The 576,716-nt window shown below is 35.1% G+C and overlaps 1 long non-coding RNA gene and 2 pseudogenes across 3 annotated transcripts; 2 read left to right on the top strand and 1 right to left on the bottom strand.

Annotated features, from left to right (window-relative positions):
• The first annotated feature begins 39,506 nt into the window (after positions 1-39,506).
• LOC306653168 lies at positions 39,507-464,747 on the top strand. Its single transcript, XR_013761658.1, has 6 exons — positions 39,507-39,589; positions 185,922-185,943; positions 189,475-189,570; positions 353,567-353,647; positions 365,753-365,944; positions 464,644-464,747. It is a non-coding gene; the product is annotated as an uncharacterized lncRNA (long non-coding RNA).
• LOC306653625 (cleavage and polyadenylation specificity factor subunit 5-like) lies at positions 355,668-358,873 on the top strand (annotated as a pseudogene). The gene is made up of 2 exons: positions 355,668-356,231; positions 358,531-358,873. The product of its transcript is annotated as a cleavage and polyadenylation specificity factor subunit 5-like (transcript).
• On the bottom strand, positions 434,990-437,057 carry LOC306649625 (N-acetyllactosaminide beta-1,3-N-acetylglucosaminyltransferase 2-like; annotated as a pseudogene). Its single transcript has 2 exons — positions 436,442-437,057; positions 434,990-436,371 (listed from the first exon to the last, which is right to left on the bottom strand). The product of its transcript is annotated as an N-acetyllactosaminide beta-1,3-N-acetylglucosaminyltransferase 2-like (transcript).
• Positions 464,748-576,716: the final 111,969 nt, after the last annotated feature.

Consider the following 576,716-nt stretch of genomic DNA (forward strand, 5'->3'; position numbering starts at 1 on the left):
AATTCCCTGTATGGTAAATGTTAGGAATCTAAAGGAATCTAAAGGCCTTCTTTTCAAAAAACATTCCTTCAAATATTTATCCTCTGGTGTGGACTTTGGAAACATTATTTAACCTCTTTGAGTCTCTGCTTCTTTATCTGTAAAATTAAGTTATATTTATTCACAAATATTTATCAAACACTTCCTGTGTGTTAGGGACTACTCCTTCCGGTCATATTTTAAGGATTGAAGGGTTAAAGAAGATGCTGGTGGCACACAGTAGGTGCTCAGTGACTGGTAAGTCATAGCCCCTATCATTTGCCTCTCAATTTAATTTAGTTAAATCAGCATACTTTTCTAGAGAAGAATTGGCTCATGTTGGGTCTTTGTTGATTTCTTTGCAAACTCTGGGCTCTAGAAGTTGAAGTGTTTTTTGGTCTACATATTATTTTCAAAGCAAAACAATTTGAATAGTTTTAAGCATGTCTTGTCTTCCCTAGTCTGCTTCTTATCTGTGCTCATTTCTTAGTATGACCCTAAGCTTGTGGTTTTCAGCCTTGGTTCAACATTAGAATCACTTCAATATCTAGACTTAAATATCTGGACTCTCAGACTGCATTTCAGATCAACCATGTAAGAATCTTGGGGATGGAACCCAGGAGTGAGTATTATTTTAAATTCTTCAGTTGATTTGAATGTGCAGCAAGGGCTGAGAAGGATTTGGGGGCTTATTTCACCTGTTTATGTGTACAGTGTATCCCCTGAAGGCAATGGATGTCAATCCTGAAAGGTGGTCCTATGATCGAAGGTTTCTTTATTTCATTAACTTCCAGTCTCTAGACCATACCCTGTCATCATTCAGTTATGAAACTCTCTTTCTGATGGGGACCAGTCATCCCAGGTGTCTCTGTCTGTCTTCCAATATATTCTTCAAGCTGGCAGAACATCACTGTGAGTAAATGTACAAGATTATTCCCAAAATCTGTTTTCTGGGATCCTGGGGATTTCCCCATAAACTGTGAAACCATCTTTCCTTGGCCTGATGGCTGCCAGTTGGGGATATAGGTCACTTTGTCCTCCAGGCTGTTCTCCTTAGCTTGCATGGCTGATTTTAGGTTCAGGTGGGAGCTGCCCAAGGGAAATATTTCTGGTTAGCTGTTTAGCCATCTTCTCCAGAAATGCCATTTTTCTTATGCTCCTATTGGGAAACATGCTGACCCTAAATGCAGAAATGCTAATATGAGGAAAATGGCAACAGATGTGTTCAGAGCTAGAAACATGGAGGGGAGTGGGAGGCAGCCAAGGGTGTCAGTGAGGATTTTCGGAGGGTTTAAGAGGAAACCTAAATTATTCCCATCTGTGTCTGACCTAATTTTTCTATTTCCAACAAAGTGTTTAAACAAACATATTTTGGAAACCTCAACTGTATAATTTTAGTTGTATAATGGGCTCAGTAAAACCCTTGCGTGTAAATTTTTAATAACCAATTTGATTTGTGAAACTGAATGCCCAAGGAGAGCATCTTGGGGAACTGGTGGCTGAAAACATTTGTGTCTTTTGTTGTTTCCATGAACTATTGTGATTGGAAACTGGGAGAGTGACTAATGCAAAGTGCCCCAAATCACACTAACCAGTGAACTCTGGCCACACATTCAGGGTTATGCAAACAGCTTTTCGGGCTTCACAGAAGGCAGGTTTTTAGCCACTTGCATGAAATGGTGATGTAAAATCCCTGAACAAACATCAATATTAATAATCCTATAACAGTTTTATGAGAGTGATAATAAAAATCAAGGCAAGTTCCTGGAATCATTTCTCTCCCATACCCTGACGAATGCATCCTTTATCATGAGATTTCATTTTTCAGAATCTTTGGTAACCATGGAACAAATGGCCATGGTGGCTTTCTTGAACCTCATTATGATCAATGTACTTTATTTAATTTGGCTTTTCAATTCCCCCCATAGGCTGAAGTCACAAATTAATTACTTGTGTTTGTCATAGTCATTAACTTAACTTGAAATAGAGTATTTTAAATTTAGCAAATTCTTCCCCAGTTTGTATTAATCAAATCTGTTCAACCTCTAACTCTCCACCAGTAATCTTAATTTAAATCCCTTTTTTGTTGTTGCAATCTAAGTTCAATAGTCTTATTCTGGATAACCATTTCCTCTCACTTCACCTACTCCTTTAACAGCATTTTAATCTTTGTTGAAGATTTTGCTTCCCTTCTGAGCTGACCTATTGCTAAATACACTTGACAAGTCCTCAGGAAAATGTCACTTCTCTCCCTTGCTCTCCTCCAAAGAGGAACTGATCTATATTCCTGTTGACCTACAAAGAATTTTCACTAAGACATGACCTTGAGTAGGTCACTTGTGTTCACAAAACTCCAATGACTCCTTATTTGCTTTTCAGAGTAGTGTCTGGTTTGAAGTCCCTAATCCTGTTCCCTTTGGAAAACTATTCTGCTGGCTCCTGATAAAAGCAATTCCCTCTCTTCTAGAAATTCAAAGTACTGTTTTCCACAACATTTAATTTACTGTCTTGTATTGTAGCTATTTTTCTGCTGTCTATATCTCATCCCTCCAGTAGATGATAAACTCCTAGAAGGTGTCTTCTACAGAAAAAGTGCTCAATAAATATCTGTCATTGATGCTAAGGGATTGTAGATCACATTTTGTTGGAGGAATGGAGTCAAAGTCTCAAAAGTAAATCTATAATTTTAGCATTATCCCCTTCTCCCATATAAAATAGGGAACATTTGTTGAAGGTTTAAGTAATACTTGATATTTGGCATGGGTTTTCCTTTATTCTTCCAATCCTATGAGATTAGTACTATTATTATTTATGGATGGGAAACAGAGGCAGAGAAATTTAAGTAATTGATCTGAGGTCTCACTGCAATAAATGGGTAGTTTCAAACAGAAAGCAAAGAAGTCTGATTCTAAAATCTGTGCCTTTAGTGTTTGCACATTTTACCTCACCTCCATCTTATTTGGACATAGTTTGGAATGGACTTAAGAAGTTTGAGTATTAAGATTTCATGATCCATGAAATGCCAAGTTTCTTAGAAGTCTTTTAGGGATTTCTGAAACACAATGTCAATGATCAGTTTTCACCGAGGTCCTAATCATGCTATTCTTTGACCTTTGAGGAAGAGGATGAGGGGGTCAAACCCTGAAGAGCTATTCCTGTTGAAAACTGATGTGGTGCTCAAAATTCTACCTTGTTAATTGAGGCCAAGGTGCTGGGGTGATATCTTAGATATCTGTGCAATCTTAGATTGCACAGAATCTAAGATTCCATCAATTGCAAAGTGTACCAATTTTATTATATCACTAAGAAAATACAGAAAAACAATATGACATAAGGTTTTCCTATCACTTGAATTTTGAAATTTTATGTCTGTCTTAGACATATAAACAATATGAGTTGTTTTATGATGTTTCCAAGACTTCTTTACATTTGAGATCAAGTGTTTGCGTTTTCTAGATAATATTGTCCTCTGTGTCATCAAAAATATTGGTAAGGGAATATTACTTGAAAGAGCACTCTGCTAGTACCTCTGGCATCTTCTTGCAAGCCACTCCTATTGTCTTTGCAAGACTGGATGAAAATGTGCATGCTAGGCTACCAGAGTTTCATTTCTACTACTTCCAGGCCAAAGCATTATTTTGTTTTCACACAGGTTAAAATATGAAAAAGTGTTCAACATGATTGGTGAGTACAGCAAATACAATTTCATTTGAAAAAGTGGATGCTGCTGTTTTAAAAAATTTGAAAATATTTGGTGTAGTCAAAAGAATCTTGGTCTTAGATAATGAGAGGACCTGGTTGAGCACTGGCTCTCTTGCAACTTTTGCAAGTAGCATAAGCTTTCTGAGTCTCACTTCTCTAACCTATAAATAAGGAATAAGCAACTTATCCTATTGGATGATTACAAGACTTAAAAGACAAGTTAGTTGGGAGTGGTGGTGCATGCCTGTAATCCCAGTGACTCAAGAGGCTAAGGCAGGAGGGTTGCAAGTTCAAAGCCAGCCTCAGAAACTTAGTGAAACCCTTTCTCTAAATAAAATACAAAATAGGACTGGGGATGTGGCTCAGGGGTTAAGTGACCCTGAGTTCAATCCCTGTTACCACTCCCTTGACAGAAAAGGCTGGAATGTGGATTAGTGGTTAAGCGTCTCTGTGTTTAATCTCTGGTACCAAATAATTAAATTAAATTAAATTAAATTAAAGTTAAATCTCTCAAAGGCACAAAGGAGTATTGTTTGCCACTATCTTTCCATTCTGTGTACAAGTAACAGAGACCTACAAAGAATAAATGAACCACTAGATGAACATTTGGTACCTGTAAAAGTATCTGCTTTGGCACATTGCCATGGGGAAAGGCAGTATATTCTAATTGAAGGAGAAATTAAAGCAGGGAATATTTCATTAAATAAACATTCCTTATATTCTCCTTCCATTTTCCCTCATTTTGTGGAAGAATTCTTCTTCTTAAAGGTTGGTAATTTCTTCCAGTCTGAAGTTGCTTGATTATTTTCTTGTATATTAAAGAAACAAAATCAACATATCAACATAATCATAAGCCAGAAACTATTCTATCACTCTTGAGTTATTAAAAATGTCATTTATTATAGTTTTGCATGTATTTATTATTGAAATATTAAAACATACAAAAATGTGGAAAAGAAAAAAATTATCTAAAATTCCAGTGCCTAGAGGCAATGATTATTAATACTCTTTTCTTACATATTTTGCAATAGAGGATAACCTATTATTTTCAATCTGATTTTTCACTTGATATAGTTGAGTATTTTTTATATATTTTGATTGTCTCCACAAGCGTTGTTTATGATGAATACCATATTGTAATTTATTTAAGTTCTATGCTTCCTAGAAACTTAGCAGTTGCCAATTTTTTCTAAATTTTAGATATTATAGCAGCGAACACCTTTGAACAGTTTGTATTTATGCACGTTTCTGATTTTTTTTTCCAGAATAAATTCTTGAAAGTGGATTTACAGATTCAAAGGATCTGACATTTTATCCTAATTTATTTGGGAACTTTTGAATTTAGCTAAAAAGTTTAACCAGAAAGAGGTAAATATAAAAAAGAGTTTTGAAGACGTGCCTGCATGGAAATGCCTCTGTTAGATTCAGCTTTTTTCTTTCTTAAGGACTTGCCTATAGTGATATGGTTTCTGATTGACGTTGGGGGCTCATGAGTTGCTAGAACTGTCAGATGTTAGGACTGATAAGCCTCTTATTTATCTTTCTTTTTTTCTTCCAAAAAATTTGAACGTAGTGTCCTCGCTAAATGACGGATAACTATGAGGAACAGATCCCATTATTCCCTCATTTCGTTCACATGATGAATGAGTTAGAAAATGAATGCATTTGTCTGAGCACCAGGGGATCTGATTGTCACAGTATGAAAAGCCTTTCAGTGGTAACTGCATACATGCTCCCACATTACTGCCAGCACAGCCAATACAATCTAGTTCAAATGGTGGATGTACTGACTCCCGTGTGGGACCACTGACGTTTTTTACAAACCATTTGTAGCCCAGTGTCATTGTGTTTTGCCAAGTTGCATCTTCCCAGTGAAGTCCAAATAAAACTAAAGAGAGGCTTAGTTTTCAGTGCAGTGGGAAATAGACAAGGGAAAACTAGTCTGTATTACTCTCCAAAATTATAATGCAAACCTGCTGCAGAACTGCGTATTATTTTTCTGAATGTGTTCCAGCTGAACCATAGGAAAAATAACAACCAAAGACCATAATGGCTCATGGGTGGATATTGTGTCCCATCTGTTGGTGGCAGTGAGAAAGACTCTAGGCTGTTACATCCAAAAAGCCTCTTGGTAAAAACCCCAGAATCTCCTCCTGGCATTTATTTGCCTCTGAACTCATTTCATATCTCATTTATTAGGAAGAAGAATATGAAATGACTGAACATTGTTATCCATTTGTCTGAAGGGCAGCAAGTTTCAAGTGCTGCTTAGCTCTTTCTAGCAGAGGGAATGGGATGGTTTCATAACAAGGTGCAAGAATGGATTTGTTGAGCCAAAAGCTTTGAATGGTATTTTTATAAAGTGCTACAGTTTCTAGTGAACTTTCATGCATTTAATAATTTACCACAATTTTCACTAAGGGAAAAAAAAAAAAAGTCTGTAGTAGTTAAGGTCCAGTGTGTGAGTCACTGATTCTTACTCTTGCATGTTCAGATTTTGGCTTAGGTCAGATTTAGTTCACAGGCACAAAGCAGGAACTCCATGCCAGTCAGCCATTAGCATGAGCCGAGGGACTCCATAGGAAAGCATGAGCCATTGCAGAGGAAAGACAACTATGCTTATAGAATTGTGCCTGTCCTTTACATTTAGGTTCTCACCTTTACTCCTTATTGGACACACGTCTGAATTGTGTTCAAGCCCCAGCACCATGAATAAAACTAAACCTTTTAAAAACACCTGAGGCCCAGCGCAAGTCCAGTTGGGAAGCCATAATTAGTGTGTAAGTGCAGGGCATGGGCAGAGCATGGGGGAGATGGGGTGGTGTCCAGGGGAATCCTGCAGTGGAGGTTCAGTGCCTAGAGGGACAGATTTACCCTGGCACTTGTGACTCAGTTGCTGTAGACTCCTGGAGTCCTCGGTGGTGGGAGGGGGCGCTGTGAAGGGTTGGGGATATTGAGGACAAATGGAATCATAATCCAGTGAAATCTGAGTTATTTCTGTTAATATGACCTCATTTACACACTGGGAAATTAGGATTCTCAAGTCATCATTCAGTTCACAAGATACTCATGAGAATCACTAACTTAAAGGGTATTAATGTTACAGAGGCCTTGTGCTACAGAGATCTGATATTAACCATACTGAGAGCTAACTATGAAAGAAAATTGGGGAAACCAGTCAAACAGAACTCTACTGAAGGGTAGAAAATATTTGAACTTACTTCTTTCTCTTATAATATTGTACCCATTGGGAATATGGCTCTCCCAACCCCCAAACTGGATGGTAGTTTACATGGGGTCATATAGTGGGCGGTTGGCAGGGATATAGGGGTGATGGGTGTTCTAAATACTTTATATAAATATTTACTTAATCTTCACAATAACCCTGTGAGTCAGGCACTACATTAACTATTTTAAAGATTAAGATACTAAGACACAGAGCTAAAGTAAGTTACCCAAGTTCATGTGGTTGAGAAGACACAGAAGTAGATTTCAAGCCTAGGCATTCTGGTTCCAGAAGTTATATTCTTAATGCTGTGCAGACTTGCTTAGTAGTGACACTCATGTTTTGGTGGAGTCCTTTCGAAGGCATAGAATCTACGTGTGTATGTGCGCGCGGGCATATTGCTGAAATGTTGGGAAGTACATGGTGACAGCAAATAAAAATACAAGTCAATGATATTGGAGGAATTTTACTTCTTTTTGAAGAACATTTAAAAATTGAAATATAATTTAAGAGTACCAAGAAATGGGCAAATTCTTCACTCAGAGTCCTTTCATCTCTCCTCTTTAAGGTAAAAGCCCAGTGTATTAATCCCGTATGAAGAAGAGCAGCCTGATTTAGTTTCACACCCTTGGACAGAGTGACCCATCACTGTACCACCCACATGGCATGAAAAGGATTAACTTTGATCTGATGAGCTGGATTTTATAAATAGCATTAATCACAGGCTGCAGGGAGATGAGGTCATCAGATTTACACTGAAGTTTTAATGCAGTGAAGGCATCGAGGTCACATCTGCTCAGCTCACAGGGCGAACCTTCTTCTCTCCATGAAGGTATTTGGCCTTGACTCCTCAAATAAGGGCATTCTTTCTCAAAGGAGGGCAATCCTGCCGCTCTCTGTGTTCATGCTGGAATGTGTGGCGCCTGTTAGAGTAAAAGGCGTATTTTCTTACTATTATTGTTATCCACCCAAAGCTATGTTTCATTCCAGGCTTGGAGCACTATGCACTTTCTTCTAGATATCTTTGACCCTTCCAGTCTCCAGCTACTGCAGTGTGTGCTGCATGAAGCTCCCTATGGCTGCTTGCTTTCATCATCCATGAGAGGAGGGGAAATAAAATTTACCTGTTCATTTTTTTCCCCACTGTCTTGGGCCCTTGTAGATAGACCTGGTAATGAAATGACAAGCTGTCCCAGGGCAGAGAATCCCCATTTCTGAGGCCATAAGAAGAAAATTTTAAATTATGTTGTCTTTCCTTTGCTAATCTGGAATAGTTTCCAACTTGGAAGCAAAAGCCTCCATATTATAAACTTCCTTTTGGATCTGAGATTTCTTTCCAAAATACATCTCTCTCTCTCTCTCTCTCTCTCTCTCTCTCTCTCTCTCTCTCTCTCTCACACACACACACACACACACACACACACACACACACACGTAGAACCCTGATGTTAATATATGGCTGGAGTACCTCCTGTATCTCTTACATTCCTCCTCTTCACTATCTTTAGCCCTGTGAGCAAGCAAGCTTGGTTTCTGGCTACTCAGTGATGGTTTCTGGCTACTCAGTGATGAGCCCTTAAGATCTGGTTTCTTTCTGGAGCATGTTGAGCTTCGAGTACCTTTCAAAGTGGGATTGATTTCAGGCCCCTCAGGGCTTCAGTACCTTCTAGGGGTGAGCTCAGAGGGCTTGTTTGATCTGTGATCTCTTTTTACACTCTTCAACCCATTTTAGGAGCTCTTAAATACAGATGTGATTGAGAGAAGACTATCATTTTGTGGCAAAGGAGGCCTGGAGGGGCCAGGACAGAACTATTTTTAACTATTTAGGACTAAAATGGTCTCAGATCCACAGCATTCAAGACCAGACTTACTATGGTTTAATATGGTTCGTTGATCTCAAAATTCATATTAGAGTTTAATCCCCACTTTGAGATATTAAGATGATAGATATCAAATTTAACTATGGTGTGAAGAACTGGTGCCTTTGGGAGGTGATTAGAATTTGATAAGGTCATTAAGGTGGACCCTTTGATGACTGAATGCTTTATAAGAAGAGGGAGAGACCAGAAGACATACACACACACACGTGGACCCGTTTCTGCTGTGCATCATCTCTGGACTCTGGCAGCTAGAAGATCATCACCAGAGGTAGTAACTTGACCTTGGACCTGAACCACGAGTCATAATAAGATTTTTTCCTTTATAATTTATCCAACCTGTAATACTCTGTTAATAGCAGCAGAAAACAGACTACTACATGAGTCCTAAAGCCTGCTGGCCACGACTGGCCTTTTTCAAAGGGGCCATCATGCTGTGCACTGCTTGAGGCATATCTGCTTCATAGGGCAATGTGCAAGTGTTTTGGAGGCAGAGTGTCCCAGCTTTGAGTCTGTTCATGTGAGGCTAGAACAGAGCCTGTGAGTGACCTGCTGCTTCACAATGTAGGCTGTCAAACACGCTGGAGGATCACGAGGCAAAGCTTTCCCAGGTGAAAAAAGCCAAGGAGTCTTTAGAACAAGGGCCTCACATAGGAGGCTCTGAACCTGCAGACTTGGTAAAGGAAATCTGGCAAAGGAGTGTGCTAGTTTGGGTCCTTTAGGAAGCAGACTCTAAGACAGGATCCAACGTGACAGGTTTACGTTAGAGCAGCCCCAGGAGGGAAAATGGAGAGAACTGGGAGGAGCAGGGGAGTTGACAAACCATGATGGATGTGGGGAGGAAAGTTGGGTGGGAGCATCTCAGACTGCTAGATGATCTAAGATAAGTTTGATCAGGTCTTTGGGGGGAATTCTGGAACCAAATTTGCCTCTTAGAGTAGTCTAAAGTCTCCCAGGAATGAACCTGCCTTAGCAGTCTGTCGCTTCAGTCTTCATCCACTGGGAATAGTTCAGGAAATGAGGCCTCACTGTAAACACAGTGACGGATTTCAGAGCACAGCAGCCGGCATCTTGGCTGATCACATTTCCCTGTAGGTACAGGACTATTAGAAACATTATCACGGCGACTGCAATAAAAGACTAGCTTGGTGTGGATCAAGAGTCAGGATGGCAGTTTTGCAGGGACCAGCCGTGCAGAGAAACATTGTGCCCACAGCAAGTCAAGGAGGGTCTTGGTGGGGATGACAGTGGCTGGCTTCTTAGGTGTAAGTCAGGGAACAGAGTAGATGGAGAGCTCAGGGTTTCCACCGTAACACCACTGAGAACTTGCAGAGGTTTTCTTGGTGTTCTCGAGAGGCACCTGTCATCCATGTTTATGCCAATGGAAGAAATATCCCCTTTTTCTCTTCAAGCATGGTTAAATGAAGAAGTGACTAAAAAGGACATAGAACAATTAAACAGTTATAAAATCTGACTTTTATAACAGAAAACACTCGGTAAATATAGGCAGCGGGTATATAATTTTCCTACCCTGGTTTGAGAAGAACATGGAGTGTATTGAACTAGGAGAACTAGCTCTTCAGAAATAAAATGCTCCTAGTCACTGGCTGGCAGTCCTTTATTTATTTATTTATATTTTACATAAGCCACACTGAGCTGAATATAGGAGAACTAGCCAAATTAGCAGGATCTGGGTCCTCATTCCTGGAACATGCTAAGGGGACGGTATCAATCAGGCTTACCAAATTAGAATTTTACTGATAGCAATGCACAAAGCCTTTTTAATGACGACTTTGGAGTTTTCTGAGCTTTAGGCTCTTGAGTGCCTGTTCCTAAGCAACAGAAGGATTGGCAGAGAACGTGTTTTGATGTATCATTAAATAAAGGCTGCACAATGCTGAAAATGGTGGGCAGAAATTGGGATAATTGTATTTATTTTTTGGTGTATTATGTTAAAAAATAAACAAAGAAATCCTTTGTGCCCTGGAAAATGTGCTCTCACTTGTGTTTTCTCTCTCTTTTCTCCCAGTCTTGTTTTTGAGCACTACCATTTCTTTTTCTAATTTTCCTCCTAAAATTTAAGCACAGCATTTGTCTTTTTTATGGACAGTATGTCAAGGCTTCTTTTTTTTTTTTTTTTCCAGCTCTGTTCTATCATAGAAAAATTGGATCATGCACTGTAACAGGCAAAAGGGATCTGAGGACTCCTCTAGCAAATTCTCCCCTACCCCTTATTTTATTCTTACAGAAACCCTGGTTGGGATGGTGAGGAGACTGCCCTGACTCACCTTGTCTTCAACTTCTCAGATCCTTCACCACCTCCTCTGTGGCACCTCCCCTGACTCCTCAGAGGGACCAGGGCACCTTGTTTGAAAAGATGCTCTACCTCTGCTACCTTCATACTTCATGCGCGGGATACTGTACTGGGGTTGTTCACTCGTTGATCTAATAAGGTCCGTGGTGATGCTTGCTATTTTCTTACACCCGGAGCTTCATGTGGTATCTGACTTGCATTAGATAATAAACAGGTAGCGAATGAATCATCTAAAGCTATGTGACCGGTTATTGACTAAACTGGGACTAAAACCTGCATTTCCTGTTTTCTAATTTAATGTTTTCTCCAGGACTCACTGAAATTTTTCAACAGATACTGGGAAAATATCCGCTTTCAGAGGATATGCCTTCCTATGCTCTCATCCATGGCGGATGGATCCCAGGGGCATGATAATGATGACTGAGTTTGATTAGTTACTTCTGCCTGGTGATGAGCCGCCTGGGCTCTACCTCTGCCATAGGCTGAGCCACTTCATGTCTAAGGCCATTCATGGAAGGTCTCTACCTCTCATTAGCCCATTTTCCTTCCTCATGTTTAACAAAAGAGCAAAGCAGCTCTTCTTCAGGTGCTGAGTGAGGCTCTGGTGATTCAGGTTCACAAACGCAGACAGGGATCTTATTCAGATAGACTGACTTCTGAGCACATGCACTATTGTCCCTCCTGTCTTTACTCCATGCCATGCCCCAGTTTTCCAATTCTCTAATTATGGAGGTCTCTAGAACTTATGAGGGAAAATCCTCTAGTCGGGTTCTTTTGTGCTACACATTTTATTGTTATTATTATCATTATTTAATTTGTTCTAATTAGTTAAACATGACAGTAGGAATGCATTTTGACACATCATACATAAATGGAGTACAACTTCTCATTCTTTTGGTTGTACATGATGTAAATCCCCCCATCGTGTAATCATATATGCACCTAGGGTGACAATATCTGATTCATTCTACTATCATTCCTATCTCCACACCCCCTTCTCTCCTTTCACTACCCTCTGTCTAATCCAAAGCACCTCTATTTTTCCCTAGGCCACTTCCTTATTGTGAATTAGCATCCACATATCAGAGAAAACATTCAGCCTTTGGTTCTTTGGGATTGGCTTATTTCACTTAGGATGATATTCTCCAATTCCATCCATTTATCTGCAAATGCCATAATATTTCTTTATGACTTCTTTATCTCCTTTATGGTTTCTTTATCCATTCATCCGTTGAAGGGCATCTAGGTTGGTTCCACAATTTAGCTATTGTGAATTGAGCTGCTATAAACATTGATGTGGCTGCTTTACTATAGTACGCTAATTTTAAGTCCTTTGGGTATAAGCTGAGGAGTGGGATAACTGGGTCAAAAGGTGGATCCATTCCAAGTTTTCTGAGAATTCTCCACACTGCTTTCCAGAGTGGCTGCACCAATTTGCAACTCTACCAACAATATAAAAGTGTGCCTTTTCCCCACATCCATGCCAACATCTATTATTATTTGTGTTCTTGTTAATAGCCATTCTAATTGGAGTAAGATGAAGTCTTAGAGTTGTTTTAATTTGCATTTCTCTAATTACTAAAGATATTGAACACTTTTTCATATATTTGTTAATTGCCTGTATATCTTCTTCTGTAAAGTATCTGTCCAGTTCCTTGGCCCATTTATTGATTGGGTTCTTTGTACTTTTGGTGTAAAGTTTTGTAAATTCTTCATAAATTTTGGAGATTAGTGCTCTATTTGAAGTTCATGTGGAAAAGATTTTCTCCCACTTGTAGGCTCTCTTTTACATTATTGATTGTATCCTTTGCTGAGAAAAGCTTTTTAGTTTGAATCCATCCCATTTATTGATTCTTGCTTTGATTTCTTGTGCTTTGAGAGTCTTGTTAAGGAAGCCTGGTCCTAAGCCAACATGATGAAGATTTGGGCCTTCTTTGTCTTCTATCAGGTGCAGGGTCTCACATCTAATTCCTAAGCCGTTGATTCATTTTGAGTTGAGTTTTGTGCAGGGTGAGAGATAGGGGTTTACTTTCATTTTATTGCATATGGATTTCCAGTTTTCCCAGCACCATTTGTTGAAGAGACTATCTTTTCTCCATTGTATGTTTTTGGCTCCTTTGTCTAGTATGAGGTAACTATATTTTTGTGGGTTTTTCTCTGTGTCTTCTATTCTGTACCATTCGTCTGCCTGTCTATTTTGGTGCCAATACCATGCCGTTTTTGTTACTATTGCTTTTTAGTATAGTTTGCTTGTATTCTTGATAATTTGTGCTGCACATTTTCTTACCTCATTAATCAGAATTGGATGAAGCTTTGCATACCAGAAGTGACAGCCAGGCTGCTCCTCTCTCCGATTTGAAAGGGTATGTGTCACTTGACTTCTTCACCTCTCAGTCATTCCATAACCAGGTACAGAACCTGGCTTCTGTTCCTCATTCCTCCCACCCACCTTCCACTGGCATCCACTCTAGTATTAGGTAATTTCTATATCAGATGCTTTCTAATTCACAAATACAGTGGATAAAAAATGTTCAATACCCACTTTACTTGTGACTTCTATGACATAGTACATTCCTGGCCCTTGGGTGAAATATATCCCAAGAACATTATGCTCCCTAGATTCCTGAATTATCACCGTAAAGGCCACAATGTCATCACAGCTTGCCATAGTTTGCAGCTAAAGAGTTGTGCTGATTCAGATTCTTGATGAGAGTCAATATGTCCTGGAGAACAAGTAAAGGATTGTGAGGCCACCAAGGGAAGCACATGCTCCCTGATGAGTGATGTAATCCCCATACCAGTTGTGGACTCAAGTTTGTACCCTAACCAAGATTTTTCAAATCATTAATTGTCTTGGAACTTGGAGTTGCTTAAGTAACTGAAACTAAGAAAGTTAAAGCTGCATGTTCCAGAGGCTACTTTACTGGCTTTGCCTTCTCTGGCTCTGGATCACTTGATCTTTATTTCTTTGCCTTCTCTGGCTCTTTGCCTTCTCTGGCTCTGGATCACTTGATCTTTATTTCTCCCAACTCTCCATGAGGGATTCTTGTCCTCTGCCCATTCCCCAAGTATTGGTGTTATTCAAAGTGATGATCTCAGACACTTTCCCTTTTTTTGAACAAATTCTCTTGGGGTTGTTGCTCCTAGGTGGTCTCTTTTCCATGCTCCAGTTTTTTCAGGCTCACAATAGCATAGTTAATTCTTCCCTGCTGTTATTAGTCTCTAGTTGATTCCCTGTACTCTTGTTGGTTCCCTTACCATGCTTATGCCTCCGTAAATAGTGCCTTCATCTGAGATCTCTTTGGTTCAACCCTTCAGAACGTGCCATCTGCTTCCTGCAGGGTCCCTGAGTGATATAGAGCTAACTCACTTTGTAGAAGTAGGCATTAAATCATCTCCTACCTTTCCTCAAATAGTGTAATGGGTCTTCACATTAACTCTTGCAATCTTTATAACATAAAATCTGAAGAACAGTGAAAGCCACATGCAAGAAAAGATCTCAGAGAGGAGGACCCTATGTAACCTGAAAGAGCGATGACTGAACAGAAGAAAACGCAGCCAGGCACAAGGCTTCAAAGAAGCAGAGAAGCAGATTATTGAGCCCTTTCTTTTCTTTCTTTTCATTATATATTCCTTAGTGGCACCAAAATGAACCTTAAAAATTTAAGACTGATCTTGTTTTTTTGCCTTAAAACGTTCAATGACTCTCTACGATGCACAGAACAAATTTTAAAATCTAACTTAATATGGTACACAATTCCCTTGTGTTGGATTTCTTAACTCTCCATGGTCCTCTGTCCTGCTGACTTCTGAATGAGTCCTACTGACCACATCACATATTTTCCTTTTCCTAGCATCTCTCCCTTTGTGTCCTATCTTGTTTAATGCTACCATTCTCCATCCAATTCCTGAAAGTCAGAATAGACTTAAAATAACCTCTCTTAACTCCAACATATAATGGTTTATCACATGCTCCCTGTGAGAGAGATCCTGCTTCACACTACTGGAAAATCTACTCCATGTGAGTTTTCAGTTTTGAACATTCTGAAGAGTCTGTTATACAGTAGGCAGATGATACATAAATTAGCCTAGGATTCAGAAGGCACACATTAGTGAAGGTGCTAAAAGTTTCCAAATAACTTGCTGCCCCTAGCTTTTCCTTAGCTCTTTTTACTGTATCTTTATCTCTTTTAGAAATGGACTGTTCCTTTACAACATATGTCTCAATAATGCCATAATGGAGATGTAGAAAATTTTGAGGACTGTGAGTGTTGCCATGACGGAACCACCATCTAGTGGCCTTAGAAGAAAATAGGAATAATTAAGAATTCATAGACAGTTCACCATCAAATTACAAAGTTGGCAGTTTTAATTTTGGAATTAAAACAACCAGATTGTGTTCATTTAAAATGTTTTATATTGGCATAACAGATGTCTTCCCCTGGGAAGATTCTTAGCAATTAAAATACATAGATACATAGAGTACTGAGGTATATATTTTAAAATTCAGTGTTATGTAGCATTGTTTTTATGTCACCAGCCAGAGGAAATTTTAAAATGGTAGTATTAGTAGACATCTTAACAACCCCCCCCCCCCCCGCCAAATCAAGGGGGGAAAAATTCCCCATATAAAGCAGATGGTTGCCTTAATCTAAAAAAAAAAAAAAAAAATGTCTAAAGAAGGAAAAGTCTATGGCTTTATATGGTTTTGCCAACTCATATTAGAACTCACAAAGAGCAGCTGCAACTTCTAAAGAGAGAAAAACTTTATATACATAATTTTTGATGTTTCGTTCAGTGAGAGATCAAGGGAAAATGTTATTGTTGTTATAAAGAAGTAAATTTATTATGTCTCATTTCATTTTGACCTGGAATTTTGAAATTGACCTTGTGAGTTGTGTTATCCAGGGTTCAGCTGAGAACCATTAATGTATTCCAAGTCTGGAGGCTTTAATTTAGGGAATTACATATTTACTGGAAGTTGGAGAGCCTGGAGAGGCTGAGATCCAGGAAGCCACCAACAATGGTTTAGTTTCATAACTAGGGCTTCCCAGTGTACTTGGCAAGCTTCTGAGAATCTCAAGAACTCTAGAAAGCTCCTGATACCATCTCAGCATGTCACACTGGAGCAGCAACCTCAAGGACCCTCTGACCACTAGCTCAGCTGCCTTCTATAGCTTGTAGCTCCCTCTAGAGAAAAGTGATTTTTCTCTTTCTCCATCCCTTACCTTCCAGCTCTCACACCAAGGGCTCCACACTGGCATCTGTAACCGAGAACCAGGTGAGGAAAGGAATTCTTGGGATGCTGTTCCTGATTTCCTCTCTCCGATTTGTAGGCATCTGTAGAAGGAGATAGGGAAATGTGAAAATCATATTACATCTTTCAGTGGTAAAGTGACATATGTATTTGCACATTGCAAATCACATTAGAAGATTTTTAAAATGTCTTCATGGGCCAGACAGAAAAATGTATTATGAAAAGGGAATAGTCTTTGGAATTGATGAACCTAAGTTTAAATCTTAGATCCACTATATTTTTAGCTTGGTGATCTTGAGTAAAATATTCAGCCTTGGAGGTTTTTATTCATCATCCATAAAAGTGTGAATAATGATGTCCAGTTTGGCATCTTGCTTTTGAAAAGTAAATTAAATAACTTATGTAAATCACCTATCAGGCATCATGGCCTGGCATATGATAAGCAATCAGTCAATGTTACATGTAAGAAATTCAAACTGGGCAGACTGACATTAGGGTGATAGTAGATTGTCTATGTCTATGCTTTAACCAAATTACATTGTTGTTGCTACATTTGTAATGGCTTGACTTTTCCCTTGTCGCACATTACTTACAACTTTCAGTATCAATAAGCTTTTCTCTCTTAGTGTGTTTCTTTTACAATTTTCTAGTCTAGAGATAGCAGCACAAGGAAGGCAGCTAAGTTTGGAAGCTCTGCCAATAACTGACTATGTTTCCCTGAACAATGGAGTTACTGTCTCAAAGTCTCAATTTCCTCATGTGTCACATGATGCTCTGGACAGGTGCAGGGAGGAAGAAGGGATGACTGAGAAGACTTGATTTTTTTCATTCCTTTGCCCACATTTCCTTGCCTGTTTAAATCACTGTGTTAAGCACTCTAGGGGGTGATTAAAAAAGATGTACATAAAAACATAGCCCTTGCCATTCAGGGCAATAGAATCCCACAAAATAAAAAAAATATATCAATGAGAGACACATAAAATATAGCAGAATTGGAGCTTCTGGCCTAACATTATAAGGTTTTATTGTGGTGATAAATCTAGTAAGCATACCAGAAGCTCCATAGAGGGAAGAAAGCAATACCTGTTTAAAAAAATTTTTTCCAGTTATTCTTTAAGGTGCTATTTTTCATTGAGAAGAAAAGTCACGTTGTGAACATAAATGATTAGTTGGGTTCTGTCTTAATCCTATTATTAAAAGTTTGGTATGCATTTTCTGAACACCTGCATTGAAGTAGGCCCTGTATGTGGATGTGAGCATAGAGACAAACTATTTTATATGCCTTCAAGGCCTTTCCTTGTGACTTTTGCCTATTTGCTATATCTTAGTTACCAAAATAAATGCTGGAAAGTTGGAAACCTGTCAGACCTTGTCTTTGCCATTATATTAAAGTTTAACTCATTTTGTTTTCTCTAAAGTTTTGGATTGTTATTATTATTCCATTCTCTTACTGAGATTTGATTTAGAAATATGGGTGGTATTGCCTTTTCTAATGTTCCACCAAATTAAATTCAGAGTGTAATTTTGTATGCTAGATACACTAGTCATCATCAGTAAAATGTTAATTAAGGAAGCAATTTAGAAAGCAGGGCTGGTTTCAATTTAAATGCAGTTTTAACTGTGAAAACTTATGACCTATATATACAATTGAAATTAAGTTGCACTAAGAAAAATAGGTAAGTTGGATATTGTTCAAAAGGTGCTGAAATGAATTAGAATGTGTACTAAAAAGATGAAAACACAAAATTCTGAAAGAATCAGGCTACCAGTTAACTCAAGCAGTGGTAATTGCAGCCATCAGCATGTTTTTTTCATCAGGGACAGATTTCATATTTAGACAAGTCTTTCTTTCTAAGTCTTGTAGCCAATACAAATGGAGGGGTCATCACTCATACAGCAGAACTACTTTAAGGTTTACTAGAACTAGTTAAAGGTTAATGGTATACTATTAGTCCTTGACTTTTCATACCCCAAGAACTTGATCTGGGTTTTTCAAACCCTATTGCAAAATGAGATGTTATTAATTATGTACCATCTAACTACTCATTATCGTTTTGTATAAACTTCTTTGGTGCCATTTTATTTTCCCAAGCACATGGCTATAGCTGTTGCTGATGATCTGTAGCACTGCTATGTATTGCTCAGGCCATGCTTTATAATTAGGAAAGACATTTTCAATTTGGGTGTCCAGTGTTCAAATAGGTTTTCTTTACTACATTAGACTGTCCTCATAACAGATTATCATAGCTTGTTCCATCAACCATTACACTTGCATTATTTCCAATGACACTGAGGTTTCTTGGTACTGGAATCTACAGAGATTTGTTACAGAGTAAAAGAAATTCTGCAACTAAAGAGAACAAAATCCTTCAATATCTAATATCTAAAATATTTTTTTCCAGTTTGATCATTTTTCAGATGTAGAAAGTGAAGCTGACAGATTAAAACACATGGTGTTGTTTTACTTTCCTGCTTACAATCCTTTACAGACTTATTATTATTACTTTTTCAGCTAAATCTCCTACATGTTGGCCCAGGCTTTCACTGTCTGAGTCCGCTTTGTTTCTCCACCCTCCTCTCCCACCACCCCTCCAGTTGACTCTCACCCTGGAGATTCCTTAAGATCTAGCCTTGGCAAAATACTTGCCTATCCTTCCCTGTCTCTTTTCCTCCTCCACAAGGAATGTTCTTTTTTCTTTCCTTAACTTCTAACCAGAGCTTAGGTGACAGCTCCCTTGGAAGCATTCTTTGACTAACCCTCAGAATAAGTTGAAATAAGCAAATTTTTAATGAGAGATACTTTTTAATATCTCACCAAATTTATCCAGAGTATGACATGATAAACCAGATTTTATCCCAGGCAGGTAAACGACTATGTCACAGTATCCTGTATGTGCCTATAACATTATGCTTATTCACCTGTATTGCTATTTCTAGTTACTGATTTATCTTTAACACCTCTATCTCCAGGGTTTAGCACAGTCCCTGGGACGGAGCAAGAGCTAGGAGCTAAAGTGCTGAGTGTTACTACATGCCAGACATCTTACAAGGTCCTTTGCATGCATTCATTTAATTCCCATTGTGATCCCATGAGTCAAGACTCATCTCCTTGTCTAGATGAGGAGTTAGAATGGCAGGAAATCTGGTCTATTTTCCAAGGTCACTTAGTGTGTTAGTTAGCTTTTCCTCACTGTGATCAAAATACCTGATAAGAACAACTTAGAGGAGAAAAAGGTTATTTTGGCTCATGGTTTCAGACTTTTGGTCCCTGGTCAGTGAATCCATTGCTCTGGGCCAAGTGAAGCAGAATATCATGGTGGAAATGGAAATGTAAGGCAGAGGAAAGCTACTCAGTTCATGGCAGTGTGGAAGCTGGGGTCGGGGAGAGGTGCATCTGAGGAGCCAGGGACAAGACAAAATTCCAAAGGACATGTTCCCATTGACCTACTTCCTCCAGCTACACCCCACTTGCCACAGTTACCACTTGATAGTCCACTCAAATTAGTCCACCCAATGGATGAATCCACTGATGAGGTTATAGCTCTCGTAAGCTAATCATTTCCCCTGTGAACATTCTTACATCTCTAACACATGATATTTTGGGTGGACATTAAAGATCTAAACCATAACACTCAGTAAGTAACAGAATTAGGATCTGACTAGCAAGGCCCTGAAGCCCATGCTTTTAACCATGATATATATTGTCCCTTATGAATGAACATTCCTATAAATATTTTTTGGATGACTAACTATATAATTAATCAGTGTCATGCATTCAGTAGCAGAGTTAGGAAAAGCCTGTGTCTGCACTGTCAGTTCAACGAGCCTCCTTTAACCCTGGCCTGCTTTGTGCTTTGCAGGTGAGAAGCACAACATAGAAAGTATGCTGTACTAAGAGACCTGCTTCTGATTAGATCTTTACATGAACAACCTATGTGACTTTAGGTTGTAAGTTTATATATTTGGGCCTCAACTTCCATATGTGTGAAATGAAGGGATTGGAAACTACCAACTCTAATTTTATTGTTCTTGGGTACAATGCTGTTCACCTTTACAATGTGATTAAGTGAGTATTTAGGTAATCCTACCAAATACCTCAAAATCAGAATATATGTTTTATAAATAATCCTGCCACCTTAAATTATGGTTACTTCATGAATAAGATAAAATGGGTCTGCTCCACCAATCTCTGTGTCTCCTTGGAGAACTTACTTGACCTCATGGTTACTGTGCCGTCCTCAGCGAAATCAGGATGACAGTAGTTCTGCTGCAGAGGATTGCTATGAGAATGAAATGAGATAATGTGTGTGTTATGGGTTGAATGGTGTACCCCTAAAATTCACATGTTAAAGTCCTAGCTTCTTGTGCCTGGGAATGTTGTAGTATTTGAGGATAGGATCTTTACAGAGTTAATCAAGTTAAAAAGAGGCCTTTAGGGTAGACCCTAACCTGGTATGACTGGTGTCCTTATGAGAAGGGAAAATTTGACATTGAGGTAAGTGTGCACAGAGGGAAGATGATGTGAAGAAACATAGGGAGAAGATGTCCATAGGCAAGCCAAGAGAGTGACCTGGAATGCATCCTTCCCTCCTAGCCCTCAGAAGGACAAAAACTTTGTTGAGACCTTGATTTTGAACCTCTAGCCTCCAGAATTGTAAAATGACAAATTTCTATGGTTCAAACCACCCATTGAGTTACAACAGTCCTAGAAAACTAATACGGCATGAAAGCATGCCTGCTCCAAAAGTATTGGTACATTAACGATATGTTAAGAATTCCTTCTTATTGATAAAAAAAAAAAGTGGTTTAGATTTTTTGATTTGTTCTTCATGCTTTGTTTTCTTATGTATCATAACAATGACTGGAACTAGCCTAATTTTTGTTTTATACAAATTTTAAGGGTTGAAGAGGTATTACTTCTATTTTATAGATGGGAAAACAGAGGCAAAGGGAATTAGGAGCCTTTTCTTAGGCCATTTATGTAATTATCTTAAGTTTTTCCTCAATGAGCTTCAGAATTCAATTTCATTTTAATGCTAGACATTGTCCTGTGGATGCAGGCTATCAGATGAAATGGTATGGCCTTTGCCTTCAAACCTACCACATTTTATTAAAGAGAAAGACATATAGACTAACATGGTGCCACTACTGGTTACATATTCTATTATAACCCATTCTTCTTCAGTTTGCAGAATCTCATTTTGGTTCATGTGCCAATTGACTCAGGCCTGAGTGCTGAATCATGATTGGTCTAATACAGTCTTGATGACTATTCCTCTTTGACAGATATTGGTCCAAGTATGGTCTGATGACCAGATTGAGCCAATGCAATGCAGAAGAAAGTCCTAGGTGGTATCCTGAAAGTAGTTTCTTTCTTGGAAAAGAGAAACTCATTCTGCCCTGTATCTTCCCTTAGGGCTCCATCCTGTGAAGAGACAATGCTTGAGGGCATGAAGGCCATCTTGCACCTCTAAGGAGAAACATCACAGGCAAATTGAAGATGATGGTGGGGAAAGAACCTGGACCTATTATGCATAGTTAAACTATTGCACATGCTAGAATTGTCTGAACTTCTTAATGTATTTAGGTATATTATATCTTAATATAATTACATGTCTTTATTTTTTTAAACTACTCATTGGCATTCTGGTTTCTGTAGACCAAAGCATCCTAACTCATATAATTATAAAAGTGTAAAAAAGTAGAATCGAAGAGACTATAGAGGTAAGTTAAATGTTTAGGGTCAATATCCAGAAGATAGTAGTTAATCCTATTTTGGAAGGTAACAAAATTGTCACTGAATTTGATTTTGAAGGATGAAAAGGAGATTTCCAGGTAAATAGTGTCAGGAAGTAAATGCAGGTAATGAAGACATGATATGTAAGGGCAGATATGACCATGGTCCTTGAGTATTAGAGAAACTGCCAGTAAAGTAAGTTTCTTTGGTGTTGAAATGTAAAATGCATGGTGGGAAGCATTGAAGATGAGTTGGAATATGTAGTGGAGTTAGATCTTAGGAGTTATATTTAGGAACATTTAATATTAAGCTGGAGAGAAACAGTGGCCATAGTGGTCACAGAGTGTTTAGTAAGACTGATTCTTCCAAGCATAAATGATGGAGTGTGTGTGTCTAAGTTAGGTTAACAACTGTAGAACCTTCATGTAGAGACAGTGAAAACTTAAACTAAGGAACACTAAGGAGTCACTAATTAGATCATTCACTTAATAGCTATTTATTGAACACCTTTTGTATTAGGATTCTCCAGAGAAATATAACCAAAAGGGGACATACACACACACACATACACACACACACACACACACACACAGGTTTGGGGGAGAGATTTATTATAATAAATTGAAATCCAAGAATATGGAGGATGAGAAATCCCAATATCTGCAGTCAGCAAGCTGGAGCTCTAGGGAAGCCAATGGTAGAGTTCCAGTCTATGCCTAATGGCCCAAGATTCAAGAGAGATGAGAATACAAGTTCTAGTTTGAGTCTGAGATCAAAGGCAGGAAAAATCAGTGTCCCAGTTCAAAATAGTCATAAAGAATGAATTCTCCCTTAATCATTTTGTTTTTGTTGTTGTTGTTCTATTCAGGACTTCAGTAGATGGCTGGGCCCACTTCCCATGTTCATTTCATCCAGAAACACCATAATAAACACATTCAGAATAACGTTTAACTAAATATCTGAGCACCCCAGGGTTCTGATAAGTTGACAGATCAAATTAACTGTCAAATTTTCTATGTGTCACACATTCTTTAGATAGAATTACATCACTGAATAAAACACAAAATTCTTTACCCTTCTGGATCTTATGTTCTAGTGAAGAGGCACAAAGGATAAAATAAGAGTGAGGAACAGAGATTCTTCCTGACTTTGGCAACTGGGCTAAACCACTGTTACTTGGGCTAAACTGGAGGAAGGCCAGAATCTGGAAGGAACCCTCTGGCTTCCATTTCTCTTTCTCCTTTTTCTCTCCTTAGCTGTCATATTCTTATATGTTCTTCAGAGCCCCACAAGCTCTGCTCCATCATTCAAGTTTATTATTAGTGAGAGATGAAAGTTACTTTTTGCCTTCAGTCTTTTTTCAGATATCCAGTGGCAGATTTAGGTTGAACAACCTTTTAATTAAAAAAAAATTGAGCCTCTCTTGTGTGCAGTTGTGTGATATTTGCTATGTTGCAATTTACAAAGAGAAAGCACTGCTAAAATGTTGTCTGTGAGTTGTGAGGAAAAGAATATAGCAGGCTGGCACAATCAGGAGCTGTACATGGGCTCTGAATCTCTATTTTATAGAGAATGGGTAGGATTTCAGAACATGAATGGGAGAAGGGAAGATTTTGTAGGCTTGTGGTTTACAACCTTGGTTGCACATTGGAATTGTTCCAGGAAGTTGTAAAAAATACTAATATGTGGGCTGGACCTCTGGAGGTTTTGATTTACTTGGTCTGGGCTAAACCTAGGTATAAGGACTTTTAAAATCTTCTCAAGGGTTTCTGATGGGCTACCAAAATTAAGAAGCTTTGTTTGGGGTGGGGATGGTCAAATGACCAATGATTCCAGGTAAAAATGAATACAAGATATGTCTGAAAATGGTGATATCAGACTCCTGAGGTTTTGTGTGTGTGTGTGTGTGTGTGTGCATGTGGGCCAACTATCAGAAGACAAGATGAGCTGGGGCAGATTTCCCTAGGGCCAAGGTTAGAATATTGGGAAACCACTGAAGGATTCTGAATAATGAAGAGCATAATCAAAGTATGTTTTTCAAAGATACATAACATCATTTAGAAATTAATTGGTTTTAAATAGTGCTTTGGCAGAATTAAAAATGTTGGCAAACAGCACTACTAGACCAGTGTGCCTCAGATTTTAATGTGTGTTTGAATCACCTGGGGATCTGTTAAACTGTAGGTTTTGATTCCATACTTCTGAGTGAGACCTGAAACTGAATTTTTAGAGAACTTCCAGGTGATCCACAAACCACTGAGGGGCAAGGCATGACTAGTCAGATATTTTGCTGTGGGAAACTTGAGCCACATGAAACACAAGCTAAAAAAAGGACTTGACAGTTCTTCATGGTTGTGCTCCAAGTTTTCATACACTTAGAACAGGGATCATGTCTCAATTATTTTTCTGTTCTTTTGTTTTTGCAATCACAATATTAATTATTTAATGAGATAGAATTATAACAAATCAAGACTTTTTAAACAAAGAGGACAGCATTTATACAACTATGTGATCATTTTTGTACTTATTGGAAGGAGTCCCTTTGAGAACATTAGACTCGTACCAATATGATGTCATTGTACAGAATTTTTTCTTTGTTTTGTATTTTCTTAAATTATCTTTTTGTTTTTACAGACTGCACTTTGATTCATCGTACACAAATGGGGTACATCTTTTCCGTACTCTTACTTAAAACAAAGATTCTATCTCCCTCACAGCAGCTCTGGTCATGCTTCCCTGTTCTTTTATTCCCCTATTCCTTCTACAATAGAATCCACACTAATTTCCTCTATGTTTTCTCAGCTTATGCTATTTCCTCGTTAGTTTTAAATGTCTTCAATTAAGGGGTTTCCATAGCAGTTGTAGGATTCTGGCAACTTCAGTATTTTTTTTAATACTCAGTATAAATTCAATTTTATTGAATTTTATAAAACCAACCACTCTTTTATAAAAGAGCTAATCAAGGGTGTGTGTCTTACACACACACACGTGCTCACTCATAAATATAAATTCTGTCCAAACTGCATAGATTTCATTTTTCAAGGATGAAGATATAATATTTCTGAGTTTAATATGTCTGAATGAACCACATTTTCAAATATTTTGTGCTAACTTCTATACTTTAATATCTAGCAATCTATCCTTCATTATGTTAAATGCATTTAAAAAAAGTATCCTGTGCAAAATCCACAGATGACTCACTGGCATACAAAATGGGTTCATTCCCATAAAAATGCAAATTAACTGTGTGCAAATGTAGGCCTTGAGCATTTGTATAGAAAATAAAAAAAAAAGGCTTCTAACTGAGCCCAAAGGAGCTCTACCAACAATGAGCTGATCAGCAGCCACAGTAATGGCACTGGATACATTACAGTCTTTCTCTGAAGATACTTCCTGAGTATTTAACTAGGAATTCAAAAGTTTTTAATCAGAAAATAGTCTGCTTGAAAAGAAGTAAAAACCTGTTAGGCCTTTGCTGAGCACAGTAGCCCCATATTCTGTCAGTCTTAGATTATATGAGCATTGTCAATTTCCTGAATGAGAGCAGAAATTGTGCAGTAATTGGATCAGAATCTGAAATGATCAATGAACAAAGAGAAGTAATTATTTAAGCAGTGGCAAGCATGGGCCTCTAAGCCTTTGGCGGTCTTTTATCAGGGATATTTGGAACCCTGTGTGTGCAGTTGTGTTAGAAAGTCCAGTTTATGACAGCTGCACACTCTGGTTGGCAGGGTGAAGCTCTGGCCGGTTTTTGCTTTCTACAGGGAGAACAGTAGCTGAAGATTTGCACCAAGGTTATGTCAGCTGTGTGTGTTTGCCTCAAAGTCTGACATGAATGTCACACGTGTAATTGTTTTAAACTCTCCTTCCTGGTTTTTAGTGAGTGAAAAGAAACCAGATATATTATGGCAAACTGCTCATCACCTTTCTCATTGTTTCCCAAAACATTTTACTCTCTAGCAAATCACAGTTCCTGATGGTTGTTTATTTGCTTTTTATCTTTCCAAGGCTTGGTAGAGTGGGAGGAAAGGCCATACAAATTACTGGGGCTTAGCAGCCCAGAAGGCAGGTCAGAGAGCCAGTCGTCTGTTCGTGATTTTAGTCAATTTGCCTTTGCTGGAGAGTAGACTTTCTTTTCTTTCTGTTGGGAATTTTGGGAGTCCTACTTCTCTCTCTCCTTTACAATTTCCACTAGAACTCTGTCCTCAATAATTTTCTACCCCTGTTATTTCAAGAGTTCCTACTCACTCATATCATTTTAAAGTGACTCTTGAGTATACAAGCATAAAGCCATTAGACCTACTTGGAATTTTGCTCTGTGTAGTCGAGCATTCCTGAATCATTCTGATGCAATGCAGTTTGCAAATTGGACAATTTCTATGTTAACATGTGTTCTGAAGTCTGAGCCACTCTGGCAGTGGAGCTGATGAGTTTTCAGGATTTTCTCCTTTAACTTTATATTTTCCTCTTTCTCCTATCATTGTCTGCCTTGAGAAAAATGGTTATCAGGCAATGGGGAGTTCAGAATAAGCTGTCAGAGGGTAGAGAAGTCCCGTGCCCTTTGTTTGGGGTGGGGTTCCGGGTGGACAAACTTCCAGTTAGAGATTGTCTAGGTGCTATTTGACAGCTTCCCACAATATGGCTGGGAAACCACAGAGATTTCCATGCCCCAGTGCAGCATGCAGACTGAGTGGAAGGAGCCACAGGACTGGAGGAGGCTTTGGACAGGACTAAGGAGGATCTGTAGAGAAACAGGAGAGGCCTCAACTGAACCCTTAGCAGATGCTGCCTGGTCAGGTGGCTCAAAAGCCATCCCCAAGGTCCCGACACCCTGAACACCTCTGGGAACCTAATCAGACATCTGGAGGAGAATGTCGGACCCTCAGTTGGTGTACCTTCACTTCCTACCTTCCTGGTAAGAGAAACTATGTTAAACTATTTAAAAATAATGGTCTCACTGTTGAACACTGGAGTTTGTAGACTTAGATTCATACAGACTTCATGAATATGTTGATAAAAGTATGTCTTGTGAAAGGCTCTTTGTCCTCTTTTTAAAGTCCCGATATTGTATTGTGAGTTCTTTGGGGATTTTTTGGTAGTGTTACCTCCCTTTCTTTTTCTTCCCATCTTTTACTTCAATAAGTAGACAACTTGACACCTTTTTTCTTAAGTAGGGAGGGGAACAAACTCTGTCAAGAAACAAAAGTTAGTTATAAGAAGTTCTGTGTCATATCAAATAAGATGGCCAAAGATAATCTTATTGGTAGCTGCAGAGACATGGCCAGTCCTGCATTAAGAAAGAGAGAGAGCTCGTCACACACCAAAGTGAAGAAAGCTGAAAAAAGACCCAGAACCTTTTGAATTTATATAGGAACTTATGGAAAGGCATCTCCTTATTAGGGGAAATCTGTTTTGTAGAAAACTGAGTCAAGGACTGTTTCTGAGCATGCAGAATAATAATTCTTTATTTCTGGTTCAGTCAGGACATCTTGGGTGAGTTCTTAGGTTAACTTGAGGTTGGTCAAAGTCTCTTCTGAGGAAGCATCTGTTATTGCTGATGTTTATGCCAAGTCCTTAGTAGACCAATCACTTACTTAGAGTTCAGAGTCTCTCAGGAGATTTACAGCCATACACCCATCAAGTGTCATTTTGTTTTTAACTAAAGACAGTAAATGGGGAGAATATTTAAAAACAGAAATTGAGGGAAAGGAAGGGTAAAAAGAGCACAAGGCTGTCATTGTCTAATTTCATAATTCTAGTGAATGATAAATGTGTCGATTTTTCTGATAAATAGTTACAGCAAACTGAGTTAAGGCTCCAAACTGATTTTTAGAAGTGTTGGGAAAATATAGAGTTCCTTGGCTTGAAGAAAGCTGAGATGACAAAGGGTATCAGGACCTCGCTGAGGAGCAGACTAATGAAAACTATTCCCAGCTGGTAGGGGAGTCAGAGGCGTGGCCAGGAGAGGTGAGCAGCAACACCTTTGTGGAAAAGCTCTTTGTTAGGGAGCTGACTTCTGGTTAGGCGGTTATAGTAACAGCCACAGTACCAAAGAGGAATCCAGAAAGTCGGGAAGTCGGGAAGTCAGGAGGAACACCGAAAAAACAGATGCTTGGACTAAAGAAATAAGGAAGAAAATAGAGGCAACGGCTAGGCAAGGCCTTGAACTTCCAAATGACCAGTTCATACAGGTAAGGAGTTTTCACTGGGCATCTGGTCCCAATGGATGCTAAGAAAGCGGAGATGATCAGCTGCGCATGTTGGATCTGACAGCTTACCAGGACGTAGCACCTTTTGGTGCTTTTTAATTTTCTTTCTCATTTTAAAAATATATTTTTATTTTTAATTGGCATACAGTTATTATGTATTTTGATGGGGTACAGTGTGACTTCTTTTTTTACATTTGAAAAAGAATGTTTTAAATTCTATATTAATTACACATAGTAATGGAATTTTGTGTAATATTTCCATACATGCATACAGCAGCATTGATTGTATCAGCTACCCTTCTTCCACCTTCACCTCTCCCAGTCCCTAGTAATCACATTAGACCTTTTTAGTTTCCATATATGAGAGAGAAAATGTGATACTTTTCTGTGTCTGGCTTATTTCACTTAAATAATGCCCTCCAGTTCTATCCATTTTGTTGCAAATGTCAGGATTTTATTCTTCATTATGACTGATTACCCTGTTGTGTACATATAGAATAATTTCGTTATCCATTCACCTGTTGACACATGTCTAGGCTGATTCCATGCCTTAACTGTGGTGAATAGTGCCACAATAAACACAGTCATACAAGTATTCTTTTGAATGCTGCTTTTGTTTTCTTTGATTATATACCAGAGAGTAAGATAGCTGGATCACATGATGGTTCTATTTTTAATTTTTTAAAGACCAGTCATACTGTTTTCCAAAATGGTTGTAGTAGCTTACATTCTCACTAATAGCACATTTCTTTTCTCCATATCCTCACCAGCATTTGTTATTTTTTTATTCTTCTCATAGCCATTCTAATTGGGGTGGCATGGAAACTCATTGTAGTTTTGATTTGTGTTTCCTTGATAGCTAATGATATTGAACATTTTTTTTTGTATATTGGTTATTTATTTTCTTCTTTTAAGCAGTGTCTATTCGGATCATTGGCCTGTTTTAAAAATCACATTACTTGCTTTTTAATTAAGATTTTGAAGTGTTTTTATATATATATATATATATATATATATATATATATATATATATTCTGGATATTTGCCCTCTGTCAAATGAATAGCTGGGAAATATTTTCTCCCATTTTATAGGTTGTCTCTTTACTCTGTTGATTGTTTCCTTCTCTGTGCAGAAGACTTTTATTTTGTGATGTTTTAATACATGTGTACAATGTGTAATGATCCAATCAGGTTAATTGGCATCTGTCATCTCAGATATAGATCACTTATTTGTGATGAAAACATTAAAAATCCTCATTTCAAACTACTTTGAAGTATTCAATTAATTGTTGTCACCATAGTTATCTTACTGTGCTATAGAATGTTAGGAAAATTTTCTTCTATTCAACTACACCCTTGTATCTGTTAACCATCTTCTCTTCATCACTCTTCCCCTTTCTTTTTATAAAGCAATTATTGTATATATTTAAGGTGTCCAAGATGGTGTTTTGATGTACTTACTTATCTTAATATAATATACAGAAGTAATTTCCTCAGTCAAGTAAATTAGCTTATCCATCATTTATGTAATTGCTTTTTGTTTTGTAGTAAAAGTACCTAAACCCCCTCTTGAGAGATCATCAATGTATAGTATAGCACTATTAACAATAGTCCTTATGTTGTATATTGTATCTCTAGATTTATTCATCCTATACAACTACATCTTTGTAGTTTTTGATCTAATCTTCCTATTTCCCTGGCCTGGTAACTACTGTTTTACCCTCTATTTCTATGTATTTGACTTAAAAAAAATCCACACATGGATGAGATTATGCAGCATTGTTCATTCTGCATCTGGCTTATTTCATCTTACATAACGTCCTCTAAGTTCTTTCATATTCTTACAAAGGGCAAATGCTCTGTTCTCTTTCCATGCTGAGTCCTCTGATTCTCTTGCCCCAAATGTCAAGGACTATGCCCCCTTATCTGGATGACTTCCTCTCCATTTATCTACCAGTACCCTGGTGTTTTTTTCCTGCTCTTATCTTGAATATCTTATTTTGTTTGGTCTGATATATGGTATACACAAATCAGGTCTTTAATGTTTACATTTCTAGGAAAAAATAAAACAATAGAGAAACATTAAGATATTGGGTGGAAACCAAAGGTAATATTTCAAAGAGTAACAAACATATAATCCACCTATTCCTTCTAAATAATTGTTCATAGATATTATAAATGACTTCAATTATTGAAATTCATTGTTAATCACAACTCTGAGAAACAGCACAAAGAACACTTCCCTTTCTCATTGTGTCACATTGTAGCTTAACTTTTTATTTATGAATCAGTCCTCCTCTCAGCTAGAATGTGAACTCCCTAAGTTTAGGCACCCGTATTTTATTCTCCCTTGAGTTCACTTAGTTTCAAGAATAACAAAAATTCCACCTGAGTTTGGTTCTTGTGCAGCTAAGCTTAAGAGTCTTCTATTAGGACAGAGGTGTTGAGTGGTATTTCTAGCACAAGGCCAGGTATGCCAGGTATTTTCAGTGAATAGATAAAATTTGATATTCAGCTAAACCAGTAGAGATGAAACCCATACCTTGTAAAGTCTGGTTGAAGAAAATAGGAGAAGTCACAATTGCCTTTTTGAATGAATGGAGGAGAGAGGGGAAGAACTGTATCATTTTTTGAGGACTTTGACATTTCGTGATTATATAGAATGATTTTCTTGAGAAGTAGGAATCCTGTAGGGATCCCTCTTTCCTTGATTATATGTCGTAAGCTGTTCTCCATTTCTGAATCTTTTGATAGTACAAAATGAGGAACAATGCCTTTGCCTTTTTTTTTTTTTAACATTGGAAAGTTTGTGTGTGTGTGTGTGTGTGTGTGTGTGTGTGTGTGTGTGTGTATGTGTATATGTGTGTCTTTCGGGGGGAATTCTTGAACATTAATAAATACCTTAATATCATTCCAAATTGTCTGTGCTAAGTAAAGATGATTTCAGATCTATTAGGGATAATACTCTAAGATATTTGTATCATCAGGCTGCTCAAGAAATGGCCTGGGAAGAACCTCCTTAAAAATTACAGGGATTAGAGCTAAGAAAATTACAAATGTGAAAAAAGAAAACACTCAGTGGTGTCCCCAGAGGTAGATGTGAAATGAGTTCATTTTCTAAATTATCAGAGGAAAAATATTTTAACAGAAGTAATTTAAAGACATTTATCTATATTATCATGTTCTATTACAAAGGGAGATGAATTACATAGGCATTTATGAGAATCATCTCATTTCAGATTATTTTTTTAGGAGAAGAAATATCCCCTCAGAAAGCCTTGTCAAGTGAAAAGAAATTGTGAGGGACAGTGTTTGTGAGGAGCACCTCAGCTGTGGTGTGGTCCAGATGTTTTATTTCCTATGATGCCCCTATTTAATTAGTAGCAGGTTCAGTATAGTCGCAGATGTGAGTCAGTGAAATGATGATGATGGACCCATTACACTGTATAATTGTTTTAGCTGTTCCAGTTATTTTTTTCTTCTTCTCTAATGGCCTATTATGCATTCTTATCACAGATAAAATTTGTGCAAGTGGTAGAAGCTGTAGCATGTAGTGTTTAGTAATGGTTACCTTTGAGATTATTTTTCTTAAATGATTTTGGACTTTCTGGATGTTGTGTGTAAAGTTGAAGTTGATAACAATGATTTAAAAAAAAATCCTCAAAACAAACAAAAATCCCACACTTGGGTTGGAGAATTGTTCCACATAAAACATTGAATTGTTGGTTGGGAGTTTGTTGGAACAACTTCAAAAATGGAAGCATTTCATTTCTTATTATTAAAGAAGAAAAGCAGATGTGTGGTTTTGGATTAGAATTCTAAATAAGGACTCTAGCTTCTGGAATAACGATTCTTAGCGATTTCTGAACAATTTATCTTAGTTTGCTAAAACATATTTTTATTTCTCCCTACTTCTGTGCATTATCTATGCAATCTGTACTCACTAAGGCATCAAAGTTTATTTTAACTATTTCCAAGGGAGTTATGTGTTCTTTCTTAAATTTGTTTATTACCAAGGCTATCATTTTATTCTACTGCTTGATGAGATGCAAAAAATAAAGACAAATAAGCAAAGTACATTATCACAGTCCATAATGATTTACATGGAAATAATCTAGATTTCTAAAGATCTGTAATTATTTGCTGTATTAAGATGTACTAAGCTGAATGTTCACCTAAGCATAAAATTTGTTGTGTTAGCAGTTATGTCTTAGATTCAGTGCAAAGAATGTTTTGGTTCTTCTTTTTTTTTTTTTTTAATAACCCCAGGTATGTATTGTCTGTTAATATCTCAAATAATACCTTTTATTTATAGGTAGGCTATAGTGATTTTTAGAACAAAATTTCTTATTGTTAATTGACTGCATGCATATGTGTTTGATTTTTGGATTCCACTGAGCCTTTGGGTCCAATATCTTAGGACTTCTTCATTTAATCATTTTAACTTTAATTGATGAAATCAGTGTACTTATTTTTGGGGCACAATGCAATGGTTTGATACATATATACTTTGTGTGTTGATCAACTTAGAGTAGTTAGCATATCCATCATCTGAAACATTCATCATTTCTCTGTGATGAGAATATTCTAAATCTACTCTGCTAGTGATTCTGAAATATACAATATATTATTATTGACTATAGTAACTGTTCTATGCAGTAGAACACCCAGACTTACTACTCCCATCTAAATGTGACCATTGACCAGTCACGCCCATTCTCCCTTCTTCCCTCCTCCCAACTCAATAACTGCTATTCCATGCTTAATTTCTTTGAGTTCAACAATTTTAGGTTCTACATGTAAGTGAGATTGTATAGTATTTGTCTCTCTGTGCTTGAATTATTTTACTTAGCATAGTGTCTTTAGGTTCATCCATGTTGCTGCCAATGACAGGATTTCCTTCTTTTTCATGACTTTCTTAATTTTAGAAATGCAATTTTCTTGTTGTTGCAGCTATTGTTATTGTTGGTGATGATGCATGAGGCAGAAGGTAGATTTGTCTTTACAGTAGCTTTCTACCTATCTTTTCTGCATATATGTTCCTCCTGGTTAAATTTGTTTATTACTAAGGCTATCATTTTATAATAGAGGCAAGGAGGAAGGGTAATCATGGCTATACACTTAGGTGATTCTGTGACCAGTAATAACTATAAATGGACAGCCAACAATCATGGTCTGACAAAGACAAGGCAAACTGAGGACTCAGACTCAGTCATAAAGGTCTGCATCACCTTGGCAGATGAAAACCCAGCCCAGCTGAAGTGCTGGTTGCAGGTGAGGGGACTAGAAAACAGTGGAGGAGGGAAACCATGAGCTACACATGCATCACTGCGACCAGCTATAGTATTGAGTGCTAGAACTTAGTTTCCTAACCATCCGATGTATTTTTTGGTGACTGAAATTAACCACCCCTTAGAAGTGTCTTCCTTGTCAGGAGAGAAGTAATGTCATTTTATTTTTATTTTTATTTTTCCAGAAGAGGATGTGAGTGATTCTGAATGGTTTAAGAGACTGTGTTGGGTCAGTTTAAGCAGACCTCTGGGTTTGCACAGCAAAGATTTTCTGCTTGATGTTACAGATGAATCTCCAGGAATGTGGATCTGCACACTGTTACAGATCTTAAAGTAGTGGTGTTACCCTTCATGAGAGGGAGTCTCAGTGATCTCCATTGTTGCTTTTTGTTGGGGACAGCTGTTCTCAGGTTCCTGTGTTGCTCAGGGGCATGAAGTCACATCACCTTTTCTCATGCATCAGGCTAAGAGATCCCCTCTTTCTCTGGGTATTTGTTGATACTGAGGCACAGGGTGTGCAGTGGGACCTGCTGAGCATTCATGTGCAAAGAATCAATAGGTTGAGCTTAAGTAGCAGCTGGTGAGAAGGTGGGGAGTACCTAAGGTGGCAACTACCCTGGACTTGCCCTGCTTGTATCTTTGCTGTAAGCGCTACTAATGTTGCTACTAATCTTGGGGTCTGGTTTTCTGAAGATTATCTCTTTTGGTATAACTTGGAAGTGTGGGGGGATTTGGTGTCTCCTGGGGCAAACAAGATTGCCCCTTTGCCTTTCCACATCTCAGTGGGACTGTTAGGAGGAGCAGTAATTTGCACTTCCTTTTGGAAGGTGTCGTAGGAGATTGGGTACTCAACTTAAGTGGAAAGCTGAGACCCTCCTTCCTTTTCTGCCTCAGACTCACTTTTCCTTATTCCCGGCATTATGATCTGTAAAAGAATACTGGTATGTAAAGTTTGACCACAAACTTATTTGTAGAAAAGGGAGCAATAGCAGTGGCTTTTCAGACTCTTCAGTAATCGAGTAAGGGAATGGAGATGGCCAAGCTAACCACAGATCATACACAATATATTAGGTCTTTAGGTTAAAGTAACTCCATTTTGAAAAACAGCACCTGCCCACCCAGGTATAACCTTCCCAGTAAAGAGTCCCGATAACAAAAACCGCAGCAAAGATGTAACAGTCACAGGGCCAGACCGGTTATTTTTTAACTACTCCATTGTACATGACTGCATAGTTTAGAAGTTTTTCTGCAGGCTGCTGTTCCTTGCAGAGGGGCAGCCTGGCAGACTCTGTCAATAAACCTTTGCTTGAACTCACAGCTGTGTCTCTCATGGATATTTGTGCCAGTTACCCTAATACAATGCTGTACTGTACATTAACCACTTAATTCCCAGCCATCCAACAAGGACAATTACAACTGCCTCTGGAGGACATTTGTTAGTGCTCAGATGGAGAATCATGTCATGGAACCCTGTCTGAACTCCAAGAAGATATTTTTCTGAAGATCAAAACTTTAGTGAATGCAACCTAGTGATGCTTTTATTACTGACAAACTGACTGGAGGGACTAAGAATTACATAGAAGCAACACTTCAAGAATCACAAAGCATTTGTACAGAACATTAGGGCTTTGATATGTTTCTGAGTTATCGAATATAAGTTTTAGAGCTTTTCAAACTTCCTTGAATGAGGTGCTTCCTTCAAAATGCTATTCATTTTTCTGAAAATCTTATCTGAAGGTGCTTAAGAACTAATTGTAAGTGGAGAGTAGTGACGTAAGCTATTTTGATCTTTCTATCTTTGTTGGCAAAAACCCAGAAACAACAGTAATAAATTTTTACAGTGAAAAATTCTTACCTTTTTAGGGTCACTTAATAAGAACCAAGAAAATGAACATATAAAACCAAATGAGAAAAGATGGATTTAATTATATTCAAAATTGAGGTGTATCATATAATTTTTGATTTAAGAATTAAACTATTAAGGAAATACCTCATTTTGTAATTTGAATTTTCAAAGCCAATGGCAATTCAGACCACAGTGCATTTTGCATAGGGACATCCATTGGTAAAAACTGATTTTTCAATTTTTGTAATCCCTGTTCTATTAACTATTAAGGGGAAGCCCATCTTCAGACATCAAAGTATAGAGTAAGAATGTTTCCCAACATTGGATAAAACCTGATTGTCTTGTTATACAGGTTATTAAGTTTAAGCAAGTTAAGTTTCCAGTTTTGTTTTAGCTCAAACAAGGATATAAAATGAGTGAAAGTACATGTTTCTTTCTTTTCTTAAGAAAGAAAGAGGATCCAAGATGGCAAGAACAAAGACACATCATATCAAAATCTCTGGGACACTATGAAAGCAGTACGTAGAGGAAGATTTATTTCATGGAGTGCATTCAACAAAAGAAGAAAAAATCAACAAATAAACAACCTAACAATACAGCGCAAAGCCCTAGAAAAAGAAGAGCAGACAAACACCAAAACTAGTAGAAGACAAGAAATAGTTAAAATCACAGCTGAAATCAACAAAATTGAAACAAAAGAAACAATCGAAAAAATTGACAAAAAAGAGTTGGTTCTTTGAAAAAATAAACAAAATTGATAAACCCTTAGCTACACTAACAAACAGAAAGAGAGAGAAAACTCAAATTACTAAAATTCGGAATGAACAAGGAAATACAATACGAGTGAAATACAAAACATAATTAGAAGCTATTTTGAAAATCTATACTCCAACAAAACAGAAAACCTTGAAGACATCAACAAGTTTCTAGAGACTTATGAATTACCTAAACTGAACAAGGAAGACATACACAACTTAAATAAATCAATTTCAAGCAGTGAAATAGAAGAGGTCATCAAAAGCCTACCAACAAAGAAAAGTCCGGGACCAGATGGGTTCTCAGCCGACTTCTACAAAACCTTGAAAGAAGAGCTCATTCCGATATTACTCAAAGTATTCCATGAAATACAAGAGGAGGGAACCCTCCCAAATTCATTCTATGAAGCCAATATCACCCTGATACCTAAACCAGACAGAGACACATTGAGGAAAGAAAATTTCAGACCAATATCCTTAATGAACATCGATGCAAAAATTCTCAACAAAATTTTAGCAAATCGCATACAAAAATATATTAAAAAGATAGTGCACCACGATCAAGTGGGTTTTATCCAAGGGATGCAAGGTTGGTTCAACATCTGGAAATCAATAAATGTCATTCACCATATCAACAGACTTAAAGTTAAGAATCACATGATTATTTCAATAGATGCAGAAAAAGCATTTGATAAAATATAGCATCCCTTCATGCTCAAAACACTAGAAAAAATAGGGATAGTGGGAACATTCCTTAACATTGTAAAGGCCATCTGCGCTAAGCCCATGGCCAATATCATTCTAAATGGTGAAAAACTGAAAGCATTCCCCCTAAAAACTGGAACAAGGCAGGGATGCCTTCTTCCACCACTTCTATTCAACATTGTCCTTGAAACTCTAGCCAGAGCAATTAGACAAACCAAAGAGATTAAAGGGATACGAATAGGAAAAGAAGAACTCAAACTATCCCTGTTTGCTGATGACATGATTATATATTTAGAGGAACCCGGAAATTCCACCAGAAAACTTTTAGAACTCATAAGTAGCAGGTTACAAGATCAATGCTTATAACTCCAATGCATTTTTATACATAAGTGATGAATCTTCAGAAAGAGAAGTTAGGAAAACTACCCCATTCACAATAGCATCAAAAAAAAAAATACTTGGGAATCAATCTCACAAAAGAGGTGAAAGACCTCTACAATGAGAACTACAGAACACTAAAGAAAGAAATTAAAGAAAATATTAGAAGATGGAAAGATCTCCCATGTTCTTGGATAGGCAGAATTAATATTGTCAAAATGGCCATACTACCAAAAGTGCTATACAGATTCAATGCAATTCCAATTAAAATCCCAATGATGTACCTTTCAGAAATAGAGCAAGCAATTATGAAATTCATCTGGAAGAATAAGAAACCCAGAATAGCTAAAGCAATCCTCAGTAGAAAGAGTGAAGCAGGGGGTATCGCAATACCAGATCTTCAACTCTATTACAAAGCAATAGTAACAAAAACGGCATGGTATTGGTACCAAAATAGACAGGTAGATCAATGGTACAGAATAGAGGACATGGACACAAACTCAAATAAATACAATTTTCTCATTCTAGACAAAGGGGCCAAAAATATGCAATGGAAAAAAGATAGCCTCTTCAACAAATGGTGCTGGGAAAACTGGAAATCCATATGCAATAGAATGAAATTAAACCCCTATCTCTCACCCTGCACAAAACTCAACTCAAAATGGATCAAGGACCTTGGAATCAGACCAGAGACCCCTCATCTTATAGAAGAAAACGTAGCTCCAAATCTTCAACATGTCACCTTAGGATCAGACTTCCTTAACAGGACTCCCATAGCACAGAAATAAAAGGAAGAATCAACAACTGGGATAGATTCAAACTAAAGAGCTTTCTCTCAGCAAACTATCAGAATGTGAAAAGAGATCCTACAGAGTGGGAGAAAATCTTTGCCACTCATACTTCAGATAGAGCACTAATTTCCAGAATCTATAAAGAACTCAAAAAACTCTACACCAAGAATACAAATAATCCAATCAACAAATGGGCTAAGGAAATGAACAGACACTTCACAGAAGAAGATCTACAAACAATCAACAGATATATGAAAAAATGTTCAATATCTCTAGTAATAAGAGAAATGCAAATCAAAACTACCCTAAGATTTCATCTCACCCCAATTAAAATGGTGATTATCAAGAACACAAGCAACAATAGGTGTTGGCGAGGACGTGGGGAAAAAGGCACACATTGCTGGTGGGGTTGCAAATTAGTGCAGCCACTCTGGAAAGCAGTGTGGAGATTCCTTAGAAAGCTTGGAATGGAACCACCATTTGACCCAGCTATCCCCTCGTTGGCCTATACCCAAAGGACTTAAAATCAGCATACTACAGAGATACAGCCACATCAATGTTCATAGCTGCTCAATTCACAATAGCCCAATTGTGGAACCAACCTAGATGTCCTTCAATTGATGAATGAATAAAGAAACTGTGGTACATATATACAATGGAATATTATTCAGCCATAAAGAATGATAAAATTATGGCATTTGTAGGCAAGTGGATGAAATTGGAGAATATCATGCTAAGTGAGAAAAGCCAGTCTCAAAAAACCAAAGTAGGAATGATCTCACTCATAATCGGATGATGACACATAATGGGGGATGGGGGTAAGAATGGAGGAAGGAAGGACTGTATAGAGGGAAAAGAGGGGTGGGAGGGGTGGGGGGAAGGGAAAAATAACAGTTGCATCAAACAACATTACCCTATGTAAATGTATGATTACACAAATGCTATGCCTTTACTCCATGTACAAACAGAGAAACAACATGTATCCCATTTGTTTACAATAAAAAAAAAGAAAAAAAAAGAAAGAAAGACACACATACACAATTGCCATGTTCATGAACACTATTTCGATGTTCTAAGAATGATAAAGGAGGCAGCCTCTATCAATTAACTGAACAGTTTCACTAAGGGTAAATGACCTTGAAGAAACATTTATAGTGCTTAGGAACTTTATTTTGTAGCTATGAATTTGGGTCCAGGGAATATGAAAATATTTGTTTTCTATGTCTGTGTAACAAATTACCAGTGACACAAACTTGTTTTACATTTCTGTAGGTCAGAAACTCAGTTGGGTTCAGCTAGGTTCCAGGTATATAAGATCTAGAACAAGGATCTGGCACTCTGGGCTTTTATCTAGATAGAAATGCTAAGGAAGAATCTGCTTCCAGTTCCTTATGGTTGCAGGTCCGAGGTCCCTGTTTCCTTGCTGTCTGTCACTGTATGCCCTGAGCTCCTTGAGTTTCTCTTCCATCAAAGAAGCAACTGTGTAAGTCCTCCTCATGCTTTAAATACCTCAGACTTTCTTTTTTACCTTCTTCTCTGCCATTAGCCAGATAAATCTCTTTGCTTTTAAAGGTTCATGTGATTAGATCAGGCCCACTTGGATGATCTCTCAGTTTTAAGGCAAACTATAAAATGTAACATGACATTCTCATCAGCAGGTTCTAGTGATTAGATTGTGGAATCTTGGGGGTCATTCACAGAAATCCTGCTGACTGCAGTGCTTTTGTAATCTTGGAGAGGTAGGCAAGTGTTGCAAAAGATTAATTTAAAATTTACCTCCTGTCTTTGTATCTTTGCTTTTCTTCTCTTTCACTGAGATTGCCTGCCTTTTTCCTGTTGCCCTCAGAGTAGAGGTGTGGTTAGAAGGAGAGCAGAATTTGTCAATTTTTCTTTCTGGCGTTTGCTTTGAAGATTTAAGCCTACGGAAGCCATCTATTGCCAGCTGTAAAAATTAGTTGTCCCCAGAAAGAAAGGAATCAGAGGTCCCCAATGAAAGGAACAGGTGAATGTGATAAGAGCAGAGAGGTGTGGTCCTTAGGCAGTGCAGCTGGGGAGGAGCCTGGTCCTGAGTTGGAACTGCTGCTAGATCAATAGGCAAAGAGGTTCATCATCAGCTGAAGGATTGGCCCGATTGTGCCACAGAAACACCTGCCAGTCACAAATGTCAAGAAAATTTAAGGACTGATGCTAGTGACCCTCCTGTGTTTGTACATGAGACTTTACCCCTTTTCTGTGACAAGGAGAAATCAAGTGCTAGTGACACCGCCGTTTACCTTAACGAGTTCTGCTTCCTCAGGTGTTGAAGTATAACAACCACAGAACCATGCCAAGGTAAGCATATATTAAGAAAATTTTATTTAAAAGTAGTAACAGACTTCTCCCAGGAGGGAGAAGGGGGCCATGACTGATGTTCTAGAATCTCAAGCAATGAGTGCACCCTACATCTTTTATAGATTAGGGTCTTTGTTCTGTTTTCTTCCCCCTTATCTCTCCTTCCTGCCTATATGACTAAGCCCAGGAGTTGCTGGTGGCATAGCAAAAAAAGGTGAGCAGCAGATGGAGGGGAAGGGCCAAATGGAGATTCAGGTAGGGGCCCAGGGACATTAATTAGCAATTCCCTGCCTGCAGTATTTTGGGAGGGGTAGTTAGGCAGGGAACCTTGGTAATCAAAAGGGCTCTGGAGACACTGACATTCCAATCTCCCAGGGGCAGCCTTCAACTTTGCAGACTCTGATGGCCTCCATTCCTTGATTTGACCAGATTCCCTTTCCTACCCTAACTACCTGTCCTCAATTCTGGTTTCACTAGCTGGTTGGTTGGTCAACAGAATTTTCAAAGCAAATGAGATAAAGACTTAGATTTGTTGCTCCAGAAAGGTTGGTTGGTGCAGAAACCACTGATTTTGAGCTCTATCCTGCAATACTGGTTTGGTGCTATCTCTTTAAACTTATCTCATGGGCCAAGGATGAAAGGTGAATGAGTATTTGGGGATTCTGGTACAAAAATAAAAGTAGTTGTAGTACCTACAGATACAAGTAGTTGTATTTACTAGAACATGCTCACTGGTTCTAATTTTGGCCTTTGTAATCCCATCAATCCTGTAGTAGTCAGAGTAGGCTAAGTTATTCTGCAGTAACAAAACCTCACACATCTTGGTAGATTACAGGAAAAGATTGCTCGCTCGCTTGCTTCCTCGCTCCCTTCCTCTATCCCTCTTCCCCTTCCCTTCCCTTCCTTATCTTCTGTTTTCTTCTATTAAACCCAGAACCTTGCTCAGGCTAAACATACGATCTACCACTGAACTATACCCCAGCCTCACACATTTCTCTCTTGATCCTACTACTCATTTATCCTTAGTCAACTGGGACTCTGCACTCTGTCAGCATCATTACAGTATCTGGACTGGAGAAACTGCACTCATCTGGAGCATGCCAATCTCATGATAGGGCACAAGAGGTAGTGATACTTAAAACCTCTCTTTGGAAGTGGTTCATCTAGTGGCTTCCATTTTATTGTGAAAGTAAGACATATAGTCAAGGATGGCGTCCATGGGGTGGATATATACAATACTCTCACAGGGACAAGTGTAATTATATTTCTTTAAATGCAATCTACTATGTGTCCTTCCCCTCAAATCTACTCATTTTTATTGCTAAAGCATTCTCTGCAGTGGTTTTTCTATTCCAAATTAAAATTGGAAAGAACTCTGGAAAGAAAATTCTTATTTTTTCTAATACATGATATCATACATTTGTTTTAGAATTTTTTTTTTTTTTTTTTTTAACTATTTGGATTTTAAAACATACCAAATAGGGGCTGGGAATGTAGCTCAGTGGCAGAGCACTTGTGAGGCACTGGGTTTGATCCTTAGCACTGCATAAAAATAAACAAATAAAATAAAGGCATTCTGTCCATCTACAACTCAAAACAAACAAACAAACAAACAAACAAACAAACAAACAAAAAAACACCAAGTAGAGTATTTCTGGGTCCTGTCAGTTTTTCTTTGGAACATTTTTGGATGCTCCCTTTCCTGGAAGATGTCAATGATGCTGATGCTGACTGGACGGGATGCTGGTACAGATTTAAAGAGTGCAGTAGCTGGAGGCTCTGCCTCACGTCTGTCTCCTTTCACAGTTTATTAAGTAAGCAGCATGAACATGGGCTCTGTGAGATTCAGTCTTAGGAAATAAGATGGAGTTCATTGGTCCCTGTCGAGGTTAATGAGCTCATAACTTTTTTATTCTTTTTGTTTTACTTTGTTTATAATATCTTTGCAATCAATGATTCACATAATTGCACATACATTAAATATTAATTTCAACTCAGAAATCTTGGGATACGCAATAACTGTGTACATATCGGAGAGGAAATTTGCCTCAGAAGGAATTATTTCGGCTCTGAGATACTAGGAAATGAATATGAAGAACCACAGAAAAAGTACAGATTTGAATTAAGAAATGGACTAATACTTTGATTTAAGGGCCCGAAGAACTTACTTTATATTGGATATCAAAAGTCATTTGATAACGAATTTGGGGTATTATTTGAGGCTCATTCAGGCTTTTTACTATTTATATTCTCTTGCCTCATCATAGGTTTGGTAACTCACATGGTTTTTGATGTCCAGCATTTTCTTTCTTCTTTCTTTCCTTTCTTTCTTTCTTTCTTTCTTTCTTTCTTTCTTTCTTTCTTTCTTTCTTTCTTTCTTTCTTTCTTTCTTTCTTTCTTTCTTTCTTTCTCTTTCAAATTTATTCTAATTAGTTATACATGACAGTAGAATGCACTTTGATGCATCATACATAGATTGTGTATAATTTCTCATTCTTCTGGTGGTTCATGATGTGGAATCCCACCAGTTGTGTGGTAATAGGATGATAATGTCTGATTCATTCAACTATTCTTCCTACCCCCAGGCCCTTCATTGAAATGGCTACCCAAATGGATCCAGCAGCTTAAAGACAGAAATAAGTACAGCGCATTTTCAAAAATTTATGACAAAAATGTTTTTTAAGAATTGAGTAAGTAATAAATAATTGATAATTTTATTTTCTTTAAATAGAAAATTCAGTCTCAGTTCCCTCAACTGATGAGGTAGCACCAGAATCTGAGAGTCTAGTAATTAGTAGAAAATGGGAGAAGATAATGGTCACATTTTCCAAGCTCATTATGGAGTTTTAAAAATTTATAGCCTTTTGTTTGTGAGCATCATATAGTGCACTGGTGGCTTTGAATTTCTGGGAGACTGTGGGCAAGGAACTCATGTCGGGGTACATTATACAGCCATGTTTTGTCCTTTCTGGGAGTGTGCCTTCCGGAAGCACTGTGGATCTGACTCTCATCCTCTCCTTTCCTACTCTTATCTCTCATATGGCTTTCCTTTATTTTTGGTCTTGTGAAAATTGCTGGCCCTCTTTAGTTGTTTAAGAGAAAATCTCTCTCTCTCTCTCTCTCTCTCTCTCTCTCTCTCTCTCATTTTTGCCTTCAGATGCAGCATTCTCTCTGTGCAGAGGGGAGTTGGCACCAAGGCTGCTGTGTTCACGTGACCTGCATTTCACTAACTCCCTGAGTGTAACTATGATGTCTCAGATGTACATTATAGGTTTGGTTCTTCTTTTTTCAACTAGCGAGTGACTCTACTTTGTGATTTGATAAATATTTCTTGTAAGTGTCTCAGAGGAAACTATGCTAGCAATCTTATGTCACTTGATTCCACACCAACACATGAATCAAACAGCATGTCTTGCTTTTATTTGAGCTCTGATGAAGCCAGGATGTCTGTCTGCATTCCAACAGATGTTCTGCCTTTGTTGATTCAGCTTTCATGATTCTTTCTCTTTTGACAGCCTACTCCTGGAATAACAGAATTCAGGGAGTTTCCCAGTGCTTAAGTGTTTTTGTTGTTGTCAGTCATTAACCAATTAGTTCCTTGATCTTATCTCGATTTTGTATACCCTCTAAGGTTTGTGTGTCTTAATAGAAATTATCTTGGTGCTGTATCAAGTACTTTTTTTTTTTTTTTTTCGTGTGTATGTGTCTCTGGCAGGCTGCAGTAATGATTAGTATTATGTGATTTTTGAGGTTTTGAAAATGACAGTTAATGGTGGTGCATTTATCAGGCCCAAGACTGGATAAATAAGACTATTTATCCAAGTGCACATTATCATGAGCCCAGTAGTACTAGTGACAGGGAGGTTAGAAGGGCATAATGAGGCTTGTGCTTCTGTGTAAAATGTGGGAAGTTGATAAGATGCTGCTTCTATAAGGCACTGGGAAATTAAATTTCTGAATGATACTAGCATCACTAGGAAGTAAGTCTCTACCACAGACCAGTATCTGAGGGTAGGAGGGTAAACAGTGTATTTTTTTTACAATCAGTAAAATATAACACAAGTTATGAAGATGAGATTTATCACATCCTTCAATTATGAATGAAGTCAACAAGCCAGTGTATTGATAGCTCCTGTGACTTTGTCATCAATATAACCCACAGGTGTCTTTATATTGTATTGTATGCTGCCTCCTCTTATGATGTAATGTGCTATAAAAGAAGCACACATATTACTTTATGACAGTAAAAATTTTGACATTTGTATTTTATTGGTTTTCTTTATAATGATATGTATTTATTTCATATATTAAAAAAAAAAAAAAAAAACATTATTCCAAGCAGAGGCCTATGACATGAAAGATTAGGAGCCTCTAGTTTCCATAGAAGCCCTGGATCTTGCCAGGCCACCACCAGACTCCTTTTCCTATCCTCTCTCTTTTCCTTATTCTTCACCACTATCCAGGATGTTCCTTCCAAAGCTGTGCCTTGCCTGCCTGCCCTGCATATAAACACACACTTTCTTTAGTCCTGATTCACTGTTCTAATTTTCAGATTTGCAAATGTGATTTGAAATAGAAAAACGAAGCAAGTAAAATAATATAAGGCTCAAAAGGTTGGGATGACATAATCTCTGAGCTCCAGAGAATGCTCAGTAATAATTGACAAATTATAATGCAGATCAGAATATCTAGTATGTGTATTCAATTGTAACCACCTTTCAACTTTATAGCTATCTGAAAACCCTTCTAAGAGATAGCTCCTTGAGGATGGGGCATATGATTTGCTCACCATCACATTTATTGCAAAAATCCTGGCATTTAGGAGACATTCAATTGATGTTTCTTAAATTGAATTCTAAATGAGAAATAAATGCAGTTTTGTAGAAAAACTGAGAGTATGCTTGTTGCTTTGAGTACTGCATTAGTGGCTAACATTTTCTGGATGTTACTAATACCCATTTTTTAAAAAATAACAATGTAGTCATTAGAAACATGTAAAACAAAATGTACTTCTATAGAGAAAACAACAGTGACCTACAAATAAATATGATTGTACAGCTATGTTGGAACCTTATTGAGCCTATCATAGTTATGACATTCACTGAAATAAATTGATCCTGTACTAGATTGACAGCTGTTCTGAGGCAGCAGCTGCTTTTCCCAGAGTAATTACAGATATTGTTTTTAGTGTACAATGTCAGAACACAATTTTATTGATATGACTGACATGATATCACCTTTGGAACTAAATGGATACCATCAGATTTAAGATGGCATGCTTCTCTTTCTCAAGCCTCTTTTAGCTGTGTATTATATTAACTCCAATATGAATAAATTTAAGGGATGTCAATAAAAATAGAAAGTTTTGTAGTGTAAAACTCATGGATATTTAAAAGAAGCAATGATACTTGTAACAGTGATTTTTAAGCATTACCTGTTTGCTGGTGAAAAAAATATATTTTTTCCAAGATATATATATATATATATATATATATATATTTAATTTATTTATTTATTTGTTTATTTATTGGTATATATATATTTATTGGTACCAGGGATTGAACCCAGGGGCACTCAACCATTGAGACACATCCCCAGCCCTTTTTTATATTTTATTTAGAGACAGTGTCACTGAGTTGCTTAGGGCCTTGCTAAATTATTGAGGCTGTCTTTGAACTCTCAATTCTCCTGCCTCAGCCTCCCAAGCCACTGGGATTATAGGGTACACCATGGCACCTAACCCAATAAAATTTAGAAACAGGACAAGCAGCAAATCTTGGTTAAAATGATGCTTCGACTTTGGTGAAAAATATATTGACAAAAGATAAGAGTATTTCTCTCTATGCCACCATCTTGATCTTCATTTCCTCCTTCTTCATTTCCTCTTCCTCCTCTTCTTCCCCTTCCTCCTTTTTTTCCTCTTGTTTGTATATGGCAGGGGGTGGGTGGGTACTGGGGGTTGAACCTGAGGCAAGTGTTCTACCTCTGACTATATCTCTATCCCAATTTTCATTGCACTTATATACTTCTAGACTTCTCAGATACTATATATTTGTTTATTATATTTTTTTTTACTATCTGTCTCTACTTAGAAAAAAGGTCTCCTTCAGGGAAAATTTGGTTAACTGATGCTTGACACTGAGTGCCTACTTAATAGATACTTGTTGAGTAAATGAGTGATTGTTTTATATATATATATATATATATATATATATATATAGTTACATATATATATGTCATGTGTGTTTTTGTCAAGTCTAGTTTTATAGTATATTCACATCTCCTTATGGTCAGTTATATCCTGGTAGCTTAACATCACTTCCAGGTATGTTTGAATAACTGTAATTGATAACTATAGACTTTAAATTTACAAAACTTTGTAATGCTATTAATACTGATGGATGCCTACAGTAACAGGGAATTTTCCACCACTTGTTTGGGATCTAATCACTAGTGGTTACATAATTGTGTCACTATCCTAATTATTTTGAAAATTAGTGGTGTTAATGTTAATATTCATCTCCCATTTCCTACAGCAATGTGAAATGTGAACCAGACAATATGTATTAAAAGGTCAGGCCTTTTAAGAAAATAGTCAAGAACTAATTCCAAGAAATTGGCATTGGAGTAGCTGAGCAGAGATTATCAACCACTGTAGAAATTTAGGAACTGAGTACTGATGGTTAATTAAATAACACAAAAGAAGTTTGTGAAATGGAGTTTTGCTTTTTTGCCTTCTAAAGGTTAGTGGCTTTGACTTAATCTCTTTTTCTTGATTTTTATGAATTCTTTTAATTCCAATACTAATTTCAAATTTATGTTTAAAAATTTAATTTCTCAGCTCTGAATGCCTCTAATTATTGACAAAAAAAGAAAAATTTGTTTTTAGACTAGAGTATAAAAGTTTCAAGGAACTGTTTCTTGACACAGAGAGATGTTGTTGTAAATGAAATATGGGCCAGATAATCATGAAGAGTATGAATCATGAGTGCATTGACTCCTGGTTACTTGGAGAGTAGACACTAATTACATAATCCTCCGAAAAGACATGTGATTTCCTTAGACTTCAGAACAATAAGGGATTTACTTGATTGTTTGAAAAATCTTTGCTATTAGGAATGAGATAAAAATAAAGTATTGTTCTTTCTTCCTGGTAATAAAACAAGAAGCTAAGAGGTAAAGTGTTTAGACAAGTGCCATTAATTATATTATTAATAAATCCAAGAGCAGAGTTAACTGAATTCAACAGCAACAAAGAATTGTGGTTAAAAAAATTGTGTGTGCCAACATGCCTGCTTTTTTTTTCTTTCTTGCCCATGTGCCAGTGATGATAAAGAAAATAAATGAGCAAGGGAAGCAAGAGACATCTTTGATCCGGTTGAAATCTGACCAGTTTGAAAGGAGTTTTGGAAATGGAATGAAGAGAATGAGTGTGCTAGTGGTTCTAGGTGTATCACTAGCATTTTCTACTTCATAATTATGCTCTAACTCATTTGATCCTAAAAATAACCCTGTGAAATCAGTATGATTATCATCTGCATTTTCTGTCTGAGAATGTGATGTTCAGAGGTAAGAAACTGAATTAAGCTCGTTTTGTTAGTACATAGGACCTGAGTCCAAATTCCCTGATTGCAAATTCCATGTATTTTCTATTACATTATGCAGCAGCTCCTAATTTCAAGCATCTGGGGGATAAAATCATCCTCCTAGACCCCCTAGAAGGACAGCCCTGATCCTCATGATTCTGGATCTTACACATCCTTGGATTTCATTACCAGTTTTGCCCTGAATGTTATTTTGGTGTCTGAGAAGATTATTTTACTGGTTTAAGCTTAAACATGGATCTACATTTAAGGATTTCAGAGCTTAATAACTTTAGTAGGAAAACAAGCAGCTGAGAGGATCTTTGGAATGAGGTCAACACCATAGATGAATGAGGTGTAGTCCACAAAGTCTCATTGACACACATATTCACTATATGAAATTCCAATAATATGTAGGTTTAATGTAGTGTGATTCTTCTTTTCACCTACCATCTCTAGGGTATTGAAAGAGAAACTCTTATCTCTGAGTAGTAAGAGAAGTAGCTTCCTACATGTTCTCAATCTTGACCCACCCAGTCTTCCTCTAATCTCTTGGCTTCTCAGTCCACATTGGTCTGGCTATTTTGCATTGGTGCTCACAGGCTCTCCTTACTGACCAGTCCTGAGCACACAGGATGCTTGCTGTCTTTCAAGAGGCCTGGGTCATACTTCCATCTGATTGACTATTGCTTCTGCGATTTTAAGCAGGAAAAGGATTTCGGTCCTTGACCAGAAAACTTTTGCCCATTATCTGAAACCTACCTAGAACTGGCCTATATGTAGCCTTCTACTAAAAGCATTGCCACATAATTTTATTATCCAAAGAGATCTCTTTGATGGGACACTAATAATAATCATACCAGGATAATATGTATAAACAGGGTTGCCTTAGGCAAAGCAGGACTGGAGCCATGCTATCAATAAAGAACTCTTACCTGAATAAATGAAAATAATGCCCTTTACTTCCTATTAAAGTTCTGGGACTAAAATTCAAGAAATCAAGTACATACTGTTCTGGGGTCCTGAGCATGGATGGCTCACCCATCAGGGCTTCAGTTTAGCCATTTTGTATCTTCTTTCAGGTAGGGAACAAAGGAAAGTTCAAAGTATTTTAACTGCCAACTTTTACAATTACTTAAAAGGTGAATTCTAGTAATTATGCAGAACAGAAATGGAAAGGGTCATATTTGGAAACACTTTTCTATTATTATTGTACTCTAGGTAGAGGTTCCTTTGAGGCTTTGAAGAGAAGGTTAATGGTGTTTTGCTATAAACAGATAAGCACCTGCATACTTGTGAAGGATGTTTTGCTAAACTTTCATATTCTTTTGTATTGTGTATAATTCAGTGATAAAAGGCAAAAGTCCAGCAACACATATGTAACTCCATTCTTATGATCTATTCAGACATGAAAATTTTTAGACTAGACAACCATAATGCTCCTCTGTTCTCTGATTGGAAGCTGTGATGGAATTATACTTTTATGCAAATAAAAAGCCATTAACTTTGGAAAAGATACGTAATGAATCCCTTCTGGGGTTCCAGGAAGGCTGTTGAATTCAAATGTATTTTGAATGCTATAAATGATATTGATGTGAGAGGAGATGAACTATGTTCAGGAGAACAGCTCTGGAATTCCTATCGACTTGGAATAAACCACCACCCTGATTCTTTACATCATTTGTGAAATATTAACCTTTCTGAATTTCTGCATGTTTGAGAAGCAAACATTTCTTTAAAGAAAAAGTTTCACTGAAGATAAACATACCACCTTCATGTGGAACAAAGGTCTGATTTATGTAGCTTTCAAAGTTTTTAAACATGAGCTTGACCTTCAGGTCCTTTCATGCTATTTTATGCTCAGATTGTTATCAACAGCTTTGGAATACATAAAAATAAGGATATTCTGGGCTATCTTATTTATATTTTCTAAAGAATTGGATATGTTGAAAATCCTATTTTTGAAATTAAAACACCAATGGGAAGTTGACTATTAAGCAGTTTTGTATTTGATATCAATATCAAATTATTAAGAAAGATCATATAATAATGTGCAGACTGATTCCTTACTAATGTACATTTGAGAGTAGATCCATAATGGCTCTTGTCTATAAAAGAACTTAGCCATCAGAGGCTACTGTGATATTAAATACATAATTTTAATCGTGTTCTTCAAGTATTTTAGTGAAGTGATGGAAAATATGTGATAAGCTTCTAAATTCAATCATTATAATTGAGCCCATAGATATATAGTTAATACCAAACATGCTGAAACAATAGAAAGATAAACAAGAAATGAGACATATATTAAAAGATAGGAAAATTAGAAAGGATTGCACCATTTCAAGAAACAAAAAGAACACTCAACATTCTATTTTAATTTAGCAGTGGTAGTTGGGGAATCATGAGGAATAGTGGGGATCATATTAAGAAATACTTTGGTTGTAGACTAGATTGAACTTGATGAGAACATGTTCTCTGGTAAGGCAGAAGGGAAGTTTAAAAATGCCTCCACATTTTCCAATTTATGTTAAGAGCGTGGGGATACTATGGAAGAAGAGCATGGAAAAGGAAGAGGAGGAAGGGGCTCATGTGTAGGGTGACAAGGTTTGCACAGTGATGGAAGTCAGATCACCTTACTGCAGAAAGGGATTGTAGTGTGTGATTTTAAACCAGAATATCAAGGAAAGAAAGGGATAAAGAATACTGTAAATGCAAACAGCTTTGGAGAGGACAAATTGTGAGAAGGAGCCACCAGAGAAAGGGGTTTTACTTTGTTCCTCTGTAGAACATTCATACACGATGATGTTCAAAATGACAACGAAGTAAAAGTATACATTTACAAGCACGTTCTTCAAGTGGATAGCACCTTAAAAACAAATTAGATGTTTTATGTCAACACAACAGTGATATACATGTATACTCATTGGCTCTTTTTGGTCTTGTTTAGCATTGGTAAGAAAGGAGAAAATTCTTTGTCATTTTGCAGGACAGGTATATAACTTTTTCTGGTTGAACATAAAAATATATTTTTATTTCTAAATATAAGAAAAACAAGAAAAGCATAATAATAATAATAGCTAGCACTGACAACTTACTAAATTGAGCATTTTGCTAATTGAGAGGTCTCGTTTCATTCGATCCTCAAAACAATAGTTAAGAATAATTGTCCTAAAGAATAGGCATTCATATTTAGGCTAGTGTAATTTTTCCTACTAATATATTATTCACATACATTTCATAATGTAAGTAGAAAAAGTTCACCCTTGGGAAGTTAAAAGCAATGTACCAAATTTTGGAAGGGATGCCTATAACATAAAAAGTCATCATTTATAATTGGTTTTAAGGAATTAGAGAAGGAACAGTTCATGCCTAAATACAGTAACAGGATGTTAGTTTTTCCATTGAATTATTTATAAATCTTAGTTTATTATGTCATGTAACAGGTAGGAAAGAAATCTGATATAAAGAAATGTGTTTTTATATTTTCATGTGTATTCACATTCAATGCACACATGTGATGGAGAAATTGGGTACTGCATATTCAAAAGGTGAATTCAGTGCCAACTCTGATGGGTCTGTCTGCTGTGCACTAGCAGCTAAGTTGGAAATGGGGTGAAAGTCTTAAAAGAGGGATTAAAAGTCCCATGGATTGCACTTGCATTATTGTGTAATACTCTGTTGAGGAATAACAGGTCAACACCACAGACAGCATAATGCCAACCAGTGGTGTGGTGAAGGTCAGTAATGGGCCTGCCCAGAGGCCCAGCAGAAAGCCACTACTGAAAGCCCTAGGATTGTGGAGAGCCCAGATTATAAATTATATCCTTTTAATCTTTTTCCATGATTCTCTAAAGCCGCTTATGTGAACAGCTGATAACTCATGCCTCCTTGTTTATGACAACTATTATATTAAGGGTGGAGTAACTCCAAATTTAATCTATTGTTGACATTTCTGTAAAAAATAACCTTGTCATCTTCCCACAGGAATATTCCCATATATTCTTGGTTCTTCAGTCTAAACCCTCAAACCTCATCAACCTCTTTTGTCTTGTGACAAGGCACATACTCATTTATATAGCTGCAAAGTATTTTATTATTTCTGGGTTTCTTTGTTTTATGTAGGAAGGTCAAAGAAAAGCATAGTATATTCACTCTGACATTAAGGTTGGAAATTTGTGAACCATTATAAAAGAAAATGAAAAATTCATTTGCTGAATTTTTTATATTGCAAAAGTACTACTATTTAACACATTTATCATTACTTTAATGAGCAGCATTGAACAGGGTGAGAGAAAAGAGAAAATTATCTTATAATAGTCACAACCAGGATAAGAATTTCACATGTCTTACCAATACATGTGGAAAGCAAAAAGTAGCTGCACTATTGAGGTACATTTTGCATTGTGAGGTTCTAATATTTGGACTTTTTTTTATTAGAAAATTGTATTCATTTTAAATTACTGTATTCCCTTGTCAGGTAGATACTCAACATGATATCCATATATTTTGGTTCAAATGTAAGAATTCAACTCAATGAGTAATATCTTTTGTTTTCTTATGAATGAACAATTAGTAAGCAGATATGCTTTTTGGGGGGCCATTACAACTTCCGGTTCTTAAAGTAGTTGTGAGCATTCAGAATGTTCACATTCTTCTAATATGTGTATCTTTTCTATTTTCTTGAAATGACAATTACTGTTTTATACTAGGGTTTTCCAAAACTCAATGAAACTTATATTAGTTAATGATAGGCAAAGTTGATATAACAAAAAGACTAGAAACGTGATTTATTTCATTTACATAACAGTTTTGACTTAAGTGATCTAGGACTGAGGGATGTCTGTGCCATCCCAATGTAAGGCTTTAGTGGTGGCCCCAAGTGGTGTTATTTCTGACCATTGGGAAGAAGAGAAAAAGAAGTACAGGCAGAAACACTTAAGGAAGTGACAGGAAGGCATGTCTATCACTTCCACTCATAGTCTGTTAATTTAAATTTAGTAACAGTACTACATTTCACTGCAAGAGAGATTGGAAGATATAATCTGTGGGTGGGTAGCCATGGCCCAGCTGAAATCCTAAGGGTTCTATCACTCTAAGGAACAAGGGGTGACAGAAGACTTCATCACCATTACCTCTCTGTTTGCCTGAGTTTAACTCCTGGCCCTCCTTTCCTGCATAAAACATACATACCTCTACAACAGACAAGCATAAATATGACCCAGTTACTGCAAACAGTTCAGTCTAGCCTTTGATGCTTGTCCTCTTCAGCAGGTCAGATTGTAGCTGTTTGATGTTCACCAAACTTAAACTAAAAGGTGAGGCATTTTCTCAGTTACCCCTAGTACCTGATGTCAAGAAGCAATAGGAAAATCAAACTTCCAGGTTCAATTAGAATATCCAGAAGTTATTGGTCCGGAGTAGTTGCCACACCCTTTTGGTAGAAATTGTAAGGCTTCACTGCCCTGATAGGAAGATGAGTTCCTTAATGGACCCATCTTGCTGCTTTTGCCCCTGGAGTTATTACCTTGATCCTTGGCTCTGTCCTCCGGGATGTTCTTCTGTTATCTTCTCTGGTCATATTTGAAGAAGTTGTTGGAAATTATGCTCTCATGGGCACTGTTTATCTTTTATGGCCAGCTTCTTGCTTGTGTAGCCTGGCATTAAAGACAAATAATTGTCTTCCTAATCTGTGGAACCAACGTTACCCTTACAGGAAAATGGGTCTTTGCAGATGTGGTTGAAGATTTTGACATGTGATTATAATTCTAGATTATTTGGGTGGACTCTAACTCTAATCTCAAGCATTCTTATCAGAGAAAGGCTGAGGGAAATGGTATACAGAGAAGAGGAAGGTGATATGAAGATGAAGGCAGAAATTGGAGTGGTATAGTCAAAAGCCAGGGGTTGCTGGTAATCCCCAGAAGCCAGGAGAGGGTCAAGGAATGGATTCATCCTGAGATGCTCCAGCAGAAAACAACCTTGCTTGATCTGGGGATTTTGCACTGCAGAACTGTGAAAGAAAAAATTTCTGTTGTTTTAAGACACCAAGTTTGCATTATAGTCAGCTCTCCTTATCTGCGGATTCTAAACCCTTGATTCAACAAACTCATGATTAAAAATGCTGAGAATAAAATCATGTTTGTACTTGTCACTATTCCCTAAACAATACAGTATAGCAGTTATTTCCATAGCATTTACCACATACTAGGTATTGTAAGTACTATAGAGATGATTTAAAATATACAGGAGGGTATACTATAAAATTATTTAATACTATAAAATTTTATACATGAGAGTTGAGTATATGTAGATTTTGCTATTTTTAGATTTTGAATCCACAAAGGGGCCTTGGAACCAATCCCCCATGGATACCAAGGGATGACTGTAATTTGTTATAGTTATCACAGGAAACTCATATGCTTGGTTTGACATTTATTTGGCAATAAAATTCCTTCAAAAACTTCATCAGGTCTATATGTGCCAGCAGTTCCATGTGAAAATAACCACACACACAAATTTCTTTGGGTCCTGATCCTTAAACCTGCCAAATCTCTCATTTGTTTATTAGGTTTGGTGCTCAATCTTTCTCTTTTTTAATTTAGTGTTAACTATTCCAAGGTCATCAAAGGATAAGATATGTCTTACTTTTGCAGCTGGATTTGTTCTGGGTGACAGTCTTGTTTTTAACTATTTGCTAGAGAATACAAAAACATTTGATTTTCCCACTGCTGAAAAGTTCCAAATTTCTGGTTTCTCATTTGACTTTGATTACAGGCTACATACAGGTAAAGAACCTTTTCTAGAAGATTTTCCCCTTGAATTTCAGCTTGCCAACTGAAAAATTTTTGCTTTAGATGAACTTTCTCATGGATCATAAAAGCAGAAAAATCAACTATCACATGGCAATGTTCTGACTTTCTGTACCTGGGTCCCCAGAACTGTAGATTCAGTAGCTACAGTAGCTTGACCTTCCATAGTATAATAAAGAGTAGCTTCCCAGCCATAGCACCTTTGTGCATATGTGTGGATGTCACGCCAATCTACTTTCAGTGCTAATTTGTATTTTCATGTTATTCACAGTGCCCCTCAAATAGGGTGGCATCAGACAGAAGTTTAGTTTTTCTAGCAGAAGAGTATAGAGGTGAGTGGGCTAGGATTAGTGGGAGATCTCAAGCATCTTTCAACATCCTTGGCTTCTAAGTTTCTTCCAGTTATTGGTGGGAAGGAAGAAGTGTCTTTAAGAAGGCAACCTAAGAATTATGCACATTTCTTCTTGTTAGCTCATATTCATCCTTGAGCAGCCCCTCAATGCCTGAGGAGTGGAATTGGTAACCAGGAGGTAACATTTATAACTATATCCTGGGTTTCTCTTACCATAAGGAACAATGGTAACAGGAGCCAGCTACCACTGCTATTTTTTTCTTAGTAAGCTTATTTGGCCACCTATATAGATAAAAGGCCAGAAAAACTGAAAAAATCTAAACATGAACAAATAGCATTCAGAGATTCAACAGAGGTACTATAAAAATTATAGCATAGTCTGAAAATAGTGCTGTTGCCTATTCAGGCAATGAAGAAATGGCAGTCACATATTTCAATTCCTGCAGCTCATGCATGATTTACAGTTCAGAAGTGTGCTTTGCCATTCAGTTAGCTAACGTTATTGAGCCCTGCATGGTGGTGCATGCCTGTAATCCCAGTGACTTGGGAGGCTGAGGCAGGAGGATGGTGAGTCCAAAGCCAACCTCAGCAACTTAGGGAGGCACTTAGCAACTCAGCAAGACCCTGTCTCTAAATAAAATACAAAAAAAGGGCTGGGGATGTGGCCCAGTGGTTGAATCCCTAGGTTCAATCCCTAGTACCAAAAACAAAAAAAAAAAAAATTTTTTTTTTGAATGACTGTGATGCTCTTTAAAATATTAATTGCTCTTGAGTAGAAGTTTTCTAAATATTCTGCAAATCTTCAGCTACATTCATGGAGGACAGTAGGGTGGGGGAGAGCAAAGTGATTTACTGTGGCCTCTGTTTATTCAGCTGACCAACGTACCTTCCAGATCTTTGAGATATTGGACATCAATGAGAGCTTTCATGTGAACTGTTATTACATATAAAAATTGAATTTAGGAATTTTTCTGTCAAAGAATATTGAGATCACATGATACTTTGTTAGTCTATTACCTGTTATAATATACCATTATAGTATAATGTGTTAGAAAAGTAAAGAATCTCTTTAAAATGCTAGTTACCACATTATATTTTTGGCAAATGTTTGTTCATGGGTTTGCCTAAAGAATGTAGCAATTGGGTATGGTGGAAAATTTTGATACTTTCATCTAACCTACATATATGAATAAACCTTTTATAAACTAAAAAGTATATTTTAGCTATTTTTTTCTGGCTTTTAGGATTACCAAAGTAACAAGAAGTAACTCATTTTATAAGTTAACTGGACTATTTTCCTTTGTGAATATACCATTAATTCTTTGCAAGACCTTAAGTTTTCATGAATACAAATTATATGTGAAATATGTGATGAATAAGACATTAATTACAACATCAAAACTTTATATACTTATAAATATAAGTATTTTGCATACACAGGCTTGTCTTTGTTTTAATATAATGAAAATTCACAAAGAAATTGGTGTTTGGATTATGATCTAATCACGTTTATAAGTATTTGTTAAATCCTTGAATGACACATTGGATAACATAGTGAAAATTGACTGCAATTTCTTATATCTAATGATGGTTAATAGTTCAGAAAACAAGCTCAGAATTCACACTCTTATAATGGGGATATGCCACTGTCAAATCACTTAGATATAATTATAATTTCATAGTCATAATGACTAAGTGTGTGCAATTAACAAAACCAAACTTCGAATGAGTAGCAAATGTTGTGAAAATGTATTTGAGTGTTAAAAAACAGAAAACATAATATCCATTTGTTCTTCTTTTAAGGCATACCACACAATGTTTCGATATACATAGTAAAATGGTTACTATTACCAATCATCTATTTCCACCCTTACCAAATTTTCAGTATGCAGTACAACATTATAACTCTAGTTCTCATGGTGCACCATTGATCCCCAGTAACTGCCACTCTTTGGTCTCTGTCTTCCCATTTCCTCATCCCACCCCAACATCCTGACCCTAGGCTTTACTGAAAGGCAACATAATACAAAGTCCCTCTTTCTCTCAAAGAAATATCTAAAAAGGCAAAATCAAACAACTGAATATAATACCCATAATGAGAATATAGTGAATGAACTTCTGTTGTGGCTAAACTCACTTCCTTGAGATGTAATTTTGCATTAAAATATTTCATAAGGCTCCAGTGAGGTAGTAAAATGTGTTTAGCTTTAGATTCTCTGTGTTAAAAAGGGGTGCCAATTTTTGTGACTAATTTCTACACATGGGTCTTTGAAATCCATTTTGGATATGAGTGAAAAGAAGAGGAAGGAAAGAAACTGGGCTTCAGATAATCCTGTATACTCCAGACTTGACCCAGGGTTAATAAAATCATGCATGACTGGCTCCTCCAAGGGAAGCAGGACTATCTGAGATAAAGTGCTTGGTTTCGTAAAGTTGTTGTTTATAGTTCAGTTATCTAAATTTGCTTGTTATTGAACTTTAGTCTGATCCTTTGGCTTTCTCTTCCTTTTTCCTACTATTAATTTTTACTTACATAATATTTTTGACCTCCCTATAAACTAATGTGTTCATGTTTCTAGTAGGTTCCTTTAGGAAGCAAAATTCTGAAAACCAGAAACAATGTTTAGCTCATTCTCGTTTCTTAGAAAAATCCTATAGAAGATGCTTAATATACATTCTGTGAATCATTACGAATTTAAAAGTTTTTTCTTCTTAAATAGGTTCCTTCCATTCTTGTTCAAAAAAGGCAAGATGTGAATGAATTTCTTCCCAGGGTACTTTGTTTTCCAAAATACTTAGATATATGTGCTACTTAAAATTCATTAATAGGTAAGATACCTTCAACCTTCAATTGAAGGCACAGGAGACTTGATTATGCACTTTCTCTTTGCCCAGTAGAGTGTTTAGAACACATACTGGAAAAAAAAAGAGAAAAAAAAAAAAAGAAAGAAGAAAAAAAACAAAACAAAACAACAACAACCAAATAATTAGCACTTTTACCTTCTCAGAATTTTCACTTCTTTTCTTGGAAGTTCTTGCTCTCAGGTTTTGGTACCATAATATTTTCCTTACACCTGACACAAGTTCACCTCACAGGGTGAGAATTATCTCTATTTCAGAATACACTTCCTGAGGAGGCTTTGGGCAGAAGGTAATACTCTGAAGTCATGAGCATGAGCAGGCATGTGTTACCACACCAGTGTGCCAGGAGGGTAGGACGGCATTCAGATACTGTTCAAAATGGCAGAGTCAAAAGGACCTGCAGGGTTGTCCACCCAGCTCTTTTGTTGGTCTAAGGTCTTTGTTCTCAATGATGATTGTTGGGGGAAGAAATCATCTTTGTACTCTGTTTAGGAGATCTGTGAATCATGAAGCAAACTCAGAACATGTGTTGAAGTTTTAATAGTTTTATCTAAATTCAGCTCCATACAGACCATAATTATTGTAAATTTCTTCCAGATTGTGACATGACAATGTTAAATTTCTGTTTCTAGCATTGTGAATATTTTTATCTTCTTTTGTGAAATTATGAGTATTTAGAGAACTGGGAAAGGGATTGATGTGGGGACTGGAGACAATAAAATTTATGGTCATAAAATTGCACGAGTCTATTTAAGTAAAATTAATGTGTGTTTTTATATAATATATATAGCCCATGTTTTGAGTGATAGTTTTTCTCAAATACCTCTGTATATATACACATATACACATGCTGAGAGAAGGGAAAGTGTGTTGCCAGAGGGATAAATGCCCAAATGTAAATAGTTGTTTCCCAAGTGTGACATTAAAGGTGAATAATTTAAATTTAAAAAAAAATTTCTATTTATTATAATTATGTTGTGGTTTTTGAAAACAGAGATGTTATCAGGGGACTTGATTCTCCTAAATTCTAAATAAGATTGCTTAGAGTCTCCCATTCCACACAATATGGTTTTCCAAAGATTTGTCAGGGCAAGGGTTTATAGTCTCATGCTCACCTTTCATTGAAAACTCTTGTGTTCCCAGATTTTATTTAACACAGGGACTTGATCCTCCTTGCTTGCTGCTTTCTGCTATTATGTGGGATCTTCAATATGAACTTCAAGATTTAGCCCAATTTCCATAAAGTCATTCTCATAGAGCAGCCATATTCAATTGAATGTATTACCAGCCTGAGGGAGGGAAAGGAGAGCTTTATTACATAGCTGTGTAATCAATTCAAATTATGTTAGAAGTTTTTGGTTTTCTAATTCTTTGTAAGGTGGGATTTTTTTGTCAGCTGTTTCACCATCATAGATGATGACCTCACACCCTCCCCATGTCTCCTCTGCACCTCCTTTGTACCTATATGATAAGGTAGCAGGGAGTATAGCTGGGTGGGTTCTTTGTCTCATGAATTCAAAGATTGAAATCCAGAGACATGAGGGTGAAAACAAAGTAACAGGACTTATTAGAGTAATAGAAAGCAGAGCTCCCTGGGGGCCAAGGGTCCCATGAGAGGGTTGCCAACAGTTATCATTGTCTACGTTGGGTCTTTGAGTCCCCGTCATACCAGGGCACCTGGTATTCACATACCCCCTGCCCAATCTGGTCTGGATGCTAGGCAACAAATGGTCTCACTAACAGTTTCTTAGGCTTGCACTTGGTGTCTGTGTTCTTTTTGCTTTGTTACACAGCAATCTGACCTTGGTGGGGCCCAAGTTTTCCATTTGCCTAACTCGGCTCTTTCTCTTGCCTCTACAGCACAGGAAACTCCAAACTTTTTTTCTGTTCTGTAGAGCAGTACAGTTCTTCTCAGTCCTCATCCGGAATTCATTATGATGCTCAGAGCAAAAGCACCCCTTCAGAAAGAAATGCCAGACATTTTGGTTCAAAATAGCATGTTGGTACTTTCTCCCATTATGCTTCCTTACTTAGAAGAGTAAGGATGAAGATGGTTTTATTCTTTTCTACTAGGCTCCTTCTTCCTCCAAAAGGTGGATGATGGAATATAAGAAAGCAGGCTTTTAACTTGTTCCTTCTTTCTCATTTTCATGTTCAATTGTATTAGATTACCCAAAGACATCAGCTGTTTAACAATGTAGGAGATTTGGGTACAGCCTGTCTGAGGACACACAGGTCTGAAAGTTGGGATGGTGATCCCTGGTAGAGTGACATTATTGTCAGCATGATAGTATGGAAAATCAACAGCTAAATAGATTTGCCTTTCCCTTTTGTTCTGATAGTTGAAATTTTAGACTTTTTTTTTTTTTTTTTTAAACAGGGTTAACTTTAGAGAATTAAAAAGCAAGTCATGATTTTTTTTTTTTCCCTCAGGTATGGACATTACTTTATAATTTTACAAGTGCAAACATATTTCAACCTGTTCTTTCTATTTAATCATCTCTGGATGTATGACCTGCAATAGGTTCAAAGATGGATCAGGTGGATAAGAGTATAAGTATTTCTTAGCACAATATATTTGAAAATTTGGTTGGTTATAGGTGAGATTTCTGCTCCAAGTTGACCTTGATTTGAGATGGTGCCTATAACTTTTGTTTCCCAGAACTATTCTGTATATAATTTGCTGTCCACACTGTGATCTGCTAATGTGGTGGCAGAATTTGTGTGACTGATAATTATGTGCTTTTACCCACCACTGTTAGGACATTGAACATGGAGTGTACTCTGGGTTCCTGACCCAGACATTCAGGGTTTTATGTTATTTCTGGACTATTATTGTTATAATCTCCAGCCTGCATTTTTCCTTTCGTTACTCAGGAGCAACTGATAAAAATCTGTCATCCATTGTCATCTTACTCTTTCCCTAGTGCAATATTTCCCAAACTGTGGTGATAAAGTGACATTAGAAAGTCAGAGTCCTACCCTAGACCTACTGAGTCAGATTTTTTAGGGACATCATACTGATGTATAGAAAATATTAAATTCTGATATCTGCCTGGTCTTGAGGGGGGAAGTTTTTTAGATCTAAGGTCTCTAAGACATTCCAGAAATTTTAATGCTCAGATATGATTTTTTTTTTTTTTAACTTGTTCTCCCTCCTCTACCTTTCTCTCCCCTTCAGGATGTGAGCTGGAGAGGGGAGGGAGGACATGTACAGATGAGAGAGGTCTTGCTCCATAAGCCAGTGATCTGGCTTCCGAATTCCCTTGGTGTGGCAAGTATTTAAAACCTACCTGTTTTGCCCCTCATCTGAGTCTTTGATAGAACATCTTGGAGAAAAAGGAGCTTAGATTTCTTAAACTCAGAAAGCAACCAGCTTGAGGTAAGCAGTCAGTATCTCTGACTGATGAATATTCACTTTCTGAAGCTCTCCTCACCACAATTTAGATTGAGTTTGGGGATACATAAGTAGAGGAAGGAATCCTAGTATCCTAGTTTAGAATGTGTGTACATAGCATTCCTTATTTTCAGCTTTAAGTTAAAGTTTCTAATAATTTCTGATTTGAGCCATGCTTGTGAACTCTGTTAATCCATTTATTATATTAAGCAATTATTGATTTTTATTGTTTTTTTAACATGTTAAGACCGATTTGTCCATGTTTTAGTTTATTACATCTCTATTCAATAAGTGAGATAGCCCTGGCATTCTTTTTTTTTTTTTTCCTTGAACTAGTTTTCGTATCAGAGTCAGATAGGTTCATAAGTAATGTTTTTCACTTTGTATGATCTGTGCTCTAAAAGAGTCCATAAAGCACTAGTATTTACTACCTGTAGTTGACAAGTGTGGTGGATCACAGATGATTCTGAGGCAATGGAGACAGGAAGCATGGTCTACTTGAGAGAGGGTCAGGGTAGCCTGAGTTCAAGAGGTGACCTATTTTTTCCCTGATACTGAGGATATTCCACTCTTTTCAGTCATTACTCTATATACCTGCAAGTCACTTGGTGAGGATCATAAAGAATTGGATGCTCCTTTTGGATGGAAACAAAATGTGTCTTTTCCTTCCCAGGAAAAAGGATGAAAGAACTCAAACTTTCCTTTGACACATGCTACTGAAAAATTTGAAAGATCATTTTATCCCTACCATGTCACCATGGTAACTTGGACTTCTGTAGCTAATTGCATGCTTGCTTTATTCTTTCATTCCTAGTAGAATGAGCTGTACCTCTGCTGAACATTCTAACAACAAAGTAAGGCATCCAGAAATATAGACTGATAATTCTGTGTATGGAAATTTATACTAAAAAATAATTATTATGTATATGTGGGAAAGGGAAGAAGTAAATTTGTGAGTCCTCAAATTGAAATTGAATACATTGTGTTTATCTTTATTGATGTTTTGCTTTCCTGCATCATTTGGCTTTTGGTTAAAAGGATGAGGGCAACATTATACCTTTTGTTCCTTTTGAAGTCAACCTACTAGTAAGTGAAACCATTGGAATGGATATCAAATTGTGGTCTGGGCAGTGAGAAATCTGTACCCCTCAGAGGTAGTTGAGTATTCCTTTAGTGAGATATGGAATTAATTTAAGAGGGGTCTATATTTTAAACTTTTTGAGTAATTAATATTTTATTTCCAATGATTGTGTTATAAATAGGCCTCATGTTAGGCTGATATATTTTTAAGTGCTTGAAGCACAAAACTGATAAATATAAAACTCAGATTTTCTCAAGAGAATGTAGCATTTGTCTCACTTCAGTAAAAGAAAAGAACCTTGGAAAAATGTTGTCTATGTATAAGTATGCACATAACTGTAGAATTATTATGGAACCATTCTGTTCAGTGAATTGCAGTTAGTCAACATGAAAACACATTTAGCAAAGATTTATAGTACCAATCTCTCAGCTATTGAGGATATGTCATAGGTAACAGAAATTATACTTCAAATTCTGATAAGAATACCTTATATCAGTTCTTTTTGAGTATAGATGAACTTATTTTATTTATTTTAAAATTAGAGAATGAACTAGTCTTGGGTAATTAATTTAACTTTGAATGCAGAAGAGTAAGTGATAGCAATACAATTATTATTATAGGTAGAGTGGCTAGAGATTCACTACTGTTCACAGGGACGTTGTAGTTGTTTCATGTTATAAGCTGGTTATACTAGCCACAATGAACTGTATTCTACTTTACCATTTTAAATAACATTTAAGAAGAATGTTATTTAAAATGGTAAAGGGAACAATGTGGTTAAGTTGAAGAGTTGAGGTCGTTTCTGAATGGAGGGACCAATATCTCTTAGTGATATCACATGTCTAATATTTTAACTCTAGATCTAATTTTATCATCATGATAGCTTTGGGAGGGAAATAGAATTGAGTTCATTTTACAAATAAGTGACCTCAAGACTCAAGTAGTTTGCCAAAGTTCAGAAGAGGCATTCAGGTGCAAGTCTACTGTCTTCAGAGTGTGTTGGTTCTTTACGCAAAGGATGGAGTGTAATTGACTTGGGGGAGTATCTATAAAAAAAGATCATGATGCTCATTTTTGTTCTTTTAATTCTTGAGCATTAAGAAGAATACAATGAAGGACAGTTGGGGTCAGTGATTTGAAATCTTTCTTTGTGGCCTTCTTCCCCTCTCTGTGGCTCCTACATAAGATGAGAAAGTGATCTGAGTTATCATAGTTCACTTGAGGGAAAGTGGCCTAAGAGACTTTTTAAGATAATTAATGAAGTTTAACTTCACCCCCACTTACTTATCATTCTGTGAATGTGTCTTACCTGGAATCCACCTGGGACATAGTGACTGTGATCTAGGGACAGACCTCACGTTCCTTAGTCATACTACCACTCAGAACTACCTTAACCCACCCAACCCCCACTTACAGTGAATGAAAAGTGAAAAATTCAGCAAAAATGGCAGTGTGATAGTTTATAGAATTGTGACTAAAACTCTTAGAAAACAAGACTATGAAAGGCATGCAGATGGGAAAGAAGTTAGAAGTAAAGTGTATGGGGATGAAAATTCTGCTTATAAAAATTAGAAAATAAAAATAGAAAGGAGCTGAAGAGAATTGTATGTGGATGTAACTAATCCTGAGGATATAGGGAGTCAAACCAATCTTCTCTGATAAGTATAGATCCAAGGCCCATATTAATAGCTATATTAATGTAAAAAGGAATTTAGGTAAAATCATGTTGGAATCTGCTCTCCCTTAACAACACTGTCCAGTCTTAAATCTCTGACATCTAAGCAATAATACAGTTTGAATTTATTTTTCAACCCAGAAGTATTAACAATTGCATGTTGCTCAACCTTCTGCTATTGGCCTATGTGATCCTAGGAAAATAGGAAAGTGAATACAGGGGAACAAAAAGCAAATGTGAATATTTTTGTTTAATTTAGGATAATCATTAAATTTATTATTTAAAATGGAATATTTAGGAAATACATTAAGTATAAATATATAGTTTTTGTTTATTAGACTTACAATGGTTAAATGGTAAAGTATATAATTGTAGGTGAAGTGCTTATAAATCAAATATATTAAATGTATAAATCTAATTTAAAATATTGAAAGAAATTTAAGTTAGATTAAGTAGAGATACTTAAGAGAGTTTGATTTGTTCAACTTTAATGAACTGCTAATGGAGATTAAAAAAAATAATTAGGAGCCAGACTGGTTGGATTTGAGTTTGGGGGCTGGTTGTCATGTATTGGCTTTGTGATTTTGTACTTGTAACTTAACCATCTTGTGACTCAGTTTCCTCTTTGTAAAATGCAGTTGATAATTGTACTTCACAAGGTTGTAGGAAGATTAAGAGTTAAACTTGGAAAGTGCTCAGAATACAGCTCATATGCAGTAAGCCCTCTGTGTATGCTTACCCTTGTTAACAGCACCCTACTTATCTTTGGTCTTTCACCTCCCTCAGCAAAGTCCCCTACATTCTCCTTCAGCCCTCAGCCCCACCCACATCAGGGAAGGTCCCTTACGTTCTGATGAGGCCACTACTTCCATTTTCTAACACTTAGAGTGGACTTTAAATGTAGTTTGTGTCAAAGCCTTTTTGGGGTTAAAAGAACACAGTTCTAAACCCAAAAGCAATTCCAATTTGTGAATATCATTTGCATTTGTTGAACTCCATATGGGTACACAGAACCACAACAACATTTATTAATTCACTATTTCCTCCCCAACCTCCTCATATTCCCAGCCTGCTCACACTCCTTTCTTCCCCTGCACACTTTTACCCAGCCTAAGACTTGAAAACTCTGGTCCTTTTCCATTTCTTCATTTTTTGATACCATAAAAACCAAAAAATTCCTGTTTTGACAAGATAAATTCTTTCTCAAAGGATGGTGAGAATAAGAACCTGAGTGCTTAGTGAGTATTTGTTGAATACTTCAGTAATCTTTTTTATTTCACTTAAGTAATGTTTGCATATTGGTAAAACATTTTTGAATGATTTTTATTGATTACAATAGCAACTATCAAAGTAATGTAATTTGATCTGATGAATTTATTTGAAGGAAATAACATTTTTCAGTACCATGTAAACTAGATTTCAGGGTACAACCTGGGAAATTCTTCTCATAGTTGAGAGCACTAACACTTTTTCAGATATGTTATGTGCCTGGATTGCATGTACGTTTTGCTTTTTTATTGCACTAGGGTAGACATTATCATTTCCATTTCCATTTCAGCTCAGGAACTCAGAGAGTCTTAGTGATCAGCCAGAGTTCATGGACTCCAAGACTCTAAGAGATAGAGTAGGGGTCCTAACTGAGGCTTAAGGGTCTGTAACCTGCAGACCTTCATATCTTACAGCCTCTGAGGATATGGGCATGACCCCTGGAACCAACCTTACACCTTGCCTGAGTTTTGTATGTTAGTCAACTATCAGTGTGCAAATTTTATATAGTTAATCTGATGAAAACTGAAGTCCTACAGAACTTTCATTTTTTTTTTTCCCTTTGGCATGGACTGAATCACATTTTGTATTTTCTAAGAAATATGCGAACATATTTAAGGATGTCTATATTATAAGATTTTCTGTTCACATGAAGTTCTTTAAATTTAGCTCACTTATTTCCAAATAGGTTTTTCAATATAGATACTGCCAAAGTCTTATTTAATGAAAACACCATGAATATTGTAAAAAAAAAGTTAGTAATATGAACAGATTTGGGAATGTTACAATGTGAATTTAAGCTTATGAGAATATATGAATAAAGTGCTTCAGGTATGTATGCTCATGAAAAAGAAGTATCTTGAGGAATGAGAAAAAGAATACTTTCATACTTTTTGTTCATACTGCTAAACATTATCTATTCACAATAAATTAAAATAGACTAGAAAACTTTTGAATTTCAGAATGGAACTTACTAATACTTTCTCGAAAGAAGTTTTATCTTTAACAGGAAAACAACATTCTAATTGACTGTAATTAAAAATAAGTCAATTTGATCCAGAGGCTGAGCACAATGTAGACAACAGTTGAAAATGTGTTACAGCAGAATTAAGTATTTAGAAATTATTTTATTTCCATTGGTGGGTTTTACCTATTTTTTTCAGGAAAAGAAAGAGCTGAAAGTGAGTGAGGTTACTGTGAATTTGGGTACCCTCTGTGCATGGTTCACAGTGACAGACTGATGACAACTGACTAGCATGTGAAGTAGCAGTATGTAATTCTTAAGAGTGGAACAAGGGAGAAAGAGATATTAGAGAACATCAATGAGATTTATCTCAGAAAATTATTCTTAGAAAGAAAAGCAGTATGTGGGCAGTGATGGGAAATTAGAAAAATTAAGCTTACATAAACTTATTATTAAAGAGAACTATAGATTTTGATATTTGAGAACTGACATTGTTAAAATGATTTTACTGGCTTCCGGAAAACATCCATTTGAAACATTAGACTTTATTGATTTTTCTATTTCCTTTCCAAATTCTTATCAGTTATATGAAAATTATTCCACTGAAACTGATTGGATGGTGTTAGTGGGCAAAATGACAGAAGAAGAATGAATTACAATGTCAAATTCTACTATATTGAGTCATGTATCTTTAGGAATTTGAAAAGAGAAAATATGTTAACTAAAAGTAGTAATCACAGGTATTTTTTAAAAAAGAATATTATCTCTCTATTGTAGAAAAAGAATCTGAATATTTTACATGGGATAGATAAAGAGATCATCAAATGTTTCCACACACTCTGCTTTCTTTGGTGAATTTGTAAAGTTTAAAGGCTGGGCACCACAGTAGTCTTTTGATACAGAGAACCCAGAGAGTTGTGGTTTATGGATTTAAATGACTTTTTTGCCAAGTAATGTGGGGTTCAATATTTGATAGCATATTTAGTTTTCTGTAAATCAAAAAGTTCTGCATCAATGGAATGCCTATTCCTTTCAAAAAGTATGGCCTCTCTGAGTGGCCTATGAGTGGACAAATCTGAGAGGGATTTAGAAAGCAGGTCAATAATAATATGAAATTTTTTGGATGTGTGAGCAAGAAGGGGATCAAGAATGATTCTAATTTCTAATTTACATTGTTGAAGATTTGCTGATAATATTTTGCAGTTTAAATACTGCTGCAAAGGGGATGAGAGTTAGTATGAATGTCTTGAAAGACACAGACTCAGTTTTGGAATTACTACATTTTCAGTGCCTTAGTCTTTTTTCCCATAGCCATGACAAAGTGTTTGAGATGGGTTACATTTTAAAGGAAAGAGGTTTTTTTTTTTTAGCTTACAGTTTGGAGGCTGAAAGTTTAAGATCAGGTGGCCCCCTCTGTTCAGTCCCTGGTGAGGGCCTCCTGGGAAATGGCATTGTAATAGTGGGAACAGGTATAGAAGAGATCACACAGTGAGACAGGAAGTCAGATTCAGAGCAGAGGCTGCTCGTTAGTTATTTTTTGCAATTTTTCTCAGAAACATATTGGTTCTATGATAATTATATTAATCACTTCCAAGGGCATCGTCCCCAATGACCTAACCATCTTCCCTTAGGCCCCCACCTCTTGAAGGTTCCACCATTTCAAAACCACTACACTGGGGACCAAGTTCTAGCACACAAATCTTTGGGGGGATATACTCAAACCATACCCAACAATTGCAGCACCTATCAATCTTTGGAACACAGCTGTTAAATATTCCCTAATCCTACATGTGATGGTCCCTGGGGACAAAGTATAAATATTATATTCAGGAAGCTTATATGGCATTTAAAAAAATCACTTTTTGCCATGTGTCTTGTGGACTTAGAAGTAAAGCTATATGCTTCTAGTCCAGTGGGCATTAGAAAATAAAGTTATTTTTAATTGTTGCTGCTTTCTAATATTCATACATGAGTAAACAAAAATGGAAGGGTTATCTTTATCTGCAGAGTTACCTCTTGAGAAAAACAAAATCTTGCGTTTTTGGGCATGAGTTATTTGAGGTTGCTAAAAAATGGGCTGGGGTCGTGGCTCAGTGGTAGAGCACTTGCCTAGCATGTGTGAGGCACTGGGTTTGATTCTCAGCACCACATATAAATAAATGAATAAACTAAAGGTCCATCAACAGCTGAAAAATATTTTAAAAGATACTATTTCATATAACAGAAATAGCTAAACTTTGACATATTGTTTTCAAAGTCTGTGGACTAAGAGTATAGGAAACAGAATAATTGTAATCCAAACTTTATAAGAACTATTATGCTTTACCTAAAAAAATCTTATTACATATAATCAATATCATTCATTATCTGTAAGACATTGATTTCTAGATATTTTTTTCAGATCTTCAGTTTCATAATTCATTAGTGAATATTTCTTTTACCCTTTCAGGCTTAAGTTACTGTTTGGATGTAAAACTTTTAATACATATTTTGGAAATAATTTTTTGGGGGGATGGAGGACTCAGAATCATGGATTAGAGAGGTTTCAAAAGATTTTTATTTTGAAATTAAGAAAGTAATGATAAATTAAAAAAATATTAAATATTAATATATAAATAATATTAAATATATTAAATATATTAAGTGTATATATATATGTGCTTGTGTGTGTGTGTGTGTGTGTGTGTATGTTTTCCAAAGTGTGTTTAGAGGCAAGATTTTGATTAAATGTTTTCTGTGACAAATAGGTGAGGAAAGTAGCCCCAAGTAAGTTCATTTTTTTTCAGATCAGAACACTATGGCTCAAAGTTACCTTCTATCTGGAGTTCAGATGAGTGAGCCATCTCTACGCACTTAGTTCATTTCTGCTTCTATTCCAAATGGATGGATTACAGGGTAGAGTGAATATCTTGAGCAAGAAATATGATTTTTGACAAGCTTAGTAGAACAGCTATGGATTGGGGCAGTTAAGTCTTCTAGTAACTTTATAAACTCAAAAACCTAAAAGTTTCTATGACTGTGAAGTAATGATAAAACTGGGTGGAAATGGTCACTTAGTAGCAATAGTGTACCCTTAAGTTGAGAAACAAACACATTTGCTATTTCTTGATTGTATTTTAATACAATTTTCATAAAAATGATTAAAGTTAGCACTTCAAAGAAAATTAAAGTTTCCCTTATCTCCAGCTGTTTAAAATTCATCTTGGTAAACAGGTATTATTATTTTTGTATAAATACATAAAAATCATTCTTACGCTTCATACACCTGTCTGTGTCATGTAAATATACATGAGGAGAGGGAAGCAAATGCATCCTAAAAAGCCTTGATCCTTGCAAACCAGGCCTTCAATCATGAGATACTCATATCTCTCTTTAAGTCACAGACAATCCTTCAGTTTTGAACTTTTTGTTGTTTTGATGTACTGTAAAACAGAATATTAGATTTGGGGTTGACCCACAGAACTGTTTTAAGTAAAGTACTTGTATATTGATAATATATTTATTCAAATTTTAGATGGAATTTTAAATAAATAGAATTATTTTAAATAAACAGAGTTATTTCTCAAAGATCTATATGCTACATTTTGGGAGCTCAATCAACTGGCCTTTTTATTTTTAAATGAAAGGCTATAATTTTTATGATGATTACAGAATGCTGGTGTGTGTATTTATGCATAAGTTATAGGAATAACAATGTAGAATACAGCTGTCCTACAAAATACTGCTTAATCATTTTAGTTTGATGGATAAGAAAATTATGCCTCCAAACTGTGAATTGCAAAATCTCTTGGGAGTAAACAATTTGACACAAATGTGACATTTTAAAATGAAATTGCATCAATAATGTGGTGAGTCCTCCAGGTTTCACTGGAATCACAGATAGTGATTTGGAGAAGAGCTGGGGCTGTCTGTGCACCTGCTTCAGTAACTGTGCTGCTCCTTATCTGGCATGGTGTCAAATAAACTTCAGGAAGATTTAAAGCCGCAGAGATAAGTGTGCAATTGAAAATGCATTCCTATTATGCATTTAAAGCAATGTGATACTACCTGTTTTCTAAACGGAATTTTAAGCAGCTGGGGCTATTGGGATCTAATTTCCTGGATTTAATGCTAATTTTCCCTGATTATTCTTATTATACTTCATTGTAATATTCCATTTAAAAACATAAATTTGGAATTATTTTAAGTGATTATAGAGTTGGGGATTACTAGCAAGAAGTTGAAAAGCGATTTCCATACCACAAGCTTATTTCTGTATTGCTGATTTTTCTTGCAAGAGTTATAGCCTAGCAAGACTTAGAAATATGAAAATACCTGGTTCCATGTGGTATGCCTGAGATCAACTTATGACTTAACCTAGAGACAAATGGTTTTCATATGCAATTTCCTGCTGTGTGCGCTAAAATGATTTAACACATACTTTCCAAAATGTATTGTTTCCATTTGTGTGTGTATGTGTATGTGTATTCTAAATTCGAGATGATCTGTATCATGTTCTGTAGGCCTATCACTCTTGGGGATGAACCTGAATACAGAACCTGGTTAAACATATTAATGAATCCTTGCTGGTCACTTCAGTGGTTTGGGCAAGTTTTTAACCTGTTAAGCCTTAGTTTCCTCATTATAAATGGATATAACAATACCTATTTCACAGTTTGTGATAAAATAGTGGAATATATGTGAAGCTAATTTTATAAACTATCTAGTCTTATGTAAGAATTGGGTTGAGACAGTGTTTCTCAGTTGAGTTGCTTAGCGGATGTTGTTCAGGTCAGGAGACATTTTGGTTGGTACAACTAAGGTTGGGGAGGGAGGTACGTTACTGGCACATAGAGGGTAAAAGCTAGGGGTGCTGCTAAACATCTTACATTGTACAGGACAGTGCCCCCACAACAAAGAATTACCTGACCCCAAATGTTAATAGTGCTGTTGAGAAAACACTGGGTTAAAATATAAGATCTTCAAATATTTATGTAACTCTAAGAAATTACTTTTCTAGTCTTTCAATCATCTTTTAGTGACTAGAAATACCATATTTATTATTTAATTAATACTTTAATTCCAAGTATGCTTAAAAATAGTAGTTTTCACTAAAGTACTACAACCTATTTGCCTTAAATTTTGATAATATATATATTTGTGTTAAAGGTCATATAAGAAAATGTAATTATGTCTCATGAATATTCTTTTTTTATTGTAAACAAATGGGGTTCATCTTATTTCTCTGTACATGAAGTAGAGGCATACCATTTGTGTAATCATACATTTACATAGGGTAATGGTGTTTGATTCATTCTGTTATTTTTTCCTCCCCCCCACCCCTCCCACCCCTTTTTCCCCTCTATACAGTCCCTCCTTCTTGCCTCCATTCTTGCCTTCCTTCCACCCCCCATTATGTATCATCATTCATGATGATTATCATCATCATCATCATTATTATTATTATCATCATCATTCATGATGATACATAATGAATATTCTTTTGAATCAATGTTCACAGTTCCCACATTCATAGAAAATTTAGCCATTCTTTAAAATATTTCTAGTTATTTTCATATTATATACCCATAATCAAGCATTTGACTATCTTAGTTCAGATGTGCTTCAGGGTTTAGAATCATGAATTTAGAGAGGTAATATAGTGTCCATTTTACATAATATTTATATATCATATCATATATAACACCCTAGAAGGGTCTGGGGACATTTCCTGTAGTCAACACATTGATTTATTCAGTAAAATGTGTAAATAACATATTAAGTGAGTTAACTATCTCATGTCAATTTAAGTCATGTTTTACTGCTAAAGGAATTCCAGTCAGGTTAAGTTTTGAAGTCAAGTGAATTATAAAACAAGACTTCCAGTTTTTGGGAACTTTGTGAATTTTGGATTATAAATAAGCTTCTATGAAAAAATATACCTAATCATACATATATATAAGAAAAAATACACATACACAAACATATAAAGACACACACACACACACACACACATACACATACACATAATATCTCTTTACTAAGCCCAGTCAGTACCCCATATCTGTGAAACAATGTCATATCACAAAAAGAATGACAGAGTATATCAATTTTTATTGTACCAAACAAATATGCTCTCACTCCCAACCAATTCAGTAATTATTGGAAAGGGCATGTATATTTAAAACATGTACTGCCTTAATTAATGTACCAAGTTATTCTAGACTATATAAATAAGTGTCCCAGTTAATGAGCAGTTGCATCCAATTTTCACAGTTACAAGGAAAATACATCCTGCAAAATGAAAACACTCATAGAAAGGATGCAATTTTTAACACAAGATATTTACAGAACTATAATTGGATATATCCAGTCCGAGAGTGGAAGTATTATTAGTGTCTGTTTTAATTAATAGTGAATAATATGTTCAGAACTTGACAGAGTTTCAGGACAGTATCACTTTGATGATGTCTAATTATGCACCCAACTCTCACTGTATTCCCTTATGAATGCTTAAAATCAATGACTTATTTAAAGAAGGAGATGGTTGTGCAAATACTTGAGAAACTTGGTAAGTGACATTATGAATTGGAAATGCAAGAGAATGCATCTCAAAGGCAAACTTTATAGACTGGCATGGAATATGTGTAATTCTTACTGAGATATATAGATAAGTATCTTTCTCCCAGGACAGTTCTTCAGGGCTACTTAATATTGAATCATGCAGATCTGAAGTGTTTCAGAACTATGTCTCATTATATCTTTCATATTTGATAGGCGGATTGGTCCTGCTTCCTATACCTTGTTCAAGTCAAACTTCTTTGATGTAAATTTCCTTGCAATACACTTACATGCTTGACACCCTTCTTAAATCTCCAGGAATGTGGCAGTAGACAACCTGAAATACTCCCACTATAAAATATTTATAAATACAGCATTAAATATAAAAAGCTATTTTTAATCCCAGAGCAAGTAACCCAAAGAGGAAGAACACTTCCAACAGCTAAAAATGGGGTTGGAAACCAGTCCAGGAAGCACAGTTCTGAAAGGGCAGTGAATAAGGAGCTTAGAATTTCAAGACCTGGTAGGAGGAGACAAAGCTTTCAGTGAAGGGGTGGAACTGTAACTATTTCTTAAGTGTATTTGAGGAAATGATATCTTCAAAGAGGTATACTTTCATAAAATAGTGGAACAGGGAAAGAAAAGATCATTGGCTAAGAAATACGAGATGTTGGCCAAACTTGGTTTTAATACTAGGTAGTAAATAAGTAAGTAAATAAATAAATACCTTTTAAAAAATATTGTAATCAGAACTGCCCTTCTATGGGTTGGGTTCACATTTACACAATGCACTGTACCTCTAAATCAGGAAATTAATATAAAAGTTGTCCTTGAGGTACAAAATGTGCTTGGTACCTCTAAATCAGAAAATTAATATAAAAGGTCTTATGGCAAATGATTCCACATACTTCTATAGGAATAAACAGATAAAGTCCTGTTCAATATAGCTAATAATCCCAAGTTATAAAACATTCAGGGAAGAAATAAATCAACCAAGAATAAGTTAACAGACATAACAGATATGAGGTTTGACCCTTCAAACTTTTGAAATATCTATCATAGGCTGTAATATAAGAATTTAAAAATTTTAATGTAATAAAAAGAGAAAAATATACACATAAAGATGAGATTAAAATATTACCAAGACAATTTTATCTTAAAAATAAACAGTAGAAAGTACTAGGTGCTGGAAACGTTTGATGGTCAGTAGCTATCTAATGAAAATACTTCAAATAAAATTTGAAGAATATAGCTAAAATAGATTTTAATAGAAATGTGTAGCCTGAAATTCTTATAATAGGAAGAAAAAGGGCTAAAACTCTGGCAGTCATTAAAAAAAAAAGAGACAAAAAGCTATAATAAACACAATAGTGTAAATTATTGTAGAAAAACAATGAACAATATAAAGTAAATGCACAGTAAAGAAGATAAAAGTAAAAGCTGGTATTTTAAAAAATAATAATTAAAATATTAAAATAGTCAAAGTATTGGCATGTGCCATCAGAAATAAAGAAGAGGACACAAGTAGACAATATAAGACAAAGACATGTAATTACAAGAAAACAAATGTTCTAATTTTAGGGAAAATGTATTGTCAATAAATTAAAAAACTTGGATAGAGTAAGTTGTTTCTTAAAAATGCCAAGTTGTCTCAAAAAGAAATAGAAGCCTTGACATGTTAAAATAGATTAGCAATTAAAAATCTCTCCTGTCTTCAAAACCACTGTCCAACATGTTGGCTTAGAAAATGACTTCCTTGATAAGATTCCTAAAGCACAAGAAGTAAAATCAAGAATCAATAAATGGGATGGTATCAAACAAAAAAGCTTCTTCACAGCAAAGGAAGCAATAAAAAATGTGAACAGAGATCCCACAGAATGGAAGAAAATCTTTACCACCAGTAAGACATTAATAAGGCATTAATTTCCAGGATATACAAAGAACTCAAAGAACTTAGCACCAGAAAAATAAATAGCACAATCAATGAATGGACTACAGAACTGAGCAAATACTTCACAGAAGAAAATAAGAATGGCAAAAAAAAAAAAAAAAAAAGAAAAGAAAAAATGTTCAACATGTCTAGCAATTAGACAAATGCAAATTAAAACTACAATGAGATTTTATCTCACTCCAGTCAGATGGCAATTATAAAGAATAAAATAAATGTTGGTGAGGATGTACAGAAAAAAGGTACTCTCATACATTGTTGGTGGGACTTCAAATTGATGCAACCACTATGGAAAGCAGTATGGAGCTTCTTTAGAAAACTTGAAATGGACCTACCATTTGACCTAGTTATCCCGCTCCTCTGTCTATACTCAAAGGACTTAAAAATAGCATACTACAGTGACACAGCCATGTCATTGTTTATAGGAGCTCAGTTCACAATAGCCAGCCTATGGAAAAAACCTAGGTGTCCTTCACTGGATGAATGAATAAAGAAAATGTGGAATATATACACAATAGAATATTGCATGGTCATAAAGAAGAATGATATAATGGCATTAGCTGGTAAATGGATGGAACTGGTGAATATCATGCTAAGTGAAATAAGCCAATCCTAAAAAAACAACGACTGAATGCTCTCTGATTTGTGGATTCTAACCCAAAACAAAGGAGGTCAGGGAGGGGAATAATAGAAATCCAATGGATTAGACAAAGGGAAATGAAGGGATGAGATTGGAGAGGGCAATAGGAAAGATGGTAGAATTAATTGGACATAACTTTCCTAGCCTTGTATTTGAATATACCACCAGGGTAACTCCGCATCATGTATAACCACAAGAGTGGGATGCTAAATAGAATAAATTATACTCTATGTATATATAATCTGCCAAAATACATTCTACTGTCATGTATAACTAAAAAGAACAAATTTTTAAAAAAGCACATCTGTGACAGTGGGCCTTGCTAGTTTTGTAGGCCAGTTTTTTCTAAAACAGGAGATAGATGCTATCACTTTCAGGTTATAGAAGCAGGTCATTATCAGTCATGTCCTAAAAGTATATAAGACACTATATGTGCTTTTCTCTTCAATTTTAGGCATATTGGGGTCTGAAATTCTATATGAGGCTTTGAAATTCCCAGTTCTTCTAATTAGCAATTGGTAGAAAAAGAATTTCCAGACACATAGGAAGGGTGCTTCATGAAGTACAAGGAGATTGATGAGTTGAAAGCTACTTTCCAAGTTCCTGTTAGTTAAAAATGAATGGTAGGTCACACACAAAAATATATGTTCATTACCTAATTAGATTACATCCAGAGGAGAATTTATATTTGTAGCCATCTTGTTTTTCTTATAACCATATTTAAGTGTCCTTATGTCCTTATCTACAGAAAATTGGTTTTGAGACATTATGTTTTTAAAGGCATATGGTTGTCTTTGGAAGAACTTACTCTTTAATCTCAAATCCTTATGAGCTAATCATTTCTCATGGAAGATGATATCTAATCTGGGTTCTAAACTCCTTTCTCTACATATATGTTAGAAAATTTTTTTCTCTCTCATTTGTTTCTTTTTCTGGATGTAAATATGTTAATTATGTTAATTAATCAATAACTTTTGTGTTTAAAAACAGCATGTACAAGTGTTTTTTTTTTTTTTTCATTATAACACCATAAGTAGATCAGGATGATATGGGAAGGCAATTTACTAGTGAAACTATTTATCTAAATGCAAAATTCCTAAGTTAAATATTTGGCAATTCGATTGTAGTGGGATGATCAGGTTGGATTTGTTCTAAGAATGCAAGGGTAATGAAGAATGAAATCTATTAATAGATTCAAGACAAGTCATATTATCTGAATGGATGGAGCAAAAAGCTTCCTGTCATTAGTGATGGAATCTCTTGCCAAATGGGAGGGGTGATGAATGCTTCTACCAACGCTTTCTCAAGCATAGCCCCTCACACGCTTCTCCCTCAGGAGCAGCAGTAGAAAGGACAGGTCTGCTCCTTTTCTTGGCATGTAAGTGGAAGTTTTACTGCTCAATATTTAATGGTGGGTGAAGCCCAGGAGAGCGCCCTGGCTTTCAGGCTATGATTTACCTTGCTGATGCCAAAACCTAATCTTCTATCCTGGAGTAGTTATTATTCCACAGCTGTAGGTTCCAGGTACTGGATTTTGTCACAGAGTTAGCAGAGTTCTGAGTTCATGATTTTGGCTTAGTCTTAACTTTGATCTGGTTCTGAGAGATTTTTCTGTACTTTTTATTGACTTTAAAAGTGATTTTAAAAGTATGTTCATTATATCTATCCAGCGTCTATATGATTTATGGCAAATGAGGGCTTTTAACACACATTCCTTCTATGTATACTCATTACTAAATATTTTAAGAAACATTTCTTTGTGTTAATAGTTGTAAATACTTTTCGCAGTTAGGTCTTTTGGCAAGGAAATAAATCTTACTAAATAAAATAAGAGTCAGCACATATCGTAGTACCTGGTGCAGAATAGGTACCCGGTAAATACTTCTTTTGTTTTGCCACATATGTGCAAGTGTGAGTGAGCACACACACACACTCGCTCGCACACACACACCCCATTTTTGTATATGGGGGAACCGGTTCCAGGACCTCCCCAGGCTAGCTCCTGTGGAGCCAAAATCTGTGGTTGCTCAAGTCTCATATAAAATGGCACGATTTTTGAATATAACTTCTTAAGCAATCCTCCTGTGTACTTAACTCATCTCTATATTACTTAAACTAATCAATAAAGTAAATATTATGTAAATAGGTGCTATTATTTGGATATGCGGTGTCCCCCAAAGCTCATGTGTGAGACAATGCAAAAGGGTTAGAGGTAAAATGATTGGTTATGAGAGCTTTAACTGGGTGGTAGCTGTGGACAGGTAGGGTGTGACTGGAGGCAGTGGGGCATTGGGGCATGCCTTTGGGGTTTATATTTGTGGTGAGGAGAACTCCCCTCTCCTTCTTCTCTGGTAATGTCTCCAGCTTCTTTCCTCCACCATACACTTCTGTTTTGATGTTCTTCCTCACTTCCAGCCCCAAAGAATACAGTCAGTCATCTATGGATTGAGGCCTCTGAAACCATGAACTGCAAAATCAACTTTTCCTCCTCTAATTGTTATCAGATCTTTTGGTCAGAGTGTAACAGTGGTCTACTTTATGCTTTGTATATAGTCCTTGCTGCTCTGCCATTGTGACTTATTTTTAAAAGGGCATGTTCTCTTTCTCTCTCCTCCTCCTCTCTAACTTTACCCTGTCCCTAATCTCAAGGGAAACAGGATCACCTTTCTTCTTCTTCCAAGACAGAGTTATCTGTCCTTATGCACATATCCACCATAGGAATGAAGTAATTCAGACTTTGGGGATGGTACCAGAAGACATAGAAACACCTATCTCCCAAATTAACAAGTGAATTACAACTCTGAATAGAGAACATAGGATATAGCCTTTGAATTGCCTTTTAAAAAATCACCTCTTCCTCTTGATGGGCAGAATCATGGTCTCTGGGACAGGAGTTCCCTGTGTTTCTCCTTTGATAGCAAAGCAATAAAACTTCTTTTTCCTTTTTTTTCAAGATCATGTCCTTGTTTTTGCATTAGCATTGGGGACAAGGACTGAGCTTTCAGTAACAACAGCACTGAAAAAGCTGACTAAAACAGAAATTGGTACTGAGAAGTGGGGTCAATTGCTGTGACTTACCTGACCATGTGGTTTAGAAGTTTTTGGAACTTTTTTGAATTTGTGGGAGGAATTTTGCAAAGTTTAGCAATGCAAGCTGGAAAAGCTTTAGAATTGTAAGTGGACCTTAATGGATGATTCCCATGGGAGTTTAGAAGCCCAGAATGCTAGTAATATTGGGGATAGCAAAGACTGGGGTCATGAAATTTCAAAGAAGGGCACTCGATTGGAAATTAGACAGGAGGCCATTCATGTTACATTCTGGCTAAGAAGTTGTCTACATTTTGCCCAAATCCCGAGACTTTCTATGAGGTTGAATTTGAAGGTGATGGACTAAATAATCTGGCAGAAGAAATTTGTAGGCTGCATAGTATTCAGGTAGTGGCATGGATATTGCTGGCAGCTTTTAGCCAAGTTTATTGTGATAATCAGAAGCAGAAAGCAAAGCAGAAATATTTGAAAAACTTGCATTTTAACCAAAAAACTGTGAATAAAACTGGGGTCAAGGAACAGGTGATTGTGAAAGACATTACAGCCATTAAAGAAACATTACAGACTGTCCAGAGACAATAATAAAGATGGCTTGAGAGCATCTCAGGAATTAGCAAGACCACACCTATCTCAGGAACTAGGAAATAGAAGTAAAAACCCCTTTAAGAAGAAACCAGTGGGGCACCATACTTGTACAAGGCAGCCTAGGAAGTTGTTTCACCATGATCAGCCACCCAGGCACTCAGGGGCTGCTGGAGCTTTAGACCTTGAAGGCTTGACTATTTACTTAAGATGGCAGTAAACCTTGGTGGTAACCATGTGGCACTGGTTCTGTAGGATTGCAGGGTGCTGAAGTTAGGGATCACAGAGACTTCCACCAAGATGTCAAGGCTTGGGAGAGCAGGCTAAGTGCCCAGGGTTGGAGTCCCTGTGAGCTGACCCCGAAAGGGTGAAGCATGGAGACGTGAGGAGAAAGCCAAAGCAGCAGTGAAGACCTCCAAGATTAAGAAATGCCAAGGGAATCTGCAGGAACAGAGAAGAAATAAGCCAAGAGAAAGACCACATGGACTGCAACCAGCAAAGTCATAGGAGTGGAGTTATACAACTGGAGAGAATATCACAATACCATGTGCTCTATGTTCTGGACATGGAATTATAAGACCTGTTTGCTCAGCTGGATTTTGGTCTTGCTTTGATTCCATTCATTCTTTCTATGCCCCTATTTCTCCCTTGTGGAATGGAAATGTTTTCTCTGTGCCTTTATATATTGGACATGTGCAGCTTGTTTTTGACTTTTCCAGGAGCTCACACTGAGAATTTGTCTTGAGTCTCAGAGGAGACTTAGATTTGGATTTTTGGGCAGTACTAGAACTGTTGGGATTAAAGGAATGCTTGGAAATGGACTAAGTGGCATGAGCTTTTAGGGGCCAGGGGTGGAATGTATGGTTTAGATATTTAATATCACCCCCAAACTCATGTGTGAGATAATTCAAAAAGTTTTAGAGGTGAAATGATTAGGTTATGAGAGCCTTAATCCAATCAGTGAATTAATTCCCTGATAAGGATTAATGGGGTAGTAGCTGTAGGCAGGTAGGGTATGACTGGAGGAGATAGGTCTTTGGGGGCATGCCTTTGGGGTTTATAGTTCATCCCTGGCAAGTGGAGTCTTTCTGTCTGCTTCCTGGTGCCATGCTCCCAGCTGCTTTCCTCCACCACACTCTTCTGTCATGGTGTTCTGCCTCACTCACAGCCCTGAGGAATGGAGTCAGCCATCCATGGACTGAGACCTCTGAAACCATCAGCCACAAAATAAACTTTTTCTCCTTAATTGTTCTCATCGGGTATCTTGGTCATAGCAGTGAAAAAGCTGACTAAAACAATAGGTGTTTTATTCTTTAAGGAATATTGAAAAGGAAAAAAAAAAAAAAAAGCTCTGTACTTGTTCAATACAGGGGCCACTTTATTCTCAGTACTTTTGATCTGCTGGTTTAATCAATGGATGCAGAACCCATGAATATGGAGGGTCGAGCATATATGTGTAATAAAAACCTATCATAACACCCAGTTAAAGGTGTTAATGGGTAACAAAAGAGAAGACCCTATGAATCATAGAAAAAAAAAATCACCTTGCAACAAGTAAAACAAGAGCTGAGGAAGATCTATTTGAATAAATTTTTAAATCACTTGTGTAGAACATACAAGAAAACTAAGATATGGAGTTTGGAGAAAACAACTTTACCTTATAAACTGTCAGTTCCTCAAAGTGAATTAATTTATACCTTTAAAGAAACTTCAGTGAATATGGTAACAATATTTTTATATGCCAGAAAAACTTATTCTAAGGTTCTTACAAGAAGAAAAAGGTGGTAATATCTAGACATTTGAGTATGTTTGCCTATGAGTGTGTTGGGTCGTATGCTAGGTGGTATTACATATTAAAGTTAAGGTTACAGTCATTAAAGATTATAAGGATTGTGATATATGTGCCTCAATATACAGCAGAATGTGATAAAAAATCGTGAATATATGTGGGTGATCATGGGAATTTGGTTTCTAATTAAAAATAGCATTTAAGATCAGTATTAAAAAGATGGATTTAATAAATATCTTTGGGAGAATGGCTATTAACCTGAAAAAAAAAATGGAATCCTCTTCTAAATTCAAAATAATTTAAACTTATCAAATATGTAGAATTTTTCTTGTTAAAAGAGTCATAAAAATATTTGAAGAAATCATAAAAATATATTTATGGTCTGCTGTGAGTCTTTTATAAATGTGAATCTAAATCTAGAAATCAAAAAGGAAAAACACTTGGGAAAATATTTAAATTCATGTCGCAAAAAAAAGGGTTAATTGCCTTTATATAAAAAAAAACCTTACAAACCAGTGAATGAGGCTCAGTAGCACATTAGAAAAAAAGTTTCTTATTAGTATCATCTATAAGAAAAATGTAAATGAAAACTTTTACTTATCATAGATCATAAAATCTGATATATAATGTGTCATGGAATGATATATTTTAGTAGTAAAAACATCAGAGTGGATCATTGTGTATGGACTGGATAAAGGAGGAGGAAGGGGACATTAATGGATGAGTGAAGTGTTAGGTTTTGAAATAATCCAGGTGAGATGAATGACAGTCTCAGTGTCCTTGATACCGAGCAGTGTCCAGTTGTATAGGTGGAGCTGACTGTTTACAGTGAAGGACTAGACATGAGGCATGATGGAAAAAGAGGGATTAAGAAAGAGGACTAGTGTTTTGGTCTAAGCAACTACATTAATGTTGATGAGCATGTGAACTTGGAAAAGAAACATAAGCTCAGAAAAGACACAACCCAGTTGACACCTAGATTGTAGCCTTCTGAAACCCTGGGTATAAGACCCAACTGTGCCTGAGTTACTTCTAACCCACAGAAACTATGAAGTAAGAAACATATGATTACCTTAATTCATTACAAAAGAATAGAAAACTAATCTATGTGTATATTTAAAAAAAATTATATTCTATTGTTGGAGGAGCAGAGTTGTGGAAGCCTCAATTAGATTTAGCTGGTTGATAGTGTTTTTCAAGACTTTTCTTATTTTCCATCTGCTTGTCCTTAAAGAAATGTACCTTGAAATCTACAACTATAATTTTGGATTTACCTACTTGTCTTTTCAGTTCTGTCAGTCTTTCCTTCTTTCATTTTAAAGTTGTTTTGTTAGATTCAGGTATATCAATTGAATTGATGAACTAAGTCTTTATCATTATGAAATACTTGCTTTTATCCTACCTTTATCCTAGGAATATTTTGTGTACTAAAATCTAATTTATCTGACATTAATACTGCCAGGCTTGGTTTCTTTTCTGTTCTTTTCTTTTTTTTTCTTATACCTGGGATTGAACCCAGGGGTTCTTATCCACTGAGCCATATCTCCAGTACTCCCCTCCCCCCTTTTATTTTTTCTTTTGAGATAGGCTCTCACTAAGTTTCTTAGAGTTTTGCTGAATTGCTGAGGGTGACTTTGAATTTGTGATCCTCCCATCTTGACCTTCTGAATTGCCAGGGTTACTGGTGCACGTCATTGTGCATGGCTAGTCTTGATTTCTTTTGATAAATTTCTTTACAATATATAATTTTTAACCTTTTTATTTTCAATGTATCTATGTATCGGGTTTCTTCTAAGTCCAGTGTGGGTCAGGGAAAGGGTTTCTGTTGGAGGGATGGACTGGCTGTAAATTAATCACTAAGAAACTTATTTAATAAAATAACCACAGGGGGCAATTTTCTTTTTAAATCAAAGGAGGCATGATGGATTGAGTCATGCTAAGATCAGGCTTCTAACAACCATGGAGAAACCCACCTTCCCTTTACTTATAGTTGTATAGGTAAAGGGGGACCAGGAGGAGCTGCTTCTGTGAGGAACAGAACGGGGTGGAGTTAAGGAATTCGTTTGCTTTAGTGGGTCATCCCAGTAGGATTAGCAAGCTTTCAGATGGTGAGCCACTCTGCATGGAAGTCACATACCCCAGGCTATCTGAAACAGTCTTTCGTGACTGCCAGTTCTGGAAGTCAGATTTCCATGTCCCATGGCTCAGCCAAGCCTGATTCTACTAGTCATGGATGGCTTGTCACATCTGTGTCTTTATATTTAAAGTGTATTTGTTGTAGCCAGATTTTTTTAGTCAACTTTTTCACTGTTATGACCAAAAAACCCAACAAGAATAGTTTTTAAGGAAGAAAAGTTTTTTGGGGGGATGACAATTTCAGAGGTCTCAGTTCGTAGAAGACCAGCTCCATTGCTCTGGGCCCAAAGTGTGGCAGAACATTGTGACAGAAGAGGATAGTGGAGGAAGATGGCTCAGGCTGTGGCCACCAGGAAGCAGAGACAGACTAAGCTCAGCTCACAAAATGTACACCCCAATGGCAGGCCCCCAGGGACCCATATCCTCCCGCCACATCCTGTCTTCCTACAGTTATTACCCAGCTAACCTATTGGGGAATTATTGCACTGATTAGGTTGAGGTTCTCATATGCCAATCATTTCAACTCTAATCTTTCTTATATTGACCCACATATGAGTTTTTGGGGGATACCTAATATCTAAACCATAACACTAGACTATAGGAAACTCTTGCTTTTTAATGTGTCAAAATGTCTGTTCTTTTAATTGAATGTTCAGGCCATACCTTTAACAAAATTGCTCATATAATAGTATTTAAGTATATTATATTCTTCTTTGTTTTCTTTTTGCACATGTCACTTTTCTCATTTCCTGCTTTTTAGAAAGAGTTGAATATTTTTATATCAATTTTATCTCAATTAATTTTTTTTAGTTATATCTCCCTTCTTTTTTCATAATTGTTCTAGCACTTGTAACATGTACCTTTATTCCTACTATTCTCTACTATAAACAGTTAACCAAATGGAGGCTTAAAGCTGGCTTGAGAAAATAAAAGTCAAATTAATATTAAGAAATAAAGACAAAAGACATGAAAATGGAGCAGCAGCGGGATCCGGTGAGCGATCCAACTCTGATGGAGACTGTCTAACAAAGGGAATGAAAACCCAAGCGTTTTATGTAGGTATGAGCATTAAAGAGTTTCAGTGTGAAAAACTTCTTGAGGTAAACAGGATGAAATCGAGGAAAACAACTTGGGGGTTTAACAGTTTACATCTGAGCAGCTGGGATTTGAGATCAAGGTTTTGGAACTAGTGAATTCCATGACAAGCACAGAACTTTCTTATCAATAAGAGTCATGCTGCAGGTGGGCGTTCCCTGCACTTTCACACCTCGGGGTTCCAGAAGCAGGTCTCACTGTCTAGGGTTTACATAGTTCAAAGCAATGATTTAAATACTGCTCGTGACACTCTACCTTTACATCATACACTACTTAATGTATGATGTGAAGCATTACCCCTTTTCTTTCTCCTCTTCTTTCTGCTGCCGTTGCCATACATTTTGTTTTTATGTATGTTATCAGTGTCATACTATATTTGCATTAATTATTTATTGCTGTGTAACGGATTACTACACTTAGTGGCTTGTGCAATATAATTTAATTCACATTGATATGAGACTGAATGGGCCCCACTGGGACTTCTTTCTGGAGGCTCTTAGGACCATATGATTCCACAAATTTGGGTTGGTGACAGACTCAGTTCCTTGAGTTTGTAGAATTCAAGTTCCTGTTCTCTTTTTGGTGGCAAAGTGAGGCTCCCAAGCCAAGTTTCTACAGAGTACTGTATTTCTAGATTCTGACCCAAGACAGGTCAACTCCTCATGACTAATCTCTCCCACCCTTGGCTTCCATCATCTAACTGCCGGGAAAGACTCTCTGCTTTTAGTGATTCATGTAACTGTACTGACCCCCATGGATAATTCAGGATAATCTCTCCATGTTTAGGTTTATGAACTTGGTCACATTTGTGACGTCTCTTTGGTCATGCACTATACCTTAATTAAAGATTGAGACTGAAGACATGAGCAACTTTGAGGGAGCTGTTATTCTCCTGCTACATTGTTAATATTTGTGCTTTCCTCAGTCAATTATTTTTAAATAAAACTCTTCCTTAATATTTACCCCTGTACTTACCATTTCTGTCACTTCTCTTATTTGTTTAGCTCCAAGTTTCCATCTTATATAATGTTCCTTCAGTTTGAAGAATTTCCTTTACCCTTTTTTTAAAAAAAAAAATTTTGTCTGCTGGTGAACAAATCACTCAGCTTCTATTTGAAAATAATTTTATTTTATGTTTATTTTGGAGAAATAGTTTTCCTGGTTATAGAATATTAGGTGTATGTACTTTTCTTTCAGGCCTTGAAAGATGTTGCTTCTTTGTCTTTTTGCTTGCATTGTTTTTGATGAAAGGTCAATGATAATTCTCATTTTTGTTCCTCTGTTGTGTCTTTTATCCCTGGATGCTTTAAAGATTTTTCACATGAATTTAAGCAACATTTGGTTTTGTTTTCTTGTTATGTTTCATCATGTGTGAGGTTTGTTGAGATTCTCTGATCTGTAGTTCTGTATTTTCCACCAAATTTAGAACATTTCTGCTGCTTTTTCTTCAAAAATATTTTCACCCTTTCCCTTCCTATTTAGGCTCCAATTGAGAAGTTTTAGATATTTGCTAGTTTGCCACATGTTGCTAAGACTATTTTCATTATTTTAGCTGTTTTTCTGTCTGTACTTTAGTTTTCTATTGCTGTGTCTTCAGTTCACTAATCTTCATTAATCTTTTCTTCTGTAATGTTTTACAAGTTGGTGCAATTTTTATTTCAGATATTGTTTTACTTTTTTAGAAGAAGTTGTATTTATTGTCATCAATTCCATTTTTCTCTTTGGTCATGTCCTGTGTAACAGTTTATTCAGTGCTAACCAGACAGATGGTGAGGGGATTGAAAAAAAAGACAAATAGACACAAAAGTAGAGAAAAGTCAGAGCTTGGTGGTTCAGCCTGCCACTGATGGAGGAAGACTGACCACAAATAAGTTCAGCATGTTTATTATATAGGTTTAAACATCAGAAGGATTTATTGTGAGAAAGCTTCTTCAAGATAAACAGAGCCAAAGCTGAGTTTAAAAGCAGCCCAATTAGGGTTTATCAGCTTGTACCCATAATGCTCTACCTCCAGGCAGCAGGCATTTGAACCTAAGGCCATGCACTAATAAATTCCATGGCTGCACAGAATCTCCCTTTGAACAGGGCATCACCATATCCATTGAGTGATCTTTGACAGGTGCCTTTGCACTGGGAAATTCCCAAGGGAAGTATTACCTCTATCTTTGGGCCGTTCAAAGACCCACAATTCATTCTCTACTCCTGACACTCTTTATTGTGTTCAGATTTTAACCTAAATCATTGAAAAATTTAGTTATTTTAAAGTTCCTGTCCATTTTATTATTTATATCTTTTTTCCTACTGAATTGCTTTTCTCCTGGTTACTGATCATAGTTTCCTTCTTTGGTGAATTTCTAGTAATTTCTGAGAGGATGTTGGGAATTGTCTGTAGTCCATTGCTAATTATCTAAACTTTGTTTCTTCCTCTTTAAGAGTTGCATTCTGTTTTAGTGGGTAGTTAGATTATTTAAAGTTCAATTTTATTCTTTTAGGACTTCTTTGTAGTGTTTTCAAATGAGGAACCAGAGTACCCTGTACTTTGGTGCTAGTCAAGTCCTACTAGTAATTTGTGGCTCTTTTGATATTTCTACTAATTGACCTGAGGTCTCTCTTCTCTGGCTTGTTGAAACTCAGATATACCTTAATCCTGTTTGATATGTAGGAATTTCCATCGTATACCTCCACAGTATATGTTCTTCTTCTGGTAATTTTCTTTTACCAAGCCTCATGGAACCGCACTGTACTCATAGGAAGTGTGTATTTGACCAAAATCTCAAATAAATTCAATTCTAGCTACCATGTCATTTCTCAACTTGTTTCTCTATCTCTTCAAATCAGCAAAAGTGCTATACTTTGCTTAGGTCCTCCCTTTTTACACGGCAGCCCAATGAGTGAACCTATGAAAAAAAGCCATGATGATTGTCAGAACCATCCTGTTATTTATTTATTTATTTATTTATTTTCTTTTAGGGACTATTGTTCTCTATTCTCTGTTGTCCATTCCAGTTTTCTAGTTGTTGAGAGGGTAATTCTGCTCTATATGCAGTAATTGTTAGGAAGGCAACTATGGTAATAGACAATTTCGGGTGTTTAGGTGCAGAAATGCAAATAACTAATTTTAAAGATCTATGTCATAACAGATTTCATATACACTCTACTATACATATGTCATAGATAACAAGATAAATAGGGCTGGGGAGATAGCTCAGCTGGTAGAGTGCTTGCCTCACAAGCACAAGGCCCTGAGTTCAATCCCCAGTACCACAAAAAAAAAAAAAAAAAAAAAAAAAAAAATATATATATATATATATATATATACCTTCCTAGTGTTTTAGGGTGAGTTTGAAAATGCATTACTGTAGTGTGTAATCTACAAATTTTTTTGAAAATGCATAATATTAGTTAACCAGAAACTAAGTGTGTTTTTCAAATCTCATCATTTTCATGTAGTTCTCGAAGTTGTATGAAGATACATTTAGACAAAGGCATCAGACTTCAGGCATTCTAGCAAAAGGACACATCATTGTCTTCTTTTGATGTAGGTCATAATATCATGAATTGCTCTTCACAGGACTCAGCATTTACCTTTCTTTTGCCAGGGATTATTTTAACTATAAAACAAGACTACTTTCTAAATCCTTATTTGAAATCATATCAGTTCGAAGCTAATGTAAAAGAGGGTTGGGATATAAACATGTTTTCATGAATTTGGTGCCAGTATTCAGTTTTTAGAAGTAAAAATCACACCATGATATAAGGCACATTTAAAAACAATAATTTTTGACATGAATTATTCGAAAGCAGCAAGTAGACACAATCACTGGAGAATTCAGCCTTTTAAAACAGATAATTTTGGCCGCTGCCACAGATGCTGCTGCTGTCACCTGGGGGTCTTCTCTGGGGAGTGGGGGGCGCAGCTGCCCTCTACGCTGCCGCCTCGAACACCTCACACCCAGACGTCTTTTCTCTGAGTGTGGCTGCCATCTATACTTCTGCCGCACTGCTGCTGCTGTTGCCAACGCCGCTGCTGCTAAGGCCACTGCCGCTCCCTGGAGGTCACCTGGAGGTGTTCTCTCTGGGTGCTGCTGCAGCTGCTGCTGACCCCACACCACCGACTGCACCTGCTGTGACCCTCGACTTCTGTTACTGACTCCTGCCACTACCGCTTCCACCACTGCCCAGAGGTCCGCTACCAGGGAGACTCCAGGTTTGACTGCACACGGTTTCCATTTTGAGACACCAGCCAGAGTCTGAAGTTTGGGGTGCCTGTGGGTTTGCTGCCACCACCATCCTGAGGTGCAGCCACCCCGTGTGGGGAATGCCAGCCAGGACCTGGAGGTTCAGTGTTGAGGTACCCGTGGGTTTGGCGGTGCCTGGGGTCTTCCTCCTGGGAGTGCTGGTTGCCCCCATCTAGTTGCTGTTTCTCGGGATTGCTCATCCCTGGTGGTCTCTCTCCAAATTCCAGTGGCATTGAGATCTTGGGATTGCCACATGGCTACGTGGCTGAACCCAGGACATCTGAAGCCCAGAATAGTGGGATAGTGACTGGGTCTGCCTGGGCCAGTCTGGACCAGGCAATCTTGTGAGAAGTTAGAGACAGGACTGAGAAACTTTTGAATACCAAAAGAGACTGTTGTTCAATTTTCCATTGAGATTTATTTTATTTTTATTTTTTTTCTTCTCTAACATCTCTCTCTACCATATTTGGAGCAAGGTATTTTTCATGTATCAGTTTACTGAGGGCACTGATATATGCATGGTGTTTTGCAGTTCTATTGTATATTGTTATGTTTAAAATTTTTTTATCTTTATATTTATTTTTCCTCTCACTTGTCTGTTTTCCTGGATCCCCTTTCTACTTTTTCTCCAACTAACAGCCAATCTCTGTTGGTTCCTCTTCCACTTTTCTTGTGGATTTTTACTTCTAGAGTCTCTCTTTCTCCCTCATGAACATCATATCCTATACTCTTTCTGTTCTCTCTTTGTCCACCATTTGAAATTGTAAATCCTTTTAGCAAATTTTCTGTTTCTATTGTAGATGGTGATTGAACTCATCATTTCTTTATAATGAGAAAGCACTAGATTCCTTGGTGGGAGCTATTATTAGATTTAAGGCTATATATTGTTTACAATATATATTTGTATATTGCTGTTGATATTTGTCTCCCTCATAAAGGTGGGATACAGGAAATCTTCAGGGACAATATAGGTTTACAGGATAGAATCTGTACTGCCTCAGATCTACACAACTAGATGGGAAAACACACAAGCAACATGAAAAAACAAGGGAACAAAGTGCTCCAAACAAACCAAGATGGCTCAATAAGAGAATCCACTGAAAACACAGTGGAAGAAATGTTCTAGAAGAGTTTAGAATGTACATAGCTAAACTGACCTGCAAAATAAAGGATGATATAAATAGTGAAATCAAAGAAAATACAGGAAGTGAAAGATCACTTCAATAAAGAGAGATTGTAAAAAAAATAAAAAAAGACAAGCAGAAATACTTGAAGAAATCAACAAACCAAATTATAAATTCAATGGAAAGCATCACCAACAGACTAGACCATTTGGAGGACAAAACATCAGGCAATGAAGACAAAATATTTAATTTTGAAAATAAAGTTGACCATGCAGAGAAGATGGTAAAAAATCATGAACAAAACTTTCAAGAATTGTGGGGTAACATAAAAAGACCCAAATCAGGAGTTCTTGGGATAGATGAAGAAGCAGAGATACAAACCAAATAATGCACAATCTCTTCAATGACATAATATCAGAAAATTTCCCAAACCTGAAGAATGAAATGGAAAATCAAATACAGGACCCTAAATGTACACAATTATAGCAGACCCACACCAAGACACATTATAATGAATGTGAATAAAATACAGACTAAGCATAAAAACTTAAAGGCCATGAGAGAAAAAAAAAAAAAAAAAAGAAATTACGTATATGGGGAAACCAATTTGGAACTCAACTGACTTCTCCATCTAGGCCCTCAAAGCTAGAAGGTCATAGAACAACATATTTAAAGCTCTCAAGAAAATGGATGCCAACCAAGAATTTTATATCCAGCAAAATGAAGTTCCGGATTTGAAGATGAAATGAAAAACTTCCATGATAAAAGTTAAAAGAATTTACAATTTAAAGCCTGTGCTACAGAATATTCTCAGCAAAATATTCCACGAGGATGAAGTGAAAAAAAAAAAAAAAGTGAAAACCAGCAAAGGGAGGAACTACACTGATAAATAATCAAAGGAGAAACTAAATCAAATTAAAAGTCAAAAATAAACCAAAATGAGAATGCAAATCATATCAATAATAACCTTGAATATTAATGGCTTAAACTCATCAATCAAAAGACAAAGACTTGCAGATTGGATTAAAAAACAAGACCTAACAATATGCTGTCCTCAAGAGATGCACCTCATGGGCAAATACATCCACAGACTGAAGGTGAAAGGATGGGAAGAAACATATCACTCATATGGATTACATAAACAAGCAGGAGCTTCAATTCTCTTATCTGATAAAGCAGACTTCAAGTCAAAGTTAATCAGAAGGGAAAAATAAGGTCATTTTATTATACTGAAGGAAATTATACATCAGTGAGACAATGATTGCAGATATATATGCCCCAAACAATGGAGCATTTATGTATGTCAAAAAACTCTTCCCAATTTCAAGAATCATACAAAGCACAGCACAATAATACTGGGTGACTTTAATATACCTCTCTTACTACTGGACAGACCTTCTGAACAAAAACTAAATAAAGAAACTATAGAACTAAATAACATAATGAATAATTTAACAGACATATATAGAATATTTCATCCATCAGCAAGTGAATACACTTTTTTCTCAGCAACACTTGGATCCTTCCCTAAAACAGACCATATCTTATGCCACAAAGCAACCCTTAGGAAATACAAAACAATGGAGATGATACCCTGCATTCTATCAGATAATTATGATAAAATAAAAAATAGAAACTACTCTAACACATGCAGACTAAATAATACACTATTGAACGACAAATGGATAGTAGAATAAATCAAAGATGAAATGACAAAAATACTTAGAGGTAAATGAGAATAGTGAAACAATATGCCAAAATAGCTGGGACACTATGAAGGCAGTACTAAGAGAAGAGGAAAGTTCATTGCATTGAGATAATTTATTAAAAGAATAAAAAGTCAACAAATAAATGTCCTAACATTTCATCTCAAAACCCTTGAAAAAGAAGAACAAATCAATACCAAAACCAGTAGAAGATAGGAAATAATTAAAATCAGAACTGAAATCAATGAAGTTGAAATTAAAAAAAAAATTGAAAAAAATTGATAAAACAAAAAGTTTTTCTTTAAAAAAATGAAAAAATTGATAAACCCCTAGCAACACTAATGAAGATAAAAAGAGAAAAAGAACCCAGATTACTAAAATACACGATGAAAAAGAAAATATCACAATGGACACATCTGAAATAATTAAAAACTATTTTGAAAATTTATACTTGAATAAAATAGAAAAAACTGAGGAATTGACAAATTTCTAGAGACTTATGACCTACCTAAATGGAATCAGGAGGTCACGCATGATTTAAACAGAACAATTTCAAGTAGTGAAATAGAAAACACCATCAAAAGTCTACCAATTAAGAAAAGCCCAGGAACAGATGGATTATCAGCTGAGTTCTACAAGACCTTCAAAGAAGAATTAACACCAATACTCCTCAAGTTATTCCATGAAATAGAAAAGGAGGGAACCCTTCCAAACTCATTCTATGAGGCTAATATCACCCTGATACCAAAACCAGACAAAGACACATCAAGGAAAGAAAACTTCAGATCAATATCCCTGATGAACATAGATGCAAAAATTCTCAATGAAATTCTAGCAAATCACATACAAAAACATATTCAAAAGATAGTGTGCCATGTTCCAGTGGTGTTCATCCCAGGGATGCAGGGTTGGTTCAACATACAGAGAACAATAAACATAATTCATCATATCAATAGACTTAGAAACAAGAATCATATGATCATCTCAATAGGTGCAGAAAAAGCATTTGACAAAATTCAGAATCCCTTCATGTTCAAAACACTAGAAAAACTAGGGATAGTAGGAATATACCTCAACATGGTAAAAGCCATATATGCTAAAACCAAGGCCAATATAATTCTAAACAGAGAAAACTGGAAAGCATTGCCTCTAACACCAAAAAGCAAATAACCCAATCAATAAATGGGCTAAGGAATTGAACAGACATTTCACAGAAGAATATATACAATTGATCAAAAATATATGAAAAATTGTTCAATATCTCTAGCAATTAGAGAATTGTAAATCAAAACTAAGATTTCATCTCATTCCAATCAGAATGGCAATTATCAAGAGTACAAGCAACACTAAATTTTGGTGAGGATGTGGGAAAAAAGGTACACTTATACATTGCTGGTGAGAATGCAAAATGGTGCAACCATTATGGAAAGCAGTATGGAGATTCCTCAGAAAACTTGGAGTGGAACCACCATTTGATACAGTTATCCCACTCCTTGGTTTATACTCAAAGGACTTAAAATAAGCATACCATATTGACACAGCCACATTAATATTTATAGCATTGTAGCTAAACTATGGAACCAACCTAGGTGCCCTTCCACAAATGAATGGTATAGAAAAATGTGATATATATATATATATATATATATATATATATATATATATATATATATATATATATATTATGGAATATTACACAGCTTTAAAGAAGAATGAAATTATGGCATTTGCTGGCAAATGGATGGAGTTGAAGAATATCATGCTAAGTGAAATAAGCCAAACCTGAAAAACCGAAGGCTGTATGTTTTTCTCTGATATGCAGATGCTAGTTCACAATAAACAGGGTCACTAGGGAAGAATAGAGTTACTTTGTATTAGGTAGAGTGTAGTGAAGGAGGGGAAGGGATATGGGGGTAGAAAGGATAGAAGAGTGAAATAGACATATGACTGTATGACTGCATGACAATAGGTACAATAAGAAAAATGAGAAATTACATTCCATGTATGTATGGTCTATCAAAATGTATAAATGCATTCTACTGTTATGTAAAACTAATTAGAACAAATGAAAAAATAAAAAAAAAAACAAAAATAAAACATAATTTTATCATAATTACATGAGTGCATATATAAAGCCAAGGAAATTGAAGGGCTTATCTTACCTGAAGTAGATTAAAATACTTATGAAGAAATGAGTCTGTGTTTACTCTAAGAAAAGAATGGATCCTGTAGTGTGTGGAAATGATTTCCTCTTGGGTGGATATTTTCAAAAAGTGCTGGTTTAATATCTCATTCAGTTGAGAAGAACTCAAAAAGTCAGAGGTCCATTGATGAGGTTAATACAAGAAGCCTTGACTTTTGTTCCCTTTTTTACTTTTTTTTTCTCCACTGTATTTCTTATTCCTGTCCCCTTCCCTTCCCTTCATTCCCCTTTGCCTAATCCAATGATCTTCTACTCTTCCCCTCCCCATCCTTGTTGTGTGTTAGCATCTACATATCAGAGCATTTGACACTTGCTTTTTTAGGATTGGCTTATTTTGCATAGCATAATAGCCTCCAGATCTGTTCATTTTCTGGCAAATGTCAAAAAGTTATTGTTCTTTACTGCTAATAGTCCATTGTTTATATATACTACATTTTCTTTATCCATTCATCTGTTGAAGGACACCTACGTTGATTTCATAGCTTAGCTATTGTGAATTGAGCTGCTATAAATATCAATGTGGCCTTGTCAGTATGGCATGCTGATTTTAAGTCCTTTGGGTATAAACCCAGAAGTGGGAAACTGGATCAAATGGTGATTTCATTCCTAGTTTTCTGAGGAATCTCCATACTTTTTTCCAGAGTGGTTGCACCAATGTGCAGTCCCACGAGCAATGTGTGAATATTCCCTTTCCCCCACATCCTTACCAACATTTATTATTACTTGTATTTTTGATTGTTGCCATTCTGATTGGAGTGAGATGAAATCTCAGTGTAGTTTTGATTTGCACTTCTCTAATTGCTAGAGATATTGAGCATTTGTTTACATATTTGTTGACCATTTGTATTTCTTCCTCTGTAAAGCATGTGTTCAGTTTCTTCACTAATTTATTGATTGGGCTTTTTTTTTTTTTTTTTTTTTGTTGTTGTTGTTGTTTTTTTGGTGTTAAGTTTTTTGAGTTCTTTATATATCCTGGAGCTCAATGCTCTATTTGAGGTGCAGGTAGCAAAGATTTTTACCCCATTCTGCAGGCTCTCTCTTCATACTCTTGATTTTTTCCTTTGCTATAAAGGAGCTTTTTAGTTTGATACCACCCCATTTATTGATTGTTGATTTTACTTCTTGTGTTTTAGGAGTCTTGTTGAAGGAATCAGTTCCTAAGTCAACATGGTAGAGAGTTGGACCTACATTTACTTCCGGTATGTGTAGAGTTTCTGGTCCAATGCCTAGGTTTTTGATCCACTTTGAGTTGAGTTTTATGCAGGGTGAGAGATAGTATTATGATTTCATTATGGTATTTAAGGACTTCCAGTTTTCCCAGTACCATTTGTTGAAGAAGCTATCTTTTCTCCAGTGTATGTTTTTGGCCCCTTTGTCTAGTATGAGATAATTTTATTTATGTGTGTTTGTCTCTGTATGTAAGTACCAATATATGTTACATTGATTTTCATGTCTGTTTTGGTACCAATACCATGCTGTTTTTGTTACTAGAGCTCTGAAGTATAAATTAAGGTGTGGTAATTTGATGCCCCCAGCTTTACTTTTCTCACTAAGAATTACTTTGGCTATTCTGAGCTTCTTTTTTTTCCAAATAAATTTTATGATTGCTTTTTCTATTTCTATGAAGAATGTCATTGGGATTTTTATATGAATTGCATTAAATCTGTATAGTACTTTTTGTTGTATGGCCATTTTGATAATATTAATTCTGCCTATCCAAGAACATGGGAGAGTTTTCTATTCTAAGTCTTTTTCAATTCCTTTCTTTCATGTTCTATAGTTTTCATTGTAGGGGTCTTTCACCTCTTCTGTTAGGTTGATTCCCAGGTATTTATTTTTTTATTTTTGAGGTCATTTTCAGTGGGACAGTTTTCCTGATTTCTTTTTCAGCTGATTCATTATTGTTGTACAGGCAAGCAATTCGTTCATGGGTGTTAAGTTTATATACTTTCCTGAATTTGTTTATGAATTATAGAAGTTTTCCTGTGGAGTTTTTTGTGTTTTCTAAATATATGATCATGTCATCAGCAAATAGTGAGAGTTCGATCTCTTCCTATTTGTATGCCTCTAATTACTTTCTTATGCTTAATTGATCTGACTAGAGTTTCAAGAACTATATTGAATAGAAGTGATGAAAGAGGGCATCCCTGTTTTGTTCCAGGTTTTAGAGGGATGCTTTCAGTTTTTCTCATTTTTGAATGATGTTGGCCTTGATTTTAACACACACACACACACACACACACACACACACAAACACATCTATATCTATATCTCTATCTATATATATATATCTCAATGTTGAGGTATTTTTCTACTATTCCAATTTTTTCTAGTGTTTTGAACATGAATGGATGCTGTATTTTATCAAATGTTTTTTTTACATTTATTGAGATAATCAGGTGATTCTTGTCTTTAAGTCTATTTATGTGGTGAATTACATTTATTTCATTTCCATGTGTTGAACCAACCTTGCATCCCTGAAATGAATCCCACTTGATCATGGTGAATGTGTTTTATATGTGATTTGCAGGTATTTTATTAAGAATTTTTGCATGTATATTCATTTTGGTCTGAAGTCTTATTTCCTTGATGTGTCTTTGTCTGTTTTTGGTATCAGGTGATATTAGCTTCATATAATGAGTCTGAAATGGTTCCTTCTTTTCCTATTTCATGGAGTAGTTTGAGAAGGATTGGCATTAGTTCTTTTTTGAAGGTCTGGTAGAACTCAGTGGAGAATCCATCTGGTCCTGGGATTTTCTTTGTTGTTAGGCTTTTGATGATGGCATCTTCAATCTTTTTGCTTGGAATTAATGTTTAAATTTTCTTTGTCCTCCTGGTTCAAATTGGGTAGGTCATATGCCTCTAGAAATTTGTTGATGTCTTCAAGATTTTCTTTTATTGTAGCATAAGTTTTTTAAATAGATCCTGATTATCCTCTCTATTTCAGTGGTGTCTGTGGTATTTACTTTTTCATCATGAATTTTAGAAATTTGAGTTTGTTCCCTTCTTTCTCTTGGTTAGCATGGCTAAAGATTTACCAATTTTATTTATTTTCAAAGAACCAACTTTTTGTTTTGTTGATTAAAAAAACTTTCTTGTTTCAATTTCATTGACTGCAGCTCTGATTTTAATTATTTCCTGTTTTATACTGCTTTTAGTGTTGATTTATTCTTCTTTTACCAGGGTCTTGAGATGTAATGTTAGGTAATTTATTGGGTGGTTTTCTATTCTTTTAACGAGTGAGCTCAGTGTTATTGTTACCACCAAGGGGTGCTGGGTTTGTTGTCTTTGTTCAACAAAGAATTAAAGAAAAGGACACAGAGATAGCAAACAAGAAGTATGTTTATCACAAAGGATCAGAGATACAGAGGTAGACTTCTCTGAAGGGAAGTTGCCCCAGAGCTGGAATCAGTGGGGGAGTTTGGCTTGTCTTTTTAAGGTCTCTGGAATTTTCTCCTTTCATTATCTATCTCCTCCCCTGTCCACATGCTCCTCAGTATTATTGATTGGTGCCCCCTCTGTCATGCATCTGTTTTAGTTTTTCTATGGGATCCCCTGCTTAGGAGCAGGGGTACAGAACTGTCTGTCTGATTGTGTCCTCTGCTTGTGTCCACAAGCACTTTTGTCAAGCAGGAAGTTGATCTCTCCATGTTCCTGTGTTCTGGCCCTGCCCCCAACCTCCTCATTTGCCATTTTGTCCCACTGTCCAAGCACTTCTGTAGCTCCCTATGAACTTTTCTCTTACTACAACCTTTTTAGTGTCCCAGAGATTTTGATATGTTGTGTGGTTATTCTCACTTACCTCTATGTTTTTATTTTATTTCATCCCTTATTTATTCTGTTATCCATTGGTGGTTCAATATTATGCTACTTATTCTCTAGGCATTAGAGTAGTTTCTATTTTTTATTATACCATTGATTTCTAATTTTATTCCATTATGATCTGATAGAATGCAAGGTATTATCCCTGTTTTTTCTTTTTTCTTTTTTGTATTTGCTAACCATTGCTTTGTGGCCTAAAATGTGGTCTATTTCAGAAAATGATCAATGTATGCTGAGAAGGAAGTGTATTCAGTTATTTATGAATGAAATAGTCTATGTATATTTGTTAAGTCTAAATTATTAATTGTACTTTTTAGTTCTATAGCTTCTTTGTTTAGTTTGTGTTTGGTGAATCTATCCAGTGATGAGAGAGGTGTGTTGAAATCACCCAGTATTATTGGGTTGTAATATATTTGTTTCTTGAAAATGAGAAGGTCTGTTTGATATGTTCTGATGCTCCACTGTTAGAGGCATATATAGTTATGATCATTATTTCACTGTTAGGGGCATATATATTTATGATCATTATTTCAGGTCAGGTTTTCAGACCCAGCTGGAATTACACAGGTCTTGGTACCTGGGTTTGGACCCATACTTGCTGATCACCATAGCATAACAGGAAAAGTTAGCTGCTTCCAGGTTCTTTGTGGGCCACCCGGAGATGTGCAGCAACCCTCTCATGGGAAAACAAAGTGCAGTTTACCCACTGGATCAGCTGAATATTGTCCCAATCACCATCCTTTCTGCTTCAAGACATGCCACAGTATCACTCAAAATGTGGACTCTCTTAGTTCCCCTCTCCAACCACCTCATGGTGGATTCACATCTGCAGCTGTTGGTAAATTGGTTTTTCCTTTCTTTCAAATTTTATTCTGTTGTTATGGTTTGGATGTGAGGTATCCCCCAAAAGCTCACATGTGAGACAATGCAAGAAGGTTCAGAGAAGAAATGATTGGGATTAATTGAAATGGTAGGGTGTGACTGGAGAAGGTGGGAACTGGGGCATGGCTATGGGGTATATATTTTGTGTATGGAGAGTGGAGTCTCTCTCTGCTTCCTGTTGATGTGAGCTGCTTCCCTCTGCCATGCTCTTCTGCCATGGTGTTCTGCCTCACCTTGAGGCCAGAGGAATAGATCTGGCCTTCTGTGAATTAAGATCTCTGAAACCGTAAGCACTCAAATAAACTTTTCCTCCTCTATAATTGTTCTGGTTTGATCATTTAGTCACAGCAGTGAAAAAGCTGATTAAAACAGCCATTGAACCTTCTGAGTCCATAGGCTATTCTGAAAGTTCAGTATTAAATCCCAGTGGGGTTTCTTTTTTCACCCACCTCAAAGAGAGGCTGTCCTGGTCTCACACCACAGAGCAGCTTGGAAAGTAACCTCCTTTACTTCACCATCTTGACCCCCTCTTTTTGTTTCTTCTTGTTGGGAATGATCTTCAGTGGTTTTCTTTTTCTGGGTACACTTTCTGATTGGCAGTTCTTGTCACTATGAATTCTTTGGATGAGATTAGCTATTATGGCTAATTCTGAATTTGCTGTGGCTATTTAAACAAACCAGCCTATAATGAAGACTTTTTCATAAGACTTTTTCATGTGTTCTTTTGTGGTACACATTTAAAAAATAGTGTCAGTTGAAAATCAGCATCTATATAAAAACTATTTTGTATTTATTTAGCTTATAGCACTGTGTTAAATGGCAAATTTTTAAAAATGAGATATGGGTAATTTCCATGCAATAGCTGACATACTTTTTACAGACTTAAACAAAGCATGCACATAAGAAATGGAATAATTTATAATAAAGTATACTACAGTAAACCCTGAATGATTCTTTCCCATATTCAGCTTCTTTTTGCTAGTTATGCTTCAAAGTTTCTTAAATCTTAGACTTTTACGATCTATGTGGACATCTCTTTTTTTTCTTTAAATTTAGTCTCTAAATATGTTTCTGATTTCCTTGTTATTTATAGAGATCCATTAATTTTAAAGTACTGAAAAGCAAAATATTTATTATGATTATCAATTCTTAAGACAAACATTATGTAGAATATTCATTTTTCAACCACAAATCCTGCTTGACTACTTGCTCTAGTTCTTCCAGCACACAATGGTTATAAAATTCTCCTGAGCATGTATTAAAGCGGGTAAAAGCTTATGGATAACTTCCATATTGAAATCTAATCTTTGATATCTCTCCTTAACCTTCCCTTTTTCTCTGAATTGATTAAGCATGGAAAAGACTGTGTTCATTCATATACTAAAGCCATTACTCAGGCTAATGACAGTGGATTTTAAAGACTTAGAGTTGGATAAACCTGACAAATCCACTGGCTATTCTGAATGGGTACTTGTGCTGATGTCATTAGTATAACAGTCACATTCAGAGTACCACTGAAGTCACTCTTCCTGCAAGGATGTTGAAAATGGATGACATGGAGCCCTTTTTGAGGGCATTTGCTGTAACAAAATCTCATAAGCTGTGTCATCTTTACAGCACAGTCCCGTAATCATGATGGCTGATCTCTATTACTGCAGAAAGTTCAACTGATTTTATCTGTAACACTAACAGGATATTCCTGAATGCCACTGTTTTGACTACATAAATGTGTTAAGCAATCCTGTCCTTCAGTGATAAAAGACTTGAGGTTGCAATTTCAAAGCAAGGTGCCCCATGAAAATGTGAGGGAGCATCTCAAAACCTCAAGGAGTATGATGGTAACAATTATGCTTGGAAAATTCCCTGTGGGAAATATCATGGTTTGCTTTGTTCCAAGATTCTTGTGTTCCTGTTGTGGTGCTATGATCTTTCGTGTTTGAAACCAAGATGAAGTGAACCTTTATCTTCTATTGAAAGGTCTGACCTTCAGTTTCCTGTGATCATGTGGCTAAAAGGGATAAAAGAGACTTTCTTTCCAGTAAGATTGTCTAATGGGCATTGACAACCTTTTCAACATCTCTGTCAAACTGGGTGGGGCATGTTGGAGTAAGATATGTCCCTGCTGAGTAACCTTTACAAGTGATTTGACATTTTAAGTGTCTCTTGTTCCCTTCATTGGGGACCATCTCTATTTTCAGAGTAGTGGTGGAATCGGTTAGAAGTAAAAGGGGCATAAACATGGATGGGAAGAGAGACAGAGAATAGATGGGTCAAGTGGTGTCCAGACCCATCTGTTAACTACATAAATGTGTTAAGCACATTTGCTTAACTTGCAATGGTTTGCTGTGTTTCAAGGTTCTTTTGTCCTTTTTATTGTGCTGTGATTTTTTGTGTTTGCTTTTATCTGCTGTGATATATTTTTGGACTTGACAGAGCTGGGTTGAGAGTTTGGGGTTCTTGCTTATTATTTATGTTGTTTTTATGTATCAGTCTATTATTCTGTGGCAGGGTTAATCTAGTTTATCTCTGTTTCCTATATATTGTCATTCAGTGGTACTAAAGAAGAGATAGTACTCCATCATCAATTTCATTTCTAAAGCAAAAATATTTTCCGTGCCATTTCATTGGTTAAAAACATGTTCTTTTCCCTATTGCCTCCCCTAATAAAGAATTCAAGTCTTTAGCTTGGAACATGAGACCTTTTATGATCAAGCCTTCACTTACTTTCCTAAGTTTTCCTGCTGCATGTCCCAACATACACTCTGCTAAGCCACAATGATCCATCAGCATCCCTGGTGTACAGTTGAGTTTGTGTTAAATGAGCCAGAGCCAAATTCTCCAGCATCACACATTGGAAGCTGCTCTTCTTCTTATAACTTCTTTCAAATCCCCTTACTTCCATGCCATGCTTGTTTGTAATTTCTTTCATTTAACATTTTTATAGTTGGTTGGTTAATTATTTCAGGTCTGTTATGTTTTTAGTGGTTCTTATGACCTTGTGATTTTTAACCTGTTTTCTTGACCATTTCCTTTAAGATACATGGCTGAATGTCTGACATTTCAATGTCTGTGCTATCTTCTTCCTGAGAAGATAGAAGATGGGATAGATATTGAAATACTGGAGACTGCAGCCTCTGTGCCTTAATGCCGCTCCTTAGCTGCTGGTCCAGCAATATCATCTCTTAACAGTCATGATGGGTCAAAGCTATTTGTTAGCAGACAAAATTAATTGCAGAAAGAGATAACATAGAATGTAAGTTTATTTGCAGAATGTGCTTAGTCCAAGAACAATTCAGTGGAAGCTCATTGGCTGAGAGCTGTTGCATGATGTCATATTAACTCTTACTGGCTAAGGGTGTAAAACACAGTTTACTGGGTAGCTCTCATTAATAAGAATGTGATGAGTGCCCTGAGGATGTACAAAACACATAACAACAGCTTGTATATGTATAAGTATGAATGTGACCTCCTAACTTCCAATAGAGAATGCCCAGGGATGAAGAAAAAATTTTTAATAAAAATTAATACCTGCAGGGACATACAGGAACTAAGTAGGACATATGTGTACTATACATTCCCCCAATGTGTTTTTTTTTCTTTTATATTTTCATGTTTGATCCCCAAATTCTTTTCTTTACCTAGTATATACCTTAAAATCAATGTTTTCAACTTGGCGAAGTTGGCAACCATATTTTTATTTTTGAATAGCTATCTGCAATGTCATTTCTCTGGTAAGCTATCTTGTTTCCATCCCCACCTATGACATTTGTCATACTTACTTTTATGTTCCTATAGCACCTTGAACTAAATTTATCATCCTAATGATTAAACCCAGTCTATATAAGTGTAGTAATTGAGAATATGCTTCTATTTGTAAGTTGTCATCTGATTGTCAGAAAGCCTTTCAAAGCTGAATAAGAAGCATTGAAATATCCAAGCACCCATTCAAAGAACTTTGCTTGAGCTCCTAATGATTAGGACTTGGCCAATTCTTGGTTCAACTCCGACCTCACTATATCTTTTTTCTGGAAGGTTCAAAGGTTTTCTGTTAGATAAGTGAGACAGATTCCAAATTGCAGGGAAATTCAGGGAGTTTTTTTTGGTAAGTCTAGGGGAATGGTTAGGAGGGTGCATTTTGGAGGTACTTGGAATTCTCAGGAATTTTAGACATGACCACCACAGATTTTGGCAGACACCTGGCTATGGAATCAACATGAACTTGCGTTAAAGCATGGGGGAAAGAGTAGAGTGATGCAAACCTTTCATTACCCTCAAAATATGATGGCTGAGCTGCAATCCGGTCTTCTTTCAGAAAATTTGCTTTTAGTGTATTATTTTAGATATTGATCTCTCCCTTTGGACCACAAAAAAAGTTTGTAGCTTTGGGTAGGTCCATATGCCTGGGACATCCCTATAAAGATTAACCTATAGTTTGATCCTGCCAGAAGATAATTATCATAGATGGAGTTTTATTAGATTAATTATTATCACAGGAGTGTTTTCCTTGGGTTATGGTCCTATTCGGAGAGAAATGACTGCCTATGAAGAACAGAAAACTAAATTCACAAATAAATGTTTTTGAGGCTGCAAAATATTCATTTGATAGTTTATGTGGATGAAATGTTACAAATCTTCTCTTTCTGCTTGGTTTTTTTTATAAAGGGAGGCAGAAGAGAAATAATGTCTAATGGGTCAGGAGCTCTTCAAATGTCTGAAATATATTTCATATCATTCTCCTGAAATTGTTTTACTTTGGCAACTGAGGAAGTTGTGGCTCAAAGATGCTAAGTAATTTATTCAACTTGACAAATTTAGTAAGGTATTACCCATGTTTTGAAACCAGGGCTCTCAGTTTCCAAAACACTATCACACTATTTTTCAATAAAAGTAACAAAAAGAGCAAAAAGACTTTTAAGATCTTACTTTTTATAATGACTTACTCTGGCAAACTCAAAACCACAATATTATCTGTAAATAAGTACTATAAGTTATTATTAGAAACACAGGTGGCTATGGTAGAAAAATGTTAACAAAAACTGCTACAGTCATTTTAGAGACTGTATGTGCCCTGTGTGGCCCTGCTTTATCTTTTAAATTCAAGAGGCAATGATAACTTCCAAATTGGTGAAGCTGTGGATGCTTATCTAAAGCAAACTTCCAAACTTCTAAGTGGGATTTTCCTATCAGAGAAAGTGACTGTACACAAGGATACATTTCATTTGGGTCTATAGTGCTTCTTAGGTGCTTTCATTTCTCAGAGAATATGTTTTAGGAGAAGCACAGTTCTCAAGCTACATTTCAAGAAGCAAAATTTAATATTTTAGAATTTAAAAGACCTGTTTTTGTACATTAAAATTTACTAGTCTGTGATAATAACTTTTTTTTCCACATGTGGTGGAATTTAACCTTTAACAGAATGATATACCAGTTCTAAATGGTTTAATTTCTCTGACACAGACTTACACTAAAATACCAATTTTTCATTTTAATATTTTAAAGGTTATTGAGGTAAATTAAACAAGTATTTAAGAAAGCAAGTGTGTTTGACATCATCAATTCTACCTTATAATAATATAATTTCTATAGATTTTTGACATTTAATAAGGGGTCTGTAAATGCTTTTGCCCCTGGTACAATTTTTCTACCAAAAAAAAGCATTTAAATATAAGATTATAATTTTCTTAATTGTGGAAAGTTTTATTTTGGTTACATCTTCAAATGCAAAAACCAGAGTCATGGTCCCTCTGAAATATACATTGCTTCTTACAAATTCCATTATACAATGTAGTGATATAAACTAAATAGTCATTTGTCCATATTGAAGCTTCTCTGTAAAAATTATAAGTAAATGTAACTTTGTTGTCAGTACCAGAGTTTTCAAGATTGTTAAGGGGTTTGATGATTCTTAGAGCTTTTTTCCCCCCCCAAAGAATATCTTTACTGTCATCTCCCATAGGAACAAGTGCTATTCTGAAAGATTTATAGAAATAAACTCATTTCATTCTTCTGTAATTTTATGAGGTGGATAGTACTATTTTCTTCATCTTACAGTTGGGAAAACTGATGTACAGAGGTGGAATAATCTGTCCAGTGTCTTATAGCTTGTCCATACGGAGCCCCGATTTCAACCTACATGGTCTCCCTGGGTGTGCCACCACTTACAGAGAGCTCAAAATTCTTTCTTTTATTTTCTGACTCTGCTTTGTGTGTATTGCTGAGAAGACTACTACCACATGTGATATGAGGGTCACTCCAGTCTGAACAGGTCATTGCTTATCCTGCCAAATTTTGGGACATGCTCTTGTATAAAGTCAGTTGAGATTTGTAGGCGGAAGGAAGGAGAGACCAGGAAGTAGGAGGTTAATCTGTAAGATTTCAGGAACCTAGAAAATACTAAGGATATAGTCAAAAGTAAAAATTTTGCTTTGGCTTTAGGCAAAGTGCAGGTAAATGCAGAAGAGGAACTCTTCATGTACAGGGAGTAGAATAAAGAATAGGGATAGAAAGACCTTTTTTAAGGTGACTGCAGAACTGAAAGAAACTTTTAAAAAAGTTTGGAATCACTTTGTACTTTAAACTGAACTAAAATAGATTCAGTGATTACACCCTAAATGACTTTAAGTAATGTAACCACTGTGTTAGTCCTATTATTCATACTACTAGCTCTTTAGGAAAAAAAAAAAAAAAAAAGGAATAATCTTCTGACTGGCTGAACCTATGATACTTCTGCTTTTTTTTTATTAGCCGCTGAAAAGTGCACAGTGAGTTGTTATTTGCATTAACATGGATGGTTGACTTCCATGCAATTATGTAAAACTTCATAGGTATAGAGACATCACATGAACTACTGACACTCCATTGCTGGGACTTCCTCAGGTGATAGTCTGGATGAGATCACCTATGTAAGTTTGGCTGACTAAAGAAAGTAGAAACCACTCTAGATACTTCAATAAAAGGGGATGTGGTAATGGGCTATTTGGTAAGTAGGTGACAGGTCTAGGCCTAATGAGGGACAGTAGAATAACCCAGAGTTTAGCAACTGCAGGGAGAACTAATTCCCTTGAGGCTGGCAGGACAAGGGGGTTATCTGGTGGGAACTAAAACTAAGGCAGGCACCATGGAGGCAAAGCTGTTTCTTAGGGATGTGGAGCAATGGAAATGTGGCTACTCCAGGTGATGCCTCTGGGGCAGAAAGAGAAATGCCCTCTCTTTACCTTTCAAAACACTTTCCAATACAGCCCAAACCAGTGCTAAGAGAGCCTGAGAATGCAATTAGAAGGAGAAAGGCTAGAAACAAATCAGAGCAAATAATGATATTTACACATTTATTGGTTATGTGTTTCAGAGAATAGGAGCATATTTTAAGTATGAAATAACATCTAGGCATTTGTGAGATTAAGTTTCCCCATTTCTCTAACCCATCCATCCTTGGGGAAAAAAACCATAGAAACATTCAGATTTCCTCTAGCATGGTTGCACGCATAAACACGATGGGAATCCAAGTCTTAATTCATGTTCCTCAAAAATCGTGGCATATTTAATGGGTTTGAAATATATTCCTCTTTTTTAAGAGTTGGCAATCCATCCTTTGCCCCTTCTGACACTAGCTGAGTGGCACAAAGCCAAGGAATGAGGGTAAATTACACTCGTAATGATAACTTCATGTGTCCCTAGATCCCAATTTCCTGAATTTGAATCAGGCCCTCCACATGTCCTCCCTCTCCTCAGGTGGACTCTACAGACCCACACATTGCAGTGGTGACATTTCCTGCCTCTGCTGCTTCTTAAACACCCTCACCAAGGACTATAATAACCTTTTCCCCTCCTTCCTGATCCAGGTCAGATCACAAAACACTTCTACTCTTGTTGTCTACTGAGACCAATTATATTTCTCATTTTTCTTTATTATATAAGTGATACATGTTCACTGAAAATAAATTAGAAAATGAAGATAAACCAAACTAATAAGCCCCCACCAAAAAGTTGACAATAGATTGCATAGCAATAGTGGTCCCATAGACTATAAGGAACTGAGAGTTTCTTTTTGTCTAGTGATGCCATAGCTATCATAAGATCTTGCACATGTATTTACTCACATGTTTGAAGTAGTGCTGGTGTAAACAGACCTGTGCTCTCAGGCTCAAAGAAGTATAGCTCATACAATTGTGAATAGTGCATAAAACTTGATAATGATAACAGATGATTATGTTACTGATGTATGTATCAACTATCTTATACTATAATCATTACAGTGTATTCTTTTGACTCATGAAAAAGTTTACCGCAAAATAGTATACCATGTTATGCCAACAGCAGCCTCCTACATCTCCTCTTTACCACATCTTTATTGCCTCAAGAGGTCTTGTCTAGCAACTGACTTATATCATCTAGGTTTGTGTAAGCATATTCTATGATGTTTCAACAATGATAAAATCACCTGACACATTTCTTGTCATTAAATGATGCATGACTCTATTGAGATGTATATAGAATTGTCAATAGATATGCTTAATGGCCATATACTAATTTGTTAGAATACACCAGTGTTTTAATTGCATACTTTAATATAGTTATTCCCTATTATTTTGCATACTGATTTGTTTCATCCTTTATAAATAATATCATCACAGACACCTATGTAGAGGTTGATAATCTAAAAAAATAATCTCTCACCTGTTCTACTATTACTAAGGGTTGGGGGTAAAAAGGGTTGTTTTCAGTATTTCTTTTCAAGAGGGAATGTGAATTGTTATGGTTTGGTTGTGAAGTGTCCTCTGAAAGTTCATGTGTTGGGCAATGCAAGAATGTTCAGAGGTGAAATGATTAAATTACAAAAGCTGTAACCTAAATCAGCAGATTAATCTATTTGATGGATTAATAATTTGAATTGATTACTGGGTGGTAATTGTGAGCAGGTGGGGCATGGCTCAAGGAAACAGTTCACTTGACATGCCCTTGGAAACTGTGTTTTGTCCCTGGCTTCTCTCTCTCTCTTTCCATTTTTTGGCTGCCATGAGTGAGCAACTTTCCTCTGCCATGTCCTTCTGTCATGATGGTCTGCCTCACTTCAGCCCCAGAGCAATGGGGACAGCTGACCATGGACTGAAGCTCTGAAACCATAAGCCAAGAATAAACTCTTCTCTAAATAAACTCTTCTTGTCAGGTATTTTGGTCACAGATATTAAAAGAAACTTACTAATATGTGAATAAAGGCAAAGACTCAAGTACATGGTTTAAATGATGATAAATTCAATAAATCCTGTATTCTAATAAGGATTCCTTTCTAGAAAAACTTATATAGTGTCCTTTTCCAATAAATTGGTTTCAATGAGATTCTTGTAGGAAGCCTTCCTTTCTACTGTGTTACTCCAGGTCCTCTGGTAAATCAATGCCAAGACTGGGTTTGGTATGCAATGAATTTATTAGAGAAAACACCTCTGAGAGAAAATAGGGAGCCAGCTGGCTGAAATTTAGAGAGCTGCCAGACAACAGTTCAGGTCTGACTTCCAATGAGAAAGAGAGAGGGTGGGGGAAGGAGGGAGGATTGGGTGGAGGCATGCTAGACTGTTGAACAGTCCTAACAAGGGTGTAGCAATGACATTGGGAAGTCATCAAGCCAAAGGTGTCCTTTGGAGGAGGCCTACATTTTCAAGGAGCAGTCCTCCTTTATTACCCCTGGCAGGCCCACCATTGGCTGGTAGTAACCTAGTCATGGCTGGGAGCAGTGGCCTTCATGCAAACATGCTGATGGATTTCAGAGCACATCCGTTCAACAGCAGTCCTTTTCCTCAGAATCTGAGAGACTAGTTCTCATCGCTGCCACACCCCAACACTCTCACCATGCTCCTAGAATAACTCCAAGTCTGGGGTAGGTAGATTTTCTGTGAACTCATTAGTCTGAATTGCCATCATCATAGTATTAGACCTGGTCAAGCCATGAAGTTCCAGGGGACTGTGTAAGAACACAGGTAGTGGCATATTGTTAGCTGACAAATGCACATTGATAATAACCTGGAAACCCTGAATGGAATTTGGTGGCACAAAGAGAGTGCTGTCTTGTCACACCACACTCTTTCAGCCTTCCCTAGAAGATTCTTAGGCAAGTGTGTGAGCACTGCAGCCTGCACATCCAAGCCCACTCTTATCATCCTACTCTGTGCCTGGGTCACAACATAACATAACTGAGAATTTATTTTACCACATCCCTCACTAAATTATAAAGCCTTTGAGGGCAGTTCTCTGACTCCTGGCCCACAGATACTGTGAGATAAGGAGTGTGTGTTATTTTAAATTGTAAGTTTTGGGTGATATACAGGCGTGGACTGCATTAATTTATTCTTCTAGCACTTGGTGTGCAAATGAATGTTTTCTAAAGAATAAATTTATTGAAGTTTATTGTGTATCCAATAAAGACTTATTTTGAGTGTACAACTTAAGAGACAAAAATCCTGCTAACCCAGTAGTGTAGATCAGCTGTGGAGTCACTCCTGAGGACGGGTAGTGAGATCTGAATCCTGCATCATTCCAGAGGATATAAAGATTGTAGTTAATGAGATTGTTATTTGTAGCAAAGCTCTATGTTTGGATGCTCACCAGCTAGTGTTGCACATTCCTTCCATTAGCCAGTGAGAGATGGAGAAGGAAAGTAACAAAACAGAGACCAAGTAGACAGAGTACTCTAATTCCAGGGAGCTAATACTAAATGTCTTCTGCTGTGAAAGCTAGGAAGAGTGAACTGCTAATAAGCTCCTGGGGTTTCATGAGGGTGGTGGAATTAGCTTTGTATGGTTGATCTTTGGTACCTATTCACCAGGAGCATCCTTTCTATTGATACTTGAGAAAGACTGAACAGCCTCAAAGCTAAAAAGATGTCAGCTTTAAAGTCAGGGAGTTGTTCCCCTTCAGAGGTCAGGATGCTGGACAAAGATAATTGCTGTATAATATATTTATTTTTATGATTAAGAATTTCCTAAAGGTTGACCTGGGTGCCTTATCTTTTTTATTTGAGACTTTGTTTCTAATCTGAGACCTTCTCAAGCAATTATCAGGAAATGTCTTGATTTTACAACCCAATTTGTGTACTGATCTCTCACAATTTAAGATGTTCTGTTGAAACCTTTGCAGTGGCAGCTGGGTCAAAACTCTGAACCCTGAATAACTGAAGTCAGTGTTCTCATGGGAAAGAAAAAATGGAAATACACTTTAGTCAATGAAAATAGAGAGAAAGAAAAACCCACTGCTCCCTAATGGAGTGATTGCCTTTTGTAGAGATGTCTGAAAATAACCTACTGGGCTCTGACTCCCATTCTAAGTTCAAACATGATGTTCATGGTATAAATTACAAGGCTTTTATTGTGTCATTTTTATGAAGGAGAATGATACATTCTATGCTTTAAATTATAGTAATGACCTGCTTATTCAGAGGTGGAATTTCTGACAACCTCTACCCTTGGGAATGCAGTGCAAACTTAGAAGTAAGAAAAAGCATCCTTTAAGGCTGACATTGTGGCTACAAAGGCATGCACTTAACTTGGGGCCATGGCTTTATTGACTTTTCTTTAGCACACAATTTTTAACAAGCTTGGTTATCTGGTTTCCTGGCTCATAGCAGTCAAGAAACAAAGAGGCAAAGAAGAGACCGTTGGAGGTGGCCGTCAAAATCACAGGGATGGCTGACAGGCTGACAGTCTGACAGAGGAGGCAGAGGCAGGAAACTAAAAGGCATTTACAGAAAGAATTACCACCAGGCCAATAAGGATCCCACATTATCCAAAAAAAAAAAAAAAAAAAAAAAAAAAACCACAATTGTGTTCATCATTCCCTGCTGAAGAAGTAAGTAGTCATGTGTGGCAGTGTAATACTTTGATATTAAACTATGTGCTTTTCCAATTCCTTCTATGTCTTCGTTTTTCCTTATCATCAAAACAGCAGTGAAAGTTATCCATATTGCTCTGCTATGCAGACTAGAGATGGTACAGAGAGAAAAGAGTCAAATTCTTGGCCTTTGAGCTCTTATGCCTACTTTTGTATATCTATAGCAGAGATAAAAGTCTTAAAAGCTATAGCTTTCAATTGAAAGAGCTGGGGACTCAGGTTAGAAAAATAGATTTCATGAATTTAAAAAGCTTGACTTTAAATAGTAGGAGATGAAGTTTGGAAGATTTAGAGCACAGCATTTGAACCACAGCCCTTAGTGTGGGCAGCACAGCTGATGAGGTAAACATCTTTCTCCTGGTCAGAGGGGATAAGAGAGTGGGAGGAGAATGTGATTTAGATACTGCCCGGGTTTCTGAAAAGGGTCCAAGACCCACGAAGTGCCTTTGTTACTCCTGGTGAAGGGAGTAGTTATTTAAATCTCAGATAGATTTAAGGGATCTGAGAGCAGTGACTTTTTCCCCAGGGTATAGCATAGAAATGATAAGAGACTACGTAAGATCTGTGTCCAGTAGGACAACAGGATGATAAATAGTATTAGATTGGTGGATTTTCCAGGATACAAGTATTTCAGGTTTCTCTAGTGTAAAAATTCATCAGAAGATTTCTATGACCTTCCCCCACCATACACCTCCTAAGTACACCTCTGGAGTGGCTGAGATGAGCCTGTTACCACTCTATGTACTCCCAGACATCAGGAGGCAAGGTGTGTGGTCCTGACTGCCACAGGTTAGAGTTGGAAGCCATGAAGATAAGTTTAGGCAGTAAGTCAAGCATGTGAGGTGATGGCTATGTTAATTAGCTTGTTATGATCATTCCATAATGCATGCATATATCAAAATATCATGTGATACTCCAAGAAGATCTGCAATTATTATTTGCAGATAATTAGAATTAAGAGTAGTAAGTGAAAGTCATGGGGAATGCTCCCCCCTGCACTCTACCATTGGAATCCAGCACTCAGGAAGAAGGAAAGGGAAAACATGAGCAGAGAGTCCTGAATGGACTGAGGAACAGATTGAATTTTAAAGGGGAAACACCGAGTTACCTTTAACTGGCCAAGGTGAAGAAACTGGCTTGTGAGATACATTTAGCAACAGAGAAGTAAAGAACCTTATAATTATAATTTTTGCATATCCAAGTATGTAAAAAATGTAGTAAAAAATGTAAAAAGCATTTAAAAGTGGTAAAATGAAAAAAAAGTTTGGCGTATAAAATCAATTAAACCAGTTATAACATCTCCTCATAATGTTACTATGTCCCAGAATCAAAAACAAACACATCTTTCATATATGGCAAAATAATAACATTTTTCTTTTTGTGGAAGCCCATGTTTCCTTTTCTGTGGCAAAGTCCAAAGAAATTGCCCTTAAAGAAAAAAACAAAAACAAAAACAAAAACAAAGAAAGGGAATCTTATGAAAATAAGAGGGAGATCATTAAAGTAAAGGAAAGGATTGGGAAAGGTAGAAAGGGCAAGGGGAGGTACCATGGAGTGCCACTGATTAAATTATGTACATATGTGCATATGCCACAATGAAACACCTACTATTCTGTATAATTCATATACCCCAATTAAAAAATAAAAGATCTTCTTTTCTCTGAAGGGGAAAGCTTCTAGACCACAGGTGGTTAAAAGTGGTGCAGCACCATAAGGCATATGATGCAAGCAGTAAGAATACTGATTGTGTCCTCGAAAGGAGGCATGTTGTCACTGGTTTTCCTCTGAAGTTGCAAGGATATGCATCTCAGTCTATCGATTCACTGCATATATATTCTAGCAAAGGAATGCATTTTCTCAGTTACTCATAGTCTCTGAGTCCTCTTCCACTCAGCAGCAGTTTTCATACATGATTAGCACTCAGAGAGCATTTTCCACATTAACCTTGTGATGTCTGATAGGGAGGACAGAGACAGATACTGCCTTGCCGAATGTGTACACATAATCCATAATGAATAACTGCAGCTCCTCCGTGACCATGACGGGGCCTCACTGGCAAAGAGAAGTCCAACTTGAGGAAGGTGCTGAGTCCCAAAGAGCAATATTTCACTATCTGGCTAAGTACACAATTTAAAACCCCAGCAAAGAGCTTCCCCATTTGGGCCAGCAAAGGCCTCTGATTACTGTTCCTATTCTGACCTGTTCCTGAGGAGACTCAGCAGCAGCTGTCCTTAATACCCCTTCTCATGAAGCATTGCTTTAGGTTACACTGAAGGCTGTGCTCACTTGTGTTCTGATTTTGCACATGGAGCCTATTAATTTATCATTATGACTAAGTTAATCAGCTCAGAAATCCTAATCTTGAATGGACACAACTTTATTTTCTGTTTTCCTAAAAAAGAACTAAACAAGACTACAATTGACCTTTTGAATTAGTTTGACTTTTCTCCATCCATGAATCAATATACAATGCCTATGGGCAGTTGGATATGCTTGTCATTTTACCAAGTATTGGAAATGATATAGATTTTAAGCTTATGAGAAAGCAATAGCATGGCCTTTGCGACTGTGTTCTTTCATGCGTTTTGAATGCTAAAATGGAGGACTTCATGTGTTACTGTTTATTGGGAATTGAAGTCTTCCTTCAGGAATTACTTTGCAAATGAGCAACACCTAATATTGTACTGATTTTCCCAATTCTTTACTATTATCATAATGGAGTCAAATATGAATCAAGGTGGGAATAAAACGTCCTGTATTTTACTAGTATTGATATTGTCCTCATTCAATATTTCATTAAGAATGGTCCAATCCTAGGTCTTACTCATTATTTATTACTAGAACTTTGTGATATCTTATAAAATGTAAAGTATTTCTCATGGAAGACTTCAGTGTAAGAATCAGCTGTGAATCTTGTGAAAATGTAAGCTCTGATTTATTAGATCTCGAATAAACCCTGTGGTTCTATATGTCTAGCAAGTTCTTAGGTGATACTGATGTTCTGTGTACTATACTTCAGTTGCAAGGCTAAAACAAACTTTGTGGTGAGAGAAGGATTAGGGGATCCTTCTATTTATATGCAGTATTTTACCCTTATTTGCCATAGGATGTGGTTTTATTCCTCTCAGACTCTCCCTATGAAGTTGCTGTAATCTGTAGTGCATTGTACATAGCTACAGTATGTGATAGGAAAAGCCCCAATATTAGCTCTCGCTAATGCTGCAGTAACAGTGTGGGGACCATATAAACTCTTTATATTCCCATAGAAATCTTTGCCTAGGCAGAGTTGGCCTGCCTTGGGACATGTTGGCTTTCATTCTTATTTCTTCAACAGATTTTCTCATTGATATCCAGGCTACTAAAACTTTTGCCTTGATGAATAAGCAATTGCACATGAAAATTTCAACTACTGAAGAGCATGATAGATAAAAGAACCAACACGCTTAGCTCATCAAATCCTTGTTGACTGCTTTCTTTATACCAAACTCCATAGGAACTAGGGGTGAAAGAGATGAAATATGTGAGATATGGCAATATTCATATAAATCCTATAAATCTATTAGATGGATAAATGACACATATATTTACCTAACTCTTATTAAAACTTACATCTGGCAGTAATTTTTATCTGATATTCTAATGATAACTGTAGAAATGTCATTTCTAAAATATTTTATTGATCCTCACCTACTTAAAGTGTTTCCTCCATCAATCACTCATGGGTTGCTAAATTTCAGATTGAATACCTTGACTCAACAAATGGGGCAACCTAGTTTTTCCTCTTCAGGTAAAGTGAATCTAACCCCATCTTTGAAGCTAGACTTAATAAGTCTCTTTTCACTTAATTACCTAGCATACATGCATGTGTTGTATGTTGATGTATACATTTGGGTATTGGAAAAAAATCATAGGTGTACCTGGAGCCAAATTAGAACAAATCATATTCCATGATTTTGGGATTGTGTCAAAATATAACCTAATAAATATAACTAAAAATAATTTTTTTAAAAGGAGAACAAGGTTATGAAGATGGTACAAAATTTGAAGTTACTTTGTTTCTACAAATTAATCCTTTGTGATCTGGTAGACATCAGTATTTACTGTGACATCTACAGTGTTGAATGCTGCTCTGAGGAACATAGTCAAATTGGTGTCATAATTGATGTTTTATTTTCAAAACATCAGCTTTCTGAACTGAATTTAATTTCAGTAACATTTAAAAATAATTTTCATAGGCAAATCTGCGCTAGATGCTTCTTTATGAAAGAGAAGACATGGTCCTTTCCTGCCAATGTGCAGCCAAAGATGCCAATTGTATCATTGGGTTGTCTCAGTCTATTTGTGAAGCAAAACAAAATGGCATAGGCCAGGTAATTTATAAATAATAGAAATTGATTCCTCACAGTTTTGATGACTGGGACGTTACAGTCAAGGCCCTGATTGAGTTGGTGCCGGATAAGGGCTTGCTTCTTGCTTCCAAGATAATGCTATGTTGCTGCCTCTTCATATGGCAGAAGGGGGGGGGGGGGGGAAAGGACAAAGCTGTGTCCTCACATGGCCCAAAAACAGAAGGGCCAGGTGGCTCTCTAAAGAGTCTTTTATAAGGGCATTAGTCCCTTTGCTTTGCTTTCATGTTTTAACGATTCCCAAAGGCCTAACTCTTCATACCACCACAATGGGGGTTGAATTTCAACATGAGCTGGGCAGGGTGGCACACGCCTGTAATCCCAGTGGGCTTGGGAGGCTGAGGCAGCAGGATTGCGAATTCAAAGCTAGCCTTGGCAACCTAGCAAGGCCCTGAGCAACTTAGCAAGACCCTGTCTCTAAATTAAACATATTTTTAAAAAAGACTGGGGATGTGGCTCAGTGGTTAAGTGCCCCTGTGTTCAATCCCTAGTAACAACAACAACAACAACAAAAATTCACCATGAAGTTTGGAGGGGCACAAATGTAGCCGTGGTCACCCACTAAACTCTGCCTTAGTGATGGTTTATTTTCTAATATAACAAAAAGAAACCTGAGTACTGCAGAGGATAAATAGGATTGTACTTGTTTAAGTTGTTTCATTCAAGGATCATTTGTCCTCCCTCACTTCATATTTTACCTTCATGGATTTGGATCTCTAACACTGAAGTTTGGAGTCGCTAATTCTAGAGGTGAAGGATGTGGTCTGTCACTCCTTTTTCCACCTCTTTGAGCAACAGTGATAATCCAAATATTCTTTAGGGCCTGCTACTGATTGTCAGTGAGAAACTGCTGCATGAAATATGCTTAGTGAGTTGCCCTTTTCTTTTTATTTATTGTGTAATAAAACATAAACTTTACCATCTTAACCATGTTTAAATTTAAAGTGCAATAGTGTTAACTCTGTGTACAATGTTGTACTGCAGCTCTCTACAACTTTGTCATCTTATATAACTGAAATTTTATTCCCATTGCACTATCCCCACTACCAACCCCAAGCACCCACCATTCTACTTTCTGTTTTTAAGCATTTGAATATCTTAGACTGCACATAAGTGGAATCATGCAGTATATATATATATATATATATATATATATATATATATATATATATATATATTTTGTGGCTGGCTCATTTCGCTTTGCATAATATCCTCAAGATTCATCTATGTCATGGCTTATGGCAGGATGTCCTTTTTAAAGACTGAATAATATTTCATTGTATGGATATACCACATTTACTACATCCATTCAACCATTAGTAGATATTTAGATTATTTCTCTTAGTGAATAATGCTGCTATGTACATGAGTGTGGATATATATCTTTGAATCTTATTTTCAATCCTTTTGGATATATACCCAGAAGTGGAATTGTTAAATTGATTGCAACATTTTACATTTTATTTTTTTTTGTGGAAACTCTGAAGTACTTTTCATAACAGCTGCACCATCTTATATTATTGTTATTATGAATAATGGTTTCAGTTTCTCCATATCTTCCGCAATACTTATTTTCTTTCTTCTTTTTAGAATTGTTGTTCTAAAATGACAATTAGCATTGTTGTTTTGATTTGCATTAACTTAATGATTAATGATATTGAACATCTTTTCATATGCTGGTTGGTCATTTGTAGAGTAGAAATGTCTATTCAAATTCTTTGACAAGTTCTTTTTAAAATTTTTTTATTTGTTCTAGTTAGTTGTACATGACAGAATGCATTTATACATTTTGATAGATCATACATAAATGGAGTGTAATCTCTCATTTTTCTGATTGTACAAGTTCTTAACTGTTTTCTTTTACTATGTTGTTGTTGTTGAGTTATAGGTATTCTTTTTATAGCCCAAATCTTAACTTTTTCTCAGATATATTATTTCAATATATTCCCTTGCATTTGTTAAGCTCTGTGTTTTTCTTTAGTGAATAGATGGTTTCAAGTTTAATGTAGTCCTGTTTCTTCATTTTTTGCTTCCATTACCTGTGGTTTTCTTCTGTCTTCTAAGGTGGGAAGGCAGTATTGCTTATTCTAAGATGGTATTTGGATATTGGTCAAGAAAAACAATTTATTGATGCTAAATTTTTCAGATCCCAGACCCATGATATTTTGACACCATTTTTTAATATATTTAATTTTTCTTAATGACAGTTTATCAAGTCTTCTGTAAGATCCTCATGTGCTAGTAAGTTTTTAGTCACTGTGACAAAATACCTGAGAAAAACAACTTAAAGGAGGAAAGATTTATTTGGGTTCATTGTTTCAGAGGTTTTAGTCCATGGTTGGATGGCTCCATTGCTGTAGGCCCATAGTGAGGCAGAGCATCATGGAGGAGAGGGCATGGGAGAGCACAGCTTTTACCTCATGGAGTCTGAGAGAGGGAAGGAGAAAGAGAGTAGAAGAGATCCGGGACAAGATGTAGTTCTCAAGGCATGCCTCTAAGGTCCCACTCCCTTCAACTAGATCCGGCATCCTATAGTTCCCACTGTCTCCAAATAGTCCATTCAAATTATGAACTCATCAATAGATTAGGTTAATCCATTAATGAAGTCAGAACCCTCTGATCAATAACTTTCTAAAGGCTCTACCTCTGTACATTACTTCATTGAGGATCAAGCCTTCAACACATGAGCCTTTGGGTGACACACCAAATCCAAACCATATCACCTTGGAAGGACTTTCTTTTGTTTAGTTGTCAAGAGTGAACATATATTTCTGCTGAAGCTATCATTATCAGGTGAAAATTGAATTAGAAGACTTTAATGTTTCTTTCAGTTATAACATCTTGTTAATCTCCATATTCAGCAGCAAAATTCAATCAAGGGAAGGACTTCTCCCAAAGTCAATTAATGGGCAATGGCAAATAGACCAGAAATCACAGTGGAGTTGCATATTGTCCCTCTATTGACTGGAGTTGGAAACAAAGCTGCTTAATGCAGTTTAAGAAGTTGTCATTGCAAGCAGGGTTTTGCTCAGTTTACTAAACGTATTGACTGTAGGATATAAGTAAATCCCTTGCAAACAGATTTAAATGCATTGCAATTATAAAAGTGGCCACCCATTTTCCTCTCTAATCTCAGGAGAGAGGGAGTAACAGCTGGTGCTGCTATTTGCCTCAAGGAAAGAGGCTTACAGTGATACCTCTGTTTCCCTTTTTCACCTCCCTTTTTAGCAGTGCCCCTCAGTCACTGCATTGATATGAAAAACAAGGATTTCTTTGGTCTGTCAGTCACCAATTCCCCATAAAAATAATTAAAAATTCTGAGGATAAAAGAAAACTCTTTAATTAGCCTTTTATATGATTAAAGTGAACCCAACAGTTTGTCCACCCATCCTGCTATGTGACAAGTACCAGAATACAGCAATGAGTCTATACGAGCATCCCGTAATCAAGTACTAGACAGAAAACTTGGTTGGGCTTGGAAGTCCTGGGTTAAAGCAATGATGTTGCTGCAGTCAACTATATATCAACACCACTGGCCTCACTTTAAAAAAAATTGTGATGGAAAAAATTGGTCAAATACCTCTTGACATTCTTCTAGGAAGTCTATCCCTAATTGGGCCCTGCTCTTCAACATCTAAAGTTTTCTCATTCTCTCAGCCATAAAGATCCTCCTGCTTCCATAACCCTTCTTTCTGCTTCCTATGTCATCTGGCTGCTTTCATGGTTTCAAAGTTGGCTGGCAAATTAAAGAGATGACTGTTCCTACAGTCCTACTACCTGGAGGATGGTAGACAGGAAGTACGAGCATGTTTAAATTGCTTAGGTTAGTGTACCTTCCTCCAGTGGATTCACAGATGTCACTCTAAAATATTCCCATCCAATAAGAATAGTAAAGAGTGATTTCATGAGAAAAAACTACCTAGAAATTTAAAGACACCACATAAAGAAAAAGATATTATATTTTTACATTCCAAAGGCAAAGCCTATTAGATTGGCTTGAGTTACACAAAAGAAAATATTTTACCAGGAAGATAAAGAAAAGTGATCGAGAAAATATGATTTGGGGAAATATTTAGTACCTGTTATAAAATCACTTTTCTGATGATGAAAACACTTTATGGAGAACAAATGGAAGAAAATGAGGGCTGCAATGAAATAAGAACATAGACAAATCTGCATTGAAACTCTATTAACAAGATGAAGTGTGGTCCAGGTGTCTTACAGCTGCCAACGGTGCAATTTTTCTTAGCTCTTAAAATACCGCTTGAATGCTTGTTATATTGAAAAACCTCTAAAAGGAAGTTAGTGGGGCTGACAGATGATGGAAAATAACCCCTGGAGGTAACGCAATTCATAACCCTCAAACGAAGGGATTCACCACTTGATTTATAATTTAACCCACATTTTAAATTTCAGTTAATAAAATATAGCTTAGAGATTATATTCTTTTTCTTTTAAAATAGTTATAGATGCACAAGGGGTTGCAAGTAAATATTTAAGAAAGACCCATGCCTCCTTCCCCAGCTTTCTCAAATGACATTTGGTACTGCACGACTGTAGTGTGATCTCAAAGTGAAGAAACTGACATTGTTACATCCAGAGAGCTGATTTAGACCGTACCAGTTATGTATGCAAGGAGGTTTAAAAATTTTAAAAACTTTTATTTAATTGTAATTCTTTTGTGGTCTGCATCTAGGACTTTGAAACCTAAGAATCACAGTGTCTAAAATGGTGAAAAACACAGATTGATATTCCTGTCCTGAGAGACAACAATGGTAACCTCATAAAGTCTAGCTACTGCCAAGTCATCACTCAGAATGAATTGCCAGCAAGGTTTCCCTGATTTGATGCTGAATGACAGCCAAAATTGTAATTGCATCCTCTTATTCATTAGACTAAGTTTATTTCAATGAAGAAGGGGAAAGGACAACCAGTCTTTGGTAGTTTTCATGGAAATATGTACATAATATAGCATTAGTCATTCAGTTAAACTATTTCGGTTTTCATTTTTAAAAATGTGCTCATATTATTTTACTGAGTGGTACTGTATTATGTATACATATTTTTAATTTGTACTTTGGCTGTTTGACTTCTGTCTTGAGGATTCTTGGGAACTCACACATATTCTTCCTGTTCCTGTTTATATTATCAGATGAGTTCAGTGTGGCTCACAATAGAAGAATAGTAAATCTGGTTGCATAATGAATTGCTCTTTCTGTTTCTGTTGTGCCAGAGGCCTTGCTTTCCTCTTTCCTAAGTTAGCTGCAGCCATTGAGCTTTCTCTGTCTCCTGCCCGCTAGTACTGTGGGGCCCAGAAAGGAAGTGATTCCTTCAGGAGAACAAATGAAAGAGCCCTGTCTTCCTTCCAGAGCAAAGGCTCTTGCAAACAGCCATCTGGGGAAGTTTCAGAACAGCATGAAACAATCAGCTTGTCACAAGTTTTTCTGGCTATTTGTTGGTTAACTTATTTGACATCTCTCCCCTGTCTTCACTGATTCATTAATTCCTTCTAAGCTTAATGATAAATAGTGCATGATACTGGGTCAGTTACTTTACCCCTGTAGAGTTTTCTCCTCTGAAAAGAGAGACTAGGCCAGGTTATCTGAACTTTGTATTCTATAGTTTTGTAGTTATGTTGTTAATTATAACCCTTAAGAACAAAGAGAAGTTCTAAAAATTCCTCTTGTTAATTGGAAATTTTCTTTATTGGGCAATTACTGTATTTTAGAATAAATCTGTACACCTACATGAAGGTAATACATGCTTCTTATTAAAAAATTCAGATACAAAGGCTTATTTATTTATTTTATATAAGTGAAGTCTCCCACTTCTTCCATTTCCTCATCTCATCCTTTTGTCTGGACTTCTAGAAATGAGCAAAGATAACTGTATCAAGTGGTTTGTAGCGGTGTGCTTTATAATTTTCAAATATATGTTACATGAATCTGATGGTTTCAGAGTTAATGCTACTGATATTAAGGAATTAAAATATTGTTACTTAGGTAAGGGGACATTTCTTCCTTTGGTTCTCTCTGTCCACCCAATTGACTGTTTTTATTTCTCTCACAAATTCTGCCTTAGTCCTCATTTTTACTTGTGCACTGTGACTCACCTTTTTTCCCTATCTTACCTATCGCTATTCATTTAGATCAAGCAAAAACCAGGTACCTAAATTATGAAGGGTTTAATAAATAAAAGAAAATAATATGTTTATTTTATTTAGATATGTTTATAATTAGAAATGTTTGTATTTCCCTCTACAAAGCCCCTTTCTCTCAACATTGTAAAACTAAAACTGTAACTTGAGTTTCCTTTGCTGATTTCTCCCAAAGCGAATCTTAGTAACCATGGTCTGAGAAGGTTACAGAATAAAGCAAATCATGAACAAATTTGAAAGTTTAATAAGCAACAGAATATAATCTTACCTATTGCTCTCAACTTAATAACCTTTAGCTTTAGGCTATTGTTATAAAAAAAAGCATATGAGAGGCTGGAAATAGATATTAAAAGAAACACATCTATTGGTGAAGCAGTTTTAGAGACTGGGATTATATGTCTAGGATTATTTTAAAACTTGATCCCTTCTTATCTCCCCCATCTCTCTTTTCTGGTTCTAGGAGGAATACAATATGATGGTTAAGAATTATTGCTGGTGTACTAGGCAGGTCAACTGACCACTTTAGGGTTCAATATCCTCATTTGTAAATGGGGATAAATACCTTTTTCCTTCTTGGTATTCTTAAGATTAAAGGTAAAGTGCTTTGCACAGTGATAAAATATAGCAAGCATGGTAAGTGCTGAAGTATTAAATAAACATGCACAAATGAGTAAAACATATGCATCACCTTTTGAATTAATGAAATCGAAAGTTAGTGGACAGAGTATCTACCTATCTACATATCCATGGATTTACATTGTTCTAAAAAGCATTTGAAATATATTAGAAATATATGTGGGGCTATCCAAGTCAGAGGGAAAGTGTGCCAAACTTCCATAGTGAGGAAGAAAATAGAGTAGGCTAAACACCTGATTTGTTAATAGAGAACTATACTGAGTGGAAAGAGCATACAGAGAGGAAAAACAAAACCACAGATGGAAATCTGTGACATTATTGGAAAGGAGTCAGTGCTTTAGTGAGAGTGGCAAACGTTGCTGGAGTGTGTGTTACAAAGAATGGACAGCACAGAAATAAATGTTTTGAGTATAGACAGAAAATGTGATCAGAAAAGGAAGGCAAAAATTACTGGACAGTTAGGTTTATACTGGAGAAGACACTGAAACTTACAGACTGAGAGCAAGGACTCAGCATAGAGGTAGAGGTTGAGTGAGAAGATAAAAAAAGAGTCAAGGTGCATCCAGAGGTCACAGGAAGATAAGGAATTAAGAGGCATGGGAAGAATTGACCAAGGAAAAAGGGGGGCCTTTCTATTTAAAAATTGCTGCACAAGGAGGTAAAAAGTCAGAGTTAAATTTACATGTGGAGAGGAATGAAACTGAATATTGATGGTCATCAATGTTTATTTTGATCAGGTGAAGACTGTGAGTGGTCCTTTGAGGGATTAAAGAAAGTGATGGATAGTTAGAAAAACCATTGAGAAGTCAACCCAGAAGGAATGAATAGATTATGAACAACAATGGCAATTTACTTGAGGTTACAAATTGCTTCAAGATAAGGATCATTTCTTAATTTGATAGATTTTCTCCAGTTGGTTTTGACATTTCTTGCAAAGACCACTGTTTAAAGGAGCCATTCTTTTTTAACAAATACTTATTCAGCACTTAGATACGCTAGGCTCTAAAATAAAAATAACTAACATTTATTGTGTGCTGACTATATGCTAAGCACTTTATATCTGTTGTTCCACCTAAAATCCTTTGCAGTAAGTACCTTTTCCTTTCATATATCATATAAGAAGTCATTAAAGTCAAAGAAGTAAAGGTCAGCAAGCTATGAATTAGCAAAGCAGCATTTGGACCCAGGCAGTCCTGCTTCAGAGCCTATGTCCTTTTATGCTACATTTCCCTGTCCTTTGTACGGTAAACAAAATGTATGCCCTTGTCCTTCAGATCTTATAGTCTGCATCAAAAAGGAAAACATATACATAAGTGAAAAAATAAAAAGTTGTAACAAATGCTAGGAGGTAATAATCAAAGTGAAGCTGTAGATTATGGGAGAAGATGAAAAAGAGGCATAGACAGGGAATCTGCTTTAGAGAGGGTTATCAAGGAAGCCTCTACAAAGTAAATAAATTTAAGGTGAAACCTGCTAGTTTGAGAAGGAGCCATTGAAGAGAGAAGTTGGAGACAGAACACGGTAGGCACAAGAAACAGGTTACCTGGAGGAATTAGGATGGGGAAGAGTTAGGTATTTTGAAGACCTAAAAGAAGAGTGAAACATGATGAGAGAAGAAATGATAAGCATGAGCTACAGATGGAGAGATGGGTAGATGTCACGATTGAGACCTTGTGGGCAGGGATGTAGCTCAGTGGTATATAGCATTTCTAGCTAGTGCAAGGCCCAGGACTAGATTCCCAGTACAGCAAAAACAAAACCAGAAACAATCCACTGAGGCCCATAGCCATGGTAAGCAATTAATGTTTTATGTGACTATAACAAGCAGTTGAAGAATTTAATCAGGGAAATTTAACTGGTAGGAACTGCCATGGGAGACCAGGAAAACTATGGTGGTGACCATGACCAGGGTAATGTCCAAGAGGCCTACAAGAAGAGAAATGATGTCATCTACATGGAAGAAGGAAGACTTGACTAGCCTTACATAGGAATCTGAGAGGAAAAGGGAGGTCTTAAGAATGAATTCCAGGGTTTTGGCTTGAGGGACTGGTGAATAGAGGTGCAGTTTTCTAATGTGGAGAAGCTGAAAGTATGAAAGGATTTAGAAATATAAATCAAGAGATAAATTTTGGGTATGCTGTATTTGAAAACTCTGAAACATTCAAGTGGAGATGTTATTTAGTCATTGAGATATGCAAGTCTAGAACATGGAGGTAATTTGAACAGCTGCTGAATTTCACATTCTGCTGGGAAGTGAGCAACTGACAAGTGGTTTTGGTTTGTGGCTTTAAAACCATCTATTAAAGTACATTCTTTGTTTTAATAATGACTTCAGATAGGACATTGGTTTATTATTATCTTTCCATTAACCAAATAAAATACTGCAAACTATTTCATGGTAGTAATGGCTTACTAACTAGAAAGGTGAGAGTAGGGATTAAGCCATGTTTATGAGCAAGACCAAATCATGGAGTTTAAGGGCATGGGGGCCAACCCTAATGTCACATTTTATATGACCCATCTCTGGTCCCGAGGAAAGATTTTCCACATTACCACATTACCTATATATAGCATTTACCAAGCCAGAGTGTATGTTGATTATATCTGATATTCTCAAATTTTAAAATATCACTGATAATTTCTATTTTGCTTCTTTCTATCAAAAAAGAAAAAAAACAATCATTATGAAAATGCATGTATAGGTCAAATATGAAGCATAGAGCAGACCACTGTCTGTATGGTCACAGTCATGTAGCATTGTTCCTCTCTGAATGGACAACCACCAATTCACAAATACCCTTGATGTTATAAACTCTTCTCATTCCTGGAGCTTAATCTTTCCTGGGAAAGCTCAGATTGTTAAAAGTTCTTTGGTATTTTTATACAACTATCCTTCTACTGTGTCCTAAGGACATACTGCAGAAGCCTGCTTTCTTACAACATGAAAACCCGTCATATGCCTCCTGTGGTCCTCCTTCATTTTTCTCCATCCTCATTTTTCAACATCCTTCACATGTATTGTTAGTCCCTTTACCATCTTCACTTGGAAAGCATGTCTACAACCATTAAATAATACACCCATGGTTTCATCAGAATAGAATAAATTGGAATTATTACTTTCCATACTGTAGATATCCTGTTTCTATTAATTCATCCTAAAATTGAATTAGTTACTTTGACAGACATTATATATTGACTTAAACTTTTAAAAAATGATAATGATAATGCCAACAAAATATCTTAATTCAATGTTGGTCATGTGCCAATTTGCTAAATCTTTTTATGCAGTATATTTGGAATTTAAATTTCTAGTTTATCAAAATTTCTAGTCCAACCAATGACTTTTTTTACAGGTTGCTGCAAGCCATATCCCTCCCAATCTATACTTAAATGTATAGGTTTTGGACCCAGGAGAAGGAATTTAAAAGTTAATTTTATTATATTTGGCACATGCTTTTAACCCAGATTCTATCTTAAATTCCTTTTCTTTATATATTTTAAAATTATTCTTTCTCTATGTTAAGCCATACTATTAATAGAAAAATGAACAAGACAGGTCAAGGATGTTGTCATTTACCTTATTCCTTGAAACTTTTTAGTAGAGTGCATTTAATCTTTAATATGAACCCCTATCCCACTCCTTGGTCTATACCCAAAGGACTTAAAATGAGCATACGATAGCGACACAGCCTCATCAATGTTTATAGCAGCTCAATTCACAATAGCTAGATTGTGGAACCAACCTAGATGCCCTTCAGCAGATGAAAGGGTAAAGAAATTGTGGTATGTATACAGAATGAGATATTATTCAATCAAAAAGAAGAATAAAATTATGACTTTTGCAGGTAAATGGATGGAGTTGGAGAATATTATGCTAAGTGAGATAAGCCAATCTCAAAAAACCAAAGGTCGAATGATTTCTCTGATAAGTGGATAATGATACATAGTGGTGAGGGGTAAGGGGGTAAGGGAAGAATGGAGGAAGGATGAATTGTCTAGAGGGAAGTGAGGGGTGGGGAGGAGGAAGGGGGAGGAAAAATAATGGAATGATGCAAACATCATTACTCTATAATTACAACTGTGTGACTCTACTTTGTGTACAACCAGAGAAATGAAAAGTTGTACCTCATTTGTATACAATGAATCAAAAACAAATGAAAAAACACAATAAATATTATATATATATTAAAAAATTAAAGTCATTTAACTTTACTTGTTTCCTGTCTCCATGCCTGTTCCTTTCCCAGTCTTTCCTATCTCCATAAATAGGTTTACTCTCCTACTTAATGCTCAAGACAACAGTCTAGGAGTTATCTGTAATTACTTCTCTTTTTCCACACCCACTCTATCAACAGGTACTCCAAACGTGTTGTGCATAGACTCACTTCTCCCCATCTCCATGATTGCTGCCCTACTCCAAGCTGCCTTACCTGCTCCTCTATAACCTGCTTCTCCTGCCCAGACGTGTCTATTTGCCACACTTCAACCAGCATGTCAGATAGGTCACTGCCCTGCTTAAATCCTCAAGTGTCTTTTCATTTCATTGAATAAAATCCGCAACACTTACAATGTCTCAAGGCACTAAATAAATGGTCTGGGCTTTGACCAAAGGCTACCATTTTCCTTGGCCTTTCTTTTCATTGAAAAAACCCAACCTTGTTCCACTGTAGGTCTTTGTCCCTTGTTTTCTTTTGGTCTGCAATTCTCCTTTCCCCTGTTCTTCACAGTTGTGTATGTGAAGCTTGTGTAGGTTTCAGGTAGAGCATTCCCAAACGTTAAGTCCCCAATCAAGTATGACCTCCTAGGAGAGAGACTGTCCTACACATACCTCTTTCCACATCCTTCATCTCATTTTTTTTGCTTAATTTCTTTTTTTTTTGTAAACAAATAGGATACATGTTGTTTATCTGTTTAAACATGGAGTAAAGGCATACCATTTGTGTAATCATAAATTTACATAGGGTAATGTTGTTTGATTCATTCTGTTATTCTCTTCCCTTCCCCACCCCGCCCACCCTCTTTTCCTTCTATACAGTCCTTCCTTCCTCCATTTTTGCCCCCCTCCCTAACCCTAACCCTAACACTAACCCTTCCCGCCCGCCATTATGTGTCATCATCCACTTATTAGCGAGATCATTCGTCCTTTGGTTTTTTGAGATTGGCTTATCTCAGTTAGCATGATATTCTCCAATTTCATCCATTTGTCTGCAAATGCCATAATTTTATTATTCTTTATAGCTGAGTAATATTCCATTGTATATATATACCACAGTTTCTTTACCCATTCATCAAGTGAAGGACATCTAGGTTGGTTCCACAATCTAGTTATGGTGAACTGAGCAGCTATGAACATTGATGTGGCTGTATCTCTGTAGTATGCTGATTTTAAGTCCTTTGGGTATAGGCCAAGGAGTGGGATAGCTGGGTCAAATGATGGTTCCATTTCAAGTTTCTGAGCAATCTCCATACTGCTTTCCAGAGTGGCTGCACTAATTTGCAACCCCACCAGCAATGTATGAGTGTACCTTTTCCCCCACATCCTCGCCAACACCTATTGTTGCTTGTGTTCTTGGTAATCACCATTCTAATTGGGGTGAGATGGAATCTTAGGGTAGTTTTGATTTGCATTTCTCTTATTACTAGAGATGTTGAACATTTTTTCATATATCTGTTGATTGCTTGTAGATCTTCTTCTGTGAAGTGTCTGTTCATTTCCTTAGCCCATTTGTTGATTGGATTATTTGTATTCTTGGTGTAGAGTTTTTTGAGTTCTTTATATATTCTGGAAATTAGTGCTCTATCTGAAGTATGATTGGCAAAGATATTCTCCCACTCTGTAGGCTCTCTCTTCACATTACTGATAGTTTCCTTTGCTGAGAGAAAGCTTTTTAGTTTGAATCTATCCCAGTTGTTGATTCTAGCTTTTATTTCTGTGCTATGGGAGTCCTGTTAAGGAAGTCTGATTCTAAGCCGACATGTTGACATTTGGACCTACTTTGTCTTCTACAAGATGAAGGGTCTCTGGTCTGATTCCAAGGTCCTTGATCCATTTTGAGTTGAGTTTTGTGCAGGGTGAGATATAGGGGTTTAGTTTCATTCTGTTGCATATGGATTTCCAATTTTCCCAGCACCATTTGTTGAAGAGGCTATCGTTTCTCCATTGCATATTTTTGGCCCCTTTGTGTAGTATGAGAAAATTGTATTTATTTGGGTTTGTGTCCATGTCCTCTATTCTGTACCATTGATCTACCTGTCTATTTTGGTACCAATACCATGCCGTTTTTGTTACTATTGCTTTGTAGTAGAGTTGAAGATCTGGTATTGCAATACCCCCCTGATTTGCTCTTTCTGCTAAGGATTGCTTTAGCTATTCTGGGTTTCTTATTCTTCCAGATGAATTTCATAATTGTTTGCTCTATTTCTGTAAGGTACGTCATTGGGATTTTAATTGGAATTGCATTGAATCTGTATAGCACTTTTGGTAGTATGGCCATTTTGACAATATTAATTCTTCCTATCCAAGAACATGGGAGATATTTCCATCTTCTAAGGTTTTCTTTAATTTCTTTCTTTAGTGTTCTGTAGTTCTCATTGTAGAGGTCTTTCACCTCTTTTGTGAGATTGATTCCCAAGTATTTTATTTTTTTCGAGGCTATTGTGAATGGGGTAGTTTTCCTAACTTCTCTTTCTGAAAATTCATCACTTATGTATAAAAATGCATTGGATTATGAGCATTGATCTTGTAACCTGCTACTTTACTGAATTCACTTATGAGTTCTGAAAGTTTTCTGGTGGAATTTCTGGGTTCCTCTAAATATATAATCATGTCATCAGCAAATAGGGATAGTTTGAGTTCTTCTTTTCCTATTCGTATCCCTTTAATTTCTTTGGTTTGTCTAATTGCTATGGCTAGAGTTTCAAGGATGATGTTGAATAGAAGTGGTGAAAGAGGGCATCCCTGCCTTGTTCCAGTTTTTAGGGGTAATGCTTTCAGTTTTTCACCATTTAGAATGATATTAGCCACGGGCTTAGCATAGATGGCCTTTACAATGTTAAGGAATGTTCCCACTATCCCTATTTTTTCTAGTGTTTTGAGCATGAAGGCATGCTTTATTTTATCGAATGCTTTTTCTGCATCTATTGAAATAATCATGTGATTCTTAACTTTAAGTCTGTTGATATGGTGAATGACATTTAGAGATTTCCAGACGTTGAACCAACTTTGCATCCCTAGGATAAAACCCACTTGATTGTGGTGCACTATCTTTTTAACATATTTTTGTATGCGTTTTGCTAAAATTTTGTTGAGAATTTTTGCATCGATGTTTATTAAGGATATTGGTCTGAAATTTTCTTTCCTCCATGTGTCTCTGTCTGGTTTAGGTATCAGGGTGATATTGGCTTCATAGAATGAATTTTGGAGGGTTCCCTCCTCTTCTATATCATGGATTACTTTGAGGAGTATTGGAATGAGCTCTTCTTTAAAGGTTTTGTAGAACTCAGCTGAGAACCCATCTGGTCCCGGACTTTTCTTTGTTGGTAGGCTTTTGATGACCTCTTCTATTTCATTGCTTGAAATTGATTTATTTAAGTTGTGTATGTCCTCCTCGTTCAGTTTAGGTAATTCATAAGTCTCTAGAAACTTGTTGATGTCTTCGAGGTTTTCTGTTTTGTTGGAGTATAGATTTTCAAAATAGCTTCTAATTATGTTTTGTATTTCACTCATGTCTGTTGTGATATTTCCTTGTTCATTCCGAATTTTAGTAATTTGAGTTTTCTCTCTCTTTCTCTTTTTAGTGTAGCTAACGGTTTATCAATTTTGTTTATTTTTTTCAAAGAACCAACTCTTTATTTTGTTAATTTTTTCAATTGTTTCTTTTGTTTCAATTTTGTTGATTTCAGCTTGATTTTAACTATTTCCTGTCTTCTACTACTTTTGGAGTTGGCCTGCTCTTTTCTAGGGTTTTGAGCTGTAGTGTTAAGTCATTTATTTGTTGATTTTTTTCTTCTTTTGTTGAATGCACTCCATGAAATAAATCTTCCTCTAAGTATTGCTTTCATAGTGTCCCAGAGATTTTTATATGATGTGTCTTTGTTCTCCTTTACTTCTACGATTTTTAAATTTTCCTCCTGATGTCTTATGTTATCCATTCATCATATAATAGCATATTATTTAATATCCAGGTATTGGAGAAGTTTCTGTTTTTTATTCTGTCATTTATTTCTAATTTCAATCCATTCTGATCGTTAGAATACAAGGTAGTATCTCTATCTTCTTATATTTGCTAACAGTATCTTTGTGGCATAAAATATGGTCTATTTTAGAGAAGGATCCATGTGCTGCTGAGAAGGAAGTGTATTTGTTCTTTGATGGATGGTATATTCTATATATGTCGGTTAAGTCTATATTGTTGATTTGTTATTGAGATCTATGGTTTCTTTATTCAATTTTAGTTTGGAAGATCTATCGAGTGGTGAGAGAGGTGTGTTAAAATTGCCTAGTATTATTGTGTTGTGGTCTATTTGATTTCTGGAATTGAGAAGGATTTGTTTGACGTACATGGATGAGCCAATGTTCGGGGTATAGATATTTATGATTGTTATTCCTTGCTGATTTATGCTTCCCTTAAGCAGTATGTAATGCCCTTCTTTATCCCTTCTGACTAGTTTTGGCTTGAAGTCCACATTATCTGAAATGAGGATGGATACTCCAGCTTTTTTGCTGTGTCCGTGTGCATGGTATATTTTTTCCCATCCTTTCACCTTTAGTCTGAGGGTATCTCTTTCTATGAGATGAGTCTTTTGCAGGCAGCATATTGTTGGATTTTTCTTTTTAATCCAATCTGCCAGTCTATGTCTTTTGATTGATGAGTTCAGGCCATTAACGTTCAGGGTTATTATTGTGGTATGATTTGTATTTCCAGGCATTTGACTCATTTTTGTTTTTTGACATGATTTGGTTTCTCCTTTATTTGGGTATTCCTTTAGGCTAGTTCCTCCCGTTGCTGATTTGCATCATTGTTTTTCATCTCTTCGTCATGGAATATTTTGCTGAGAATGTTCTGTAATGCCAGCTTTCTTTTTGTAAATTCCTTTAGCTTTTGTTTATCATGGAAGGATCTTATTTCATTGTCAAATCTGAAAGAAAGTTTTGCTGGGTATAAGATTCTTGGATGGAATTTCTTGTTCCAGGCCTTTCTAGCTTTTAGGATCTGGATTGAAAAATCTTCTGATATTCTTATTGGTTTCCCCCTGAATGTAATTTGGTTCTTTTCTCTCGCAGCCTTTAAGATTCTGTCTTTATTTTGTATGTTAGGTATTTTCATTATAATGTGCCTTGGTGTGGGTCCTATAAGCCTCTTGAACTTGATTTTCCATTTCATTCTCAGATTTGGGAAATTTTCTGATATTATTTCTTTGAATAGATTGTTCATTTCTTTGGTTTATTTCTCTAAGCCTTCCTCAATCCCAATAATTCTTAAATTTGGCCTTTTCATGATATCCCATAATTCTTATAGATTCTGTTCATGATTTCTTACCATCTTCTCTGTTTGGTCAATTTTGTTTTCAAGATTAAATATTTTTTCTTCAATGTCTGAGGTTCTGTCTTCCAGGTGTTCTATCCTCTTGGTTATGCTTTCTATGGAATTTTAACTTGGTTTATTGTTTCCTTCATTTCAAGGATTTCTGTTTGTTTGTTTGTTTTTTTAGTATCTCTAACTCTTTATTGAAATGATCTTTTGCTTCCTGCATTGGCTCTTTTAACTGTTGATTGGTGCAGTCATTTAATGCCTGCATTTGCTCTTTCATCTCCTTCAATGCCTGCATTTGCTCTTTCATCTCTTCGTTTGCTTCCCTGATTGTTTTAATTATGTACATTCTGAACTCCCTTTCTGACGTTTCTTCTGCTGTGCTGTCATTGAATTTTATTGATATAGTATCTAGGTTTTTTTGGGATATTTTCTTCCCTTGTTTTCTCATATTGGTCAGATATCAGTAGGACTCTGAGATATTGCAGATTTCCTCTATGGCTTATAGTGTCCCTGTAGATTTCCAGTATATCACCTCCCAGCCTTCACCAGCCTGAAGTCTTGGAGGAACTTGATAATGCAGTGCTTCTGAAGAAAGCTGCCCCTAGCCTGCTACTGGGTCCAGGGCTGAGGGCTGGTTCTGCGTGGAAATCCTCTCAGTGGCCAGGCCTGCTCCTAGAAGGTGGGTATAGACAGGGCCGGCCCGCATCTGAGGGAGTCGGGCTGCTCAGGGAAAGCCTTTCCCTGTCCTGCCTTGGTCCCAGAAGCTGCCTGTGGGCCGGGGCCTGCTGCTGGGTTCAGGGCTTGGAGTTTGTTCTCTGCAGAAAAGCTCTCACTGGGCGGGCCTGCTCCGAGAAGCTGGCTGTGGATCGTGCCTTCCGCCAGAGGGAGCCGGGCTGCTTGGGGAAGTCTCTCACTGCCCTGCCCTGGTCCCAGAAGCTGCCCACTGTCCGGGCCTGCCGCCTGGGCCGAGCTTCACCTGGTGGGAGAGACTCACCCTGCGTCTCTATGTTGGTCTGAGTCTCTCAATACCTCCCCTTCTTGAATCCTGAGTTCTGGAGCAATAGGAGATGCAATAACCCTCTAGTCCGCCATCTTGGATGCTGCTTAATTTCTTTGTATCACTGATCACTATCTGAAATTATTTTGTTTACTTGTCAGTTGTCTGAATTCTCCACTAGTCTACAAGGCCTTCAAATGTTAGAATTTGTCTTATTTTTGCATCACTTTATCCCTAGTATCTAAAGTGATACATAATGGTACTTAGGAAATATTTGTTAATGAGACAACAAATTAATTTTACTAAACAGATAATTCACTTTTTTGTTATCTTGTCCACAGAAAGATGATGAACTTATCAGAATGTACCAAGTAAATCAATATATATCACAGTATATATTTTTATATATAATTGATTAAATTTATAGATCTACCAGTTAGAAACCTTGCTAATAAAGAAATGATTTTAAATAGATGTGATTTTTCTTAATGAACTCATTTGTCAAGTTATTAATGAAATTAAGGTGATCTATAAATTTCCTGACACCGTATGTAATTTTTGTATACTTATGTATATTTTAGAAAATATATATCCATGTTGTATTTTAGTTATCCATTACTTGAACTGGATTTTGAAAAGGTTTTTTTTTCATCCATGAAAGGTCACCAACCTGTGCACTAGTGTTGCTCACATACTTCCCTTTCATCACTGGGTCCTGCCTTGAATTTAAGATTGTTCTAAGTATACTTAACCCCTTGTGAAAATGAAAATCATATTTACTGTCTCTGGTCTTCCAGCATCTGTAACTCTCTGCTCAGTTCTCTAAAACTTACCCACTGGAGTTATTCAACCTCCAGTTAAATTTTGCTTAGTAACCTGAGATATAACCCTCAGGTCAAGAGATTTGAACTTATTTGTGACCCATAGGTGCTTCCCTACAACCTCTCCTCTCATCTTGAGCTTCAGTTCCCATAGAACAGTGTTCTACTTATTTGAGTCTCAGTAACTTTTCCTTTGACCATGAGGACAAAAGCAAAATAGTATTGAGGAGTTCAGTTTTCTTTTTGTCACCTATCAACAATGCACCATCAGCTTCAAACAGCAGGTGCACTCTTTCTTTCTGGAGGTGTTTCTTTCTTTGAAGAAGCATATTTGTAGGTAGTTCACTAAGAAGTATATGAAGGAGCCTTTTTAAAAAGGTGGGCAATAGAAGCAGTACTGTTGGGGGCATACATGGAAGACCACCTAGGGCAAACAATCAATGGATGTGTTGGTGTGTTTTTGCCATCAGTCAGAGTCCGGACAGAAACAAGATAAAGCAGTATGGGGACCTCCAGCCATTCAGATACAAGTGCATTCACATGGAAATTTCTACTAAATATTACTACCTTTTAGATTGAAAATTTCTTGGCAAATTAGTAAAGAAAACTGCAGGTTCAGAAAAGCGTTCACATTTACCCATTCTAACTGTTCCTGTTTCTTCGGGGGATACATTCTGTGTTTTTACTAAGTGGTAGATTTGTGTTCAACATTTTCTTGCATTAGTAGAGAAAGCCATACCTTTGCTCATTGAGTTCTTATTGACTCTTATCTGTTTTGCACTGTTACTTTTTTTTTTCAAGTCTCTAGAGAAGAATGTAGTCTAAAGGTGGGAGTGGATGGGTGAAGGTCTCGAGAAAAGCAGAGAAAATTTGAATATTGGGAGGGTGGGCTGTAGGAGGGATCTGAACCTAGGGGGCAAGCCCATGGTTTGTGAGTCCTGACAAAAGACAGTAGCTTGAAAAATTCAAGCATATGTGGGAGCTTCTACATTTACTCTCCCATCTGCTTCAGGGTAATTAGCAATCTTAGCTACTAGCATTGATGAAAAAAAAAAAAACAAACAAACAAAAAAAAACAATGCTATACCCATCACACAGTTACTTAGGGTTCCTCAAAACCAGGATTGCAAAGTTCCAGCAGCATAACAAGGATCTCAGAGCTGATTCCCTTCAGCCTATGTTCCTGAGATGGTTCCAAAGAAATTTGCCAGCTTGTTCTCTAGCTGTGGTATGTGAGAGTTTATCTGCATAAGTAGAATCCAAAAAATTATTTAGGTATCCTGCAAGATTGGGATTGAGTAAAAAGATGAAATACAATTTTCTTTTCTTTTTAAAAATTAAATTTTAAACTGATACATTAAACATAAAAATTGTACATATTAATGGTGTACCATGTTATGTTTAATATATGCATCTATTCCAAAATGTTTAGAGAAAGTTAAATATATTTCTTCAATGTTTTAATTTTCTTATGGTGAAAACTTTCAAAATTCTTTCTTTCAGCTTTCTGGAATGTGCATTACATTGTTATCTATAGTCACCATTGTGTGCATTAGTACCCAAAGCTTGTTTTTCTAATCTAACTTTAAGATAGTTTGCAATGTTCAATTTTCCCCATCTCTCCCCCCACTACTTTATCCTGGCTTTTGGTAATTATCATTATACTTTCAATTTCTTTGAAATTAACTCTTTTAGATTTCCCATGTAAGTGAGATCATGTTATATTTCTGTGCCTGGCTTATTTCACTGAGCACAATGATCTCCATTTCCATCCACATTATCTCAAATGACAGAATCTCATTCTTTTTATGGTTGAATACTATTCCATTGTGTTTCTGTGCCACATTTTCTTTGCCCATTGATCAGTTGATGGGCACTTAGGTTGTTTTCATATCTTGTCTATTTTGAACAGAGCTGCAATGAATATGGGGGTTAAGAAGTTTCTCAACATACTGATTTCATTTCCTTTCAACCTATTCTCCTAGGATTGGGATTGCTGGATCATATGTTGTGTTTTTAACTTTTTGAGGAGCCTCAATGTTGGTTTTCATAATGGCTGTACTAATGTATGTTCCATCAACAGTGTCAAGGGTTCCCTTTTCTCCATATCCTGACCAGCACTTGTTATTCTTAAACTTTTAAAGAGTGTCATTCTTATGGGGGTGAGGTGATATATCATTGTGGTTTTGATTTGCATTTCCTAATAATTAGTGATGTTCAACCTCTTTTTTTCATGTACTCGATGGTCATTTGAATATCTTCTTTTGAGAAATGTCTATTTAGGTTTATTGGCTATTTTTCAATGAGATTGTCTTATTGCTATTGCATTTCTGAAGTACCTTACTTTGGATATGAGCCCCATGTCAGATATGCAGTTTACAAGTATTTTCTTCCATTCTGTAAGTTGTCTCTTCACTCTTGAATGGTTTATTACTGTGCAGAAGATCCCATTGGTCTCTTTTTGATATTTTCCCTGTACTTGTGGGGTCTTATTCAAATAAAAAATAATAATTGTCCATTATAATGTCCTAAATCATTTCCCCAATGTTTTCTTCCAATAGTTCCATACTTGCAAGTCTTACATTTAAGTCTTTTATCCATGTTGAGTGGATCTTTGTAACTGGTGAGAAATAGGGGTCGATTATAAATCTTCTACATATGGCTATCCAATTTTCTCAGTACCATTTATTGAAAAGACTGTCCTTTCTCCAACATGCATTCCTAGTATTTTGTTGATAGAATCTCTATTCTGTTTCATTGGACTGTCTTTTTTTTTTTATTCCAATAACATGCTGTTTTGGTTACCACAGCTTGATAGTATGTTTTAAAGTCAGGTAGTATAATTATTTTTATTGTTTTTATTTTTGTGGTACCCATGATTAATCCCAGGGGTGCTTAATAACTGCCCCACATCCCCAGAACTTTTTATATTTTATTTTGTGAGAGGCTTTCTGTAAGTTGCTTAGGACCTCGCTAATTTGTTGAGCCTGGCTTTGAACTTGTGATCCTTTTGCCTCAGTCTCCTGAGTTGCTGGGATTACAGGTGTGTGCCACTGTGCCTGGCTTTTTTATTCTTTAAAAAATTTTTTTTTTTGGTATTGGGGATTGAATTCAGAGGTACTCCACCACTGAGCTACATCCTTATCCTCCCATCCTCCCTTTCAAAACAATTGAGACAATGTCTTGTTATGTTGCTAAGGATGGCAAGTTGCCATTCTCCTGCCTCAGCTTCCTGAGTAGCTCGTATTAACAGGCATGTGCCACTGTGCCTGACACTGCTTTGTACTTTCTGCTCAAAATGCCTCTGACTCTGTGTGTGTGTGTGTGTTTCCATATACATTCTAGATTTTTTTTCTATTTCTGTGAATAATGCCACTGATATTTTGATAGTAATTGCACTGAATCTGCAAATTGTTTTATGTATTATGGACATTTTAACAATATTGATTTTTCCAACCCATAAACACAGAATAGCTTTCCACTTTTTGGTGTGTCCTTTTCAATTTATTTCATCAATGTTTTATAATTTTTGTTGTTGAGGTCCTTTACTTCTGCCTAAATTCTTTCCTTTATTTTTTTTTTTCTTTTCTCCATATCATATGGCTTTTCCAGTGTTCAATCCACAGAGTGATACCCACTTTGGCTGCCAAATTATGTGCCACCAAATACCTGGTCAAATCAGTATTCACAATACTCAATGAGTTGCTGCAAAACTGTTTAGGCAAAATAGCTCCTCCACAGGCTTTTCCTTGGAGTGTCATAACTTGCTGGAACCTTTGTCTCATACTGACTGCTTGATTTCCTATGCCTTACAGCCACATCTGACCTTTGAGTCTTTCCTAGATGAGTTCATTCTCTGTGATGGAAGTCTGTAACTTCAATGCAGTCCCCCTAGTATATGTCTGCTAGGTTAATGCAGAAGCAGTTACCCACATGTAAAGGGGCAAGTGTACCACTGTGAGGAACATTTCTTAAATTATGTCATCCTTGAAGTTAATGACTTCAAACCCAGCTTAAAATATAGCACCTTAAGCTAAAATCTATAAAATTAAATGAATGCTCTGACTGACTTGCTATTAACCATCAACTGTCCAGCCACCTCATAAACCAACAAACAAAAAGTGGGAAACAATGACAAGAATTAGAGGAACTCAAACAAAATTCCTTTTCTCATGATTTTCTTCTGTTTAGCACTGACTTTCTGGTAGGGTTTGTGTGTTTGAGAGGGTATTTGAATACAGTTAAGTAAAAAGGGAATTGTTTGGAAGCCTGGTTATTCTGGGAGCAAATAAGTCCATGGGGGTAATATAGATAAAAGTAAGAAAGATGAATGCTACAGTCATTTGTTTAAGCTTTATTGAATGCACTGTGTAAATGACCCTTGGGAAGGCAAGGAACATAGAAGGTCTTTTTTCAAAGTTTATGGTTTATCTCGTTTGATAATTTGATAATTTACATACACACATAGACACACACATACTCATTCACCCTCCTATTTCCCTTTTGGAGGCCCTGTGATTTTCATAAACACATTTTTCCCCTAAGATCTTGAAATGAATTTTATAGGAGTCTGCAGTGGGAAACATTAACACGCTTCAGAATATGACTGAATTTGGCACCTGTAATAAATTTCCAGTGTCATTCTCTGAACCTGATAGACCTTGCTAGAATTTTAATAGCGTCTCCACATACCTGAAAATACAGCTACAGTGTCTGTCACCTTTAGAAAATAATCATTGTGACATGCTTTATTCACTTACAAGTCACTTGACACATTTTCAGTTACATTTAAATGTGAGCTTCATTTAGTCCCTCATTTCACATAGCAAAGGTTAGGTATTCATTACATACGTTGTTTCCAGAGATAGAAAGACCCAGATCAACAAAATTAGAATGGAATGTGTACACGGTATTCTTGTTAAATCTTCTGTGTTCAAAATATATTTTCAATTAATTACAAATGTCTTTAATGGGACTTCAAGCTAATGGAAATATCAATATTGACTGTGTCATTACTCACCTGCATTTCTTTTCCAGAAAGGAGTCATTTCTTTTGCTTATTAGGGAATATTTTATACTTGAAAACTTGCAGTTTGCTGATGGAAGGAGAAAACTGAGTCGTTATTCAGATCTTGCATTTGAAATCTTCCATTTGAAGTATTTCCTTTCCATTTCAATTTAAGAAGGCACAGAGGATTTCACATTTTGGAAGTATTAGCTGATTCATTTCCAAGCTAGACTGGTTTGGCAATCTCTTGAGAACACGGGTGGATTAAGAACCTAACTCTCCCCTTTTTATTGAAAGGAAATTAGGGGCTGAGGGAAACTCAGAAAGAAGACAAAAGCTCAAGAATTGACTAGCTTAAAAAAAAAGAGAATTGGTTAGCTTTTCACTTAGCAATTAGTTTATCATTGCCAACAAGTCTCTAGGAATAGTGTAGTCTCATGTCACCCACCCCCTGCTGAACATCTTGGCAGATAATTTGGATGAGGTAGGGGTGCAGTCTACTTGGTAGTAGCTCTGTGATTGGAGATTGTGTCTGATATTCAATTTTCAATGTGGGAATGGAGAAAAGAATGATTTCAATCTTCTTCAGGGCTTACGATAGGGACTTGTCCATTGCCAAGCCTAGGAAGCCAAACTGTTTTCTGGACAAGCATGCAAACTTATTTGCCCATGTCCTGTGTGGAGAGGGAATGGGTAAACCTTGGAGGAGTGGGCCGGCTGGGAATAAAAGCTAGTAAAGTAATATTAAAAAAATAAAGGCAAAAGATGAGATTTATATATATTTTCAAAGTCGGGGCATGACAGATAGAACAGACTTGATGGGTCTGACCATAACAAAAAAAGCCCATGGATTATTTATAGCGGTACACACCAAAGGGAATCAGTAAGGAGTTTCTTTAGGAAAACAGGATAAGAGTGGGAAAAATGGGTTGCTTAGTGCTTAATATGACCATCTCCAGGCAGCTGTGTTTGAACCTGGGGCTATGAGCTAAGGCAGGGTGCCCACATGATCTGGGCTTTCTCAAACTGGGGGATTTCACCCAGGAGTTCCCAGAAAAGCAGCTTCCCTGCCTTATGTTGGTTTAAACAAACCCATAATTTATACATGATCTCCAACACATATTGTTTCCCTAGAACTTCAGATAGCTCTTTGCAGAAAAGGAAAGGCAAAGGGAAGGGGGAAAGACATTGGTGTGGGGATGATTAGTCGCTTCAAATCGCATGGCAGAGAATGCCATTCAGAACACTGTACTGCAGTTTGACATGGAACTACCTTCTAGAAAGAATGTTTATATGCTGAAAAGTTCTTCAGTAGGTAGGGGGTGATTCTACCTCCCAAGCACAGGATAGGGAGGGAACTTAAAGAAAGATTGCTCATTATAAAGTGGTGCTTGTTAAATTACATTTGTACTGGCTTTTGGATTTCTGAAAAGTACTCAATTTTTCATAATCTCTTTTGTCCTCCAAAAGAAACTTGTGAAGTAGTTCAGACAGGCATTTTTGTCAGAGGCAAATGAGGACTCTGAAACTCCAAAGAGGACCGTCTGAAGCTTGTTCACTCTACCCCACTGTTTCCTGGAGGAACTGTGAAAAGAGAGATAAATGCCTTCATAGTGAACACAGTAGGATCACATCATTTATTCATTTAATTCAGACGAAGGCTTTAGTTCCTAACTTCCATGGTCATCCTCCCCACCACACCTTCCACTCCAACACATACACTTAGCACAGCATGGAATCTGGAACAACTGGACACCTAGCCACAGAACTTACAAAATTTAACTTAAAATGGATTATAGAGCTAAGTGTAAAATGCAAAACTATAAAACATCCAGGAGAAAATGTAGGATGAAATCTATATGACCTTGGATTTGGAGATGAGTTCTTAGAAATAACTTCAAAAGCCTAGACAATGAGAGAAAAAAATTGGTGATTTAGACATTAAAATTAAAATGTTGCTTTGTGAAGATACTATCAAGAGGAGAAAAACCAAAAAAAAGGACAAATCACTGAAGAGGAAAAAATGTTTACAAATCATGTATTTGATAAAAGACTGGTTTCCAAAATATTAAAAAAAATTCCTAAAACTCAACTATAAGAAAACAAGAAACCCAATTAAAAACTTGGCAAAAGATCTGAACGGATGCCTGACCAAAGAATATATCCAGCAGGTAACTAAACATCTGAAAAGATACTCAGCATCCACTTTTGTGTTTAGAGGACAAGGAAACACTCCTACACTTCTATCCAAATGGTTAAAAAAATACCACAACAATATTAATTGCAGACTGGCAAAGAGGTAGAGCAACAGACTCTCTTGCTCATGGCTGGTGGTGGGAGTTCTAGGCTAACACCAACTGTGGTAAATCATGTTGACAGAATGCACCCTCAACATGATGTGACGAGAATAATGTTGAGTCTGTGTGGTTCTTGCTAAACCCTGTAACTCCAAAGTAATTATGAGAAAAACTCAGAAATCTCAACAGAGGAATGTTCTGATAAGTATGTGGCCAACATTCCAGAAAACTGTCAAGGTAATCAAAAAACAGAAAACTCTGAGAAACTGTTGCAGCTAAGAGGAGCAGAAGGAGACCTGAAAAGTAAATGTAACATGGGATGCTAGGTGGACAGAAGAAGGACACAGATCAAATTTACAAAAATATGCATAGGGCTGGGGAGATAGCTCAGTTGGTAGAGTGCTTACCTTGCAAGCACAAGGCCCTGGGTTCAATCCCCATCACGGCAAAAAAAAAAAAAAAAAAAAAAAAGAAATATGCATAAATATGGGATTATATAAACAGTGATGAATCAATATTAGTTTGTGTGTTGTGATTTGTATACAATATAAAAGTAAGACATTTCTAACAGGAAAATTGGGTGTGGGGTACTTGGGACGTCTGTTACAATCTTTGCAACTTGCCTGAAATCATAACTTAATTCACCTTGAGAATCCCTAAAAAGAAAACCACAAAATGGAACAAAGGAAAATATTTAAAGGAAAATATTTGAAAGAAAAGAATATTTAAAGGATAATAATATTTGGAAATTTTCCATCCATCCTTCATCAACTGACAAACAGTTGACATTTATCACAGTAAAAGAAAAGTTCAATTGATCATAAGTCTACATGAATGACTTTTTTATTCCTCGTTAGCCTACTATTTGATTCTCAAATGTTTATATGTATAATAATTCAGGGAGTTGGTCAAAATCATGTACATTGCACTTTCTGCCTGATGCATAGAAACCTGCTTTATACAGATCATATGCTTTTTAATTTAATTAATTAATTTATTTATTTATTAGTTAAGAACCAGTTTTTTTCTGTTTTTTTTTTTTGTTTTTTTTTTATTGTAAACAAATGGGATACATGTTGTTTCTCTGTACATGGCGTAAAGGCATACCATTTGTGTAATCATAAATTTACATAGGGTAATGTTGTTTGATTCATTCTGTTATTCTTTCCCTTCCCCCCACCTCTCCCATCCCTCTTTTCCCTCTATACAGTCCTTCATTCCTCCATTCTTGCCCCCCACTAACCTAATACTAACCCCTCCCACCCCCCATTATGTGTCATCATCCACTTATTAGTGAGATCATTCATCCTTTGGTTTTTTGAGATTGGCTTATCTCACTTAGCATGATGTTCTCCAATTTCATCCATTTGCCTGCAAATGCCATAATTTTATCATTCTTTATGGCTGAGTAATATTCCATTGTATATATATACCACAGTTTCTTTATCCATTCATCAATTGAAGGACATCTAGGTTGGTTCCATAGTCTGGCTATTGTGAATTGAGCAGCTATGAACATTGATGTGGCTGTATCTCTGTAGTGTGCTGATTTTAAGTCCTTTGGGTATAGGCCAAGGAGTGGGATAGCTGGGTCAAATGGTGGTTCCATTCCAAGTTTTCTAAGGAATCTCCACACTGCTTTCCAGAGTGGCTGCACTAATTTGCAGCCCCACCAGCAATGTAAGAGTGTATCTTTCTCCCCACATCCTCGCCAACACCTGTTGTTGCTTGTATTCTTGGATAATCGTCATTCTAATTGGGATGAGATGGAATCTTAGGGTAGTTTTGATTTGCATTTCTCTTATTACTAGAGATGCTGAACATTTTTCCATATGTTTGTTGATTGCTTGTAGATCTTCTTCTATGAAGTGTCTGTTCATTTCCTTAGCCAATTGGTCGATTGGATTATTTGTATTCTTGGTGTAGAGTTTTTTGAGTTCTTTATAGATTCTGGAAATTAGTGCTATATCTGAAGTATGAGTGGCAAAGATTTTCTCCCACTCTGTAGGCTCTTTCTTTGCATTGCTGATAGTTTCCATTGTTGAGAGAAAGATTTTTAGTTTGATTCTATGCCATGTATTGATTCTAGCTTTTATTTCTTGAGCTATGGGAGTTCTGTTGAGGAAGTCTGGTCCTAAGCCGACATGTTGAAGATCTGGACCTACTTTTTCTTCTATAAGATGCAGGGTCTCCGGTCTGATTCCAAGGTCCTTAATCCATTTTGAGTTTAGTTTCGTGCATGATGAGAGATTTGGGTTTGGTTTCACTCTGTTGCATATGGAATTCCAATTCTCCCAGCACCATTTGTTGAAGAGGCTATTGTTTCTCCATTGCATATTTTTGGCCCCTTTGTGTAGTATGAGAAAATTGTATTTATTTGGGTTTGTGTCCATGTCCTCTATTCTGTACCATTGATCTACCTGTCTATTTTGGTGCCAATACCATGCCATTTTTGTCACTATTGCTTTGTAATAGAGTTGAAGATCTGGTATTGCGATACCCCCTGCTTCACTCTTTCTGCTAAGGATTGCTTTAGCTATTCTGGGTTTCTTATTCTTCCAGATGAATTTCATAATTGCTTGCTTTATTTCTGTAAGGTACATCATTGGGATTTTAATTGGAATTGCATTGAATCTGTATAGCACTTTTGGTAGTATGGCCATTTTGACAATATTAATTCTTCCTATCCAAGAACATTGGAAATATTTCCATCTTCTAAGGTTTTCTTTAATTTCTTTCTTTAGTGTTCTGTAGTTCTCATTGTAGAGGTCTTTCACCTCTTCTGTGAGATTGATTCCCAAGTATTTTATTTTTTTCGATGCTATTGTGAATGGGGTAGTTTTCCTAATTATTCTTTCCAAAGATTCATCACTTATGTATAAAAATGCATTAGATTTATGTGCATTATCCTGCTACTTTACTGAATTCACTTATGAGTTCTAAAAGTTTTCTGGTGGAATTTCCTGGTTCCTGTAAGTATATAATCATATTATCAGCAAATAGGGATAGTTTGAGTTCTTCTTTTCCTATTCATATCCCTTTAATTTCTTTGGTCTGTCTAATTGCTCTGCCTAGAGTTTCAAGAACGATATTGAATAGAAGTGGTAAAAGAGGGCATTCCTGCCTTATTCCACTTTTTTGGGGGAGTGCTTTCAGTTTTTCACCATTTAGAATGATATTAGCCATGGGCTTAGCATAGATGGCCTTTACTATGTTAAGGAATGTTCCCACTATCCCTATTTTTTCTAGTGTTTTGAGCATGAAGGGATGCTGTATTTTATCAAATGCTTTTTCTGCATCTATTGAAATAATCATGTGATTCTTGATTTTAAATCTATTGATATGGTGAATTACATTTATTGTTTTCCTGATATTGAACCAACTTTGCATCCCTGAGATGAAACCCACTTGATCGTGGTGCACTATCTTTTTAATATGTTCTTGTATGCAATTTGCTAAAATTTTGTTGAGAATTTTTGCGTTGATGTTCATTAAGGATATTGGTCTGAAATTTTCTTTCCTCGATGTGTCTCTGTCTGGTTTAGGTATCAGGGTAATACTGGCTTCATAGAATGAGTTTGGGCGGGTTCTCTCCTCTTCTAATTTATGGAATACTTTGAGAAGTATTGGAATGAGCTCTTCTTTAAAGGTTTTGTAGAACTCGCTGAGAACCCATGTGGTCCCTGACTGTTCTTTGTTGGAAGGCTTTTGATGACTTCTTCTATTTCATTACTTGAAATTGGTCTATTTAAATTGTGTATGTCCTCCTCATTCAGTTTAGGCAATTCATATGTCTCTACAAACCTGTTGATGTCTTTGAAATTTTCTATTTGATTGGAGTATAGATTTTCAAAATAGCTTCTAATTATGTTTTGTATTTCAATCCTGTCCGTTGTGATATTTCCTTGTTCATTCCGAATTTTAGTGATTTGGGTTTTTCTCTCATCTTCTCTTTGTTAGTGTGGCTAAAGGTTTATCAATTTTGTTTATTTTTTTCGAAGAACCAACTATTTATTTTGTCAATTTTTTGTATTGTTTCTTTTGTTTCAATTTTGTTGATTTCAGCTCTGAGTTTAAATATTTCCTGTCTTCTAATACTTTTGGTGTTGGTCTGTTCTTCTTTTTCTAGGGCTTTGAGCTGTAGTGTTAGGTCGTTTATTTGTTGAGTTTTACTTCTTTTATTAAATGCGTTCCATGAAATAAATTTTCCTCTAAGTACTGCTTTCATAGTGTCCCAAAGATTTTGATATGATGCTTCTTTGTTCTCACTTACCTCTAAGAATTTTTTAATTTCCTTCCTAATATCTTCTGTTATCCATTCATCATATAATAGCATATGGTTTAATCTCCAGGTATTGGAGTAGTTTCTGCTTTTTACTCTTTCATTTCTAACTTCAATCCATTATGATCTGATAGAATACAAGGTAATGTCTCTAACTTCTTGTATTTGCTAACATTAGCTTTGTGGCATAATATATGGTCTATTTTAGAGAAGGATCCATGTGCTGCTGAGAAGAAAGTGTATTCGCTCTTGGTTGGATGGTATATTCTATAAATGTCTGTTAATTCCAAATTATTGATTGTGTTATTGAGATCTATGGTTTCTTTGTTCAATTTTTGTTTGGAAGATCTGTGCAGTGGTGAGAGAGGCATGTTAAAATCACCTAGTATTATTGTATTATGATCTATTTGGTTTCCAAAATTGAGAAGGATCTGTTGACATACATGGATGAGTCACTGTTTGGGGCATAGATGTTTATGATTGTTATGTCTTGCTGATTTATGCTTCCCTTAAGGAGTATGAATTGTCCTTCTTTATCCCTTTTGACTAACTTTGGCTTGAAGTCCACATTATCTGAAATGAGGATGGATACCCCAGCTTCTCTGCTGAGTCCATGTGCATGGTATGTTCTTTCCCATCCTTTCACATTTAGTCTGAGGGTATCTCTTTCTATGAGGTGAGTCTCTTGCAGGCAACATATTGTTGGATCTTTCTTTTTAATCCAATCTGCCAGTCTATGTCTTTTGATTGATGAGTTCAGGCCATTAACATTCAGGGTTATTATTGAGATATGATTTGTATTCCTGGTCATTTGGCTCATTTTTTAAATTTTATTATTTGACGATTCCTTTAGGATAATTCCTCCCTTTGCTGATTTGCTTCTTTGTTTTTCATCTCTTTCTCATGGAATATTTTGCTGAGAATGTTCTCTAATGATGGCTTCCTTTTTGTAAATTCTTTTAGCTTTTGTTTATCATGGAAGGATTTTATTTCATCGTCAAATCTGAAGGTAAGTTTTGCTAGGTATAAGATTCTTAGTTGGCATGCATTTTCTTTCAGGGGTTGAAAAATGTTGTTCCAGGCCCTTCTAGCTTTTAGGCTCTGGATTGAAAAATATGCTGATATCTGTATTGGTTTCCCCCTGAATGTAATTTGATTCTCTTCTCCTGCGGCCTTTAAAATTCTGTCTTATTTTGTATGTTAGGTATTTTCATTATAATGTGCCTTGGTGTGGGTCTGTTTTAATTTTGTGTATTTGGCATCCTATAAGCCTCTTGAACTTGATTTTGTATTTCATTGTTCAGATTTGGGAAATTTTCTGATATTATTTCATTGAATAGATTGTTCATTCCTTTGGTTTGTTTCTCTAAGCCTTCCTCAATCCCAATAATTCTTAAATTTGGCCTTTTCATGACATCCCATAGTTCTTGGAGATTCTGTTGATGATTTCTTACCATCTTCCTTGTTTGGTCAACTTTGTTTTCAAGGTTAAATATTTTTTCTTCCATATCTGAGGTTCTGTCTTCCAGGTGTTCTATCCTATTGGTTACGCTTTCTATGGAATTTTTAATTTGGTTTATTGTTTCCTTCATTTCAAGGATTTCTGTTTGGCTTTTTTTCAATATCTCTAACTCTTTATTGAAATGATCTTTTGCTTCCTGTATTTGCTCTTTTAACTGTTGATTGGTGTGATCATTCAATGCCTGCATTTGTTCTTTCATCTCATCATTCAGTGCCTGCACTTGCTCATTCATCTCATCATTTGCTTCCCTCATCATTTTAATTATGTACATTTGAACTCCCTTTCTGTCATTTCTTCTGCCATGCTGTCATTGGATTTTATCGATGTAACATCTAGATTTGTTTGGGGCATTTTCTTCCCTTGTTTTCTCATATTGTTCAGGTATCAGTGAACCGCTAAGATGTTGCAGATTTCCTCTATTGACTTATAATGTCCCTGAAGATTTCTAGTATATCTCCTCTTAGCCTTCAGTAGGCTGAAGTCTTGGAGGAAGTTGATAATGCGGTGCTCCACAAGGAAGGTGCCTCTCTAGGGGTGGTGGCCTTCAGGTGGGGTATATTCTCTGCTAGTGGGCAGAGGTGCCTCCACTTGTTGACCAATGGTCATCCAAAGGGGAACTAGGCTGCCAGCTGAGGCAAGGCCTGTTTGGGCCTGTGTCTCTGGTTTTACTGTCCTTGTGGGAAAAACCTCACCCGGCAGGGAAGACTCACCTGGTGGGGAGGTCTCACTGGTCAGTTTCCCTCCTAGAGGTTCCCCTCAATCTACATCTACCGCCTGGGCTGGGCTGCCTTCCTCTGCAACGTTCCCAGGGACCCAGACCTACCTCCTGGGCCTGGGAGCCTCACCCTTCGCAGACGAGTCTCCTTAGGCTGCCTCTCCTCAGAGAATCTGCCCATAGTCCTGGAACCTTCGCTCCGCCACTCAGCTTATCTCTGTGCGGCTCTTCCACCAAGAAGCCTCCTAGGTCCTTGGACTCTGCTCTGCACCTAATCACCTGGCTATGCGGCCCCTTCTCTGAGCAGCCACCTGGAGCCTCGTACAGTCTCTCCGAGACCCAGAGACTGGTGCTCGCCTCTTCCTCCGGGCAGCTGCCAGGTGTTCCAGTGAGGTCGCTAGGAGTCCAAGCACCTCACTGTGTGCCTCCTCATCCCACCAACTGCCCGTAGCCCTGGGCAGTCACTCCGAGTCCATGTGACCCGCCACGCTTCTCCTCCTCCTCCGGGATGCTCCCTCCAGGTGTTCAGGAGCAGTTGTTCCGAGACCAAGCAACCTGCCGCACTCCTCCTCCAGGCAGTGCCCACCCCCTGTGGTCAGGAGCGGTCATTTTGAGTCCAAGCATCTCACCACTTGCCTCCTCCTCTGAGCAGCCACCCGGAGCTCTGGTGTAGTCACTCCGAGTCCATGCGACCCACCTCGCTCCTCCTCCTCCTCCTCCTCCGGGCAGCTCCCCTGTGCTCAGAAGCAGTCGCTCTGAGTCCAAATAGCTCGCTGCATAGCTCCTCCTCTGGGCACCAGCCCGGAGCCCCAGTGGTTGCTCCGAGTCTAAGCGTTGTGCTGAGTGTCCTCCTCTACGATGCTCCCAGTTGTCCGATTTCACTGCTCCAGCAGGTGGAGGAGTGTCTTGCCGGGCAGCTCTACTTCAGAAAGTTCCCTGCATTCCGGGACTACCGCACCATCGGGGACACCTCCCCAACGGGAGAGACTCACCTGGCGGCTTTGAGTTGGTCCCAAGTCTCTCAATATCTCCTCTTTTGAAACCTGAGTTCTGGAGCAACATGAAATGCGGCCACCCTCTAGTCCACCATCTTGAAACTCCCCCTGCTTTAGATCTTGAAGCCTAACAGAACCCTCCTCTGACAACTCTAGATGGAAGCACCAGAGGCCATGTTTTTGGGTAGCTGAAGGGCTTGTCGTGGTAAAGCCTGGAAAAGAGCCTAGGAGAGGGAGCAATGATCTATTTCCCATTTTCTTAGTCTGTTTTTTTTTATTATCTCTGGAGGCAAAGCTGAGCTTTCCTATAGCAAATATTATGCAGCACCCCTTTACTTCTGTGAGGCAAGCTAATAAATAATAAACCTATGTACACTCAATTTTTAAGCTGAAACAATTGTAATTTAAGCAAAATATGAAGAGAAAATAAGTTATAGCCAATGATATACATTTCAGTACAAATGTACAGGCACAGTTAGACTGGAAGATAAATAAGCAAAGAAGCAAAACAACACACATTTCCAAAATACCCCTAAGGTGATACAGTAATGCCCCATTGAGAACACAGACAGACCATATGACCACTGGGAACTGTAAACCTCATTATTTTCTTAAATGTCTTTATAATTTGATGTTCCTCCTGCTGCTTCCTAGAGTGTGTGAGTCATTTTGGGATCTCAACTGGTGTCAGGAAATTCCATTTTTTATCCTACAAAGTCCAAGGCTGATCAGATTTAACTGACTATACAAAGCTCTAGATTAGTCCCAGGCAAAATTAGCAAGTGAAATTCCCTTTTATTAATTGTTTCTTATTCCAGGCTGTCCAATGAAACCAGGTTGATTTTTCTCCTCTAGTTTAAGTCTTTCCACCTCTACCAGAATTATCTGCCCTCCTGGGTAATGTGTGAAGACTGTGCTGAGTACCTGACTGACTGTCCAGTCTACCTGGATGTCAGAACTGGAAAGGACATTTACTCATTAATTAATGCATTCAATGCACAATGTATTCAGTTTCTGTTGGCAGGTGTTGTGCTATGTGTTGGAGCTGTGAAGACAATGATAGTTTTTTTTTTGTTTTTTTTTTTACCTGAAAGGCATTTATAATCATGGATTTCAGCACAGTCCTTATAAGTGCTTGGAATAGGGAAGCATGAAAGGCTTCTTACAGAAGAAAATGCTTAAGCAGAGTTTTGAGAAAAAAGTAGGATCACAAAATTGAACAAAAATATTGAGTAAGGCTTATGCGAGGCAAAGGAAAGAGCATAGGTCAAGGTACAGGGGTCTGTGGCTGGAGCATAAAGTGTGTACCAAAAGTGGTAGGAAGCAAGGGGCAGTGGGCAGGGGTCAAACAGAAAGGTATCAAGCACTGGGTTGGTGACTAGATTATTTAGGTTAATCCACTCAGTCATCGACACAGACATAGACAGAAGACCAGTTCATTTGACCAAGATAATTAAAAAGCAATTCATGCTGAGATCTTACTATTTATTCATTTGTACCTTACCACTTAAGGGTGTGTGTGTGTGTTTTAAAGAGTAGAAAACAAAACCAAGAAACAGAAATTATATAAGCCATAAAATTCCCACTGGATCTCTCACAGTTTCCTTAAGACTTTAACCTGAATATAGCACTAATGGAGAGAATTCCATGCTCGGTCAGGATGTTCCTGGGTTGTCATTGCAGTGATCCCGCAGCTATGTGCTGTGGAATGCTGACGCTTCAGTGCCTCAGCGCACGGTGTGTGAGCCCAGTCAGCAGCCTCCATCCTGCAGGCTAAAAATAGCCGTAATGATGCTGCTGTTTATTTTGCCTGCAGCATTTCCTCACAGCTGCCGCAGTACCCCCCTCCACATACAGGAGCACCTCGAAGAGCAACAGTGTTTTAGGATCAATCCTTTGAAAACCTGGAACACCTGTATTCCCTTGGGGTTAATTGTAATTCCTGATAGGCATTTGTTGGGTTTTCTGGGCTGCTGTGAGTAGTCAGAACCCAAAGAGTTTTCCTCCTCATTCTTTTGCAAAGGAAATATTTCACATTGTCTCATGTCAGTGCCGATGAAGGTCACTCGGGTCATACTTTGGAAAGTAGGTTTTACGTCGTTCTGGTTAATGTTCTCCACTTATTTAATATTTAAGCCAAAGGCCACACATACAAACTTGAAGAACCACAGGGAAGTAGCACATCTTGCTTTAAAAAAGCAAAAGCATCAGGTATGCCTAAACTATGCAGATCATTCCGATCTGAAATATGAATGTTACAGATAATTGTGTTGTCATCTTTTTAGTAATAAAAAGTGTTTTTTGGGGAAAAGGAATTGGTATAGTCAGGAAAGGGGACATTCACTGAAAGGGCTGGAAATGGGCCGTAGATTGTGTGAGATATATGTGAAAACTGCATTTTTTTGATGATTTAGGATTGTTTCTGTTTCACATGAATTGCAGTTTTTGAATGCTTGTGGGGTAAAATGACTTGATCAATTATTATGATAATGACACACGAGTCAAATTATGAGTTTAATTATAATTACCATCTTTATAGAGAGTTAATTAATCATAAAAGAGTACGTTATGTAATCTTTCCGTTTAATGAAATTCATTATAGAGGCTCCCAAAGGCCTAAATATAGTTTTAAACAAATTAAACTCCTGACTGGGGTTAAGGCTATTAATGCAAATGTGGTCCAGATAGTCACTAAAAAGGACTGAATAAGACATTAGACCCCCAAAGTGTTAAACCTCAGACCCTGATGACATATCCTTTTTCCTCTGGAAAGCAGAACACATAATTTAGTGACTTTCTGAGCAGTCTTGAAATTTAGGGATAAAGTTGAGACTGTATAATTTCACTAGCATAGATGATCCAAATAGCTGTATTCAACACCTGTACTTGTGAAGTGTGACATTTTAAAGCACTGGAGTCATTTACACGAATTGAAGTGGAATCTGTGGAGGATATAAGCTTTGCATCACTAACTATCCAGCCTTCACATTCAGAGTGGTAATAAAGCATAGTAAGGTACATGGTATGATGCAGGTATTGAGGCACAAAATGTATGGAGAACAAGAGAAAGAGATGTTATAGGTCTATGCTGCTGGCATAGACCCTGCTGGTTTAGGAACAGAGGAAATCCTGCATTTTCAGTTCCTAATCAGGATTTCTGCTGTTATGTTAATGTAGCTGAACAGTCTATCCCAGGCCCCAGGATTGAAATGAAATGAGTCATAGATGAAAGAAATAAGGCCAGAGTGGATGAAGGACCATAGTGGGTAGATTCTAGAAAGACTGCAGAAGATTGACAGTTAGATGTGTTGTGAACTTGCACCTGCATGTCAAACCTTCTGTCCCAGGCTTGTCCTGGGCTCTGCTTCCCTGTGTGGGTCTTTTCAGTGTGCATTTCAAGAGAGTACGCTGGTAGGGTGGCTTATATGTGTGGTTGTATTTCTTCATGCATTCTTTTTTATATTTAAAAAAAATAAATGTAAGGTTTGGACTTAACTATTTTGTAGTGACATTACAGATCTTTGGTTACTAAAATTTTCAAAGTGACCTTTATTCTGATTATAAAAATAATTTACTCTAGAAAACAATATCAAGTAAAGAAAACAAATCAAATGATGGTAACAATTAAAACCAACATAGTACTTAGTATGCCAGGTGGTTGTTTCTAACTACTACACATATTCTAGCTTGTTTATTCTATAAGGTTAAAAATAGTTTTAAAAATAGCTTTTAATCTAGCCAACCATTTTTGAGAAGTCACAAAGTAAGTGCTGAACAAATATATTTAGTGGATGTTAGACAGATTAGATAAACATTTTGAGATCATTTTTTATATACTTCCAGACTTTTATTATAAAAACTGGATCATGTTGGGGAAGGAGGAAATGGAGAGTTATTGTTTAGTGGGTAAAGAGTTCATGTTTGGGGTGATGAAATAGTTCTAAACATTGATAGTGTTGATGGTTTTATAACATTATGCATGTGCTTAATGCCACTGATTGAGCAATCAAAATATTTAAATGGTAAATTTCATGTTGTACAAAAAACTTAAGAAGTGCTACTATACTATACCTACTATTTGGAAACTTAGGTTTTCTAAAGAACTTAATGATTTGTAGTCCATTTCCTCAATATATGAACATGATAGATGAGGATCTATAGTAGTGATTCTCCATTTTTTAAAAAAACTTTTTTCATTCCTACAACATACTTGAGGGTTATGCCTTACCCTATAAAAGTCTTTCTTTTAGACAGAGGTTTTCCTATGGTTCGGAGAAAATCGTGCCGTTAAGGCCACATTATTGTGTTAGTAAGAAATGGTACCATCTTAACTAAGAATCACTTATTTATGACATTACTCTTAATATAGACCACATCATTTTGATGATTACCATGTTATAATTTTGGCTTTTTTCTTGAATTTTGGGGAAGACATAAGTTTTTAAATGATAGTCGATACCCTGGAGCTGAGGGCTTATTGTTATTGGATGGTGCTGCATGTGGTGGAATGGTGGGAAAGCACAGAAATCACCAGAGAGATCTTTCAGTGGCTTCAAATGCCAAGGGGCAGTGACTGAGGGAGGAACTGAGGTTGCTCTTCCATGTATTCTGGTGGCATCTCCTGCCTCATATTTGCCTGGTCTACATACTCAGAGTATAAGTAACTGAGTCTCCTCAATTATCACAAATATAGATGTAAGTAGCATAGCGGGGAGACCTTATTCAGAGGAACTTCATCTTAACTAATTTTTCGATAACTATATTTCCAAATAAAGCCATATTCTGCATTACAGGGGGTTGGGACCTTATGTCTTATTTTAGAGACACAATTTAATTCACAGTACCTACTAAATTGGCCCTCAAATACTAAAGTTAGAGATCTGTAGTTATCTCAGTTTAGTAGAAACAATTTAACTTTTATAAGGATGAATTTATAAGAGACATAGAGAATTGTGAGACATAGACAACTAAAGTAAATAGCAAGAGTCATGTGGCTCCTTACAGGTAGGTAAGATGCCCAGAGATAGTTGCGTCCTTCTTTGGTACACATCATGTCAATATCCACTGACTCTGGGAAATGGAGAACCTCTAAATGCACACTCCTCATTACATAGGTTTGTATGTGTGAGCATCCCTGGATGTGTGTCTGAGTGTATGTGTGTGTACATTAAAGCAGACTGTGATTAGCTTTTCATTAAATTTGACACAATGACTCGCAGATGTTAGTTTTCAGTTTCCACTCTATCAGATGTTTGGCAGCGTGATTTAGTGGGAAGCAGGAACTGGGAATAAGGAACCCTGGATTTGATACTTTGCCATGCTACTGATTTGCTGAATGATATAGAAAGAGTGGCTATAAAATTCCTTATACAAACTGGAACATTTTTGAAAATGAGAGAGTGCTCTTAGACATTATGCCACCAGGACAAGAAGAATAAATCACAACTGACCAGGCAAAGCAGGATGTGTAGTTACCTTTGATAGAAGAGAAGCTAATTGACCTCCGTGGACCTCGGTTTACAAAGTAAGGTGACTTTCTTCTCCACAATTATCATTAATCCCAGTAAAATGAATGGATTTGAGAGTATTATTTTAAAATAAGTCAGTCTTAAACAAATATCACATGTTTCTCATATGTATAAGCTACTGGGAGAAAATAAGTTAAAAATGGATGTCATGGAGGTAGAAAGACCAGTATGTTAGATGAAGGGATCCGGGAGGGTAAGGGGAGTTATTGAGAAGGGCAGTTAATTCAATGATATTATATACTTGCATTAATTTATCACAATAAAATCCACCACTATGTATAATTAATATGCAGCAATAAAAAATTAAATAAAAATATTAAAATTCTAAAGAACATTGTGAAAATATTTGCTAATAAGTTTGATAACTCAGGAAAAGTAAAAAAGTTTCTTGAAAGACATAAATTACAAGGTAATTCAAAAATAAATATATAACTTAAAAAGCATTGTATCTGATGAAGAAATAAAATTCAAAATTAAAATTGCTTCCACAAATAAAATTATAGGTATAAATGTTTTTAGAGATGAGTTCTATCTCATAAACATTTATGAAAGATATAATACCAGTTCTACACAAAAATTTCCAGAAAATGAGAGGAATCATTTTCTAATGCATTTTATGAAGCCAGAAGTATAACAAATTCTGGCGCCAAACCCAGACAGCATTGAAAAAAAATTATAGACCAATATCCCTCATGAATATAGACAAAAAAATCCATAACAAAATTTTAGCAAATTGAATCTGACAATATTAAAACATATAACACCTCATGACCCAGTATGTTTTATGCTGGGTAAAGTTGCTTTGAAATGTAAAAGTCAACCAGTGTTATCTCATTGTTTCAAAGGACTTTTTAAAAAAGGTCACAATCTCAATAAAGGCAGGAAAGCATTTGACAAAACTCAACATCCATTCATGATATTTTAAAAAAATGTCAGCAAATAGAAATAAAATGTAAAACACTCAATCTGATAAAAAGTGCTTATGTAAAACCATAGTTAATATTAAATGTAATGGTAAAATAGAAAAAACACTTCTTTCCTAATATCAGGAGGAAGGCAGAAATGTACACTGGCAGTACTGGCCTCTTTTATTTGTAGACGATTGATCATCTATGCAGAAAATCCTAAGGAATCTACAAAATGGCAAATAATTTTTAATAGAACTAATAATAGAGTTAGCAAGTCTGTAGGACACAGTATCAACAAGGAAAGATCAATTATATCTCTATAGCACTAATTGAATAATAAGAAATTGAATTAAGAAGGCGAGAGTTGGGGTTGTGGCTCAGTGGTACAGCATTTGTCTGGCATGCCGGAGGCACTGGCTTCAGCACCACATATAAATAAAATAAAGGTCTATCGACAACTAAAAATTATATTTAAAAAAATGAAAAAAATGACATGTACAGAGATAAATTTCATATGTATATAATCTGTACAATGAAACCTATAAAACATTGCTTGAGAGAATTAAAAGAAAAATAAATAAATTAAAAACTATATCATGTTCACAGTTGGGGAAATATTTTAATTATTTCCATTCTCTCATATGTGATCCATATATCCCATATAATCCAAATTAAAATCTAAGAAGACATGATAGAAGTCATCAAGTTAATTCTAAAAATAATATAAAAGCCAGAATAGCCAAACAAATTTGAAAAGAAGGGAAACAGTGAGTTGTGCTGGGTTGAGCATAATTCAATCATGATGTTGAGTTTCCCTTTCTGTGTTTACTAGCTGTTTGTTTTTCTTCTATGGTAGCGTTCACCATAAGTTTTTATATTTTTTAAACAACTTTTATTTATATGCTGTTTACAAATTTTTTTTATCTAATATTTATTTTACAAGTATATTCTCATAGGTATGAGGATTTTCTTTTAGTTTCTTAAGTGTCTTTTGAAGAGGACAGTTTTAAATTTTGATGAAGCCAAATATATCAATTTTTCTTTGTAAATCTGTTTCTCACATCCTATTAAAATTGCTCTAAAGAAGCAAGTCGTATCTGTAAGAATATATTTGTAAAATAATTATTAGATATAGGATATGTAGCCAGAATATAAATAGAAACATTTTTAAAGTGGATAAAACTATGGACATTTCACCATGAAGATATACAATAGCCAATAAACATGGAAAGAGAAGTTAAAACATCTATAGTCATTAGGGAAATTAAAATAAAAACAGTGCAATATCACCAAATACTCACTAGAATGAATAAATTTAAAAACTTAGTTTGAGTATTTCTTATCTAAAATGCTTGAGACAAGAAGTTTTTCAGATTTTGGATATTTTTCTGACTTCGGAATATCCACATATGTATAATGAATGTCTTGGGGATAGAAATGAAATGTAAATACTAAGTTCACTTATGTTTCACATACCCCTTTTATGTATAACCTGAAGTCATTTTATATAATTTTTTAGTGCACCTGAATTCTGACTGTGGTCTACCACAGGACATGGAATTTTCTACTTGTGTCCTCATGTTGGCACTCAAAAATTTTAGGATTTTGTAGCATTTCAAATTTTGGATTTTCAGATAAGGGGCATTCAATCTGTCAGGCAATAGCCAAGTATTATAAAAACCATGAAGCAATTATAATGCTTACACATTTCGATTGGAATGCAAAATAATACAGCCTGTTTGGAAAGCAATTTGGCATTGTTTTATAACTTTGCACATTCGTTTACATATCATTTACATACAAACCCAATCATCCTATTCTGAGGAATTTATCCAGGAGAAATGAAAACAGTTGTCCACATATGATTTGTTCTTGAATATATAAAACAGTTTCGTTCATATTAGTAAAAACACTGGAAATTATTTAAATGTCCATTGCTTGATGTCTGCCTAACTCTTTATTGAAGTGATCTTTCACTTCCTGTATTTTCTCTTTGATTTTACTCTTTATACTATCCTTTACTTCACAGCTCAGATTAACTATGGACATTTTAAACTCCTTGGACATTTCTTCTATTTTGTTATAGATGGATTCTCTTATTGGGGCATTTTGGTTTGTTTGTGGCATTTTGTTCCCTTGTTTTTTCATGTTGCTTGTGTGTTTTCCCATCTATTTGTATGGATCTGAGGCAATATATATTCTACCCTGTAGGCCTATATCGTCACTGAAGATTTCCAGTATTTCACCTTTAAGAGGGAGACCAATATTAATAGCACCCAGTGCAAACAATATACAGTCTCAAATCTAATAACTCCCACCATGATGCCCACTGCCCTCTCACTATAAATAGCAATGATGAGTTCAATCATTGTCCACAGTAAAAACAGAAAATTTGCCTAAAGAATTTACAATCTCAAATAGTGGACAAAGAAAGAACAGAAACTGTGCAGGACATGGTGATCATGAGGTAGAGAGAAGCCAGAAGCAAAAATCCACTGGAAGAGTGGAAGAGGAACCAACAGAGACTGGTTGTTAGATGGAGAAAAGTAGAAAGGGAATCCAAGAAGACAGACAACTGAGAGGAAAAATAAATATAAAGAGATAAAAAAAATAAAAAATTTAAGAATATACAACAGAGCTGCAAAATACCATGCATATGTTACGTCCTCAACAAACTGATGCATGAAAAATACCTTGCTCCAAATATGGTAGAGAGAGATGTTAGAGCAGAAAAAAATAAAAATAAAGTAAATCTCAATGGAATATTGAACAACTCTCTCTATTGGTGTTCATAAGTTTCTCAGCCCTGTCTCTGACTTCTTACAGATTGCCTGGTGCAGATGGGACCAGGCAGACCCAGTCAGTATCCCACCGTTCTGGGCTTCAGATGTCCTGAGTTTGGCTATGATTGCAGTCCCAAGGTCTCAATTTGGACAGATCTTTGGAATTTGGAGAGAGACCACCAGGGATGAACAATCCTGAGAAACAGTAACTAGATGGTGTCAACTAGCACTCCCAGGAGGAAGACCCCAGGCACAGCCAAGCCCACAGGCACCCTGACACTGAACCTCCGGGTGCTGGCTCTTGTCCTCAGACAGAGGTGGCTGTGCCCAGAGATGGTGCCCAGAGTGGCAGCAAACCTGCTGGTACCCCAACCCCCCAGGTCTTGGCTGGCATCTAAAGATGGAGGTGGCAACGTCCAAACAAACCTGGAGTCTCCCTTGCAGTGGACCTCTGGGTGGTGCTTGGAGCGGTAGTGGTGGGGGTCGGTGGCAGCAGGCAGGAGTCAGCAACTGCAGCAGTCATTGGTGGCATTGGCAGGTGGGGGGTTGGCAGCAGGTGGGGGATCAGTGGTAGTAGTGGCAGTACTGGTGGCTGGCACCGAGAGAAGACCTCCAGGGGAGGGGTGGTAGCGGCATTGGCAGCATGGTCTTGGTAACAGCAGCAGGCAGCAATGTAGACAGCCAAGCGCCTGGGGAAAAGACCTTCGAGTGTCAACTGCAGCGGTGTCGGCAGCAGCGGGCCAGAGGATACCTCCAGGCTGCCGAGCCGAGAGAACACCTCTGACCAGCACCAACAGCAGTGGCATTTGCAGCTGCCTTAATTTCACTCTTAAGTGTGGTATTCAGCAATTTTATTATAATGTGGTCTTGGATGGTTTCTTTTTTCTGTACTTCAGATTTATTAAGATTATTAGATTTGTGGCTATATATTTTTTCTTAAATTCCAAAATTTTTCAGATATTACTTAAATTTTTTTCTCTATTCCTCCGTCCTCTCTACTTCTGTGACACTAATTACAAGTATATTTAAATATTTTATATTACTCAATAAATTACTAATGTTCTACTTATTTTTCCTTTAGTATTTTTTCTTTCTATACATCATTTAGATAATTTTTGTTGTCTTTACATTCATCTTTTCTTCTGAGGTATTTATTCTGCTTTTAATCCTATCTAGTTTTCTTTTCAGGTATTTATGTTTTATCCCTTAAAGTCCAATATGATTTTTATATCATCTGTTTCTTTCTTCATCATGTTCAGGTTTTTTTCTATATTCTCAAACCTATGGAGAGTACTTATAATTGCCATTTAAATCCACTAAAATGCTAAATCTATGATCTATTATTTCTTTATCCAATTTCATTTACTGATATTTTCTCTTAGCTATGAGTTCTCTGTTCTTCTTTTTCTACATATTTTTATTGATGTGATGGTCACTGGAAGTTGTTCTTGGTTGCTACATTCAGTTGTTTTGAAATTGGGGCTTTACTCTGCATTCGTAATTTTTAAAATCAATTGGGTCATTTGAAACTTTATTTTAAACTTTGTTAGGGTGAGTACAGAACAACCCTTAATATAGGGATAGTTTAGCCTCACTGTGAAGGAGTTGTCTTTCTCAGAATTTTATCCAAAGTTGTTTGTATTTCAAAATATTTCCACTCTTTCTGGTAAGAATATGAACAGTTTTGAGCCCTTTGTCTACTCTGCTTATCACTTTTCAGTGTTTATTTTGCTGGTTTTGAATAGTTTCCTCTTACACGGGCAGATGAGTATTCATTCAAAGACTCCAGAGCTCTTACTGGTGTTCTGGATGACAAATTATGCTTGCTATTTCTTCCTCCAGTTCCAATCTCTCTTTCTTCAAATTTGTGGCACCTTTCCTTCATTGTGGTTGGGACTGTTACTTCAGGCAGCAGACTGGTATACCACTGCTTTTCCCATTTTTTTTTTCAGAGTTTATGTACTACCTGTTGTTCAGTTTTGTAACTATAAATTCAATTATTTTTCCAACATCATAACTGGAATAAGAAGTTAAAGATTGTTTTTACTTAGTTATAAATACTATGATGGGAATTATCTTTATTGTGTGTTTACTCTTGTTTGTAGACAGTTAATAGTTTCATAATTGCTCTTCCTTGTTGAAAACACTAACAAATGCAGTGTCTAAATGTGACCTGCTTGTTCTTTAGGGTCTACCCTCATCAATATGTTGTACGTGTCTGGACTTTACTAGTGCAATAACCAATGAATTTGAACAGCAATAGTATTTATTCATAATGTTTTACACATTTTGGATAAAGCAAACCTGAAGGTGAAATTTCTTTTTCTTTATGAATTCAAAACTTTTGTCTTACCATTTTGTTCATTTTTTTTTCATACTTAAGAACATCACTTCTGCCCTTTGAAGGGGAAGAAGGCAGAGGTGATTATTGAGTATAAATTTCTACTATCTTTCGAAAAGAGAACATAAACTAAGGAGAAATCTACTTCCACTTATCATTGTAAAATTTGGAAGGCAATGGAAAAGATATATTTTCAAACAGGCACATTCTGATTTCTTACCTTGGAAAAAACACAGAAATCATCATGAGTCACATAAAGGAAGTAAAGAGTACTGGCATGACTGGCCATGGCAAGAAAATTTATCAAATCCTCTGAAATAATCATTTCTTTTTTAGGTAGTAAGTCAAGCTTTCTGTCCTTGGGCACTTTATACTAAGTGGAAATAGGTAATATAAAATATAGCTCTTTCTTCTGTAATATACCTTCATACTTCTCTTTATTAGCCTAACCAATCTCTGTCTCTCTGTCCTTTTGCTTAGTAGCCATCTCATTATTTTCCAGCCTTGGACATTCTTTTCCTTCTGCTCTGTGACAGAGTTGTACACCTTACTTTTCTCCTCTGGGCACCTTTCTAGAACACTCCTCTTAATTCTAGTTCCCTTGGTGTAAGGTCTCTTTTGAACAATACTCATTAAACACACATATGTAATAGAAACAACCCAAGGAATCATGGCCCGCTACCCACATAGACATGGAATCTAAAACAATGTGTTTGTGGTAGGCAGTATTTCTTTGATAAGATAAATAATAATGAAGAGAATATAAATTTTGCTTTGTGTCCTTAGTATTAAAAAACTCTGAATTACTTAGCCTGGCTTTCATGCTTCTCCAAAATACAGTTTTCCTTCTTTCTAGACTTCTCTTTAACTGCCTCCTCACCTATAACAATACTGTAGTTAAATTTTCCTTTGTACTTTCTCAAATTTGGGTCTTTGCTTCTTCCTTTGAGGACTATTTTCCCATTTACTTCTGTCAGTGAAGAGAGCAACTCTAATACAATCTTGCTCTTAAAGTCTTCCCTTTCCCATTACTCAAAATTTCTCAAAACTATGGGTAGTAGATTCTCAATTAAAACTGAGGTATCTTTCTATATCCTGATTTGGAATCTTTCTAAGCCTCAGAAATTATTTTCATTTAAAACACAGTTTTAAATACTTTTCAGTTTTCAGTTTTCAATACTTTTCAGTAATTTTTACTTTATCTATTGAAGATTATTTTCTTCCTCAGAGAAAAAGGGAACCAAATAAGAATCTTTTAAATTTTGTTGTTGTTTTAAGCCGAAGTCTGGACTTATAAATTTTAATTTCCACCATGAATTCTTAAAGCACTATTTTTTTCTGATTAAAGTTTTATTTATATATTCTATTTTTTATTACTGAAAGATAAAATTGTAGGAAGACAGAGAAGAAACTTTACCAGATACTTATTTTTTGCAGAATTATCAGCTGTGTGGAAAGTTTGGTCTGATAGTTTTGTGCTCTTTTCTAATTTCACTTTGTCTCAACTTAAAAATTTATATATTTCTCTCTACAACAAATATTTATTGATCAACATCTCATGAAATAAGAGAAATAATGTATATTTAAATTTTTTTTGTGTATACATTAACCCTGTAGTCTACTTGAAGCATTCATCTGTCCTTAAAAGACGAAAATGATGTGGGAATGAAGAGAATAAAAAGCTCAGTTTTAAGGTTTTTGAATCATGGTAACTGGTGGAAATTTAAACATGAGAATGCTGGAGTAAGGCTCTCTCTCTCTCTCTCTCTCTCACACACACACACACACACACACACACACACACACACACACAGAAAGGGGGAGAGAGAGAGAGAGAGAGAGAGAGAGAGAAAGAAGAGGTGGGGAGGGCGAGAATTAGTTTTCTAAGTTCCTTTCTCTTATCCTTTAGTGTCGGGAAGAAAATGTAGAGTAGGAACTAGCTTAATATGGCAGAAGTTCACAGGAACCTGTGTAGGCACCCAGAGTTGGGAAAAGCCAGTGAACACTAGGGGATTGTGACCAAAGCCAGAGGGACTGGGTTATCAGGTTTACCAACTCGTGAACTTAGTCCTGAAGACTAGCAGTCCAAACAGCAATTCATGAGGCAAGAACCCTAACCCTTGTCACCCATGGAGCCAGAATACATTCCTCTGTCTCTTTACCTGTAGATCCCATAAACCATACTTACTCCCAATGAGCTATTACCCTGACATCATCTTAAAAATGTCCGAGAAAGGGCTGGGGGTGTAGCCCAGTGTTAGAGCACTTTGTCTAACGTGCATAAGCCCCTGAGTTTGATAACCAGCACTTGGTGGTGGGGGAAAGCCAGGAGATGTGGATGTGGATAGAAATGGGAAACTAAGGAGTTTTTAAAAAAATTTCATTTATTCTAATTAATTCTATATGAAAGTAGAATCCATTTATGCACTTTTATATATCATACATAAAAGAAGTATAATTTCTCATTTTTCTGATTATACATATTTGGGATCACATCAGTCATGCAGTCATATATGTACATGAGGTAATAATGTCTGCTTCACTCTACTATCCTTCCTACCCACATACCCCTTCCCTTCAGTCCTCTTTTCCTCAAATAACTCTATTCTTCCCTATCCAGCCCCTGCCCCTGCCTATTGTGAATTAACATCTGCAGATAAGAGAAAAAAACAAAACTAAACAGTTTTAACTAAAAATTTTTAATATCATCTAAGGGGGATATATCAGCATCACATTAGATTGAGTTATCAATTGAATTTTTTTTTTCTTCCCCAGTCTATCTAACAGTTAGAAATCTTGAGGAAAAGAAAGAGCAAGATTAAGGAGCTGGATTTTTTTCTATAATGAAGAAAAGTACGTATATTCCTGTGACTCTGTCACACTTAGTGTGATGGCTGCTTGCACAAGGATGATGACTGTGAAGAAGAGTACCTGAGACACTCATAAATTTTGATTCTTGAAACCTCAATTTCAGTTTTACTTTCTCTGTCAAGTTTCCTGCCTTTCCTACTTTACCCTATAAATGGACATTTTTCTTTTCACTTCTGAAACTTAATGGGGTAGGTGGGGAAAGGATTACTGCAATTTTATGGATACTGCCTAAAACTGAATATTAGACATCATGTTCTTAGAGACCTTTGGTTGTTTGGTCACGAGGGCTTCTTTACTGGTACCATCTCCTCAGACTCCATTCTGCTGACATTTCTAGGAACTCTGTCTTACAGTTTCCTTCCTAGATGAGCCTCTGATGGCTACCTCTGATGAATACTAAACAGGACCCATTACTGAGCTTTCTTAAACTTTATCTACTCCTGAGGTGAATGTCAGGGATAGCCTGAAAGAAAGAAACAAGCTGTTGCAGTAATTTGAAAGCATTTTCCCACTAATGTTACATAAAGTAGAGAAAGATAATACCTATCTAGCAGAATGGTTAGGATAAAAGGTTACGTGAGTCCCTGTAGCTTGAGGAGGAGGATGGAAATGAAAACGTGCTACTGCCTCTTCCATGTTAGTGAACTCCGTATTCTGTGCTTGTAGAATCAGGAGCAGCTCAGATGTATCTTATAGGTTGTATTATTTGGTAGAGATGCTTTTGTAACTATCAGAACCCCAGCAGTAACCATGTGGACTTGTGGTCTTGAGGTCAAATAAATAAATTTGTGGGTGGCTAATTTTCATTCCTTACTCTAAGGACCTTCACCCACTTAGCCATCAAGACAGGACTGTGGCAGCAACACAGCTCTACTCTGATGCTTACAAGACAAAACATTGTTGCTATAAAAGCTACTTAACTATTTATAATACCCACGAAACATTCTGCTTTTTATTACTTTCTGAATTTGCTTATCTATTTCTTTTGCCTAGAATGTCCTTCTTGTATATAAGACACCTGAATTTTTGCTCAGCTCAGCTTAGTTCAAGTGCTGCCTACTCTTTTCTGACTCTACACTTCTCGTCTTATCTGCTGCACTCCATATTGAGCCATTTCTCCTATAATCTGTGTGTGTCTTATAAGTATTACCATTATAGAATTCTCTACTTTATGCTATAATTGCCTGTTTTGTATTCTGGCTAAATTTTAAACTCTGTAAAGGCAGACTTTTCATTTTTGAATCACCTGCATTTCTCATAATGCTTGACACTTATTGGGCATTCAAAAATTGTGGAGTCAATAAAGGAAATAAATATGCAGTTGTGACTGGAATTCCTGCAGTGTATTTGACCATGATAGGTTAAGTACATAAGTTTTTATTAACAAAGCCCTAGATAGTCTTGTCTTTTCCTTCCTACTACCCCTTCCTTCTTATCTTTCTGATTTCTTCCTGCTACTCTCTACCTGGCTTGCTCTACACAACCACACTGTCATCTCTGCTATACCTCAAATATACCATGCATGCTCCTGCTGTAAGTCCTTTGCAGTGACCACTCTCTCTAGGAGGAAGGTACTTTTACTGGCCATCTGGATGGGTTGTTACTCGTCCACTTCAGGTCCCTGGTCAAATGTCACCTTCTCAATGATTATAATCCTCTTCCTGTCCATGCACTACTGAACTCCTTATTTTGTTCTAGTTTCTTCTTTTTTCCATAGTACTGATCGCCTTCTAATATTTGGTCATACTTCTGTCTATTGAATGTTGTCTCTTTCTTGTCTTGCTAGAATGTAATCTCCATGAGGACTGGCATCCTTGTCTGCTTTCTTTTCTGATATTCTTTACTGATGTATCCTTCAATGGCACAGAACAATGCTTAGTGCATTGGTGATACTCAATATTTGATAAATAACAGATGTATTAACATTCAAATATGCTTTTTCAATAATTCCCTATTAAGTCATTATCTTGTATTAGTAGAATAATATAAATGATTTCACTTATGTTCCCAATCAATATCTAGGAGAGAGGAAAAGAAATAATGGCAGTAAATTTTAATGAAATGAGAAATGGGAAGATTTGAACAGCATTATGTGTTGGAAGTGAGTCAATCAAGGAGTGATCAATTCCTCACTTGTGAAGATCCATGAGTGACCCTTTAATAGTTGTAAAATATGGCAATGGGGAAGCAGAACAGAAGTAGTATTAACAGCAGTAGTTGAAGCATTTGTAAATAAATCTAGGTTACCTACAACTTTGCTTGGAGTAACCCCTACCTACAATGGTTGCTTTCACCATGATTTTTATCTGTATAGATTGACTGCACTGTAGGTTTAGGCATAGTGGGCAGAGACCAAGGATGGTTATTCCTACTATTGACAGCACAAAATATTTATCAGCTTGATAAATGCTATGGTTTGGATATGATGAGTCTACCCAAACCTCTTTAATTAAAGCAGGAGGAGTGACTGGATTGTGAGGCTGTAACCTAATAGTTCATCCTAGTTTGAATGGACTGAGTGGTAACTATAGGCAGATGAGGCACGACTGGGAGAGGGTTGTCACTGGAGTGTGCCATAAGGGCTCATCGTCCCTGTGGTCCCTTCTCCTCTTCCTCTCTTTGCTTCCTGTCTGCCATGAATGAAGCAGCTGTCCACTAGCACATTTTTCCACCATGATATTCTTCCTCACCTGGGGCCCAGAGCAATGGAGTTGGCCCTCAATTGACTGAACCCCTGAAACCATGATCCAAAATAAACTTTCCCTCTTATAAGCTGTTCTTATCAGGAATTTTGGCCACAGCAAGAAAATCTGACTACAATAATGAACTTATAAAGAATTTAAAAAAATTTATCCCAGAGCAAATGGACTCCACATAGTAAAGAGAATCATAGTCAATGTGCATATACGACTTGTTGTTTTGGGCCCAAGTTTATTTAATTAAGACAAAGTTGATGTAATATACTTAATTTATAATATGTAGCATTCATTGTATGAAAGAGAAGAATGACCAAAACCTATTAATTAGAAGTGTACATGTATATGTAAATTGTCCACCATTATATTTACATGGAAACTTAATGCTAATTCTATTTATCAACATTTCTCTTGTTTTTAAGGTCTTTTTTTGATCATCCTTTACCTTTGTAAGAATTCAGCAAAGATTTATTATTTCCTTGTTGCCTATAGGATTTTAAGCATATGCCACAGAAAACCATATTTGAGATACGAAATTGACTACTATTCCTATGTAAGATAAATGGAAGGAAAATCTATCAAAACGTATTTCAATAAGCTGCACCATGAGTTGATCTATGATGTTTTGACTTCCAAAAGAAAATTATATCTTTATCCCACAGGTTTGAGAACTAAATTAATACAGTAGATTTCAAATGCATGATACAGTGCATCTACCTTGGATTAACTTTGCTAATATGTCTTATTCAAGAGTAAACACCAGTAATGCTACATGTTTTTCATCACCATTGCAGAGGTAAAGATTAATGTAGTCACATTAAAGAAGAAAGCATTGTATCTTGGAATGCTGAAAGTTCTTATTTATTTTCTATCTTGTTAATAAAAAGAAGCATTTTGGAGAAATTTATCTTTATGCTTCAGGCCATAAGCTGATGACATAATAAAGACATGAAGAAACATTTTCCTCTGAGGTGCAGTGCTAAACATTTGGACAGGTACATCAAATATATTTTCTTTTCTCTCTTCTTAAATATTGATTGTAGAGACCACATTTGTAAAGTGCATGTGGAATTAGTTGGAAAATAAATCTAAGACATAGTTTCTCATTCCAAGGAAGGGCTAAACAAGAATTTGAGTTTTTTATTCACAGAGTTTATATGCATGTTAGATAGTGGGTGTTATGCTGTCTATAATTTGCTTTACACTCCTTTAGCATAAACACTGTGATGTAAATGTGTGTTAGTTACCTTTAATTTCTACCTGACGGGTAGTAAGTTGTTCTAATCCAGTATTCACACTCCAGGGGTGGTCAACTAGCATTTAATTAGCAAGATCATACTCTACAATCACTATTGTAAGTGCTTTAGCTTTATCCCTAGCACCAAAGATTAGCTAATTAGCATGTTAGCAATAGGCTTTCATTGGCAGAAATAATGACTTCTCAATTAGCATAATGGATGATACAAATGAATCATGGGGTGAAAGTTGTGGTTTAAAAATATAAGATTGGCCAAAATATTTGATACATTCTTTTTCCTCACCTAAACCAAATGCAGAATTATAGAAACACTTTTGCCCTTCATCTTTCAGAATGGCACCATAGGTTTGCTTCTGAAATGGTGTGGTATGCTATCACAATTTTGGAGGATTCTGATTCCTGAGATTCACTATCAGATTAACTGAAATCTGCCTCTACATTAGTTTGATGCAGTCCTTTCATCTAAGAGAAGGTTTTAGGCAATGTATGCTTAAAACATTTTAAAATTCAGGGAGCTTAGACTTTACTAAAGTTTACAGACTAGGTTTTAAGATTATTTTATGTCCGTTCATTAATACTTGTGTGTATATGTTTGGACATATTTGCTTTAGTGTATCTGTATTTATGAATGTGTTTGTTTCTCTACGATCTGGTTGTGAACATAAAGGGTGCCTGTCAGGGTTCTCTAGAGGAACAGAATCAACAGAAAGTATGACTATAAAAAGGGGATTTATTAGATTGGCTTACATGACCAGAAGCTGGATAGTCCACAATGGTCATGTGCAGACTGGAGAGCTGGAGAAAACAGTAGCTGTGCAGTCCAAGAGACTGAAGCCCTAGAACAAGAGGGATCAATGATGCTACCCCAGTTCAAGATGGAAGGTTTCTGGAAACTCCCTGGAGAATCACTGGCAGAGTCCTCTTTGGAAGAGTGAAGAAGCAAGAGTCTGATATCCTCAGGTGATTCCAGCAGCAATCAAGAACCCATTCAAGAAGAATCGAGTTAGCATCTACTGCTGCTTCCTTGTTCTTCCAACTTTTATTCCAACCAAGCCACCATCCTGTTGGATGGTACTGCCCATGCTTAAGAAGGGTCTCCATTTTAGTTTGCCATCCCACATGCCAATCATTCCTAGATATACCCTCACTGACACACCCAGAAACCTCTTAATCTTTGGCATCTCTTAATCCAGTCAAGTTGACAATTCAAATTAATTATTACAATGCCTGAGTTATCCATCCTGCTGTTTACATATTTACTTGTTACTAAGATCTGAATGTTTATGCCCCCCTCCCAATGGATATGTTAAAAATTTAACCTATCTTTCCAAGATATGGAATTTAGGAGGAGAGAACATTTAGTAGATGATTAGTTCATGATGGCAGAGCCCTTTTCAATATAATTAGTGTCCATATAAAATTGTCCAAAGGTAGCCTATTGTACTTTGGCCTTATCAGAACACATCAGCAAGGCACCATCTATGAAGTAGGAAGGAAAGCAGCCAATAGCAGACATCAAATCTCCTGGTTTCTTGATCTTGGACTTTTCAGTCTCCAGAACTGTAAGAAATATATTTCTGTTATTTATGAACTACTCAACCATGGTATTTTATTAAAGCACAAATAGACTGCTCACTAATTTATTCTTTTCATGACTACTTCAAAAAGTAATTATTGGATTCTATTATGTACTAAGCATTATTCATTTTGCTGGGAATATAAAAAATGCTAAAAATGAAGTCCTCATAAGGAGTTCATGTTTAGTGGTAAATTTGTAATACTCAGATAAATGGACAAATGTAGAGTTTTAAATATGAAACATGCATGGACTTGTGGGAAAAGTAGCAGTTGATTTGATCATACTGTACAAGTTGGATTTGTTTTGTTGAGGAAATGATAGTGTGGGTAGGAAAAAAAAACATGAAGCAAGAACTGGAGATGAGAGACAGCATGGTCTTCACGGGGCAACCTTTGTGAAGTGAGGTCATCAAAAATGACTAGGACCTACTCATGGAGGCCTGTGTGCTGTCCATATTATAAAGCCTGGGCATTACCTTTGAACTCTGGAGCATTTGAAGGATTTTAATCAATTAGGTCACATGTTAAATTCACATTTTATTTAAATATTTGTCAGCCAAATGAAGGAAGGGCTATAGGGGGCCACTGATTAAGAAACTGCTTCAATGACTGAGGTAAGACTTATTGTAGGAATTAATCATAGCAGGTTAATTTGCTAAATATTTAAGAGATGAAATTTGGAATTTGGTGGATAGTAAAGGAATGAGAAGAGATAATGAAGGTATCTAGCAAGTAGTAACTAAAACCATGAGATAACCAAATTATCTTAGGAAAGATATTGAATAATATGAACAGTGGGTAAAAGAATAATAATCAATGACCCCTACCTTTAGGGTAGGACAGAGGCACAAGAAAAAAGGAGAAAGTATAATAGAGAGTGACCAGGATATCTTGGTGCCCTCACAGCTTAACTGGTCTTCACACAGTTTCTTCCTGAAGTTAGGTCTCTGGCTTCCCTTTCTTAGAGCTTTTACCTTAGAAAACTTCCGGTTATAAATTATTTCTCTGCCCCTTTGAGATGTAAATCCTCTATACATCCAGCAATGTATTTCTTAGGAACTTGGGCATCATCCTGTTGAAATGGAATAATCTAAAGAGATAGTCTCCCTGTTATTCCTTCTCTGTGGGGCAGGAACCTAACTTCTATAATCACTAATGGGTAAACACAAATGGCCTGATCACAGCGATTTATCTCACCCTTCCCAACATAGTCTAGAACTTTTATATTAATGCACACCAATTATTCCTGCCTTTTGTTGTAGCAGAGTTGAGTTCAATCTCTTTTTTCTATTGAAATAATCTTTAAAACAGTCTTGCTTGTATTGGAACAAACCCCCAAATATATTTATTTCTTTGTTATGAGCAATTTGATTGAAAGGAAATTAAATCTTTAAAACAGGCCCTAAGTCAAGTTCTTATAATCTTCCTTGTTTCTATCACTTTCAGTGAAATGAGAGGTTTTCTACAAAGTTGTTTTATCTACTTGACAGTGTCATCAGATAGATAAAAGGGAATTAATCACCACCAGACTGGCTTTGCAAAAGACACCTGAGGAAGTCCTACATCCAGAAGCAAAAAAAAAAAAAAGTGGCTATCATCATGAAAACACATGAAAGTATAAAATCTATAGGAAAAGCAGACACACAACCAGAAATAGAAAAGACTCAAACCTTATCAATACAGGAACTACCATTCCACAAAGATGAACACAAAGAGGAAATTTAGAACAAATAATAGTCAAAACAAATAGAAGGCACCTACACCCTTCCTCATCCTCTTGTTCACAACTAGAAACACTGCAAACAGTATTCAAACTCATTCTGTTCATTACAATAATGTTAAAGTCTTTATAGGGGCTATCTGGTTCAGGGCTGCATTTTCTCTGTATTGGATGCTACTGGTATTGATCTCCCTTTCAAAGGAGAGGTAATGGAAAACCGCTGGGTCATAATAAGCCTGCAAGGGGGGGAACTTCAGTATCTCTGATCTTCACAGCTACAGGGGAATATATAGAAACTATATGAAAAAACAGGGAAAGAAAGTGTCCCTAACAAACCAAGATGCTATTGTGATAGGATCCAATGACAGTATGGCAGTAGAAATGACAGAAAAAGAGTTTAGAATCTGCATACTTAAAACGATCTGTGAAGCAAAAGATGAGATAAGAGAGCAAAAGCAGGCAATGCATGACCATTCCAATAAACAGTTAAAAGAGCAAATACAGGAAGCAAAAGAACACTTCAATAAAGAGATAGAGATTCTGAAAAAAAAACAAACAAATACTTGAAATGAAAGAAACAATAAACCAAATTAAAAACTCAATAGAACGCGTCACCAACAGAATAGATCTCATGGAAGACAGAATCTCAGACAATGGAGATAAAATATTTAATCTTGAAAATAAAGTTAAACAAACTGAGAAGATGTTAAGAAGTCATGAACAGAACCTCCAAGAATTATGGGATATCATGAAAAGACCAAATTTAAGAATTATTGGGATTGAGGAAGGCACAGAGATACAAACCAAAGGCATGAACAATGTGTTCAATGAAATAATATCAGAAAATTTCCCAAACCCAAAAAATGAAATGGAAAATCAAATACAAGAGGCTTACAGAACACCAGGTGCACAAAATTACAATAGATCTACACCAAGACACATTATAATGAAAATACCTCACATACAAAATAAAGATAGGATTTTAAATTCTGTGAAAGAAAAGCATCAGATTACATATAAGGGGAAACCAATATGGATATCAGCAAATTTCTCAGCCCAGACTCTAAAAGCAAGAAGGACCTGAACAATATATTTCAAGTTCTGAAAAAACATGGATGCCAACCAAGAATCCTATCCCCAGTAAAACTAACCTTCATATTTGACAATGAAGTAAAATCTTTCTACGATAAACAAAAGTTAAAAAAATTTACAAGTAGAAAGCCTGGCCTATAGAACATTCTCAGCAAAATATTTTGTGAGGAGGAAGTGAAAAGCATTAACATTGTAAAGGCCATCTATGGTAAACCCATGGCCAATATCATTCTAAATGGTGAAAAACTGAAAGCATTACCCCTAAAAACTGGAACAAGGCAGGGATGCCCTCTTTCACCACTTCTATTCAATATAGTTCTTGAGACTCTAGGCAGAGCAATTAGAAAAACCAAAGAAATTAGAGGGATACGAATTGGAAAAGAGGAACTCAAACTATCCCTGTTCGCTGATGACATGATTATATATTTAGAGGAACCTGGAAATTCCACCAGAAAACTCTTAGAACTCATAAGTGAATTCAGTAAAGTAGCAGGTTACAAGATCAATGCTCATAAATCCAATGCATTTTTATACATAAGTGATGAATCTTCAGAAAGAGAAATTAGGAAAACTACCCCATTCACAATAGCATCGAAAAAAATAAAATACTTGGGAATCAATCTCACAAAAGAGGTGAAAGACCTCTACAATGAGAACTAGAGAACACTAAAGAAAGAAATTAAAGAAAACCTTAGAAGATGGAAAGATCTCCCATGTTCATGGATAGGAAGAATTAATATTGTCAAAATGGCCATACTACCAAAAGTGCTATACAGATTCAATGCAATTCCAATTAAAATCCCAATGATGTACCTTACAGAAATAGAGCAAGCAATTATGAAATTCATCTGGAAGAATAAGAAACCCAGAATAGCTAAAGCAATCCTCAGTAGAAAGAGTGAAGCAGGGGTATCGCAATACCAGATCTTCAACTCTATTACAAAGCAATAGTAACCAAAACGGCATGGTATTGGGACCAAAATAGACAGGTAGATCAATGGTACAGAATAGAGGACATGGACACAAACCCAAATAAATACAATTTTCTCATACTAGACAAAGGTGCCAAAAATATGCAATGGAGAAAAGATAGCCTCTTCAACAAATGGTGCTGGGAAAACTGGACATCCATATGCAACAGAATGAAACTAAACCCCTATCTCTCACCCTGCACAAAACTCAACTCAAAATGGATCAAGGACCTCGGAATTAGACCAGAGACCCTGCATCTTATAGAAGAAAAAGTAGGTCCAAACCTTCAACTTGTTGGCTTAGGATCAGACTTCCTTAACAGGACTCCCATAGCACAAGAAATAAAAGCTAGAATCAACCACTGGGATAGATTCAAACTAAATAGCTTTCTCTCAGCAAAGGAAACTATCAGTAATGTGAAGAGAGAGCCTGCAGAGTGGGAGAATATCTTTGCCACTCATACTTCAGATAGAGTGCTAATTTCCAGAACCTATAAAGAACTCAAAAAACTCTACACCAAGAATACAAATAATCCAATCAACAAATGGGCTAAGGAAATGAACAGACACTTCACAGAAGAAGATGTACAAGCAATCAACAGATATATGAAAAAATGTTCAACATCTCTAGTAATAAGAGAAATGCAAATCAAAACTACCCTAAGATTTCATCTCACCCCAATTAGAATGGCAATTATCAAGAACACAAGCAACAACAGGTGTTGGCGAGGATGTGGGGAGAAAGGTACACTCATACATTGCTGGTGGGGTTGCAAATTAGTGCAGCCACTCTGGAAAGCAGTATGGAGATTCCTCAGAAAGCTTGGAATGGACCCACCATTTGACCCAGCTATCCCACTCCTTGGTCTATACCCAAAGGACTTAAAATCAGCATACTACAGAGATACAGCCACATCAATGTTCATAGCTGCTCAATTCACTATAGCCAGATTGTAGAACCAACCTAGATGCCCTTCAGTTGATGAATGGATAAAGAAACTGTGGCATATATATACAGTGGAATATTACTCCGCCATGAAGAATGATAAAATTATGGCATTTGCAGGCAAATGGATGAAATTGGAGGATATCATGCTAAGTGAGATAAGCCAATCTCAAAAAACTAAAGGATGAATGATCTCACTGATAAGCGGATGAGGACATATAAGGGGGGGTATGAGGGGTTAGTGTTAGGGTTAGGGTTAGGTTTAGGGTTAGGGATTAGAAGGGTGGTAAGAATGGAGGAATGAAGGACTGTATAGAGGGAAAAGAGGCGTGGGAGGGCTGGGGGGAAGGGAAAAAATAACAGAATGAATCAAACAATATTGCCCTATGTAAATTTATGATTTTTAATTAAAATAAAAAAAAGAAAAAAAAAAAAAAAGAAAAGCAACAATACAAATCAGCATAGGGAGGAACTACCCTAAAGGAAAAGCCAATCAAAGGGGAACCCAAGTCATGTTAAAAACCAAAAATAAGCCAAAGTGACCAGGAATACAAATCATATCACAATAATAACCCTGAATGTCAGTGACCTAAACTCAATAATCAAAAGACATAGACTGGCTGATTGGATTAAAAAGAAAGACCCAACAGTATGCTGCCTTCAAGAGACTCATCTCATAGAAAAAGACATCCAAAGACTAAAGGTGAAAGGATGGGGTAAAACATACCATGCACATGGACCCAGTGAAAAAGCAGGGGTCTCCATCCTCATATCAGATAAAGTGGACTTCAAACCTAAGTTAGTCAGAAGGGATAAAGAAGGACATTTCATATTGCTTAAGAGAAGCATAAAACAGCAAGATATAACAATTTTAAATATTTATGCCCCAAACAATGGAGCATCTATATATATCAAACAAACCCTTCTCAATTTTAAGAATCAAATAGACCAAAACACATTAATAGTGGGGAACTTTAACACACTGCTCTCACCACTGGATAGATCCTCCAAACAAAAACTGAACAAAGAAACTACAGAACTAAATAATACAATCAATGATAAGACTTAATGAATATTTACAGAGTATTTCATCCATCATCAAGCAAATATACTTTCTTCTCAGCAGCTCATGGATCCTTCTTCGAAACAGACCATATGCTGTGCCACAAAGAAGTCATTAGTAAATACAAAAAAATAGAGATCCTACCCTGTATCCTATCAGACCATAATGGAATGCAATTAGAAATGAACAATAAAATAACAAACAAAAACTACTCATATACCTGGAGACTAAATAATATGCTATTGAATGATGCAATGATAACAGAAGACTTCAGGGAAGAAATAAAAAAATTCTTAGAGGTAAATGAGAACAATGAAACAAAATATCAAAATCTCTGGGACACTATGAAAGCAGTAATAAGAGGAAAGTTCACTGCATTGAGCTCATATATTAAAAAAATTTAAAGTCAATAACTAAATAACCTAACATTACATCTCAAAGCACTAGAAAAAGAAGAACAGATCAACACCAAAAATAATAGAAGACAGGAAATAATTAAAATCAGAGCTGAAATCAATGAAATTGAAACAAGAGAAACAATTCAAAAAATTGACAAAACAAAAAGTTGGTTCTTTGAAAAAGTAAACAAAATTGATAAACCCCTAGCCACACTAACAAAGAGGAGAGAGAAAACTCAAATTACTAGAATTCATGATGAAAGGGGAAAGATCACGACAGACACCATTGAAATACATAACATAATTAGAAGCACACTTTGAAAATCTATACTCTACCAAAATAGAAAATATCAAAGATATTGACAAATTTTTAGAGACATATGATCCTCCCAAACTGAATCAGGAAGATGTACACAATCTAAACCGATCAATTTCAAGCACTGAAATAGAAGGAGCCATCAAAAGTCTATCAACCAAGAAAATCCCAGGATCAGATGGATTCTCAGGTGAATTCTACAAGACATTTAAAGAAGAACTGATACCAATACTCCTCAAAGTATTCCAGGAAATAGAAAAGGAGGGAACCCTTCCAAATTCATTCTATGAGGCTAGTATCACTCTGATACCAAAACCAGACAAAGACTCATTAAGGAAAGAAAAATTTAGACCAATATCCCTGATGAACATAGATGCAAAAATCCTTAACAAAATACTGGCAAATTGCATACAAAAATATATTAAAAAGATAGTGCACCATGATGAAGTGGGGTTTATCCCAGGGATGCAAGGATGTTTCAACATCTGGAAATCAATAAATGTAATTCATCACATCAATAGGCTTAAAGTTAAGAATCACATGTTTATTTCAACAGATGCTGAGAAAGTGTTAGATAAAATACAGCACCCTTTCTTACTTAAAAAACACTAGAAAAAATAGGAATAGTAGGTACATATCTCAATATTGTAAAGGTTATCTATGCTAAGCCCATGGCCAGCATCATCCTTAATGGAGAAAAACTAAAAGCATTCCCTCGAAACACTGGAACAAGACAGGGATGTCCTCTTTCACTACTTCTATTCAACATGGTCCTTGAAACACTTGCCAGAGCAATTAGACAGACCAAAGAAATTAAAGGGATATAAATAGGAAAAGAAGAACTAAAGCATCAACTATTTGCTGATGACATGATCCTATATTTAGAAGATCCAAAAAACTCCACTAGAAAACTTCTAGAACTAATAAATGAATTCAGCAAAGTAGCAGGATATAAAATCAACATGCACAAATCTAATGTATTTCTATTCATAAGTGATGAATCCTCTGAAAGAGAAATTAGGAAAACCACTCCATTCACAATAGCCACAAAAAAAAAAAAAATACAAAACTTGGGAACTAATCTCACAAAAGAGATGAAAGACCTCTACGATGAAAACTACAGAACATTAAAGAAAGAAATTGAAGAAAACCTTTGAAGATGGAAAGATCTCCCATGTTCTTGGATAGGCAGAATTAATATTGTCAAAATGGCCATTCTACCAAAGGTGCTATACAGATTCAATGCAATTCCAATTAAAATCCCAATGACATTCCTCATAGAAATAGAGAAAGCAATCATGAACTTCATCTGGAAGAACAAGAGACCTCAAATAGCCAAAACAATCCTGAGTAGAAAAAGTGAAACAGGAGGAATCACAATACCAGACATTAAACTATATTACAGAGCAGTAGTAACAAAAACAGCATGGGATAGGGACCAAAATAAATAGGCGGACCAATGGTACAAAATAGAAGACACAGAGACAAAACCACATAAATACAGTCACCTCATACTAGACAAAGGAGCCAAAAACATACAATGGAGAAAAGATAGCCTGTTCAACAAATGGTGCTGGCAAAACTGGAAGTACATATGCAGTAAAATGAAAGTAAACCTCTATCTCTTACCAGGCACAAAATTCAACTCAAAATGGATCAAGGACATAGGAATTAGACCAGAGACCCTGCACTTAATAGAAGACAAAGTAGGCCCAAATCTTCGTCATGTTGGCTTAGGATCAGACTTCTTCAACAAGACTCCCAAAGCACAAGAAATCAAAGCAAGATTCAGTTAATGGGATGGATTCAAACTAAAAAGCTTTTTCTCATCAAAGGATACAATCAAGAATGTGAAGAGAGAGTCTACAGAGTGGGAGAAAATCTTTTCCATAAGCACTTCAGATAGAGCACTTATCTCCAAAATTTATAAAGAACTTAAAAACTTTACACCAAAAATACAAAGAACCCAATCAATAAATGGGCCAAGGAACTGGACAGGCACTTTACGGAAGAAGATATACAGGCAATTAATAAATATAAGGAAAAATATTCAGTATCTCTAGTAATAAGAGAAATGCAATTAAAACAACTCTAATATTTCATCTTACTCCAATTAGAATGGCTACTATCAAGAACACAAAGAATAATAGATGTTGGCATGGATGTGGGGATAAAGGCACACTTTTACATTGCTGGTGGAGTTGCAAATTGGTGCAGCTACTCTGGAAAGCAGTGTGGAAAATCCTCAGAAAACTTGAAATGGACCCACCTTTTGACCCAGATATCCCACTCCTTGGTTTATACCCAGAGGACTTAAAATCAGCATACTACAGTAACACAGCCACATCAATGTTTATAGCAGCTCAGTTGACAATAGCTATATTGTGGAACCAACCTTGATGCCCTTCAATAGATAAATGAATAAATAAACTGTGGTATATATACACAATGCAATAGTATTCAGCCATAAAGAAGAATAATATCATGGCATTTGCAGACAAAAGGATGGAATTGGAGATTATCATGCTAAGTGAAATAAGCCAATCCCCAAAATCCAAAGGCCGAATGTTTTCCCTGAGAGTGGAGAATGATATATAATGGGGGTGGTGAGGTGGGGAGTGAGAGAAGAATGGGGGGACGTTAGATTATGTAGAAGGAAATAAGAAGGAGCGGGGTATGAAAAATGGTGGAATGAGATAGACATCATTACCCTATGTACATGTATGATTACACAAATGGTATGAGTCTACATCATGTACAACCACAGAAATGAAATGATGTACCCCATTTGTGTACAGTGAATCAAAATGCAGTCTGTAAAAAATTAAAAGATAAATAAAAACAAAGAAAAAAATTAGAAGGAAGTTAACTAAATGATAACACTAACTCTTTACTTATCACTAATAACCTAGAATGTAAATGGACTGAATTTACAAATTAATAGAAATTAGATCAACAGATACAAAAGCAAGACTCAAAAATATGCTTCATATAAGAAACTCAGTTTACCAGTAAAGACACACACAGACAGACTGATGGTGAAAGGATAGTAAATGATACTCTAAGCAAATGGAAACCAAAAGCAAGCAGGAGTAGCTGAATTTATATCAGAGGAAATGAATTTAAAGACAAAAATTTATGAAGACACAAAGGTCACTATATAATGATCAATGAATCAATTCAACAAGAAGGTATAAAGAATATGAATTTATGCACCTAATTTTACAATGTAAACATTAATAGATCTACTGAGAGAGATAGGATCCAATATAATCATAGTGGGAAACTTCAGTCCCCTGTTTCTTCTAATTGAAAAATCATCCAGTCAAAAATAAATCAGTGAAGAAACATCAAGGCTAAATTATACCATAGATCAAATGGATTCTATAGAAATTTGTAGAACATTTCATCCAACTGTTGCCGAATACATTCTTTTCATCACACATGGAAAATTTACTAAAATAGGCCATGTATTAGGTTGCAAACCAAGTGTTAATAAATTCAAAGAAATTGAAATCATATCACATATATTTTCTGACTGCAATGGAATAAAACTAGAAATAAACAACAAAAACTTCAGAAATCATGCAAATGAATACTGAACATGATGCTGAAGAAATAATTGTAAGTAACCAAAAGGAAAATTTAAAAAATTTTGGAAACAAGTGAAAATGGAAACAAAACATATCAAAATTTTACTGGTGTCTTTACTGGTGAAGTACTATACAATACTACAAGGGAAATTTATATGAATAAACACCTAGATCATGGAAATAGAAATATTTCAAATAAATAATCTAATGATGCATCTCAAGTCCAGAGAAAAAGAGCAAATTAACCCCAAAATTAATAGAAAGAGAGGAATAGCAAAGAAATAAATGAAATAGAGACTTAAAAACAAAATAAAATATCAATGATACAAATCTGGTTGGGTTCTTTGAAAAGATAACAAATCTTTAGTTGCACTAACCAAAAAAAAAAAGAAAGATGTAAATAAATAAAACTAAAGATGAAAAACACATCACAACTGACACTATAGAAATACAAAGGATCATTAGGGATTATTATAAACAACTATACAACAAAAAATTAAGAAACTTAGGAGAAATGGATAAATTTCTGGACTTATATAATCTTACCAACATTGGACCATGAAGACATTGAAAATCTAAACAAAAATGAATAGTGAGAGTGCATCAGTAGTAAAGTTTCTCAACAAAGAGAAGTGCAGGATTGGATGACTTCATGATGAATTTTATCAAACTTTTAAATTTAGAACTAATGTCAGTTCCTCTCAACTTATTCCAAAAGAAAAAAGTGAAAGGGAAGGTATTCTTCCAAACTCATTCTATGAGGCCAGGATTAACCTAACAATGAAATCAGACAAGTTTACACAACAACAAAAGGAAACTATAGACCACTGTCTCTAATGAACATTGGTGGAAAAATTCTAAACAAAATACTAGGAAACAAAATCTAACAGCATATCAAAATTATAATTTATCATAATCAAACAGGATTTACCCAAGGAAGGCAGGGATGATTCAACATATACATGACAGTAAGTTGTAATACATTACATCAACAAAGTGAAGGATAAAAGCTGATCATTATCTCAATAGACACAGAAAATGCTTTTGATAAAATTCAACATCCCCTCCTGATAAAATCTCTGAAAAAATTAGGTGTAGAAGGAACATCTCTGAACATAATAAATGACAAACCTATATTTAGCTAATATCATACTGAATGGGGAAAAGACAAAAACGTTTTCTCAAAGATCTGAAACAACCAAGGATGTCCACTCTCAACCTCTTTTCAGCATAGTTCTGGAAGTCCTGGCCAGGCCATTTAGGCAAGAGAAAGTAATAAAAAGCCTACAAAGAGTAAAGGAGGAACCAAATTATCATCTTTGCAAATCAGATTATTTTATACACGAAAATATCTAAAAACTCCACCAAAGACCATTAGAACTAATAAATTCAGTAAAGTTGGCGGGTACAACATCAAGATGCAAAAATTAGCATTTTTATACACCAATAATGAAATTGGAGAGACAGAAAGAATGAAGGCAGTCCCATTTACCATAGCTACAAAACAAAACCCTACGAATAAATTTTACCCCCAAAGTGAAACATCTCTATAATGAAAATAACAAAATTCTAATGAAAGAAATTGAAGAGAACAGAAAAAAAAAAAAAAGTGAAAAGACATCCTGTGTTCATGGATTGTAAGAATTAACATTATTAAATGTTTATTGTACCCACAATAATTTACAGATTTGGTGTAATGTCTATGAAAATACCAATGGCATTTTTTACAGAAAATTTTAGAAAACAGAATCCTAAAATACATACAGAAGCACAAATGACCTTATATAGACAAAGTGATCTTGAATAAAAGCAATAAAGCTGGAGGTGACAAGTACCTGACTTCAAAATATATTAAAAAGTTATAGCCAGAAAAACAACATGGCATTGATATAAAAATAAACACATAGATCAATCAACAGAAGAGTCTCAGAAATCATCCCTTGAGTTACAGCCAACTAATTCTTGACAAAGGCATCAGAAACTTTCTTTGTAGAAAGAGCAGCCTCTTTAATAACTGGTCTTGGGAAACTGGATATTTATATGCAGAAGACTGAAACTTGATCTCTGGTTCTCAGTATGTAGAAAAATTCAACCCAAACTTTATCAAAGAAATAAATATAAGACCTAAAACTAGGAAACTGTTAGAAGAAGACAGACAAAATATTATAAGACATCAGAATAAGCCCCAATTTTTTTGATAAGATCATAAAAGAATAGGAAAAAAAGTAAAAATAGACAAATGGGTTTATATTAAACTAAGAAGCTTCTGCACAGTGAAGAGAACAAGAGAGTAAGAGGCAATCTAGAGTATGGGCAAAAAAATGTGTAATCATCTGACAGCTGATTAATATCTAGAATACACAAGGAATTTTAAAAACTTAATAATATAATCCAATTAAAAACTGGGAAAATGAGATGCATAAACACTCCTTCAAGAAAGGAATTCAAATGGCCAGAGAATTTATGAAAAAGCGCTCAACTTTGCTAACCATCAAGGCCATAAAAGCACAAACCACAGTGATGTCATAACCCAGAATGACTATTATCAAAACATGAAAAATAACACATGTTGATAAAGATGTGGTGAAAAGGGGTCTCTCATAAGCTGTGGGTGGGAATGTAAATTAGTAGGATAGGATGGAGGGGCCTGAAGAAACTAAACTTTAGATCTATCAAATGATTCAGCTATCCCACTTCTGGGTATGTATGTGAAGGAAATGAAATTAGCATACCAAAGACTCCCCCCTACCCCCTGCACACCCATGTTTGTTGCTGCATATTCACAATAGCTAAGACATGGACTCAGCCTAGCTGGCCATCGACAGATGAATGGATAAAGGAAATACAGTACATATTCACAATGAAATGTTATTCATTCACAAAGAAGAATGATATCATTTGTAGCAAAATGGATGGAAATGAAGGACATTATGTTAAGTAAAGTAAGTCAGATGCAGAAAAACAAATTCCATATGTTCTCTCTCTTATGTAGATGTTTTTAAAAGGTTGACTGGAATGTATAATAGTGATTACCAGAAGTTGGGAAGAGTGAAGGGAAGGGGAGACAGTGGTAGGTTAGATGAGGGTTACCCAAATGCAGTTAGGTAGAAATAAAAAGTTCTAATATTCTACATTATGTGGGGTGTATAGTTCACAAAAACTAGAATGAATGACTAGAAGGACCCAAAGTCTCAAACACAAATGGTGATAGATGTAAATGTTAATTACCCCATATTTGATCAGTGCATAATTTATACTTGTATTGAAATGTCACATTGTACCCCATAAATATGTACAACTATTGTGTTAATAAAAAAATTAAGGAGGATGAAATGTTAAATACCCTGATTTTAAAATTGTACACTGTATACACATATTGAATTATTACACCATACTCCCAAATTTGTACAATGAAAAATTTTAAAAAGTTGGTTGCAAAATAGGATATAATCACATTAGTTTTATAATAAAGAATCTCATAGGCAAAGATCAGATTATGGACCAATGATCCACTCAATAAAGGAATTGAGGAGTTAATGTAAAGATAAAATGAACAAATACAGGCACTGAATTCTCTTTATACCTTATGGGAACCAGTGCTGAGCAGCCTCTAGTTTTAGTATTCTAATCTCTCTGCCTCTCCAGGACTGCATAGGCTCTTATTTCTTCTTTTGGTGTCTACTTCTGTCCCCTTCACACCTTTCACACACAAATTTTGTCTGCTTATATAACAAGTAAACATTGGTGGCAATCTTCATTATCATTAGCTCATACTGGATCTTAATTGATACAGAATGTAAAGAGAATGAAATTGACTTTTTTGAAAGTCAAGAAATATCTTCCTAATGCAATCAGCTATATCCAGAAGGGGTGGGATCATTTGGTAAAGCAAGCCTCCCTTTCTGCCCATGAGCTGGGTCTGCAGGCTGGGAAAGTTTCTAGAGGAAATAGTTCTGGATGAGGCTGGAAACGATGTGTCCGACTTATATAATCAGATGTATCTCTGGATGTTGCTATTTCTACAGATGATTTTTATTGTATTCTTTCTTTATGTTTTCTAAGTTGCCTGTAATAAATTTATATTATTTTTTCATAGCAATAAATATTCACGAAAAGAAAAATAGTAATAAGATATAGGAGAAAATGCAGAGTCATAAGGAAATGTGACCAGGGATGTTGGTGAAGAAAAACTGGAAATAATTGGTTTAAGACCAATTGTTGGTGAATAATAGACTGAGGATCCCATGTGATATCTGAATGTCTCAGGGAGCTGATGTGCCATCTTGAGGTTTCTGAAAAGTAATGAAGGCTCTACTTCAGGTGCAGATTTGCAGAAATTTGGAGATGGGTCTTCCCCTTGACATTTTATTAGTAAAGAGCATATCTCATGAAGTTAATACAAAGTCTTCTCTAAGTTTCTGTGTTCCCATATTAAAAGGTTTTAGATTTTTATATCATTTCAAATCAAGTGGTCTTAAATCAAATACATGCGTTTGCAAAATGAGAAAGTAGATTTGAAGACCTGAGCATTTTTCATCAGGATCCATTTGGGGGCAAAGATGTTTTCATTAGTGATACATCTTACATTCACCTACTTTTGCTGAGGTCATTACATAGAATTAGTCATGATGTCCCTGGGTGGGAGATATCACACAGAAGAGGATCATTCGTAAGAAATAAAGTGGAAGCTATGTTAATCAACTGAAAAGAATAATTGCAGGATCATTCCTTAATAAGAATTGGAGAAGGAATGCCAGAGTCCTGGTGTGACTGGGCAGAGACGTTTTTGGAACTATAATAAATAGCATTTAACATGCGGTGAAGCATTTTTAAAATAGAACTTAAAATTTTTGTATTTTATCTGTTATTCTTATGTATTGGCACTTAAAGGGACAACACAAAGTTATTATTTCAGAGAATAAATATCAAGATCAAAGCATATGACACATGTTTAGATAGGCAGCACCAGTATTTGTATTGATATTCCCCTCCTTTACAATGAATACTCAAATGCAGTTCCAATGCAATATAATTTTGTAGATTCATATGGTTTGTATCTTAATCTGATCTTTGTTACATTTACCAGACATTTATTTTTCTTTTACTTAGCTACCTTTTACATCTTTTCATTTCATATCCATCCTGTTCCAATCCATCCCCCAACATGTTTCTTATCTTGAAAATGTAGCAATCACAGTTTTTTCTCAGTATAATCACTTAATTCAAATACAGTTGAAATCCACAAAGATGAGTGCAGGTGAGACTCCAGATTCCAACAGTTTAACCAAAAGCAATATTCATAACATGGATGACACCTTAGTGTTGTAGAATGTCTTTTTAACTTGACTCACTTAAATTTAATTTAGCTCTGTTGTGAGCCAGATCAGATTTTCAAATTTTTACATAGAATATACTTTTTAGAGCAGTTTCAGTTTCATGGCAAAATAAGACTGTAAGCTTCTGCTTGAAAAACCAAAAATTTTTTATTGAGTACTTTTTAAGTATCTGATGTTCTATTTGGTGCCCAGGATGCAAAGATGCATCTTAGATTTCTTGGGTATGTGAACCTAGAGTAGGAATTATATAAGATGAGAATGCTCACCATGCATGTGAAATTGCTAAGTAGGGGAACTAGTGCTATGTAGCACGGAGGAGCGAGCAATTCATTGAAGCTGAAAAAGTAAAAGAACTCTTGGCTCTTAAACAAGGGAATCACATTTCACATTTCCTAAGTTAGCTATCTCAGGGTAATTATTAACAACTGTCTTTTACTATCAAAAGTAACCTGGTATGAAAATAAATTATATGGTCACTGTGTTTTAAAGATAAAATAAAAATGTTGGTTGGATTTTAGTTATCAAAATATGATACACCCAAGTAGGCAATTTTAATAGGGTTTTTGGAATCTTGTGCTTCAGAAGGGAATGATGTTTTAGAAAGGTTGCACAGGTGGTACTGTGGAAAATGGGTTGGAAGAGGATGTTTAGTATACTTCAAGTGGTTTTTATGGTGCTCAGGAAATGAGGCCTGGATTCAGAGAGTAATCCTGGAGTTAGAGAAAAAAGAAAATCAAGAGAATAACAAATTTAGGTAAATATTTCTATTGGTTATAAGATTACATTAATTTGAATAGTTGTATTGTAGTTTAAAATGAATATTTTTTCTCAATTATAATTAATACTATATACAACCATAACTTTTTGAGGTCTTACAGATATTTGAGACTTTTTTTAAGTGTGACTTGCTGACAATAAATTTTGCAGGTTTGTTTTATGGAAGACCAAATTCAACTGAACATTTTTTTTTTTTTATTATACATAGAAGTTTTATGATTTTACCTCCCAGGATGACTTAGTCGCTTATTTAAGAATAACCAAAGGCAAAATAATTCAAATTTATCTAATCTGAAACTTCATATTAAAGATTTATTAATTTGTCCATTTCCTTTCTACACATTTATATGTAAAAGTCTCACCATTTACCAGTCTCAGCAGTCTTTACTGGCAGGGAGTAGGCAGCTGTGTAACACATTTATGGGAGTCATAAATCTAGCTGTTTTCATTTTCCATTACCCAAGTTCCTATAGTAACCAGTGACATTCAATGCTGACTTAATGGTTCACACTGAACGAAAACTGCTCCTGCTTTTACTCAGATGAGTTTCAATCGCTTAATACCCTCTAATTTCCTACCTTTTACATCTTTTCATTTCATATCCATCCTGTTCCAATCCATCCCCCAACATGTTTTCTTATCTTGAAAATGTAGCAATCACAGTTTTTCTCAGTATAATCACTTAATTCAAATAGAGAGTTGAAATCCACAAAGATGAGTGCAGGTGAGATTCCAGATTCCAACAGTTTAACCAAAAGCAATATTCATAACATGGATGACACCTTAGTGTTGTAGAATGTCTTTTTAACTTGACTCACTTAAATTTAATTTAGCTCTGTTGTGAGCTAGATCAGATTTTCAAATTTTTACATAGAATATACTTTTTAGAGCAGTTTCAGGTTCATGGCAAAATAAAGCAGAAGGTACAGAGACTTCCTATATACCCCTACAAAATCTCCCCCACCCCATTTTTGTACATTTGATATAACTGATGAACCTACAGTTCATCCTTATTGCTCAAATGATGTGTTCGCACGTCATTATTGCCCAAGTCCATAGTTTACAGCAGGGTTCACTTGCTATTGCACATCCTATAATTTTAGAAAAATATATAAAGATATGTATCTGACATTTTAGTACATTCACTGCCCTAATAATCCTGTACTCTATTTGTTCATCCTTTTCTTCTCCCAACAACGAATATTCTTTTAGTGTTTTGTTTTTACTGGTGTTACAGTGTAGATATGAGGTGCCCCCCCTCCCCAGAGGCTCATGTGTTAATGAAGGAGTGTTCAGAGACGAAATCATTGTGAGACCTGTAACCTAACCAGTGGAGTAATCCTTTTAATGGATCAGTAATTTGAATGAACTGAGAGTGGTAAGTGAATGCAGTTGGGACATGGTTGGAACAAGTAGATCACTGGGGGCTCATAACAGGTCACTTGGGGATTATAGCTTGTCCCTGGCTCCTCACCTTCTCTGTTTCCTGGCTGCCATGAACTGAGCAGCTTTCCCTTGTCACACCTTTCCCCCAGGCTCAGATCAACAGAGTCAATGATCATGGACTGAACCTCTGAAACTATGAGTCAAAATAAATTTTTTCCTCCTCTTAGTTGTTGTCATAGGTATTTTGGTCACAGTGATGGAAAAACATACTAACATAACGAAAAGGTGAAATGGTTGGATTCAAGCTCTTTTTCATCACACAGATCTTATCTCAAATGTCTTTTCTTCAGACAGGTCTTCCTGAAGTAGACTATTTTTTTTTTTTTTTTTGGTCATTTTACTGAAGTAAGCCATTTATTTACTTATGATTCTTATCTCTAGCCACAGTTACTAGTTATTCATCATTGACGTCCTCCAATGAAATGTCCTTGAAGGGAGAGACCTTGATTGCTTTCTTCACAGCTCTACCTTTAGTGCTCAAACAATGCCCGCCCAAAGGTAGAGGCTCAGTGGTTACTTACAAAATGAATGAGTGAATGAACAAATGAATTAATGAATACCTTCTTTGCAGGGGTGATGTAAGTGAAACACTTGATACAGAATAGATGCACTAAATGATAGTACTTAATGTTATTTACTACTCAATTATTTGCTCCAAGAAGATGTCAAGTGGTTATTCCAATGCAGAAATTAATTCAGTTATTCAGAAATAAATGATCTTTGCAAATAATCCCTCCACACTTTAACTTGCTTGCAGTATGCCATCTGTTTCTTTTTGGAATTTCAACTGAAGCATACTTTTTGCTCTCCAGACAAAAGATTGTTTGCTATTTTTAACATTCTCATTATTTTCTTTTTCTGGTTTAACTTTTTAGGAGCTGTTCTCTCCACATCCAGGTAGGCATAGCTACTCTTTCCTTTGTTGTTTCTATGTTCCTTGAATACATTCATCAGAGCATCTACACAACTTCAGTATTCCTTACTGTTAACGTACCCATAGTCTTTACTAGACCATCTCCTTGAGAAGAGGACTTATATTTTATTTGCCTTGTTATCTATAATTCCAAGTATAATGTCAATCCCTTAGTGGTTGCTCGACCATTGTTTTCTGAGTAAATGACTGTAAGATGTTTCAAGTAACCATATTTATTCCAAGAGTTTACATTTTTACCATGATTGACAAAGAGCTGAAATCCAGGTTCACAATGCTAAATTTAGGAATTTTAATGGATTAGCATTTATTTTGGGATGATTGTATTAGTCTGTTCTGTGTTGCTATAGCAGAATGCTACACATTTTTAATTTATAAAGAATAGAATCTTATATCTCACAGTTATGGAGGTTGAAAATTCTAAGGTCAAGGTCCTACAAGGTTAAGGCCTTTGTGCTTCTAAGATGATACCTTCACTGTTGGGTACTCCAGTGAGAGAGGGGTTCCATAACCTCCCATGGAAGAAGGGCAGAAGAGGGAGTACTCCCTCTGATAGCCCTGTTTATAGTAACTTTCCACTCATGGTCATGAGATTTTCATGACCTAAGTATATCCCCAAAAGCCCCATCTCTAAATACCCCTACTCTGGGGATCAAGTTTCCAATGTATGATATCTTACACATGAAGTTTAGGGGATACATTCAGACAGTAATGACTGACATGCCTCAGTGTTCCAGTGTAGCTAAAGAACAAAGGAAGTAGGTCAGGTGATTATGTGGTTCTACATTGTGGGATTCATAAGTAGTGGGTCATTAATAGTAATAAAAAAGGTAGGAAAACAACCTAGCAGAGTTTGAGTAGATAACAATATTTAAAATTTCTACTACAAATTAAATTTTTTTGGTCCTGGTGATTGAATCCAGGGGTGCTTAACAACTGAGCCACATCCCTAACCCTTTTTTATATTTTATTTAGAGACAGGGTCTCTCTGAGACACTTAGGACTTTGCAAAATTGCTGAGGCTGACTTTGAATTCAAAAATCTTCCTGTCTCAGCCTCCCAAGTCTGAGAAAACCCCATCTCTAAATAATGTGCCTGTATTAATTTTTATAACTACAAAACCAATTTATGATAAACGTACATTTGTGCTAAACTTTGTGCTAAAATATTGGTCTTTCAGGTTTAAAGTTAGGTTCCAGTGCTTATCAGAAAGTGTAAGCTTTTTCTTCTTCCTGAATTTAGTTTCTACATTTTTCTTTTGTTTTTGGGTTGAAATATCAAAGGGCATATTTATGGACTGTGCTTTATAAAGAAAGTATGTTTATGGGTGATTAAAAGTTATACTCTGGTTTTATATTAAGGAATAGTTGATGTTTTAGATAGAATTATATCATAACCATATATAAGCTTGTAACAATTTAAATATACTCTAGATATGTAATTAATAACTTAATGGCCCTAGCATTAGTATTAGCAGGAAATGTATATTGTTCTTTATTTCTTTTGTAATGATATCAGAATAGTAAATTAAAATTCACCTATGTGGCAGAAGAATAAGGAGATTGCAGTTCTATTACTTGTTTAAATGTCTCCTAAGACAAATTTACATAACATTTAATTCAAATAACCCAACTTAGTCTTATTAAGCCTTCAAAAAGAGTCTTATTACTGGCTTCAAATCTGCCAGGCCTGGTACACATTGATCTGTAGATTATTTTATCCTTCTTTATGGAATTAAGGTCACATGAGCAAGGCCTATAAGTATATGATGAGTTTCCTAATTACTCAGTGAAGGTTTCAGAGTCAGGATTTTGCAGAACTTTGAATGTTGGCTCTGTGTCTTTGGACCTCAAAAATAGAACTGACCTTAGGTATGGGAAAGTAGGCAGCCACATTTATGGTGTATTTGGAGGCTGAGAAATATACACCTGTAACTTCCCAATTTAAGCTATTGTCTAAAATTCTTCATTAACATCACTTATTTTGGATTAAAATGATCTTTATGAATAGATTGTTTTAATGTTAGCATCCAACCTCTGACAGTAAGATCTTAATATTTAATAAGCATTGTTGAACTCACAAACACAGGTTCATTTATAAGTGAACATGGTACTCCTTCCCTCTTTCCACTCTTATTCTTATGTTCGAGAGGGTTTTTTTTTTTCCAGTTGTACAAATATATTACTATTTTCTAACATCGCCCTGCAGACCACCTATGTCAGGATCACCTGACTGCTAAAATGAAGACTGCTGGGCACCTGCCAAATCTGCTGTGCCAGAGCTCTACGGTACTATTGTGGAGGAGGTATTGAAAAATTTTATGCTTCCTAAGGAATTGCTGATTTATGTGTTGATTTTTTTGTCTATATCTTAGGGTTCTTCCTCTCTCTTTATAAAAAATTAAGATTTAATTCACATATCACACAAATCATTATTTTAAAGTGTACAGTTCAGTGATGTCTATTATACACACAGAATTGTGTAACTGTGACTATTATCTGAAAATTGAGGTGGGTACTGTGGAGAATTCAGTGATGTGGGGGTCGTTCTTGTAGACCTTAAGACAACTATGCAGAAGACTGTGACCCGTATTGTCAGAGGTGAAATTGGGCCTCATTAGGTGCATCTCTCAAGTGCTACCCTACCACATACTCTGTAGACAGGTGTCTGACATTGGCTAATGGCCCCTCATCAAATGGAACTGAACCACTTTCATCAATAAGAACATAAGCATAATGCTGTCTTGGGTCACTAGCATTAAATATAGAAATTTAAATTCTTATACTCTGCCCTCCACTTGAAGAATATTATTTGTATAGATCTTTTGGGGATTATTTACTTCTTAATATGTGCCTAATTTCTGAGGGATTTTGTCTTTAGTTATTTCCTTTCACGGATTTTATCTTTTGAAAAGTTTAGATAGCAAGTAAATGAGGTCAAAATAGTATGAAAGTCATAGAGTGAAGGCACTTGGGAATTTTTTGAAAAATACAGTTACAGGTGAAGAGTTGTATGCTGCAAGTTAAAGTGAAGATTTCTATATGGTCTAAATTAGATTATTTCATTAAATAGGTAATTTGTGTTTGATAAAAACAGGTACTTTGAAACACAGAGATTTTTTTTTTTTCCATGCCGGGTATTAAAAATAGGTTAGAGATTTGTCAGATCTCCATTTCACTAGGGAAAGCTAATATATGAGTGAAAATTATTCACACTGATAATAAGATAGGCGCAAGTTTAGTAAAAACAAATTCCAAATATGTAAGTGGTTTTCTGATCAGTTGCTTGACTAAACATTTTTTACTAAACCAATATGGGCATAGATAGAACGAATATCAACCCCCACCCCCACTCACTGGTGAATACCCTACCAGCCTTAATATCTTAATGAAGTTCTGTAGACTTTTCCTCTTCTCTCAACTAGCATATCGTATGTTTAGGTTAAGATTGCAAATTCCAGCCTGAAGTGAAGAATATTATTTTCCACCCTCCTCCAGACTTAGAAGAGCCTCAGGAAGAAGGATTTTAATGAAAGAATTTTCCCAGCTCTTGCTACAGCATTCAGCCTCACACCGGAGGAATACTTGTTATTGGTAAGTTGAAAAATTTAAATCATGAAGGATTTACATGAATGATGTAAGGTTTGAAATGTTTTATGGCATGTTCATTCACACTAAATCAGCCTTTGCCTTTTTAGACTTTTCTTTCAAGACACTTATGCAAATCCAAAATGACAGGAATGGATTTAAAATGATTTTCAGCATCTGAAGATTAGCAAAAAATGACAGACAGAAAGTACTGCACTATTTTTTTCTGAGGGTAAAAATTTCCAGACATAGTGGGCTGGGACAGACTGGAATGAGAATAGATAAACATATTAAAACTATTAATTTCACTTTTGTTATTAGAGTGACTCAATTCCTTGCTCTCAGCATGCCTTCATCCCTCTGTGGGCACTGGGAAGTAACACCATCCTTAGCATACATATAGCTCTGTTCAGAGGTTTTATCTTCTGTGATTTCCTTATTGTGTTATGTTGAACTAGCATGGTAGAGTTTTACATATTAAGTAAAAGTTTTGTGGTAAAGTTATTTGATGAATTTGACAGAGTTTTCCACGAAGCTGACTTTTCTTGCAAAGGTTAACATTATTTTCACTATGTACATTTTAACTGTTTAATAGACATGTGGTTCATTGCATATCAATCAGTAGATATTTATTGGCACCCTCTCTTAGTTTTCAGATATTTTGTCTTCATTTTCTCATATTTACTGCCTCTATCAACACACTTGGGTAGAAAGTGCACATGTGCTAGCGTAGTCATTAGGCTAAGTGGAAATCTGGTAGATAATAGAGAAAAAGTAAAGAGATGAATAGTAAAACACTCTAAGTGCTCTGGAGAAGAATTATAGTCATGCTAGTTGTGGCAACTTCTATTTTTCAAACATGGTTATATTGCAATTTGACCTTGGCTTCCCCTATGAAATCTAATATTCTCTCACTTGATTTTGGTTATGCTGTGATAACTAGTTTGCATTCATTAAAATAAGACACATGTGATGCTGCAAGATTTCTGTGGCTAGATTAGAAGTGTGACAACTTCTGCTTTGGACTTTTAGAACCCTTAGTTTCTTGATGCTTCTTCCTAGAATGTTGCTTTGAACCCAGTAACCTGTGCTTTGACCTGGACAAATAGGGTTACTATTGAGAGCCTTATGGTATTACTGCACTTTTGAGTAACTTCCTTGGAATTTTCCAAGATCCTCTCTTGTGCCTAAGACTATGTGGGATGACAGTGCTATCTGAACAACTTTCCTGCAATGGCCTGAATGTGTCTCCCCAAATTCACATGTTGAAATCTTAACCCTCAAGGTAATGATTGTAAGAGGTAAAATCCTTGGGAGATGATGATATCATAAAGTTAGGCCCTTCTTGAATGGGATTAGTACTCTCATAAAAATGGTACATGGAAGCTTGACTGTCCCTTTTACTATGTGAGGCCTCAATGAAAAGGCACCACTCTGAACCATGTCTGTCTCAAGACACCAAATTGGTGGGCACCTTGATCTTGTAATTCCCATTCTTTCAAACTGGGAGAAATAAATTTATAATGTTTGCAAGCCACACAGTTTATGGAATTTTATTATAGCAGCAGAAATGGACTAAGACAATATCCTAGTCAGGAATGGATATTGTGTGGATCCCCATACCTATTTCTTAAGTACTCTACTCAATACATGGGGTTGACCAGATACCGGACTCATGACTACAGAATCTTCTAGAGTCTCTGTGTCCAGACCCAGTTTCTTGGAGGGTAGCTTAAGAGCAATTGCTGTTGGTCCTGTATTTCTTTTATGGGTGTCATGTGAAATTGGGCCGCCAGAACATTGTTGACCTGAAGATCTGGAGTGACTCAATCTCACATTGTACAATCACAAGATGATGCCATGTCTCAGGTCCAGTAGCAGTCCATTACTGACCCCAGGCTTGAGCTGAAATGTGTGTGGCAACTGCAGGGCATGCTCCAGTTGACAGCCTTGTGAGTCTCCATCTAGAACAATGGATGTTCCTTATCACAATGGAACTGATCTTCTATGTCAACAATGCTCAGTAGTAAATTATGAGAGCTTCCCACTCCGTACATGTGTATGGACATGCAAACACACATGTAAGGAAAGAGAAAAGAGAAAAGTAAAACCCAAGTCATTGTCAAGCAATAAAGCAGTCAGAAGATGGAGACCTGGAGACTCAGAGGTCTCTTTATGGTTGAATAATGAGCAAAGTATAGGTAACTGGGTCAGAGAATTGGAAGGAAAAAACATTGACTTGGAAGAATGTTTGCATTTGTGATCACAGTATCAATGGATGCCCAGCTCGGTTTGTGGGCACACATGTAGATGATTGGCATAGAGCAGTGTGGAAGTCACTGGAGTTTCCAAAGACATGGAGGGATTCACAGTAGTGATTTTAAAATAGAAACTAAAATTAATTATACATACGTAGACATTTACATATGTTCTTAATCCCAGATGAATAAAATTTTTCCTGTAATAGTCTTAAAAGAAATTTAGGGGAAATCCAACTAATTAGCCAGAATCCTGAAATCCAGCATGAATAAAAATGCTCTTAGGGATTTTACTTGTGGGTTGACCAATACAAATACATCAACTGTGTTTTCATTTATGATTTAAAAATTATTTCTGTAATTGGAAGGAAAAATAATATTGGGAATGATGTTTTATTCCAAATGCAATTTTTGCCTTTTACACCCTGAAAAAAATGTATATATTTATTTTTATGACAACAAACCTCCTTTATCCTGACCTAACTTCCACCTCAAGGTCAATGTAACATTTAAAATGATAGGTATTCTGCTATTTGTCTTTAGAAATTTTGTGACTTAAAGAAAACTTAGCATTTTAAATCAACTTTTGCAGTGAATGTTGTGATATTATTATATTTTTATTAATAAAAAAAGAGCCATTTCTAAGTAGGAACTTCATTTGGTAGCTAATAATAAATAATTAAACACAACTTGGGAATTAAAAAAAAATTCCAGGCCTCCTAACAATGTCCAATTCTTTATTTTCCTCTTGAGTAATTTGTTAATGACAGTACCTATATATGTTCCTGAACTGAGAGAAACAATAATAAAAATAATGTCATTTGGTTCTTTTAGGAAGCCTCAGATATGTACCTTATTATGTCTAGGGAGGCATAGTTCCTGTCTTTTATGACCTAATGGCTAATAATTCTGTGACTAACAGCTCAAAGATGGGAGTAATTGAAAGTGATCTCTATACATTAGAGAAATGATCCATTGAAACCAAGATACATTATGGTTGGAAAAATTCTGAGGCAGAAAGTGAGTAAAGACTTTCTAAGCCCAAGTATGGCATAAAAATATGTAGTAATTGTAATAAGATGCAAACTGTAAACCATCCAGCAACACAGGGTTGGATCCAGAAAAGCAAAGGATATGATTCCCTCCTGACTGGCCAGTGAACACATTTTTGCTGATTACTCAAAAAGGAAGTTTTTCATTTCTGCATTTTTAAATAGGATTGAATAAAATGTTAGAGGAGGACTTGTAAAATTTCTGAGACTTAAATTTAAAGTGACCACACATTTCCGTTTACTCTTATTATTCTGGCATAAATATTCGAAGTGATAAATTATATAGTCCCTATGTTTCATTGGTTTTCCCTTGGCTAAATGTGGTTATGAAGAAGATACTCAGCAGCTTTTTCTGTCTCCCCAGTGGTTTAAAGACACAAAGAACCTGAGAAAAGAACAAAATGCTCTTTCTCTGGCTCTTGTTGACTGACCTTACTTCTTTAGTAAAATCCCTCAAGGGCTTCTTGTTTACCCTTAGGATAAAGTTCAAAATGTGTAACGTGGATCACAAGGCCTTTCATGACCTGCCTGCGTACCTCCCCAGGTTTATCTCTTTATATTTCTCTCAGTTTAAACTCCTGGGGATGTTTTCAATCCAACCTGGGTCTCTTGTCTAAAGCTTAGGCTGATAGATATGTCCTGCTAGAATATTCTCTGATTCCTTGCCATTCTTTGGCATTTTAATTTATTAACTCCATCTGCCCCAGCACCTCATTTCAGGTCTGGCTTATTCCAGGGAGCAGATCCTGGACCTCTCACATCTGGCCGGGACTAGTTGTCATCCATTCTAGGTCCTCCCATAGCACATGGTACTTACTGCAATCATGACCTTGTCCTGGCATGTCTCACTTCCCTGTTAAATGTCCCTCAAGGACATGACTGTACTATGTGTAGCTTGGTGCACAGTAGGCCCTTTATGGGTATATGCTGAACTGGTTTGTCAAATTAAAGACTGTTCAGTGGTAAGATTCTCTTATATTTACACAAATAGCTGGGCAGGTCTGAACAAAAATAAATTTTAGTCATGATTTGTAATTCTGGGTTGATCCATCAGGAACTTCTAGTACTTGTTGAAATCTATTTCTATATTTTCAGTCTGAACTTTAATTGCTGTCTTTGTCTTACTTATCCCTAAATCTCTGGGGATGGGTGTGCCAGAATTTTGTTGTTACAATGCATTTTTTTGGTTGTTATTAGAAAAAGCCTATTCTTGCATGGCAAATGAATGTCCTGCTACCAAAGTAGATATATTAACATGTATATCAACCAATATAGAGAAGTCACTCTATCAAAGAGTTCTAAGTTTCTTCATATAAACTTTTAAAAAAGAACTTGACTAAAATCTGAAGTATTAGTATATTTTTAAAAAGTAAATATCAATTACACTCTTACTGGGTTAATATTTTATAACTTATCTGGATAAATAGGACTAATTTAGGTATTTTTGACTTGTCATATAATAAATAAATTCTCTTGCTGTATGATGCTGATTTAAGTATGTTTCATGAATTAACATGAATTAACCTATGAAGTTATCACATTATTTTACCCATTTTTCAGGTAAGGAAAATAACTTTTTGGAGATAAGACAACTTGTAATAAGCACACCCAGTTAGTAAATAATAGGTGGGAACTTGAACCCAGGTAGACTGGGTTCACAGTCTGAATATTTAACTGCTATACTATTGATGCTATGGGATTAAATACATCAAGTAATAGGGCAATAAGAGGAATTTCTTACTTAGTAGTGGAACTAATTGTCTGAATGTGGTAGATCAACCTATTAAGTAGAGTACAGGAATCTTAGTTTGAACCATCTAAGATTTCATGGGATGGTAAACCAGCTTCACTCTTTCAAAAGAAAAACCTGTACATGGGACAGCTAGACATAATAGAAATAACATGGAACATTTCTAAGCACATGCTTATCTATCTGTTCCTGTAGTTTGGTTGCCAAATGTCCTCCCAAGGGTTCACATATTGATGACTTGGTCCCCATGGTGTCCCCATGGTAGTAGAAGGTGGTAAGACCTTTAGGAAATGGGACTTTGTCGGGGGGTACCATAGGTCACTGAAAGTATGCCCTTTAAAGAGATTGTGGGAATCCAGTCTCTTCCCCTTCTTTTTTTCCTACTCCCTGGCTGATGGTGTCCATGATTTGCTCCTTTGTGTCCTCTGACCATATATGCCATCCTCATCAGAGTCCCAAAGCAAAACTCGATTTTGAACTGTAACCTCCAAACCTGTGACCCCAAAATTAACCTTTTCTTTTTACAAGTTAAATGCTTCAGATATTTCCTTGTAGTAATGAAAAGCTGACTAAAACATAAGTTAATTCATTAATTTAGTAAATGTCATTAAATTCTTTATCATATAATATTATGAGTTCTAATACTAAACACTCTGAAAAATATCAAATAAAAAGTATGGTGTGTTTCCCATGGTCTCTATCTAAAAATGTCATTTGAAGTATGAACAAACTAAGTGCTTTAGGGTATTACTGAAAATTTCCTTTAGTATTAGGATGATGGTATTGATAATAGACAACAAGGCCTAATAGATCCCTAAAAATATAGCAGAGAGTAATTTTACCTCCATAAAGTTCTTACCAGAATTAAGTACAGCTTTCCAGGTGATTTTTAGATTTACTAAATTTTGAGAACCATGGAGACATTAGCCTTGAATCTTTTATTCTTTTTTAAAAATGTTTTTATTAGCGCATTGTAATTATACATAATAGAGGAGCCCTTTTTGACATATTCATAAGTTCATGTAACAAACCTTGCATGTTTTTGCTGCTATGTATCATATTATATAATTGGTCTGAATTTTATGTGGGAGGAGCATTCATTCCTTTGGCAGTCTACTGACGCCTGTTCAACATATATTTCTGAAATCAATGAAATTTCAAACATAGGGTTACAATGAAGACCAATGACATTGAAATGTATTTCTATTCATGAATCCTTTTGGCACCCCAGGTAAATACCCTGATGATTGGGGTTAAGGAGAGTTTGGCAGAGTAGACATGGGATATAGTCATGGTGGGTGTTATAGGTAGAAATGTGTCCCTTCAATATTCAAATGTCAAAGTCCTAACTCTTAGTATCTCAGAATGTGTCATTATTTGGAAAAAGGGTCATTGCAGATCTAATTAGTTAAGAGGAAGTTGCACTTGAGTAGGGTAAACTCTTATCCAACACAACTGGTGCCCTTATAAAAAGGGGCACACACAGGAAGCACACCATGTGAGCACAAGTTATGCTGCTACAAGTCACGGAGCTACAGGGACAGCATGCTTTGGCCAACACCTTGATCTTGGACTTCTAGTCTCCAGAACTGTGAAAGAATTAGTTTCTATTGTTTAAGCAATTCAAGATATGTTATTATGTTATGGCATGTTATTATGGCAGCCCTGACTAATTCAATAGGGGAAGAAAGATGATCTTTCCAGAATTCTTGATTAGTCTTCTATACAGTTATTACACATAAGTGATAGATACACTAAGATTTGGTTATTCAGAAACATTCTGGAATTGAAGGGATAATTTTAAAATAAAAAAGTTAGTGGTTAGGGAAACAATTACTTATGGAAAATCACTTTTAGCATTAGAAAGACTTCAGTTCAGAATTCAGCTCTGCTGTTAGCTGTGTCACCTATTAACCTCTCTGAGCCTTAGCGTTCTTATCTGTTGGGTGGTGATGAAGTAAATGTTAAACTCTCATAGTTGAGAAGACACAAAGAGATCTGCAAACAAAGCTCCTTGAAACACTACTGTGTATTGCAGTAAGCATTTAATAAATGAAAACTCTTAAAACTACTATTATTAATTATTATTATTCCCTGAATTCCTGTTAAAAATATGATGATTCCCTCACAGAAAAAGTAAAGTCAGCTTTATTATTGCTTTCCCAAATTACACTAGACATGAGAATCTTGCAATCTCATGGTTTGGTGGCTCAAAGAGAATTATGGATGTATCATTATGAGCCTTACTAGCCAATTTATTTATAAGTAGAGTGATTTAACTTTTAAATAAATACTTGAGTTTATCTATAATGCAATGCATGACAGACTCATCCAAGAGATTAGGATCACCAGATAAAATGTTTCTAGTCTAGAAATGTCTACTTTTAAAACATTTTACTTTGCATCACAAAATATTTTACTTAATATACATATGGGAGAAAAGCAGTCAATCCAAGTACATGTTTTTAAAATAATAAAGGTGATGCTTTCTGATATTACAAATTAAAAAAATTCACTATTCACTATAATAGCAGTAAGGGAAAATCACTATTAACATTTTAATGGATATTCATGTCTTTGTGTATATATGCACACACATGCATATATACATATGTGTATACTAAAATAAATATAGTTTAGTAATTCTAAATTGTTTTGTAGTTTTTTAAAAAACATCTTACTATAAATATTATTTTTAAGAATATATGACAATTGTGGCGAATGTGTTCATGTATTTGTATATTCTATAATTTATTAAATAGTCCCTTATTGTATACATTTACATTGTTCTAAAACATTTAAAACTATCAGGGTGGATATTATTAAATACAATTTGTCGTGAATATCTCCTATGATTTCCTTAGAGAAAATTCCTGGCGTGTTCGAGTTATTACTAGACCACCTGAACTGTATTTTCAGGTGGCCGATATATGGAAAAAAACTCAGAAATCTTATTTGTGATTCATTTTTACATAGAACCTGCTTAATTAAAATATTCAGTGAAAAAAAATTAAGTTGTTATTGAAGATATCAGGCTCCCTGTTTCAGTGTTCCATAGACCAGGCCTTTGGTTACCTGGACACAAACCTGGTCAGAAAATATGACTGTCTCATTTATTGTCTTCATCATTTTCACCCTAGTTAGCTTTTATAAAATACTGCAATATGTGTTTCATGTATCTTTTAAATAAATCTGACCAGTAGCCTTATGTAGTGGGTATTACTACCATGTTAATTTTACACAGAAAAAGTAGACTAAGAAATTTGAAGTGACTTTCCAAAGTCCCACAGTAAATAGCAGAACACATTGAGAGTCATACCCAGGACTGTTTAGCTTCAGTATCTAGACTATTCTCCACTATTCCTCACAACCTCTCCAAACTTTCAAGTATTCCCAGGATCCTCAAACCTATTTACAGCTTAGGTCAACTGTAATCTCTGTGAATTAGGCACTTCTTTCACATTTGTTGGTGTTTCTCCTACCTGAAAATTGAACTTGGGGATGGCACTAACTTCCTGTTAAATGCTTGAGCCTAGTAATATGTGAGAAGGGCATTTGAAAGTCGAGCACTGGAGAATATGCTGTGGCAAATTTGCCCAGGGCCTATGTTCTTGACACTTCCTGGCAGAAACACTGTGCTCTATAACTGTTCCTAGGAATAATTTGAAATTTGTGCAATTGGAATTTATTTTAAAACATCACCAATGATATGTGGGGCAGGAAATTTAGGTTTTTATTTTTGATGTTATTGTCAAGAATGTGTGGTTGTTAAAAATCTTAAAAACTTCACAGTCAACCTTGTTATAATTCTCAGAAAGCAATGTCAAAAGGAAATAGCCCAAAGATCAGACATAGTATATAGGGATAATCTCTTTACAATGACTAATGTCAGGCAAAGAAAAAAATACTCTTGAAAAGAAGGATTTACATAATATTTTGAATTTCTAAAACATGTAACAAGATATGTAGGTATATATCTAACAAATGCTAAAATGACAAAGAAAATCATTCAATTTAGTTTAAAAAGTTAAATACAGAGTTTGTATAACTAGTCTACCTTTCAAGAAATTCCATCAGCCCTGTTAGGTTTTTAAAATTCAATTATTGAAAAATACATTGGTGCGCTACTGCCGCGCCACCTGCTTCTGCTGCTCCATCTCTGAATGCAGTCACCTCCATCTTGGGACACTGGCCAGGGACTGGAAGATCAATATCAAGGTGCCTGTAGGTTTGGTTACACCTGAGGTCTTCCTGCTGGGCGGGGGGGGGGGTTATAGCCACCATCTTGCTGTAGAGGTGAGAGAGAGTCAGGTTCTCCCCAGCTCCACGAGTCCTAAAGATGCAGGAACTTATGGGGGAGGCTATAGCCAGTCAGAAGGTTGGAAGAGGGTGTGAGGGCATCTTGTTCCCAGTCCACTCAGACAACTGGTTTGGCACCCACCAGATTCCTGGGGCCCACTTGGGCTGGCTGTGCCAGCCTAGTCCCCCACACTGGTCCAGTCTCTGACTCCCTCCCCAGTTCAGCATCCACTTATCCCCTGGTCCTTCCAGGTCCAACATTGGTTCTGCACACAACAGGGCCCTCTGGATCCCCAATCTCCAATCTCCCAACCCCTCCCCAGCTCCCAGTGCTCACAGCTATGTGATGGCTCACTCCTCTCAGTGCCTGGTCTTGATCTGCCTGATACAGAACACCACTCTGTGATAGGCACAAAGGTCTTGGCACTCAGTGCTCACAACAGCCTGGGAAAGAAGTGCCTGATGTTCTATTCTAATAGGAGTTATTTGGTTTAAGACTGTTTATTGTTTGCATTGGGTGCTGTTATTATTGATCTCCCCATTAAAAGTGAAGTACAGGAGGCTTTCAGGGACACTGTAAGTCTACTGGGTAGAAACTATGCTGCCTCACATCCATGCTGCTAGATGGGAAGACACATGAGCAACACAAGGGAACAGGGGAAGGGGGTGCTGCAGGCAAACCAAGATGCTGCAATAGTGGAGTCCATTGACAACCCAGTGGAAGAAATGTCAGAGAAGGGGTTCAGAATGTGCATAGTTAAACTTATCCGTAACGTAAAGGATGATGTAGGGAGTGAAATCAGAGATAAATTTCAGGAGGTGAAAGATTGCTTCAATAAAGAAATAGAGATTATGAAAAGAAATCAAGCATAAATCCTTGAATTAAAGGAATCAGCAAACCAAATTTAAAAGTCAATGGAAAGTATAACTTACAGAGTAGACCACCTGGAAGGCAGAACCCCAGGCAATGAAGACAAAATATATAATCTTGAAAATAAAGTTGACCACACAGAAAAGATGGTAAGGAAACATGAACAGAACTTCCAAGAATTATGGGATGACATGAAAAGAAGAAAGTTAAGATTTATCAGGATAGAGGAAGGCATGGAGATACAAACCAAGGAATGTACAGTCTTTTCAATGAAATAATTTTTTGGTGGTTGGGGGATACAGGGGATTGAGCTCAGGGCCACTCAACCACTGAGCCATATCCCAGCCCTATTTTGTGTTTAATTTAGAGACAGGGTCTCACTGAATTGCTGAGTGCCTTGCTGTTACTGAGATGGGCTTTGAACTCACAGTCCTATTGCCTCAGCCTCCTGAGCCGCTGGGATTTTAGGCATGCACCACTGTGCCTGGATCAAGGAAATAATATTGCAAAGTTTCCCAGGCCTGAAGAGTGACATGGAAGGTTGGGTATGGGAGGCGTATAGAACCCCAAGTGTGCAGAGTTGCAATAGACCCCACCAAGCACATTATAATGAAAATGACTAGCATACAGAATAAGGATAGAATTTTGGAGGTTATATGAGAATAGTATCAGATACATATAGGGGAAACCAACTCTGATCTTGGTTGATTTCTCAACCCAGACCCTCAAAGTGAGGAGATCCTGGAACAAGCTCTGAAAGAACATGAATGCCAATCAAAATTTATATCCACCAAAATTAACCTTCAGATTTGAAGATGAAATAAAAACCTTCCACAATAAACAAAAGTTAAAAGCATTTTCAACTAGAAAGCCTGCACTACAGCACATTCTCAGCAAAATATTCCATGAGGAGGAAATGAAAAAAACAAGTGAAAACCAGCAAAGGGAGGAACTACACTAAAGGAAAAGGTAATCAAAGATAAACTAATTCAAATTAGAAACCATAAACAAACCAAAATGATCGGAAATACAAATCATATCTCAAGAATATCCCTGATTGTTAATGGCCTAAGTTCATCAATCAAAAGAAATCAATTGGCATATTGGATCAAAAAACAAGATGTGACAATATGCTGCCTTCAAGAGGCTCACCTCTTAGGAAAAGACATCCACAGAAGGAAGGTGAAAGGATGGGAAAAAAGCATACCACTCACATGCATCTCTTAAACAAGCAGGGGTTTCCATCCTCATATTGGATAAAATGGACTTCAAGCCAAAGTTAATCAAAAGGGACAAAGAAGGACATTCCATACTGCTTAAGGAAATTATACATCAGCAAGACATAACAACCATAAATATTTATGCTCCAAACAATGGATCATCTACATACATTAAACAAAACTTTCTCAATTTCAAGAATCAAATAGACCATAACAAAATAATGCTGACTGATTTCAACACATCACTCTCTCACTACTGGATAGATCTTCCAAACAAAACCTAAATGAAGAACCTCTACAACTAAATAATGCAATCATTAATTTAGACTTAACAAACATATAGGATATTTCATCCATCAGTGAGCAAATACACTTTCTTCCCAGAAGCACAAAGCTACTTCTCTAAAATAAGTTATATATTATGCCACAAAGCAACTCTTAGCAAATATAAAAAATAGAGATAACACCCTGCATTCTGTCAGATCATAATGGAATGGAATTAGAAATCAAAGATAACATAAAAAACAGAAGCTACTTCAACACCTGGAGACTAAATTATATGCTATCAAATGATGAATGGATGGCAGAAGGAATAAGGGATGAAATTAAATACTTTGAAGTAAATGAGAATTAGTGATACAACATATCAAAATCTCTAGGACACTCTGAAAGTATTGCTACAAGAAAAGTATATTACATTGAGCTCATTCAATAAAAGAACAGAAAGTCAATGAATAAATGATCTAACATTAAATCTCAAAGCCCTAGAAAAAGAAGAAAAAAAATCAACACCAAAAGCAATAGTAGACAGAAAATAATTAAATCAGAGGTTAAATCAATGAAATTGAAACCAAAGAAACAATTCAAAAAATTGACAAAACAAAATGTTCCTTGAAAAAATAAATAAAATTGATAAATCCTTAGCCACACTAATGAAGAGAGAAAACTCAGATTACTAAAATTCCTGATGAAAAGGAAATATCATAATTTCTAGAGACGTATGACCTATCCAAACTAAATCAGGAGGACATACACAATTTAAACAGGTCAATTTCAAGTAATGAAATTGAAGCTGCCATAGAAACCTACCAAGCAAGAAAAGCCCAGGACCAGATGGATTCTCAGCCAAGTTCTACAAGATCTTCAGAGAAGAATTAACACCAATACTCCTCAAATTATTCCATGAAGTAGAAAAGGAGGGAACCCTTCTAAACTCATTCTATGAAGCTAATATCACCTGATACCAAAACTAGAAAAAGACACATCAAGGAAAGAAAACTTCAGACCAATATCCCTAGTGAACATATATGCAAAAATTTTCAATAAAATTCTAGCAAATTGCATGCAAAACTATATTAAAAATATAGTGTACCACGATCAAGTGTGGTTCATCCCAGGGATGCAAGGTTGGTACAACATACAGAAATCATAAATGTAATTTATCATGTCAATAGACTTGAAGACAAGAATCATATGATTATCTCAACAGAAGCAGAAAAAGAATTCGATAAAATACAGCACCTCTTCATATTCAAATCACTAGAAAATCTAGGGATAGTAGGAACACACATCAATATTATAAAAACTGTCTATACTAAACCCAAGGCCAACATTATTCTAAATGGAGAAAAACTGAAAGCATTCCCTCTATAAACTGGAACAAGACAAGGATGCCCTCTATTACCACTTTTATTAAACATAGTCCTGGAAACTCTAGCCAGAGCAATTATACAAATGAAAGAAATTAAAGGGATATAAATAGGAAAAGAACTCAAACTATCACTATTTCTGCTGACATGATTCTGTATTTAGAAGACCTCAATAATTACACCTGAAAATTTCTAGAACTAATAAATTAATTCAGCCAAGTAGCAGGATATAAAATCAACATCCATAAATCAAATGCATTTCTATGCATCAGTGATGAATCCACTGAAGGAGAAATTATGAAAATTACTCCATTTACAATAACCTCAAAAAAATACTTGGGAATCAATCTAACAGAAGAGGTGAAAGACTTCTATAATGAAAACTATAGAATACTAAAGAAAGAAATTGAAGAAGACCTTAGAAGATGGAAAAATCCCACATGCTCTTGGACAGGTAGGAGTAATATTGTCCAAATGGTCATACTACCAAAATCATTATACAGATTTAATGAAATTCCTATTAAAATCCCAATGACATTCTTCATTGAAATAGAAAAAGCAATCATGGGAAATTCTTTGAAAAAACAAGAGACCCAAAATATCCAAAGCAATCCTTAGCAAGAAGAATGAAGCAGGAGGCATAACAACACCAGAACTTAAACTATACTACACAGCCATGATAATTAAAATGCAATTGTATTGGGAGCAAAAAAGACATAAAGGCTAATGGTACAATAGAAGACACAGAGACAAACCCACATAAATACATTTATTTCATACTAGACAAAGGTGCCAAAAACATACATCGGAGAAAAGACAGCCTTTTCAACAAATGCTTGGAAAACTGGAAAGTCACATGTAACAAGAAACCCCATATCTCATCCTGCATAAAACTTAACTCAAAGTGGGTCAAAGACTTAGGCATTAGACCAGAGACCCCCTGTGCTTACTAGAAGAAAAAAATAGACACCATGTCAGCTTAGGTACTGACCTTATTAATAAGACTCATAAAGTATAAGAAGTAAAATCAAGAATCAACAAGTGGGATGGATTCAGACTAAAAAGCTTCTTCTCAGTGAAGGAAACAATGAATGTGAAGAAAGAGTCTACAGAATGGGGGAAAATCTTTACCATGTGTACCTCAGATAGATCATTAATCTCCAGGATATATGAAGAATTTGAAAAACTCAATTCCCAAATAATAAATAACCCAATCAATAAATAGGCTAAGGAACTAAACAAACACTTCACAGAAGAAGAAATACAATCGATCAAAAAACATATGAAAAAATGTTCAACATTAGCAATTAGAGAAATGCAAATCAAAACTACCCTAAGAATTAATCTCAATCCACTCAGAATGGCATTTTTCAAGAATACAAGCAACCATAAATATTGGTGAGGTGTGGGGGAAAAGGTATAGTCATACACTGCTGGTGGGACTGAAAATTGGCATAGCCACTATGGAAAGCAGTATTGAGATTCTTCAGTGTTATGATTTGAATGTGAGGTGTCCCCCAAAGCTCATGTGTGAAGCAGTGTAAGAAGGTTCAGAGGAGAAATGATTGGGTTGTGAGAGTCTTAACCCAATCAGTGAATTAATCCCCTGATAGGGATTAACTGAAATGGTAGGATGTGGCTAGAGGAGGGAATTGGGGGTGTAACTTTGGGGTGTACATATATTTTGCATCTGGAGAGTGGTGTGTATCTCTGGTTCCTGATCAACCACGTAAGCTGCTTCTCTCTACCATACTCTCTTGTCATGATATTCAGTCTCACATTGAGCCTCCAGGATTGGAGCTGACCTTCTATGGACTAAGACCTCTGAAACCATGAACTTTTCCTTCTCTATAATTCTTTTAGTCACAGCAGTGAAATAGCTAAATAAAACACTCAGAAATGTTGGAATTGAACCTCCATTTGACCCAGATACTTCACTCTTCAGTTTGTACCCAAATGACTTAAAGTTAGCATACTACAGTGATACAGTCACATCAGTGTTTATAGCAGCTCAACTCACAATAGTCAAACTATGGCACCAACGTAGGTGCCCTTCAACAGATGAATGGATAAAGAAAATGTGGTATATATACACAATGGAGTATTACTCAGCCTTAAAGAAGAATGAAATAATGGCATTTGCAGGTAAATGGAGGACCTGGAGAATATCATGCTAAGTGAAATAAGCCCATCCCAAAGAACCAAAGGCTAAATGTTTTCTCTATGTGAATGCTAATTAACAATAAGGGGAGAACTAAGGAAGAATAGAGGTGCTTTGAATTAGCCAGAGTGGAGTGAAAGGAGGGGATGGGGTTTGGAGATATGAAGGATTGTAGAATGAATCAGGCATTATTACCCTATGTGCATGTATGATTACACAACTGGTGTAATTTGACATCATGAACAATCAGATGAATGAGAAGTTACATGCCATTTAAGTATGATGTGTCAAGAAGCATTCTATTGTCATGTACAACTAATTAGAACAAATTTTTATAAAAGAAAGAACCTGGCACAGAAGGCAATATCAGTAAATGGTGTTTTGTATTTTTTTTTTAATTTCTAAATGGTAGATGAAGTAAGGAAAAGTTCTGAAATTTTTAATCACTTAAAATGAAGATCACAGGAAGGGGAACAGGGGTAGTGAGTAGGGGAGTAAAAAGGAAGTACTAGGTTCTGAAATGGAGCAAATTAGATTCCATGCATGAATGAGTATGTCAAAATTGTTATGTGTAACTATAATATACTAAAGAAAAAACACTAAATATATGAAAAACAGATTTGAACCTGTGGAAAAATGGAGAGATGCTTCATCTTGTCTCTCTTGACCTTACAAACCAACTGTTAAGACTTTTTATCAAAAATGGCAACCATTTGACAATCTTCGGTTAAGTCACCAGATTAGTATGCATGTAAGGCTTCACCAAAATCACATATGAAAATTCACATTTTGATAAATTACCTTATTTTTATATGCTGAACAAGATTCCTATAATTTTAGGTTAAAGATATTGGGAGTCAATTCTCCATGAGTGTCTCACATTGTTGAATATTTTGGGAATGGACTTTTTTTCTAGAAAAAAACTTTCCAAGGATAGCTGAACAGTGAACAGCTTTGAGAAATAGATAATCTGTTTCCCCTGGCAAAAGGGCAGGCATACTTACTGCACGTTATAAAAGATATGTTTTCTCTAACTTTGGGGTTTCTCCCCTGTATTTTACCTCACTGCATGTGTAGCCGTTCACATCACCCTCAGGGCACTCAGGGGAAAGGGGAATGCTGCGAGTATGCTGATGGTCATGTTGCTTTATGAGCTGTAAGTAATAAAGTTCCCTTGTTTCTGACCCAGTTTTCACAGTTTGCTACTGTCCAGAAAACTGTCAGGCTAATTTGTTAAAGGAAACTTTAAGAACCTTTATTGTTCTTACAGATATTTTTTAAGTAAGATATTTTTTAGTGACTGTTGAGTAACTAAAGTTTTTCTGGTAAATTAATAGAACTTGATTTGCATAAACATGAATTACAACTTTTAGAAAAGAAAGGTGTATCTGTATCTTGTCCCTCAGAGTTAAAGAAAATATTATTCTACTTGTTAATATTATTGAAAATATTATTATACTTGTTAAAATGGTATGGAAGACTTTAATTAAGACTATTACAATATTGAAGGGAGAGAGAGATGGGGCTAACTTTGAATGCAAGTAAGACAGCTGGGGATTTATCACCAATAAGCAGCATGAATGGAAACTTAAGAGACATCAAGGGTACAGGAATCTTGCTAAACTGACCTTATTGAGATTTTTGCTGAAGGCAGAATAAAAACATCAACAGTAGGAGAATGAGGAATTTTATTGAATACCAAGGGTCATCAGATATTGAAGATATTTTCACTAAAGGGATGTAATAGAATTCTTGATGAGACTGAACTAAACAGTCCAAAGACAGTACTGATGCCATGATCAAGCCCAGTCAAAAGAAAGACTCAGAGAACCCTTACTAAAATTTTGTCAAAGAGAATCTTTGTGGAATTTGAAGATCATATGTGCAAAAATTCCATTTGTATGGATAGGCATAGAACAGTAGACACTGGATTTCCTCTCTAGGAAAACATATCTGTATTGCTTAAAATTCCTTTTGCATAACAGGGTTTCTGCTGACTTAATAGAGAATGAATGTTTATTGTAGCTGCAGCTCAGATGACACTTCAACTAGAAAACTTTCTAGATCAACCAAGCTAGAAATATTTATTTCTTTTAGGAACGCCCATGCCCTCTATTTTTTCCTGGACCTAAAGTTTGGGAATTCATAATTTATTGCTGTATACTATGGCTTATAGTATACGGCCTCTAACATATACTATGTAAAACTTTATTGTGTTTTCTAGATTTAAAATTCATTGGATTTTTAGTCATTATCTGACTTACATTTTCCTTCCTAGCAATACTGCACACAATTCCTTAGTCATAACAAAGTACATATATATCTCCCTTGCTATTCCATAGTGCATGTCTGCATGTGTGTATCTATCTATAATCTATCATCTATCTATCTGTCTATCTTTAAACGAGAAATATGTTTATTTCTTGTTCAAATCTTTGCTTTTCAGACTTTAAAATCATGTGGTTGTAACTGTCAATGTGTTGCATTTGGAAAAATTAGGAGGTGTGATGGCTATTGTAATACTCATGTTTAATGCACCTTCGACAAATACTAGAAAGTGCTTTCAAAATTCTAAAAGGCATAATTAGAGGTAGCTTTGTTTTTTAATTAGCAGTTAATGGGTTAAATATCTTTGATATTTCTTAAGCAGCTGAAGGTAACCTTGCATGAGTTAACCACAGCGGAAATTTGGTTTCAGTTTTTATGATTTTAGTTTTATTTAAAATGAATATTTGTTTCTCCTAAACCAGAGTCTGTCAGAGCTGACTTTTACTAAGTACCTTGAAGGTGGCGGCCATTTTTTTTTTTACAATTGCATAACTCAAAATGCATATAGTTTCCCAGTAAATATTTGATTTTTGGAACTGAATTCTTAGATTTAATTTTTGAATTGTGAATTATTTCTTTTAGTTTAATTATTAAAATATTCATTTTTTTAAATTTGGAAAGTAAAGATATAGTATATATTTCTACAAAGCCTCCCCAGTACCAGCAGAAAGATAATCAGTTTTAACTTTTTAATGCATCTATTTCATTATTTATTATCTTATATAATTTCAGAACTTTCATTATATTAGAAAAGAAAAACCATCTCAAATCAATTAACTCAGCTTCCATTTTAAGAAACTCTAAAAAGAAGAGCAATCTACTATTGTAGAGAAAAAGAGGTAATATCAGAGCAGCAATCAATGAAATAGAAAACGGAAATGTGATCAATACCAATGAAATCTAATGATTCTTTTTTTTAGAATATTTAAAACATTGATAAATTTCTAGCCAGACTGATTAGGAAAAAGCAAACGAACAAACCGAGAAGGTAAGAATGACCAATATAAGGAATGCTATAACTGCAGAAGAATCCACAGAAATTAAATGAATAATAAGAAAATCTTATGAATGACTTTTTGTGAATAAGTTGACAGCTTAGAATTTCATGAAAGACAGACAACATTAAATATTTCACTCAAAAAGAAATAGATAACCTGAGTAGCTTATTTAAGGAACTGAATTAGTAGTTAAAAATAATCTAACAAAGGAAACTCCAGGCTTGGGTGGATTCACCCATCAATTCTGTCCTTCATTTAAGGAAAAAATAATACCAACGACTCATGTATTTTTCCCGAAAATTGAAGAAAAGGGGTACTCAAGGGAAAACTGAAGTTTTGCAAAGGTGTGAAGGTAATTGAGGACAAAGTTTAGTATTTTAAACAAAGGTGCTAGGAAATTAAAAATCTGAATGCAAAAAAACAGAAACCCCAAATACATAAACTTAAATGTAAACATAAAACTGTGAAACTTCTAGAAGAAATCATAGGAAGAAACATTTGTCAATGTAGGTTAGGCAAATACTTGTTAGGTGAAACCCAAATCATGATTAATAGAACACACTGAGTGCTGGAAATGTAGCTCAGTGATAGAGTGCTTGCTTGACAAGCACAAGGCTCTGGGTTGAAACTTCAGTATGGGAAAAAAATGCACTTGGATTTAAAATTAAAAGCTTCTGCTTTTTGAATTATATTGTTAAGTAATGAAAAATGTCAATGCCAACTCAAGGTAGGAGAAAACATTTGCAAATATTCATTTACCTGATGTATGGTTTGTATCCATAATATATTAAGAAAGTCTAAAAACTCAATAATAAGTGAACAAAACCCAATATGAAATAATCAAATATTTGAACATAACTTTCACATAGTAAGATATACAAGAGGATTTAGGCAAATGAAAGGATTCTTAACATTATTAGTTGCTGGGTAAATGCAAATATACCTGCAACAATGAAACACTTATTAGCTGGGTGTGGTGGTATAAATTTGTAATCCCAGTGACTCAGGAGGCTAAGACAGGAGGATTGCAAGTTCAAAGCCAGCCTTAGCAACTTAGAGAGGCCCTGTCTTTAAATTAAAAAAATATAAAAAGGGGTTGGGAATGTGGCTCAGTGGTTAAGCACCCTTGGATTCAATCCCTGGAGTCAAAACAAAACAAACAAACAACAACAAAACCCACTTATTAGAATAGCTTAAATGGAAAACACTGACCATAACAAACCTTGGTGAGGATGCAGAGGCCTGGGCCTTAACACAGTGCTATGGGGCTGTGAAAGGTCACACCAAGGGCTGGGGGTGAAGCTCAGTTGCAGTTGCCCAACATACACAAGCCCCTGGATTCAATCCGAGTACTGGGAAAAAATTGATACAACAAATTTGGAAAAGAACTTGGCAGTTATTTAAGAATTTAAAGATATACCTACATGGGGTCCTGATCATTCCATTCTAGTTATTTATCAAAAAGAAAAGCGAGTTTATGTCCATGAAAATACTTACAGATAAGTGTTCATAGCAGCTTTCTTTGTACTAACTGAGAAAATTGGAAACAATTGAAAATTCCACAAACAGTAGAATGGAAATGGAATACTACTCAGGAATAACTGTTCTTCAATACAAAGTGATAAAAAAGAATTATGTTTTTTACTTTGAGTAATTATATGGGGTGTTTATTATAATTACTTATCAGCAATTGCAATTTTAGCTTAAATTTTTTTTTTTTTTTTTTTTTTTGTCAGTACTGGGGATTGAATTCAAGGCCTTGCCCACTGAGCTACATCCTCAGTCTTTCTTATATTTTTAAATTTTATTTTTAGACCTTGTGTCACTCAATTGCCAAGGCTGGCCTTGAATTTGTGATCCTCCTGCTTCAGTCTGCTGAGTAACTGGGCTTATGGACATGTGCTGCCATGTCTGGCATTTAAATTGATTTTTAACAAGTAACAATAAACCAAAATATCTCTATAATAAATAGCTGATTATCTGATGTAATGATAAAAATGATTTGTGGACATGCTTAGCTTTTAGATATCTTAATGTTATTCATACTTTAAATTGAATCTGAAAACACTTTAAATGTTAACAAGCTGTGCAAGTGTTTGGAAATCATTACAATCACACCAGTGTTACAAAGTTATGCCTAGAATACTCTTGTGTGTGGTAAATGTGTATGGTGCGGGAGGAGGCAAACTATCTCAAGGTCCCTGCTTTTCAAATATGAAGAATGAGTACCTATTCAAGATGCTCAGAGGAGGACCAGAGGTGATTTATAGACTGACATTCTAGGACAATCTCTTCAGCTCTGCACATAACTAAAGCAAAGCACTAACCAGCCTGCTTCTGTCCCTCAGATCTGACATAAGAAAGAAGACTGAAATCCTCTGTGACAGGACAGGCCTCTTGGTTGCCATCATGGGCAACTCTTGAGATATCAGTTTAGGTTATTTACTCCATTCCACCTTGATGATTGCATGAAATGTGAATTTTTTTCTGTTATATTTAGTTTTATTTCAATCAAATGTGAACATAGAATTTCATAGAATCTTATTTTGAGAAATTGGGCTACCAATTTCTGTTCAGTAGAATAAATGACCACTATTTGTTGGACACCAGGAAATAAAAACCTTTAAGATTTGCACATTGTAGAAATATCTGAGAATTCTTTTTCTGAGTATGCTATTGTTCATTTCTAGATAGTCTACTGATGGTGACATTAGATTTCAGTGTATGGATGAGGCTGAAAGATAATAGAGAACTGTTACGTCTATAGCATGTTCAGCTGATTTTTGTTACTAGCTTCATTCTGGCAGCTGCACTTTGAGTATCATGTTATAGTTTATTCTGCAATGGATTTCCTTTGTATTTATTTTGATTGATTCACCATTGTTTTCTACAATTGCACCAACTCCCTTGAAAATGTGGTTTCATAGAAGACCTTTCTTCAACCCCTCTTGTTTGTGATGACCTCACCTTGGTTCATACACACAATAGCTGTTAGCTCTCTTGCTCTTGTTTTTCTTCAAAAATTTCAAGCATGTCTCAGGGTAGCCTTGTGGTATAAGGTGGCTCTTTATGGCTTAAATATGCAATTTTCCAGAAATTTATTACATCTCATCTTATATTTTCACAGAAAGGATATTAAGGGAATGAGTAAGACCCTGAAAATGTTATCTGTGGTGGGTCCAGGTCTCATAGCTGCAAAAAAAGGTGAAAGATGCTGGTGATTTACAGACTAAATTAGTTATTTCTAAAACTTCTTATTGGAGCTGTGCCATTAGATTTGCAAAGTACATGCTAGATTTATGACTTCAACCTGAGCCCACAAGTCACATTATTTTTCCATTTATTCAAGAACTGTTTCTTAATTTCAACATTGGGTCATGTACTAGGACTTGAGTTGAGAATAAGACAAAAATCTCATTTATCACAGGGTCATCATCTAGTAATGATTTTAGTGTGGACAATATCTTGTACAAATAGGTTATGGTTTGAAATACATGCACACACACACACATATATGTATTTTATATATATATATATATATATATATATATATATATATAATATATTTTGAATCCTAACTCACAATACTTCACATTGTGACTTCATTTGGAAGTAGGATCATAGCAATTGTCATTGGTTAAGATTTTATCATACCAGAATTAAGTGGGGGCCTAATCCAATATGACTGTTCTTATCAAAGGGGACCAAGTGAAGAAACAGAGACAAAGAGAAAACCCCAAGTGATGGCAAAGGCCGAGAATGGAGGTACAACTGTCAGCCAAGCCAGAGATTGCCAGCAGATCACCAGAAGCCAGGAAGAGTAACAAGTATCAGACATATCATGACCATTCTGACACCTTGATTTTGGACTTGTAACCTACAAAACTGAGACAGTAAGTAAGTCACCCAGGGTGTGGTACTTTATTGTGGCAACCCTAGAAAATGGTTATAATAGGAGTTTAGTATTTTTATTGGATTGAATTATTTCCTTTTTGGAAAATTATTAATCTGAAATCACCAATCTTCCTTGGTTACTTCTTTAAGAATTTGATAAAATAAATGTAGACTCTCCAGAAGAGGAAGTCAATAATAAAATCCTAAGCTCCTGAAGAAAGGATCTTCCAAAGTCTCTGATTAAACCTTCCCCTTCATGAGATAATCCTCTGTAATGTAAATGCTATATTGTGTTCCCTACAAAAATGGGTATTACTGCCTTATAGGGTGGTATATTCCTATCGGGTGTTTTCCACATATTGTTAAATACCACCTGAACCATTTTAAGTGTCCAACTCGTAGCAAATATATTCACATTTCTCTGCAACCAATTGCCAGAAAGTTTCATCTTGTAAAACTACAGCTCAATACTTAATAAACAGTTTTTCATTTTCTGTTGAAAGCTGTTAGAGTTTCTTTTCTATTAGTAAAATCTGAGTTATCTTCTCAGCTACTTACCTGAGTGTACTTTGATACCACTTGTCAAAATGTCTCTTCTGGATTTGGTTCAATGGCACAATAACTCTTCTGCAAAAGCCTCTAAAACTTACTATTACTATTGTCCATATTTATCTCTAAGGACTGCACAGTCTATAAGGTCTCTGCTTTAACCAGGTATAAGTCCTTCCTACTTAGGTCATATCTTTTTTATATTTTGGTGATGTTTTGGTACTAGGGGTCAAATCCATAACCTCATGCATGGTCAATAAGTCGGTGCTTTCCCACTAAGGTGCACCTCCATCCCTATTTCTTTGGTTTTAATTTTCCTTTTTTTTTTCAATTTCCATGACAGTAACTACAGTTACTCAGGTTTATTTCACTCTTTTCTCATTCTGTCCTTTGATTTTCATGAACCTCTTTCGGTCTTTTTAAGATTGTCTAGTTTAATATATATATCAATATTGTATTTTAAACCCTTTTTTACAAAAAATATTGGATTCCATCCTGAGGACTGAGATATTTGCCCTCCTTTTTCTATGTGTTTTAGTCTTATTTCTTAGGCCAGTATTCAAGAGTTTTTTTTTAAAATTAATGTCCCTTCTATACCTATTAAATCATGTCTTATCTGTTTTCATTATGTCGCTACTGTTGCATAGGTTTCCCCATTTTTGATTCACAAAATCCTAGGGGGGAATTTTTTTTTCCAGCACCACCTTTCAAAATAGAACCATGATTGAATCGTATCACTTGCAAACATGTAACTTTGGCCATATTATTTAATTTCCTGAAATTTCAGTGTTTTTCATTTGAAAGTGGAGATGCTTAATAATAGAATCTGTCTCATTATATTTTTGTGAGAATTAAATGAGAAAGTGCAAAAAAATACTCAGCAAACAATAAATTGTAATGGTTTTATTTTCATGTTTTTGCTTCTGAACATTTGACAAGATGATCCTTTTATGTATATGAATCTTATTTCTCTGGTTAGAATTCAAGATTCTATTCTAGAGACAATAATTAAGCCTTAAACTTCCTGTGAACTCCCCCAAACCACTGTAATTGTGCTGCCCATACAGCATTAAATTAAATTCACTATTTAATGAATATGTGAAGGTAAATTCTTTTTAAATTAGAGGAGATTTAGAAGTCTGACAGATGCCATGTTTCAGATACCATTCTCTAGTATTTTTATTAAGATGTGTACAGATCTGTGTCATAAAGAACATTTTATGCTTCATTAGGGCCCCATAGCAACATGGAAGCTGTTTTGATGGCAATATGGCTGCAGCATCTGTGCAGGAGCTACAGGATGGCTAATGATGGAGATGCATGCTTGCAACGTGTCTGTTTTTGGTCTGATGGGGTAAATAATAAGAAATACTTCATTAAGCTGTGCTTTGGAAAGAGTTCATAGAATACTGTGATATATGCTATAGAAAAGGGCACCAAACTCTTCCTTTGGAGCAGGATTAATGATGTTCCCCAAAGTGTGTGCTCTGCAATGTGCCAATCTTACCATATGATCACAAAAAGTTCCACATTGTCCATTGGACATACCATCACTTAATATTTAGGTAATATCATTTCAAATACAAGGATAATGAAAAGCAAATTTTGTTTTAATGCAGAAACCAAGGTAGTATCATTAATATTCACATATGAACTACAAAGTTATTATTAATGACTATGAAGGCTCCTTTTGGATTTCCTTAAAATTAAAATACCATATGTTTGCTCAGTTAACATTAGTAAAGTTTGTTTTATATTCCTAGGTTTTTATTCTTCTGTATGTCTTTGCCTGTACTGCTTATTAGTATGTACTTTCTTATTGTGATTCAATTTCTAAATGAATTCATTAATTTAGCAAATATTTGGAGTGCCTAATACACACCAGATATTTTATGAGGTTCAAGGGAGATGGTTTTAAATAAGAGAGACACAGCACTGTCCTAGAGAGTTTACATAACTAATTACAAATAAAAGTAAAGATGTTTTTAATTTTAGCAAAGAGACAACATGGGCTATATGTAATTGATGCCCCAAACAAATAGTTCAAAAGTGTGAAATGAAGTATTTAATTGGCATCATGTAACAGTACTAACTCAATATGTGTTTTAGAAAATTTAACTCAAACTTATAAGAAGAAAGAATTATATTGCATTTTCCTAGTAACAGCAATTTCTTCCTTATTTATTACAGAAATTAAGATATAGAAGCTCACAATTCCATTTTCAGAATGCTTTGGTTTATGTTTATTATATGATGAATTATGCTTTAATTTCTATGGTTTTGTGAATTAAACAACCAATGTTGATTTTAAATGAATTTTTTGGATATGAGACATAATTTTTTCATAACCTCATCTTTTTTTAACATTATTTCATTTTTCCTATAAAACTTGAAAATACTTGTGTAGTTAATACTACTTATAAAATCAGATTTTCATGGGTTCATTAAATGTTACATAGAAGATAAGAGCTTTTTGGTAGTGATTCACAGTGTCAAAAATTTTCTGTAATTAAAGATGATAACACATTTAATTCATATAACTAATTTTGGAAATAGTGCAGTTTTATTAAATGTAAACCGACTACTAGTCAAATTTCTTAATGGCTGTGTAAGGAGTAGTTGAAAAATGACCTACATTTGCTTTCTTTGATAGGAAAATAAATAATGAATGGGGTTTTCTATATTTTTTGGTTTACTTGGCATTTCAAAAAGAATTCTTGATCACATATCAAGTTTCTGACCATTTATGGGGGTTATAGTTGAGCTCTGGTCTATGCTATGAAAACATACCCTGAAATGACAATATGAATTTACTTTTCCATTTTGGGTTCTTATTTTAAATAGTTTCATATTTAGGCTCCAGGTGTTTTATATTAGGTTGAGTGAAAACTTGGGAGTGAAAAATGTGAAATTTACTGTGTGCCTCTTCTAAATCTGCTTATTGTAGGTAGCATATATAACAGGCTTGGAAATGCAAATTTGTATCTGTTATAGTATATCAGTCTTGACTTCTTTTCTACCAATGTATTTCTTTAGATGCATCTTTTTTCTTTATTTCTTTGAAAAGGAAGTATTCCTCCTCTTCCCCTCTTGAACCAGGATACTGATAATCTTAAACTCTCCTGGGCAACGATTCATTATTTATTTTGTAAAACTGAACAATAGCCAGTTCAATTTAATACAACATAACTATGAAATCTTATCACAGTTTTTTTTTTTTTTTTTTTAAAGAAGGGGTTGATCCTCTTGGTATACTTTGGCAACTGGTTAGGATTACTAACTTGAAAGTTCATATTTTGTCAGATACTTTTGACCCTGGGTGTCTTTTCATCCCACCACGACAATCCCAGCATTTCAGAGGACCAAATTATATAATCTGAAACTCCTGACTTAGCTCAAACATAATTACAATTTTGTCCGGTGTGGTGGGTTTTCTTCCAGTATTCTTTACCTTCATAGTAATAAGTTTAGTTCCTTCTTATATATGACATAGGAATTTGGGGGATAACATATCCCCTGGAAATGGTTATAAAGTGTATGTACAATGTGAGGTGACACCAACTGGGGATGTATGTGTTATTATGAGACAAAATACATGAAGAGTGAACTCCAGAATAAAAATATTTACCAATTGGGATAGATGAGCTACATGGTAGTCACCGGTTTAAAGAGAAATATGTGATTAAATTTATAGTAATGAAAAGAATATTTTAATTCAGGGAAGACTTGCTTTGCCTTTGCTTTGCTTTGCCTGATATATTCTTCAGTCTGCCTTCCTTATTCATTCAAATCATCTTACTTTTCAGGGAATTAAACAACTCATATCGAATTTTCTGCTCTTACAGCATTCAATACACATTCTAAGTTATTTTTGCTTATTGCTGTTAAAAAACATAGCTGAGAGAAAATACTGTGAAAGCTGTCATAAAGTAGTTTTGTCTGAATATACTTCCATGAAGTCACTTAGATGGTTCTCCACTATACTATATTAGCCATATGCTTATCATCAATTATTTTCAATTTGGAAAAGTCTAACCATTCTTTCCTTCTGACAACTATTTTGCTTTGAAAGCTTTTTGTAAATGGTCCTGATTTCTGGGATGAGCCTCATAAAGAATGTCTTTTGGAGTGGGGTGATTTATATTTATCTTGTGTTGCCTAAATTGTTGAAAGTGATGAAATTCAGGCCTGATGGTTAGTTATACCATATACCCATGTTCCGTAATGTTTCCACTTTTGGATTGAAAGAGAGTGAGCAATAATTGTTTTACAATGTTCTCCTGCTTTGGAAACTAAATTATACAAAGTACTGCTGTGTAATACAGTCCTTTTAACAAGAACCAAAAATCTTTAAAAGAGTTCTGAACTAAAATATTTAAAATATTCTCAATGAAAAATGTGCAAGTGCATAAAATGTACTTTTAAAAAATTCAGATTGATTCATTAAATTTACTTTTTAGCTGATATATTAAAATCATACAATTTGTATGTACTCATGGGGAACCATGTGATATTTTGATAAAAGCATACATTGTATAATGTTTAAGTCAGGTTAAACATAATTATTTCCTCAAATATAATTTCTCTTTGATTAAAACATTAAAAATTCTTTCTGGTAGCTTTTCAAGATATCCAGTACATGATCCATCTATAGGCATCCTACTGTAAGGCAACATACCAGAATTTCTTATTCCTAATTCTTTTTTGTAAATTCATTTTTATTGTAAACAAATGGGATACATTTTGTTTCTCTGTTTGTACATGAAGTAGAGGCATACCATTTGTGTAATCATACATTTACCTAGGGCAATAGTGTTTAATTCATTCTGTTGTTTCTGCTCCCACCCCTCCCACCCCTCTTATCCCTCTATAGAGTCCCTCCTTCCTCCATTCCTGCCCCCTTCAACCTCCTACATGTGTCATCATCCACTTATCAGCGAGATCATTCGTCCTTTGGTTTTTTGAGATTGGCTTATCTCACTTAACATGATATTCTCCAACTGCATCCATTTGCCTGCAAATGCCACAATTCTATTATTCTTTATGGCTGAGTAATGTTCCATGGTGTATATATACCACAGTTTCTTTATCCATTCATCAACTGAGGGGCCTGTAGGTTGGTTCCACAATCTGGCTGTTGTGAATTGAGCAGCTATGAACATCTTCAACTTGTTGGCTTACGATTAGACTTCCTTAACAGGACTCCCATAGCTCAAGAAATAAAAGCAAAAATCAATAACTGGGACAGATTCAAACTAAATAGCTTTCTCTCAGCAAAGGAAACTATCAGCAATGCAAAGAGAGAGCCTACAGAGTGGGAGAAAATCTTTGCCACTCTTATTCCTGATTTTAAATTTACTATCCATTGATCAGTATTTCTTCATCTCTTTCACTGCTAGTTTCCCAGCCTATGGTGACCATCATACTATTCTCAGCTTCTCTGCTTTTGATAATTTTTAGATTCCATATATGAATGAGGTCTTGTGACATTTGTCTTTCAGTTCTTGGCTTATTTCACTTGGTATAATGATCTCCAGTTCCACCTACGTTGTTGCAAATGACAAGATTTCATTCTTTTTATGATTTAGTAGTATTCTCTCTCTTTCTCTGTGTGTGTGTGTGTGTGTGTGTGTGTGTATACATATATACATCACATTTTCCTTATCCATTCATGAGTTGATAGGCACTTAGTTTGTTTCAATTTCTTGGCTATTTCATGACCAGTGCTGCAATGAACATGAGAGTATAGATGTCTTTTCAAAATAGCAATTATATTTCCTTTGAATGTATACCCACTAATGCGATTACTGGATTCAATAGTACTGCTAGTTTTAATTTTTTTATAATGTTCAACTTTTTTTTTAAGTTTTTTTTATTGTAAACAAATGGGATACATGTTGGTTCTCTGTACATGGCGTAAAGGCATACCATTTGTGTAATCATAAATTTACATAGGGTATTGTTGTTTGATTCATTCTGTTATTCTTTCCCTTCCCCCCACCCCTCCCACCCCTCTTTTCCCTCTATACAGACCTTCCTTCCTCCATTCTTACCCCCCTCCCTAACCCTAACTCTAACCCTAACACTAACCCCTCTCTCCCCCCATTATGTGTCCTCATCCACTTATTAGCGATATCATTCGACCTTTGGTTTTTTGAGATTGGCTTATTTCACTTAGCATGATATCCTCCAATTTCATCCATTTGCCTGCAAATGCCATAATTTTATCATTCTTTATGGCTGAGTAATATTCCATTGTATATATATACCACAGTTTCTTTATCCATTCATCAATTGAAGGACATCTAGGTTGGTTCCACAGTCTGGCTATTGTGAATTGAGCAGCTATGAACATTGATGTGGCTGTATCTCTGTAGTATGCTGATTTTAAGTCCTTTGGGTATAGGACAAGGAGTGGGATAGCTGGGTCAAACGGTGGTTCCATTCCAAGGTTTCTAAGGAATCTCCACACTGCTTTCCAGAGTGGCTACACTAATTTGCAGCCCCATCAGCAATGTATGAGTGTACCTTTCTCCCCACATCCTCGCCAACACCTGTTGTTGCTTGTGTTCTTGATAATCGCCATTCTAATTGGGGTGAGATGGAATCTTAGGGTAGTTTTGATTTGCATTTCTCTTATTACTAGAGATGGTGAACATTTTTCCATATGTTTGTTGATTGCTTGTACATCTTCTTCTGTGAAGTGTCTATTCATTTCCTTAGCCCATTTGTTGATTGGATTATTTGCATTCTCGGTGTAGAGTTTTTTGAGTTCTTTATAATTCTGGAGATTAGTGCTCTATCTGAAGTATGATTGGCAAAGGTTTTCTCCCACTCTGTAGGCTCTTTCTTCGCATTGCTGATAGTTTCCTTTGCTGAGAGAAAGCTTTTTAGTTTGAATCTATCCCAGTTATTGATTCTTGCTTTTATTTCTTGTGCTATGGGAGTCCTGTTGAGGAAGTCTGGTCCTAAGCTGACATATTGAAGATCTGGACCTACTTTTTCTTCTATAAGATGCAGGGTCTCTGGTCTGATTTCGAGGTCCTTAATCCATTCTGAGTTTAGTTTTGTACATGGTGAGAGATATGGGTTTAGTTTCATTCTGTTGCATATGGATTTCTAATTCTCCCAGCACCATTTGTTGAAGAGGCTATCTTTTCTCCATTGCATATTTTTGGCCCCTTTGTCTAGTATGAGAAAATTGTATTTATTTGGGTTTGTGTCCATTTCCTCTATTCTGTACCATTGATCTACCTTTCAATTTTGGTGCCAATACCATGCTGTTTTTGTAACTATTGCTTTGTAGTAGAGTTGAAGATCTGGTATTGCAATACCCCCCTATTCACTCTTCCTGCTAAGGATTGCTTTAGCTATTCTGGCTTTCTTCTTCTTCCAGATGAATTTCATAATTGCTTGCTCTATTTCTGTAAGGTACGTCATTGGGATTTTAATTGGAATTGCATTGAATCTGTATAGCACTTTAGGTAGTATGGCCATTTTGACAATATTAATTCTGCCTATCCAAGAACATGGGAGATCTTTCCATCTTCTAAGGTTTTCTTTAATTTCTTTCTTTAGTGTACTGTAGTTCTCATTGTAGAGGTCTTTCACCTCTTTTGTGAGATTGATTCATAAGTATTTTATTTTTTTTTGAGGCTATTGTGAATGGGGTAGTTTTCCTGATTATTCTTTCCAAAGATTCATCACTTATGTATAAAAATGCATTAGATTTATGTGCATTGATCTTATATCCCACTACTTTACTGAATTCACTTATGAGTTCTAAAAGTTTTCTGGTGGAATTTCCTGGTTCCTCTAAGTATATAATGATATCATCAGCAAACAGGGATAGTTTGAGTTCTTCTTTTCCTATTCGTATCCCTTTAATTTCTTTGGTTTGTCTAATTGCTCTGGCTAGAGTTTCAAGGACGATATTGAATAGAAGTGGTGAAAGAGGGCATTTCTGCCTTGTTCCAATTTTTAGGGGGAATGCTTTCAGTTTTTCACCATTTAGAATGATATTAGCCGTGGGCTTAGCATAAATGGCCTTTGCAATGTTAAGGAATGTTCCCACTATCCCTATTTTTTGTAGTGTTTTGAGCATGAAGGGGTGCTGTATTTTATCAAATGCTTTTTCTGCATCTATTGAAATAATCATGTGATTCTTGACTTTAAGTCTATTGATATGGTGAATTACATTTATTGATTTCCTGATGTTGAACCAACTTTGCATCCCTGAGATGAAACCCACTTGATCATGGTGCACTATCTTTTAACATGTTTTTTTATGCGATTTGCTAAAATTTTGTTGAGGATTTTTGCGTTGATGTTCGTTAAGGGTATTGGTCTGAAATTTTCTTTCATCGATGTGTCTCTGTCTTGTTTAGGTATCAGGGTGATATTGGCTTCATAGAATGAGTTTGGGAGGGTTCCCTCCTCTTCTATTTCGTGGAATACTTTGAGGAGTATTGGAATGAGCTCTTCGTTAAAGGTGTTGTAGAAATCAGCTGAGAACCCATCTGGTCCCGGACTTTTCTTTGTTGGTAGGCTTTTGATGACCTCTTCTATTTCATTGCTTGCAATTGATTTATTTAAGTTGTGTATGTCCTCCTGGTTCAGTATAGGTAAATCATAAGTCTCTAGAAACTTGTTGATGTCTTCGAGGTTTTTTGTTTTCTTGGAGTATAGATTTTCAAAATAGCTTCTAATTATGTTTTGTATTTCAATTGTGTCTGTTGTGATATTTCCTTGTTCAATCCAAATTTTAGTGATTTGGGTTTTCTCTCGTCTTCTCTTTGTTAGTGTGGATACAGGTTTATCAATTTTGTTTATTTTTTCAAAGAACCAACTATTTATTTTGTCAATTTTTTGTATTGTTTCTTTTGTTTCAATTTTGTTGATTTCAGCTCTGATTTTAACTATTTCCTTTCTTCTACTACATTTTCTGCTGGTCTGTTCTTCTTTTTCTAGGGCTTCGAGCTGTAGTGTTAGGTCGTTTATTTGTTGAGTTTTACTTCTTTTATTAAATGTGCTCCATGAAATAAATTTCCCTCTAAGTACTACTTTCATAGTGTCTCAGAGATTTTGATATGATGTTTCTTTGTTCTCATTTACCTCTAAGAATTTTTTAATTTCCTTCCTAATATCTTCTGTTATCCATTCATCATATAATAGCATATTGTTTAATCTCCATGTGTTGGAATAGTTTCTGTTGTTTACTCTTTCATTTATTTCTAACTTCAATCCATTATGATCTGATAGAATACAACGTAGTGTCTCTATCTTCTTGTAATTGCTAACATTAGCTTTATGGCATAATATATGGTCTATTTTAGAGAAGGATCCATGTGCTGCTGAGAAGAAAGTGTATTCGCTCTTAGTTGGATGGTATATTCTATAAATATTCGTTAAGTCTAAATTATTGATTGTGTTATTGAGATCCATGGTTTCTTTGTTCAATTTTTGTTTGGAAGATCTTTCCAGTGGTGAGAGAGGCGGGTTAAAGTCACCTAGTATTATTGTGTTATGGTCTATTTGGTTTCTGAAATTGAGAAGGATTTGTTGACATACATGGATGAGCCACTGTTTGGGGCATAGATGTTTATGATTGTTATATCTTGCTGATTTATGCTTCCCTTAAGCAGTATGAAATGTCCTTCTTTATCCCTTCTGACTAACTTTGGCTTGAAATCTACATTATCGGAAATGAGGATGGATACTCCAGCTTTTTTGCTGAGTCCATGTGCATGGTATGTTTTTCCCCATCCTTTCACCTTTAGTCTATGGGTATCTCTTTCTATGAGGTGAGTCTCTTGCAGGCAACATATTATTGGGTCTTTCTTTTTAATCCAATGTGCCAGTCTATGTCTTTTGATTGATGAGTTCAGGCCATTAACATTCAGGGTTATTATTGAGATAGGATTTGGTTTCCCCATCATTTGGTTCATTTTTTAAGTTTTATTATTTATTTGTTTGACACATCTTGGTTCCTCCTTTATTTGACAATTTCTTTAGGATAATTCCTCCCTTTGCTGATTTGCTTCTTTGTTTTTCATCTCTTCCTCATGGAATATTTTGCTGAGAATGTTCTGTAATGCTGGCTTTCTTTTTGTAAATTCTTTTAGCTTTTGTTTATCATGGAAGGATTTTATTTCATCGTCAAATTTGAAGGTAAGTTTTGCTGGGTACAAGATTCTTGGTTGGCATCCATTTTCTTTCAGGGCTTGAAAAATGTTGTTCCAGTCCCTTCTAGCTTTTAGGGTCTGGATCAAAAAATCTGCTGATATCCGTATTGTTTCCCCCTGAATATAATTTGGTTCTTTTCTCTCACAGCCTTTAAAATTCTGTCTTTATTTTGTATGTTAGGCATTTTCATTATAATGTGCCTTGGTGTGGGTCTGTTGTAATTTTGTGTATTTGGAGTCTTATGAGCCTCTTGAACTTGATTTTCCATTTCATTCTTCAGATTTGGGAAATTTTCTGATATTATTTCATTGAATAGGTTGTTCATTCCTTTGGTTTGTTTCTCTAAGCCTTCCTCAATCCCAACAATTCTTAAATTTGGCCTTTTCATGATATCCCATAGTTCTTGCAGATTCTTTTCATGATTTCTTACCATCTTCTCTGTTTGTTCAACTTTGTTTTCAAGGTTAAATATTTTGTCTTCAATGTCTGAGGTTCTGTCTTCCAGGTGTTTTGTCCTACTGGATATGCTTTCTATGGAGTTCTTAATTTGGTTTATTGTTTCCTTCATTTCAAGGATTTCTGTTTGTTTTTTTTTTCAATATCTCTAACTCTTTATTGAAATGATCTTTTGCTTTCTGTATTTGCTCTTTGAACTGTCAATTGGTGTGATTATTTAATGCCTGCATTTGCTCTTTCATCTCATCATTCAGTGCCTGCATTTGCTCTTTCATCTCATCGTTTGCTTCCCTGATCATTTTAATTATGTACATTCTGAACTCCTTTTCTTCTGCCATGCTGTCATTGGGTTTTATTGATGTTACATCCAGATTTGTTTGGGGCATTTTCTTCCCTTGTTTTCTCATATTGTTCAGGTATCAGTGGACCGCTGAGATATTGCAGATTTCCTCTATTGACTTATAATGTCCCTGAAGATTTCTAGTATATCCCCTCTTAGCCTTCAGTAGGCTGAAGTCTTGGAGGAAGTTGATAGTGCAGTGCTTCACAAGGAAGCTGCCTCTCTAGGGGTGGTGGCCTTCAGGTGGGGTATATTCCCTGCTAGTGGGCAGAGGTGCCTCCACTTGTTGACCGATGGTCATCCAAAGGGGAACTAGGCTGCGGGCTGAGGCAAGGCCTGTTTGGGCCTGTGTCTCTGGTTTTACCATCCTTTTGGGAAAACCTCACTCGGCAGGGAAGACTCACTTGGTGGGGAGGTCTCGCTTGTCAGTTCCCCTCCTAGAGGTTCCCCTCAATCCACAACTACCGCCTGGGCTGGACTGCCTTCCTGTGCAACTTTCCCAGGGGCCCGGTCCTACCTCCAGGGCCTGGGAGCCTCACCCTTCGCAGATGAGTCTCCTTAGGCTGCCTCTCCTCAGAGAATCTGCCCGCAGTCCTGGAACCTTCGCTCTGCCCCTAAGCGTGTCTCTGTGTGGCTCTTCCACCAAGAAGCCTCCTAGGTCCTGGGACCCTGCTCTGCACCTAATCACTTGGCTATGTGGCCCCTCCTCTTAGCAGGCACCTGGATCCCCGTACAATTGCTCCGAGTCCCAGCGACCTGCTACACGCCTCTTCCTCTGGACAGCTGCCCAGTGTTCTGGAGCGGTCACTAGGAGTCCAAGCAACTCACTGCACACCTCCTCCTCCCGCTAACTGCCAGTAGCCCTGGGCAGTCCCTCTGAGTCCAAGTGACCCGCCCCGTTTCTCCTTCTCCTCCGTAGCCCCCCAGGTGTTCAGGAGCGGTCACTCTGAGTCTCTCTGAGTCGCTCTGGGTCCACGTGTCCTGCTGCATGCCTCCTCCGGGCAGTCGCCCGGAGCTCTGGTGTGGCCACTCGAGACCAAGCGACCCACCGTGCTCCTCCTCCAGGCAGCCCCCTGGTGTTCAGGAGTGGTCGCTTTAAGTCCAAACAACTCACCACTCACCTCTTCCTCTGAGCAGCCACCTGGAGCTCCAAAGCAGTCACTGAGAGTCCATGTGACCTGCCACACTCCTCCTGCTCCTCCTCCTCCTCCTCCTCCTCCGGGCAGAACCCGGTGTTCAGGAACGGTCGCTTTGAGTCCAGACAGCTCGCCACGCATCTCCTCCTCTGAGCCCCAGTGGTTGCTCCGAGTCCCAGCGCTGTGCTGAGCGGCCTCCTCTACGATGCTCCCAGTTGTCCAAGTTCACTGCTCCAGCTGGGGGAGGGGTGTCTCGCCGGGCAGCTCTACTTCACAAAGTTCCCTGCGTTCCAGGACTACTGCCCCATCCGGGATGCCTCCCCAATGGGAGAGACTCACCCGGCTGCTTTGAGTTGGTCCCTAGTCTCTCAATATCTCCTCTTTTGAATCCTGAGTCCTGGAGCAACATGAAATTCAGCCACCCTCTAGTCTGCCATCTTGAAAACCCCCAAAATGTTCAACTTTTAAAAAAATGTTTTAAAATATGTTTTTGCATTAGCTTTACGTTGCTGTGACAAAATGCCTAACTAAATCAATTAAAGGAGGAAAGATGTATTTGGCTCACAGTTTCAGGGATTTCAGTCCATGCTCAGCTGCCTCCAATGTTTTGGGCCTGAGGTGAGGCAGATGATCATGATGGAAAGCCATGGTGGAGCAAACTTCTCAATTTAAGATAGGAAGTGTGTGTGTGTAGGGGGGATGGTGGGGATGGATCATATGGCACTTCTATTTTTATGTTTTTGAGGAACTTCCATCCTGTTTTCCTTAATGGCTATACTATTTTATGTTCATACCAACAAAGCTCAAGGATTCCTTCTCCAGCACTTATTGTCCTTAGTCTTCTTGCAAAGAGCCATTCTTACTGCTGAGATGATCTAGCAATTTTTATTTGCATTTCCCTCATGATTAGTGATGCTGAGCATTTTTCACATACCTGTTAACCATTTGTATGTCTTCTTTCCAGAAATGTCTATTTAAATCTGTTATATATATATATATATATATATATTTATATTTATATATATAATATTGTATATTTTTAATTCAGGATTTTTGTTTGTTTGTTTTAGTGAGTTTGGGATTTCCTAATCTATTCTTTTTGTCAGCCCCTTGTCAGATACAAAGTTTGCAAACACTTCTCCCTTTCTGTGGTTTGTCATGACACTTTGCTGATTGTTTCCTTCATAATATAGAAGTTTTTAGGGATATAATACCATTTGTCTGTTTTTGCTTTTGTTTCCTATGCTTTTCGGGACTTGTTAAAAATTTCCTTGCCTTGTTCAATGACCTGAAAAGTTTTCCCTATGTTTTTCTCTAATAGTTTTATATTTTCGGGTCTTACATTTAAGTCTTTAATCAATTCTGAGTTGATATTTGTAGCCATTGAGAGATTGTGATCAAGTTTCTTCTCTGCAGTTTTCCCAGCACATTATTGAAAACATTGTCCTTTTTCTGATGTGTGTTATTAGCACCTTTGTTGAAAATCAGTTGACTGTAGATTCCTGTGTTTACTTCTAGGCTCTTTCAGTTCCATTGGTCCGTGTGTCTGTTTTTATGACATTACCATACTGTTTTGGTTACTACAGCTTTGTAGTGTGTTTTGAAGTCAGCTAATGTGACTTTGGTTATTTGGGATATTTTTTCTTCTTGTGGTTGCATATAAATTTTAAAAGTGTTTTGTTCTAGGCTACTGCTTCATTCTTTCAAATATTATTTGCTCATTAAAGAATAATTCAGTGAAGCATGAAGTACAATGTATGTAGACTGATTAGGTGAAGAATGCCATTGGTATTCTGATAGGGATAAATTGGATCTGCCAATCACTTTAGATACTGTGGATATTTTAACAATATCGATTCTTCTAAGCCACAAACACAGGACATCTTTCCACTCTTTAATGCCTTTTTTTCATCAATGTTTTATAATTTTCATTGTAATGTTATTTTATCTCTGATTAAATTTATTTTTAGTTATTTTTTTTTGTAACTGTCATGAATGGGATTACTTTCTCGATCTCTGTTTCAGCTAATGCTATTGGCTTATGGCAATGCTATTAATTTTTGTATCCTGGTTTAATATTTTGCACCTTTGCCGAATTCATTTATTTTTTTGATAGTTTCTTGGTAGAATGTTAGGAGTTTTCTCAATATAAGATCATGCCATCTGAGAGTACAATTTAACTCACCTTTTCTTGTGTGAATAGCCTCTATTTCTTTCTCTTGCCTGATGAGTCTGACTTGGACTTCTAGTACTATGATGGATACAAGTGGTGAAAGTGGGCATCCTTCTGCTATTCTGGATCTTAAGAGAGAAATCATTCAGTTTTTTCCCTTTCAGTGTAATGTTAGCTGTTGGCTTATTATATATGTCGAACTATGTTCCTTCAATATCTAATGTTTTCAGACTTTTTGTCATTAAGCAATGTTTAAATTTTATCAAGTGCCTTTTATGCATTTCTTCTGAGGTTCATATGGCTTTTGTTCTTCATTCTGTTCATGTGGTATATCATGTTTATTGATTTCTGTGTATTGAACCATCCTTGCCTCCTTGGGATGGTATTATTTAATCATACTAAATAACCTTTCTAATGCAGAGTTGAGTTTAGTTTGCTTGTATTTTGTTGATGATTTTTGCCTCATTTTACATTCATCAAGGATGTTGACTGTAGTTTCTTATTTTATTGTGTCCTTATCTGGTTTTGGTTTCAATATCAGAGTAACCAATGCAGAACTCATAGAATGGGTTTGAAAGGATTTCTTTCTCTTCATTTTTAGAAACAATTTAAGAAGACTCAATGTTAGCTCTTTTTAATATATTTGGGAGAACTCAGAAGTAATGATCCAAGGTCTTGGAGACTCTTTTTCACTCCTTCAATCTCATTGCTTGTTACTGCACTGTTTAGGTTTCTCAGTTCTTTGTGATTCAATCTAGGCAAGATATGTGTTTAGGAATTTGTCTATTTCTTTTAGATTATCAAATTCATTGGCATGTAGTTATTCATACTAATCTGTAATGGTCTTTTGCATTTCTCCATTGTCAGTAATCTCTCCTTTTTCATAACCTATTTAAGACTTCACCCTTTTTTTTAGTCTACTTAATACTTAGTGTGTTTTATTTATCTTTTGAAAAAAACACCTCTTCATTTAATTGATCTTTCGAATTATTCTTTCAGTCTGTTTTATTCTGCTCTGGCTTAAAGATATAATCTTAGTTACTAGCTGGATTGCATTTGAGGAAAAAATGGAATGATTAGAAAAATGTTAAAAATCTTCATATTTTATTAAATAGAAAATTCAATTGTTAGCTGCCCATTTTATCTACAAGACATTGGAGGAGTTATTTAAGCTATTGGGTTATCTTTGATCAACTTTGTAAATTAGGAGGTTTAAATTAAGAGCCTCAAGCATATAGCTCACTTTAAAATATCAGCTGGATTCTCATGAATGGTATGTATTTTGGAGGATAAAGTAGAAAATTATGAAATAACTCTCTTACTATAAAATATTTGCCATTAATAAGGAGCCAGTTAAAACAAGCTTTTAACATCTAATAGGCTTCTGCTTCATTCTTTTGAATATTATTTGCTTATGAAAAGAAGAATTCAGTGAAGCATGAGTATAATGTATGTAAGACTGAGATTGAGAATGAACATAAGGTTAATGTTACACCAATTGTCACTGGTATAGACCGTTCAGGGTCATGTCTTTAGAAGTCAGTACTGTTTTGTTGGAGCAAACTGATAATCATATTAAGGACTCTAGTATTGATCAATAATTGAATTATCTTTCTTTGGCTGCTTCCTATTCCACTTTGTGCCCCTTTTGTCTTTGCCTGGCATTATGCACATTTTTGTAGGTTCCAAACTCTGCAAGAATGCAAATTTCTTGAGGATACAAGCCATGCTCTAATTTTATATTCGCACATGCTTTAAAAATGTCTTTGCTTACAGTCACATAGAAATATTTGTTGAGTTTAATTAACCTACATTAATTTTTGTCCCCCAAAGATTAGATCAACAACTTTAACACATGGATGAGATTATCTGATCCATGAACTCAACCAGAAATCAGCATATTTCCAATAGCACAGTTGATCAAGCAGGTGTCTGGGATGACCAGAAAGGTGAGGCCGACCTCCAGTTGAGAGTCTCAGTTGTAGTCCTAGCCCTCAGGCTCACCAACACCAAGTCTTTCCAAAGTTAATTTGATTCATTTCATTCTTTCAAAACTCCTTTTATTCTTTTACTAAGACATCAGTTTGGGGCATCTTAGATGTTGGATGACTTTAATTTATTTCAAGAATTTAGACATCTTTACATCCTTTCAGGAGGGAGGTAGAGGAAAGTGTTAAAGCAATATTGTTCAATAATTCATGTCAGAAAATGAAAGAAAGCAAAGTGTGTTACTAAAACTGTGGGCCAATCCAGGGAATTTCCCTAATAGAAATCTGGCCCAGATCCTATATTAAACTCCAATTAACAGATCTGCTGGTTCTTAGTTTTATGATTTGGCCAAAGAATAAGGTGATAATTTGCACATGCTATTAAACAGGAAGAATGGTCAGATGATTAGAATGAAGAGTTAGAGTGTTTGGACAGGGGACACTACTTCTCAGAATGCACCCACACCGACTACCACACCAAGTGTCTGTAAATTACTGTGACCACATTTGAAAGCAGTATTGAAATGCCTTTAAGTACTAAGGGAACCTTGAACTTCTGTGTGTTCTAAAATCATTAAATGGCAGCTGTCTTCTTGACTATATTGTCTGTCTGAAAAAGAGAAATAAATCAGAGCTACAATTATTGTGATAAAAGGTAACTCTTAACAGCTGAACTGGGCTTAAGGAAAGCACAAAGGAATCAAAGGTGCAAATTAAATTTCCATAATGATAAAAAATTTGCATGATATCAAACAGTGAGATACCCTATTAGCTGATAAATAACCTCATTGCTCCATACCTTAGTGTACCTTTCTCACATTTCATGATAATTATTTCTTGCCTGGGGACATTTGTTAAGAAAAACATTCAACACTCTTCAACAGAAAGGTCACAGTCACACTTTTCTAATTAAATTTTAGAATGAATCAAATACATTCTTTGCTTTGTGCCATGTCTATAGAATTTTGATAATGTGATTCCAGTTGGTTTGTGACAATCTCAAGTATGTTAAAAACAAGTCAAATAAACAAAAAGATAATAATGGTAAAATTAGTATATTTTAATGCAACTTCTGTGAGGATATGTTACTAATGAACACATCCAAAGTAGTTCTTTTTGGAAAATAATCATGCAAATATTAGAAATTAATACTTCTTAGACAAGATGACCAAAGTGTTCATTGAGCAACCTTTCCAATCACCCCTTTCCATATCTCTGTGCCATTTAATTTCGTTTGTGTCCATTTTTATCACATAGAAAAAATAGATGCTCAAAACTGAAGTTATTTTTTAAAGTAAAAAATGAGAATTCAGGGAAAGGGAATGATTTCTATCCCTTGATTTGTTCGTAAGAGATTTAAAATAAAGGTCAATTTTACATTTAGTATAGGACAACTAAGGTGGGGGATGGGATCCTGCTGAATGGAAGGAGACCAGGTGCAATTTGATGCCATAAACTCTGTTCTATGTTAAAACAATGATAGCCACAGTAATAAACATTGTTCGAAGAACAATGATAATCAGTATTATTAAAATAATGAGCTTTTACTTAGCATGTACATACCAGTCACTATGCACAAATTGAAATATGCATTTAAACTTTTAATAGCTGTCTGAGCTCCTATTATTAGTCCCATTTGACAGATGATCAGATAAGGATAGTATGTGTATTTATGTAAGCACTCTGAGGTATGTGTCTCTGTATGTGTGCTTATATATATATGCATGCATATAATGGAATAATCACACTTAAAAATATTTTAAAATCTGGGTTATTTACATAGCAGCATATTAAAGAATTTAGATTGCTAATTTTTTTGCTGTCATTAACAATGCTATATAAAATAGCATTTATACTTATTCAGCCATCTATTACATTATTTGAAGTGGAATTGCTGTTAGAAAGTTGCATTCATTTAAATTTTGCTGCATATTATGAAACTACTGTCTGAAAAGATTTTACAATGTATGCTCAAATCAATACTGTATATAAGTATCCTTTGTTCCCACTCTTACAAGTACTTGGGATCACCAATCTCATTAATTGTTGAAAACAGCTTCATAAAAATTGGCAGGATAACAGGTTATTACTTTAATTTGCTTTGATTTGGATATAAATGAAGTTTGTTTTCCATATGTTTATGCATAATTTTTACTGTGTATGTTTTCATTTGTTTGTTTTTTGGTTTCAATCAGGAGTTGAACCTGGGGTGCTTAATCACTGAGCAATGTTTTTATTTCTTATTAAATAAAAACAGAGTCTTGCTAAGTTCTCAGGACCATGCTAAATTGCTGAGACTGGCTTTGAACTCCCAATTCTCCTGCCTCAGCCTCCTGAGCAGCTGGGATTATAGGCATGTGTCATCATGCCTGGCACTATGTAAGTTTTAAAATGTCTGAAAATGTAGGTTGTCTTCTACTATAAAGAAGAACTTCCTTCTTCTTTTTGACTTTATCAGTCTTTCTCATGAGTTCTGGTATTTTCCTGTGGGTTATAATCTCCTGTTGTCATTATTTATTCAGATGCTCTAGATTGACCTTGTAAGCTGGCTCTTGTGTTTCATGGGCATTTACCATTATTTTTCTCTGGCATGTTTTTATTTTCTTACCCAAAAAGATATAGAAGAAACAATGGAAGGAGAAAAATGATTCTCAGTAATCACCAGGAAAACATGGTTTCCTTATGTTTAGGGAATGTGCACTGAGATATTTAAGAATAAGTTACATCGTGTCTTCAACTTACTCAATAGTTCAGAAAAAAATGTATGTAAAAAGATGGAGAAGGGAAAGGGGAAGGTAGAAAAGAACAGAGGCGAAGAGAGGGAGATCGAGAGAGGGAGAAAGCAAGAGAAAGTGGGGTAAAACATTTGGGAAGTTAGGTTAAGATATATGAAAATTATTTGTACTACTTTTGCAACTTTTCTCTAAATCAAATTATTTAAAAATTAAAAGTTAAAAAAATAAAGTTGATTGCCTTTATCTCTATTCCTACCACTATTTACTGATTTGTATGTCTTGCTTCATAAAGCGTGGCATAATGTTCTTTACTAGAAGGAAAATGTTTCAGTTTATACCTTTGCTCAGATTTCTAATATGGCCTGCATTTTCCCTGTAGGCTTGGATATGCCTTGATGATGAATGCAAACATGTCTAGGAGAAAAGGAACCTAACATAGATTCACATATCCATATGAGAAAAGTAACTTAAAAATGCTTTGTGTGTTGTATTTCTTCATATGGGCTACAAAATATTATTCTAATATCATTCAGGTTATTAAAAATATTAAAACAGCAAAACATACACTGACTCCATTACCTGCTTAACACCAGAAGCTAATTTTTATATGTATGGTACTCAGATAAAATGGAATCTCATTCAGGGCTCACAATGACACTATGGCTTTGATTCATGACACAGAACTGTTTTGATGAAGCAGTATCAGAGGTTTCTCCCAGTATTTCTAATAATCAACTTTATGGGTGCAGTTCAGGATCAACCTGCTTTATATTCTCTTGTACACAAAAAAGGGTTTGTTTTTAATTAAGACTATGGCATACTTTAAACAATAAAAATGGCAGGTTTTGAAGAATGAGGACTTATTTTAAAAGTGTTTGGAATGCCTTAATGCAGGATAGACCAACCAGCCTGTGATTGGGGTGATTATGTCATTTTGTTCACCTGCTAGCCCTTGTCTAACTTAGATTTAGAGATGAGACAGATACCAGCCAAAGTCCAGTCTTAGTGAACATAGAACTCTGGCCTCAAATGATGAAATCCCCACTGCTTAGACAACGTGGGGCTGCCATTGGAGAAAAGAATCGAGATGCAGTATTAATGGAAGAAAAAATAGAGAAAGGCATGTTCTCAAAAAGTAAAGTTAAATTAGAAATTTTGAAAAGACAAGGATGCAGTAAATTATATAACAAAAACTGCAATTAAATGAAATTTATAGTGACATAAAACTCGTACCCCATTTAGCAAAACCCAGCTGTAAAAAAGAGCTCATAAAACCCAGGGTAGTGCTGATGTTCTGTGATGCATTCTAATCGTCTTCTGCATCCTTCTTTTGGTACTTTAATTAACCTTTGAGACCCAATCCTCAGCCCAATCCGCAACCATAGCTGAGCTGCTACAGAATTATGATCCTGTTCAGTGGTGGGTCATTGAATTGAATGATGCGAGTTTGCTAATTCCAGGCCTTTCCTTCTTGCAGGAGCTGTGGAGTGAAATGAACCATGAGGAAATCTGGTGATCTTGGGATATTGTACATTTTCAGTATCTTTTAGTTAGTTTTCTCTTTGAATAATTTTTCTTTCCTCAGATAAATAATACATAATACTTATGAATACCTATAAAAACCCAGCCTTTGTAAGTTTATCATTAATTTGATTAGAGATCTTTTTAGAATGGATCAAATGAAATATTTGGGAGGCATTTCAAGATTAGAGAAAACAATACCCATGAATCCTTAAAACTAATGTTGGAACCAGTTAAGATTTCTTCACATGGTCCCTGCTCCCTGCTTCATGGAGTATAAAAGTAAGTGAGGGAGCAGTCGGAATTAGAGTCATTAAAATCTACATTATGAGTGAAATGCAGATTTTGGGATAGCCAAATTGGCAAATATTTGAAGTGATACTTTTCTTTCAGAGAGCAAAATTGTACACATTATTCTTTAAAAAATAGCTTATTTACACATTTCCATTTCATTTTCCCCCTGCATGTATTTTTGGAATGTCAGATGGTAATGTAAATATAATTGGGGGATTGGTGTCTTCATGACAGAAACATGGGAAACTTGGTGGAATATACAGTTGATACCTTGCTGTTAGTAACAAGAGAACCATGTAGTTCTGATGATGACTGATGCATGGTTAGTACCTAGCTACAGTGCATTTCCCAGTTTCCCATGCATTGCAAGGCATGATCCTCCACATTCATTTCCTGTCTTCTAGTTATGATGTCGAAGCCCCAGTTGAAGATTGGGTGCAGTGTTTCTGTCATCCCGGGTTCAAAAATTTTTGAGTGAAGTTGAACACTGGTGTTTTGAACAAACTGAAGTACTGCTGTGAGTTAGAAATAAATTCTTGTATACTAAATGATGGAAATAGAGTTTATTTATCCCAGCAGCTGGCATTACATTAACTAACAAAACAGGCAAAAATTAATTAAAGAAGTACAGTTGTGCTTTTAAATGTAAAGACAGAATGGAGGAATAAGTTTAAAAAGTTGTGAAAGAATTAAGAAATAAATATACAGGGAAAACAATAATGTTAATAAAGAGATCAGCAAAATAGATGGAAGAAATAAAATGAAGTGCATTCCAAGTATGAATGGACTGATTACTTCCAATAAAATGCAGGCTGTGAAATAGTTAAAAACAAAATCTAACTATATATTATTTATGAGAAATCAACTACAAAAATTTACAAGATGAACGATTGACAACAAAGAGATCTTTGCCAAAATGTATGGTACTGGACAAATGTAAACATAGAAACGAGGGGTGGCGATATTAACAATGAGACTGAATTTAAGGATGAAAGCACTAAACAACATTTTACATGAGTTATTTCATATGCTCAGCAATCCCAGAATGGTATCTAATTTTTATAAAGGAGAAAATAGAGGCTCAAACAGATTAAATGAGTCATCTGACTTAAAAAAGTAGCAAGTGTCAGGGCTTGAAATGGAACACATGCCTGTCTTATTTTTTAAAAAAAAGTCATTAAGTAGTCACTATTTCACCTGGGAATAACAATTTGAAGGACTGTGCAAAGTGGGGATTATATTTTTCTTACACTTGGAGGACAATTCATCTTAACATGTCCAGTAAAATATAATTATGGAGCTGCAAAGGTCCAGGAGTGTGATCAAGACAGGCTGAGTTTCACTGCTTTACCTTCCCTCTGTGAGGAGCAACGGCATCGACAAGCTTATTTGGTGGACTATGTGGGTTTTCTGTGGCTGTTATAACAAATCACCACAAACTGGCAACTGAAAACAACAGATGATTATTCTCTCATGGTGAGAGGGGCCAAAAGTCTGATATCACAGTTGGCGGACTGAGTTCCATCTGAAGGCTTAGGGGAGGCACCATTCCCACACAGCCTTCTCCTGTGTGTGTGTGTGTGTGTGTGTGTGTGTGTGTGTGTGTGTTTCTCTTTGCTTCTCTTTTAAAAAGACACTCATGATGGTGATACTGGTCTTGAAAATCAGGATCGGGTCCTTGTTTCACAATTGTTGAAGATTAAACACTGAGAAATGCTGAGGCAGGAGCAAAAAGATTTATTTAAAGGACAGAACAGCCACCTCCTCCCTTTCTGCTTATGTCACCAAAAGAGTGGAAGAGAGCCCTCCAGGGAGTGACTGCATGTGTTGAAAAGTGTAATCCTTCCCCTTCCCCAGAGGCTGCTAGCAGCCTAGTGATGGGAGTGCTATCTATCCATTTCCTTTTCTTTGATAATCAGCTACTGATCCTTTGCCCTGGTCTCAATGGCATGTAGGGTCCTCCTGGATAGCTCAAGGCCATCTCTTCATCTCAAGATCCTGAACACCTCTACAAAGACCCTTTATCCCAATAAGGTAACATCTATATGTTTCAGAGATTAGGATTTGATATCTTTGGTTGATCATTATTCAATTTACTAAAAAGACTTCAGAGGAGAGCTACCAGGTTTTGTGGAGGAAGCAGGAGCAATTTGAATAGTGCAGATGAAAACTGCTACAACAGTTGAGAAAGGGGAATCATTTGGAATCCAGTCTGGGGAGAGAGCTTCATAGACAAAGGATCCATGCTGCATGAGACAGACTCTGTAGGAAGGATCTTGTGGAGAGAGGTGAGCAAAGAACTAGTGCAGGGGAAGGTCGAAATGAATTTTGGACCAATGAAGAGGTCTTTTGGGCAGGATCTGGTATTCCTTGGTATAGTCAGTATTCATGATTTGTAAAGTGATTCATGATTCATGATTTGTGAAGAATACAGAATAATTACTTTTTAAAAATCTATGTGTGAATTGTTAAATACAAGGCAGCAATTCTCAATAAAATTCTGTTTTCTGGCAGCTGTAGAAGTAACAGTTCAGAAATCCCAAATGTTCCTCCATATGCACACTAAGAAGGCCATTTATTTCCCCATATTAGAGCTCAAAACATGAATTTCCATGAAGGAGTCTCTGTGGTCCCCAAGAGTGGGATGTGGTCCAAAGATATGAATACCTTTAAGGAAATTGAGGTAATATCTATGGATTTGAGAGGTAGAGCCTCAGCTCTTGAATGATGACCAATCTTTACTGATGCTTCTTCATTCTAAATATAAATCCTCATTTACCCAAGCTCTTTGCACAATGCTTTCAGCTCAGTCCTGTGTCTCAGAGCAGCTGATCACTTGGGGCTTAGAGTGAGTCTGGTAACTTTATTTTTGCAAAAGATGTATCTATTCTGCTGGGGAATATCATCATTTTTCTTCATTCTCTTTGACATTTTGTCCATTATATTCTGAGTTTGCCCATAGGACAGAAATAAATAGCTCAGTCTTCTTTAAAAACCAACTATGAATTGAATAAATTTAGAAACTGCTTGGTGCTCCTGATGCTGATCGAGGAGTGTCTTTCTTCAATTTATTCAGCACTGCCCTTTTCCTAAAGGAGACTGCTGTTTGTTTTGGTTCATGGGAAAAAGCTCTTGGCCTCTTGGATGGAGTCAGAATAATTACAGGTAATAGTTGAGCATAACTAGAGCTAAGAAAAGACATTATTGAAGATCTGATTTACTCTGTTTTGTAAGGTAAAAGCAATAGCTCTATACCAGGCAAATCACATTTATTATTTAGTACCTTAATGTTTAAAAATCCTACTCTGGTGTAAATTAATCACGTCTATGTGTTTCTGAGGTAGCAGTCTCAGTGTAGAGGTCTTCAATGTTTTCCTTCTTTCTTTCATGGGGAAATCCTACTTCTCAGGAAACTGACTCTCTGCCACCTGTCAAAATGGAGGGTTCTTTCACAGAGGCAATTTCACAGTGAAACTCTTTTGGTCTACAAGGATCAGAGTACTCTTACAGGAAGTGGAACTTGAGAGTACTCTTCAAAGCACCTTCTAGTCTTTCTTATCCCTCCTTACCTTTTGAAGTGTGTTAAGGACCCTGCTGCCTTTTTGAATTTTCCCAAGTTGCACTCTGACACTGAGACTTGGGTCTCACCTGGTTTGGAACACACAAGTGGTGAAAAGTTGGTCAGAGAGGAAACTCATCCTAGCTCCCCTCTGATTCTAATATATGCACTTACACTTCCTGCTGTCTTGGCTGGCTACCCCACAACCTTAGGCATCATATTAAGAAAATAAATTTAGATAACTCTAGACTTAAATAAATAAAATTTTAGATTGTAATTAATGCCTCAAGTAAACACATTCAATTAGGGTTTTATAAATCAATTCCAGATTTTCTAAGCCAATTCTTATTTCCCCTTGGTGGTTGGTGGAATTCTAAGAGAGGCCCCAAGATTCTTGACCTCTGGGTTTACACTATTCCTTCCAGTTATTCAATCAAACATTGATCTAGGTCCTATTGTAAATGAATTTTGAAGATATAATTAAGATCCCAAATTAGTTGACTTTAAGAAAGGGAGATTATCAGGTTGAATCTGACTGAATCAATTAAGAGCCCTTTAAAACTGGGTCAGAATATCTGAGAAAGAGAAATTAATTTGAAGCAAGGTGGCCAGACAATCTCGAAGAGCTGATGCAGTTCCTGACTGACAGCCATCCAGGATTGACCAAAGAACTGAATTCTGCCAACAATCTCAGTGAGTTTGGAAGCAATTTTTTTCCCCCTGCATCTCCAAATAAAGGGTCAACCTGGAAGATACCTTAATCTGAACTTTAAGGTACCTTGAACAGGAAACAGAGTTGCCTTTGCACACAAGGATGAGCTAATAGATTTTTTTTAAGTCACCTGAATTTGTGTGGACTTTCTTTGCAGCAATAGATCTTAACTATAACCTCTTTTTCTCTGTGGTTGCATATAAGTCCTAGCACATTCTTGTGAGATCAAGGCCTCTGGAGGAGAGAGAGGTTAGAAGGTGACACTAGGTGCTCAGATATAATGAGTTCACAGTGGAAGTCCACTGCTCTCACCTCCTCCCTTGCTCTCCCACCAGCCCACTTTCCACTCTGTTCTGCCTGTTCTCCAGTTATTGGTCCATGATATTGTTGGCTGTGATGTCTCTTGTCTTCACCAACTGTCTGCCTAGAATGACCCCTCAGGGTTTGTGAGACTGTCCTTGGAATGCAGACCCTGGGATTCTTACTCAGGCACTTCTTATCTAATATTCCCCACTATTCTGGACATAGACTCTCTAAGGCCAGAAATATTCCTAGAACTTTATTGGAAAAAAAAAAAGGGTACCCTCTGTACTAGAAAAACTCCAGACTTCTTTGGGCATTCTTAGTCCTGTTCCTCTAATTCTCATACCAGGTGTCTGACTCAGGAAAGGGTCAGATTATAGACTGCCTTTTTGAGAGAATGTCATCAGCATCTCACTTTATGGCTTTCATCCTCAGCTTATTTCAGGAAAATTTATATCACCTCAAATGGGAAAAACTAGTACAACAAGTATTCTGATTTCATTTGTCTCATACTTAGGCTTTGGCATATTAAATTGAAAGATTTGTGAAACAATAAAATACTTCAATTGTTAGAAGATGTAGTGATAGTTTCTTTAAAATTTAAATCATTAGTGCCAGACTGTTTGCCAACACCACCTGTTTGTAGAGGCATTTATTTACTAAGTTCCAATTTGTGCTGTTTGTCACTGGGAATCTGAATTATGTTGAGATCAAAGATTTACAGTTGGCCTTCTTATAAAAAAATAAAAAACGAATTTTAGAATTAGATTTAGAAACTTTGACTTTAAGAAAATAAACAAAATTAACATATTTTTCTGGCGGAAAACTTGTTTTTACAGTCCTAACCTGAAAACTCACTTTGTGTTAATGAGATGTTTTCATGAAGGTCGATGACAGGGAAAAGATTACATTAAAAGTGCTGACTGAAACAGACATATTTTTAAATATTTCAAAGTTATTACTAACTTAGGGTTAAATGCTTGAGTATAGGAATTGCACACAGAGGAAAACTGATTGTAAATTATTATGACTTATTAATTAGAAATGTTTCTGTAAATAGGGATTGGTAATGTTTGTGAGTAGCAAGTTTTGCAATGTCATCTTATTCAAGTGTTTGTCACTATTAACCACTGGACACAAAGGTTAAATGGAGAGATTGGCTTAGTGTGCTACTACTCATTGGTCCTTCATGTGCCTTATACACTGTTTGGTAGTTATTTAGCAGGTCTGATGGACAGGAAGATCATGGGTATAGGAATTAGGGTACAAATTATATTCAGATCCTCACCCATGTGAGGGCTAGAAACCCAAGCAAAACCATGGAAGTATGGGGAGCTTCAGCTGTGCCTGAGACAGAGATTTCTAATTCAACATTTATTGTCTTATTTTTTCCCCTTTCTACATCTTTTAGCTACACTGTGGTTCTTAAAGCATCATTAGTCACAGAAGAATAGTAACTGTTTTCCCCATATTTTTATTGGTGCATTATAATTATACATAGTGGTGGAGTTGGGTCAATGTCATTCTGAGTAGAGAATGGTAACTTTTAAGAATACTCAGTTTTGCTCAAGCTTTATTATGCCCTGGACCAATAGCTGCATGGGGTGGAGAAGGGTCAGCCTGAGTCCCATGGCTCCCAGCCACACCCCACCTGCACAGTTATCACCCAATTAATCCACATCAGTGGATTAACCAGATGATTAGGTTATACCTCTGACAATCCAACCATTTCACATATGAACTTTTGGGGAACACCTCATATCTAAGTTATAATAAAAATAGAACTTCAAAGAATCATATTTTGATTTAGAAATATTATCTGAGGTCTTTTAGGTATTAAAATCTTATAATCTAGTGTTACATGCAGTTGTGCATTTTAATATATAGTTTAAAGAATAGGTTGAAATATTAGAGTATAAAGTCAACATGTCATTTATTACTTGTGAGTTTTAAGTTTTGAATTTCATGATGACTTTCATGTAAGAGTTAACATGTTCTCTATTTCCATACCAATTCTCTTTTGGTTTGTGTCTCCTTGGCACCACATAAATGTGGAAATTTAGATTTTATATTTTTACCCAGTCACTATGATTCTTCTCATTAAGGAAAAACAAACTAGTAAACTCTAGTTTGTCTGTGTCATACCTATGACTGAATTTTTATAATGCAATACTTTTCATACAGGGGACCTTGCCTTTTTGTTCTTCAGTAAGTAGAATGATTTAAGTATCTTGGGGATCCTTATCTCCATGGAAAAAGATGGTGTGAGCTGAGGAAGGCAAGAGTAGCTGTGCTTATCATCCTGCCTTCATTACATTAGGTTTATTTATTTATTTATTTTTTCAATGTGGACTATGATAAATTAAATGGAATGAGCAAATCAACTCACTATATGTTAACAATGCTGTTAAGCTATTTTTGACTCATTCTATTTGAGATTTAATTATGTTTTCATGTTGAACCACTATTCATTTGAAAATGCCCTCTAGTACTTACGGTGATGTCTCATATCATTAAAATAATTTTTGAATGTATCACATAAAAACTGTACTTCAGTTATTATGGCTTTTCTTGAGATGACGTTAACCCTCTGGCCTGGTGCTAAAAATGCCTTGCCACCTTAAATAGATTAGACAATTCTTGATGCATTTAATAAGGAAAGCTCCCTATAAGGCACCAGGATTCAAAAATTGATGAATGTAAAACTATACTCCTTTTTTCCCATTTGCTTTAAAAAATTAAAAGCAAAACCCTTTGTCTACTATTGTATTTTTGTCTATTTTTCATGATAGAAGGTGTAGAGACTACTGGTTATTTTTACTATAAATGGAAGCTTAACTACATTTAGATAACCAACCTCATCAAACTTCTCTTTCTTGATCCTATTTTTTTCAGGATTCTCATTTTTGAATAAAGACTCTGAGTGACAATCCTGGGATTACAAATGTATTGCAAGTCATACTGGATAAACGCATGCTTAGAATGTGGAATGCTCTGATCACATTCAGCTTGAAAAAAAAGTTCTCTCTCTCTCTCTGTCTCTCTCTCTCTCTCTCTCTCAGAATTATTTATAGGCATATGTTTAATAAACATTGGACCTTAGGACTCAGGTCAGAGTACATTACAGTCACATCGCAACATTTTCTTTGAAGAGTTCCTTCTATCTGTGGACACTTAAGAGTCAGTTCACACCTGGTTTGACTCCCAATTTCACTGCATGATTTGTTGCTTGGTCTTATTAGATTTACAAATGTGTTCATGATTTAAATGCAATTATATTTGTCCTGTAATTCACTGGTGCTCAATGAACACTACTATTTCTCATGGTTGGCTAAACAAGAATTTTCAGTTCACAATTATGTTTTTTTCATCTTTGCTGACACAGGAGTTCAGATGAGGTGATGGATTAGAAGCATACAGACTTTATTTGATATTATATAATGTCCTTGCTGACACAACGAAAGTTTACACATTTAGTAATAAAATTCTCTGTTCATTGCCCCAGTGGACTAGAAAAAGCTAACCTTTAAAATGTAATATTGATAAGAGAAAGGCTGAATATGTGGAAATTATTTTTACTTACTACAGACAGGGTGGGTAAAATTGAGTGGAAAAATGATTTAAGGAAAATGGGTCTGAACCTTGGTTAAAAACTAGATGTGATTATTGTACTTTCCCAAGTTAATGCTCATTCAGGGAGAAGTGTGACTCTGAGGACATTCATGAAAAGGCAGCAGGCATATTTGTCCCTTTGTAGGAGTTTCCCAGATTCCAGGAGAATGTCTGAAAAGTTCTCAGAATGACTTTCGCAAGCTGCTTTCTATTTTATTCTGGGAAATAATGGAAACCATCCATATTAGAAAAGTGGGAGGTAACATTATAGAATGCTATTTACCTGATGAAGTAGAGAGAGTTCAATAAATGTTTAAAACATCTTTATTAACATATAATTGACATAATAAACTAAACCTATATAAAGGGTACAATTTTTGAAATATTAAATAATACAATTCCTTTCTATGATCTATAAACTTTTTTCATTTTTTTTCTGTTTACATTGGTGGCTTATCTGTTTATTCTGTCAATAGTGTCTTTCAAAGAGCACACATTTTAATTTTGATGAAGTCCAATTTATTAGTTTTTTCTTTATGGATTACATTTTTGGTATGGAAGCTAAGAATTCTTTGCTGACCGAAGGTTAAGAACATTTTTCTCCTTTATTTTATATATATATATAATTGCGGGGTTTACATTTTAGGTCCATTCTGAGTTAATTTTTGAATAAGATGCAAATAATAAAGTTTATTTTTTGCATTGTGAACATTCAATTTTTTCCCAGCAATTTTGTTGAAAATATTCTTTTCTCTACCGAACTGCCTATACAACTTTTTGAAAATCAGTTGTCCATGTAAGTGTGGACTCCGTTCTAGTCCAACATTTTTACTGTCATGGTTACTCTAGATTTATTAGAAGCACTGACATCAGGTGGCGTTAGTTTTTCTACTTCGTACTTCTTTTCCCATTCATTTTGGACTAGATTCTTTGAATTTTCATGGAATTTTTAGAATCATTTTATAAATTTCTACCAAAAAGTCTACTGAGATTTGGACTGAGATTGTGTTGAATTTACAGATGAATCTGGGAGTATTGGCATCTTAACAATATTGAGTACTCTGACTTAGTTACATGCATGTATCTCCATTCATTTAGTCTTATAAATTGCTCTCATTACCATTTTGTAGTGTTAAAATCTTGCCCGTATATTTTCAGATCTATACCTGAGTTTGTCATATTTTGTATTGCTTATAATGATACATTTTATGAAATTTCAATTTCCAATTGTTGTTTGCTATTATATAGAAATGAAATTAACTTTTTGTCCATTTATTTTTTTATCCTGTATTCTTAAAAGGTGTTTTAATAAATTACATTGGGTTATATATTTCAATAATTTTATATTAATAGTTTCATGTGTCACCATGCTTAATGTTTAGGGGCCATGACCATTTAGTTGTTGCTGTGACTAAGTTTGCCTGTGAAGAATTTCACAATTCTATGACAATGAACATTTAGAACTCTAACAAAGGAAGCATGGTGTTACAGAAATTATGGCTAAAACCCAAATGCAGTTAGGAGTAAAATAACCATTTTTGGCTAGAGACCATGACTAAATTTTAAACAGTTCCCTATATATTGTTACATGCTCAATAAATATTAAATATTCGTATAGTTAAGTGGGCTAAAAACTCTTCTTCCCAATATTGATTGACCTTCGTATGACATTTATCTTCTAAAGAAATAGAAAAATGCATTGAGGCAGTCATAATGTCTCTCTCTTAGATCATTATTTTTTGTTCTTTGTCCTTTGGAACATTATAAAAAGCTTTAATTAGGATTAGCAATAAATTCTGCCTTTATCAAAGTGCATTTAATGAAGATGTTTGGGTTATTTTCTCTTGAATAATTTAAAGTATTAAAACTTTGTTCTTTAGGATGTTTACAGAGAACTAATCATAGCCAATAAATCACTTTCGGAAGAAATCTGTTCAAAGACAGATTTATATTTTGCTTTACCTATTAAAACATGTAGAAAGGCAAAATAACTAATTCAAACTTGCATGGAATTTTTCAGGTAAATAGTTTCTTTTGATCTCTTCTGGGTAACTAGGTTTATAATAGAAAATTTTTTATTTCAATTATCAGGCAATTAGATAAGTTTTTCTTTGGAGAAACATCCTTTATCTCATAAATCTGGATGGTACAGACATCTGAGTACTCCTATAACTTCCCATTATTCCCTTTATCAGGCCACTGTTCATTCTGGGTGAAGGTTGCATGCTCACACACTGATAGTCCTCTGAATTGTCAGCTCTGTGTGGTCAAAGACCTCATCTCTTCTTTCTTCCTAGTACAGTCTGAAAGAAAGCAAAAAAATCAAAATATGTTGCTACTGAATAATTACTTTAAAACATAATTGGTGTTTTAATCAGCTTTTTGTTGCTGTGACTGAAATACCCAACAAGAACAACTTAAAGGAGAAAAAGTTTATTTTGGCTCACAGTTTCAGAGGTTCAGTCTATGATTGATCAACTTCATTGCTCTCGGCCCCAGATAAGGTAGAACATCATGGTGCAAGTGTGTGGCACAGGAAAGTTGCTTAGTTCATGACATCAGGCAGCAGAGAAAGAGAAAGTTCTGTTTACCAGGGATAAAATATAAACGCAAGGTACATACCCAGGATACATATCCAGGGACCTACTTCCTTCAGCCACACCCTACCTGCCTATAGTTACCACCCAGTTCAATAGTTCTTTCAAATTATTAATCCATCAAATGGATTAATCCACTGATTAGGTTATAGCTTCCATAATATAATCATATCACCTCCTGCATTGTCTCACACATGAGCTTTTGGGGTATGCCTCATATTCAAAACATAACAACTGCATTAATAACAAGTTTCTATGGACAATGTCATAAAAGTAAGTCATTTGGAATTTTAATGACTTAATTTTCATGCATATAAATATTATATAAGGAAATTCTAGTACTAGTGAGTGAACCAATTTTTAAAATTTAAAACCTTTTTTATGCCAATCAAAATATACTCAATATCATGTGACATTAATAACTAAAACAAAATGTTCATGAAGCATACTTTGTTCACCATCTTTAGATAGTATACTGCAAATTGCTGTTTTAGCATTTCTTCCCATTATACTCCACTATAAAGTAGGCAAAAATCGATCATTAAAAATCCATTTTCAAAGGAAAGGAAGGTAGATGAATTCACAACTGGCTGCATTTGTTTGTAGTTTTAGTCAAAATCAAATGGAAATGAAGTTTGAAACTAATTATTAAAATGTGGTTTGTCCCTATTCATAGATGTTGCTTCTTCCTACAACCCTTCTCTCTGATTATAAAGTTCAAGGAAATAAGGAACGAAGGGCAAATTTCCTTTGATTGCCTAATATTAAGTCCACCTAATTCTGCTTCACATGCTAAAGGTTTCCGATACTTCCAGACAAAGGAAGTTTTTCATCTTTAATGAAAACTAGAAAAGACGGGGTGGGGGAATCCTATATTTGCATGACATGAGATCGTACCTAACTCAGTCTCAAGCAGGATCCCAATTATTTGACTATTCAAATTTATTTCATTCTGAGTTGCCACAGTCATGATATTCTAAAGCACAAGAATTTGAGAGAGGAATAGAAACCATTGGGATAATGTTCAAAGCCATGTTGCAGAGCAACGTGGGAAGAGTACTTAAAGAAAGATATATGCCCGATTTTGAGTCTTGTTAAGGCAGAACCTGAGGCAGGAATTTTGGTGTGGAGAGATTTCTTTAGAAGGTGACTCCAGAATTTGGAGTTAGGGAGCAGGAGAATGGAGTGAGGGCAGGTGAATGGAAAGCAAGAATGGTATTAAGATGCTGATAGGAGCATCTGATTTCGCTGGGACTGCAGAGAAGTACGCAAAATGCCTCTCAGAATTGTCCACCTGAAGGTCAGGAACCAGCACAGGGCTCATCTCTTTTGAAGGTTGACACAGGGTCCTGACCACACTTTGCTGACACACAACTCTCCAGGGCAGATGAGCAGGCTCCTGGGAAGGCAGTGTGACCCCAACAGCAGAAAGTTAGAAGGTGCAGGCTTCAAGTTGAAGGCAGGTTTTATGAGGAGAGACTGAGCCCACATGGCACCCTTCAGTGAAGCTACAGCTGAAATCATAAGTGGAGTGATGTGAGGCTGAGCAGCGATAAAATGAGATTATTTATGCGACCTGGAGTTCTGACACAAATAAGTACAAAGCAGATGAGGAAGGACAGAGAAGATAGGGCAAGCAGACACTAGGTAGTTTTGAGCAATAAATAAGTTCTAAATCATGTCGGTGGCTGTCTTACCTTTTAGAACTAAAAAACTATGGATTTTTTGATAAAAAGGCATCTTGGGATAAAGCAATCTTTGTCAGACTGACACAAAACCCAGAAGCCTCAAGTGAAAAGTTTTATGAATTTATTATAGTGTTGTATATTTTCCTTTGGGCCTGTTTTCTGTGGTTTATTAAGCCACATAAAACTGAAATACTCTAAGCCAGATAAAATACCATTTGTAGAAATAAAATAAAAGAGAAAACAAAAATTAGAAGTGCTAATTTTCTTTTTAGTGGCATTACAAATAACTAAAGGAATATCAATTCTTTAAACACTTACTGAATAATTAGAGATGCACACAAAGTTGCAAAGATAACATGGAGTAGTCTCGTGCACATTCACATAGTTTATAGCAATAGTTCATCTAATATTTTTGTGGTAAGATGGTAGAACTAGGATACTGATGTGGACTCCCCATTTTATCACCTGCATATATTCTTGTAGTTATCACTGAAATCAATATGTAGGACTCTACCATCATTGAAAAAGTTCTTCTCACTACACCAGTAGTCCATATAGAAACCTACACATTAATGTTTGTAGCAGCTTTACTTGTAATACTAAAAATTTAGAAGCACAAAATGCCCTTCAATAGGTGAATAGCTGAATAAGCTGTTGTGCACACGTTCCTGGAGTACTACTCAGCAGTGAGAAGAGCAAACTATGGCTATGTGCAAAAACTTGGATGTATCTCAAGGACATTTTGCTGAGAAAAGCCTGTCTCAAAAAAATCACATGTTCTATGATTGGACTTATATAGCTTCCTGAAAATGACATAATTATATAGTGAGAACAGATTAGCAACTATTAATTTCATTTTTAAATTGCAATAAAATAAGCAGTATCCTGGAAAAAAAATTGAAATCGCCAATCAGCATGTGAAAATGTAAACTAAATCAATGCAAATTAAAATAATACGTGATTTTTTAAACTCTTGGAGTGACAAGGCTGAAAGGAAATTAAGTAATGACAAGGTTTCAGGAAACAAAAGCTCTTAGACCTTGTTAGTGAAAGCTTCTAGTTTAGAGGCTGCAGAACAGGAGTACAAAGGGAAGCTGCCACATTTCAGTCAAGCCCCTTTCTTGTCTCATCCTGGTGTAATTCTGCACCAGAAGGGGTCTTGCAACGTAGGTATAGAAAAGTTTAGTCTGTGCATTTAAACTCCATCTATTTACACCAGCCTTCACACCCTCCTCCCTTGACCACTCTGTAATCCTGGAGTATGCACTTGTAACTTGCCCTGAGAAAGAAGAGACTCAGGCACGAGGCCATTTCAGTCCTTGGAAGAAGGCTTAGGGCTGTTTGTTCAGAGAATGCTCTAGTTCCAGAAACTCGGCTAATGATATAGAATAGAATGTAAGGTGTGGGTTTCTTCCCACTCAAGGCAGGGGTGTGATTGGAGCAGAGCCACAAAAGGAGTCCTTTGAAGTAGGGGTGAGTTTCAGAGCCCTTGTTGCCCAGATCTTCATAAAATCTGCTGCTATGGTGTGAATATGATTTGTCCCCACCACAACTCATGTGGCTTGGTCCACATTATAATGGAAATGAGAGGTGGTATGACCTTTAAGATGCATTTGAAGTCATGAGGGCTATTCCCTTGTAAATGGATTTTTTTGAGTGGGAAGATGGATTATTTACTGGGAGAGTTTACTCTGCTTTTTCTGTCTTAAACATGTGTCTCTATTTTTTGTTTTGTTTTGTTTTTCTGCTGTGCATGGAGTGGTATATAGCCTTCCACTAGAAGGTGAGCAGATGCCTTTATCCAATCTTGAACTTTCCAAAGTTCAGAACTATGAGACCAAATTATTCTTTACTTTATAAATTATCCAGTCTCAGGCATTCTGTTATAGTAACACAAAATGAATTAAGACATTTTCCAACTTTGAATTATGCTAATATCCATTCATAGCTAAAAACATTTTGGCACATTCAAATAATTAAGTATCATACAACTATTTCAGATTTTAAGATGCTGAGATACAACTATTATACTGTCTTGGAATATTACTCCAAGATATTATATGCTACATTGTTTACTGTTGGCTGTGATTTAGTCATGACTCAATTGTGGCTTACTTTCTTATTTCTAAAACACAAACATATCTGGTGAAATAGATGTTAAAAAAAAAAAAAAGAAGAGAAAAGAAATAGATGTCAATTAATAGATGCTCCCTCCAAGGAATGGGGTTTCAAGAGAGACAGTGGGGAGGAAGCATGATTTTAATGCTTTTTGTCCCCCATACTTTTTTCACATGGAAAATTCATTATTTTGTTATTAATCATAAAATAACAACAATAATGTGAAAGGAGATAAAATGGGTACTCTTTTCATTTGCATTTGCAATTGAGGAAACTGAGGCTCAGAGGATCAAGTTGGCTCCTGTGAAACTATGACTTTGTCCATTTGTGCTTCTATAACAAAATACCACAGACTGGGTAGTTTATAAAAGATAGGAATTTACTCCTCATAGTTCTGGAGGCTGAGACATCCAGGATGTGGTACTGATCCTGAGAGTGCCTTTTTGTTGCATCCCCTGGAGGGGACAAACACTGTGTCCTCTCATAATGAAAGGCAAACAAAGCAAAAACACTCCCACAAACCCTGTTATAAGGGTCCTAATTCCACCCAAGAGGACTCCATCCTCATGCTTAATCAACTCTTCAAGGTCCCACCTCTTAATACTATCACATAGGTAATAATATGGTACCATATGGATTTTGGAGAGCCATAAGGTGACAGAAAAGAGACTAGATGAGACAAATATAGACAGTTAAAGTACCATCTTTAAACTAATTATGAACGTTGTCATCAGTAAAATGTAGACCCAATTTTCAATTCCAGTGACTCTTGGTCTTGAAATTCAACCTAAATGATGGTTCATCAGGGCTGCTTTGGAATTTGATAAGAGTGCTCAGGACATGGCACAGAGTGAGAAAGGAGAAGATTTAAACATCTTCTTTCTTCCTTGCCTTTGGTTTAATTCTGATTTATTTATTTTTTTCCATTTAATACCAGGGTACAGCAGTGAATAAAGAGAGAGGTTTCTCACTACTCCCAATAAGTGAAGGAAAATAGCCATCTTTTAAGTCTCACTTCTTGCTAGGCCAAAACCAAACAATCAGCAACAATACAACTGTAGGTCTGAAGGTAGTAGATAGATTTGATGGAAATGGAGAAGCAAATTGAAATTTGATGAACTATAAAGACTTCTTAAAAACCCTATTCTCCCCATTTAGGATGATTCATACATGCTATTGAGTTCAAATTCCATGTTATAAAAATGTAAACTCTGACTGTAATTTCAGAAAATAAAAGATTTTACCATCAGAAAACAGGCATCAAACCTTTAATTCCAGAAATAAGATTTTCTATTTTAACATATATTCAAACATAAGAAGTTGTGGTATAGTTGCTTGAAAAGGAAGATGGCCCAATTTGTGGTAGGAATTCTTTTTGTCCTTTTGCACTTAGTTTGTGTGCAAGAGAGACAGTATTTCTTGCCAGAGAATACATGGTTTACCCTTGAAGGAGAAAAGCCTATAGGAATAGTAATTTATCACCTGAGTGTGGACTTAATGGTTTCCTATGAATGTGATTTTGTTCTAATCAGCCCTGAAAATTCTGTAAAGAAGTGCATTAACTGGTCTCCCAGGATCTGATTTTCTACCCTACTCTCAACATATTAGACAATGCATATTAGTCAGGAGCCAAATTCAGCCATTGTGGTGATACCATTACTAAATCCACTTAGTGAATGACTGAGTGTAAAAAATTCATTCTCTTTTATAGTCAAGCATTTGATTATAGGTATTTAAAGACCTCACTTAATGACTGAGGTGGTTGATCAAGTCCATTTTACCCCAACCCCTACCAGTATAACATCTGTTAAATTTATCACCTCTCCCCCAATATGTCTGTGCAGTGTTGATTAACTAAGCATGTGGCCCTTCCAATTTGGTGACTCAAGAGAGCCCGTACATCACTTAGCACATCAGAAAGCATGCTCAATTGCTTTTGCCTTCATTTATTACCCCATAGGACAGAAATGACTCTTAGCTTTCCTGATTAAAACACTGTGACTGTTCTTCAAGTTTAATTGTGTACATTGCTAGTTAATAGCAAGTACTTCCCTTGGGTATAAACTTTTAAATCTCATTTAGATTGGCTCTGTGTTATGATAGAAGCTCTAGTCACATTTTTGTCTCCTGCCATATATAATGTACCTCTGAAATTCACAGAAAAAGTCAATCCAGGTAAATTTATAGATGTAACCTGCAAAAAGTAATCCTTAGAAAATATTTAATTTTTTGAATTAAAAATAATGTAGTTCTGACAACTCATGCATAAAGAAAATAAACTTATGTTTTGCAACATTCAGGCAATTGAAACAAATAATTCTAGAAAATATATGTGGTTAATTGCAAATTTTATGACCTCTGAAACTGATGATTCTCCCTTAATAAATAGTAAAAGGACAATGAACACATACAAATCTGGAGAAACAGCAATGAAATGATAAATAAATTGAAACTGTTTTAATTAGGTGATTTAAAATATTCTTGAACATCCTCAAAACTTAATTAAAAGATCATTTGAAGGAACATTTTTCTTATTGTCAATAAATATTGATAGTTTAAATGGAACTTAGGAATTTTTAAAAAACAATCAATAGTTTACTTGTATTGTGGAAATCTTTATCTTTGAAAATGAAAAAAAAACAAATCCTTTGTCATAAAGAGAGCAGTTCTAGGGCATGATCAAATTTGTACCATAGCTCTTTACCACTAGTCAATGGAGAATACTGTATAGAAAAAGGGGGAAATGAATAAAAAATAGAATTTAAAATATAAGCAATTACATAAATTACATATTGGGAGTAAAGTGTCTGTATTCATATATGCACATAAACTGAACATGATATTAATGTACAAAAGAACTTACCATTTTTTTGTTTGTTTGCACAGGATGTTATAGAGAGATTTATTAAATAATTGTATCATATGATTTTGGAAGCCGACAAGTCCAGAAGCTGAAGGGAAGGCTGGCAAGTTGGAGACTGAGGGAAAAGTGTTAGTCTAAAACCCAAGGTGAAGATGCAGACAGAATTCCTCTTTGCTTGGGGGAGACTAATCTTTGTTGTATTTGAATAAGACACATGCACATTTTGGAGCATAATATGCATACTCAAAATATACATATGTAAATGTTAACTTCATCAAAAAGTTCCTTCATAGAAAGATTCAGAACAATGATAGACAAGGTGTGTGGGCACTATGACACAAAATATTGATCATTACAGACAGTATTACTACAAAGGAGAGTATATATGAGTTTATATTATAAAAGTTAAAGAACCACAGGGTTTTTAAAAAATTTTTGATTCATTGTACACAAATGGGTACAACTATTATTTCTCTGGTCGTACATGAAATAGAGTCATACCATTTGCATTATCATACATGTACATAGGGTAATGATGTTTGTCTCATTCTATTATCTTTCCTTCCCCCAACCCCTTCCCCACCCCTCATTTCCATCTACACAATTCATCCTTCTTCCATTCTTCCCTTACCTCCCGATGTGTATCATCATCCACTTATCAGAGAAATCATTTGGCCTTTGGTTTTTGGGGATTGGCTTAAGAAATTACCATTTTTTATGGGCAAAAATTATTTCTGGTGGAGTGGTCATAGTAGATTATTAAATTAGTTTTCTTGTTTTCCTAGTTTTTTTTTTTTGCTCGTTTATTTAAATGAAATATAGGAATTAAATCTCCCATTTTATATCTATCAATTTCTTTTTAAAGAGTCCCTTTGATAATTTTTGCATTAGTATTGCATAAAGTTTAATCAGTTCCAAGTCAGTTATAAAGCAAGGCTATGTTATGTTAGATGACAATTAATACTAGCTAATATAATCATTTGTCTAAAATATTTACACTTATTATGTGCAAGATAGCATGCTAGACACTGGGATATCCTGTAAACTAAACCAACCATATCCCTGACCTCATAGAGGAGGTCCTAAGAGTCTGCAAATGAAAAAATGAATATGATACATTATGAAGAGAGATGAAACAGCACAGGTCAATGTAGAATAATGGGAAATGTATGCTCTTTTAAACGTACAAGAATAAAGGTCTTTCTGAGAAGGTAACATCAGAGAGCTGGACTTTAAGAGGTCATGTTAAAGTTTGTGTGGGGGTGGGTGGGAAGCTGGTGGAAGTTGGGGAAGAGTGTCAGAGTGAAGACTTTAAGTTGAGAATGTTCCTGGAATATTGGAGGAACCACCAGAAAATTAGTAAGATGGGTTGAACAGTAAGGTGAAGAGTGTCAAGATTAAGGTCAGGGGCCAGAGCATGGTCTCTGAACATGAGAAGCCTAAAAGACATATGGAAAGACAAATGGAGTTTATTTTATGTACTGTTGGGGTGACATTGATATGAACAATGAAATTATCAGATTTTCATTTTAAATATACCACTCTAGGTACACGGTGAAAAAATAGATGTCTGTGGAGTGATGCTGGAAAAGCTAATTTAGTTTACCAATTGTTGCCATATCCAAGGAAGACAAGATGGTGCTTGGACCAGTGGGGTGGCAGTGGCAAGAAGTGATGGGATCCTGGGTTATAATTGAGGGTAGTTTGATTTGGAAGTGCTAGAACTTGTTATAGACGTGGAGGTGACTGGGTAGATGAGGAAAAGACAAGAGTTAAGAATGAATCCAAAGTTTTGAAGCAGAACAACAGAGTAACGTTTCTCTGGTTTCTGAAATAAGAATTCAGGGACCCAAGAGTGATTCACAAGCTCTGTTTTGGACTTGTTAAGATTGAACTGTCCATTAGATATTCAAAGGGAGATGCTGAGTGGGCTGCATTTATAAAATTGTTGGTTAAGGAAGAAGTCAAAACCAGAAACACGTTTCCAGTTCATCATTATAATACTATATAAAGCCATAGGACTGCATGAGTTTGACTATGGTGTAATGTTAGAAAAGAAAAATAGAATATAGAATGGTGGATGGAACTATTCTTAAGTTGGTAAAAGGGTTAGAAATCATCAAGGGAGATCTAAAAGAAGGGGATAGTGAAATAGGGAAAACCCAAAATTAATAGTGATAATCTGAAATCTAATGATCATTATTGTTTGTAGCTATCCTGAGATACACAGGAAGAGATGGTAGAAGCAGAAAGTACATTCTTTGTACCTGGACTTTGGGTCCTGTGCATTCAGTTTTATGGAGAGAAGTGGAGAGGGATGATGTTTGTTTCTCCACTTTGCTCTGAAAATGATGGATTCTCTCCCTTGAGAAGCCTAAATTATTCATTGCTAAGCCATGGTATAAATGGTGACATTGCAGTGCTCAATAGCAAAAAGCCCTACTTAAACTTTCACTGCCCTCTGAAAAGAACAGGGGACACCAATTGTGGACTTGGGGAAACCTATAAGGAGACCATTGCCTTGTTCTGGGTCAGAGATGATGGTGACTTAGTTGAGTTTAGTGTAGTCTTTGAACTTAATTGTTTCAGCACTGAAAGGAGTTCTTACAACACAGGACTTAATAAAGAATCATTATTTATTAAGAAATAGCTTACTTAAATATTAATTTTAAAAAATGCTTACACACAGTGTGGTATGATTGTGTATTTTTCTTTAGTGCTAGCTCCAGATTCACAATCTTTTTTTCTAGGAAACTGGGGATACCCTTCCTCAGAAGAGGCTATAAAAATATTGTTTGGGTTTTGTTCTAGTTATGCCTCCTGCTTCACTTTTCTTGCTAAAGATTGCTTTGACTATTCTAGATCTCTCATTTTTCTGAATGAATTTCATGATTGCTTTTTCTGTTTCTGTAAAGAAAGACATTGGAATTTTAATAGGAATTGCATTAAGTCTGTATAGCACTTTTGGTAGTATGGCCATTTTTTAAAAATTTATTTTTATTGTAAACAAATGGGATACATCTTGTTTCTCTGTACATGAAGTAGAGGGATACCATTTGTGTAATCATACATTTACATAGGATGATAGTTTTTGATTCATTCTGTTATTTTTTTAGTATGGCCATTTTGACAACAATTATTCTGCCTACCAAAGAACATGGGTGGTCTTTCCATCTTCTAAGGTCTTCTTCAATTTCTTTCTTTAGTGTTCTGTAGTTTTCATTGCAGAGGTTTTTCACCTCTTTTGCTGGATTGATTCCCAGATATTTTATTTTTTGAGGCCATTGTGAATGGGGTAGTTTTCCTGATTTCTCTTTCAGTTGATTTGTCATTGGCGTGTAGGAGCACAACTGATTTATGGTTGTTAATTTTATGTCCTGCTGCTTTGCTGAATTCATTTATGAGTTCCAGAAAGAAGTGGAGCTTTTAGATGGAGATGTTTGATGAGAGACCTGAACAAGGTGTGAGGATCTGTGTTAAGAACATTCCAAGTCAAGGGAACAGCTTCGAATTCCCAGGTGAGAATACACATGGCTTGTTTGAGAAATCCCAAACTCAGTCCTGTGCTGGAGTGGAATGAGTAAGAAGAGTGATGGGAAACTAGTGAGGACAAGAAAGAGCCTGGGGTCAGGTAATTTTGGGTTATGTCAGCATGGAGACTCATTTAGACCTTATTTTAGGTGTGCCAGGGAGCCATTATAGGGCTTTGAGCAGATTAACAATTTAGAAAGATTGAATTAGTTCCTCTGAAAAAAATTCACAGTTCTGGGGCAAAAGTAGTTAAGTGGGATAATGGATTCTTTTGTCCATTTATAATTTCCAGGTTTCGCACAATGTATCAGCATTTCTTTATAAGAAAATAAAGTTGTTAATTCTTTAAATAAAAATTAGAACAATTAGATACATGGGATAACTATTGTTTTAATGGTTTCCCTAACTTCAAAGGGGTATAACTTTTATAGAGTTATATGTGGTCTCCATATTTCTGGGTTTGTTTGTTTTGTTTGCTTGTTTTTGATGCTGGGATCAAACCCAGGACCTTTTATATGCTAAGCACATGTTCTACCACTGAGAAGTGCCCCCAGCTCTAACCAGTTCTTAAAATATTGGCTTACTATTATGTTTTGAATCATTCTCAACATCTTTGCAATGTTTTCCAAAGTGTTGGAAGTGATAATTATGATGTAAATGATTTGTTTTGTGTTTTTACATACATGAGAATTATCCTAAATAAATTTATCACTGCACTCTTAAAAAAATTTTTTTAGTCATCTATTCTTTTCCAGACAGAAAAAAAATTCATTTTTTGAGAAGACTATCATTACAAAAGGACATCTTCACAACCATTGTAGAAGATTTAGCACTTTCCATTACCTTCTCCCTTAGTTTCATTTTCAAAACTCCAACACAACAATTGCCATTGTTATGAGAAGTACTGTGCCTTTATGGTGCAAAGAATATTTCAGTCAGTGTGAATAAGCCAATAATCAATGATAGACCCTGCTGAACAATAACACCTTTGAGCTACTTTATCATTATCTACTGACTGTCTTTGGCAAAAGAAAAAAAATTCTCATGCTAGTCCTGAAACATGGCATGTCATAAAGAAGGGACTCTTCTTAGTTCATGTCACATTAATCTGTGAGGAGGACGGATGGCTGTGCTTGGTCACTACTTGAAGCACGGGTTGCAGCAGGGATAATGTGAACATTAGGCATTTACAACCATGGAGTGTGTGTCTCCTGATGGTCAGTGTTTGAACAGCTATTCCATATCTGACACTTAATTCTTAGCCAGAATTCTTAGGAACAGGCACAAGATGATCCATTTGAAAAAAAAAATATCTCAAGTACAATCTACTGTCCTCTGTAAGTATATGTTTAGAAATCAAAATGATAAATGAATAAAAAGGAAATCAAATGCTATAATCTCAGGCACCTAATATAATATATGAGTTTTGGTTTAAGTACATGCAATATAATGCTATGACACAGATATATATATATATATATTATATTATATATAAAATAATGATAGGAAGTGGCTAATAGTTTAAATTTAGGTGAAATATAGGAACATATGTGGAAAAACATTTTCACATGACAGACCATGCTTTCCCTGGCTTCTGCTCCAGTGAAGGGGAGAGGAACCGAGCACTGGTGGCCTCTTGGGTAGATAAAGTAGCTCTAATTCATTCCATTTTGTTCTTTCTTCATTTTAGGCACAAAACAAATGACTATTTTGGTGACGGCCTCATAATGGCTCTTCAGTTATCATCTCATACACACTACAAGTAAGATAGTGACACTAAAGCCACTTGAATTAGAGCCTGTTTTCCTGAACTTCTACTACATGCCATGCAAAATGTCAAAGGCATTGCACACTTACTTAATCTTCATTAATATGTATCCTGATGTTAGTTTAACACACAGGGATGACTTCTAACCCTATTATATGTGTGAAAGAAATTGAAGTAAAAAAGTTAAATTGTTCAAGATTACACAATTAGTGCGTGATAGAATTGGGATTGAAACTCCCAAAGTCTGATTTCAGATTTTTTTATTTTCATCACTGTGCTATTTGGTCTAGCAGTGTTCATGTCCCTTAGCCTTAGAAGCATAACATTTGGAGTAGAATCCAGTCATTGAATGCCATGCATTATTTGCTCCATCAAGGTCAACCCTGTAAAATGACATTATTCATGTCTTTTCTAGAACTCAGATTACACAAGTAGAATTTATTCAAATAATTTAGAAAAATGTGAGTTTGATAAGATACATAATTTTTCTTCACTACCTGAGAAGATATTCCTGATGGTGAATTTCTTCTTCATTGGTTTCTTTTAAAGAACAATTTATCTAAGTGCTTCTCCCGTGTTCAATCAAATACTTTGCACAGTATTTGGACCATCTGAATCACTCTGAATGAAGTTAAAACATTTTCCTTAAGATTCATTTTTACTCCTTCTCTTGAACAGATTGAATAAGACTCTTATTTTCACTGTGGCTTAGGAACCCAGCTAGGACTACAACCACTGTTCTCTGAATATACCCTACATACACAAAGGCCCTTACGCTCATGTATTATGTTCAGAGGGATAATTAGAGTAATCAAAATCTGCTCACAGCCTCTGAAGAATCATTTCTGAGTGAAGGTACTAGCAATTGAATGTTTCTATTTAGACCCAAAGAGAACATGAACTTATCATTAGTGGCAAGTCTTGCTGCAAAGAAAGACTTTTCTCCTGTGCACACTTGCAAATTGTCACATGTCAGGGTAGAGCTACTGTATAAGCCATGCTAATAACTATGGTAAATCTGGTGATCCATTTGAAGGGAGAAACCCTATTCTTATTAGTTTCTAAATTTGTTTTAAGTTCCATTGACACAAATTAAAATGTGAATCTTGCTGTCTATTGATTGTGTCAGTAGTAGATTTTTTTTCTTTGTAGAAATCATTTTTAAAGCTTTTACTTTTATTAAACTAAATACTGCTGGTTAACTAAAGTCTTGGCTTTTATAGACTCAAGAGAGCAGGATCTAACATAAATTAATCATGACTTAATTGACTGAACTAATTCAAGTTCCCTCCAGTCCACTGCACAACAATATTCTTGTCTTCCCAATGAAAGCTAAATGTTAACCTGCTCCAAGAGTACCAACTTCTACATCTTCAGCATACATTTTTACTAATACTGAAAGTTTTAATATTCTTAAAATTGTCTACAAATGCCTTCAGAGTTAGGAAGACTAAATTGACTCTTCATGTGTGTATGTGTATCTATGAATACATTAAAGTTGACCAATTCTTTGTATTATTTATTCCATGCATGGACTAACATTTTTAGATGGTGATACTGTTAAAAACACACTCCCCATTCCACACCCCAATAGTAACAACATTTACTTGATTGTAATTTATACTTGTTTTCTCCTACTCAAAGAGGATTTTAAAAATACGTTGATTTCCTAATGCTTCCTCCATATTTCTACCAAAAAAAAAAAAAAAAAACTTTTAGAAGCAGTAAATCAGCAATGGCAATGGTTTTCTCAAAACATAATTAGGTAGACAAAAAAACCGGTTAAGAAGTTATCAAAAACTATTTCCTAATTTTAATTTTCTAAGTATCATATTAAAAAAAATACTGTAAGAGTATGTGAAAATTTTAAAAATCTAAGATTTTATGTCCTTAAATTTTATATTTTCTTTGAAAATTACCTACTGAAATATATAATACATTTAATAAATAAATCTAAAGAATTATTCACTGTTACACTTGCAGAGGAGAACTATGTAAGGAAAAATTAGACTTGCTGTTATCTTTTTTTCTCCCAACAGTACCCAATTATTAAAATAGCATGAAACACTAACGCAAAAAATTTTTATTGCTTTGTAGAAATTTGAATAACTATGTAAAAACTGGATTTCTTGAACAGTTTTTTGTTTTGTTGTATTTCTTTCATTATTTTTATCTTATCTTGTTCATTTTCTTGGTCTGCTCATTAATTTAATTGTTTTGATTCACCCATAGTCCTCTTTGGGCACTATAAGTTGCTCCTTCCTTGAGGTTAAGTGCAACTAGAAGTTCTTATATTGATGCAGTGAGTTCAGGGATATTGCTGATTGCACAAGGACTATAAATGTGACCATCAGATGACAGCAGGAATTGACAGGTCAGGTCCCCAAAGTTAAGGAGTATAGGAGGGCATAGTGCAAATAATCTTTCAGCTTTAGTGAGGGTCTTTTTGTATACGCCATAATACCTTTAGAATATCTTATTAAAGAATTTCACAATATTGAAGAGATAATTATATATAGTCAGATTAGAATCTTAGTCTTATTTTAGTTGTTCCTCTATTTAGGCCTCCTTTCCTTAAAAGTAAAATGGGGTTTATTTACTTAAACTAGTAATAGTAAAATGTAACAACATACTTTATTAATAGAGAAACATGATTTACTTGTGAAGAGACCATGTTTTGTTTTGACATAACTAACTCTTAATTTTAGGCAATCATTAGTTACAGAATTACCTCTTAGAGATGTAACTGGTTTAACTTTAGTGAATAAAAGCAACCCTGCCATTTGTGGATTGACATGCCTCCTGTGTGTCAAAAGGGAAGGGTAAGCTGTGCCATCTGTCTCACTCATTGAGGTTGTGGTAGTACCTGTGGGAAATTTGTGGATGTGGCATTGTTGAATATGTTCTCAACTTCTGCTCAGCTTTCTGCCTTGCCTTAAGTATAGAATCCTTAGAGATGTTCATATTTAATATATGCAAATCTAAAAGGCAAAAGCTCAGAGGAAGCTGCTGACTTCCTACAGCCTCACTGATTTCCTTACCAGAGCTACTTCTCTCACTGCAGCAGGGCTGCATCTGTTTCCCCGGACCATAGTGGAGCTCTGGCAAAGGTGAGAAGACCTGAGTAAGCAATAGGATGGGACTTACTTACAAATTCCTGGTGACTGAGAACTAATAAGCTCAGTTTTTCCATAGTTTTTCACAAGCTAAAGTTCTTACTAGTCAGGCAATATAAGGCTTTTACCTGACTGGTAGTCAGTAGATGATCAGAGACTTTATGTGAAGATTCTGAAGTGGCACATGGATTTTGGAAAGATCTGGGGATGTAGTTAAAGGAAAGTGGAAAAAATACCCTTTAAAATTATTTAATATAAAAAAATTTAATTACTTGCAAACTTTGGTTTCTTAGATAATAGTGAAACTATAATTAAGTTCTCAAGTTCTTTCTCCTAGTTTAAAATTTTCTTTTGTTTTATTTTCACCTGGTTTCCTAAATTTGAATTAATAAAGTTCAAAGTAAGATGTATATGTGACTTTTGAATCTTGAGTTATTTATAAAATTTAGATTCTGAAATTCATTTCTTAGTGACAACTGCAAAATCAACTGGAAGACATAAGATGGATTAGTATATTTGCCACATTTTTTCTGTCATGTATCAACTTGAACCATATAAAAATATTTTTACAAGTAAATAAATGATCAAATATCAGCAATTTCAAAGATTCTACAGCTGAGCATCTTTGTTCCTACTCTCTAACCTTATTTCATGAAGGATTCAGTTTCTCTTCCCATATACTGCAAAGAGCATTAGATAATACCTGTATGTGAAATTAACATATTTAGGCCCATGAATATCTTTCAGTTTTTTAGTTTTAATTGGTTTCCTGATAAGTTTATTATATAAAAGAGTCTGTGGTAAGCAAAGAGACTCAATTATTGCTTTCTAGGAAAAATTTTGGATATAGGAACTAGTGTGGTTTATACATATTTAAAACACTTCCTATACTCATTTGATACCTAATAAATAACATTACTGAAATCTTTTAGGATTATCTGTAATATACAATTAAATGTACAACATATTATGACATATAAATAGTTTGTTTTACTTTTTGACTAAAAGACTATCAAATAGAGAAAAAGTACTTATCTGGCAGTTTTTGAAATGTATATATATATTTTTGAAATATATATATATAAAGCAAACTATATATATATAGTTAACAGCAACCACCCAATTAAATATTCACTTTAATAAGCTTGGAATACATTTTCCTAATATTCTCCCCAGGGAATATTTCGTTATAAGGTTTGATTCTTTTTTATGTCCATTTGGGTTACAGGTCATTAGTTACTAATGGGTTATTATATCTTACAATTTTGGTGGTAACAGTTCATTTCCGAAGAATATTCATTCTTTTTGCTAAGACAATATGACTTGCCCTTTTGTCAAATGTGGTACTTCTGTATATATCTTAAAAGCAGATATAAATGCTGAGGAGTGTTTTAATGCAGTCACACACAATGAAACCTGAAGTAATTTTAACTTAATAAAGTCTATTATTCTTTAATTGAAATGTGTTTGCTCTTCAACTGGGAAAATTCCCATGTTGATTATATTTCTGAATAAAAGGAAAACAAATATTAATTTACACTTTTGAACCTAGAGGAAAACTTTATTTCCCACAAAATGTTTCAAAGTTTTTTTTTAATTAGAAAATTCTGAAATTTACCAATATAAGTTAAATTTCCAAATTTATATATTGACTTACAAAGCAAACCATGAAACACAGATGAAACTTCAGTATGACTAAAATTTTTCGAGGAGTTATTAGGATGTTTGAATTGAACATATAGGGAGAAAAGAGAATATTCTAAATGTTTTCTGAATTGACATTACTTTTATTTTCACAATGGATCAGTTCATAGATTACAAAAGTAGTATCTCAAGTTTAAAAATGCATTTTAGAAGCAATAATATTTATTATTGTTGTTGAAATCTAAAGAGGATAAGGAAAATACAAAGGAATTAAGTTCAGACAAATAAAACCCAGGATGTGGTTCAGGACCACTCTCTTTTGGCTTTTCATCAGCAAGTTAAGAAGGATGTTCCATGTTCAGTTTAAGATATGCTGAGCTAGAGATACCTGTAGGTAGATATCCAGAAATTCAGATATTCTGAGGCTTGAGTAGCGTGAAATGTAATCCTACTGCAGTAGCAATTATTAGGGCTCAGGTCATGTGTTTTCAGCTTCCTTCTGCACAGCTGTGGCAGGCTCAGGTAATCGAGAATCCTGAAGCTAAAAGAACTGAGGTATTAAGTAATAGGACTTCTAGGGGATTAAGGAAGTGAATTCCTGTGACTGGTCAGCAACCACCAAGTGTTGATGCAGAATACATCAATGGATGTAATCACATCATAATCATAACAACATCTGCTTGTCATTCCGAGTCAACTGTAGGTCTTAAAACTTTGAGTCATCTAATAGTACCCATGTGATAAATATCATTATCCCCATATTACAGATGAAGAGACTGAGACACAGATAAACAGGTTTTACATAGTCTCACTGAGCTGAGATTTGAACCAAGTCAATTGGATTTTATTACCTATACTTTTAATTACTATATGTAGTTAACTCTTGTAGAGGAAGGGGATTGAGATGAAGACATTTGTGAATAGACATTAATCCAGTTACCATCTACATCTGTACCTAGGCATATTATTTTCTTTTGGGGTGAGGTCAATGAAATTGCTCCCTATTTTTTTTTCTGATAATCTAAGATTATTTCCATGTTGGTACCATATTTACCATTTTGTCTGGAGCTGTGTTTACATTGGACTGCAAGACTCAATTGCTTTCATCTTTCAACTCTCAGTTGAAATGATACTTTCTTCACAGAGCCTACAGTTATCAAAGTTACCCACTCATTCCATGAACTGTCTATTTCTTTTATCTTTCTTTTTATTTTATTTTATGCCCTTAATAATTCTTGTGTTTTTCTTTATTTCTTCATTAATTCATCATTCACTCAATTGTTTACTATTGCATTTCAATTAAAGAAGAACATAGTTGCTTAGAATATTAGTTAAAATACTCAGGAAGAATTAACCTATTACTATTTTAGAATTAACCTACATTTTTTACATATGCAAACTCATCAACAAGTTAACAATTATCAGTGAAGACAATGATACATTCACTTTTATCTTAGAGAACTTATATAAATAATGGCTTAAAAGATCAAGATCATCTATTCTGACTCTGCTTAACAACTGCCATTATGAAAACCTGTTTTAGAGATCTTTACTTGACTTGCACAAATTGTAAGGAAGAATTCAGATGGAGAATACCCCTAAATGATCTAAAGTCACATTGTTCAATGCCTTTTTTATATTCCTCTTTCGAGGAATATCCAGTGCCTTTTTCATATTCCTCTTTTTAAAGTTTGACATATTTTGAAAATATGTGCTGATGGCATCTACAATTACCTTTTAGTAAAGCTAAATACACTCAATATTAAAATGTGACAGTATTAACTATCTGAAGAACTAATTTGAAGATATAATAAATTGATGACTGTTCAGAATAGGGTGGTCCATAGTATCTATCTCTAAGAAAAGAAAAAGGATTCAAAAGTGAATCTAAAGTACAATAGTCTCTTCCACAGCTCACAAGGTGATCATATCTATATTCAGACTTAACAAATATTTACTGAATAAATACTAGATATTTTGCTGGCTACTTTTGCCTATGTTTTATCATCTGATTATCATAATCATATAGTTATTTTTATAGTTTTTGTTTGAAAGAGTCTTGTGTAGCAAGCAAGAGGTAGCTATTGGATTTGCACCATAATCCTCTGACTCATAATTAATTGATCCTTACATTCTTACATTGTGTTTTACTGTCTCTGAGTTGTCAGGAAAATATTCATGCAATATATTTACTGAAAAATCTTTATACTGTATTGTACCATAATGTTTTTCAAGTATGTATGTTCTCATGTCTCAAACACTGATTTATCCTTTACTTATTATCCTTATTTCCTCCCAACCCCCCACATTTAATTCATCAATAAATGATGATTGTTTTACCTTTAAATTGTGTCTAAATTGGCTCACTTCTCACCATCTCTACTGTTATTATGCTCATCCAAATCCATATTATCTTTTTTTCCATAGTATCTTTAAATGAACTGGTATCTCTGTTTCCAGTCTTGTTCTATGATAAATGAAATATCATAGTTCTCTGTTTAAGAAAACAAAAACAAAACAAAACTCTGTAATGATTTACCATCATTTGTTTGAGATTAACCAAAATCTTGCTGTGTCCTGTAAGACATTCTGTGATCTGATCTCACCTTCCCCATCTTCTATGGGTTACTTCTTACCTAGGTTTTCAGCCTTGGAAAACCCTTAAGTCAGGCATGCCAAACTTCTTGTGGCTTTTGTGGCTTTGCATTTTTATACCCCTTTCCATTGATGCAAGTCCCATGATTTTTTTCTCAATTTTCATAATTTTTTGTTTCAGAAATCCTCTCTTTTTCAGAGAGGCCTTTAAGGGCCATGCTAGATAGTGTCACCCTCTTCTCCATCTTATTATTGTCTTTATTTCTTGTCTATTTTTTAATTTTCCTCACAGAAAAACACAAGCTTTTCAAGTCAGGATCATGCCTGTGTTGTTTGCCAATTGGTAGTCACACCCCAGAATGGTGGTGAATACCTGTTTCTAGAATGAGTCAATGAAAATGCAAAGAATACACCTGGAGTCAAGAAGGATGACAGACTTTTAGAAGTTATTAATTTGCCTCCTTCATTTATTTAACTCAACACAGAAGACTGACAATGAAGAGAAAAGAACACATTGATTCCTTAAGAGTAAATATAGTTCATTTTTTAAAAAAAATTTATTTATTTATTTTTATATTTATAGACTGTGTATCTATTCACTGTACACAAATGGGGTACAACTTTTCGTTTCTATGGTAGTGCACAATGTAGATTCACACCATTTGTGTAATCATACATGTACATAGGGTAATGATGTCTGTCTCGTTCCACCATCTTTCATATCCCTGCTCCCTCCCACTTCTCATCTAAAGTTGCTCCATTCTTCACTTACCCACCATTCTCCCACCCCCATTATATATCATCATCCACTTATCAGGGAAAACATTCTGCCTTTGGTTTTTTAGGATTGACTTATTTCACTTAGCATGATATTCTCCAATTCCATCCATTTATTTGCAAATATGATTCTTCTTTATGGCTGAAAAATATTCCATTGTGTATATATACCACAGTTTCTTTTTCCATTCATCTGTTAAAGGGCATGTAGGTTGGTTCCACAAAAAACTATTTATTGTCAATTGAGCTACTGTGAACATTGATGTGACTGTGTTACGTTACTGTAGTATGCTGATTTTAAGTCCTTTGGGTATAAACACAGGAGTGGGATAACTGGGTCAAAAGGTGGATCCATTCCAAGTTTCTGAGGAATCTCCATACTGCTTACTAGAGTGGTTGTACCAATTTGCAACTCCACTAGCAATGTTCAAGTGTGCCTTTTCCCCTACATCCAAGCCAACACCTATTATTGCTTGTGTTCTTAATAACAGCCATTCTAATTGAGCAAGATGAAATCTTAGAGTTGTTTTAATTTGCATAATTACAGTTACCTCATACTAGACAAAGGAGCCAAAAAAAAAATACAATGGGGAAATGATAGCCTCTTTAACAAATGGTGCTGGAAAAACTGGAAATCCATATGCAGCAAAGTGAAATTAAAACTATATCTCTCATTCTGCACAAAACTCAACTCAGAATGGATCAAGGACTTAGGAATTAGACCAGACACCCTGTACCAAATAGAAGAAAAAGTAGGCCTGAGTCTTCATCATGTAGGCTTAGGACCAGACTTCCTTATCAAGATTCCCAAAGCACAAAAAAATCAAAGTAAGAATCAATAAATGAGATGGATCCAAACTTAAAAGCTTTTTCTCAGGAAAGGAAACAATAACGTGAAAAAAGAGCCTACAGAGTAGGAGAAAATCCTTTCTACACACACCTCAGATATAGCACTAATCCTCAAAATTTATAAATAACTTACAAAACTTTACACCAAAAATACAAAGAATCCAATCGATAAATGGGCCAGGGAACTAGACACTTTATAGAAGAAGATATACAGGCAATTAACAAATATATTAAAAAGTGTTCAATATCTCTAGTAATTAGAGAAATGTAAATATTGTTCTTAAGACAGAAATCTACTTTAATTGGAGAATAATATCTAGGTATGCTAGAGAAACTTCCCTTTAAGACATCTTTCTTTTATTAATTCAGTAATATTTTGATTGATATTTTTTATGAGGAGTGAATTGTATTAGAAAATGAGTCATTTTGGTAGTCTAGCCAGATTTTTCTACCATTGTATATAATTAACTTGACAATATAATTTCAGATCACTTTAAATTTGGTTGTACTGGAATGGAAAAAAAAAGATTTTTTTTTTTCACAAAGAGATAGTAGTGAAGATAAATGAAACCCAGAGTTGATGATTTGAAAAATTTAATAAAATAAAAGCACTCTCTAGCAAGAATGATCCAGAAGCAATAAGATGCAAAATCCAGTATTAGTTATTTAAAAAGGTCATAAAATATGTTCCCTTGTATATTTCAGAAGAGTAACAAAAATGAACAATTTTATTACAATAAAATTAAAAGATTAGATAACGAGATAATTTTTCTGAACATCATAAAGTATCAAAATAGCCTCAAGAAAAAGTAAAAACTTGAAAATCTATAACTAGAAAAGAAATGGAATAAGAGTTCTATATTCTGTCCCTGCCTTTTGAAATCCTGGGTTTAGAAGGACTTACAAGGGCATTTTGCAAAACCTCTAAGAAAGGATAATGTCAATCTAATATAAACTACTTTATAGAATAGGGAGCAATAGGTCTTCCAAATCATTCTGAAAGGCTGGTATAACCTTTCCACAAAACTGGACAAAGGCACTAAGAAAAGTACTGATTATAAATCAGTACTTAGGAATATAGATGCAGAAATTCTAAAAAACTATTAGGTATATCAAATAATATGTGTATAAAATATATCAGAATACAGTAAGATTTAACTAAAAATGAAAGTAGTTGAAAATATATTTGTCACATAACCTAAGACAAGCATAATTAAGGCATAAGTATTAGAAATATTCAATTTAAAGTCAAGAACCAGTAAGGATGCCAGCTGTAATGAATTATATTTAATATTTCTCTTAAGGTATTCAATAAAGCAAGATTATTTTTAAAGAGAAGATATAATTATAAGAAAGAAAAAATAAAACTTCATTATTTGCTGATGAAAGGATTGCTGATATGAAAAAATACAATAATATCAACAAAGCAATTTTCTAGGCATCAACAATTGATTTAAAAAAATGTAATTTAAAAATTATTTTCCACCATAGAATTTAAGAATAAAGTCTATAAACTAAGTGTAAGACTTATGGGGGAAATATATAAATTCTTGAAACTTGTTTTGGTTTTCCAATTTTTTTTATTATTTTGTAATACTTTCATATATGTAATGAGATATATTGGGGAGAAGGCCCAAGACTAAATGTAATTTAAAAAATACTTTATAATATTTTAAAATAAACTTCTATGAAAATATGGCATACAGTAACATGTACAGATTATTGGTGTGAAATTCAATTCAGAGTCATCAAACTAACTTGGAAAGTCACTACACAGATTTCATGACAATGTATTACTAGCATGTCATCAGTTATTCTCATATTTTCCTCCATTAGCTATTTTTGCAAAAATAACCATTTCCTGACTTCTAGCATCATATTTTCACTTTGCCTAGTTTTGAACTATATTTTTTTAAATTTATTTTTAATATAAACAAATGGTATACATGTTTTTCCTCTGCTTGTACATGGAGTAAAGGCATAAGAATGGATAAAGAAACTGTGGTATATATATATATATATATATATATATATATATACAATGGAATATTACTCAGCCATAAAGAATAATAAAATTATGAACTATATTTAAGTGGTATCATCAATCAAATATTATTTTATATTTGGGTTCTTGTCTTCAATATTATATCTGCAAATTTCACCCACTTTTACATATGGTAGAAGTTCATTTATTTTCATTGCTCTATAGTTTCCTTTTTTCTGCTATTAAACTACAATTTATTTATTTCACTAATAGATACTGTGTACATCTTGTTTCATGTTGAGCTTACTATAAACAGTTCTCTTATATATGATCTCATGCATATTAGGTATAAACACATACACACACACACACATACACATGCACACTTCACATTTCTTTTGTGCAAGTAATCAAGAATGGAATGGATTTGGGGATCATAAAAACACATGTGTTCAATTTCAGTAGGCCCTGCCAACTACATTTCCAAAGTAGATTTGTCACCTTAATCAAAATTGCAGAGATCTTATGCTCACACCACACCAACATATGATATTGTCAATCATTTAAATCATAGCCTGTCTGGTGGAGATGTGTGGTTTCTCATTATAGTATTACTTTGTACTTGTTGATGGCAAGTGAAACTGACCCTTTTTTAAAAAAAATTCACCATTTCCACATACTATTCTGTGGTATATTCTCTAAGCCTTTTCATTCATTATAGTTTGTCTGTTTTTATTTTTTTAGTTTTATGTATTCTCAAATCTAATTTGATCAATTTTTTAGTTACTGTGCTAGATAACCTTTAGTATAATTGTGGGTTTATTCATTTTTTTCTCGATATTTGGTCAATTTGTTTCTTTACATTATTTGGGGGCTATATTATTTGATACATACAAACTCAGAATTGCCTTATTTTCACATATTGACTTTCTTATTATGAAATAGCTCTCCGTATCAGGGAATACTTCTTATGTTAAATTTTAAACTAGAATTTTTCTTAGTATAGTTCTCATCAATGTTTTAAAACATTAATATTTGTATGAAACAACTTTTCTATCTACTTTTAACCTTTTAACCTTTAAGTGAACTTTTTATCACTATTTAAGTGAACTTTTATCACTTTTTATCACTATTGTAGGAAATACCATCCCACATCCCAGATAAAGAAAACTCTTCCAAACACTTGAACTCTATTCCTCTCCCCCTTTTTTGGGTATTACTATAGAATATTTTATATAGTTTAGAATATAAATATTAAATACATGTATTTAGTGTATAAAGTATATATTATAAATATACATAAATATATTAAATATATATATATTTAATTCCCACCAGTCATTTAAAATTTTTTTTCTTTGTTCTATTTAAAAAAATTTTTTATATGTAAATAATTTTTTAATTTGTTCCATTTAGTTATACATGACAGCAGAATGCATTTCAATTCATTGTACACAAATGGTGCACAACTTTTAATTTCTCTCCTACACAATATAAAGTCACACCATTTGTACAATCATACATGTACATAGGATAATGATGTCCATCTCATTCCACCATCTTTCCCACCCCTCTGCCCCCTCCTGTCCCCTCATTCCCTTCTACCCAATCTAAAGTTCCTCCATCCTTCCCTTACCTCCCCCGCTCCCCACCCCCTTAGGTATCAACATCCACTTATCAGAGAACACATTTGGTCTTTGGTTTTTAGGGATTAGTTTATCTCGCTTAGCATGATATCCTCCAACTCCATCCATTTACCTATAAATGCCATAATTTTATTCTTCTTTAAGGATGAGTAATATCCCATTGTGTATATATATCAGTTTCTTTATCCATTCATCTGTGGAAGGACATCTAGGTTGATTCTACAATCTACCTATTGTGGATTGAGCTGCTATAAACATTGAAGTGACTGTGTCACTGTAATATGCTGATTTTTAAGTCCTTTGGGTATAGGCCAAGAAGTAGGATAGCTGGGTTACATGGTAATTCCATTCCAAGTTTTCTAAGGAATCTCCATACTGGTTTCCAGAGTGACTGAACCAACTTGCAATCCCACAGCAATGTATGAGTGTACCTTTTTCTCCACAGCCTCGTCAACACTTATTGTTGCTTATATTCTTGATAATTGCCATTCTAATTGGAGGGAGATGAAATCTTAGAGTAGTTTTGATTTGCATTTCTCTAATTACTGGAGATGTTGAACATTTTTCATGTATTTGTTGATTGATTGTATATCTTCTGTGAAGTGTTTGCTCAGATCCTTAGCCAATCATTTATTGATTGGGTTATTTGTATTTTGGGTGTTAAGTTTTTTGAGTTCTTTATAAGTCCTGGAGATTAGTGTTCTATATGAAGTATGTGTGGTAAAGATTTTTTCCCACTCTGTGGGCTCTCTCTTTATGTTACTGATTATTTCGTTTGCTGATAAAAAGCTTTTTAGTGTGAACCCAAACCATTCATTGATTCTTGATTTTATTTCTTGTGCTTTAGTTGTCTCCTTAAGGAAGTCTGGTCCTAACCCTCATGATGAAGATTTGGACCTACTTTGTCTTCTACTTGGTGCAAGGTCTCTGGTCTAATTCCTAGGTCCTTGAAACATTTTGAGTTGAGATTTGTGCAGGGTGAGAGATAGGGGTTTAATTTCATTTTGCTGCATAAGTATTTCCAGTTTTCCCAGCATCATTTGTTGAAGAGGTTATCTTTTCTCCTTTGTATGTTTTTGGCACCTTTGCCTAATATGAGATAACTGTATTTATGCAGATTTGTCTCTGTGTCTTCTATTCGGTACTATTGGTTTACATGTCTAAGGATTGCTTGGGCTATTCTGGGTCTCTTATTCTTCCAAATGAATTTCATGTTTGCTTTTTCTATTTATATGAGTAAAGATGTTGGGATTTCAATTGAAATTGCATTGAATCTGTTTAACACTTTTGGTAGTATGGCCATTTTGACAATATTAATTATGCCTATCCAAGAGTATGGGAGATCTTTTTATCTTCTAAAATTTTCTTTAATATCTTTCTTTAGTGTTCTGTAGTTTTCATTGTAAAGGTCTTTCACTTCTTCTGTTAGATTGATTCCCAAGTATTTTATTTTATTTTTTTCTGAGGCTTTTGTGAATGGGGTAGTTTTCCTAATTTCTCTTTTTAATTTAATATACTAATGTATTAAATATTGTATTTAATTCCTGTCAGTCACTTAAACTTTTTTTGACCTTATATTTTATCATATACATAGTTACTTTTATTCTTTCCAGCATCCCCTACTACCAATTGGCACAATTTTCTCTGCTTTGAAATCTTCCATGACATTAAATTTACTGTTAATCAGATGGTGTTGAATTGTCTGTTTATTCATTTGTCTAAAAATGCCTTAAATTCACTTTTATATTTGAATAATACCCTTATATGGCATTGAATTCTAGACTGGCATTTATTTTTTATCATTTGAAGATATAATTTTATAATTGTTTATAACAATATATACTTTATTGTGAGAATATCAGTTTTATTCTTGTCATAATTTCTGGCTCCTATCTGAAAATTCTCCACCTTTTGTTTTAATTCCATGATATAATCAAAATTACCACTTTTTATATCTATTAACTTTATTATCTAGTTTTCTGATCAATTTGCTTTGTTATCTGTTTTCTCTCTTCGTCATTTTTGGTCAATGTATGTCTATTTGTCTTAAAATATTGATTGTTAAACACATATAAATACAGAGATACTTTGAGTGCATATTGTTACATCTTCTGATTTTCTTTTGCTTTCTTTTAGACAGGATAGAAATTGTTCACACTTATTGCATCAGTGATAGAGGCTACTTGAAAGAAATACTTTATGCAGTTAATTTTATGACTTCTATTAAGGAATGAAAACATTAACTTGGGAAAATTTTCTAAAAAATTTTTTCTTTGCTTAAGTTCCTTTATTTGAGAATGAAAATGTATTTTGCAGATGTGTATTTTTAGGTTAAAGGTTGATATGCAATTGTGGCTTGGTAAAAGTAAACAGTTTGTGTTAATGTAATATATCTGTTTAAATTTTTTCTAATAATGTGAAAGTTACTTTCAATTGTACTTTATTTTCAGTTTTTATAAACTAAACATAAAAAATATAATATCTCATACAGAACTCAAAGAGGTGTTCAAATTATTTTAATGATACTCCTAGAAATCCCTGCAGAAAAGATAGAAATGAGTAACATGTTTTACTTCAAATATATCTTTTTTCTTTTTTTAGCTTTTACTTTTGGTTTTATAGATCAATGTGGGTGAAAGCCTAGACTTATGCAAAGATAAAAATATAGAATTTTTGTATCAAAAACAAAGAAGGGATGATAATAACAAATAAGTTATTATAAGTTAATAACAACTAAAATTTAGACCCCTTTTTTTCCCCTGTGGGAACAGTTACACCAGGCTGAACACCAAATAGCTCAGGATTGATAAAATACCTAAGGACAAGTAATATGTATATATCTTAATCTCCATTGTGGCTTCCCAAAGCAGATTGATGCAAAGTGGATGAGAAGTTATCCCTGGTATATCTGAGTCAGAAGGATTAAAAACCTTTGAAACAAGAGAGGGCCAAAACTCAGGAGAGTGTCACAATACTCTGTCCAATGTCCTGTGAATGAAAGTTTTAAGTTTTAAAAACTTTTAAACCCTTAAGAAAGATATGACTTGCTTATCTAATAGAAATGTTTAATGAAGTTATAAAGTTGTTCTAACTTTTGAATAACATGTAACTTAAAAAAATTCTTGAGAAGCTTTTCCCCAGCCATTTTTATCTTTGAATTGATTAATCAACTAGAGAAAATGAATAGGATCTTTAAAGAGTATTCCAAATAGAATGAAATAACAGTGTGGTGTGAGAGAGGAACACAGATGTAGGATTTGGGCATCATTTCTTCCATAATCATTTTATAGCTAGGTAAGTCAAGAATTTGTTAGTTCACAAAACTAACCAAGGTTAGGGTCTGGGTAAACATAACTGCAAACATCTTTAAAAATTAAAGATAAGTGCCATAAAGAAGGTCATTAAGTTAAGGTTTTGCTAATAGACTTTGGGGATACAGGTATTACTTGGAGTTAGGGCAGTATTTGTGGTCACTTTAGGGAACTTACTGATTTAGCTCAAGTTGAAATAATACTATGACTGGCATAGAACAAGATCTCAGTACAAAGCCAAGCATGATTGTATGAATGGTACTCTCCTAGGCCTCATATTCAACTAAAATAGGCTCCCAGATGATTGCTTTTCAAAGGTTTTATCTGGAATTAAATTTGAGATTTAGGGATTTTCTTTGAACCCCCAAATCTTATTTTAATCCTTTTCCCAAACTCTATGTTTTCCAGATTCAATACTAAGGCTTTAGAAAATTCTTGGCTATAGAAATACTTTTAAGTGGTCTTTCTTCGGTATGTTATGATGCATTTAGAATTGTATAAGCCTTTAGTATTTGAGATATTGTCTGTAATGAATAATGAAGGTGAGCAAAATAATTGAACTAGGGAAACCTGGTTTGCTTCATGTCAGAGCAATGTTCTTTGTGGTTATGAGTAGTTATAATTTTTTTCAAGTTAAGTAGAGCGGACTAGCCTATTTAGTCTGAACTATTTTCTGCATATGGGACAGAAGCATGCACATCAAAGTTACCTCTAATGCAGAATTAAAATGCCTGACTTGTACCAAAAGCACTCCAGCATTCAGTCATTAACAAGGTCACCATTAGTTCAGCTGGATTCAAGAGGGCCAAAGGCATGACCAGTAGATGTGGCACTGATTTTAGGCAGCTGCATCAAAAAGGTACTAAAGATTGGGGATGGCCTGGAACACTATACACCCCTGACCAGGTGGATGCATCTATAAACCATCTTATAAAAACTTTACTGCATAGGACATGAGTTTTGAATACACTTCTGTGTTTCAGAGATGGTAGAGTGACTCACAATTTTTCTTACAGGGTTTCTTAGAGATTTCATTTGCGGAGAATTACAAGTTGTAGATTAAATGAAAGTAAGGTTTGCTACTTCTCAAAAAGTGTCCTCTAGTATTATAAGTGTGGAAATATTTATATTTACTTCTTGTGTTGAACCTATTGCTTGATATTCATGTAATAATGACTCCTCTTTGCTTCTCATAACCCAAATATCATCCAATAGGCATTTAACAGTTTTTCCTTTAGAATCTTTACAGAGTCTGACTACTTCTGAACACCTTCACCTCCACAACTCTGGTCAAAACCACATGCCTACTCTTCTGATTTTGCCATGGCCTCTTAATTGGCTTGCTTTCTTCTGTTTCTCCCTTCACCTTTTCACCAGCCTGTTTTCTATTCAGTAACTCAAGTAATTTTTGTCAGGTAAATGAGATGACAATATTCTCTGCTCAAGATCCTCCAATTCTCCAGTCTCATGGCCTCCCCAGGGAGACCTGCTGTGTCTATTCTATTTGAAACAGCACCTGTTCATCAATTTATATGCCCTCAAACTACTTTTCTTTAATAGATGTGTATACACACACATGCATACACACACACACACACACACAACTTGTTTATTGTCCATCACCTTACATTAGTATGTAAATTCCATGAAAAGCTTTATCTAATGTATGACAGAATACTAGGTACTCAATAAATATTTGATAATAAAAAGCTGATTACTTCAAAACATTTATTTAGAATTGACTGTCTTTATGGCACTGTGATTCTCACATCTGGAATACAACAGCAAGTAAGATAGTCCCAGCCTTTAGAGAGTACCTGACTTAGTGGAAGAAATAGTTATTAGCACAAGTCATTACACAATAATGAGATACCAGCTAAAATTTGTTTAAACACAGAATATGGTGAGAAAACTGAAAATTGAGCAACAATATTTCTTGGGAGAAAAAACTTAACTAAGGAAAACTATATAAGGGTTGATTATTTGACTAGAGTATGGAAGAAAACAAATGTATTTGAATTTATTTCTAGTGCATTTGTCATTTTTAAAATGTGTTGATGGTCTGTGAAGATAAGCATGTTAATTTTCTTAGTCTTACTATGGAATCTTGATAGTTGGTGTCACAATGGATTTATAGAACTCAATCTTATTCCAATGCAGCTTTCTTTTCTCTTTTGCTCTTATTCCAAGGACCCAACCTCTCAGTAAGGAACATGCCCACAATTCTCTTCAGTCTTGAATTTAACTGAGGTTATGCTTTTCTTTTAACTAAGGTTATGCTTTTCTTTTCTTCTTTCTTCCCCACATTACCCCATGGCTGGATCTAAGGGAAATGACTCTATTATTGATACTGGCATATGTAACTGTAAGGAGGGCATCCATTTGTGGCCCAAATTCCTATTATATGCTTATCTCCACCCTTCAAGGTATAAGCACCTGTTGATTTAAAAATCTTCACAATGTACTTTAATAATTTAATATTAAATATAAATTTTGCATATACACATTAATGCTGAACCAAAAGGACACTGTTTTAAACAGACTTATAGATAGGAATTTACAAGCACATATATTTTATAGGGCTATCTTTTCATAGATTTTATTATATTTACAGCACCAAAGTGGTGTTATTTGGAAAATGTAATCTTTTATTTGGAAAACAGAAATAGTAATTGCATAGAATGAGATGCCAGGATGATAATCATTAAAATGGAATTCTGTCTACATTGGAGAATTGATTAAGGCACAATAGTAATTATGGGTCAAATTTTTATTTTAGACAATGAATAACGTATTATTAGTCTGACTGAAGTAGTCAGTAGTAATTGAGAGGGATAAATTCTTTTTAAAATGCTTTATAATAAACAGTCTTACCAGATAGTCATTCAGCATAATTTACCTCAGTAGTTAGTTATTCTCAGTGCTTGTAAGATGATATTAATGATATATAGTGATGCTTCATTCTGTTATAGGTCATTAAGCCATTCTGATTCATTTAAAGTAATGTTGCAATGGATTCAGTCATTGAATTTCAACCATAAACTTTGCTCAAACAACATAATTGATCATTAATGTTCTCATTTGCCCCAGGCTTACTGTAGGTTACTTTTTTTTAATACTCTAAAATCATTACCAGGAAGCGAGAGGTTAATCTCTCTGCATTACAGTAGATCACCCTTGAGGGATGCTTTTTTCAGTCTCATGAAATGGCAGTGAAAGTCAGTGCAAAGAACAGTTGACTTAGGGTTTAGGAGAGTTGGGTTTTATAATACAGATTTTAATCAGAATGCAAATATTCGTCCTTGCTTACCAATTATAAACTTGGAAAACTCCTTGCTTCATACCTGTATTAAGAAATGGTATGAAGAAATGGTTAATTTATATCAAGTGGTTTGCTTTCTTCTCAAGAAAGCAAATCCTGACATAAATTCAAGACATCGCTGTTCCAAAATAATTAGCTTCACTGGCCTCTGGAGTAAGAATATTCATGCATCATTTCAATGTAGGCATCCAGGAACTATTTAGTACTGCTATAAAAATAAGTCATACTGATAATACACCCCATTTTTTAACTGAACTGCCTTGCGGTTTTTAAGAACTTGGATTCTGTTTCATAAAACACAGCTTATAATTTTCTAAGAATTAGTTCTTGGAAGATATTTTAAATAATGTCTTATTCAAGACCATGTAACTGACACACTAATAATATATAAATACATCTTCTGTAAACAGATTTCCAAAAATTTGTTCTATTTTTGAAGAACTCTTCCTCACTAGATCTAGGACTATTTTGAGTAGGCCTTTAGCTCAGTTTCCAACTGTATTGTTTCTACCTGGTCTTCATAAGCAACAATTAAAAATATTCATGTCCATCGTTGGGTGTTTCTGTCTCACTTTTCTTACTGTTAATATGAGATTATCTCCTATCTTATCCCATTGTAACAAGTCCATGCAAATGTCCTTTGTGCTTAATTTTCTTTTTTTTCCAAGTCTTTGTTTTTTATTTTATTTTGAAAATTTTTTTGGTTCTTTTTCTTTATACATGACAGCAGAATCCATTTTGACATAATTTACAAGCATATATCTTGTATATCTTATTCTAATTCAGACCTCAGAACCTGTCCTTCCCCCCACATGCTCCCTTCCCTCTATTGCTCTTTCTATCATTTACACATAGTTTTTTAAAAATTAATTTCTAGTGGATGTACACAATGGTGAGATTCACTCTGATGTATTCATATTTTCTTACAGCATTTAAGATTGTTTTATTAGAACAGATTTTTAGAAGTGGTGCTAAGAATATTAAAATTTTAAAGGATTTTAAATGCATACTGCTATATTGTTTTACAAAACCATTATACTAATTTATATGGCATGTAAATTGTAAGTGGGTGAGAGCATCTGTTTTCACTGTACTCTCATCATATTATCAAAATGAAAATGATAAGAATATTGTCTAAAAAGTTCCTGAGTTTTATTTTATATAGAAGTGATCCAATGAAGCCATAAAGGAGTTATACCATTATTTAGAGATTTGGGATTAGATATGGTATGCTATACATATGCATATATCTCAGCTTCTTAAAATATGGATAAAGTGGGAGTAAGGAAATAAATATGATATAAACCAACAAAATATCAGATAGGAAATGACAGGACATTTTTTAGAAATTGGAAAGTGATATGAGATGAATAGGGAATGACAAAGGCAAATAATATAGATCTTGGTGTAAATACTGTCCCACGGGGAATCGGGTTTGGCAGGGGTCTCATGAAACATGGGATCAACTTGCAGAGAATGAATTGAAAATGTCTGCAAGAGGCTTTCACCCAGGGCTCTCCCAGCCCAATGCAGACAAGCAGCCACCTCTCACTCACTGCAAGAGAACAGAGGTTTGTTTATTGGTAGAGAAATTGAACTAGAGGCTCCTTGCTCAAGGACACCAAAGGCATAGCAGAAGAGGGAGGAAGAGAGACTGGTAATAAAAAAAAAAAAAAAAAAAAAAAAAAAGCTAATAAGTGAAAGTCTAAATCTTTTTTGTTCATACACAATACGAGGAGATTTTTAACTCAAGAAAGAGGAGTATTCCTCATAACCAAATATGTGACAGAAAAGAAAATAATTAAAACAATTAAAAGAGAGGGATTAGGGTTTAGGAAAAGTGAAGAAGGGCTGAGTTGTTTTTCTTTATAGTTAGACTGTTAAAAGGTTCACATTTTTCTTTGATTAAAAAAACCTATCTGCCTGAATGAACACACAAGCCTTTATAACACCGAGGGTAGTTTGCTTCTTCTGAGTCCTAAGGACATGTAGGGAGGAGAGCCAGCAAACAGCCTAGGCTGCTAGGACCCCCCTGGAGACAGAGAAAGAGTGAGAAGTCTTTCACTAGTCCCAGGAATTTAATTTCTTGTTTCCTTCCAGATGCAGAGCCCAGTGAGTTAAACGGCTGAGACCACATGGGTAAATAGGGATATAATAATGTAATGTTGAAACTTATAGGAACAGTCCCTAGAACTAACAGTGCACTAGTACTTGGAAAGGTCTCTCTTTCTTGGTTCTACAGGCTCAATTAGCACTTTTGTCCCTCACACATATTCTCACTCCTTTTAGCTCAACTTCAGCAAACATCTCTCATGCAGCGTGGGGAGAATGAGCTGGTCTCCTCCTCTTATTTCCATCCTCTTTATTTGCATGTGCTTTTCATGATGCCGTTCTGATAGCATGGAAGTCCCATTTCCAGAACAACCAGGGATACTATGTGCAGAATAGCTTTGGTCTTCAATTCTCATAATACCCCAGAAGCTATTTTCTCTTGAGGTGAAGAGAATACTAATCATTCTGCAGTTCTGCCCATTTCCTGTCTTATTTTTCTCTCTCTGTTCAAGTTCTGAGTGACTTGTACCATTTTTCCTGAATTTACTAATGTAACCCATCCTGGTTCTATGAAAGAACTGGGATGCTATTTCAAACTTTTTATAAAATAGGTTTGTCTTTTTTTTTTTTTTAAATCCCTACTCTACACATTAAATATTTTACTGTAGTTTTTAGAAATAAAATAGTTTATATAAAATTAAGACTGTATGTTCTAGATATATGTGTCTATCAATATTATGCATTGAAGTATGTGAACAATTCACCTGAGGGGCTTATTAAAGATAAGAATGCCAAGCCTTCCCACTAATGGCTGATTCAAGTGGATTGAGAACCACATTTAGAAAAACATTAAGCATGATTTTTCTTTTGTGTGTGAGAAGATAATCTTTTCTTTCTTGTCTAGAAAACATGGCTACCTAAAAGTCTAATCTTTCTAGCCTGACTATGTGGGGACATCAAATACATAGGGGAAATAGAAATACTTTAGTTTCCAAATTACTGAAATATAAATTCAGACTAAGATGAAAATAATACCAATATCAGGAAACCCTATAAAATCCTCTAAAATGAAGAGTAAAATAAGGATTATCTGACATTTATCAATCAAGTTAATATTTGCCTAACAAATGAAACATGATTGGTGATTTAAGGGAACCCAATGTAATGGGTTCTTTTAGAGATAATCTTCATTTTTGTGAAAGTGCTTATGAGAAAATACTAGTGGTGCTAATTAAAGCTGGAGCAATTTGAAAGATACAAAATGAGAAGAATGCATAATATAAGTTAATTTTAATGATTAGGGATAATTTAACATGCTGCTACTAATTGTGATGTTTATTATGCCTGGTTGAACATAGAGAATTTTTCTCCATATTTCTCACTTGTCTTGAAATATCTTAATTCTCTTACTTCTTTAAACATGAGTGAGACTTTCTGGTTAAATTTATAAGAATGGAGCAGTGTGATTTTGTTAATCATGTCAGCTACCTCTTTTGTTCAAATGCCAGTACATTCTATGAAGAAGCCCAGCAAAAGTGATGGATGCATTTGGTTCTTTGCTGATTAATTCTCAGGGCACTCCACATTTGTGGGTGCTGCACATCTTCTCAGAGTCATCTGAGCACTGTGATTGGAGGTCAGCTTTACATATTATTGACTCAATTTGAAATGGCATAAATTTTCTTGTTCAGACCACAGGCAACTAAAATTGTGTTGAAGTCTACTCCGCATGCTTAATGTCATGACCTAATAGAAAAAGTTCTAAATTTTATCATTCAGTTTCCTATACAAAGTGAATAACACAATGGGGTATGTGGTCTTAGAAGACTTAGCAGAGAGCCAGATGACAAGGGAAAGTGGAGTTTTACTGTCATATGAACATTCTCTTAAGGTGCTTTGCCTTTAAATGCTCTTAGGAAAGTGTCTGAAGGCACACCTTCTCTCATTTTCTTACTCTGAAGTACATCTATCGATTTCAGTATCTAGAATAGGAGTTCCCATTTTTGCACAGCTCTTATGGAAGTTCAATGAGCATTATCTAGGTAGCAGATCTGTGATTTCTAGTTCATCAAACTTGTATGGTTATAGAATTAAAAATTTAAGTTTTATAATTAAGAAGAGGTTGCTTGTATGACTTGTCTAAGAGCAAATTATTGCTTAGAAGCTGTCTCAGTAACTTGAACTATCTACTTTGTGAAGCCTGAGATGATCCCTAGAAAATGCCATTATTGAAACAAGGAATTAACTTTGGTCATGAGAAAAATTCATAAAGCTCTTGAACCATTGTTATCTAACCATTTAGATTTGGTTTTCTTATCTGCAAAACAGAGATTCCCACAGCATCTGTGCAAGATTTTCTCTGTTCTGTGCATGAACTTGGAGGGAAGACAAAATCTGAACCACCAAAGCTGAAATCATAATGTCATACTGGCAGAGTCGACTCTGTTGCTTTTCTCTTATTTTTTACTTTTCTGTCATTCCTTAAGATAGTTTTAAAAATCTGGCATTTGGTTCTCAAAGCAAATAAAACAGAATATTTTTAAGAATATAATGCCTAATAATGTATTTAGCTGATGTAGAAATAAAAATACCGTAAATTCTGGAATATCATCCTGATTTAAAAAAAGCAGCTTTTGTCAACCCATATTTTTATGATTTTTGATACAGGTTTGTTTGTTTTTTAAATGATGAACTGCCATTTGGGACTTTCCCAGTATGGTAAATCACAAAGAAATACTTTGGAATGCATATTTCCAAAACATCTCTGACTGTGCTGTTACAAGGCAATTCAGAGTGTTAAGAGGCTTGAGGGCAGCATTGGTAATTCAGCACACACTGTGGCTGCTTCAGTTAGATGGAACCACCTAGAGTGTTATGTCTTTCACAGTCTATGTTTTTGCATCTTGTGGAGAAATTCCTTAAGGGGTTTTTAAAGTGTTATCTTTTTAAAAGAGATATTATTTAACTATAAAAAAAGCACACAATGGTCAGTGTGAGGCTCAGTGGAGTTTTATATATGTACATACCCTTGTAACTACCATTAACATAAAGATAAAGAGCATTTCTAAGGCAGAGCAGGGGAGGAGGCCTGATTCCTCTATCAAGGTTTCCTGCCTAACTTAAGCTGCTTTCAAAAAAATAAAAATCTTTTTCATCAATAACCAGATCTAGGAGCTGCTGTCTCTTGCTCAAAACTTTCCAGCATAATATGCATAATATGCATGAACTTGATCCAGATATGACTTTCCTGGGTTGGTGGTCATAAGTACCTCCAACCATTTTTTTGTGAGCCTAGTGCAGATGGACCCAGTGTTCAAGAACAGATGGCTATGTCAAGTGCAGCCCTGGGGTCCTGTGAGACAGCAGACTGTGAGCCTGCATGAGCCTGCCCTGTCTGTCTCCTTGAGTACCCAGGAAGCAGTCCAGGGACCCTATCATGTGGTGTGTCTCCTTTATTCTTGAGAAGAATACCCTATAACGCCTTGGTATTGCTTACTTGCCTCTTTGTGATTTCTATCTCAGATTGAGCAAAATAATCCAGGACTGAGTTGGAAATAAGAAATGGTAAGAGTGGTATTATTCACATTATGCCATAGCTTCTTTCATGTCCAAGAGATAACTAACCATTATTTTGACTTCTAATATCATGGATTAAATTTATTAGCTCTTGAACTGCACATAAGGTGGACTCAAACTGGGCATAGTGGTACATGTCTATAATCCCAACAACTCAGGAGCCTGAAGCAGGAGTATGGCAAGTTGGAAGCTAGCTTCAGCAACTTAGCAAGATCTTTAGCAATTTAGCAAAATCCTGTCCCAAATAAAAAAATAAAAAAGGTGGGGAATGTAACTCAGTGGCAAAGTACCTCTGAGTTTAATCCCTAATTCCAAATAAGTAAATAAAGTTAGAATCAAAATCCATATACTCTTTTGTGTTTAACTCAGCATAATATTTTGGAGATTTAGTTAAGTTTTATGAACATGTGTTAAGACATGATTCATGATCCAGAATATTTTGGTAAATGCTTCATGAAATAGCTACATATTTTACATTTGTTGGGTGCAGGGTTCTGTTAAGTATTGATTAGGTGAAATTGAGGAATCATTGTTATATTTTTAACTGTCTTCTTTTTCTATTAATTACTAAAAGAAGTGTTTTAAAATCTCCAGTTCACATTGTAGATTTGTTGGTTTCTCATTTTAGTTCTGTTACTTCTTTGTGAATATAGTTTAATACTTTAGAATTAAGCTTATATTGATTGTCACATATTTCTGTTAATTATCTGTCATTATTAAATGTCCTTCTTCACCTCTTATTACTCTTAATGTCTATTTTTGTACTCTATTAACCTTATATGTTAATTATAATTAAAAATACAATATATAAATAGAGTCCAACCCATTTCTGTTTGCTTGCATAGCAGGTGTGTGTGTGTGTGTGTGTGTGTGTGTGTGTATTGAACTGGAGTGTACCATCTTGCTCTTTTGGTTCTGTTTGCGACACCTTTATCTTCTATTTCTTCTGTCCTGCCTTTATATTAATTGCATATTTTCCTTATTTTATGTGTCTCTTTTATTATCTCACTTTTTGCGACTTTGATCATCTTTCTTTCTCTGGTTAATTCAGAAATTATGAAAGACACCCATAACTTATCACCATGTACCTTAAATTAGACATTTTACCAGATCCAGTGCAATGTAATTAACTTGGTATACTTTTTAACCCTATTTAATTCCTAATGGCTTTTTATTTTTTGCTATCATTATATATTTCACTTGCACATATGTTATAAACAGCACTGTGATTTGCTAACATTGTTGCTTCAGGCAGTTGGTAGAAGCTCATATCGCCCTTTCTACATTTACTTTTTACTCCTTGTGCTTCCAATCACTTATCTGATTTTTCTAAAACACAACATCGTGGGGTTGTTTGCAAGATGTATTTGTTGTAGTCACTTTTGAGAAAGTAATTGAGGGTTGACTATTCATTTCTTATTTTATATCCTTCCAAAAAGAGTGGCCATGTAAATGGGTTTTTTGCTCTTTTATGAAAATTTCAAATAAAACATAAATTAACGCCTAAAGCCTAAAATGTGCAATTTTTGAATATATTTGGTGTATCAAAATTATAAAAACTATTAATGTAATTTCTGGCAATATTATAAACCTTTTCTCTGCATGATAGCATAGATGGGGACTAATTCCTGTAGATTATAGATTTTAAGAAATGATGAGACCTGAGTTGGCCAATAGAAAGGCATCCCTCTTCATTATGGGTATTTTCATTTTGATCAGAAAAGTAAAAATATGTGGAATTAGAGTTAACCATTCCCATAGTTTGAATACCCTTGCGTAGATATTTCTTTATATCACATACTTTTGAGAGTTTGACAGGAAACATGGTCTTATGGATTCTCTGTCAGACCCTGTGACTTTGGGGAGCAACTTCAGACTCTTGGATTATAGAAGTGTCAACACCATTCTCTTGAGAATGTACCATATCTAACTATATAGCAATTTCCTTTTATTCTTCATTGTCTAGGATGAAACATTCCATTTCTAAGGAAATGAAGCCTATTTTTTTTTTGCCAAAGCCAAGTTCACTCAATAACTAGAAGCTCAGAATGAATGAAATTATTTATTTTGATTTTGATGTTTGATGTTTTCTGTTTATAGTCAGAAGATATGTATTTTTACTTACCAGAAACAGAGAAAAGCAATGTGTTTTCCATGTTTTATCACCAAAAATGATGATTTTGGAAAAATTTTGGAAATTAAAGAATATATAGTTGCATGTTATGCATAACTTAAAATAGTTAAATTTCATCACATTTGATTTATTCTGTTTGATAAAATATTTAGATGAAATTGAACTGTATATTTTCTATATTTACCCACCTAATATTATTTATTTTCTCTTTTTATGAAATAATACCTATTATGAATTTATATGTCCTTTCATAGAAAATATAAAATATATTTCAAAAGTGAATAAGTAATTCACTTTTTGAAATTGTACATACATATATATGTGATATGTAACAGTTTTTTAATTTATAGAATTTATTTAATTTTTATTTCCTGTAATTTTCTTTGTCTCTGTTATAATCCTAAAATCAATCTATATTCCATACAAAGGACTGCTTCCTCAGTCCTTGTAGAATCCTTATAGGTATCAAGTTTCTGGAACTTTGGGCATGTGACAGAGTATGACTGATTAAGTGTTCCCTATGGTTCAATAGAGTCCTTAGGTCATGAAAATCCTGATCATTCTTAACCACAAGAATGGCCTGTTCTGAAGTGAGTTCAATTCTAGATGTGAGTTCATTCATTTTATAAGGATCTTAATGGAGAGAATAAATAAGACAGAGTATCTTCCCTCAGAGACTGCAATAACATAGCCTGATATATTCCAAAGAATGCTATTTTATTTTTTAATAAAATAAATAATATCTATTATTAAGTTAATAGAGCCATGGAGGGTCCTAAGGGGGAGAGAATTTTCAGAGGTGTTCATAATTTCTGTCTTTGAAGAAGAACAAATGGCACTCTACCTATCAAAAAAGAAAAAAAAAAAAAAAGAAAGAAAGAAAAGAAAAAAAAGAAAAGAAAGCAAAGTTTTTTCAGAGAGAGGAAAGTGAATATATTGTTTTGTATGTTGGGGTTATAAAAATTTAAGACAGTGGAAAGGTTGGCAAGTTAATGATGGGTTCAAAAATTTAGGTTGAAACTAGCTTGTGAAGGACTTTTAAATGTTCTTTTAAACTTTCAAAAAGTTTGAACTTTATCCTGAAAACACATAGACTAATAGAATTTTAAATGTGGTGAACAGTCATAATCAGACCTCTTTTAAGAAATAATACTTTTGTAAAACTGGAGTAAGAATTGGCAGAGAAACAGACTACTTTGCTTGGAGATGGTTACGATGCAATTGCAAAGTTCAGGAAAATTTACCAAAACTTAGAGTAAACAATGGGATTAGGGGTATAAGTGAGGACAATACTGAAGAAATGATGAAGAGATTGGTGAAGATTTGGAAGTTATTAAGACAATTGAAATGGGTGTTCATTAGGCATGAATAAAAGAGTTTCTGATCAGCATGGAGGATACAGTTGAGATAGGACAAATACATTTATAACGGATCTAATTACCATGCTTCCCACTCCCCATCTTGGTGATTTTAATTAGCACTAGAATGAGAAAAGAGAAAGATGTTTGGATTTTTCTTGATCCAAGGATAGGCAGGACAATGATAGAGAGACATATGATAAATAATTGATGTGTGTTTTCAAATATATTGCCATGAATTTCTTGCTACATAAAATTGGGAATTAATCCCAGAGGATAGGGTAACTGAATGAAGCAAAAGATCAATTATAGTGGGATGAAGTGGGAATTTGATTTGTAGAAGATTTTAATCATAATTAAATTTCAGAGTTCCAGTATTTGTAGATAATATTGTCTAAGTTGATGATTTACAGAGGAGGTAAGGTTTGATCAAAGAGAAAAGCCAAGTGTATTATTGTTCTACTATGTGTGTGTACAAAGCCCACTATTATGTGTAAGCATCATGCACCAATTAAAAAAATGATCAAAGTGAATATATGGTTAGATAGTAGAAGCATCACCAACAGACTAAAATATTATCAGTATTGTAAGAGGAAAGGAAGACTAATGCAATCACCCAAGCAACTGTGAATGTAAGGAAAAAGTATGAAAATTTTAGTTCATGCTAACAAAATTATAACATTAAGTGGTCAGCTTCAAAAAAGTAAATGTTACTAACCAAAGGAAATGACATAATCTTGAACTAGTAATAGGAAATAAAGACACCTGAGATAAGGCAGATGCAAATAGGAGATAATGATAAAATATTTGTAGAAATCCTGTCATTTGAGAAAAGCAAGGAAGAAATACCTTTCTAGTATGTAACAACATACCCATAGTGTAGTTTAGCAATATCCCTGTACCACAGATAAAAAGAATGAGTAGGTGGAGGATGGCCTAGGTAAAAGAAAGTACTGCTTTGATTAGACTTGGGACCCCTAGGGAGAATAATTGATTGGAGGGATTTTCTCCTTCAGTGGCTATTATTGGCTAGGAGAGAGGGAAGCAGTGCTATCCACTCAAATCTAAGAAACACTACCCATGGACAAATATCACATCTTTTCAACATTTAATACAGTTCCATTTCCTACATTTAAATTTCCAATGGTTTATTTCCTTCTTCACTGATAGCTCCTTCCTCAAAAAACAAACAAAACTTTATTTTTAAAACATTTAAAAACTGGTTTTGTGACTCCCTCCTTTCTCTCAATCTACCAGCTTCTCTTCTGTAAACCCACTGTGTCCCATTATTGTCTTCAATAATTACACTTTTACCAGTATTTTCAATTTTCTTTCATGTGCTTTTCTTTCACCTAAAATGAAATGTTCCACAACTGAATCATTCAGTGATTCATGATGTCCATACTTAACAACAGATTGTTGGGCAGGGATAGAAATTGCAGTTGGTTCCCTTACAGATTGCTGCTTTCCACCTAGCCTGGTCTCATAGCATTGTTCAGAAATCATTTCATATTCATCCCCTCTCCTACTTTTCCTCCAAAGCTATCCAAACTCTCCCTACTCTTTTGAAACTTTCCACTTCACTGTTTCTCTCAACTGTCAGCAGTTCACTTCACCTATGATTTTCAAGAGAGATCTGAGATGATGTAGGAACTCCTGTGTCTCCTGCCCTCAACTTACAAATGCATTTCCATCTAGACCTGTGCTTCCTTCCTGGGCATTTAACTGGAAAGGGGGCTCCTAAGACTGGTTTCTAGATCTCCTTTGTATCTCATCCTCACTGAATTTCCTAAGGATGTTCTATTAATTTGTCCACACATTCTTTTTATTTCTCCAATGACACCTTTCTTCAAATATAAAATTATTCTCATTATTTTCCATTAAAAAAAAAAAAAAAAAAAAAAACTTTACTCAATTCTTCCATACCCACTAGTTGCTACTTTGAGTCCACCACTTCATGGCTAAACTTTCAGTAAAACAAAACACTAAAACACCAGTTTATGTGTTTTCACTTCACACTGGGATTTTTAGGGTCTGGGCTCTACCTACTAATCACTGAAACTAATCTCTCAAGGTCACTCATGACAAGTGAGTTTCTGAATTCAATGTACTCTCTTAAATTTTTTTTCTTGTTTTCTTAAAAAGGACAAGACTGTACTGGACACTCTTGATAATTCCTGCTGTATTGAAACTCTGTTTGATCTGGAAACACCAAGTCACTCCTAATTTTCCCTTTGTTCTTCATGGAGTTGTTTCTCAGTCTCCTACCTGAATTTTCCTTATCTCATTCCACAATCTAGTCTGCAAAGTTTGGGTTGCTCAGGAGTCTTTGGTTGGCCAGCTTGGCCGTATTATTTTCTTGTTATGTACTTCTAAGTAAGTCACCACAGAACTGCAAGTATCATGGAAGCACTACTGACTCCAAGATTTATATCTAGAGGGGATCATTTTCCTGAATTCTAGACACATATATCCAATGACATGTAGACTTGTTTCCTATTTCTCAGGTACCTTGACTTCAGGAAACCAGCGGTGAATTCATCATTTTTTCCATCTTACTACATATTTATTTTTACTTGAATTTTGCAGGTGAAGAAAAAGAATTACCATCTACCCCATATCCTAAGCCACAAAGTCAGAAGCCTGGGGCTAATCTTAGAAATAGCCCTGATTCTCGCTTTAGCAGATCTCCAATAGCTTATTGTTTATTTATCTTAATAAATTGTTATCCTTTTATTGTTGTGGTGTCCCATGCCTTTGGGCATTGCTTTGGGAAACATTTACCATTGTCATGTGTATTGGCTTTGTATAAATACAAGCGATCTAATTTTTGCAAACTACTTCCTGATTGGAAATCCTTTTATTTATTCCTAGTAGATTCCCCACTTCCAAGTCTTCATGAGGACTATTTCACATTTTCATTAGTTTTGAAAGTTTTTGCCAATAATTTACAACCTTATAATCATGGGGAAGGAGGTTCATCTTAACTAGCTAACAACTGTTAACGAATGGGAACATCTTAATTATGCCATGAAAGTTGTTATGTGGTAAAATTCTGAATGCAGAACTGTCTTTTCCCTCAAGAACTGTAAGATTGAAAATTAGTAGTTTCTTTGGAAAAAATATTGCATGCATACTAAATATTTTCTTAATTAAATTAAGACATTAGACCTTATTATATCAGAAAACTCAAAAATGCTTTGGTTAAATAGTAATGTTTGAACTTAACAAGTTTTAATATGAAAGTAAGTGATGCTTTAAAAAGCAATATTTCTTCCAGATGCTATAGCCAACATCTGTCATCCCAACAATTTGGGAAGCTGAAGCAGGTGGATCATAAGTCTGAGGTCAGCCTCAACAACTTGGCGAGACCCTGTCTTAAAATAAAAAAGGGTGTAGCTCAGGAGTGGAGCACCTTGAGTTAAATCCCTCTTATATATGCTTTCCCCAAAGAAGTAGTACCTACTTAACTATAAAAAAGTATAAAGATGTTTGAGAGTATGAAAATATGTTTGCTGCTGCTTTCATGTTGACCTTATTATGGAAATAAAACTTGTCAAAAATTTTGAAAAGAAAACTTTAGACTTTGCACAATGACTGCAAAACTGTTTTGATTGAAACTATGAAATGGTTTTTCTTACCCAGAAAGTGCAACAAACTAGTGATGGTGGCCTCTTCAGATTAAAGTATTGAATGTAACACATCACCAATTCCCCCTATAATTATGACTGTAACATTGATGTTGAAAATAATTTTGATACTCTGCAGATGATATGTAACAATGACTGTCTCATTGTTTCTCATTATAATGATTCTGACATTTGACATGAATTATAGATATTTTAACACTAGAGGCTTGGAGGCTTAAACTTGGAGTTGAAATCACAGAAAATGCTTATACCACCAAGACATTTTGCTTGTAACTGGTTGCAAAATTGAGTTTGAGGATTTTAGAATAATAGGAGATGATCCTGTTAAAGTCAGAAACTCCTTTTCTGAGAGTGGGCATTTTACTGGTGTGGAATTTTAAATCTAAATCAATGAATGACAGACTGTTACCCCAAACGTCCTTTCACAACCATTTTTGAGTGGGAAATAACATGGACTACATGGTTATTTTGTTTCTATGGAGATGATAATTCTGTAAGGTCCAGATGCGAAATATAGTCTTCCATTTTTAGGTCTAATCTATACTTTGTAGGGTGAAATTTTTGTTTGCCATTTTATTTTCCTTGGAAGGAATTTCCTAATTTAATTTTTTATTTTCAAAGTTCTATGTGATTAATTGTCAGAAGAGTGATCGTAAGTGAGGTTATGCTAGATATTCCAGTGGTGGTGAAATTAGGGTGTGTAGAACTATTAAATTACATGTGTCTTCATAAACTTTCTCGAAGCTAACCATCCCTGTTAAGGGAGTCCTTGAGTAAGGGTTTTATTTTGAGGGACTTTACTTTAGAGATTTTTATATCTTTAATGTGTTTTTCTGGTGAAGCCACAGTTGTCTCTGTGTTTCCTCTTTGATGACCAGAAGACTAAAAGTCCCTGAATGTCCACCCTCAGGCCCAGAGGAGGGGCCTTTTCTCTCCACCTGTGCCTTATTGGATGAAGGACCTTGTTGTGGCACCCTCTTTCTTTCCAGTTTATCTGCTATACTTTCACCACGCTGAAGTTTCCCGCCTCCCCTGAGGATATCCTGGTCCAATGCTTCTTTTCCTCTCTCCATGTCATTTAGAATGTGGTAGGCACAATAATGGTCCCCGAAAGTTGGGTACCTCCTAATTACTGGCCCTCAAGACTTTGTTGTCTTACAAGGCAAAGGACACTTTGCAGATAATATTAAGGTTAAAAATTTTGAGACAGGGAGATTATCCTGAATTATTTAGATGACTCTGACAACTCAGGTCTCACTCATTTATAAGTTCGAGATAAAAAGACTTTCAGAGCTGTAAGAAATAAAACAAATGTATGCATTCCTAACATAGTACTCAACAAGGAGTAAGTTCTCAGGCTAGCTATTATTCCATAGTATCATATAATTTTATTAATATTACTAATAATCAATTTGACATTTAATATTTAATCTGACATAATAGTGACAATATTAATCTGACATTAGTGTTAATAATATTAACATGAATAATAGTATCATTACTTGTACCCTTATAGAATGTTTTGCCAATGCAATTAATGAAATTAGTGTTATAGAACTGAAAGATTTGTCTAAAGGTAATGGGAATATGAGAAAAGGAAGATAGTACAAATTAGAGCTTGTACTATTATGGTGCTTCCCCATCATTTTAGTGACTGAAGATGGTCTGAATTATGAGATTAATTAGTCAGGCAAAAAGAAATATCTAACTCTGTTGCAGCTGGTGAGGAATACACATAATTTAAGAGATCATCCATCTCATAATAACTGTGAGTACATAATCTTAGAAAACTGAGTAGAGACTGTTTAAAGATTGGTGACGCACACCTATAATCCCAGGAGTTCCGGAGGCTGAGACAGGAGGATGGTGAGTTCAAAGCCAGTCTCAACAAGGGTGAAGGGCTAAGCAATTAAGTGAGACCCCATCTCTAAATAACATACAGAAGAGGGCTGGGAATGTGGCTCAGTGGTTAAATGAGCTTGAATTCAACCCCTAGGATCCCCCCACCAAAAGATATCAAAATAACTGTTCAAAGTAGATAAAAATCAGAGTAATTATTTTATTTTAAATTTTTATATTTGCTGAGACATTATCTTATGCATAGTTTGCAAGACTAAAGCTTTCTCTTTCATTGAAGCTCAGTATTGTTATTTTTAACATCAAAAAGTTGATTACAAACTATTAACTTCTATAATTTTGTCAAAGTTGATTCATTGTTTTATCTTTTATTATGTTGACTTACAAATATTTTTCCTTTGTATGTAAATTTTGCTGAATTTGCTAAATTATTATTGCATAAAGCTATTTCCAAATTTGCAAATCAAATATGATAAAACCTTAATCATTTTTGGAAATTTAATTGCATCTTGACTTGTCACAAGATTGAATAAAATGTTTCCAATTATAATGCTAATTGCTAAGATACATATAGTTTCAAAAAGTTCTATTAACTGTCCTTAAATGATGAAGTGGGTAAATTCCTTATAGATTAAGCCTGAAAGCTTATTAGTGGTGACCAGTGGATCAGGACTGGCAAGTTTCATGCTCAGCATTTTTCCTGTACCCTGTGCTATTTTATTTATTTTTCATTTTAGCTTTTGATTTGAACATAATTTCAAACTTACTGAAGAGGTGAAAGAAGAGTATGAAGAATTCTTCTAAATCCTTTATTCAAATTTCCCAAATGCCAATACCATATTTGCTTCTCTTTCTCTTTCTTACATACTCACATACACACATACACACACACAAAATCATCTCTTCATACCATGGGGAGTTGGTTCTAAAACTCATGCACAATGTTATGCTTAAGAACCTTACATATATCTGCAAATGTTATAATTTTATTCTTCTTTATGGCTGAATAAGATTCCATTTGTGAGTGTGGGGGGAAAAGACACATTTTTACATTGCTGGTGGAGTTGCAAATTGGTGCAGCCATTCTGGAAAGCAGTGTGGAGAATCCACAGAAAACTTGAAATGGAACCACCTTTTGACCCAGTTATCCCACTCTTCTATTTATACCCAAAGGACTTAAAATTAGCAAACTACAGTAAGGAGGCCACATCAATGTTTATAGAAGCTCAATTCACAATAGCTAGATTGTGAAACCAACCTAGATGCCCTTCAACAGATGAATGGAGAATGAGACAGACATCATTACCCTATGTACATGTATGATTACACGAATGGTATGAATCTACATCATGCACAACCATAGAAACGAAAAGATGTACCCTATTTGTGTACAATGAATCAAAACTCAGTCTGTAAAAATAAATAATTAAAAAAGACCTTTGCTTAAAATGGCATAGTATTCTCTAAACTGTGCGTATGTTATTATATACTTTAAACCATTTCTAGATTACTCAAAATACATAACAAAATGTAAATGTGCTATAAATAGTTGTTAATGGTATTGCTTAGAGTAAGGACAAGGTTTGTTCAGTACAGAAACAGTTTTTTAAAAAATATTTTCAATCTGTAGTTGGTTGAATCCATGTGTAGAACCCATGGATTCAGAAGGCTAGCCATGTTTGTGTGTTCATGTGTGTATGTGTGTGTGTGTGTGTGTGTGTATAATAAAATTACAATCAAAATCAGTTTCTAACCCAGAACAATTCTCATAATGAAGGAGAGAAATAAAATCTTAGTATGTGTGTGTGCTTATTAAGTAAGCATTGATCAAAAATGTGATTCACATTATAGTCGATCTGCTGAGAGTACTAGACAGAAAGAAATCTCACCCTTTTATACAGATACAATCCATTTACAACCAGGATCTAAGGGTTCATGGATGCTTCTACCTGTTTGAGGAAACTGGAATATAGGGATGCTATCTTCTTAAGTGGTTACATTTCAGAAGCAGTTATAAGATAATTGAGAATGACTTCCTAGTCTTAATGCTGACAGGAAACTCACTTACTTTCTTTTTTTAATTTTTTTTTATCTTTAAAGACTGCATTTTTAGGGGCTGGGAAGATAGCTCAGTCAGTAGAGTGCTTTTCTTGCAAGCACAAGGCCCTGGGTTCAATCCCCAGCACTGCAAAAAAAAAAAAAAAAAAAAAAAAAAGACTGCATTTTTATTCATTGTACACAAATGGGTATATCTTTTCGTTTCTACTGTTGTACATGATGTAGATACATAACATTTGTGTAATCAAACATGTACATAGGGTAATGATATCTGTCTCATTCCACCATTTTTCAAACATTTTGCATATATTTCAAAAAGGAAAATTTATAAGCATTCTAAAGTATACACTTGAGACAGGGGCAAAGGGAGGTCTCTTCCCTTACTTACTAGAATTAAACTTCTTATTTTAAGCTTATATTTGACTGTTTTAGTCAGTTTTTGAGGAGATGGAAATGTTAATTACCCTAGTTTTTTCGTTACACATTATATATATATATATAAATATATAAATATATATATATTATATATATTATATATTATTATATTATATATTATATATTATATATATAAATATATATTATATATATATATAAATATATAAAATTATCACACTATTCCCCATAAATAAGGACACATATTTCAGTTAGGAAAATACCTATAAATATGCTTAAAATCTAATTTCCTTGTGTCTCACTTTCGGTGATGTTATATTATTCATGTGAAATGTGGTCTGATTTGTTTTATTGTTTTTTAAGTTTTTACCCATCCTAGTTGATTTTTAAAAATTAATTTTGTTTAGTTTGTGAAATGTTAATATATTGTTTGCAAAATCATGTATGAAAGATGTGTTTAGAGAAGCATCATTCACCCCCTCCCCGTATTTTTATCACTGTCACCTTGTTCTCACACTCACACGAGACCAATCTTGTTAATCTCCAGTTTATTTCTTGTATTTCTTCTTAGAAAAGTGAGCATGCACTTGCATGTTTTTCTGTTTCCTCTTGTTTCTCACAATAGGAAAGCATTCTGAAGCTACTACCTTGACTTTGGTCTTTCACTTAACACTTGGTATATCCTGGATATCTCTCCATATTAGTTCCTGGACTCTTTCTCATTTTGTGCTTCACAGCTACTCAGGACCCCACTGTGTGGCTCTGCCAGTTTTTTTCAACTGTGGGCCAATGTAAGGTAATGAGGAATTACAGACAATCACAACAAAATTTATCCATATATATTTTTCTTGTTGGGACTATCTTTAAGGTAAATTCCCAGAAATGGGATTGTTGTGTAATATAGTAAACATATATAAATTAGAAAGCACCCAAATTCTGTTTGTAGATCTTATACCAATTTGAATTCTCACCAGCAATAAACACATGCTCTGTTTCCTTCCCTACAGCCTCACCAAAAATTGCACTTTTAAAATTTATCCATCTGACTATATGACATACCCATATAGTTTTAATTTATAATTTTCTTATTATGAAGGGAATATATTATTTCAATATTTAAAGACCACATATTTATGTTTTTATTTATTCTTTTTTTAATTACTTTTTTTATTTTTACAGACTGCATTTTGATTCATTGTACACAAATGGGGTACATCTTCGTTTCTAGGTTTGTGCACAATGTATGTTTTGAGGTACATTGTCTGTTCATGTCTACTGCAATTTGCTTTTATATATTATAAAACATTTAAAAGCATATTTGGGGTATTTGCCTTTTATCCAGGCTATATCTTGCAAATATTTTCTCTGTCAGTTACTTTTAGACTCTGCTTATGGTATGCTTTGCCTTAAGAAAGTTTTGTAATTGTTTTCTATAGGAAAATTTATATTATGTCTTTTAAACCAAATTGTATTACAGTTCATGGTAGAGTAGATTTCTACTAATTAAACAGAATGGATATCTACATTAAATTGAAAGAGAAACTTCTCTTAGAAGGATAGTCTCAATTTTAAACTCTCTAGTATGAAATTTTGTAAGTTCAAAGTGTTTTTAAGCATTAAATGACTAAAATTAAATGTGAATATAATTTGATATATAGCAAATGAAATATTTAAAACCAATTTGCCAGCAAATTATTTTCTACTTCAAAACAGTAAAAACACACATCCATGACTGTGTTCTCCCACTGTCCCCTTGCATAATCTCTCATTTCCTGTACATGGCACTATATCAAGTTTGCTAGTAACTTTTTTCATTTGTGAATATGTGTAATCCATGTTCAAGTTTTTCCTGGAAATCCATTCTTATGTTCACAGAACAATTAAGACTACTTTAAGAAAGGTCACCCCTATGTTTTGGGTATGTTGTTTGAATCTTAGATCATTGTTTGACCCTTTTTACACTTTGTAGAATTAATGAAACAACAAAGTAAATGTCCAGATTTCAGGTTCCAGGGTTGTAGTTGCTGCTTCAGTCGCTGAGGAAGCTTGGGATGTTGGACAGAAACCACCATCTGCAGCCTGATGGCATTAGCCTTATGGTTATTTCCTAGGTAACATTGTAAAATTGGCTTTAAAGACTCAAGATTTCACCTTCAGTTCCCAAATGAACTGCAATTATGTACTTGTGCTAGCACTTTTTCTTCTTTGCCATTTATGCTCTTGTGTAGATTTTAAAAAATAGATTAAAAATAATAATTACCAATCATTGATACTTCCTAATTAACCATTTTGATAAACTTTTATGTTCATTATCTCATCTTAATCTTCACCATAATCCCATAAAGTAAATGTGTTTATTTTCTGAGAATCAGAAAGGCTATAATACCCATGTCATTTTACACAGTCACTAAGAGTCAGAACTAAGATTCAAGCTGGTCTCATTCTTAGTGAGGAGTGAAATTTCTTAACCAGTGACCATAACCTTGAATAATTTTATAAACACTGCTGGTTTGGAGGAGGTAACACTTTCAAGTGAAAACAGCAGAAGTACCAAACCAACTGAAGGTGAACCTTTCTTAAAAATCTCATCGTCAATGATATTAAGCTATTCACGGACAAACAGCCAGTAAAATTCAGTTTTGTGTTTGTGACTAATGGGTGTAAATGACACTTTTAGGGAGTAAACCAAACCAAGATCTCCAAGAATTCCCCCATACAGAGCTCTTTGACATACCATTGGGTGGAATCAAATGCACAGACCTCCTTTCTTCTATTCAGGCTAGGTCACCAAATTTAATATGTACTTGAATTAGTCTTTGAATTTATAGATAAATCACAAAAATCAAAGTGCAAGTACTACAAGAGTGAAATTATAAATTGCTGAAATAATTCCATTAGCAAATAAATGTCACCTGTGTGAAAATAACGTCACAGTAGAAAAATGCACTTCAGAATCATCCTTCATGACTGATTCTGCTACTCTTCAATGGAGCTGAAATCAGAGGGTCTATTTTAATCTTTCACATGGCTGCCTTCCCAGACATGTCAAAGACTCTCAAATGTGAGATTCATCAGTCCAAATTTCTTTTGCAGTAGTTGTTCATTTTAGCACTTATAAGCTAACAGAGATGTGCCTGTCACAACATATGAATGGGTGCTCCTTTTTTCTCTTTCTTTTTTTCCTCTTTTATTGCAGCTGTTGCCTTTGGAATATCAAGGCATTCATGATTCCTATGGCTCTGATTCACCTCTCTGCAAAAGATGGTTCCATGCAAGAAAATGGGAAAGGCTGTGTTTAAAATGTTGTGAGTGGGATGAACTTTCAGTACCTACTAAATGCTTTCATTATCTATTGGAAAGGTATTAAATACCTGCCTTGAATTCTACCCACACTGTCCAAATCCCTAATCTTCACTTTTTGTCTTGAACCAATACAAATCACTCATGAAACAGGACAGGCAGGGGAAAAATGCAATCTTCTACAGAATGAAATTAAATAGAGAATATTTTATGGTGGGTTTTATATTTATACAGGTCAGTGTATGTCACCTCTTTGGGGCATTTAACTTTTTACTGTCATTGTTTTGAAGACTCTTTATTTAGAAAATAATAAATTTAAGTGTCCTATAATAAGACAGATAACCAAGGTTTATTTAAAAAAATTTAGCAACTATACATTTTTAAGTGTACTGGGAAATCTGCGTTATCTAAATGTGTAATTCCATAGAATTTATGTAGTGAAAATCAAGTAACTTAGTCTTTGGATTCTTTTGCTATCAAAAAATATTTACTGAAGTCCTATTTAGCACAAAGAACAAAGGCATACTTAGATTTGCTGTGTACAGAGTATTTTATATAAGCATAATTTTAGAGACCTATAAGCTCTCCTTGAAGAGATGCTCCATCTTGTTCTATGTAGGCAGAGGATACAGGTTTCTGCTTTCTCCTCTACAATTGAAAAGTGGGCAGGCAGATTCCCATGAAGCTATGGCTTGACCAGTAAGCAAAACATCAGTATGGGAAGTCATAAGTTAGAAGGAAATTTCAATTAGATAAAGGTCTTTATTTTGGTTTTAATTGACATACAAATGGGATCTTATTAGCCACGTTATCAACTCATCCTCCATCCCTCATCCTTATTTGTTGCTTTTGAGTTCCTACAGCTGTAGGAGTAACTTTTTAGGGTTTGATCATTTTGTTCAATACTCATTTTACCACATTCATACAATGTCAGCTGGTGATATAGAGAAAAATATAAGATTATTTTCAATAAGACACCTCCAGGCCCCATGTTAAGTACTAAAACTGGACAATATTAGGTGTTCAGAAATCTCTCAGTTCCTTTTGTAAAACCAATTTTAGTTCATTCTTTAAAGCAAATGATTTTAAATGTATTTTTGAGACATTTAAAAATGTCTGATATTGATATTAATAGTTTTCCTGGAACTCATATACTTATCAGGATTTTATAGATAAAATACATAATATAAATACAAAAATATAATTATAATCCATTTATTATTATATAATTTCATGTATTTCTATCACATTAATTATAAAATTTGTTACTTTATAGGAATTTTGGTCTAGGCTTATAGAGATGTTGCAATTTCTCTCAAAATGCAATTCATATAAGCTAAAACATAATTGTATAAAGCTCAATTACTTTACCACTTTATGAGTTCTCAGCCTTTAGGTGGGGCTTAGGACAGATGGGACCATATTTTATTTCAAAATGGGAATCTTATTGAGTTTCTTTAGTAGAAATATCAATCTTTCTGATTTTTGAATCCATTTATTTTACTTCCGAGACTGACCTGGATATTTGAAATAGGGGATGTGCTTACAGAACCTCATTTTTCAGGAGAGGAAATGTTTTAATCCATTCACTTCTCTTGTGTGTTTTTCTTTTTGTCTATTTTGGATTAATAGCTGGAAAGGTCTGGTTCTCTACTGGTGATTGCTGATACATAAGTGGTTCCACCTGAGTGTTGGTAATCGTGTGAGTGCTGAAGTGGAACTAAATGAGGTGGGCAGCTATGTCTGCCTCAAGCTAGAGCTGCATCTAAATGCTAGGGACAGCTGTGTAGTGCTAGGATACAACGTTCCAGTGATTCCATGGACTCACTGAAGTCTCTAGCTCTTTCTTACAGTCTCAAAGTGACTGTCCCACTAACCTTATTATTCTGTGTCTCCATGACCAAATGTGTGGAGACCTGTGGCTTGTTTACATATGATGCAGAGGATACAGGAAAAAAATGCTGACTCGGGCTCCTTGGGATAGAAATGGACTCTCATTGCATGCCACCTTGGCCACAACCCTTGAGGTCCAAAGTCCTCATTTCCCTTCCTCAAACTCATCCAGATATTAATGAAGTGCCCCTCCTACTTGAGGATGAAGCCCTGGGGAGACTGGTTCCTTATCCATTTCGTCTCCTTTCACCTTCTTTTCCTTCCTGTTCAATTTTTTCTTGTACCCACCAGAAACCAAAAGGGAAAGCTTTAGGCTTTTATGTCATCTGCATGATCTCCTTTCTTTCTCTAGGGCAGCAAATTTAGTTTCCATGAGCAAAGAGATTTCTGTTTTACATTTTGAAGAATTTAACATAGAGATTCTTCTATTTTCCATTCACATCATATTAAATGGGAGTTAAGAGAATTTAGGAAGTCCTGTTTTTTTCTTTACAAATCCTAAATTTTAAGATGAGTGTCTTACTGCAAAATTTTGCTTTAAATAACAAAATTGAATATTTACTGTCTTTCTTTTTACATTTCCCCATCATAACTAAATCTCCCCCTGTAACATTTAACTAACCCCAAAGCAGATAAGAAGCCTTATACCAACTAAAGAGCAGTTTAATTATATAAAATGTCAAAGGAGAAAAAGGACATTGTTATAGTTTGGAATGTTATCACTGTTACAAGAGGATAAGACCAACATTCAATTTTTAGTATTTTTAACAATCATGTATCAGAGCTTCTTAGAGAAGCCTCTTGTCAAATCTAGAAATGGGATTTCTCAAAAGCATTATTGAGGAATTAGTCAATACCCCAACCACAATAAGCATTTAAACTCCTTATCCCAGGAAAAATTGGACAAGAGGAAACTGTTAACAAATTACCTGTGGGTTACCTATGCAACTGAAATGTTCTGGGAAGAATTTAATGTCATTTTTTTGGTATGGACCTTGACCAGTTCCAGGGAAAACAGAGTCTAGCACCACACTCAGGACATGGTAACTGCTCAAAAACATTCGTTTAATGAATTAAAGAACAAAATAATTTATTTTTCCATAAGAGAATTATAGTTTGGAAAACTTAAACATCTAAATGGAACAAAATGTCCTTGTTATACAGGTAATGTGAGTTACAACAATTGTTCTGGCATTAATAGTAATATTCACAGCAATATTCATATATTGATTTTTAAAAATATATTAATCTTTGTATTTCTTTATTGATGAAAGTTCTTCATAGAATTTGAACTCAAGCAAATTTATCACAATTAATAATTAATGATAGTTCTATACATAGTCCTCAAACAATCTGTCATTTAGGATGATGAAATCATAGTTTTAATTAAAAATTGCTTTTGTTCCTAATTTTTAATTTTATTTTATGGAGATTGTTTCAGTCATTTTTTTTTCCACTCCTGTGATCAAAAGACCTGACAAGAACACTTAGAGGAGGCAAAGTTTATGTTTGACTCATGATTTTAAGGTCTCAGTTCATAGACTGTTGACTCCATTCTTCTAGGCCTCAGGTGAGGCAGAAAACATCATTGAGAAAACATATGGCAGAGGAAAACAGCTGGGGACATACACTGTGGAATACAGAGAGAAAGGGAGAACTACACTCAACCAGGACAAAGTATATACCCCAAAGGCATGGCCCCAGGACCCACCTCCTCCAGCCACATACTAACTGCCTATAGTTACCACCCAGTTAATCCCTATCAGAAGATTAATGCACTGATTAGGTTAAGGCTCTCATAACCTAATCGTTTCACCTCTAAACTTTCTTGCATTTTCTCTCACATGAGATTTTGGGGGACACATCACATCTAAACCATAGCAGAGACCCATTAGAATAATTTCATGGATGATTAATTATTGAGTTTTATGCTAGGAAAATATGCCTTTTTTGTTGAAAGTAAATTCTATTCCTGGATACAGTCATTTCTACTGACTCTATGAACTAATTGTTCACTGCAAGATATATTCTAAAACTATGTCTGATTGTATAGATTTGATAATGACATGTAAAATATAACAAAGAAGTATACTTAGAAATTAACATATCATAACATATTAAAGTCATCAGATTTCTCAAGGAATATAAATGAGAAGGTCTGATCAAAAGTCTGCATTGAATTTAAAAGACTATTTTAACACATTGGTTATAGTAGGGTCTTCTAGTTTAATCTAATTTGACTTTTAACTACTTTGTCCACAATTTCCAAAATAAAGCTTCAGAAACAAGGGGTGTTGTGTTTAACTGAGCTCAATGTAAAGAATTTTAACCATTTTAAATAAACATTCATATTGAAAGGTTAGTGGGCTATCTTTTTAAAAAAATTATTTATTTTTTACTTTTAAAATTTCTTTTAATTTTATTTTTACAGACTGCATTTTGATTCATTGTACACAAATGGGGTACAACATTTCATTTCTATGGTTGTGCATGATGTAGATTCACACGATTTGTGTAATCATACATGTACATAGGGTAAAGATATCTGTCTCATTCCACTCTTTCCTTCTCCCACCCCCTCCCTCCTCATTTACCTCTACACAATACAAAGTTCCTCCATTCTTCTCTTACCCCCCAAACCCCCACCCCATTAAGTATCATCATCTACTTATCATGGAAAACATTTGGCCTTTGGTTTTTTGGGAATTGGTTTATTTCACTTAGCATGACATTCTCCAGTTTCATCCATTCACCTGCAAATGCCATAATTTTATTCTTCTTTATGGATGATTAATATTCCATTGTGTATATATACCACAGTTTCTTTATCCATTGATCTGTTGAAGGACATCTAAGTTGGTTCTACAATCTACCTATTGTGAATTGAGCTGCTGTAAACATATTAATGGGGCTGCATTACTGAGTATGCTAATTTTAAGCCCTTTGGGTATAAACGGAGGAGTGGGATAACTGGGTCAAAAGGTGGTTCCATTCCAAGTTTTCTGAGGAATCTCCATACTGCTTTCCAGAGTGGCTGGTATTTGCAACTCCACCAGCAATGTTTGAGGGTGCCTTTTCCCCCACATCGACAGCATACCTATTATTGCTTGTTTTCTTGATAATAGCCATTAAAATTGGGGTGAGATGAAGTCTTAGGGTGGTTTTGATTTGCATTTCTCTAATTACTAGAGACATTGAACACTTTTTCATATATTTGTTGATTGCCTGTATATCTTCTGTGAAGTATCTGCCCAGTACCTTAACCCATGTATTGATTTGATACTCTGTATTTTTGGTATAAAGTTGTGTAAGTTCTTTATAAATTTTGGAGATTAGTGCTCTATCTGAAGTGCATGTGGAAAGGATTTTCTCCCTCTCCGTAGGCTCTCTTTTCACATTATTGATTTTATCCTTTGTTGAGAAAAAGCTTTTTAGTTTGAGTCTATCCCATTTATTGATTTTTGCTTTGATTTTATGTGCTTTGGGAGTCTTGTTAAGGAAGTCTGATCCTATGCCTACATGATGAAGATTTGGGCCTACTTTTGTCTTCTATTTGGTGCAGGGTCTCTGGTCTAATTCCTATGTCCTCGATCCATTTTGAGTTGAGTTTTGTGCAGGGTAAGAGATAGGGTTTAATTTCATTTTACTGCATATGGATTTCCACTTTTCCCAGCACCATTTGTTGAATAGGTTATCTTTTCTCCATTGTATGTTTTTGGCACCTTTGTCTAGTATGAGATAACTATATATGTGTGGGTTTGTCTCTGTATCTTCTATTCTGTACCATTGATCTGTCTATTTTGGTGCCAATACCATGCTGTTTTTGTTACTATTGCTGTGTAGTATAGTTTAAGATATGGTCCCCTGATACCTCCTGTATCACACTTCCTGCTCAGGATTGCTTTGGCTGTTCTGGGTATCTTATTTTTCCAGATGAAGTTCATGATTGCTTTCTGTATTTCTATGAGGAACATCATTGGGATTTTAATTAGAATTGCATTGATTCTGTATAGCACTTTTGGTAGTATGGCCATTTTGATGATATTAATTCTGCTTATCCAAGAACATGGGAGATCTTTCCATCTTCTAAGGTTTTCTTTAATGTCTTTCTTTAGTGTTCTGAGTTTTCATTGTACAGTTCTTTCACCTCTTTTGTTAGATTGATTCCTGTATTATTCAGGGTTCTCTAGAGGACCAGAATCAATAGGAAGTATGATTATAAAAAGGGGATTTATTAGATTGATTTACATGAACAGAAGCTGGATAGTCCATAATGGCCATCTGCAGCTGGAGAACTGGAAGAACCAGCAGCTGTGCAGTCCATGACTCAGAAGCCCCAGAACAAGAAGGATCAACAGTGCTACCCTAGACTGAGATCAAGAATTCTGGAAACTACTTGGAGAATCACTGGCAGAGTCCACTTTGGAATTGTGAAGGAGCCAGAGTCTGATAATCTCAGAGGATCAAAGCGGCAATCAAGAACCTATTTAAGAAGAGCCCGAGCTTGCATCTGCAATAGCTTCCTTTGTTTTTCCAACCTTTAGTCCATCCTATTGGGCAGTGCTGCCTATGCTTAGGGAGGGTCTCCAGTTCAGTTCACTATCCCACATTCCAATCATTCCTAGACATGCCCTCACTGACACACCCAGAAGCCTCTTAATCATTGGCATCTCTTAATCCAATCAAGTTGACAATTCAAATTAACCATCACAATTCCCAAGAACTTCATTTTTTTGAGGCTATTATAAATGGAGTAGTTTTTCTAATTTCTCATTCAGAGGTTTCTTCCCTTGAGAATAGAAATGCATTAGATTTATGAGTGTTAATTTTAAATCCTGCTACTTTGTTGAATTCATTTATTAGTTCTAGAAGTTTTCTGGTGGAGTTTTCTGGATCCTCTAAATATAGAATCATGTCATCGGCAAATAGTGATAGCGTGAGTTCTTCTTTTCCTATTTGTATGCCTTTACTTTCTTTGGTCTGTCTAATTGCTCTGGCTAGTGTTTTAGGACAATGTTGAATAAAAGTGGTGAAAGAGGGCATCCCTGTCTTGTTTCAGTTTTTAGGGGAAATGTTTTCAGTTTTTCTCCATTTAGAATAATGTTGGCTCTGGCTTAGCATAAATAGCTTTTGCAATGTTGAGATATGTTCCTACTATCCCTATTTTTTTCTGGTGTTTTGAGCATGAAGGGGTGCTTTATTTTATCAAATGCTTTCTCTGCATCTATTGATATAATCATGTGATTCTTAACTATAAGTCTATTGATGTGATGAATTACATTTATTGATTTCCGGGTGTTGAACCAAACTTGCATCCCTGGGATAAATTCCACTTGATCCTGGTGCACTATCTTTTTAATGTTTTGTATGCGATTTGCCAGAATTTTCTTAAGAATTTTTGCGACTATGTTCATCAGGGATATTAGGCTAAAGTTTTCTTTCCTTGATGTGTCTTTGTCTGGTTTTGGTATTAGGGTGATACTAGCTTCATAGAATGAGTTTGGAAGGGTTCCCTCCTTTTCTATTTCCTGGAGTACTTTGAGGAGTATTGGTATTAGTTCTTCTTTGAATGTCTTGTAGAACTTGGCTGAGAATCCATCTGGTTCCGGGCTTTTCATAGTTGGTAGGCTTTTGATGGCTTCTTCTATTTTCTTTCTTGAAATTGATCTGTTTAAATTGTGTATGTCCTCCTGATTCAGTTTGGAAGCATCATATGTCTCTAGAAATTTGTTGATGTCTTCAATATTTTCTATTTTGTTGGAGTGTAGATTTTCAGAATAGCTTCTACTTATGTTTTATATTTCAGTGTTGTCCATCCTGATACTTGCTTTTTCATAGGGAATTTTAGTAATTTGAGTTTTCTCTCTCATCTTCGTTAGTGTGACTAAGGGTTTATTAATTTTATTTACTTTTTCGAAGAATAAACTTTTTGTTTTGTCAATTTTTTGAATTGTTTTTTTCAATTTCATTGATTTCAGCTCTGATTTTAATTATTTCCTATCTTCTACTACTTTTGGTGTAGATCTGTTATTTTTTTAGACTTTGAGATGTAACATTATGTCATTTAGTTGTTGACATTTTATTCTTTAATTGAATGCACTCCATGCAATGAATTTTTCTCTCAGTACTGCTTTCCTAGTGTCTCAGAGTTTTTGATATGTTGTATCCTTGTTCTTGTTTATCTCTAAGAATTTTTTTTTTATCTCCTCCCTGATGTCTTCTACTATCCTTGCTTCATTCAGTAGTATATTATTTAGTCTCCAGGTATTGGAGTAGTTTCTGTTTTTTATTTTTTCATTGATTTCTAATTTCATTCCATTATGATCTGATAGAATACCAGGTAGTATCTCTATTTTTTTTTTTGTATTTACTAAGGGCTGTTTGTGGCATAACATATGGTCTATTTTAGAGAAGGATCCATGTGTTGCTGAGAAGAAAGTACATTCACTCTTTGATGGATGGACTATTCTATATATGTCTTTTAAGTCTAAATTATTGATTATGCTATTGAGTTCTATGGTTTCTTTATTCAGTTTTTGTTTGGAAGATCTATTCAGTGATGAGAGCGGTGTGTTACAATTACCCAGTATTATTGTGTTGTAGTCTATTTGGTTCCTGGAATGGAGAAGGATTTGTTTAATGTACATGGGTTGGTTGTTAGCAGAGAAAAAGAAAGAGAGACACTCCAAGTGAACAGGTAAACAAAAGGAAAATATAGCAAAAAGTGTTTTTTAAAAATTAAAAATTAAAAATTTAAAGAGAAAAAAATCTATATCAAAACAGTCATAGAGTATTCAAATCTCTTAGTCTTCAGTAGCCTGATGCATGAGAGGTACCTTGCATGAGCTTCTAGTCTCTGCCATGCATCTCAGGATAGGAGTTGCCCCACCTACAGATTGCAGCTTCTGTTTTGGGATAACCCAAGATGGCTGCAACAGCTTCTGAAGGCACGGTAGATGGGGAGCCACAGTGCGGGTGCCAAGTCCTAGCGGGGCAAGGTGGGCCAGGGTCCTGAAGTCTCATGGCCTTCTTGGAGTCAATTATCAGAAAAGAATGAAAAGTAAGGATTTTCAATTTCCTTTTGTTATCCAACCTACCATATTTTAGTTAACACAATTAGTAATGTTGAATTTTTTTAGAAAGATGTTTCTATTCAGACTTAATTGAAGACTTGAATTTACATGACATAATATATTATAGATGATAGTCCATTTTGTATTTTCAGTTTTTTTTTTTTTTTTGCCTTAAAATGTTAACTCTTCCCTGGATCCTATGCAGCAAGATAGATATCTGATCTTTAATTAAAATGAAGGGTTTTAGGATTATAAAAAATACAGAATGGTTCAGAGGAAAAATAAGCTAGTATGGCATTATTTTTAAGAAATATTTCTTTGAAGGCATGTACAATCAAATCAATAGTATGTATTTTCACTAAATACCAATTGAAGACCAGAAAAACCATGAGAGGGTGGCTATTAATGACTCACCTGCTACTTTTTTACCCTTTAATAAAAACAAAAAGTCACTCACCACCCCCACAGAATGCTGATAGAATACTTTTAGTAAAAAATGAATGGTCAGAGTGTTCTTCTTTTGGGGGGGGGGTGGGTACTGGGATTCAACTCAGGGGCCCTGTACCACCCTGTACCACTGAGCCACATCCCCAGGCCTATTTTACATTTTATTTAGAGAGGATCTCACTGAGTTGCTTAGTGTTTCACTTTTGACCAGACTGGTTTTGAACTCTCAATCCTCCTGCCTCAGTCTCCCGAGCCTCTGGGATTACAGGTGTGGGACACTGGTGCTTGGCAGTTTAAATGTTCTTTGTGAAGAGAATGCTGAGGCATAGATTGGGTGTTTTTTTCACTTTTGGTTCCATACTGAAGTGTGAATTCTATTTTCATTTAAGGTGATGATCGCCTCCATAATTGATTATTGCTGAAATTTTGCTTTGATGCTACTTTGTGAAACATATTTCAAGATTTAATTTTTGCAAATGAGCATGAAATAAGAGTTTATTAGCCACAAAGAATCACTACACATCTATTTTATGCTCAGTGCACTGACCCTGTATTTCCCCTTTTCCGATTGGAAAGTTTAAACTGTTTTATTGACTCCGCCATCCCTACTTCTCTTCATAAATAGATATACATACAAGTTTTACTTGCTTGAAGAACTCAAAGAGATTATTTTTTTACACATTCGAGGAACTATCCTAATAGAAGCCACTGTACATGAATTCTTACTGGATCAGTCATTGTGTGGGATCCTCATTGTGATACTGTGAAGTGGGCTTTATCCGCACATGTGTTCATACAGCTTGAGAGTAGCAGAGTTAAGAGAGGAATTTGGGATTTCTGGCTCCAAAGTCTTTAAACTCTGCATCACATTCCTCTGTTATGTTATTCTGTTACATTGTTCTACCAGCAAATAAGTACAATTGTTATGCAGTTTTTCCAGGCCTTTTCATAAAAATTTACTGATACATTTTATGTTACTTATTAAACTGTATGCATTTGTGTGTGTGTGTGTGTGTGTGTGTGTGTGTGCATTGCTTAGGCCCAAACCCAGTACCTAATGCATGCGAGGCAAGTGCGCTACCAATGAGCCACACCTCTCACCCTCAAACTGCACACATATTTTTTCCATTTAGCTCCATTTTTATTTCTTTTATTTTTATTTATTTATTTGTACAGATTGCATCTTGATTCATTTCAAACGCACACATTTTAATAGTTATTTCCACAAAACTTATCTCTCCCAGCAAATGATTATACTCTGTATAAAACCTGTTTCCCTTAATTTTGGAAACCTCCCCATACTTATTATTAAAGACTCCAAACAGGTTTGCAAACCTATGCTTGTTGTCTGAGACAAACTATTCTCTATGCACCGTTATTTCCCTAGGAAGACCCTGGACACAGAGGGCTTGCCCAAGTATTAGACCTAAACCCTGGTGATATTTATTTGCTTTTCAGTTCAGTTGCACATAAAACACATACTTATTCTTCACTAGCAACACAACACAACTGAACATCATATTCTGGATGTAAAATACAGCCTTGATCTCTCTGATACCCATTTATTCTAAAAGCTTGAGCACAACAAATGATTCATGTGGTAGAACCAGCTAATTGCCAGCAAATATCTGTCCATTCCTTCCTTATTAAAAGAAACTTATTTTTTCTTTGGAAACCAATGTGTTTTGTTTAAAATGTCCATCTTCTCAGATGCTCTTGCTTCTAGCAGTAGTCATGCAACTTGGTTCAATTCAATTACATATAAGAGGAATTAAAGAACAACTTTAAATAAAACCCTGGTATCTGAAAGTTAACACCTTATATGAATGAATGAAAGTAAACTCTGAGCTAGAGAATGGGTATTTTGTTAGACTTTATACTGGGATCAAACTAGATAAATAGAAAGTGGCCTACATAGGTAATATTGTTTTCTTGCCTTGTAAAATTTTATTTATTGATTTGCTTTGTATTTGACTTATATTTAGAGTCAATACAAGAATTGTTCAATTGAAAATGGTCCTAGGATTGTCATAGGAATGTTGGTGACAGTCTTCATTGGCTACATCTCTGTTTTCATTTCCTGCAGTAGCCAGGCCTATTTTCTTGAATTGTGTCATTTTTATTCCTTGGATACAGTAATTAGCGTTCCCTGTGTGTTTTTACCACTAGAAAGTACAATACCAATTTCTTTCTTACTTATAGCAACTATGATCTCTAAGACTTGATAAAGTATATTTTGTACCTGAGGACTAGTCTGTGTACTAATACTATGGCTTTATATTATTATTTTCTTAATTTTCTTTATGGTCATGTTTTCTCATCTTTAATATAATTCTGTAATAAAATTGTTCTATAGTTTTCACATAGACCCGCCTATAGACAAAGGTTATTTTGAACAAAAGTATTCTTATCACAGGCCACCATGAGTAAGCAGTCAGACATTTTTATCACTTCCAAAAGAGGGTTGGTGCCTGGATAGTAGAGCTATTCTCTTGCAATAGCCAACAAATTGCACCCTTACTAGTATCCTTTCCTTTCTTTTGCTGGTGTATCATTCTCCTCCATCAATAAGTTTAACCTTTTTATAATAGGTTTTTCTTTCCACTCTTCTTGTCCTACTTAAAAAAGTCCTCTGAGTTGTAAATTGTACAGACTTACTTCATTATAATTTGGGATAGTCAGAAAGTTATTTTCAGACAAATTGTTATTGATCTACAAATTTCTTACCATGCATCTATATGTTAAAATTATGTCTACTTATTCAATAAAACAATGAGAGAAGAAGCCAAACAATACATGTGAAGTACACATATTTTGTTAATTTGTTGATTGAAATGGCCTTTATTTTTTACCACTTTTCTATGTTAATGACATCAACAATATTTCAGAAAGGCTTTTACTTCTTTCCACGTTCAGTATCCTAATAATTGTGTATATACCTTAAAGAGTCCAACCAAAATTTTGTTTTAACCTTAAACCTGCTTTCTGGGTTGCCAGGTCACTAGTCCCCAAGTATTGCACGCACATGTCCATAGTTGGACTAAAAATATCCCAACTGTCAATTTTTGTTGTTTAGGGAATTCTATCCTAGGTCACAAATGACCCATCAGTTACTTGATGGATCCATCAGTTCTTTAACATCCTTAAATGAACATTTTCCAGAATGTACTAGCTGATATTAAACATGAAATAAGTTTTGTACAAAAATAACTCTCATTTTCTTTTTGTTAATGTGTAAAGGCAACAATAAAAGATTTATTTAATTGATTATTAAAGTCCTTTATTAAAGTCATGGTAATACATTGACATTTTAAAGATAAATTCTAAAAAATCCTATTTATTGGGGCTGGGGAGATAGCTCAGTTGGTAGAGTGCTCGCCTCACAAGCACAAGGCCCTGGGTTCAATCCCCAGCACCGCAGGAAAAAAAAAAAAAAGAAAGAAAGAAAAAATCCTATCCTTACAGAAACAAGTTTATCAGTTTTTAACATTTGTAAAAGCAATAAAATAAAATAAAATAAGATGCCTAAAGTACTATGGAAAGTCTAGGGTGAATATGTCTCTTCTTCTTATAAATACTATTAGGAAAACCATCATAAGCTTAAAATCTGTTGCCATTTTTGAGAATATTGCATTATTGAAAAATGGCATAAAATATCAGGAAAACACAAACACTTAGGAAAAATATCCCAGAAAAATAGCTGTGTAAATTTTAAACTTAATAGTTAGGTAGGATATTTCAAATGTTTAGATTTTATTTCATATCACTATAGACCAATTGGGCTTTTGAAACAATACAACAAGTCTTCTAATGTAATTTTTTTTGTCATTCTCAAGTTATTTAAATTTCAGCACCACAATTTATTATTATTTATCTCTGATTATTTATTATAACAAAGTAAGAAAAGTTATTTTTAAAAAGATAGCCCCAGTCTCCATCAACTTGTCTGTTGTCAGCATAGAGAAATAGTAGGTCTGTAAACAGCATTTATTTTCCTATAATCAATTTAGGTCACCTGAACTCAACATCCAAGAAGGAAGTCCTGCAGATTATTTGACAAAGGAGTCACTCCCAACTACCAGAGGTCACTAAATTGCCTGGGAATAATTGTTAAGCTTCCCCGTTGATAAACAGGTGCTACGTGGATGTGCTTCTGCTTCCTCCAATTTTCAACGTAGGCAGCCAGGTCTCACTCTCCTTCCTTTCGGAGACCTTGCCTGTCACACCCTCTCTGCCAGCTAGCTATTCTGAACTTATCTTTTTCATTCTGACTGAATTTCACTCAAATCCAGTTTCTGATCATTCATTGTCAGGAATGCTTTACAGAGGATTTTGCTGGCTCATACTTGTCTACTTGGTGTCAAAACCTCAGGGAAACTCATTTATATTTATATTACAGAGCTAACTCATCCTCTGTTGCCTGGGCTTTTAAAGTGACTATTTTAAAGAGCAAGAAAATTATTTTAGCTTATTCTCTCATATTACAATTAATACAACATGAAGAAAATATTTTGATTGAAATTTCAAAGGTAGAAGTCTTTTTTGTCTTAATATGTTATTTTTTCCTTAGATAGCATTTAGTTTTGAATTTGCATGTGAAAATTTGTTATTTTTTAACAAGGTCTTCATGGGTAAACATTATTCACACAATATTATTTTATCCAACAGATTTTTGTATGATGTATGGAATTCTAGATCACTTTTTCAAAATGGCCTTTAAATTTTAAGCATAATTATTCACAGAGTACTAGCATTTATAATATTGTACAACCTTTATTTATAGCTGGAGTTTATTTATGGCATCAGAATTTTTAGATTTTTACTTGTAGAACTACTCCTGGCTAGTCTTATATTTTAGATATAAGAACACCGAGGTCAATAAATTCAAATATTTCATGTGTTGTTTCTATTTTCAGAAGGGACTAAGAATAGAATCATTATGTTGTTATCTAAGCCAGTATTTTAATTTTATCTTTTGAACACATTAGTACTGCCCTGGGCAAATATATCATGTACATGATTAGAAACCATAAATTAATTCAGTGATTAATTATATTAATTTTCTGATCTATGGGTAACTGCCAGTTGTTTACTCTTTAAATAATCACCAAACTAATATGGTTGAGTTTACATTTGCCATTTTGCTGTGTGTTTTGTATTTGTGCCATCCATTCTTTTTCACTTCTTTCTTTAGTCTGTATTCAAGTATTGCTTATTATTTCATTTTATCTATTATATTGGCTTTGTAGACATACAGTAAGATGATTTTTACCAGCTTGCTCTAGATGTTTCATCATGCATCCCTGATTTATCATAAGCTAACTTAAGTTATTATTTTGCTACTTAACAAATACTTTGGATATTTTATAGTAGTGTGTTTTTTGTGTTTCTACCTATACCTTTGTGCTACTGTCTTCAAAAATTTTACTTCTACACGTTATAAAAACGTCACAGCACACTGTGACCATTGTCATAAGGAGCAGAGTCTTCTAAGCATTTAAGAATCAGTCCTTCATGTTGAGTGTTTTACCTCTTCAGTGCTGTTCATTCATTTCCTGGGTTCAGAGAGACCATCTAGCAACACTGCCCTTGCTTCAGTACTTCTTGTCTCTCCTCATGAAAGGAGAGTCATTTGTTATTGACTCTCCTTTTTTATATTAGTCATCTAAAAATATCTTCATCTGCCTAAGTCTTTAAAGGATGTATTTTCTTTTTTTCTGGATATAGAATTCTAGGAGTTTTTTGTTTGTTTTCTTATATCTCTTCAAAGATGCTATTTTATTTTTTTCTGATTTCTTTTGTTTTTATCAAGGTCAGTCTTGATATTCTGTTATTCCCCTAGATATAATATGTCCTTTGTTCTGGCTGCTTCTAACATTTTTCTCTTTTGAGTCTGTGAACTATGTTGTGCCCAGGTGTGAAACTTTATGTCTATTCTCCTTGACTTTCATTATCTTCCTTGAACTGTGGATAGATGCTTTGGATGATTTTTGGAAGTATCTGTTCATGCTGTCTTTTTAGTTTCTTCTCCATTCTCTCTTTTATTTCCTTATGGTAATTACACATATAATTAGGATGTTTCAGAGTGATTCACACTCATACTATTCTTTCTTTTTCTTCACTTTTTTATCCTATATTTTTCCTCCAGGTTATAATTTGGATAGTTTATTTTGGCTTTGCTTTCAGTCATTTGTTCTTTTACTTTGCTATGTCCATTCTACTGTTTGTCATATTCAATGAATTCTTAATGTCAGATTTTACTTTGTTTTATTTTTTATAAAAGATATGGCTCATAAAACCACAAAATAAACCTGAAAAATTCAGATATTTAGCATTAGCCATAATCAGTAGTGCAAATAAGAGAAATATATTTTATTCAAAATAATAATGAGAATTTAATGTGCTGAAACAAGCTTAACCAGAAACTTGCATACCTTCATGAAGATAACAGCATATCTATATTGAATGATAAAAGACATGGCAGGTGCATGGGATAATTTAACATATATTGACTATATAAACAAACAATGTTAAGATGTCTTTTAAGCTAAAATAATTTTTAAATTAAATTCCAATATAAATCCAATATAAATCCAAATTAAATTCCAATATAACTAATGAATTTTTTAGGAACTTTCCAAGTTGAGTTTAATGTTGATCTGTAATTTTAGGAACTTTCCAAGTTGAGTTTAATGTTTATCTGTAATAATATACCCAGGCAAAAATATTGGGAATAATAATAAAGAGAACATGCCTCAAATGTCAAATATAGTAAGTTAGATAATATAAACGTCTTAGTCCATTTTGCCTTACTACAACAAAATCCTGAGGCTGGTAGTTTATAAGAAAACAGGTTTGATTACCTCAAAGTTCTGGAGATTCAAAAGCATGGCACAGGCATCCACTTGGCTCTGGTAGGTGCTTCATGGTGGGAGCAGAAGAGGGTTTCAGGGGGAGGACCAACCTTGCTTGTAACAGTACATTCTTCTAGGAATCAGTCTAATTTCAGGGAACTACATTAATCCTTCTGAGGGAACCCCTATGACTTAATCACATTCCACTGAGCCCCACCTCTTAAAACTTTACCATTTTTATACCTTAGTAAAGGACCAAGCACTCAGCACATGAATCCCTGTGGCACACACTCAAATCATATCCAAATCACAGAAGCAACTACTCTCCCACTAATGAAAAATTAAGAAACCTATGTACACACACTCTTGCATACACACACGCACACACACACACACACACACACACACACACACACAAGGTTGATTGAAGTCAACTAACAAAGTAGTGAATATTTACAGAACCAAATCTAAAGCCAGAAAACTCACATGGAGCAGTTATTTCTTGAAAAGGTGGTCAGTGGGGTTAGAAGGGGTGAAGAGCTTAGAATAGTGTCATGAAATTGGAGGAACAGAAGTTGCAGTGCTGTGCTTGCTACCAAGTGAGTCCTGGTAAATTTTTCATGCTTTAGGAAATACATCTAAGATGTTAAATGTGCACAGAGAACACTGATCTTCTAGAGTCCTGAAGCCAAGATTCAAATATTTTCTTATTCCTTGTAATTGTATACAGCTAATCCAGGGTTGCTAGTATCCCAGTCTCTGCCAGAAGCTGGTGTGTATCCTCTTTGGAGGAACATACCATCCGAGGCCTCATATTATTAAAAATGTATAAATGACATACATTGTCCAATTTAAATTTATCAGGGCAATGAGAAAACAAGAGAGATGAAGAGAAAAATGTAGAGTGGAAATAGATCCACAAGGGAGTTGGATAATAGTGTTATCAGATGGAGGACTGAAAATATGCAGGATATTTAATGATGTAAAAAAGAAAATTGAGAACTTCCATGGAAAAGTGAAAAATATAAGTGAATAAAAAAACAAAGTAGCAAACTTAAGTCCTCTGAAGATGGTTTAACAGCACATTAGTCAATGCTGATGAGGTATCAGTAAACTGGAATTAAGTCAGAAGAAATATGTGGAAGTAAGTGACATTTTAAAAGAATGGAAGTTTTAAAAAGAGGGAGGGATGATACAGCAATGAGAGACTAACTTACATGTAATTGGAGCCCTAAAGAAAGAAGAGAGGGAGAATCCTTTGACCTTGTCATTAATTGTGATTATTTTGTCCATCTAGCTTTGGATAATTAATCCCCTATTTATCATGCCAGTTACTAACTGTCCTGTAATGGCATCTTCCATTCCGAGTCCCATCATGCAAAGGAAAGCTTCCACAAAATTTCTTAGTGATACTAATATTCCTCTCAGGAGTGCATTCATTTTTGCTTATGCAAACTGTGTTCTTTGGGCTGTTCATGTAACAGTCATTTGGTGGCTTTCTGCTTCATGTTGCTTATTCACTTCTCAAGCCTTTGAATCTTTCCTTCACCATCTGCCATGGCCATGCTGGCATTTCTACTCAGTGTGAGTGATTGTTTTTTCCATGTTTCTCAGAGATACCTTAGTAGTCTATTTGGAACAATGAGTTGGATCCTTGACAAGGTGTTAAATCCTATATGCCATGAGAGTTCTTCCAAAGGGATAATTTCTTCGTCCCCAGCTAGTGTTCAACTCCCTGTACCAATAATCCTCAGATTATAATCCCACATCGAATCCCTCAGCTCCCATCAGAACATGCCAGCTAGGTCTTTCAGAGCTGTTGCAATGTAGATTTTTCCTTCTTTTCTAAGGCCCAGAAGTCCCCGACTGAGTTTTGACTTAACCCTAGATACTATCCTAGTAGCCAAAGGGAGGTGAAGACTTCATTGAATTTTCTTCACTCAGGGGATGACCCAAACCTTTACTAGTCCACTTCTGATGACTCAGATGGGTCAGGAAAATTCCAAGATTCAAGAATTTGTGGTTTCCATTCTTCCCAAATCAGGTCCCAACCTTGACATTCATTTGGCTCTGAATTGAATCTTCTTTGGATGTAGGTTAATTATATAATTAGTCCTGGGTCTGATACTCAGCTTCCTTTGCCATCCAAACTGTAGAAGAGCTTTTTGTATGCAAATGATGAATCCCTTTTTCTTTTACACCTTAGCCTTTTATTGCTGGTTAATTATACTCAGCTTAAAAAAATATATATAATAAAAACAACACCCCCCCCAAATTCAATTGAGGCTGAGAGTAGCCTCCTAATTTCACTGTCTTTGTAATTAAAATCTCCTCCCTATTTCTCTAAGATGAGACCTGTTTCATCAAGAACGTTTCCTTCTACTAGGATGCCATGGTAGTTCAATGGCCGTAAGAGTGCAGCAACTGAAGTGCTACCTGTTAGAGGCTCCCTGGCCTAGCCTGCCTTCTGCAGCAGGGACAGCAGTGTCCTCTGCTGGGTGACAGAGGATCCAGTTCTAAGTCTCATCTCCACAGTTACTTTCTTGGATAACTCCTGGCACCAACTGTCATACTTTGAGTTTTCTGTAAGCAGACATAGAGCGGAGATGACCTGTAGCAGGTTTCTTGGGGTGCACTACCTGCATCAACAGCCCTAGAAAAAAGGGAAAGAAGCGAAATTGGTCAGAAGGGAATATTTGAGATCTAATGCATTCTCTACAGAAGTCTTAGTCTATTGAGAGGAGGCCTCTGAAAATGAGATGATCCTTTGAAACTTTACCCAGTTACAAGGAAACCAAGCCTTAACATCCCTGTGGTCATCAATTACTGGCTGTAGGGAACTCTGGAAGGTCTCTGAAGGCAGCTGACAACTCAGAACTCTCTGCCTATGGCCCTTTCTGCAGCTATGGTATTAAGTCCTTTGTTTCTGAAGAGGGATTTGGGTAGCATTTTATAGCATCCACCACACTATGAGAAATTGATAAAATAAGCAGAAAACAAAATCAGTAAGGATATAGAAGATTGGAATGACATGATTAACACTATTGATCTAATTGATATCAATACAGCCCTGCACCTAACTGCAGAACAAACATTTTTTTCCAAGTGCTTTCAGAACATTTACTCATATTGATTTAACCATCTTATTTAAATGCTGGGCAATGAGGCACATTTTTACAAATTTCAAAGCACTGAAATACAAGTTTGTAGAAATTTTATGGGCTAAAATTATGCAGAGTATGTTCTTTGACCATGGTAGAATTAGCTACAAATTAAAAACATAATCAAAACAAACAGAAAACCCATATGTTAGGATATTAAGCGCATACTTCTAAATAAATTATGGATCAGAGAATGGATTACAATAAAATTGGAAGTTATATTTTTTACTGAGTATAGTGAAAATATTACACGTTCCAAATTGCAGGATGCCTCTAAAACCATTATTTAAAAAATGTTCAGTCTTAAATGTAAATATGAGGGAAAAAAGTCAGATGTACCCATTTATAGAGGTTAGAAAAAGAAGAAGAAATTAAATTCAACTTTGGTGATGATAATTGTGTTTATGTTAGATGTGGCCTTTTGTGTTGGAGAGCTCTGTACTAAAATATTTATAAATATGGTACTATGATTCCTTGGATTTGCTATAAAATAACTCAAAGGAAGTAGGGAGAGTAGTTTTTATAAAAGAATATGTAGAGAAATATGGATGGTGTAAGATAGGTCATATTTAAATTGATTGGTGGAAGTGTGGGGATTCTTATAATGTTCTCTGTATATAAATTTTTCAAAATAAAAAGGTAAAAAACATACAACTCCGATTCTTAACTTCTAATAAGACAAAAACATTAATAGAAAAAAATGTCAAAAAGTACAAATATGTAGTCAAATTACAGCATATCACATTATACAAGCATCAATTGTAACATTAAGCAAATGTGTTTTGGTAGTTTGTGTGCCCCTAACACTAAGTTGTCAGTTTCTTGAAGCCAGGGAAAGTTGCATTTATTTGCAAAATGGTAATTGTTAGGTGATATCTGTTTGACAAATGTTCCTGTCCAAAGGATCTTTAGAAGAAAATGTGGATAGTAATGGGTGGTTCTGTGCCTTTGTTGAAGTGGGGTATGATGGATCCAGTCTCAGAGTCAGGAACCTCTTGAGTCACTGCACCCCAGCATGTCTGGCGGTGTCTGCATCTCCAGCCTTGTTAAGCAATGTTTGTTGGAGGGGACTCTCAGCCAAAGACCTTACTGTATCATTTTTATTGTTTCCCATATGCCTTCCTCAAGCTGATAGAAATTGGGCATATTCATTTTATTGGAAAAATTTTAAAAATGCTTAGGCAAAATGTATATCTCTATAATGAATGGGACTTAAATCATTGTAAGTCATTTAATTACTCTGCCTCCTTGGATAATTTTCCATTTACATTTCTCCTCTAAATCAAATAGCTAAACATGTCCTGCTTACAGGGATGTTTTTCTATAAACCTGACTAACTGCTGTGGGTGTTCTCTTCTGAAGTCTCTCTCTAAAACATGAAGTTAAAAGTTAATCACAAACCAGAGTACTATAATTTTTTGTGATCACAGCACAAAACAACATCACAAATACATATAAAATTCTTAACTCTGGTCTAGAAATGAATTATTTAAAATTCATTTTATGCTGAGAGGATAAAGGTAATAATATTTGTGTTCTGGGCCATGGAATGACTGATAAAATGGCTGGAATACATGAATATTCTTGAGACAAAAACAGAACTTGCTTCAGACTGAGAAAACCCCAAGATTTTAAACCTTTGTATCAAGACTGGTAATGTTCACCATTCAAGTGGTATCATAAGTCCGAACTTTGGAGCCTGTAACAAATTTAAAAATAAAAATGAATACCTTATAATGGTTATATTTCTTCTAAGTCAGTACATGGTTAGAACTCTTTTGCTCAAGTAAATATTTTTAGAAGATACCATAAAATCTTTCCTAATACCATTTAACATTAAATAAATTGCACTATTTAGATTTGGAAGACCTGGGTTCAAGTTGTTTTTTGCCACTTAATGGCGCTGAGCTTCTGGCAGGCTTCAACCCCTCAGACCTCTATTGCCTAATCTCTAAAGTGAGGGTTGCCAGTGATACACATGCCACGTCACAGGATCACCATGTACACACAAAAATTTTGTATTATGAAGCTGCATGTCCTGTAAAATACTCGTAAGTACATTAGTATTATACTTTTTGTCATATTTTTTTCCTCCTCAAATTCTCAAATTACAGATTGTATTACCCAAGCATCATCATATCTGCTTTTAACAGAGGTGTTTAAGTGTGTTTACTGATAGATTGTTTTTGTTTGGAGGGTTGTACATGATAGAATGAGCTTGTAAATGTCATCATTTGAAGTAATATGTGGACCCTGGAAAAATAAATCATGCAGCACTTTATCACCATTGATTGCTTTTTGACCAATCCTGTGAATTATTGCAGCTCATTTTTTCATCCTCTTTATCATTCATCTGACAAATTTCTATTAAAGCCTATGTTGTGTTCCAGGTATTGGCTTATATGAATAAGAAAAAAAAAATCCCTAAACTCAAAAGGGACATAATTTATCGGGGAGAAAGATAAGTGATCAACAACTAAAATGAGTGCGATAAGAGCTAGGACATAAGTGATCGAGGATACTGGGAGAGGATGGCTTCTCATGCCTTACCACCAGGGCCAGGGGTGGCTGCATAACTGAGGTTTCTGAAGTGGCAGCAGGTGAAATTAGCTAAACAAAGCAGTGGGGAGGGGGTGGAAGGAGGGAATACCAGAAGGTGATCTCAAGACTGAAAACTGTGTTTGCCAGAGAAAAAAGCACGTATATCAGTAGAAATAGCAAGAAATACAGTCCATTTTAGCAAGACCAGTGTAACACTCACCTGTATGTTTCTTTTTCCTGTACATAGGGAGAGGGAAGAGCAAGTACTGGAACTCAGAGAAATTCAGTGTGGTTGGAGCACAGGATAAAAATTCCAGTGGGGCTTGATCAAGACTGTGGAGAGAGGCAGAGAACAGATTGTGAAGTGCTGTGTGTTCTGGGCTGAGGAACTTGGATTTTTTTCCCTGAAGGCTATGGATAGCTTTTGAAGAATTTTAAGCAGGACTATGACTTGACTGGGTTTGGATTTAATACGTCTTAAAATCTGATAGCAACTCCGACAGTGGATTGACTAGTACTAACATGGAGATTGATAAAATAAGCCAGAGGAGTCAAGAGAATTTGCCAGTGGAGATGAACTTCAGAGAATCTCAGAAGTAAGCATTGTCTCCCTTCTTAAGAACTATCAATGACTTTTCAATTCCAATAAAAATAATATCCAAACTCCTTATCATGTCCTTAAAGTTCCTAAAAAACCTGCTTCTGATCTAAGTGACAATAGACAGCAATATAATACAGTGCTAATAGACTCAGCTTGTCTGGATTGAAATCTTAGCTCACTGCTTAGGTAGTGCGTGTGTGACTCAATACAAATTACTTGACTTCCTTGTGACTTGGCTTTCTAATTCTCAAAACAGGGATAAAAATCACAAGGAAAATATGAGTGATAATCAAACTTCATGAACAATGATTGGGTTATGGAAACACTCAGCAAATGCTAGTTAATGAACACATGCCATGCCACTCTTGACATTCATTGATGTCCTTCTGATGGACCATGGAATGAACTCTTCACTTCTGGAGGGTTGAACCTTTTTAATTTTTAGCTCAGAACACTCTCTGTCCAATGGGTTGGTTTCCTCATAAACTTTAATGCTTGCTTTGAAGACCACATCCTTGAAACTGTCTTTAAACACTGTGAAATATATACTCTACCATGATTCTCCATCACAACCTGTTCATAGTATTTGTAGCTCTTAGCAGAAGCTCTAATGGTTTTATTTGTTTATTTATTTATTTATTTATTGTATGTCTCTGGACTGCAAACTTCATGAGAATTCTCTGTTCTCTTTTGTAACATTGTGTCTAGTGAACCTAGCTCAGTTTCTGGTACATAGTAGGTTTCAATAAATAAAAGATTAAATACAAACAAAGTAGAATTCATAGATCTGGGGAGTGACCCCATGTGAGAGTATGAACTCAATGGTAAGGGAGAAGTTATCAAGAGATAAATATGAGAGGAGGAACAATTCTGGGTGTGAAGGTAGATGGGTCTTCCATATTTAGACATATTTGTGGACACAAGTGTATCTGTAGGAAAGGCATTTCGAGGTTGGGACTGGATCTCAGAAGGGAGGTTTTAATTCAAGGTGTAGTCAGTAGACAGCAATGGAAACAGATGCATTCACCTGGAAAGAGCTTATGCAGTGAACAGAGACAGGTGCTTGGTAAAGAACCCCAGGAGCACCCCTATTGAAATGCAGGTGGAAGAAGGCTGAACAGGAGGAAGACAGATAGGAGAGCTGGGGGAAAGTAACCAACCAAACGAAACAGGTGTGAATGTTATTATGGAAGCCCTGTGAGGAGTTGTTTCACTCTTCAAAGCTGGCCTGATATTTCAAGTTTTTAGCTTTTTCTGTAAGTCTTAGAGACTCGGCAGCTCTTCATGAGGCATCATGATTTTCCCCTGCTGCCACCTCAGGCAGGCAGATTCCCTTAGGAATTTGACTGCCTTGGTCCCCTGGACCCTGTCTTTCATTATTCTTTCCCTAGTTCTCCTTTTCCCTTTTCCCATTTTTGATATTATGAAGATTTAGTTATAGTGTTCAGGGACTTTACTTTTAACTCTGAAGTTTCCTTCACTCTGAGCCCGCAGGAAGTCTTCAGACCACACAGTGAAAGGTGCCAGAGAGGCCTTCGTTCAGGGCCGAGTTCCTCAGTGGGGTTTGAGAATTGGCTCTGAGTTCTGACGCTTGCGACCTGTCACTAAGTGTGATCACACAGGCACCCTCCACACAGTACGCATAAGTCAAAGGACTTCCTTGATGGTCTGAGCTCTGCAAAGATGCCTCGTGACCTAGAGAAGTTGACAAGAGGTGAGCCAGTGGGGACAGCTGGATTGCTGAAAACTAGAAAGGCTATTTTGTTAGGAAACTTTCCTGACTGTGGGGAATGAATGTAGTCTTAAAATAAAGTTGAAACAGATTGTGAGAAAAGAAGGGAGGGCTATTCTCTGGTGGTTTATCTGCTCGTTTAAATAAAGATATTCTCAGAAACCTTTGAACAGAGAATCTTAAGTGTGATTTTGGTTGATCCTAGTGGAACAGATTATTTTCTTGTGAAAATAGTCCTCCCCCACCCCATACTGCCTCTCCTATGCTACATGTGCTGGGCAATTCTTCAGATCCCATCACTTGAATCATTACATGGTAATTCTTTGGCTTCTGAATGGTTTTTGAGCATCATATATACAAGAAAAGCATGACAATAGCCAAAAACAATATGTGATGACTCAGCCGGTTCCAACAAGAATCTGTGTCATCCTTCTTGGAATCCCATCTGGATCTGCCTAATTAAATGACTGAAGGAATTAGCTGGAGTACCATTGAAAGAGTCAAGTAACTAAATAACTTTCCACCATCATGACAATTCCTGCTTGAGCCAAGCTTTTTTGTTGTTGTTCTTCCCAACTTCTCATTTCACTCCCCACTCTTCTAGTCTTTGTGAGATGCTTAATGCTGACAAATCAAGTTGCAGGAAATGAGTGTGCGTGACACTCATGTAGGAGGAGCAGAATTAGAGGAAAGTGGAGAGTGACAAAAGAAATTGCACATACGGCATTTTAATAATGACAAGATCAAATAAAATACCTTACATTTATCATGATATGAATCCAGGAGACAATTTTTGACACAATCGGCAAGAAATTAGACACAAGATTCAGGTGTTATTAATGTGACTTTCCTACTTGAGTCCCAGCTCATTGTAATGAAAGCCAGATCTCTCCTGTTCCCAGGTTTCTAGCTTTTATGACATTCTCATTGAGCTGCCCTTCCAGTCATTTAGTCATTCATTCTGATAATCCAAGACAGCACAGAGGCTACATTACAAGGTACAGTCTTTCTGCTTCTGTAAATGAGTTCAGCCACTTCAAAAGCCACTCCCTTTGTTCCTTGATTTCTTTTTGAGCTCCTAGCAACCACCATTGTGTCAGATTCTAAATTTAGATGCATTTCATACATCTTTCTGAATTTCCAAATTATACTCCATCAGTGCACAACTGAGATTAAACCTTGGGCTCTTCAGTCTGGGTAGAACTACCTACTGTACATGCATTTCTTTATACATTGAAGCCTGACCGCAGTAGATGCACAGGAAGAAAAAGGTGAAGCTGAAATCTAGTGCAAATGGTGGCACTACTAACTCAGTTGTTACTTCGTGAACTTTCTTTTTTCTCCTCCTCTCTCATGAAATCCCCACAATTTCATAACTCCATGTTTTATTTCTTATGTCCTCCCTTGCAAATAGTTCTAGTTAGATTGGTTCATGCAAACTAGTAATTTAAGTCAGGTAAGCTCTTTCTGGAAAAATGTTAAGACAGACTCAAAGGGTCTACATAGGATTATTGAAGAAGTACTCTTCAGCATTTAAACCTATAAAAGGATGACGCCAGTTTTGGGTAGGTGTCACCTCTTCTGTCTGCATTTTTACAGTCCCCGTGGAGAAAGGTGGGGAGGCAGTGTGATGCTGAGTTGAGAACCTGAAGACATCGGTATGTGTCATGCCAACTGAAGCCTAATAGACAGATGCCGGGAGGGAGAGACTTCATGGGCTGCTGGACTCTGACGATGTCCGCGGTGATGGCATTCATTATTATCTCAACTCGCTTTTAAGACTTACATACTAGAAACGATTCTTTAAGGCTTTCACTATCTTCTTACTCTGGAAAACTATGACAATTTAACATCTGCCACGCAGGAGTTTTGCTTGTTATTAAAGATAACCAAAGAATAAATTCTTAGTCCTTTAATAGGAATCAGTCCAGTGTTCCTACATTCAGATGAATAGGCAACTCACAAGTAATTTCTTAGATTATCTTATTTGAGCAAGTAGTCATGAAGCAAAGGTTAAGAATAAATATTTCTGGAAACCTGGCAGTGTAGCCTTTAGAAATCAACAACTACAGCAATAAAACTCCTCTTTTATATTGCTGCAATTACTTTTTTTTTTTTTTTTTTTTTTGTTCTTGCTAGTTGCTCTGCAAATTCATAATGTGTAGCATATAGCTTATGGTAAACATGTACCGACTAAAGGAATTATGAAATAAATGCTCATTGAGCATTAGGTCAACCAGGGCCCCTGTATGGATGTATAGGCAGCCCCTGTTTTATTTCCTACCTTTAACTGTCTCAGTTAATGCTTCTTTTCAGGCTGACATCAGTTCCAGAAACTTTTTGCATCTTCAGTATTACATCCTCCTATGATCTATGTTCTCAATCTAATGGCCACAGTAACAGTTTTCATTTTTTTCCCTATTTAGCATACATTTATCATTTATCATGGGGTCTGGGGATAAACAAAAATTTTGCCTACAAGTGCAGCATGATCTAAATGTAAGATGCATATGTAAAGAAATACAGTAATTGCAGCAAAACTAACTAATGATGCTTAACTCGGCATTTTTTGAGTTTAACATTTATAATTTCAATTATTATAAGTTGTTGCCTAAGCTGATGACACGGAAAAAAGCATTTTATTTGAAGACATTGATTGACCCTGAGCTTTATAAGCCTGGCACGAAGAAGCTAGTTAAGTATGAAACATAGCTGGCTTCATCTTACATCTGCATTTCAGAGTTTTGCTTATCATGGTGTGACAGTGAGTTTGTATGTATCTAGGAATTCTCTGCAATTGCGTCATTGAGAATTGGGCATCTGGTGGGGGATAATTTTCAAGAGCCTGTATTAGACATTTCAACTCACTGCATGATGGAGAAAAGGAATTTCTGTTAGGGAAGCATGGTCAAGCTTTACAGAGGGGATGATAATCAGTCTATGTCTTCAAGGATCAGTAGGATCTTTCCAAGTACTGGATGGGGAGGGTTAGATACTATAAAACTGACAGTGCAAACACATGGAGGCATGAAATCTCCCAGTGGATGACATGTAAGTTGCTTACCATGACTGAAACACAGGGTGAGTTTAGGACATATTCCTGAGGATGGCTTCATATAGTAGGTTGAGAGGAGTCCATTCATGTTCAGAAGTGACAGAATTATGTATGCTTTTAGTGTCAGTCATGTCTTTTGTTGGAATTGGAAATTACTACAATTACTATGGAAATCAGTATGGATGTTCTTCAAAAGACTAAGACTGGAACCACTATATGATCCAGTCATACCACTCCTTGGTATTTATTCAAAAGAATTAAAGTCAGTATACCATAGTGATACATGCAAATTCATGTTTATAGCAGCACAATTCACAATAGATAAGTTATAGAATCAGTCTAGGTGTCCATCAACAGAAGAATGGTTAAAGAAAAAAGTGTGATATGTATATACAGTGGAGTTCTATGCAGTCATAAAGAATGAAATTACGTAATTTGCAGGAAGATAGAACCAGAGAGCATCATTAAGAAAAATAAGCCAGCCTCATAAAGACAAAGGTCATATTTCTTTTTCTCATATGTGGAAGTTTGAGAGACAGAAGGGAAAGAGGGATCTCATGAAAATAGAAGAGAGACAAGTAGAATAGAGGAAAGGGATGAGTGAGGGAGAGGGAAAGGAGAGTTACTGGGGAATGAAACATCACATTAATTGTACTTACAAATATATCACAATTAATCCCACTATTATATATAATTATTATGTACCAATAGAAAAACAAAGAAATAAAAGCTATTTGTTGGTGCTGGGTGTGGTGATACATACTCATATTCTCAGTGACACTGGAGTTTGAGGCAGGAGGACTGTAAGTCCAAGGTCAGTCTGGGCAATTTAGCTAGACCCAGTCTCAAAATAAGATCAAAAAATGAAATTGGCTGAGGATGTAGCTAGTTCTGTGGTAGAGTACTTGCCTCGTATATGCAGGCCCCTGAGTTTGTTCCCCAATACTTGGGGGGAACAAAAGGAGAATAAAAGAAGTCTTTACCAGAATGTATTTTATATTTTTGATGAATTTCTTTGTTTTGGTTTCACCCAGAAGCTGATCATAAAGTGAGGATTTGAAAAAAGGAGATTTTTGTGTGTTTTTAAATTAAAAAAAAAAAAAAAATTCACGTGATCCTAGGACAGTGAAACAGGGAAGACAAAGGGGACCAAGTTTATCATAAAGTACCCCTTTGAGTACAAGTAGACTAATCCTACTGGGGAATTCTGAGAGACAGTGTAAAATTCACATTTAAGAGTTCTACCCAGAGAATACAAAATTATGGCTTCCCAAGTAGATAACAAAGTCAACTCTGATGGCCAGAAAAAAACCTACAAACACTAAACGTGAGTGCTGTCAGATGGATGTCACTGAAGTGGTGAGGGTTAAAGGGGCAGGTCACCAATGTCATCTGCTATCGGGAGGATTGCCAGGATATACTGACAGGGAAAAATACTGCTTGTATTCTTACATATCTGTCACCAAATCAGAAAACTATTTGTAGATATACATGAGAGGGTCATTAAGCTTTGAATGCTATATTTCTCTACAAGACTCCCTTATATTGCTGAGTTTTTACTCTTTTATAGAGTTTTCACATATCTAATTTTATTCGATTTATTGTTTTAATTAAATTTACTTGATTGCATTTCATTTGCCAAAACTTCTGGACATGTGAAAGGCTGATAGAATCATTTCTGTGTTACAGATGAGGAGACTAAGTCCAGGGAAATTGTTTGGCTTATCTTGCTATGGTAAAACAAAATCTTCTGATTCCTCCTCCTTTTTACATTTATCTACAGCAAAAGAACATTTGGTTTGTCTATGTATATCTCAGTGGTGATTCATTTACAAATTAAATTTATTTTTATTGCAATTCTTCAACAATTCAAATATTTCTTACTTACCAATTATTTTTCTATTAAGTTGGAAGAAGGCATGCAGAGAATTGTATCCTTTTCTGACTGGGGATGTAAAAAGTTGTGAATCATAGATGTAGGACAGAGAACAAACCCAAGGGATGGAATTAGAAAGTTGAGTCATGCTGGGTAGGGTCTCTGACTTGAGAGTGTGACAGGTGAGTATTATGGAAATTAGAGTTGGACTTCAATCAGTACCCTAGGTGTTGAAGAATTAATAAGTAAATCAGGGTTGATTGCAACCAGATGGTCAGGAATATTGACGCGAAGAGTTTAATCAGTGCGTGGAAAACTAGGTAGGCAAACTGGAACAAGAAGACACATTACAAATATGAGATAGATGATCAAAGTGTTGGTGCATGAAAAATAATCAAAATATGCCAAAAATGCATGACAGACTAGAAGGTCAGTCATTTAGATAATTAGTCTGGGCAGCAGGAAATGGGATTACATTGAAGGAAAGAATCAGAAACCAGGAAGGTAGTATAGTCATTGGCTATAAAACAACAGAGTTTAAGATTCTCAAGTTTCATCACATTTGGGAAGCTTCCTGCTCTAGCAGGAACTAATGGTATTTGGGAAGGAAACTATTAGCAATCTAAAATTTATGAATTTTCTGTCTCATTGAACAGGTCATGTAGAAAAGAAATGGACTTAAAATTATTTTTATCAGTTGCAAACATGCATTATATTTTTTATGAGGAGAGAGGATATCAGCAATATTTTGCAAAGTCATTATGAGCAAAGAAACAGGGCACACCTGAACTCCAGCAAGGAGCTTTGATCTGTAGAACCGGCAGACAGTTGCAAGTTTTATGACAAGTGTCTCTAGTTGGTCTGTCTATTCTGACCACCATCAGGGTACTGGCTGCAACTATTTTTTACTCACTTCAGCTCAGATGGTGTGTGCAGGCACCATCTATACACACGTTTATGGTTATATATATATAAAACCAAGGAAGAGAAAACTTTAACTTAGGACTTAAGAACAGATAAAAGAATATTTGAAAATTACTTAAATCAAATTTTTTATAGTTCACATTATCAGGTAGCTTATATATGAATAAACAACATGTCAATGAACATGGACCTTGATTCTGAAGCTGAACTGTGCTCTATCAGGGAGTTGGTGGAACCCTCAGGCCCTTGGTGATAAATGTTCCTGTCTTTTTTTTGATTCTAGTTTGACCACCAACCCCTGCTTCCTTTGGCCTGACTCTTGGCTATTCATGGATTCCACCACACAGTCCCATCTGTGTTCAAATAAATATCAATGCCAGTTTAATCTGAGTTTCTAACAATTATAGAGAACAATTGGTTCCTGTGTATAAGTTGCTCACAGGTCATTACTAGCTCTCCTCTTCCGTTCTATGTCAGCCTCCTTTCCTCTCTCTTCCTTGTTAGGGTGGGAATCACGGCTCCTCTCCTATTATCACTACCGCCCCTCCTCCCCTTTCTGTTACTGGTGTTTGCAGGAAGCAAGACAGTCAAAATGTGCACAGAAGAAACCTTTCCATCCACTGGATTTTTAATCTGCTGACATTTTTTCTTCTGATTGAATAACTTTCAGAACGAATTTTAGTGGCTCCTGTATCCTCTGAAAAAATGTAGAATTATTAAACATAAATGTGTCAAAAATCTATGAGTTGCACAGCAGTGTTAGAAAAAGACATTAGAGCCTCATAGTTGATACACACATCCTTAATTTGATATGATAAGAAAACTTCTTTCCATTTTTCATGATGCATTGTAATTTCTAAGAAATAACATCAGAAATCCACACCCTCCCACCCCTTACTCCTCCATTAACTCAAGACTCTATTCTGTGGTCCAGTTTGTGTGAACTGTGAGTTTTCATGAAAGACAGAGACTTATGTATTTTGTTGATTTCCAAATTATTCTTGGTTAATAGAGATGCCTCACTCAGGAGAAGCTACATTATAAAGGAAAAGTTCAAATTTTGTTTAATTTGAAACTGTCAAAAATGGTTTGTCTTCAGTTAGGTCATTACTTGAAAACAAAACTAAGTTGATAGCTACATGAAGGATCTTTTCTTCATAATACATCATATTTCAGTTGCGCCTTGATGGTACAGGTCTTACAAAACTGATGCAGGATCAATGTTTTTAGAAAACCTATTTCTTGGGTAAGAGGATATGGTGAGTGTTTCCTTGGCACTATCACTGAGAAAATTTTAGGTTGGTTGTTCAACCAGAGTGTTAAATATATGTATTAGCTTTAAAATGTACATGGATTGTTATACTAAAAATCTTGTTTCGGGTTACAATACCAAAATATAAATGTCTCTGGATACTGTTATTTTTACTTTTTCTCATAGCCTGAGGGCATAGTTTATGAAGTTCAAAATAATTTTCTCGGTGATTTTTTTCCAAGGTTATCTTCAGCTTCCAGATTCAGTCTAGTTCCACATCCCATCTTTCCTACCCCTGGGCCCAACTTGGCAAAACCCTTTCTCTTAGATTTCCCTATGACGGACTGTGACACAAAGTAAATGACCTATTTCCCACCTTCACCTCTATTTCCTTTCTGGGATTATTTCATCCTATTTCTACTCTCTCATTCTTCTCTGCATTAGTGAAGACAAAACAACTGAAATACAGGAATTTGCCTACTTTCATGTACTCAGAAGTGCCTTTGAAGTTAATCAGTCAAGTCAAAACTCTGATATATTTGGACAACAAATTGGAAAGAGGTCAAAGAATAAAAAAGCTAGTGCAAATAAATGTGAGTTTGTGTATTTTGAAGGCACAAATGCCCTCAGCTCACATAAAGTGCAAAATGGAAAGGTAAAGTTCCTGGTATGAGTTAAGAGATCATATAAGGAACTTGATTTTCATTCTGAATGCAACTAATCAATAAAATATGAAGCCTAAACAAAAAGCTGTAAAAGTGAGGAAAACGGATAACTGAGAAATGCCTTTGAATTGTGCCTCAAAAAGCCTTCAAGTAGCCCTGATGCCTTCCAGATGTTGTCTCAAAAAATGTCTGTGAAGGAAAAAATTTTGCACACTATTATTTTGATGAAAGTGTACTTTTAATATTTTGATACTTAAAGTATCAGATTCAACTTCAGTTATTATTACCTACAACAACTTTCTGATAATTTATTCTTATTCATTCTTGGGCAGTTTACACCCCAAAATATGTATTAAAAATACAGCCAGTAGAAGCTCAGTCATAAATCATTCCTGGTGCATCGTGTATCCCAAAGCTTAAAGCCAATTAAATAAGAGCAGGTATGTAGGTGCATTTTTGTGGGAGGGGTAACATATGGGAGAACACAACAGATTCTGACTATTTCAGTACTAATTGCTTTTAAGATTTAAATTATCAAGGACATGCTTCATAGTAAACCTGAGAAGTCAGCAAGGACTTTGTGAAACAGTAAATAAGTCAGTTCATCAAAGTGAGGAAATCCCAAGGTGTCCATCTTGGCCCTCCAGATCTCCTCTCTGCTCTTCTTCATTGTGCTGTCCATGGATACTGACCTGTTCAGATTCACCAAACCACCAACTTGGCCTCTGTGGTGCACCCAGGGGAACTCTGAGGGCAGGCAAGAGTAAAATCAGAGGTATCAATTCCCTAACCCCTCTCTGTAGGGCCTGTGCTGGCTGTTTTCCATCACAGATGGTCTTAATTCTTACCAGTGTTGTTACAGCTCTCTGTTTTGTCATGTCTGACTCCAAGTTCTGGTTATAGTCTTCCTCCCTTTTCCAATCCATGGTAGTATCAGAACCTTGTTACTAGTCCCCAGGTAACGTCCTTGGAACTTCTCTATACTCGCCCACAGGCAATTTCTTAAATTACCTTGTTTAAACAGGCCATCTCTTTTCTACCACGAGCCTGAAGGATATAGAAAATATTGGGCAGAATTTATCAGTTTTGTGCCCCTTAAGGAAATGGTTTGGCATCATTTAGCCTGACCTTTCTCATGCGTTAATGAGGATAATCATTCCTATGTTTGGTGGGCAGTATAATTGACCCTCAAAGGCATCTGTTTCTAATCCCCAGAATTTGTGAATTCAAGGTAAATTAAGAGTGAATTTGGGTTTAAGGATGCTAATGGGCTGACTTTAAGTAAGGGATTATTCTACATTATCCAGGTGGGCCCAAGGTAATCAATCACAAGCAAACTTAAACGTGAAGATGGAGGCAGAAGAGATAGTGTCAAAGAGAAGTGAGGAAGGAAGACTTGACTTATCATTTCTGGTTTTGAGATTTAAAGAAGGACTATCAGCCAAGATACAGGTAGCAAGGAAACACATTCTCCCTCAGAGACACCAGGGAAGCACAGCCCTGCTGACACCTCCGTCTTAGCACATCCAGACTCATTTTGGACTTCTGATTCCGCAGAATGGTAAGATGATACATTTTTGTTGATTTTTGGTAGTTTTTTACAGTAGCAATTAAACACTAATACGCTATTTTACGGGCTTGTTTTGAGAATTAGATGAAATGACATAAAGTTCAATGTTTCGGAACATGAACACTGGCTTTAGATTTGGATTTTGAGCTTCTCTGTTTCACAGTAGTAACTCTCATCTTGATTGAGTGACTTAACATGTACTGTACTAATTTTCCTAAAGCCACTATTATTTATTTAGGAACTAAACACATTCTAAAAGTGATTTTTGTTTCTATGAATGTTGACCACTTTCTCAGATTAGCATTAAGATTTCTTTCAATTTAGCCTGACAAAAAAATGTGCTCCAAAAGATAGTTTTCACAATATAACAGGAAATGCCTGGTGTGGTTTTGACCAGTTCTCTTGGTGTTGGCTGTTTTTGGACTCAGAATTATCCCTCTCATTATAGAATTGGCAACAACAGAAGACAGACAAAGCCTGTTGATGTGTACTCTTGTGATAATTGCCACACTTCAAATTATTTACATAGGACCATGTTCATTCAAATGGACTCTTTAATTGCCAAGCAATGAATATAGACTAGAGGATTCATTGTGATTTATGGCCATAGATGGCTGTTGACTTAGGGTTTGTGTTTATAAATGTACATTTCTTCCACAGTAAGCAGGATGAGCAGACATGTAGGAGGTCTAACCAGCTGCTGCAAACGTGGACCCTCAGGGCCTGATTACAGAGGCTGGATGGACTTGCCTACTGCATGCAGGTCCAGCTCCTGCTTGGCTCCCTGTGCTGAAGTCACTATCTTTTGGGCTGGCATCCAAGTTTGGCATCATTTATCTACATGAACAGGTGCTCCCATAAAATGAGCTGCATAAAAAGCAAATGCTATGGCAGAGCTCAATGATTTCTCACTCGTTGTTTGCGTAGAGGGTGTGTTTGGAGACAGGCAGAGTTTCCCCACAGTCTTAAGAAGTGAACAGAAAAAATAGAGATCCACATTTTCTAGTGCAAAATAGCTTAGAAATCAAGCAGATTTTATTTTAAATGATTTATTTCCAAGTATGCCAATTTCCCAAATTTCCTTAATTTGAGTTGTGCTATATTTCTTGGGGTCAGAAGTTGTGTTAATATGCAGCTGATATTTGGTATGGTATTATCATAAAATGATAACTGGTAGAATGTATTCAAAGGTGATTAGGGTGGGACAAAGAGAACACAGGAAAGGCCGGACCAGGGAGAAATTGAGAGTTCCTCTAACGGAAAAGCAACACATTTAATTCAAATAAAATGTTCTTAGAACTCTCATTATTGTCAAAGTACTGGGTGACTATTGAAGATATAAATCTCTGGAAAACAGTCAGGAGATTGGGGTAAACATTTAAAAGGAGATGAGGTTGCAGAGTTTAGCTAATAAAATAGAACAGCAGTCTATTTTTTGTCTGAACTTCAGGACTTCAGATTGTTCCAACTACCTGTTTAATTTTAAAATTCAGAAATCTCTATGGATTGCGATTTCAGAAGGTGAGAGCACTTTAAAATTTTTTGTTAGAAATCTGTTATGACTTTTAGAGGACTGAAGTACCACAGTAGAGGACCTATCTAACGTGGAGAAATACTCATTTTCCAAGACATTTCCTGTTCATCTTAGTGCTCCATTTTAGAAGGTTAGAGCACATTAGACCCTAAGAGAACACTGTACTGTTTCAGGGGCAAGGGACACTTGGAAAGTGGTAAGTATAATGCTGTGATGTTATTACTTTCTCAGGTAGTCATTACAAAATAAAAATATCACCTCTTAGCAGGGGGAAAGAAACAAATAAGAACTGTCAGATTCCTTAGAAATAAACTACCAAATTTTACTATTTTAAGTATTTAACTTTTGAATTGAATAAGGGAGAATGTAAAATGAAACTCAAAATTATAAAACATATTTCCACTTATATCATTCACAAAAATAAAATGTCCTGGTGTCAGTAGACCATAGTCCGTAAATGTGGCTTTGTTTTAAATTACATATGTAAAATTTGATGTTTTAAAAGAAGTATATAGTTTTTTAGTTATGTGGTGTACAATGTGGTTGGAGTCTATTTTTTACCTACTAATTAGAGTTTTAGAAAACAAATGCTTCTATTGAAGTGTGCTGCATAAATTGAATATCTGTTGTTAACCCTTTCCCTTCCCAAATTATTCATTGGCAATTGAGTGCAACATTAAATGCTACAAATCTTTTCTTGATTTAGTATGTTTTACCTCCAAGTGCTATTGATACATGCTTTAGAATTCACCTTTTCTTTTAGAGGACTACTAGCTAAACCTCTTAGAACTAGCACTCATCCCTACTTAAACATGAACAGCGCAGTTAGAAATTAATTTATAATAGAAAGATTTTTGATAAAAAAACAGTTATTTGTATAGTGCTAAATGCCTTATATTAGTGTGTCCTTTGCAAAGAAGGTAAATAAAAAGATGCTTAGAAGCCTATAGTCACAAAACGAAATTAATTATTCCATTAGTTGCTAATTTCAATATGTAGGGCTTATGAAGTTACATCTACAGTCTTGTTAAATCAGCCTTCACTAGAAGGACATTGTATTTTATACTTCTTGCAATTCTGTTCATAAAATATGTTTTGAAAGTATTTTATGGGCAAAAAGTTGATAAAAAAGTGAGATATAGTTTAATGTTTTCTTTCTGAAAGGTGAAAATAGATTTCTTTTAAAAGATTTATCCCTGATAACCACCTGTTCCCATTCTCTCTGGGTTCTTCCTGATGTTTTCTTTTTAATTTTTCCACATTTTTATTGGTACATTAGAGTTGTGCATAAAGATGAGATTTGTTTTTACATATTCATATATGCACACAATGGAACAATGTAAGATTTGAAGAACTGACATGTCTAGTGTTGATGTTCATGTCTACATGCAAGAAGCCTCAATAGCAGCTTCATGCTGGAATACACTAAAAGTGATTTTATGTATTTTGGTAGCTTGTTATACAGTTGGTTGGGAAAAATCATCACCAGCTAAGGAAACATAATACGTTTACTGAACATCTTTTCATCATAATCTCTCTTTATATACACTTAATTATCAATAAGATAATTTTACATTGGCAATCTGTTTCTGGCATATTATTTAATATGATAATAGAACTGAAACTTCATAGTTTATATTTCTAATACACTTTCTATTTTTCTAACTTTGCTGTATTTCTTCAGGCACATGAAGATTATTAAAATTCTGATTATTAACACGAACAAAACAAAAAAGAGCATCTTCAAAATTAAAATTCTGTGAGAAATTGAATCCCATAACAGAGTATTCATTTATATTCAAAGAATGCTAATAATCTTCAGTCTTTGTGCATGAGATCTAAAATTCAATCAGTAAATCCCCTTAACAACAGAATCCAAAATTGAAAAGGCAAAATAGATTTTCCGAAGATAACCACTTGCTACTATTGATCAAAGCTTGATCTAGTTTATATACTATTGACAAGCTACAGTTGGGATTTTATGGATTTATCATTGCGAATGTTTTGGTAATGCTGCCTATTATCTGTCACTCTTGGTTGCAACATAAGCAGACACATCATCTATTCCTTTCTCTGTAGTGTTAATCATGCTCCAAAGAATGAGCAGCTTTAGGAAGGAGGTGATTTATGTCTTCACTTATTTGCCAGACAAATGCATCTCTTTGACTAACATGAAGTTCATAGGTACTTTTTCACCCTGGTGCTTAGTTAGTTTCATTATCATCCATAGTCAAAGATACTTATATCAGTTTTAGAATTTATTATAAAACACTATTTTAGATAGAAAGGGGTCTAAATATAATGATGCCTGAAACTATTATTTTATTAAAAGGAGGGTTATTACTCTTCATAGTTTTTATATCATTTCTGCAAGGCCTACATATACTCCACTCCCTGAGAATTCAGTGTGGCTGCATGGGAAGATGGATACTGACCTCTTTAGTGCAATGGTTTCCGAAGGCAAAATCCACATGTACACACAACCCATATTCTAAGTCATATCACCCCAGGCATAATTCTTGTATTTGGTTAAAATTAACATACCCTTTTTATGTGATAGGTAGTGTAACTGATTTGTATACATAATTATTTTTATCAGAAAACATTTAATGGGGTTCCTTAGGGAAAAATAACAAGTCAGATACTTAGTTTAGCTGTCACATGTCCATATGTGGAAAGAGCATTTTCTCAAAGATAGGAGGACTGAGTCCCAGGCAGCCTTGCCTCCAGTGTCCTATGGCACTAACTGGACCTCAGTCTCTTCCCTGCCAAAGGGGAACATTGATTGAGATATGAGTCCACTGACTAATCCCAGAATAAAATTTTCAACACTTTTTTTCTTTTGCTGAGAATATGGTTAAGGGAAATTCACTTTTGTCCATTTATTTAAGATTTTTAAAAAATTCACATGTTCCAAACCTGAGATGGGTCTTATTTATTATTAATCTGTAAAGATATGAAGGATACAAAATATTCCATCGTAAGCATATTCTACTTCCAGACTGGTTGATGAGTTTTGATATAATCAAAAACATGCGTTATGAATGTTTATTAGTAAGTTATAATGGAAAAAATTCAACCAGCTCAAAAAGAGAAGTGGTAGTATTTTAACAAAAACATAAAAACGTAAGAAGTACATTTGACTACATACATTGTTTGGTGGTGAGCTGTGGAGTCCATTGAAGAGGAATTGACTGGAGATGAAGTCCTGAATTTTTCAGTTGTGTGTACTTCCTTTTCCGTTCATAGTCAAGAGGATGAGGAGATAGGAACATGATAGGAAGTAGGGTTTTGGTCTGTATTGGGAAGAAGTCATTTATGAAACCTGGAGACTCTCAGTGTGGGGTGGGGCACAAGTGGACATAATCATAGTGAAATGTATCCTTTTCCCTCTTGCTGGATCATGGAAGTCTCTGGTAGTTTTAGAGTTTTAGATTTGCCTCCTATACTCAACGTCTTGAATCTTGTCGGTTATAGTTGAATAACAGCCATAGGAATGCTGGCTAGCAGAGTGATGATGTCCTTGAGTCATCATAGTTATTTTTGTCTTAAATCTGTGTTAGAAAAAAATATATGGTGAGAGAATGCTAGTGTCTAATTTTCTGACATTTCATACATGCCAAATGACAGGTAAAAGGAAAAATTGCTTAAGTTCTATGCTATTAAAGTTCACCTTTTTGCCTCTCATGTAGGAAATCATGCATAGTGTACATTCTGCATAAGAATACTCATGCTTTGCATAGGTCTGAGGTTAGAATTGTATTGGTTTTGGCTCAAAGCCTAAGCGAAACTTTTAGAACAAAGAGAGGATCAATTTTAATCTTTAAGATCAATTAAAAGTTCAAGCCAGATGAGAGAGTACTAGTGAGTTTATGAATTTGTGAATGCATAATGCTTCAGTGTAAATTTTATCAAGAAATACATTTTTATCAAAAGTAACTATTTTGGAAGCAGTTTGCAGAAGGCAAAATTATGAATATGTATGTTTTGAATAACATAACTATTCTGGAATTATTATTGATAAATATTGCATAAAATAGCCTCCCAGGAAACATGAAGTGGTTTAAATAGGACAATTAAAAACTACAATGTGAAGTCCTCTAGCTCATGAGTTCTAAAAATGCAGATTCACAGAGATGCATGTATCTTCCTTTGGCTTGAAAACAAACTACTAAAAAGATGGGTCTGAAATTAGAAATGATAAAGATTACTAGGTTATTAATGAACTATGATAATTTTTAATTATTGGTATTGGTGAGAAAGTTTTCTCCAATATACAAATTTTAATCGAATGCATGATCATGAAGATCAGTATAATACTGCATCTTATTTGGAATGGAATCAGTTTTATAACTTAATGTTTCCTATAAACCCACTTTACACAATTCACTATTGCATACAGAACAATTTTGAAAAGATTCTTAAAATTTTTAAGTGCATATGTAAATATTTTTTAATTTTTAAGAATATTATGGTTAGCTTATTTTACTTAACCAAAGGCTGAATGTTTTCTCTGATATATGAATGCTAATTCACAATAATGGAAAAAGGATAGAGAAGAATAGAGTTACTTTATATTAGGTAGAGGGGAGTGAAAGGAGGGAAAGGGGTATGGAGGTAGGAAGGATAGTAGAGTGAAACAGACATTACTACCTCATTTACATATATGACTGCATGATGGATGTGACCCTACAATATGTATAATGAGAAAGATGAGAAAATTATACTCCATTTATGTATGATCTATCAAAATGTATAAATGCATTCTATTGTCATGTATAACTAATTATAACAAAAAAAATTAAAAATTAAAAACAATATTCTGGTTATATGAAATCATTAAAGGAAATTCTTTTTCTACTACAGGATAATAGCAAAAAGAGGAAAGTTTACTGAAGAAAAACATATGAGGTTTCTAGTATTTCCATTCATTCACGTGCCCATCCATCTATCCATCCATCCATTTGTTCAGTTTTCACTTAATTAGTAGATACTGCTATCTGTGTGTTATACTACTGTTACATGAAGGATTTGGGGTTATTGTATAAGTTTTAAGACACAGTCAAGTGGCCGTCTAACTTTTGAGTAGCTAAATAAGTAAACTACTTATATATTCATATTCTACTGAAAAAATCTGAAGATATGGAATTCCCCAGTGTTTTATGAAATGTGAGAAGCAGTTTTCAGTCTGAGAAATTATGCTACGGGCAACTTAATCAGATCCCCTGGTGCAGTAAAGTCCCCTTACTTAGAAATTTCTGACTAATTAAATTTATATTAAAGGTAACATTTTCTGTTGTTATTTGATATAACTTAATTATTTCAACTTTGCTTTAAGATATTTTGAAAAAGTTACAATATTTAGAAATTCACTTCAATTTTAAAAAGAATAATGGGAGTTGAGAAGCTTAATATATTCTCCTTGACCACTTTTCATTTTGCAGTATTTAAAGTCAGTTCAACCTTGGGTATTTTAACTTCTGTGGACTTACGCAGAGAGATTAATGGGAACAAAAATCACTCTCATTTCCCTTATCCAAAATATGAAAGTTGATTTTCCATGTCAATTATTATTAATTTTTGAGGAGTATTTAAATGTAAGACCTGAAACTACTAACTAAATACCTATGATTGATTATATAACTTTGTAAAAACAAACAGTTTAAAAAAAAAAACAAATTTGGTAAAAATGCATCAAGCTTTATCATGGGGGTAAGCAAAATATTTTGGCACTGTCATTTGAATGTTGTTTACTAAAACTGAACAGTGTTGAAAAGATTAAGCATATAATTTTGGTTTTGAATCATTTTTCAAAGTTGCCTTTCAATTCAATATTTAACACATATTTTTTCTCATTTATTTGTCATCCTCTAGGAAATGCGTTTTCCCAGAGCTTAGAGGAGAGAGGGGACCTTTAATATTTTCATTGCTGCAGGATCCTGCCTGGATTTTCACATCTTCTCTTCCAGGACCGGGCTTCCTTCCTGGTTGTACAGTCTATCTGAATGTTGGTTTGTCACTTCTCTGCAAGTGGCATGAACAAGCATCATACTTAGCAGTGTCTAGTGTTGTGTTCCCATAGGGATTGCTCAGGGGCTTGGTAGTACTACCATCTGGATGGACAGATTATATTTTTCCAAAGGCAGAAATAGATGATGTGCTGTTGCTGGGATTTGTCTCCCTTGCTTCAGCACCCTGAGCAAATACTTTTTATGATTTGGGTGATGTGGTTCATGTTGTGGAAGAATTACAGCATGGTCACTTTATGGGCTATTTTGACCGTTCACCATGAGCTTACGGTATGGGCTAAAGCACACTCTAATCAGCACCTGGCCATCCATCCTGAAGTTGAACAGTCAGGCACATTAGTAGGAAAAATGAGAAAGTCATACCATCTCTTTTCTGGAGTGGGCAGTGAAAAGCAGAGAAGCTCTTGCCAATTGCTACAGGGATGTGGGTTTTGTCAAGCCAAGAGGATTACTCAAAACTGACTCTGAGTCCAAACATACATATATCTAACCCCTGAGCTAAGTGGTCAGGTTTCCAAAGCAAAGATAAAAGGTACTCTGAGTCCAAGATTTGAGCAGTTAAGGGTTTAGGATCAGAAAATCCAAAAGGTCGTCCAAAGTAAGTTAAGTCCAAATAGGAATGAGTAACAGACCTGGGGTCAAGCTGGGCAGCAGGATGCAATATGGGCAAATGAACTGGAGCCATACTTGTTACCTCCTATTTCTATTCCCTTTTAAAACTGTGAGTGGAGCTTCATAGAATGAAGGATTGAATTCTATCAGGAAACAAAAGTTGCAGCTCTGTCAAGCTCTGTCTAGTTTCTTGCCTTGACATATATCTTTTATTGAAAAGTGGAGGCTTCCATTGGTAGGTTCAAATTGACCTCATCCCTGGAGCAAATCCTGTCTTTAGAGAGAAAAAACAAATTAATAAACCCAAGAATTAGAATCATCATCCAAACTCTGAGTTAAACCTTTATTTTATTTCAAGTTCTATATTGGACTTGTGATTTATTTAGCAGATCCCATATGTTTTAGTCACTTTTTTTTTTTTTTTTGCTGCTGTGACTAAGTGACCCAACTAGCACAACTGTAGAGGAGGAGAGGTTTATTTGTGGGCTCACGGTTTCCCAGGTCTTAGTCCATAGAAGGCCAGTTCCATTCCTCCAGACTCGAGGTGAGACAGAACTTCCTGGAGGAAGAGCGTGGCAGAGGGAAGCAGCTCACATCATCCGGAAGCAAAAAGAGGGTCTTCACTCTTCAGATATAAAATATATACTGCAAAGCCCCACCCAAATTCCAGTCTCCTCCAGCCACACCCTATCACTTCAGTTACCACTCAGTTAATCCCTATCAGGGGATTAAATCACTGCCGCAGTTAAGACTCTCACAACCCAATCATTTCTCCTCTGAACCTTCTTGCATTGTCTCATATGTGAGCTTTTGGGCGATACCTCACATCCACATCATAACAACATACTAGCTTGTCTTCAGCTTCAGGATCACTAATCTTTTCCCAGTGTTAAACTGTGTCTGGGCTTTTACCCAACATCTAAGCCTTTTTAGGACCTGGGCCTTGTCTGCTTAGGTTAAAGACTGAAAAGCATGCCTCTAAATGCTAGTGTGGTGGCCAGAAAATTGTTGACAGAGCTTAAAAGTACAGGCATTATGCTGACATAGATTTACAAATTGTTTTCTGGCTCCATATTTCCCACATGAAGAATGCCAATGCCAATGAATTACCTTGGTTTATATTTGGAAGTTGTGTGCAGCCTATCAACCTGGAGTTTCTCCCAGCATCTATACCAACTCCACTGACTGTGTTCAGTTCCACTTCATGGCTTTCCCAGCTGGTGACATTCCATTATGACAAGTCTGAGCATTCCATTCATGTAAAATAGAGCATGATGCCATTCTATTTATTTTCCTTTATATAAACCTGAGGATGGAATCACTTGGAATAACTACAGAAGGCCATTATTTGGATGGGTTCATAAATAATGGAATTTATTACATTGCTATTCATAAGTTTTCCCTTGAGTACTCAACAAATATTTATTGAAAACCAATTGTATGATGGATGATGGGGATAAAAAGGTGAATTTGGATATAATTAAATTGTGGAAGAGTTTTAGAAATAATTACGTTGCAGTGTGACAAATGTTAGAAAAGTAGCAAGTAGATGCTATATAATTTCAAAATGGGCACCAATTTGTTTGGAGGGATCATATCAATAAATGTTGATTATCTTGACATTTCTGCCCAGTACTGCTTTTCTATTCAGGATAACAAATGAATTAAAGAAGAATCCCTCCATGACATCACACATTTCTTTTTATGTCTAAACCTATTTCCTTGCCAAGTTTTTAAAGGTATTTCATATTTTCTAAAATTACATGGTAGGTTTTCCTCTATGCTTGCAATATTTCAGTAATCCTCTCAGTTTTAAATATGCCTTTATCAAAGCTGATTTCCATGCCTTCTGATGTTTTTGAGCCCATAACCAACACTAATGTCCTCAAATTTGATGTAATTAGTGAATAAAATATTTATGGAAAAACAACTTGATGAACTTTTGCATATTTTAGTCACTCCACTTCACATTGGAAAGGATTTATCAGGCTAGCATTTTCTGAATCAAGTTGATACAGCAGTTTTCCCCTAACCTTTTCAGAATTGCTGTACTTCTTAAAAAGTTTTCTTGCACTTCAGGAGATAGGTAACTGTGTGAAGTCATCCTGGGAGCAGACTGAAAACCTCATCCTAAGCAAGGAGCCTGGTGACCTGAGTTAATTGGATACACATCCTGAGATCTCTGAACAGTGAGATGTGCTAATTGCCTTGTCTTATCACAACATAATGATGCAATTAACTTGTATCACCAATATGGACTGTTTGTTAACACACATTTTATTTCAAAGATATCAATACCCCTGAAGATCAGCACGTACTCTGTCTAGCAGAATTTGACATATAATTGTGCTGAAATGTGCTTTTTAGTGTCTCTTCAACCTCTAGTGACCATGATATTTGAAAAAGAAAAGTTCTCAGCATGAGGAAAAAAGAAAGGAAAATGACTCTGTCTTGAAAAATTTAACCAATTTGCATACTCCTTTCTTCCTCAGCAATTTTAGATTTAGTTCAGCAAGACTTTGCTTCCCTCTTCATATAGGCTTGCTTTCAAGCTCCTGTCTGACTTTCCTCCTTTGCAAGTTATTGTTATCAAGGTAATTAGCTAGAGGGTTTTGAATTATTCTGGCAGAAACTCTAGAGAAAATTAACAGCAATATTCTCCATTTGTATAGATAGTGAATTTCCCATAATTCCAGTGGCCTGGATATCACATCTCTGTCTTAAAACACAGATGGAAAACAAGCAAAACCTGCTCTCAGTTTTTCATGTTGACAAAAACATCTGTATATACATTACACCCATAGAATTGAGTCACCAATAGAAGTTGCCATTATCATGGAATTAAGGAGCAAGATTAAGGGGCCATATGGATTGTTACTGTAATGTTCTTCCCCTAATGTTCTGAAAACTTGGTTTGGTTATACAAATGAATAAGTTATAGCACTCTGTTGTACAATACAGACTCTAGAGTTAGCAATACATGTACACTTTAAAACATGTTAACAGAATAGACCTTTTGTTAAATGTTCTTACCACAAAAAACAAAAAACAAACAAAAAAACACAAAAGGATATTTTTGGAAGAGAAGAATACATTTACCATCTTCATTGTGGTGATGCTATTATGAACAAATGCATATGTCCAAATTCATCCAAATGTATATATACTACATACGTCCAATGTTTTCTATTTCAATTACACCTCAATAAAACTTTAAAGAGATTGATGTTTGGTGTTGATAGTAGTGCTAAAAATGGTGATGGAATATTTGAAGATAACATTGCTTTGATGCTGCAGATGTGAAGATTCTGAATACACACATACGCCTACATGCCCACCTGTGTCTTCTTGGCTTTGCAAAAAGCAATTAGAAAATTTAAACAAGTACATTATGCATTTTCCTCTCTCCTGACAATATCACTATGCTTTATTTTAATATAATTATGTTGCTATACAAAAGTGAGTACCTCTCCCATCTGTTTTCTGCAATGACTGTGCACTCAGAAAATAGTCTTGGGTAGGTGAAGGAGCTCAGTAACTGCTCCACAAATAAGACTTCCCAGATGCCTGCAAATATTCAGGTATAAGGCATTTTCTACCTTCTTTCATCTATCAAAAATTTACACAGCTGCCTTTCAGGCTATTTAGATTCAATTTTTAGGAGCCTATATGTTTTGGAACTTATTTGACCAATTTTTACCTTTTGATTTAAAAGAACATTTAAAATTGGTTTTATGATTTCCTTGATCTTTCCAGTTTAAATTCTTTGGGGGGCAGTAACTAGGGATTGCATCCAGGAGTGCTTAGCCACTAAGTCACATCCCCAGCCCTATTTTGTATCTTTTGAGACAGAGCCTCGTGAAGTTGCTTAGGGCCTTGCTAAATTGCTGAGGCTGGTCTTGAATTTGTGATCTTCCTGCCTCAGCCTTCTGGGCTGCTGGGATTATAGGTCTTTGCCACAATGCCCAGCTGCAGTCTAATTTTGTTGTAGTTGCCCTGAGAAGGCTTGTGCTGAGATTACTTTTTTCATTTCGTCCTCTCTGCACTATACTTCATACCCTGTGAAGTACACCATTCTATGAATGGTGTTAGACTAAAAGACAGCCCTTTGAGAATAGCTGAGATAAATTCATTAAACATGATTCTGGAAATTATTATGTAATTTTATCCTGATATCATAAATAATTAAAAGTAAATAATTAAAGGAGAGTAATTATTTCTCTCACTATCCTATTTTGTTACAGTGCACACATGATTTCCTGATGAGTTGTATTTGTTTCTGTTCCTGAGCACTTAAAATATAGTAAGGCACTGTTTTACAGTCACAATCAAGGGGCTATCTAATTATCAAGGAACTATGATGAGCATTTTGAAGATATTATGACTTGATTTTGAAATAAAATGAATTCTGTTAGGGTGAGTACTTCACATTTTCCCTAATGCCACAGAAGTATCATTTTGTGCTAAGAAATGCACAAAACATATGCTGACTTCTGTTTTAAGAACTCCTGGGAGAAAGTGAGTTTTTCTGCTCAAAAGGTGGGTGCTACACTTGGTTTTTGCTAAGTCTTTCCCTAGATTTATAGGAGGCAGAGACACAAGCCAATGAGAAGTAAATAAAATTAATGATGCTTTTGTTCTGTAAAAGAACACATGATCAATATTTATTAACACTATCTGCTAAATCTGCTTTTGTCTTTTTTCAAACATCCTTGACTGACAATATTAAGATTTTGATTTCTTATAATCTTCAAAGAAACACTAAGATCAAGGATTTAAAAAAGAATGGTCTGGGCAGTAGTCTGAATGATTAGTTTTAAAATTAAATGAATTTTTAACTGATACATAAAAACATAAAAATTTTTCATTTTGATGTAGTACCATGTGATGATTTGATAATGTAAACATTATTTGATGTTTCATCAGATAAAACAAGTCTATCCCTTCAAACACTTATCATTTATCATTTCTTTATGGTAAAAACTTTTAAAATTCTTTATTCTAGCTTTTTGTTGTCATTGTTGTTATTTTGTGGTTCTGGGGATTGAACACAGGTGTTCTGTACCTCCGAGCTGCATCCCCAGTCTTTTTTTGTTTTACTTTTTGAGAAAGGGTCTCGATAATTTGCTGAGGCTGGCCTTGAATTTCCCTTTCTTCTGCCTCAGCCTCCCAAGTTGCTGGGATCACAGCTGTGCACCATTGACTTCTTCTAGCTCTAAGAAGTGTACAGTATATTGTTGTTATTTATAGTCACCCTACTTTTCAACAGCACCCAGAGCCTCTTACTTCTATTTTGCTGTAACCTAGTACACACTGATGAGCCTGAATGGCTGTGAGTAGCATCATCTCTACCATGATCCATGGGACCTTACCTGCATCCATATTTATATCTACATTATCCATATCTATACCTGCATTTTCTTACTGTCTCAGAGTTAATGAGTTGAATGGCTGAATGTGTATTTCTTCCTTACCTTTCCAGGTCACATGCCCGTAACTACATCACTAACTGCATCATGTTTGCTAAAGGAGCAGCTTCTTCAAATGCATGCTCAACTATCACTAAATATCACACAGGGAAAGGCACGTTACATATAAAACAAGAAATTTAGTTGTGCATATCAATGCCACTACCTTGATTAATACAAGTTAGTAATGTCCTACCTTACAAAGTAAACATTTATGAACACTGTTTTTTCATTTTATTATTGGTTCCTACTTTGACTTTTTTTCAGTCCATATTCTTGTGCTTTGCAAGTTAACATCTTGGTTTAACATTCACATTCTCCTCTCCTTCATTTTACCTCATACAAAATACCAATCCTTCTAAATTCATTGATAGTGAACTGTGATACCACAATCACATATATTAGGATTAACTTCACAGAGCTTCTTTAAAATTATAACTATATGAGTACAACATGCAAAGAGTAAAAAGAGATGGAAATAACACAAGAGATTCAGTAAATCTTAGTAAAATACTAATTTGGTTCATGGGGAAATTGAGTGTGTATACTCTTTGCCCATAGTCTTGTCTTAGTCTTTGGCAGATATTTAGTAGCATAGTTGCCTTACCCAAATGAATGCCTTTTTAATATATTCAGTGTGCAATTAAATAAAAAACTGACAACCAAATTGTCATGCCTTTAACCTTCCCTCAGCCTGTGGAAAATTTCTTTTATGCTATAAATTTCTGATTCCTTTAAATTTGTTTTGGCACATTCACTTTCTTATCTATCCTAAAATACTTATTTTAATCCACTTTTTTGCCTCTTCTTTAGCACATCATTTTTGTTTTTATAAAACTTGTATGAGAGGTATTGGTAAATGCATTCTTCATACTTTTTGGCTCCCTGGGGCTCTGCATACTATTCTTCATCACAAAGTCTCAGAATAGCTTTCATCTAAACTTTGGTCCCTCAGGAAGGTAGAGCTCTGCCTAATGTGTACAACATGTTCCGTGAATTCCACATTCGTAGTGTTTCTTGTGCATCTTCTCCTTTATATTTCCAGTGTTTGCTCTTGAAACTACCAGTCTAACTAAGACCTTAGCTTTCCAGGCCCTTCTTTCTTAGTCCTATCTTATATTCTGCTATCAGAGCAATCATTCGAAAGCACATGTTTAAGACTTTCCCAAATACAAAACAATTATTACTTTCAGAATAAAATCTAAACTCCTAAATCTCACATTTAATATCCTTCACTATTTGGAGTGGACTCTACCTTAAAACTTAATCAGAATAACTTTTTTTCTTCTATCACTTTATTCTATTCCCTGTGGGATCTATGTAGTTTCCTACACTGGTTTCAAACCTTCTCAGTCTGAAATCCTCCTGTCTTCCAAGGTTCAACCCAAGTGCATCTAACACACAAAGGACTTTTAACTGGGTCTCTCTGAAGCACATACAGTTTCCACACTTGGATTATAGTTATTTATGTACATGAACTATTTCACCTCTTAAACAGTAACCTCTTAGAAACAATCTGCCCATGAACACCTTTGTATACCCAGTATAGCACTTTGTAATTAATGAGCCTTTAATAATTGCTTTAATAAAGATGAATTGGTGATGCAGGTGATATAAGTGTTCTGCAGTGGTCCATATCCAGAGTGGCTCTCATTGTTCCGAAGTGAGATATGTATAAGGACCAGCCTTCAAGCTTTTTAGGAAAGTTTATCATAAAAAGAATCATAAGTTCATAGATGTCTTCAAGGATCTCTCATTCTAATTGGGAAGAGGAGGCAACATACAGCACAGGAACAAACTACAGAATACAACCCAGGAGAGTCCAGTACTGGTATGGGACACAAGGGCTATAAAAGAACGCAGAGGCAGGGAGCATTCCTGAGGAGGGGCGGGCACACACAGTTGGAAGTTGAGCGGGTCATGCACAAATGATAGAAGTTCAATTGACAGATGGGGATTACCTTTACAATTGAGTTTATGGTGAGAAATGGCTTGAGTGATGGAAAAATAGAAGCCAAAGGCAAACAAACAAAAAAGCACAATATGTGGTAAGTGAGGTGCTGTCTCTAGAGTTCCAGATCCTGTTCCTCCAATAGGGAATACTCAAGGTGTGGATGTTGATGGGTTTGAATAAGGAAACAATGTTGTTTACATCCTTCTGTTCAAGCTACTTTCAATGATCTGGTAGTTCAACATAAGGAGATATATTTTACTCCTTTTGAGAATAAAAATATCTAAAATGATAATTTATGTGGTGCCTTTATTTTTGCTACAAACAAAAATTCAAAATAGGCTTTGATTCATCCTTGCAGAACAGCCAGTGTCAACAACTGCCCTAATCAACAGGCTATTGCCCCTTAACCCAAGGAGCCTGGTAATTGTTCCAACAACTTGTTGCCTCTCTGACAGGCCAATCCCCTCTTAATCAAGACTTATTCTATTTTAAAAACATCAGTGTTATATAAATCCTAAATGATATTAATAACCCAGCACATGAATAATTGATTGCTTACCATACTTAACATTTTCAGTGAATTTCCATGATCCTCAAGGAGATCAGTATTAAATGTGCTTAAAGTGCTAAAGAAAATGGTGAAGTTTCTGCAATTTGATTAATTGATACCCTAAGGATATGACCTATTCACCTGCTGATATGCTAACTATGCAAAGGTGAGAATGTGTGAGAGCACAATTATAATTACCTGGGCTTGGGCCAAGAAAGAGTTCACTACCTAATTTAATGATACATTCAATAGCTTATGATGGGATCAAGGTTTGCAGACTTTTAAAAAATTATTAACTTTGATCTGATTTATACAATTTATAGTTTAATAATACAACAGTTAAATTATTACATTAAAAACTCAGTGAAAAAGGTCTGTTTCCAAATTTTAATAGGAAAAAGATTTTCACCATTCCTTTTACACTTAAATGTTTGCTTTACTTTAGGATCTCTTACTCCTTTTTTTATAAACTTCAAGGGTCTTATTCTGACCCACTGTTCCTTGTCCAGATCCCAACCATCCTTTAGATCGTAATGGAAATTCCACTGAACCATGAATATGTTATCTTAGTTGGGAGTCCTCTCTCTCCTCTCAGAAGTCCCTTCAGATTTTATCTTTTCTCTTTTGTCTTCTTGTGTTTGTATTGTCTTTCCATCAGTTAGCAGCATTCTTAATTAATTGGAGTTTTTAAAAGTTATCAATGCCAATATGAACTTTTTTAGTTTTGACAACTGTTCCATGATTATGTAACATAGTCACATAAAAGAAGCTGAAGAAAGGTTGGACATGGACTCTGATTTTTGAAACTCTTCAGGGAGAAAAATGTAACCCCCCCCACATAAAAAAATAAACAATAAAAAAAAAGTCCCTTTATTTCCTAATAGAACATATAAGTAGTTATTATACTTAACTTGAATGGTATATTTGAGGTTGGCAAAATGGTGGTGTCACATAATTGTTGATCTGCAGGTGCATACAAATAAGAGGAAGAATGCTAGACCTCAGACCAGAGATCATCCCACCTTTCCTTGAAGCACTGAAATAAAGGAGGGATGATAAAAAAGACATGAAAGACTCCAAAAGAGAAATCTCTCATTCCAATGTTCTGTTAACTCAGAACTTTAAGATCATTTGCTGACTAAAGCCCTTTCTCAAGTACTTTTTTTTCTTTCAGCTCAAATTTAAGACACTCAGATCTTTACTGAGAAAAGGTAACTATTTACTAATAGATTGTTACAAAGAGCAAAGAGGGAATTTTGCCTCAATGAATCTCTGTTGCCTTGACTCTTACTTGTAAGAAATGAAATGTCTTTTAAAGGGAAGCAAGCACATTTTAAGAAAAAAGATTAATTGAAAGAAAACCTGAAAAATAAAAAGATTATAAATTCCACATATACGGACAAAATAATCTGACATCTGCAGTTGATCCATTCATTAAAATAAGACAGTCTGTGCAGCTATTTCTGTAACTCTTTTGCAGACTGGCTTAACTTTTCATTCTCATAAAATTGGAGATGGGCTGTTTGGTTTATTGGTAATTGCAGCAGAAGCAAAATGGTCCTATGTTTGCCAGTCCACAAACCCCGTAGATGTTTATCCTCTCACGGCAGTGCCAGCCTGCTGCATTATTTCAGCTAGCGACGTTCCTTGATGAAAAAACAGCAGCTGCTCATTCAAAATAAACTTGTTTCTGTTTATGCTGTCAGCAGAAAGCTGTTTTAAAAAATCATTAGATGCCTCATGCTGTTGCAGGATGTTAAATTGTAGAGCATAAAGAAACATCCCTGAAAGACAAACACCACGTTGCCTCCATGCCTTTATCACATGGTGTTGCTTTTATTCTGAATAATTCAAATGCAGGTAAGATTGGTGATCTCAGGTGTTCATGCATAATATTACTGAAGCCAAGATTGTGCCTTACACAAAGGAAAACTTGCGCAAACCATGACGGGAAGATCAGAAAGCTAGGAACTCATGCTGGATCTGCCAGCCACCACCATACAATATTGGATACGTCTTGATCAGTCTGAGCTGTACTTTTCCTATCTGATTTAAATGTCCTCTTAAGAACTCATACTCAATCATGCAATGTTTCTACTGTTAGCCTTTTTCATTACTTGTGAGAGTATGCATAGCTGATATATATTTATTTTGACCCTGGGTAGATTACAAAATGCATCATCATACAAAAGCAGCCAATAACCATATCTTTGTATTAAAAGAATGACTCTCATTTATTTTCTTTCATTTGTCTACTTTAAATATCTGAAAGTGGATTTTGAATTTTTTTTCTAACTATGGACATTGGTAAAATAAATTATAGTGCATTTGTAAGATAAATTATCAAATCATAAGCATGGTGATATTCATTAGGATGCAATTTTATTGTACTCATTAGAATAGTGTAGGAAGTGACATAGAGTTTCAGAAAACATTAGTTAAAAGGAAACAAGTAGAAAAGTATATTAGGGCTAGCTGTCCAATTTTTGTAAAATAAAATTATATGTCTATGCATACATATGTGTGTACATTAGATATATACAAGTATATAAATATACCTCTTACAATATTCTGAAATAAGTTATAACAAACTATTTTAAAATGTGGCCTTCTCTTGGAGGACATAATAGTAATAGATGTTCATTGTTTTCTTTTACACCATTTTTAATATTTGAAAGTTTTAGTATTTCTCTTATAATCAGGACTGAGACATTAAATAATTTTAGTGAGAAGATGATCATGTCATCAATGGTTTTGAGGTACGATTTTAGTGTAAATTTTGATAAATTTGGAGAAATGAGTGCCCAGTGTCATCATCACCCCGAGAAGTGCTCTTAGGCCTTTGGTAGTTAATCTTCCCACCTGACCCTTTGACCACCACTGATCTTATTTATTTTATTTTCTTAGACTTTAGCAGAAATGGAATCATATAGTAGCCTGTTTGTCTTCTTTTGATCAATATATTAATTTTTTGGTTCATCCATCTGTAGTGTGAATCAGAAGTTTGTTCCTTGCTATTGATGACTTTAGTATAGGACTATCTCACTATTTGTTTCTCCATTACTTCCTTAGTGGATTATTTCCATCATGTCCAGTTTCTTACTGTTATGAATGGATCTCCTGTAAACATCAATATACAGATATTTTTATGGCAAATGCTTTATTTCTCCTGAGTTTCTACCTAAAACTAGAATGGTGGGATCATAGGGTAGAGAGGTATGTTCCACATTACAAGAAACTGCTGAAGATTTTCCCAACGTTATACTATTTTTGCTCTATATATTTTGCAAGGCTTGATATTTCAAGTTTTTTACCTTTGAGATATTTCTAAGAATACCTATTGATATCTCTTTGTAGTTTGAGTTTTATTTCCCTAGTAATGGATGGCCATCCTTTCACATGTTTATTTATGTATTTTTCTTCTTTTGTGAATTATCTGTTCAGATTACCCATTTATAAAATATTGGGTTACTTATTTTTTATTTCTCAGTTGTCAGAGCTCTTGGTTTTTCAGCTGTATATGTATTGCAAACATTTTCTCCTTGCATTTGGATTGCTCTTTATTTTGTTAGCAATAGCTCAAATTGTTGAACATTTTATTTATTTATTTATTTATTTATTTGGGTCTCTGTACCTTGCCCAAATTTGAACTGTTGGGCTAAGTGATCCTCTTGCCTCAGCCTCTAGAGTAGCTGAAACTACAGAAGTTCCTCATTATGTCTGCTTGAACATTTTATTTTTAATGAACTTCAATTTTTAATTTTTTAAGAGGTAGTTCTAAGTAGTGTTTTAAGGTTGTATTCTAGGAAGTCTTTTCCTACCCAAAGGTTGTAAAGATTATCTTTTATGTTTTCTCCCAGAAGTTTTATCTTTTAAGTTTTTATGTGTAGATCTTTTTTTTTAGTTTTATACTAATAAAGGCATTATAGAATTTTTAGTGAAAATGTGGTACTTTTAACATAAAAAGTAGAGTTTTACAATCTGCTTTCAAATTTGTCTCCCAATAGTGTTTATAAAATTCTGATTTATAAGATTGGATGCATTTCTGGGTTTAAAGAAGAAAGCTTTACTTAATAATTTGTCCTTAGCTTGCCTGTGAAGGAGGAGGGGGCTTATTATTATTATTATTACTACTACTACTTTTATTATTATATTTTCTTTGTTTTGTTTGACCTCATCATTATTTAATTTTAAAACATGCTTTGTATAACAAGTTTTCTTTGGCTAGCAGTGCTTATACAGTCACCTAATTAGTGTTAAATAGAAACATCTTCTGCATTGTTATAACTTGCTAGTTGCTTGAAGTAATCTATCCTGTAGGATTTAATCTATGCTATGGAAAAGTGAGGGTAGATATAAGAGATGGTTATAACACACTTTATAAAGAGAGGACCAGGAGAAGTTACTGGTAGTCACAGTAAGGAGCAAGGAATGGGGCCTCCTGGGATAGGCTTTATTTAGCATTCAAGTAGTGGTTGGTTTCATATTCTTGTGAAGATCATGCTATTTCGTAAAAATGGGGTTGAAGAAAAAGTGATTTTTGCTTAGCATGCTTTCAGTTTGTTTTTTTCCTCTATCTTGAGCTGATAGATCTTTATGGGTAATAAATTAATCTTCCTGTGACCCAGTGCTTCTGATACTTTTTATGTTTCTGAGTCTCGCAGGACAAATGGATCCATTATTGGCTGCCTTCCAGCAAGAGTGCCCTATGAGTGAACACACAGCTTCTGCTTCAGTCCCACTTTCCCCCTTGGACTGGCATTTGTTCATCTCCTTTTCACTTTAGCTGAAGTCCTGGAGTCAAGCTAAAAAATACTGTTCATCGCTATTTCTTATGTGACTGGTCTTAACAGGGTCAGGATGTGGTTGGAAATTGTGCTTTCCTCACTATATGGGCTCTGGAATTAAATTGGGCACAAGTGCAAATAAAGTCTTTGAAAGTCTTCTATTGTTTTATAAATTTAGTTTTATTAATTCACTTAGAGCTTATTTATCTAGCACTTACCTTGTGCCAAGAACTATGCTCAGTGCTGGGAATGAAACTGTGAATTAAAAGATAGCTGCTAAGCTTACTGAACTAACAGTGAAGTGGGAATGGATGACATTGACCATTTAATTAGAGGTACAATGGGTAGAGGAAAGGGGGAATGGAAGATGAGTTGGGCTACTGGCAGTATTATGTCAATGATTTCAAGCTTTATGAAAAATGAGTTGGAAATCAACCTAAAGGTTTTAAGCATGGAGAAAATGTAATAGTTCATATATATATACATAAATACATGTATATATATGTATGTATATATATGTGTATTATGTATATAATTACATCTGTAATATGAAAAAAATGAGAAATAATGTTCTTCTTCCAACATGAAAAAAGGAAGCAATAGATAACAGAGGAAAAACACTTATGAGGTTTTGGTTGTAATGAACATGAGATGGACCAGCTGGGGTAGAAAAGTGTGGTTATGATGTATGTATACTTAGTAACTAACATCACTACGAACTGACGATCACAGTTGTCAGATGAAGGACAGGAGACATAAAAGTTGATGCTGAGGATTCTAGTTTGGACAGCTGGCTATGCAAAGGAACCATTCATTGAGATGGGACCATAGAGGAGTTAGTAAGGTGGTTAGTCTGGGATATACTGAGTTTGAGATGTCTGTAAAATGTTCAAGTGGAGGTATCTGGTAGTCAGTATGGATAAGGAATTCAGGGGAGAGGCTGAGCTATAGATAGAACATTAATAATATTCAGCATAAAATTGATATCAAAGGCACAAGGGGGATGAGATGGTCTAGGAGGGTAGAGATGTAGAACAGTGTGCTTAAAGACATAAAGCTTTAGGGGCTAGGGAAAGAGGAGTTTCTAACATAGGTGCCAAGAGAATGGCTCTGAGAAGTCAGAAAAAAATCAGTGGAATATTGTGCCATAAAAGTAAGAGAAGATGATTTCCAAGAAAAGGGAACAGACACTTGTATCAAATGCTTCTGAGAATTCCAGAAAGACCAGGGAAAGAGTGATCCTTAGATTTAATGATAAAAAATGATGCTTTTGGAGAGAACGGTTTTGGTGGAAAAGTGTCACAATCCAAGTTAGAGTACTCAATGGACAGTAAAAGAACACCCAGAAGGAGAAAGTATTAGATTTGGCTAGAGGTAACTTTGTTCATATTTTATATTAAAGAAAAGGTTTCTTTGTTTTTAAACATTCATGCTTGGTTCAGTACATATTTTATACCATGGAAAAGATTTATTTGTTCTTAAATTTTCATGCTTAAAATGGTAAGGTATTAATCAATCACCAAAAGAGTAGGACATGCAAAAATAAAATAAAAATGCAGTGATACTTTGGATCCATTTTCAGTATGCTAAACTCAAAACTTTCTTCCATAAATTATTTGGGCCATTAAGTCATAATATAGACATTTTTTATTATAACCATAAGAATAACCTAACATAATTTTTGGTAAAATAATATCACATCAAAAGAAAACCAACACATTTTACCACTATAGCACTTCTTTAGAAACTTTAGCTTATTTGGACTCCTAAATTGATATTCTAACAGAAGATGATTAAGGAGATTCCTTCAGCCCTTAGAAAGTACATCTGATACCACAAAAAAGACTCTGGCATTGGACTAGATTGCTGAAGTGTGGATTATAGGGAATGGAAGAGAACAAAGGTGAGAGCGTCATCATTGATCAAGGTGCTTTATAGGTGACTGGTCATGGGACACACCATTCACATGCCCCTTTGTTTAGTTTCATATAATAAAGTATCAGTCACTTAGGTAGGTTTAATTAGCATACCAGAAATAAGATAAATTGTGCCCTACATTTAGAACTGATTCCAATGCAATTCCTTGTGAATTTATGGATGATGGAAAATCTGATTAGAAAAAAATGTATGTTGAGTAGGAAAGTATTGTTTTCCTGTTTTTTTAAAAATCAAAGTACTAAATGAGAAAATATGTGATTATTTAATGAAGATCTTTTAATGGAATATAATGTTATATATTAGGTGAGTTGACCTTGATTGTGGAATTGACAAGTCAATTATAAATATTTTAATAATTTCAACTGAACAATAGTCCATAATTTATTTATCTTTGTTCTTTTCTTTTTATCTACTGATGTGCTAGACTGATGAATGGTATACATGAATGGTACCCTGCAGTGTACAAAATAGTCTAAAGAGCTTATAAAAATCTTATGATTTCTCACATTTTAGAATATCATTTGGAAGGATTATTATAATGGCTTATCTAGGGTCAATTCCATCCCTGTTCTTTCTCTGACAGTGCTGATTGTATTTAAAATTTTCTTTTCTATTTTTTGTTGTAAGTTTTATGCTTTGAATACTGTCATTGTGTCCAGGAATACATTGTATCTTGCCCATCAAGTAAAAACAGTAGTGCATTTATAGAGTACTCAGTCTGAATCTATCCCAACACTAAATGAAAGATCAAGTCACAGTTTCATTTTTGATTGATTGTATTCTCAGAACTTCCAATGAATTGGCAGTTTCTACTTATATGTTATTTTGTAGGAAAGGTGAAATTATGAATAAGCTGTTAAATAGGTATCTTGTCATCAAATTATCTTGTTTTTAATGTATGATTAATTATTACAAAGGCATAGAATTAAAGTGCAGGTCTCAGGTTCAGTCTATTTCAACATAATTAAAAAATAATCATTGATGTGATTTTCATATTTATATTCATCATTTTACATACAATTGTCATAAATGCATCTAAAAAGAGATAGCAGTGATCCTCAAACTTTCTTTAAGAAATATAGGAGGCCTTATTTTGCCGTTATTTATTCAACAAGTCTATCATTAAACATTCATTGAGAGACTGTTTACTGCTCCTTATTGTGCTGTGTGTTCTATTCTCTTTGCTTTTACGAATACAAGCTCTCCTGGTTTTTAACCTACCTTTTTGTTATATCCTCTTTCACTTTGCTTTTCAGGCAGCCCTGTATCCCTGTTCCTTATGATTTCCCCTGGGAGTCTCTCTTGGACCCTCACTTTTTCTCACTCAGCATTATCAGGTGACTATCTATTTTCATTTTAGGTGGAGGAGAAGAAACAACATAACAGGTGACCCTAGAGGTTTGGAGTCCTGCAGATTTGGGACTGGGGATATGTCCATCATTAGCTGAACAATATGTGGGAAGTTAATGGGAACATCTTATCTTCCCCATTTCTTCTTCTGTGTAATAAGGAACTAACTTCCCTTATGGCATGGTTGTGAGGGTTAAGTGTGCTTCCATGCATTCCAGGTTTTTCCCTGTCATTGCATAGCACACAGTGTTAGTGCTTCATTGTCTCTGTCTCCCTGAACACCTGTGCTGTAGGTGCTGTGGTGACAAGGGCCATTTATATTTCTCACTGTTTAATTCCTGGTACTTTGCTCAATTCCTCATCATATTAGTTACTCGATAAGTGTTTATTGAATTGATGGTGATAGATAATTACAAATGGGTGCTGCCTCTAAAGAGCTCACAGTATGAAAGAAGAAATGAGTAAACAGATAAGTATAATACTTTTAAGTTTTTTTTTTTTTTTTTTTTCAGTACTGGGGATCAAACTCAGGGCCTTGTGATTACGAGGCAAGCACGCTACCAGCTGAGCTATCTCCCCAGCCCTTAAGATATTTTAATACAAATATGGGCAAAGTATGCCAGCTTAGGCTGCGTAAGAGTCCTGGGCATGCCTGGCCCTCGTGGCTGCCGGATATGATATGGCTTGAGGCTCTTCACCTCAAGCTAGTTTCAGTGTATATGTTACTACCAGAATCCCAGATGAGGGTGTAGCTCTTTCTGACTAGGTTGATATTTGAGCTGATTTAGTACAAAAAAGCCGCAGTTTATGAGAAGGGGTAATATGAACGAAGAGCAGAGCACATATGGGGACACTCAGACTTGGAACATCACCCACTTGAAGGCTGATAGTTAATTTTTTGGTGTGGTTAGATTATATGTGTCTGAAGCAGTGGAATCATGTATGGCTAGAAAACTAGGCTATGACTGGAAATTTGAACTTGATCTCATAGGCAGCATACGGCTCTTTAGCATGCAAATGAAATGAAGACTGATAAACATAGGAGTGACCTTGTGAGGGCATACTGAAGCCTAGCCACACAGATGTGGAGAAATGCGATCTTATTCCACTTGGAGGGTGCAATTCGGCCTTCAGGAGGGAAGATGTCGAGGGAAGATAGACGAGTCCTCTCAAATTTTAACTTAACTTGGTAGTAAAAAGCTTTTCCTGGCCTCATGTTAAATCAATTTCAATGATAGAACTTTGGAGTTAATCAGCTCTAGCCCTAATTACCTAGGAAAGGACAGATCTTGTTCTGAAAACATAATATAACACACAGGGAAAGTAGATTTCAGGGGAGGATGAATAAGCTTACTGATGCATAATGATTGTCCTTGTAGCTATCTTGTGCGTGAATTACACTCTGAGTCCTCCCACTTCCCTCTTCATTTTTTTTAAATGTGAATAATTTTATTTTATTTAGCTCTAAAATATTTTTCTTAATGAGTACACGATTGTTTTTGACCAACAGGCAAACATTTTATAAGGCTTTTCAAAACTATTGCATTTCTTCATTTCAATAGCAGTAGGAGTTTATTGGCCAGCTGTTGTTATTGTCTGATTTCCTTTTTTAATATATTTCTTTGCACAAATATTTCCCCTCATTTCAAGTAGCTGTGGGAGAATTAATTATTAAGGTGCCAGGTCTCTGGACAACAGGTGGGCATATAACCTGAAGCTCAATGGAGCACACTCTTCCTGATATCTGGATATTTAGTAAAGTGAAACAAGGGGAGAGCACATTGAATATGATTGATTCCAACCACAGAGACCTGAAAAGACTCTCCATTGTTGTTTCTGCTTCCTATGTTCCCAGGTCTACTTGATCCCTGAGCTTCCTTAGTGTGGTTTTTCATCTTTTCTTTCAATGATTCAAGCTTTTTCATCAAAATACTTTCATAAAATTATCTAGGCATTACATTATCAAGACTCGTTTTTGCCTCTATTACACTCACCTGTTAATGGCAGATGGCTGCTGCTGAGTGGGACATGGATATGTCCCCTGCCTCCTGTTTCTGCACCCTATTTCCAGAGCTTGCTGTGGTTCTACCTAATCATTCACAGATAGGCTGGCCCTAGCAGGGGGTTCACCCAGTTTGTCAACAAATACATCCAGCAGACCAAGCCCCTCACCCTGGAGCACACCATCAACCTGTACCCTCTCAGCAATTATACTTTTGGTATAAAAAGCCCCTCTATGAGAAGGATGGTTCTGTTGCAGCCAGATTTCAGCACATGAGGGAGGCGGTTGATAAAATTGCAATGAGAAGAACTGTAGAAGAGGATCTGATTATACATGAGCACTGACTACCCATGTGTTACTGCTTCAGCTGGGAACAACTTTCTTCAAATTACCTGGTGGTGAACTTAACGTAGGAGAAGATGAAGTTGAAGGACTAAATGCTTAATGACAGAGACACTGGGTCATCAAGATGGAGTCCTGCAAGTTTGGGTCATTTATGACTGCATTAGTAACTAGTGGAGACTAAATTTTAAACCTCTTCAGTATCCCTTTTATAGTTTTGATATGAGGTGTCCCCCAAAAGCTCACCTATGAGAAAATGCAAGAAGGTTCAAAGGAAAAATGATTGGGTTTAAGACCCCATCAGTGGTTTAATTCCCTGATGGGGATTAACTGAGTGGTAACTGAAGTGGTAGGGAGTGGCTGGAGGAGGTGGGAATTGGGGTGTGGTTTTGAGGTATATATTTTGTATCTGGAAAGTGGAGACTCTCTCTCTCTCTGCTTCCTGATCACAATGTGAGCTGTTTCCCTCTGCCACACTCTCCTGCCGTGTTCAGCCTCACTGGAGCACCTAGGAATGGAACTGGCCTTCTATGGACTAAGACTTCTGAAACCATGAATCCTCAAATAAACTCTTCCTCCTCTACAGTTGTGCTGGTTGAGTCATTTAGTCACAGCAGCAAAAAAGCTGACTAAAACAGAAATTGTTATTGAGAGTGGGGTCATTGCTGTGACTTACCTGACCATGTGTTTCAGATGATTTTGAACCTTTTTGGAATTGGTGGGAGGAATTTTGAAATGTATAGCAGTGAAATCTGGAAATGCTTTAGAGTGTTGTAAGCAGAGACTAATGGGCAATTCTGGTGCAAGCTCAGAAGACCAGAGTGGCAATAGGACCATGATCAGTGAAGACCTGGCTCAAGAGAGTCCAGAAAAGGAAGACTTTATTGGAATTTTGAGTAGAGGCCATTCTTGTTATGTTCTGGCTGAGAAGTAGTCTGCATTTTGCCCAAGTCCTGAGACTTTCTGTGACTTATTTTAGAAACTTCTTAATCTGGTGGAAGCATTCAGGAAGCATAGCATTCAGGAAGTGGCATGGGTATTGCTGGCAGCTTTTAGCCAAATTTATTGTGATAATCAGGAGCAGAAAGTAGAGCAGAAAGATTTGGAAAAAGTGAACTTGAAATACTGGAGTAAAACTATGGTTAAGGAAGCTGAAGTTGTTAAAGACATTATCGCCATTAAAGAAATGCTAAAAACTTTGCCTAGAGACAATAAGAAAGATTGCTTAAGGGCATCTCAGGAGCTAGCAAGGCCACACCCATCTCAAGCTCAAGGGAGAAATGGTGAAAATTCTCTTGGAAAGAGACAAGTGGGGCATTCTTCTTGCACAAGGGGGGTTGGTCTTGAAGTTTCGTCAACATGCTGAGTTACTCAGGCACTCAGAGGCTGCTGCAGCAAGGATCTCTGGAAGTTTGGCTACTGCTCACATCAACCACATGGTGCTGCTTCTGCAGGAATGCAAGATGCTGGAGTTAGGGTGTCATGGTGGCTTCCACCAAGATTTCAAAGGAAGGCCTGGGAGGCCAGGCAAAGTGCAGCAGGGTCAGAATCCCTGTGGGAACCCCCTTAGAAATCAAATTGTGGAGATGTGAAGAGGAAGCCAAAGCCACAGTGGAGACCCCCCCAAGATTAAGAAATGCCAGAAATGTGGGACATCATTCTAGGAAAGTTGCAGAAATTAAGCAGAGACAAGCCAACGGAAAGGACACAGGGGTGGAGCTACACTAGCCCTTTGGGGAGAACATCCAGTGCTATGTGCCCCCGATTCTGGACATGGAGCTATAGAACCTGTTTGTCTAGCTGAATTTTGGTCTTGTTTTGGTCCCATTCCATTTTTCTATGCCCCTATTTTTATAAATGGAAATGTTTACTCAGTACCTTTATATGTTGGATATTTTAACTTTATAGGTATTCACAATGTGAGATTACCTTGCACCTCAAAGTTCAAGTTTGGACTTGAACTTTGAGCAATCTTGGACCTGTTTAGACTATGGGGACTCTTGGAAATAAACTAAATATATTTTGCATTGTCAGATGAGTGTGAGCTTTTAGGGGCCAGGGGTGGAATGTTATGGTTTGGATGTGAGGTTTCCCCCAAAAGCTCATGTGTCAGACAATTCAAGAAGGTTCAGAGGAGAATTGATTGGGTTGTAAGAGTCTTAACCCAATCAGTGATTTAATTCCCTGATAGGGATTTACTTAGTGGTAACTGAATTGGTAGGGTGTAGCTGAGGAGATTGGAATTGGGGAGTGGGCTTTGGAGTGTATATTTGATATCTAAAGAGTGGAGACTCTCTCTATTCCTGATCACAATGTGAGTTGTTTCCCTCTGCCATACTATCCTACCATGATGTTCTGCCTTACCTGGAGCCCCAAGTAATGGAGCTGGTCTTCTGTGGACTAAGACCTCTGAAACTGTGAACCCTCAAATAAACTTTTCCTCCTAAAATTGTACTTCTCAGATTATTTTAGTCACAGTAACGAAAAAGCTGACTAAGATAATTCTTATATTCCTGCACAAAATACACAGCCTAAGGAACATATGAAATTGTTTCTGGTTCAAGTTCAAGGAAAGCATTGTATACAGTACCTAAAAATTACAAGTTGGCAGCTGCACCATTGCTCTAATTGTATGATAATGCACCAGGATACAGGCCCATCATTTCTAGTCTCCTTCAACTGTTGAGCAGGTTCAATTTTATATACAACAGAATATGAGTGGCAGAGGAGAAGTAAAAGAAGCTGTCTCTGTGAGTCCAGCTGTACACAGTATAGAAGTATAAACGTCTTAGTAACTTATTTTTGGCTTTATCCCTTTCCCAATTTCTAAGTTGTCACCAACTTTCTGTTGTTTGAATAATAAAGTTAATATGAGGAACTGGAGAGTCGTGTCAACGAATGTGACAGTGTTTATTTACTTTTGGTTCTAACTCATACTTGTTTGTATGACATTAAAGAAAGCAAGCTTTGAAAAAAAAAAGAATTGTTTTCCATTATTGAAAATCAAATATCACTATTAATTTTATTAAAGGTTATTCAAAACTTTAAAAAAATAAAAATCTCCAATCTTGCTTTTAGTGAGGTATGGAACAATTTCTGTTTTCAAAAGAACAATTCTTTCTTAATAAGCTCATGTGGCTTTTCATATGAAGATGCAGAGAGTTGAGTGACAAAATCTCAGTGATTTTGAGCTTCAAAAGTAGTACTGTTTAGTAGTTACAAATGCTGGCTCTCTGGTTCTCATATTAGGGTCATATACTGGCTCCACCATTAGCAGCAATACAACCTTGAATACTTTTCTCAGCATCTAAATTCCTCCATTTCTTCACTTACTGTTTTGGTTTGGATATGAAGTGTCCCCCCAAAAGTTCGTGTATTAATGTGGGAATATTCAGAGGTGAAATGATTAGATTATGGACCTGTACCCTAATAAGTGGATTCATCCATCGATGGGCTAATAATTTGAATGAACTAACTGGATGGTAACTATAGGCAGGTGGGGCATGGCTGAGGAAGTAGGTCACTAGGGGTGTGCCTTTAGAGTTTATATTTTGTCCCTTGCACCTTTCTCTCTCTATTTCCCAGCTGTTGTGAACTGAGCAGCTTTCCTCTGCCACACTCTTCCACCACAATGTTCTTCCTCACCTTAAACTCAGAACAATGGGAGTGGCCCATCATGGACTGAACTTCTGAACAATGCAAACTAAGTTTTTCCTCCTCAAGTTGTACTTGTCAGGTATTTTGGTCACCATGACAAAAAGCTAACACACCCATAAAAAAGGCAGAGGGAAAATTCATGCGATGTGTTCAAAGCAGTTCTTAGTTCATAGTAAGAACTCAAACAGTGAATGTTAGCTGCATGCTTTAGTTGTGCTGCTATTCTATGTCAAAATTTAACCTTGAGCTTATTGTAAACAGAGACCTTAATTTATTCATTTTTATATTTCCATGTCTGAGTCTATGAAGTGCTCTTTTCTCATGGTTTCATGACATTGGGGACTTGTTTTTATAAGTGTGTTGTATTGAATTCATATTCATGGAGAAACCTGACATCAGTGACATTATTGAAAACTTGGAAGAGTCCAAATTCGCAAGTCTTTTCGTGATCTCTACAAGGTTGTATGGTTTTAAATGTTTATAAACTTATGAAATAATGTTTCATTTACATAACTTTTTTTCATTATGTAATAGTTTTCTCAGCTAATTGTGTTAGAATATCTCAGTGGAACAATTAAGATGACCAGTGGTTCCTGACTTTAGCTGCATATTAGAACCACCTGGAGAGCTTTCAAGCAATGATTCTAGATCACTATTCCAGATTAATAAAATTAGATTCCTTGGGGATGTAACCTGGATATTAGTATTTTTTCCAAGTTTCCAGGTATACTCAGTACAGAATAATTGCTGTATGAACTCTGTTAGACAATTCCAGTAAGAAGTCAGAAGCTCTGAAACATATAGAAAGCTTTTTTCCTTCTGATTAAACATCCATAATTTTAAATTATTTAAATTTTGGCTGAATAATTTGATAATGATTTGCTTGTAATGTTAAAAACACCTTATAATAATAAAGCTCAGGGAAAACTCTGTTCTATTGTACTTCTGTTTTTCCTTTGATCCTGCAATTATAACTATCTCAAATACGTGTGTGTGTGTGTGTGTGTGTGTGTGTGTGTGTGTGTGTGTGTTTTAAGAGAAACTGGGATTGGGGGAGGGTGCTTGAGAGTTCACCTTAGTTTTGGAATTCATGATGTCTATGTGAATTCCTCAGCCTCTAAAAGGCCAGCATGTATGTATTATCCAATTCTTTCTTTGGTTACACAATCTGTGAGTACAGATTAAATTTTGTAATCCTAATGAATTTTGTGTAAATGTAGGCTACCTCAAAATCCATGGGGATAAGACTTGAATTGGGGACAGACAGGTAACTTTTAATTGGTGTCTGCCATACACTGTTTTTGCACTATTTTCCTAGATTAAGTTCAAAGCCTTAACCACTTACCAACCTTTCAGATATTTGATTGCAGCTATAATCTCACCTATAGGTTTTCTCTTCCCTATGATAAACATGGGCAGTTCTATGCATGATGTAGTTTTTTGAAACTTCCATATGCTCATATCTTAGTTATTAACAGTAACTGACATTAACCAGGTAACTACTGTGTGTTAGGAACTGTTCTCCATGCTTAATATGTACTAAATCATTTAGTCCCTACAGAAATCCTATTGAGAGAGAAGTTAACATTTTTATACATGAGGAAACTGACCACAAGTATGTTAATACATGTTTGTAAACCTGTCCTCGGTCATACATTTACTAATGGTGGTTCTCATATTAAAATTCTAGCAATTATCTTCAGCCTCAATCACTGTACCACAATGATTTGTATTCTATCTAGCAATAGATAATTGAATCTGTAAAAATGCAGCCAAGTTATTAACCCATTGAAGAATATAGGTGGGAAAAAGGAAAATTTTCTCAAGTTAGTTAAAAAATAACTTTTTTGGTCTGCTATATAAAGCAAGATTTGTGTTGTTTTGCCTGAACAATTTATGGAAATTTTTGCTATTATGTATTTTGAATATAGTGCCTGGTGCTATGAATTAAATAGAAAATTTACAGAATCTTTTATGGTCCATGATATGATGTCATATGTATACACTTTATAATCCTCTGGTGAATGGTTAAAATTACTTATATAATACAAATTTCATCTTGATCTGGTTCATGTGTGTCATCTTTAAAAGGCAATGTTTCAAGAAGTGACATCTAATGTAAGAGTCCCCAGTGTTCATAATACCTGCAGGTTAATCTTTTCTTTAATACCTTCAGTACTCACAGGCAATGAGGCAGGATAAATATATCAATCCCAGCACATCTGAAGTAACAGGCAGGGAAAGTCTGAGCTCAGTGGTGCAATGTGTTAGAGAAGCTAAGCCTACCAGAATGTGCACCACTGAATTTGGGCAGCTGGCCAATATTCAACACTGCCAGAGAAGTGCAATTTTATTTTAATCATCTATTCTTATGTCAAGGCCAAGAGCGGCATTTATACCAGCTTAGACTTCCCCATCAGTTATAACAATATGTAGTATAGAGCTCTTAATACAGGGAAGCTGAATTTGCATATTAGTAGGGCAGAAAAATGTATTTGTTTCTTTCATCTTAGGAAGGTGGAACATACAGATAAACACAGAAGTAAAGACTAGACATTTTGAAGTCATTCAGTTCTAAATATATTAGCCTAAACAGACACATTTGAATCATGAGCTCAAAATACAGCAAAACAATGAGGTATTTGGAATCAGCAGTTTAAAGGAACACATTATCAGGGATTTTTTTTTTTTTCATAAAGATGAACTTCTTTGTATGCAACCTACATTTTGAAGATTGAAACACAAAGATTTGCCATGTACTGAGCTTAAATAATTAACAAAGGTGGCATCAAAAGGGAAAAAAAAAGGGGCTAAAACTATCAAATCTACTATTTTGATGGTACTAATCTATCACATCTTTCTACAACCTTTTGACTTTTCTAAATATGGTTATTTATATTTGTGTACATGTGGACCTAAGGGTGATAAAGTATAATTCAAAGAACAACTCTATCACAGCCTACAAAATCTGCCAGAGAATGTGATAAAAAAAATTGACATTTTCTCATAATCTTTGCATAATTCTGTTCTCCCCACTCTGACATTCTATGTCACATGAATAGTTCAGATTTTTCATCTAAAGTCATCTTGATCTTCCTGTTCCATATTCTCAGGTTCTGAAAGAACTTTCTTCTAATAGCTCTTTTCCAAGTAATGCTACTCTCTTCTTTGATTTTTTTTTTTTTTCCTGAGTCTAGGCTTTATTCAGAAATTTTTATAATATCCCTGGTATCTGCTTATTGTGTCATCTTGTTTATTTTTTATTTATAGTTTTTTAAATGAGTGCTTTATAGATATCCATAAGGGTGAAATTCACTGTGGTATGTTAATTTATGTATTTAGCATAATTTTGTCAATATAATTCTACTGTTCCTTCTCTCTCTGCCTCAATCTGCTTACTCCACAGATCTCATTTCTCTTTTCATTGGATTACCCTCTCTTTCCCAATTTTTCCCCTTTATTTGGGTTAGTTTCTGCATATGAGAGAAAATATTTGACCCTTGACTTTCTAAGTGTGGCTTCTTTTACCTAGCATGATGTTCTTCATTTCCATCCATTTACCAGCAAATGCCATAATTTCATTCTTCTTTATGGCTTAGTAAAACTCCATTGTGTATATATACCACAGTTTCTTTATCCATTCATCTGTTAATGGGTACCTGAACAGGTTCAATAAATTGGCTATTGTACAGTAACTCCCAGGAAGAGTGATTTAGATAGAATCAAAAGAATACCTCCAGTTCTACACTGATATTCATGAATCTAATTCTATCAAAAACCATGGAGTTCTTTATTTTACCTAAGTCACATAACCATTTTGCTTCTTTGTAGCACTTAAGAAACTTATTCTTGTGGGGGATTCTTCAATGTACATTTTTTAGTTGAATTGAGTTTCTGTTCATGTTTTTTAAATTAGCTACATTCTTAATTTTTTAAGTATATAAAAGCAATCGATTACAGATATTTTTATTTTAATAGTAGTGAGTATTCAATGTACCAAGCTGGTGTGGCATTTCCCAAGTCAAGTTCAAAAGGATGGTGTATTTGAAGAAAAAATTTACCTTGCCAAAAAGTTGTTGAAACATTGCACAACCATTGGGATGGTTCCAATGCATGTAAACACAATAAAGCCCTCTGGTAAAGTAACTTGAGTTTTTCAGAAATATTTGTCTGTGTCCCAGTCGTTGGAGCCTATGAGTCTGTGATAGCACAGGCCAAAGGCTAAGATTGCAGGTGGAATGAAAGTTGCTAGTTCATTGAAATTGAAATAGGGCATTTATCCTACATTATTTTGGTAGACCTAACGGCCCATGAAAGGGAAAGCGGGAGACCAGGGAAGAGTTAGTGTCTGTTTCATGAACCATAAGAAAGACAACCAACCATTTTTTAAAAGAATATTTTTTAGTTGTAGATGGACACAATATCTTTATTTGTTTTCATGTGGTGCTGAGGATGGAACCCAGTGCCTTGCGTGTGTGAGGCAAGCACACTACCACTGAGCTACAGCCCCAGCCCAACCAACCATTTTTGACTTTGAAGAGAAGAGGGAGTCACAAGCCAAGAAAAGTAGGCAACCTACAGAATCTGACAAAGAAAGAAGAGGGTTTCCTTCCTAAAGCCTTCAGAAGGAATTCACTCCATCTGTCACCTGGGATTTAGCCCAGTGAAACTCATTTATAATTCTAATTTCCGGATATACAAGGTAATTTTCATGGTTAATTTTATATGCAACTTGAATAAGTCATAGAACTCAGTCTTTGGTCACAAGTCAGTATAGCTGTCCCTGCACAGGTAATTTTTTTTTTTTTTTTTTGGATAAAATTAACACTTAAAGCAGAGCATTTGAGTAAAGGACATTATCCTGCATAATGTAGGTGAGTCTCCTACAATCAGTGGAAGGACTTAAGTAGAAGACTGACCTCTCACCTTGGGAGAGATTTTTGTGAACTGACTGCCTTCTTACTGGAGCTGCAACAGGAGCCCTGCTTGGTTCTCCAGCCCGCCTGCTGCCCTGCACATTTGGGATTTTGCAGGACTCTACAATCATGTGAACCAATCCTCTAAGACAAATCTCTTCCCCTCTCTCCCCCGCCACTCCCTGCTCCTTCCTCTCCTTCTCCCTACACAGGCATACCTCTTATTGATTCAGTTTCTCTGGAGAACTCTGATTGATACAACAATAAACTTTTTAAGTTACCAAGTTTGTAGTAATTTGTTATAACACTAATAGGCAACGAACACAGTGATAAGCCATTTCCTTGTCTTTTTCTTTATAATTTGGTACAATTTCTCCATTTTAAGGTCATCTGATTAGCAACCTCAATTCAATCTGCAATCTTACTTCTCTTTTACCTTGTCACATAACATACTCATTGATTCTGGGAATTAAGATGTAGTTATCTTTGGGGGTGCATTATTCTTCCTTCCATGACAACCATTATGTCAAAACATGAAATTATTAACCTTGTTTATTTGAAAGCAAATCAATTAGGTGTTGATAAATTTTTGGTACATGGAATTCTTCTTGCCTTTAAATTATTCTTAGTTTTCAAACACTGAGTATTTCTTGGATGACACCTAGTCCCAGTGGTTTGGAATTCTGACTCAGAATGATGGCTAGAAGGACATATTGCTTTATATTTTCTAAGATTAATGTCACTGAAGTTATTTCAGAGCGAAAGCATTGGTGCTAAAGCTCTGTAATCACTGTTGGTTAAATCAGTTGAGTTCATTTATGATCTATTATTACTTCTATGTAGAAGTTAATGTAATCCTTTATTCTTTGCACTAAATTTTAGAATGCATTATACCTTTTAAAATAAAATGTTAATTCAGGTATTACATAGAAATAACATTTTAATAGTTAACTTTTGTGGGAATAGTTATTTTGTTAAATAACCAAGGTCTTAACATCATATTAATCTGTCACGTGTCATAAGTCCAATAAACATATTTTAATATATAGGACATTTAATGTACACTCTGGTTTTGGAATATACAAAAAAAGGTTTAATTCAGCTTTTAATTTGATTTGTGTAACTTTTAAAAGCTATATCACAACGACAATAAAGCATGTTTTTTCTTTCCCAAGGTCAAAAGAGTGGTGAAGTGCTGACAGTCCCTCCCTCTGCAGCTTCAAGCTCCTGACAAGAGCTTTGGCTATGGGAAACCAAGAGGGATTTGAGCTCAACAGCATAAGAGCAAGCAGCAGAAACACACTGATTGCTGACAGATACATTCCTGAGCACACAAGTCAATTCTCAGAGCCTCTACGAACAACTGGGTAAGTGGGTCCCACTTCCCTTCAGACTTCCTAGCTTATAAATCCCAGAAAACAAGTATTGGGTGTTGTTTATTCTAGAACATCTAACTAGGGCTATTACAAAGGATTTATGCTTGCATGAGATAACTATTAGCAGTAAATATTTGGATCGCTATTCTAATGTAAAGGAATAGAACATCATTTTGATTAACCAGGATGTAGGCCACAGTAGAAAGCACCCTGATGTAAGTTATGACAGCATGCTTAGGCCTTATTTGGCACTCCATCAGCCATTGTCATTAGGGAAATCACTGAACTTCTTTCCTACTTTTCCTCCTTTGTAAAATGAACAACATTAACTACATATCTCTGAGGTCTCTGCTAGTTCTTAGATTCCATAATTCTATTGCAAGTTATTTCTCTAATTCCTATGAGTTATGCTTATCTACTTTTACTGGATTAGGTATTAGGAAAATGTTTTTTGTACAGGGATTGTATTTCACACTTTAATTCTCATTAAGGTGAAGTAAACCAGTTTTAAATATCTCATGCATGACCATGTGAGTTATTTTAAGATGTGTTTAAATATTAAAGATTATACATGTTAATTTTCTCTGTGGAATGCTTCTCAGAGATCTAGAAATATTCATCATTTTATTTGTTTACAATTAGCTAATAGGCTTATCAAAACTTAAAGTCATGACTTTTCATAATGCTTTTAGCAATTAATAGGAACCATACACTCTGCCTCCCAGTTTCTCATTACTAACCTTTTACTGTAAGTGCCATTGGACCTGGAAGCATTTGAGATGTGAAGAAAATTTCAAGGCACAGGACAGTTTGGCCCCTGGAAGGCAAATACTAGGGTTGTCTCTGACGTAACCAGGAAAATAATTAATGTACAGCACTAACAAAGAGAGGTTAAATAGGAAGGGAAAGAATGATCACGCTTTAGTAAAGAACCTGTAAGTAACCAAGCCTTGTTTAGGATTTGGATTTAGGATTAACATACAGATGTTGTGCTTCCCAGGTCATGGGTGTGAATCAACCATTTAGAAAATAGACGGATCATGGAAGATTCCTTTGCAGTTGATATTTTCTACCACACCAGTCCCATCTGAAAGCGTCAGCTCTATAGATATTGCCTAATAATGAAGTTGATTATAAAGTCATGGGAAAAAAAGAAAATATTCTGTTCGCAGACTACAAATACTTTAAGGAAACAGAAACATAAAAATTAGCAAAGCTAAGTTGAAAAGAAATCCATACATGCATTGATTTTTCCTTGGTAAAAGGAAGATGTAACTAGGATAACCCACATCACCCTTTCAATAAACAGAGTTTGGAGAGGTCAGGCAGCTGCCGTGAAAAGTTTTACTTGCTTAAGTAACATTAAGAAAAAAGAAAACAAATGTCAAATACAAACCCATGTTCTATCAGGAAGTGACATGGAACAATTTTAAAACAATCAAAAGCCTTGAAATGCAGCTAAAATCAAGAAAGGAATCCTCAGATGCCATTTCTGACTGTAGAAAAGCAAATAATAGGAGAAAATCTTCAGAGGAAATTAGAATTATATCAGAAGTATATCAAAGGGAAACAACCACTGAAATACTACCCAAATGTATCATTGCAAATTTTTGAAAGGTCAAGGAGTCTCAAGAAGGAAAATTATATAGTAAAATGTCCTATGTTTTGAAAATCAGTACTCTTGCTTCATTGCTAATGTGCTGCATATATTTTTCACTGTATTTTCTTTTTTTTTTGTTCCTATAGTAAATTTTATTTATTAATTTTTTATTAAAATCATTTTTATTTTTACAGACTGCATTTTGATTCATTGTACACAAATGGGATACAACTTTTCCTTTCTATGGTTGTACACAATGTAGATTCATACCATTCATGTAATCATACATGTACATAGGATAATACTATCTATTTCATTCTACTATCTTTCCATCCCCCCACCCCCTTCCACCCCATTTTCCTCTACACCATCCAAAATTTCTTCATTCTTCTCTTTCCCCCATCATCCCCTCTCGTTATATATTGTCACGCACTTATCAGAGAAAACATTCAGCCTTTGGTTTTTTGGGCTTGGCCTATTTCACGTAGCATGATATTTTCCAACTTCATCCATTTACCAGCAAATGCCATAATTTCATTCTTCTTTATGGCTCAGTAATATCCCATTGTGTCTATATACCACAGTTTCTTTGTCCATTCGTCAATTGAAGGGTATCTAGGTTGGTTCCACAATTTAGCTATTGAGAATTGAGCTGCTATGAACATTGATGTGGCTGCATCACTGTAGAATGCTGATTTTAAGTCCTTTGGGTATAACTGAGGAGTGGGATAGCTGGGTCAAATGGTGGTTCCATTCCAAGTTTTCTAAGGAATCTCCATACTGCTTTCCAGAGTGACTGCACCAATTTGCAACTCCACCAGCAATGTATGAGTGTGCCTTTTTCCCCACATCCACGCCAACACTTACTATTGCTTGTGTTCTTGATAATAGCCATTCTAATTGTAGTTAGATGAAATCTTAGGGTGGTTTTAATTTGCATTTCTCTAATTACTAGGGATGATGAGCACTTTTTCATTTATTTGTTGATCACCGGTATATCTTCTGTAAGGTGTCTGCCCATTTCCTTAGTCCATTTATTGATTGGGTTCTTTGTAGTTTGCTTGTAAAGCTTTTCAAGTTTGTTATAAACTTTGGAGATGAGTGTTCTGTCTGAAGTTTGTGTGGAAAAGATTTTCTCCCACTCTGTAGGCTCTCTTCTCATGCTATTGATTGTTTTCTGTGCTGAGAAAAAAACTTTTTAGTTTGAATCTATCCCATTTATTGATTCTTGCTTTTATTTCTTGCTCTATTGGGGTATTCTTAAGGAAGTCTTGTCCTAAACCAATGTAATAGAGATTCGGGCCTACTTTTTCTTCTATTTGGTAAAGGGTCTCAGGTCTAATTCCTAGATCCTTGGTGCATTTTGAGTTGAGTTTTGTACGAGGTAAGAGACAAGGGTCTAATTTCATTTTACTGCATATGGATTTCCAGTTTTGCCAGCACCATTTGTTGAAGAGGCTATTTTTTCTCCTGGGTTTTTGGCACCTTTTTCTAGTATGAGATTACTGTACTTATGTGGGTATGTCTCTGTGTCTTCTATCCTATACCATTGGTCTACCTGTCTATTTTGGTGCCAATACCATGCCATTTTTTTGTTACTATTGCTCTGTAGTATAGTTTAATGTCTGGTATTGTGATAACTCCTATATCCCTCTTTCTGCCCAGGATTGCTTTGGCTATTCTGGGTTTTTTCTTCTTCCAGATAAATTTCATGATTCCTTTTTCTGTTTCTATGAGAATTGTCATAGGGATTTTAATTGGAATTTCATTAAATCTATATAGTGACTTTTGGAAATATGGACAATTTGATAATATTAATTCTGCCTATCCAAGAACATGGGAGATCTTTCCATCTTCTAAGGTCTTCCTCAATTTCTTTCTTCAATGTTTTGTAGATTTCATTGTAGAGATCTTTTACCTCTTTGGTTAGATTGATGCCCAAGTAATTTTTTTTCTTTTGAGGCTACTGTGAACAGAATTGTTTTCCTCATTTCCCTTTCAGATGTTTCATCACTTATGTATAAAAAGGCTACAGATTTATGCATGTTGATTTTATATCCTGCTATTTTGCTGAATTCATTTATCAGGTCTAGAAGTTTTCTGGTGGAGTTTTTGGATCCTCTAAATAGAGAATCATGTCGTCAGCAAATAGTGACAGCTTGAGTTCCTCTTTTCCTATTCGTATCCCTTTAATTTCTTTAGTCTGTCTAATTGCTCTGGCTAGTATTTCAAGGACGATGTTGAATAAAAATGGTGAGAGAGGGCATCCATGTCTTGTTCCAGTTTTTAAAGGGAATGCTTTCAGTTTTTCTCCATTAAGAATGATGTTGGCCGTGGACTTAGCATAAATAGTCTTTACAATGTTGAGATATATTCCTAGAATCCCTATTTTTTCTAGTGTTTTGAGCATGAAGAGGTGTTGTATTTTGTTGAATGCTTTTTCTATATCAATTGAAATAACCATATGATTCTTATCCTTAAGTCTATTGACATGATGGATTACATTTATTGATTTACAAATGTTGAACCAACCTTGCATTCCTGGGATGAACCCCACTTGATCATGGTGCACTATCATCTTAATATGTTTTTGAATACGGTTTGCCAGGATTAAGGATTAAGGATTTTTGTGTCTATATTCATCAAGGATTTTGGTCTAAAATTTTTCTTTCCTTGATGTGTTTTTGACTGGTTTGGGTATGAGGGTGATATTAGCTTCATAGAATGAGTTTGGCAGGGTTCCCTCATTTTCTATTTCCTGAAATACTTTGAGAAGTATTGGAATGAGTTCTTCTTTGAAGGTCTTGTAGAACTCGGCTGAGAATCCATCTGGTCCTGGGCTTTTCTTGGTTGGTAGACTTTTTATGTCTTCTTCTATTTCATTGCTTGATATTAATGTGTTTAAATTGTTTATGTCCTCCTGGTTCAGTTTGGGAGGATCATATGTCTCTAGAAATTTGTTGATGTCTTCAGTATTTTCTATTTTGTTGGAATATAGATTTTCAAAATAGCTTCTCATTATGTTAAGTATTGCAGGGATGTCTTTCGTGATGTTTCCTTTTTCATCATGAATTTTAGTAATTTGAGTTTTCTCTCTCCTTCTCTTTGTTAGTGGGACTGAGGGTTTGTCTATTTTGTTTACTTTTTCAAAGAACCAACTTTTTGTTGGTCAGTTTTTTGAATTGCTTCTTTTGCTTCAATTTCATTGATTTCAGCTCTGATTTTAATTATTTCCTGTCTTTTACTACTTTTGGTGTTGTTCTATTCTTCTTTTTCTAGGGCTTTGAACTGTAATGTTAGGTCATTTAGTTGTTGACTTTTTATTCTCTTCTTGAATGTGCTCCATGCAATGAATTTTCCTCTTAGTACTGCTTTCATAATGTCCCAGAGATTTTGATATGTTATACTTTGTTCTTATTTACCTCTAAGAATGTTTTTATCTCCTCCCTGATGTTTTCAGTTATCCATGCTTCATTCAATAGCATATTATTTAGTCTCCAGGTATTGGAGTAATTTCTGTTTTTTTTTTGTCATTGATTTCTAATTTCATTCTATTATGATTTGATAGAACACAAGGCAGTATCTCTAGTTTTTTGCATTTACTAAAGGCTCCTTTGTGGCAAAACATATGGTCTATTTTCAAGAAGGTTCCAAGTGCTACTGAGAAAAAAGTTAATTTGCTAATTGATGGATGGAATATTCTATATATGTCTGTTAAGTCTAAGTTATTGATTGTGTTATTGAGTTCCATGGTTTCCTTTTTAGTTTTTGTTTGAAAGATCTATCCAGTGGTGATATCAGTGTGTTAATGTCACCCAGAATTATTGTGTTGTGGTCTATTTGATTCCTGGAATTGAGAATGTTTTGTTTGAAGTACATGGATGCACCATTGTTTGGGGCATAAATATTTACCATTGTTATATCTTCCTGATTTATGGTTCCCTTAAGCAATATGAAATGTCCATCCTTATCCTTTCTGACCCACTTTGGCTTGAAGTCTACTTTATCCGAAATAAGGATGGAAACCCCCGTTTTTTTTACTCAGTTTGTGTGTGTGGTAGGTTTTTCCCCATCCTTTCACCTTTAGTCTGTGGATATCTTTTTCTATGAGATGAGTCTCTTGAAGGCAGCATATTGTTGGGTCTTTCTTTTCAATCCATTCTGCCAGTCTGTGTCTTTTGATTGATGTGTTTAGGCCATTAACATTCAGGGTTGTTACTGAGATATGATTTGTATTCCTAGTAATTTGGAATTATTTTTGGTTTTTAACTTGACTGGGTTTCTCCTTTGAATGGTTTTTCCTCTAAGGTATTTCTGCCTTTTGCTGACCAACATTGTTGTTTTTCATTTCCTCCTCATGGAATATTTTGTTGAGAATACTCTTTAGTGCAGGCTTTCTATTTCTAAATTCTTTTAACTTTTGTTTATCATGTAAGGATTTTATTTTGTCTTCAAATCTGAAAGTTAGTTTTGCTGGGTATAGGATTCTTGGTTGACAACCATGTTCTTTCAGAGCTGGAAATATGTTGTTCTGGCTTTTAGAGTCTGGGTTGAGAAATATGCTGATATCCATATTGGTTTCCCCCTGAATGTAATTTGATTCTTGTAACCTTCAAATCCTATCTTTATTTTGTATGTTAGGCATTTTCATTATAAGGTGCCTTGGTGTGGATCTGTTGTGATTTTGTGCATTTGGTCTTCTGTAAACCTCTTGTATTTGATTTTCCATTTCATTCTTTAGATATGGGAAATTTTCTGATATTATTTCATTGAAGAGGTTGCTCATTCCTTTGATTTGTATCTCTGTGCCTTCCTCAATTCTGATAATTCTTAAATTTGGTCTTTTCATGATGTTCCATAGTTCTTGGAAGTTCTGTTCATGATTTCTTACCATCTTCTCTGTTTGGGCAACTTTATTTTCAAGATTAAATATTCTGTCATTATTGTCTGAGGGTCTGTCTTCTAAGTGGTCTAGTCTGTTGGTGATGCTTTTCATTGAGTTTTTTATTTGGTTTATTGTTTACTTCAATTCAAGAATTTGTTTTTTTTTTCAGAATCTCTATCTCTTTGTTGAAATGATCTTTTGCTTCCTGCAGTTGCTCTTTCAACTGCTTATTAGTGTGATCATTCATTGCCTGCATTTGCTCTCTTCTCTCATTCTTTACTTCATGAATCATTTTAATTATGTATAATCTGAACTTCTTTTCTGACATTTCTTCTACCATAGTGTCACTGGATTCTATTAATATAGAATCTAGGTTTGTTTGGATCATTTTCTTCCCTCATTTTTTCATGCTGTTCATCTATTTTCCCCTCTAGCAGTGCAGATGTGGGGTATTGCAGTTTCCCCCCATAGGCTTATAGTGACTCTATAGGTTTCCAAAATCTTTTCTTTAAGGGAGAGAACAATATTAGCAGTGCCCAGTTCAGACAATATGTAACCCTAAATCAAATGGCCCCTATGAGGACGTTAACAATGTTATCATAATAAACAGAATGAGTTCAACTATTACGTATAGTATAAAAAATAGATTTGCAATAAGGTCTGCAGTTTCTAATGGAGGACAAAGAGAATGGGGAGGGGTGTAGGATGTAGCTGTTAATTGGATAAGAAAAGTCTATATAGAATTTCTAGATCACAGAAAGAGAGATAGTGTAATCAAACAAAGTTAGTTGTTAGCATGTGAAAAGGGAGAAAGAGACTCTGAGGAACAGGTAAACAAAAGGAAAATAGAGCAAGAAAAATAAAGAAATAAAAACTTAAAATTTTTTATTAAGGAGAAAAGAGAATCTACACTATAATAGTCATATAGTATTCAAACCTTCCTGTCTTCAGTAGCCTGATTTATGAGAGATACCTGACAATGAGCTTCCAGTCTCCAGCAGGTATCTCAGGATGAGATTTGCCCCACCTAAAGATGGGAGATACAGCTTCCAGGATTATCCAAGATGGCTACTCTGGCTTCCAAACGTGTTGGCAAATGGGGAGTTGCAGCACAGGGTGTGGGCATGGTTGGCTGGAGGTCCTGGAGGCAGAGTGCAGTTGGTTGGGAAGGGGTCCTGGAGGTGGGAAGTGGTCGGTCTGGTTGTGGGATCCTGGAGGCGGGGTGCAGTCACTCCATCTGGGAATCCTGCTGATAGGGCATAGTTGGTCTGGGGGTCCTGGAGGCTGGGAGTGGTCTGTTGGGCTGACGGGTCCTGGAGATGGGTCTCAATCAGTCTGGCCAGGGGTCCTACAGATCTTGGCCATTGTCTCAAAATGGCAGCAGCCACTTGTAACCAAACGTGCAGGTACTGTGGCAGTGAACTTCCAGGCAACAGTGGGCAGCTGGCGCTCCACTAGAGGTCTGTGGTCAGTCTGCTGGCTGCTATCAGATGATTGGGAGGTGAACCTCAGGTGGTGGGTGATGGTTAGTTGAAAGACAGGTGATGGACAGGCAAGAGGCAGGCTAATGGTGAATGGTTGGCTCCAGTGAGCAATCTGGTCTCAAAAAGTAGTTGATATGCTGGCAGATTCCAGGTGTTCACAGTAGACAAATGGGGTAAACAGCAGGGGATCGATAAGCAAGAAAAACTGCTTCACCAAGAAACAGATATCTTCTGCTTGAAACCCGAGTTATGGAACGACGAGGAACACAGCCTTCCTCTAGTCCACCATCTTGGAGCCTCTGTATTTTCTGAACTTAGATAAAAGGACAAAGGAAAGTGACAATTTAAAATTAAATCATGGGTAGCAATGAGAAATAAAACTTTTCAATACCAAATTTAAAAAAAAAACTTACTTAGCTCTCAAATTATTTTCTACCTTGAATTTTGAAGTTGAATCTATCTGCTATCAAATTAAGAACAGTCATCAAATAAGAATAACATTAGTATATGTATTAAGATAAAATATACATTTTGGAGATTAGTGCTCTATCTGAAGTGCATGTGGAAAAGATTTTCTCCCACTCTGTGGGCCCTCTTTTCACATTATTGGTTGTATCCTTTGCTGAGAAAAAAACCTTTTTAGTTTGAATCCATTCCATTTATTGACTCCTGATTTTATTTCTTGTGCTTTGGGAGTCTTGTTAAGGAAGTCTGATCCTAAGCCAACATGAAGAAGATTTGGGCCTACTTTGTCTTCTATTTGGTGCAGAGTCTCTGTTCTAATTCCTAAGTTCTTGATCCATTTTAAGTTGAGTTTCGTGCAGAGTGAGAGATAGAGGTTTAATTTTATTTTACTCCTTAAAGATTTCCAGTTTTTCCAGTACAATTTGTTGAGCAGGCTATCTTTTCTCCATTTTCTCCTATTTTTGGCTCCTTTGTCTAATATGAGGTAACTGTATTTTTGTGGGTTTGTCTCTGTGTCTTCTATTCTGTACCATTGGTCTGCCTAATTTATAAAGAACTTACAAAACTGTACACCAAAATATAAAGAGCCCAGTCAGTAAATGGGCCAAGGAACTGGACAGACACTTTACAGAAGAAGATATACAAGCAATTTATAAATACATGAAAAAATGTTAAATATCTCTAGTTATTAGATAAATACAAATCAAAACAACTCTAAAATTTAATCATACTCCAACTAGAATGGCTATTATTAAGAACACAATAATAGATGTTGGCGTGGATGTGGGAAAAAGGGCACACTTTTACATTGCTGGTGGAATTGCAAATTAGTGCAGCCACTCTGGAATGCAGTATAGAGAATCCTCAGAAAACTTGGAGTGGAACCACCTTTTGACCTAGTTATCCCACTCCTCAGTTTATACTCAAAGGACTTAAAATTAGCTTACAACAGTAACGTATCCACATCAATGTTTATAGCAGCTCAATTCACAATAACTAGATTGTGGAACCAACCTAGATGCCCTTCAACAGATGAATGGATAAAGAAACTGTAGTGTATATGCACAATGGAATATTATTTAGTCATAAAGAAGAATAATATTATGGCATTTGCAGATAAATAGATGGAGAATATCATGCTAAGTGAAATAAGCCAATCCCAAAAAACTAAGGCTAAATGTTTTCCCTGATAAGTGGATGATAATATATAATGAGGGTGAGGGAGTGGGGGGTTAGTGAAGAATGGAGGAACTTTAGATTACATAGAGTGAATGAGAAGGAGGAGGGGTGGGGATATGGAAGATGGTGGAATGAGACAGACATCATTACCTTGTGTACATGTATGATTACACGAATGGTATGAATCTATGTCATGCACAACCATAGAAATGAAAAGATGTACTCCATTTGTGTACAATGAATCAAAATGCAGTCTGCATTAATAAAAAAAAATTAAAAAAACAAAATAATTTTTATTTTTACACATAAACAGATAAAATATACTTTAAAAATCAATTGTTAGATCAAAGTTAGGAATTCATATTATACTTTATTTTCCTTATCCCCTTCCAAATTTATATATATAAAGCCATAGCACAAAAATATGAAAGTAGTAATATTTGTATTACTCAATTTATTTTACATATGAAGTTAAAAGTAATATTTCCATTATATTTATACTAATATTTTCATACTTTCATTTTCTGTCATATTTTAATTTATAAAGGCAGACAAGTTTATAACTTTTTCCAAAATTTATTTTAAAACATAGGAGACTTAAGTATATGCATTTTGCTATTCTCATAATTTTAACAGTCTGAAATAAATATTTAATCACCTATAACTTAATATGTTCTTATTTAAGTTAGTTTTTCTGCTGCTGGAGAAAGTGGAAATTCTAAAATCTGTCATCCTGGATATAGAAATAAAATGTTAGTAAATGTAGATCTAAAATAATATTTACTTGGAATTATTTTCAGTGATTACACATGGTATATGATTCAAACTAGAATGAATCAATAAATTTTTAAACATTTGTTAAATGTATAAAGTAATATGTCAAAAAATGGATAGTTATATTTTTAAAATAATACACTCACACCCAGAGTCATTCATTTACTTTCTAAGACTGAACACTCAGTTGAACTTAGAGGATTAAGTCATCAAGTTGAATAACAAAGTCTCACTAACCTATTGTAATTACTTACAGAAATATTTGTGTACATAAAGTTGGGCTTTCCATATTTTTCATTCCCACTTTCCTAAATATAGGTAATAAATTGGTATTTTACGTTATACTAATGTACTGTTATAGTAGTAAATATCAAAATGAACTGTGATAAAGGACATTTCAGGAAAAATTAGTTGGGAATAACCTCGTTTTCCCTCCCTTTCCTCATCACATCTCCACTTTCCTGCTGTTCTTGCTTTTTTACTTTCTATACTTTTTCAAGAATAGAACCTGCCACACATCCAGGAAGGATAACTGCTAAACAAATCAACACAGGCTAACACTTGGGGTTAATTGACAGGTGAGCATTCTGGAGTTATTGCCCTCTGAAGAACTTTAATAAAGAATTTGCCTCTGAACTCTGTACTAGCACATTTGTCTCATCATTGTCCTGTAAGGGGAGAAATTCTCTCCATTAGCCTGTCACTTAAAATTACTAGGAACATTTTGTATGATAGCTATGTCATCTTCAATTCTTCATAGGTTCAACTAAATTTAAAGTAGGACAAAACCAAGAGAAGGGGAAATCAGGAACACTAGTAGAACCCATGGAGAAAGAACATGTGAAAATTATGTAAAAGATAAAGATGAAATTTGTAATTAACATTTCCTATATACTCTATTTGCATAAAAATCATCTAATTTGTTATTTCAGCACTATCAATTGAGGTGCTTTATATGTTGAAAGTCATGGTCACATAAGCTGAAGTACTTTTTTTTAAACATCTTTATACAATGTCTGAGATCCTTAATGGATGTGTGAAAATTGAATATTTATAAATGGACTCATACTTTACCATTGGCATATATTAGAGTTGAAACAAATTTCTTTCATTTATTATTCTGTCAACAACAGTGTTTGAATTATTCTTTAATTTTGAACTCTGAAGATTTTTATTTCTCCAGACTTTCTGACAAGTACCTAGTGATTTTCAAGCAAATACTTTATTTCAGAGCTTCTTATATAAAGGGATTGTTTTTGTAAGGCATCAAGTGAATATTAAATTCTCAAATTAATCTTTTTATTTTGGAATTATGTATATCAAGTTCTCTTTTGGCAAGACTATGCACTTGTAACTGAGCATGAGAGTTTAATAAAAATTCTTCCTCATGACTAGTGAAATATTTCCTGAAAAATACAGAGAAGCTTTAGTATGATAAATACAAAAGATTGGCAACTATTACGAAGTTATTAAACAATTTGTCAGAGAATATAAAAGCCATAGTAACAACAATAGTGTACTCTTGACACTAACTCAAATACCAAAGAGTATGATTAGCTGTAATTTTGCCTTCTGGTATTATTTTCTAAGCATAAGCTATGTAAATTCAACATGCTTCCATTATTTAAATGAGTAAAGTGTACAAATGCACTCTGGGGTTTATACAGTATTAACCATGTAGTGTAATTAAAAACTTTCATTTACCAACAAATTTTAATATGTAAAATACTTGAGATTATTAGAAGTCACCAAAGTAGGCGTTCGTTCATTTACTCATTTATTCATAGTATGTTCCTATTGCTTCTGTAACAAATTACCACAACTTAATTGCTGTTTTGCAGGGCTGGGGATCAGCCTTCTAAAATGGGTCTTGTGGATTAAGATCAAGGTATCGCAGAGATCTCTTCTTTTGCGGGACTCTAGGGGAGAATTGGCTCCCTTTCTGTTTCCAGCTTCTGGAGGCCATTTGCCTCCTCTCTTGACTACTTCCTCCATTTGCAAAGCCAGTCACTCCAGCTTCTGCTTCTGTTTTCAAATCTCTTGTCTAACTTGGTTCCTCTTATCTTCCTCTCACATCATTTATTACTATGTACCAGACCATATGTTATGTACTGGGTATATTGTTGGTGAGAAAGACTTAGTTCATGTGAATGGAGCTGTGTTTGGGTTGGAGATCCAGCATAGGAAGTATAGGGTGAGCACATTTATCCACTGCACATAAATATTCTTTACTACCGTTCATCTCAACTTCATGAATCCATCCTTCTGAGTTGTAATGAGGATATTTTTAACTGACACACTTATTTATATTTAACTGGCAAATTTTGTTTTAAAAGTTTGTTTGGGTGGTTCATTTTCTTTTTCAGTAAATGTGCATTCTTTTCAAATTCTTCCCTTCTATTTCTTCCTAACAAGGTGACCAGAATAGAGAATAGGGTTTCATTACTTCCTTGAAGTAATAGATCCTTGAATCCAACTGATATCCACTGTTGGCTTGCTAATTCTTGCTGAACCTGTCTGGTCAAGTTCTTAGACTCATTGAATTGATGTAATAGGTGAGGATGCTCAATTTATCTTTGGCTTTCTAAAAGAATTTCAAAGCTCAGTGGTTTTGTTTCATCATTCAACCAACCAGTTTTTGACTCTTTAAGATGCTCCATATGCCGAAGATACCTCAGATGTCTTTCACCTGGACAAACGTTAGGCTGTCCACCTTGCAGCTACTGGGGATCATCATGCCCCCAAAGGCATAGTGATTGTCTGCATTAACTCTGGAGTATGGAATGATTTATGAGTTCCTTTAAGACACTTGAAGGTAGGAGCAGTCTCTCACCTTTCTTCCTTTCTCTATCTAATCATGCCCTGATGTCATCATTTAGTGTCTGGGTTGACATATGACCTTCTAAGTTAGCATTCAAAGTTTTTTTGAGACGATAAGACAAAATTCCTTTTGCTTTTGGCTTTTTCCTGAACCAATATAACACTTTCTTCTTCAGGCTGATATTCCTCTGAGAAGGGAATCCTAACTCATTTCCTTGACCTGTTTTCTTTTCTTCTTTCCACATTGAGAAAGATGGAATCTTCATTTGGCTTATTACAAGTCCTAACATGTCTATAAAGGCTGGCTCTTGATGTTTTTATAGGAATGAGGAATTTAGAAACTTTTTAAAGACTATTTTAATGGCTATTTTTTTCATTTAAAAATAAATTGCCTTTGAAATAGAAAGTTGAAATATGAATCTTATGTTCTCAGTAGCATGAACCTACAATTCCCACCAGTGATTTGATGAGTGGGAATCTATAAGGCAAAAAAGATTTCCATGGCTTGAAAATGCTAAGGAACCAGCATAAATTATCCTTGATTATTTGATTGTTTAAATTACTTACTCATTGTGGTAAGTTAAGGGGCTTATATAAAGGATCACAAAATGTTACCGATTTTACATATGGAAACCAAAGAATAACTTTGTAAAGAGTGAGAATCAAGCAGAGACTAAAAGGAAGGCCAAGACTTGTCACTTGGGGAAAGGGGGAAGTACAGTTTAGTAAGGAAAAATAAATCATGTGTACAGGTCCTGAGGCCATGAAGAGTGTTGTGTGTTCAAAAAACAGAATGAATACTATCCTGACAAATTATTATGATGGAAGGATATGAGGCTCAGGGTGAAGTTGAACAGACAGGCAGAAATCAAATGAAGAAGTATAATTGTGGTCAGCAATTTGTATTAGATTTCAAGTGTAAAATAAATTTATTTGAGAATTTTATGACATGTTCCTCTCTGTGTTTCAACAAAGTTGAAATATATCATGGGTCACAAGTATGAATCACATATGTAAATTAAAATTTTCAAGAAGTCCTATTAAAAAAAGTAAATGAAAGCAGGTGAACTTAGTTTTAATAGTATATTATATTAAATACAATATACATAAGATATTTCATCATGTAATTGATACAAAGTTTTTAATGAAATATTTTATATATTAATACTAAATCTTCAAAATCCTGTGTGATCTTATAGAGATAAGTCATGATTAAAGTATTTCATAATTATTTGTGACTCCTATTACATTGGGACATGGAGATGTAGATAGTAGATTGGGCAAAAGTGAGAGCTGGAACACAGAAACGTTAGGGAATGTTTATCATTTTCTGGACAAGACATGACTGTGGACAGGGAAAGATGGCAGCACAGAGATGGAGGTAAAATGGGAAGACTCGTGAGGAATAAGAGAAAGGTGCACACCAAAGAGAACTCAGAGGAGGACTCCTAGTATTTTGATTATACTAACACAATGGTTGTTTATGTCATTTACTAAAATTGGGTTGAGCCAGTTTTGAAGAAAGACTAAAGGCGTAAAATAGAATTCAGTACTGTAACTCAGAAAGATGAATGAAATCAGCTAAGAATCATCGTCAAATCTTTCAGTATCTGTTATGGATTGATTGGAATTGAACTCAGAGGCACTTAACCACTGAATTGCATCCCCAGTTTTGAACACAAGATCCTTGTACCTCAGCCTCCCAAGCCATTGGGATTATAGGCGTGCACCACAGGGCCCGCTGTTATTTATTTATTTATTTTTTCATTTTTTTCTTTCTCAAACCCCCGCCCAAAAGTAACATGAAAAGTGAGAAATTAAATTGTAAAATTCATCTTTGACAAAATTAGGAAATACTTTATACACCCAACTAAAGTCAGGAAACATCAAACAAGGGTATGAAACAATGCAGACAGAGACCGAGTCAGTTGTGTCAAGAATTGCTCAGGAAATCAGAACCAATAGTGGTGCCATCTAGAACCATGTAGCTCAAAATTTGCATAATCATTCTGATTGTGCATCTTACAGACCTTGTTAAGAATTTTCAGAATGTATTTCTCTGAAGTTAATGACACATACTGAAGTGTAAAACCCATGATGGCTTATTTGTAGTATTTGGAAGAAGATAATGTAGACGTGTGGTGGAAACTTTTCTGGACCCATTTTGATTTTAAAAAGAAGCAGTAGAGATTAAAATAAATAAAACACTTTTATAGTAAGTTGCTTCTTGGTGATAAAAAGACAAGTATTGTGAGCATCCAGATGGTGTTGGTTTTGATCAGTTGAACAGAATTCCTATACACAATCCTCTCTTGAAGACATTTCTGTTAACTTTGAACATGCCCTCGGCTATTTCTCCTGTCAGAGCACAGAAAGAAAGCAATCAAAAATTGTTGCTCTAGGAGGAACTCCCATCATTCAAAGGTGTGTAATCAGACTAAAGATAATTCAAGAGAAACGAGAGAATGAAAAAAGTCATATAACTAATGTTCATGTCTAAAATATTTTGGAAAAGATTGACAGTTTTGAACAAATAAATTTATTTTTATTAAATTAAAAATTTTAATAGTCCTAGAGTTCAGAGCAGAGATACAAGATCTCAAAGTAATTAAAATATGACAACAGAAGTGAGGCAGCAGGTGAGCAGACACAAGTCAGAGGAGAAATGGGAGAGTTGCTAAGCTATCTTATCAATGGAAGTCAAAATGGAAAGCATCTCCACCAAACAAAAATACTGCAGAAAGCATTAAGTGACGAGGCGATCAGGGTTAAGTAATACAAGCAAAAATAATATCATAATGAAAGAAACGAAATGGCTGAGAAAATTAGGGACATGTAAGCCAAAACAGTTTGGATACATGTCATTATTATTCCTGAAGAAAAGATTTTAAAAAACTAGAAAAATATTGTTTTTAGTTGCCAAAATAAGATACTTTGTATACCGAAAAGTATATAAGGATTGTTTTATCTGTTAAATCCCTTAGTTTTAGTAAGATATATCTCATTGTTAAATAGTCTTTGTCTCACGAAATTGAAAGACTATTTAACAATGAGATACATTTTACTAAAATTATAGTATTTAAAAAATAAAGAAAAAATCTTTGGTAGTCAAGCAAAGTGATTATTAAGTGAGTGTAAATGCATCAGTTTGTCCTTATGCCTTTCTATCAGAATGTTTGGTAGTAGATGAATTTGAACAATGCTTACAATATCTTGAAGAAAATTGTATAAGTGACTGAAATGCTATTCTAGGGCAAAGGCATTAAAAAACATGCTTTTTGACCTGAACATGCAAGTATTCTAGGGTCCAATTTTTTGATCCCTTTTTTGAAAACAAAACTATAATATAAATCTCACTCTAGAATATAGTACCATAGAGTTCATGTCCAAACGAGTGAAAAATGAGCATAATATTTACTTAACTGTGGAACTGAAATATACTTTGATGTGGGAATTAAGACTCTGAAGATAAATAATGTACTGGAAATTATTTGTTTTACAAAATTGAGGTTTTTGAACTTTTTGTATATTTGGGCTATTAATCCTTTGTCAGCTTAATAGTTTGTTAAGACTATTTTCCCATTCTGTAGGTTGTATCTTCACTCTGTTGAATATTTCCTTTGGTGTGCAGAGATTTGATATAATCTAATTTGTCTAGTTTTGCTTTTTTTATCCCAGTGCTTTTGGGATTTTATCCAAAAAATTGGTTATTCATACTGATGTCTTCAAGTGTTGCTTCTATATTTGCTTCTAGTAGTTTCATATTCTCAGGTCTTATATATATATATGTCTTTGATCTATTTTGAGTTAATTTTTGCACAGAATGAGACATAGGGGTTATCTTCTGCATGTGAGTGTCTACTTTTCTCAGCATCATTTATTGAAGCAGTTTTCCTTTCTCAGTATATGTTTTTGGAATCTTTGTCAAGAATCAGTTGACTGTTAACTCATGATCTTATTTCTGAGCATGCTGCTCTATATCATTGATCTCTGTTCTGGTTTTATCTCCTTATCTTGCTATTTTGATTATTTTATCTTTGTGGTTTTTATTTTGAAGTCAGGTAGTGTGATGTCCCAAGGTTTGTTCTTTTTGCTTAAGATAATTTTGGTTGTTTGGGGTCTTCTTTTCTTTCATATGAATTTAAGGATTGTTTTTGCATGTTCTGTAAAAAATGTCACTGGTATATTCATAAAGCTTGGGTTGGATCTGCAATTTACTTTGGGTAGAGTGGACATTTTAGGAATATTAATTCTTGCAATCTATGATAATGTGCGATCTTTCAATTTTTTGATGCTTTCTTCAGCTTTTTTCATCAGAGTTGTAATTTTCATTGCAGAGGTGTTTTACTTTCTGAGTTGAATTTAAGCCTAAGGTATTTTTTTCACCATTTGGTAGATATCGAGAATGAGTTCCTTTCATGATTCATTCTCAGTAGTATTATTATTGGAGTATAAAAACTCCTGATCTTTTTCATGTTGATTTTGTATTTTGTCACTTTAGTGATTTTTGTTCATCAGTCCTAACAGTCTTTTGATATATATATATAGAGAGAGAGAATCATATCAACTTCAGTCAGCTTCCTATCCATATGCCTTTACTTGCTGTGGTTGTGACTTCCAGTGGTATGTTGAACTCTTGTCCTGTTCCAAATCTTAAGGTGAAAAAATTTAGTTTTATTGTGTTCTGTATGATGTTAGCCATAGTTTTATTATATATAAACTTTATTATTTTGAGGTATGTTCCTTTCATACCTAATTTGTTCAGAATTTTTACACGAAGGAAAGTTTTATTTTATTGAGTTCCGTTTCTGTAGCTATTGATGTAATCATGATTTTCCCCCTTATTTTGTTTATATAATGTATCACATTTATTGATTTGCATATGTTGTGAACTATCCTTGGATCCTTGGGAAAACTGCACTTGATTATTGTTGTACTCTCCAAGTCTGCAAAACAAGAAGTAGGCCTAATGTGTTGCACTATCTGAGTCTGCAACATTGGCAATGATGAACAAAAGGACTCTGTCTCTGTGCAAAGATCTGAGGAGAAGAGCTTTATTCAGGAGAGGCAGAGCACTTGTCACAGAGGAAGCTGCTTCTGACTTTACTGTGCATAACACTGTCCTTTACATCTCATAGATAAGCTAGCCATACATCTTAAAGGTCAAGCTTTGCATAAGCAGTTATTAGCTTATTTGGCAGATTATAACAGAAAGTAAAAAACAACTGTGTGAACACAGAAGGTGACAGTTTTATAGACCACTGAAGAACTGTCTTACAGACCACAGAAGAACATCCTGTTCATAGAACACAGGAAAGGATGATGGGTCCTCAGTCCCCAAGTGGCCTGAAAGGCGCAGGCCTTCTTCCAGGAGAAGGGGCCCATGATCATGATGAGTGATCTTTTTGATATGCAGTTGGATTCTATTATTAATATTATGTTGAGAAATTTTGCAACTATTTTCTGAATTTATTATTGACAGTGCATCTTTGGGTATTGTTTTTGGATCTATTTGGTTAGTCTATAGTTTTTAGTTGGGGAATTTGGTCCATTTACATTCAAGGTCATTATTGATAGTAAGGACTGACTCCTGTCATTTTCTTAAATCTCTTCCATTTGTATTGAATATCATTCATTAAATTCTTCTGTTTTTAATCTTTGTAGTTTGGTGGTTTATTATATTGATAAGGTTTCATCCTTTTCTGTTTATCTTTTATATATCTGCTCTCCCTATGAATTTTATACTTTCATATTTTCATGTGCTTTCATGATTTTAGTTATCTTTCTTTCATTTCTGGATATATGATTCACTTAACCACTCTAGTCTGGTGGTGCTGAGTTCCTCATTTTTGCCTTTATTGAAGTCTTTATTTCTTTTTCATTTCTTAAGAATAGATTTTTCTAGATATGGTATTATTGGTTGACAGGCTTTTATTTTATTTTTATATTTAGAACCTGAATTATATCATTCCATGTCCTTTTGGTCTATGTGTTTTCTACTGAGAAATCTGCTGTTAGTCTAATGGGAATTTCCTTCAATGTGACTTGGTTCTTCTCTTTGTAGTTTTTGAACTTTTTTCTATATATTTAACAACTTGACTATAATCTGCCATGTAAAGATGTTTTGTGGTCTTGTCTATTTAGAATCCTACGTCCTCCTATACCTGGGTGTTCATAACTTACTCAAGATTGGGGAAGTTTACAGCTATTATTTCACTGAATATGTTTTCTAAGATTTTCCCCTTTTCTTCAAATTCAATTGCCTCAAAAAATGCAAATATTTGTTCATTTAATGGTGTCCTAAAGGTTGCAGAGGTTGTCTTCATTCTTCTTCTTATTTTTCTTTTTTTTTTTTTTCTGACCTACTGGGGTATTTCAAAAGACCTGTTTTCAAGTTGAGGTATTTTTTCTTCTAACTAATGTAGTCTGTTACTTAGGATTTTGACTTCATTTTTTAATTTGATTTAGTGAGATTTCCATTTCCAAGATTTTAATTCTTTTTGAAGCTCTCCAACTTTTTGTTTAATTTCTTATTCATACCATAAATTGTTTTCTAAATTTTATTCAGATCTCTAGCTGTATTTTCTTGACTTTCACTCAGTTTCCTTGTAATCATTGTTTTAAATATTTTATCAGGCATTTTGTTAGTATTGTTTGCTTTGGGGTTTATTGCCAGAGAGTAATTGTGTTCATTTGGAGTTGTCAAGTTACTTTTTATATTTTTTATATATTTATATTTTTATATTTCTTGTTACCTCATATAGACAAAAACTTTGCACATCTGGTGAATCAATGATCTCTACCAATTTTCCAAGGTGATGTTCAAAGTAAATATCATTCTCCTAAAGATATGTCTTGAGGTTTCAGTTTGGTATATAATGTTGGCTTTAATTCCATCTAGGTACCATAGTAGTCTCCCTAGAGTTTCTGGGGCGAGCTCTGTTTCCAGCAAGGTCTCTATCACTAGAAACTCTAGCTGTGATGGTGGGCCTAAATTATGCATCTTTGACTGTCCACAGGGTGGGCAGCAACAGGGAACTGTGATATCCAGCACCCACTCTCACTTCTGGTGTTGGCATCTACTGTTTCTAAGTAAAGAAAATAATCCATTTAGGAAGAACACTGACTACAGATTTTTTCCTTGCTCTGTGGCCACACTAATCATTGCTAGTGATATTTTATGTCTGTATTTCTGATATTTAATGTATGCTAATGATAAAAAGGTCAAAATAATATATGTTCCAGTTGTCTATTTCTGTGCAATAACTCACAATAATACTTAGTGGCTTAAAACAATAATCTAATATATTGCTGTCCAAATTCCAATTTGAGCAGGGTTTGAAAGAGATGCCTTTTTTTCTGATATATGTAGCATTCACTCTATTGGGGTGGAATGACTCAGCTGGAAGATGCACTTCCAAGATGGCTTTTTCACATGTCTTTTTCAAATGTGTTGGCCATTGCCTCATATGGGACTGTCAGCTGGGGTAGCAAAGACATGATTCATCTCCATTGGTGCTTTTAAAGAAGGTACTTGGTTTATCCATAACATCATGACTGATTTCATACAGCAAGTATTCCAGTAGACCAGAGAAGAAACACCAATGATTTCTTTCTTGACCTGACCAACAGTATCATTTCTCCCATATTCTATTGGTCAAGCCATTCACTGAGTACCAGATTCAAAGTAAGGGAAATTGGATTTCAACTCTAAATGAGAAAGGAAACAATAATTTTATAACAACCTTTAATCTAGCATAGTATATAAATGCTGGTAACAATAATTTTATTAATACATGGTTTATATTTTTACTTCACAAACTATTACAGAGTTCATATGATTACTTTTACTGAAAATGAATAATATGAATATTTCTGCTCTATCATCAAAAATTATCATTGTCAGTAATTGACTAATATTTTCTATTAATGTTAGAGATTATTTTATTCACATTAAAACATCACATATTCACCTCTGTTGTGAACAGTTTAAATGGTAAAGTTTACAGAAATAAAAGAAAAACATCAGGCATATTTGTGATACTTAGATTATACCTTCCTTTCTAATGACCTTTAAATTAAGCTTTTCATATCTCAGATGGGAGATTTCCAATAATTAAATATTCATGCAATATTCCACAGTCTGTCAGACAAATGTGGAAGTTTTCTAATTTAAATTGGTTAAATAATAATGGTAAATTTGAAATAATGATAGAAAATAGAATCATATTCTTTACTTTTAAAGGTGAAAATTGTAATTTTCTTCTTATACCAGTAATTGTGACTACCAACAGATATATCTTAGACTAATTTTTTATTTATGATTAAGGTTTTTATATAACATTTATTTAATGAGGTGAATATAAAGTACTTGTTTTCCAAAATAATCTTCTTCAAATTCTCCATTATGAAGTATTAAATATCTGAATACATTTCACAAGTACCTCAAATGTTATTTATAATTTGTAAGTCTGTATATCATATTAATATGATACAAGGGTACAAAATAGAGATATGAGCAAGTTCCATTGTTTGATCTTAGTATGTGAATTTAAAGAAGGAAGAGATTTTCCTCAAAATCATATTTTAAAATTGCTGTACTGTACATTTTCAAAATTGTATCTTCAATGTCATCTTCCTCATGATGTTCTTCTTCCCCTACTTAAGAGTAGACCCATCTACCTGAAATTTCTTTTATTGTAAAACCCTCAAATGCTGATTCATGGTGTCTTCAATTTATAATTTTCAACCTTAAAGAGAGCTTTCGTATACATATTTGATTTTTAAGTCCTATTTAGCTCCCTTATTATCTACATGGTTATTTCATAAAACTTGTCACTGTCTTCAATACTCTCTATATACCCCCATTTACTTTGAAGAGACAAAAGATCTTTAATAAAAAGGATCCACCTGTTTGAAACGTCTCTTTCTATTCTTTTCCACAGCAGTCCTTAAATTGTAGTCAGTGTAAAATCATAGGTCACTGAGACACTTTCTGGGGTCTGTGAGATTAAAAGTATTTTCATAATAATTTTTAGAATTACTTTGGTTTTTCACAGTGTGGATATTTGCAATTATGGTAGATGAGTAATGGTGGGTGGCACCTTAGCACACACAACAGCAAGGGCACCAAACTGTGATGCTCGTTAGTAGGTCTTTCATGGCCTATATTTGTAACTAAGAAAAAAATGCCAGTTTAACTTATGAATGTTTTTATTTTATTCCATTTCTTCTGCTATAACAAAGTATCACTGACTGAGTTATAAGCACTAGAATTCTATTTCTTCTAGTTCTGGATGTTGAGAAGCTCAAAGTTCAGGCACCAAAAAAGCTGGTCTCTTGTAAGATCTGCTTTTTGCTTCCAAGATGGTACCTTTTCCTGCAACCTCTACCAGTGTAAAGGGCCCAAATAGACAAGTCTGTATCCTCAAAGGACTCAAGGAGACTGGGGCACTCCTTTGAACCTCTCTTTATAAAGTCACCAGTCCCATTCCTGAGTGCTCACCTTATGACACAGTCATCTTCTAAAGCCCCTCCGTTTATATTATTCCATTGGTGACTAAGATTCAATACAAGTATATGGATGGGTATTCAGACTATAGCAAGCTTTGATAAGCCAATAAAAAAAAACCTTTTTTTAACTGTAGCTTTATTTTTAAAGTTTTATTTATTTTATTTTTTATTTTTACAGACTGCATTTTGATTCCTTATACACAAATGGGGTAAAACTTTTCATTTCACACCACTTGTGTAATCAGACATGTACATAGGGTAATGATGTCTGTCTCATTCCCCCTCCTGCCTCTCATTTCCCTCTATGTAATCCAAAGTTCCTCCATTCTTCTCTCACCCTGACACTCTCATTTGGTATCATCATCCACTTAGCAGGGAAAACGTTCGGTCTTTGGTTTTTTGACATTGGTTTATTTCACTTAGCATGATATTCTCCAATTCTATCAATATACCTGAAAATGCCATAATTTTATTCTTCATGGTTGAATAATATTCCATTGTTTATATATACCCCAGTTTCTTTACCCATTCTTCTGTGGAAAAGCATCTAGGTTGGTTCTACAATCTAGTTAGTGTAAATTGAGCTGCTATTAACATTGATGTGGCTGCATTACTGTAGTATGCTGATTTTCAGATAGAGCACTAATCTCCAAAATTTATAAAGAACTTAAAAAACTTTATACCAAAAATACAAAGAACCCAATCAATAAATGAACCTAGGAACTGGACAGACACTTACAGAAGAAATACAGGTAATTAACAAATATATTTCAAGTGTTCAACATCTCTAGTAATTAGAGAAATGCAAATAAAAAAGCCCTAAGATTTCATCTGACTCCAACTAGAATGGCTATTATCAAGAACACAAGCAATAAGAGGTGTTGGTGTGAATGTGGGGGGAAAGGCGCACTTTTACATTGCTGGTGGAGTTGCAAACTGGTGTAGCCACTCTGGGAAGCAGTATGGAGATTCCTCAGAAAATCTGGAATGGACCCACCTTTTGACCCAGTTATCCCACTCCTCAGTTTATACCTAAAAATTTTTTAATCTTATTAAGTCTCAGCCCTGGAGTATACCTTTTAAAAATATTCTGAGAAACGATTCTAGCAAACACACAGCACTTGTGCTACATATAAAATAAGGTTTTTTTTTTCCCTTGAGTAAAATAATCTGTGTGATTTTTATTGGAAAATGAATAAGTTACTTCTTTTTTTTGATGGAATAATTGTTACTTGATAGAACAACTGATCAACAAAGTAAGGCTATTTAGACTTCAGTGTTTGGCAGATATTTTCACAAAAATAAACAAAGTGAACTTTTAACTTCAGGGAAACAATTGACAATGTCTTTTTCCAATGAAAAAAAATGTGAGCATTCAAGTAAAAACTGTTCAGACAATTTCTATCTTTGAATATGGGATTAACAGCTTCCCAAACTTACTTTTCTTGTAAATTTATTATGATATTCATGAATGTACTTGTTTTTATATTGCATAATGAATCCGTAATATCAAATGCATTAGTTGCAAAATGACACATAGGTAAACTGATGCATTTAAAGTATATATAGACTGATGGGTTTAATATAAAGAGTCTGAACAATTCAGTGATGAAGTTTCAGACTCTAGATTTTAACTAACATTTAGGAAATTAACATTTGATGAGTTTTAATGACATATAAAGAAGACCACCCACAAATATGTGAAAATATTATTAAAATTTGCCTCTGGGTACTGCAGAGATAGTATTGTGTTCATGACACTTTCTTAGCTCTTGGGATATAATGTTGAATTAGACAGACATGATACCTCTGCTCACCCAATATGTGAAATTATTCCTTGATGTGTTTCTGAAGCCTGGGACAATTACTTATCTGGTAATTACTGATGTGTTTTTATAAATGCTCTATTTTCTGGCTAGAAATTCTCAGTTGTTTTTGCTCATTTTTCTTCCACTGTTTTCTACCTTTCCTTCAAAAGCTTATATTCTTTAGGGTACTTTTTTTTTTTTCTTTCTTTTCATACTTTCTTTCTGGGCACTTATTCACAAGATATGCTTACCTGTCACCTATGTGCTCTTAACTCTCAAATATACATATTGCTAGTTTGGGTCACTACTATAAGCTTTAAAATCTTAAAATTTAAATTTCTAATTATAGGCTTTCCTACTTTGTCTATAAATATCAACAATCCTTCAAAACCAAGATGTGTTAAAACCAATTCAGTTCTCTATATCTACTCGTTGTTCACTCAAAAGCCTTCTTTTCTAGTAAAAAGTCCATTTGGATTGGTGAGCCAAATATATTACTTCAGGCTATTAGGACCCTATTTTTTCATATCAAAACTGAGTAGCACAGTTTGATTTATATATACTTATGTTTATGTATATTATTAATTACCTTATTACCATCCTAATTTTATGTCATATTTATTGTGCATTAATCCTCTTTCATACTTTATTTCAAATAATTTTTATTTAGGTGAAATTCATACAGCACCAAATTAACCATTTAAAGAGACAGTACATAGTGTTGTGCAGTTACCACTGTACTTAAGTCAACATATTTTCATCACTTCAGAAGGAAACCCTGTGCCTATCAAGCAATTATTTTGCATTCCCTCCTTCTCCTATCCTCTGCAACTGCTAATCTGCTTGCTGTTTTGGTGGATTTACTTATTCTATATACTTTATAAAAATATTTAATGCATTATTTCACTTACATGTTTTTAGGAATCTGTACATTGACACATGTATCAGTATTTCATGCTTTACTCATTTTTTTTGTTTTACTCATTTTAAAGTAATTTTTCTGACAAAAATCCAAATGCATGATGAAACCTCAGAAACCTTAGTAGAAATCATTGATAGTCACAGGATGTGCTGATAAGGTTTCACCCTTAGAATATAAGTAGCAAAAGGCAAACACAATCCCTTATAAAAAGGAGAACTAAACTGTATTCATAAATACCTTAAGAGAAGGTGTCTCGATTAGTACTATCATTAGAGACTTGGGAGACATTGAATCCAACAAAAAGTATCAAAATGTGTCCTCAGACTAGGAAAAGAGGGAATTCATTCAACTGTGTTGTAATCTTGTCTTCAGAACAGTGGTGTGATAAGCATGATGAATGCATAATGGAAAAGTAGATAGAAAGAATTTGTAAATATTTAGTCAACATAATCCAAAGGAAAGAGAAATGTTATCTGGCAGACACAGACATTTAACCCATGAGGGAAATCTATGTTGTGAAGAGAAGGGAGTTCATCAGGCTTCTCTGTAGACAGGTTGAAATATCACTTGAGACAATCCAATTCTCTTTGCTCTGATTCTATGCTCATCAAGAGAATTTGAAGTGATTTGTTTAGAAGTTTGATACTGGTAGGAACTTCTGTAGATAATGGACATGAGTATTTCCATTTAGAAATAGACACACTGGCAGTCTGGCATACAAGAAGTCTGCTTTACATTGATCAGTCTATAGCACCTAGCACAGTTTCTAACATAAAATGTGCTCAGTAAATTTGTGCTTAATTTTGAGGTAGGCAGGATAAGCTGAAAATATATTCTTTGTTAATCATATTCTATCTTTTCTCTACTGTAAACCACTTGAAAATATAGGTTATTGGAATATTTAATCATGTAGTACATTTCTGGGTAGAAAAGGATAAATGAATCACCAAGTTGCCTAGTGTAATTACAATGAAGAAATAATTCAACTGGGAATTTAATATTATTAGTCTAGATTTTACTATGATGAACAATCAGTAGAAAGGCAGGATGATTTTTTTTTTGCAGTTATTACTATTCAGAGATAGAATAGTGGCTTCCTAAGAATGACTCAGATACTCAGTATATATAAGGACTCTCAAGATTCCACTCTGGAAAACACTTTCCTCTTGGAGAAATTGCTGATATAATTAACTTTGTAAAGCATGAGATCCCATGGGCTTCCATTTTGATAAGAAATTCCAGGGATAATTGCCAAACCCATTTTTCATAAGATAGTTTGCTGATTAGTTTGTTTTTTTCAAGGTTACATTTTTATAATTTTTAATTTGAAGACATTTCTTCTGTATTATACCAATATTGCAACTTACTCACAATGCAGCAGGTTTTGTCTTCCAAGGGACCAAACTGCCTTAGTATATGATTCCTATTATTAAATCTTCCTATTGTGGGGAATCTATTCTACATCAGTAAGTGTTTGTTGAAAATTTTCCTTTTTTCTTACCTTTGTAGTAATTTCAATAAAGACTATTACATCAAGAGTTGATAAAAATAGTTTTCTGATCATATTGCCTTTGAGGTTATGACAATGTTCAGAGTTGTTTTACTTGGATGTCTTAGTCAATTAAAGTGAATTGTACTTGCAGTGAATATAAGGGGATTAAGGGAAAAAATGGTCAGGCACAGAATTTTCTACATGTGTAAAGTACTTGATTACATTCTCCAATATCCAATGAGTACTCCAAAGTACAGTTCCAAAAAGGGCTAGCACCCCGTCTTAATACTCTTATGCTCCATTTTATAAGAGATCTTAGATTTTCTGCACATCTTCAGTTTTAAGCAAAACTTTCCTCAATGTAAAAAAAAAAATCTCAATAAAATCTCATCATTAAACAAAAAGAAATGTTAGAGTTGATCAAAACCAAGAACTCTTTTCATGATACATCATGATGTAAGAGGAAGTTTTTCAAGAACGTAAAAATTTTAGGATCACAATGTAATTTCTCAGAAGAAAAAAAATTATTATCTTCTCCTAAATTTCAGATGTAATCTTCAAGTGAATTTAGTTGGTTCTTTCTTCTAAGTATAATAGGATTCTGTGTTCCTCTCGAGGAATCCAGTAGGAAGATAGTCTCTTGCTCCTGATTAAAGAAGAGGGATTGTATAGATATATTCCAGAGGGCTGACTTAGTTTCTAAAATGCATAAATGTTAACTCTTAGTATTGAAATTTTTGTCACTTTTAAGTGGGTGACTTTGGAAACTCACTAAAGCTGAGGACTACCACATATCTTTACTATTTCTTGAATGGTTTATAACCATTTATTATTCATAAAATATTTTAAATTACATGGGTAAGTATACGTATATACATATATGTATACACATACACATATGTTGGAAAATACTATTTGGTCTTTGGTTTTTCAAGCACAATTAAATTTCCTTGCTCTCCTTGATTAGATAAACTGCTAAGATGTTCTTTATGCTGTGTTTAAGTTAGTTTAAGTTACTGACAATTGGAAGCAAGCTATATCTGTAACTAATCGAATGAAAAATGACTTTTTTGGGTATAATTCTGTTTGTCTAGTCCATAAACTTCTACAGATCCTCTACCTGAGCCAGATCCTGCTGGGAACAGTCACATGCTCTACCTCTCTAGCTTTCAATGCTGTAGTACAGATACATGAAGAGTTGGTGCCACAGAAGGATATACCTGGGAAGGGCCAAGAAGTTCCTCATTAGGAGAAAATGTTTGAGGAAACACTTGAAATGAAACAGATATTTACTAGAGACCAGGAAATGAAATTATTTCAGGTACATACAAGAGCTGGGATGCAGGGGAGGGGAGGGACAGACAAGTCAAAGGAAGCTTGTGAAAACAGTGGATTCAGAGATCTGAACTCCTTTGAGAGTAATGGAAATTTAGAGTTCACATTTTAAGGTGATAGAAGAGCTCAAGTAAAACAGTACAAAGGTCATATCATAGAAGTGATATAGTCTTGTCAGTGACTTAGAATAGAACTTTGTGTTAGGACATGAGCCAGTATCACGGCGTTTTAAGTAGTCAATTTGTATGTTTAGAAATGCCATTTCCTAGGCATGTAAAGGATGGATTAGTGTAGAGAACCCAGAAGCAGAGAGATTAGTTAGGAATCTGTCCAGAGAAGAGATGATGAATTTTATGGGAGTAGCACAAAAGAAAGGAAAGACACAATTAGGAAGATATTTAGCCCAATGTTAAATACTATACTGAACACAAAAGTCTTTCCTCCCTAGTGAGATTTAAATGTATTTATCACCTTATATTTATGTGCTAAGTATCCTTAAGATTTACTCTCTTAGAAAATTTTACTATATATTTAATAGTTGGGAGACAGGGGAAAAACCTGATGAAATGGTTACAAAATAAATGAATGTGTTAAAAACATAATTTGATAAAAATACATGCAGTAGTTATTTGGTAATTTGTTTCAATTGTTAATAAATCCATATGCAGAAGATGTGACTCATTGACTAGAAAATACTCGTGATATTTCTAACCTCCCTGGTGGTCTGATACTGCTTTCTTTTAAAGTAGTATAGGGCAATGCCAAGGCATTAATGGATGGGCATGATTTAGAGGAAAAGTTAAAGAGATTTTGGTAGAAGGTCAGCATTAATACTGGTGCAGTGAGTGGTAGGAGCTGATATGGTGTGGGGAAAGGGCAGGAAGATAATGATTTGGTAAATGCAGAGAAGTTATGCAGACAGAATTAAATTTTAGGCGATAAGGAATATATTCCATATCGTGGAAGATCACGAATGCCTGGAATTCACACATTAACTGAAAGACTCATGCTTTAAGTCAATATAATTATACCTTTATAATCTGGCTGTTATATTTCCATGTAGTTTATTTGTTTACATACACAGAACTTCCAATTTCAGTACACCTGTCTACAACTATATATAATTGTTTTAGAGTCTAGCTAATGAACACATTATGATTTCCTTCTTACCATTCCTTTCTCCTTTCATTATTTTAAAACAAAGGAACACACTAGACTTTCTGTCCTAACACTCTGGATTAGTCACTAATTTAATGAGCAAATTCCTATATGTTCATTAAAAATGAATAAAATATATTTAAGTATAAAAATATATGATAACTCTTCAATTGTTCATTTTTAAAATACAGACAAAATCCACAGTTCAAATTATTTTATTCTATACTGTGCCATTTTTCTGTGTTTTTAAAAGTAAGTAGTCTCATTTTACTGAAAGTATTTTGTGAAAATGGGGAAAAGATTCTTTGCACACAGAAATATCTAAATAGTGTATGTTTATTATGTAATAATTGTAAAACAAGACCAGTGCCGAATTTACATAGAAGGCATGGCTAAAACCCAAAGTTAGCTTTTTTGTTACTTATTTGAAAACATCAGCATGTTTTCATCTTTGTTGAGGTATAATTGACAAATTAAAATAGTATATAATAATAAAATAAAATATAATAAAATCACCTCATATTTGTTCTAAAATGATAATTTACACCTTTAAAATTTTAATAATGCCTCTTCATATTTTCAAATGTGGGTGTTTAAATCAACACCAACTTTATACATTTGTGTGCTGTCTCTCTTTCTCTTTTTCTCTCTTCTCTCTCTCACCCTGTGTATGGGTGTCTGTTGCTGGTGATCATACCCAGGACCTCAGGTATGCTGGGGATGTACTCTACCACTGAGCTATATCTCCAGTCTGAAAATATATATTCTTTAAAAAATAATGATTTTTTTCTAATTAGTTATACATGACTATAGAATGCACTTTGTTATAGCATACATAAATGGAGGGTAAATTTTCATTTTTTCTGGTTGTACATGATGTAGATTTATACCAGTTGTGTAATCTAATATGCACATAGGGTAATGATGTTTGATTCAGTCCACTGTTGTTCCTCCCCAAAAAACCCCTCTTCCTTTCACTCCTTTCTGTCTAATCCAAAGTACCTTTATTCTTCCCAATCTCTGCCTCCCATTATGTATCAGCATCCACTTATCAGAGAAAACATTTGGCCTTTTGTTCTTTGGGATTGACTTATTTTGCTTAGCATGATATTCTCCAGCATCCATGTACTGGCAAATGACATAATTTCATTCTCCTTTAAGGCTGAGTAATATTCCATTGAGATATATACCATATTTTCTTTATCCATTCATCTGTTGAAGGGCACCAAGTTTGACTCCATAGTTCAGTTATTGTGAATTGAACTGCTGTAAACATTGATGTGGCTGCATCACTGTAGTATGCTGCTTTTAAGTTCTTTGGGTATAAATGGAGGAGTGGGATAACTGGGTCAAATGGTGGTTCCACTCTAAGTTTTCTGAGGAATCTCCATGCTGCTTTCCAGAGTGGTTACACCAATTTGTAGCCCTGCCAGCAATGTATTAGAGCACATTTCCCCCCACATCCTCACCAACATTTATTTCTGCTTATATTCTTTTTTTCACCATAGCTTGTAGTTTTATTATAGCTTTCAGGTAAAATAGTTTATGTCATTAATGACTCAGGAAATCCCTGATATCTCCCTATCAGGGTAAAGATGCAAAACACTTTAGATCAGTGATTACACTTTTTAAATATCAAGGCATTTTGAGCCCCAGATATTCTATAAGCTAAGACCACTAAGTTCATATTTGTTTGTTTTAATAAGATTATGGCCTAAAGACTCACATTTTAATAGAAACTACAGGGTTGTTTTTAGTTCCAGGACCAGGTAAAGATAGGGTAGGCCAGTTATCTGTAAAATCAAAATTGATGGCTCAGTGTTAGGATCATCTCTTGGAGACTTTGAAATGGTTGAGCTGGTCTGCAACTAATCTATGCAGGGGAAACTTGGAAGTGCTGGCTATCTTGATGGCCTCAAAAGTCTGTGCCCTGCATGTGTTGGGTGGCCATACTCCTGCTCCTGAGTGAGGGAAGGCAAGTTCAACCAGGTGATCAATCATGTTTTGTTTTGCATGCAAAGACACTGCCAGCAGCGCAGGTGCTTCCCCATCCGCTACTTAACAGGAATGCAAACGTGGCAGGAAAGAGCAGTGAGGAACACAGTTTCTGCAGCCACATCCCCAAGAACTTTGCACCCTCCTGCAGCCAACTGATGTGATTATATTCTTGATGATTGCCTCTGTTGCTTGTATTCTTGATGATTGCCATTCTGACTAGAGCGAGATGATTTTGATCTGCATTTCTCTAATTGCTAGAGATGGTGAACATTTTTTTCATGTGTTTCTTCTTCTGTGAAGTATATTCAGATCCTTAGCCCATTTATTGATTGGAATATTTGGGTTTGTTTTTTAGTTTTAAGTTTTTTAAGTTCTTTATATATCCTGGAGATTAGTGCTCTATCTGAGATGCATGTGGTAAAGATTTTTCTCTCATTCTGTAGGCTCTGCCTTCACATTATTGTTTCCTTTGCTGTGAAGAAATTTTTAGTTTGATTTCACCCCATTTACTGATTCTTGATATTACTTCTTGTGCTTTAGGGGTCTTGTTAAGGAAGTCAATTCCAAAACTGACATGGGATTTGGGCCTACATTTTTCCTTCTATTAAATTCAGGTTCTCAGTTCTAGTGCCTAGGTCCATGATCCACTTTGAGTTGAGTTTTGGGGAGGGTGAGAGACAGGGGTTTGTTTCATTTTGCTGCATATGGATTTCCAGTTTTCCCAGCACCATTGGTTGAAGAGACTCTCTTTTCTCCAGTGTATGCTTATGACACCTTTGTCTAGTATGAGATAACTCTATTTATGTAGGTTTGTCTGTGTCTCTTCTATTCTGTACCATTGATCTTCATGTCTGTTTTGGTTCTAACACTATATCATTTTTGTTGCTATCGCTATGTAGTATAATTTAAAGTTTGGTATTGTGATGCTTCCTGCTCTGGGCCTCTTATTTTTCCAAATGAATTTCATGCCTACATTTTCTATTTCTATGAAGAATGTCATTGGAATTTTAATGAGACTTGCATTAAATCTGTAGAGCACTTTTGGTGGTAGGACCATTTTGACAATATTAATTCAGCCTATCCAAGAACATGGGAGATCTTTCCATTTTCTAAGATCTTCCTCAATTTCTTTCTTTAGTGTTCTGTAGTTTTCACTATAAAGGTCTATCACTTCTTTTGTTAGATTGATTCCCAAATATTTTATATTTTTGAGGCTATTGTGAATGGGCTAGTTTTCCTAATTTCTCTTTCAGTGCATTCATCACAGATGTATAGGAATACATTTGGTTTATGGGTGTTAATTTTATATCCTGCTACTTTGCTGAATTCATTTATTAGTTCTAGATGTTTTCTGGTGGGATTTTTTGGATGTTCTAAATATAGAATCATGTTGTTGGCAAATAGTGATATTCTGAGTACTTCTTTTCCTATTTGTAACCCTTTAATTTCTGTCTTCTGTCCAATTTCTCTGGCTAGAGTTTCAAAGACAGTGTTGAATAAAAGTTGTAAAAGAGGGAATTCTTGTCTTGTTCAACTTCTTAGAGCTAATGCTTTTAATTTTTCTCCATTTAGAATAACATTGGTCTTAGGCTTAGCATAGATAGCTTTTACAATCTTGAGGTATGTTTCTACCGTCCCTAGCTTTCTAGTGTTTTGAACAGGAAGGGGTGATGTATTTTGTCAAATGATTTTTCTGCATCAATTGAGATGATCAGATGATTCTTGTCTTTAAGTCTATGGATGTGATGAATTATGTAAATTGATTTCCATATGTTGAACCAAACTTGCATCCCTTGGATGAAACCCACTTCATTGTGGTGCACTATCTTTTTAATATGTTTTTATATGTGATTTGCCAGAATTTTGCTGAGAATTTTTTCATGTATGTTCAGCAGGGATATTGGTGTGTAGTTTTCTTTCCTTGAGTGTCTTTGTCTGATTTTGATATCAGGGTGATACTAGAGTCATAGAATGAGTTTGAAAGGATTCTCTCTCTCTCTCTTTTTTTTTAATGGAATAATTTGAGGAGTATTGACATAAATTCTTATTTGAAGGTCCTGTAAAACTTGGCTGAGAATTCATCTGGTCCTGAGCTTTTCTTAATTGGTAGGCTTTTGATGATGTCTTCTATTTCATTGTTTGAAATTGATCTGTTAAATAGTGTATTCTTCCTGATTCAGTCTGAGTAAGTCATGTGTCTCTAGAAATTTTCAGTGTCTTCAAGATTGTCTGTTTTATTGAAGTAATTTTGAAAGTAATTTCTGTTTATCTTCTGCATCTTAGTAGTGTCTGATGATATTTCCTTTTTTATCATGAATTTTACTAATTTGAGTTTTTTCTCTCTCTTCAGTAGTATACCTAAGGATTTACCAATTTCTTTATTTTTTTTAACAAACCAATTTTTTGATTGTCAATTGCTTAAATCGTTTCTTATGTTTCAATATCATTGATTACAGCTCTGATTTTTTTTTTTTTTTTTTTTTTTTTTTTTTTTTTTTTTTTTTTGCAACAGGCATTGGATTCGGGGTTACTTAATCAATGAACCACATCCCCAGGGTTTTTTTTTTTTTTTTTTTTTTTTTTTTTTTTTGTATCTTATTTACAGTCAGGATCTCACTGAGTTGCTTAGGGCCTCCCTAAGTTGCTGAGGCCGGATTTGATCTTGTGATCCTCTGGTCTCAGCCTCCCAAACTGCTGGGATTACAGTTGTGCTCCACCACACCTGGTTCAACTTGGATTTTAGTTATTTACTGTCTTTTGGTTTTGGTGTTGATTTGTTCTTCTTTTTCTAGGGCTTTGAGAGGTAATGCTAGGTCATTTATTTGTTGATTTTCTATTCTTTTAATGAATGAACTCAATACAATGAACTTCCCTTTTAGTACTGCCTTCATAGTGTCCCAGAGATTTTGATATGTCACATTGCTATTTTCATTTACCTCTAAGTATTTTTTTTATTTCATCTCTGATTTCTTCTGCTATCCCTCACCATTCAGTAGCATATTGTTTAGTCACCAGATGTTAAAGTAACATCTATGTTTATTTTACCATTGATTTCTAATTTTATTGCATTATAATCTAATAGAATGCAGGATATTCTCTCTATGTTTTTGTACTTGCTAAGAGTTTTTTGTGGCCTAAGATATGTTCTATTTTAGAGAAGGATTTATGTGCAGCTGAGAAGAAAGTGTATTCACTCATTGATGGATGAAATATTCTATGTCTTTAAATCTAAAATATTGATTGTTTTATTTAGATCTACAGTTTCTTTGTTCAGTTTTCATTTGGAGGAGCCATCCAGTAGTAAGAGAGGTACATTAAAGTCACCCAGTATTATTGTGTTGTGGTCTGTTTGATTCTTGAAATTTAGAAGGGTTTGTTTAATGTATATTGATACACCATTGTTTGGGGTAAAAATATTTATGATTATTATGTCTTGTTGATGTATAATTCCCTTAAGCATGAAAAGTCTTTCTTTGTTCCTTCTGATTATTTTGGCTTGAAGTCCACTTTATTAAATATGATGATAGAAACCCCTGCTTGTTTACACAATCCATGTAAGTGATGCCTTTTCACATTCTTTCACCTTCAGTCTGTGGATGTCTTTGCCTATGAGGTGAGTCTCTTGGAGATAGCACATTGCTGGTCCTGGTTTTTAATCTAATCTGCTAGTCTGCATCTTTTGATTAATATGTTTAGACCATTTACATTCAAGTTATTATTAAGATACAATTTGTATTTGCAGTAATTTTGGTTTATTTCTTTTTTTTTAATTTAAATTAGTTTCTCCTATTATTCTTTTAGTATAGTTCCTCTTTGTGGTGGTTTTTTTAAATAATTTCATCTTCATGGAATATTTCATTGAGAATGTTCTGTAGTGTAGGTTTTCTAGTGGTGAATTCTTTTAACTTTTGTTTATTATGCAAGATTTTTATTTTATCTTCAAATCTAAAGCTTAAATTTGCTGGGTATATTATTCTTGGCTGACATCCATTTTCTTTCAGAGGTTGGTATATGTTTTTCTAGCACCTCCTAACTTTGAGGGTCTGGGTAGAGAGATCAGCTGGGATCTGGATTCGTTACCCTCTAAATGTTACCTATTCTTTTTATCTGGGGGCCTTTAGAATTCTATCCTTATTCTTTATGTTAATTATTTCCATTTTAATGTGACTTGGTGTGGGTCTGTTGTAATTTTGTACATCTGGGGTCCTGTAAGCCTCTTGCAGTTGATTTTCCATTTCGTTCTTTAGGTTTGGAAATTTTTCTGATATTATTTCATTGAAAAGATTGTGCATTCCTTTGGTTTGTGTCTTGGCACCTTCATCTATGCCATAAATCTTAAATTTGGTCTTTTCATGTTATCCCATAATTCTTGAAAGTTCTGTTCATGGTTTCGTAACATCTTCTCTGTGTGGTCAACTCTATTTTCAAGAGTATATATTTTATCTTCATTGCCAGATATTCTGTCTTCCAAGTGGTCTAGTCTGTTGGTAATGTTTTCCACTGAATTTTTAATTTGGTCTATTGATTCTTCAAGTATTTCTGCTTTATGTCTTTTCAGAATCTCTATCTCTTTATTAAAGTGATCTTTTACCTCCTGAATTTTATCTTTGATTTTATCCCTTACATTGTCCTTTACCTGATGCATCAGTTTAATTATGTACATTCTAAACTCCTTCTCTGACATTTGTTCCACTGTGGTGTTATTAGATTCTATTGTTTGTGCATCCTGGTTTGTTTGGGGTGATTTTTTCCCTTGTTTCTTCATACTGTTTGTTTGTCTACCCATCTAGCAGTGTGGATCTGAGGCAGACTTATAGTGTCCATACAGGTTTCTGGTACCTTACCTTTTAAGGGGAGACAAATAAGAACAGCAACCAATGAAAACAATATACTGCCTTAAACCAAGTAGTCCCTACTATGACATCTACAGTTTGTCACAATAAACAGAAATGATATGTTCAGTTATTGTCTACAATAAAAATAGTATATTTTCAAAAGGGTTCATAATTTTATATGGTGTACAAAGAGAAAATGCAAAGTGTAGGATGTGATAGTTATGAGGAAGGAAGAGAGAAGATAGAAGTATAAAATTATAAGAAGAGTGAAGAGGGATAATTGAGGTTAATTGTTACAGGAAAAAAGAGAGAAACGGAATCAAAGGAAACAGATAAGTGAGTGAAAAAAGTATATATATGAAACAAAACTTTTAAAAAATTAAAAATAGAAAGAAAATGGTATAAATAGAAGAATGCACAAACAATATTTTAAAAACCCTGTAATATACTATTCAGACATCCCAGTCCTCAATAAACTGATGCATGAAAAATAGTTAGTTTCAAAAATGGTAGAAATATGAGAAAAAAAAGCAAAAGATGAACCAGGAGGGGGGAAAAAAGAGATCTTGATAAAAAATTGATCAATTGGTTCCACTGGAGTTCAAAAGTTTCTCAGCTTCCCTTATCAGCAATTAGGTAGGATTGTCAGCTGTTCTGCACAGGGTAGATCAAGGCTGGGTGCCAGAAACTGTGGGCAGACACTGGGACCTGTGAGTGGCTATGAAGCTGTGTGTTGGACTGCGAGGTCCCGTGGCTAAGTGGTGTGTGGTGCAAGTTGGGACTGGCCACATTGGGGGCCCAGCTGTTCTGCATAGTCTTCTGTGTGGGGTGGATCAAAGTCAGCCAATAGACCCTGTCAGTGGGCACTGGGACCTAGTAGGTGCTGGAAACTGGTATCAGCAGTGAAGCTGCATGATGAACTGGGCAGTTCTGGTGGCTAAGCGGCAGGTTCACATTGCATTTGTGTGTGCTAGGTATCCCTAAGACTTACTCTGAAACTGTGTGCAGTGGCACATGCCTGTGATCCCCAGGTTTTGGGAGTTTGAGGCAGGAGGATCACAAGTTCAAAGCCAGCCGCAGCAATTTATCAAGTCCCTAAGCAACTCAGTGAGATCCTTTCTCTAAATATAATGCAAAAAGAGCTGGGAATATGTCTCAGAGGTTAAGTGTCTCTGGGGATTTATTCTCTTAGTAAATTTTAAACAGAGAATAGAATATTATTAATTATAGTCACCACACAATACATTTGGTGTTCAGATTTTATTCATCTTATAACTGAAAGTTTGTACACTTTGACCAATATCTCCCACTTTCCCCACCCTCCCTACCTCAGTACTTGGTGACCACCCTTCTGCTCTATCTCTTTGAGTTCTGCTTTGTTAGATTCCATACATTGGTATTTAAGATCTGTGCAATATTTCATTCAATTTTTGGGGTCTGTCTTATATCCCTTAGCATAATATTATCCACCTTCATCCATGACATTGTAATTGGCAAGATTTTCTTCTCTTTTAAGGCTAAATTATTTTTCATACATAGCATATTATCATTATCCACACATCTGCTTAGGTTAATTCTTCAACTTGTCTATTATGAATAATGCTTAAATCAATATGGGAATGTGAATATCCCTTCAAGACACTGATTACATTTCCTTTGATATATTCCTTGTAGAAGGATTGCTATATCATATGATAATCTTATCTTTATATTTTGAGGAAACTCCATGCTATTTTCAATAATGGCTATATTAATTTATATTTTCACCCACAGTGTGTAATTGCTCTCTTTTCTCTACATCCTTACCAAATTTTAATATCATTTAATTTTTTGATTACATCCTAACAGATATGAACTGATAACTTTATTTAGATTTGCACCTGATGATCAGTAGTGTGGAGCATATTTTCATATGCTTAGCCATTTGTATGTCCTTACTGCAAAATGTATATCCAGGTCCACGTTTTTAACTGGTTTATTTTCTTGCTAATGATTTTTATGAATTCCTTAGATAATTTGGATATTAACTCCTCATCACACAGAGTTTTTAAAATATTTTCTCATCCCATCATTCGCTTTGCCTTGTTTATTGTTTCCTTTTTGTGCAGAAACTTTTTAGTGTGACCTGGTACCACCTTTTCCTTTGTTGCCTCTACTTTTGTTGTCCTATCCCAAACTCATTGCCAAGATTAATATCAGGGAAATTTCCCTCTATGCTTTCCTCTAATAGTTTAATTTCAAGTATTGGTTAAGTCTTTGTTCTATTTCAGGTAGATTTTTAAATACGGTATGAGATAAGCATCTGTTTTCATGTTCTCACATGTGGAGATCCTGGAAACCCATCACTATTGAAGAGATTGTCCTTTTCCCATTATGTGTTTTTTACATCTTTGTAAAAAATCAACTGACTATAAATATGTGGATTTATTTCTGGGTGCCAGTCTATTCCATTGGTCTATCCTTCTGTTTTTATGGCAGCACCTTTGCTATTTTGATTACTATAACTTTGTAGTATATTTTGTAGTAAGAATTGTGATGTCTCTGCTTTGTTCTTTTTGCTTACGTTTATGTTAGTTATTGTATTAATCAGCTTGTCATTGCTCTGACCAAAATACATTTCCAAAACAACTTAGAGGTTTTAGAGATTTCAGTCCATGTTCAGCTGACTCCATAACTCTGGGCCTGAGGTGAAGTGCTCAGAAATCTGTTCAGTTAATGGTAGCTGGGGGGGAGAGAGGGAGAGGGAGAGGGAGAAGTAGAGAAGAAAAGGCCAAATACAGTTCCACAGGTCATGCCTTCAGTGACCTAATTTCTTCAACGATTTCCTATCTACCTATAGTTTTTATCACCTACCAGTAAATCCATTCCCATTATTAGTTCATCAAATGGATTAATCCACTGATGAGGTTGGGCCCTCATGATCCAATTATTGCTTTAAAGGTCCACCTCCAAATCTTGTTGCATTGGGAACCATGCTTTTAACATATGAGCATTTTGGGGGCATTCCATATCCAATCATAAAAGTTACTCAGGATATTCTGTGATTCCATGTATATTTTAGGATTGCTTTCTCTATTACATAAAAAATGAAATTTAACTTTTGGTATGAATTACATTGAATCTGTAGAGTGCTTTGGGCAGTAGGGACATTTTGACAATATTGATTATTTTTGTTCAGGGACACAGAATATTGGATAAATTTAGTTTTCAGTTTATAGATCTTTCATTTACTTGATTTGATGTATTTCTAAGGTTTTTTTTTTTCCCCCTCCTGGTATAAGGATTGAACCCTGGGGAATTCAATCACTGAGCCCTTTTTAGTTTTTATTATGAGACAGGGGTCTCACTAAGTTGCTTAGGGCCTTCGTAAATTATGGAGGCTGACTTTGAACTTGCAATTCTCCTTCCTCAATCTCCCAAAGTTGCTTGGATTCTACCACTGCTGCCTCTAAGTTTTCGTTTTGTTTTGATGATATTGTAGTGGCTTTTTTTTTTAATTTCTTTTTTGGCTAGTTTATTGTTACTGCATAGAAATGCAATTAATTTTTGCATGTTGATTTTGTATGCTGCAATTTTACTCAATTTGTTTATTAGTTCTAATTTTTAAAAAAAATCTTTGCATATCCTTGATAATTTCCTATGCATAAGATTTTTGCTATATGCAATGAAGGACATTTTGCTCCTTCCATTCTGATTTGGATGCCTTTTATTTCTTTCCCATTACTAATATCTCTGCCTATGACTTGTAGTATGTTAAACACAATTGTCAAGAGTGAGTGTCCTTGAATTATTTCTGACCTTAGAATAAAAACCTCAAACTTTTCAACATTGAGCATAATATTAGCTATTGGCTTGTCATATCTGGCCTTTATTGTGTATGATGAAGTACATCTTGTCTTCTACCTTTAATGTTGAGAAAATTTATGAAAGAATGAATTTTGTTAAATGCTTTTATTGCATCTATTGTGATGATCATCTGTTGTTTGTCCTTCAATATTCTAAAGTGGTATATTACATTTATTGATCTGTCTATATTCAGCCATCCTTGAATATCAGGGATAAATCCCATTTTATCCATTTTTATGTGTTCTAAACGTTTTCCCCTAGTCTTAAGCCTATCTATTGGTTTTCTTAATGATGTCATTTGATGGACAGAGGGTTTCTGTCCCCTAAATTTTGAGTAAGTCTAATTAATTAAAAAAATTTGACTATGCTTTTTATATCTTGTTTTAGAAATATTTTTTGTAAGTCATAGGTCAATGCTTCAATTTTCTTTTCTATATTTTCTATCTTTGTCTTTAAGTTTAGGTGTGTGATCATCTTTAACTATTTTTTGCATTTGTGTGATATTTTAGTCCATTTACATTTAATGTATTATTAATAAGTTTATATTTTCATTTATCATGTCACAATTATGTTCATCTCATTTTGTAAAAAGATTGTTTCGTTGTTTTTTTCTTAGTTTCATGGCTTTATCAAAAATATTTTATTATATGTTTTAATTCCTCTACTGGATTTTTAAAAATTTGTTCTTTTTATTTATACATGACAGTAGAATATATTTTGACACATCATACATACATGGAGTATAACTTCCCATTCTTGTGATTGTACATGATGGATGTTTAACTATAATTTCACATTAATTTTTTAGTCATTTCTATACATACTTATCAGTCTACTTAGAATTAGTATTTATATCATGTGATCTAAGATCCTTGAATGGGATAATTTCATTGATTTTTCTGCAGTCTTTTGCACTATTATTGCTATATATATGACATATATACACATATAACACATCTGTATGTTATAAAAGCTACAATAATTTTATGATTTAAAATTATATGTTATGTTTTGCTGGGCATGGTGGCACACACCTGTAATCCTAGCCACTTAGAAGACTGAAGCAGGAGGATTGCAAGTTCAAGGCCAGCCTCAGCAATTTAACAAGGTCCTAGGCGAGACCCTATCTCAAAATTAAAAATGAAAAGGGCTGGGATGTTTTTCATTGGTTAAGTGCCTGTTTTAGTCAGCTGATTTGCTGTTGTGAGTCAATATCATTATTTATATTAAATCTTTAAAAATTAATTTATTAAAAATTTAAGTTTAACTTTAATTTATGTATAAAGTTATAAATATCATGTCATAATTCAATATATATATCCAGTGCATAATGACCACATTTGTGTAGTTAACATTGCCTTCTCCTTAAACATTTTTTCTATTAAGTTTTGGCTCTCTTCTTTATATTAATCACTTTTTTCTCTGTTCTTCATACTTTCTCATTTCCACTGGTCTTTTCAAGTTTATTGGTCCATTCATTTGTTGTTAAACACATCCAGAAAATTTCATATTTAATTTCCTTTTTTCCTACTTCCCATATCTAAATTTAATTTTGGTTATTTTTCATGGACTATATTTGTTGAGATTTCAAATTTCTTTAGGCCTTATGACAATAGTTTTCATAAATTATTGACTATATTTTAAGTACTTGCTTTAAAATTCTTTATTGCTAATTCTTACATGAGTCATTTCAGGGCTCACTTAATTTACTGCTTTTTCTCCTGATTATAGGTCACATTTATGTTTTTAATTTGTTTAATGTTTGAATTTTAAAAAATGCATCTTGGACATTGGTATGTCACAGAGTTCTATCATAGTGTGATTCTGATATTAATTATTAATGTTTTGTTTTGGTAGGCAGATAACTTGATTGGGCACAAACTCTAAATTTCATCTCATCTCCTATGTTATAGGCAGCAATCAACATAGCTGCTTTTTCTACCTTAGGTCTCTAGTTGCTGCTTCATTTGGAGTCTATCTTGGGTACGCAAAGTGCCGAGATAAACAAGGGCCTGTGGCATTTATATGTACCTCATTCTTGATATTTTAGTTCTGGCATTTTCTAGTCACTTTTAGCCTGTTTTGGTATGTTCAAATTCCAACTTCCCATTCCTAATTTCTCAAGGTAGTATGACAGGCTTTCTGTTGATTTCCTGCCTGTACCATTCCCTTTTGGTGTGGATTGGGGCATGCTTCCAAGGAAAACAAAATAAAATAAAAACAAAAAAACAAATACTCTAAAAACCAAGTGTAGTTTGCCTGTTTTGAGTTGATTCTCCCTCCATTCTCTACCTGTCTTTAATCATTATGCATTACCTTTAAATGCAATCAGTTCTGCTCTAAGTAAAACCATCATGATTCTAAAATTATGATGACATGCAAAATAATACTTTCAAAACCACAGTGCTCATAGGAAAATAATAAAAGTACATGACACTCAAAAACTTTATCAGTGGTATGAAAAGAAGAGTATTTGTAAAAAGGGAGTCTAGCTTTGTATATATTACATGGTTAAGAAATACATACATACAATAATAAATGTGCCACCTTCCCTAGTAAAATACTTGAAAATTTTTTATGGAAGTGGATGTTGGAAATATTGCAGTATATATTATTTTGAAGTCATACAATGTGATTAACACCAGATATAAAAGGTTGTGGTTCATAACGCAAGGGAAGACTTAAATTACAATCACGATGAGATGTATATAGGTATATGGCTATGTAATTAGGTTTGGTTAGATGCTGTTTTTTGATTTTACTTAATATTGTTCATAGATGAAATTAGGCATAAACAAATTTGAAATTTGAGTTATATTCAAATTATTTCTTAATTTATCAACTACTTTGGAACAGATTAACAGTATCAAAATAAGTGTTATATGAGTAGTTCTTCTTAATTATACCAAGATTATAACTGATTTACAGAATTGATCTAAACAAAATATTTTTCTATTACTGAAAATAGAACCTCCATTTTTTCACTTGAACTTCATGTTTACTTTCTGTCTGTCATCTTGGACTTAACTTCATTTGTAAAATTTGCTGTTGCTTTGAGTTGGAAGTATTTTATTAATTATTATTGCTACATATTTTTCTCTTTTATAAATATAGTGCAATTTTTGCTAAGCATTTGGTTTCTAGTTTTTTTTTTTCTATTTTGACTAAAGTTGTAATGAATGCTTTTATGTATTCATATTTTGGTCTATATGTGTAAAAGTTGCTAGGTCACAGTGTATATGTTCATTAATCTGCAGTAGACACTGATAGTTTTTCCAATGAGTTGTAACAATGAATACTCATGAGCATTGTTTAAGAATTTGGATTGCTCCACATTCTCACTAATACTCTTTAAAGTACTTTAAAATTGAATACTTTATAGAATTTTGTCCTAATCTATAAACTAATGTATGTTCTTATGTGGAGAGGAGAATTAGTTTTTTAATGTTATTGTAGATAAAGAAGATATTTATTAACAAAGAATAAGTCAATGAATGAAATAATGGTAGTTAAGATAATTAACTGATGAAATACTGCCTCAGAGAATCTCTAAATTTCAGTTTCATAAGTTTTGGTGACTTCGTGTCAAATGAAGGGTCAAATGATCCCTCTAACTTAAGTCATTGTGTTACTGTGGACCCATTAGATGTTTTTATTACTTTATTTTTCTGGAGAAGAATAAAGTATCAGTAATGTTGTAGTCAGCTTTCTTCTTGCTGTGGCCAAGATAACTGTCAAGAACAATTTTAGAGAAGGAAAAGTTATTTGGGACTCATGATTTCAGAAGTCTCAGTCCATAGATGGCCAGATCCATTGCTCTGGGCCTGAGGTGTGTCAGAACATCATGGTGGAAATATATGGCAGAGGAAAACAGCTGGGCATGTGGCACCAGGAAAGAGAGAGAAAGAGAGAGAGAGAGAGAAAGCACTTTACTCACCAAAGACAAAGTATATACCCTGAAGGCATGCCCCCAGGGACCCACCTCCACTAGCCATATCCTACCTGCCTAGTTACCCTGCAGTTAATCCATATCAAAAGAGTAATGTACTATTTGATTAAGGCTGTCATAACCCAATCACTTCACCTCTAAACTTTCTTGCATTGTCTCTGTAAGGAAACCAGTCTCCCCCACCACCTGTCAATCTGTGCTCCACCTGCCTCTCCCGATTCAGGAATTTCCGGCTTCCCAACCACCTGTCAATCTGCGTTGGCCCGCCTCTCTAGTTACACGAATTTCCGGCCTCCCCATCACCTGTCAGTCTATGTTCTTCCTGCCTTTCACATTACAGGAATTTCCGGGTTACACTGCTGTAATCTTCCTGCCTCCCACATTATGTTCTAATATGTCATTGGTCCATCAGTCAGTCTGTAAGAATTCTCCTCCGCGATTGGTTCCTCTCAGCCCACGAAATTCATATGTCTGAGAGAAACCTTGCGCCATGTTCTCTCTTTCTTTTTTCCCTTTCCCCCTAGCGGTAGTGAATTATCTGCATAAAATAAAAGTTCCTTGTGTGAGACCTGTGTCTGTGGAGTGTTTTCTGGGAGCTAACGACGAACCATAACTGCTCCTAACAGTCTCACAATTGAGCTTTTGGGAAATACCTCATATCTAAACCATAAAAAGAGACTTCATATAAAAATTACTGAGTAGTCATAAATTATTAAATGAAGTTTCTAGAAATTATTCTAATTATAACTTTTGGTAATGAATTACAGATGAAATTCATTCTGGTCTTATCACAAATCTGTATGTATCCCAAAATAATGTTGCTTAAAATAATTATTAAATAAAATTTAATACTAGAAAATATTCCTGATGAGTAGGCAGAAATTTTGGGGAAATGAGTACATTGTATGACTAGCTATTTAGATTTTCTTTCTGATGTTTGTGAACAACAACAACAATAACAAAACATTAGTAGATAAAATCCTAAATTTCTGTAGCATTCCTAAATGATAAAGAAAGGAAAAAAAGTGATGGAAAACTTTTTCACAAAATCCTTGGGAGAACTTCCTTAGTTTTCCAAGGTCACTGAGGTAAATAGGAAATAGGCACAGTCAGCATTTAATTATAAGGAACCTCATGGGAAATGGAGATAAATGAAACCCAAATTAATTTTCAGCTTAGGCATTAGTTTTACCTGTTCATCACCAATAACCAGGAATTTGACCTGACATTTGTTTTTTAATCCATTTAATGGCTTCTCCTTATCTTTTGGTGAAAATCGTGGCAAGAAAATGAGAATAATTCTAGATAATCACAATGAATTAGATATCTGAGGAATAACCTACTTCTTTATCTAGTAGCTGTGTTATATAAAAGAAATTCAAACAATTTCAAAAGATAATTAATTAATGGGAGACACAGGATTATCACCCAATTTCTTTAGAATTTCTAAAATAATATTCTTTTCTCTGCTTTCTGGAATAATTATTAAAATTATTACTACATGAAACATATAAGTACATGAAATATATTCAAATTAAAAATAGTAACATGATCTAATACATGTATGAATGTGTATGTGTATATATACCTTTGTGTATGTGTGTTTTACATTTCAACATGATCTCAGAAAAGAGGAATTTTAGTGCACTTCAAGGAGAGAAATAAGTAGAGATGATTCAAGAAAGTGCTTGATGGATTATGTTGCAGAAGATTTGACAGGAGAGAAAAAGGCAATTGCAGGATAAAATCACTGTTCTGGGGAGGAAAAAGAAGTGAAGCTATTAAATTCAGACACATCATCAGTGGCCAGATTATTTCTCAGTGGTTAAGAAGAGAAAGAATAATACAAAAGAAAGGGATAATGGAATTTTAAAATACTTAGTTTGAAAAGACTGGGAACAGATGCTTTAAGTGTCTATTGATTTTACTGGAAATAATGAAGTGTAGCCCCAAACTGAGGGGCCCCAGATTTCTTTAACAGAAGACATATTTGAACATACATCCAGAGTAAATCAGTCCAGTTGATCTAGGTTTTGTGAATGCCATCATTTTTTAAAAAAGGTTTAATGTTCCTGCCTTTTGAGAATAAAGAAATATAGGCCATATTATGTATATAAATATTTATTCTGAAATTCAAATATTTTCTTTTTTGCTATTATTTGGTTAACTTTATCACTACAAATTCTTGTAATGTTACTGATAGATAAATGTCTATGACTGACTTTTTTGATATAATTTATAAAGTGTCTAGAATAATGAAAAATGTACTTTTTAACACATTATGTTAAATGATTTCATTAAATTGAAACTTTTGATACAGAGATACCTAGGTGAAAAATATTTTTTTAATATTACTATTTTACAAGTTACTTGTATGAGTCTAGATAATTATTTCCCTGTTACTATTTAGTTCTGTTAAAATTAACTTAGTGGATTTTCTCTATATTTATCGTGCTTTTTATATTACCTTGAAATCTGGACAGGAAAAGTGTCATGTCTTAAATTAGAGAAATTAGAGTCATACACTTTAGCTATAAAAATAATAAAATCACTTGGTTTTGAAAAACCAAAGACATAATATAACTAAAGCTATATATAACAGAATAAAATATGATAAAAAAATAGAGTAGTTTGGTGTCATCAAGGTAGCAATTCTGAGCAAGTATTTTTAGGGCTTTGTAGAGTTTTAGTTATTACTTGTCTTACTTAAGCATTACTTTACTGGAAAAATAAAAATAAGTGAACTTTATTTTTTATAATTAGGAAAGCAAATCCATAGGGATTGCTGGTTTACTTAAGCTTTCAAGAAGGCAGATGGCTTGTATTTTCCATGGTCCTTGAAATTAGTGAAGGAAAAAAAAGTAAAAAGGAAAGGAAAGAAAAAAAGAAATAGTCTTCTATAAACAATGGAGATTTCTGTTTGTTAGCCTCTTATGTTAGTTGGTTAACCATGGTTGTTCCAAATACTTCCTGTATTTTTTTCAAAATGGACCCACTGCTATTGTTTATTGTTACTACTACTATTGTTATTTTGTAAATAGACATAGTATTGACCAAAATAAAATTTAAAGAATTAACAAAAGTATAAAGGAAATATGCATTGTTCTTCTCTATTTTTACTACTCTGAAAGGGTTCCTGCTTTATGGTTTAGGTGATGGTTTTAGTCAAGTATACCTAAGAAAATGTAAGAATGGGAACACTCAGTAGAGGGAATTGAATTTTTAATGAGATGCAAAAAATGCAATTTTAAGCTGAATTAATATAAATATCAACATCTTGCTTTATTAAAATATTTTTTAAAAAATCAAGTACTACCCAGAAAATCCTAAATGTGAATGTGAACCTTATTGTTCATCAGTAGCAATTTCTCTTCCCAGACAATAAAACAGAAGTATCTGTATGGTTGAGAAATTAGGCATGGTAGAATTAAATTTTTGCATATTCCAAAATAAGCTTTATTTTTACTATATCAAAATCTGAATTCTTCTAGACAGCCAAAAGTGGGATTTATGTGTCACACTAGTAACAACTGAAACCTTTGTTATCCTTTCACATTCACTCACTTGCATTCATACATTTGCTAGGCACTGCACTAGAAGTAAAAATTATGTATTATCTAGGAACAGTTTTATGAACACTTTGTAATTTAATAGAAGATTTATCAGATACTAAGTGCCAATGTGTGATTTGGGTTTCAATATACATTATGGCAAATTATTGGGCATCAGAAGAAAAGGTTGACTTTTAAAACAGGTTTCAAATACTCTCTTTCATGTCCATTTGATTTCCTAAGATTTTAAAACTCTTCTAAATTAAAATTTAGTACAGACTTCTGAAAAGCTCTTTTTAAAATTTCTGATATTGGCAAACATAAAGTTTTATGTGGAAAAAAACTGAGATATAATCAATATACAATAAATTGGACATATTTAAAATGTATTATTTTGTAAGTTTCCACACGTGTATGTTTCTTTGAAACTATCTCCACTTTCAAAACAATGAACATATCTTGGCAACATGCCAGATGCCTCTGGTCATCCTCCCACCTGTCTCTTTCCACCTCCTTTCCCCTGGCCACTGCTGATCTGCCTTCTGTCACTGTAGATTAGTTTGCATTTTCTAAATTTTATATAATGGAATCAAACTTTATGTATTCATTTTGTCTGGTTTCCTTTCTTCAATAATTATTTAAGATTTATCTTTGTTATTCCATGTTTAATTCCTTTTATTGCAGAGTATTAGTCCATGGTAAGAATAAACCACAATTTGTCTATCCATTTACTTACTGATGATGGAGTTTCAGGTTGTTTCCAAGTTTTAAACTATTAAATATAGGGTACTTGCTATGCACATTCTGAAAAACACCTTTGTATAGGTGTATGTTTTCATTTCTAGGGAAATAGGAGTGGAAAGCCTGGGTCGTATGTTGCTATGTGTTTAAATTTTTCAAAACAGTCAAACTGTTTTCTAAAGTGGTAGTACTGTTTTAAATTCCCATCAGAGTTCAGTGTTCTTTGATTTTATTTCTGCAGTGTTTTATAGTTTTAAGCACTGAACTTTATAAGATTTATACCTAAGTTCTTTATATTTTATATGTAAGTGGTCCCCATATATAATATATACACACTATATATACACTATTTCAAATAATACTCTTTTAAAATTCTGATCACTCATTATTAGTATATGGATATAAAGTTGTTATTTGTGTATCTATTTTGTATTTTGAAACCTTGGCAATCTTATTATTTCTTGTAGCTCTCTTTTCTTTCTTTCTCTTTCTTTTTGGTTGATTCCAGGAGATTTCCTATGTGGATGTTTATAGCCTCTGTGAATGAAGCCAGTTTTATGTCTGCCTTTTTTAATCTGGATGCCTGCTGTTTTACTTTCTTGTCTTACTGCTCTAATACCTCCTGCATAACTCTCACAGAAGTGGGTGAGAGTAGATGTCAGTGCCTTATTCTCTGTGTTTGTTTTTGAGGTGACACATTCAGTCTTCACAAGTAAATAATGGGGTTAACTGTAGGTCATTTATAATTCAATTTATCAGGTCAAGGAAGCAATATTTTGTTTTAGCTTATGTGATATCTACTGAATTTTGTTTGGGGTTATCATTAAGTTACACACATTTTTTATAATTATTTTTAAGAATTCATAAGCAATTCCAGAACAGATTTAATTTAAAACTGATATTTGCCAACTTCTGAGGGAAACCTCTTGAGAATTTAATTTAGTGTCATGTGAATTACGTGGTTTTCTGTTGTCTGGTGAAAATATTTACTGTTCTCATCTTTGAGTTTCAGGGACAATGCCTGCATTCTGGTTGTTTCTATTCATGACTTCATATAAGTCTCCTCAGTTGCCTGTGCTAATCAGCACTCAGCGGAGAAGCTGGTGGTGGCACACAGGTCTCTGCAGCCTTCTTCTCCAGGGAGTCTCTTCTCCTTTGCCTCCCAGGGTCCCAGCTCAGTCTATTCAAAGAGAGAGTACAAAGGTCTACCTGGCTCTTATGGCTCATGCACTACAGCCTGGGAACTGTTTCTGTACAGTATGGTGGAGGAATTGTACCTGTTCACCTTCTTTCTTTGCCATCCTGCAAAGATGCCTGATGCCCATTGTGATGTAATTGTTGTTTCTGATTTTTTTTTTTATACTTTAAAAAATTGTTTTATGAAAGAAGATAAATCTGGTCCCTGTTTTTCCATCTTGGTTGAAAGCAGAATAAAAATGTATTATTTTGCTGAACTTTCTCAAGTGTGTGATAGATTCAACTTACATCAAGTAAGTAATCAATTTCAGAATCACAGGTCAAGGAGGGGTGCCTATATATTTGTTTCAGATTCTTTTGATTTCCTTTTATATTCTTGGGTCTTTCTTTCTTTCTTTCTTTCTTTCTTTCTTTCTTTCTTCCTTTCTTTCTTTCTTTCTTTCTTTTTTGGGGTGGGGGGGGAGGGTGGGTGGGTTGTGGCTACCAGTGTATGGTAAGCAGGTTGGAGAGACTGCATACATGACAAAGAAATAGACTCTTCACAAGTAAGAAAGTATACAATGCACGGAGCTGATATTTTAAAAAGTTGGCTTTGTTTCCTCATGGATTTTATCTAATTCTTCCTGTCCGACTGCATTTCTCTGCAAACTCTTGATGAACGAATTACAATTGTACCAAACCTTGAAACCCAGGTAAACTTGTCCATTTTTGATTAATGGCTCTATCATCTACTGCCAGCCAGGATTCTACAGACATTAATTTTAGTAGGAACAGCTGGTTCTGGAACACAGGTGCAGGCTGTTCCTGCCACACCATCTACCTGTGATATATTAATAAAAGAATGATGGTTTAAATTTTTTTTCAGATGCTATTGAAAAGTCAAGTCAATGCTTTCATGAAAGAGAAAGGATAAATGAATCATAATTTTTTGTATTATTACTCAACACTATATTTTAATCTCAGTATCCTAATGCTTTCAATCATACCATTATTTGGTTTTATGAAAGGAAAAGGAAAGACACTAAAGATGACTTTAATGAAAATGTTCATTGATTTCAAATAGAAGCCTCAAATTAGTAATCTCTAAATAGCTCTCAGTAAAATATTCATTTCTGGGATGTGTAAATAACTTTTGGAATTTTAATAGGAAATATCACTTTATATTATCAACCTAAACTTACACTTTTCTTGTTTTGTGAATCAGAAAGTCATACCAGCTTCCTTAATTATTTGTATCTTTAGTTCCATCATCATTTGCTTAGCTAACATACTTTTGATAGCACAAAATAGAAATGAAACTGAACTATGCATTAAAAATATATCTAGTCATACACTGATTAATAAGGTATTAAATACAGAATGAAAATTAAGAAAAATAATAAATTAAAAATAAATACTGGATGAGATTTTTATGTCTGTTATAAAGATATTGAAGATCAAAACATCTGGCAGAAATTTTAAGGCATCATGGTATGGAGGAAAGTATAAACCCAATGAAGCTAAGAGCCTTATGTTCAACCCACAAGTTCTACTGTTTATCACGTAGTGGTTGAGAGATTATCTAACTTTTAAAATCCCTATGATTCTTTTTTTTAATGATTATTATATTTTATCTTGTATTTTTAATTTTTTTAGTCAACAAAAGGAGTAATCCATAGACTGTGAAGAAATATTTGCAATACACATACTTGTTTACAAAATACACAAAGCCTAGGAAACTCAACAATCAGTAAATAATGAAATTAAAAATTAACAAAACACATAAATAGGTATATCATTGAAGAAGATAATCAAATGACAAATAAGCATATAAAAAAAAGACCTAGCATTATTTGTTGTTAGAAAATTTCACATTAAAACCATAATGAGACACCTAAGAGTTTGCCTATGGTAATACACACACACACACATATATGTATGTATTATTTTTTATTTTCAAAATAAAAAGTGTTAATAATAAAATAAGCCTGTTGCTGTGAGATTATATTAATATATTAATGAGATAAAGATCTAATAAATCTAATGAAGAAAAAAGAAAGAAAAATATCAATGAAAAGGGAGCTATCAAAACAACCCTGTAGATGCTAAAAGTGTTTTAAGGTAATATGACAATTGTATAATTACAATTATATAGGTTACATAACTTGGTTGATTTTAGAAGATAGAAATCCCTACTTGCTTATGCCATCTATGTGATAATTTTTTTTTTTCCCATCATTTCACCTTCAGTCTGTGGATGCCTTTGCCTATTACATGAGTCTCTTGGAAACAGGATATTGTTGGGTCTTGTTTTTTAATCCAATCAATCAGTCTGTATCTTTTGATTTATGAGTTTAGGCCATTAATGTTCAAGGTTTTTATAGAGATATGATTTATGTTTCTGGTCATTTTGGTTTACTTGTAGTTTTTAATTTGAATTAGTTTCTCCTTTGACTGATTATTCCTTTGGTGCAGTTCCTCCCTTTGCTGCTTTTCACTTTTATTTATTTATTTTTTTTCATTTCATCTTCATGGAATATTTTGTTGAAGTACAGGCTTTCTGGTTTTGAATTCTTTTAATTTTTGTTAATCATGGAAGATTCTTATTTCACCTTCAAATCTGAAGCATAATTTTGCTGGATATAGGATTCTTGGTTGGCATCCATTTTCTTTCAGAGGTTGGTATATGTTATTCCAGGACCTCCTAGCTTTGAGGGTCTGGTTTGAGAAATTAGCTGAGATCCAAATTGGTTTCCCCTTATGTAATCTGATATTTTTCTTTCACAGCCTTTAATACTCTATCCTTATTCTGTATGCTAGGCATTTTCATTATGATGTGCCTTGATGTGGGTTTGTTGTAATTTTGCATATTTGGGGTTCTATAAACCTCTTGAATTTGATTTTCCATTTTATTCTTTAGGTTTGGGAAATTTTCTGATATTATTGCATTCAAAAGATTGTGTGTTCTTTTAGTTTGTATCTCTGTGCCTTTATCTATCTCAAGAAATCTTAAATTTGGTCTTTTCATGTTATCCCATAGTTATTGGAAGTTGTGTTCATCATTTCTTAACATCTTCTCTCTGTGGTCAACTCTGTTTTCAAGATTATATATTTTGTCTTCATTGCCTGAGGTTCTGTCTTCCAGGTAGTCTAGTCTGTTGGTGATACTTTGTATTAAATTTTTAATTTGGTTTATTATTTCCATCATTTTGAGGATTTCTGTTCTTTTTTTTTTTTTTTCAGAATCTCTCTTTATTGATTGATCTTTGGCTACCTGTATTTGCTCTCATACATCATCCTTCATATTTAACTATGTACATCAGTTTAAATATGTACAACCTAAACCCCTTTTCTGGCATTTCTTCCACTATGGTATTGATGGATTCTGTTATTAGAGTATCTTGGTGTGCTGGGGGAAGTTTGTTACCTTGCTTTTTCATCTTGTTTGTGTGTCTACTATCTAACAGTATGCATCTGAAGCAATAGAGTTTCTACCATATGGACTTATAGTGTCCCTGAAAGTTTCCAGTAGCTCACTGTTTAGGGAGACAAATAATAACAACCAATGCAAACAATTTACAAAATTAAATTAAATAGTTCCTACTATGATGTCTACAATGTTAATTATCACAATAATCAGAAATGATATGATCAGTTATGCCTATAATAAGAACTGCAAGTTTTCAAAAGAGTTTACATTTTCAAATGGTGGGTAGGGAGAGAAGAGAAGTGATATAGGATGTGATGATTACGATGGAAGAAGAGAGAAGACAGAAGTAGATTAAAGGAAGAGTGAAGGAGAGAACAATAGGAATTGGTTATTAGCAGAAGAAAAGAGAGAATTAAGGGAAACACGTAGGAGAAAAATATACATAAAGCAAAAATTTAAATGAAAAAATTAAAAATAAAAGAATATGAAAAAAACTGAAATATACAAATCAAACATCTTAGTTCAAAAAACACTAATCCATGTAAAATAATTAGCTTCAAAAATTCTAGAGATGAGGAGGGAAAAAAAATTAGGAAACTGTAAATGTCCATGTACCATTAAGGTCACAATTAAACAGTGAAAAATAATTTTTAAAATCTTGATGAAAATTCTTGATGAAACGAATTCTTTCCATTCAAAATATTCAAAATATTCTCAGTTTCTCTTCTCAGCAGTTTTAGGTGGGGTCCTCTGGAGTGTGATGCTCTACCCTCTGGATTGCTGGCGTGAGAAAGGTAATCCCATGGTAGGATCCCTTGGAGGCAGGTTTAGGCATAAGTGGGCTCCAGGCTTTTGGCTGAATGTCAATTGTTCCGGAGATTTTAGATCAACACACCTCCAGGGCCCAGTGCTTGCTGGTCCATGCTGGGGGACTTTACCCCAGGGTTCCCTGGGTTCCACTGTGTGGTGGGGGAGCCGATTCTTAGTTCCCTATGCCACCTGCAGATCCCATGTTTCCTGGCCTTGGGATCCAATTTCTCCTGCCCTCACCCTTCCAAGTTCCTGGCCAGATGTATCTGTCCCAGGGGCTCCTGCAAGCAATGGAACTGGGGTGGGAGGGATAGAGTTGTGTGGGTTTCCATGACCAGTTGTCCCCTGTGTAAACCTCTCTCCAAGTTTGATTTTCCTCTGGTGACTTAAGCACACTCTGTGTCATGCAGTGTGTGTTTACTAGACCTGTATTTCAGGCCAAACTTGGGTTTGCCAGGAATCAGCTTCCTCAATTGCCAGCCCCTGCATGGCAGCTGTAAACTGGTTCCTTCCTTTGTCCTTCCTTTGCCTGGAGAGGTGGCAGCTTCTTTCCCACACTTGAATATCATGCAGCACTTCCTTCTGGTTTGTTGGGCAATGTCCTTGGTCTCTAAATGCTCCATACCCAGACACGCCTCTGGCCTCCCCAAAATGCATTTTCCTTTAATTCCTTTATCCCTCTACTGTGCTCATGGAGGGACCTCTCTGACTGGAGCTTCCAGCCTGGCTGTAGCAGTGGCTGTGCCACTGGGAATTTTTTCCTTATTATATCCAACCTCCTGTGTCCCTGATCTTCTTCGACTGTCCTTTTTAGGTTCTAGTAAAGTATCCCCCCCTTTTTGTGTTCACCCACCTTGCTGAGAAGCTGCTTGTCTGCTTTCTTGGTTTCGCGCCGTGGAGCAGCCAGGAAAGTCGCCTCTTCTATTCTGCCATCTTTCCTAAGATTCTTTTCTTTTGTCAGGATTTGATTTTTCTAATTCCCAGAGTTGTTTTGAGGGATAATGAGGGAATGTGTGCAGTACTTTTAAATAATTTTTACCTACCAAGTGTTATCTTCTTTCTTTTTACTGAATAGTTTAAATATGCCTTACTTTCCATTAATATCAAGGCCTATATCTTATCATGAAGTTTTTATAATTTATTTACTGTGGACTTTTTCCCTGGCATAATAATTAAAATATACCTATACCTGCATTTAATAAAGTGCCATTATTAGAATTATTTGAATTCTGGAATGTTTCAGAAATCTGAGGTGTGTGTTAAACATAAATAGAAAGTCGTGGTAATTAGAATAAGAAGAATATGTTCAAATCCTGCTTTATCATCTTCCACCTGAGCAGTCCCTTATCCAAATGATGTAACATGCAATGGTTTAGTAACATTATTGCTTTGCCATTTTGGGAAAATGTTAAATATTGCATCTATTTCTGACTGTATAAAAAAATAGCTTTCTCTAAGTTTTGTAGGTATGGAAATTTAGGTAATATGTGTGTGAGAAGTACCTCATCAACAGTGGATTGCTCTGTGAAGTTTCCTTTTATTATAAGAATACATACTAGAGAACTTATTTACATAACTTTCAGCTTGAAGATCCAATTCATAAACATTTTGTTCTGAGCATGAAAACTTATTGTTTCCTTAAAATATTTTATGGTTTTTGTTGGTATGGAAACAAGAAGACTTTAGAAACATTTGATGGTGAAAGGCCAACAGGGATCAGAGCAGGTATAACTCTTCAGAAACAAAGTTTGCTTTTTTTCCTCTCCTTACTTGCAAATAGGGCTTTGCTGCTACTTTAAACCTTTCTCTTCGTAGGAAGAGCTATACTTAATTGGCACATCAGATCCAGAATGAGAGGAAGAGAGCTTTCCAACAGACCTCTGCTGGCAAGCGGCACTTAGGCTAATTTATCCTTCCGTGGCAATTACTGTGATAGCGTTGAAACTTCAGGGATTGCCAGCTGATGATATCCGCCAGCCTACACCTGTAGACACCTGCTGGCTGAAGCAGGAATACTTTGCAGTTGGCCTGTGGAGAAGAGCACATCGATTCTGTCTACTTTGGGGTCTAACTTGTTTTTATTCCATTTCACTTCCTATGTTCTTGACCTATTTCTTATGTTGCATTTTCTGTGTACTGAGAAAATATAAATGAGAGTAGAATGTTAGGAGATCACTGAGCAGCAGCCTGAAGCTTCTCATTCCCAGTTTAAGGAATTTTAAAGTGTGTTGGAAATTGAACATGGTAACAGGATGACAGAAGATAGGTAGCTAGGCACAAAATAAGGTTCTATTCTTTGTGTAGTCAGTTGACTAGAAATGGTGATGGTGTTGGTGAGAAGCTCCAGTATTGTCTGTTTTCTCAGACTTTAACTTGATATTATTTTGTAACCAAAGTGGTTCATACCAAAGTTCCTTAAGTATCATGTTTAAGTCTAACGAGCTCAGTGAATTGATAAACTTATCTACTTGAAATTTACTGCTTCTTTACCTCAAAGATGTAAAGGAGAGAACTATTCAAATTTAAGGGCTTTTAAGTGGAACAATGATATAACTTAACTTCAATGGATCCTCAACACTATTCTAAAGATAAAGGGATTTTAGTTAATTATAACCAATAAGAGGAAGTAATGAAAGAATAATTCCTTCCATTCAAAAATTCTCTCTCTGCCCTGACTTTCATCACTTGCTTAACCATTAGTCAGTAAATTATGTTAAGTAGAAGAGGAACATTATGAAAAATTTTCTACCTTTAAAAGCAAGTATGTAAGCATGTCATTTCCTACCCAAAAATATGATTGCTACACTAAGTAGTGTTTTATTTCTCTTAAAGTATATAATTAAAAAAGAGAAAATACTCCATGTATGTCTCTCTCTCTCTCTCTCTCTCTCTCTCTCTCTCTCTCTCACACACACACACACACACACACACACACAAATTTCCCAACAAATTACAACCTGCTTTTCAAGGGGTTAACATTTCAGATGACTTCAAAGGAAGAATGTGGTACATGAAGTTTAATGCAGTAGAAGTGACAAGAACTAGTCAAGTCTAACATCTCGGGCATGAACCATGAAAATAGCAAGAGAGACTGAAAATAACTGCTTTCTTTTCCATTTCTCTTCTCAAATAGTATATGGTAGAATTTAAGGCCTGAGAGGTCAGCCTGTTAGATTGAAATTCCAAGTCTGCCACTCACTAGTACTGTCATCTTAGATTATTTAAACTCTTTGTGCCTCACATGTTTCATTTGCAGAATAGGGATGTTGAAAAAATTGAACTACTTAATAAAGGAAAAGAAGTTAGAACAGTGCTTGTCACAAATCCAGCTCTGCATTACTACAGTCACCACAACTACTACTTTCTTAGAGAAACTCATTCAGTACAGTCAGAGACCAGTGAGCTGGGCAGCCCTGGAGGCTGTTTCAGGGAAACAGTACATGTCCATCAAAAGTTGAAACTCCAAGTCAAGGGTAATGCTGAAAATATTCTTGTTCCCTTTAAAAATTAAGTCATGCAAGAGAAATAACAAAAGAAAAATGAGGTTGAATCTCTAAAAATGTCCTTGTCTGATGCTATGGTTTGAATGTTTCCCCCAAATGTCTGTGTGTTACAGATTCGTTCCTGGGGTGGCACTATTGGCAGGTGGTGGAGTCTTTGGAGGAAGGGCCTTGAAGGAGGTCCTTATGTCATTGGGACCATGCCCTTAGAGGGGATAGGGGCACCCATGAGCCAACATAAACCATTTTTAATTTATATGTTAATTAATTGCTTCAAGTACTTCATTATGGAAAGCTGATGGATTACCCTGAATTTACAAAGGCAGTCCAGTGGTAGGATTGGCATGTTACAAGTTTGAAAAATGACAATCAATTCTGGGTCTGTTCTTTAAGTTCTCACTAAAATGTCAAGTTGAAGTGAAACTGAGAATGTTTCTAAAGTGGAAATACCTTTTCTTATAACAGCATTGTAGCATTTAGTTGGATGCATGAAGCATGTGTCATCCAGATTCTTATCTATAAAACATTGTTTCCCTATAAAACTAGTTTGAGCCAGGTGCAGTGTTACACACCTGTAATCCAGTGGCTTGGGAGGCTGAAGCAGAGGGATTGTAAATTCAAAGTCAGTCTCATCAATTTAGCAAGGCCCTACTATTGAGACCCTGTCTCAAAATAAAAATAAAAAAGGGCAGGGGAATGTGGCTTAGTGGTGAAGTGCCTCTGGGTTCAATCACCAGTACCAAAAGCAAAACTATTTTGACATTCTTAAATCTTCATTTGTCTCCTTATTGGGACACTTCTACAAATTATTATTGATCAATATGTAAAATATATTTCTATTTGTGCCTGAAGTTAGCAGTCTGTTAGGTGAAATGTTAACTCTTACACCTTTTTTAAAATGTTGAATAAATAGAATCTATTCAAATAAATACATAATGAAGAATGAGTGTGGCCCTGTTAGCTATAAGATCAGGGGATGATAATTCCTTTACTTGCTGGTCCTTGGACAGGCTGATAAAAGCTTTCTCCAGTTAGAATTATTTGGCCCTTAACAAAAAATCTGATTTGGCATGAAGTTGATATTCTTTTAAACAAAAAAAGAATCAATGCATTTATGTATTTCTATGTACATAAAAGTACAGAGGCATTTAATTGTTTCTGGGTTATATTTCATTCCTCCAAATTATATAAGGATTTATATTTTACATCTGCATATCATAAGTGAATTTAGGCTTTCTTGCTAGTAGTCAAATTGTTCATATACTTTAGATTTATATGGCAAGATAATTAATTTGAAGAAGAACATAAAGTTCAAAAAGTGGCCATTAACTTATAAAAATAATAATTTTTACCTTCAGAATAGTATTATTTCTTTGATTTGAAAAAGTTACAGTGATAAAATGTTAAAAAGTTAAAAGGGTTATAGTAACAAAGTGTTAGATAGCATTATTATTATTATTAAGTTCCAGGGATTGAACCCAGGGATGCTTAACTACTTAGCCACAGCCACAGTCTTTTTTATTTTATTTTTTAGTTATTATTTTGAGACAGGGTCTCATTAAATTGCTTAGGGCCTTGCAAAATTGCAGAGGCTGGCTTGAACTTGCAATCTCCTGCCTCAGCTCCCCAAGCTACTGGGATTACAGGGTGTGCATAAATAGTTTAATAATTCATAGTGCACAAAGGTGTTACCTTTTTGTCAACTTAGAGTTATTTAGATTATATAAAGATAAAGCATAAAGGAACTTAGAGTAAGGTGATACCAATTCAATCTTTACCTAGAATAAACTACCAAAAAGCAGGGGCATGCTAAGTAATGTGGTAGATGGTTGGACATTTAAAAATACCTATGTAGGTTGAGTTGTGGAGTGAACCATCATTGGGATAAATGCTTCACTTAGATGAAAGAGATGCTTAGAATGCTCAGGTTTGTTGTGGCTGATGAACGTCATGGGTTGCAATTCAGTTTCATTTTACCACAGTACCAGTGAGTTTCTACAGTATAGAGAATGGAAAGCTAACAAGGATGTTTCCTGGGCTATTTCACTACAGGAGTTATAGATACAAGCATGGGTTGGCCACTTAGAGGCACTTACGTGTGATTTAGAAGGTAGAAATACAGTGGGGGGATGGTAAGAAGCAGGGCTATATGCATGGACCCAGTCATTGTAGATCCCAGCAGCAACTACTGATTGGGACTTAGCAACTGTAGTCATTTTCTGAGATTGGAAGTTTTATGGTTAATGTCTGGAGCATATAGCTTCCTGATAGAGGACCACGGTATACCACAAGAACTTGCAAAAATCTTATGATCTATATTTTCAGTGTTCTGCCAATTTTGATTTATTTAAGGATGCAGTATGTGAGTGGATAGTTTTTTGTCATTAGGGAAATTCAGTTGGATGCTGAATGATCTCTAGCACAGATATCATAAAAGAAATTATACATGTGGGTGGCATGGGGAGAAGTGGATTAGTTGGTTTCTAAGGTTCTTTTCAATTTTGAGATTCTGACTAAATGAGCTTCTTTTGATGAGTCTCACAGTAAGTCCATACTAGTGTACTGAAGTTTTCTGCTGTGAAGTGATTTGTGGAATGATTTAAGCCTCAAGAGTAGTAATGAAAACAAAATCTTTAATTAAAGACCAAGTCTTTGGAGCAAGAATATTTGAAAAATTCCATATTCAATTTAATCTTTCTTCTCTATTCTTTCATTATATTTCAGAAGGTTTAATTTTATTATGATGAGTTTAAGGAAATACAGGAGACTTAAACTATATGTTTTATATACAGGTCTGAGAAAAATTGATTTGGTTTAGCTCTCTGTGCCAACAGAATTACCCCTTTTTAAATAGAAATGTTCATGCAGTGTTGTAATAATGTTTGCCTCAACACATGCATCTTTAAATATGGTAGCATTAATGCTGTATTTGTTTTATTTTTAATACTAATCATTTACTTGCCTGCTGGATTTAACTCATATTAAGTTACAAGTAACAACCCTTTTATTAGGTAGCAGCTTTGTTGAATTTAAAAATTCAATGATTCTTCTGTAAATTAATGCTTTTTTACTAGGCTTGTAGTCATTTAATTTATGATTTGCGACTTGACAGAATTTTAATTTTCTATTCAAAACCACTTTATAAAGCAACTTGTTTGACTTCAATTTTTGAAATCCCTCATGATTTATTTGCTGATCAAATATGGCAGTGAATTTTTTATGCCAGTTGATAAATAGAGTGTTACACATGGATATGAGCTGATATATGTAAAAGTTCTTTATAAACTGCAAATAGTGTAAAAGATTGATATGTGTAAGACATATGACCTTTTAAAAATTGTAGCTATCGAAAATAGAAATGAAATATTAGGAGTGAACAAATTCCAGTTTCTCCTTGTACAAGATACAAGTTGTATCTTGTATAGGACTATCTACCACAACAGTCGTTCATCATTGAGCTGAAAGTACTTAAGCATTTAAATATACAAGAAAAGAAAAATGAGTTTTATATGTATACACATGAATGGAGGAAGCAATATTATAATTATTTGTGGGTGGCAGAAGTCTTTCTAGAAAATCAAATCCTAGAAAATAAATGAAAAAAAAAAAACTATTAAAATATTAGAACTGAATGACCAGTTAAATCAAGTTACTGGGAACTGGAGTGTTGAAGTGATCAGTTAGGAGAGGAGCCTAACTGAAGGTAACAATCTGATCCTTTTATACATATTTACTGCAACAGTGAAAGAGTCAGGTCAAAAAGGGAAGCTGCCTCCTAGTGTTTTACTTTTCTCCACAGAAGGATAATGGGCAAGGGTCAGGCTGATACAATAGATAGGTGGAATTGCCTCACTGCCAATGAGCCCCAGCTAGTCTTCTGCCTCCATATAGATGTGTGAATCTGACCAAGAGGGACAGAGAAAAGGTTAGGAATCAGAGTGGAGCAAAGGGTTAGGGCTTGGGTCCTTGACTGAAGCTGCCTCCAGAAAACCGTACTGCACTGGCTGTACATACCACGTGTAGTGTGGTGGTATCTACTACCTCTTCTGAAACCTGCCAGGCAAAACTTATCATTGTCCATGATTAGTCATGAAAGGTCATACTTAAGATTTTGGAACTGAATCTAGGTTGCTTAGATACAAGTTAAACAACATTTTATATGTCTGTGTATATTATCAGAAATTACAAAAGTTACTTCATGCCTAATACTTGAATTAGTATCTAAAAATACAACCAGAAATGTGCAGTATTCTTCTAAGGGAAAATATATGATTTGTTGCAGGACATAGAATAAGGCCTAAATAATTGGGAAGTCATTCTATATTCTTGGGTGGGAAGACTTCTCACACTACAAAACTTCATTTCCCTAAATTTAATGTATAAGCAATTCCAATAAAAATCCCAAAGAATGCTTTTGGAATGTGATTGGTTTATTCAAAATTTCTCTTAAAGAGTATGTTTTAGGAAAGCCCTCAAATTACTTTTTAAGTTGTAAAAATGTGTTTTACTCCTGAGTATAGTTGATATTTTTGATATTTGAGATTTTGTTTCTTATGAAGAAGTATTTGGGAGGACTTCAAGGGCCAAGCTACCCTGAAAATAAAATTAAAGAACTATTATTATTACAAGGAGAAGAGAAAGAGATTAGGAATCGGTCCTAAAGAAATATGCAGGAGCTGGCTGTGGTGGGGTAGCCTATAATCCAGGAGCACAGAAGGCTTCAGCATTTTAGTGAGCCCTAAGCAACTTAGTGAGACCCTGTCTCAGAATAAAAACTGAAAAGGTCTGGGGATATAGCTCAGCGGTAAAGCAACCCTGGCTTAAATCCCTATACCAAAAATACATGCATACATACATACATACATACATATGCAGGAAAAGAGAAGAGAGGAATAATGATAATTTAAGGGTAATCAGTGAGCTGCTAGTTATGACAGTGACTAGGAGACTTCTGTTGAACTTCATGTTTTTGGAAAAGTTAAATCTTAGTGTAGAAACTTGTCACTTGGTTGTGTTCAGTTTCATTCTCTATGTCATGCTACTATATAATGGAAAAATGGGAAAGGTACTTTTTTCTTTTTTTTGGGGTATCAGGGATTGAACTCAGGGGCACTTGACCACTGAACCACATCCCCAGTCCTATTTTTTTGTATTTTATTTACAGACAGGGTCTCACTGAGTTGGCTTAGTGCCTCGCTTTTGCTGAGGCTGGCTTCGAACTCATGATCCTCTTTCCTCAGCCTCCTGAGCTGCTGGGATTACAGGCATGTGCCATCATGCCCAGAGAAGATGTACTATTTTTAACATTTAATTATTTTATGTCTTCATTTGGAAATATGTAACATTCTGAAAAGCAAATGAATATTAAACTGAATGCTGTTGTTCTCAACATTAAGAAATCTTAATATGTTTCTTCTCAATTCACATTTAAACTAAATAATCTTTTATTATTATGTAAGCATGCATGTGTATGTTCATTGAAGAAATAACATTCATTTACATGACAATAAGTAAATTAAAGCATGATTATATTACCCACAAATAATTAATTCTCCGAAGTTCTTATTGTAGAGGTTTCCTTCTGTTTTTTTCATGTAGGTATATTGAGTTGTAGTTGTTTTACCAAAATGAGATCATATAATACATGCTTTTTTATAACCTGTTGTTTTTTAAGTAATGGTTTTCATCTCTTTCTGAAAAATAAAATTTTGACAATATTTTAATAGATGGTTTATCTAAATCCATGTCTAATTAGCAACTATATATTGCATCTTACCATCATGCCACCTGTCTCTTCTGATCTCACATGATCTCCTTTTTATTTAAAAAGAAATATTACATATATATGAATGTATATATAAATGCTATATAAATATATAATATATTCATATATTTTATGTAATAAAGTTTATGTATAATATATAATATACTAGTGCTCAGATAGGATAAAATAAGTCTAGTGAAGAATAAGGCAGGAGCAGGGAGGAGCCATCAGTGAACTGTTAGTTATGATAAGTGACCATGAGACTCCTTCCTAAGGAGAAAGCTCTTCAACAGATATCTCAATCATATTAATATCATGCATTTTAATTTTAATATTTCACATTGTAGAGCTATAGGGTACTCATATTTTGATTTTTTTCCCAACCAAGGAATATGTAATTCAATTTCTTAGTATCAATAACTAATCTCATCAGATATTCTTTCTAAAAACAGATCTTAACACATATGAGAAGGGATCACTATTAGCCTCCTGGGACTAATGTGCAGGAACAGTGATTAGATTATCCTTGATTTACTCTGTGAAAACCCATTTCATTACTTTGAGAGTCTATATGTATCATTTTACGATTGAAGAATAAAATACCATGTAAATCTTTCTCTATCGTATGGACCTAAAAATGTGTTTTTAAAAGAGCTTATTTTAAAGAGTAACTTTTTTTTATCTGTAGTATCTCAGTATTTCAAGGAACCAAAACTGAATTGCTCCCTTGCTTTATTTAATAGTTTACTTATAGATGGGCCTGACACGTTGGCGTTAAAATGAGCTTGTAGTTTCATTCTCAATATCTGGTTGCCTTCAGCTTCTTTTTCCTCAAGAAATTGAATCAACTGAAATGAGATAAGTTATTCCTAAGAAGCATGGCAAGACCTTTCCCAGGTCCTGTTTTGACATCTGTTTTCTCTTGGAGATAGAGAAAAAAAAATGGCAGTCAGCCCCCAAACACTAGAATTAGAGTCTGAGTTAACATTACCTGCAGGGTAGAGAGTTCTGTCTCCACAGAAATGAAATTCGAATTGTTGAAAACAGGAGACAGTCTGTAAAATCAGTGTGTTCTGCCACTGGTGAAAAAATTGTTCAGATGTGTTTTCATGTTTGTAAGATGGATAATCCCTTCTGATGAGTTTTTCTTTGTGATCTAAAATTCTATGGAGGGAAAATTAAAGTTCCATAAATTTCGATTAGAGGAGCACAGGATTTTAATACACTAGCAATGCCATAGAGGACCATAATGCTTCCTAAGAGTCCAGAAACATGAAAGCTTTCTGTTTATTGCATTTGGATAGCTTTAATACACCTAGTCTACAATTTATGATTTAGTTTTTTGAGAGGTTATAGAAAGAAGGCATTTTAAACTTTGATTAGAAACATTTTGATCTCTTCAAGATTGAAGTCAAACATTAAATATATATATATATATTTATACATATATATTCCTTATTTGATTGGTGATTTTAACAAATTGAAATAAGAGAAAGCAATTTCAAATAATTTGTTAAAAATGTTTAGTTCTGGTATTGCCTTCACATTTATAAGTACTTGTATTTCAAAATACAGTCTTACTAAAATTTATTATTAGAAGATCAGATTACACATTTTTCTTTTAAATGGTACTGGGGATGGAACCCAGGGCCTCATGCATGCTAGACAAGTGCTCTACTACTGAGTTATATTCCCCCGACCTTTTAAATTTTTTTTCCTTTTGAGACAGTGTTTTACTAAATTGCTTAGGCTGATAGTAAATTTGTAAACTTTCTGCCTCAGGCATCTGAGTCACTAAGATTACAGGACTATACTACTGCACCTGGCCAGATTAGACATTTTAAATTCCCTCTGGGAAAATGAGAGAAAAAAATGATGTAAGTATCAAATTTTCATATGACTAGCATGAAAGTGAGAACAATGGAGGTGATACTCTACAGAGTCTTTGGCTATACACCTGGCTTTAAATTATTTCTCTGAGATATAAAAGATATTTACCAGTTGTTTTATTTTGTAGTCTTTTCCAGAAAACCATTTACCAGAATTTTTAACAAAGTGTTTAAAAGGCAAAGTGTTAACAAAGTGTTTTAAACAAAAGTGTTTCCTTTGCAGTATTACTTTTATCTTGAGTGAATACATATTTTTTTCTTAACAAAAACAGTAGCCCAATTGCTGATTTTAATTATTTCTATAGTATATTTGTATTTCATTAAGTCATGAAAAGAAATAACATTTTCCCTCCCTTCCTCCCTCCCTCCCTCCCTCCCTCCCTCCCTCCCTTCCTTCCTTCCTTCCTTCCTTCCTTCCTTCCTTCCTTCCTTCCTTCCTTCCTTCCTTCTTTCCTTCCTTCCTTCTTTCCTTCCTCTTTCTTTCTTTCTTTCTTTCTTTCTTTCTTTCTTTCTTTCTTTCTTTCTTTCTTTCTTTCTTTCTTTCTTTCTTTTGTCTTTCTTCTTTAATTCAGGGCACTTTTATTTTAAAACAGGGTCTCCCTAAGTCCTTGGGTCTTGCTGAGGTTGGTCTCAAATTTATAATCCTCCTGCCTCCACCTCCCAAGTCTCTAGGATTATAGGATCCCCAGTGATTTTTATTTTTATTTATTTATTTTTTATTTAGAGAGAGTCTCATTCAGTTGCCAAGGGTCTCACTAAATTACTGAGGCTGGCCTTGAACTTATGATCCTCCTGCCTTAGCTTCCCAAGTTGCTGAAATAATAGGCATTTGCCACTGTGTCAGGTTTATAAGTGACATTTTCATTAACATTTGGATCTATGAAAAGCCAGTAAAAATTTTAGTCAAATTAATGCAATGTCAAATAATAAATATTAGCTGGTTCAATCTTCTATCTACACTTGCCACTAATTTTGACTCCTATTCCATCATGGTATGAAATAAATAAGCAACAATTGAGGTTCTTATTGAGGTTCCAAATAGTAGGTCTCAAAATTTTATAAAAAATATAATTTATTCTGAGGTTTTTTTTTTTTAAACAGATGAGGTAATGTTTTCAGAAGGTAAATCTATGACCATACAGTTTTAACATCAATATGACCTGATGTTTGAGATTTCTTGATTATTCCACTAGTCGGGATTTGATGACTTTGTGGCATCCTTATTTGCATCATGGTGCTACCTATCCCAGTCGAAAATTATTACACTTCAGAAAGGTCAAGCCAAATATTTTAATCCTGTGGTTCTAGGAGAGAGAAGCTCTTGCTATTCATAATCACAGATGAGTGTCTTATTGTATTTACATACTCTTGGGTTTACAGTTGGCACTACCACAGGAAATTTTCCTTTTGCACTCATTTTAGAGATACTCAAATGTCCTTTCTTCATTTGTGCTTCTGATCTTGTTAAAATAATGGTTGGTTATTAAACTTTTAAAATCTGCTAAACATACAGATGAGAAACACCACCAAATGAAAAGTGATAGACAAGATCCAGGAGAAAAAAAAATGGAAATAGCTCCCTAAATGACATTTCTACTCATCATACTTTGTTAGATGATCTTACTATTTCACACATAGCCCTAAAGGAACTAATCTTTACTTAACTAATTCAAATTGTCTCCTACCAATACTTCTCAGACAACCTAAAATGCACCATGTATCCACTTATTCAACAAAAATAGATGAGCATATTCAAAACCATGTATGCATGATATAGTACTGGACAAGGCAAAGTCCCTGCCCTAATGGCACTTATTTCCTCATGGGGAGAGGGTCAAGGCACAATGAACAAATATATGACCAAATATGAATTTCAAATTTTGATAAATGCTAGTAAGAAAATAATTACAGGTTAATTAAATAATAATTTATCGGACTAAGAAAGGGACTCTGAGATATGGGTCTCTCAAGAAGATGGTCTTTGAACAAAACTAGAATAATGAGAAAGAGACAGCCCTGGAGAATGAGGGAGAAAATGAAAAGGTACAAAAAGTCCTGAGGTTGCAAAGTTGGCATATCTAAAGGAATATAAAAAAGGTTATGTGACTGAAATATGGGTAAGTCTGGAAAATTCAGAAAGACAGTGGTGATGTAGATACAGGCATATTAGCCATGAACATCAGCATCAGCATGACAGAGGGTTTGTTTGTGGTCCCCCTCCCCCAACTCCAGAATTTTAAAATTAGAATAAGTAGTGGTAGATCTGGGAATCTATGTTTAACTAAAATTTGAGGTGATTTTTACACATCCTGGCATTAGAATCAGTGCTTGTATTTATGTGTTTAAGGAGTGATTATTTAGATGATGATATGAGTTTGGAATTTAGTCAAATTTAAATGAGAAATCTTTGGGGAGGTATTACAGCAAGGAAATTATGTGATTTAAAAAGTATTCTTGTTTCTTTAGAGAGGCATTACTGAAAGAAGAGAGACCAGTTTGGAAGTAATTGCAGTGTTGTAATTAATAAATTATTTTGACATGGACTAAATTGGATTCAGTGACAATAAAAATTTCATTAATTCTTCTTGTAAAGATTAGAGGATGAATTAAATATTAGGGAAGAAAAAATATTAAGAACATAAAATGCCTAAGCAGTTGTGATTGATTGGCTCCTCTACTAAAATGATAAGAATTGAAAGACGTAGAGTTGAGGGAGGAAATAAAGCAGATAATTACTAATTCAACTATGGATATATCAAATATGAAATACATACAAATATGTATATAGTATATCCTAAATAGTATCTGAGATATAAAAAAGTATACTTACAACAAGAATCCAAGGAAGCTGATTTTTCAATGGGCAAAAGATCTGAACAGATATTTCACTAAAGAAATACATACATATTGTCAAAGACATACAAGACACAGGGAAGAAGATATTCAGATACCTTACTAATTTGTTAAATGTAAATATGTACCAAAATGATGTCACTACCCACACACTATAAAGACTGAAAAATCTTTCTAGAATGACAGTGCTAGGTTTTGGTGAGGATATGGAGCAACTGGAATTTTAGTGTAGATGGAGAGCTTCTAAGGAGAAAGACTAAATTGTCTTCAAGAGAGCAAAGCCAACAATGTCATCATGCTTCTGGTGAAGAGAGCTAGCACAATTTGAAATAACTCCTTTTCTTTTGTGAGTCGAAATTGAGCATAAAATTTTATAATAAAATTTGGCCATATGGTCAATGAAAAGTTCTGACCATTAAATGGACACTTTATTTTAATTTTTTTTATTGTAAACAAACGGGATACATGTTGTTTTTCTGTTTGTACATGGAGTAAAGGCGTACCATTTGTGTAATTATAAATTTACATAGGGTAATGTTGTTTGATTCATTCTGTTATTTTTTCCCTTCCCTCCACCCCTCCCACCCCTCTTTTCCCTCTATATAGTCCTTCCTTCCTCCATTCTTGCCCCCTCCCACCCACCATTATGTGTCATCATCCACTTATCAGTGAGATCATTCGTCCTTTGGTTTTTTGAGATTGGCTTATCTCACTTAGCATGATATTCTCCAATTTCATCCATTTGCCTGCAAATGCCATAATTTTATCATTTTTTTAAAATATGGTGACTTTATTTCCACTTTTTTATAGTCCTTAGTACTGCATGTGATAAGAATTCTTATCTCTAAAAACACAAAAATATTTAAAGAAAGCATGTTACAAGATAGTACATATAAGCAATAGCTTGGCAGAATCAACTCTAGTAGTTCATACTCCCCAAAAAACAAAATTTTAAAATTCAAAAATAACCATTAGCTTTATTTAATATATGTTACACCTTAACATTTAAAATACCATGCTCTAGTTAAATATTCACCAACAACACTGTATACAAATAAAAATATTACACAAAATATATTTATGAAATGTTTTGGTCTTTGTTTGATCTGAACAATAAAAACACAGTGAGACAGGGAAGCAATCACTACTCAGAATAATAATTTTGTATAAGCAACATGTGAAAATATGGCAAGAATAGAATCCTGGGTTTTAAAACTGACAGACCATGTAAGAAAAGGTCTGCAACTTCAAACGTCACTATGCTTCCTGATCCACAGTGAAAATTCACAAACCTATATATCTGTCAGGGGCAATTCAATTTCCAATTGGCCATTATGAAATCATACTCATTATTTTCAAAAATACTAAAATCAGATCATTATTATGATACCACCTAGCAAACCAAACACAAGAGAAATTAAACTCATTCTCTCCTTATCATGACCACAAGAACATACCAAGATACACTGGATGTGTCACCTGAGTCTCATTTTGCAATATTAACTGATTAAATTAACATAAGAAAATACTGTTGGGGTGGCAGGAAATTTTGACTGAAGTCCATTTTCTAGATAATTTAAAAAATTCATCCAAATTTCATGAAAATAAATGTAATTCCATTTCACAAAAACCACTGAGTCATGAATAACAAAGTCATGGTAGCCATTAGGTTCATAAACACCTGAATTCCAGATAAATCAGGCATGATAATGGAAGTAGGAATAATATCATATAGCAGAGCAAAATAAAAACAACTTACAATGATCACATTCTAGGAACTTATGATTTCACATAGGAAGGGAGGACAAATTAGAAAATAATGACCACTAGCTGGTAGGCAAGTTCAGAACCAATCATCCCAACAAATCCTCCATAAAAATTATCATCTTCTGCTTTCTCTAGTCACAAAAGTACCAAACTAAAGGGTTTGGAGGCCCTCAAATGGATACTACTTATGAAGGTAATTCTGATGGTTTAACACAGAAATTACCCTAATGTGAGAAAACAGCATGAGAACTAGGGATATGTCTTTCTATGTAAAAATTAGCCTGTATATATTTTAGCATTTTAAATGAGCATTTTGCAACCGAGAGCAAATATCAATCATCTCTTGAGGTTTTCTACTATGTACTAACATCAGATCTACGTAAGAACAGATGTTATTCTTATTTTTTTCCTAGATATCAAATGTCCTGAAGCCTTTGTGTTTTTCTGGAATGAGGCCAAGTTTCTGAAGGCACATTCCAGTATAAACATCATCAATGGGGTAAAGATGGACCTGGTCAGTTATGTTGTACAGCCTCAGGGCCAGGTGGCCGGAGTAGAGGAACCCACTTCCCCCTGCATAAGGTGGGTAGACCCCAGAGAAAACCACCTCTGGGATGTAGTACTTCAGTCTCTTGTCTCGATGAGGACAGCATTGTGGATCACATCACCTATAAACAAATCTTTGGCTTTGTGCTTGGGAAAGCTATTCAAGTAATTCAGGATGTGATGAGTGTTCACAAAAACATCGTCATCGCCCTTGAAAACGAACTCTGTGTCTGGGCAGGAAGTGCTCACCCACCTGAGAAACAGCACTTCCTTCAGAGACAAGTTGAAGAAAGTGTCTCTATAGTTCCACATAAGAATGTCTTGGGGGCTGGGGAGATAGCTCAGCTGGTAGAGTGCTTGCCTCCAAAGCACAAGGCCCTGACTTTGATCCCCAGTACCGCCAAAAAAAAAAAAAAAAAAGAATGTCTTGGTGCTTCTCACTCTCAAATTTCAGCATGTCGGAAAGGTCAGGGTGGTTGTCTTCTGGGGAGTCTGGCCCAGCACTGTCTGGTTCCCCTCGTTGGTTTCTCTGACCCAGGACTCCCGAATTGCTTGCCTTCTGGCAAAATGTGGAGTGAGAGACTTAATTGCCAGCAATAAGAAGGGTTTCATTGCACATTTATTCGGTTGATCTATAAGCAGTGAATGATTTCGACATCTCAAATACAGGAGAAAGTCTTTAAATCTGTCTGGCAAATAGTAAAAATCTGTCACAACTGACATGACCCTCAGGTCAGGTTCACAATAATTCAGATGGCTTGTATTTGATGATCCATATACATCCCCCATTTGGTTGGCCAGCATGTTCAAAATGGAATTATACCGCTTGTTCAGGTTTTCTTGTTCCCTGTTCCAGTATGCTTGGGGAGGTAAGCTAGATGTCTTCCAGAACTTTTCTTTGGGTATTATTACTTTACCATTTCCATTTTTTACCTGGCTGCTGCTTTTGGAGACTTCCACATTTGCCATCATCAGGATACCCAACAACTTTATTCTTTGACGTCCAACACTCATTTCGCATATCTTGTCCAGGAGCAGTACCAGCTCGGCGAGGCAGGTGCAGGAGATCTCGGCTGCTGCATGCACGTCCCAGCTGCTCGCTCGGCTCAGCCTGGCGACCATCCCCACTCACGCTCCATGGGATGTGCCCTGGACTGGCAGCCCGGCGGTGTCTGCGGTGTGGACAGTTCTGGCTCGCCTCCAGCACATGTTGCCTCCACAGCCCTTTTATCATTCTTTATGGCTGAGTAATATTCCATTGTATATATATATACCACAGTTTCTTTATCCAATCATCAATTGAAGGGCATCTAGGTTGGTTCCACAATCTGGCTATTGTGAATTGAGCAGCTATGAACATTGACATGGCTGTATCTCTGTAGTATGCTGATTTTAAGTCCTTTGGGTATAGGCCAAGGAGTGGAATAGCTGGGTCAAATGGTGGTTCCATTCCAAGTTATCTAAGGAATCTCCACACTGCTTTCCAGAGTGGCTGCACTAATTTGCAGCCCCACCAGCAATGTATGAGTGTACCTTTCTTCCCACATCCTCCCCCACACCTGTTGTTGCTTGTATTCTTGATAATCTCCATTCTGATTGGGGTGAGATGGAATCTTAGGGTGGTTTTGATTTGCATTTCTCTTATTACTAGAGATGTTGAACATTTTTTCATATATTTGTTGATTTCTTGTACATCTTCTTCTGTGAAGTGTCTGTTCATTTCCTTAGCCCATTTGTCAATTGGGTTACTTGCTTTCTTGGTATAGAGTTTTTTGAGATCTTTATAGATTCTGGAGATTAGTGCTCTATCTGAAGTATGATTGGCAAGGAATTTCTCCCACTCTGTAGGCTCTTTCTTCACATTGTTGATAGTTTCCTTTGCTGAAAGCTTTTTAGTTTGAATCTATCCCAGTTATTGATTCTTGCTTTTATTTCTTGTGCTATGGGAGTCCTGTTGAGGAAGTCTGGTCCTAAACCAACATGTTGAAGATCTGGACCTACTTTTTCTTCTGTAATCTGCAGGGTCTCTGGTCTGATTCCGAGGTCCTTAATTCATTTTGAGTTTAGTTTCATGAACGGTGAGAGATAAGGGTTTTGTTTCATTCTGCTGCATATGGATTTCCAATTTGCCCAGCACCATTTGTTGAAGAGGCTATCTTTTCTCCATTGCATATTTTTGGCACCTTTGTCTAGTATGAGAAAACTGTATTTATTTGGGTTTGTGTCCGTGTCCTGTATTCTGTACCATTGATCTACCTTTCTATCTTGGTACCAATACCATGCCATTTTTGTTACTATTGCTTTGTAGTAGAGTTGAAGATCTGGTATGGCGATACGCCCTGCATCGCTCTTTCTGCTAAGGATTGCTTTAGCTATTCTGGGTTTCTTATTCTTCAAGATGAATTTCATAATTGCTTGCCCTATTTCTGTAAGGTACGTCATTGGGATTTTAATTGGAATTGCATTGAATCTGTATAGCACTTTTGGTAGTATGGCCATATTGACAATATTAATTCTGCCTATCCAAGAACATGGGAGATCTTTCCATCTTCTAAGGTTTTCGTTAATTTCTATCTTTAGTGTTCTGTAGTTCTCGTTGTGGAGGTCTTTCACCTATTTTTTGAGATTGATTCCCAAGAATTTTATTTTTTTGAAGGCTATTGTGAATGGGGTAGTTTTCCTAATTATTCTTTCCAAAGATTCATCACTTATGTATAAACATGCATTAGGTTTATGTGCATTATCCTGCTACTTTACTGAATTCACTTATGAGTTCTAAAAGTTTTCTGGGGGAATTTCCTGGTTCCTCTAAGTATATAATCATATCATCAGCAAATAGTGATAATTTGAGTTCTTCTTTTCCTATTCATATCCCTTTAATTTCTTTGGTCTGTCTAATTGCTCTGGCTAGAGTATCAAGGATGATATTGAATAGAAGTGGTGAAAGAGGGCATCCCTGCATTGTTTCAGTTTTTAGGGGGAATGCTTTCAGTTTTTCCCATTTAGAATGATTTTGGCCATGGGCTTAGCATAGATGGCCTTTACAATGTTAAGGAATGTTCCCACTATCCCTATTTTTTCTAGTGTTTTGAGCATGAAGGGGTGGTGTATTTTATCAAATGCTTTTTCTGCATCTATTGAAATAATCATGTGATTCTTGACTTTAAGTCTATTGATATGGTGAATTACGTTTATTGATTTCCTGATGTTGAACCAACCTTGCATCCCTGGGATGAAACCCACTTGATCATGGTGCACTATCTTTTTAATATGTTTTTGTATGCGATTTGCTAAAATTTTGTTGAGAATTTTTGCGTCGATGTTCATTAAGGATATTGGTCTGAAATTTTCTTTCCTTGATGAGTCTCTGTCTGGTTTAGGTATCAGTGTGATATTGGCTTCATAGAATGAGTTTGGGAGGGTTCCCTCCTCTTCTATTTTATGGAATACTTTGAGAAGTATTGGAATGAGCTCTTCTTTAAAGGTTTTGTAGAACTCGGCTGAGAACCCATCTGGTCCCGGACTTTTCTTTGTTGGAAGGCTTTTGATGACTTCTTCTATTTCATTACTTGAAATTGATCTATTTAAATTGTGTATGTCCTCCTCATTCAGTTTAGGCAATTCATATGTCTCTACAAACCTGTTGATGTCTTTGAAATTTTCTGTTTTGTTGGAGTATAGATTTTCAAAATAGCTTCTAATTATGTTTTGTATTTCAATCCTGTCCATTGTGATATTTCCTTGTTCATTCCGAATTTTAGTGATTTGGGTTTTCTCTCATCTTCTCTTTGTTAGTGTGGCTAAAGGTTTATCAATTTTGTTTATTTTTTTCGAAGAACCATCTATTTATTTTGTCAATTTTTTGTATTGTTTCTTTTGTTTCAATTTCGTTGCTTTCAGCTTTGAGTTTAACTCTTTCCTGTCTTCTAATATTTTTGGTGTTGGTCTGCTCTTCCTTTTCTAGGGCTTTGAGCTATAGTGTTAGTTCGTTTATTTGTTAAGTTTTACTTCTCTTATTGAATGCACTCCATGAAATAAATTTTCCTCTAAGTACTGCTTTCATAGTGTCCCAGAGATTTTGTTATGATGTTTCTTTGCTCTCATTTACCTCTAAGAATTTTTTAATTTACTTCCTAATATCTTCTGTTATCCATTCATCATATAATAGCATATTGTTTAATCTCCAGGTGTTGGAGTAGTTTCTATTTTTTACTCTTTCATTTATTTCTAATTTCAATCCATTATGATCTGATAGAATACAAGGTAGTGTCTCTATCTTCTTGTATTTGCTAACATTAGCTGTGTGGCATAATATATGGTCTATTTTAGAGAAGGATCCATGTGCTGCTGAGAAGAAAGTGTATTCACTCTTGGTTAGATGGTATATTCTATAAATGTCCATTAAGTCTAAATTATTGATTATGTTATTGAGATCTATGGTTTCTTTATTCAATTTTTGTTTGGAAGATATGTCCAGTGGTGAGAGAGATGTGTTAAAATCACCTAGTATTATTGTGTTATGGTCTATTTGATTTCTGAAATTGAGAAGGATTTGTTGACATAAATTGATGAGCCACTGTTTGGGGCATAGATGTTTATGATTGTTATGTCTTGCTGGTTTATGCTTCCCTTAAGCAGTATGAAATGTCCTTCTTTATCCCTTCTGACTAACTTTGACTTGAAGTCCTCATTATCTGAAATGATCCCAGCTTTTTTGCTGTGTCCATGTGCATGGTATGTTTTCCCCATCCTTTCACCTTTAGTCTATGGGTATCTCTTTCTATGAGGTGAATCTCTTGGAGGCAACATATTATTGGGTCTTTCTTTTTAATCCAATCTGCCAGTCTATGTCTTTTGATTGATGAGTTCAGGCCATTAACATTCAGGGTTATTATTGAGATATGATTTGTATTCCTGGTCATTTGGCTCATATTTTAAAGTTTCATTTATTTATTTATTTTTTTGACATGACTTGGTTCCTCCTTTATTTGACAATTCCTTTAGGATAATTCCTCCCTTTGCTGATTTGCTTCTTGTTTTTCATTTCTTCCTCATGGAATATTTTGCTGAGAATGTTCTGTAATGCTGGCTTTCTTTTTGTAAATTCTTTTAGCTTTTGTTTATCATGGAAGGATTTTATTTCGTCTCAAATTTGAAGGTAAGTTTTGCTGGGTATAAGATTCTTGGTTGGCATCCATTTTCTTTCAGGGCTTGAAAAATGTTGTTCCAGGCCCTTCTAGCTTTTAGGATCTGGATCGAAAAATCTGCTGATATCCGTATTGTTTCCCCCGAATGTAATTTGGTTCTTTTCTCTCACAGCCTTTAAAATTCTGTCTTTATTTTGTATGTTAGGTATTTTCATTATAATGTGCCTTGCTGTGGGTCTGTTGTAATTTTGTGTCTTTGGAGTCCTATAAGCCTCTTGAACTTGATTTTCTATTTCATTCTTCAGATGTGGGAAATTTTCTGATATTATTTCATTGACTCGATTGTTCATTCCTTTGGTTTGTTTCTCTAAGCCTTCCTCAATCCCAATAATTCTTAAATTTGGCCTTTTCATGATATCCCATAGTTCTTGGAGATTCTGTTCATTATTTTTTACTATCTTCTCTGTTTGCTCAACTTTGTTTTCAAGATTAAATATTTTTTCTTCACTGTTTGAGATTCTGTCTTCTAGGTGTTCTATCCTATTGGTTATGCTTTCTACAGAGTTCTTCATTTGGTTTATTGTTTCCTTCATTTCAAGGATTTCTGTTTGTTTTTTTTTTTTTCCAATATCTCTAACTCTCTATTGAAATGATCTCTTGCTTCCTTATTTGTCTTTTAACTGTTGATTGGTGCGATCATTCAATGCCTGCATTTGCTCTTTCATCTCATCATTTGCTTCTCTGATCATTTTAATTATGTAAATTCTGAACTCCTTTTCTGTCATTTCTTCTGCCATGCTGTCATTGGTTTTATTGATGTAACATCTAGATTTGTGTGGGGCATTGTCTTCCCTTGTTTTCTCATATTGTTCAGGTATCAGTGGACCGCTGAGATATTGCAGATTTCCTGTATTGACTTATAATGTCCCTGAAGATTTCTAGTATATCACCTCTTAGCCTTCAGTAGCCTGAAGTCTTGGAGGAAGTTGTTAATGAGGAGCTCCACAAGGAAGCTGCCTCTGTAGGGCTGGTGGCCTTCAGGTGGGGTATGTTCTCTGCTAGTGGGCAGAGGTGCCTCCACTTGTTGATCAATGGTCATCCAAAGGGGAACTAGGCTGCAGACTGAGGCAAGGCCTGTTTGGGCCTGTGTCTCTGGTTTTACCATCCTTGTGGGAAAACCTCACCTGGCAGGGAGGACTCACATGGTGGGCAGGTCTTGCTTGTCAGTGCCCCTCCTAGTTCCCCTCAATCCACAACCCCCTCCTGCCTGGGCTGCCTTCCTCTGCAATGTTCTCAGGGGCCCGGACCTACCTCCTGGGCCTGGGAGCCTTACCCTTTGCAGACGAGTCTCCTTAGGCTGCCTCTCCTCAGAGAATTTGCCCGCAGTCCTGGAAACTTCACTCCACCCCTCTGCTTGTCTCTGTGCGGCTCTTCCACCAAGAAGCCACCTAGGTCCTGGGACCCTGCTCTGCACCTAATTGTCTGGCTATGTTGCCCCTCCTCTGAGCAGCTACCTGGAGCCCCGTACAGTCGCTCCGAGTCCCAGCAACCCGCCGCACGCCTCTTCCTCCAGGCAGCCACCCGGTGTTCTGGTGCGGTCACTAGGAGTCCAAGTAACTCACTGCGCACCTCCTCCTCTTGACAACCGCCCGTATCCCTGGGCAGTCACTCCGAGTCCAAGTGACCCACCGCGCTCCTCCTCCTCCTCCGCACAGAACACCTGGTGTTCAGTAGCAGTTGCTCTGAGTCCAAGTGACCCGCCGCACACCTCCTCCTCTGGGGAGCCGCCCGGAGCTCCGATGCGGCTGCTCTGAGTCCAAGAGACCCGCTGCGCTCCTCCTCCTCCTCCAGGCAGCCCCCCAGTGTTCAGGAGTGGTTGCTCTGTGTCCAAACAGCTCGCCACACAGCTCCTCCTCTGGGCAGCTGCCTGGAGCCCTGGTGGGTCGCTCTAAGTACAAGCACTGTGCTGAGCGGCCTCCTCTATGATGCTTCCAGTTGTCCGAGTTCACTGCACCAGCGGGGGTGGGGTGTCATGTTGGGCAACTCTACTTCACAAAGTTCCCTGCGTTCCGGGACTACCGCCCCATCTGAGATGCCTCCCCAATGGGAGAGACTCACCCGGTGGCTTTGAGTTGGTCCCAAGTCTCTCAATATCTCCTCTTCTTGAATCCTGAGTCCTGGAGCAACATGAAATGCAGCCACCCTCTAGTCTGCCATCTTGAAAAAACACTTTTTTTTTTTAACACATATATGGATTCAGAAAATATGAGTGTCCATATATCTTTTCTTGAAAGAAAATAACTGCTTATAGTTCAGCAAAACTTCAAAGAGAAAAGGACAGCGTCTAAAAATGGTTAAATTGGCAAAGAGATAAAATTCTAGGATGACAGCCTAGCTAAAATTAATGTAAATTCTGTAAAGAAATCAAAAGGGCCCCAAAAGGATGTCATAAGGAAGAAAGTAAGTGTTGTTATGAAAAAATTGCATGTTAGTAAGAAGGTTGTAAATGGAGAAGGGTGGGGTAAAGCAGGCATTTCCCTTGCAGTTTGATTAAAAGAAGTGAATGAGCTTGAGAACTGAAAAATCAGAAAAACATCAGTTAAGTACATCATCAACAACACCAGGTATTTTTTTTTCTAGTAATAGGTAAGTTAAAATAATAATTTAAGTACTACTGTGTATTGCCCTTCCTACTTTTTCCTTCTTTCATTTTTTAGGAATCATAGTTCTTAAGTAGCATGTGCTTCATGACATTGTTAAAAGATAAATTTATGCACATCAAAGTTATGAAGAGTTTACTTGAGCAGACAGTGATTTGTAAATCAGGCAGCATTAAACCAAACATGGTGAGTTCCACCAAGGGTCACCAGGGGAAACCTTTTATAAGGTATTTGTCCAAGTTAAAATGGGAACTCCTTAGTTAGAGGTTAGTTCATGGATTCTGATTGGTTAATTCGCTAGTGAGAAGTTAGCTTGTAGTTTCTGATTGGTTAAGTTTAAATTGAATTTTCCTAAGCTGTAACCACTCACACTGAGTTAAGTTTTGATTTGGTTATAAAAAATCAGGGCAGTGAATCTGCTTCAGTCTATTAGCATCCAAGTTAATGATTTAACAACCTGAAATAATATCTTCCATTTTATGTGTCCAATCAGTACTAAACTCCATAGACAATAACATATAATAACAGTGTTTAAAATTTTTGAGTTAATTTATACAGAAAAATAGGAAGTCACTTATACTTAGAAAATAATGTAGATTCTATAATAGAACAATAATAACATGGGTATGAGTCAGGGATCAGCCAGAGAAGCAGTTTCATGTACATATATACATGTATATGCTTATATTCTAGATGAATGTATTTATAGTATGTTAAGGGGCTTTCTAAGTCAGGCCAGAGTCCAGAGGGTAGAGAGGCAGACAGGAAAGGATGATCATAAAACATCTAGACCCTCATGAGCAAGAGCTGGAGGTTAGAAATACTCCATTGCATGCCAGTAAGAAAGAGCCATACATATATATTTGTATCATAAAGTATCTGGGGTGGTATCATTGCATTGTCTTTGCCAAATTCTATTGATTAAAAATGAAGCATGACTGTGAGATGCCTTTTGAAAGTGAAACATCCAGTTAAATATGAAATCATTTGAAAATAATTTCCTCTTTACAAAAAAAAAGATTTAGTTTTAGAATCACAAGACTATGTCTGTGTAGTTTAAAACAGATAAAAAGATGGCTGGCTGCATGATAGAAACTACCAGAGCAATTACCAATACTAAAAAGTAAGCACCATAAAAGTATAGAAATCTAATTTCACTCTTGGAAAGACTCTTTAACAGCTATTCATTCCTAATCAGCCTCAAGTTGTAATGAATAGAATAATAAGCACCATTAGAATAATTCACTATTCATCAAGAATAATAAACCACTTAGAATAACAAGGGTAAAATAATAAGCCAGTGTTTAAATCATGGAAAAGGATGGGGGAGGGGGAGGGTTCTTAGAGGAGTTGAGCTTATTGGTATGGTGAGCTGCTGAATGCCCCTAATGTGTGGAATTGTGTATTGAACTCCTCAGAAGCCCACCTCTGCTTTATGCTCATGCTATTGTGTGATTTGTGAATCCCTGATACTGGACACCTAGAGTGCAGAGGGAGAGAGAGAGAGAGAGACAGAGACAGAGAGAGAGACGGGGATGGGGAGACTTCCCAAGGCTCCATTTTAACTAGGATGATTCTTCTTTATAAATTTCTTCTTTATAAATTCCACCTTGATCCCATTTTCTTCAGCTGTCCTTTCTACTGAGAATAGGATTGATTTCTAACTTAACCCATCAAAAATCTGCCCATCATTTAAGGCTCAGATAATTAGCTATTGCTTTCTTTTCATCCTTTGCAAATCTAATTTCTCATCTACTCACCCTTCCTGGCAGAGGTGAGCATAGAACTCAGAGAATCTTAGAAACAAAGGAGACCTTAAAGATGACTCAATCCAACTTTCTTCTTTGAAGATAAAAAATATAGAAGAGAAAATCTTAAGATTTTAATTCAAAGGAAACTCTTCCTTTCCAAAGAAGTAATGATAAAGTTATTTTTACTGCTGTGGGTTATTTTTATTGCTGTGTTATAAAGGAGTATGGACACTAGTAAGATGCTGGAGGAAACTGTAGGTTCTTTTCCTATCCATTGATTGTATGGCTAAGTCATTTTTTGGGGGGGGGGGGGTGGTACCAAGAATTGAATCCAGGGGTTTTAACCACTGAGCCACATTCCTAACCCTTTTTATGTTTTGTCTTGAGACAGGGTCTTGATAAGTTGCTTAGGGTCTCATTAAGTTGCTGAGACTGGCTCCAAACTTGTGATCCTCCTGCCTTAGTGTCCCAAATTACTGGGATTATAGGCAAGTACCATCACATCTGGGATCAGTTTAGGACTGAATTCCTTTCAGCAACTGTGTGAATCAATTGACTAATCTGTGATCCTCTAGTTCTCTTAGGTTTTTCATATACATTTATATGTACACTCTCTCTGTGATATATGTTATCACCATATATGTGTGATAACTTAAGGAGACATTGCATAAATTAATGAGGTGATATATATATATAAAGTATTTTGAAAAATGCATTTGAATGTATAACTGAAATATGAGGAAAATTAATTTATTACTGTACTCAAATATTTGAGTTTTTTAAAGTTAAACACTGTAACAAAAATTAATTTGGTTAAGAATTTTTACCTTCTTTGAATTATAGCCTGATTACCTTCCTGAAGATATATGATTTAGAATTCCCTTAGGCTTTAATGTGATGTTTGAAAATTCAATATTTGTATAACATTTGAGAGCTGATTTTTTCCCTTTAAAGGAAACTCATAGATAATTTTATTTGACTTAAAGCATGACCCTTTGAGAAGGATATTTTTTCAATATCTTTTGCATGGCTTACTATGTAGTACAGAACAGTTATCAGATTATTTGACCTCTGGTTGCAACTTTGGTAGTAAAAGTGAACAGGTTATTTGGATGAACTTAATGAATTAATCAATACTAATTTCTGCACAGTTTAACACATATTGGACTACACTGAAAAAGGTTAGTGAAGAAAGAGCTTTTGGTAGTTCCAAATTAGGGGAATATTTCCACGTGCAAAATCACTGCAAATACGTCTTACTGTAAATTTGTATTAATCTCTTTTCTCTATTCTTGGTAACTTCATGCTTGATTGTGTTAGGAAAAAATATGTGTTTCTAATAATATTGCAGTGAGTGCATAGATTCTGAAAACCTTTTGGTAAAACAAATTAGATATCAAATGACAGATACTATCACAATTGAATGTTAGCATCATAATAACCTACATAAAAAGAAACAATTATATGTTTATAGAAAATAGAACAATGTTGCTAAAAAGCTGTGTGTATAGTCAATGTAAAAATGGAAAATCTCTGACCCCATCTTTTCAATATCTGAATCCAGCTTCAGTTAAACAAATCACTCTCAATGATGAAAAGCACACACTGGTAAAGTTCATCTTTATTGCTTGCAGATTGCTAAGTAGTAGCTTTCCTCTCTAGTGGCTTATATGGAAAATTCATAAGATGGTGATTTTAGTAAGTAAAACATCCAAAAATGTCCAGATGTATCTACAGTTAGGACAAAGAGAATAGAAGATCCCTCTTCTCCTTTCTTTCCTTTCTTCTTTCCTTCCTTCCTCCCTTCTACAGTGGAGTATTGTGTATTCTAAATGAAGCCAATGGAAATGACAAGGCTCCAAGGAACAGAACCCGGACATTGAGAACAGGAATTTGAGGAACGGTGACTACAGAACAGAGTCCTGGAGAGTCAGTTAGGTTCAGATTTTCTGAGAAATATTTTGAAGCTTTAGGAGGAAATAAACTAAATCTGGGGTGTAAAATTCACTGGGAAGGACTGAGCTAGGCCTAGACACTTCAGAAGGAATTTGACGAAAAGGGACAGGAAATCTGATCTGGAGAAATTATATTTTACAAATGCAGGAAAAGTATAAAGAAACTCTACATAAAGTTGGCTGAAGTGTTAGAAGTGTGGAACAGAGTAGCCAATGAGGAAGTATCCAACTGGGAAGGATCTTGCATGGTAAGATGAAGGCCTTAGTTTTTATCCTGTAAGCATGGAAAACATATAAGCATTTTTAAGGGAGAAATTGATGAGTCTATAACAAAGGCATTTTTGTTAGCTAGGCAGCTTTTCCAATTCACTAGCAATAAATGATTAAAAAATAAGAGAGGTACCATTCCCATAACTGTTTAAAAATAGCTCACTTCCTCTTGCTGGCCTTCAGGCTGTAACCAGTGCTTAGCCTGGAATGCTGTCATGGGTTCCTGCTGTCCACTGCAGAGGCTGCGAGTGATCAGGGAATCTGTGGAGGAGCCACACACTGCTGTGGGTGCAAGGTGAACTCCTAGGAGGGAGGTTTAACTTGGTCTTGTAGGGCTGGGGAAAGCTTCTCAAGGAGGTGAAAGTCTGACACTTCAGAAATCTATCTACATAGGGCTTTTATGTCATAGTGATTATTGAAACCCTATCAACAACACCCACTTTCCCCTTAAAATTTTTTTTTTTCATGTGCCAAGTAAAATAAACTCTCCAAGACTTGCTATAGATAAATATATGAACAGTTAGGCTTTATAGTTAAGACTCTACTGCTTATTCTTATAAAGCCATATTTTTAGTACCACTTAGAAAACAGTATCTTAATGAGATTCATTCCCACTTGAATGGGCTCCATCTTGCAATCAATTTTCTGTTGCTTGTAAAGCATGCCTCTGTGTTCACAATTTTATATGAAAGGAGAGACATTGCTTTTTGCTCTCTCTCTCTCTAGAAGGATTACTAAATGACTGAGCATTACATTTTCCCCCTCCAGAATTAATTGCATTTTAATGAAGAATACACCATTTCATATACAACTTACTGACAGCCATTCCTTGATGGCCCAACAGCAGGAATAATGCAGAATTATGTGAGAACAGGGAAGCTGTGATACTTCTCTATCCAGCCTACTCCATTCTCCATTGTTCCATTAAGTATTTAGCTACCATTAAGTGAATGTTCAGATTCTCTTCAAATAAGTTTCAAATAGTTTTAAAGTATCCAGAAACCAAGATAGGAACAATGTTCCTATTTCTGCAACTTTGAACTCAACTGCCATCATAATTAATGGTGGCCACTCCAAGGATAGAAGCACACAAATCTTAATGGAGTTCTCCTTTTGTGTAACATCAGTGACCTATGGAAGGAAAAGAAAGGAGACTCTATTGTGTCACCTTGGTCACTAATGATAGTGAAGAAAAAAATAAAACTGTTTCAAAGATACATTTGCTTCAATAACAAACAGGGGCAACTTCAGAGGGTTCAAATGAGGAGAGTTTACCAAGGGAGTATTTACACAAATATCAGCCAGAGGAACCATCAAGGTCCCAAATAAAATAGTCAGAGAAAAATAAATAATTACTCATTCTTTCACCTTCTTCTTCTATTCAAGCCTATGTTGAATAGCATTTGCAGATAAATGGATGGAATTGGAGATATCAACATACCTAGAATTGAAAGAACAAGGGGAGGAAATAGGATTTTCAAAGACCAGAGAATGAAGGAGTCATAGAGGATAGACTGAAGGAATAGTTACCCTGAAACTCCAGAACTAACATCAAACACCTGTAGCTGAAGCTGGGGAGAAACATCTAGGTTTTCTCACCTTCTGCCCTCAAATCTACATATGCTGGTCTCTAGTCCATCGAGGAGCCAGGTGACAAGAGAACCAGAGCATAGTGTGCATTGCCATTCTTCCAGAGTGTACAACTTAGAGGTGGTGGTTTATTTTATGTGGTCAAATTGACTGGGCTATGCGTACCCAGATATTTTGAAACATTATTCTGTGTGAGAATATTTCTGGAAGAGATTAGTATTTGAATCAGTACATTTGAGTAAATCAGAATTTCTTCAACAATGTAAGTGGGCATTATCCAGTCTATTGAAGGACTGAATAGAAGGAGAAGATGGAAGAATGAATAATTATTTCTGTTTTTCTCTGATGACCAGCAATGGGACATTGATCTTCTCCTGCCCTCGGGCTGGACCTTATACCATTTGCCCTGTGTTTCTCAGGATTTGACTGAGAGCTCACACCATATGAGTATGACATTGTACTTTGGATTTTGAATTTGGCTATTTTCCTGGGCTAGTGAGATGAGATAGGATTCTGTCTCATGGAACTGGGCAGCAGCAATGAGTCCAGCTCAGAGTCAGCCACACGATCATGAAGCCACATAACCAATGCTATGTAAAGTACTATGTGGCTAAGCTGTGATGTCAGGTAGGCTAGGTGTACTAAATGCATTTTTGACCTATGATATTTTCAATTTGTGAGTGTTTTATTGGGACATAAAACCACTGAAGTTGAGGAGCATTTGTGTATATAAGTGTAAATTATCATTTTAGCATCAAAGGATTTGCTCCAATCCTTTGAGATCAGAGTTTTTGTATCTTATTAGAAGAGCAGGAGAGAGGATGAAATGTCATTTCACATTTTTAATTTGTTCTTTATGACTATACATGACAGTAGAATATATTTTGACATATTTATATAAACATGAAGTACATCTTATTCTAATTATGATCCCAGTCTTGACATTGAACATGATGTAGAGATTCACTGTGCTACATTCATATATGTACATAGGGAACAGGTCAAGATTAATTCCACTGTCTTTCTTATTCCTATCTCTTCTCCCTTTCTTTTATTCCCTTTGGTCTAATCTATTCAACTTCTGTTATTCCCCTCCCTACTTGTTGTGTTAACATCCACATATCAGAGAGAATATTCCACCTTTGGTTTTTTGTGATTGGCTTATTTCACTTAGCACAATAATCTCCAGATCCATCCATGTACCAGTAAATGTCAAAAAGTCCTTTTTGATGGCAGGGTAATATTCCATTGTGTGTATATATCACATTTTCTTTATCCATTCTTCTGTTTAGGGCATCTATTTGGTTCCATAGCTTAGCTATTGTGAATTGAATTGCTATAAACATTGATGTAACTGTATCACTGTAGTATTCTGATTTTAAGTCCTTTGGGTATATACCAAGGAGTCAGATGGGTGGGTCAAATGGTGGTTCCATTCCAAGCTTTCTGAGAAATCTGCATACTTCTTTCCAGAGTGCTTGCACCAATGTGCAGCCCACTAGAAATGTATGAGTGTATCCTTCCCCCACAGCCTCACCAACATTTATTGCTACTTGTATTTTTTTATTTATTTATTCATTTTTAATTTTTTTACAGACTGCATTTTGATTCACTGTACACAAATGGGATACATCTTTTCATTTCTATGGTTGTACATGATGTAGATTCATACCATTTGTGTAATCATACATGCACATAGGGTAATGATGTCTGTCTCATTCCACCATCTTTCATACCCTCCCTCCCTCTCTTTTCCCTGTATATAATCCAAAGTTCCTCCATTCTCCTCTCACCCCTCCTCCCCCATTATATATCATCATCCACTTATCAGGGAAAACATTCTACCTTTGTTTTTCTGGGATAGGCTTATTTCACTTAGCATGATATTCTCCAATTCCATCCATTTATTTGCAAATGCCATAATATTATTCTTTATGGTTGAATAATATTCCATTGTGTATATGTACCAGAGTTTCTTTATCCATTCATCTGTTGAAGGCATGTAGGTTAGTTCCTCAATGTATTTTTGTGTGTGTGTTGCCATTCTGACTGGAGTGAGATGAAATCTCACTGTAGTTTTAATTTGCATTTCTCTAATTACTAGAGATGTTGAACATTTTTTCCTGCGTGTATTCGCTATTCATATTCTGTGAAGTGACTGTTTCAGTTCCTCAGACCATTTATTGATTGTGTTTTTTTTCCTGTGTTAAGTTTTTTTGAGTTCTTTATATATCCTGGAGATTAGTAGTCTATCTGAGGTACAGGTAGCAAAAATTTTCTGATTCTGTAGGCTCTCACTCTTCACATTCTTGACTGTTTCCTTTACTGTAAAGAAGCTTTTTAGTTTTATATCGTCCCATTTATTGTTTTTTTAATTTTACTTATTGTGCTTTAGGAGTCTTGTTGAGGAATTCTGTTCCTGAGGTGACATGATGGAGATTTGGGACTACTTTTCTTTTAATATATGCAGGATCTCTGGTATAATACCTAGGTCCTTGAACCACTTTGATTTGAGTTTTGTGAAAGGTGATAAATAGGGGTCTAATTTCATTGTGTTACATATGAATTTCCAATTTTCCCAGCAGCATTTGTTGAAGAGGCTATCTTCTCTCCAATGTATAGTTTATGATGCTTGTGTCTAGTATGAGATAGCTGTATTTATGTGGTTTTATCCCTGTGTCCTCTATTCTGCACCATTAGTCCTCATGTCTGTTTTGGTGCTAAGATCATGTTGTTTCCTTACTATAGCTCTGTAGTATAATTTAAAGTCTGGTATTGTGATGCTTCCTGCTTAATTTTTCTCACTGAGGATTGCTTTACCTATTCTGGGCCTCTTATTTTTCCAAATGAATTTCATGACTGCTTTTTCTATTTCTATGAAGAATATCATTGGGATTTTAAAAGGAATTGCATTAAATCTGTATAATTCTTTTGGTAGATGACCACATTGGCAATGTTAATTCTGCCTATTCAAGAACATGGAAGGTCTTTCCATTTTCTAAGGTCTTCTTCATTTCTTTCTTTAGTGTTCTGTTGTTTTAATTGTAGGGGTTTTCACCTCTTTTTGTGGATTGATCACCAGTAATTTTTTTTCTTAAGGGTATTGTGACTGGAATAGTTTTCCTAATTTCTGCCTCGGCGGCTTCATTGTTGGTGTATAGGAACACATTTAATTTATGGGCGTTGTTTTTGTATTCTGCTACTTTGCTGAATTTGTTCATGAGCTCTAAAAGCTTTTTGGTACAGTCTTCTAAATACAGAATCATGCCATTGGCAAATAGGGAGAGTTTGAACTCTTCTTTTCATATTCGTATCCCTTTAATTTCTTTCCTTAGCCTAATTGTTCCGGCTAGGGTTTCAAGAACTATGTTGAATAGACCTGGTGAAAGAGGGCATCCTGGTTTGTTACAGTTTTTAGAAGCAATGCTTTCAATTTTTCTGCATTTAGGATGATATTGGTCTTGGATTAAACAGATATGGCTTTTACAATGTTGAGATATTTTTCTGCTAGTTTTTCTCATGTTTTGAGCATGCATGGATGCTGGATTTTGTCAATTGCTTTTTCTGCATCTATTGAGATAATCATGTGATCACTATCTTTAAGTCGATTTATGTGGTGAATTACATGTTGATTTCCAGGGGTTGAACCAACTGTGCATCCCTGGAATGACTAGATCACGGTGCACTATCGTTTTAGTATGTTTTTGTATGTGATTGATCAGAAGTTTTGAGAATTTTAGTATCTATGTTCATCAGGGATATTGGTCTGAAGTTTTCTTTCCTTGATGTGTCTTGGTTTAGTTTTGGTATCAGAGTGATGCTAGCTTCATAGAATGAGTTTGGAAGTATTCTCCCCCTTTTTATTTCATAGAATATGTTAAGGAGGATTAGTGTGCATTTTTCTTTGAAGGTCTGGTAGAACTCAGCTGAGAATACTGTTGTATTGCGATTCTAATTTATCTCTAAGTATTTTTTTTTATTTCACCCCTCATTTCCTCTGATATCCATTGGTGATTCAACAGTATAATATTTAGTCTCCAAGTGTTAGAGTAGCTTCTACTTTTTATTATATCTTTAAATTCTAATTTGATTGCATTATGCTCTGATAGAATGCAAGGTATTATCTCTAATTTTTTGCATTTGCTAAGTGTTGCTTCATGGCCTAAGATGTGTTCTATTTTTAGAAAATGATCCATGTACTGCTGAGAAGAAAATGTATTCAGTCATTGATGGATGAAATAGTTTATATGTGTCTGTGTAGTCTAAATTATTAATTGTATTTTTTAGTTCTATAGCTATTTATTTAGGTTTTATTTTCCTATTTTTTGCCTCTCAATGATGAGAGAGGCATGCTAAAGTCACCCATTATTATTGTGTTCTAGTCTATTTGAAATTGGGAAGGATTTGTTTGATGTACGTTTATGTTTCATTGTTGGGGCATAAACATTTATGATCATTACTTCTTGTTGTTTTATAATTCTCTTTAGTTTAACTTTGGATTGAAATCCACTTTATCCAATATGAGGATAGAAACCCCTGCCTGTCTACAAGATCCATGTGAATGATATATATATTTTTCCCATCCTTTTATCTTCAGTCTATGGATGTCTTTGCCTATGACATGAGTCTCTTGGAGAAAGCACATTTGGGGGTCTCATTTTAATCTGATATGCCAATCTATGTCTTTTGATTGATGAACCTAGGCCATTTTCATTCAATGTTTATTAGAAATTATTTTCATTTTTTTAAAATTTATTTCTGGTTTTTAATTTGAATGAGTTTCTCCTTTGATTGACTATTCTTCTAGTATAGTTCCTCTCTTCACTTATTTTAATTTTATTTTTCATTTCTTCATTAAATATTTTATTGATACTTTTTTATAGTACAGGCTTTCTGATTTGAATTTGTTTACTATGGAAGGTTTTTACTTCATCAGCAATTCTGAGCCTTACTTTTGCTAGATATAGTTTTCTTGGCTGGCATACATTTTCTTGCAGGGATTGGTATATATTATTCCAAGATCTCCTAGCTTTTATGGTCTATGTTGAAAAATCAGCTGAGATCCAGACTGGTTTCCCTTTAAGTATGACCTATTGTTTTTCTCTAGCAGCCTTTTAACTTTTATTCTTATTCTGAGTGTTGGGCATTTTCATAATGATGTGCCTTGGTGTAGGTCTGTTGTAATTTTGAATGTTTGGAGTCCTATAAGACTCCTGTATTTGATTTTCCATTTCATTCTTTAGGTTTCAGAAATTTTCTGATATTATTGTATTGAAAAGTTTATGCATTCATTTGGTTTCTTTCTCCAAGACTTCATCTATCCCAATATATCCTAAATCTGTTCTTTTCCTGTTATCCCATGTTTCTTGGAATTTCTTTTCATGTTCTCTTAACATCTTCTCTGTGTGGTCAAATTTTGTTTTCAAGGTTATATACTTAGTTTTCATTGTCTGAAACTCTGTCTTCCAAGTGGTCTAGCCTGCTGGTGATGCTTTCCATTGAGTTTTTAATTTGGTTTATCCATTCCTTCATTTTGAGAATTTCTAATTGATTCTCTTTAGGATTCCTATCTCATAATTGAAGTGATCTTTCACTTAGATTTTCTCTCTGAGACTCCTTACACCATTTTTTACCTTTCATACCAGTTCGTGAACTTTCATAATTTCTTCTGTGACATTTCCTCCACTCTCACATGCCTAGATCTCTTAATGAGTTATTTTTATTTGTTTGGGATGGTTTGTTCTCTTGCTTTTTCAAGCTGTTTGTATGTCAGTAAGAATCTGAGGTGTCAGATCTATGAATTCATAGTGTTCCTGAAGGTTTATATTACCTCATTGTTTGAGGGAAGAAAAATAATAATAATAAGCAATTTAATCAAAATACAGCATTAAACTAAATGCTTAGTTCCGATTTTGTCATATACAATGTTGATTGGCGCTATAAATAGGAATGGTATGGTAAGCAATAGCTAAAAATAGAGACTTTATGTTTACAAAAGGATTTGCTATTTCAAAAAGGTGAAAAGGGAGAATGCAGTAGAGATATAGGATGTAATAATTGAGAGGGAGAATGACAGCATTAGTAAAGAGATAAGGGAAGAGTGAAAGAACAATAGAATTTGGCAGCAAAATTGAAGAGAGGGAGAGAATCAAGTGAAATAGGAGAAAAGCAATATAAATAAAACAAACTGATATAAAGCAAAACCAAGGTACACTAATTAAAAAGCCTAGTCCTCAAAAGACAGTCAAGAAAATAACTACCTTTAATAAATGCTAGAAATGAGAAGAGTGAGACAAATATGTATCTGTACAAATATCATGGACCATTCAGCACACAGAAATTTATTTAAAAAAGAACTCGATGGAAGATTAAGTATTGTTTTCTTTGCAATAGTCAAAAAATTGTCCATAATATTACATGTTGGCCATCAGTTTCCAATTATCTGTCTCATCTTGAGGTATATATTGTGCACAAGAGTGGTAGTTGAGGACTGTGAATTCCTTCTTTTTGTAGAGTTAGTTAGGTTGCCTGTTCTGTTTCCCTTCTTGGTAGCTGGGATGGGGTGGGTTGAAGGCTTTTGTCTACTCTACTCATGTGAGGGGTCACTGTAGAGTTCTGTGAAAGGGGTTCCCAGAGGTGGAGCTCCTAGAGGCAGGGTTTGGGTCTAGCTAGACCCCTGGGCTTTGTGGAATGACATTTGTTGAAACCTTTAAATCAGCATATCTCTAGGGCCCAGCTGCTTCTGATTGGTGCTGGGTGTCTGTACTGCTGGAATCTCTCCTGGCTTCCAGCTGAGTGGCAGAGGCACCAGTCCTTCACCCTCTTCACCTTCCTCAGCTCCTGTATCTTGGCCTCCTGGGCTCATCCCAAAATGCACATTCACTGCACCCTATGCAATCAACTTACCAGTTGTCCTGAGCTGGTTCTGCAAACATGGAGACTCAAAGAGTGAGAGGCACCCAGAAACTCTCCAGTCTGAGTACCTCAAATTCCCCTGGTTACAGTTCTCTGCATGCCTGAATTTCACCTGGTTTTCTGATCACACTCTGGGTTATGTGGTGGGCCTCTGTCATGTCCAGTTTGTGGTTCAGCTGGAATCACACAGGGTTAGATGCTTGAGTTTGAACCCATACCCTTGGGCTGCTGTAGCACACTGGGAAAAGATGGCAGCTGTCCTAGCTCTCCGTGGGCTACTGGGAGATGGACTATATCTTTCTCATATGAAAATAAATTGTAGCTTACTCACTGCATCAGATCAACAATGTCCTTGATCATTGATTTCTTCATCTCAAGACACACCACAGTGCCACCTCAAAGAGAAGCTGTTTGTCAGCTTTCCTGGTCTCGTGCCACACAGCAGCTTGGAATGTAAACTCCTCTATTGTATCATCTTTACTTCTCTGTTATTTGACTTTTAAAATATACTTGCCATTGCTTTTATGTTGAATCCACATTATTATTTTTAAAATGTAAAAAACATTATAAATCAAAATAATTATGTATAAAATAAGGCTGACATAGTCCTAGTTTGATGCTAAACATGTTAATATTTAAGACACAGGCTTCAATAGAAAAAAATGTTCTACCCAGAGAAACCTTCTCAGATCACTTGAGGGTAAATTCATTTTTTATCTTATTGTGATTAACACTTATCTGTGGATCTACACTATTTTCTAAGATGATCCTGTTCACACCTGTGTCTGGACCATTTCTATAAATGACTCTGTGTAGATCTTGTCAGGTTCTCCCTGAACTATGGACCTATGGATGATAGAATGGGATGTGATATATCCTTTTCATTATTTTTTAAACAATTGTCAATAGAAACGTCTCAGAAAGAAAGGGGAAACTGTTTCTTTTCTTTACCGCTACAGAAAAACAGATCCTATCCTATGTCATATAGCTAGTCATCAGTTTGTATCACTCAATTCTAGGACCAATAGACTGCTCTACACGTTCTATTCTGTGATGGCAATGTGTGGCAATGTGTGTAATTATATTCTATTTCTATCTATTTCACCCTATTATTTGTTAAAATGGATTTTTTTTCACAGATATAAGAAATAATTTTTCATAGAAAAAATAACAGTAATTTTAAGTCTGGCTTTCTCGTAAGTTTTATTTACTGACATCTTTCTCATAATAATATTTAAATTAACATGTGTTTTTCTGAAAGTATACACTTTTGTAATTTGTTTCCATAAAGAAAAAAAAAGTATCCCTTCTTTCTATTTAACCGTAAGTGTATATTATATAAATTATGAGTATATTGAATGCCTTATTTTAACAAAGAGATTGAGAATCTTTTTTTCATTTATATCATTTTTTTTCTACTAGTCCACTTGCTATCTTTACCTGGAAGTCTTAAATGCGGCTGTAATGTAACTTGTTGCAAAGTGAATCCTTCGTCTTGTCCACACATATGGTCTTTCTCCAAATACTTTTCAACTTTTTTTCTATTGCTCTTGAAATTAAAAACAACCTGCAAGCCTCATCGTTACCTCTGAAACCTTACCTTGTTCTGGTCACAATCTTGCTTTAATTTCCCCAGGAATACTGGTCTGTTTTCCTCATTCAAGCTTACTGCATTTCCTGTAGCTTCAGGAATTAGGTTTCCAAAAGCTATTCCCTAAGCCTCGCTTTCACTGCTATGCTATGGTCCAAATGTGCTCCCTAAAATTCACGTGGCATAAACTTAATCTCTGATACAACAGTGTCTGTAACTGGGGCATTGGAAGGTACTTAGTGTCCTGAGACCTGATCCTCTTGCGTGGATTAATGCTGTTAGAGGAAGACTTGGCAAAGGGATTTGGAACACCTTTTTGCTTTTAGGCCATGTGAGTACACTGTGCCTTCCATAGGATGCAGCAAAAGGTGCCATACCAATCGCAGAGCTGGCTTTTTGTTAAACATCAAATCTGAATGGTGCCTTGATCTTGAACTCCCAGTCTCCAGAACTGTAAGAAATAAACTTCTTTTCTTTCCATACTAGTTCTTTTATTATAATCAGAATATGGATGAAGTCCTTGACTCATACATAGTCACCTAAGTACTCAACAAATGATCTCTTCTGATTTTTTTCCTTTTTAATTTTTTTTTTTTACTTTTTATTTTTTCAGACTGCATTTTGATTCATTGTACACAAATGGGGTACAACTTTTCATTTCCATGGCTGTACACAATGTAGATTCAGAAATAAATTTCTATTATTTATAAATGACACATGTCAGGTATTCTGTTATAGATGCACAAAGACTAAAAAAAAAATTACGTTAAATACTTCTACTTTTCTTCCATGACACTAATCACTTTTATTTAAATTATTTTTTGGTATTTTCCTCTCCAAAACATAATTTCCATGAAGGTTGTTTGTTTCTCAATAAACTAGTACAGTGATTAAGCAATTAACAAAATTACTGAATGCATGAAAAAATCCTCATGAATAATGCATATTACTGAGTCGACAGGATTTGGCATTTGCTTGACACACTATTATTCCAAGAAAAATGAAGATTGTTCATTGTGAATTCTTTTCCTCCTTAATTTTATTTTTTTATGAACTTCTAAAATATACTCCAAATGGTTTAGTTTGCTGGATTCTGATGTTGTGAATTCAAAATATATTCATATGAATTTCTAAATCCTTATCCTATTAGTGTATAAATAATATGTTATTTTAATTACAAGTAAGCTCAGATTAAGGGACTGGAAAGGAAGCTCTACTGTAAAAGTATGGTCATCATATTAGCTCTAGATATATTGATCAGTGGATATCATTTGCTTAGCTTTAGTGGGCAAATTAACAGAAAGAGGCAGATGGTCCAACTTTTTGCTTCTATACCATGAGCTAAATCTTCACTTACCCAAGTAAAGAGAACATTAGGAAATTTTGCCAATAATTCATAAGTTAATAAAGTTTGGAATTTTAAGACATTACAGATGAGCAACCTGTTACCTTACAGATGAGGAGCATGAGATCTGTGAGCAGTTGAACATCTTATTGAAAATCACCTGCTTTGAGTAATAGCTGTCTAGATCCCAGTCTCTAAGTGTTAGTCTTTTGCTTTTATTCCCTGCACATTATTTCATATCTAAAATTTTAATTGAGACAGAACAATATAGATATTTGCTTTAGTTTACCAATTAATGAAGTTGAAATAACTGCCTTCCTTAAATCAACCATTTGGTATATAAAGTTATAATCAGCAGTTGGGAAATCCATCTTAATTTCTGACCTAGTAAGCTGCTTCATAAAAAAATTAGTGGATGTTAATTTGTAGCATATAGATGTTTGGAATGGATTTTTAAAAAATGGCACCAGAATTTAATGAGGGAGAAACCCAAATGTTTCATTCTCAAGTAGAGAGCTTCTAAAACAATTGAGTGTCACCTACATTTAGCTGCTAACTATGCAGGGTATTAGACATAATTAAATGTTTAGAATATAGGAGGAAAGATGAAATGAGATAAAAAATCAAAAAGCAAAAAGCTTTAATGATTTGATAATAATGTAATTAGTAGAACAACAATTTATCTTTGTGCAGTTAGTTTTACCTTATGTGATGAAATGAATCATTAAGTTACATGCAGCATTTCCTGTTATTTCTAACCTTGTGGGTTTTTCTTAGCATGTATGCTCTTAAAGTAGATGTTAGGTTATCTGAAGAGAGAGAGAAAGGTGGGGGAGGGGAGGGAGGGAGAGAGGAAGGAAGGGGGAGAGAGAGAGAGAGAGAAAGAGAGAGAGAGAGAGAGAGAGAGAGAGAGAGAGAGAGAAGAAACTCAGGAGTGAGAATTAATTAAATAATAACTTAAAATATTTTGGCTTTTAAAAATTTTTACTCAGTCTTTTACAGCTATCTCATATTATTGAAGCACTAAATGTAATGACCATGACATTCTTCAGCTACACAGAAATAAGTCTGGTGATTAAATTAATATAGTGCACCAGAGTTTATTTATTGGGGATAATGAGCACAGTGGGCATGACGTTGCTGAGTTATATCACATAGTGATTAAAGAGACATAGGTACCCATAAAAAAAAAAAAGGCATATTTTCTAGTGCCTATAGGTAGAAGCAGGTGATTTACTGCTAACAGATCTCTTTCCCTATGCCTTGTTAGAGGCTCAGTAATTCATAGCTGTATTTTTTAAGTAGCGGCAACCAAACTAAAATAGCAAGCACTTCACTTGTTTCCTAGCCTGAGTCTAAACTAAGCAACTCCATGCTGGCACAGCTTCGTGAAGAGCTGTGTAGCTTATATTGCTGTCTGAGGAGTTTGGACCTTCCTATGGCTTACTGGGTTTTTGATATAAAGAGACGTCATAATCTAAGGCAGACTCAAGCCCCCATTTTATAGATCAAAAAAATTTAAGAATATTTTTGCTTGAAAATTTCAAAGTACAGTGGAATTTTATTTCAATGAGAGTTCTGTTGTGTTTTCTATAATATTTGATGAACTCCTTTCCTTAAAAGCAATCTTATAGATAAAAGATTATAGAATAATTCTAAAAAAATTTATCGTATAACAACACACACACACACACACACACACACACACACACACACACAATATGTATGCGTGTGTATTCACACAGACCTTGGGGCTTGCCTCCATGCGGTGGTGGGGTATCCGAGGCCCTGTTGTCCCTGCCATATCTGTGTCTGTGTTGTGTCTCAGATTCTGGTGCCACGTGAACTGCAGAGAGCACGTGTCTGGACTGGGGCAGGTATTTGGAATTTGCGGAGGTGAGGCTCACGGAAGCATGCTTCCAACGTGCTCCACACAGACTTCCTGGTTTGAATTTGAGCTGTGTCATTTCAGTCTGTGGGATCCGACCTTGTTTATCTCTTTTTCTTCAGATTCCAGGTTAGAAAAATGTATAATCAAGAGAGAGACAATAATGTGACTAAATGGAGGAGACTGTTAGTGCTTGACAGAAAATATCTCCCAAGAGATATACTTTGGAAAGTTTGAGGACGTTTAGAGATACATGACTCGAAAAACAAAACAAAACAACGCCCCCCCCCCCAAAAAAAAAAAAAAAAAAAAAAAAAAAAACCAACAAAAATAAAACCCTGGAAGCTTCACATTTTTCATTTTTCATATGTGGTTGGGATTTTAAATCCAAATAGAGAGGAATTAAGTATTTATCCCAGGGAGTCTTGAGATGACATTTTCTAAAGACCTCTGATCACTCTGCCCTGGAATCTTTTAATGCTGTCTGAAGTAACCATGAGAAAGCCTGTCCTGCAAAGCTGAGGGCTGCAGTCTTATTTTATTTCTGTGCATGTGTATTAGCTTGTTTCATGCCTGTTCTTCAATATTTCTGTTTAGGCAGATGAGGCTTGAGTATTTCAGGAGAGCTCACTTTCTTGTTCTACTCACCAATTCTTTTCTCAAATTCCTTTTGCTCTTAGTCTTCCTCTACTTCCTTGTCCCCATCTCACTGGCAGCTACTGTTGCCATATACAGCTGTTCAGTCTGTGCACTGCACTAAGGGACTTGGCCAAGAGAGCAACTAGACAGTGAAATTCAGTCTGAATTCCTCTTAGCAAAAATGTTCCCAGGGGTGGAGAAGGGGGAACATTTTCTAAATGGCACAAATTAGATAGAGGAGAAATAGCTTACAAGGGCTATCTTTTTTTAAAATTGAGGTTGGAGAAAATGATCATTAAGTAACATTTCAAAATTAATATTAAAAAGCAAGCCTAAAATTTCAAAGGGTAGGTTTTTGTTTGTGTGCGTATACATATATAACACATTTTCCACTTTATGAGATTATCTTCAACATTCATTCTTCCATTCTTCTTCTCATAAATGAACCTGAGAAAAGACTAAAAATCACAGGTTCATTTTAGGTAAAACTCAATCCCTTGGTATCTATGCAGAATGTTATGCATGTCTAGTATTTAATGGACACCAGCAATACTTTACAAAGTTTTCTATCAGGCCTATGTATATGCTATAATGGAGGTAAAATATTTAAATCTTGAGCTGCATGGTGAATTCTCTCTTCTTGAATTAACTGGTAGGAATCCCATAAAGATATTTCACATAGCCATAAAGAGATAAAAATTAGGCTTGAGCCATTTGATATTTTGAATTGTGGTATTTGGCTGGCAGATAGGATCCTTTTTATTCAAGCCATGAAATCTCGTGCATATAGAATCAAAGGCTAATATCTGAAATTCCTTTTCCATCTTTAGCTGAGTTTTAAGATTTTCTTTTGGAGCAGCAGAGGCAAGCACATCAGGACTAATAGCTTTAGCAAGCAGGATTCATCATTCCTTCTTGATTCTGGTTTACAGGACACTTACCTCCAACTGCAAGCATAAAAGGGAATTTTAACCATAAAATGCTTAAAGTCAGACTCTTGCACTGAGATGACTGACAATTTAATACCTATTTTTTTCTCATACATCATAACCACCTTCATGGCTGATGCTGAGGCTTCAGAAGAATGGGTAACACTGATGAAGAAAATATGCTGGACAAATTACAGGAGCCCTGTATTCTTTATTTCATAATCACTGATGGATCCGTGATGTGTTTAAAGCAGAGACCGTCCTCTCAGCTCTGAAACTTGTTTTATGCTTTGTGATGCAGGTGAGGCAGAGATGATTTTAACATTGTTACTTTCCAATTAACGTGACATTGTAAGATCTAGGAGATACCAAAGACTGAGGAATTGTTTACAGCGAAATGCTAGACACTGAAATATTCAAATGACATGCATGTATCCACACACCTTCAAAAATTGAGGCAAGTAACTACATAATGCATCAAGAATTTTTTTTTTTTGAGGGGGGGAGATGAGAGGAAAACTTCTCATGAATCATCTAAACCAAACTACTCATTATGTTATGGTGCAAAGTTTCACATCCTTCTACATTTATTCTGTTAATCACAGATTTTACTGCCAGTAAAGCATGCATGAATGTTTCATAAAACCAAAGAGAAGTATTTTTACTTTTCTTGGCATATTCCTAAAAACTGAAAATTAAAAATGTCTAGAATAGTTTGGGCTCACTTTTTTAATGTCTATTCCAGAGAAAGATAATGAAAGCTTTGAAGAATCATTCATATATATGCTATTTCATGAAGTGTACATGCTGAATTTTATTTTTTTCTGAAAATAAAATACTTTCTTCCAGTTGAAATTGCATATTTCTTAAGAAAACCCAAAGGACATTTGAAATGTTCAAAAAAATGGGAGTCTCCCCTTATAATTTTTATTTTATGAAGACAAATAATGCTTACTATTTATTTGAAAACATTTGAATATTAATACTTATATTCATTAAAAATATATTGATAGAAACAGTAAATGATAGTTCTCAATTATAACTAATAGATCTTTTATTGGTAGTGGTTGGGCAGCTCATGTATCTACAGAAATCTGTTCTGATCCTGTAAAAAATTCTAGAGATGTGAGTGCATATGAATATAATAAAAATATGTGGTACAGGAGAATAGTCCAATAAATGAAGGCCTTCAGAGTAGCCAAGGTCCACAGCACTATAGGAGATATATTGAATTTTTCATTTTATCACTATCAATTAAGTACAGTGCTCTCTTATTAAAAGGTTTTATGTAAAACTTCCTCTCCTCTATGTAAATTGTAAAAAGTCCTCTAGTCTGTACTAAATTTTCTAAATTTTATGGGATACATTCTAACAGTTATTAGAAGAGTAACTTTTACAAAGTCTTCTGAGGCATGAACAATTCCTCCAATTATACGGAGAATATTGACTAATAATTTCCATCTAGACCTAAGGAGAATTGGGATTGGGGACTAAACAATATCTCAAATTATGCATGATTATGAAGAAATTTTGATTCCCTGACTGTGATTAGAGCTTCTATGAACCCAGTTCTGAATTTAAATGTTAAAAGTCCAAGCAAGTTTTCAAGAAAGGAATACTTAAATTTTAATATATGTGCCCATATTAGCTAACTTTAATATCTACATTTGGCAGGTCAAGAATCAAAAGCAAATTGAGTTAATGACAGCTAGCCTGGGGAGTTTACTTCCCCACACACATAGCAAGAATTAAAAAAAAAAAGTCTTGTGATTCAATGAATTCAGCTAATTTTTACATGTCAATTAATTTCAGCTGTTTTATTATTTTTTAGGTCCTTTAGGGTGGAGGTTCTTGGAGATTGAACCTAAGGGCATTTTACCCCTGAGCTACATTCCCAGTTCTTTTTATTTTTTATTTTAGGACCGATCTCACTAAGTTGCAAGGCTGGCCTCAAACTTGCGCTCCTCCTGTGTCAGCCTTCTAAGTTGCTGGAATTACAGGTATGCTCCACCACACACCCAGCCTACTTCCAGTTTTTGCTGAAAAATTTTTATGTCTACCTGTGATATACTTAGAAGATACAAAAATTCAGAAGACGAAGAAAACAAAACCTAAAGCTTAATGAAATCAGTTTTATTATATTGGTATTGGTGGGAGTGTCTCTGAATTGTGTGCAGACATATGTGGCCATTAAGCACTGTCAGAGCCAGTGCCACTGGGCTTAGTAACCACCAAGGCTTGGGATGAAGGAGGATATCAGTACCTGGAAATATGCCTGGTGAGAAATATAAGTGGTTAGAGGGTCAACGGGTCAGCCTTTTATCGCTGTGACCAAATACATGACAAGAAAGAACAACTTATAGCCATAAATATTTTATTTTGACTCAAGGTTCCAGAGGTTTAATCCATGGTCATCTGAGTTCATTGCTATGCACCTAAAGTGAGGCAGGACATCATGGTGGAAGGGCATTATGAAGGATAACTGCTCAGCTCATGGCAGTCAGATAGCAGACAGAGAGAGGGAAAGGGGCCACAGGGAAGACAAATCCTTCCTGGGCATGCCAGGAAGTGATCCACCTCCTCCAGCCATGCCCCTCCTGTCTACAACTACCACCCAGTCCATTCAAACCAGGATGGAATGATTTGGTTACAACTTTCACAATCCATTCATTCCCCCTTCAAACATTCCTGCATTAGCACAGGAACTTTTGGAGGATACATCATATCCAAATCATGAAAAAAGTGCAGACCAGTTTACACATCGATTCAAAAGCCCTCATCCATTCCTTTATGCTGAAACATGCTCCTTATCTTCTAAAAGGCCCTGTGTTGAACTCTCCTAAGTCAATCGCACCTGTTAAATATTACAGCTGAGATTTACCATCTTTCCTAATTAATAAAGCAGCTTGTTCTGGTAGATACTAGGAGGCATATCACAGATTTTCCAAGGAAGTTCTTAAGACTGAGTTCCACACAGGTCTTGAACAGTATGCAGTCTAGGGGCTCCATACCTATGTGTTGAATAGATTGACATCTTTTACCTTCCTCTCCCAATTAGGATCATAAAAGTATTTTGTTACAAATGGGATTTGAGAGTAGAAACTTCAAGGGGACAGAGGAAAAAGTAAACTGTTGGTTACACTGTTGCCCTTTAGAATAAATACTAATTATTTTGTGTATGATTTCTCCCCCCTCTCTTAATTTTCCTTTCTTCCTTTCTTTGTACCTCCCTCCCTTCCTGTCATTCTTTATGTTGGTTGGGTAGATGTTTCATGATTGTTTTTCTCCACGAAATTGAAAAAGCTAAATCAATTTTCCCTATAAATTTTTATCCAGTGTCGTCCTATCCTTATAAATGGCTTTATGTCCATCACTTTCAGAAGTTTTGCCTGTTTGCTTAAGAAACATTCCAATCTATGACTCTCACCTAATTATAACTTTATGTATTATACTTAAATATTTACATTATACTTTGGAGAAATCACTTCTGCCCTATCCTTCTTCTAAAGTTATTATGACAATCAAAATGAGAAAACTGTCACACTAGTGCCACGTAAGCTGTAACACACTGTGCTCCCATCTAGTGCCATTATCCTTTCTTATTATTTCTCTATGGCATAAGCTGTATTTATGTCTATCAGGTATCCTTCATCTAAGTATTAAAGATTCATTATATTATGGTTCTTTGCCACTTTCATTTTGTGTGGTTGTCTGCCTTTATTAGTTTCCTTGGAAACTAGTGTATGAATCACTTTCATTAAGGTAGGAAAATAGAATTGTTGTGGTTGGACCCAGAGTTTTGATTGGTGTGTGTTACTCAGTGCATGGGCTGCCTATGTCTGAAACAAGCATATAATGGAGGTTGGGTTCAGTATGAAAATGACATAGGACCCTGGGTACTACATCTGATATTCACCCTGGAAAGGCTTGTTCAATTGCTATAGAATACCTGTTCAGTAATTTAAATAAATGGAAACTATCAGCTTCTTAAATAGAGCCTTTGCGTATTCAGAAATATTCAAGTCTTTTGCCTCTGAAATAGCAGAGCTATCTGAGGGGACAGCACATACAGACCTCAGTGTGGCTCTTGACCTTGCTGGTAATTTACTGGATGTCTATTGATCATATTTGCGGTTGATATGTGTTTTACAACCCAAAACCAAGAATAGTTATCTAATTATTGAATACTAAGTAATTAAACATGGGGACAATCATCAAATACTAATCATCAAATACTTCATATCTGTAAACTAGATATGAAGTCAAAATTATTTTAAAAATGCAGTTTTGAAAAGCAGACTTGTTTTTATCAAAGAAATTTATAAGATGCAGAAGCTGCAAACCTTTATGTGGCAAGAATGGTATATTCCGGCTAGCAAGGGAATTTTATGAGCAAGTAGTTAAATAGTTTGTAGGTTAAAATTTTTGCTTTGACCATGGAAATTGGCCAATTCTACCGATTTGGTCTATTTTTGCTCTCTGGTTTTGGTTTGGTTTCCATGGGGTGTTTGGTGATGGTGGTTTTGTGTTTGTCTGTTTTTGCACTTCTTGTTTCTGGAGATCTTATTTTTGAGTTCATTCTACTTCTCTATCTGGATTCATTTTAAAATGAAAAGGATGACTTGCTTTATAAAAATTAGTGAAAGAAAAAGGTTAGTTTTCAGGGACTAAGAAAGACAGGAGAGATGTTTGTAGGCAAAAACTGCTGCTTTTCAGACTTTATCTGTTTTAGTCAGCTTTTTCACTGCTGTGACTAAAACACCCAATAAAGAGCAATAGTTTATTTGGGGGTTCATGGTTTCAGAGGTCTCAGTCCACAGAAGGCCAGCTCCATTCCTTAGGGTTTGAGACGAAGCAGAACATCATGGTGGAAGAGTGTGGCGGAGGGAAGTGGCTCATGTGATGATCAGTATGCAGAGAGAGACTCCACTCACCAAATATAAAATACATACCCTAAAGTCCACCTTCTCCAGTCAGGGAGGGGATTAATTCCCTGATTGTTTTAAGACTCTCACAACCCAATCATTTCTCCTCTGAACCTTCTTGCATTGTCTTACACATGATTTTGGGGAGGACACGTTGGCTTTTATTTCCAGTCTTTCTACTTTCATGGAATTTTTAATTTAATTTAAATTTTTAATTTAAATTTTTCAATTCAATTTATTGAGTTCCTAAAAATATGTTGCCTTAAAGAGAATATGGAATAATCCTTCCCCTAATAAACCTATCTAGGGGAAATAACAAATACAATCACATTTGGTTATTTATTTGTAGGTATGTCTGCATGGACAGAGATATGTGTTCATGACTTTATGTATGTTCATTCCACCATGTTTTAAAATCTGAGTTAAGATTATTTAAGGGGACTATACATGTTCCATAGGTATAATATAGAGAAAACAGCACTGGGCATATAGATTTTTTTGTTACTCTTATGACTGTTGTTTGGGTAGTAAGGGTAACTCTGACAACAAATATCAGAAAAGGGCATAAACATTTAGTTTTGGCTCTAAGTCCATCTTATATCTCTAGATCTACTCTGGGATACAGACACCTTCTTTCTTGGTTCTCTGCTCTTCTGAACACAACTTTCATGTAATGGCTTAAGATTGTTACTTGAATTCCATCTTTCATGTCTTTGTTCTACTGTATATGAAGGAGAAATGGGGAATAAAAGTGCACGCCCCCCCCCCTTTGAAGAGACTACTCACAAATCCCTTAGAACACTTCTGTATATATCTCATTGATCAGAACTTGGTCACACGTAGTTGCTGGGATAATAGAGAAGTATAATCTTTTAGCTGATGGCAATGTATAAAGTATGAAATACTTCTTCCTGTTATGAAAGGAGAGAATGGATATAGAGTTGCTCTTGGGAATCACCTGGCTATGTGTGTGAATTCTGCCACAGGGCACAGAAGTCTTCTTACTTGATGTAGCACTTGAAATAAGGGCATTCAGTCTTGAAGAGAAGGGTTGTTTTATACCAGTGCCTGAGAATCATAGTTTTCTGGGACAATCAACCCAGATCAGCACAGTGGCAGTGAAGAAGAGCAGTTGTCTGGGGACAGATAGAACAAGTGGCACAACTGAGGTTACAATTCAGCAGGATGATTGGTTTTCACCAAGCACTGACAGACTCTAGCATCTGGAGGCAGTAAGTGGGGTGATGGATCAGAAAAGGCAGTTGAAATAATTTTAATCAAATTGGAAAAGGCAGAGGACAACAACCTTCTTCTAGATGGTTAAAGCTGATAAACACAGTTGAGAATATTTTGGCTATGAAGAAACAATCAGGTGTACAGGTAGGGTAGAAGCTCAGATAGATTTCTAGAAGATGCACTTACCAAAGGGGATATGCTAAGGCAGGGCTATGCTTTCCCTATTTGCCAAGAAAGTACTGAGTGAGATAAGTTGGGTTATCAAAGTTGATGTGATTTTGCTTGTATCCAAATTGGTGAAAACTGGATGTCTCATTATACTTGAGTAGAAAGTCCACAAACTCTGCTTCTTCTGTAGAGCGCCAGAGACCATCCCTCTTTTGACTACCTTCTGTAATTTTCTCATTTTTTTATTCTTTTTTTTTAAATAGCATACATTGTCAACTGAGATCATTTTTAAAAATGTCAGTGGAAAGACAAAAATCCCAGATTGCATGTCTATCTTTTAAATTAATAAGGTGTTAATCAGAAAACATAAATTTCAGAAAGAAATTTGATTGAAAGTTTCAAATTTATTTACCCAACTCAAAGATTCTGTGCAAAAGCCAAGTACCCAGTCTAAGTGCAAAAACAGTCTTCCATATGCTTTGAACAGAGATTCAAAGTCCAGTAAAATATTCACTACATTTTATATATATGTGGATAGATAGAGCCCAAAGATGGTTAGCTTTCAATGAAGAAAGTCCTGAGTTTGAATTCTACTTGCCATACCTACTGGTAGTGTGATTAGGGACACGTTATTCAACTGCTATCTTTCCTTCTCTGTAAAGTAAGAAAAATATTACACTAATAGTACCTGGTTTGATAATTTCGTGTAGATTAATTCATTTGCTTGTCAGAATATTAATTGAGTGGCTATTGGGTGCAAGATACTCTTCTAGGTGTTAAAGACCCCCTCAGCAAATGGGAGAGTCACACACCCGCCAACATGGTGTCTGCTGTCTAGTTGAGGAAGATTAACTGAGATTACACTTATGGTGCTCCACATAATTCTTGGAATTCAGTAAACTGAAGTAGCTGCCATTATTTCTATAATTTGTCTAATGACTAGATGATTCAAAAGGGTGCTTCATTAGAGTTTTGCAGTAGACATAACTTTATATCTTCTTTGGGGCAACTCATATATTCTCCAGCTAATTCCAGACATGACATTGCTCTATAAATATGTGAGATACATTAAATTTAATTTACTCTAATTATTATTTCTTATTTTTTATATTTAGCCTAAATTCAAAATATGTGCTGAAGTGGAATTTTTTTTTTTTTTTTTGGCTGAAGGTAAGATTAGGAAACTTGAGTGACATGCACATCTCCCCATCAAAAGTACTTTACTCTAAATACTTAACTCAAGTGCGCTTCTTTTCATGATCTTGATTGCAGAGATTTTTTTATTCATGTTTCCATTAGCAGAAATGATATACTTTATTAGTTTTAGACTACTTTCATTGTTATCAGAATTAGATTGTTCTTTAATTAAGTAATTTTATGTTAATATGATGATCTCAACATATTGGGTATATTAAAATCACAGTGTATCACATGACCTAATTTGATTTCTTTAATAATTAAAACCAATATTGCCCATGTTTATTTAATTTTTTTTATTTCTGAGATTAGGAAGTAATATTGATTTACCAAATAAGTGGTTTCTGTTGACCTTAACATTAAAATAAAAATGATACCTATGATCTGTAACATAGTATAGTATCTGGGTGAACTTCTTAAGAGAAAACCAAAATATACATTAATAATATATGCACTTTATTACTTCTATGTAGAAAAATATTTTTTAGGACATTTTTGATATCATGTCGTGGCAATCACACAAAACAGAATCATGGTGTGTAGCTCTTTTCTTGTGCATGGACAAACTGTAGAAGGACTGCATTTCATTGCTTAATACAATTGTGACATTCCTTATAATTATGACAGAGCTTAACATTAAATGGAATATGTAGATACCAATACCATTCTATTTTAAATTAAAAAATATTTCATTAGGAAAATTGTAATGAAACTGCCTCTTTTCTCTTTCTATAGCAGGTGAGGTATTGCAGGTGACTCGGCCACTTGCTGGCTTAGATTCACTGCCCTCAGAAAGATCCACTATGGTTTGGTGGGCTCTCTCTTTTACTTTTCATAGTCTGTAAAGCAGAATGAATTCAGAATATTTTGCTGAGCACAATATTAATAGAATTTAATTACATATAACATAAAGCATTAAGTTTCAGTCTCATTTTTCCACTGTCTTCTTAACTACAGGAATGCTAATAGCTTACAAGCTATTAAATACCCATCACGTATCTGAGAGCCTATTCACTGGCACCCAAGCAACATTTGCTATTTTCACTCTAGGTGATTTTAAATTAACAACACCTGCATGGAATTCTTTCAATGGGAAATTTAGAACAAAGAAATTGAACAGGAAACAAAAATAATAGTATAAAATTTATAGTGCTTATTGATGTATTGATCTATTTGGTGCATGCATTACTGAGTATAATGGTTGCAATTTTGTGAGGTCTTTATTTAGTCATCAGTTCTGCCTCATTAAGGAACACCCTTTTGAGAGGTCAGCAAACAAAAAGAGAATCTGAGTCCTGACTTTCGTTCCAAATCCTTTTTTTTTTCATGGGTTTTCTGGGTTTCATTTTTTGTTGTTTTTGGTTAAATTTATGTGCTAAATGCAGGGATTTCCTCAGAGACTGCCTGCATTTATCGAAATAATTTGAAGTGTAGAATGCTTCCTGAATATACTGCTATACTACTACATTTCTGTTTTCCCATTCTTTTATTCCTTTGGCAGCAAACATAATAAACGATGTATTTATTCTAATTGTTTTTAGACATGATGATATTGATGACCCTCAGTGAAAGAAATTCCAAAAGTCAAACTTGAAATTATTTTATATTTTTTAAATTTTTTTAAACACCTCAGTTTTTTTCAATACCTTCATTTATTTATTTATTCATGTATTTATTTTTATGTGGTGTTGAGGATCAAACCCAGTGCCTCTCAGGTGCTGGGCAAGTGCTCTACATTGAACTACAGTCCCAACCCCTTTAATAATCTTTTAAATCCACCTCTCTTTAAAAAATATAATACTTATATAAAAACATAACACCTGTAACACTAATATTTAAGGGAAGATCAATTGTAACATATTGAGGCAAAGCAAATATCACTTTGCAAGTGAGAATAAGTCCAAAATACAGGATCTAGGCACGTAGCTCAATGGTAGAGCACTTAAGTTGAGCAGCATTCCTAGCTCTGCCCTTCTGCCATGATGTACTCATGTTGTCTCATCTTGGGCCCAGAACAATGAACTTGGCCATCTATGGAGTGACACATTTTAAAATGTGAGCCAAAAGAAACTTTTCCTCCTCTAGTTTGTTCTTGTCAGGTATTTCGGTCACAGTGTTGAAATACTGAACCCCCCCACCCCCCACGTACCAATTACAGTTAAGAACTTTAAGATAGTCGAGGATACATATGCTCTTGGAAATATTTAGTCTGTATCACATAATTAAACATTGAAACCTTAGGGACATTTATGCCTAACTTGCTCAATAATATCCACTGTTGTGGTGAAACAGGTTCATATGCATTTTCAAGAGTCAATTATACACATCTCTTTCCAATTCCACATTCAGTGACCTTATTTGTAGATTGAAATCGGCCACAGTGGGAATATTTACACCACAGAAATCAACACATGCCTCAAATCAGAGCTTTCTCTGTCCTGGAAAGCTATTAAATTTGCTAGCATGTCACTGGCAATATCCTGAGAAATAAAAATTGGAATATATGACTATAGGCACGTTTTAAAGCAAGCCCATTGTTCTTGATAAGATTCCAGAGGCACCGCTTCTGCTCTTTTTACTGTGTTGAAAGTTCTCCTGCTTCCAACCCTCCATCTTTCCTAACCTGATTATAGTATGTCCTGGACACCAAAGGGAACTAGTATCCATTCAGGGCTAGGAGGGATAAAAACTCTGTAATAGATAAACCCATCTCTTTTTGTAATTGCTTCCAGTAATGTTTAGAGAGCAGGTTGGATGAGAAATTTAAGATAATTAAAAGTACTGCTAAAGCATATTGTCAAAACCCAGAGCTCCTGGACTCTTAAGAACCCTCTTTGAGGGTGGGAGGCATGCAGGAAAAGAAACAACCTATTGGGCTTTGGGTGCTCACTGTGTGGGAAATGGTGAGTTCTGTGAGTTTAAATTGTTCAAACCAAATACATTCTAAAAATAAAAAATAGTGGCTTTTAATCAGTTCCTCAGAATAATCTCTAAGTTCTACCTGGTAAGAATGTATACCTGGGGCCATGGGTCATTCCAGAGCATTTATGTTAACACTATGATTTATGGTGGGGACCTTGAGCCATTTTGTATTAGTTGTACCTTTGGAGGGGCTTGGATCTGAAGTATTCAGGTCATTCACATCAGCACTACATACCTACAGAACCACTCTTCCCCACCACCCCCAATTATCCCTGGATACCACAGTTCCCTTGTTGACAGTATTTTGTGCATGTTGTCACACATTGTTGCTGGGAGAACTTAGCCCTGTTTGTATGATTCCATAGAAAGAAAACAGCAGAGAGCTCAGATCTGGTCTGTTCTGGAGTCTGCTACTCACCTTTTTCCTTTACTGATTTTAATGTGTAATCTGTAATAAACTGTAACTGTGATTACCAAAGCTTTTTGGAATTTTGTAGGTTCTTTCAGCAACTCATTGAACCTGAGGGTGGTCTTGGGGATTCCTGATTCTGTAGTCATCAGCAGGGAGCACTGAGTGGGAGTCAGGAGTCCTTGATTCCACCCTGCCCTTTGTCATGAGGACAACTCTATGGTACAGGGCATCTGTTTCTTTTGCTAGAATTGTTCCTTTATCTGTATACAGTTCACCTATGTGATTTCTGACTTCAATTCCATATCTAATGTTCTGGAATTCTAAATATGCAATTATCTACCTATTATGTTTCTATCTAGGACTCTAAGGAGAGTAACTCTCAAAGCCTGGCTCTTTGAAAGTACAGAGGCATGTGATAGGACTTTATTTAGTGCCAGAGACATCTCTGCTTTTGTTTTTGCTTTTCTCCCTCCTATCATCTGCTACTCAAGGTGGCACTAGTTAAGTAATCATCAAAGTACCTGGATCCCTCTGTAAATATTGCAGTGTTAGGCGTGGTGAATGATGTAGATATTTACATGAGGTCATAATTTTATTCATTAGTGTCATTACTAGGAAGCAGAAATTTTAAAGTCTTATTTTGCCCAAATATGAACACTGTGCAGTTTTTAAGAGATTAGAAAATAGTTCCCAGCACAACTTTCAGAAATTTCAGAAACATATTTATTTGCGTTACTATACTTAATGGGTGGTAAATAATCTCAGAATGGGGTGTGTATTTTCTAGGTTTCCTTGTTAACTGATTCTTACAGACAAAGCTGAAGTACAGGCAGGTGCTTGTGTGTGACAGATCCATTGTAAGTCTTGTTAATAATTATTACCTTGTCACTACAGAGGCTCTTCAGTCTCATAGAGCAGAGATAATTTCTACCCCAAGGGGTAAAAAACAATGTACCAACAACACAACTATTAAATGAACAAAATTAAATCCTTAAATATAATGCTTTAAAAAATGTTCAGTTGAATGAAAGAGTAGTGAGAATGAACATGGCCATAAGAATTTAATCTGGGTGGCTAATTTTACTCATTGTTCTTGTTTTGTTTTGGTACCAGGGATTGAACTCAGGGTTGCTTAACCACTGAGCCACATCTCCTTTTTTAATTTTTATTTTGAGACAAGTCTTGCTAAGTTGCTTAGGATCTTGCTAAATTGTTGAGGCTGGTTTTGAATTCTGATCCTCATGCCTCAGCCTCTGGATCTGCTGGAATTACAGGCATATACCACTCCTCCTGGTTGTTCTTGTTTTAATAAGTTTATATGTTTAAAAAGCTAGGAGCTTCAAATATTGCCTTTTTTTGTGTAATGAAAATGTAGTAAACTGTTTCCAACTTTTTTTTTTTTTTGGTAATTTCCCATGAAATTAGTAATGGTTTGGTTTAACTCTATTGGCAATTTCAGTCAGTATTAACATTTTCAATTCTAAACCTAAAAAGCACAAAATTAATTAAAACCTTTGCATTATGCAAAATATGTCATTTTGCTTCTAAATATATCTTTCTTATCTTTTGGGGAACTTAATGATAGATATGAGGAGAAGCAGCTAAGTGTCTCCTTTTTCTTCAAGATTAAGAGGTAAGGAAATGCTTCTTTGTTTTACAAATACAGCAAGGAAAACAAGTAGTTATTAACAGCATATTAACAATTCTTCAGGAGAATCAGTTACTTGAAAGAATGTGAAGTAGGAAACTAGAATTTATTGTAATGGAGATTTTGCTGATTTAAAGTAAGCAACTACAAACATCATATATAAATTTAGTTCAAGATAAATAATATTGTCAAAAATAAAAGAATGAAGGAATAAACAAAGCCAAAGAGCATGATGAGATACTATTTTCTGCCAGGCTGTGGCACTGACTGTTGAGGTTTAACCTTAAGCAGAACCATTGTGGATGATATTTAGTGTCTATGAGGAAAACCAAACAAAAACAAGACAAACACAACTCTGTCTCTGGTCTCCGAAGCAAATGCCTCTGGGTACCTTATGTAATGACATTGCATGTTGTGCCCATTGCACATAGTTCTTGCTTGAGTTCCCTAGATACAATGTTCACACATTTTTGAAGGATGAACATCGCAGTCTTTCTGAGGAAAGATGAGATATTTCTACAGATGTCTGTGTGAAGCTGTAAGGTGTGGGGTGGAGGGATACCGTGAGAACTGGTGGGTGGTCCCTGAGGTAGATGGGTCATCTGTGCTCATGGGAAAGCTCCAGAACCAAGGCTGCCTGGAAGATTAGAAGAAGGGGAACACATGGCAGCAATACTGATTTGCTGTCCCTCTTCTTAGTCAGATCTCAAAAAGTTTTCTTTCTTTTGATTGCTCCAGGACACGTTTTCCAATCTTTAGTGGAGGAAAGCATAGTTGAGGTCTTTTCAGGTGGACAGTGGAGTTGAGGTCCTTATCTGATGCAGATGATGATCTGCTGAACACTTTCTCAAAACTTCTTCCAGATCCTAATGTAAACTCTGGCTCACAGAAGCCAATCAACAAGTATTACCGATACTGTGTTCCAAGTAATTTCTATTTGAATAGTCATTTAAAAATAACTTCCTGATGTTATTATGTTACTGTTCCAAAGATTGCTTTTTAAATTATAACAGATACATGCACATTCCTTCAGCACACGTTTTTTGCCTTTGCAACAATTAAGGTTGCTGATCCTCCCTCTGAATTCCTAACATATTTAATCTCTTCATGTTCATTAATCTATCCATCTCCCCAAGCAAAAGAATGCTGTCACAATTATTTTTACCTTCTATTGGGCTGGTATGTGGGGTATTGGAGAGAGAAGTAACCTCTCAAAGTGTGGGCCTCAGAGAAGACCCAGAAGCATTCTGGTCTTAGCACTTGATAATTCATGTAAGGAGCCATACAGTAACATGAGCATTTTGCAAAGACTTAGGAGATTATGCATAGGAGAATGCAAACAACAAGGAGGTAAATACATCTTCAACACAATAAAGGCTTTACAAAACTTAAAATAACAGAAGAGGACTTGTCGGTTCACTCTGAAACACTCAATTATTTTTTTGTAATTGAATGAGGTGGTTTTAGAATTAATACTTTTTTGATTGCAAGAAAAGTGTGTATTCTGGGAGGCCAGGCCCAGAGACAGACACCAGGCCCAGCCTAGCACCACTGTGCAAGAATTCCACGCCACAGAGACCCAGCCTTGAGGCCCACACCCAGCCCAGCCTGGCCCCAGCCTGTGGTCTAGTGCCTGTGCTGTGGTGTGGGTGCCTCTGCCCATTAGCAGGGATTGTATCCCACCTGGAGGCCACCATACCTAGAGGGGCAGCACCCTTCTTGGGATACCACATTAGCAAGTTCCTCCCAGGCATCAGGCTACTGAAGACTAGGAGATTTGAACAGTACTGTATAGTTTTATTATAGATTTTTAAAAATTTAGTAGTAATATTACAATTATTCCTATTATACCTACTATTATTCCTACTTTTCTTTTATTAATATTTTTCTCATTCTATTTTCCTCTTATATATCTGTCTCCTTGAAGACTCTTTTACCCTTTTCACATGCTAACAACCAATTTTTTTTAATTCCACTTTCACTACTCCTATGACATAGTACCTCTATAGACACACTTCTTATCTCATTAACATTATATCCTACAACCCTCCCCATCCTCTTTGTCCACCATTAGAAACTGTGGTCCTTATTGCAAACCTATTGGCTAACTTGTAGATAAATGAACTCGTAATCTCTATTTATTAAGACAATATGGCTAATATCTTAAAAGGAACTATTTGAGTTAAGGATGCATATTGTTTGTATGGTATGCGGCTAATATTGATCTCTCACTTCAAGGTGGGGTATTGGAAACCTGCAGGGACACTATAGGTCCATAGGGGGGAAACTGCAATACCTCAGATTCCCACTGAGAGAGGGGAAGGTATATGAACAACATGAGAAAACAAGGAAAGAAAGTGACCCAAACAAACCTAGATGCTACATCAATAGAATACAATGACAGCATGGCAGAAAAAATGTCAGAAAATGAATTCAGAATGTACATAATTAAAATGATCTGAGAAGCAAACGATGAGATAAGAGTAAACGCAGGCTTTGAATTATTGCACCAATCAAATTAAAAGAGCAAGTGCAGGAAGGAAAAGATCATTTCAATAGTGAGATAGAAATTCTGAAAAAAAAAAAAGCCCCAAAAAACAAAAAACAGAAATTGTGAAATGAAGGAACCACTAAACTAAATTAAAAACTCAATAGAAAGCATAACCAATAGGCTAGATCACTTGGAAGACAGAACAGACATTGAAGACAAAATATTTAATCTTGAAAACAAAGTTGTCCAAACAGAGAAGATGGTAAGAAATCATGAACAGAACCTACAAGAATTATGGAATATAATGAAAAGACCAAATTTAAGAATTATTGGGATTGAGGAAGTCACAGAGATACAAAACAAAGAAATGAACAACCTGTTTAATGAAATAATATAAGAAAATTTTCCAAATCTGAAAAATGAAATGGAAAATCAAATACAAGAGGCTTACAGAACACCAAATGCACAAAATTACAACAGATCCACACCAAGACACATTGTAATGAAAATGCCTCACATACAAAATAAAGATAGGATTTTAAAGGCTATAAGAGAAAAGTGTCAGATTATTTATAAGAGGAAACCAATATGGATATCAGCAGATTTCTCAACCCAGACCCTAAAAGCTAGAAGGGCCTGGAACAACATATTTCAAACTCTGAAAGAAAATGAATGCTAACCAAGAATCTTATACCCAGAAAAACTTACCTTCAGATTTGAAGATGAAATAAAATCCTTCATGATAAACAAAGCTAAAAGAATTTACAAAAAGAAAGCTGGTACTACGAAACATTCTCAGCAAAATATTCCATGAGGAAGAAATGAAAAACACCACTGTAAGTCAGTATAGGAAGGAACTACCCTAAAGGAATAGCCAAACAAAGGAGAAACCAAGTCAAGTTAAAAACCAAAAATAAGCCAAAATGACTGGGAATACAAATCATATCTCAATAATAACCCTGAATTTTAATGGCATGAACTCATCAATCAAAAAACATAGAGTGGCAGACTGGATTAAAAAGAAAGAACCAACAATATGCTGCCTTCTAGAGACTCATCTCATAGAAAAAGATACCCCATACTAAAGGTGAAAGGATAGGGAAAAACATACCACCCACTTAGACTCAGTAAAAAACTGGGGGTATCCATTCTCATAAAAGATAAAGCAGACTTCAAACCAAAATTAGTTAGAACGGATAAAGAAGGACATTTCCTACTATTTAAGGGAAACATAAATCAGCAAGACATAACAATCATAAATGCTTATACCCCAGACAATGGCTTATCCGTGTATGTCAAACAAATCCTTCTGAATTCTAGTAATCAAATAGACCACAACATAATAATACTAGGTGACTTTAACACACCTCTCTCACCATTGGACAGATCTTTCAAACAACAATTGAACATAGAAACAATAGATCTCAATAAAGCAATTGATAATTTAGACTTAACAGACATATATAGAATAGTCATCCATCAATAACAAATACACTTTCTTCTCAGCAGCACATGGATCCTTCTCTAAAATACAGCATATGTTATGCCACAAAGCTACTCTTAGCAAATACAAAAAGATAGGGATACTACCTTGTATTCTATCATATCATAATGGAATGAAATTAGAAATCAATGATAAAATAAAAAAAAAACTACTCCAATACCTGAAGATTAAATAATATGCTATTGAATGATGCACAGATAACAGAAGACATCAGGGGGGAACTAAAAAAAAAATTGTAGAGGTGAACGAGAACAAAGATACAACACATCAAAATCTCAGGGACACAATTGAAGAAGTACAAAGAGAAAAATTCAATTCATGAAGGACATTCAATAAAAGAAAGAAAAGTCAACAAATAAATGATTTAACATTACAGCTCAAAGCTCTAGAAAAAGAAAAACAGATCAACACCAAAAGTAGTAGAAGACAGGAAATAATTAAAATCACAGCTGAAATAAATGAAATTGAAACAAAAGAGATAATTCAAAAGATTGACAACAAAAGTTGATTCTTTGAAAAAATAAACAAAATTGATAAACCCTTAGCCACACTAATGAAGAGAAGGAGAAAGAAAACTCAAATTACTAAAATTTGTGATGAAAAAGGAAATATCAGGACAGACACTATTGAAATACAAAACATAAGTAGAAGTTACTTTGAAAATCTATATTCCATCAAAATAGAAAATCTCAAAGACATCAATAAGTGTCTAGAGACATATGATCCACCCAAACTGAATCTGGAGGACGTACACAATTTAAATACACCAATTTCAAGAAAGGAAATAGAAGAATTCTTCAAAAGCCTACCAAGCAAGAAAAATCCAGGACCAGATGGATTCTCAGCCATGTTCTACAAGACCTTCAAAGAAGAGCTCATCCCAATACTGCTCAAAGTATTCCATGGAATAGAGGAGAAGGGAACCCTTCCAAACTCATTCTATGAAACTAATATCACCCTGATAGCAAAATCAGACAAAGACACATCAAGAAAAGAAAATTTCAGGCCAATATCTCTAGTTAACATAGATGCAAAAATTCTTAACAAAATTTTAGCAAATTGCATAAAAAACATATTAAAAAGATAGTGCACCATGATCAAGTGGGTTTTATCCCAGGGATGCAAGGTTGGTTCAACATCTGGAAATCAATGAATGTAATTTACCACATCAACAGACTTAAATTTAAGAATCACATGATTATTTCAATAAGTGCAGAAAAATCATATGAGGAAAGACAGCACCCTTTCATGCTCAAAATGCTGGAAAAATTAGGGATAGTAGGAACATTACTCAACAGTGTAAAGACTATGTTAAGCCCACAGCCAATATCATTCTAAATGGTGAAAAACTGAAAGCATTCCCCCTAAAAACTGGAACAAGGCAGGGATGTCCTCTTTTACCACTTCTATTCAACATCATCCTTAAAACTCTAGTCAGAGCAATTAGACAGACCAAAGAAATTAAAGGGATACGAATACCAAAAGAAGAACTCAAATTATCACTCTTTGCCGATGACATCATTCTATATTTAGAGGAACTGAAAAATTCCACCCGAAAACTTCTAGAACTCATAAATGAATCAGCAAAATAGCAGTATATAAAATCAATACATATAAATCTAATGCATTTCTATTCATAAGTGATGAATTCTCTGAAAGAGAAATTAGGAAAATCACTCCATTCACAATAGCCTCAAAAAAGATAAAATACTTGGAAATTAATCTAACAAAAGAGGTGAAAGATTTCTACAATGAAAACTACAGAACACTAAAGAAAGAAATTGAAGAAAACCTCAGAAGATGGAAAAACATCCCATGTTCTTGAATAGGCAGAATTAAAATTGTCAAAATGATCATACTACCAAAAGTGATAAACAAATTCAATGCAATTCCAATTAAAATCCCAATGACATACCTCATAGAAATAGAGCAAGCAATCATGAAATTCATTTGGAAGAATAAGAGACCCAGAATAGCTAAAGCAATCCTTAGCAGGAAGAACAAAGCAGGTGGTATCACAATACCAGAACTTCAACTATACTACAAAGCAATGGTAACAAAAATGGCATGGTATTGGGACCAAAATAGACAGGTAGATCAATGGTACAGAATAGAGGACACAGCGACAAACCCACATAAATATAGTTTTCTCATACTACACAAAGGTGCCAAAGCCATACAATGGAGAAAAGATAGCCTCTTCAACTAGCGGCGCTGGGAAAACTGTAAATCCATATGCAGCAGAATAAAAGTAAACCCCTATCTCTGACCCTGCATAAAACTCAACTCAAAATGGATCAAGGACCTAGGAATTAGAACAGAGACCCTGCACCAAATAGAAAAATAAGTAGGTCCAAATCTTCATCATGTTGGCTTAGGATCAGACTTCCTTAACATGACTCCCAAAGCACAAGAAATAAAAGCAGAAATCAATAATTGGAATAGATTCATTCTAAAAAGATTTTTCTCAGCAAAGGAAACTATCAGTAATGTGAAGAGAGAGCCTACAGAGTGGGAGAATATCTTTGCCACTCATACTTCAGATAGAGCGCTAATTTCCAGAATCTATAAAGAACTCAAAAAACTCTACACCAAGAATACAAATAACCCAATCAACAAATGGGCTAAGGAAATGAACAGACACTTCACAGAAGAAGATGTACAAGCAATCAACAGATATATGAAAAAATGTTCAACATCTCTAGTAATAAGAGAAATGAAAATCAAAACTACCCTAAGATTACATCTCACCCCAATTAGATTGGTGATTATCAAGAATACAAGCAACAATAGGTGCTGGAGAGGATGTGGGGAGAAAGGTCCACTCATACATTGTTGGTGGGGTTGCAAATTAGTGCAGCCACTCTGGAAAGCAGTATGGATATTGCTTAGAAAACTTGGAATGGAACCACCATTTGACTCAGCTATCCCACTCCTTGGTCTATACAGAAAGGATTTAAAATCCTTTTACATTAATGTGGCTGTGTTGCTGTAGTATGCTAATTTTAAGTCCTTTTGGTATAAACTGAGGAGTGAGAGGAGAATGGAGGAACTTTAGATTATGAAGAACGAAATGAGAGGGAAAGGGAGTATGAAAGACGGTGGACTGAGACAGACATCCTTACCCTATGAACATGTATGATTACATGAATGATATGAATCTACATCGTGCACAACCGTAGAAACAAAATGATGTATAATGAATCAAAATGCAGTCTGTAAAAAATTAAAAAATAAATGATTTTAAAAAAAGCCACATTTCCCAAACCCCACCCCAGATTCACTGAATCTGAATTTCCAGGAGAAGATACATGGAAAACTGTTATTAGGTGATTTCTCAGATTAGGAGAATCTGAAAAACAGGGCCAGAGATGTACTTCTCACACTGGTGGGCCATGAATCCACTCTTAGACAATCAATCTGTCCTAGGGAAGAACATCATGCAGCAGAGGCCTTTAGACCACATCTGAGGAGATTTGATGGAGAGGAACATTGGTTCTTCAAAAGGCTAGGGAAATATAAATTGTCATTCTGGAAATTACTGTGAGTTAGGGAGCCTGACCTTAAGTGGTGCATACTTGAGTTACCTTCCAAAGCAGTTTTTTTTTTTTTTTTTTTTTTTTATTTTCCCCCTCCTGTGGAATTGGAGATTGAACCTAGGGGCATCCTACTACTAAGCTAAACTACATCCCTATTCCTTTCAGTTTTGTTGTTGTTTATTTGTTTGTTTGTTTATTGTACCAAGGAACACTTAACCACTGAGACACATTCTTAGCCCATTTTTATTCTTTATTTTAAGACAGGGTCTTAGTAAGTTGCCCACGGCCTAGCTATGTTCATGAGGCTGAATTTGAACTGGGAATTCTTCTGCCTTAGCCTCCCAAGCCTCTAGGATTATTATAGGCATGCACTGCTACACTTGGCTCAAATCAGGTTTTTTAATAGTCATATATTTAGTTAGTTTTACAAACAGATGGTATCTGTGGTGTTTATTATTTTATTTTACAATGTATATTTTAGGACATTTTTATTTTCCTCAGCATGATGTTCTATATTATTTTAGTCTCCAAATTGTCAAATTGTCCATCAAATTTATAGAAGGGTTTCTAACCAAGGTACTTTTAAAGAGAATTTAGTTGGTGATATTGGTTTAAGTTTGTGTATATGTAATGTATAAATGTTGTTTCTTACCAAGTGTCCTAGGATATTTTCAGTAAGAATGACAAAAGTATGCTAGGCTGCTAAAATTAAAAGTTATCCTAAAGTTCCTGTTAAGCAAGCATGTGTCATTGAACCATATTGAATACCAGGCACCATTCTAAGGCACAAAACATCTTTATACAACCAAGATAAAGTGGACTTTTCTGGAAGACACTGGGTACAGTGAATGACCTTTTCATTCTTCATTGTCCCTTTCAAATCACATTGATTCCTTTAAAGATACAGAAAAGTGAGACTCGTTTTGAGAGAAAAATTAATTTTATGGAAAATAAAGTGTTCCTTTTTCCCACTGATTATCCCTCTTCTTATACATTAGAGTAGGCAAGAAGGAGATTTTGCTAGTATAAAATATGATTGATCTAACATTTTATTTATACAGGTACAATAAGACCAGGTGATAGTTTACCATTTGATTTGCCCCTTTCTTTGTAAGCATTTTCTGCTCAGAATACTTAGAAAACGAAACAAAACAAAAACTGCCTTTTCACCCCTATCTGGGTATTTTGTTTAATTCCCTCCATCTGAGTACATATGAATTCACGAGGAGCAGGTAGCATTTCCTAAGGGTCAAACACTTTGTTGATAGTCATCTCCTGATGTCCAAACAGTGGTTGGTACCTAGAAAGAGCTGATGAGTATTTCTTTAATGAACTGGGTCATTCAATTTCCTTGTCTAAACTGAAAAACTTGTGATAAAGGAGTTGTGGAGGACTTGTTTTGTCCTTCCGTTAATCCACACATATGACTTCATCATTTTCTTCTATTAACTTAACCTCCCCTAATTTGAAGTCTAAAGTGGTCCTCTAATTTATGCTTTCAAATAATTCTGTACCTTCCATGCATACCTCTTTCCATTGTAATCAAGATAATCCATTCTTGATGGCTCACAAGGAAGGCTTCATTAATTCAGATTATATAGCTCACAGGATAGTCACATATTCAGATTTTGATAATTATTAAAAAGTCACTACAGGAGGGTCCAGTGTGTACAGTGATGTGGTTCACCAGGAACCAGACCAGTTCTGGCCCTGAAAACTAAATACCTCCTGCCACCCTTCCTACACCTGAATACAGGGAGCAGCCTTCCTCAAGTCAGTCTCCTCATAATCAGTTTCCTCCATGTGCATCTGATTGGCAGAGTCTGCATCACAAAGGCTGCTCTTCACCTGCAAAGAAATCTGGGGAGGGGATATTTGTCTGTCTTGGAGAGGTGAGACTTATGAATAATTCCTAAGGATAGGGTGAGTGTTGAAAAGATTCTAGAGAAACAGAATCCTCTAGAGAATAAATATTGGAACTCCAGGTTAAATACATAATCTAAGGCTCAGTGACTTTCTCAAAATAATAGAGCAAAGGCTGACTTCAAACTCAATTCTACATGGTTCCAAATATTGTCAGTTAATTCACAACATTTTTTAACCTTTAATTCTATGCTAGGCAATGAGTTAGGTTTGTAAAGGAATGTAAGGATAAAAATACAGGCAATGTTTTCAAAGAGTATATAAAGCAGGAATTACTCATTTTTGTTGTGTGTAAGTAAGGATCCTCCAGAGAAGCAAAATGGGGAGTCAGGGCAAGGGATGGGTATTATTTTTAAAGAATTGGCTCATGTGAGTGTGGAAAGTCCAAGATTTGCAGAGTGGTCCATCAGGTTGGAGATCCAGAAAGAGGTGATGTTGTAGAGAAAGTCTGAAATCTCTGAGGCTAAAGTCACAGGAAGAGCTGACACTGCAGTTCTTGTCTCCATGTCTTCTGGTGGCAGAATTTCTTCTTGTCCTGGGGAGATCAGTCTTTTGTTATATTCAATGGGATGAGGCTCACCCACCATGCTAACTAAAGCAATTTGCTTTCCTAAGTTCACCAATATAAGTGTGAATCTCATCCAAAGAGCTCCGCACAGAAATATCCAGAATAATGTTTAAGCACATATAAGGGCACCATGGCCCAGTCAATTTGACACATAATATTAAACTTTACAGTTCTTTGTAAACTTTGTGTTGTATTATTCTATGTCTTACTGAGATTAAAATCTCAAAAATCTCTAATCAGATAGGATTATTTTCAATATATCCATATCCATATCCTTTGCTTTGAATTTTACTTCACCAACTTTGAGGGTGTGAAAAAAAATCCAGGATTTAAAATTTATTTCCAGAATAAAACTTATGGCAAATTTTAGGAGGGGGGGTTGACTTTATCTTATACCAAATAATTATTTATAATATTTAATAAGTAAGTGGCAAAATAACTGTATGCCACCAGAATTTGTTAGAACATAAATGTAGAACATCATTGGTTAATGCTCTTTAAATTTATTCACGCTGTTTCTGAGATTCTTACTTGCAGAATGGCAGAGTACATCTTAAAACTGAAAAGAAACTTATGTATCATGGGGAAAAATGATAGAAATATCTACATGAGATGAATACCCAGCAATTAGATCTTAATTATAAATAATCCCATATCTCAATCCTTAGAATTTCACAGTCTGTTGACTCAAATTATCTCAAATCAAACATACATTGTAATCTAAATTAACTGGCAGGTATGCATATTTGTATATATAGATAGCTATTCATCCCTTTATAGTATATATACATATATCCAACAAAATGTTCATATATATGTATCACTTTTAAAATGAATTTCAAATTCCTCAGGAGATAATATTTTCAAATAAGTCTTTTTTACCAAGTTTTCTTGAGCAATATTCAATTTTCCTGAATTAATTTAACAAAAAAGATGAATCTATTTTAATTGGCACATATTTTAAAAGGTGCTTTTCCTAAAACAGTTATTTTTAATGTAATTCATAAAATGGATTTTTAATGATCTGTGAAGCCAAACATTTGCCAGATGTGAGTGAGAGCAAAGATTGTTCCCCACACACTACATTTTCATCAGATTTGAGTGGGAATTTGAGATTTCTTGCTAACAAAGTACTGTTTTAACATATTGGCATAGATTTAGGTAAGCACTTTTTGTTAAATTATTCTAAGTGTGAGTAAAGTTATTGTAATGAACCTTTTTCTTTAATAGTTACTGTTTATATTATGCCAACCATACATTATGCCGTATTTATATGTATATAAGGCCCTTAAATTGCTGGTGGTCCCCAGCCTAGAATGACTTATAATTTTTTTTTTTTTTTTTTTTTTATTGTACAGTGGCACATTCAGGAGAAACCATACATGGAAGTTTGAATTCTGATCTTCCCCCAGCTGGTGATATGTGGTACCATAGTCCCTTGCTATGCTGGGAAGGGGAAGCTCTCTGCAGTCCTAACCAGTCAATCTTGGTCATCATCACTATCACCATGGAAACAGCCAATTCTTCATGATGGCGTACTATGTTGCCAGTGCTTTTTGGATGTTGTGTTTTCACATTCTGTCATGTCTACAGAACATTCATCCGTGTACAAACAACTGCACCATTTCTCACTTTCATTGCACTGTTCAATAAATTACATAATAGGTTAATTTTATTGTAAAATAGACTTTATGCTAGATGATTTCCACATCAGTAGGCTAATGGAAGCATTCTGAGCTTGTTTAAATTAGGTTGGGCTACGATGTTCAGTAGGTGTATGAAATGCATTTTCTCCCTGTGATATTTTTAATGTGAAATGGGTTTATTGGGATGTAGCCCCATTAGAAGTCAAGGAACTTCTGGGATTATTTCTGATGTTTTTAATTTCAGATATCGATAAGAAAAGGGCCTCTGTGAGGGATGAGAGAGCCCTACGATATTTTACAAAATATAGAAGTAACAATGAAGACAAGTTTATGGAATTTTAAAGATTTGAGAAACCATTTTATATTCAGAATAAAATTAATAAAACAGCTCTTTCATTTCTTAGAAAAGAATTGGCCATACAGAATATAATTTTAAACATTTTAATATATTTTTCTTGTACTGGAGTGCCTTAGCTTTTGTTTCTTCCTTCTCCCCCCCACACACTTTTTTTTTTTCCTTTTTATGTAGAAAGAACCTACCTTCTCCTTAGTATTACCCAGTAGAAAATTAGAACCCCAGCTCTTTAATGGGTGAACAGAACCAGTAATTACACACTTGGTTTTTGCCTTTCATTAAAATCTCTGTGAAATGTGAAAAGTACAGAAGAGTCAATTTATGGTTGTGATTATCTATACATAGATGCAATTGGCAGGCATAGCTACATATAGAATAAATTACAAAATTTTAGTGTGCAATTAGATTCAAAGTGCTCCTGCACCAAAATACATGGTGTTGTATTCTAAGCATATAATTATGAGATTGAGGTAAATTTACAGTAGTGGAATTTGGATAAAAGTTCTTCACTGAAGTGAGAAATTATGAAGTGCCAGATAGCTAAGTATTTGTGTTGATTTCAATGAGATGACTGATGGCTTATATTTATTTTATATTTAAGTACCTTCTTTCCTATCTTATCGGGTTTCTTTTAAAAAATTATTATGTAGCAATGAAACATTTTCCTGCAAATCATGGAACCTCTGTTCAAGCATCGCTGTACCAAGTCAGGTGAGTAAAAGAGCTTTTCTGTTTTTAATGATGTAGAACAGATAAATACAGTTAGAACCAAGGGAATTCCAGACTGAGTACCCATGTGGTAAGCAAGTTTTTCCGGTGATGTTTTGGATAATTCTTGATTAAGGAAAACAAAATGACCAAGAGTAATCAAAACAGGACAAACCCCTTACACGTTGCAGGAGTTGTATCTGCTTTACTTAGTATAAATGATGGGTTTTCCATGAATGCTGCTCTATTTTCTTCTGAAACAAAATCACTTTGGTGATAGAGAAAATCTTCAAACTTTTATCTTAGAGAAAAATAATTAAAACAGGAAAAAATAAATACTTTACAAATAAATAGTCTCCCTAGTTAAACTTCTCACATTAAATGGAAGAATCTGACACTGGAGCTAAGTAGCTGAAATGCACCTCATTATTTGTACCCTGCTGTTGTCTAGGTTTACTTTGCATTTCTGTAGCTACTTTCACTCCACTACACAGTATTAAAAAGTCATTTGTGTGTTCCTTTAATAGATTATTGTATTTTGAATTCTAGTTATAGTATTTGAATATGATTATATGAAATTCATTAAGCAAAATTGGTGAAAAAATATGTTTATAAAGTCTAGGTGTGTATTTTGGAAAAAATCTTCATATATTTAATTTTCTGCCAAATTTAATTGTAGGTCAGAGTAAAACTGATGGCAAACATTGGTTAACTTCTGGAAAATATTTCCCATAGTTTACCAGAGTGAGATTTCTTAAACTTATAAAAGAGAATAAAACTTAACTCAATTTGCTCATATAAGTTGTTTATATTATATTATGTCTAGTATGGAACTATCATATAATTACTGTATCACATGATATGTGGTAAATGAATGTATATTATGTTTTAGGTTAAAAATTAAAATGTTCATATTATATATCTTTTTTCATGATTCCCTGATTTGGATTCAAATTAACCGACCAACGGAGTTTCTACTGTCTGTGTTTTCATTTCCAAACTAAAACAGTGTATAAACAATGCCCTCATGTAGAGAATATAATTTATTAATGATAGCTAGAAACATGTTTAGAATGTTACATATTTGTAACTTCTTGTATACTGAAGAATTCAGAGGTACAGTTAATTTTTTAGGTCTTTACTAATTGTGTACTTGAATGACAAAAACAGTTCTCATCTGACCAGAGAGCAGATTAAGGTCTTACTAATTGTCTAAACATATTTCACTCTTCATTGTCAATTCAAATAATAATAGATATTAAACTGTTAACAGTTGGTCATTTACATAGAAAAACGTTTGCACTTTCCTCCTGTCATTAACCATAGACGTTCTTAAATATGAGAAATGAAATTCATTTATAAGTGAGAGCTGTTTTTCCACCAGTCATAAATGAATGAGATAAGAGATGTTTGTCAGTTTTGCATGAATTCTACCTGAAGGCGATGAGAAGCTGTTTCACTCTGATCTGGACTCAGTTTCTAAGGATTGTGGCTGGCAGAAGGGTGTTGGGCTGAGGGAGGAGTTTTGCAGAACCTGGCCCCTGGAGCTGGGTTGAACCTTTCCTGAAGAAGGAACATAGTGCCTTTATAATTCATAATATACTTTAAGAGCATATTTACTTTTTACACACATACGTAGTGTTTTTTGAAATAAGTTTTACTATTTCTATTTCTTACTAATCTTAAGGCTTAAAAACATTCAATTTTTTTGAGGTACTATTGAAAAGATTGCGTTTTAGATATATATGATTTGATATATATGTATTGTAAAATATGAATACAATCACTTTAGTGGATTTATCTACCACTTCACCTCACCTGGTTACTGTTTTTTTTTTTTTTTAATTTATTTTGTCTCATTGTAAAACATTTGAGATCTTGTCCCTTAATGAAAGTTCAAGTACATAATACAATATTGTTAACTCTGGTCATCATGTTAAACATTAGATCTTCCAAATTATATCTCTTAGAACTGAATATTTAAAACTATTGGTCAGTATCACCCCCAGTCACTTCCACAGCTGCCTCTGGCAACCACCATTCTTTTTCTGAAATCATAACTTTTAAAGATCCACATATGAGTGAAATCATAAGCATTTGTTTTATTCTGTCTGAGCTATTTCACTTAGCATAATTTTCAAAAGGTACATCTAACTTGTGGCAAACAGCAGGACTTCCTTCTTTTCCAAGTCTGAATAATGTTCCATTGTGTGTGTGTGTGTGTGTGTGTGTGTGTGTGTGTGTGTGTGTTTGTGTGTGTGTTACATTCTTTAACATATAGCATGATTTTATGTATCTGGGAGTAGGTGGATGCTTAGGTGGATACTTGGGTTGTTTCCATGTAGGCTGTTGTGAACACTGCTTTAATGAACACAGGAGCACAAACATCTCTTCTAGACACTGCTTCCATTTACTTTGGATATAAACCTAGCAGTGGGATATCTAGACTATATCATAGTTCTATTCTTTATATTTTGAGGGATATCCATACTGTTTTCCATAGTGGCTGTACCAATTTTTATTCCCAGTAACAGTGCAAACATGTATTTCTTATTGCTAAATTCTGAAGAGAAATTTCAGGAGTTTTTATTGCATTTGTTCTTCTATGCTTTTATACAGAAATACATTTTTAGACCTCAGATTAATAGCTTAAAAACAGAATTGAAATTCAGCATTTCCTTTCACATCATCTAATTGTCTAGAGAGATGCCATTTTAAGTATGGCTAAATTTATCTGACAGGTATTTTCAAGATCTAATTCCCTATTTTCCTGAAATGGGAATAGAGCAGATGAACAGATTACCATTGCAGTCTTTCTTTTTCAAATCTATATCCTCAATGTGCTCTTCTTATTTGCTATTTTATGTGTAGAGTTTTAATCTGTACTTGAAACTCTTAACTCCCAATTGCCTACTTTTTAATTCATGCATACAACCAGAAAAAATAACAATCACTCTGGAGTATAATGGTGATAAAGTGGAATATATTTCTATGGAAAGAAAAACTTCAGTGATATTTAAGTGGGATCATGTGTGTAGATGCTTTTATGATGATTTGTTTTGCGAAGACCTGGTTCAAATTGTAAATATACCTTGGAGGGCCATTGTTTTTGGTTTTATAACACTTTGATTTTTATTTTCATATTTGTCTGTCCTTTAAATTTACTAAAATTTGTGGCTCCTAACCTCCTGATATTCTAACTGACCATGCCTATGTGTAAATTAAATTATTATAGATTATAAATTATAGATTAAAAACAATACATACAAACAAATACACAAAGACTAGTCAGAAGGAAATTGTTGTGTATTGTACATTTATCTTTGTTTCTGTAATGCTCTTTGTCAGAGCCCATTTACTTCATGCCATGACTGTAATAACAGCATCAGCATCTCAATATTCTTTCCAAATGAGCCCAGATCTAATCATAGAATCTAACTGAGTAGGTAGTGAGTCTGCCAAGTAATTAAACCACTTACTGGTGCTAAAAACTTTGAAATTTAATTACCTGTGTCACTGGGAATATGATGCCAGTTACGAGTCCAGTGAGGAGTAACTAATTTTTTTTTAATCTTCAGAACTTTTCATTACTATTGTATTTTTAAATGACCGTATTGAGGAGGTTGTCGACTCTAGGTTCTTCAAGCGATGATTATTTTAGGACACTGAGCTTTCTGATTGTCTTCTGCAGGGAATTGTGTGGGCAAGGCATGCAAACTATTTGGATTCTAGTTTGAGAAAACTGTTGCATATACAGCAGTCAACAGAAAGACCTTTGGTTCTCAAAAATCCTGTGTAAGTGCTATTGATATTGTGAGGTGCCCACCTATCACCCTGTTTTTCTCTCATATATTCACAGATTGGAAGCTCAGTATTCTTCAGAAGAGAAAGCTAGTTCTAGCAAACAGTCCGAATTCATTTATCCAAAAAATGTTTACCCAAAACCTACTATATATCATGTACTGTGGAAACGTTGGAGAGATGATGAAGGCCAAACTCTGGAGTTTTGACTTTTATGGAGATGACAGTTAGTGGAAGATATAGACATTAATCAACACTTAACACTGATTGGTGTTTTGAATGAAGTAAATAATTCCCTGTGAAAATGGGAGAGCCAACAGAGTCTGAGGTCAGGGAAGGCTTTCTGTGGAACTATGAGAGAAAAAATTATAGTCAGTGGTGAAAGACCATTCTAGAGCTAGGAAACAGCACATGCAAAGGTTTTCATGTGTGAAGAATTCAACCCCTTTTATAAGAGGATTACAAAATTCAAATGTCACCAAGAGAAGTTACTTTTTTAATCATTCCAATACCAAATTTTAAGTGTAATTTTTTTTTTATTGTAAACAAATGGGATACATGTTGTTTCTCTGTTTGTACATGGCGTAAAGGCATACCATTTGTGTAATCATAAATTTACATAGAGTAATGTTGTTTGATTCATTCTGTTATTTTTTCCCTTCCCCCCACCCCTCCCACCCCTCTTTACCCTCTATACAGTACTTCCTTCCTCCATACTTGCCCCCCTCCCTAACCCTAACTCTAACCCTAACACTAACCCTTCCCTCCCCCCCATTATGTGTCATCCTCCACTTATTAGCGATATCATTCGTCCTTTGGCTTTTTGAGATTGGCTTATCTCACTTAGCATGATATTCTCCAATTTCATCCATTTGCCTGCAAATGCCATAATTTTATCATTCTTTATGGCTGAGTAATATTCCATTGTATATATATACCACAGTTTCTTTATCCACTCATCAATTGAAGGGCATCTAGGTTCGTTCCACAGTCTGGCTATTGTGAATTGAGCAGCTATGAACATTGATGTGGCTGTGTCTCTGTAGTATGCTGATTTTAAGTCCTTTGGGTATAGGCCAAGGAGTGGGATAGCTGGGTCAAATGGCGGGTCCATTCCAAGTTTTCTAAGGAATCTCCACACTGCTTTCCAGAGTGGCTGCACTAATTTGCAGCCCCACCAGCAATGTATGAGTGTACCTTTCTCCCCACATCCTCGCCAACACCTGTTGTTGCTGGTATTCTTGATAATCGCCATTCTAATTGGGGTGAGATGGAATCTTAGGGTGGTTTTGATTTGCATTTCTCTTATTGCTAGAGATGTTGAACATTTTTCCATATGTTTGTTGATTGCTTGTAGATCTTCTTCTGTGAAGTGTCTATTCATTTCCTTAGCCCATTTGTCGACTGGATTATTTGAATTCTTGGAGTAGAGTTTTTTGAGTTCTTTATACATTCTGGAGATTAGTGCTCTATCTGAAGTATGATTGGCAAAGATATTCTCCCATTCTGTAGGCTCTTTCTTCGCATTGCTGATAGTTTCCTTTGCTGAGAGAAAGCTTTTTAGTTTGAATCTATACCAGTGGTTGATTCTAGCTTTTATTTCTTGTGCTATGGGAGTCCTGTTAAGGAAGTCTGATCCTAGACCAACAAGGTGAAGATTTGGACCTACTTTTTCTTCTATAATCAGAAGCTATTTTGAAAATCTATACTCCAACAAAATAGAAAATTTCGAAGACATCAACAGGTTTCTAGAGACATATGAATTGCCTAAACTGAACGAGGAGGACATAAACAATTTAAATAGACCAATTTCAAGTACTGAAATAGAAGAAGTCATCAAAAGCCTACCAACAAAGAAAAGTCCGGGACCAGATGGGTTCTCAGCCGAGTTCTACAAAACCTTTAAAGAAGAGCTCATTCCAATACTTCTCAAAGTATTCCATAAAATAGAAGAGGAGGGAACCCTCCCAAACTCATTCTATGAAGCCAATATCACCCTGATACCTAAACCAGACAGAGACTCATCAAGGAAAGAAAATTTCAGACCAATATCCTTAATGAACATCGATGCAAAAATTCTCAACAAAATTTTAGCAAATCGCATACAAAAACATATTAAAAAGATAGTGCACCATGATCAAGTTGGTTTCATCCCAGGGATGCAAGGTTGGTTCAACATCAGGAAATCAATAAACGTAATTCACCACATTAATAGACTTAAAGTCAAGAATCACATGATTATTTCAATAGATGCAGAAAAAGCATTTGATAAAATACAGCACCCCTTCATGCTCAAAACACTAGAAAAAATAGGGATAGTGGGAACATTCCTTAACATTGTAAAGGCCATTTATGCTAAGCCCATGGCTAATATCATTCTAAATGGTGAAAAACTGAAAGCATTCCCCCTAAAAACTGGAACAAGGCAGGGATGCCCTCTTTCACCACTTCTATTCAACATCGTTCTTGAGACTCTGGCCAGAGCAATTAGACAAACCAAAGAGATTAAAGGGATACAAAGTGGAAAAGAAGAACTCAAACTATCCCTGTTCGCTGATGACATGATTATATATTTAGAGGAACCTGGAAATTCCACCAGAAAACTCTTAGAACTCATAAGTGAATTCAGTAAAGTAGCAGGTTACAAGATCAATGCCCATAAATCCAACGCATTTTTATACATAAGTGATGAATCTTCAGAAAGAGAAATTAGGAAAACTACCCCATTCACAATAGCCTCGAAAAAAATAAAATACTTGGGAATCAATCTCACAAAAGAGGTGAAAGACCTCTACAATGAGAACTATACAACACTAAAGAAAGAAATTAAAGAACACCTTAGAAGATGGGAAGATCTTCCATGTTCTTGGATAGGAAGAATTAATATTGTCAAAATGGCCATACTACCTAAAGTGCTATACAAATTCAATGCAATTCCAATTAAAATCCCAATGATGTACCTTACAGAAATAGAGCAAGCAATTATGAAATTCATCTGGAAGAATAAGAAACCCAGAATAGCTAAAGCAATACTTAGCAGGAAGAGTAAGTGTGATTTTTATAGTAAAAATTATGAAAGGAAGAAACTTGATAATTTTTCTAAGCTTTCAATTGTAGGGTCAGATAAACATTCCCAAGAGCTCTTATACATTTTGATTTATCATCAACTTGAACTGATTTAGTAAACTTTTTTTCATTTCAACATACCTTACTTCTTTGACTTTCCTAGTTGTTAAGAGTATATTTCCACTCCCACATTTAGCAATCTGAAATTGATATTCTTAATAACTTGTCACATACATCAATTTATGGCAAACTAAAAGCTAACTGAATTTTATCTGATCTATTTGTCCAAGACTTTGCCATTAAAATAAATGGAAAATTCTGTCTCCATAGTCTTACACACTCTCCAGTTCCTTCTCTTTCATGGTCTTATATGAAACATTCCACCCACCAATATTGCCCTGAGTTTCACATGGTGTCTCTACTGTTGACCTTTCTGGTCTGCTACTTATTTATGATTGTGTTCTGTTATTTTTCCATATCATCCTGGAGGAAAGGAATGTTTCCAGTTTACCTCCTTATCTCTGCAACTTAGTACAGGAAGCATGTTAGATAGTTAATACACATGGATATTTTGTTCCAGAAATGTATGAGAAATGTTAATTCTTTTCCCTTCTTTTGGTAGTTTCCATGAAGGTGAGACTTTTACTTGGTCTCTGCTTTATGCCTACTCCTTTGTACCTGGTATATAGTAAGCATTAAGTAAATATTCAGTGAATGAATTAGTGATTGATTAATTAATTTAATGTTCATATTGCTAAAGTACTGGGTATAAATTCAGAAAACTTGAATTTTTATGATAGTATAATAAAAATGATTTGAAGACATGTTTTTAAAGCAACAGCTAAAATGCCCATACAACTTACTTTCAAATACTTTCTTGTTTTCTAGCAAACTCCACATGGTGTAACTCTTTAATAACTACACACAACTCGAATAGTGGAGTTTGCTGTTGAGTAATTTAAATAAACAAGAATAAATAACATTTCCATTGAAGATCATATTACTGTGAGATCCTTAAGTGAGTATACTTCTGATGATGTTGGCTATGGTCCAAAAGCAAAATATCACTGTTATTAAATGTACTTGTTGGCATTTAACCGGCTAATTATAATTTAAAGAGAAAGTCCTTGACATTTCAAGAGTTATTTCCGATCATTGCTGCTAGATTGTGCTGCGTTTCTTTTCCTTGCAAAAAAATCACATAAGGCCATGACAGCAGAAAATTGAACAAATATTCTCATTTAAACAGAATAACTTCCTTGGAGTGACAGCCTACAGTGGTTTAAAAAAAAAAAGCCATTCAAGAATGCCTGTGGCATGAGAGTCATTCACTAGTTGCTTTTGGCATGCACTCTTTGGGAGAACACAATCAGGATGACAACCACAATGACTGAGAGTGTGACTGATTTGCAAGAAGTTTTAGGCTGTGTAGTTCAAGCTCTCATCTACAAGCCAGTGAAGCAGGAATGACTCCTTGCAGAAATCACATTGTGATATCTCAATTTTCTTCATGGAGTGATAGCCAATGCCAATTATGTTCTCAAGCACATAGGCTTAGAAAAAAGCTTTCCAATTAAAAGGAATAAATTTCTAGCTTTAGAAATGCAACCTGTTCAATAAAGATAATCTTAAGGGAAATATCAATTACCAATATAAGAAACCTTTTGCATTCTAATTCAAGTGAAAATGTTATAACAATAATACAACTGGGATAATTTGAAGACTGAATGGATTTTGATGATACTTAAGAAATCATTGTTTCCTTTGTAAACTTAGTGACCTGGTATGTTTTAAAAATGATTCATTTGTTTAGCAGTTACTGCTGTCATATTTATCAATAATGTGGCATAATATCTGGAAGGGGCTTCCTAATGATCCAATGAGGAAGTGCAGAGAGTGAGTGTAGGCAAAACATGAAATAAAATTGGCATTAAGGTGATAATCAGAGGGGTTTTCAATATGGCGGACTAGAGGGTGACTGCATTTCATGTTGCTCCAGGACTCAGGATTCAGGAAAAGGAGGTATTGAGAGACTCGGGACCAACTCAGAACCCCTGGGTGATTCTCTCCCACTGGGCAAGGCTACGAGGCCCAGGCGGCAGGAACAGACTGCAGGTGGCTTCTCAGAGGAGGGCTTCCCAGTGAGAGACTCACTCACAGGGTGAGGCTCCCCGGCCCAGGAGGTAGTTCCGGACCCCAGGGAAGACTGCAGAGGAGGGTGGCCCAGCTTGAGACTTCTGCCCAGGGTGAGGCTCCCCAGCCGAGGCTGTAGTTCTGGACTGAAGAGAACTTCTCAGAGGACAGCTTCCCAGTGAGACTTACCCACTGGATGAGTCTTCCCTGCTGGTTAAAGCTTTCCCACCAGGGCAGTAGAACCAGAGACCTAGGCCCAGACCAGCCATGCCCCAAGCCCACAGTCTAGTCCCCCTTTGTTTGACCATGGGTCAGCAAGTGGGGGTGCCTCTGCCCACTAGAAGGGAATATACCCCATCTGAAGGCCACCACCCCTAGAGGGGCAGCTTCCTTAGGGAGCACTGTATTATCAAGTTCCTCTAAGACTTCAGGTTACTGAAGGTTAGGAGGTGAGTTACTAGAAATATACAGGGACACTATAAGTCAATAGGGGAAATGTGCAATTTCTCAGAGCTTCATTACTAGAGGGAAAGATACCTGAGCAATATGAGAAAACAAGTGCTGAAAATGTCCCAAACAAACCTAGATGCTACATCAATAAAATCTAATGACAACATGGCAGAAGAAATGACAGAAAGGGAGTTCAGAATGTACATAATTAAAATGATCAGAGAAGCAAACAATGAGATGGAAGAGCAAATGCAGACTTTGAATGATCGCACCAATCAACAGTTAAAAAAGCAAATGTGGGAAGCAAAAGATCATTTCAATAAAGAGTTAGAGATACTGAAAAAACAAACAAAGGAAAAGAAATCCTTTAAATGAAGGAAACAATAAGCCAAATTAAAAACTCCATAGAAAGCATAACAAATAGGATAGAACACCTGGAAAATAGAACCTCAGACATTGAAGACAAAATATTTAATCTTGAAAACAAAGTAGAGTGAACAGAGAAGATGGTAAGAAATCATGAACAAAATCTACAAGATTTTTGGAATATCATGAAAAGACCAAATTTAAGAATTATTGGGATTGAGGAAGGCTTAGAGAAACAAACCAAAGGAATGAACAATCTAATCAATGAAATAATATCAGAAAATTTCCCAAATCTGAAGAAAGAAATGGAAAATCAAATACAGAGGCTTATAGGACTCCAAATATACAAAATTACAACAGATCCATACCAAGGCATATTATAATGAAAATACCTAACAAACAAAATAAAGATGGAATTTTAAAGGCTGCGAGAGAAAAGAATCAAATTACATTCAGGGGGAAACCAATATGGATATCAGCAGACTTTTCAATCCAGACCCTGAAAGCTAGAAGGGCCTGGAACAACATTTACCAAGCTCTGGAAGAAAATGGATGCCAACCAAGAATCTTATACCCAGTAAAACTTACCTTCAGATTTGACGACAAAATAAAATCCTTCCATGATAAACAAAAGCTAAAAGAAATTACAAAAAGAAAGCTGGCACTACAGAACATTCTCAGCAAAATATTCCTTAAGGAAGAGATGAAAAACAACAATGCAAATCAGCAACAGGAGAAACTAGCCTAAAGGAATAGCCAAATAAAGGAGAAACTAAGTCGTGTCTAAAAACAAAAATGAGCCAAATGACTGGGAATATGAATCATATCTCAATAATGACCTTGAATGTTAATGGCCTGAACTCATCAATCAAAAGACGTAGACTGACAGATTGGATTAAAAAGAAATATCCAACAATATGCTGCCTGCAAGAGACTCATCTCATAGAAAGAGATACCCACAGACTAAAGGTGAAAGGATGTGAAGAAACATAACATGCACATGAACTCCATAAAGAAGCAGGGGTTTCCATCCTAATATCAGATAAATTAGTCAGAAGGGATAAAGAAGGACATTTCATACTGCTTAAGGGAAGCATAAAACAGCAAGACATAATAATCATAAATATCTATGCCCCAAACAGTGGCTCATCAATGTACCTCAAACAAATCCTCCTCAATTCCAGAAATCAAATGGACCACAACACAATAATACTAGGTGATTTTAACACACCTCTCTCACCACTGGACAGATCTTCCAAACAAAAATTGAACAAAGAAACCATAGATCTCAATAACACAATCAATAATTTAGACTTAATGGACATTTATAGATTATACCATCCAACCAAGAGTGAATACACTTTCTTCTCAGCAGCACATAGATCCTTCTCTAGGATAGACCATGTATTATGCCACATGCTACTGTTAGCAAATACAAGAAGATCTGTTGTATTCTAAGAGATCATAATGGATTGAAATTAGAAATAAATGACAGAATAAAAAACAGAAACTACTTCAACACCTGGAGATTAAATAATACGCTATTGAATGATGAATGGATAACAGAAGACATGGGGGGGAAAAATTCTTAGAGGTAAACGAGAACAAAGATAAATCATATCAAAATCTCTGGGACACTATGAAATCAGTACTTAGAGGAAGATTTATTTCATGGAGCACATTCAAGAAAAGAAGAAAAAATAAATAAATGCCCTAACACTACAGCTCAAAGCCCTAGGAAAGAAGAACAGATCAACACCAAAAGAAGTAGAAGGCAGGAAATAGTTAAAATCAGAGCTGAAATAATGAAATTGAAACAAAAGAAACAATTGAAAAAATTGACAAAATAAAAAGTTGGTTCCTTGAAAAAATAAACAAAATTTGCACACCCTTAGCCACACTAACAAAGAGAAGGAGAGAGAAAACTCAAATTACTAAAATTCAGAATGAACAAGGAAATATCACAACTGACACAACTGAAATACAGAACATTATTAGAAGCTATTTTGAAAATCTATACTCCAACAAAATAGAAAATCTTGAAGACATCAACAGGTTTCTAGAGACATATGAATTACCTAAATTGAACCAGGAGAATGTACACAATTTAAACAGATCAATTTCAAGTAATGAAATAGAAGAAGTCATCAAAACCCTACCAACAAAGAAAAGTCCAGGACCAGATGGGTTCTCACCCAAGTTCTACAAAACCTTTAAAGAAGAGCTCATTCCAATACTCCTCAAAGTATTCCATGAAATAGAAGAGGAGAGAACCCTTCCAAACTCATTCTATGAAGCCAATATCAACCTGTTACCTAAACCAGGCAGAGACACACCGAGGAAAGAAAATTTCAGACCAATATCCTTAATGAACATCGATGCAAAAATTCTCAACAAAATTTTAGCAAATTGCATTAAAAAATATTAAAAAGATAGTGCACCATGATCAAGTGGGTTTTATTCCAGGGATGCAAGGTTGGCTCAACATCCAGAAATCAAAAAATGTAATGTACCATATCAACAGACTTAAAGTCAAGAATCACACGATTATTTCGATAGATGCAGGAAAAGCATTTGATAAAATACAGCATCACTTCATGCTCAAAGCACTAGAAAAAATAGGGATAGTGGGAATATTCCTTAACATTGTAAAGGCCATCTGCGCTAAGCCCATGGCCAATATCATTCTAAATGGTGAAAAAATGAAAGCATTCCCCCTAAAAACTGGAACAATGCAGGAATGCCCTCTTTCACTACTTCTATTCAACATTGTCCTTGAAACTCTAGCCAGAGCAACTAGACATACCAAAGAAATTAAAGGGATGTGAATAGGAAAAGAAGAACTCAAATGATCACTATTTGCCAATGGCATAATTCTATATTTAGAGGAGCTGAAATATTCCACCAGAAAACTTTTAGAATTCATAAATGAATTCAGTAAAGTAGCAGGATATAAGATCAATGCTCATAAATCTAATGCATTTTTATACATAAGTCGTGAAAAAGAAGTTAGGAAAAATACCCATTCACAATAGGGAATCAATCTAACAAAATCTAACAAAAGAGGTGAAAGACCTCTACAATAAGAACTACAGAATGCTAAAGATAGAAATTAAAGAAAACCTTAGAAGATGGAACGATCTCCCATGTTCTTGGATAGGCAAGATTTAATATTGTCAAAATGGCCATACTACCAAAAGTGCTATACAGATTCAATGCAATTCTAATTAAAATCCCAGTGATGTACCTCACAGATATAGAGCAAGCAATCATGAAATTCATTTGGAAGAATAAGAGACCCAGAATAGCTAAAGCAATCCTTAGCTGGAAGAGTGAAGCTGGGGGGTATTGCAATACCAGAACTTCAACTATACTACAAAGCAATAGTAACAAAAACGGCATGGTATTGGCACCAAAATAGACAGGTAGATCAATGGTACAGAATAGAGGACACGGTCACAAACCCAAATAAATACAGTTTTCTCATACTAGACAAAGGTGCCAAAAATATGCAATGGAGAAAAGATAGCCTCTTCAACAAATGGTGCTGGGCGAATTGAAAATCCATATGCAGCAGAATCAAACTAAACCCCTATTTCTTACCCTGCACAGAACTCAACTGAAAATGGATCAAGGACCTCGGAATCAGACCAGAGACCCTGCATCTTATAGAAGAAAAAGTAGGTCCAAACCTTCAACTTGTTGACTTAGGATCAGACTTCCTTAACAGGACTTTGCCTCTCATACTTCAGATAGAGCACTAATTTCCAGAATTTATAAAGAACTCAAAAAACTTTACACCAAGAATACAAATAACCAAATCATAAATTGGGCTAAGGAAATGAACAGATACTTCACAGAAGAAGATGTACAAGCAATCAACAGATATATGAAAAAATGTTCAACATCTCTAGTAATAAGAGAAATGCAAATCAAAACTACCCTAAGATTCTATCTTACCCCAATTAGAATGACGATTATCAAGAATACAAGCAACAATAGGTGTTGGCGAGGATGTGGGGAAAAAGGTGCACCCACACATTACTGGTGGGGTTGCAAATTAGTGCAGCCACTCTGGAAAGCAGTGTGGAGGAGATTCCTTAGAAAACTTGGAATGAAACCACCATTTGATCCAGCTATCTCACTCCTTGGCCTACTCCCAAAGGTCTTAAAATCAGTATACTACAGTGATGCAGCCACATCAGTGTTCATAGCTGCTCAATTCACAATAGCTAGATTGTGGAACCAACCTAGATGCCCTTCAATTGATGAATGGATAAAGAAACAGTGAGTGGTATATATATATATATATATATATATATATATATATATACATATATATATATGTATATATATATATGATGGAATATTACTCAGCCATAAAGAATGATAAAATTATGGCATTTGCAGGCAAATGGATGAAATTGGAGAATATCATGCTAAGTGAGATAAGCCAATCCCAAAAAACCAAAGGGCGAATAATCTCACTGAGAGGCGGATAATGATACATAATGGGGGATGGGAGGGGGGCAAGAATGGAGGAAGGAGGGACTTTATAGAGGGAAAAGAGAGGTTGGAGGGGTGGGGGGAAAGAAAAATAACAGAATGAATCAAACACCATTACCCTATGTAAGATTACACAAATGGTATGCCTGTACTTCATTTACAACCAGAGAAACAAGGTGTACCCCCATTTGTTTACAATAAAAAATAAATTATTGGCTTTAAATTTTAAAAAAAGGTGACAATCATTAAAGTTGTGATAGGTTTGTGAGATTCATTAGCGTTCATATTTTGTACATCATTTAATTCTTTATAATAATATTTTAAGATAAGATTTGAAAAGCAAAATTTTGATATGCAAGAGAACACCAAGTAAGAGAAAAGTTTTGTGCTTTAAGATAAAGTTAAAAGAAATTAAATCAGCCCACACAATGCCTTTTCTTCTCAACTTGTGTTGTATGTATTTGTAGAACCACCATTTTAAGGTAAATATTTGTATATCTTTTTCCTGTAGTTTTTGTCTACCTAACTAGATGTTCATTTCAACACAGGATACCACTTCTTTGAAAATATTTTTATGTTCTCTAGACTATATGGACAATAGTGACCAGTATATACTTAGTGTTGAAAATATGCTGTTTTGTTAAGAATTTTTTTTGTTAATAATTTTTTGACTAGAAAATTTAAGCATGACAGAAATTTCAGGCTGCAGGAACCTTAGGATACAAATTATAATTCAAGGTAATGTCAGTGGGTGAAAACCTTAAGCTGACGAAAAGTGGGAGGTTTAACTACCCCCAACCAGAAAGTGGTAAAATAGAACACACATCTCAAAAAGATGGGTAATTGATAAAAGGAAGAAATTTAAGAAGAGAAGAGAAATTCAGAGGCCACCTAGATATGAGGAAAAATTGGGACATGGAATAAGAATTTTTACTGAATGTCTGTTATGTGCCAGATCTCATAACAAGAAATTTAAGTGTCAAGTAAAACAAATTTCCTGTTTTTGTGGACCTTTCTTTAATTATATTAAATAATCTAGCTTGAAAGCTGTTTTTTTCACAAGGAATAATCTCAAACATTTAAATTAAAACACTTCAGAAAATAGCCGTCCCATTTAGTAAATTTATATTTTATTCTAATTCTCTAAAACGCAGTTTCACATATGTTGAGCCAAATTATGTAATGTTTGCAAATTGTTACCTTAATTGTGGAAATAATTTAAGTTTTTTAAAAATGCAAACACTATTGAATGACATAGCTAAAACTCTTAAATAAACATTTATTTGCACTTGAAAATCTTAGCATGATAAACCAATTTTGTAAGTAAAATCTATCATCTTTTTAAAAATTATATTTAGAAATGGGTCTTACTAAGTTGCTTAGGGCCTCATTAAGTTGGTGAGGCTGGCTTTGAACTTGTGATCCACCTGTCTCACCCGCCTGAGATTCTGGGATTTTGGGGACACACCATCTCACCCATCTATCACTTTGTTCTTATATTCAATGCCATTAGTATAATTTTGATATGTATTAATTGTGCATGCATTCTATTTCATATTTAGGCTGGTTTGGCTGAGATTTAAAGTGCTCATTTTTTTCTGTTGTTGATGAAGGTGATAATTACCATTCAAAAAAATCCTTCTGGGAATTAATGACTATTTATTAAGTCTTTACAGATTATTATCACTTAGTCAAAAGGTCAGTCAGGAATTAATATTCCCTTACCAGCTATGATTTTTATGATGTAAAGCATTCAATATTTGGCCTCTGAGAACCCATAGTGTAATGGGGGCCTAAGTCAACCCTTTAACTTCTGATCTCCTGCCATACTTCTAGGGAATACAACTCTCCTGATTTTAACATTCCCTGAAGTCCATACTTGAATGGGTTCAATTCAATGGTTTTTATGTATTCACAGAATGATGTGACCATTGTGTAATTAAATTTAGACAATTTTATACTCCAAAGAGAAATCCTATACTCATAAATAGTCATTTAGTAACTCAGATCCTGACAACATCTAATCTAATTCTGTTCATATAAACTTCTTGTGAAATTATACAGTATATGATCTTTAATGTTCAGCTTCTTTACTTATATTAATGTTGTAGCATTTATTAGTATTTTATTCTTTTCTTTGACTGAATAGTATTGCAGGCATATTTCACATTTTGTTTTGTTACCTATTCTTCACTTAGTGGACATTGGATTGCTTCCACATTTTGGTAGTTGAATAATGATGCTATGAGCATTCGTGTAAAGTTTTTGTGTGGAACTATGTTTTGATTTCTCTTGACTGTATACCTGGGAGCCATAAGGGGATTCCATGTTTAACATTTTGAGAAACTGCCTGATTACTGTCCAAAATAGCTGTGTCATTTTGTATACCCATCAACAAAGGATGAGGAGTCCAAATTTTACAGATCAGTGCCAACACCTGTTAGGATCTGTCCTTTCAATTACAGCCAGCCTGGTTTGTAAGAGGAGGTCTCTCATTGTTTTGATTAGTATTTCCCTAAGGATGATGAACATACATTCATGTGCATATTGGTCATTTGTATATTTCCTTTTGAGAAATATCTATTCAAATCCTTGCCCATTTTAAAAAATGCTTTTTAATTGTCAAATTTCAGAGCATTGTTAGGTTTACAGATAAAACTAAACAGAAAAGACAGAGTTCTTACGTCACCCACAGTTTCCTGTACCATTTTCCACTGGTGTGGTACATTTTTTACAGTGGATACCTTATTTGTAACCCCATAAATTTCTTTAGAGCTTACTGTATGTACTATTCATTCTATGATTTCTCCAAATGTGGAATGTGTATGTACAATTGTGGGATCATAGAGAACAGTTTTACTGCCTTAAACATATGTGCTCTGTGTATTTATCCTGGGCCAACTTCTCACAAAAAAACTAACAACCACTCATTTTTAAATTGTTTTTATAGTTTTCCTTTCTTCCCTAATGTTATATAGATGGAATCATATAGTAGGTAGCCTTTTCAAACTTGCTTCTTTTATATAGCAATATGCCTTTAAAGTTGTTCCATGCATTTCTTGTGGCTTAATAGTTCATTTCCTTTTATTGAAGATAAATAGTCCATTGTATAGATGTGCCACAGTTTATTATTATTACTTTTTAAGGGATGTTTTAGATGCTTTTAAGTTTGGGTATTTATAAAAAACAACTGCTATAAACATACATGCACATATTTTGGTGTAACTATGTAATTTTCAACTTGTTTGGATGAAAACTTAGGATCACAACATGGTAAGACTGTGTTAGCTTTGTAATGAACTATGTGACTGTCTTCCAAAGGGGTACTATTTATGTAGGACAGAAGAGGCTGGACACATGAGGAATTTCCAGAAAGCAGGTTTATTTAGACAAAGTGGTCCGGGGGACCAAGATCTGAAAATCTCTGGACACTGAGTCTGGAAATTCTTTTAGATTTATACTCAGTGGGGTGCTTACATGTCACCGGGTGGGTACATAACAGTTATTTTGTCCCACATCCTTAGGTTAGACAGAGGTTTCACAAGTTTTGTCTGCGAACCTGGCATTTAAGAAAGAGGGGACTACAAACTACAATGCCCTTTGCAGACATTTCTGCTGATATTCTGTTGACACCCTTTGTAAAAATCTTTCTGACAAGAAGATAAACTTAATTATAGCAAGGGTCTTTTGGTTGGGTGTACCTGGTCTGCCTCACTATATTGCATTCCCAGCAGCAATTAATGAGAATCCCTACTGCTCCAAGTCCTTGGTAACACTTAGTGTTATCAGTGTTTTGAGTTTTAGTCACTCTTATACCTGTGCAGTGGCATCTTGTTGCTTCAGTTTGCACCTTCCAAATGATGTGAATATTTTCTGTGCTTATTTGACATCTATCTGTATATCTTCTTTGATGGTGTGCCTGTACAATTGTTCTGCCCAATATATTTTTTTTTGTTTATTCATTTTCTTTTTATTGAGTTTAAGAAGTCCTTTATATTTTGGATACAAGTTCTTTAGCAAATGTCTGCTTGCAAAATTTTTTCTCAGTATGTGGCTTGTCTTCTTATAAGATGCTCTTTGCAGAGCAAAGATTTTTAAATTTAATAAAGTTCAAACTATAATTTTTTCTTTTCAGAGATCATACATTTGATGAAGTCTATAAAAATACATGACAAAACTCAAAGTCTCCTAGATTTCCTTCATGTTTTTTCAAGAAGTTCTGTAGTTTTGCATTTTACATTTAGTTATATGATTCATTCTGCATTCATATTTGTGAGTGGTATAATGTCAATGTCTAGAGGAATTTGTCTAGAGGCATGTGTATCCAGTTGTTCCAGCACCATTTATTGAAAATAGTGTTCTTTCTTACTGGATTGATTTTAATGTTTCTCTGAGGTAAATTGACTATGTTTATGTATTTATATTTTTACTGGTCTATTGTAAGAATTCTTTATATATTCTGAATATTATTATCACCATATATTATCTGCAAATATTTTCTGCCAATATGTAAGTTACTTTTTCATTTTATTACTCGTGTCCTTTGAAGAACAAAAGCTGTTAATTTTTTAATCCTGATTACTTATACATGACAGTAGAATGCATTTTGACTCATCATACATAAATGGAGTATAACTTTTCATTCTTCTGGTTGACATGATGTAGAATCACACCAAGTGTAATCATACATATATATAGGAAAACATGTTCAATTCATTCTACTCTCCTCCTTACCCCCATATCTGCTCCCCAATTCACTTTCCTGTGCCTTATCCAAAGTACCTCAATTCTTCTTTAGTCTCCTCTCTATTGTGAATTAGCATTCTTACTGGAGAGAAGATATTTTGCCTTTGGTGTTTTGGGATTGGCTTATTTTGCTTAGCACGATATTCTCTAGCTCCATCCATTTACCCCCAAATGCCATAATTTCATTCTTCCTTAAGGCTGAGTAATATTCCATTGTGTATATATACTGCATTTTTCTTCATCTGTTGAAGAGCAGATGGTTGGTTCCATAGTTTAAAAAGCTGTTAATTTGATGAAGTCTAATTTATCTCTTTTTAATGCATTTTCATTTGGTGTTTTAACTAATTTTTTTTTCTAATTCAAGCTCATGAAGATTTATTACTGTTTTCTTCTAATAATTGTATAGTTCAATATTGTTAATTCAAATCATTTTGATGTACTTTGTTCAGGGTTAAGGTAGGAATTTAACATCATTTCTGTGCTAACTTGTCTCAGCATCCTTGTCAAAAACAAATAGACACAAATAAATCTTTAGCTCATTTCTAGCCTCCCAATTCTTTTTCAGTAGTCTGAGAATCTATCTTATGTCAGTACCAGACTGTCTTGATTATTGTGGTTTTGTAGTAAGTTTTGAAATCAGAACCAGTGAGTTCTTCAAATTTGTTTTTCCTTCACAACATTGTTTTGGCTTTTGTAGATCCCTTGCATATGAATTTTAGGATCAGTCTGTTAATTTATGCAGGAAAGGCAGCTGGAATTTGGAAAATAATTTTGTTCTATTTGTAGGTTAATTTAGTAAGTATTTACATAGTTAAAATATCGAGTCTTCCAATACATATGTATATGTCCATTTATTTATATTTTTACTTTAAACAATATTTGTATTGTTTGTGTACAAGTCTTCTTGTGTGGAAATTATTTCTCAGTATTTTATTACTTTGATATTATTGTAAATGGAATTATTTTTAAAATTTTACTTTGATTGTTTATTGCTGTTGTAAAGAACTACAACTAATTTAACATATTAATCTTATGTCCTGCAACCTTCCTGAAGTTATTTCTTGAAACTAATAAGTTTTTGCTGTGAATCTTTTAGGTTTTCTATTTCTATTTGTCACATCATCTCACACAGTATTGCTTTTTCTTCCAACTATGAACGTCTTTATTTCACTTTTCTTGCTTTTGACCATAGCTGAAACATAGAGTACATGTTGAGAAGCAGCATTAAGAATGGGAGCATTGTCTTTGCTGGACTTTGGTGAGAAAGTATTCAAATCTTTCATTATTAAGAAACAAATTTGTTCTTTTCTCTCTCTTCTTTCCTCTTGATTGATGTTCTTTTTCAGGTTGAGATAGATTGTTTTCTGTCAGAAAATTATGTTGGATTTTATCAGAATTTTTCCAGTGAATATTGACGTTATAGAATTTTCATTTATTAATATGATATGTTGCATTAATTGATATTTGGGTGTTAAGCTAACTTTTTATTTCCACGATGACTTTTTATCATACTGGTCATTATTTATAGTTTTTATATGTTGTTGAGCTTAATTTTCTAGAAATCTATTGAAAATTTTTTGCATGTGTAAACATTTTTCTCTTTTTTGCAATGTCTTTAGTTTTGAAATCAAGGTAATAATGGCCTCATAAAATGAGTATAAATGTGTTGTTTTCTGTTTTCTCTCTTTTGTTGAAGAATTTGTGCAGGATTACAGGATTAGACTAGATTTTTAAAATATTTTGTAGATTTCATTTGTGAATATATCTGGTATTTTATTTGTGTGTACATATATGTGAGAGAGAGAGAGAGAGAGAGAGAGAGAGAGAGAGAGAGAGAGAGGGAGAGATTTTAAAAACACTTATCAATGTCCTGACTTATATGTGTATGCAGGGCCTCTATTTCTTGTAATTTGTGTATTTCCAGTAATTTGTCTGTTTCATTAAGGTTTTCTGATAAGTTGTCATGCATTGTTCATATTATTCCTATAATCCTTTTTATTATTTCTGTGATCTTGATGTTTTTCTGTTCTTTTCTTTCTTCTGTAATTTTGGTTCTATTCTATTTTTTTTTTTCTCAATGGTGAATGGTGTCTTACAATTTTCTGAAGCTTTGCTCATTTTTTATTTATTTTGTTTTTCTATCTATTTAGAGTGCAGAATATGTATTAATATAATCTTCGAGTTCCTGATTCTTTTTTTTTTTTTTTTTTGCTATGTCAGATCTGCTAGTTACTCTTCTGGTGAATTTTTCATTTTGGATATCTAATTTTCAACTCCAGAAATTTCCATGAGTTCTTTTCTAGCCATTTCTGTTTAATAGTAGTCTGTTTGATGGGACTTTTTCATCATTTATTCCTTTATTTTCTTTTAGTTCCTTGAATTTATATACAATATCTTTTTTTGGAGTTTTGTTCCTATGTCTGTCACCTGGGTCCCCTCAAAAACAGTTTGTACTGCCTACACTTTTTACCTATTAACACTTTCCTGCTTTATATAAATATATATATGTGTATATAAATAAATATATATGTATATATTTGTTGAAAACTAGACATTTTGTACAATATATTGTAACGCTCTGAATACAGACCTCATCCCCAATATACTTGCGTAACATGCTTGGTACAACTTTCTGCAATCAATTAGGCAATGCAGAGTAATTTTGAAGATGTATCTAGCCTTGGTTCTGTAGTTCCACTTCCAGTCATATACTTTAGAGAATTCTATAATCATCTGTACAAGGAGGTATTCATAAGGATGGACATTGTATCACTATTTGCAGGGGGAAAAATACAAAAAAAATTTAAAAATGTCTATCAACTGGAGCATAGATACAGGAAATAGAGCATTGTTTCTTTTTACTGCTATGTGATATGTAACAAATATCATTTTAAAATTATTAATAAATATGGATTTTATTCTCTTTAAAAAGGAATATTTGTCAACAAGTGACTGTATTATTTAGAGCAAATATATACTATAAAAATTAAAATAATATTTAATCTGATGGAAAATTATTCGAGACAGAAAAAAATATATATTCAACCCAGAGTGCACTGGCACAGCCTGTAACCCCAGTGACTCAGGAGGCTAAGGCAGGAGGACCATGAATTCAAAACCAGCCTCAGCAACTTAGCAAGGCCCTAAGCAACTCAGTGATATCCTGTCTCTAAATAAAATATAAAAAAAGAGCTAGGGGTGTGGCTCAGTGGTTGAGACCCCTGAGTTCAATCCCTATACCAAAGGAAAAAAAGAAAAGAACATATATACAAATAAGTGAAGAGTGCCAAATAGGGAACATGCACATAAAATTATAAATGCAAAAGACCCAATATATGATATTCCAAATACATAGAGTTCAGACATGAAAGCATAAAAGGTAAAATGTAAAAGAAGGGGAAAAAGTTATACCATGCAAATTCTAGTCAGATCTGCTTGTTTCAGAACAAAGCAGGTCTCAGTTAAAGGAATGTTAGTAGACACAAAGGATATGTCTTTATATGAAAAAGGTAAAACAAACAAACAAAAAAACAGGAAACAAACACATTTAAATGTACATGTTCCTAATACCACTTCAAAATACATGAAGAAATGATTACATAATGGAAAAAAGCTACTGTCCAATTCTCAAGTATGATTGGAGATTTCCCTCTCTGTATTTGATGGAACAAAATGCACAGAAAATCGATACTGGCAGAGAAGGCTTTAACATAGTCTTAAATAATTTCAAGTAATACTAATAGATTACTACATTTAACAATTTTCAGAGTACATATTCTTTTTGAGTGCAAATGGGATATTCATAAATTAGACAATATTCTGGGCCACAAATGTATTCTTAGTAAATCTAAAAGAATTGAATTAAAAGAAAATGCATACTCAATGAAATAAAATTTCAGTAATTAAAATACAGCTGGAATATTGCCAAACATTTGGAAATTAAATAACATAGTTCTACATAACTCATGGATCATCAGAAGGGATGTTAGAAAAATTGAATAATAACATAATAAAATTTGTGGAGTACAGATAAAGCAATGCTTGGATAAAAAAATGTAGAGTTTTTATTTAAAAAATGGCTAATATAAATGATCTAACTTTCCAAATTAAGAATTAGGAGCAAAAAGCAAATTAACCCACAATTAAGTGAAAGGTAGTAAAAAAGATGCGAGGGAACAACGATAAAACAACAAAATAACATATGAGAGATAAAGATTCCTAGGGGGGAAAAAAGCTTGCATTTAATAAGTACAATTAAATAGGCAAGTCTCTAAGTAGACTGGTGACAAAGTAAAGGAAACACACCAAGCAATTCTGGGGTGATGGAGGTAGCATGGTTACAGATCCTACAGCAATAGCAGGTGATGAGGAGATGCCATTCATAACCTAAGTGAGTAAACTCGATGCAATTAAAACAGTTTATAGAAACTGAATTACTACATACATTTTTTTTACATATAATTTATTTTATTTTTTATTTTTTTATCATTTTTTAATTTAGCTTTTAACATTTTAAAGGAGGTGAGTTCATCATCAGAGCCTCCCCAGAGACAGAGGTCATAGAATAGTTTGTACCAGTCTTGTCTTGAACAGGAACAGAAACTTTGAGCAATATATAAAAAACAGCCATTCTCCCACTCATTATAGCAGTCATGCACAACTATGATCATGGAAGAAAATAATCAACTAGAGAAATTCACTGCCAATCCTGCAATCCTGTCAGCACTGGAAAAACAATAGAGGAAATGTTAAAACTATATATCTAATACATTCTAAAACTGAGGCAAAGTTGAAGCATTTCTTGTAAGATATGGATAATATGTTTATTAGTAAAAACTGATTTTACGACATCTAACATTGAGAAATACATATATTATCTGCTCCCATTAATTTTATTCAATATTTTACTAAAATACCCAAGTCAGTGTGAGATAGGAGCAATATAATAAAAGCCCAGAGTATGGCAATGAAGTAAAATTGTCTCTGTTTGCAGACTGTTTTGTTGCCTAAGCACCTCCACTCTTTAATCACAATGCTTTCAGTGTAATAGAAGGTCAATATGTGACTATTAAAATTATAGCCTATCTGGGCTCCTTATTCTTGCTATTAAGGGGGCTGCAGAATGTATGTTCAAAAAGGAGCATGTGAGCTATATCCTAATCAAAGCTTAAAAAGGTTCTATTTTTATATAGCAAATCCAGAATTTAAAAAATACTATGCTTTATCAATTTTACAACCTAACCATTTCATTTTTAAGGGTTATTTTTCTTTTAAAAATCAGTAAACTTAGTAAACCACCATAGTTTTTAATCACTGACTTAGATATTATTTAAAATTTTATCTATTCTTGGAAGATTAAACATAAACCAACACAATTTGAATAGATGGTTAAAAATGAACAGATTTCATCTTGGTGTTTCCCCAAATGACTTTTTTAGCACTTAACTTTCTTGTTATGTTCATATACAAATTAAACTGAAGGAAGAATTTAATGATGAATATATATTTAAGAGTAAAATCAGTTGTCTTGTCAAAGAAAAAAATTTAAAATGAATGGGGGAGAAAAATCACTCACATTTTATGAATATGGGGAGTATGAGCCATTTTATCTAATGATTTGTTAAATTGCAAAGGTATATCCTTCTGTTATTTGTCCCAAGAATTTCCTTCTTACTTCCCTTGTATATTTTCTTTGTGTACTTAATAACAAAGCATTCACACTCCTTGGAATTGGTGTAAATTAATAATTTATAGTTGAATAAATATACCTGGAACTGTTGAAGCAAATAATACAGATTAAATCAGGGTTATTACAATAAGCCTGATAAGATCACAGGGAAAAACTGAAATTTTACCAGGCAAACTGACATAGCCTAATGTCATTAATTTTTTTTTTTCTGGCTTTTTTTTTTTTTTTTTTTTTTTTTTAATAGAGGGATAATTTAATGAGTGTATTCATTAAACAAATTTCAGGGTCACAAAGTAGATTATTAATACAACCAGAAGTAGATATGTGGACTCTATCAGAATTATCTACATCACATGGTTACTCAATTTGATTCCAATGTTGTATTGCCTCCTTATGTAGTAATATACAAGTCGATTTCTGAAAGCATCAAAACTTCAAGCTTATGAAAAATGCAAGTTCACTGTATGGGAAAAGTCATACCTAAATTAGGTATTTACTGTGGTGCATCTTGAATTTTCATGTTGGTACATATCATTGGTGGTACTTTGAGTGTAGTGTTGAATTTACTCTGTTTTGAACAGAAGCAAACGTAAACTGTTGAAAACAAAAACAAAAACAGATGATAGCTTACATGAAAAGAACAGGACCTATCAGGGAGATTTGGGAATTGTGAAAATAAAGTAGGATGTAGAGTGTATATAAAGAATTAATCACAGATAAGAATACTGGAACAGATTTTGATCTTCTAGCAGAATCAAGACATAGCCCATAAATCTCAACATGAAACTCAGTGAGTATTCCCTATCTAGTGTTCTGTATTCTAGATCCAAACAGATGTCTATCATTTTTTGCACCAAGAGATTGAGAAATAATAAAATGGAAATTTGTATTTTCATTAGAAATATTTGCATTGATATCATATTTAGAGGAACTAAAATATTTTACAGAAAATTAAGAATACTTCAATTTTAAGCAAAGTTCTTTTAAATCTAACCTATGGTAAATACTATATCCACTTACTATCTAATGAAAAAGTCCAAACTCCCATGCTGTTCTGTCATAGAGGGCATATTAATATAGGGGGGATTTATTGAATTCTTATAGTTTTCATTAGTATTGTAATCATAATTATAATAATCTTATGTTTCAAATGTTTTGATGATTTTTACCAAATAACCAGTACTCTTTTCTCAATATGGCAGAGAGTTAGTTAACTGTACATTTAAAATATTGAACTTGATATGTAATTAACCTGATGTTTAAAGGAATCCACTTTAAAATTAGGATGAAATGATAAGATAGTGACTACTTAACAAAGTATCTTAGAAAGGTTGCCTCTTACACTTCTCATTAGAATTTAGAGGAAATACATTAGTTTTAAGAACTACATAGATAATTTTTCTAAATAGCACAAAGACAACTAGACTTATTCTTTTCAATAATGATTGTTTATCATTGAAACTAATCAAAACCAGACTTTATACTGAGAAATGAGCCCCTACACCAGAAAATAGAAAATAATGCTCCACATGCAAAAAGATGCTATATTGTTCTCTTGGTCCTTCAACTGGCATGGTACCTAATGGATCCATGCTATCTATTGTTTGCACCTTGAAGAAATAAGATTATTTATGCCAGGCTTGCAAATAAGTACACAACAATTTATCAGCACAAAATTGTTTTGTCAGCCTGTCTTATCTCATGGTTGTGCCAGTTAATGAACAGTAACTTATTTTACCTCAGTAGCCTAGCATAAATCACTGGCTGTTCTCAACCAATGTCAGAAGCAGTATCATCAAAGTTGGTAGCAGACAGTCTAAGCAAAATAGTGTAATAGTAGCATTCATTTATTTTTAAATGGTATAAACATTTTGTCTATAAAATTCTGGGTCACTTTGGCCGATGTAATATAAAGTACCCCTGTGAAATGCAGATTAAACTGGCATATTGATCCCATGATTTTTTCCCCCACATTCTTTCCCAAACTTTACTAATGCAGGAAAGAGACAGACAGACAGACATGAAGAGAGAGAGACTGACTTCTGGTTTCCAGTGTAGCACATAAGAAGCTGAAAGTCACCATTGCATTCTAACAACAAGGAGAAAGCTGAATAAACTGATAAATCAGCAACATTTCTTAGGTCTGTCAGAGAGGTGGGGATGCAGGGCAAAGCACAGTGCCCCTCTTCAAAATTGGATTCTCTGCAGATACAGAGAATCACAACTTGCTAGAGCAGAGACGCATGAATACAAACCTCTGTGGAAACCAGTGCTGACACAGGGAAATGTGACTGTAACTGATGACTTGCTGGAAGCTCAGTGTGGATAAGTCTGAGAGATTAGAGAAATAAAAGACAGCAGGAGCCAGTCACTGGAGGCCCCCAGTTTTGCCTCCAGGAGTTTGCCCACATTCTCACAGTGAATATTGAAGAAATATCCAGTTGTCCGGACTAATATGCTCCATGCTGGATGTCTTGGAGAGCTGACTAATGAATTCCATATAATGATCCTTAATGTGTGATCTAAGTATTATCAAATTTGGAATGAAAATTCCTACTGCAAATTGCTCAGGTGGAAAAATTCTGTGTGTCAAGGTGGTAGTTGACGTTCCTTTCAGCATACTGAAAAGAACTTTTGAAAAGTTCTAAGCTAAAAAACTTTTGAAAAGAACTAATGTAACTAACTGCCCAGGCATCTCACACCACATCAATCGTCCTATAAACCCCATATTACATTAGCAAAACTGGAAGAGGACAAGCATTCTTTCATTTGTTCTAACTCAGACATGTTATTCAGTGGTTGGCAACAAAATCTGCATCTCTGGGTTTATTTATTCAACTTTTACATTCATTCTTAGATGTGTGCTTCTTATTTCATTATGTGTCCTAATTACTCTATCTAAAATTTCAAGTACTATATTGAATAGGAGTGGTAAGATTGGAAATCCTTGTATTATTCCTAATTTTAGACAAAATGCTTTCCATTTTTTCTTCCCATTATGATTTTGGCGTTCAGTGCATCTGTGTAGTTTTTATTATGTTGAGATAAGTTCCTCCTATCCTTGTTTCTTCCAGAGTTTTGAACTGAATTGAGTATTGAATTTTATTTGAGGCCTTTTCTGCATCTATTGAGATGATTATGTGATTTTCGTTCTATTTATGTGGTTATTACATTTATTGAATTACTGTGTTAAACCACCCTTGTATCCCTAGGATGAAACCAATTTGATCATGGTGCCTATATATTTTTAACATGTTGTTGAATTTAATTTGTCAATATTTTATTGAGAAATTTTGCATCTGTTTTGTTAATGATACTGGTCCACATTTTTCTTGAAGTGTTCTTACCTGGCTTTGGTATCAGGTGATACAGGCTTCATAAAATGAGTTTAGAAGCTTTTCCTTCTTTAAATTTCATGAAATAATTTGAGGAGTATTGGCATTAGTTCTTCTTTAAAGGTCTTTAGAAATCAGTTGTAGATTTATCTGATCCTGGGCTTTTATTTTTTAGAAGCCTTTTTATTACTGCTTCAATCTCATTGCTTATTATTTGTTTGATTAGGTTTTATATATCCTCTGCTCAGTGTTGGAAGGATGTATATATATAAACATGGCTATTTTTTCAAGATTTTTAATTAATGGAAATATAAGTCTTCAAAATAGTCTTTGATGATCTTGATTCCAGTTGCATCTGTCATAATATCCCCATTTCCCATTTTTAGCTCTAATTTTATTAATTTGAGTTTTCTCTTTTTTTGGTTAGTTTGGGAGTTTAACAATTTATTTAATCATTTATTTTTTCAAGAACTGTTTACTGTTCTATTGTATTGTTCTTTTAGGTTCTATGTTGTTAATTTCATCTCTAATCTTTATAATTTATTCCTTCTACTAGTTTAAGGATTGTTTTGTTCTTGTTTTTCTAAGACCTTAGGATGCAACATTAGGTTGTTTATTTGATCTTTTTTTTTTTTTTTAAATGTAAGCACTGATAGCTCTCAACTTTCCTCTTAGAACTGGCTTTGCTCTATCTCAGAGATTCTGTTATATCATATTTTTGCTTAATTCTAAGAATTATTTTAAATTCACCCCTTAATTTCTGCAATGACCCAGTCATCACTCAAAAGTATGTTGTTCAATGTCCATGTAATTGTATAATTTCTGTACTTTTTCTTATTGTTATTTCTAGTCTCATTCCATTATGATCTGAGAAGATTCAAAGGTTTATTTAAATCTTTCTGTATTTGTTAAGACTTGCTTTATGGCCAAATATATGATCTGTTTTCAAGAAAGTTCCATGAGAAACTGAAAAGAAAGTATATTCAGCTATTGTTGGATTAAATAGTCTCTAGATGTCTTTTAAGTCTAATTTATTTTTAGTAAAGTTTATATTTGATTTGTTTGTTGACTTTTTTGTCTGGATGAGCTGTCTGTTAGTGATGGTGGTGTATTAAAGTCCCCCTCTATTATTGTTTTGGGGACTGTCAGTACCTTTATATCAAGTAATGTTTGTTTCATGAAACTGGATGCAATGACATTCAGCATACAAATATTTACAACCATTTTATCTTCTTGTTGGAGCATTTCCTTTATGAATATCGGTGCATCTTCTTGATCTCTTCTGACTAATTTCGGATTGAAGTCTGATTTGTCTGATATTACAGTGGCTACTCCTGCTTGATTTGCATGGAATATCATTTTCCATCCTTTCACTTTAAATCTGTGACTATCTTTGCCTGTGAGTTGTGTTTCTTGGAGATACCATACAATGAGATCTTATTTTTTTTTTCATTCCAGTCTACTAATCTATACCTTTTCATTGGAAAATTAAGAACATTTATATTTTATTAAATGTTTTATTTAGTGTTATTAAAGAGAGGGCATGTTTCTTCCTATCATTTTGTTTTGTTTCTAATGTTTGCATTGTCCCTAATTCTCATTTGCTTATCTATTCTTTAAAATAGGTTTATTTCCTGCTTTCCCCACCCCTTGCTCTCCTGGTTATTTTTATCTTCTGTGTGTAGGATTATTAATGGTCAAGAAATACTTTTCTTTATCCTAATATTAAAAGGTTTTTTAATTTCTCTTTTTATTTTGAAGGATAGTTTTGCCAGATATAGTAACCTAGGTTGGCAGTTATTTTCTTTCAGTATGTGAAATACATCATTCCATGCTCTCCTATTCTTCACAGTGTCTGTGGATAAATTTGCTGTTATTCTTATGGAGTGGTCTTTATTAATGACTTGGCACTACTCTCACATTTTTTAAGATTCTTTCTTCTGAATTGTTGGCATTTTATAATATGCCATGTAGAAGTTCTTTTCTGGTCTTATTTGGAGTTTTAAATGCCTGAAGTGATTAGGGAGATTTTTTGCTATTATTCTACTGAATAAGTTTTTTTTTCTATGCTGTTAGTCCTTAAATCCTCTCCTTCCTCAAGGACATTGATTCTTAATTTTGGCCTTTAAATGTTGTCCCAGAGATCTTGTATATTATGTTCATAGTTTTTTTTTTTTCTTTACTTCTGTGCATATTCTAATTTATCCACCTCATCTTTGATCCCTGTTAATCTTTCTTTGGCTTGTTCTCATCTTTGAGTGAGACTGTTCACTGAGGTTTTACTTGGCTATTAGAGTTTTTCACATCCAAGATTTCTGCTTGGTTCTTTCTCAGGATCTCTATCTATTTATTAAAATGCTTTATTATATCCTATATTTTTCACTTAGTTCATTCCTTAGATTTTCTTTTAATTCATTAATCATTTTAACAAGCAAAGAATTTTTGAATTCTTTGCCATGCATTTCCTCTACTTCAATATCTATGGTTTTAGACTTAGGAACTTGTGAAGGTGTCTAATTACCTTGTTTTCTCATGTTTTCTGTATGTTTATGTTGAGACTGTCATATTTGCTGGGGTGGAGAGTTCTTCCCTTGTTATGTAAGTTTTTTTATTGAGGAATTTTCTTTTTACTATGTGCCCCAGGTTAGGGATCTATGTCTCTGCATTGAAGCAGCTACTCTTCTTTCTCATTGTTTTATGACCACTCACTAGCACCACTTTGAGAGGAGACACAATCACCAGTAACTATGATCACTTGAAAGAAAACCATGTATTAACAAGGCATGAGAACTTTTTGAATACAACTCCACTAATTCGAAAGTGGAAAAGAAGAGTAATACTGTAGAACAGACCAAAACTTAGCTATCAAAGAGAGTAAAATTAATAATAAACCATATAGGACATGAATATAATAGGGAAAGAAGAAGCAACAAGTAAAACAAAAGACAAAACAAAACAAAAAAATGGGAAAAAGAAGATGGGATACTGTAAAAGGATGGAATACAGAAGGAAAAGTGAGAAGAGAAAGAGTGAAGAAAGAGGAGAGATTATAAAAATGAGATAGAAAGAGTAAATCCAATTTTTAAAAATACATAAAACTGGATTAAGTCATGCAATATTAAACCAAATCAATCAACACCGAAGAAAGTGACCAGTGAAATAAAAAGCTAGCACTACAAAGATTAAAGTTCCTCATGCTCTCATGTCTATCCACACAGATTTTACCCTGCTCACTTCTGGCAGGAACATAATTCTCTCTGCTAGTTCTGTGGCATGCCTAGGCAGTCAGTCCTGTGTTCTCTTCTGTATTAGAGTAATTGACTTGGGGTGTTACATACAGACTTGTGACTAACTCCTCCCCTAGACTCAAGCATAGGATTTTTGTGCTTACTTGGAGATAACTCACTCACAGGGCTATCAACGGAACTCAACTCACCTTTCTCTGGCAAGGTTGCAGTGCTCTATTTTTGCAATGAATCTTGGCACTTGAGAGTTTTCTTCTAGTGTAGTGTAGATTATACAGGACTGTGGCAGTGTATGTGTGCCCCAGTATTCTTCCATGCATAGTTGAGGGACCGTGCACCAGGATAGCAAGGCGCCATCTCACTCTACTCTGTTCCTGCTCTCAGAGATAGTGGGGCCTGGGGAGTACTGGAAATGGGACTAGGTGCTGGTTGTGGTGATAGGTGGCAAAGGGCATATTATAGTTTGGATGTGAGTTGTCTCCAAAAAACTCACTTGTGAGACAATGCAAGAAGGTTTGGAGGAGAAATGATAGGGTTATGAGAGACTTAACCCAATCAGTGATTAATCATCTAATGGGATTAACTGAGTGATAACTGAAGACTGGGGTGTGACTGGAGGAGGTGTGGCTTTGGGGGTGTGGCTTCGGGGGTGTGGCTTTGGGGTATATATTTGTATCTGGCAAGTGTAGTCTCTCTGCTTTCTGATCATCATGTGAGCTGCTTTACTCTGCCACACTCGTTCACCATGATGTTCAGCCTCACCTGAAGCCCTGAGGAATGGTGCTCAACTTCTATGGACTGAGATCTCTGAAACCAAGAGTCCTCAAACTTTTCCTCTTCTACAGTTGTTCTGGTCAGTCCTTTAGTCAGAGCAGTGAAAAAGCTGACAAAAACAGGGCCCCAGCACCAGTGGGCAGTTGAACCAGTAGCAGGGGTAGTGAGCACTTAAGTATAAATCTAACACAATACTTACAAGATTTATGAGGGAAAATACAAAACTCTGATGAGTGAAATCAAACAAGAACAAAATAATGAAGGGATACTCCATGTTCATGGATAAGAAGACTCAGTGTTATCAAGATGTCAGTTCTTGCTGGCATGGTGACACATACCTATAATCCCAGTTGGTTAGCAACTGCGAGATGCTAAGCAACTCAGTGAGACCCTGTCTCTAAATCAAATACAAAATAGGACTGGAGGTGTGGCTTAGTGGTTGAGTGCCCCTGAGTTTAATCAAAAAAGATGTCAGTTCTTCACAATTTGATTTATAGATTCAAGGCAATACCCATCAAAATCTTAGCAAGTGATTTCATAGACATTGATAACCAGTTACAAGGTTTATACAGAGATTCAAAAGACTCAGAATTTCCTAGACACTATTGAAAAAGAATGATAGTATCCCAATGGCTACATGTAATTTTACATTTGTTCCAAATTCATAATATGTACAACACCAAAAGTAAATGATAATTAATCATACTGAATGACAGTGGTGTATGGCAATGTAGATTAATCAATTGTGACAAATGATGTTGGTAAAGTTCATAAGGGGGCCATGTATGTGTGGGAACAGGTTTATGAAATATCGGTATGACTTCCATTAAATTTTCTATGAACCTGAATTTTCTAAAAAGTAAAGTTTATGAATGAAAAAGAAAATAAAGTTAGACTAATGAAAGATCAGAAAACAGAAGAGATGATAGCATTCTAGTAACAAGAAAATGGAAAAGTTTTTAAAGACTTAAACTGCAAAATGGTAAAAAATTAAGCAAACTTTTGACACTTGAGTGGGTAAGTGAGGGCAACCTATGTCAAGATAATTCTAGAAATTAATATCCCCAAAAGTGCTAACATCCACTTTTTGAAGTACATTACAGAAGTCAAGGAAAAAAATGAATTTAATGATGCTAGGTCCCTATATGTTTTTCCTCAAAATGGTTGCTTACTTTCTAGAGATGTAGAGCTATATGAGTTTGGATTTGAGATAACAATCAGGATGGAAGGTAGAAGTGCAATAAAAATGAATGACATTATAAAATTATCTTCAAAATGAAAGCAAACTTCTGACACTTTGAATTATTAGACCCTTATTTTTTCAAAGCTACTTCCTTTGGGTATTTTCTTACTTGAAATCAAAACATCCCGTCTTATGTAGAGTTATTAACCACTTTTATAGGTTTGTATTGAAAAATATGCTTCAATATAATTAAATGAAATCCTTTGTCCCAATAGGGGACTAGGACATTCAATAAAGGTACCGAAACTTGATTTGTCACTTTTCTACTCCATCAGAGTGGATTATAGACCTAGGAGTGAAAAGGAGCAGGAATGTTCTTCCATGACATTTTTCAATCATATACACTGCTGGTAAGGTGGGCTTGTGAGTCTGAATGCTATTAATCTTGGATTCCTTAGAAAAGCAGTAGAACATGTATCCCCTCGTCTGTTGACTGCTTCCTTATAAATGCTTATCATTGTGTGCCTTTGAGTTACACAATGAAGTACTAATACTAGTATTTGATCAAATTATAGATTTTTTTACTTTTTTTGTGAAAGCTATAAATATCATTTTAACACAAAACACACTTTTACCTTCTACCTTGTTGATTATTATAGTAGCTCTGTAAGTTCATACCATATAATTTGTTCCAATGCTTATAAAAATAAAGAACTATATTTCATGACATGATTCTCTCTTTCTTTCTTTTTTTTTTTTTTTTAGTACCAGGGAATAAAACCCAGGAGTACTTAACCATTGAACCAGGGGCACTTAAACATTGAGCTACATCCCCAGTCCATTTATTTATTTATTTTTAAGTTTTGAGACAGAGTCTTGCTAAGTTGCTTAGGGCCTGACTAAGTTGCTGAGGCTGGTTTGAATTTGTGATCCTCCTGCCTCAGTCTCCTAAGCCATTGGAATTAGAGGCATATACCACCATGTCTGGCATGACAATTCTTGATGGTTTACAGCAGTAATTTTTAAACTGCTTTCAGTCATAGAGTTCTATAGAGATGGTCAATAAACATTCTAGGACCAGTCATGTATATGTTTATATGTCAATGTATAGCTCAGCATGTGTATGTGTACATGGGTATATAGTTGTATATGTGTGCAAGGGTATATGTGTGTTTGAATGAGTACATATTGGTGCATATATGTTCATTTGTGTATGTGCATGTAGAGGTGTTTCAAATGAGTGTGGTTTTAGGATCACCATTAGTTATTTCAACCTTAGGTATTGTAATTATTAATTTTTTAATTTTAAAGTTTGTTACAAGTTTCTATTTAAGGAAAAATAAAAATTGAAACATAAAAGGAGCTCAGCAAATAGCCCCAAATCATTTCAACCCACTTAGCTGAAATAATTAGGGACCTATGCAGTGTAATCTACATAAGATCTCTTAATATTATTTTATCAAATACATTCACCCTTTTACTCTACTGAACATATTTTTTCCTAAGTAAGATTTCCACAAATAGTTATGTTTTCACTCAAATGTATTTCTTTTTATTCTTCCTGGATCACCTTCTGGAAGAATTATAAATCAGCATAAAAATTGGCAAAATTGAAGAATCAGAAATAAAAACAAAATTGAAGTGTTGAATAATCCATAAATTGCTAAATAAGCCTTAGAATAATTGAATTGATTCTAGTTCAGAAATGGTTTGACCTCATATATTCCTTAATATCTGTATTCTGTATATTTCCATATGCTTTTAGTAAAATTTAAGATCAAATCATTTGACAGAAATGACTTTACCCACTGTATTTTGTCATTCTGCCAGTTACTTTTAATGTCTTTGCTGAATTCTAAGATTTTAAAGTAATTTATGCATTTCCTGATGATTCATTTTTTAAATTGTAAACAAATGGGATACATGTTGTTACTCTGTTTGTACATGGAGTAAAGGCATACCATTTGTGTAATCATAAATTTACATAGGGTAATGTCATTTGATTCATTCTGTTATTTTTTCCCTTCCTGCCCCACCCCTCCCACCTCTCTTTTCCCTCTATACAGTCCTTCCTTCCTCCATTCTTTCCCCCTCCCTAACACTAACCCTAACCCTAAAACTAACCCCTCCCACCCCCCATTATGTGTCATCATCCGCTTATCAGAGAGATCATTTGTCCTTTGGTTTTCTGAGATTGGCTTATCTCACTTAGCATGATATTCTCCACTTTCATCCATTTGCCTGCAAATGCCATAATTTTATCATTCTTTATGGCTGAGTAATATTCCATTGTATATATATATATATACACCATGGTTTCTTTATCCATACATCAATTGAAGGACATCTAGGTTGGTTCCACAATCTGGCTATTGTGAATTGAGCAGCTTTGAACACTGATGTGGCTGTATCTCTGTAGTATGCTGATTTTAAGTCCTTTGGGTATAGCCAAGGAGTGGGATAGCTGGGTCAAATGGTAGTTCCATTCCAAGCTTTCTAAGGAATCTCCACACTGCTTTCCAGAGTAGCTGCACTAATTTGCAACCCCACCAGCAATGTATGCGTGGACCTTTTTCCACACATCCTCGCCAACACCTATCGTTGCTTGTGTTCTTGATAAGCACCATTCTAATTGGGGTGAGATGGAATCTTAGGGTAGTTTTGATTTGCATTTCTCTTATTACTAGAGATGTTGAACATTTTTTCATATATCTGTTGAAGGTTTTGTACATCTTCTTCTGTGAAGTGTCTGTTCATTTCCTTAGCCCATTTGTTGATTGGATTATTTGTATTGTTGGTGTAGAGTTTTTTGAGTTCTTTATATATTCTGGAAATTAGTGCTCTATCTGAAGTATGAGAGGCAAAGATTTTCTCCCACTCTGTAGGCTCTTTCTTCACATTGCTGATGGTTTCCTTTGCTGAGAGAAAGCTTTTTAGTTTGAATCTATCCCAGTTGTTGATTCTTGCTTTTATTTCTTGTGCTATGGGAGTACTGTTGAGGAAGTCTGATCCTAAGGCGACATGTTGAAGATTTGGACCTACATTTTTCCTATAAGATGCAGGGTCTCTGGTCTGATTCCAAGGTCCTTGATCCATTTTGAGTTGAGTTTTGTGCAGGGTGAGAGATAGGGGTTTATTTTCATTCTGCTGCATATGGATTTCCAATTTTCGCAGCACGAATTATTGAAGAGGCTATCTTTTCTCCATTGCATATTTCTGGCACTTTGTCTAGTATGAGAAAATTGTATTTATTTGGGTTTGTGTCCATGTCCCTCTGTTCTGTACCATTGATCTACCTGTCTATTTTGGTCCCAATACCATGCCATTTTTGTTACTATTGCTTTGTAGTAGAGTTGAAGATCTGGTATTGCGATACCCCCTGCTTCACTCTTTCTGCTGATGATTGCTTTAGCTATTCTGGGCTTCTTATTCCTCCAGATGAATTTCATGATTGCTTGCTCTATATCTGTGAGGTACTTCATTGGGATTTTAATTGGAATTGCATTGAATCTGTATAGCACTTTTGGTAGTATGGCCACTTTGACAATATTAATTCTGCCTATCCAAGAACATGGGAGATCTCTCCATCTTCTAAGGTTTTCTTTAATTTCTTTCTTTAGTGTTCTGTAGTTCGCATTGTAGAGTTCTTTCACTTCTTTAATTAGGTTGATTCCCAAGTATTTTATTTTTTCAAGGCTATTGTGAATGGATATTTTTCCTAACTTCTCTTTCTGAAGATTCATCACTTATGTATAAATGCATTGGATTTATGAGCATGGATCTTGCAACCTGCTACTTTACTAAATTCACTTATGAGTTCTAAAAGTTTTCTGGTGGAATTTCTGGGTTCCTCTAAATATATAATCATGTCATCAGCAAACAGGGATAGTTTGAGTTCTTCTTTTCCTATTCATATCCCTTTAATTTCTTTGGTTTGTCTAATTGCTCTGACTGGAGTTTCAAGGACGATGTTGAATAGAAGTGGTGAAAGAGGGCATCCCTGCATTGTTTCAGTTTTTAGGGGGAATGCTTTCAGTTTTTCACCATTTAGAATGATATTGGCCATGAGCTTAATGTAGATGGCCTTTACAATGTTAAGGAATGTTCCCACTATCCCTATTGTTTTTTAGTGTTTTGAGCCTGAAGGGATGCTGTATTTTATCAATTGCTTTTACTGCATCTATCAAAATAATCATGTGATTCTTAACTTTAAGTCTGTTGGTATGGTGAATGACATTTATTGAGTTCTGGATGTTGAACCAACCTTGCATCCCTGGGATAAAAACCACTTGATCATGGTGCACTATCTTTTTAATGTATTTTTGTATGTCATTTGCTAAAATTTTGTTGAGAATTTTTGCGTCAATGTTCATTAAGGATATCGGTCTGAAATTTTTTTTCCTGGATGTGTCTCTGTCTGGTTTAGGTATCAGGGTAATATTGGCTTCATAGAATGAGTTTGGGAGGGTTCCCTCCTCTTCTATTTCATGGAATACTTTGATATTTTAATATTTCATGGAGTATTGGAATGAGCTCTTCTTTAAAGGTTTTGTAGAACTTGGCTGAGAACCCATCTGGTCCCAGACTTTTCTTTGTTGGTAGGCTTTTGATGACCTCTTCTATTTCATTGCTTGAAATCAATTTATTTAAGTTGTGTACGTTCTCCTGGTTCAGTTTAGGTAATCTACATGTCTCTAGAAACTTTTTGATATCTTCGAGGTTTTCTGTTTTGTTGGAGTATAGATTTTCAAAATAGCTTCTAATTATGTTTTGTATTTCACTCGTGTCTGTTGTGATATTTCCTTGTTCATTTCAAATTTTAGTAATTTGAGTTTTCTCTCTCTTTCTCTTTGTTAGTGTGGCTAAGGGTTTATCAATTTTGTTTATTTTTTCAAAGAACCAATTCTTTATTTTGTTAATTTTTTCGATTGTTTCTTTTTCAATTTCATTGATTTCAGCTCTGATTTTAACTATTTCCTGTCTTCTACTACTTTTGGTGTTGGTTTTCTCTTCTTTTTCTAGGGCTTTTAGCTGTAGTGTTAAGTCGTTTATTTGTTGATTTCTTCTTCTTTTGTTGAATGCGTCCCATGAAATAAATCTTCCTCTAAGTACTACTTTCATAGTGTCCCAGAGATTGTGATATGATGTGTCTTTGTTCTCGGTTACTTCTAAGAATATTTTTAATTTCCCTCCTGATGTCTTCTTGTATTCATTCATCATTCAATAGCGTATTATTTAATCTCCAGGTATTGAAGAAGTTTCTATTTTTTATTCTGTCATTTATTTCTAATTTCAATCCATTATGATCTGATAGAATACAAGGTAGTATCTCTATCTTCTTGTGTTTGCTAACAGTTGCTTTGTGGCATAAAATATGTTCTATTTTAGAGAATTATCTATGTGCTGCTGAGAAGAAAGTGTGTTTTTTCTTTGTTGGATGGTATATTCTATATATGTCTGTTACGTCTAAATTATTGATTGTGTTAATGAGATCGATGGTTTCTTTATTCAATTTTTTTTGGAAGATCTTTCCAGTGGTGAGAGAGGTGTGTTAAAATAGCCTAGTATTATTGTGTTGTGGTCTATTCGATTTCTGGAATTGAGAAGGATTTGTTTGACGTAAATGGATGAGCCACTGTTCGGGGCATAGCTATTTATGATTGTTATTTCTTGCTGATTTATGCTTCCCTTAAGCAGTATGAAATGTCCTTCTTTATCCCTTCTGACTAGTTTTGGCTTGAGATCCACATTGTCTGAAATGAGAATGGATACTCCAGCTTTTTTGCTGTGTCTCTTTCTATGAGATGAGTTTCTTGCAGGCAGCCTATTGTTGGATCTTTCTTTTTAATCCAATCTGCCAGTCTATGACTTTTGATTGATGAGTTCAGGCCATTAACATTCAGGGTTATTATTGTGATAGGATTTGTATTCCCAGTCATTTGACTCATTTTTTTTTTTCCACATGATTTGGTTTCTCCTTTATTTGGCTATTCCTTTAGGCTAGTTCCTCCTATTGCTGATTTGCATTGCTGTTTTTCATTTCTTCCTCATGGAATATTGTGCCGAGAATATTCTGTAGTGCCAGCTTTCTTTTTGTAAATTCTTTTATCTTTTGTTTATCATGGAAGGATTTTATTTCGTTGTCAAATCTGAAGGTAATTTTGGTGGGTATAAGATTCTTGGTTGGCATCCATTTTCTTTTAGGGCTTGGTAAATGTTGTTCCAGGCCCTTCTAGCTTGTAGGGTCTGGATTGAAAAATCTGCTGATATCCGTATTGGTTTCCCCCTGAATGTAATTTGGTTCTTTTCTCTCACAGGCTTTAAAATTCTGTCTTTATTTCGTATGTTAGGTATTTTCATTATAACATGCCTTGGTGTGGGTCTGTTGTAATTTTGTATATCTGGAGTCCTATAAGCCTTTTGTACCTGGTTCTCCATTTCATTCTTCAGATCTGGGAAATTTCTGATATTATTTCATTGAATAGATGGTTGATTTCTTTGGTTTGTTCCTCTGAGTCTTCCTCAATCCCGATACTGCTTAAATTTGGCCTTTTCATGCTATTCCATAAATCTTGTAGATTCTGTTCATGATTTCTTACCATCTTCTCTGTTTGCTCAACTTTGTTTTCAAGATTAAATATTTTTTCTTCATTGTCTGAGTTTCTGTCTTCCAGGTGTTCTATCCTATTGGTTATGCTTTCTATGGAGTTTTTAACTTGGTTTATTGTTTCCTTCATTTCAAGGATTTCTGTTTGTTTGTTTTTTTCAGTATCTCTCTTTATTGAAATGATCTTTTGCTTCCCGTATTTGCTCTTTTAACTGTTGATTGGTGCAGTCATTTAATGCCTGCATTTGCTCTTTCATCTCTTCCTTCAATGCCTGCATTTGCTCTTTCATCTCCTCATTTGCTTCCCTGATTGTTTTAATTATGTACATTCTGAACTTCTTTTCTGACATTTCTTCTGCTGTGCTGTCATTGGGTTTTATTGATACAGCATCTAGGTTTGTTTTGGACATTTTCTTCCCTTGTTTTCTCTTATTGGTCAGATACCAGTGGGACTCTGAGATATTGCAGATTTCCTCTATTGGTTTATATTGTCCCTGTAGATTTCCAGTATATCACCTCCCAGCCTTCAGCAGCCTGAAGTCTTGGAGGAACTTGATAATGCAGTGCTTCCGAGGAAAGCTGCCCCTAGCCCGCTACTGGGTCCAGGACTCGGGGATGGTTTTGCATGGAAATTCTCTCACTGGGTGGGCCTGCTCCTAGAAGCTGGCTATAGACAGTGCCTTCTCCTGCCTGAGGGAGCCAGGCTGCTTGGGGAAAGCCTGTAGCTGCCCTGCCCTGGTACCAGAAGCCCCTTGCAGGCCGGGGCCTGCCTCTGGGTCTGGGGCTTGGGGTTGGCTCTGTGCGGAAAAGTTCTCACTGGGAGGGCCTGCTCCTAGAAGCTGGCTGTGGATTGTGCCTGCCACTGGAGGGAGCTGGGCTGCTTGGGGAAGCCTCCTGCTGCCCTTCCCTGCTCCAAGAAGCTTCCCACTGTCCGGGCCTGTCACTTGGGCTGAGCTTCACCCGGTGCGAGAGACCCACCCCAAGGCTGTATGTTGGTCCGAGTCTCTCAATACTTCCCCTTCTTGAATCCTGAGTTCTGGAGCGATGGGAGATGCATTCACCCTCTAGTCCACCATGTTGGATCTCCCTGATGATTCTTAAAGAATAATGAGTACTAATGGAAACATGGTCAAGCATGGAGAGATATCAATAGGTATGGGAAAAATGCAGATTAAATTTTAGTTTCAGATATGTAGTATTATGGAAAAATTGAAATGCCTAATTTTTTTTTATTTTCAGTCAATAACAAAGTGAGATTACAACACTATCATAATCAACATGCACACTGCATTGTGCTTTCAGTTTTCATAGGTCTGCACTACATACTGATGTGGAGCCACTACCTCTTAAAGTAGAGGTGAATTGCAATTAAAAAGAGTGACATTGCATACTTATTGTAAAAATAAAATTAAAACTCGCAATCTGAATTTCTTATTATACCTCCTTTTTTTAAGGAAAGCATTTCCTTTGAGTGTTTTCTTACTTGCAACCAAAACATCCTGTCGTATATAGAGTTTATCAACCACTTATATATGTTTGTATTGAAAAATTTATTACAATATAATTGAAGTACTTTCTCCCAATAAGGAATGGGAAATTTGACCTCCCAAGTTTGAGGTCTCAAACTTGTGATTATTACAATGCTTCCTCCCTACTGAAACTTTTTTCCTGCAAAGTTTAGGCTTCTGTCTCCTCTACCATACTGCCTTATAGTCATTTTGCTGTAACTTATTAACAGGCATTCAGGATGTATGGCTTTAGGTGGGAGTATTAGACTTGAACTTGCACAAGCTCATGCACACTTGTTAGATCACCTCTCTAAAGGCGTTGGAGTTCATCAGGGATGGCACAAGCCATGCTCACTTCTCATGTGGTATCTTTCCATAGATGAGGAATCCCATAGATGTAAAAGTTCCTGTAACTTAACTATTCCCTAATTATTATCACCACTTCTTCTAAACCCCATATCTATGTACATGTTTACTTTTTTTCTATTTACACTTGAATGTCCCATTGGCATCCCAATTTTTTCATTCCCAAATTGAATTCTTATTTTCTTTTCCAATAAATGATTTTTCTTGCTTTTTTGTTCATAACACATGTTGACATTTTTCATCATCCAGACTGTCCACATCAAAGACCTGGAAATTATCCTGACAATTTCCTCTCTCCCATTTTCCAGATCTAACCAACTCATATCCCATCCACTTAAGATGTCTCCTATTGTCTTCTTATGCTATCCTTGTTTAAGTCACTCTCATCTTTCAATTGGAATCATTATAAATATAAACTCACCACAGAATGCCCTGATGAAACAATGCTTCCAGTTGCTCCTAAAAAAAAATTCAAAATTATTTATAAAGTATGACAAAGCCCAGTATAATCCACCCTTTCTTCTACCCGCTGTCTCTGCAACTAGGACCACTCCATTTCTGTAGCATAGACTTACATTTTTACCTGCTTCTCGAGGATGTCAGTTTTCTTGCTTTCCTCCCTTAGCAAACTGCATTTGTGCTACTTGTTCCCAATTTTCTGCTTCACCTCCACTTCTAACCATATCACATTATGCCTGACTGGTACGTATCAGCAAGTTTCCACCCAAGTGTCTTTCCTCATCTTTTGTCTAACTATTGATTACATTAGCTCTTTTCTTGTCCTATTTCCTAGAAAACTGTACTTTTTCTTCATATTACTGATAAAATATTTAATTATATATGCTATTCAAGAGAAAACTTGTGTAATTCAAATTATTATTTGAAATACCTCAGAAAAGTTCTAGTATTTGAGGCAAATATTTCATCTCTCAATAAATCCAAATGATCATTCCTTCAGGAATGAAACATCCCATTAGACTTTTTGTTCATTTGTTTTAAATATGCCTTAAAGGAAGTAGTTATATTTAGGTGACATACTTTTTTTTAATCATGAATCTTTAGATGCTAGAATTGCATTCCATGTGATAAACTTCTATGCTACCAAAGTTCCTCAGAAATTGAAATTGACTGCAAGATCAGTTTCAAACAATTTACACTTTCTAATGCCTGCATGCAAGAGGGCCTGTAATGCTTTTGTCTGTTTAAAAGTATGCATATGACTCAATTCCAACTCTGGGTCAATGAAAAACAATTCATATTTAGTTTGTTTTCTTTAATGCTTGTTGTGATTTCATGAGGAACCACCAATCAGAATTTGGTTTAGATGCTGAGATTAACACATCTGAAGACAAAAAAGAAAAAATACTACCAGTAAAGTATGAAAAATGGAGCTATCTTTTGTTTTTAAACTTTAGACCTACAAATATAAAGGGTAAATGATAAAAATCCTTTATGTTTGTCCCTTTAGAATATTTGTTTTTACTTCCCTGCCCTTTCCCCAGTGTACTTTAACTCTGTGAGCAAAGGATATATGTTAATTTACTAACTTGATATATACAGGGACCTGCAGGTAATGTGAGTTCAAAACTAAGAGCCATGTGAGGACAAACCTTTGGTCGCAGAATATCAAAGAAGATTAAAAAAAAAAAAAAAAAGTGTTCCCACATAGTTTCTAGTATATTCCTTATCTTTTTGCCAGAAGGCAAATGTATATCTTTCATTAAATACGTGTTGCTTTTTACTGGGCATGGTGGTGCACGCCTGTAATCCCAACAACTCAGGAGACTGAGGCAGGAGGATCATGAGTTCAAAGCCAGTCTCGGAAAAATCTAGGCACTAAGCAACTCAGTGAGGCCCTGTCTCTAAATAAAATATAAAATAGAGCTGGGGATGTGAATGCGGCTTAGTGGTTGAGTGCCCCTGGGTTCAATCCCTGGTACTCCCCTCACCAAATGTGATGCTTTCCAGTGTTTAAATAATTTTATTTCCCTCAATTTTATTTTCCTCCCTTCTGCTTCTTGAGCATCCTCTAAAACCTGAGGTTCTAGTTTCTTAGGTTTAATATACACTATCAAGATATCAGGATTTCAGGACTACCTACCCTTTTATTTCTTTATAACCTCTTATGTGTTACTGCCAGTCATTTAGAAAATGTGTGTTTATAATGTAGAAAAAAATTATAGAGATTTGAGTTTGTTTTGGGGATGTATATTTCATAAAACTATTTGTAGTGAACATTAAGATCTTTTCATTATATTCTACTCTCCACTGAGGCAATGTATATGTAGTTAGTGATGAAGACTTTAATAATATTTATTTTGCTAAATGGGAGAAACATCAGATTGCAATCAATACAACAGTTGACTAACTCAGTGTTAATACGTAACATGAGTAATTTTGTGAATACTTATGAAATTATTTACATTCTTTTGTAGTTTCCATAATTTGTAAGATAATTTTTATGTTTTTGCTTTATGTAGTGTTATGAAGAGTAACAAAAACAAAAAACCTTCCAAGAAAAAAGACAACTATGTTCAGTCATATAACTTTTTCAAATGATTCTAAATTTAGGGTGTATGTAAATATTTTACTATCTTTTCATTAATTTATTCAAGAAATATTTGGGGACACTCATATGTGAGGAAATGTTCCAAGACCCTGGTATATAGTCATGAGAAATAAAGCTATATAACTTATAGCATACATTGAAAATAAAATTTTATGTACACTTGAATTTTTAGTGGTAGAAATTCATATTTTGTATCTTGTTTTTATCCTGAGAAAACTCCCCAAATGACTCAATTTTCATAAAATTAAATGTGACCAACTTGAGAAATAATCATTTCTGCTCATTTTATTTTTAATTGACAAAAATCGTATGTTTATTGCATACAACATGTTATTTTAAAATGTATGCATTGTGAAATGGCTAATTCCAGCTAATTAGCATATGTGTTACTTTACATACTGTGAGAGCACTTAAAATCTACTCGGCAATTTTCAAAAATGCAATACATTGTTATTAATTATAGTCATATAATAGATCTCTTGAAATTATTCTTCTCTAACTGAAAATTTCTATTCTCATATTAACATTTTATCCTTTATACATCCAAGTCCAGTAACCACCATCTACCCTCTACTTCTCGTTTTGTTTTTAGGTATATATAATGGAGACACTCTGGTATTCGCCTTTCTGTACCTGCCTCATTTCACTTAACATAATTGTCCTTCAGTGTCATCCATGTTGTCATAAATGATTCTTTCTTTTTTTTAGGCAGAATAAGATTCCACTGAAAAATATATACCATCTATTCTTAATCTATTCATCTGTTGATGGAAAAAGCTTGATTTCAATTCTTGGCTATTGTGAACATGGGAATCCAGATATCCCTTTGTGATACTGATATTATTTCCTTTTGATGTATGCCCAATAGTAAAACTGTGGGGTCTTGTGCTAGTTCTGCTTTAAATTTTTTAAGAACCTCCATAGCATTTTCTCAAATGACTGTACTGATTTGCATTCCCATCAATGGTATGCAAGAGTCCTTTTTGCTCCACATCCTCTTCAGCACTTACTCAATTAATGTCCATCTGTATGATAAGGAAAATGTTTTAAACCAAAGTCCCTATGATTTTTCATAATCAATTTTTTTTTATTGTAAACAAATGGGATACATGTTGTTTCTCTGTTTGTACATGGCGCAAAGGCATACCATTTGTGTAATCATAAATTTACATAGAGTAATGTTGTTTGATTCATTCTGTTATTTTTTCCCTTCCCCCCACCCCTCCCAACCCTCTTTACCCTCTATACAGTACTTCCTTCCTCCATACTTGCCCCCCTCCTTAACCCTAACTCTAACCCTAACACTAACCCTTCCCTCCCCCCCATTATGTGTCATCCTCCACTTATTAGCGATATCATTTGTCCTTTGGCTTTTTGAGATTGGCTTATCTCACTTAGCATGATATTCTCCAATTTCATCCATTTGCCTGCAAATGCCATAATTTTATCATTCTTTATGGCTGAGTAATATTCCATTGTATATATATACCACAGTTTCTTTATCCACTCATCAATTGAAGGGCATCTAGGCTGGTTCCACAGTCTGGCTATTGTGAATTGAGCAGCTATGAACATTGATGTGGCTGTATCTCTGTAGTATGCTGATTTTAAATCCTTTGGGTATAGGCCAAGGAGTGGGATAGCTGGGTCAAATGGAGGGTCCATCCCGAGCTTTCTAAGGAATCTCCACACTGCTTTCCAGAGTGGCTGCACTAATTTGCAGCCCCACCAGCAATGTATGAGTGTACCTTTCTCCCCACATCCTCGCCAACACCTGTTGTTGCTCCTATTCTTGATAATCGCCATTCTAATTGGGGTGAGATGGAATCTTAGGGTGGTTTTGATTTTCATTTCTCTTATTACTAGAGATGTTGAACATTTTTCCATATGTTTGTTGATTGCTTGTAGATCTTCTTCTTTGAAGTATCTGTTCATTTCCTTAGCCCATTTGTCCACTGGATTATTTGAATTCTTGGAGTAGAGTTTTTTGAGTTCTTTATAGATTCTGGAGATTAGTGCTCTATCTGAAGTATGATTGACAAAGATATTCTCCCACTTTGTAGGCTCTTTCTTCGCATTGCTGAAAGTTTCCTTTGCTGAGAGAAAGCTTTTTAGTTTGAATCTATCCCAGTGGTTGATTCTAGCTTTTATTTCTTGTGCTATGGGAGTCCTGTTAAGGAAGTCTGATCCTAGACCAACAAGGTGAAGATTTGGACCTACTTTTTCTTCTATAATCTGCAGGGTCTCTGGTCTGATTCCGAGGTCCTTAATCCATTTTGAGTTTAGTTTCGTGCATGGTGAGAGATATGGGTTTAGTTTCATTCTGTTGCATATGGATTTCCAATTCTCCCAGCACCATTTGTTGAAGAGGCTATCTTTCTCCATTGCATATTTTTGGCACCTTTGTCTAGTATGAGAAAATTGTATTTATTTGGGTTTGTGTCCGTGTCCTGTATTCTGTACCATTGATCTACCTTTCTATTTTGGTACCAATACCATGCCGTTTTTGTTACTATTGCTTTGTAGTAGAGTTGAAGATCTGGTATTGCAATACCCCCTGTTTCACTCTTCCTGCTGAAGATTGCTTTAGCTATTCTGGGTTTCTTATTCTTCCAGATGAATTTCATGATTGCTTGCTCTATTTCTGTAAGGTACGTCATTGGGATTTTAATTGGAATTGCATTGAATTTGTATAGCACTTTAGGTAGTATGGCCATTTTGACAATATTAATTCTTCCTATCCAAGAACATGGAAGATCTTCCCATCTTCTAAGGTGTTCTTTAATTTCTTTCTTTATTGTATAGTTCTCATTGTAGAGGTCTTTCACCTCTTTTGTGAGATTGATGCCCAAGTATTTTATTTTTTTCGAGGCTATTTTGAATGGGGTAGTTTTCCTAATTTCTCTTTCTGAAGATTCATCACTTATGTATAAAAATGTGTTGGATTTATGGGCATTGATCTTGTAACCTGCTACTTTACTGAATACACTTATGAGTTCTAAGAGTTTTCTGGTGGAATTTCCAGGTTCCTCTAAATATATAATCATGTCATCAGGGAACAGGGATAGTTTGAGTTCTTCTTTTCCAATTTGTATCCCTTTAATCTCTTTGGTTTGTCTAATTGCTCTGGCCAGAGTCTCAAGAACGATGTTGAATAGAAGTGGTGAAAGAGGGCATCCCTGCCTTGTTCCAGTTTTTAGGGGGAATGCTTTCAGTTTTTCACCATTTAGAATGATATTAGCCATGGGCTTAGCATAAATGGCCTTTACAATGTTAAGGAATGTTCCCACTATCCCTATTTTTTCTAGTGTTTTGAGCATGAAGGGGTGCTGTATTTTATCAAATGCTTTTTCTGCATCTATTGAAATAATCATGTGATTCTTGACTTTAAGTCTATTGATATGGTGAATTACATTTATTGATTTCCGGATGTTGAACCAACCTTGCATCCCTGGGATGAAACCCACTTGATCATGGTGCACTATCTTTTTAATATGTTTTTGTATGCGATTTGCTAAAATTTTGTTGAGAATTTTTGCATCGATGTTCATTAAGGATATTGGTCTGAAATTTTCTTTCCTCGATGTATCTCTGTCTGGTTTAGGTATCAGGGTGATATTGGCTTCATAGAATGAGTTTGGGAGGGTTCCCTCCTCTTCTATTTTATGGAATCCTTTGAGAAGTATTGGAATGAGCTCTTCTTTAAAGGTTTTGTAGAACTCGGCTGAGAACCCATCTGGTCCCGGACTTTTCTTTGTTGGTAGGTTTTTGATGACCTCTTCTATTTCATTGCTTGAAATTGATTTATTTAAGTTGTGTATGTCCTCTTCGTTCAGTTTAGTTTAATTCATATGTCTTGTTGATGTCTTCGAGGTTTTCTGTTTTGTTGGAGTATAGATTTTCAAAATAGCTTCTAATTATGTTTTGTATTTCAATCCTGTCTGTTGTGATATTTCCTTGTTCATTCCGAATTTTAGTGATTTGGGTTTTCTCTCGTCTTCTCTATGTTAGTGTGGCTAAAGGTTTATCAATTTTGTTTATTTTTTCGAAGAACTAACTATTTATTTTGTCAATTTTTGTATTGTTTCTTTTGTTTCAATTTCATTGATTTCAGCTCTGAGTTTAACTATTTCCTGTCTTCTACTACTTTTGGTGCTGTTCTGTTCTTCTTTTTCTAGGGCTTTGAGCTGTAGTGTTAGGTCGTTTATTTGTTGAGTTTTACTTCTTTTATTAAATGCGCTCCATGAAATAAATTTCCCACTAAGTACTGCTTTCATAGTGTCCCAGAGATTTTAATATGATGTTTCTTTGTTCTCATTTACCTCTAAGAATTTTTAAATTTCCTTCCTAATATCTTCTGTTATCCATTCATCATATAATAGCATATTGTTTAATCTCCAGATGTTGGAATAGTTTCTGTGTTTTACTCTTTCATTTATTTCTAACTTCAATTCATTATGATCTGATAGAATACATGGTAGTGTCTCTATCTTCTTGTATTTGCTAACATTAGCTTTGTGGCATAATATATGGTCTATTTTAGAGAAGGATCCATGTGCTGCTGAGAAGAAAGTGTATTTGCTCTTGGTTGGATGGTATATTCTATAAATGTCCGTTAAGTCTAAATTATTGATTGTGTTATTGAGATCTATGGTTTCTTTGTTCAATTTTTGTCTGGAAGATCTGTCCAGTGGTGAGAGAGGCGTGTTAAAATCACCTAGTATTATTGTGTTATGGTCTATTTGGTTTCTGAAATTGAGAAGGATTTGTTTGACATACATGGATGAGCCACTGTTTGGGGCATAGATGTTTATGATTGTTATATCTTGCTGATTTATGCTTCCCTTAAGCAGTATGAAATGACCTTCTTTATCCCTTCTGACTAACTTTGGCTTGAAGTCCACATTATCTGAAATGAGTATGGATACTCCAGCTTTTTTGCTGAGTCCATGCGCATGGTATGTTTTCCCCCATCCTTTCACCTTTAGTCTATGGGTATCTTTTTCTATGAGGTGAGTCTCTTGCAGGCAACATATTGTTGGATCTCTCTTTTTAATCCAATCTGCCAGTCTATGTCATTTGATTGATGAATTGAGGCCATTAACATTCAGGGTTATTATAGAGATATGATTTGGTTTCCCAGTCATTTGGTTCATTTTTCAAATTTTATTTATTTATTTGTTTGACACAACTTGTTTCCTCCTTTATTTGACAATTCCTTTAGGATAATTCCTCCCTTTGCTGATTTGCTTCTTTGTTTATCATCTCTTCCTCATGGAATATTTTGCTGAGAATGTTCTGTAATGCTGGCTTTCTTTTTGTAAATTCTTTTAGTTTTTGTTTATCATGGAAGGATTTTATTTCATCGTCAAATTTGAAGGTAAGTTTTGCTGGGTATAAGATTCTTGGTTGGCATCCATTTTCTTTCAGGGCTTGAAAAATGTTGTTCCAGGCCCTTCTAGCTTTTAGGGTCTGGATCGAAAAGTCTGCTGATATCCATATTGGTTTCCCCCTGAATGTAATTTGGTTCTTTTCTCTCACAGCCTTTAAAATTCTGTCTTTATTTTGTATGTTAGGTATTTTCATTATAATGTGACTTGGTGTGGGTCTGTTGTAATTTTGTATATTTGGAGTCCTATAAGCCTCTTGAACTTGATTTTCCATTTCATTCTTCAGATTTGGGAAATTTTCTGATATTATTTCATTGAATAAATTGTTCATTCCTTTGGCTTGTTTCTCTAGGCCTTCCTCAGTGTCAATAATTCTTAAATTTGGCCTTTTCATGATATCCCATAGTTCTTGTAGATTCTGTTCATGATTTCTTACCATCTCTTCTGGTTTGTTCAACTTTGTTTTCAAGGTTAAATATTTTGTCTTCAATGTCTGAGGTTCTGTCTTCCAGGTGTTCTATCCTACTGGATATGCTTTCTATGGAGTTCTTAATTTGGTTTATTGTTTCCTTCATGTCAAGGATTTCTGTTTGGTTTTTTTTCAACATCTCTAACTCTTTATTGAAATGATCTTTTGCTTCCTGTATTTACTCTTTTAACTGTCGATTGGTGCGATCATTCAATGCTTGCATTTGCTCTTTCATCTCATCGTTTGCTTCTCTGATCATTTTAATTATGTACATTCTGAACTCCTTTTCTGTCATTTCTTCTGCCATGCTGTCATTGGGTTTTATTGATGTAACATCTAGATTTGTTTGCAGCATTTTCTTTCCTTGTTTTCTCATATTGTTCAGATATCAGTGGACCGCTGAGATATTGCATATTTCCTCTATTGACTTACAATGTCCCTGAAGATTTCTATATATATCCCCCCTTAGCCTTCAGTAGCCTGAAGTCTTGGAGGAAGTTGATAATGCGGTGCTCCACAAGGAAGCTGCCTCTCTAGGAGTGGTGGCCTTCAGGTGGGGTATAATCCCTGCTAGTGGGCAGAGGTGCCTCCACTTGTTGACCAATGGTCATCCAAAGGGGACCTAGGCTGCGGGCTGAGGCAAGGCCTGTTTGGGCCTGAGTCTCTGGTTTTACCGTCCTTGTGGGGAAACCTCCCCCGGCAGGGAAGACTCACCCGGTGGGGAGGTGTCGCTGGTCAGTTCCCTCCTAGAGGTTCCCCTCAATTTACAGCTACCGCCTGGGCTGGGCTGCCTTCCTCTGCAAAGTTCCCAGGGGCCCGGCCCTACCTCCTGGGCCTGGGAGCCTCACCCTTCGCAGATGAATCTCCTTAGGCTGCCCCTTCTCAGAGAATCTGCCCGCTGGCCTGGAACCTTCGCTCCGCCCTAAGCCTGTCTCTGTGCGGCTCTTCCACCCAGAAGCCTCCTAGATCCTGGGACCCTGCTCTGCACCTAATCACTTGGCTATGCGGCCCCTCCTCTGAGCAGCCACCTGGGGCCCTGTACAATCGCTCTGAGACCCAGAGACCCGCCACACGCCTCTTCCTCCAGACAGCCGCCCAGTATTCTGTTGCGGTCACTAGGAGTCCAAGAAACTCACTGCGTGCCTCCACCTCCCACCAACCACCCGTAGCCCTGGGCAATCAATCACTCCGAGTCGAAGTGACCCTCCCCGTTCCTCCTCCTTCTCCAGATAACCCCCCGAGTGTTCAGGAGCGGTAGCTCTGAGTGGCTCTGAATCCACCTGACCCGCAGCACGGGTCCTCTGGGCAACCGCCCGGAGCTCTGGTGCGGCCACTCAAGACCAAGCGACCCACCACGCTTCTCCTCCAGGCAGCCCCCCTGTGTTCAGGCGCTGTCACTTTAAGTCCAAACAACTCATCACTCGCCTTCTCCTCTGAGCAGCCGCCTGGAGCGCTAATGCAGTCACTGCGAGTCCAAACGACCCACCGCGCTCCTCCTCCTCCTCCTCCTACTCCTCCGGGCAGGCCCCGGTGTTCAGAAGTGGTCTGAGTCCAAACAGCTCGACACGCAGCCCCTCCTCTGGCAACCGCCTGTAGCTCTGGTGTAGTCACCCCGAATCCAAGCGGACCCGCTCCTCCTCCTCCTCGTCCTCAGGGTACGCCCCGGTGTTCAGAAGCAGTCGTTCTGAGTCCAAACAGATCGCCGTGCAGCCCCTCCTCTGGCATCCGCCTGTAGCTCTGGTGCAGTCACTCCGAATCCAAGCGGCCACGTTCCTCCTCCTCCTCCTCCTCAGGGCAGGCCCCGGTGTCCTGAGTCCACACAGCTCTCCTCGCCACTCCTCCCCTGGGCAGCCGCCGGAGCCCCAGTGGTTGCTCCGAGTCCCAGCGCTGTGCCGAGCGGCCTCCTTTACGACGCTCCCAGTTGTCCGAGTTCACTGCTCCAGCAGGGGGAGGGGCATCTCGCCGGCAGCTCTACTTCACAAAGTTTCTCATAATCAATTTTTAATAAACATTTTAATTATTGAGAAAACTTTGGTCATCCATTTGTCAGAACTGTCACCTTAAATATTTTTATTAACTGGCAAATTCATAGACTAATTATTTGTACTTTTTCAACAAAAAACTTATTTAAAAACATGCTATGCTAGGTTCATCAATACATCTGTATTCATGTCAAAGACAATTTGATATCACTAATGTGGTCAATACTGTAGCTATGAAAACAGTGTGGAATCCATACACCAAGAATCTGACCTCACTAATGCTAGACTTAGATTTTCTTGCTTTTCCCCCAGAAAATGTTAATATGTAAGGCTGTAACTTACGTTATATCTTCAAAAGTATGGACTTACATGCAGGAAAAAAATACTTTCAATTTAATCGTTAATTATAGCCTATCACTTTATATCTCTATAAGATCAATTCCAATTAAGGGATTAAATTAAATTATCCCGTTCTGTTGCAACCACTCTCTATATAATTCCATAGTTTTCAAGGACATCAATTAAAATATGATTATAGGAAATGTTTCAAGATACAGTAAGTTATTGTAAAAGTTATAGGGGCAAAGTATCAAAACTGTTTCATTGCAGCATCTCAAATCATACTAATTTAAATGCTTTAGAAATGCAAATTAACCTTTGAATTTGTTGTAAACAGTAATATTATACACACAGACATTCATCCTTAACTATTTCAGAGTGGAAGTGAAACTTTTCTTGATGTACCACTCTTGAGGTTTAATTAAAGATCATATTCCTACCCTGGCATCTGGCATATTTGTTTCTGTTCAAGTCATTAAGTTATATTTGGGTGTCTTTTACTTTTAAGCATTCTTTTCCCTCTTCTGAAATGTTATCATCCCTACATTTTTTTATTCTCTGTGACTTTTTCATAACTGTTGAATTTGCAATGCAAAAACCATGTAAGATAAATGGAATAATAAAAATTACCTTAAATAATGCATATTATATATTTTCATCTAATTATAGGCAGTTTAGTTATCCTTAAGCAGGATATTTGCTCTGTGATTTAACAGTAGAAGGTACCTTAGGTTTGATAATATTACGTTTAAAAATTGAATGATTTTAGTAAAGTAGATAAAACATGCACACAAAAATAGAACTTGCCTTGTGAGTTCAGGCATCATTGAAGTTTCTAAATTTGAAGGATTATTTGCAATTGTCCTCAAAAGAATAAAAACTACTTCTACAACTATGGTCTTCTCAGGTAGCCTGCAACTGAAATTTTATTTGAGTGCATTTCTCTTTTATGTGAACCATTTGAGATACTTGTATTTGTTATCATACTAACATGATGGAACAGAAAAAACACATTTTCCATATGCAGTCAAAAAAGAGAAGGATTGATACCAATGTGTTAAAACTACAAATCTGATAATTTACATGATATTTATGTGTTTTTATTTTTTAAAAAATGCAAATTTTAATCCTTACATAGGACCTTAAGGAAATTTTTAGTGGTAAGGCAGGGTTGATCACCTTCTATGTCAGCTGTTAACTACTGAAATACTTTCCAATTATTTATTAAAAAGCTTCTCTGACTGCTTAAGCTCTCATGTGCAACATACTTCTTGAATTCTTCATAGAGATTCTGAGGACCTCTCTAAAATCTAGGGGTGGGTATTTGGCACAGGAAAATAAATCATCTGGAATCCTTCTCTAGTATCTGTTCTGAATGATTTGTGCATTTTCCATAATACTTGTTAAATATTTTGGTATCAAACCTGATTACAGAAGATACAGTTCTACTTGTAGACAAATGCTGTGTCACTGTTGGGGAAATTACCCATTATCTGGTATAAGGTATATTATGCTTCAAAAATAAAACAGTGAGTGTAAACAAAGAGTTGAACAAATAAACCCAGAGATGCATTACTTGCAGGGTTTTTATGGGGGCGGGCACTGGGGATTGAACTCAGGGGCACTCAACCACTGAGCCACATCTCCAGCCTTATTGTGTATTTTATTTAGAGACAGGGTCTCACTGAATTGCTGAGCACCTCACTTTTTCTGTGGCTGGCTTTGAACTTGTGATCTTCCTCTTGCTTCAGCCTACCAAATTGCTGGGATTACAGCAACTCAGGTACTTGCAGTTTTCCATGCTAAACACTGAGTAACATGTTTGGGACAGAGCAAATCAAAGAATTCTTGTCCTCTTTCATCTTTGTCAATGCGATATGGGCTTTATCGAACCACCGAAATGCTGTGAAGTGCCTGGGAGTTAATTAGCTTAGTTCTTTCCATAAGTCAGACCTCTTGCTACAAGAGACGTCAACTACCACCTTGACACAAGGATTTCTTCCACTTGCATTTCTGAGCAATTCACTGTAGGAATTTTCATTCCAAATTTGCCAATACCTAGATCACAAACGAATGGTCATTATGTGGCATTCCTTAGCTAACTCTTGAAGTATGTTGGATATCAGGAGACAACTGATGTTCTGAGACAGTCTAAAGAGGAAGGAGCAGTTTAGTCAGATTCTGACTTCTGCATTGACTATCTGTGGACCTCTGACAGTGACTGTGATCAACACTGAATGCTAAGATGACCTCAAATAAGTTTTTATGGAAATTAAGTACAACATATGTAAAACATTCAGCTTAGTGCCTGGCATTTCAGAACTCAAAAGTGATATTATTGTTATGCATACTAATTAAGGAATAGTAATTAATGCATACTAATTAATGAATAAACAATGCTAGTTTTCTTGTCATTGGAGAATTTCCATATCCTTTCCTTCTGTTAATTATGACTTCAAAAATGCCAAGAGCAGAAAAATATTAAGAAAAGAGGAAATGGAGAGGAGGAATTCTTAGAGAGTAAAGGGACTACTTATCTATTTATTTATTTTGAACATTAACAACAGTGGCATTCTGATAAATTACTGGTTGGAGTAACTTCCTATCTTTCCCTATCAGTACTTCGCATAAATGACCGTCTATCCCTTGACTCTCCTTCCTCTTAGTGCTTCTATGCATATTGCTTCCAGGAAATTAAAAAAAAGTCATCTAGAATCTTTGTTATTCTGAAAAGTTTTATTAGCAACCTATGTTAAACATAAAAATACGTCCTAAGTATTTGTTTACTTTCTTGTTTTCCAACTTTGTGATTTCCAGTTTGTTTCTCAAAAACATAAAATTCAATAGGGAGAGTGTCCCTGAAAACCTGAATTAATCTATTATTTCAGAGCCAGAAGTCTCCTTGGAGTTATACTGCACCCTGGTTTTCATTTGCCCCAAACTGTCAAGTAATGTGGCTGGTGAGACCGGGAACCCAGGGTTACGCCACATGCATCCAAAAATGGCTACTGGCAGAGAGCCAAATGGCGTTCTGAATGCGCCTTGAGAAAAACAGGAAGTGTTTACCATTGGCTGTATGATAATTAGTTCAGCCGCCTAGCGGGTGGACAGATATATCTTACATGTATGCTTGAGCTCGTTATCCTTGACCTTTAATAGGATTGGATGGACATATCTGGTTACAATTGCATATGCATGAGACTGCTTATATATTGAGGGTGTTATCCAAATAAAGAGAAACTGATTCGTGAACTTCTGAAGAGTACTGTCGTTTCTCCCGCTGGTCGGCGGCAAGCAACAAAGTAATGAGATTAAAACTGTGCTATTCTGATTTGAAATATCTCATGGTATAAATGTTTTATATACAGTTCATAGAAATTAATATTTATATACTTCTGTTTATCGTATGTTCCCAAATGATACCCTTCTTAGAATGCCATCTGTATTGATGAGTTCCATGTATACTAGAGAAGAGTATATATTCTACTGTTTGATAAATCTGTTTTTTTTAATATTTTTTAAGAGACTTCTTAATAGCAATGTTTGCTGAATTTTGCTGATAGTTTTCAGTGTAGTAGGAAGTATACTTTTCTAATGGGACCTAATATGCATGAAATTAATTTTATTTTATTCAGTGACCTGTATTATAGACATAAAACTTAATTGAAATTTATGATTAGATTTTAAATTTCCCCTAGTAGCTCAGGAGACTGAAGAAGGAGGATCGTGAGTTCAAAGCCAACCTTGGAAAAATTGAGGCACTAAGCAACTCACTGTCTCTAAATGAAATACAAAATAGGACTAGGAATGTGGCTTAGTAGTTGAGTGCCCCTGAGTTCAATCCCTGGTATCCCAATAGAAAAAAACTATTTAAGTTCCTATTTAATTTATGCTTTTCTGTACTGTTTTTAACTGTTATTTTGTCTTGAATCCTTTTGTGCTATACTGTTTAAGTATAAAAGATATGATACTTTCGAGAAATGAATTGCATTAATAAAGTTTTCTAAGCTTCAGAACAGTTCATATTGAAAAGAAGATTAGTTATTTTATAACTAATTTATAACTATCCAACTATTTTATAAAAGTTGAAAATATCTGTCCCATGAAAGTATTTGTTTCCAGAAATTTGGGGGGGTAATATCCATGCTAACTTAAAAATATTCATCAATAATATTGGTCCATTCAGGGTTTTGTTATCTAGTGAGTTAACTGTATTCATTTATATGTTTCTAACTATCTTATACTTCAACTGGAAAATCAAATATATTGTATGGCTTATTGTATCTCTGTTCTTCGTTTTTAACTTAGCACTTAAAAATATTCTGGTTGTGCCCTTTTCTTTGTTTTGTTTTTACATCTCAGTAAAAGTTTCTAGCCATGTGATGATATTTGTTTATATTTTTCTCAAGAAATTATGTTTAAACTTTTTACCAGTACTTAAGCTTTTCTAGGTGGTGTTTTTTCTTTGTATATCTATCTTCAAAGGGAAGTGATCTGACTTCTCAGGAACCATATTCCTGGTGTTTGCTGCTAACATTTCCAAATTATAAACATTTTTCCTAGTTGAGGTGAGATAATACTTAGATGGGTCAGAAAGAAATATATCAACACACACATACACTACACAAAATTTTATATATATATATATAAATATATATGTATACTATTATATATATATATATACATAAATATGCAGTTATGTGTATCTGTGAGTGTATGTGTATGTTTGTTGTATATACTTTATTTCACATACACAGACACATATAAATGCATATTTATTACATATGTATATCCAAACAAATATTCTAATTTGAACTTACATGTACATTTATTAGATTAATATTACATATGTGAATATGTATACAGATCATATTCTGTATGTTTTTATTTTTTTAAATTGCCTGTATTTGGACTTTGTATGTCTTCTTGAACTCATTAGGTTTTTCACAGGGCCAAGGAGTTAAGATTTAAATTTTGAAATCTGATTCCATTTTTGGTGTCTTAAGACTGGGACAAAAGACTGTTTCCTAAATAATAGTTTTTTTAAAAAGTTGTAATCTATTCATTTAAAAATCTTTAATTGATAAATATTGATTGATTTTTCTCATGTTATAGTACAATGATTCAATGTGATATATATATATATATATATATATATATATATATATATATATATATACAGTCTAATGGCTACCATGAGTGAATCAATGAGCACATCTATGAACACCCATGGTATAGGTTGGATCCAGCTTTGTAGACCAAAGAAACAGAAAGAAGAACCCAGAAAAAAAATACACATATATAATATATATGGAAATGGCCCAGCATGCTAAATGGAACTAGCTGAGGTGAAATGGGGCTAGAAATAGAGGCCAGAGTCTGCTGCCTCCTCTGAATAAAGAATGTCTACTATCACTACTACCTCCTGAACTTTCTTCTACTTGCTGGGATTCTAAATCTGTTTCTCAGGGTCTGAGCCTTCACCCCAACAACAGCTATGATGGAAAACAATACGAGATTTTTTTCAAAGCACTAAAAATAAAACTACCATACAATCCAGCAATCTCACTATTTGCTATATACCCAAAAGAAATGAAATAAGCATGATGAAAAGACACCTGGGAGAGGTTTCCCAAGAGGTGTAATATAACACTTAGATGATTAGAATAAGTTCTGGGATTCTGCAGCTCAGTAAGTTGAGCAACAATATGCTTTTTATATCAAAACGGATGAAAGACTTAAGTTTAAGGTCTTAAATTGTAAAATATTTAGAAAGAATCATAGAAGAAGAGCTCCTTGACATTGACCTTGGCAATGACATTTTCTGGATCTAAGAGTAAAAGCAAATGACAATAAATAAATGAATAAATAAATGAGACTACATCAAACTAAAAAATTACAAGAGAAGTTTTGAATGTACTCACCAAAATAGTAAACCTTTGAGGTAATAGATATGCTAACTAACAATGGTCATTATCCAATGTATATATGAAATAAAACATCAAATTTTATGTCATTAAAATGCACAAATATTATGTAAATAAAAATTGAAATTAATAAAAGTAAATAAGTAAATAAATGAAATATAATAAAAATAAAATGGGTAAAGGACACGAATTAACATTTTTATATATTTTGCTTTTTAGTTATACAAAACATTAGGATTCATTTTGACATAATTATAAAAGCATGGAATATAATTTGCTCTAATTCAGTCTCTAGTACCTCTCCTTTCCCCCTCCACCTCCCTCCCCCATTCACTTCTTATTCTTTACTGATCCTTCTGCTATATATTTATATATTTCTTAAAATTAGTTTCTTGTTTATATATATGATAGACTCATTTAGGTATATTCATATATGTACATAGCAAATTCAGTCACATTCATTCCATTCTTCTTCCCTTATCCTGTTCCTCCTCCATTCCCATTCAATCCCCTTCCTATACTCCACTGATCTTTTATTTTGATGGACTTCCGCACTTTTTCCTTTCTCTCTTTTTTTCTCTCTTTCCTTATTTTTGACTAGCTTCTGCAAATCAGAGAAAACATCTGATCTTTGATTTTGCATGTCTGACTTATTTTACATAGCATTATCGTCTCCAGCTCCATCCATATACCAGCAAGTGCCATAATTTCATTTTTCTTTATTTCTGAGTAATATTCCATTGTGTATATGTACCACATTTTCTTTATCCATTCATCTGTTGAAGGGGGTACCAAGTTTGGTCCCATATCTTGGCTACTATAAATTGTGCTGCTGTATACACTAATGTGGCTACATCCTTGTAGTTTGGGGATTTTAAATCTTTTGGAGGTATAGTGAGGAGTGAGATATATGAATCATATGGTGGTTCCATTTCTAGTTTTGGAGGAATCTCCATACTGATTTTGAGAGTGTTAAATTAATTTGCAATCCAACCTATGTTTATTGCACCTTTGTCCAAGTATCAGATAACTGAATTGATGTTGATTTGTCTCTGTCTTCTATTTTACTGAATTGGTCTCCATATCTGTTTTGGTGTCATTATCAGGCTATTTTGCTACTATAACTGTGTAGTATAATTTGAGGTCTGGTTTTGTGATAACTCCAGCATCACTTGTTTTGCTCAGAATCACTTGGGCCATTCTGGGTTTCTTATTTTTCTAAATGAATTTTAGAACTTCTTTTTCTAGTTCATGAAGACTATCATTGGTATTTTGATGGGAATTGCATTGAATCTGTATAATGCTTTTGGTAGTATGGCCATTTTGATAATATTAATTCTGTGATTAAAGAACATGGAAGTTCTTTCCATCGTTTAAGGTCATGTTCAATTTTTTCTTCAGTGTTTTGTAGTTTTCATTGAAGAGGATCTTCACTTCCTTCATTAGATTAATGCCAAAGATTGCGGGGAGGGGGGCGCAGTTTAGTTTTTTTTGTGTGTGTGCATGTGTGTGTGTGTGTGTGTGTGTGTGTGTGTGTATGGTATAATTTTCCTGATTTTTTTCAGCAGATTCATTATTGGTGTGTACAAAATAATCGATTTACGTATGTTGTTCTTGTATCCTGCTATTTTACTAAATTTGTTTATCAGCTCTAAAAATCTTCTGGTGGAGCTTTTGGGTCTTCTAAATATAGGATCATGTCTTTGGCAGAGACAACTTGAGCTCTTCCTTCTTATTTGTATCCCTTTAATTTCCCTCCCTTTCCTGATTGCTCTGGTTAAAGTTTCAAGGACTATGTTGAATAGGAAAGGTGAGACTGGACATCTTTGTCATCTTCCTGTTTTTAGAGGAAACATTTTCAGTTTTTCTTCCCTCAGAGTGATGTTGGTCTTGGGTTTGCCTTTACATTGTTGAGGTAAATTCCTTCTAGCCCTAACTTTTCTAGTGTTTTAAACATAAATGGGTACTTTACTTTGTTGAATGCTTTTTATGCCTCTGCTGAATTAATCCTGTGATTCTTGTCCTTAACTCTACATACATGGTGAATTACATTTATGTATCTATGTATTATAGTATGTTGAACCAATCTTGCATTACTGAGATGAAACCTACTTGATCATGGTGCACTATCTTTTTAAAGAGATTTTTAAAAGAAGTTTGCTTATATTGTTTTTTTTTTCTTGCCGCAAATGAGGTGATAAGCTATCAGTTATATTTTTAAAAATTTTATTTGTTCTTTTTCAATGTGCATGACAGTAGAGTATATTTTGAAATATTATACATACATGAAATATAACTCATTCTAATTAGGATTCCACTCTTGAGGTTGTACATGATGTGGAGTTTCACTGGTAGTGTATTCGTATATGAACATAGGAAAGTTATATCCTATTCATTCAACCTTTCCTATTCCCACCTTTTCCCCTTCCCTTCATTCCCCATTGTCTATTCCATTGAATTTTAATTGTCCTCCTTCCCCTTGATGTGTGTTAGCATCTTCATATGAGAGAGAACTTTCAGCCTTTGGTTTTCTGGGATTGGCTTATTTCAGTTTAGCATGATAGCCTTCAGATCCATCCATTTACTGGGAAAAGTCATAAAGTCATTCTTTTTATGGCTTTGTAATATTCCATTGTGTATATATACACATTTTTCTTTATCCATTCATCTGTTGAAGGGCACCTAGGTTGGTTCTTAGATAGTGTGAATTCTAAAACATTCTATAAACATTCATGTGACTTCATAAGAATTTTAATTTAATTTCTTCAAGTCTGTTGGCCTTGAGTTTTCTTTCCTTCATGTGTCTTTTCTGGATTTGGTATCAGAGTTATTCTAGCTTCATAGAATGAATTTGGCAGTGTTCTTTTCTGCTTTATGGAATAATTTGAGAAGAATTGGTATTTCTTCTTTAAAGGTGTGATAAAACTCAGCTGGTCCTGGGTTTTCTTTGTTGGAAGGCTTTTGATAACTGTCTGAATTTCATTGCTCAGTACTGATCTGTTTAAGTTTTCCATATCCTCTTGGTTCAATTTGGGTAGGTCATATGTTATTAGAAATTTTTCAATATCTTCAAGATTTTCTACCTTATTAGAGCATAAATTTTCAAAAGTTTCTAATAATCCTCTGGATTTCACTAAAGTCTGTGGTGATATTTCCTTTTCATCTCTAATTTTGTTAATTTGAATCTTCTCTTTCTTTTGGTTAGTTTGACTAGGAGTTTATGATTCTTGTCTATCCTTTTGAAAAACCAACTCTTTGTTTAGTCAATGCTTTGTATTTTTTTAAGCTAAATATCATTGAGTTTGACTCAGATTTTAATTATTTCTATCTTTTACTTATTTTGGTATTAGTTTGTTCTTCTTTTGCCAGGGGCTTGAGGCCCTTTAATTTTTTTCTCACAGATTTTATTTTTATATTGAATTTATTTCATATTGAGTAGACTATATTTTTTAATGTATAGACTAAATGCTATAACTTTTCCTCTTAGAACTGCCTTCATACTGTTTCAGAGATTTTGATGTTATATCATTCTTCTCATTTGTTTCTAAGACTTTTTTCATCTCTCCCCTGATTTCTTTTGCTATCCATTTATCATTCATAAATGTATTTTTAATGTATAGATTTTAGAGTGGTTTCTATTTTTTATCTTGTTATTGATTCCTAATTTCATTCCATTATGATCTGATTGGATGCAAGGCATTATCTCTAGCCTTTTTTTATATTTGCTAAGATTTGGTTTATGACCTAAAATATAATCTGTTTCAGAAAAATGTTCATGTGCTGCTCAAAAGAAAGTGAATTCAGTCATTGATGGATGAAATATTCTATAGGTATGTTAGATCCATATTATTAATTCATAAGAGTCTTTACTTAGTTTATGTCTGGAGGATCTATCTAGTGATGAGAAAGGTGAGTTGAAGTCACCTATTATTATTGAATTTTGGCCTATTTTATTCTTAATATTGAGAAGGGTTTGTTTTTTTGTCCATAGATGCAGTATTATTTGGGTCATAAATATTTTCAATCATTATATATGATAGTTAGATGACTCCTGTTTTAGTCAGCTTTTTCACTGCTGTGACTAAAAGATCTGACCAGAACAATTTGTAGAGGAGTAAAAGTTTATTTGAGGGCTCACAGTTTCAGAGTTCTCAATCCATAAACAGCTGGCTCCATTCCTCAGGGCTTAAGGTGAGGCTGAGCATCATGGCAAAACAGTGTGGCAGAGGGAAGCAGCTCACATGATGATCGGTGAGCAGAGAGGGATCTCCACTTGTCAGATATATATATATACCCCAAAGCCAGCCTGTAGTGCCCCACCTCCTCTAAGCCACACTCCACCTGTCTTCAGTTACCACTCAGTTAATCCCATCCTGGGATTAATTTACTGATTGGGTTTCCATTTTCCTCTGAACCTTCTTGCATTGTTTCATATGTTAGCTTTTTGGGGACACCTCAAACCCAAACCATAACGATTTCCTTAACCAGAATCAAGTGATCATCTTTGCCTCTTCTGATTAATTTTGGCTTGAAAGTCCTTGTTGAGAATAGCTAATTCTGCTTGTTTATGGGTACCATTTGTATTGTATTTCTTTTCCCATCCTTTCACTTTCCATCACTGGATGTTTTTGTCTGTAATGTGAATCTTTTTCACACATAAAAATGGCCAACAGGTATATTAAAAAGTGCTCAACATCACTAATCTTCAGGGGAAATGCAAATACAAACCATAATGAGATACCACCTAAACTGCAGTTAGAACAACTATTATGAAAAGATAAGATATCATAACATTTTGGTGAGAGTATTAAGGAAAGGGAGCCCTTATATACTGTTAGTGGAAATTTAAATCAGTACAGCATTATGAAAAAGAATGTGGAAGTTTCAACAAAAGGGAAAATAGAATTACCAGATGACCCAGTAGTCCATATATACATATATATATGTATATATATGATGAAAATAATGAATTAATATCTCAAAGTGATAAATGTATTCCCTTGTGTATTGTAGCATTTTCTATAGTAGCCAAGATATGGAAACAACCTGGCCATGGATGTTTAAAATCTAATTTTTGCTCAAATCAGAGCATATATAGATGGTTCTGTTCTCTGTAAAGTGCAAATTATAATATATATGCTGGTCATGCTTATAAGTTATGCTATTGCTTATTTTTTCTGTTATATTTTTGTATCTTTTATAGATTAATATCACTTTATAGTCTTAAACCAATATTACATTTCTCCATTTTATTCTCATATTTTCAGTTATTTTATTTTATTATTAACAAGTATTCATAAATATCTTCAGTATGCATCATATAGTTTATTAATAGAGAATGACAGACTTCTATTTTTAAACCTTCTTTGTTTATGAGTTTAAAATTATTTCTATCTCCTAATATTTTATATAATTATTTCTCTTATTTAAACAACCAGCTAAGAAGACAGTATTTTCTTATTTAATCATTTATATCTTATAAACCAAATTGTAAACTGGCTTAATAATAATCCCCATTTCATGCTCTTCTAAGTATTGACAAAAAGCACATTAGCTCTTAACTGTGTACTCAGGCCTGATAGCAACTCAAAAGAATAAGTTATTATAAATATTATTAAAGGTTATTATTATTATCATCATTAACATATTTTGTTCATCCTTACTATTACTTTCTTTTTGGGATTGGCCAAAAGACCTAGGTTTTTTTGTTTTTTTAACATCTTCCTGTGATTTATAACTTATTTTTCTTGCTTATTTAGCTACCTTTACTTTAGCTAGCATTTTTTTAATTGTCAAAATCTACAATATTAATTGTCACTATACTTTAAGTGAAATTAAGCATTTATATGCTTTATCAGTTGTTAATTCACTTCCTCATGTTTAATACAGGAGGATTTTAAACCTACTATGGTTTTTAGAATCAACGTCTGAATTATACATGTATTCTTTCCCATGAATGATATTTTTTTAAATGTTCATTTTATTGAGCAGCATTATCATTCAGTTTTAGTTACATGTTTAACTGTTTTAATATTTTACTAGTCTCTGCATAGAAAACATTTCTAATATTTCAGTGTCTTACAACAGTAGATATTTATTTCTGCCCACATTGTGTGAAAGCCAGCAGACTGTAGCTGTGGTGAGATGTCTGGAATTAATTGCAGTCAGCAAAGTTCACCTCCAGTCTTCTCAGACAGGAACCCAGACAAAAGGATTAACCACCATCAGAGACACAGTTTTCTATGGTGAAGAATGAGGGCAGAGTCAACCTATGCTAGGGAATGTCAATTTTCTGCCCGGATATAGATGTGGATCTGACTGTAAAGTAATTTCTTAATGAACATATGAAATCATGTGGTCAAGTCAAAGGTCCATAAGAAAATATGCCCCTCTAATTGGAAAGTGTGTCACAAAGAATAATGTTTTGAACAAATAATGCAATCAACGACAACCATCTAACATAAAAATCTCTTCATCTTTTAAAAAAATTATCTTTACTGAACTGCATTTGAATCTGCATTTTTAAATTACTTAAATAATTATTTAAATACTAGTTACTTAAGTAATGTATTTTTAGACACTTGTGATTTTACAGTGTCTTTGGATATTGTTTTCCTTAGTTTAGTTGTGAACTTCTTGGGACTCTAATTTTTTTTTTATATCTAAAACTTGTCAGGTGATAGTTCTTTGGTCAAGGAAGAGTGATAAAAGTAGAAGGAAGAGGAAAAATGCAGAATTATTATCTATATTTAATAGAGAAGAGGAAATAAAATTTTCTTAAAATACTAAACAAAAACAAATAATAGAATGAAATTGATAGAGTATGGGTAAAGGATTATAGTAAATGTGTTAAGAAGGAAATGTTAATGGAGTCAAATGCTGCAGAGAGATCAAAAAAGATAAAAATAGGGAAGAACTGTTAGCTAATTTTACTAAGAAAGGTGTGGTAGTGGAGAGTCATGGGGGAGATAGGGTTATTTAGGGCATAGATGTATAAATAAGAAATGAGGGGACAGAAACGGGGGCAGACAATTATTCAATATATTTGACTATGAAGAGGAAAAGCCAGGGAACAAGGGTGTCAAAAGTTTCCTTTTAAATACAACTTGAGTGTGTTTATGTATAATTGAGGATGTTTGGAGAGAGAAAAAAATGTCAGATATGATAGAGGGATTGTAACTTTTGGAGTGAGATGTTGGATACAGTAGTGTGGGCTTCCCAGCACAGAGAGACACAAGGAAAGACAACATTTTCACGTGGAGGGTGGAGTAGGAATAAGAAATGGATGTAGATACAACAGGCATACCCACAAGGTATTAGAAAGGAGGGTTAACTTTCCCCTGTTTATATGTGAGTACACCACCAGTGAGATTCCACACCATGTACCACCACAAGAATGGAATCCTAATTAGAAAAGAAATACCCCATGTATGTATATGTCAAAATACACTCTACTATCATGTATATCTAAAAAGAACAAATAAAATTTTTTAAAAAAATGAGGGTTCTCTTGTTTAATACAGCCTAATGTCTCCAAAAATATGAGATTTACTCATTTTATTAGTCTTTTGTGGGCTTTGTGAAAGGTTATTTGAAGCAGTTGCTAGAGTACCAGCTGAAGTCAATGTCCATATCTTAGCACAGAGTGCAGTTAGATTTAGATTTCACGATTGGGTGATTTCTCTTTCTTTCTTTCTTTCTTTCTTTCTTTCTTTCTTTCTTTCTTTCTTTCTTTCTTTCTTTCTTTCTTTCTTTCAGTTTTCTTTTAGGTTTCTAGAGGTTTGGGAGCAGGAGATGAAAGAGCATAATTTCATCCAATTTAGGTCATGTTAAATACCACAGATTATTTAGAGTACAAAGCTGTTATTATCTAATGTTAAATACAGTATCACACACTTTAGAAATTTTATAAAACTGAGCTATGTCTTATATAATGATATTTTATGTGACATCAAATAGGATTTATTATTTGGACATCTTCTAAATCTATTAATCATTTTCCTGGATAATTTATCTTCCCTTTAGTATAGTTCCAAGTCATTTTTCTTTTGACATGTTAACTTCAGTCAGGAGCTGCAGAAAAGCAAAGAGTAAATGTATGTTTCCATTTTTCTTGTAGATGTTAACTTTTAACATGCAACATTTTAATATTCCCTTTAATGCTTTAAGCACTTTGATTTGATTTTATCTATTTAAGTTGCTATTCTCTTTGGGCTTTTAGGGTATAGTTCCCTAAATTATATATCATGTTATTACTTTTTATGTATTAAAAAATCTTGAAACAGTTCTATTTTTATAAGCATTAAAATTTATTATAGAAATAAAAATAATTCACAAAAACATAAAGGCTCAAAAAGAAATTCTTTAACAAAGGAAATAATCTTTGTTAACATTTTGATAATTGTTCCAGATAAGCATCTAAAATATAATAGAAAAGAGAAAACCCTTTTGTGTTGGATATAACTCAAAAGCATTATTCTCATTTTTAAGTGCCAGTACATAGAGGTATACATTATAATTGTAATTAAAAATTCTTTGGTATGTATTTCAAATTTTTGGTATCCTTAAATGATAGAGAATTTGATTTTTCTCAATATTCCAAAATTGTATGTATGATATATTTACAATACTAGTATAACTATCACCATACATGTTGGTATAGCTTTTAAAATAAGGTAATGACAACAAAATAAGTGCTGAATCAAAATATATATGTTTTACTTTTTAATACTTGCTGATTATTTTTATTATTGATCTCTTTAATGTGCTTGGTAAAATTTGTGTTGCTTTTCCATATTAACACTATTAATCCTTTAACATGGGATTTTATTTCCTTTTTCATACTTCCCTATTAAAATGCTTTGCTTTTCTTTTTTCTAATTCTATACAGCATATGTTTGAAAATTTTCTGCTATTTTCTAGAGTCCATAATAGTAACAGGAAAAATCTTAAGGTCTATGGGTCAAGCTCACTACTAAATATTCTTCATTTGGATTCGAGTTGGAGATATGTTTAACTGCCAGTGGCACAATCCCCAAATGACAAAACTTACAAGTAAACATGCAAAAAATTCTTGTCCTCACCTAACAAGAAGCCCAGAGAGAGACAACTACAATGGTTGTTCAGCAGGTTGATGAATTCAAGGTCAGTAATGTTGACTCTTTCCTCACAATGGAAGAGGGCAGCACCAGTCATTAAGCCCATATGCACAGCAATATTTCTTTCTTGAGAGGGAAAGCAAAAGCCTTTCCAGAATCCCATGGAGACTTTTCTTTATATTTTTCCATGCTGAAGAAGAAAACAGGAAAAGAGGCTTCATAGGAAAACATGGGTTTTCAAAGTAAGAAAATAGAAGGTGATATTAGATAAATAATTAACATAAGTATTCAAATACAATATCTATAATAATCTTCTCAGTTTGTACCTGTATTCTCATTTTACAGATGATAAAAAGGAATCACTGAAGACTTAAATTTCATTACCTGTGATCACACTGCTGATAAGTGTAGGCATCACACAGGTCTGTCTGGTCCCAGCTGCTTCGCTCTTATGTGTGTTAACCAGAACCATTTATTCTATGGACACACACACACACTCACACTCATTAAATAAGTATATCTTTCTATATATGTATTTACATACATATATAAATCATGTATACACACACATACACATAGCCTTCATTGTTTTCTCAACCAGCAGAAAGTTTAAATCCTCTTGTGTTTCTACTAGGGGTTATCATTATTCTAAAAAGAGGCATGAACCTATACTTATCAAATAAACTGAAATATTAAAGAATATTAACATAGTCTCACATTTAAATTCCATTAGTTAGTATCTTTTGTATTCTTTTTATTTCCTTCCCTAAAAACTTCAAGCTTTGGTTTACATATTGCAGATATTAACTATTCTTTTGCTTATAAAGTCAATCTAATTAAAATTAGGGCCTGCTCTAATCCAGTATCATCCCATTTAAGTCTATACCTTAGTTCTGTTTGCAATGACCCTATTTCCATAATGGTCATATACACAGGTACGGAAAACTGCCGCTTCTTAGCCTGGGTTGCTTCAAGCGGCTCGCGCTGCTCTTATGGAAAATCGCTGCTTCTAGCCTGGGTTGCTTCAAGCAGCTCGCGCCGCTCTTGCTCTTTCAGCCCGACCAGCGGGACAAAAGACACGAATTCTTCAGAGGTTCATGAAGCAGCTTCCCCTTTATTCAAATAACACCTTCAATATATAAGCAGTCTTATGCATAAGCAATTGTAACCAGATATGTCCATCTAATCCTGTTAAAGGTCAAGCGATCACTCGCTCAAGCATACATGTAAATTATCTCTGTCCATGCGCTAGGCGGCTGAACTGATTATCATACAGCCAATTGTAAACGCTTCCTGCCTTTCTCCAGGCATAATCAGGACGCTGTTTGCTCTCTGCCATCGCCATCTTTAGATGCACATGGCGTAACCCTGGGCCCCGGGTCTCACCCGCCACAACTCCCCCTTTCTGTTTATAAAAGGGACCGTGCCTGTCTTAGGTTATCCACGGCAGAGCAACATCCTTACCTGTCATTGGACAATGAGGCTCTAGCCCTCATTTTCTGTCTTAGGTTGGTATGAGATCCCAATGAATCTTACCCATCATTGGCTATTGGTCCAGCATATTTAACCAGACTTTGGGGGATGGGCCAGCATCAATTGCGACGAGAGCTTGGCGAATAATGGCTGTTTCTCTGCGTGGATGTATATGCATTTTGTATATGCATAGGACAGATACAACACACAAAAGACCTCCCCTGGACAAAAACCCAAACCATTCTTTTCCCCATAGAACAGTGGACTGCAGAAATGTGGCCAAATGTTGTAAAAATAGGAGGATATAGAATAGAGGAGTTGGAAAGGGGTACAGGATAGGGCCACACCTTCACTATCCCCCATAGTTCATGCGAGTCTCCTCCATTAACTTGGCAAGAATTCACCAGCTCCATCAGCGGGAGAAGCCTCCTCATCTTCTTCCTGTTTTTGGGTCTCTGTTGAGGCCTTGACTAACACCCAAATTGGCAATTGTGCATCCTGTGGGAAAACACAAACAGACCCTCGGGTCCAGATTAATACTGGATCTGGGCCTTTCCATTGTCCTGATAGAATGTCCTTCCAGAGCACTTGAGGTAGATGCTTTTTATTAGGCTCTGAATGACGGTCAGCGGCCGATCAGCCCTCAGAATCAAGATTTAAAAAATTTAAAATGAACAAGACAACAGACAATTTGTCTTTTGGGGATCTGTATGATGCCCCTATTCCCCCTTTTTGTTTATAAAGCATGTTTTTAAGCTTTAAATGGGCACACTCAACAATGCTTTGTCCAGTAGGATTATAGGGAATTCCTGTGACATGTTGAATACCAAAGGTGGAACAAAATTGTTTAAAGGCCTGGGACGTATATCCAGGACCATTATCTGTTTTAATTTGTTTGGGAGCTCCTAGGATGGAGAAAGAGTGTAAACAGTGTGTTATTACATCTTTGGTTTTTTTCTCCAGTAAGAGCAGAGGCCATAATAAATCCTGAAAAAGTATCAATAGTCACATGAATGAATTATAGTTTTCCAAATTCTGAATAATGAGTTACATCCATTTGCCAAATATGATTGGGCTGAAGCCCTTTTGGATTTACTCCTAATGAGGGGTTAGGGATAAGTGTAACACATTTAGCACAAGGCTTGACTATGTCCTGAGCTGTTGCTTTAGTAATTTTATAGCGTGTGCGTCGAGTGGAAGCATTTACGTGAAATTTGGAATGAAAAGTTTTTGCATTTTCAAGCGTATTAAAGATGTGTGGGTCTCTGGTGGCCATGTCTGTTAAATCATTGTGTAAACTTAAAGGACCTGGAAGGCCAGTATGAGCCCGAACATGCCCAATAAAAAAAGGATTTTTTCTGTCCCAAATAAGTTTTTGTAAACTTTGCAAATATTTAGTAATAGTGGAGGTGAGGGAAATCAGACCAGTTAATTCTAAATTTTGAATAGCATTAGCAACGTGTTTGCTATCAGAGAATAGGTTAAAAGGCTCATGGTGGGTTTTGAATACTTCTATAGCTATTAATAGTTCCATTTGTTGTGCAGATGGAGTATTAAACAACAAGGTTTCTGTAACATTATCTATAGTAATAGCACCCATACCATTTTTTGATCCATCAGTAAATATAAGGGTAGCTCCTGTAATAGGTTCTTTTTGGGTGACTTTAGGAAAAATTATAGGATGTTGACTCCAAAATTGGAGAAGAGGATCAGATGACAAATGATTGTCAAACACAGCAGAAGTACTAGTAAAGACTATAGCCCATGAATTTGAATTATTAATAAGATATTGTATCTGATCAGTAGTATATGGAGTAGTGATAGTTGAGGGATGTGATCCAAAGGTGGAAAGGGATAATTTTAATGCCTTAAGGATTAATTCTGCCACCGATTCAGTAAACAAGGCTAAGACCTTGTTAGGGGCGTAATTCATGTGAACCCATAGAATAGGATCCTTTTGTCAAAACATTCCTGTGGGTGACTTATTTGTGGCCAAGACAATGAATGATAAAGGCTTAGTTAGGTCAATATGATCAAGATGAGCCTTTTCCATAGCTGTTTCAATAAGCTTGAGAGCTGTTCGAGCCTTAGGAGTAAGCACTCGCTTAGAAAGAGGGTCAGAATCACCTTTAAGAATATCAAACAGGGGGCCCAAACTTGAGGTGGGTAAATGAAGGTAAGGTCTAATCCAATTAATATCACCCAAAAGTTTTTGAAAATCATTTAAAGTTCTAAGCTCATCCACCTGAACGGTAATTTTTGCGGGTTTAACCATAGTTTGATTTATGATAGATCCCAGGAAGTTTTTGGTGTCTGTGATTTGTACTTCATTAATGGCAATATGTAAGCCCCATCTTTCAAGTGACTTTAGTAAGGAATTATAACATTGCTCTAAGACAGGTTTTTCCTTATGAGCTAGCAAAATATCATCCATATAAGGATAGATTAAAAGTTGAGGGTTAATTTGTTGATACACACCAGGGTGGAAATTAATCTGATTACCTTGCCCTTCATATGGTCGTTGGCCTGTCAGCATGTTTAGATTCCATTGAGGATTGCTTGCAACTGCATTACGTCGGGCAGTATCAGAACATAACTCCTGGTTAGCCACTTTCCATTTTAATATGGCTGCACTTTTGTTAGGATTGGAAGCCATACCCAATCCCCTTAAAGTCTGATCTACCTGCTGAAGTGGCCAGGCTTTGGGCCATTCTGTAATTTTGATAATACTTTTGTCAGCTCCAGTATCTGATAAGCCCTCAAAACTTTTGCCTTCTATCACTAACTTTGTCATAGGCTTCTCTTTTAAACCCCATGTTAACATGACCATATTTTGGCCAGTAGAACCTAACTCTTTATTTCTCCTAATAATATTTTTTGATGGATATTGATCATAGCAACTGGGTAACACCAACAATTATGCTATGCGATCACCCTGAGCTATTATTGCTACACCTCTTGGTGAAGCAAGGATTTTTATTTCTCCTATAAAATCAGGGTCTATAACTCCAGGGACAATATTTAATCCTTTTAAAGCAGAAGAACTCTTCCCCAGAACTAGTCCCACTGTTCCTTTATGTAATGGGCCGACAACCGAAGTTGGTATTGGATGTACTCCCATCTTTGGAGTTAATACTGCTCTGGCAGAGGCACAGAGGTCTGAACATCTACTTTCTCTTTCAGAAGCTTGACTTGATTGTTCTTTTTCTACAGTTCCTAATATCTTTTTCCCGTCTCTTAACTGTTTTTGAAATTTTGGTTTTTTGGAAGTCAGACAGAAATGAACTAATGTCACAACAACAATAAACAGAAACCAAACAAGGAAAGGTAACACAAATAACTTACATATATTTGTTATGGGAAGTCCTTCACTGTCTCTTGGGACAGCCTTTCAATATATTCTCTCTCTAGGAGAATCTTCCATTATGCTCCCTCTCTAGGGGACCCTTCCGTTAAAACCTTAAGGCAACCGTTTCCTCAAATAGGGAAACCTTCTCGTTAATTACGCTAGCGAAATTGTCTTTTATTTATCTGAGTGCTCACCAATTCCCAGTCCAATCCTCATCTGATCCCAGTCCGGGCCACAACTTACGGAAAACTGCCACTTCTTAGCCTGGGTTGCTTCAAGTGGCTTGCACTGCTCTTGCTCTTTCAACCCGACCAGCGGGACAAAAGACACGTATTCTTCAGAGGTTCATGAACCAGCTTCCCCTTTATTCAAATAACACCTTCAATATATAAGCAGTCTCATGCATAAGCAATTGTAACCAGATATGTCCATCCAATCCTGTTAAAGGTCAAGCGATCACTCGCTCAAGCATACATGTAAAGTATATCTGTCCACGTGCTAGGTGGCAGAACTGATTATCTTACAGCCAATTGTAAACGCTTCCTGCCTTTCTCCAGGCATAATCAGGATGCCATTTGCTCTCTGCCAGTCACCATCTTTAGATGGACGTGGCATAACCCTTGGCCCCGGGTCTTGCCCGCCATACACAGGATGAGGGGATAGGACTTGGGCATGCCTTTTGTGAGGGACACAATGAGACCCCCTAAAATTACCATGCTTATTAATATCTGCTTCTATAATTCTATTGTGTTTCACTAGTCATTCATGCATAGCTATGTTGGTGCCACATTCTTTTAAGTATTGAAACTTGAAAAATGACCACTTGCTAAGTTAAATTCCTATAGCCATCCCTGACCCCTTATGCTTCTTTGAGGGGAGATATTCCTTGGCTATCCACACTTGATTATTTTCTCTACGCACATGATTTACAATCAACCTCGGTTATAAGATAAAATTCTGTTAGCACTATTATTGGTATTACATCAAATTTATGGATTATTGAGTAGAAGTAAATGATATTAATCTTCCTCACCCAGGACTTCTTCTGAGTCCCTTGGTGGTCTTTCTTCATGTTGATTTTACATGTGTCAGCTTAGTTTGTCTCAGTATTGAACCTTCATGTTGCTGCTATTGCCATTTAGGCATCTTCCAACCTGTGATTTCTTCCCTGAATTTAAATGTCATAATTTCTGCAAACCACCTTGAAACCAGAAATCCTACTGAATCCCCTTGTTTGTAATTGTTTTTAGCAGAGTCTCTCAGGTTTTTTGAGAACACTAATTTTTATGTGCAAACACCGATATTCCTACATCTATATCCCAATTTTGCACATTCTCTTTTTTTCTCTTTTGTGTGACAATAAGTTAGAGATGATTGTAGAATCCCTTATCCAAATTACTTTTATCTGTAAACACAATCTCATTTTCAGGTAAACTCCAACCCCAAATTTTAGTATAATGTGTATTTATTTCTCCCCTCCTTCCACCACTCATAACCTAATTGCCTTCCCCCATTCCCCAGCATCTGAAGGCTAAGCTGTCACCTTAAGACACAAAAGAAGAAAAGGGACATGATCACTAATTAAAGGTTTTCTTTCCTTGTCACTTCTTCTTCCCCTGCCCTTCCCACACCCTGAAGCCCTTGTGCTTGCTCCTCCACACTTGTGAAATCGAAGACAGGGTTAGAGTAAAACTGAAGAGTCTTTCTGATATACCCGGTAGAGTTTGTAGTTCTTGGCTGGATAACACATGCTCCTTTGGTAGACCTGCATGTTCTCATCCTATAGTGGAGTGTGTTTATGTACTAGTGGGGACTCAACATGGCAGTTTTCAGTCATGAGCAATGTACTGTGTCTAATCTTTTGTTCTAAGGTACCAACTCCTTTGACCAGGGCTCTATACTACTATATCTTACTTTTTAGCCTCTCAAGGTACTCTTAGTGTCCCACAAAATACTACAAGTCTAGTTCCCTGCTTCAGTGTTCATTTAGTCTCCAGGAATCTCATGCATGGTTGCTTCCACAATCATTGTTCAGTGTGTGACCAAAAGAACCAACTCTCTGCCCATCAAAATGGGAAGATACAAACTTATCAAAGCATGAATCAGGCATCCATCCAGGCACACAGATGCTAGCATCTCCTTCTAGTAACAGTCTCCTTAAGGGCCTCTCTTAAACCCCTTTATTGTCACTTAATGCAATAGAAATCACCTGCTTCTTTCTTTCATGGCAAGGAAAGTAGGAATGTTAGTTATTTTGCTCTTGGTTTGTAAGTTCCTATTTTGTTCACTCTGGTTTTAAATTCTCTTCTTAAATAATTTTAAGATAGAAAACTGCCTGAGTGTGGCAAGACACACAAAGCCATTTTTAACTGTCTAGAGGCTCATATATGTTCAGTTATGTAGAGCTTTAGTCAATATTCTTGTTTTCACAATTTTTAACTAACAGGATATAGGAAATTCTATGGGTAATCTGATGCATGCAGACACATTTGGAAACAAGTGTAAATAGCAAAGAGGATTGAAAAATGAATTCTAAATAATGGCTGAAGATAGTTTTGCTACTATTAGTGATATAGTATCATAATTCTGATAGTCACTGTTATTAATGTCACATGAACCCAGCTTTCTCTTAAGTCACACTGCTAGATCTGGTCAGCTGACAAGGCAGTATCTCGGTGCTTTTGAGTAGGATCACATATTATATTTTAGTGTTGGTTAGCATTCACATTACTTTTTTCCTTAGGGCCCAGTTGGATTCTAAAGCAGATTCTATTAACTCAATAATTATCACCTGCCATTATTTTACTTAGTAGCTGTAGTTTAATGTGCTGAATCTCTAATTGTTAAAGAAATGAAGGACTATTATTTTTCATGACAGAAGTGAATCATTTCAAGAACTTTTGGTTCATTTCAAATAATTCAGAATGAGTGATTGGAAATGTGCTCATTTAAAGCACTTTATATATATCATGGATGAAGAAAACATTTCTTAAGAAAGCACTATGTAATATTATTGCTCTTATAGATTTTTATAAAATAAAATGCAGTATAAATTCAAGCTTCTCAATAAAACTTTAGTTAATGAAAAGTTATCAAAAGTGATGAATTTTTATACTCACACAAGAAGAGTGAAAACCTTCCTTAGAATACATCTTGCTATGTTGTTGCATGGTATAATGTAACAATTAGGAGATTAGGAGACTGTGTGTATGTAGTTTTATTTCAATAACAAGTGATTTTATAATCATTTAAAATGATCAGTTAAAAATGATTTTAAAATCCTCCTAAAATGATTTAAACAAAATAAGAAATGAATTGGCTCATGAACACAGAACTGAAAAGATAGTTCTTTGCTGTTTTCTCCTGAGTCTCTCCACTTATGAAGACTAGATGTTTGGTGGAAACTTGGGACTTGTGTGCAGTGGTTAGGAACCCCAGGGGCAAGACGGCAAAGATGGTTCCAATAAATATCCTAGGTCAGTTGTTACTGGCAAGATTTGGACACATTTATCCTTGTCCACGCATATGGATGAGGAAATAAATTAGTCAAAACTTTGTCATGAGCCCATCTCTTACAGAAGGGGTGGTGTCAATTCTTCCCAAATGGTAAGACTCAAGAGTAGATAGTTGAACAATGAAAATAGAATTTATATTACAAATGTGTACTGAGCAAGAACAATGGATGCTCACTGGCATATGAATTTTGGTGTTATTACTTTTTATTAGCACATGGTAGTAAATGTATAAGAGTATTTTCAACTTCAAATTCTGTAAGATTCTAGGTATTTTAGAAAAGAATAATAAAAGGATAAATGAATGAAATCAGATAAGTTAAATGAAATCATTTAATTAGTTAAACACTATAAAACAGAATAAATGCAATGTTAATACAATATACCTTATTAAAGAAAAAGGAAGATTTTTATTGTATTAATATTATAGTTTTATATATGCACATATATATTATGAACTATATCATTATAAACTTAGGGATATAACTTTAGTGGCATGAAGTTCATTCACACTGTTATTCAATTGTTACCAAATAAGATGTATTTAAAAAAAAAGAAGCATTCATTTTTGCCTTTTTACAATCAGAGAAAAATGCATATTCACTGAAAACTAATTATAAACTATGGAGACTAGGAAAAAAGTCAATAATAATATTAGTACCCAGTGCTATTGAATTACCAAGTGCTTTATTAAACACTTCTGAAATACTCTTGAATATATATTTCTTATACAAAACACTCTAGAAAACTGGAATTGTTGATTTCATCATTTTGTCCTTAAAATATGAACATCTAAGGCTATATTACATATTTATTATATATATCATATAAATATATATTTCCTTCTGATTGCATATTCTTTTATTTTTATTCTAGAAACAAAAATTTCAAGTCCTATTCTATTTTCTAATTTCAATCATGATATTTTTTCCTGTTCATAAGTTCTTTTAAGAGTATGCTTAAATGAAGTTTTAAAATTTACCTTTCTGTTATTTTATTTGGATGTAAGATGTATTTTTATCTTGTGCAATTTTTAAATCTATTGTGATTTGCTTTATGACCTTTTATGTGATATTTTACAATGGTTAGATGTGTGCCCCAAAGAATGAGTGCTAAGTTTGTCAATTAGCTAAAGATTTAAAATTTTGGGCTGGGGAGATAATTCAGTCCGTAGAGTGCTTGCCTTGCAAGCACAAGGCCGTGGATTCAATCCCCAGCACCACAAAAAAAAAAAAAAAAAAAAGATTTAAAATTTTGTTCTTTGAATCTTCTATATTTGATCATTTTACTTATATGTCTTGACTAATGAGTTCCTGACCTACACTGGCAGAGTGTGTTCAAACCACAGCTCAAGAAAGGGAAAGCTTGTTACTACTTTGCTTGCTTGCTTGCTTGTTTATTTTCCCAAGAATATTTTTCTAGTCCATTCTTTTTCTGAATGTGTATCCCTTTTCATAGTTTCATCCTGACATCTTATTTTCATTTCCACCATTGATAGGCCCCATGATCTTGTCTCCTACTTTGATGGTATAGTTAAAATATCAGCTTCTTGGCTAGTTGGGCTAGTATCTTCAGGGAAGGTAGAACTTTCCTGATTGGCTTTCATTGACTCTTCCCTTTTCCACTTGGGAGTTCCTAGGCTGTTTGCTCTGTTCACTGGCATTTTGTTCTGTTATTTTGCCAGCAGTGTAGACATGGCAGTCTTTAAATAAATAGCATTTTGCTTTTGCAAACCACCTGACATGCTTCCACATCTGTGTCCTTGGGCAATAGATCTCAAAGTGTGATTCTCAGACCAACTACCCTAGCATCACCTGGATTCTTGTTATAAATGCAAAATTTTAGGCCTTACCCCATTTACTGAATCAGAAATTCTGAAACTGGTATCAGCAACTGTATTTTATCATCCCAAGTGATTCTCGTTCCTGCTCATGTTTGAGAAATAAGTCCTGCTGTGTGCTTATCCAAGGACTTGCACTGTGATAACATTCATGATTGTGTGAAACCTCACCTATCCATGAAAAAAAAGGCAGAGAAAATTAACCTAGTTTACCTAATGTTTCAGTGTCTTGTGTAAATTTTCAAGTTACCAAATGTTATAATAAATTTAATTTAAGGTCAATGATATGCTATTGAGAGATATTAAACTTTTTATCCTCTTATTTTTCTAGGTAATTATTCATTTATATGTATATTCATTTAAAGAAAATTTTCCCAAGATAATTCTAAGGCAAATTCCTCTCTTGGAACCCAGATTTATTGACTTTAAAACTTGAAATCCAAAAATAGGTGGAAAGGAAGTATGCACTATGGCAGGTTTATGTGGATGACTTTTTGTTGTATTTTCCTTTGTAGAGTTCAAAAACTCTAAAGTGTTAGAATCATTAAAACAAGGTTTACTTTTGTTATAAGACTTATTCATTATATTGATTTGGACAAAATAATACTTTTATTATAAAATAAAACAAATTCCTTACTTACATAAGGAGAGACTTTATTCGAAAGGCTTACCCCAATAAAGAGAAGGGAACTTTCTTAGCCTGCTTGGGCTGTCATGACAAAGTGCTATATACTAGGCAGCTTAAAAAATATATTTTTTTTCACAGTTCTGGAGTCTAGAAGGCTAAGATCAGGGTGCCAGAATATGTGAACTCAGTTTAGGGCTTTCTTCCTGGTCATCTTCTTGTGTGTGCACCTGGCCTTTTCTCAGTGCATATGAACATGGAGAGAGAGCTCAATTCCTCTATTTATGAGGGTGTTGTCCCATGGAAACAGAACCCCATCCTTATGACCTCATCTAAATTGAATTACCTACTAAATGCCCTGTCCACAAATACAGTCACTGGGGATTAGGGCACTAATATATGACTTTTGTGGACATGCAATTCATTTCATAGCAGGGACCACTGTAATAATAGGAGGTTATTGCAATAAAGAAACTACTCTGGCCTTATGATCTGACGACAGCCTCTCACATGTTTTTGCTATTGTTGTTTAATAGGAAGGGACAAAGGCTAGAAAAAACAGGGTGTGGAGGAGTGGGTGGCATTATAGGCAGTTGGTAAAGTTATGTCTTTCCTTAAGGACAGTGAATTCACAAGAAAGGGCACCAAGTGGAGGTTGTACACTGGCTCAGGATGAGGGTAGATTAAAGTTCAGAGGCCTGGGGAGAGAGAAACCAAAGATTCCCTAGATCAAGTAACTTTTTCTACACTGATCAATGGATACAAACTTCTACTAATCATATATGAGACCAAGTACGGGAATTTTAAGGGTCTGCTTCTGACCTTGTAGATGAACAAGAGGGAGCATATGTGCATCTTATCTGTGTCACAAGAGGAAAGGCTGCTTTCTGCAGGTCTTTCCCGGAACATAAATGAATAGGTGGGGAGAGGGACTCAGCCCCCTATTGTTTTCCAGGAGCACAGGACTCAGATACAGTTCACGTTATTGTTTAAAACTCCATCAGCAAAGCAATACTCCAAGATTATATTTTCAGAAGAAAACAAGGCTCAAAAAGTGACTTACTGATCTGGTGGATACATTCATGAGTTTCAGTTCAGATCTAGGTTTATCTAATTCCAAACCCATTCTTTCCCTTCAACCTCCCTTCTTTTCCCTAACAAAATAAATTCCTCATCTAGATTTAAAGTGATTCTGATTAACTCCCTGTGTCCTTCCAGGTCTAGATCAACTCTGGTAATCCTCTATAAATTCAATCCATCTAGAACAATATTTCCTTAATCTTCCAATATCATTGTGATACTTATTTACTTAGGTGTTTATCTATTATTGAATTCTCAAGTTATGATCATAAAGTCTGATATTTTATGTTCAGATTAAAAGGACTTGAAGGTTATTATAATTATGATGTCATGGAATATGTGGTTTTTCTTTTATTTTTATTGCCTTCAAATAATTGTTCATAACTTTCAAAAATTAGAAAAACAAATTTTAAAATTCAGCATTTATTTGTGTTGAACTTCCTGCAATGTGATTACTTTGTGGCATTGCAAGTATTAATTTTTTAAAATAAAGTTACTGTCTATTGAGTAGTCTTTTGTGGTTGTTCCATAAATTTTGTCACACACTGGTTTATTTGTAAAAAGAATAAAGCATAATATGCATTTGGCCATGGTTTGAAATAAAACATTTTAAGAATTGAAAGCAGAGGCTATACAAAATTTAACGTTATTCTCAGATAAACTTATTTTCTGCCACCCACACCTATTATGGTTCTTAAACTTCCAGCTGGAAATTCTGTGGCAACTTACATGTTTCCCCTGTTGGATTAAATCATTGTACTATGGTGGATATTTTGAATTTATTTATTATGTGGTAGTTCTTAAGTATTTTTAATTATTTTGTTTTTATTGAATTGTATTTAGATCTTATTAAGTTTACATCAGTCAAGTTCTAGGATTAAAAAAGCAGTAATTTAAAAATATATTAAAATGTTGATCCAAATAGATAGTATATTTATCGATCAATTTTTTTTAATCTTGTGAGATCATCATTTTTAAAAATTCCTTTTATTTTACCTTCCACATATGAGAGAAAATATTCAATTGAATCTGGCTTGTTTAACTTAGTTTGATACATGTGTTTACCCACTAATGCACTAATGACACAATTAAGTTCTTCTTTATGACAGAATAGAACTCTATTGCTTGTGTGTGTGTATATATATATATATATCACCTTTTCTTTATCTATTCACCTGTTGATGTACCCCTAGGCTGGTTCCATAGTGGACTATTGTGAATTGTGCTGCTATAAATATTGGAATGCATACATTGCTATTGTATGCTTATTTTAGTTCTTTTAGATGAATTCTGAGGAGTGGGATAGCTGGGTCATATAGTACTTCCATTTCTAGTATTTTAGGGAAACTATACTTAATTTTCACAGTGGTCGTATTAATTTGCAGTCCCATCAACAGCATGTATTTCTCCCCACATTCTTGTCAGCATTCATCTTTATTTATATTCTCAATGGTTGTCATTCTAACTGAAGTAAATTGAAATTATGGTATACATTTGATATGCCTTTTCCCTGATTGCTAATGATGTTGAACATTTTTTCATATATTTGTTGGCTATTTTTTTTTTCTTCTGTGAAGTATCTGTTTAGTTCATTTGCCGGGTCATTTGCATCTTTGGTGTTAAGTGTTTTGAGTTCTTCATATATTCCCATATTAATCCTCTGTCTTAACAGTAGCTGGCAAGATTTTCTCCTATTCTGTAGGCTCTCTTCACACTTTTCTTTCCTGTGCTATACAGCAGCATTTTAATTGCTGCCATTCATTTATTGGTTCTTGGTTTTATTTTTGCCTTTCTGAGGTTTATTAAGGAAGTCAGTGCCTGTGCCAATATGTTGGAATGTTGACCCTGTTTTCTTTTAGTAGTTGCACGATTTCTGGTCTAATTCCTAGGTCCCATTACCTTTGAGTTGATTTTTTTGCAGGGTGATAGATAGTAGTCTAGTTTTTTTCTTCTACACAGAGATATACAGCTTTTCCAGAGCTATTTGTTAAAGAGGATGTTTTTCTCTCCGTATTATATTTTTGACACTTTTGCCAAATGTGAAATGATATTTCACTATGAGTTTGTCTACGTGTCTTCCATTTTATTGTTTTTGCATCTGTTTTTATGCTAGTGCTATCCTGTTTTGTTACTGTAACTCTGTAGTATAATTTGAGCTTGAGTATTGGAATGTCACCAGTTTTGTTCTGACTACTGATGATTGCTTTGACTGTTCTGGGTTTTTCATTCTTCCACATGAATTTTTTTTTTGGCAGGTACCAGGGATTGAATTCAGGGGCACTCAACCACTGAGCCACATCCCAGCCCTATTTTGTATTGGATTTAAAGACAGGGTCGCTCTGAATAGTTTAGCTCCTTACTTTTGCTGAAGATAACTTTTGAATTCATGATCCTCCTGCTTCAACCTCCCAAGCCATTGGGATTACAGGTGTATGCCACCACTTCTGGCTCTTCCATATGAATTTTAGGACTGCTTTTCTTAGGTGAAGAATATCAATGGAATTTTAATGGGAGTTGCATTGAATCCACAGATTGCTTTTGGCAATGTGTTGCCAGATTTGTTTGGGGTCATTTTAACAATATTAATTATGTCTATCCAAGACCAGGGAAGATCTTTTCCATCTTCCACTGTCTTACAATTTCTTTCTTCAGTGTTGTATTCTTTTCATCACAGAGGCCTTTCACCCTTATGGTTAAGCTTATTCCCACATATTTTAATTTTTTTGAGACTGTTGTTAATGGAATTGCTTTCCTGATTTCTTTTTCATTGAGTTCATTATTGATATATAGGAAAGTTATTGATTTTTGAATGTTGATCTTATATCCTGCTATTTTGTTGACCAGTAGAGAAGAGAAAGATGATCAAGTGGAAGGGAGGAAGGGAAGGAAAAGGAAAGGCATAGAGAATAAAATCAACCAAATTATACTATATTCATGTATGAATATATTGCTGTGAATCTTATGTCATATAGCCCATTCTGCCCAAGCTGTAGGATTGATTGTATACAGCCAAGAACTCCAAGAGTTCTGTTTTTTTTCCCTCCTTTGAGGCCCATTTAACATCAGTAGTCTTCATCTCTGTCACTAAATTGAACCAATAATCTCAAATGCAGATTAAGCCAATTCTAGAATATCAAGAAGCCTTTTGGATGTTATGTTTCCTTCTTAGCAGTGGGATATATACTTGTAATAATTTGCCTTTTAGTTTGGAAGAGATGTTCTAGTGTGCCACCGACCAACCAACAGATTTCTGAAAGCTTCCTGTTAGAGATATCTCATTATCTACTGTCTTTTTGTTTGTTTGTTTTGGTACCAGCGATTGGACCTGGACTTAATCAATGCCCTTTCATTTTTTTTTTTTTTTTTTTTTTTTATTTGAGACAGGCTGTCACTAAATTGCTTCGGGTCTCACCTAGTTGCTGAGGCTGGCTTTCAACTTGTGATCCTCCTGTCTTCAACCTCCTGAGTTATTAGGATTGTCAGCATGTGTCACCATGACTGATGCATATCTCTTATCTTCTTGAACATCTGTATGTTACAAGCATTCTAATGTACTGGTCAACCCTGTTCTTCTCATCTGAATAGCAAGATGGTATTGACATGGAAGACTAATGTGATGTTTTGTAATTAGTATTGTCTCCATGCATTTGGGAAATGTGATGGAAGAGTTAATCCTGGGACAGACTATTTTCTATCCCACATGAATGTACAATGCTTCTGGTCTGGTTCTCTTTCCATTTATAAATGAAAAAAAAAATTTTCAGGTAAATGACCACATTAACATTATGTACCTGGATTATGTTATCTGCTAGGCAAAGTCATCACATCTGATATGACAACTGTAGTTGGGGTTACAACTTGGTGGAATTTTTGGTTGTTCACTCTTGTATTCAAGGATTCATCTTATTTGTATAAGACAGTTGATAAATTAACTCACAAATGACAGGGATCACCACACACCCATCTTTTCCAATTTGAGGGTGTTCTCATGAGGGATTATTTTTAGCACAATAGCTTGACTGGGGAGGGAGATGTCAATGCTCCTAACTGAGTTTTTCCACTATGATAGATCTTACCACATACTGAGGTCAGGGGTTGTGATGTGAGGGTTCTGCTGAGTGCAACAGTAGTCCATTTTGAAGTCCAGGAGGTAGTCTATGGACTCAGAAGACCACTGTGTGTTGGATCTTAGTTGAGATTTCATTTATTAATGTTTCCCTTATCACTGCACCATAAAAGGTTCAGGGGAAAGGGACACAGTTATGCCTTGGTTTGGTAGGTGTCTGTCACTTTAGACCTGGGATTCAACAGTCTGAGTACAATCCTTTCTCAGTACACTACTGATTGAGTAAACTGCTATATGAACTTGAGGGGAACAGATACGGTCTGACCTTACATGGTAATTCAGTGATCCTCCTTTGAAATAGTTTTTCCTTCAGTCATTGGAGTGTGGGTCAGAGAAAAGACTCAGACTAAGAAATTAGATGAGGGATTATAACTTTTTATTCAAGTGATTGTCCTCAGCTTCCTTAATGCCTTTTGAAATTTATAAATTAAGCAAATCTTTGACTGTTATTTATTTTGCCTTTAGGAATACCATATTCTATTAAAAGTAAAAATGATGTTTTAGATGTGGTTTTATAGTATATTTTTTATGATATATATTTTATTCTTTATGTTGATTACATAAAATATGATAGAATAGTATATATTGTTATTAAGTAGCATACATATACTGGGAATTTTGTATTCTGTTTGGATATATGTATCTTAAATTGGTCATTTACAGATGTATTTGCATTCATTGTTGCCATCATATTTTGTCTACTTAAATGTCTAGCCCAATTGTTTTATTAATTCTTTTCTCCCATTTTTCATGTTGCTTATTTTTTTCTATTTTTTAATTTTTTGGGGTCTTGGTGTATATTTTGAAATAAGATTAACTTTTTAGGGGGCTGGGGTTATAGCTCAGTTGGTAGAGTGCTTGCCTTGCAAGTAAAAGGCCCTGAGTTCTATTCCCAGCACCGTGCAAAAAAAAAAAAAAAAAAAAAAAAAAAATTAACTTTTTAGAAAATTTTTTACATTTTAAAATATTTTCTCTTCAAATAAACATTGAATTTCTCAACAAACTTCTAGAGAATTTAATTAGACTTTCATTGAGTATGTACATTGAATTGAAAGGAATAGCATTTTAAAAAGTTTTTATGGTTAGAGTTTTAGTGAATAGTATTACTTTTCTAGTACTTTTAAAATTTCTTATTAATGATTATTAAGAAAACTTGAATTTTGGAGGCATATACATTCACCTTTATGAACTGTTTTGGTTCTAATAATTTTATATTGTATTTTCCTGATTTTCTACACAATTTTAGTGTCATGTGAATATGTTTTGTCTCTTTCTACACTGGTATTTATAGCTTCTTGTCCCCCTTATCTCATTTCATTTGATAGAAATGCCAATATTATATTACCTCCTATTTAATTGCATGGAAATTATTTCATTTCTGCCTTCAACAGTACTATTTCTAGCATTTCACCAATAATAATGTGTTTCATATTTCCAGAACATTTTCTTAATTAATAAATGAGATTTTCCTCAGTTTAAACTATGCTGAGAATTTTTATGAATTTTGAGTGTAGAATTTTATCAAATGATTTTAGACTGAGAATGCCATTTTTACTCAATTTCTTTAATCTGTTAACATGCTGAGATAAATGAATATTTTTCTAAAATGAGCCATCCTTGTATTTCTGAAACAAGCTGTGGTTGGAAGGGTTAGTCTTTAAACATACATTTAAATTTTTAAATATTTAAGAACTGCAGATTTTCACGTATGTGTAGGTAGGATTTATCTCATAGTACATTTTTAAAAAATTTCATTATTGCTGAGTTTTGGTATGAGCATTATCCTCCCCTCCTAAATGATTTAAGATCTTATCTATCATTTTCTACGTTCTGGACAACTTATAAAATCTAGATATTATTTGCTCTTGATTGTCCTGTTGCTCTCAGAAATCAGTTTAGATCCAATAAAATTTTTTAGATTAATTCTTATTTTAAAATATTTCTCTAAGTTAATTGCTTTTTCTGTTTGGGTTGCTCTTATGTCTTGTTATGTGTACCTTTTTTTACTCTGTTGTTCACAATATTTTCATAGTAATTATTAATCACAAAGTATCCCCAAGTGTCATATTAGTGTTTTTTTAAATCATGATATAAAATTGACTTCAGTTAGCGATTCTGTTGGAAATCTATACAGCTAGGGTCTGTCAAAACTGAATGCCAAATTACCATTGTTTCAAGAATTCACTTGTTCAGTTCAGGTAGGTCTAATTTTTATTATGTGGGACACTGACTGCAAATAAGAATCACTGGGTGGCTTCCATTACTGACTCTGCTGAGGTCAGGCCAGCCAATTTCTATAGGTGTATTGCTTCATAGATATGATTAGATATATTTTAGAAATCATTTCAGTCTAAGGCTACAGAGACTATACTTCTAACCTCAAATGTTATTTCAAAGTATATGTAATTTTTATTTTAATGTGAGAAGGTGTTTTTCAATGGAAGAAAAACCTTTTGAATAATGGTTCCTGAAAATAGAGAAATCTATTGAAGAATATATCAGTTAGATTTTATAGACTGAGTTGGAAAACAATATTTTTCACTGCTAACTCATCCAAATTATTTAATTTTCAAAATATTATCAAAACCTTAATAAATATATGTGAATAGGAGATATATTTATTCTTTGATTGACATTCTTAATCATTAAATAGATTATTTACAGTGTTATAGATTTGCTCAAAAAATTAGTGGTAATTTAGCATTTTTCTCCAAAATTAGTAAGAAATTAGAGCCATAATATGCTGACCTACTTTTATTTATTCATTCTTCACTTAATTATTTTTACTTAATATTTTAATTGTTTCGTCTGTTCATCATGACTTAAGTGATGTATATTCTAACTTATATGGCAAATATGTGTAAAATATTAGCTTTCAGTAATGTTGTGCCAACATGGGAATTTATGTCACTTTTGCTCAAGAAAATATTATTATATAATAGAAAAAAATTTGCATGTTTTGCTAGTTAAATTCATTATGAACTAAAAACTGCAATATAATATTATAATAAATATTTATAAGAAAGCCATAATGAGAACAAAACAAAAATATATTTTTCTTCTACCCTGGAGGAATTTATGAACCTTTCATGGAAAGTATTTATACATGCATAACTCATAGAACCTTGCATATCTATAGTAACAGTCCATAAGATTGTTAATTTTAAAACATTTTTAAAAAATGTCTAAAAACTATAAGGCCACTTTCAAGAAAATTGTGTTGTGAAATACACATTTCATGTTTATTTTCTATTCATACTTGTCAATTTCATGTTTTCTTTATTGTAGACTTCCTCTGATTCTAATTTGTGTGAGAAAGTTAATTTAATGGCTTGCCAGAATTTCAGAATGCATTTCTCCCTGTAAGCATGAAATTAACATGCATTGGGAAAACTCTGTAAGTTAGATCTTGACGATCTAAGAGTTCATTTATTTATTTGTCTTCAGTGTAGACATATATTCCTTTTCTCCATTTCAGGGACATGTAGGGCAATGAATACAGTGACTGGCCCTTGGTGCTCTTAGTGTTAATGTAATGAGCTTAGTTAAAAAAACAATAGTTCAAAAGACTTTGAAAATGTACTTTATCCATGATGCTGGAAAGCAAAAGGTACATAAGTGTAAATAAATATTTATATTTATATATCTTTTATTTAATTATATATCTTTTATTTAATCATATAAAAAGATAAACGTATATGTTTAATTTATTCACATATTTGAATAAATTACCTAATTGTTTGACTGATAGAAAAATAATAAATCTGCCTGGAAGGGAAAAAAAAAGTTCATGGAAGAAAGGGAAGGCCTTAATATAAGTATTGGATTGGGTTTTATTACAAAGAAATTTAATTTTCTTTAAATTGGGAATACATTTTAAACATGCATATTATCAGGAAAAATATACAACAAAGAGTTGTATCCCTGTGGATTTTATAACTACAAGTATTCATCCTCTCCTCTTTTTGTATAGCAGAGATATAGATAACATTTCTGGGATGGTTAACTTTAATTATAAACTTGATTTCCTGATAGATGATAAAACATTTTTTGGTTTGTCTATGAGTTTGTTTCTGAAGAGATTAGCATTTGAATCATGAGATGGAGAAAAGAAGATCAAACCTCAAATGTGTGTGGACATCATCTAATCCACTAGGGACCTGAATAGAACAAAAAGGCAGAGAGCAAGGGCTAATCTTTTTCTCCATCCACTCCTCCACTGCCTTAAGACTTCATCTGGGGCTTACACCATCATTTATCTGCCCTTGCTCCAGGCCTTTGTACTCAGACTGAAGTATAAGGGTTGGATCTACTTGATCCCTAGCTTACAAACAGCAAGTCATGGGATTTCTTAGTCTCCATCATCATGTGAGCCAATTCATTTAATGAGTCTCTCAGTGTATATGTGTGTGTACCAGCACACTGATTCTCTGGAGAACACTAATATACTGCATAATGAGCTTTTATCCTGTCAATTTTGTGAAGCCATCTTAACCTAGGATAATAAAGTAATATATGGACAGTGCAGGCTAATTTATAGAACCTGAAGTTATTATTTTTATTTCTGTAGGAAGATAAGACAGCTACATTTCTCCAAAACAATAGATGCACATGAGCCTGAAGAATCTAGAAATGAACTATCTACCCTTACCTCTTCTAACTAGGTGTATTAGTTTCCTATTATTGCTCAAACAAACCTTTCTCTTCCACATTTGAAAAATCCTGGTGATGACACTGGGCTACCTGAATGATCCTTGATAATCTACAGTTTGGATGTGGATTGAATCCTGAAGACCCGTGCATTAAAGGCTTGTTCCCCAGGATGGTGTTAATGGGAGGCAGTGGTATCTTCAGGAGATGGGGCCTAGTGGGAGGTCCTTACATCATTGAGGGTGTGCCTTCAAAGGATATCATAGGACCCCAGTCTCTTCCTCTTTCCCTTCTGCTTTATGGTTATGAAGTGAATGCTTTAGATTCATCACACACCACACACTCTTGCCATGTTGTACTTCCTCACCATTGGCTCAAAACAATTGGGTCCAGTGATCATGGGTTGAAATTCCAAATGTAGGAGCCAAAATGAACCTTTTCTAAGTTAAATATATTGGGTAGTTCATTACAGTAATACAAAGTTGGCTAATACATCTTATCTTAAAGTCTTATGATTAGCAGCATTAATTTCATTGTCAACCTTAAT

This window comes from Sciurus vulgaris (genome assembly GCF_902686455.1).
Source record: "Sciurus vulgaris genome assembly, chromosome: 2".
Lineage (NCBI taxonomy): Eukaryota > Metazoa > Chordata > Mammalia > Rodentia > Sciuridae > Sciurus > Sciurus vulgaris.